Genomic DNA, 576,716 nt, shown 5'->3' on the forward strand with positions numbered 1-576,716 from the left:
TAGGCCTTGGCAGCGCTTGAATGGGGCCCGGCGAGGGCGCGTCCCGGCGGCCCCTTCCCGCGCCGCCCCCGGCCTCCCCCGGCGGCCCCGCACTTACAGATGGCAGCTCGGGCGCAGCTGCCCGCCGGGCTCGCGGGGGCCACAATCGGCCCAGTGTTCGCAGCCCCCAGGTTGGGCAGGGGGCCGGGCACACCTGCGTGGCGCAGATGGTGTCGCTGGCGGCAGCAGGCACGGGAGGCTCCTCCAGGGACGGGGAGGCGGGACGACAGCGGCCCCTTCACCGCAAGGCGGTTCCCTTTCGAGGGTGGAATCTGATGGGTAGGGACACCGAGAAAATGTCAAGGGGCGGTGGGACTAAGCCACGCTCTTGGCCCATCACCTCGCCGAGCTGTGCGTCCCTGGACAAATGACTTACCCAGTCTTCCTTGCTGCAAAAGGACGGAGACCCTTTTGAATAGTAACCTAAATGCCCAACAATAGGGAATTGACTAGAAAATGTGTGCTGTGGTTCTGCAGACCACTGGCACGCAGCCGCTAAAAATATGCTAAAGAAAGGCAAGGGATGAAGGGATATGTTCAGTGTAATCTTACTTTGGGGATCCCAGTTTGAATTCAGGCTCCATTGCCTTTGAGCTCTGTGAGCTTGGTGAGATTATTTCACCTTTGTCAAGATCAGTTTTCTCACATGTAGAATAGTACTATAATGACAGGGTTGCTGCAGGAGCTAAATGAGATGATGCTTGAAAGTGCCTAGCACAGGCCCTGGTACACAGAAAGTATCTACTAAGTATTTTTTCCCCTTATTTCTTATTATAAAAGTAGCACTGCTAAGAATTCACTTTATCAAGTTATATAAGATTAAAAGCTAACGTACCTTATAATTTCACCTTCACCTGAGATAACCATTAATAACAGTTTTGAGTTTTGCCCCGTGATTTTTTCTACATTACATGTACATACATAACTATAGATTCTAAAAATCAAATGAGGAGCAATATAACTTGGCTAATATTGGACTCTGGGGCTAGACAGCCTGCACTTAAAAACCCGACTCTGCTGGTTCCCTGCTGTGTGTCCCTGGGAAACTTACTTAACTTCTCTGGACTGCGGTTTCCTCATCTATAACCTTGCAGGAAAGTCGTGAGATTGACTGAGCTAAGGCACACAAACATTTTGAACAGTGCAAATGGAAATACTAGCTTTATAGTAAATGCTGTTTTGTAACTTTTTTTTCTTAATGTTTCTTACATGTTCTTCTGTGCTGGAATAGTCAAAACAATAACATTCATATTAACAGCTGTAGAATATGCCATTCTGAGATGGACCATCACTCATTTCAGCAGTTCTCTTTTGAGGGATTTTGGGGTTGCTTCCCCACACTACAGTGAACACCCTTGAATGCACATTGTTGTGCCCTGGTATGTGAGCTTTTGCAGCATCTGGTCCTAGGGGTGGTATTTGCTGGGTGAGAGACCATGTGCATTGGCTCACCTGGGGCCAGAAGTCAGGTGAGGTGAGTGAGGCACTCAGGCACAAAATTTATAAGGATGCCAAAAAAGCCTTAGTAATCAAGAAAAATCATATTTTAATGCAATATTTTTAAAAATCAGAATTAATGCTAAAGACAATCCACGATGAACAAAATATCAAAATTTTACAAACAGGATCTTACTCTCTGTTCTCTCTGCTTCCACCTTCTTGCAATATGAGACCCCTGGGTCCCTGTCACTACCACCAGATGGACTTTGGACTTCCCAGCCTCAGAAACTGAAAGCAATAAATTACATTTTCTTTATATAAAAACAAAACAAAGCAAAACAGAAAAACAGGGTCTGACAGTGCCATACTGGTATTCTTGGAGCCTGTGACCAAGGAAAAATGTGCCTCTATATACATATTTATATGTTTTCTTTAGTAGCAATTTTTTCCCAGAACATTAAGTAGTTGAAAAAATTACTGAAAAGTTGTAAGAATATGTATTAAAAATGACAATATTATTTTATGTTTAAATATTTTATTTATACTCAAAACAGAATTTGTATCAATTTTATTTTCCTGGCTTCAGTGGAAGCAAATTCATAGTTAATATTTACAAAATCTACATCTGGAAAGAAATTAGCTACGAAAAGATTACATAAAAACATATATAGTAAGGATGCACATTTTTTCCTTTGGCCTTAGGCTCCAAAATGAATGGATAAGGCACTGGATTTGTCAATTTGTCTTTCCAAAAGTTTGCACCAATTGACACTCCCACTGACAGCAGGCTCCACTTTTCAAGCAACTTTTAGGATTAAGCTGCTTTCAGCAGAGGGTCATTATCTCTACATCTGGGCCCTTGTTGTGAGAGGAGCCAGGAGCTGGCATGCCTACCTGTGCTGGCTCTCCCTGTGGGAACTACCCAAAGGGATCTGCCAAAGCCTGGGCCAGCTCAGGTTACCACAGGCTGGGAGAATTGCCTTATCTGAGATCTACAAAGCCCCGGCACCTCATTCTCAGGAAAACCTTCTAATTCTGGGGTAGACGAACTCTAAAAACCCAAGAGCTGCCTTGGGGGCAATGGAAGCAGCTCCTGGATGGAACAGATCTGGGACCCTTGCTGAATAATCTCATGAGTGTCTCCTTACCTGTGCCATCCAGAGCTGCTCCATCCACTCATTTCTTTTTTCCCTTAGTGGGTACCCCAAGCCACTATGAGCAGCCCTGAGTCAAACCCTGGGACGAAGGCGAGTTAGTCACGGTCTCTGGAGCTCGGAAGAGCAGACAGACAGGAAACAAAGCGTTTCCAAGACCCTTTCATGTCTGCGATTATCTCAACACAGTGTCCCCAGAGACTTAAGAACACTTGAGCCAGATATAATTGGATGTGAATGGGCATCTCAGTCTTACCATGTCTGAAGCAGTGATACTAATAACAATGATAATAATAATGAAAATGACAGCATGTTTACTGCACAAGACACTGTTCTAGGGGCTTTATATACATTAACTCATTCAGTCCTCATCAGGACCTGGTGAGTCACTATTTGTAGTTCCACTTTACAGATGAAGAAACTGAGGCATAGAAGGACTTAGTCAGGTCCCTAGGTTCCTGCAACTGATAAGTGGCAGTGCTGGGATATGGCCCCAGGGGTCTGGCTCCAGGCTGTGTTCTTAACTGTGATCTTCAGCTCCTCCCTTTTCTCCCTCAGCCTTTCAGATCTCAGAAAATGGTGCCACCAAAAAAACTTTTTTTTAAATCCAGGCACCATTTGTATACCACTCTTCCCCAAATTCACATCTGACTTCTCGTCATTCAAATATTATTTGGGTTTTCCTAGATGCGGTCACCAAAGCAGGGCTTCGAGGGTATGAGGTTTATTAGGGAGATGAGCGGTGATGAGACAGGGGACAGAAGGCAGCTGACACAGCGTGCCTTATCAAGCGACTACCACAGTGGGCAACCAGACAGCTTCATCCCGGACAAACTGTGGGCAAGAGCCATGGGCCAACACACACCTCAGAACTAGTCTGACCAAGGGGCACATTTAAACACCACTTCCTGAGAGTCATTGGTTGAGATCTGTTGGGAGTGGGGGCGGTGTTAAATCGTGGGCACTTCCTCCAGCAAGGAGCAAGTCCTTTCAGTTTCAGAGAGAAGCATCCCAGGTAAAAATGCAAGTGCTGGCCATTGAAAGTTACTAGAGCATCTTGGGACTATTTCTTTGTTCCTTGCCTACTCCTTCTCATCCTTGAACATAAGAGAAGACACAGAAGAGAAAGAAACCGTAAAGACTGTGTTACCAAGTAGGTTCCCACTGTGGCCAAATGGAGCTTATCCCACTGGGGCACTCTGAGAGGCAGCGCAGACTGTGTGCCTCAGCGCGATCCCACCTGCGGGGAGGGGGAGTGGAGGTATTTATCCCCCAGCCTCCATTTGTGATTGCTTGGGAGCTGCTTCTGGGGGCATTAACTCATCAGCACTTCCGGCTTACCCTGAACACGGGCCAAGCGTGCTCCTGGAGTCATAAAAAGAGCCTCAGGAGGAGATTACAGGTGTTTGCAGTGAGCATTTTAGGTGAGAGGGAGGGCAGTGCAAGAGGATGGAGAAGGGGCAGCCACTGTGGCTTACAAACAGCTTACTGGTATGCTTTGAATGTGTGTCCTGCCAAAGCTCATGTTGATGCTTAATGCTCAATATGGTACATGAACGGTGGGGCCTTTCACAGGTAATTGGATAGTGAGGGCTATGCTACTCTTTAATAGATTAATGCTACCCATTCATAGATTAATGGATCAATGGGTTAATGAATTAATAGGTTATCATGGTAGTAGACTGGTGGCTTTATAGGGAGAGGAAGAAAGCACATTAGCACACTCTTACCCCATGAATTGCCCTGTGCCTCGTGACTCTGCAGAGTCCCCACCAGGAAGAAGGCCCTCACCAGATGCACCCCCTTGACCTTGGACTTCCCAGTCACCAAAACTGTAACAAATAATTTTTGTTTCTTTATGCAATACCCAGTTTCAGGTATTCTGTTATATGAGCAGAAAGCTGATTAAGACACTCGCTCATCAGGAGAACCAGATGATGGCCACCCTTTAGTAAGCACCTACTGTTTGCCAGGAATCACACTGAATGATTTCCTTGTATAATTTCACTGCAAAACTTGATCACATATCCTCATATTTAAATTAAAAAGGCAACGCTTAGAGAAATTTGGACTCTACCTAAAGCCACATACCCAGTTGAACATGGAGGATTCAGGATTAAAATAAGCTTTGCCTGATTTGCCAAACCCAATATTTTTTAGAAATGGCCTAATGCTAATTTGCGGGACTTACCTGCATCACTGAGATGCGCAATTCCCACCGTTCTGGCCCATCAGGGTAATATGTGCCAAGACTATTATGAGTGCCAAGGTGAATAAAATGCTAATCCTCATTAATAGATTAAACTGAGAAATGCTTAAGCCAGAGATCTGCCTGCAATAAAAGCAATTGGGTTACTTCTTTGTAATTTGACTGCTCACATGAGCCCAGGAACCTGCGTTATAGCTTTACAAATCTGTGATAATTTCCTTCAACTTTTTCATTTTATTGCCGCCATTAAAATCCCGTCGTGTTCTTAAAACAGGGGGAAAAAAATGATTAAAACAGATGTGGCTCTTAAAGTTACAATATGAATTTTACAACCCTGGGTTTTATGATACTGGGAGAAACTTCAGCCATCCGGGTCAGGGGCAAGAAAAATGGGACCGGATTTCTGAAATGGGTTTGGGGAGGGAAAACCAGTGGGATGAGGGCTTCAGAATGACAAAGACAGCCAGCAGAGCTAAATTCCTGACATTTACTTCTCTCCCCAAACTCTGGGGACCAACTGCAGAATGTCACATTTGCAGCCTTCTCTCTGCACCACAAAGCCTCATCCCCACAGCTACTGAGGTTTTGACTAAACCACTTTTCCTCCCTCCAGCTTGGCTTCCAACCCCTGGCTCCTCACTGTCGAATCATAATTTTCCAGTTAAATAGTCTGCAGTGACCTCTCTGTGCGTGCATATGTGTGTGTGTGTATGTGTGTGTGTGTGTTTGGTTTTTGTTTTTTTAAGTGGCATTGTATAGTAAAAAGAGTATTGAGATCCAAGTTCTAGTCCCAGATCTTCAACTAATTCACTGTGTGACTTGGGCAAATCACTCAATTCTGTGCTTGAGTTTCTTTGTCCACAAAAACAAGGTGTCTACCAGATGTCCAGATTCCCTCTCAGCACTGCAATTCTATGGCTTTGTCTACAGGAACATAGTGCCTGGCACAAAGATTTGTTGCCTGAAGAAATAAATAAATTCCTAAATGTGTCTCTATTTTTCTTTTTTCTTTTTTTTTTTTTTGGAAAACTGGGGAGGAGGAGGGGTTTATTAACTTCTACCGATAATCAAAGAAAGAATGAAAACAACCATGAGATTTGTTTCCCTTTTTTGAAAAATTAACAATCAGAGTGGCAAAGACTTAAAAGAACCATACACTGCTGGCAAAAATGTGGAGAAAGGGGGATTCTTCTATACCACTGGTGGGAATGTAAAATGGTGTGATATTTCTGAAAGGGAACTATCAAAATGGTGAATGGTCATATCCTTTGATTTGGCAATTTTACTCTCAGGAATTTATCCTAAGGAAGTAACAAAAAAAAAAAAAAATGTATTTAGAGCATGAGAAAATACTCCTAAGTCCAGAGAAAAGAGGGGAAAAAAGAATATAAAAACATATATTGTATCATTCTAATTTTTTGTTTAAAAAAATAAATGCATAGAAAATAACTGAAAGAAAAACACCAAAATGTTACATAGAAGTATCTCTGGTTGGTAAGATACGGATTATTTCTATTTTCTTCTTTATATATTTGAATGCTGGTCTCACCCCCTGTCTTCCTGCAGGTCTCTGCTCAGATGTCACCTCATTATAAAGGTCTTCCTTGACCAGCTTATCTAAATAAAAGAGCAGACCCCTTCCCCATATACCCCATCACTCTCTTTCTCTTGGCCAGTTTTATTTTGCTTCACTACCGGACATTGTATTTTATAAATATTTAATTATGTATTCATTATGCTCTCAACCTGAATTTCAATTCCATGGAGACTATGTCCCCAGCACTTACTCAATGACTGGCATATGGGAGACAAAAAATGTGAGTGATAATTTGAATGGATAGATGACATATGCAAAGATATATGGATGAAGAAAATCTTTTATAGCATTGTTTATAATAGTGAAAATCTGAAAACAAACTAAATGTCTCAAAGTAGGAAATCATTGAGAGTCTATGCAGCACTTATTTTCAAGTTTTTAAACATATGTACGTGTGTAAGCATGTCTCTGTGAATATAATTATATTTTTCTCCCTAACAAAAGCAATACATGCTATTTGAAACAAATCAATCAGAGATTAGTTATAACATCTCACACCCTTCCTGAGACTCGACTCACACTTTAAGCTTTAATAGATGAATGAGAATCTTTCCATAAATTTTTTCCTCCCCAATGCCCATACAAACAGATGCCAACACAGAGTCACATAAATAAGATCTCTACCTTTCCCACTCTTTCAATTTTTTAATTTTTTTCCTGGCAGCTGGCCAGTATGGGGATACCGTGACCTTGGTGGTACAAGACTGCACTCCAGCAAACTGAGCTACCTGGGCAGACTCCTTCCCACTCTTTCTAAAATCCTGTTAATCAGTATACATTATGGACACCTGTGCAGGTTGACATGTATAGGTCTAATTCAAACTGCAATGTACAAGTATGCATGTAACATAATTTATCAAATTATTACACTACATCCATCAAAACACTGAGATTGTTCCCCACGTATTGCCTGTATAATCAGTGCTGCAATAAGCACCCTTGGTGATATGTTCCATACTGGTAATTTTATTTATGTAGGATGGGTTTTCAAATATGAGATTTCTCAGTCAAAGGTTCCAAGCATTTTCAATTTAATAATACTTTTATGATACTCTTAGTTTAATAATCCTTTTTAATACCACTTCAAAAAACAATGTAGCAGTTCACTTTCCACCAAGAAGGTGTGACCGTTCTCTCACACCTTCACCAGCCCTGGGTGTTATGAATCTGCTCAATTTTTATCAACATAAGAGTATAAAATAGTGTATAATTATTTGGGGTTTTCTTGACCATGAGCAAGGTTAATACCATTTTCATTCATATTGGTCATCCTGTAAATACACTTTGTCCATTTTGTTATTGAAATACTTGTCTTTTTCTTGGCAATTTCTAGGAGCTCTTTGTATATTAGGGATATCATGTCTTTGCCTGTCATATTTTTTGCAAATTTTCCCCCATGCTATCCTGCGTATACATATTCTCTGAAGTATTATATTATTCAAATATTATTGTTATTTTCCTACATTTAGATATTTGATCCATCTACAACTATTCTTATATATAGCACGAGGTAGAGTCTAACCTACCGTTTTATAAATGGACTGCCACTTAAGTCAGCACCATTTTTTTTTTAATTTTATTTTGTCGATATACATTGTGGCTGATTATTGCTCCCCATCACCAAAACCTCCCTCCCTTCTCCCTCCCCCCCTCCCACCCAACAATGTCCTTTCTGTTTGCTTGTCGTATCAACTTCAAGTAATTGTGGTTGTTATATCTTCTTCCCCCCCCCCCGGGGTTTGTGTGTGTGTGTGTGTGTGTGTGTGTGTGTGAATTTATATATTAATTTTTAGCTCCCACCAATAAGTGAGAACATGTGGTATTTCTCTTTCTGTGCCTGACTTGTTTCACTTAATATAATTCTCTCAAGGTCCATCCATGTTGTTGCAAATGGCAGTATTTCATTCGTTTTTATAGCTGAGTAGTATTCCATTGTGTAGATATACCACATTTTCCGTATCCACTCATCTGATGATGGACATTTGGGCTGGTTCCAACTCTTGGCTATTGTAAAGAGTGCTGCGATGAACGTTGGGGAACAGGTATACCTTCGATTTGATGATTTCCATTCCTCTGGGTATATTCCCAACAGTGGGATAGCTGGGTTGTATGGTAGATCTACCTGCACTTGTTTGAGGAACCTCCATACCATTTTCCATAGAGGCTGCACCATTTTGCAGTCCCACCAACAATGTATGAGAGTTCCTTTTTCTCCACAACCTCGCCAGCATTTATCGTTCAGAGTCTTTTGGATTTTAGCCATCCTAACTGGGGTGAGATGGTATCTCAGTGTGGTTTTGATTTGCATTTCCCGAATGCTGAGTGATGTTGAGCATTTTTTCATATGTCTGTTGGCCATTTGTATATCTTCCTTAGAGAAATGCCTACTTAGCTCTTTTGCCCATTTTTTAATTGGGTTGCTTGTTTTCTTCTTGTAAAGTTGTTTGAGTTCCTTATATATTCTGGATATTAATCCTTTGTCAGATGTATATTTTGCAAATATTTTCTCCCACTCTGTTGGTTGTCTTTTAACTCTGTTGTTTCTTTTGCTGTGCAGAAGCTTTTTAGTTTGATATAATCCCATTTGTTTATTTTTCCTTTGGTTGCCCGCAGCACCATTTTTTAATAGAGCATCCTGTTTCTACTGAATGTAAATGCCACCTGACCTTGAAATACACATATATAAATTTCCCAAACATACTTGGATTAATTTCTGGAGTTTCTATAATAGCCTACTGATCTATTTTTTTATCCTCATGCTTTTTCTTTCACAAGATTTCTAGTAATACATCAGGCAGGGTCCCAGCTGGAAACAAATGACCCATTCAAGCAGGACAAGGAAGGGATGGCCAGGTTTTACGGATGCCACAAAGAGGTAGGGCAGTGACAAGGGGAGCTATTACTCTTTGAACCTATGCTGTGCTGGAGGCAGCTCACACTGGCTGGCAAGACCCAGTTGTTAGCATCTCTTTCCATCTACACACAGCTTCACGTGAGTAGCTTGAAATCATGGTGGGAATATTTACACCAAGGAAATTGGCAAATACTATAAATCAGAGCTTCCTGCCCCCAGAGCCTACTGTTCAACACTTACTAGGACACCTCTGGGAGGAAGTGTTTCTCTGGAGTCCAGAGAGCAGAGTTGTATGCAGAGAGCTGTCTGGCAGGAACTGTGGTCTTCAGGAGGTAATAGCCAACCCATAGCAACCCACCGACAAAGGATCTGGGGAAAAACCATTCTGACTTTGATCTCTTCCTGCCCTCCTATCCCGTACAGTGCCTGTCACTGCTCAAATTCAACCAAATTTCAAGACAAGACAAAGCCACAGAGATTGGCTTCCAGGGTAGAGAGTGGGGAGACAGAATGGAAATCCTACATGACACTGACAGTCTGGTAGGACAGCCCCTCTAGTCTCACCCCAAGTCTTCATTTCCAAAAATTTCTTGGTCATTTTTATCCACACCCAAAAAAGCTTTGTTGAGATAAGATTGGAATTTTATACAGTTTAAAGGTTAATTTGAGAAGAGTTCTGGTCAAGGTGGCAGAATCGACAGTCCCTGGTGTCACTCTCTCCCACAAATTAATGAATTTACCACTACAAAAATGTAACATCAACCAAGCTGGGGCCGCTAGAGCTCAGGTGAAGAGGAGGAGAGACCTATGGACTCCTGAAGGCAGGAGAAACCACAATGAGAGAAAGAAAAACTGCTCTCAGCATTTCAGGCCATGGCCACTTTAATGCTGGAGCTTCTGAGCACATGGAGCAGGAGCCGGCAGAAGCCGCGGCTGCGCCCTTCAGATGGAGTTACTTGGAGGCAGAAGGGGAGAAGAGGACTTTGGTGGCCCCCAGGACAGCAAGACCACTAATAGGGATCCTGTGGACCCACACAGGAGCAAGGAGCCAGAACAAGTGAAAAAGGGGAGCCATTCAGAGGCTGGTGAGTCATCGCAAGGAACCAGCACAGGTCCCGTCCTATGGGAAGAGTTTGGAGCACAGGTAGTGAGGGAGACAGGGCCACCGGGAGAACACTGGGACACAGCAAGGACAGCCAACCTGCCCCCCAATCAGTGCAGGACCACTCAGAGGAGACTGGTTGGGAATGCAGAATTGCATGGGGTGCAGTTTGATGAAAAAACTCAGGCCCAGATCAGAGTTTCTACACAACCCAGCTGCACCAAGTATCTGGAGAGACGGAAGTACCTATAAGGTCAACCATTAAACCCTGAGCTTCACAAAAAAGCTTCCCTAGGGAAACAGCAGCAAAGCAGCAATTTAGCTCAACCACAGAGCTCAAGTACTGGTTCCTACAGAAAGTTCCCCCATGTTAGAAGTAAGCGAAGGACAAAAAATTAGTTCCAGCCCAGGCACACCACCGGCACCTTGTGGCCCACCAAGGGATATGAGGCATGGAGCCAGGCACAGGATCCTCCTCCCACAACCACTCACACGGCCAGCACCTCGGGGACCTGCCCAGGACCTTGAGGACTGGAGCCAGGGACTGGATGCCACTCATACATCCATGCACACCACCAACACCTAGAGTCCCGCCCGGGGACGCAGGGCTAGTGGCCGGGGACCAGACCCACTTCCCACAACCAAATACCCCATGTCAGCACCTTGGGGCCTGCCAGGGGACCCAGGGCATGGAGAAGGAGACTGGACCCTCCTCCCACTACCAGGCTCACCATGCCAGTGCCTTGGGGCCTGCCCAGGGACTTGGGCCATGGAGAAGGGGACCAGACTACCCTCCCACAACCTGGCTCACCGTGCCAGCACTTCAGGGCCCACTTGGGGACCCAGGGCATGGAGCCAGAGATTGGACACTGTCTACAACCAGGCACACCACCAGCACCAAGGAGCAGGTAAAAAACACTCCGTGTGGGTGGCCCACCACAGTCACCACAATAACCATGGCTGCCACGAAGGCAGCTAGATGCCACAACCACCACGCAGATGGTCCTCCAGCCACTGGAGTGCATTGACACAAGGCGAGTCACCAGCAGAGATAAAGAAAGGAGGAGGATGTCTCTCTCCACAGAGCCCATTTCAGAGTGACAGAAGAGGCATCTGCTCTATGATAATATTGGGGGACCTGATCCCACCTCTCAGCATTGGACAGATCATTTGGGCAGCAAATCAACAGAGTAACCATTATTCTTTCAGAGGGAGAGAAGAAATCTAGGGTGATTAGAGGAGGGAGGGGGCAGGGAAAGGGGAATGGGAAGGGATTGGGCAAGGGGCATGAAGAATAATTACAATTTGTAACAATATATATGCTAGGAATATTCATTTGATCAACATATCTCAATGTTGAACCCCCAAAATATGTATAATCAATTTTGATTCAATAAAAAAAATTTTTTTAATGTTAAAAAAATTTTTAAATAAAAATAAAGATTAATTTGGGAAAGGTTGAAATTTTGTGAAATTCAATATTTCTCAATTTTTAAATTATATGAAAATTTTAAATTTTCATATCTTTTTCAAATTTGAAATTTGAAAGTACATGTCTTTTCATGTACTCCATTTATTTAGGCTTTTGTTTCTCATTCTTAAAATAGTCACTTTCATATGGGTTTTATACTTTTCTTATTAAATTCCTTTTTATTTTATAGATTTGATCACCGATAGGAGTAAAATATTTTTGTTTGTTTTCTAACTGCTTATTTCTAAGAAGAAGAAAAGTTACTGATTTCTTCATATTTACTACATATTCAAGCAATTTGTAAATTACCATTTACAAGTATCAAATACTCGTGGATGTTATTTTTTAAGTAGGCTCTTTAGAATTTTCTAAGTTTAGAATTACATCATCTGCGAAAACGAGAATTTTGCCTCTTTATTTTGAATATTTACACTACTTATTTTACTTCCTTATAAATTACATCAGCTAGCAACTCTGTAATAACAGTGTAGACAACATCCTGTCTTATTTCTTATTTTTACTGGAACTAATTCATGTTTCATGGTATAGTAGCATGTCTACTCTTAGTTTGTAATAAATATTTTTATTCAGTTCTATATAGTTTCCTTTTTAATATATGCAGTTTCTTTCTATTCTTGGTTTTGCTTAGAGTTTTTTCTAGAAACAGCTGTGGAATTTTATCAAATGCCATTCCAGCATTTTTTTTTTTTTTTTGTATAAACTCTGGTTTTCCTCATTTAATTTGCTGATATGATGATGTAATGAATTCTAATGATGAGCTATTCTGCCTGTCTGAAACAGATGCTATTTGCTCATAATATATTATTTTTTAATATGCCACTGAATTATATTTGCTGACAGTTTACTGAGACTTTTAGCATCTTTATTCATAAATGAACATGATCCAGAGTTATCCTGATTGTATTAGGAATGACAAACTTTGGCGAATCTCCCAAATACTAATATGCCTGACTCCTAGGATAGTGATGTAGGTAAAGCAGAAAAAAAAGTGTAAAGCACCCAGCAAAACTCCTAACACACAGTTAGACCTTAACAGTAATAGTTGTATTACTCAGAGTTCTCCAGAGAAACAGAACCTATAGGACACACACACACACACACACACACACACACACACACACACACACACACACACACACACACACGTATATATTGGCTCACGCAATTATAGAGGCTCACAGTCCCAGGATCTGCAGGAAGAGTCACAAGCTGGAGACCTAGGAAGGCCGATGGTATAGTTCCAGTGCAAAGGCCAGCAGGCCCAACCCTCAGGAGGAGCTGATACTCCTGTTCAAGTCCAGAGGCAGAAAAAGGCTGATGTCCAAGTTCAAAGGCAGTCAGGCAGGAGGAACTGTCTCTTACTCAGGAGAGTGTCAGCCTTTGTATTCTATTCAGGCTTCAACTGATTGGATGAGGTCCACTCCCATTAGGAAGGAAATCTGCTTTGCTCAGTCTATTGATTTAAATATTAATCTCATCCAAAACTTCCCTTACAGAAACATCCAGAATAATATTTGACTAAATATCTGGGCACTCCCTGGCCCAGTCAAGTTGACACATAAAATTAACCACCAAGATAGTCATCATACACATCATCCAACACAGACTGTGTACTCCCACCGTACATTGTGCCCCTCTGAGTACTGAACATGCTTATTTATTTTATTTTTATTTCATTTAATTTTATATTGCTCTTTATTTGCTAGTTTGCTGTTAGTCTTCTCCCCTAGAAATGCCCTAGTGGGGTATTTTGCTGGTCATAGGCACATGGCATGGGATAAGAGACCAAGAGAAGAGGTTCAAATCTTTAAGTAATTCATATACATCCATGAGCCGCTATAGTTATGAACAAGAGTTCCATTTAAAGAAGCATAATCCAGGCAGAAATATCAATCTTCCCTCATGACTCTAACAAATATTGGGGGGGAAAAGGGTAATATTTGGCCAATGATAACTCTTTTTACAAATTCCTTATGTTCTTCTTACTCTATCTGAAATCCTGCCTCTCATTTAGTTCATGCCGTGTCTGCTATAAGGACTGTACCCGCTGTTGGAGCATGTGCCCCCTCTCTCCTCTGCCCTGAGATATCACTCAAGGAGCACCATGTTTTCTTCTCTTTGGAAAGCAGAAAGACAGAGAGTAGAGGGCATTTTGCCACTTCTTGGTGACAGCATACTTGAGAATAAAACTGAGAGGAGAGCAGAGCCATGTGATATTGTGGGCATGAACCCTATCCAGAAAACCTACCACCCTGGTTTTAAGGCTGAACATGTGGCTCAGGCAGGGACAATCAGCATAGTTTATTCCCCTGGTTCCAGTAATTAGTTCAGGGTTGGACACATGACCCAAGCCAATGGAACGAGACTTAATCCTTGGAATTTTGCTGGATTTGTTTGGTGGGGGAGGGGGAGACTCTCTTTCAATTAAAGTTGTTCAGTTGGCAGAGAATAAGCTTGGAGCTACTGGGGGCCATCTAACCACCACAAGCCTGCCTGAGAATGAAGCCAGTGCAGTGAAGTAGATCAGAAAGACAGAGTGTGAACAGGTCCCTAGGACCTTAACTGAGCACCTGGATCCAGCCAGGACTGAAACCTTTAGATCTGGATTTATCCATTGTATGAACCAATACAGTTTTAGTTGGGATTCTGTCACTTACAACTGAAAGAGACCCAAGGAACTCTGAGGGGAAACCTATGAATTCATTGGCAGTTGATTCTTTGACCCAGGAATCCCTTGTCTGTTTCCACAGCCTCCAGTGCTTCCACCACCGTGTCACTAATCCCAGTGCATGGAAATTGCCTCTTCCCTTGTCTGTCTTCTCCACAATACTGCAGCTACTAGAGCCCAGAAATTTGCCCTTTTCATTTCTGTGTCCTCTAAGTCCAACCTAGAGTCCAGAACAAACTGGTGCTAGGAGCCTTCAACATGACAAGCCCATTTCCAATATTAATGCTTTCTACTACCTTAGGAAGTAGGTATTGCCACCTCCAAATTACAGGTAGGGAAACTGAGGCACATAGTGGCCACTTGCTTTGGAATTTAATAGGTGACAGACTCCTGATTTCAACCCAGGCCTCTCTGAATTCAAAGCATCATTTGATAAATGCTTGTTGAATGACTAGATGACTCCACAGGCTGACTTTGACATTGATCCTAACGATATTTTAGCTTGTTAGATCTTTCTAACACAGATTCTGACATTGAGGAGCATTTGAAATTTTGCCAGAATGTGCCATAGAGTCTGGAGCTTCTTGTCCATCTGGTCCACAGCTGACTGGGGGGTCTCCTTCCCACCAATTCCTCCAGCCCCCCAATCTGCAGCCCCCTGGACTGTTGTTCTGAATAGTTTTCCCATGCCCTAAACTCTGGCATGCCTTCCTTCTAGAGTAGCTCTCGGTTTGGTTTGGTTTGGTTTGGTTTGGTTTGGTTGCAGGGGGAGCGAGTCTCCTGCCCAAATCCTCAGGGCCTTAATGCTACTTCCTCTGCATGGAGGGCCCAGAAGACCTCAGCCTCTCTTCTCTGTCACTGCTTACAACACTCCCCTGTCCTGAGTCCCATGCTCCCTGATGGCTGTTTGATGTCTTCCTTCTTCAGGGTCTTCATGACACACAGAGCCTGCTTCAGTCCCCACACCAGGTCATGTCATCTCCCATGTTAAAGTCTTTGCACATGCCCTGTCATCCACCTGAAGTTCTCCTCTGCAGCCCAAAGCCATTGGCCTTATAGCCTCCACTCCTCCTGCAGGTAGCTGGCCAAACACTCATCCACAGAGAGTTCCTCATGTGCCCCCGACTCACATACATCAGAGTCCCCCATTCTGCCTGCTCTTAATGTTCTATGTTTCTCTTTAATATCCCCCAACACACCTGTAACCACCCACCTGCTGAGAGCCTGCACATCTCTAGGCTGTGCAAATCATGAGGACAAAGATACTGTCACGCTGAGTTTCAGCCACATCCTCACCCCTAGAACAGAGCCTGACACACAGTAGGAACACCAAAATACTGAATGAATGAATGAATGAATGAATGAATGAATTAGATAAACTAATTTGTGCTCAGATTTGGAGGATTCTGTTCGGTTAATGATCAGCCCCCCTCAGATTACAAACCATTTGCATGTTATCAGCCACTTCTAAAACCTTCACCTGGAGCTGGAATAGTGAGCACCACAGCAGTGGAATTTGTGCTGACTTCTCACCTGGTCTGGGTTAGGGTAAGAACGCCTCCCACAACCGTCCTACCCAGCTTCCTTCTCCTCACTCCTCTGTACAAAAATCCCTATGTAACCTCTGCTTTTTCTCCCCTGAAAATCTCCTCTTCTCTATGTCTTTAAAAGAATAATAGGATAATAGAAATGAAGATAATAGTAATATGTGCTTACATGTGCCGAGCACTGTGCTAAGCACTTAGCACATTTCAGCTCATTGAATATTCCCATAAATCCCGTAAGGTGAGGTGCAATTGTTATCCCCATTTTACAGACAAAGAAACCGAGGCTCAAATCAGGTATTCAAGGTCACACAGCTGGTAAGTAATGGAGCCAGACAGTCTGACCCCAGAAAAACCTCACATAACCACTAAACTATATAATAATAATTTCCCAACATTTTTTACTGTGACTCATAGTAAAAACTTCTTTTCGCATCATGACACAGTTCACACATATGCAGTTACCCACAAAAGACTGAAACAAAAGTTTTAGAAAGCAGTACTTATTTTTATTATGTGCTATGCATTCTATTTCCTTAAAAATAAATGATGGTCACAATCGAAGGCAATTAGTAGGTTATACATTCCAGTAGGTTCAAATTAAGTATGTACCGCATTTGAGTGTGCAGTGCTGCTTTTTATTAGGTTTTAAGTTAAAATCCATATTTGCTTACACATGCATAGCTTATCTCTTACAGGATGCTGTGGTGTGTAGAATAGTGGCCCCCCAAAGATGTCCATGCCCTAATACCTGGAACCCATGAATATAACAAAGGGGAATTAAGGTTGCAGATGCAATTAAGGTTGGTAATCAATTGACTGGAGATGGGGAGATTATTGGGTGAGCCCAATGTAATCACAAGGGTTTTAGATATGGAAAAAGGAAGTAGAAGAGAGAGGGCCAGAGAGATGCCGCATGAGAAAGACTCGACTGTCCGTTGCTGAAGACAAAAGTAGTTCCGTGAAGACAGAAGTAGGTCATGAGCCAAGGGATGCAGGTGGTTTCTAGAAACTGGAAAAGAGAAGGAAACAGGTTCTCCCCTAAAGCCTCCACAATGGAACACAGCCATGCCTATGCCTTGATTTTAGTCAGTGAGACCTGTGTGAGACTTCTAACCTACAGGGCCCAGTGTAAAAAGCAAGTAATGAAGAATTTCAAGATGGTGTCATCAGAGCATTAGGCCACATGCAGGACTATTCTAAGCTCGGGCCTGTGTGACTGAGCAGGTTGCACACCTGTGAAGCTGAGCCTTGTGCCAGCACTTAACCACGACTGGGAATGGCCCCCTGAAGCCACAGGCTGCACACATGCTGAGGAGTGCCACCCTGACAACAGGAAGATGGGTGGGGGAGTGTGGCTTCTCCCCAGCTGGGAGGATCTGAGCGGGGATCTTGGCACAGCGATAAAGCCTGGAGCAGGGGTTCCCTGGTGTTCATTACTGCCCTCCTAAGGAGGCTTTCTAGACATGTTTTTCCTAATTCCACCTCTTCTCCATGAAGTTTTAATACTGCAAATATACCATATATCACTTTATGAAATGTGTATCTGTGCTTTAGACACAAAAAGAGTTAGATTCTCTTTTGCCCTCAGGAACCAACTTTCAAACCCTTGGGGCAACACCCCCCCACTACCTACCACTGAGTGTGCATGGCTGGGGTGAAAAAAATTATACTCGCTTATGCCTGAAGCACAGATATATATTCAGTACCAAATGGGTATACAAAATACCTGTGGGTCAACCTCACATCATGGGAGGTAGTTAAGAAAAAATGTCTAAAAAAGATCCTTAGGAGAGCAGTAACTTGTAGGAGCTTGTAGAAGGTTGAGAAACTGTTCTAAAGAGGTGGTTGGGAATTGCCCAGTGAGGCCTCCTCAGGATCACAGGTATTGCAAGTATCATGCCAGGGATGGGCAGTGTCTCAGAGAGGCACTGATAGGACAGAGAGGGCTTCTCTCCTTCTGGCCCAGATGGGCAACAGGAAACCCAGAACCACCCCATCTCTAAAACTGGTGCCTCAGAGTGGCCCGCCAGCATGCTTATTTAGCCCACCAAACATTTTTTAAGGATATGAACTCATTACTAATATTTAAGAATTCAGAGATTTCACATAAAATATGGATTTACGGCTGTTTTGAAAAATTGGAAGACCTGATGACACTGGGGCCACATTTCTGCATATCAACAATGGCTGGAGTCGATTAGTGACTGCTCCACTCAGAAATGCATAACTGCTCTAGTTTGCCACAAACCTCACTCCTCCTTATCGCTCCCCAATGCTAAACTCAAGTGTCAGTTCCATTCATCAATTTGTATGTCCCATCACTTTTTCAGTGACTGGCATATTTCATTTATGTACTTTCCCCTTCTGGTCCTAGTACTGGGGCAGAGCAGAAGGAAGGCCATTTTTTTTCCTAACTTTATTTCTATTTATTAAGGAGCCTTCAGCAATTAATAATAACAACTTTAATTAAACACTTACCAAGTGCCAGGTACTGTATTAAGCACTGAGCTTCATTGGCTAATCTAATTCTCCCCCATACCCCTTTGGAGAATATATAATATAATTCTCTTCATTTTCCTGATTAGCAAACCTGGGCTCAGACAGGTAAGGTAACTCACCCAAGGTCACACAGCAAATCAGTGGCACATTCCAGTTACTATTCCTGTATAAAAACCATCCCGAACTTAATGATGTAAAACCCCAGCTATTCTTCATCCTCATGCATACTATGGGTTGGGGACTCAGAAAGGGCACAGCAGGGGTGGCTTGTCTATGCTCCCCAATGTCCGGACCTCATCTGGGAAGACTTGAAGTCCAGGGATGAGTCAACAGCTGGGATCTAATCACTCACTCAACATGTCTGGCACCTGGGCGCAGGTGACACAAGCATTAGACTCAGCTGGGACTGCCCACTGACCAGAGCACCTGCACACAGCCTCCCTGTCTGGCTATGGCCTCTCCATGTGCTGGCTTCCTCACAACATGGAAGCCTCAGGGTACTTCTTACATGATGACTCAGAATGTTCCAGAAACAAAGAGGAACAGCATGGCCTTTTTTCACCTAGCTGGGCAGTTCCATGTTTCATTGGTTACAAGCAAGTAACCCAGATTCAAAAGATGGGGACATAGACCCTAAACTCTGGATGGGAAGAGGTTACATTGTAGAAATGAGCACATAGGATGGAAGATATTGTTGCAGCCATCCTGGAAAAATATGGTCTGCACATGGCAGAACCAGGGCACACACTCAGGGAAATGGCTCCAGAGACATCATGCTTAACCACCACACTCTGCCCTACAAGACAGTTGTGAGAATTAAATGAGATAATACACGCAAAGTGCTCAGGACAAGGAACGGCACATAGTAAAAGTTCATTGACTGTTGCTTTCCCCATTTTATATACTCTCTTTGGCTTCCCCTACATCTGAGCATTACTTCACCTGTGAAGCACCTGGCCACATGCTTCTGGAAACCTGGCATCCATTCCTCTAATTTGGGAGAAAGACTGAAGTCAGCTGACCCATTGCGATAGCTCTGAATGAGAGTTTCTCTGAGGTCTCACCCTGGAGGTGGCTGGCCTTGTCTCACCCACCCTGTGGCTTGGCCATGTCCCTGAAAACTCAGGCAGGGCCCAAGAACTGTGCCCCAGCCCCAGCCGATGACCCGGGGGACTGAAGTTCAGAGTTGAAGAGTTCAAACCCTGCACAGTTCACAAATGTTCCTGGGCCCCAAAGAGTAACCCGAGAAATTGTTTGTATCAGCAAGGAATGACTTAACTCTTGGCAAATCCTAGAAAACAGCCTCTCTTCCTGTTTCTAGAGGCCTTCCAAAGAAAAGAAACGGTTTAGGTTCTGCTCAGCTCTGTGGTTGACTGTGGACTCCCACCCCATGGGGGAGCCATGGGGGAGGTCTCGGCCCCTGGCAACAGGGGAAGGAGCATTCAGGGCGTGCAAACCAGACTATTTGGTTTTCTCCAGCCAAGGGGGCCTCTGCCTTGGCTTCAGAAATCACTGAGAGGTGGGAGGGTCGTCAACACTGATCCCTGAATCTCTCCTCTAACCTGCACCTTCCAACCAAGCAAGGCTGGTCTCACTACCCTGATCCACCTCAGCCCGTTCCCTTCTTACCTCCCTGCCCTTGCAGGGGCTGAGCCACCTTCCCGGAACACCCTCCCTCCCGTCTGCACGATCAGTTTCCAGGTGGAGTTCTATGTCCATCACGTGAAACCGTCCCTGAAAACCACAGTTCAACAAAAGTGTTTATTTCTCTTCCTTTACTTGCTACGCAACTTAATTCTTCACTCGTGAATTCAACAGACAATTTTTAGGTAAGCAGTTCTCAAGGCTTTTGGCCTCATTACCCCCTTGACACTCTTAAAAATTATAGAGGACCCCAAAGACTGTGTCTTACTTATACTTATGGCTTTTTACCATGTTAGGAATTGAAACTGAGAAATTTTCAAAATATTTATTCATTCACATGAAAAGAACAAGAACAAATCCATCACATGTTAATATCAGGTGGATGACATCATCACATGTCATGCAGCCTCTGGGAAACCCCACTGCACACTTGCGAGACATGAGTCTGGAAGGCAAATAGCATCCTAGTATTTTTATTTCAAAACAAAAGTAGTTTTGATCTGTTGGACCCCATGAAGGATTTGAGTGTGCAGAGGGTCAGTGAAGCACACCTCGAGAATCACGGTCTTATGATGTTTAGAGGCACCAAGTTCTCATTCTCTCTAATTCTCTCATTCTCGTCTCTGTATCTTATCTGTATCTATCTCTCTCTCTATCTTATCTGTATCTATCTCTATCTTATCTCTACCTATCTCTATCTCTGCCTGTCTCCATGTCTTCTTATCTTTTATCTATCATTGGCTTTTTGGTATAACTTCAATATGTATTTTACTGGTCTTGGTTAGCATTTTTAAAAATTAAATAAGAATAGGAAAGAGAAAGAAAGGGAAGGGAATATCAGTGTGCAAAGCACAGATTCTTAGCAAAGACTATATATATTGCCATAAATACTTTTGCTATGTGTCATTCCAGATACAGGCAAGGATATAGATACAGATACAGGTACAGGTACAGATACGGATATAGATATAGATAAAATAAATATAGATATAGATATAAATATGATGTATTACAAAATCTTTCATGGAGATTCCTCAGTGTAAGGCAATATTCAGCAAAGTGTGGGGCACATTTTCCTAGGGATATGAGAAAAGACATTTTGGTTGCACACTCCACATGGATATGATATTAAATAACACTTTATCATATGGTGACAATATTAATAATCCCTGTTCAATTATCTTTCAGTCATTCTGATTATATCCAGGAGGAAGTCTCACTTGGGGACTAGGATATTTTTAACACCCTTTAACATTTGCTAATCTCCCTTTGTAACCTAGACAGAGATAGCGTCAGGCTCCAGAACTCTCAGCAGACCACACAGGTGGGATCTAGCACCATTGTTTGGGATATTTATTTATTTATTTATTTATTTATTTATTTAGACATGTGTACATATCTATCAAATATTACAGTTACCGTCTATGTGTGACCGTGATGCTGGTTTCCTTTTATTTATTTATTTTTTAATTTTTATTTTTTTTATTGAATTATACATATTTTGGGGATTCAATGTTGACATATGTTGATCAAATCAATATTACTGGTATGTATATTGTTACAAATTGTACTTATTCTTTATGCCCCTTGTCCAATCTCTCCCTATCCCCCTTTCTGTCCCCCCTCCCACCACTGATAACCCTAGATTTCTTCTCTTTCTCTGAAAGAGTAATGGTTACTCTGTTGATTTTTTGCCTAGATGATCTGTTCAATGCTAGGGGTGTGTTCAGATCCCCCAATATTATCATAGAGCAGACGCTTCTTCTGTCACTCTGGAATGGTCTTTGTGGAGAGAAACATCCTATTCTTTTCTTTGGTCTCTGCTGGTGACTTTCCTTGTGTCAATGCACTCCAGTGGCTGGTAGACCTTCTGCACGGTGGTTGTGACATCTAGCCACTTTCCCAGCAGCCGTGGTTACTGTGGTGGCTATGGTGGGCCACCCACATAGAAGTGATGTTTTTGGCATGCTCCTTGGTGCTGGTGATGTGCCTGTTGTGGGTGGGGGTTCCAGTCCCCAGCTCCATGTCCTGGGTCCCTGGACAGGCCCTGAGGTGTTGAGGGTGTGCCTGGTTGTGGGTCAGGGAATCCAGTTTCCGGCTCCATGCCCTGGGTAGGCCCCAAGGCACTGGTGGTGTGCCTGGGCTGGAACTAATTTTTTATCCTTTGCTTACTCATAAAACGGGGGAACTTCCCATGGGAACCAGTACTTGAGCTCTGTGGTTGAGCTAAGTTGCTGCTTTGCTGCTGTTTCCCTAGGGGAAGGCTTTTTGTGCAGCTCAGGGTTTAATGGTTAACCTTATAGGTTCTTCCAGCTCTCCAAAGACCGGGTGCACCTGGGTTGTATAGAAACTCTGATCTGGGCCTGAATCTTTTCATCATACTGCACCCCATGCAATTCTGCTTTCCCAACCAGTCTCCTCTGAGTGATCCTGTGCTGATTGTGATGCAGATCAACTGTCCTTGCTGTGTCCCAGTGTTCTCCCGATGGGCCCGTCTCCCCCACCTCCTGTGCTCCAAACACTTCCCATGGGACAGACCCTGCACCAGTCCCTTTTGATGACTCACTGGCCTCTGAATGGCTCCCCTTTTTCAGCTGTTCTGGCTCCTCACTCCTGCGTGGGTCCACGGGAAGTCTATTAGTGGTCTTGCTGTCCTAGGGGCCACCAAGGCCCTCTTCTCCCCTGCCACCTCTAAGCAACTTCATCTGAAAGGCACAGATGCAGCTTCTGCTGCCTCCTGCTCCATGCACTCGGCAGCTCCAGCCTTAAAGCAGCTGCAGCCCAAAATGCTCAGAGCAGTTTTTTCTTTCTCTCATCGTGACTTCTCTCCCTTCATGAACTCCATAGGTCTCTCCTCCTCTTTCCCTGAGCTCTAGCAGCCCCAGCTTGGCTGTTGTTACATTTTTATAGTTGTAAAGTGGTTGATTTGTGTGAGAGAGTGATCCTGGGGACCGTCTATTCCACCATCTTGACTGGAACTCCTGGTTTCCATTTTAAGTAGAGATGTAACATTTCTCATTTAAGTAAATTTATTGAAGTAATGAAATGAGTTGATTTAAGGAGATATTTCAGAAAATAATACTGCAGGTGGTGTGCATATCTGGCAAAAAGTGTGAGATGAAGGTGATTCCTCAGTGGTTGAAGTTCTGGAAATACTGATGTACTGGAAAAGGCACCAGATGGAATCAGACATATGTGGGTTCAAATTCTAGCTTTTAACCTTGGGCAAGTGACTCAACCAGTCTGGAACTCACTGCTCCCTTGATTTCTGAAAGTTTTCAAGGATCAAAGACATGAGATGACCTAAGATAAGAGAAAGATCCCAAAGACTGTACCACACTCTATGCTAAACAAACACTTTGCAGGCATCATCTCATTTTAGGCTCACAACGACCTTGAGATAAGGACCATTATTTCTACAGGTGAGGAAAGAAAGGCTCAGAGAAGTGCAATGACTCGTCCAAGGCCACACAGATGGAAAGTGCAGGGGTAGGGATTTGCACCCAAGTCCAGCTGAGTATGAAATCCACTTTGTTCCTCACTACACTTGCCCATCTTTGGGGGACAGTAACAGAAGCAGGAGTGGCCACCAGCCACAAATCCCTCCATCAGCACTTTCTCCTCTCTGCTGATGCTACTGAACGTAGTGAGAAAGTCGAGATAATTTTAATTAATTCTGCTATAACTATAATTTATTTTTACTTGCTTTGTAACTTACATAGACAAAATGTCAGGTTTCTCCCCCGAAGTCCAAGAGACTTAGATCGGTGAAGTTATTGCCACTGAGTTAAATATTAAGAGGCTAATTTGAAAATTCAAACTCAAGTTAACATTGAAAAAAATACAGTTGAATTTAATGAGGACAAGTTGTAGAATGTGTATAAGTCTTTTCTGACAGGAAAGAACCTTTCCATCCGCCCTACTTATATTTACATTTTGAAGTCTTCAAGGTCTGACTTATAAACACCCAACAGTTTTCACCCTTGTTTAGATAACCGGATGTAGTGGCCGGCTCGATGCTTTGTAGATTAAAGTAATTGTGTCAACAGTTCAAAGGTTCTCTTTCTCTTAAGGTGCTATTAAAAATGTGTGTCTTCTGACTGTAAATTTAGTTTTCTCCCTGACTAGATAAAAGAATTTTGCAATCATGATTTTTATACTCCTAAATGACCAATGATCTTAGTTTCAAATTCAAATTCCCCCAAGGGACAAACGTCTCTGGGCATAGCTTTTACACAGGGTCATCTTATGTGGGGTGGAGCATTTGGGCAGAGGGAAGAGCAAGGATGAAGACCTTGAGATGGGAGGACCCTAAGTGTCTGAGGAGCAGTGGGGAGGACGCAGGACAGGACCAGGTCAGAGAGGTGAAGGGAGTTGGGAAGGAAAGACCATCAGGGCCTGTTCTCCATTGTAGGGACTTTGCTTTTTCCCTGAATGAGATGGGAAGCAGCCAGAGGGTTCTAGCAAAACAAAACAAAACAAAACAAAAGCAGCATGTTCTGTCTTATGTTTTAATAGGATCACTCAAGAAGCTGAGTTGACAATGGGTCATAGCAAGTGGACAAGTGGCAATTCCATGTGACAAGCCATGTGAGCAGTTGTGTTGGTTGGATCAGCATGGTGGCACTGGAAGTGGTAAGAAGGGCCAGAATTTGATGGTGGGTTAGATTTGAGTGTGTAAAAAAGGGAGGAATAAAGAATCATTCAAGGTGTGTAGTCTGAGCCACTGAAAGAAAGGGAGCAACATTTATTAAGAAGAAGACTCTTTGTTTATTATTTTATTTATTAAGGGAGGGGTGTGTATGGGTGCTGTCAGGTCCAGGGAGGATCACTTAAGATGGAGCCACCCAGAGATACTCAGAATGGCTGTTCCCACCCTAAGGGACTTCCCTGTGAGAGAAAAAGGAAAAGGGACTCATAACTGCACCAGAATTCCATGCCATTGGTCCCCTCTGAAACCCTACTTTACATACTAAGGGAACCAAAAATTGTAAACCTAAAAAATCAACTAATTAACATAAGGCCCTAGCAGCTCCCATGGGACAGTTTAACTTTCACCTCATTAGCCTAAACCTCAGCCAACCGGAACAACACAGTTCACCACAAGAAGAAAGATAAGCCCAACCCCCGGTGGGGAGGTCGGGCTCAGTTCTGTCCCTATGCCTCCACCACATTGCTGGTGCCAATTAACTCCTTCTAGCCTGATTTCTCATCTCACGCATGTGCTTGAGGGTGTATGTGACCAGAAGTTAGGTTGGGCCATGCAAAGCTTGAAATGCCCATTAAACATACAATAGGTGATGTTGTAGACAGTAGGGGACTGAATCCAGAGTGCAGGGAAAAGTCTGGGCTGGATGTAGGCATTGAGAGCTGTCACTTTGAAGACTGTATCTAAAACCCAAAAAGTGGGAGGAAAAACTTTTTGTTGAAAAGGAAATTTGAATACTAAAAGTTAGAGCTTTTCCAGAAATTAAAGGAGTGTTCTCAGCCCAGGCAAAGGGAAGTGGAACCCAGGTAATATCACCCCACTGGAACCCTGGCCTGAGAGCAGAGTTGCACACAGGCACTGAAGCCAGAGCAAGCCACCAGATGTGCCTGTCAGAACTATAACGGAATCATAAGCCTCTGCCTCTTCTTTGAAGTATTTTCCCCAGACTGCCTGCTTCTGGCTTCCCCATCCCTCTTTACCTCTTTCTTGCAGCAGACCCTGGTCAAAAGAGCTCACCTCTCGTGGTGGATTGTTTAACGGGCACAAATTCTTCCCATCTGGTCTGTTCACACCTTTGCAATGTGACTGTGAGGCTCCTTCCATCCAGAGGTGGGGTCTATTTCTCCACCCCCTTGAATTTGGACTTGACCTTGTGACTTGATTTAACCAATATTATGTGGTAGAAATGCCATGTGTGAGTTGCAGAGCTTGGGTATTAAGAGGCTTCAGGCTTCTGCCTTCACCTTCTTGGAATCTTGAGACTACCACGTAAGGCAGACTGTCTAGTCTACTGGAGGATGAGATGTTCTGTGGAGAAGAATCAAGGCACCCCATTCGACAGCCAGCCACATAAAAGAGGGAGGATATTTGGGACTTTCAGCTGCACCCAATCTCCCAGCTTTCTGCAGCCACATGAGTGAGCCCCCAACAAAAGCAGCAGAGAAGCTGCCCAGCCAACATTCTGAACCATGAGAAAGAAGAAATCATTGTTTAATGCTGGTAAGTTCTGTGATTTAGTACACAGTGACAGATAACTGATGCACCTCTCTCGGCTTCAGTTTCCTCATCTGTGAAACGGGGATAGCAGTCCCATGTAATAGAGTTATTCTGCACATTAACCAATTTGTCGAATGTGAAAATGCTTGTAATTTGTAAAAAAAGACAAAAAAAATCGTGTGTCTTTATTGTTAATAGGCCTAACTAAAGATGTTAGGTAAAATAATATCTAGGGCTACTGGAAAAGTGACCTGAAGGTATTTTGGCACAGAAGGTAACAAAAACAGCTAACATAAATAAGAAATTGGGGCACGTGCCAGGCACTGTGCTAAGTCCTTCATGTGTGCTAACTCGTTTAATGCTCATGATAAGAAAGTGTACGAGGTTGGAACCATATTTTACAGATAAGGAAGCTGACTCCCAGAGAGGTTAAGAACTTTCCCAAAGTCACTCAGCTAAAAAATGACAGCACTGGATCCAAACCCAGGTGATCTGGCTCATGAGCCCTTGTTCACATGCGACAGAGTAGGCAAAATCTGTAAGACGGGCCCATCCACAGAAACACCCCCTACATTTGGACATAGCAGAAAAAGCTGTCCTGCTGTGATGAGGAAGTTCTATTTAGCTGTTATTTGACAGTGGCTGGAGATGGGAACAGGGAGGTCATTTGCCTCTGGAACACCGGCTGTGTCAGATACTATTTATGTCTCTTCCAGGGTCTCTTCTCCTTTTCCTTCTCTCATCCCATTAAGGGTCGGGCTCTGTGAGACCTTGTTTCAGGAGTGTTCTCTGGCAGGACTTCCCAGATTTTAAATCCAAAAGCAATAGCCCATCTGCAGAGAACTAGGATTTTCCTGAACTAAGAAGAGATTTCTCCAAGCTGGGTAAGAGAAGAGAGGGTTCTGTGGGTTCTGGAGCCCCGGGGGTTGTTTCCCGCTCCCTAACAGTTCCCCAAGGATATAGTGGGCATCAGAGGAGGCTGCCCTCCCATGTCACGCCTGGTCACTTGAATTCCCTGTCTCAGCCAAGGTTCCTTGCCCCAGGCATGGAAGTGGACATCAGAGCCACCGCATCTGTACGGTCCCTGTGAGCTGGGACAATGGGCCTTCCATGGGTAACCAGTGGGTACCCGTGACTGGTACTGCTTACAACTCCAGAACCCCAAATCTTGGTACAACCCAGGAGTGGGGGTCAATAAGCCTCAATCATGAAAGAGGTTAAGGGCTCAGACTGGAAATAAGGTGGATTCAGCACAACATTCCCCAAATTTCAGTCACTTGCAGAAGTTAAATTTATATTTCGGGTAAATAACAAAAATTTTTGGTATAAGTGTGCTACAAATATTGCTAAGAAGAAACAACAAAACAAGAGATTTGGGGGGCTGCTTGGCCTGACCACCTCGCTTCCCAATATTTTGTACATATTCACACCAAAAAGCTATTTGTTGTTTAAAATTCAAATTTAACTGGGGGTCCTGTATTTTTATTTGCTAAATCTGGCAACCCTAACTTCAAGATTTTCACCATAAACATATACCACCTCGTATACTTTAAAGTTTACAAGAACAAGCCAACTGTTCTAACATTTAGCTAATATTTTCTTTAAATCCATATTAGTTTTTTAGTTAGGTAAAGTTATTTTTAAGAAAATTTTATGCCACTAATAAAAATAGACAACCTCAAGCAGAATTGATTTAAACAGAATGCAACCGTAAAAATGATACTTGATGAGCGTGAAGCAGTGTTATAAAGCTCTAGCTAAGGACTTTGGCCTCCCGGAGGCCTGTCCTTTCTCTTACAAAAAGAGATGGGTAAATGTTAGCGAGATGTTTAAGACAGACTCGCTCTCAAAGGAGACTTTGACCTTAAAGCACAGAAGAATAATTGAAGAGAGAATAAATTTCCCTTCATGTGAATCAACGTTATGTAAATTCAGGTCCATGTACTACTTTCACCTAAACTCGTTTTAGCATCATACTTTGGGAAATACTGACTTACAGAACATAAAGGAATGTGGCATTCGTTGCTCACCTGAGTTTGTGATGTGAGGTTGGTACTGAAGTCCAAAAATAATGAAAAGAAATACCTGCATCTGACCCTGCTGGGGTCCTGTGGGCTGGGCATTTTACCTGCATGGCCCTATTCATTCCTCCCAAGCAACTCAGCAAGAAAATTATTCTCTCTCCCATTTTTCTAATGCAGCAGCAGAGACACCACTTCCCAGAGTCAGCCAGCTAATTAGGAACATAATCTGTGTTCTCAACAACTTTGCTTGTATTGATTCTCTCCATATGCTCCTCCCAAGCTACAGCAACACAGACTGAGAATGAAGTATCAGAAAAAGACTTTTGGGACTGTTTTGCCATCTCTCCTCCTGACCACCCACCCCCAGCCCTGCTCCCAGGTTATACTTGGAAAGAGTCAAGGAGCCTAATTCCAAGGCAATAAAATTTTCCAAATTTCCCCAGTGTACAAGAGATTTTGATCTGTTTCCCACAATTTGCAATGATTTGCCTTTTGAGACATCCCGAATTCTTCTCTGTCTTGACAAGTTAGCAAGAGCCAGCTGATCTCTCAGGAGGACTGGGTTTCGGACTGAGGAGAAAACACCTGTGTGCCTTGAAAATACCATTCCAGTCAAGCAGAGATGCTTCCACTTTTGTTGCCATTTTTTAAAAAATTCAATCAACTAACTTTTTATTTTAAAATTTTATTTAGGGCTGGCCCGTGGCTCACTCAGTAGAGTGCGGTGCTGATAACACCAAGGCCACGGGTTCGGATCCTATATAGGGATGGCCAGTTTGCTCACTGGCTGAGCGTGGTGCTGACAACACCAAGCCAAGGGTTGAGATCCCCTTACCGGTCATCTTTTTAAAAAAAAAAAAAAAAAAAAAATTTTATTTATTGGTAGAACTTCTCAACCCTCAGAAAGAAAACCACATCTTTAATCTCTTTGCCTAAACATATATACACATGGTTATCCATGTATGTCACTGAGGAGGGGACAATATAGTTACAGTTTTGGAGATGGCTTTTCTACACTTGATAAAATATTATATGCACAAGGGGTCGGCAAACTTTCTCTGTAAAGGGCCAAATAATAAATATTTGAGGCTTTGCAGGCTGCCTGGTCTCTGTTGTATTACTCAAGTCTGCCACTGGAGCACAAAAGCAGCCATAGACTACATGTAAATGAATGAGTGTGGCTGTGTGCCAACAAAATCTTTTTACAAAAACAGGTGGCCTCAGATCATAGTTTGTAGACTCCTGGTATACACTGTGCAGTATACAATATAGCCACATGGTTAGGGGCTGAGGGTTTCGTACCAGGGGACCCAGGGTTCCAATTTGGGCTGTCCCAGTACTAGTTGTAAGATCTAGATGTGCAAGTCATAGAATAGCTCTCCACCTCCATTTCTTCGTCTGTATAATAGGAATAATAATAGCTAGATCACAGGGTTGACAGGATTAAATGAACTAAAGTGTGTCACCAATGCAGCCCAGACCCCATGCACAGTAGAATGTGCAGAAACAGTGGCTGCTATGCTACCTGCTACCGTGAACCTGGCTGCTTGTTTGTCTTCCACCGTCTGCATGTTAGTCCATTGAGTAAATACACTTGAATCTGTGTCATTATTTCACCCAGACTGTCTACTTTAAAAATCATTCAACACCCTTGAAGAATGGAGGGTGAAGGGGAGAAGCTGATTTTCATTTTTGGACTAAATGTCTGAGTAAATGTGGGTGTGTTTGGGGAGGGGAGGGTGTTTAAAGACAAAAACAACAGTGAGATCTTTGCTTGGGAGGAATTTCTCTCCCCTCCTCCAATCAAGGAGGCTTCTACTAAAATATTTGAATGCATTTCAGAATTCTTTGAGAACTGGGTCGGGTTGGGTAGGCCCTTCGTTGAAAGTAAGAGAAATGTAAATAAAACTGCAATGGGGTCCCTGTAGAAAAAATAAAGGGGTTTGTTCTAGGGAATCAGGGGTGTTTCATAGAATCCAAAGTTCAAAAATGCAGCTGGCTTCAGCAGGTACAGGACAATGAATGACAAGCTAGGGGGGCAACAGTGGCACCTCTCATTCTGGGGCAGCATGGTCTCTCCTTTCTACAATTTCCTGCAGAAATGGGTACATTTTGATTTCACCCTTTAAATCTTGTTCTATGTGTAGTCTCGTCCTTGGATCCAACTCTTGAGACTTTTATCACACGATGGACCAAGCCATTTCTTGATTGAGAAAAGGAGAGAAAAGCAGGCATCTGTTTGGGTCTTAACTTCCCACCTTGGGTTTTGGCCAGGAGATGAGGGTGTCGTGTCAGACAGGTGTGGGGGAGCCTGAGGAAAAAGGAGCTCCCCACACCTCAATCTTTGTTTAAGATTCTAGATCCTTCTGTCTGGCTTACTTGACCGCACCCAGGGGTAGTCACATGGAAGTGAACTTGGAGTGGCAAATTGAGACCAGGAGCTACTTTGGCTTTCTGCTTTCCCCTGCTGTTCCTGGTTCCCACGTGGTAAGGAAATCACCTGGCAGAGGCTTCACAAGGAGGGATGTAGAGATGGCTAAATTGAATGGAGCACTGTCTTGCATGGGACCCGTCGGGGGGAGAGCAGTGCAACCCATTTGCAGAACTATGCCAGAGGGCTGGTGGAGGGTTTGGCAGCAACTCAGGGCAGGTTGGCTGAAAAGGTCCCAAAGCTGAGGAGAGAAAGAGTTAGTGGTTGTGTTCTGAGCTGAAGAAGAGCAGAAGTACAGCTACACTGGCCATCAGCTTCCACTGTAGAGGTTAGCAGTGACCTGAGGAGCCACTATACCGGGACAAGATGTACATGTAAGGCCATCTTCCCTCCAGACCACTCAGGCCCCTGAGCTCACCCACTCCTAAACACCTGGAGGTCCTCTTGGCAGAGCAGATGCAGAAATCAGGAGACCCAATTAACCCAAAGGCTGAGCATGACCTAGAACTATTTGAATTACTGGATTTGATTCTTTTTTAAAAGTAGTTTTTAAAAATTTTCTTCTTTAATCTGAAATTTAAGGGGTCAGCAAACTTTTTTCCATAAAGGGCCAGATGGCAAATATTTTAAGTTTTCCAAGCTATATGGTCTCTGTTGAGAATACTCAATTGTGCTGTTGTGCAAAAACAGCCATAGACATTTGTAAATGAATGAATGTGACTGTGTCCCAATAAGACCTTACTGACACTGAAATTTGAATTTCATATTATGTTCACATGTCATAAAATATTCCTCTTTTGATTTTTTCAACCGTTTTAAAATGTAAACCATTCTTAGCATGCAGATTGTACAGAAACAGGCCACAGGCTAGATGTGGATGCTGGACCGTAGTTTGCTGGCTCCTATAATATTTGATTCATATAAAGAAATACATGTCAAATATATTACAAAGTCTAATAACAAATCAAAATCCTGTGAACCCAGCACCCAATTTAAACCCCCAAACATTATCAATGTCATTGACTCTTTGTCCTCTCTCACCCATCATTCGGCCTCCCCCCCCCACCCTGCCCCAAGGGGACCATAGTTCTCAATTTCATGTTTATCATTCAGCTTTTTCTTTTATAGTTTTATTAAATATGTCATCTGTAAGCAATCCTTATAAAATTTTGCTTCTGCGGGGGCTTTATAAAAATGGTATCATGTTGTATGTATGCTCCAGGTGACACCTACACTATTGACTTGTTTTAAAGCTCAGCAATAGCAGAGACTACTTAGTAATGGTGTGTAATTTGAATTACAATTTATATGAATATGTTATGTGACATATATGTGTCCTATATGTTATATGAATTACGTTTTAATTCCCTGGAGGGGAAACCTGATTGGCCCAGCTTGAATCAGGTGAGACAGAAATGGCCAGGGAGGGAAGGTCACATGGTAAAAGCCTGGACAGCGGGGCTCATTCCATAGGTCACTGGAGGCAGATCTCAGCAAATGGTATCATGGGCAAGGTACATAACTCCAGAAGTGCATATGACATTTTATCAGTAAGTGTCTAGTCTCATATTCCCAGGGGGAATTTACTGCAGGGAATTGATGTTTAAGGTGTTGGAAGGGCCGGAAGAACAACAGGAGCCTGCGCAGCGTGTACATGCATGCTGCCTCTGGATGGGCTGCTGATGGCAACAAGCTCCCTGAGCAGCTTCGGAAGCCACAGGTCACCCTGCCACCCCCTGACACCACTGCTGGTGCCGTTGGTGCTGCCACTGTCACACTGCCAGAAGCATCACCAGGAGCTGGGAAAATGACTTCTCCCCTCTCCCACCTTCCATTAACCCACCAAGGTCTCCCGTTGGTAGAAGCTGCAGGAATCCAGCTAAGGGTCTGGGAAATGCAGCTTGCAGCTTTCCAGCCCCAGCAGTAGAAAAGAGAGTAGAGTGTGGGCAGGTGGAGCTGAGAGACAACCTAATCTCTCCAGCTTGTTCGCCGATTTCATTCCTAGCAATTCTTGAAGGCTATTGCTTATTTCAATCTTGGGAAATACTGCAATTCTTTGATTGGTAAAATAGCCTATGCTCCTAAACGCTATGGAACAGCACCAACATCAAGTGGAAAGAGTAGGGAAATGCTACTGCATGCCTCTCTTTCTGTCCTTCTTAGTGTATATAATGGGGGAACAATTCCTGGCCTTTCCCTCATTCGGCCATGAAGAAATGGTGAGTCTGATTGGAAGGTTACAACTGTGTAGTCCCCAATTTGTCACTTTGAAAGGATGTAGGTCTGTCTGCCAACAAATGTTTGTTGAGTAATCGTATATCTGATCCAGAGAAGTTAGTAATGCTGCTTGAAAAGCCAAAGATCCAGTCCATGCCTTCAAGGAGGTTATAATCTCATTGAAGAGATTCACTCATGGTACAAATAGAGAACAAAGAATTCAGTGACAATAGAGACCAAAGATGGGTAGAATGTGGCACCCATACCACGACTCCTCATTCCCAGACCTATCACAGGCATTACTAATCAATCAGCCTTTTCGTTTTCTTATTGAATCTGGATTTAATCTCATAATTCTCAACACAGTGATTCAGACATCTCTTAATCTCTCAAAATTGATAGATATAGCCTCCCAGGTACCAGTTCAGTGATTTCAGTTAATTTATCGGATCAACAATAACTACTAACAGCCTACTATGTCCCAGGCACAGAGCTGGGCATGATGGCAGATACCACAGGAAGACTCATGCTTGTGACTCAGAGTCTAGGGAGGGAACCAAAGAAACAAATAGGAAACAACACAGTGGTGTAAGTCCTAGTATGTGGAAAATACAGGGTTCTGTGGATGTTCAGAGGAGGGACACGATCCACACTTGGGAATCAGAGAGGCCTCTCAGCTGATACCTGAAGGATGAACAAGATTTAACCAAACAAAAGTGAAAGTGTATTCTTGAGGGACTTTTTAGTTGCAATTGACAGAAACTTAGCTCAAGTTGCCTCAAGCAAACAGAGAAATACATCAGCTCATGTAACTGAAAAACATTGGCTCATGTAGCTGGAAAGTCCCAGAGTGTTTGCTTCGGGCATGGCTGGATCCAGGTGCTCAAGTGATGTCATTAGGTCTGTCTTTATCTTTTGGACCTGCATTCTTCTCTGCAGCTTCATTTTCAAGCAGGCTAACCTCTCATGGTGACAACGATGTCTCTGAGCAGCTGCAGGCTCACATCCTGTCTGCTCACAAAGGTACCAGCAAGGGTCCTAAGGTTGACTCTAGTTTGCCCAGGGTTAGTCCTGTTCTACCCCCAAATTATGTAGCTGGAGTAGACCTCCAAGGAGACTGAGGTGCTTTCACCAGGAGAAATGGGAAGTATGCTGAGCTAGCAATCAAACAAAGCTGATCTCTGCTTTGAAAAAGGAAGAACAGGAGAGCTCCAGACAGAGGCACTGTGTTTTAGTCCATTTTGTGTTTCTATAACAGAATTACCTGAGACTGGGTAATTTATAAAGAAGAAAGATTTATTTGGCTTACGATTCTGGGACAGCTGCGTATGGCATGGGCCTCAGGCTGCTTCTACTCATGGCAGAAAGTGGCAGGCAGCTGGTGCGTACAAACAGATCACATGGCAAGAGGAAGCAAGAGAGAGAAGCAAGAGAAAGAGAGAGGAGGTGCCAGGGTCTTTTTAAGCAACAAGCTCTCGCAGGAACTTATAGAGCGAGAACTCACTCATTACTCCCTCCACCCTCAGAGAGAACATTGATCCATTCATGAGGGGTCCGCCCCCATGACTCAATCAGTTTCCAACACTGCCACATTGGAGATCAAATTTCCACATGAGTTTTGGAGGGGACAGCACATCCAAACTCCATCACACTGAAGACCATAGAGAACCAACAATGCTCCGGAGGAAAGGTTTGGTTGTGAAGTGCTGCATCTGAGCATGGAGTGGGAAGATGAGTCTGGGAGGATGGGAGCAGGCAGGTCCCTCAGGGCCTCTTAACCGCTTAGGGTTAAGCCTTTATGCCAAGGGCGGTGAGAAGCCATTTCTGGGTTTTAAGAAAGAGATAGAAGATTCCAAATTGCTTTTATATGTGATGAATTAAGAGCTTTGGGGAAGTGGAGAGAGAGGGAAGAAGCATCGCTTTTCGAGATCAACTCTTAAAAACACTGCTGTTAAAGCAAACCATGCCATTTGGCTATCATTTTCCATTGAAACCCATTTGGGTGATATGTGCTCCTCCAATTAGTATAACAACCCGGAGACACTTCTCCAGAACAAGACGGCTTTCTAGTCCTCACACTCATTGCTATGATTCACTCGTGTTTTCATTCCTCAGTTAAAAGAAGAGGTTGCTTGCACCCAGGGCTGCTGCACACTATGCCTTGCAATGTTAAAAATGGGCTTCTTGTAGCACAGAATGACCAACAGCCTGAATCCCGAATCTTCTGACAAACGGGCAGAGTTAACCCTTCAGCAGCCTTAGCCCTCGCCTGGCAGGCAGGCCACAGCCGCCACAGCCGTCCTCTTCTGAGGGAGGACAAATCTCACCCTGGAAAGAACCATATGAGGCAAGCCTCAATTCTGCTCATAAATCAATGTCTGCAAGTCTGTTTCTACATGTCGTTAAGTTACATGGAAAGTACAACTGGACTTGTCCCCGGTTTTCCCATTAGGGAAAATATAAAGTAGAGGCGGAAGTTAATTGAGTTCAGAGTTCACTGTGTAATGTTAGGGAATTGGGACTCTGGCAAGTAGGTCATGTGTAACATGTGTTCTGAGGGTAGCATTTTCACATGACTTCCCTGGAGAAGAAAAGTTTTCTTTCACCAGGAGTGCAATCTTCAGAAAACAGGCTTCTGGGGTTCCAAAGGGGCTTTCACCTACATCAGAATAAAGGTCTCGTTTTGCTTATAGAGACTTTCTTGCAGTGGGGCATGCTCATGATGTTCAAGAAAAGGTAATAAAACCCCCATCCTTTCAACAGGAGCTGTAAAGGCCAGTGCTTAAGAGCAGAGACCTCGGAGCCAGATTGCCAGATCCGTCACAAGTTGGGAGACACAGCAAGGATCATTTAACCCTGTGAGCCTCAACTTTCTAATCTGTAAAATACAGTATTCAATTGCACCTGCCTCATAAATTCACTGTGAAGATTAAATAAGTCACTGTATGTCAAGTGCTTAGAGCAGTGCCCAGTTCAGAGAAAGTGCTAAAGTGTTAGCTGTTCCTCACGAGTGCTTCTGTGCTAGGGCTTAGTTCCTTACATGCATTATCTCACTTCATCACTAAAAAAATAGAGATTAAAATGCTGCAGTTGGCAAAGGTCGATGTACCATGAGGCAATTGAAGTTTAAGCATTAGGACCTTCACTTTCACGACCTCTTCCAAAGTGCTGGGAGAGCCCTGAAATAAGCTCCTGAGGGCATGTGTTATAATATTTGTAAAAGCAAGACCTGTTTCTATTCTTATTCTTATAAAAGAACCCCAAAGTTGTATAAGCTTCAGGTCCCACAAACTTGGATCCTCCCTTAGAGGTAGGGATTCTTATTCCCATTTTGCGGATGAGAAAACAGCACTCAAGAGAAGTGAGGTGACTTACCCAAGGTCACATAGCTAGAGAGGAGCAAAGCCGTGATCTCAACCCAAGTCTGTTTGTCTGGCATCCACTGCCTGCCTCAAGGTGTGGACACATGCAGCCGCAGACCTTCACCAGACAGGACTTGTTTCCTCTTGCCTTTTCTAACTGGATCTGGCCCAGGCAGCCATCACAGAGCTTGGCCCCTGCGAGGCACAAAAGTAAATGTTATCTAGATGAATGAATGCATGAATGAATGATTTTTGAACCTCTCCTCCCATGTCCAATCCAAGTACCCTAAAACTTCTCTTCTCACTGCATGCATCTTAGGGACCACAGGGGGGTTGTTGTTACTTGGGTGTGACCCTCCTCTGGCAGGGGAGAGAGCATGGGAGTGACCCAAGCTAGGACAATGTGGAGCTCCCCCTTTGAAACTTGAGCTCAGAGTGGCCAAAGACTGAAACACGGATGAGTTTATTCCATGACCTCTTTCTCTCCCTGGTTTTGCAGCCTTCCTTCCAATTCTGCAAGTCCTGATATCTCTACTATAAAGTCTCCTAAGATTGCCAAGAGTAGGGTTCCATGGCACACAATCAAGGGCTGAAATCAAGTGACTCACTGTCCTCCCCAACACCCAACAGCTCACCCTGGCCACATGTCTATAGAAGTGATGATTCAGATATGGGGGGTCAGGGATTGTGAAAGTGATCTTAAACGTTCTGCAGCCCAACCACGTTTTGAGGACTGACTCTCTCTCACAACATCCCCCCACCCAATGGTCACCCAGCTTCTGCTTAAAACCTTTGGGGGATCTCCTTTTTCTTCCTTTTTTCTTCTTTCTACCTTTCCTCCAAGTTTTCTTCCCTTTCATCTTTCTTTTGGGGAAGGTTCACTTACTCACCCACCAGAAGCCAGGCAAGTCCTGTGTAAGGCCATGCAACTCCTAAGTTAGATGTTACAGAGTCCCTGCCTTAAACACACACCTCCCTGGTGACAGCAATTCCGTTCCTAGATATTTACCCAAAAGAAATAAAAACATATGTCCACGAAAAGACTTGCCCATGAAATGTTTATAGCAACATGATTCATAATAGTCAAAAAGTAGAACAAGCCAGATTTCCATCAACTGGCAAATGGAACGAAGTGTAGTATATCCATATGATAGAATATTACTCAGCAATGAGAAGAAACGAATTTTTAATCCACGCAATAACAAGGATGAATCTCAAAACCATGCTAAATCAAAGTAGCCAGGCACAAAAAGATAGTCTAGAAAAGATAAATCCAATCCGTTGTGACAGAACACAGACCATACTTCCAGGGACCAGCAATGGGGGTGAGCATTGGCTGGAAAGGAGCATGAGGGAACTTTCTGGAGTAATGCAAATGTCCTATATCTTGGTGGTGGTGGTTACACAGATGTAGGCATTTATCAAAACTCATCAAACTATAACTTAAAATGTGTTCATTTTATTATATGTAAATTATGCCTCATTAAAGTTGATTTTTTTATGTTAAAAACAAAACAACAACAAAAAACACTTGCTTTGACAAATTCTCAGCCTGATTAGACTCTTATCTGGGCATCATTCAATGATATAATAAGCCCTGAATAATTTTAAAGGTAAGAGTTTTGTCTTTTTAAACTTGAAGGTTACCTTTTAACTCTAAATTTCTCCAATAAAATAAAACTATTTGGCAATACTAAGTGTTCACAAGCATGTGGAGCAACAGGAGTTGTCACAGGTACTGGTGGGGGAACAATCTATCACTATCTAGTGTCCATAACCCAGCAGTTCCTTTCCTCGTGTTATGTCCTGTGTGTGCCCCAGGATACTCGTATCAGCATGTTCATTGCAGTAGTTTTAACAGTGAGAAATTGGGGGTGGGAGGAGACTCAATATCCAGGAAAATGGAAAAAGAAAATATCATTGTATGCAAGTGAATCTTATATGGCAGAGAAAAAGGGCCACGTATCAAGAGAGACACATCTCAAAACTGTAGTGTTAAATATAAAAAAGCAAGTTTCAGAAAGACACACATCAAATAATACCATTTATAAAAGGTTTTTAAAACATGCAATATAATATTATACCTTCTGTACAGATGTGCACATAAGTAGTAAAATTATGAAAACAGGAATGGAAATAAGGAAGTTCCCAGTGAATAAAGATGACATTACTCGGGCTGAATCCTGGCTTAGCTCTTTTCTACTGTATGATGTTAGTCACGTCACTTATTTAACTCCTCTGAGCTTTAGTTTCCTTATATGAAAAATGGGCCCAATAGTGGTATCAACCTCATGGTGTTTTTGTGAGGATTAAATGAAACAATACATGTAAAACACTGCACTCAGGCGATTTGTAAGCCTAAATCAGCAGTGTATTTATAATAAGGTTTATATGTACAGGATGTATAAAGAGGTGACAATAGAACTGCCAGTCTCAGAACTCTCTTAAATTAAGATTTTTCTAATTAAAAAAGTAATTTTGTGTTTATGCTTATCACAGAGACCTTGAAAATTACAGAGATATATACAAAAAGAAAAGAAAATTATGACCCAAATTCTTCCTACCCAAGGAAAACACTATTAACGCATTAATGACTTTCCTTCCAGTCTTTTTACTGGTGATATGCACTCATGCATACTTAGTGTGCATGTGTGTGCGTGTGTGTATCTATACATATCTGTCTATCTGTCTATCTGTCTATCTATCTATCTATGAGAAACATCTTCCAGGTTTCTATTTGTACTCTGCCTTCTCCTTTAACTCTTCGGGCAGACTCTATAACAGTTTGAAGCAATTCCTCCTTCCCTACCAGCATAACCCTGTTTTTGTTCACACATTGACCAAAATTCCCGTGATCTCAGGGCAGAGGTGTAGGGGTAGCCATAAGATCTAGCTATGGCCAATTAAAAGTAATAAGTCTGATACAGTAGCACCTAGAAAGGAGTTTTGCACCCTGAAAAAAGATAAGACTGAAGTTCTGCCTGCTCTGGCCATACATTTCCTTCCTGTCTTTGAAGGAGATCATGATGCCTGGAGCTGTGGCAGCCATTCTATGTTCATGAGACAACAAGCAGGACAACAAACTACCAACACAATAAGGATGGTGGGGCAGAAAGACAGAAAGAGCCTGGGTCTTTGATGACACTGTTAAGGTGCCAGACCAACCCCTAGGCCACTAAACTTCAGACTTCTTATAAACAAACAAAAATGGTCTCATGATTTGAGGCATCAAAAGTCTGACTTTCTATGGCTTGCTGCCAAAAACATTGCAAATGCAGGCACTTTGTAGAATTACAGAACTTTCTGAAGAAGAAAATAAACATCACCCAAAATCTTACTGCCTGGGGATGACTACTATTAATATTTTGGTATATTTCCTTCCAACCGTAGAGAGAGAAAAAAAATCTTTTTCTACAGTTTATTATCTTGATTCTTGGCTTACTACTAAATTCAGAGTATTTTTTCATGTTATTAAATAGTGTTTGGAAAGTTTATTCCTGATATCTACCGCTTGGATGTCTTGTCATGGCTGACATGTTCGGTTTTATTTCTGTCATGAAGATAAAACAAGAGGATTTCTGTTTGCACGTGTTGCTTTTTTTCTTTTCCTGATTCGTTTCCAGCTTTTGCTATGTGACTTTTTCACTCTGCCTGAAAAAGTTCCCTTTCTCCAGCATTGTGGAGGGTAATTCACTCTTCACAGGACTCTGGGTTTCAGGTTTACAGTTTGAGGCTTTTTTCCTTGATCCTTCCGAGAACCTCACATTGCTTAGTCCTGGATTTCAGCTGTACAGGAGCGTTCCGCTTCCTCTTACCACCTGATGAGTAAATCTCACATACCAGCTGTTGCTGGCTTATGAAGAATCAAGTACTGGAAGTTCTTCCTCCAAACTGGAGTGCTTTCCAGGCACATTTTGTGGGGGCTAAATCTCCCCACTTCATAATCTTTGTCGGGGGGGCAGTGGTGTAGAGGCGACAAAAGGAAGAAAGGTTTTCTTTAGTAGGTCACAAAGATGCTAAAGGACAAAATCAATCCAGGTGATGCCTTTTTAGCAACACCTGAATGAGTGGACTAGAGTAATTTCTACATGTTGAGTCTCGGCTTCTGAAAGCAGGCATCATGTGCAACGTCTTATTTAGTTCTTTCTGAGCAATTCTTCTTAGAGGCACAGGAGCAAAATGTGGAAAGGTGAAGATGAGAGAGGCTTAACAGATCGGTTGGCAGACTCCAGCCTCAGTTGAGGGCTGCATCTGGGTGCCTTCTGCTCAAATTGGGGGCCATCTGGTTTGATACTTCAAAACTATCAGTAGCTTCTTTGCTACGATTGTTTTTCTGACTGATTCACCAGTTGGGGTTTCTGATGGCCAGTGTTCACTTTGCTCTCAGTTACAAATATTTAGAAATTAAACTTATTAGAATAAAATGCATCAAAATATAGGGTCTGTGAAACTCGTTCAATTTCCCTTGAGATCTGTCTCAAAGCACTTACATCCAAATGCAGATATATTCAAGATCCTTGGATTTGGGGAATTTGATAATTTATTTATGCTTCTGTTTATACTGGCAGAGAGAAGCTGCAGGAAACATAAATGCACAGGCTTGGTTCTGGCTTCAGGTAAATTAAGATTAGCGTTCCACCTTTGCCACTTCCTAACTGTGTGGTCTTGGGCAAGTTACCTGACCTCGCTAAGCCTCAGTTTCTTCACCTTGAAAATAGGGATATAATGCTACCTGCTTTACAATTTTTTTAATTAAGGCATAATTTATATTGGTATATATTTATGTAATAAAAGGCATGGTTCTTGAGTTTTCTGTTCAATGAGTTTTTACATTTATATACACATAACTAACCAGCACTGAAAATAAGATGTAAAACATTTCCAATGCCTTGCTGCCTATTCTAGAACGTCTGTCACATAAACGGAATCATACAGTTTAACTATTTTGTATCTTGCATGTTTAACTCAGCTGAATTTTTAGAAAATTCATTCATGTGTATATCAATAGTTTACTCCTTTTTATTACTGAATAGTATTCCATTTCATGGATGTGCCATGATTTGTTTATCCATTTATCTGTTGATGGGCATTTGGGTTGTTTCTAATGTGGGAGTGTTACAAATGAGCAGAAAGTTTCAATTTTGATATTTCAATTTCTCTATTTTTTAAATACAATTAGTTTTGTGTATGTGTATCCTGAACAAGAAATTTTTCCCTCTCGTCCCCAAGGTTTTCTTCTAGATGCATTACAGTTATGGGTTCTGCAATAAGATCTTGAATTTAAATTTTGAGTATGGAGTGAAATGGAGGTCAAGGTTCATTTGGTTTCTTCATACAGATGTTCAGCGATTCCAGTACCATTTGTCAAAAAGTCATTCTTCTCACCCAATGAATTGACTTGGCTACTTGGTGAAAAGTCCATCGGCCATGAAAGTGTGAATCTATTTCTGGATTTTCTATTCCATTCCATTGATCTAGTTGACCATCCTTATGCCAATATTGTACTGTCTTAATTACTGTAGCTTTCTTTAGATTAAATCTTGAAATCAGTGTAAATTGTCCAATGTTCTTTCTCCAGATTGTTTTGGCTATTCTAGAGCCTTTGTATTTCCATGTAAGTTGTAGAATCAGCCTCTCAGTTTCTCCAAAAAGGACTGTTACATTTTGATAAGATTTGCATCTAATCTATAGATCAGTTTGGGAAGGATGGACATCTTAACAATATTGAGTGTTCTAATCCATGAATATGGTATTTCTCTTCATTTGTTTAGGTCTACTTTAATTTCTCTATAGTTTTTAGGTTGGCTGTTTAGCAACTATTTGTTAGATTCATCCTTAAATATTTCATGTTTTCCCATACTATTATAAAAGGTATTTAAAATTCTTGTTTACCCATATTAATAAAGTCAAACACAAGGACCATATGATCGTCTCTATAGATGCTGAAAAAGCATTTGATAAAATTCAGCACTCATTCATGATAAAGACCCTCTATAAGTTAGGTATAGAGGGAAAGTATCTCAACATAATTAAAGCCATATATGACAAACCCACTGCCAATATCATCCTGAATGGGGAAAAGCTGAAAGCTTTTCCTTTAAGAACAGGAACTAGACAAGGATGCCCACTCTCACCACTCCTATTCAACATAGTGTTGGAAGTACTAGCCAGAGCAATCAGAGAAGAGAAGGAAATAAAGGGCATCCAGATTGGAAAAGATGAAGTCAAACTGTCCCTGTTTGCAGATGACATGATCCTATATGTCAAACAGCCTAAAACCTCTACAAAAAAACTCTTGGAATTGATAAATGATTTCAGCACAGTAGCAGGATACAAAATCAACACACAAAAATCAGTAGCATTTCTTTTCTCCAATAGTGAACATGCAGAACGAGAAATCAAGAAAGCCTGTCCATTTACAATAGCCACCAAAAAAATAAAATACTTAGGAATTGAGTTAACCAAGGAGGTGAAAAATCTCTATCATGAGAACTACAAACCACTGCTGAGAGAAATTAGAGAGGATACAAGAAGATGGAAAGATATCCCATGCTCTTGGATTGGAAGAATCAACATAGTGAAAATGTCCATACTACCCAAAGTGATATACAAATTCAATGCAATCCCCATCAAAATTCCAAAGACATTTTTCTCAGAAATGGAAAGAACTATCCAGACATTTATATGGAATAATAAAAGACCACATGTAGCCAAAGCAATGCTGAGCAAAAAAAATAAAGCTGGAGGCATAACACTACCCGACTTTAAGCTATACTACAAAGCTATAATAACCAAAACAGTATGGTACTGGCATAAAAACAGACACACTGATCAATGGAATAGAATAGAGAATCCAGAAATCAACCCACACACTTACTGCCATCTGATCTTTGACAAAGGCACCAAGCCTATTCACTGGGGAAGGGACTGCCTCTTCAGCAAATGGTGCTGGGATAACTGGATATCCATATGTAGGAGAATGAAACTAGACCCATACCTCTCACCATATACTAAAATCAACTCAAAATGGATTAAGGATTTAAATATACACCCTGAAACAATAAAACTTCTTAAAGAAAATAGAGGAGAAACACTTCAGGAAGTAGGACTGGACACAGACTTCATGAATATGACCCCAAAAGCACGGGCAACCAAAGGAAAAATAAACAAATGGGATTATATCAAACTAAAAAGCTTCTGCACAGCAAAAGAAACAATTAACAGAGTTAAAAGACAACCAACAGAGTGGGAGAAAATATTTGCAAAATATACATCTGACAAAGGATTAATATCCAGAATATATAAAGAACTCAAACAACTTTACAAGAAGAAAACAAGCCACCCAATTAAAAAATGGGCAAAAGAGCTAAGTAGGCATTTCTCTAAGGAAGATATACAAATGGCCAACAGACATATGAAAAAATGCTCAACATCACTCAGCATCCGGGAAATGCAAATCAAAACCACACTGAGATACCATCTAACCCCAGTTAGGATGGCTAAAATCCAAAAGACTCTGAACGATAAATGCTGGCGAGGTTGAGGAGAAAAAGGAACTCTCATCCATTGTTGGAGGGACTGCAAAATGGTGCAGCTTCTATGGAATAATGGTATGGAGGTTCCTCAAACAATTGCAGATAGATCTACCATATGACCCAGCTATCCCACTGCTGGGAATATACCCAGAGGAATGGAAATCATCAAGTCGAAGGTATACCTGTTCCCCAATGTTCATCGCAGCACTCTTTACAATAGCCAAGAGTTGGAACCAGCCCAAATGTCCATCATCGGATGAGTGGATACGGAAAATGTGGTACATCTACACAATGGAATACTACTCAGCTATAAAAACGAATGAAATACTGCCATTTGCAACAACATGGATGGACCTTGAGAGAATTATATTAAGTGAAACGAGTCAGGCACAGAAAGAGAAATACCACATGTTCTCACTTATTGGTGGGAGCTAAAAATTAATATATAAATTCACACACGCACACACACAAAAAACAAAACGGGGGGGAGAAGATATAGCAACCACAATTACTTGAAGTTGATACGACAAGCAAACAGAAAGGACATTGTTGTGGGGGAGGGAGGAGAGGGAGGAGGGAGGGAGGTTTTGGTAAGGGGCAACAATAATCAACCACAATGTATATCGACAAAATAAAATTTTTAAAAAATAATAATAACAAAATAAAATTAAATAAATAAATAAATAAAATAAAATTCTTGTTTTCCAATTGTTGGTTTGTAGTATATATTTTTTATGTTGACCTTTATTCTTCAACCTTGCCAAGTTTACATTTTAGTTTTCGTAGCTTCTTTGTAGATTCCACAGAGTTTTCTATGTAAACATTTACGTTACTTATTAAAATAAGTTCTCTTCTTCCTCTCCAGTCTGTATGCCTTTTTTCTTTTTCTTTGTCTTGCATTATTCCACTATTAGGGCATCTGATGCAATGCTGACTAGAAGTAGTAAGAGGGGATATCTTTGTCTTGTTCCCAATCATAGGGGAGAAGTATTTAGTCTTTTGCCACAAAGTATGGTGATAGCTGTAGATTTTCCATGGTTACCCTTTATTAGATTGAGAAGCTTCCTTCTATTCCTCGTTTGCTGAGAGTTTTAATGATGAATGAGTGTTGAATGTACACAAATGATTTTCCTGCATCTATTGAGGTGATTGTATGAATTTCCTCCTTTAGTCTGTTAAGGTGGTGAATACAGTGATTTTTCAAATATAAAATTCTCTTTTGCATTCCTGAGTAAATCCTAATTTAATCATAACATATTATCCTTTTTGTATATAGCTTGATTTAATTTGCAAATATTTTATTAAGGATTTGTGTGTGTGTGTTTATGAGGGATAACTGGTCCAAAATTTTCTTTTCTTGTGATATCTCTGTGTCCTTTTGAGATCAGGTAATTCTGACGCCATAAAATGAGTTGGAAAGTACTCCCTCCGCCTCTATTTTCTGAAAAAATTTGTGACGGATTGGTATTATTTCTTCCTTAAATGGTTAATAAAATTCACCTGTGATGACGTCTGGATCTAAAGTTTTCTTTGTGGAAATGCTTCAATTTTTTTAATAGGTTGGACCATTTAGATTTTCTATTTTGTCTTGTGTCTGTTTTGTTTACTTTCATTTTACAATAAATTTCTTCATTTCATATAAGTTGTCAAATGTACTAAAGTTAATTGAAATATCTCAATAATATCTGTAGAATAATTCTGATAGTCTCTTTCATTTCTAATGCTGATAATTTACGTTTTCTTTTGAATTTTCTTGATCAGTCTTGCTAGAGGTGTATCTCTTTGTAAACTTGATTTTGTCCGTTTTTTCAATTGTTTGTTTACTAATTCTTTGATTTATCCTCTTGTTTTTTAATTTCCTTTCTTGTAATTTCTTTGGTTTTATTGGCCCTTTTATTGAAATGTTTCTCTTTTTTTTACTTGAAATCTGTTTTATGCTCACTCTTTGCATATTTTATGTGTATTTTTTTCATTCTTTTACATCCAACTTACTTGTGTCTTTATATGTAAAGAGTGTCTGTTATAGACAGAACATGATTGGGTCTTGCTTTTTTATTTGGAAGTTTCTACCTCTTAATTAGAATGTTTACTCCATTAACATTTAATGTAATTGATGATATGATTTGGTTTCAGTCTGACATTTTATTGCTTGTTTTCAATTAATCCCTTCTGGTGTTTTGTTTTTCTATTCCTCCTTTCCTTACATTTTAAAAGCATTAATTAGTGTATTGGGTTTACAATGTATGTTGAATTAAAACACATAACAATTATAGCATAAATGATAGGAGAATGTGGACTTATACAATTACAATATTTCCACATTTTACATAAAGTGGTATAAGTCTAATTGTAAGTAGACTACTTTAATTGTAAGTGGAATACTTTAAGTGTTAATATTTCTAATATGTATTAGTTTGCTAGGGATGCCTTAACAAAATGCCACAGACTGGGTATCTTAAACAATGAGAATTTATTTTCTCACAATTCTGGAGGCTAGAAGTCCAGGATCTAGGTGTCAGCAGAATTGGTTTCTTCTGAGGCATTTCTCCTTGGCTTATAGACAGCTGCATTTTTCCTGTGTCTTTTACATGGTCTTTCTTCTGTACTCATCTGTTTCCAAATTTCTTCTTCCTATAAGAACACTAGTCATATTGGATTAGGACCCACTCTAATAACCTCATTTAAATTAATTACCTCTTTAAAGACCATGTCTTCAAATACAGCCACATTGTGAAGTACCAAAGGTTAGGACTTCAACATATGAATTGGGTGGGGGTGGGGGACACACAATTCAGCCTATAGCAATTGTTTTTATAAATCCATTTTAGTTTTTGTATTAACATTTAGCTATACTTCTTTGCATTATTTTTTAGTGGTTCCTTTGGGAATTACAATGAATGTCCTTAACTTTTCATAGTCCACTTACAATTAGTCTTACACCACTTTATGTAAAATGTGGAAATACTGTAACCATATAAGTCCACATTCTCCTATCATTTATGCTATGATTGTTATGTGTTTTAATTCAACATACATTGTAAATCCAATAAGACAGTGTTATAATTTTTGTTTAAACAGTCATATGTATTATAAAGAAATTAAAAGGGAAAAAGCAAAACCACAGTCTTTGTTATTCATCCAGCTGTTTAACATTTGCAATGATCTTCATTCTTTTCTGAAGTATCAAGTTTCCATTTAGTATCATTTCTCTTTAGACAGAAAAACTTCCATTAGCATTTCTTGTAGTGCAGATCTGCTGGTAAAACCAATTCTCTCAGTTTTCTTTTATCTGAAGATATCCTTTATTCTCAAAGGATATTTTCATTAGATATAGAATTCTAGGTTGACAGTTGTTACTTCTTTCTTTCATCTTTCTAAAGATGTTGTTTCACTCTCTTCTCAAAAGGTGTCAACCATTAATCAAATCGTTGCTCCCCTATATATAACATCGTTTTTCTCTTGCTGTTTTAAAATTTTGGTCTTCAGTTTGACTTTAGCATAGTCTTCACCATTTTATTCTTCTTGATGTTCATTGAGCATCCTGAATCTGTGAATTTGGGTCTTTCATCAAATTTGAGACATTTCCAGCCATTATTTCTTCAAATAGTTTTTTTCTGTCCACTCTTGCTCTCCTCTCCTTCTGCCTATCTCTCCCGATAGATCAATTTCAAAGTATGTTTGAATTACCTTCAAGGTAAATGGTGGGGACAGCTTGTCAAAAATGCAGATTTGGGGGCTCTACCCCAGACCTATCAAATCAATCTCTGGGACTAAGACCCAGAACTCTGTGTTGTAATAAGTCCCCCAGGTGATTTTTTTGCACTACAGAGTTTGAGAACTACTGCACAGGATTTTATGGGCTTCAGAGCCAGGACCATGTCCTATTCATCTTTAGGGTGCTCCTACTTGCCCTGTAGTGCCTCAATCCATGCCTTGTACATAGAAGATACCCAATATACATGTTGACAGGCATGCAGTATTCATACTAATATGTGGGATGGTTTATCTTTCATATTCCAAAAGGTACTTCTTATGCCAGTCTTTTTTTGTATATAATAATAGTAATAATAACAATGCTAATATTTATTGAGCATTTATGCCACTCTTTACCTCATCAATGGGTCTTAAAGTTGAGGTGGTTGTAGTTCATATCTGAGTTAATTAAGACTCTTCCAGTTTCTGGTTACAGAAATACAACTAAAGGGCTTAAACAAAACAGGAAACTTGTTGGCCCATGCAACTGATAAGTCCAGGGACTGGGTCAGCTCCGGTCACAGCTGACTCCAGGTCACTAACACAACATCACTAGTACCTTCTCTCTCCAGCTGTCATCTCTACTCTCCTTTAGGTTGGTTTTGTTTTCAGGCTGACTTCTCACTTTGAGATAAATACTGCAGGCAACAGTTCTGAGCTCACATACTCTGTGTGTTCCTAAAGTAAACAGAGAAACACTTCCTTGACAGCTCCACCCAAAGCCCCAGAAAGGACTCCAGTTGGCCTGGCCTTAGTCATGTGTCTATTCCTGAGTGAAGTGCTATAGCCAGGGAAATGGCTTGCTCTGATTGGCCACCAGGAGTCATGTGGTCAGCTCTGAGCCAGAAGAGAAGGTGTCATGAAATTGACAACCCCTAAGGGTGAGGAAGGAAGGGATGCTGAGCACACAAAGTAACAGATGACTCCTACCACAGTCTTCAACATTAGGAATGTGTACTCCTGCTTATGCCTTTCTACTGAGAAATTTTAGACTCACATTTGTGAAATGGGCCCCCTTCTTACTCCAGAGAGGTTAGAGCAAATTCCATAAACCAGTCATTCCCAATCTTGGCTGTAGATCAAAATCCCCCTGGCATGCTTCCTAAAAATGCAAATGTCTGGACCCCTCCCCAGACTTAAAAAAGCAGAATCCCAGAGGGTGTGGCCAGGGAGAATGTATAATATTTGAGGTGCAGAATGGCAATAATTTTGCCCAGCCAGCATATATTCCCCCTTTCTTCTAGAAACCGCAGTTTTCCTTCTGAAACTCCTTTCACCAAGTTTCAGTCCATGTGGCTGGAGGGATGATCCCATCCCAATATCAAGAGTGAGCATATAACCGAGGCCTGATCAATCAGAGAATTTGGTCCCTCTGTCCCCAGCGATTGGTTCGGGGATGGGCACTCAATGCAGCCTCAGCCAGTGAGACCAGTGCCGGCATTTTATTGGAAATCTTGGAAAAGAGAAGCTGTGAAGGTGATATGGGCTCGTAGTGGCCAGAGACCACAACATGGGGAGGGCCTGCCTAAGATTAAAGCCTTCGGTAGGCAAAGTAGAGTCCAAGAGGGAAAGAGATGATTCTAGGGATTCTTGAGAGAGAAGCCCAAGAGTGGGCCAAAATGCAGAAGGCCCAGAGAGGTGAGAGTACCACAGAGAGGTGAGGCCAGAGTCCTGAACACATCCTCCTGCAACCTGTCCCCCCTCTGGACTTGCAGTTAGAAGAGCCTCTAACCTCCTTTTGGTTTGAGTTGTGTTTTTCTGATACCAATAAATGAAACAAAATCTTCCTAAGCCTTTTATTCATGTTCCAAAGTTTATTCATTCCTCCAACGACTGTTTATTGAATATCTACTGTGTGCTTATCACTATCCTAGACACTAGGGATACAGCGATAAACAAAACACACAAACTCCTCCCTGTCCTCCTGCAGATTACAGCTAGGAGGGTTGACAGGTATCTATAACCCCTATTTGCAGGCATCCATAATACATCAGTAAGTTAAAATAACAAGTCAGGTGGAGAGAATTAAAGGGAAGACCTCACTGAGAAGGTGACATTTGAGCAGAGACCTAAGGAAGTGAAGAAGTCAGTAAAGCAGATATGGGGGAAGGGGGAGGTTCCAGGCTGAGGGAACAGCCAGTGCAAAGGCTCAGAGGTGGGAGCATTTTCAAGGACAGATAAGGAAACCAGTATGGCCATGGAAGGTGAGTGAAGAAGAAAGCGGGGTATAAATATTTCATGGGTGTCATGGGAGTCAGATTGGGGTGTGGGGGGCTTTGAGGCCTATGTAAGGACTTTAGCTTTTCTCTTGAGTGAGATGGGGGCCACGGCAGGATTCTGAGCAGAGGAGAGATGTGGGATTGAGGCCTTGGGCAAGACTCCAGCTCTGTGAACGTCATTTACTTCATCTATGAAATGGGCATGAACACAATAGGCAAACATCACGGTAATAATTGTTACCGGAAGATCCACCCATGAATGCTAGAATCAGTGGGCAAAAGTTTGCAGAGAAACAGGATACTTGCATAGTCTCAAAATATCACCCTCAAGATATTTATTAATTACAAAGGGAAACTTAGTAACTTTACAGTGCAGGCACCCAGCAGACACCACCTTAACCAAGTGGTCCAGGTGAGCGTCCCAGTAATACATGTTGACAGTGTAGCCCTTGATATGATGCCCTGAGGGTGTAACGTCACTTCTGTAGTATTCTTGCCCAAAATGCACAACCTCAATCTAATCATGAGAAAACATCAGACTAACCCAAACTGAAAGACATTCTATGAAATAACTGACCGCTACTTATCACAAGAGTCAAGTTCATGAAAAACAAGGAAGATGGAGACACTGTCACAGATTGGAGGAGACTAAGGGACAAAATATCTAAATGCAATGCAGACTCCTGGATTGGTTTTTGAGACAGAAAAAGATGTGAGTGAAAAAACTGATGAAATTTGAGAAAGGTCCATAGCTAATAGTATTGAACCAATGTCAATTTCCTGAGATTGATACCTGTACTATGGTTATGTAAGTTGTTAGTATTGGGGAGCTGAGAGAAGGGTATATAAGAAATTTCTGTACTATTTCTGCAACTTTTCTAAAATTCTGACTTATTTCAAAATGTGAAATTAAAAATTGGAGTGAATGACAGTTCTTGCTGTATGGGGATAGTATGCAAACTGAACACCCACAAAGTCCACAGTGCTGCACTGGATAAGCGGCTAAAACACCAGCAACGATTACCTCTAGCTCCGTTACGTCTGATCAAACACTTGCTTACTGAGTGCCAACTTGCTCACTGCTTGTTGGTCGCTTGTCCCATCTCTTGCCCTCATCAGTGACTTCTCTATTTGGGATGTAGTAAACAGGATTCTACAAGTCAGTCCTAAAAACAGGAGTTTAAACAAAAGCAAACTGTGCCTTCTGGCTGCTTGTATCTTTCCAATTACAAAATAGAAACCAGAGGCTCCAGAGTGCTGAATGCAGCAAACTAACAACCCTGCCCCCCTCCACCCTCGGAAGCAGATGGCATAATTATTTTGGAAAGGTCTGAGAGGAAAAAGAAGAAAACATTCATTTTTGGACTGACCTGCCCAAGTGTCGATGACAAAGGAGCCATGTTTGGTTTTATCCTGGGTCACATTCTCCTCTAAATCAATGGTCCCCAAACCTCTGATCAGGCACGCATATTAGGAAAACATTTCAAAACAGTTTCTCTAATATTTATTTATTTACTTATGAATTATGTACATATACTACTGTATTAATATATACTGTGAATGGTAAAACATATACAAGGAAAAAATGTAAAGAGGAAGAGATAAGAAATAAATAATATTTTGAAAAAATGTATTCAATGATGTAGAAAATTTCTTTACTCTCACTAAAATTATTATTACTAGTTAAATGTTGATATTCCTTATTATTTTCAAATTTGTGTTTATTTTACATTCTTTCAAATTATGTAGTACAGTTTATAACAATACTTGATTTTAATGGCTGTCATAAATGAAAAAGTAACCTCATAAAGATATGTCTTTGAACAGGAAGAAGGTATTGCTGTATTTATTCCTTAAAATGCTTTCCATTTTTCAATTCCATACACCAATTTTGCAAAGTTTTTTGTTGAAATCTTTCTGGTTATTTCTATCTTCCCTGAGGTTAAGCTACTGTTCTTGAAAACTAATTGAAAAGTGTTACATTTTTATGCTTTTAACACATGAATTTAAAATCCACTGAAGAGCTAGGTATTGGATGATTTTAAATTATATTAGGACTTTAAAGTGTGTGTGTAGATTTGAATATTTACAAAGGGAATTTACATAATGTTGAATAATGTCAACATATCAACAATAATTTCTTAGCAAGAACATTTCCAAACATCTGTTCCCCAGGGCTGTCCTCCCAAGAGCAGGTTACATCACCCATGTCCACACCCTGCAGCCCAAGGGGAGACCATAGAGCTATGACAGAGATTGAACATGTAGCTCTATGCAGACACCTGTGCACAAGGCCCTTCATGGTGTAGGGTGGAGCTGGAGGAGGGAGAAAGGGAGGTGGCTATGGGCTGGTTCCCAGGTCAGCCAGAACAGGGAGAAGTCCAAGAATTCTAAATCTGAACCCTAGCTCAGCAGGTCACTACGAAGCTATATTTGCAAGAGCACCGGCTAAAACAGGTTTTATTTAACATTTTGATATTTAGTCATATGGAAAGTGGGCCTCCATTTGTACTCTTGCCCTGGGTCCTACACATTGATAGGGGCAGGCCTGTCACCTGCTGGTGTCGTTCAGTTGCCTCCTCTCCATGGTCTCAGAAAGTTGTTTGATTAGGCTCTTCTTTTCTCATACAAGTGTTATTAACTCTAACTTGAACTCTTACTGAGCACTCTCTAGGCAGCTGCTAGCCTGCAGTAAGACAGCACGCCAGGATTACGCTTTCCCAGTAAGAGGCCATGGTGCCAATTGATTCAGCAAATGATCGGTTGGGTGTGGATCTGAAAGTCCAGACCTAACAATAAGAGATGATTCTCTTTGGGGAATTGGGAAAGAGAAAAGTCCTCAGCTCCTCCCCAAACCTAAAAACCCATTTCAAGAGCTGCTGTAATGACTTCCAACAGCCAATGTGGAAGGTATTCCAAAAAATATGGGGGGAGATGAGGGGTTGAAAAGTTGTGCTGAGAATGGGAAGGGAACACAAATAATTTCTAAGTGGCATAAATTAACTGACAACTTCAACGCATCACAGATGTGAATGAATGAGTTAAAGTGTGTGGCTTCCAACCCCTCAGCATTGGAAATGTCCAGCGCTTCCTTCTGTGTGCCTCAAACAGCCTGAAACAACCAAGATTTCTGACACACAGTCAGAGGGGACACCACTGCCAACCGGGATATGAAATATTAGTAAAGCTTCATGTCTTTTTTATTATTTTAGATTAAAATATTATTTTAGGTTAAATTATTTCTAATTTCCTATTAGAAATAGAAGTGCTTATGTTGTCTCCTTAGGTCTCATGTTTGATCTGACCTACTCCCCCTTAGAGACACTGCCCTAAATCATGAATTCCAATTAGAGGTAGCTAAAAAGCCTCAGAGCAAACTTTCTGCTAAAACAGATGCCAAGCAATCAAGATTTCTCTAAAGAAAGAAAGAAAATTCAGTAACACATCTTAGTCACACAGAAAGAAGTTTGGAGAATTTCAACACCTGCTGATGAATGTGGAGAATTAGAGGCAGGGTCACAGCAGAAAGAGGAATCACTTGAAAGTCAGGAGACTGGGATCTAGCTTCAGTTCAGCCCCACATGTGTGATTGCCTCCGTTTCCTCATTTATAAAATCAGAGGGTAAGATTTCATGCTCTCTAGGCTGAAAACCTAAATATGCATCAAATTAAGGGCCACAAACTCAGATTCCTATAGAGAGTAAAGATAAGTGAATGGAGAAGACCAGGTGTGAGACAATAGGGGCTGATGGAGACTGGTGGTGAACTGGAGAGAATTATCACTACTCAGCTGATGTCATCGAGGTGGGAATATAAGCCTAGCACTGACAGATCTTCCAATTTTTTCAGGATAAGCCAAGAATCCAGATGTTATATGAAATTTTCTTATCATTAATACTAGTGCCTAATTTAAAAAAAGAAAAAAAAAAAAACTCTTTTGAAACACTGTGTAGACAAACAAAATCCTCCCTAAAGCCAGATGTGACCCACAGCTTTAGAACACTTCCACACATTAACTACATTTCAGCTCCCTGGCAACATTAGCTGGAAAGTACTTTATTTTGCTCTGTCCTAACACTCTTCATGTTTATTCTGCTAAAGATGTTTATACGCCTGGAAGTGGCTCCCTAACAGAAACATTTGTTTTAACTGTTGTGGCAAATCATCCATTTGCTGGGAGGGGTGAAAAAGAACCACCAAGACTTTTTTCCCTGACAAACATTTCTTTAGGGCAGCTTATGAAAGCATTTGCAGATTTGTTTGTTTCTCTCTGTAAACGTTGTCTTGGGATGGGAAGATGCCCGCCTGTGCAGGTGGGGTGTGAGTTTACAACCCAATACTGCAGATTCAGCACCTGATGGGGAGCCCTTGATAATGGCAGTGGAAGTTCCACTCAATCCTAACATGCATCTGCCCGTGTGAAGAGCAATTTTCCTCCCTTCCTCTTTCTCTCACACATCTTTATTATCTGGGTCTGATTCTTGGTTGACATTGCCATATTTTAAAAAGGACATCAGGTTATTTCCTGTTCCCTTTGCTTCGTGTGATTTCATGCAAATGATCGCTGCCCAAATGCATATTTCAAAGGGAACACTTTTTGTATTTGATCCTTCAATCTTAACTTTGCCCTCCAAGCATGCCAGATTCACCCAGAGCCTGAATTTTTAATATAATACAATTGTACAAAAAATTATGGAAAAAATGAAATCTAAACGATGGCCTTGATTTTTTTAAATAATCAGGTAGGAATTAATTTTTCAAAATAATTGTCTAGAGATGATTCAATTTCACATTCTCTTTAAATATGTATTTCGCAATGCACGATAGCTCAAAGGGACGATTTAAAATTAGTGTATGTAGTAGGCTCTGCATCATAAAATAAAAACTCTGGCAGTTTTATCATCTCTTTACTGCAAAACTCTATTTTGAAATTGAAATCCTTCCTTACTGGTAAATAACCTTTCCTTCCCTCTTCCCCACTGCCAAAATAATTTTATCAATGGAAATATAAAGGACTGGTTTTTAATAAGTGCACCTTAGAGATGTCATGGCAGGCACAATTCTAAGATGGTCCCCTTGGTGTCTGCTTCCCGGCCTTAATGCTCTGTGTAATTCCTTCACCTTGAGTGTGGGTGGGCACTTGTGACTTGCTCCTAGCCAATAGAATTTGGCAAAGGTGATGGGATGTCCCTTCCTTAATTAGGTTGTACTATATGGCAAAGGTGAAGAGATGCCACTCCTGTGATTGTGTGTGTGTGTGTATATATATAAATAAGTCCATTTCTGTTGCTTATAACAAAACACCTGGAACTGAGTGCTTTGTAAGAAAACAAAATTTATTGGTTACAGTTTTAGAGGCTGGAAAATCCTAAGCTCAGGAAACACATCTGGTGAGGGTCTTTGGTGGTGGCTTTACAGCAATACAGGGGTCTCACATGGCAGGAAATGGCAGAGCAGAGAGAGGGAGAGCTCCTCATGTGCTCACCTTTTAAAGACCAGAACCACACCCATGACCACCATTAAACCACCAACTTAATCACTTCTTCAAGGCTCCACCTTTCAATTACCATAATAGGATTTCCCACCCTCTCAACACTGTCACGGTGGAGGCCAAGTTTCCAATACCTGGAACTTTAGGGGACATGATTTAAGCTTCAATGAGTTTGAGGAAGACATTTGAGCCACAGGATACATATATATATATACACACATATATATGAGATATAATATATGTGATATGTGATCTTATATGGATAGAGACATAGATATAATACTTCTTCTTGCTACCATGCACTAGAGTAAAATAAATTTTGGCCTTGAAGAAGCAAACAAGCTATGATGTGAACTGCTTATGGTCAGGACCACGTGGCAAGAGACATATATGATCTGAAGGCAGCCCCCAGCCAATGGCCATTAAGAAGCTGGGCCCTCGGTCATGCAGCCACAAGGACATGAACGATGCCAACAACCTGAATGAGCTTGGAAATGGATTCTTCCCTAGTTAAGCCTCCAAGTGAGAAGGCAGCCTGGCCGTGCCTTGATTACATTCTGGTGAGATCCTGAGCAGAAGACCCACTTAAGCATTGCCTGGACACTTGACGCATGAAAACTGTGAGATAATAAACGGGTGCTGTTTCAAGCTACTCTGTGGTAATGTGTTATATAGCAATTGAAAAGCAATACAAAATTTAATTGGAAGGACTTTTGTAAAATTTGTCTAATCATAGAATTTTAATGCTGAGAGAGTTTTTAGTCCAACCCCTTGGTTTTACAGATGAACAACTGGGAATCAGAATGGGAACAGTCACAAAGCCAGTTAGTGATAAAACCAGGAGCAAGTTTCTCTTGACCCTCCCTCCAATGCCAATACCCTTCCCTTTAAGTTACCACTGGTACCAGCTCCTTGTGCACATTTCCAGAGCATGTACAGGGACAGAGAGTTGTGGGTTTTGTGGGATTTATTTTTTTATTTTTTTTACATAAACAGGACCATACTTTATGTATTGTTCTGTAATTCCTTTTCATTTAATGGTACATACAGGGGCATGTTCATGAACATACACCTCTACTTCATTCTTTTTAACTGCTGCACAGCATTTTTGTGCCCTAGTTCGTTTAATCAACCCCTATTGGTTTAACTTGTTTCCAGTTTTTGCTGCTATAATATTTTGATGAAGACCCTTATATATGTTTCCTTGTGCCTCTACATGATTATTTTTCTAAGATAAGTAAAAGTTAAATATCTGAGCTGAAGGGTTTGCACTCATAACTTATATATGTATAAATTAAAAGCAGAAAAGAATATAAATATATATAATTTAAAATATACGTAAATATATACATATATAATTTTATTGTTGAACTTTCCTTTAAAACAGCTGAATAATTTATATATCTCCCAATACTTTATGAGTATATCCATTGCCTCACAGCTCCATACAAACAGGTTATTATTCATGTTTTTCATGTTTACCAATCTGCAGGTACAAAAGGATATTTCAGTGTGTTTTATTTTGGCTGTTCCTGATTTCTAATGAGGTTGAACCTCTTTTTCATGTATATTGGCCATTTCTATAACATGGCTTATTAATTGCATATTGTCTCTTTCTTATAGATTTGTAGAAATTCTTGATAAATATATTTTGAACTATTAATAGGATATCTGTCTTATATTTAGCACGTGTCTTCGCATCTGTCCCTTGTCTTTTAATCTGGTTTCTGATATATTTTGCTACCTAAAAGAGTTTAAACATTTTGTAGTCAAACTTATCAGTATTTTTCTATGGATTTTGCTTTTTGTTTTGTTTTCTTTTAGTTGTTGTTTAGTCTCGTTCAAAGGCCTCCTTGCTCTAATTATAGAAATAGTCTCATGTTTTTTCCTAGTGTCTTTGTGTTTTCTTCCTTTTTTAATATGTACTTTTTATTACACATGAAATTGGTTTGTATGACTGAAGAGAGGTAAGAATTAACCTTTTCCATGGAAAGCCAATTGTTCCAACAGCATTGAATAATACATGCTTTCCCCAACTGAGCAAAACAAACGTGCATAAACATGAGGGTGCTTCAAAAAGTTCATGGAAAGATCGTATTCTCTTTCAATTCTATGTTTCCACGAACTTGTTGAAGTGTCCTTGTATGTATTTGTTCCTAGACTCCAGATTCTATTACATTAATCCATCTGTCTGCTTATGCCAACACTTTTCCATTTTAATTACTATAGCTCCACTATCTGTTTTGATATCTGATCAGGCAATTTGTCATTTATTTCCAAGATGTCTTTGTGACATTTCCTCTTTTAGATGAATTATAGAATCAGCTTATCACATTCAAAACATCCTTTTGGGCTCTTCCTCTGCCTCTTTATTTCCCCTCCTCCTTCTCGTCTTTTGTCTTCCCTTCCTATCATTTCAACCCAAAAGCCATTTAAAAAAAAAAAAAAAAAAAAGATCCGCGTCCCTAGGAGGGGCGGGAGCAGTGGTCCAGCGCGGAACCCACGAGCCGAGAGGCAGGAGCCGAGCCTGGCATCGGGTGTCAGAGTCTCGGCGGGTGAGGAGGGTGTCCCTGCAGGGGTCCTGCCCAGAGCAGGGTGGGTGCCCAGCGCCGGAGAGCAATGAGGTGGGCCTCCCTGTTGGAGGGTGGCAGGTGCCGGAGCCTGACAGGCCGAGGACAGCTTTTGTAAGGAAGGCAGCTGGGCAGCAACGGAAGATGTGTTGTAAACAGAGGGAATGAGAAAATTGGAAAATATGTCAAGGATCCAGCTTTCTTACTATTGGACAAGATGGTTATAAATATGTAAAGGGAAAAAACGAATTGAGTCTGGCGGTGCTGGATATTGCAACTATCGATATAAGCCAAGGCTGGCTTCATGGGCGTGTGACCAGTTCATTTGTACAGGGCCTGGTGCTCAAAAGGGCCCACGCTTGGGTTTTGATGCTGCACAGTCACCGTCCTGAAATTCTTAATAATCTTCTTTTTGTGTTCTGTAAGTCATCTTGATGGGGCAATGGAGCATGTGCAAGGACTTGGAGCCTCAGCTCACGAGCGGCCACACATCCCACCATCTCCCTATCTCCCCAGGATGGGGTCTCAGCCACCTTTGCCACCCACCCCCATGGTTGTTCAGAACCCTCCTGGCCTCCCTGTTCCCATCTCCACCCAGCGACCACTGTCAACCACTGCCCATGGTGCATTCAACCGCCAACTCCGCACACACCCCCAATCCAGGTACCTGGTGCATCCTGGATCAAAGCAGGCATGGCCTTATCATTAAGTTCACATCAACAGGATGAGAATAGAGGTGATGTGTTCAAATTCTAGGAAGTTCCCTTAGAAGAAGAGAGTGTGCCCTACAGCTCTTTTGCCCCTTCCTCCTGGCTGGAATGCAGATGTGACAACCGGAGGTAAAGCAGCCGTACTGAGCTACAAAAAGGAAGGCCCTTGTTGAACACAGCAGAGCGAAAAACAAAGGGATCCTGGGACTCAAATGAAGTGGAGCCACCAAACCAGCCATCAATTGCCTAACCAGACTTTTAAGTAAGAAGGTAAAGGAAGCAATCATTCAAATTGGGGGACCATAAAAAGGTTATTTTATTTGATTTTCCCAATAATTCTGCAAGAAGGAAAGTTTGTGTATTGATATTTAACTGCCATTAATGTTGCAGATTGTTAAAAAACGCTTATTGTACAGCTAAGTTTTTTCCTTTTGGGATTTTCCTACACTGTTGGAGAGGGCAGGCCCAGGGATTCAGCTCTGCTAAAGGAACCAGGAAAAACACGCTGTCCAAACCAACTGGGGTTTTGGCAATGAATGCACACTTGTTCAGTGGAACATTTGTTTAGATTCCTCTGTTTTGAAAAATTAAGTGGTGCAGTATTTAAAATTTGTTCCTAAGCCCAGTGTTGCAAGTGACCTTTCTTCTCCTTAGGTCACTGAAAAGAATTTTCTTGTGTTTGTGGCTAATTCCTCAATGGCAGAGGCCCAGATAGGGGGACAGGAGGGACACTTAGGCTGCTTAGGTCAAAAGTAAACACAGGAGGAGAGAAAGATCCTGGATTTCCTGTGGCTTGTTCCATTCTCTTATAGATGAGTTTGAGTGGTTTTTGTATACGGAATAAACTATACACAAATTCTAGGAAATAATTTTGAATTACTAAAGTCGTAATTTACCAAACCTAGTTTTTCCCTTGAGTTTTTAAGTTTCCTTTTCAAATCTATTGTTCCATTTATAAAAATAGAATAACAAAAATCAATCATCGTTTTTAAGGAAGTCATTGATTAATATTTAGTCCCCTTTATAAATTTAACCTTAAAACATTTAACACTTAAATACATACCTAATTGTGATATTCTGGATTTGTTCTCAAGTACTTCAATTGTCTAATATTTTTACTTACTCAAGTGAGTACTTATAAATCTAATAAATCACACTTATATGACAATAAATTTTCTTAAGTATTCCTCTGATTACACATCAACTTAGTAAGACTTCTATTTAAAAATTGCACATGTAAGCAACAGTTCAATTCCATTTTAAATTATAATTGACAAGTTTGACCAACATGTTGCTCTAATAAGCCTAAGCCACTTAAACATAAGTCTCTTAAAGTTCATAAATTACTAAAAATGAAAGATTCCTTTTTAACAAAAAGATATTAATATAGCGATGAAGATCCTGTCAGATATTTCCATGTTTCCTTCTGAATCTTATCCCAGTTCAAACAGTACTTACTGATAAAATTGCTTTCCCATGTAGGACATCTGTATAATTAATTCTAAATATTCCTGAGGTTTAAAGATGCTTACCTTCTAGGGAGATTATTACCTTCTCAGGTAGACGAGGTTGCTTCCAGCTAGACTTCTTAATCTAGGGCCTATGGATAAAATTCAGGGAGTCTGTGAACTTTGATGGGAAAAAGTATCTTTTTTTCACCAACCTCTAAGTAAAATTTAGCATTCCCTTCAAATATGAATGTAGACAATAAACCACAGTAAGCATTAGCGGGACCTATGACTCTGTCACCAATAGAAATCATAAATATTTTCGTATCACATTATGATGGTTGCAAATGTCTCAAAATACCTTTTATACTCAGCATTACTTCAAAATTGTGGAAGTTAATAGGGCTGCTGCTAGATCCTTTTATTTAATGCATTAATAAACTCATGGCCATATCACAACGTTTTAATATTTTTGTTGATCGTATAATTGAAGTACAATAAACTGGAAATATTTGAAGTGTTAAGTTTTTATTCATTTCTGACATACATGTACACCATGAAACCATCACCACAGTCATTACACTGGACTTTCCATCATCCCAACAGTTTCTCTGTGCCCCTCTGGAATCCATCCTTCCCTCCTCTCTCATCCACAGGTGACTACTGATTTATAGTGACTTTCGGTCACTATAAATTAGTTTGCATTTTTGAGAATTTACATAAATGGAACCATACATTATGTGTTTTTTGTGGGTGGTGGGGGAGAGGTCTGGCTTTTTTGCTCAATGTAGTAATTTTGACATTCATCCTTGTGTGTGTATCGATAGTTCATTCTTTTTTATTGCTGACCAGTAATTCATTGCATGGCTATACCACGATTTGTTTATGTATTTACCTGTTGGTGGACTTTTAGGCTGTTTCCAGTTTGGGGCAATTACAAAGAAACTCACTATTAACATTCATATACAAGTCTTTGTGCAGATTTGTGTTTTCCTTTCTCTTGGGTGTCAAATGGCTGGGTCAGATGGTGGGGAGATGTTTAACTTTAGAAACTGTCCAACTGTTTTCCCAAGTGGTTGCACCATTTTACATTCCCACCAGCAGCAGAAGAGAGTTCTAGTTACTCTACATCCTTGTCATCCTTGTCAGCACTTGGTCTGGTCAATCTTTTTAATTTTAGCCAATCGAACAGATATGAAGTGGTATTTCATTATCGTTTAATTTGCTTTTTCCTGATGACTCATGATGTTGAGCATCTCTTTATGTGCCTATTGACCATTTCATATCTTCTTTTTTGAAGTTCTGGTTCAAAATTTTTGCCCATGATTTTTAATTATCTGTCTTCTTACTATTGAGTTATAAAAGTTCTTCATATATCTGTTATATATTCCTTACATGTTCTTTATATCTGTCTGACATATATGTTCAATTTCTATTAACATTAAGTTAAATTAAATTCTATTAATTTCTATTATATATGTTCAATTTCTATTGCCTTTTATTTTCTCAATTTTGTCTTTTGAAGAACGAAAGATTTAAATTTTGATGATGTTCAATTTATCAATGTTTTCTTTCATGGTTTGTGCTTTTGTGTTCTAAGAAACCTTGCTTACCCCAAGGTTGCACTGATTTTCTTTTACTTTTTTTTTTCGAGAAGGTTTATGGTTTTAGGCTTTACATTTAAGTCTGTGATCTATGTGAGGTTAATTTTTGTATATAACGTGAGGTAAGAATGTATGTTCATTTTTGCCCTATCATTATTCAGTTTTCCAGCACCAAGTGTACACTATAAGTATTTTTGTGCATTTAGAAGCATTATTCTGAGGAAAGATTGTAAGACTTAACCAGACTGCCAGAGAGGCCCATGGCACATGTTTTAGAGATACCAACAGAGCAAGAGATACAGAACTTCAGACATACTGGTAAAGTATTCTTAGTACCCACGTAAGAATCCATTATATCATCCCATTCAGTTTTGGAAGTCCCTTTTTCAGCATGGTGAAGATTGCATAACAACCAGAGATTTGGGCCAGAGCACTGACCAGAGTCTTGTTCAAGATATGGATTAAATGTCCTGACCCCTCCCTCATGTTATGTCAATGATTTCATAACTTCAAGAGAGGGTTGCCCACAGCCCCTGGTCTATTCATGGAAGTTTGCAATTGCCTCTTGTGTTATTACTTGATTTAATTTCACGTATCTTTGGTATTTAGGACATGTCTAAGTTGTCCTGCTTAGTGAGGGAAGCCATCATCTGGTCCCCTTTGCTGGAGAGAGTCCTGGTTTATGCTTCATTGTTGATAGTACTCCTTGCACTCTCAAAACTGTCCCACTCTCAAAAGGTCTCTAGAGTTCTGATGTTGAGGAACTTCTAAAGCCTCAGGACCACAAAATCTTTTAGAATGTAGAACAATAGCTGGCTGGATTCTGGAGAGCTCTGATATCTCTCAGTCCTTGTTTCCAAGATCTTTCCCCTGACACATACTGAGGACCAGCTGGCTCCATTCACCAGCAAAGATATTATATCCAGCTAAAAGCAAGGTGAAAAAGACAAGTCAAATGTATTAAGAAGCCAGAAATCTGGTGGTTCTATTTGCATTTTCTCTCCAGAGAAAAAAGAAAGCAAAAAGTGACAGGTCTTTGAAGGAAATGGCAAGGAGGTGAGCAGTAGAAATTCTAGGGGATAATGTTGGAAAGCCAGCCTGCCCCAGCCTGGCAGAGAGCACCTGCCTGGAACTCTATTAGCACTTCTCTTGGAATTGATATGAAAGCTGGTCATGACCAAAACACGGAGGCTGTTGCTCCATTGTTGGATTTACAGCCAACAGCAAAAGCTTTCTCTCATTTGGCACTTTCTTTGTGGTCTCCTGCTGGTTCCTGAAGGGAAGAATGCACTTAGTCTGGCAGGTTACTCTCCCTTCTCCATCCCCAGGGTCTCTGCTGAAGAACAGATAGAGGGAGCTTAAAAGAAAAAGAGAAGAACACTTTGATCTTACCTTGATTCTTTTTTTGATTCGACGCAAGAATGAGCTTCCCAAACACTTTTATTCCTGTTTATGTATTTCAGAGAGGGTGGTACAGGGAATGAGAAAGGGCAGCATGACTGGTCTCTTTGTGGGCACAGTATCAAGACCCACACCCTTTCACTTGCATCTGCCATTCATTCACCAACCATTTTTTGAGTGCCCACCTATGTACCAGGCACTGTTCTAGACCCTGGTGATGTAGCTTTGAACAAAACCAAGTCCCTGCTTGCATGGAGCTGATATTACAGTGGGGGAGACAAACAATAACAGGTAAATATGTAATAAAGTGTCGTGTAGTTAAACACGAGTTGCATGGGAACAATGAAGGACTACGATGAGAATGCTCGTTTAGACAGTGTGGTCAGGGAGGGTCTCTCTGGGGTAGAGACTTTTGAGCAGAGAAGTGAATGGAGTGAGGGTGGAATCCGTGGGACCGTGGGGGGGGGGGCAGGGGGGTTGCAGGCAGAGGGAACAGCATGTATGGGAGTCTCGGAGGTCCCTCTCTGTGTGGGTGAATAAGCATCTCCCACTGAACATTGACAATCCTGAAATTCTGATGCTCTGCTGGAAAATATACCCAAGTATTGATTTCCCATTACTTTAAATAGGAAAAATTGTAATGCATGACGTGTCAACGCAAGCCTCAAAACAATTTTCTAAAATGGAACTAAACACTTAAAATGCTTCTTAGTCTGTTTGTTCTGCTGTAACAAAATACCCGAGACTGGGTATTTTACAAATTTACTTCTCAGTCTGGAGGCTGGGAAATCCAAGATCAAGGAACCGGCAGGTGTGGTGTCTGGTGAGTTTCTGCTCTCTGCTTCCAAGATGGCACCTTGTCGCTTCACCTTCCGGAAGGGAGGAGGCTGACTCCTCCCAAGGTGAAGGGCAGAAAGGCAAGCAAGCCTCTTTCATATCCCATTCATAGGGAGGAACCCTCATAGTCCAATCACCTCTTAAAGTCTCCACCTCTTAATACCTTTACACTGGCCATTAAGTTTCAACACCTGAATCTTGGAGGGGACACATTCAAATCATAGCAAATACCTTCAGATAAGTATCTAACTAGTGTGTTAGGGTGTAAAATGCTTAAAACACAGCCACATTTGATTGCACATGTCCCTTTCATTGCTTTTCAATGCACTTTTCAAAATGTGACTCTGAACTTCTCTCAATGGTGGTTGAAATGCTACTTTTCCTGAATGTTGTTCTGACAGAAATGCTGAACAAATATCGATTTTTCTTTATAAATATTTATCCAATGATTGTGAGACAAGTGCCTTTTCTGAAGTCTGGGTATTAAAAACAAAGTCATTTTGGGGGGAAACTTTTTTATTAGAGAAATATTTGAAGTATGCCGGTAAGAGGGTGCTCTAAAAAGTTCATGGAAAAATGTAATTAAAAGATAATACAAATATTACCATGAACTTTTTGAAGGCCCCTTGTACTTGTCTTCTTGGGTTAGGGAGGATGTGAGATTTTTCTTTTTCTTCTTCTGGTGAAGGGATATTTTGTATCTCATATGTTTGCAAAAAGCCCCAACTGACCCCCGTGTACACACTGTACCACATATTGCCTTTTATATAAAGACCCATGAGAAAACTTCCCTCTTATATCAATATCAGGCAAAGCTCTGATTCCTCCAAGTACTTTGGTTTGTTTCATTTTAGAGGCATTGAGAATCATGAACACAATAAAGCATTTTGAAATTTATGGTTTTTAGTCCTGACTCTGCAGAGCTTTGGGGCTGCCTTCAATACCCTTTACAAGCACCCACAGGAGAAAGGAGTGAGGCATGAGGCTGTGACTGGGATCCCTCACCTTTTCCATACTGAGATTCTGTACATGCTTGCTTTTGAACAAAAGAAAGTTTTAAAGCCACTGATATAATTGATCGTATTTCCTTCTTTGTGTTGGCTGCCAGGATGCTCAGCATCTAATTCTTAATTCATTACTGGCAAATGTACAGGACCTTGTAGCCCAAATTTTGTGTACAAACCTCATCCTTGAATTTCCATTCTTTTCTTTCCTATGTTTTCCCATCACCTGCTTTTCTTGTTTTCTTTGCTGCCGTATATATGTTTTGGCATGCTGCCTCAAATCCTTTTTGGAAAGGACCAAGCATTAAATAAATGCATTAAAAAATGAAGTATTTTTTCTGTAGAGGAGATCTTAGCAGGTGGGAAAGGAATGTGTATAGAAATAAGGCATGATTTGGCATGGCAAATACACATGTGTTTGTAGGATATGTATATATATGTTGGATATGTTAAGTTTGTTGTTTCCAAAGTTAATGTGGTCTTCTGACTTTAGAGAGCATTTACTTGGAAGGCTCTGGAGGGAAAAATGTGTTTTTTATATTCCCGTGGTCTATACCCCAAAGAATCTGCTTCATGGCTTAGCACTTTCAGATTTTGTTTGGGATTATTTTGCTAGCCAGTATAAAATGAAGACAAATACTTAACAAAGAGGAATCAAAGGAAGAAAGAGACAGAAAGGGTGCACTCCTACACAGGCTGAATTTTCAGTGGTCTTAAATAAGAATTGGGGGCCTAAGTCCTACCTCAGCTTCTGCTCACCTGCTGTGACTCTGGTCAAGGCCTTACTCTCCCAGAGATGGGACTCTCACACTCTGCTGTACATTAGAATCACCTGGGGGGAAATTTTAAAAATGCTGATGCCACAGTCCCATCCCCAGAGAGTCTGGTTTAATTGGTCTGGGGTGGGGCCTCAGCATGGGGATTTTTAAAAGCTCCCCTGGAGATTCTAATGTGCACCCTGAGTTGAGAACCATTGCCCTAAGAGAAGGAAAAATAAAATTAATAAGCACCTGCCTCCTGCTTATCTCTCAGGGGGCACTGGGGTTTGGCTGCAATTTGTGAGATAATGGGCCAGATTCTGGTGAAGGAGTAAAATCGTTTGAAGGATATAGATTAACCCTTTGCATTCCATAGTGTACCATTAGTTAATAAGTGCTCAACATTTCCCCCCTAGTCCACAAGAAGAAACACATTTCCCATCCTGATAAATACATATACTCTTACTGGATGCAATTCACTTGGTATTTTCTATTCCAGTGTATTCCGGCCTATTCCTTTAGGGGAAAAAAAAAAAGTAAGGTTTATGGGCCAAGATAAACTAAACACCTCTGGGAGGCATTAAGACACTCAATTAATAATGGCTTGGAGCTCTTTGCAAAGATGCTATGAGAAGTAAAGTTGCGTGTACAGTAATAATATTTGTAGAGCAATCGCTAGTGCCAGCTACAGTCATATTAGAAAGTGTTTTATGGGCATGATATCAGCGAGTTTTCACAATAATACAAAGTGAGTACTGTTACCTCCATTTTAGAGATGAGAATATCAAGGCCAAGCATATACGTGTGTTTTGCTTGTAGACAGCAGAGAGGAGTCATCTTCACACCTGCAGCTGCAGGCCTAATGCTTACCCAGCTCATGGGAGAGCAGCCCTGTTTACTGAATGCATTTGCTTCTGTCTGAAGTTTGGGGAGCAGATAGAGGATAGAGTAAGGTATGACCAGAAGTGGGTCCAGGAATGGTGGGGCCTGATACATATACAATTCGGGGCTCCTATTTAAGAAAAAGAATACACAATTATGAGTCCAAAATTAGAAACAAAAGTCAATTTTTTTTAATTAAGAAAAGAAATTACAGCAAATTCAGATTTTAAGAAGCTGAAACATACCACAAACATTACAAAATTCCCAACTCAACTCTCCCTCAGCTGGATCCCCAAACTGCCAGTGGCCACTCCACACCACCCTACTCAAGGGCAAGTGGGGAGGGAATCAGAGTAGAAAGACAATAATTTTTACTGATGGCAGCCAAATGTTAAAAGCAAATGACTCCTGTAAACTTTAGATGAACAGATTACCATCTGAACACATTTCTAGGTCCCTCTCAAGGGCTTAGAAAGGGGCCCAAGCCAGAGAGGAGCCTAGGAACTTAACCTTCATCAGCTTCCCAGTAACCTTGCAACTGGAGTTGAAGACTGTGTTACATCTCAAGAGCAAGGGCTTTGGAGCCAGCCAGACCTGACTTTCATTCCTGGCTCAGCCACTTTTCTACTTCCTTTGAGCTTGGATTTGCTCATTTGTAAAGTAGCATGCTAGCAGCAGCTACCTTTGGGATTAATGAGATAAGGAAGAGCTGGGCACACTGGATGAGCTTACGGTTGCCAAATTTAGCAAATGAAAAGGTAGAACACCAGTCAAATAGGAATTTCAGGGAAACGGAATAAATGGTTAGTATAAGTAGGTACCACCTATTGCATAGGACAGACATAGTACAATCTATTTTTTGTTTCTCTGGAATTTAAATTTACCTGGGCATTCCGTATTTTATTGAGTTTAGCAAATGACACTGGTTGATAGTGTTTTTGGATGGAATCATCCTGGGTGTCCCACAGTGGAATTTATAAACATTAGAGAGTGCATGAGGGGGAGAGAAATGCTGCATAGAATCCATTTGAGACAGTTTATTGTGCGGGAGACTGAGAGGCGTGGCTATGAGAAGATGAAATGAGAAGGGTGCCTTAATTGGGGCTTAATACTGACTTTCGGTAAGCCAGTTAAGGTCTCGGGACCTCAGTTTCCTTAACTGTAAAATGGGTGAAACAAAGGGGGATATCCCTGAACCCTTCTCCCCTAGATATCAACACCAATGACACTTCCTCATAATTCAGATGTCGCCTCCACAGAGAAGTCTTCTCTGACTGCTCTAAGATTATCGCCACACACACACCCAACAGCATTATTTTTTTCTTCTCTATAGTGATTACAGCTTTCTGAAATTGTCTCACTTCTTTACTTGGTTGTTTATGTATGGTCTGTTTCTCCATGTGAATGTAAGTTCCGGGAGGGCAGAAAACTAGTCTGTCTTGTTCTAGCTGAATCTTCCAGGAGCTGTGCCTGGCACAGTAGGTGCTCGGTATATGGTGAATGAATGAATAGGTGGATGAATGAATGAATGAATGAATGAATGAATGAATGAATGAATGAATGTTAGCGTCATTGTTGAGGACCCTTCCAAACAGTCTTTCCTTTCTCAGGGAGGATGTGCTGCCCCAGGGAGGGAGGAGGTGTGGGGTGTCGATGGGTGGGGAGGAGTCTGGGCCCTCGCCTTCTCCAGGACCGGCGAGAGCGAGCGCGCTCGGCTGGGCTGCAGGCGCAGAGAGCAGCGCGGCGGCAGCGGCACGGCCCGAGCCCCGCGCCCCGCGTCCAGCCGCCGGCCGTGTGCGCCCGCGGAGCCCAGCGCCGCGCCTCGGCGCCCCCACGCGCCCACGCAGCGGCGCGGGGACCCGGGCGGGGACAGAGGGAGGGCCCGGCCGAGGGAGGGGAAGGGGCCGGTCCTCCCAGCGCAGTCAGCGGCCGCGGCAGCCCAGGAGGCGGAGGCAGCGGCGGCGGCAGAGGCAGCAACGTGCCCGCCGCAGTCAGCCCGGCCGCATCGGACCCGCGCCCGCCCGCACCGCGCCGGGGCGCCCTCTCCATCGCGCGCGGTGAGTACGGCCCGCGACGCCCACCCCAGGCCGCCCGTTGGGATTCGCCGGGCGGGGGTTGACGAGGACCCCCTCGACTTGCTTTTCTCTCAGGCACTCGCCCAGCCGGGCCGCCGCAGCTGTCGGGGCGCTCGGGGGCGCACGGGCCGGATCGGGTGCCTGGGGCTCCCAGGGCCACTCAGGCACGAGGGCAGTGGGGACAGTAGGCAGATCCCCTCTCGGAAAGGTCCCTCCCAGGCTCCCGGCCTCAGTTTCCCCGTGCGCTTCGGGGGCAGTGATCATGAAGTTTGCACTCCCGCGCGCGGGACAAGTGCAGGGCGCGCGGGCGGTGTAGACGCGGCTGGGTCCTCGCCGTTTGGTTCGATTTCTGGCCCCGGAGGTTCGCGATGAGGGGTTCTCCCCCAATCGCACCGAAGAGGCGCCAGGATCCGGGAGACAAACTCATGCTTTCGGGCAGTGTTTATGGGGTAACCGAGGAGCGAGCAAACCGCTGGAATCCCCGGGATGGGGCTGGAAAGGCCCGCTGAGCCTTCGTTCTCCAGCTGCGTTTCTTTTGAAAAGTCCGTTTGCGCTCGGCCCGCGCTGGTCCAGCACTGCTCTCGGGCTTTGGACCGGAGCGGGCACTTCTGGCGCCTGCTGAAGTTGGAGTTGAAACTTACAGAACTTTACATCAAAGGGGTGTTTAGGACGGAGGCGAGGGTTTTGTCGTCATGGGAGAAAGTGGGGTATGGAATTGGTTTTAGCCATGCTGTCTGTTTAAAAGGCCGTGCTGGCCCTAGCTCCTTAAATATATTTCCTGCCCCCCAAATAAGTAGTTTATAAGCTCAAGAAATACTGGGAAGGGGTGACTGGTAAAAATAGTCCTATCGCAAAATCCTTAACGCGCAATGGAAGCGCTTTTTGCCGCTCGACGTTCCTACTTACCCCCAAGCTGTGGCTGAGTTGACAGCGTGCACCCTGCTGCGTTCTGAAGTCTTTCTAAAAAGCAAGACTGATGCTATGTTTTTATGGATACCACTTCCTTTTCTTCCCCCTTTCCCCGAAATGCTAAGTCATCTTTGGTTTTTGTTTTTGGGGGGTTTTTTTGTTTTGTTTTGTTTTTTTAAATGTATATAACTTTGGGGTATACATCGCTCCTGGTGGAGGTACCTTCTAATTACGAGGTGCGGTGAAATGCCTGGACATCGGAGCTGTTAGCAAGGGCAAGGGGAGGAGAATGATTTACAAACATCATGTAAGAATTTGAGTGCTGAATTATGTTTGAGTTAGGGAGTTCCCTTCCAAAGGAAATCATAACCAACGGACAATTGTATTTCAAACTGAATCTATTAACTTCATGAGCCCTTTCTTGCTTGAGTGAATTTTCTATGACCAGAGTATGGGTCCTGGGCTAGGAAACCACTTTGCCAGCCTGTGGCCCACTGGTTACCGCCTAACGTGCACGTACTTCTGTGCGGCTGTTTTAAAAAAAAAAAAAAATGTATGTATACATATATATAGAGAGAGAGACCCTCTTTTCAAAATAATCTTTGTGAAAGAATCTTTCAGGCAATTTTACTTAAGAAATGTTCCTTTTTTCCCCACTTTTCTTTCTTCATCGCCTTAAACCCTTCATACTTTATATTTCCTTGCATTTAGATATCCTCAGATTGGGGAAAGTTAATAGATCATTTATATAAGAAATTATACTGGTTTGAATTTTGCTTTTGACTAAGCATAAAATTATGTTTGTATTCAAAATCTCCTTGTCTTCAGAGGAAACTCTAAAGTTTGCAATTGTAAAAAGACCAACGTGGCTAGATCCAAAAGGACTTGAACCTTTTCTTTAAAAAGCTGTTTGTATGTCCCTGTTCTTCTCTTGAAACTTTAGCTTCACAATGTTATTATTTTATCTTAAAGGAATTGGCATTTTTCCTTCGTGTTGAAATAGCCCACCTACTGTAGTGACTGAGCACATAAGAATATTCTATAAACTCAAAAATCACTTCCCTAATATCAAATAACTAAAGGAAATAAAATAAAGTAAAATAAAATACAATAAAAAGATGTGTACCCCAGTACTTTGGAATTTTTTTAAAAAAATGATTTAACCACTTAAGTTTTAGAATCTCCTTTTCATGACTTTTGTGTTGTGTTAAACACATCATAAAGAGATATGATTTGTTGACTTGTTATAGGATTACCATTTGGCAAAAACACCCAAGACACACTGTTTCAAATATGCAGTAATACTTCTGCTTTAAATTGCCTGTAAGAGATTGCAAGCCTTGTTCCAGACGGATAAATTGATAAAATGCTGGCTGCTGTTGGGAGAATGGAAAAGCCCTCAGCAAAAAGGCTCTGTGGTGTAGTTAAATACATTTTGAATTAGATTGAGCGGGCTTATGAGACCCCAGCAGCTTGTGAAAAAATATACAGAGTCCAAGCACGTCCACTTTAAGACATTTTTGGTTCCTCCATGACAAGATGACTCCTTTCCCACAAAGAAGAAACCGTTTCCTTATTTTTTCAGTTACTTTTCCAAAGATAACTTGTGTGGGGCGCAAGAGACCAGAGTTATGCAGAAATCCAACCGTAACCAGCTCAAAATGAAGACTCGTTCTCTCTCCTTCCACCAGATGGTTTTTAGGTGTCCTCAGCTGGAATGCCCAGTTTGAAACTAATTAGGCCAGCAATAAACTCCTTGTATAATAAAATCGCAGGCCGTTATGGTGAGTAAGTGGAGTTCCCAGCAGCTCATGACAGATCCTTTCTGGGCAGAGAGAGAGCCCATGGCTGTCAGGTGAAAATGAAGGGAGTGGAGATGTCATATTTAGGAACACATGCCTGTTCCTAAATATCCACACTCTTTATCTTTTCTAAGAGGCTGGGTGGGACATGCAACTGGGGTAGGGTTTTGCCTTTGCTGGGCAGGCCTCCTTCACGTAAAAGATGCTTGGCAGAGAAGTAAAAGCAGCAGTACTAGTCAGAGTGCACAGGCCTAAGGTGTGTGTGTGGTGGGTTTGTGGGAAGGCTGGGGGAGAGGGATTCGTGTCACATGGCAGGGTGAAAACTTACCTGTTTCTCACCTGGTCACAAGATAAAAAGCAAGGCTGTCTGGCCTGACATCAGTTCTTTAGGGGAAAGGAGAACTCTCTCCCCTAAAGACTTTTGATAAAGGAGGGATTTGCCTAATTACGTGGTTCTCCTTCTCTGTGGGGTTTGTGGAGGTGAAGGGACTGGTTAGTCTGTTACCACCCAAGGCTGCACTTTCTGACTGTTGCCAACACTGGGCTTTGTTGGTGGAAGGGAATTTTTTTCTTCTAGCTAGCTGCTCTGAAAAAGGAGTTGGTGGACTCTGCTCAAAAGGAAACTTTTTTATAGAGAATTCACACCAGAGTTGAGAAAACACACACAGTTGCTTGCTCGTTTCCAACCCTCTTCCTTGATCTCTACCCGCAATATCATGACAGCCCACTTCTTTCCCCCTATCATTTGTGGCAGCTCAAACAGTCCCAAACACACAAAAACAAGAAGATTCTGATAGGAAAACAATTAGCAAGGAATTCGCTGGAGACAATGCTTCATTTTCACTGTTTGAAGATCTTAACTGGCCTAATGGTGTTTGACTAAACACCCTCTTTAATCCGAGGAGGATAAACCCTCCTTCATCAGGTGGCAAATTCTTGAAGTGACTCGGTGACAGTGACTGAGATGCAGGCCCACTTGTCTCGCTGTAAATGAATTAAGGGAGCAGGAGCTTCTTCTTTATTGCATGTGATTTAAAATCAGTTTCAAGGTACGAAAGTACCTGCTGGGTGTATTTAGGGGAAAGGGACAAAGGAAGCCACAGGCTTTTAAATTTATTTTTGCTGCCTTTTCCTTTTTGCTTATATTGCATTCCTTTGCTCTTTCTCTTGTTTGTAAATCATATCCTTGTATTTACTAATAATGATGAAAATAGCTGCCATTTATTGAGTACTTGTGTATCAGACCAGAAGTCAACTCTTCACATGTGTTTTTAGGTGGATTCTTACCACAGCCCTTTGAGTATTATTATTATTATTATTATTATTATTATTATTATTATTATTATTATTATTATCATCCCAACTTTGTTAACTGGGAAACTGAGTCACAGGTCAGGTGACTCACGTAAGGCCACAGAATGAGTGAAAATGAAATCGAGACCTTCAGTTCTCTACAGAATATGCCTTATGCGTGTGCTATGTAAATTCTTGCTCAGAGAATATTTCTATTCTTGTTTCCCTTGGAGAGAGACACTGAATTTGAATGGTTTTAAGTGCTCTGAACATAATTATTTTCTGACCCTGCCCTGATTTTTTTTTTTTTTTTTTTTTTTTTTTTTTTTTTTGCTGTTGTTTTAAATGGAAGAAAAATTGTATTAAGTGTTTAGAAAACACAAATAGGAACCTTGGTGAGTCATGACATTTAGCGGGTTAGGTATAGTTCTGTAAAGGAAAATGATTGTTTATTTACAAGGATTAATTTGATTTGTTCCTTCCATACTAACACTATGCAATTCAGTTCCTAAAAAGAGTCAATAAATTTACCGGCAGTGGAAAGGCCCTAAAACGTTACGGTAGGCACAGCCTAAGTCAAGTTTACCGGAAGGTGCCGGATCACTATAGGAGGGTGTTGTTTGGAGGTTAGGTTACAGATATTTGGAGAGCAAAGAATAATTTGGAACAGGTGGTCCTGAGAGTCAGGTAACTGGAACGATTTATCTTTGCTACTTTGAACGTTAAGGGAGGCTGTTCGTTGCTGGAATCTGGGACAGGCAGGCTACAGGGCAACGGGAGCTGGGAGGTGCATCTTTGGGACAAAACCTGGCAGGATCTGGGGGCTTTGTAGGTGTTGTCATCACCTTCTGATGATAGTAGTTAGTGCACAGATGTGCCTGCTCATGCTCCTTGAAAACTCTGCCTCTGCTTTCAGATACATGCAGAAATTTAAACAAGAACCGAGATGTGTGATAATGCCAATTTCAGCATCTTTAAAAATGAACAAAGTATTTAATAGAGGTTAGAAACTGTTTTGTCCTTTAGTATCCATAGTGTTGTGTTAATAACATGAAAATGTGTGTGATTTCAATGGCTTTGGACTTTTTTTCATTTATTTTCCTTTTGAATATCTAGTAAAGTTAGATTTTCAACATCTGCGCATTCCCAGATGTAACAGATATGAGCATATCCACTTGCAATCATTCAGAGGAGAATTGTCAACTCTCTGTGAATGTAACTAAAGGAAAAATGATAAAATCAACATATTTTTCCCCCAAAGAATGAGGAACTGGAGGGTCTGACTACTGTATGAATGTAGCAGCTTACTTTGTTTCACATCAGCTAAATCTGTCAATTCTCCTTCTTTCCTATTCATCTCTTAAGAATGGTCTCTCATAACTGAAATGTACAGTGTATTAGCCAAAAGACATTTTAATTTTGTAAAGAAAAATCATACCAGAGACAGCAGGGTCTGTTTCAACCATTATTGTTTCTGCAACGTGCATACTTTGGGTTTCATGGTAAGATGTGGGTTTGCCAAAAAAGAAAATTACAGCAAGAAACTATGTTGAAAACATATACACTTCTGTTTAAGAAATGGGAAAAACACGGAAAAATTCCTCACCGTAATTGCTTTAACGTGAGTTTTAAATGTCATTGTTTGACTTATGTCAAAAAGTCCCTGTTAGCTAATTCTCACATACGCCGTTACCAAATATCTCACCTTAAAAATGGCAAATGTTGGTCTTAACTTTGATGATCTTTGAGGTTTTAAGTGCTATCCTTAGACCTAATGGAATCATTCCAAAGTTTTAGATTGTGCAGGCCATTTTTTTTAAGGTTACTTAGATATCGATTTTATTTTCTTGACCCAAAATGAGAAAACACGGGGAATTCTCAAAAGCTTTTTACAGGCTGCTATTATAAGAAGAGAAGCCAAACCAACATGTATTAGGTCATGAGCTTGAAGTGCATAAATAAGCCCTATGAAGGTCACCAAAACAGGGTGAAAACCACTAGTTCTCATTACCTCGGCCAAGTCTGAATTCCTGCCTGTTAGACGTGTTTGGTTGAAGTAGACACAGGAGGAGGTTTCTGAGCCCACGGTTGAAAGATCTCAATTTGATCTGGGTTCTGAGGACTGTTGAAGACATCTTGTAGTAAAGGGAGATAGGAGGGCTAGAATTCCGGTTTACTTCAGATCACTCCCTCCCTCTCCCTGTTCCGGAGAAAAAGCAGGTTCTGGGGACATCCCTTGCTCCAAAACAGATGTTTCCTACCTGGTGCTTGGATATGCGGAAGGCAGAGGTCAAAAATGTTTTGCGTTCCTTCTGGTCAATTTCTTCACCTTCCATTCCTTTCCTATGGTCACTTTATGGTTAAGGTATCAGTAGTTTCCAAAACAACTTTTGGTTCCTATTGGGATTTTTTAGCATTGGGGGTGCAAGTTATAAGCACAGGCATTTAGAACTTCAATGATTGGCAGCTTCCCGAAATACAGAGAGATGGAGAGAGTGTCCACTGAGCCCAGGTTTGGTACAAAACCAGGTGCTGATGGAAATTCCATATAGGGAGAAAAGCTCCTCTTTGGAGAGACAGAGGGTGTCAACGCAAAGAAGTTATTTACTTTTATGGGTGTGTGTTATTGGCACATATCAGTACTTTTGTTTCAGGGTGTTCTAGAAACATTTGTCTCTCCAGCAAAGGTCTGAATGCCCTTCTTGGTTGGGAAAGGGGTGGAGGGGAAAGAACCCAAGGGAGTATCAGGCACCTCTGGCCTTTTGTGTAACTGGTACAGTAGAGGGAAGCCAAGACTCACTGCTCGGATGGTGTCACGTGGCATAACAAGTTGTGACTTGTGCCTGTGTTGTCAACAGAGTTTGGGCCCCATCCAGCCGTGAAAAAAGAATGGAGCCGAGATGATTACTCACCTCCGGTCTGCGATGGGCCGGAGCTCTCTGGTGCTCTCCTCTTGCTAAATAGACCGTACTCCCTGGAGGAGTTAATGGTTGGGGTGTGGAGGGAAGGGGGTTGTGAGTAGAGAAAGAATGTCTTAAACTCAGCAAATATCTGAAGCGCTCAGAATGTCTCAGCATTGCTCAGGCACCCACAAGAAAGACAAAGTGACCAAGAGCATAAAATAAGGCTCTTTGGGTGAAGGGGCAGAGAGTTAGGGGGGATTGCTAGCATTTTGACCTAAAGTGGAGAATTTTCTGACACCTTGGGGCCCCCAGAGTTTCATTAGGAACCTGATTTTAGAAATTTTGTCTTTTCCTGCAGCCTTGCTATCGTTTCTTTGTGCTTATTTTTAGTGCATTAGGTTTTGGGCTTTTTGTTTTTAAGAAAACATCAGAGTGGTAAGATTTGTTTAGGAATAACAAGTTGTGCATATTTATTGAACACTTATTATGTGCCAGGCACTGTGCTAAGGAAATAACTTTATATGTTTTGTCTCTGAATAGTGGTAGGTGGAATGTACTGTTATTATTACCCCTGTTTCACAGATGTTGAAATTGAGTCTCAGGGAAGTGGAGTAATATGTCTAAGGTCACATGGCTTGTGTCAGAGCCAGGGTTAAACCCAGTTTTGATTCCTAACCGCTAGGATATCCAGCCTGCTCCCCAGTGTAATAACTACTCTTCCTCTACAGGCCTGCCCTGGAGAGCAGGATATTAACTTCATTTTCACTGTGTTACTTTATGGATATTGACCGATAATCAGGTACAAAAGTTGTATTCAGAAAGTAACTAACATCATCAGCTGATTCTCAAGGAATTTTGAGCCTGTTCTTGGAGAAATTAACGAACATTTAGGGTTGGAACTTATTGAAATTGTGGCTGCATCACTGCAATTCACTGGCCTAAGCCGTTGCCTCTGGCTGCTTCTGTGCTGCAACAGCAGAGTTGAATAGTTACTACAGAGACCATAAGGTCCACAAAGCCTAAGAATTTTGCAGTCTGGACCCTTACAGAAAAAGTGTGCTGGCTCCTGAGCTATTGCAATATGAAAACACCCATTGTTGACAGGAAAGAGTATGTGCTTGGGATGTTTCATGTACCATTTCAATGACTTATGATTTATCAGTTATCTCCTATGTGCCTGGTGCATTGCACAGTGATGGGGAAAATTACAAATGCCTTCATTCTTTCAAGCATTTGCTTATCAATACTTATTTGGCTGTGCTCTGGGCTAATTACTGTAGATCCAGAGGAAGGACTGAATCCAGTACCTCTGATGGTAGGATCCCAATGTGTTTTAATCAGTATCCCACTGCCTCTTCTTTCCTGATGATCGGTGAGGGTACACACGGTGTTGATGTGACATCTTGAGCTTTGCAATGTTCAAGCAGCAGGGTGGAGGAAAAGATCCAGCTCTGCAGACCCTCACTCAAAGGAGCCACGCCTGACTCCATAAAGCAGTGCCTAAAACTGCATCAGGCATCAAGAGACATACCAGTGTCCCTGGCCCACTCAGACGTATGGCAGTCCTCTGCTTCCCTGAAGAAGGGGTATGGAATGGGTAGGATTTGAAGAGTCAGATTTTCTGAACTTAAGTCTTGGCGCTGACTTACAGCCTAAAGGTTAAGATCATGGACCCGGGAGCAAGGCTGCTTGGATTGAAATCCCCGCTCAGTATTAACCAACTGTTTAACTTTGGGCAAGTTTCTGTGCCTCGGTTTCTTCATCTGTAAAACAGGGTGGATAATAGTGTGCCTTCTTCAGAGAGTTATTGTGGAGATTGAATAAGTAAATATAAAGTGTTTGGAACTGTGCCTGACAAACAGTATGAATTATACCAGTTCAGCTACTGTTGTTGTTGTTGTTGTTGTTGTTGTTGTTGTTGTTAATTACAAGCTGCATGGCCCAAGGCAAATTACTTAGGCTCTTTGGGTCTCAGTTTCTCCCTCTATAAAATGGGGATGATGATAATGGTAATAGTAAGGATAAGTGCTTCATGGGGCCATTGTGAGAATTTAGATGAGGCAATGTATGTAAAACACTTAGCTTTGCTGCGGTGACTATCCACACTGAATGCTCAGTAAACTAGCTATTGATAATATAGAGAATTGCACACTGGGCCAATGATGGATCTTTAAGCTGTTGGTCAGTTGAGTCCTTTTAAAGTATCGAGAGAGTGGAGGGCAGTGGACCAGACAGATCTGGTCTGAACCTTAAGCAGTCCACCACTCACTGACTTCGCCATCTGATCCTCCCAACTTCCCAGATGGTGGAGGCAACAATTGCTGTTCATGGGGCAGTTGTGAGGCTTAAAAAAAGTGGCATACATAAAGCGCATAGCAGGGTGTTTGGCACATAGTAAGCACTCAATAAATGGTAGCTTGTATTATTATCACCCCCACTCCATGCTGCACTTCCACCCTCAAGAAAGTACTGAATATCAGTAAATTTTAATTTAAAAATAAAAGAACACATTTTAAAACTGCCAAACAGATTTAAAATAATATTCATTAAACGAAATTAAAATATTCTATTAAAGCCAGACTTTGGGCTCAGACCAAATTTTTATAACCCAAGCTTAAAGGCCAGGGAGTCCCCCAGCCACAATGGGGACATTGTGATTGAACTTGAGACTTCAACGCAGCTATTGAGCAGTCTTTGAAATGTACGTTTCCCCATTAAAGTAAAAGGGAAGTCACGGGAAGAAAAAAATGAGGTTCTTACTCCCCTCAACAAGCCTTAATAAATTGAAAAAGAAAAACAAAAGATATCTCATTTTTCTACTGCTACCTGATCCTGCCAAAGATGCCTGCCTCCCTCCCAACCCCAGCTTTGCGTGGTACCCACTCAGAATGATCCCGATCTGATACACTCAGTGAGCTAACCTAGTCTAAATTGTATGCTTCACCAGATTTTGCAGATGGTGAAGTGTATCATTGAGAACCCAGACTCAGGAGCCCACCTTCCTGGGTTCACATCCTAGCTCTGACTCAGTTTCCCTATTCACAAAACGCAGGTAATATACCCATTACATAGGGTTGTGGTGGGAGTATGTAAGAGTTAGCTATCATTATGGATGTTTTAACCTTCTGCTATTATTTAATGAGTGAAACTTCTCCAGACTTCTGGGACTTTGAAGAATTAAAGTATACAGGTACGCCGCCATGAGTTATAAATCAAAATAGTCTTAATATTCAGGGAGGGGAATTGAAGCGAGAAAGAAGTAAATTTTTAACATCTCTCGCAGGAGTTATTATGTACCAGGTAATTTTACAAAGCTCATTTAATCCTTTCTAAACATTTTAAAAAATATCATGATATAGGTGTGTCCACTTAACAAATGGACAAACTGAGACTTGGACAGGTCAAGTGATTGCCCAATGACAATTCCAGATTTGTCTGGCCCAAATCACGGGCTGTTCCACCACATGACCTGAGACCTCCTAGACCGAGCACACCAACAATCACAGTGGACTCGAGAGACTTCACTCTGACCAACTGGTTATTTGCGGTCTGTTCTGATGTTTCAACAGTATCCTTCATCCTCGATGAGCTGGAGTCGTGGAAGCCTTTTGCCCCCCTTTCCACTGAGAACCAGTGGATTTTTTTTCTTGAACAGCAAAGGGAAAAGTGGGTTGTGAAGTCGTTCTCTCGGTCAAATCCTTTAAGAACCTCTGCCATTTCTTGCCAGCCAGGACAAGGTGATGTCCTGCTCAGACCAGGCCTGGCCTCCCTACTCCATCATTGACCTGCTGTGACTTTGGGCAGGTCACATGAGCCTCTGAGCCCCAATCTCCTCACCAGTTGGTGGGGCGGATGCCTTCTATGGCAGATTTGTTATACAACTTAGATACAAAGATGGCGGCATTCTTAGGGGATTATGGAGTATGGGCCTGCCCCCAGAAGTACTCAGTGAAAGGGGTGAAAGTGAAAGGTACTTGCCCCTGGGAATACGATTCTTCAGGTAGCTACAGGCCTGGGATTTTAGACATTCTGGAAGAATCGATCAGTCTCTGAAGGGCAGTCTTCGTTTTAATGAGGTATATGCCCTTTCCACATTAACTTAAAACATGCATGAACATTTTTTTATTAGCGTTCTGTCTTTATTTTATTAAGCATTTGGAAAAGATATAACAAGCATTTAGAACAAATGGTTTTACAAATTTTTACTGCTTAAGACAAGAACAGTTTAAAACTCCAGTCCATCAAGTGATTGATAGCAAAAGCGGCACACAGGTATGACAGATTCATGATGAAGTTTGAGAAACACGAATCTCACGGTGGGAAGTTTTCCCTGTGATCTATTTATTTAAAATAAAAGGTATTACTTCTAAAACTTGTCCCTGCAAGCTGCTTACAACAAATTCCCCCCGAAAAACCAGAACCTTTTACTAACTAGAATTGTAATTCTGCATTTTGTTTTCAGGGGAATGAAGTGAAAGAAACAAGGTCTCTCAAGGATGTCAGTAAAGTCATCTCTGCGTACGGTAGTGTCTGGGCACATTTAGTGTGTGTCTCATATCTTTGAAAGAAGAACAGCTAACCTTTGGATGAATATAATGTTGATAAAAACAGTCTCTAAGTGCTAACTCTACACCAGAATCTGTTCAGAAAGATTATAGGCATTCACTCAATCATTCCTCACAACAGTTTCGTGAAGGAAGTACTATTACTATTTTCCCTTTTTAGATGAGGAAGTAAGGCACAGAGAGGTTAAGTGACTTGTTCAAGGTCACACAGCAAGTTAAGAGGTAGAGCCAGACAAGAGTATGGTTCTGGAGGTTGTCTTTATAACCGCTGCACTGCCCTGCCTCTTTAACCACCACAGGAGGAATTAAACTCACTTTCTTATTGACCCTCACTTAACTGCACAATGAATTATTAAGAACAGGCATGAGAAGGAACCAAAGGGAGTGTTAAGTCTTAGTTACAATTTTTCCATTTTTTTCAATGATGAATTTGTGTATTCTATTAGCTTTAGGTGCAGCATAGTGCAGGAGTTAAGAGTCAGTCTGTCCAGGCTCAAATCCAGAGTCTACCACTTACTATCCCTGTGACCTTAGATGTACTTAACCTCTCCCAGCCTCAGTTTCCTTATTTACCAAGTGAGGGTAAGGGAACCTACTTCATAGGAGTTAACTGTGTGCATCATAGAGCACCTGCTATACACAGTGATTGTTAAAAGCTATTTATTACCTGTTGAGGAAGAATTAAGTATAGAAAGAAAGCACACCTTCTCATAGGGCACAAACACAGCGTGGTACACCTTGGAGTGGGAGAGAAGGGAAAAGTGCCCAAGATGTGAGGCTCAACCTGGAAAATAGCTCAGGTTTATTTTCCATAACCTTTGACTTCAGACTGATTCAAAGAGACTGGCTGTCCTTGTCCCCACATGAGCAGTTTCCAGGCCAAGTTTTCAGCAGGAAGCCTAGAAGTCAGAGCCATCAGGGATTTGAATCTGTACAGCCGAGGAAACTGAGGTTACATGGCCAGTCTGTGGCAGTGTGGAGACCTCTGGCCCAGTCTCAGGAAGAGTCAGGACCTCAGCTGGCATGTGGATCAGAGGCGGAGAGGAAGGAACACTCAGAAAAACCAGCATGACCCTGGAGGGGACTATCTATGCAAACTCCAACAATCAGCTGTAATTTCAGGATTTTTGTTGTTATTTATTTTTCCCTTTCCTCTGTTGTAGAAAACGTGTTTTTCTCCAGAAGCATTTCCTAGTTTTTAATAACTAGGGAGCAGACTTTCTGGGTTCCTCTTGAATATGGAAATCACACTCGTTCATTCATTCATTCACTCAAAAATATGTATTGAGCACCAGCTGTGTACCAGGTCCTACTCTGAACATGGGGAATGTAGTCAAGTACAAAAACTACCAAAATCTACTCCCTCATGGAACAGCAATTAAGTGGGAGAGACAGGAAAGAAACACATAAATAGGTAACGGACACAGAATGTCAGATGGTGACAAGTCTGTGGGAAAAGAAATCTAGAGGAGATGGATAGAAAGTGCCAGGGGTGGGAGACCTCACTGAGAACAGCGCTGAAGGAGTGAAGGAGAACATTCTAGAGAGAAGAGGCTGCAAGTGCACAAGCCCTGGAGGCCAGTGTGGTGGGGCCCGACAGCAAGAAGAAGGGCAGGGGGAGATGAAGTCACGGTGGAGGGGCCGGGTGTGGCGGCACCTTGCTCAGAATCCGGCTGCCAGTCTGTTTCAACCAGCCATATCCAAAGTCAAATTTATTGTAATTTTAAAATGATTTTTAAAAATGCACAGAGCCTAAATCTGAGATCAGTGATTGCAAACTCAGATACTCAGAGAGGCCAGACGGGTAACGGTCAAGGAAATGGGTGTGGTAACTAGGGAAGGCTCCACTCGGGCGTTCAGGAACAGTCTGCATCTTACCAGGTGTTTGGATTTTTCAAAAGATATTGAAATCTGGATTTTTCTGAGAAGGTCCTGATTTTTAAATCATCACAAGGAACCACAGAATGAACTACGGGCTCACAATTTGTGACCCGTCTCCCAAACAGCACCACAGATCCTGGGAATGTAATTTCAGTGAAAAGGCATTAAGTGTGCGCCTCTCTCTCTCCCTCTCTCTTGCTCTCTCTCTCTCTCTCTATTTCTCTTTCTCTGTCTATCTTTCTTTCCCTCTTTCTTTTACTGTCTCTCTAGTCCTCTCTTTTCTTTTTCTTTTTTACCAATTCCTGACCAGAAAGGATGCCAAGAGATGCTAAAAATTGTTTCCAGGAAAAAAGAGGACTCGAATCTCATGGGGATGGGGCCAAGACTTCTTCCAAGCAGCAATCAGTTTGCTTCATTTTTATGTCTTTCTCAGGACTTTTCCCTGATCGCCGCTCGTCATGGGTAATGGTGAGATGGTCCAGATCCATCCTCCTTCGGGTTTTCATTAGTTTCATGATGATTATTTTTATGTCATCTGGGGTTGATTTAAGAGTGGTGAAATGTTTGCAGGTTTCATAAATGATTGTCAGCCACTGTTTAGAATGGCAAAGAACTTCTCATGTTCACTTTATAAGGACTGGGGTGATAGTTTCCAATGGCTACAGACATACTAGGTGAAAAGGGGGCCTTTGAAGGGTTCCACACAGGAGATTGGGAAGTTGAGCAATCAGGTGGGGTGGGGGTGGAATGGTAAGGAAAGCTCTCGGAGCTTTTAAAGCCCTGGGATGCCCAGCCTGACAACGCTGAAATCATCATCTGTCTCCTCACCCCCAAAGCTGGGGTTAAGCAAATACCCGGCCAAGGGGCCCCATAGCTGTCGACATGGTTCTGGATGTAAGTGACAGAAAACTTTACTTCTGGGTTGGTTTAAGAAAAAAGGAAATTTATTGACTTGGGAAATGAAAAGATCTTTGGAGTTCTGGTTTCAGGTACGGTTTGTTCAAGAGCTCAAATGTAGGTAGGTCGCGTGTCCCTCTCTGAGTCAGTCTCTGTTCAGGAGGGTTCTCTAGTGTGCCACCTCTAGAAGTGGGGGTGGAGTGGGAGAAAGGTAGATTCCCAGACTGAAGTCAGCAACATTTGCTGGAAGAGAGGGGTGGACTGGTTCCATGTGGCTCTCCGCAAAAAGTGCATTATAATGCGCCTGTAGATACGCCTTCTCCACCCCTCTCCTTCTGGGCTGCAGTGCTGCATATGAAACGTACTTTCTCCGGGCACTGTGCCATGCTTTCCATGTACCTTATCTCCTTTACTCCTCCTACACTCCTGGTAGGTTGGTACTTTTAAGAGATGCTACTCTTCTGCCCCTCGTGTGCTCTTTCCCATAGGCCTGAAGGATTATTTTTTATTTCAAATAAGGATGTGCAGGGCTGGGTCATTCCTTTTCATGGTGTTTTATACAAAATGAGCACTCAATATTTGGGGCACTTCAGCGCAGCACGGAGATGCACACACAAAAAGTTTGAAATGACTTAGTATCACCAGGAGTAGGAGGGTGACCCAGGCTGTGCCTACATTCCTGGGCCTGATGATCAGCCTGTGTTTCCTTTCCTCCTCCAAGCTTTGCCCCCATTACTACCTCCATTGGACATTTTCATGTCCCATCTCAGGGCACTGCAATACCACCTGATGCAACATAGATGTTGCAAACTGGCAGCAAAGATGCTTTTTGTTCTGTCTGCAGAGCATTTAAAAAAGGAAATGGAGCCAACATTTGAAAATCTGGATATTTTACCCCAAAATGCAGATTTATGGCTTCCATTAAAATATCACAAGATCTTTCAACACTGTGCCCACATTTCCACATGACTTCAATTGACTGGGGCCAGGAAATGGCTGTCTTTTTCAGGTGGATGAGTTCACCCCAGTCTCCACCTCTCCTTATTGTCCCTCTGCCACTGAGACTCAGGGTCAGTTACCATTTATCATTGGGATGGTGCTGCTGGCTGTCCTACAGTAGATTTAAGAGGGAAAAGAAATCTTTCCTATATCCTGGTCTCATCAAAAGTGAGAAAATGAAGTGTAAAGCAAGTTGGTCATTAGTATTAACAAAATGAGAGAAAGCATCTGTCTTTATGTAAGTTAAGGTCTCTGAACCTTGGCACTATTAACACTGTGGTTTCAGAATTCTTTGTTGCGCAGGGCTGACCTGTGCCATATGGGATGGCATTTAGACCATCTGCCAAAGTGGTCCAAAATGGTCCACATATGGACCATCTGCCATTTAGAAGTACAGAGTTCTCTGTACTCTAGGCATCCCCTCCCAGTGTGGTAGCAAGAGTTGCCCTAAGTGAGGAAAGCTGTCTTTGTTCTGTATCACGCCCCGGCAGGCTTGGCATTGGCAGTAGAGGACAGGAGTTGGCTGCTTTTGGTATAATCCTAGGTGAACTTGCCAACCATTGAGGCCATTTATGACTGCCTGTCTAAGATTTGTAGAAGGATTTCGGCTTTAGACGAGAGGTTAAGACACTTTAAAAAGTCTTTGGAGGATGTCTTAACTTTTAGTTGAGAGAGGCCATGGTAGATGCTACTTTCAAAATTTTTGCAAATATAAGGATTGACGATGGAGCATGGACAGTGATCGAAGCTTGTTGGAGAGTGGACCGAGGGACCAAGGGACCTCTGGATGTGTCCTCCAGCTCTGGCTCTGTGAGCTGCGGCTCAAAGAGTGAAATTTTCCCAAGACTGGTTGAGAATGTTGCCTACTGCCTCTTTGCAGCTCATAACCATGGTCTACTATGGAAACTCAAGGGCATGAATGTCCAGGGTGGAAAATCATCTTCCCCTAAGCTAGTTCTGTGTACGATGTGGCAGTTTTGGGGGGGGTTGGGGGGACTTTCACCGGGGTTACGAATCTTGTCAAGCATCTGAAATACCACCCATGCTTAGGTTTCCCATAATAACTATAATAGCTGCCATTCATCTGTTTAACACATATTTGTTGAACACCTACTATGAGGGAGCCACTGTTCCAGACACTCAGCAAACAGTTGTGAGCAAAAGCGACAAAGTACTTGCCCTCGTGGAGCTTCTGTTTTTGGTAGAAGGAAGAACACAAGCAAATATATATAGTGTGACAGACAGTGTTAAGTGCTGCAGAGAAAAACAAAGTGGGGGGAGGAGATAGGGAGTGTTGGGGTAGAGCAGGGAAAAGCAGTTTTTTAAAAATTTAATTTAATTTTAATTTAAAATAGGGTGGCCGCTACAATGGCATGCTGGTGACTGGCTCTCTGGAAATAAAAAGGCCCTGATTTGTAGATTTTGCTATTTACCCTGTTATAAACACTCCCACCGTGGCTGATTTCAAGCGACCAGTGGGTTAACACAAAATTCATGTAAATGGAAGAATTTGTTTCTTGGGGGCTGGTACAGGCTCCGGTACAGCACTGGCAGGGAAGGCCTCACTGTGAACCGTCTGGCAGAAAAGCACACACAAAATCTCTGAGTGGGGTTGAGCCTGGTGTGTCCAGCAATAGCCAGGAGTGTGTTGTAGCTGAAGTTGAGTGAGGGGAGAGGGGCAGGAGATGTGGCCAGAGAAGGAGCCAGGGACGGATAAGGATGTAGGGCATTTGAGGCCATGGTCGGATTTTTGGCTTCTACTGAGTGATGTGGGAGCCACTGGAGTGCTCTCAGCAGAGGAGGGACAGGGACTGACTTAGGCTTAGCAGAACCCCTCTGGCTGCTGTGAAAACAGACGGCAGGGGGCAAAGGGTGGGGCAGGGAAACCCTTCAGGAGATTGTCCAGGCAAGGAGGTGATGGTGACGTGGACCAGGTTGATAGCAGCAGGATCGGTGAGAAGTAGTTGGATTCTGGACATATTTTGAAGGCAGAGCCAGTAGGATTTGCTGAGGGATGGGCTCTGGGAAGGCATCTAAAAAGAAGAGTTCGAGGCAATGCCAAGGTTTCTGACCTATGTGTCTGGGAGGATGGAGCTGCCATTTCCTGAGATGGGACGAGCAGGTTGAGAAGGAAGGTAGGAGCACATCATAGGGACCCGGCCTTGAGCCAGGTGCTTGCATGCACTGCCGTCTCCTTCATGCACTGCCATCTCCTTCTGTCCTCACTGGGGAGTTTTTTTATTATGTCTGTTTTAGAGGAGATGAGACTGAGATTCAAGGAGGTAAAATAGCATGTTAAGACGGTACACGGCCAGGTCAGGGCTCCCGGCCCTTTGTTGCTCTGCTGTCCCTCCACATTTTCCTGGCTCTCTCAGTCCTACTTCTCTTTGTTTTGAGGAAATGGGGCCAGAGAAAGTCTACAAAGGAGCCCACCGCAGAACCAAGACCCTCTCCCTTGTTCATCAAGGGCTGTCCAGTGGTTAACTCCAGGCACATGCCAGTGCCGCTCAGTGGATCCATCCCTGGGAAATTAGTTGGATTAACCTCACGAAGATTAACACTCCATAGTAGCGCTCCCACTTAAAAGAATTAGTGGTCAGTAGTGTAGAAGGCTTTGAGTTTTGTGTGGACATAGGTTTAAATCCAGATTCCATCCCTTCGTGGCTTCACCTGCCTGAGCCTCAGTTTCCTCATCCATGGAGAGTGAGTCATAACAGTTCCTCTTGGATTAAATGAGAAAATGCACATAAGGTGCTTGGTCCTGTGCCAGGCCCATCGTCCACAGTCGGCAAGTGGCGGGTAGCATGACCATTATTTTTATTTATTTATTTTTTTAATTTTATTTTGTCGATATACATTGTGGCTGATTATTGCTCCCCATCACCAAAACCTCCCTCCCTTCTCCCTCCCCCCTCCCCCCCAACAATGTCCTTCCTGTTTGCTTGTCGTATCAACTTCAAGTAATTGTGGTTGTTATATCTTCTCCCCCCCACCCCGGTTTGTGTGTGTGTGTGTGTGTGTGTGTGTGTGTGTGTGTGTGTGTGTGTGTGAATTTATATATTAATTTTTAGCTCCCACCAATAAGTGAGAACATGTGGTATTTCTCTTTCTGTGCCTGACTTGTTTCACTTAATATAATTCTCTCAAGGTCCATCCATGTTGTTGCAAATGGCAGTATTTCATTCGTTTGTATAGCTGAGTAGTATTCCATTGTGTAGATGTACCACATTTTCCATATCCACTCCTCTGATGATGGGCATTTGGGCTGGTTCCAACATTGTTTGAGAGGGAGGGGATTAGAAAGTTGGGTTTAATTTTAGACAGAGTCTGGCTTACCTTTGAGGCTGGGGTGGGGACAGGGGCTGTGGAGCGCATCATGTTTGAGAGCTTTGTGGTTTGGCCCTTTCTGTTCTGCTCCTCTTTTCTCATGCTGGAGATCGGAGGCCTCTATCTGTGTTTGTGCTCTGCTCACCAGGAGGCAGGTCTCAGCCAGTTTCTGCTCTCGGGGCTCCCAGAGGAGCCTACATCAGCCACACAGCGTCGCCTGCCTTGAGCTGTCATTTGTAGATGGCAGAACGGCATGTACTCTCAACAAGCAAATCCCCAGATGTGAGCCCATTCGGGGCTGCCATGTTTTTCCTGATGAAATTCCTGACTTGGTGTGTTGTGTTTTTTTAAAAACACGCCCACTGCCTCCAAAAACCTCAGCCAGGGAAGAGAAACATTTCTCATTGAATTACCAGTTTTTGAAACAGTGTCAAATTATGCCCCACTTTCGTGGCCTGGATACGTTGTTCTTTCCACATAGTGCTTTTTGGACAGGCCTGGATGGCAGAGCATAGATATGATCTAGGCCAACCCTGTCATTTTACAGATGGGAAAACTGAGGCTCAGACAGGCCAAGGAGGGGCCCCACATGTAAATTGGTCTGAGAGCCTTGATTATACCCAGATCTCTTGATGTCAGGCCCGTTTTTTTCTTCCTTTGTCAAAGGTCACAAATGGGCAGCCTGCGGCCACCTCTACCCCACAGACATGCTTTCTTTGGCCTGAGTGTGTTTTAATTTGAATGAGTTGCCAGCATTTAAAAATCAGGAGACTCCATATAAAAACCCAGATTTCTGGCTTCTCTTGGACCATCGGGAGATCTGCCAAATGAGGTCTGCCTTCCTGCATGGTGACAGTTAAGGATCTCAGTCACAGCCACTCTCTCTAGTCAGAGCATGTCCTCTTCAGTTTGTCACAGTCCCCATTGCTCCCTCTAGTATCTCCAGACACTGGGGATCAATATCAGTTGCCATCATAGAACCTTCGCTCTTGGTTCTCTCCGGACACAGTAAAGAGGAAGGCACCATCTTTTTCTTGAACTTGTGTCTGTATCAAAAGTGAAGAAACAAAAGATCAACCGAAATGACCATTTGTTTAAAAATGAATAGTACAGAGCATTATTTTTTTTGTGGCAGGGAATAAAATTCCTATGAATTTCATATGCAAACAGAATACGTCAATGTTGAGCACAAGCCAGCACCTTCACACTCTGAGGTGCCTTCCTCCTCCCGGCCTGCGTTGCATTTGCCATCTCTGCATGCCAGGGCCGTAGTCTCCACTTTTTTGTTTTTAAGGCAGAATTAGACTTACTTGACCTAAATCTGCCCCACTTCTTTGAAACTTGAAATGCTATTAAACCAAATTAAGAAGTTTTTAAAAGCTTAAATAATCTTTAACTGCTCAAGAAAGAGCACGTGTGAAATGTGAGTGTGTGGGTGTGGGGGGGCGTGCATGAGCCAGTGTGTTGTGAGTGTGTGTGTATGTGTCTAAGTGTGAGAGTGTTATGTGTTTGAGTGTGTGGATGTGAGTGTGTTTTGTGTGTGCATATGTAACAGGTTCTTGATTTATGGGATTTACCCCGAATAAAGTTGGGCAGAAGTGTTTCTTCCCTGGCTCTGGGACTGGCACTTCTGGGCTTTACTATAAATTTAAGGCAGGGAACAAAGCCGAGTCGGTTTTAACTCTACTTTAATGTTATATGTGTGAGCCAGGTTAAGGATGAGTTAAGGTTGACTTTCCTTACTTCTGGGGTATTGAAGGACTTGTGGAGAAAAGGGTTGGGGATACCAAGTTTTAGAAGTAACAATCACTTTCTTCCCTGGAGAGTGATCAGAAGAGAGGGGACTAACCCTTTCCAAATGTCTACTGTGTGCCAGACATTTGTGCAAAGATGGTCACTCTGCTGTCCAAACTGAGCTTCAGAACTTTTTTTTAATACTGGCATGTTAATTTTAGTTTGTGTTAGGAGATAAGTAGACAGATAGACAAAGAGACAGATAGATAGATAACCTAAAAGATACATAAATGAGTAGTATGTCTTAGAATGAGGCTCAATTTATTGAAGGGTGAAAAATTATCCATTTAAAGAAAAATATGCCAATAGTACAGGCAGTTTGTGGATGTGACAAAATCATGAATGATCGATTTAATTTAACCCTAAGAACAATCAGTAGTGATCAAGTAGTCGGCCCACCCTAAGTTTGTAAAGCATCCTGACATCTTGTACTTTCTCAAAGCATTTAAACTTGTCCTTAAATATTTAATTGTGTAATCTTCTGCATAATTTTTTCTCTTTTTTTCAACTAGGGCTGTGCCTGTCATTTCAAGGTTGTATTCCCAGCATCTAGCAGAGTGCCAGACACACAGACAGAGTACCAGGCATACAGTAGGTGCTCAAGAAATATCAGTGAATGAATTGCACGGACACTCTGCCAGACAAGAATTACTGTACCCATTTTGTAGATGAGGAAACTGAGGTTCAGAGGGGCTAAACAACTCGCCCGAGGTCTGGCAACTATAATATGGCAAAGTCAAGATTCAAACTCATGGCTCTCAGGCTGCACAGAACCTGTGAACTTTTGCCGGACACCAATACATGGGGCTCAGGTCGGACCATGACAGCCGGCCCATCACAAAATGAGGGAAATGTAGGGAGTTTCATAAAGCTTCACTGGATCAATTCAAAGAATGGTCTGTTATTTTTATTTCCTTTCATTTTGAGGGAGTTAACGTGTTTTCTTTGCACGGCTAAAATTTCTCATTTGTTGTTTCTAAGCATTCTACTTGACAATTCATGATGGCAGTCCCCTTATGTGGGTTCTCTCCGTTTTTCTTTTTCTTTCTTTCCTTTTCTTTCTTTCTTTTTTTTTTTTTTTTTTTAAGATTTTTAGTTGGTGGAATCCCAGAGTCTGAGAATAATCAGACAACTTCAGGCTGCCCTTGAATTTTGTCAGTCCAGTCAGAGAAATCTTCGGGCCCTCCTCTGACCTCGCTCTGAGTCACTTCACCATTTTCCCCTTTGTGGGATGAGGGCCAGAGTGTCTCCCTCACTACAGGCCCCAGTGACACAAGTGCCAAGACCACAGCAGCATCTCCAGGACTGTCCTCAGACCTCTCTAGGCAGCCAGAGCCTGTCCTTGCCGGTTTTCCAGGGAGGGCGGGGGCTCACCCTCTCTCCAGGAGAAACAGGCACCACCTGGGACACCTGGGGTTGGCACAGCATCTCCTCATGGGCTCTGCTTACCTCTTTAGGTTTCAGCACAGTGCAGATTTTCTTTTCTTTTTCTAGCCCAATCCAGACTTCTCTCATCTAAAGGCTAATCATAACTACCTGTCACCTCTGAAAGTCTGCCCATCGTTGACCCTGTGGTCACTTCTTCCAAGCTTGGAGGCCAATAGGTGCCACCTCTCCAACCCTACCAGGACTCCAGCTGTGTCCAAAGCTTTGCTGGCTCTCAGTGGGGGAGCTTCCTCAATGAGGAAGGTGTGGCAGGGCTGTGGAGAGTTGGAGTCGGAAATACCTTGGCTGTCCCCCAAAGAGCTTAGAGCCTAGCAGGTGAGACCAGACAGGCACAGATGTTTACTTGGGACTGGGTTCTGGGCCCTGTGCTGAGGGCTGGATAATAACCTCTTATGCTTGCATAGCGCTTTACAGTTTACAAAGGACACCCACTGTTACCTTTTCTCATTTCTGTGTTTAGTCCTCTGTAGTGGATGATGCTTATCTTGCCTGCCTGGCATCCCTTCCATCTTCTAGCCTCATTTCTTTTCTTTTCCTTCTGGTTTCCTCTGCACTTTCAGGCCATTACCCTACACCCCAGTCCCAGGTGTAGACATGTGACCTCAGCCTGGGCAATCACAGTGTTTCATCCCTCTGCCCTCAGGGATCAGTTCAGACACAGGTATGTGACTCAAATTGAATGGGAACGTAGCTGGAATTATTGGAGTGCCCTCCTTGCTGTGGGGTGCTAGTCTGGGAGGAGGGCCAAATTGCTTAGAACAGGCCTGCCTGAGAATAAAAGCAACCCAGAGGAAAACAGAGACAAGATATGTAGGGCAAAAATTCCTGATGACATCACTTGAGCGTCTGGATCCAGCTGCTCCTGAAGCTAGATCCCTTGTGTTTTTCAGTTGTATAAGCCAACACTTTATTTTTCATTCACCTAGAAAAGTTTGAATGAGGTCTTCTCCCACTTGCTACAGAGTAATACAGTTGATTTTCTATCTACTGAGTTGCCCCACTTCCTCTAACCACAGTCAAAATCTCTTTCATTTATAAAGCCCTCTCGTAAGCCTTTTCATAGCAATTGGACTCATTTCTATGAGACAGTATTGGCCTGATTTTGTTGATGAGTGATCTAAGCTACAGAAGGGAATGGAAGTTAGGGCTGGAACCTGAGTTTCCAAATACCTGCTCTTGTGCTTTTTTCCACTTAGAGCATCCTCATCAACTTTCAGTTTGGGGAAGAAAAACAGTTTTTGATACCCAGGGCACCTCCACACCCCAGAGAAGGGAAGTGCTAAGTGATTTGGTGAACAACGTGGGCAAAGTCAGGGAAAACCCCTAACTACATTACAGAGTAATTGCAGGAGTGACACTAAAGTAATTTTAGATGCCTGAAAATTTCTGGAAGATGATAGAGGCAATTGTTAACTGCACTTACCTACGGGAAGGGAAATGGAGAGGAAGGAAGAGTTATTTTTTACTCTATATACGCTACTCTACATTCTGAAATCTTCTACTAGGAGCATGGATTGTTTTATTATCAATAAATAGTGACTTTTGAAACGTAATTATAGCAGGATTTCATCTGGAACAATTAGAGCATCAAATAGTGAATTACAAACTAGTGAAAAAATATGAATTAATGAATCCATACTAATAATTAATAGATAAGTAAATAAATAAACAGGGGAAAGGGAGTTTTCTTGCTCATGGTGGAATGCCAAGGACCAACAGGGTATGTGCAGGGAGGACTGCGTTTGAAACACATCCTGTTGTAAACATTATGGTAAAGATTGGTTCGGTCAAGATCATCAATGAACACTAATCTGGGGTGGGGAATGTTGGTAAGGAGCAGGGTTTTGCATGATTTTAAAGGATTTCTGCACAGATGGCTTATTCGTTTCAAGAGGAAAACAGTCATTATGCAGTGGGGACACCAGACAACACGTGGACTGGATAATCAGAATCAACATCATCAGTGAAGGGCAGAGAGACACACGTCACCCATGTAGTGTTCAGGAGAATGCATAACCTGAATCTCACCATGAGGAAAGAGCAGATGAACCTGGAATATGGAACATTCTATTTCAAAAAAGTTACCTTATTCTTTGAAAATGCCAGTGTTGTGAAGGATAGAAACAGGCTAAGGAAGTGTTCTAGATGAAAGGAATCTGAAGAGACAGGACAACTAATTCTAGACTGGATCCTGTATAGGAGCGAAAATGTGATGAGGGACTTATTGAACAATTGACAAGTTGTGCTATGGCAAATGGATTAGATAAAGAACTGTATCAGTATTAAAGTTACTGAAATTGACAATAGACCTAAGATTATGTAAGAGAATGTCCTTATCCTTAGGAAATACACATGGGAGTATTTAGGGGTAAAGGGCCATGATGTATGTAACATACTCTCAAACGGTTCAGAAAAGAAAAATAAGATACATGTGTGGGGTGGGAGGGCATGGAGAGAGAGAGAGAGAGAGAGAGAGAGAGAGAGAAAGAGCAATTGCTAAAGCCAATGCATGAAATATTAACAGCAGATGCAGCTGGGTAGAAGATAGATGAGTGTTCTTTGTACTGTTCTCACATAGGTTAGTCCCTCTCCAAAACCCATATTTCATGGGCTAAACCAGTATTTCTTAAGGCATGGGACACCTTCTGTGTGATGATTTTAGTTGGTATGCAAATAGAGCATTGGATAACATTAAATCACTAAGTAATTTTTAAAAATCTCTTTTTTTTTAAACTTTCAATTCTTTTAAGTCCAGAAGAAAGTCTCAAGTCAGTGCTAGATGGTTTTTTAACACCAAACACTTACTAATTCTCTGTGGTTTACAGGCATCACCTCTAGAGAAGACTATGTTTCATGTGGGTTCATTATATATTTTTTTTTCAGTTACCTTTTATTTTTTGACAGTGATTTATACTTGTGATTTTAAAACTTCCTTTTTAGGTATATTTATTTGTTTATTTTTAATTTGTTTTAAAAAGTGAGTCAACTTACAGAAAATATGGTGGCACAGTGTGGGTGGCACATGGATATGGTAGAGTTCGGGAAGGACTAATGTTTGAACAGCTGCAGATGGAAACTCCTCTCAAGTTCATGATCTTTGGGTCAGGTGATGCTTTCTTATCTGAGTTCCCTTTAAAAGAATAAAAACTTTTTTAAAAAAATGAAAAATTTTAAAAAATAGAAATATAATTGATTGTACATATCTACAGGGTAGAGCATTGAATATCAATACCTGTGTGCAATATGTGATGCTCAGATCAGGATAATTAGTATATTCAACGTTATTCAATGTAATCATTTTTTGTGGCTCTTTACCAATTTCTCACTAAACCCCTCCTTTTGCACCTCTGGTGGTGAGGTCCCTACTTTCTTAACACTGTCATTTATGAAGACGCTCATTGGGTCATTTTCTCCATTCCTTTGTCTCTTCCTTCAAGATTGTAACCAGAAGGACTGAGCCTTCTCTCCCTCACCAATACATGACGTTTCCATTACGGTTCACATTCCTAATTTTCAGAACTTAGAACAGTGAGGTATAGCAGTGTCTGGCTGGAAATTCACAGGAAGGAGGCTGTATTAGTTTACTGGGGCTGCTACAATGAAGTACCGCAAACTTGGTGACTTTAAACAATAGAAATTTATTCTCTCTGGAGTCTAGAAGTCTCCAGAGAGACTTCAAGGCATCAGCAGGGCCATTCCCTCTGAAACTAGGTAGAATCCTTCCTTGCCTTTTCCTGGCTTCCGGTGGTGGGCGTCAGTCCTTGGCATTCTTTGGTTGTAGCTACAACACTCCAATCTCTACATCGGTTATCACGTGGCGTAGACCCTGTATGTGTCTTCACGTGGCCATCTTATGAGGACACCAGTCATACTGGATTGAGAGCCCACCCTACTCCAGTGTGACCTCATCTTAGCTAATTACATCTGCGATGACGCTATTTTCAAATAAAGTCCATTCTGAGGTACTTAGGGTTAGAACTTCAGCATGTTTTGGGGGACACAACACAATCCATACGAGAGGCTGATTCCAAACTCAAAGGCTAGGAAAGAGAAGATTGATGACTGACCCTATATAAAAATAAAACACTTCGGCATAGTGCAAACACCATATGCAAAATCAAAAGACAAATGATAAACTGGGAAGAATACTTGCAGTTCATACCACAAAAAAGAGACTGGTTTCTCTAACATAAAAAAAGGAGTTCCTAGAAATCGATAAGAAAACAATAACAATAGTCTATCAGAGAAATGGGTGGAAGATATGAAAGTCACAGAAAAGGAAATACAAATGACTTTGAAATAGACAAAAAGATGTTCAGTCTCACTTAAAATAAGAGGTATGCAATTAAAAACCACCCACAAAATTGGTAAAAATTCCAGAGTGTACTAATATACTCTGCTGGTGAAGGTGTAGGGAAACACACTCTCATCTATTGCTGGTAGGAGTGTGTATTGCTACAATCGTTTTGGAGGGCAGTTTGGCATCATCTATCCAAATTACAAGCACACCCACCCTTTAATTGAGCAATTCCACTTCTAGGAATCTATTGCAATTGTATGTGTGCAAAACAGAACATGTAACACAGCTGTTATTGTGGCGTTATTTGTAACAGCAGAAGTTTAGGAACTATGCGGGTACTCACAGATAATAGAGAATTGGTTACATAGATTATAGTGTATTCCATGCTATGGAATACTACACACTCTCAGAATGACAATACTCTCTAGGCACTGATTTGCTAAAAATCTCAAGAAAAATATTGTCAAAAGGAAGTAATATAGTATGCTACTGTTTGTTAAAAAATAGGAGTGGAGTGAGTAAGAATATACATTCATATTTGCTTCTATTTACATAAAGAAAATCTGAAAGGAAACTCAAAAACCTCATTGTATTAGGGTTTTTAGAAAATGTGTGTGTGTGTGTGTGTGTGTGTGTGTGTGTGTGTGTGTGTGTGTGTGTGTGTGTGTAGAGAGAGAGAGAGAGATTTATTATAAGGGATTGGCTCACATGATTATGGAGGCTGAGAAGTCCCACAATCTGCCCACTGCAACCTGGAAACCCAGGAAGCCTGGTGATATAATTCAGTCCGAGTCCAAAGGCCTGAGAACCAGGGAGGCCAATGGTGTAAATCCCAGTGAAAGGGCAGGGGAAAATGAGACGAGATACCCAGCTCAAGCAGTGAGACAAAAAAAAGGGGGGGGGGGTTGTGAATTCCTTCTCCCTCTGTTCTATTTTGTTCTATTCAGGTCTTCAGGGATCAGATGGAGTTAGATGATGCCCAATCATATTGGACAGGGCAATGTACTTTACTGAGTCCACCAAGGCAAAATGCTAATCTCACTAAGAAGCACCCTTACAGACACACCCAGAAACAATGTTTAATCTGGGTTCCCTGTAGCCCGGTCACATTGACACGTAAAATTAATCATCAGAATAATGAAAGTGGCTGTGGGGAATGGCAGGGATAGGAATGAGACCTTTTCACTGTTTTCCTTTATAATTTTAATTTTTGGATCATGTGAATGTAGTACCTATTTTAAAATTAAATTAAAAATCAGTGCAAGGCCCTGAGTGTGGGGACAAGGTGGCTGTGGGTTCATTAGTTGCTGCGCATTGTTGTTTTGTGTGTCCTGAGTTCTTTATCCTCAGGGTGCTCCCTCTCAGTTATTCTGGGAGACACCCTGGACCATGGGATACCTGAGACTAATAAATAAACGCAGGTCAGCTTGTGGCCCACAGCAGATGGGTGAGCAAGCATGGGACGGCCATGTCTGGGGCAAGGAAGTGGTCTGTCCTCCAACTGCAGTCATTTTCCTTTATTGTAGCAGAGAAGTCTAGCCAGGCATGTCTACCCTAAGCTGAGTTTGCCAACACATGGGAAGGTCTGAAATTCATTTAAGTGCGGGAGCAGAGCTGACGCTATGTGCTTGGGTTGGAATTATGGAAGCCACTTCCCTTAGTCAGGAAAATTATATCTCTGCTAAGTAGAAGGCCTTGAGGAAGAACATATGCTCTGTGAAAAGTGTGACATATGATCCCCCCTGGGATCTCTTGCTGCAGTGGGGGAGGGGGCAGTGTAGTACAGTGGTTAGGTGTCACAGTTTCAGCACTGAATGCATAGCACAGCCCACCTCCTTACTAAATGTGTGACCTTGGGAAAGTCACTTAATTCTGAAAGCCTCCAGGTTTTGTCATCTATAAAATGGGTGTGTTGGTAGTGCCCAACTCTGAGAGTTTGTGGGGATCGAATACAGTAATGAAGTAAAGTGCACACATAGGTTCTCAATCAATAGAACACATAATTATTACAAACAATAATGACAGGTAATACTTCTGTAGCATTTACTATGCCGCAAACACTGTTGTAAGCCCTATGCGTATATTTACCCTCACCTGCAGCTGTCTGGAGTAGATACTTTGATTATTCTCACTTTACAGGTGAGGAACTGAAGCATAGAGGTCAAATGTCGCACCCAAGACCACTCGGCTCTGGAGTGGAGGAGGTGGGATTTGAACCCAGGCAGTCTAGCTCAGAGACTGCTCTTACGGGCTTCATCACTCTGTTCAGTGAGTTCAGGACATGAGTTTGAGCTCATGAAAAAACTGGAAGCTGAAACCCTCAGCACAGTCAGATAAAGGCATGTCTCTGAACTCTCAAGCACTGTTTTGGCCACTGTTAAACTTCATGAACCTTATTTTCCTTATATGTAAATGGGATGAGAATAGTAATGATACCTACTATCTATGGAGCACCTGCTGGGTGCCAGGCGCTGCACTGAGTGCCTTACATGTCTCACTTTATCCTCACTTGAGCCCTGTGAGGTAAATAGTGTTGTTCCCCACTTTATAGATGAGGAGACTGAGGTTTAGAGAGGTTCAAAATCTTATGCAGCCCGTAAGTGACAGAAACAGAATTGGAAGCCACATCTGTTTGATCCCAGAGCCTGGGCTCATCACACCTCCCGGACTCTGTCCTTGGGGAGATGTCTTGAGGGTGATAGTTGTTTTGGATGTGATGTCTGGTACACAGCACCGGTGTACAAAGTCACTAATGCTTGGGTTGTTGATGTCACATATGCTCATGAAAGATTGGCCCCGTCGTGTTGAACCTCCCTTTCCTCCTGTGCCGTATCAAGATGCAGATGCAAGTGACTTTTGGGGACTGCTTTATGGACAGGATTCTAGAAGGTTGTGTGGCCCAGAAGCAGTGCTATGCTGATGTCAGGGGACCTCTACCTCTGAACTACAAGCAAATTCTTCTTTCCAACAAGAGCACATTGTGTCCTGGCCCTGGTCTCCCACCCTGGCTACTTTAAGTGCGGATCCTTCTGCCAACAGCTACTTTTAGCAAGGGCAGACTATCATAAGGAGAGAGACTTGCGAGAAAATGGCAAAATGGAAGCATTGTTCCTGAGGGTTTGGAGCAGGCTCAGGGAACTGTGGGGTGGGAGAGGCCTGGAGACGTGCTTTGCCATCACAAATAAGTTGTGCAGAAAAAAAAAAAAGTCACTTAAAGTTTTTTCCTTAAAGCTGAAAGGAGGAGCGGGCAGGCAGGACTGACTCTGTGAGGGTCTGAAGCCCTGCAGTCCTGTGGCAGCTCCTCTGAAGGAGCTGGGGAAGGTTTAGAGAAGGAAAATCACAGCTTGAGGCTACAAGGAACACCGTGTGATTGGTGGACTAATCTTTAGTGACACGGAAGGATGTGAGGGAGGAGAAAAAGGTTGTGGGCTGAGAAAAAGCCCTTTTTTGAGGACATTAGAGTTCTCTGGGATGTCTAGGGCCATATGATGGAAGGTTGCAAGGGCAGTTCCAGCTCCACGTTGGTTAGGGATTTTAGCAAGGGCTGCCCTGTGCAGGAGTGAACAGCCCATCCCCAGGAGCATTCAAGCAGAGCCGGGTGATGACCCAGGGATTCCGGCTTTGAGATAGGGTGCAGGACTTGGGCAGAGGTTCACAAAGCCTGGCCCACGGGCAAGGGCCACTCTGTGCCAGTTCCCACACCCGTCCACAGCAAGATGAGGACAGGGAGGTTGAATAGTGAGGTTTTAATCTGAAAAATGAAATTTGGTTCATGGAAAGTACCATCCTTTGAGACATCCCTTCCTGTCACTGTGTGTTCAAATGACCTTTATAGAATGACCAGTTTGTAAATGTAAATGTCTGGAAATATTGGGATTAGATCATGTCCAACTCTCTTCCATTGCTAAGATTCTGTGATTCTAGGAAAATATGCTCCTGATTTGGATGCAACAGGATAGGCAGAGCGAGTGCAAAATCAAGCCTAAAACTGACACATCAAGAAATGGCCATGTCAGCACAATATTTAGAGACATGGAGTTAATTATCAGAAGGACCAGTTAACATGTCTACAGCTGGAGGCCCTGGAGAACTGGGCTGGAGGTGAGATTTCTCTTCCAAGTATCAATTTTGTATTATTATATGAATTTTAAAATGACATACATGTATTATAGGACCTTTGATAAAAATCAAAAACTTTTTAAAATAAAAGACAGAAGATAATGGCTGCCCTTTACTGAATTCTGTGATAAGAGCTTTTTTACATTATTTTGTTTAATTAATCCCATCTTCGAGATGAGGAAACAGGCTCAGAGAGGTGAAGTGATTTGCTTTGCTCTACAGTGAAGGTGACCGTCAGGGGTTTTTTTTTTTTTTTGACATGAAGATCCAAGTCAGACTATCCGTATGATGCTCAGTTGTCTCCTGCCCAGGATGAGACTTCTTTGAGGTCTGAGGAGAGGAGCAGGATGGTGGGGGGCTGGAGATGATGCTGCAGAAAGGACCAGAAGATAACTGGAAGAGAGATGATGTTTTTGAAAAGGTCATAGTTTGGTTTCTGGATTATACATTTTGAGGAATTCTGTAGGTTAGCACAAACTGAGGGAAGGCACAGATGCACATTAAAGGAAAAACTAATGCACAATAGCAACGGGACACTTCTTTCTTTTCTTTCCTCATTTTGGGCTTGATGAGAGGCAGGCAGAATGGGAGACAGCAAACTGTTTCGAAGCGTTTACGCTGTGCCACGTACTGTGCTGGGGACCTTATGGAAATATCAACCCATCTAGTCCTCACCGTGACCCTGAGAAATACTACTAACCATAGAGGTCACTTTGCAGTGCCTACTGCAGGGTTTCTCAGCCTCAGCACTGCTGACATGTGGGGCTAGAGAATTCTCTGTTGTTGGGGGCTGAGCATTGTAGAGTATTTATCAGCATCCCTGACCTCTACCCACTAGACTCTGGTAGTACCCTAACCCATCCCCAAATTCTGACAACCAAAAATGTCTCCAGACATTGCCAGATGCCCCAGGGAGGCAAAATCACCCCATGGAGAACCACTGGCTTCATGTAACTAGGTATGTCATGTAAATTATCATTAATCACCCTCTCACTAGCTGTCATGATGTCCATTTTATGGATGAAGAAACTGAGGCTGAGAGAAGGAGTCACATAGTTGTTAGTAGCAGAGCTGAGGATTGAGCCAAGTCTTTTCAATACTGAACTCAACTAAACACCAGCTAATGAGGCCTGGGCCCAGACCTGACAGTTAACCTTAGGCTGGCACTAAAATGCAGATTGCATCTTTTTAAATCACTTCTTTGAGGAAAGGCTGGTATTTCATTAAATTTTTAAAAGTAGGCCAGTAACGTGGTGGCTGAGAGCACAGACTCTGGAGCTAAAAGCTTTCATTCAACCCGCTTACAGTCTCTGAAACCCTGGCATGTTACTTAACCTCTCTGGGAGTCAGTTTTCTTCTCTGTAAAATGGGGCTAATGACCGTAGCTCTAGGTAGGGTTGTTGCGAGGATTAAATGACATAATGTGGGTAAAGCAGTGCCTGGCAGATAGACACTCAGCACTGACAAATATGAGCTGATTTCTTATTTGTAAGCTTTAAAATCCATTTCACATACTCAGACCTTGGAACACAGACCCCAGTGACATACTTCAGGGCACCATCTCTGGGTTGGTGACACCACTTCTTTGCAGTCAAGCCCTGGGGTTGCAATTTGGGTCGGTTTTTCGCTGACGACTGAGCAATCACCTCGGGCTGCAGGAGTAGCCGGATTTGGTTTGAGTGTCCCAAGGAGAAACCTTCCAAGCTGATCAAGCATTTGCCTTCCCCACCAATAGGAGTCTCAGGAGAATTATGGAAATGTCTTTGCACATGGAAGAGATTAATTCATGTGGCCACAAATAGCTCGAACACTGTGTCCTCAGCGCTGTGATCTAGTATCCCCTGAAATTTACTCAGGGTGCCAGCTCGGCAGCCAGAAAGCCACAGGGCCGCCTTGAGCTGCCCAGAGCGCCTAGCTGGGGGACCCCTCAGGAATTTCGAGAGGTGGGGATGAGATTAAATAGTTCAGTTATTCTTCATTCTACCCTTCCCCCTGACCCACTCCCCATGAGCCTGCTTTCTGGCCTCCTGCACATCAGCCAAACGGAATGATTGTATAGCCCCCTGGATTCCCACCTCCATGCCTTTGTCTACCTACTTCCTCTGCCTGCTACACCCTCTTTTTATCCCTATGGCCACCTTCCAGTCTCCACGTAACTAAATACCACCATTCTATAAGCCTGGTGTCAACACCTCCTCCTCCCCCCAGCAAGTGGTACATGGCTTTAAAAGTTGTGGGCTCTGGAATAGGGTTTAAACCCCAGCTCTTCTAATGGTAGGCGAGGGGCTTCTTCTCTGTGAACCTCAGGTTCTGTCCCTATAGAATGGGATGTTACAGGCCTTCCTCAGAGGATCATTTGAGATTTAAATGAAAGAAGGCATGCTAGATGCATGGCACTGTGCTGAGCATGTGGTAAAGACTCAGTTCTTGTTAGCTCAGGGCAGGTGAGGCAGAAAGGGACTCCCTTAAACAGCTGGGGGCAGAAGGAGAACATCAGATCCAAAGAAGGTAGAGGGAATGCCAAGTGGTCATGCAGTCCCTAAGTAGCTGGCCACACGCCCACAGATTTGGCCTATAAGGAGACAACACACCCAAATTGCTTTACAGCAACACAGGCAAGATTAGCTTGGTGACAGCCCCCACATCCTGGTCCCACAAGATGACACCAAATGAGAAGGGCCAGATGACAGACAACAGGAGTGGAGGGTCACTGAGGAACCAACTCTAGACTGCAGCTAAGTGGTTTAGTCTGCAGCTGTACCCAAGATGGGGGAAGGTGGAAAGTCCCATACCGCCCCAGCACCAGGAGGCAGATGAAAAATGGCCTTGCTACAGCTCCTCATGGGAGTGCTATCTTGCCATGTCCCAGGCAGGATCACAGGGAATTCTGTCAAAACTTGGGTTGGACTGTGGTTGAGCCTTGCCTATCCAGCCTTTGTTGAGATATGCAAGGTCACCAGGGCACCAGGACAGAGCCATCCCCCTACAGGGACTCAATGAGAGGCAGGAAGGTATTCCTTCTCATACCTTTAACAGTGCCTGGCACATAGGTGCTCAATAAATAATTGTGAGGGCCGGCGCCGTGGCGCACTCGGGAGAGTGCAGCGCTTGGGAGCGCAGCGGTGCTCCCTACGCGGGTTCAGATCCTATATAGGAATGGCCGGTGCGCTCACTGGCTGAGCGCGGTGTGGGCGACACCAAGCCAAGGGTTGCGATCCCCTTACCGGTCAGAAAAAGACAAAATAAATAAATAAATAATTGTCAAATGAATAAATTTATCTCAACTTGTAATGACTCCTGCCTGGAGCAGGTTCATTGCTAGTTGCTGGAGGATTTGAAGATAAGACCTCGCCCATGCTCTCAAGACTTCATGTTGGAGTGCAGGAGATGGATGCTTAAACTGGTTATTAGCAAAGGGTGTTGAGGCCTCTAATCAAGCTAAGCAATGCTCTGAGGAGGAGGTAGTAACACTTTGTGGGGGTCAAGAACATCTGTATTAGGGAGAGCATTTTTGGTGGTAATTGAAAGAAATTTCAAAGGAGTTGAAACTACAAAAGGGATTTAATTGGTTCAGAGAAGTGAAAAGTCCACCTTTAGGCATGGCTGTATCCAGGTGCTCAAACAGTGTTAAAGAAGTGTCTCTCTCTCCCATCTACTTGCCACCCACCCATACTTCTTGGCTCTGTTTTCCTCTGTTGCTTCTCGCTGGGGCAGGCTTTCTCTTCACTGTGGTCCCCAGCCACTCAAGGTGTTCGTCATCCTGAGGGCTGGCAATGGCAGCAGAAAGAGGGTTCCTCTTTTTCAATAGCTCCCCGCACCAGTCACAGGATTGACTCTCACTGATCCAGTTGGGTCATTTGCCCATCCCCGTACCAATCACAATGGCCAGAGATGATGCAAGTCTCTGATTGGCCAGGCTTGGGACATGTGTCTATCCCTGAACCAATTGCAGTGGTCCAGGGATGATGCAAGACTCTGATTGGCCAGGCTTGAGGCATGTGCTTATCCCTTCATAAACAGCTCTGTTGGACTTGGGGGTGATCAGCTCCCCCAGGAGGATATGGATGGAGGATGAGGTAGAAGTGGTTCTCCAAGAGAAAGTCGGGATGCTTTAGAGAAGAGATGGATGCTGAGCAGGTACAGACAACAGGTGTCCACTAGATTCATAAAGAAGACAGTTCCTTAGTTCCTGATTGTGTGGACTGAATGGGAGCTCATCAGGTGGGACGGGGGAACTGGAATTGGGGGAGGGAATCATAGGCAGAGGGAACAGCGTGAGCAAAGACCCAGAGGCATAAAATGACATGTTTAGGAAACATGACGTGACACGGAGTTGGGCCAGGAGATGTGTAGGTGGGCAAGGTTGGAGAATTGAGTGGAGGCCAGACGACCAAAGTCCTTGAATGTCAAGTGATTCAAAGAGGAAAGGGCTATGATCTGGTTTGTGTTTTAGAATTTATTCATTCATCCAGCACATATTTACTGAGCACCTACTATGTGAATAAACAGATTCCATGATTATATTCTAATGATATCCTAGGGCAGTGGACAGGAGACTAGACTGGAGATGCTAAGTCTGGAGGTAGAGAGGTGGCTGGTGCAGGAGAGGATAAGACTTGGCTGGGCGGTGGAGCACATTTCACCTGCATCAGCTCTATTCAAAGCCAAACCTTTGCTATGTAGAGTGAGTGCCAGAAGCAGATTTCCAGGCTCTTGTTTGATGTCTCATCAGGGCAGCCTGCTGGGAACAACTTTGTAGCACCTGTTTGCATAGGCTGCCACTAACAGAATTACTCAGCCTAGATTTTAATCCTTGCTGCCCGTGTACCAGCTGTGTGACTTGCCTCACCTCTCTTGGCCTCAGTCTCCTCTATTAAATGGCTTTGTGACGGCACCTACCTCATGGAGTTGTCATGAGGATTAAATGGGACAGTGCTCACAAAGTGCTTGGCTCAGTGCCTGGCATTTAAGAAGTACTCAATAAATGACAGTGTTGTTAATTACTATTACTACCATGACTGTCTTTCAGGCATGGCACCTCCTGATACTCGTCTTCCTTTCTTGGAAAACGGTGACCATGATACCATGTACCTTAGTGGAGTGGTAAACCCCACAGTGGCCATGTGACCTTGGGCAAATGACATTACCTCCTGTGCCTCAGAATTCTCATGTGAAAATGGGGCTAATACTAGTACCTGCTTACAGGGCTAGTATATGAGTTTAAAAAATCATGTTAAGTACCCAGAAGTGTTCCTGGCACATAGTAAGTTCTCAATAAATGTCAAATAAATAAATATTATTTATTTTTAATTTATAATATTATGCTGTAATATATTATATTAATATAATATAGATTACATTATATTGTAATATAATTGATATCATTATTTAATATAATTAATTAATATTATTATTTAGTAGTAGTATATTATTAATGAGTAAGGATGACAGTGAAAATTGAGATGAAGGGCTTATTAAATGGTGGCTATTATCAGTATCATCATCATTATCCTATCAGATACTTTGAGGGAAAAAGATGGCATTTGGTTTGGGGGACAAAAGGGCCACAATTTCCTCCTGTAAAGGCAGTGCCTTTCTCCCAGAACACATGGATATTAAATATTGCTCCCTGGGTGTAGTGAAACGATATCAGTTGAGGAAAACTGCCCAAAGCCCTCTCAAAGCAGGACAGGAGAAGGAGGCTGGCTCCTCTCCCTGACCCACTTCTCCCGGGATGACAAGAGGGGTGTCCCCCACTTCCCCTGACTGTTCTGTAGCTCCTAGAATGTGACTCCATCTGGCGTTTTGGTTTTGTGACTTGGGGATTTCTCCACCCACATCCCTCACAGTGCCTGGAATACTTTGTGGCTCCATTTACAAGAGCAAAGCTCTTGTGATCAACCCTGCTTGGGTCCCGGAAACAGTGATGCCTGGAAAGTGGTTTGGAAAGGTCAGTTGAGGGCAAAGTCCAAAGTGATCTTAAGTGGCCCTGCTAAGTGCCGACCGGAATGGGGAGCCGTTTTAATTTATGACAATCTTTCTGGGTGAAGAAAAAAACACTGCTCTGGAGCCGTTTGATTGCAAAGTAATAAATCCTGTGTGTATATTAAAAGTACAAACGTATCTAGCTTACATTTCAGAAGGAAAAAAAAAATCTCTGCTGGTTGGGGCATTGGGGTTGAACTCATGTACACGAATCTCTGAGAGGATCTTCATGGAGAATAGGAGTTTATAATCGTTACACATTTTTAATTTACAAGGATTTGATCTGAGACTGCCTGAGATTACAACTTTCTAAGCTGTGTGATATTAAGCAAGTTTCACTTCTCTGTGCCTGGTCTGTACAATGGAAAGAGTAACAGTACTAGTTTCTAGGGTTGATGTAAGGATTAAACGAATTACTAGATGTAATGCAGTTGGAACAGAGCTTGGGACAGTGGACAGACTTGGTAAGGATCAGTTACCATTACCTTATACAGACTTTTCTTTCAGGATTGGTGACAATGTTCTGCCTGGCACACAGAAAAGCCAGTCTAGAGAGTGGCCCCTGTTCTTTGCAATAGAAATCTGTAATTGTCTGTTTCTTCTTGGTTTTCTGGCTTGGGAGTCCAGTGCACATATTTCATCATGCCTTGATTTTTTTTTTTTTTTTTTTTTCCTTTTTTAATCTAACCTTTCAAGACATGCTTCCAGCAAAGCAATTCAGAATTCTTGAATTCCTGAGAGATTTTTCTGGCCACATTAGCTAACAGAGGAACTCTTCAAAACCGAGAGAAGCCTTCGAACCAGTGGTTAGAAAACTCATTCATTCATTCTCCAAATATTTCCTGTGGACTTACTATTTGCAGCTCTCTGTGCCAGGCTCAGAGGGTTCACAGTGCGCGTGATGTAGAAAAGCTGACTCTTCCGGGGAGCCATGCTCTGGTTTAAGAGCTATGAATTTAAGTACATGAATTCATTTAATCATTGCCACAATCCTAGAAGATAGGTGCTATTTTCATCCCCATTATAGAGATGCAGAAACCGAGGCACAGAGAGGTTAAGTAACCCCAAAGGCACACTGTTGGTAAGTAAAGTCCAGATTCAAACCCAGGCAGCATGACTCCAAAGTCTTTTTATTTAGAAAATATCAGACCTACAAAAACTTACCAGTATAGTACAATGAGTGATGATGAACGTCATACACCTGTTATGTGGACTCACAAAAACGCAGTTGTTGCAAGTTTGCTGCATTTGCTTTGTCACTCTCTTTCTCTGTAAAGTTTTGCAGAACCATTTGAAGTTACTTGCAGACACCCTGATTCTTCCCCCCTAAATACTTCAGCATGTGTAGTCTATTGCTGCATAACAAATCACCCCAACATTTAATGGCTTGAAAAACAAATATTTATTATATCATAGTTGCTGTGGGACAGGAATCTAGGAGCCACTGAGCTGGATGCTCTGCTCAGGGTCTCTGATGAGGCTGTGACCAAGGTGTCAGCTAGGGCTGGGTTCGTGTCTGGCATGAATGAGCTCCCACATGTGGCTGTTGCTGGAGGTCTCAGTTCCTCTCTGCATGGGCCTCTTTTTAGGGCTGCTCATTACATGTCAGCTGGCTTTTCTCAAAGTGAATGATGAGAGAGAGAGAAAGAGAAGCCAAGATGGAAACTACAGTCTTTTATAACCTAATCTCAGAAATAACACATCATCTCTTCTGCCATATTTTATTGATCACACAGACCAACCCTGGTACAGAGTGGGAAGGGACTACACAGGGGCGTGGAAACTAGGAAGCAGAGATCACTGGGGCAGCTTGGATGCTGGTTACCACTCCTAAGAACAAGGACATTCTCCTGCAAAACCCCTATACTATTATCTCACTCAGGGCATTCATTATTAATACTGTGCCACTGCTATTGGTCAAATGTGTCCCCCAAAAGTTCGTGTATTAGAAACTTGCTCTCCATTGTAAAAATGTTAAGAGGATAAGAAATCTAATTATGGCATTTGAAAGATGGGGCCTTTAAGAGGTGATTAGATTGTGAGGACTGTGCCCTCGTCAATGAACTGATCCATTCATGGAGTAATGGGCTTGGTTCTGATGGTTTTATAAAGAGAGCGAGTGAGCAAGTTAGCTCTCTCTTGCTTAGCCCATTCTCGTCATGTGACACCCTGGTCACCATGGGACCCTGTAGAGAGAGTTCCCACCCAGGAGAAAGCTCTCAGATGTGTCTCCTGGACCATGGACTTCCCAGCCTCCAAAACTATAAGAAATAAATTTCATTTCTTTATAAATTACACAGTTTCAGGTATTCTGTTATAAGCAACAGAAATGGATTGATTCAACTTCAACTACTAACACTTAACTCCATATTCAAATTTCCCCAATTATCTCAATAGTGCCCTTTTTTTCAGTTTTTTTCTTTAATGTAGGATCTGGCCTAGAACCCTGTGTGCTGTTTACTGGTTGTGTCTCTTTAGTCTTTTTTAATCTGGGACAGTTCCTTAGTTGTTTTTGTTTGTGTGTGTTTTGTCTTTCAAAACATTGGTATTTTTCGAAGAATCCAGGCCTGTTATTTTGCAGAATGTTTTCAATCTGGGTGTATTTGATGTTGCTTCATGATTATTCAGGGTGAACATTTTTGCTGGGAATATTGCATAGGTGACATTGTTGAGTCTGCCTTTTTAATTGCTGTCCTGTACCACCCTCTGGGAGAACAGACAGTCATGTAAGGACTTACTGTTTGCTGTGATAATGCCGCTGCTAACAAGGGAGCATACAGAATACCATGGGGTCCCATAGGAGGGACTGATCCCAATCCCCCAGCCACACGTGGGCCTATGGCTGAGATCCAGCCAATAAGTGCAAAGCACCACCCTGGTGACAGTGATTGGTTCGGAGATGGGCACATGACCCAAGCTGGGACAATCAGAATAACTCCTGGATTTTAGCTGGTACTATTAGAAAAAAAGGTACTATCCTACCACTAGGGATAAAGAGCTGGTAGGGGTCAGGTCGAATGCTCTGGGAGCCATCCTTGTCAACAGCTTGTGGGAGAGGCTGTCTGAGAATGAGGCCGACAGGGAAGAAAACAAAACAGAGAGAGAGAGAGAGGTGATGACTTTATTTTTTCAACCTCTTGATCAAGCAACATCTGAAGCTAACTCCGCCAAAGGTTTCCAGTAATGTGAGTCAATGAGTTCCCTTCTTTATTTAAAACAATTTGAGCTCAGTTTCCTATTTGCAACAGAAAGGATCCTGACTAATACACGCATTTTCTAGAGAAGGAGTGTGATTTACTGCAAGCTTAGCACAGTAACTAATTTGTTCGCAGCAGAAACTTGCTAGGGGAAAGCAGAACTGATATTCTTAGGAATTAGGGTTCCTTGTTTTCTGCCCTCTATTTATAACAGTCTGAGAGATGGTGCAGCAAAAACTCTAGCCCTCTTACCCTCCATGATGGGTTTGATCATCCCCTGGAAGTTCATCAAGTTCCAGCTATGCCACTTACTGTTGCTGTGACCTTGGATAAGTCATTTAACCTCTCTAAGCCTCAGTTTCCTCATCCATAAAATGAGTGTATTATTAAAACATACAGCTGAGAGAGTATAATAAGATAAGGCACGTTAAGCATAGAGAAAGTATTGGGTATGTAGTAAGTGCTCAATAATTATTGGATGAAGGACCGTCTGTGAGCCCCAGATTGTCCAAAGACTTTGCAGAGATACATAAGAAGTATAATATGCCCACCTGGGTATCTCACAAATCTTCTTGGAGGAAGAAAGGCTTGATCTGGCCTTTGAAAAATTCACCCAAATTTTAAAATATGGATAAAGTCATGCACCACATAATGGCGTTTCAGTCAGTGACAAGACAGCAAATATGACGATGGTCCCATAAGATTACAATGAAGCTAAAAATTCCTATCATGCAGTGATGTCGTAACTGTCATAACATCATAGCCCAATTACTTTATTTCTTAATAAATTTAGTGTAGCCTACACATACAGTGTTATAAACTCTGCAGTAGCACACAGTAACGTCCTAGGCCTTCGCATTCTCTCGCCACTCACTCGCTGACTCACCCAGAGCAGCTTCCAGTCCTGCAAGCTCCATTGCATAACTGCCCTGTATAGGTGGACCATTTTTTATCTTTTATACCATATTTTTACTATACCTTTCTAGGCTCAGATATGTTTATATGCACAAATACCACTATGTTACAATTGCCTACAGTGTTCAGTGCAGTAACGTGCTGTACTGGTGTGTAGCCTACGAGCCATAGGCCATACCATAGAGCCTAGGTGTGTAGTGGACTTTACCATCTAGGTTTGTATAAGTACACTCTATGATGTTCACAATGACAAAATCGCCTAACGACGCATGTCTGAGGACGTATCCGTCATTAAGCGACGCATGACTGTCAATAAATAGAGGAGAGCTTCCTACACAGAATGTCAGAAACACAGGTTAATGATAGTAACAGCTAACACTTACTGAACAGTGACTATGTGCCAGGTGTGGCTGTAAGTGCTTTTCACATGGCAGATCGTACGATAGTCCTACCTGCCCTTGAGGTCAGTATCATGCTGAACAGTTGTACAGATGAGGACACAGAAGCACAGGGAGCTTAAATCATTTGCTCAGGATTGCTTTGGTCTTAAGTGGAGAGCCCTGATTCAGACCCTGCGTGTCTGGATCCAGAGCCCACATTCTTAACCACTCTGTTAATACCACTATTGCTAATAAAAAATAAGTGATAGTGAAACAGCAGCAATGACTGAGGCCACACAGTATGGGAGGATACAAAACTCAAACGATAAGGGTGTATAAGAAAAGGCACAGAGGTCATCCATCTAGCCAGGACGCAGACCTGGGTCTCTGGGCCCCTTGACGCTGAGGGGTAAAATGCTTTGTTCCGTGAGGGTGGCCAGGCCCAAGCAAGGGACTCTGGGAGGGCAAGGCTACAGGCCGGCTGAGGGATGGGTGGGGAGAGCTCCAGGGAGCTGGTGGCACTGGGGGCTGTGGCCAGCTGTCTCCTGCTGACCAGGCCTGAGTACCCCCAGGCCTCTCATGGGCAAGACCCCAACAGCTGTTGAGGGGGACGGTGTCTGCTGGCCACGGGTGACCTGTGGAGCAGAGTCAGTGACCCTGGGGTGAAAGGTTTGTCTGCCGGCTCCTCAGCCTCCTGATTTGCCATCTGTCTCACCACCTGGAAGTGCCATTTCTGCCTTTCTGCTTTAGTATAAATGCGGAAACAACTGCAAAATAAGCAGGGGGAGTTGCATAAGACGTCCCGTGTTTCAAAGCCCCAAGCCTGCTGGCTGTGAAGGTGTGTTGACTCCTCGGGACACCACCAAGAAGACCTGCATGCTGGATGGTGCAGCGGGAAGAGCTGTGCCTTGGAATCTCACAGACACATGTTCAAATCCTAGCTTTGCCCCTGAGAGCTTCTGACCTCAGGCAAGTCACCCACTCTCTCGTGTATCTCTTCTGTAAAATGGGCACAGCCCCACTACACAGAGGAGCTGGAAGGATTTGATGAGATGATGCAGGTTACCAACGACAGAACCAAACTCCTAAGTCAAATCCTTATTCTACACCTCCTTAGCTGTAAAGCCATGAGCAGCCTCCTTAATCTTTCTGGGGCTCACTTCTAAATCTGTAAAATAGGGGGATGATAATATGTATCTGCTAGGGCTATTGTGAGAAATTAAATGCATTACTATGTGTAAAGTGCCCAGACTTCAGTAAACACGATTAAGAGAAGCAGTTTAGCACAGTGGTTGAGTGCAGGCTCTGCCACCTACCCACTGTGAGCCCTGGGCAAGTTACCTCTCCTCTCAGTGCCTCAGTTTCCTCATTGTATCATGGAGATGCTCATACCTTACCTCAAAGGCTTGTCCTGAGGATTAGATGAAATACAGTAAAAGCCTTGGAGCTCAGCAAGTGGTGAGTACATGATAGGCAGTTCTCAGCATTATGAAAGTGCTTGTCAATCACAAAGTGCTTGTTACTAGGCTTTTATTAACATTCTTTCTATTACCAATGCTCCTGGCCAAGGGGGGGGCAGTGGGCACTCTAAGGAAAGGCACTATTTGGTAACAGAAAGACCTCTTAGAGAAGAGATAAGGGCTGGGGTATGGGTCCACTGACATTTGGGGACAGTTTTCATGTAGTTGTGTTGTGCATGAACCCAACCCCAAAAGGAAACACCTCAAAGGCCCTCAGCAACCAGCTGTGCAGCCTCAAAGATATTTACCCATGTGGTCAAGCTTGGGAGGAGTTACACACCCGGGCTGGAGTGAGACTCCCTGGGTTTGTGTCCCCCTCTCTGACACTAGCTGTGTGGCCTTGGGCAAGGCAAGCTACTGATCCTCTCCAAGCTGGGTCCCCTCATCTGTAAAGTGAGGATGCCAATAGACCTCCTCCCAGGGAGGATTCCCTGATTTAATCCAGTTAGTTGGGGCAGTGGCTCACAACTGGGACAACTTTGTCCCCTGGGGGACATTTGACAACATCCACAGACATTTTTGGTTGTCACAGCTAGAGGGGAGGTGTGCTACAGGCATCTAGTGGGGCGAGGCCAGAGATATGCTAAACATCCTGCAATGCACAGGACAGTCCCCACAACAAAGAGTTATCCAGCCATGGTGTCCACAGCATCAGTAGAAATGCTGACGTAGAATACTGGCTTTAACATGGTGCCAGAAAACAGTAAGCACTCGTGTGTGTCGAATGACTAAGTGAACAGCTTCTCTCAGCATGGAGAGAAGATATATACCTCACAGGCTAGCCAGGGAGAGCTGATGAGAAAAATACACCAAAGTGCCTGCTGGCCCGGGGCATGGCCTTCCCTGGGCCCTGGGAACTGTTGTTGGCTGTTGAATGAATGACAACGAGGGGGCACAGGGGATCTCAGATCTGGGATTCGGGCAGGAAGGTTTGCCCGGGAGGCTGGCTCTCCTGTGCTCGGCATGTATTTCTTCCAATTCAAACCATTTTCTCCCTGAAGGATTTCAAGCATGACACTTACCCAAACAAAGAGGATGGCAGCGAAGAGTACACAGGAAGCCCGCCGGTGTCCCCGCCTCGTTAAGTTCCAAAGCTGTAAGAATTTTAAGGGAAACTTAATCCACGTGTTGTCGCCCCATTTGTGTGTGATTCATCAAAATGCTGTTCTGTGAAAGAAGCTCTCCACGGCTTGCAGCCCTCCCACATTTTATTTTTATCTTTTCCTGCCCCCTCTCTCTCTTTCTGTTTCTCTCCCTCCCTCTCTCTCTCTTTCTTTCTCATTAAAAAGACGCCTTTTCTCTCAACTGCAGGGATTTGACTTGAGCCAAAAACAAGCAGGGTGGATGCTGAAGGCTCCCGGGGTTAGCTCGGAGCCGCCCAACACTGGACCCTAAGCGGCTCCAGCTTGACTGAGATCCTCCTCCTGGCCTGTCCCCTCTGGCTGGCTCTGGGGAGCCGCAGGAATGGCTGAGACAGAGGGAGGCAAGTGTGTGCCCTGTTCCTCTGGGAAAGGAGGGCGTGTTGTGGTCCATGGGGCCAAGCAGGAAGGGTCCCATCCCTAGGCTCCTGTGACAGGAGACTTGATCCAGCCCTCAGGCCAAGGGATGGAGTTGGGGACGGGATGCCCAAAGGTCCCTTCCAGTGCTGGGCATCTCAGGCTCCATGGCAGGTTTGTAAGGACTGCACTGGCTTCAGGGCCATTGCAGCCTGGGCTTCCTCACCTGGGCAGGAAGGGTGCGGGGCCTGTTCAGAGTGTCGGGATGAGGAGTTGGGGAGGAGGAGGAAGATGCCGAGTGTGTTGGCGCTGGCACTGCACGGCAAGCAGCTGGTGGCACTGCATCTGCAGGGACTTTCTCAACCGGAACACCCTCATCTCTGAGACGGGAGAAAATAGTATCTGCTCCACAGTACTGTTGGAAAGACTCAATAAGCTTTTTGCTGTGACGTTCTCAGTAGGACCTGGCATGTACTTAGTGCTCCGAAAATGTTTGCTCTGTGCATGTCTCGAATCTTACCTCATCCCTGCCTTCTGTATACTGAGAAGAGGGACCAGATGGAAAAGGAGAGGAGCATAAAAGGTGAGGATGCTACATCCACCACCTCCTGGCAATTCATTTGGCTCTTTAAAAAGAACATGCCCCCTGCAGTCAGCAGTAGGAAGGTCCCTCCTCTATCTGGGTGGCCTTAGCCTCTTGAAACCTCAGTTTCCTCATCTGTAGAATGGGAGTAATTATAGTACCTGCATCATAGGGGTATTGTGAGTTAAATGAGAACTTCTATAGAAAATGATCGGAACAGTGCCTGGCATTTTGAAAGTGCTATTTTAGAGTTTGCCACATCGAGCCAGCATGGTCAGACACTCAATGACTGTCTAATGGATTTTTAGAAAGCTCAAGCTCCCTGTTTTTAACCAATTCTAAGGTCTCGGGGAGCTGCGCAACCTCTCCTATACCTCAGTGTTTCTGTCCTGTAAAAGGGAATTCTTCTGCCTGACGCCTGCTGAATTCCCACAGACATGCGACGTGGCATTTGCTAAACCCTCGGAGCCCTGCAGAAATACAAGCTGCTGTGAATGCTGTTACCGTAATCTACACTCTCCAGGGCTCTTTGGAGACTTGGGAAGCTGGGGTTTGTTTAGACTTTTCAGGACTCGCCTACAGTCATCGTTAGGGTATTTGATGATTTTGGACGGGATCTGCCTTTCACCTCTGCGGCCTGCTGGGCCCTGCTGGGTGTGTTGCAGGAAGGGAATGCATCGTTACTCCTATCTGCCTAGTCAGCTTTTGTAACAACCTCTTGATAGGATGATTTGGGGCTTGGGTTAGCTTTTCAAACCTTCCATGGCACTTTGCTGCAGAGGGTGGAGATTCTGGACAACCCACCCAACCCATGAGCTGTTGACAGTGGGCTTGGTGAGGGCTCAGTGCAGAAGACACTGAGCTGGCTCAGTTTGGCTTGCAGAATGGCACTGGGAATCATGTGTGCTTGGGACGAGGACTGACATGGAACTCAGGTGGGTCTGGCACAGAGACCCTAAGCACTCTTTGAGGGTCTTGAGAATAAGTGTTGACCTCAGGATCTGGGTCCCCTTTCTTGGTGGAAGTTAGAGCCTCAATGGCCCACGTTATTCTCTTCCAGTGCCTGCTTGTATTTGAACTTCTTCCTCCTCTAGACCTCAGCCATTGGGTCCCTGCAGTGCCATCAGAACCTCTCTCAAGACTGGCCATCAGTGACATGGCTGCCTCCTCCCTACTTCTATGCTGCAAACCCTGGGAGGTCTTGCCATGGAGACGGGATGCATGGCTTTCTGTTTTATTACTATTTATTGTTCTTGTTATTTTAACATTTATGGAGCACGTCTGAGCTGTGAACTCATTTCTTAAGCATCACTGTGGTCAAAATCTCTCCAGGGTGCAGGGCCAGAGGTTACTTTGATTCTTTTTTTAGCTTTTGCCCTATTTATTAAAAATATCATTCTGCTTGGGGCTCTCTTGTTGTTCTAAGGGTGTTTCTGGTTATGGCCCTGGGTTCACCCTAAGCCCCTAAACACCATTGTTTGAACTCGAGCCTGCACATGAGCAAGAGGCCATGTAGGTCAGGGGCCAGCCAACATTTTCTGTAAAGACCCAGATAGTAAATATTTTAGGCTTTTGGCCCAGATGGTCTCTGTCGTAACTACTCAACTCTGCTGTCATCATGTGAAAGCAGCCATAGACAGTACATAAATGAATAAAACTTTATTTGCAAAAATAGACAGCAGCCAGAATTTGGCCCATGGTCCATAGTTTACTGACTCCCATTGTACATAATGGGATTTTGTCCTTCTAATAGGATCTTCCTTTTAGATCTTCCATAGATCTAAAATGTAAGTCCTTCTTATTGCCTGTTGCTTCTTTTTTGTTTGACCCCCTAGAGCGGGGCTTGGCAAACTGAGGCCCTGTATTTTGGCCAGTTGCCTATTTTGTATATAAAGTTTTATTGGAACACAGTCATGCCCATTCACTTGTGTATTGTCTATGGCTGCTTTTCCTCTACCACAGAGTTGCGTAGTTGTGGCCCCCAAAGCCTAAAATATTTACTACCTAGTAAAATACTATCTAGCCTTTTTCAGGAAATGTTTGCTGACCCCAGCCCTACAGAGTTGGAGGATGGCTGGCTGAAAAATAGTCTTTTTTTCATGTACATGAAGAACATTAAAAATAGCCCCTCCGAATTAATCTTCTTAAACCTGTTCTCCTGATTTCTTTTATCTAGTCTTTCAAATACTGTAGGTATTATTGTCAAGACTCTAAGTTTTCCCCAAAGTTCTAGAACACTGTTTTAAGCAATTTTTCACCATGTTCCTCAGTAAGAAACGTATTTTATATTGAACCTTGTAATGATATCCAGAAAACTGCATACACACAGACATCCCCCACCCTCACATACCACACAAAACACATACATAACTGAAAGTTTCAAGGATACCCTTACTATATGTGATAAACTCTCATGTTTTCTATCAACATCAGTCAGGATCAGCTTGATGATGCTGTGGTAACAAATAACCCCAAATTTGAGTGACTTAAGTCAACAGACATTTACTTATTGCTCCTGCTCCATGTCTGAGGATCCTGGAGCTACAGAATATCACACAGTGACTCTCTAAGTGTTTGTCCAGAGGGACACTCACCACTTCCTTTAACTCTTCTTGGGTTAAGGAAGCTCACGTGCCCATAAGTTTAAATAGGGTGATGAAGTGCAGTCCTACTGTGGATGCAGAGGAAGTCCTCAGGCAAAACACTGCACTTGCTGGCATTTGGAAATTGGACTGGTTTTCTTAGAAATGGTACTTGCCAAAGGGATTTGGGCAGGGCCATGATAGCATCTGCGACACAGGGCACCGGGCATCCTCTTTGCTTGTGAGGACTCTGGCAAGTGCAATAAGGTCACGAAGCTGGCATCAGTGATTTCCTGATAGTGGTATCCACGATTTGTCCTTCATGCAGGGAGTGGTTCTAAAACCAGCAGCTTCCTGGTCTCAGAAGGTGTAGTGGCTCTCTTGTGACAAGTTCTGTGGTGTAGCTTTGGCATTCCCTGTAGCTTATCCCAGTGTCTGTGTCCTCAGTCTCCCCAGTAATTCTCTAAGTCATTTACTAGCCTTAATTAACCCTTTCCTGCTTATACTAGCTGTAGTTGGTTTTACTTTCTGCAGCTGAACTTTGACTAACACCAGTTATGATCTATATCCTGGGTCTGTTGGACAATCAGAAGAATACCTACTGGTCACCCAGGATTAAACAGAAGTTCCCACAACATCCCAGGCTGTGTTCCTCTCCACAACTGCCCTTATGAGTCAGAGGACTCGGATCCCCTTCCAGCTCATCTGCTAACTGGCTGTGGGATCTTGTACAGGTGACTTCCCTTCTCTGGACCTCCGGTTACTAATCTGTGGCCCTCGTGGGAGAGTATAGCAGGTGAGAGTGTGGGCTTCAGGGTCAGATGGGCCTGGTTCGACCTCTTGGAGCCTAAATGTCTTTTGTAAAACAGGGATAATAGAGGTGTCTGGAGAAAAGTTCAGAAGCATCGCAGCCTCTTGTAGGATTCTCCATTCTGCCACCTTCCTGAGATTGTTAGTTTCCCTCCCTCCCTCCTTCTTCATTTCTCTTAACAAATATTTATTGAGCATCTACTGTTTACCAGGCAATACTATTAGTGCTGAAAGTCAACAAGTCTCTATCTTTATGAATCTTAGTTTCCAAAGGGGAAAGACAAAGATGAAACAGTCACCCAAAGGTATATGTAATGGGTCAGGGAAGGAGAATTTCTGTGGAGAAAAATCATGAAGGACAGCAGAACAGGGATGGCGGGGGGGTCTCTTTCAGATGGGGTGGTTGGGGAGGCCTCTCTGCCAGAGGAGCCATGGGGCATGTCTAAAAGAGGAGCACCCCAGGCAGGCAGTGAGGGGACGGTGGCAGATGGGGCTGGAGAGTCAATGAGGAGGCCAGCTTGAGGGGAGGGGACAGTGGCAAGAGCTGAGGTCCAGAAGTCAGGGGCCAGAGCATGCAGAGTCTTGTAGGCCGTGCTCGGCTCTTTGCATTTGACTCTGAGTGAAGTAGGAGCTGCCTCATTTAATGGCCACTGAGAAGTCAGTGTGGTGAACATATAGAGCTGTGTGTTCCTTGACCACTCATTCAGTCATTCAATGAGGGTTTGTTGAGCAACTACTTTGTGCAGCTCTGTGTTCATACTAGGTGGTATTCTTGTTCCCATGCTTAACAGTGCAGGGGTGGGCAACAACTCACCAGAATGCAGGGAGATTGACATTTCCCTGGAGCTTCTGTCGAGCCCAGAGACAGTGTGCAAAGGAAAAGTAAAGCCTTGGTCCCCTTCCCAGCCACCTTCCACCCAGAGCTCTTCTTCCGCAGGGCAGGAACCCAAAGAGTGGGCTGAATCCTATGTGTCCAGCCCACTGTCGCCTCCCGACCTCCACCCAGGGCATCCTCAGCAGGGCCTCCTAAGGATGTTTTATGTAAGAGGTGGCATTCCCAGTTATTTTAACATGCAAAACTTAAGGCATTTCCCCAGGGGAATGAAGGTGAAGGAGGAGTCACTACATCTGAATGCACAGGAAATGAGACTTCATCAGTGTTTGTGTTTCACCAGGTTCAGTTTTGCCTGGTTCCTGTAGTTCAGTTTTCAAATGTCATCCCACTATAAGAGACACGGTGTTTGAAGTCCTAGAAATCTATTTTGAAAAATATTTTTAACAACAATATTTGTAGTATTAAAACTTGGAAAAAGCACACGGGAGATACTCAAGTAACCACAATAGCTAAATGATCCTATAATACTTAGCATGTGCCAGTTTGATGCTTTACATATACTAGGTCATTTAGTCTTCATGACGACCCTCTGAGGCAGTTGTTCTGTTAACCCTGCATTACACATGGGGACACTGGGGTCACAGGTCTAAGGGATTCCCCAAGTTAATCCAGCTGGTAGAGGTGGCCAGAAGCTGTGTCCATAACCACCACACTACATTAACCCAGTTACAGTACCTCAGCCCTGAGGGATGTGATACCATCATAGGTAGTATCTTTAAAAAATCTTGGGGAATGGTTATTTTCTTTCATATTCAATGGAAAGAAAGCATCAGCATAAAATATTAAGTAGGAGCTCACGTACATTAAAAATAAATGTATATAAGAATGAATATGGTAACATCAAAATCTATCTCGGTGGAGAATCATATTCTTGAATATTAAACCAAATCTAAAAAAGAAAGAAAAAAAAAAAAGAATGAATGCCCCATACTGGCCAGCCACCAAAAAAAAAAAAAGATGAAGTTGAGAGTAGAGGAAATGTCCCGAAACATTGACTGAGAACAGAGCTTATGAACCTCTGCAGTAATGACATTTGGGGTCCAATGATTCTTTGTTGTGGGGGGCTGTGCTGTGCATTATAGGATGTTTAGCAGTGTCTCTGGTCTCTACCTAATGGATGCCAGTAACAACATCCCCCTAGTTATGACAACCAAAAATGTCTCTGGACATTCCTAGTGTCCCCTGAGAGGTAAAAATCACCCCATTTAACAGCCACCAGCATAGACACTAAGATGATGGGTGGCATATTCCCTTCCTTTTTTTTTTTTTTTCTGTGGTTTCTAAATTTCCTTCAATAGGCATGGATTGCATGAAGAAGTTAGAACAAAGAAGCTCTCGTTAGGAATAATCATGTCACTCTCCTATTCAAAACCTTCCAGTCAGTTCCATTATACTCAGCCTTATCTGGGCCTACAAGGCCCTGTGTGACCCAGCCCTGGCTACTTCTCGGATGTGCTCTCCTATTCCTATTGCCGTCACCACATTGCAACCATGATATTCTTTCTGTTCTTCAGACACTGGCTCGTTTCCACCTCACGGCCTTTGCACAAGCTGCTCTGCCTGGTTGCTCTTCCTTGCCTCCCCTCCATGTCACTTGCTTAAGTGTCTGCTCAAATATCACCTCCTCCCAGAGGCCTTCCCTGGTTCATCTGTCATGAATATTCATGTGCCCCCCCCTTTCATTGTCTCCCCTGCTAGAACGTCAACTCCAGGAAGGCTGAGACTTTGTTTTGTTTATGTTCCATCCCCCAACCCTGGACCAATGCTCAGCATATAGTTAATGTTCAATAAATATTTGTGGAAGGAGAGAAAGAGAGAGGGAGGAAGGAAGAAGAGCAATTAAGAAAAATGAAATCAGTAAATTCAGGAGCTTACGGTAAAGGAGCAATCTCTCAACCCACACAGCTGTGTTTCTCTCTAAATTCCAACTCATTTTGACTTGTGGTTTATGGACAAAAGATTTGCGTAGCAGACAGGCTCCTGGCAGCTAGCTCTCTTTGAGGGAACACAGTAATATGATTTTTAGGCTGCCTCTCTCCACACATACCACGCTGGTGAGCAACCTCTGTAAATACAACTGCAGCGGCAGAAACAGACGCTCCTTCCTTGGAGCTGGTGAGCAACTGGAGAAACAGAGCCTGTGCGTCGCTCCTCAAAGCCAGCAACACCCAGAGCCACCTCCCCTCGTGCTCTCATCCTTGGCCTTGAACTGAGCCGTGAGTTCACCTCCACCGTGAACCGATCGGAGGGGAAATGGGTTCTGGTAGCACTAAGTTCTCCACGAGGTGTGTGCGGGGAGGCCGGGTGAGTCTGCAGGCCGGGCATGTTAGGCAGGGACTTGCCCTAGATACGTGTGTGTATTTGCCTTGCCGTGGGGGTGGGAAGAGGCGTGAACAGCACCTTTGGTTATCACAAAGGTCACAGCGGAACGTCAGCACACCCCGTGGCACGCGCCCAGCCTGGGCTGATTTCCTGGTGCCTGCTGGAGGAACAGAGGAAGGTGGTTTTTTTCCTTTTCTTTTCTTTTGCTGCATTACTCATTTTCTTCCACACCTGTTCATGCAGTCATCCTGCATTTGATGAGCACCTACTGTGTGTCAGCCAGGCCTCAGCCCTGGCATTTAGGGATTCTGAAGAGGTATAAGAACCACTCTCAACAAATTTAACCTCTCCAGTCACCTTTATATGCTTCTGGATTTGGGTTTCCTGTGACTTTTTTTTTCCTTTGTTGGTTTTATTTTTAATTGCAAAAGTAATCAATGTACTTATTACAAGATATTAAAATAACACTGAAGTATGTAAAATAAAAAGTGGATTTTCATGCCCCTTTACCCGTTCCTCTTCACCCCCTCTCCTCCCCGCCCCCCACATCATATCTGTTCACTTGACTTAAATAGTTCAAGGAATTTTTGTGGAATCAACTACAATGTATATTGAGAAGTAAAATTTTAAAAGTTAAATTAAATTAAATTACATTTTTAAAAAGTGGATCTCTTCTGACATAACCACCATTAACTGTTGGGTATATATGCCTGCAGATGTGTTTTAGTAAATTTACAAGTCATCCTACAAATTCATATAGTTTTCTTTTTACAAAAATGGAATCAGACTTTATATACTGCAATTTACTATTTTCCACTTTTGTATTGTGGACATTTTTTCATGTTATTACATCTAGATCTTATCCACCTTGTTATTGATGGTAGTTCACATTGCAGACGTATTGTAATCTTTATTTTACCTTTTTTAAATAACTGTTTTATGTATGTATTTATTTATTTATTTATTGGCGGCCGGCCAGTACAGGGATCTGAGCCCTTGACCTTGGTGTTATAACACCACACTCGAATCCACTGAGCTAACTGACCAGTCCCTATGCTGAATACCCAGTGTAGGGATTGGCAAACATTTTTCAGTAAAGAGCCAGACAGTAAATATTTATGGCTTTACGGGCCATACAGTCTTCATTGCAGCTATTCAACTCAGTCATCATAACGTGAAAATAGCCGTGGACAATATGTAAACAAAAGAGCATGACTGTGTTCCAATAAAACATTATTTACAATATCAGGCAGTGGGCCAGATTTGGCCTTTGGGCCATAGTTTGCAATCCTTGACCTTTTGTCTTTCACATTTTCTCCATACTTTTGTGTTCCTACGCAGATGTACAGTCTTGCACCACATAGTGACGTTTCGGTCAATGACAGACCTCATATATGACAGTGGTCCCATAACATTATAATACTGTATTTGTAAGTACCTTTTCTATTTACATATACAAATACACTGTGTTACAATTGCCTACAGTATTCAGTACAGTAATATGTTGTACAGGTGTATAGCCTAGAAGCCATACTATACCATACAGCCTAGGTGTGTGGTAGGCTATACCATGTAGGTTTGGGTAAATACATTCTATGATGTTCAGACAAAGACAAAATCTCCTAATGACACACTTCTCAGAACATATTCCCATCATTAAGTGACACATGAATATATTTAGATTTGGTGTTTGGTTTGGTTTGGGTTTTTCTTTTGGGGGTGGGGGGAGAGGTGGCAGGAATAACCACTGATTCTTCTTAGAAATAATATATTTCACATACTTAACATCCTATTTTTTTCCCCTCAATGATATTCATGGAATTGCTTCTAAGACAACTGGTGTAACCCTTACTTATTGTTTTCAGCAGCTACATAAAATTCTGTCAGATGAATAGACTGTCTATTGGTTAAGGTAATGCTAGCTGCTGTAACAAATAATTCCTGTAGTCTCAGGATTAACACAATCACAATTGATTTCTCATGTAAAGACCTATAACAGTGTTCCTGGTAGACAGATGTCCTCCCTGTGGTCAGCCAGGGGCCCAGAGCCCTTCCACTGTGTAGCTCATCTTTGCTCTAGTGCCTCAGAGGTGAGTCCAAGCAGTAGGTAGATGAGGAAAGAAAGGGAATGAGCCAGCCCTGAAAATGCCCTAATTTCTAGTGAACTCCTGGCCACATGGGGATGAGTTAGGCAGGGAGACAAAACATGCAATAAAACCTCATGACTTTTGATGAATGCAAACCCATGTTTTCTATATTTATGAAAGGACCATGAACATAGCACATGATTTTTCACTGATGACCAACATGAAGATGGTAGCATTCTAGAAATAAGAGATAACTGCCTCACGCAGGACCCTCGATTATTCCTCACCACCCAACACATGGTAGATGCTCAGGAAATAAATATCCAATGGATAAATATGTGAAAGATGGACCTGACTGAGTCACAGAGGCCTTTCTAATTGCATTTGCATCTGTCACCTTGTACATAAAATCCTTCCCTTTAGCTCAGAGTTGTTCCACCTTGGCACTATCAAGATTTGGGGGCTGGACAATTCTTTGTCAAGGGTGGGGGCTGTCCTGTGCATAGTAGGGTTGGTTTAGCAGCATCCCTGGCCTCCACTCTCTAGAACTGTGGCAACCAGAAAAGTTTCCAGACATTGCCAAATGTCCCTGCAGCAAGGGGGGTAGGGGACAGTGCAGAATCGCTGGTCATGCCTTAGCTGATCATAACAAGGCACTGTCCCTCTGCGGACTTCATTCCATCCCCATCTCCCACAGTGTCCAGCACACACACACCGTTCCCCACGACTGCTCCCACCCTGGGGTATAGAAGGGTCAGAGAGTACAGCTTCTCCCTCTCCCCTCCCCCCAGTCCATGTACTGAACCCGATGGCCATCCAGGGCTCATCTCGTCTCTCCCAGCGTCTCCAAGCATCCCTTCCCGTGGGAGTCCACAGGAGCTCCCAGTGCAGAGAAATGCCATGGGGGCAGTTTGCCTTCTGAAATCTCAAGGGAGTTGAGTGGAAAGGTCTGTGAGAAAATGACTTTAAAAAGGGCCCCTCTCGCCACGCTGACCAGGTTCAAGTTAGGTCAGGAGGCCTGTGCTCAGGGCTGGGGTGAACATGCCTGGGGTTTGTTTGATTTGTTTTGTTTTTCCATCTGGGATAATAACACTGGCTTTGGCTATTGAGCGTTTACTATACACACAACAAACCACGTGGCATATTCTCACTCATTTCACCCCACAACAGCCGGGAAGGTGGATACCACATGGGACACACCTAGTAAGAGGAGCAGCTGGGATTTGATCTAAGACTGTCAGAGATTCCAGATAATGATAATAAAAACAACTAAGATTTACTGAGGTATTTACTGAGTGCCAGGAATGATCTGGAGTGCTTTATGAGCATTAATTTAATCTTCCCATCAGCCCTGTGAACTAGAAAGCTTTATGATTCCCATTAATGGGTGAGGGTACTGAGGCACAGAGAGGTTACATGGCTTGCCCAAGGTCACGTGGCTGGCTCCAGTAGTCCAATCTTAAGCCCTATGCTCTAGTGCAGGGGTGGGCAAACTGTGTCTCATGGGCCAAATCTGGCCCACTGCCTGTTTTTGTAAATAAAGTTTTATTGGAACATGGTCATCCCAATCATTTATATGTACCTGCTTTAACATTTCAGCAACAGTACTGAGCAATTGCAACAGAGATGGTGTGGCCCACAATGCATAAAATATTTACTATCTGCTCTTTACATAAAACCTTTGCTGACCCCTGCCCCAAGGGCCTTCCCTGAGTACCATCCCGCCATCTGAGCTGTGGGACCCCCCACCTCACCCTGTTCAATTAGGAGTGTGTCTTGAAGGGTTTAAACAAGTGAGCATTTCAGCAGCTACTGGAAAGAAGTGTTCTGAATGTGCCCTGAGAAGGCTGACTTCTCACCTCCACCATGTTTCTTGGAGGTTTGGCTTAAGTTGAGCCAGTCAACAGGTGTGTTGGGGCCTTCCTCAGCCCTGGGGGAGGAGAGAGGGACATAAGGGAATCTAAGATGCTTTTCCCTCAGTTTACTTAATCCCTGACAAAATCTGGCAATCCGTGGTGAGATCATATATCACCTCTTCCATGAAGCTCCCCTGATTCCTTCAGGCAGAGGGGGTGAGGGCTTCCTCTCGGCCCCACAGTGCCTTGACCTCATCTCACCCCTGTCCTACCTTGTGGTGTCGACTTCTTATTTCACCTTTACATGCCTGTAGCAGATGCTGCTAGAAGCCTGCCCTCCTCCCGGCTCTTACCACTTCAATGTACAGCTGGACTGAGGGTTGCTAGCTGCCAGCACCTGAGTCCCTTTACCCGAGGGCCTTCTCTGGCCACCAGAGAACCCGCTTTGCCTGCCTGCCTGCATGGCAGGTCAGAAATGCCAGGGAACACACGCCTCTGTGCTCTGGCTTCAGCCTTCAGCCGATGCCTGACAGGAGTGGGTGCATACATACCCCACTCTCTCACTCCCTGCACCCTGGAGGATGACTCTGAGCTGTATGTTCCGCACTGGCTCCCAGGGCATGCCAGCAGGATTGAGCACCAGGTGCCCACAATGGTCACTTGCCTGATGACACACCCTATACTGGTTCCTTTCCTTCCTCCTCTCACATCTTCAGTCCCCTACTGGTGTTTCCCAGGATCACCTCCCAAATAAACTATTTGCCCTGGAATCCTTATCTCAGTGCCTGCCTAACCCATACTGAGTTGGTCTTCTCTCCCATCCTTGCTGGCAGCAAGAGCCATGTCTGTGTCCGTCTCTGTTTCCCCAGAACCCAGCACAGGCCTGGTGCAGAGCAGATGCTCACATCAGTCAGTCACTGACAAAGAACTACTGAGCAGCTGCGGTGTGTCAGACACTGTGCTAAGCCCTGGGACCACAGCAGCAAATAAACTGACAGGTCTCTGCCTGTGCCAGCTGGGATTCTAGTGGCAGAAAGACAAACAAACAAATAAATACATAAGCTAATGCTAGATTATCTCCAGTCTTCTGGAGGGAGATGTGCTAGACCTGGGGTTCTCCATACTTGCAGGGGCATTTTTTAAATGCTGATGCTCAGGCCTTACCCCCAGCAGTGTCTCATTTAGCTCATCTGAAGTGGGGCTCAGTCATTGGAACTTTTGGGGAAAAAAAAGGCACAGAGAGGGCCTGGGGTATGTAGGCAGGCAGAGGGAGCTGCAAGTGCAGAGGCCCAGTGGCAAGAGGAAGTGACACGGGCTCAGCACGACCAGAACTTGGGCTTCAGGGAGGAATGAGGCCGAAGGGCTGCGGGTCCTGGTCTTAATGTTCTCCCATGAATGTGGCTCAGGCTGCAGTTCTCAATGCATAAGTGGGTCATGAAATGTATTTGGTGGGTCACAGCCAGCCATGGCAGGACGAATAGAATAAAAAATACCAGAGTGTATCACACAGAAGGTCAGTGTGGCTTTTTTAAACTTTTATGTCAGGTTTTATAAAGGTGTACACTGGCCTGCATTGTAAATTGTGTTTCTTACTGTGAGTCTCGTTCAAAGAATTTGAAAGCCACTGTTTTTAGTCCCTGTGAAAGTTTGGAATTTAGCCCAAAGGCAGTGGGGAGCCATTAAAGAGGTTTTAGAGGGGGCCTGACAAGGTCAGATTTATGTTTAAAAGCCTCGTTCCAGAAACATGAACAGATTTGGGGGAAGCAGGCAGTGGAGGCTGGGAGGCACCCCAGGAGGCTGTCAGAGGCAGTCACCAGGGTGACGGAGACCCCAGTAGCACCTGGCACACAGAAGGATGCGGGGAACTGTCAAAGGGATGCATGTTCCTGCAAGAAGAGGAGGCCGACAGGCTGAAAGGTTAAGTTTCAGGTTTTGCCCCCACCCCTCCCTGGGGAGCCAGGTCCCCAGACTTGTCACTTTCCCTGTGGTGCAGGGATCACAGGCATGAGAGACATTGGGCTCTTATTTTATACGTCCTCTTTGCCAATTAATATCCTCACAACAATCCCATTGGTAAGAACTGTTATTATTCCTGTTTTAAAGATGAGGAAACTGAGGCCCAGAGAGGATGGGTTACTTGCCCAAGGTCACAGCTGTCCTCAAGGGGCATAGCTGGGATTCCAGCCAGGCAGTGCAGCTCCAGAGCCTGGGCTCTCCAACATCTGTAGCAGTTACACGGAAGCCAAATTACCTGAGTTTGGATTTAGGGGCTAATAATGAATAATAGACTGAGGGTTGCTGTGAGGATCCCATAATACATTTAGTGGGAAACGCACTTAGAGCACCAAATGACCGGCGCTGGGTAAGCGCTACACGAATGATAGTTATTTGTGTTACCGCAATTCCCCAACTTGCTATAGCAAGTAGCAGAGCTGGGTTCTAACCCGCCTAACTTGGGAAACTGAACAGCCCACCTGCCAGGGTTCAGACCTGCCTCTGCCACTTCCTCCCTGGCTGGCTGGAGTGTGGTGACTGTGTTAACTCTTGTTGTCAGGAACTCTGTGTCGAGTACTCAGAACTGATCCTGGCCCATGGCGAGAACCCCTTTCTGACTGTGAGCTCACGATCCTGCTGCTCAAGGTCAAACAGTGGACAAGCTCCAAGGCTGGGTTCACGCCCACAGCCAATTCGCTCCTGGGCAACTGAAGCCCAGTTTAAAAGGAGCCAAGACACCAGGTTTGGTTTCTCTTCTGGCCTCTCAAATTCTTAATCCCTTCTCCTCACCTCTGACCCCCAATAGTGGACTCAAATTAGAGCTTCACACCCAGGGGGGCCATCAGAGACACTTGGCACCCCAGAGCACAGGCCAAGAGTGCTGGAAAGCCACAGCCCCCCAGCGGCCACTCCAGTGCCTGGGCCAGGGCCCCCTGGCCTCAGAGCTCCTGAGTCTGACCTAACTGTGTCTCCTCGTCACGGAGAACTGTTTTTCTTGGCATGGGATGGAGACAGGTGACCCCCCCTGGTTGGTCCAGGCCCAGGCTTGTTCAGCCTTGCAGACACTCTGGGTCTTGGCTCTTGACTTCCCCGAGGTTGGCACAGCGTTGCCTACCCTGGCTCCCATCGCCCTGTAAGTACGAGTGGCCCTTTCTAGAATGTGTTTGTCCAGTCAGGATTGGCAACCTTCCCAAGCCACCGTCTGTTGACTTTGGTGGGAAGTTCTGGCGACCTGGCTTCTGTGGATGTTTCTCTCAAGCCTCGTCTTCTCTCTTGTGGAGACAGCTAAAAGGGCAGGGAAACTGGTCATGTTTGCAGAACCTGGGGTCCGAAGAGAAAGCCAGTGCCCGTAAAAGCAAGTGAGAAAATTGCGATTCCATGGATGGAGTACTTGATGGTTCTTTGGAGAATTTTAAAAGGCAGTGAGTGAATGAACTGTCCTTGACAACCAGGGTATGAACAAGGCAACCTCTTACAGTCTTTCAAATTGTATCCATTTACTCACTCACTCATTGGTTCATTCATTCATTCATTCACACAGTCATTCATTCATTCATACATTCATTCAACAAATATTTATGCAGCACATATTCCATGCTAGGCACTGTTCTAAGCACTACGGACAGAGCAGGAACAATCTGGTTATAATCTCTATTCTTATGGAGCCTATTAAGGTCTCAAGCAGCACTGGCCAACAAAAATGTAATATGCGTTAAAAATGCAAACCACATATGTCACTTTAAATTTTATAGTGATCACATTAAAGAATATTAAAAGAAACATTTTATTCAGCCAAATATATCAAAAAATATTATCATTTCAATATATAATCAATGTTTTTAAGATTACTAATGTATTATTTTATTTTATTTGGTACTAAGTCTCTGAGTTATGGTGTGTGTTTGGACACATCTCAATTTGGATAGCCACATTTCAAGCCACCTGTGGCTCATGGCTTCTTGAGAGCCTAAAGAGACAAGTAAACATTATACAACTAAATCCTCAGCTATCAAATACAATGGTAATAAATGGCATGAATGACAAGTTCAGGGACAATGAAAACTAATCCAGGAGGTGATGGTGATGATGGCAGGGGTGGTATCAGGGAAGGCTTCCTGGAGGCAGTGACATTGTGAAAATTATGCAGAAACCTAAAGGTGAGGGAGAGGAATGAGCATTAAGGACAGAGGCAACAGCTGTACATAGACCCCAAGACAACAAGGAGCTTGCTGCTTTTAAGGGACAACAGGTAGAATGCTGGTGTCACTAGAGGGTATAGTAGTGAGGGATATGATGGGAGAGGTTAGCAGGAGCCAGGTCACCTGGCACAGAGTAGTGCTCCACTAACAATGACCACTGGCACTTGGACAGCCAGCCACTGCTTGCACAGTCATTTCACACATCTGGATGGTTGGCTTGGCCTGGTGTATCATATGCCTCCAGGACAGCCCCTATTGGTGGCTCAGCCAGTAGCCATCGTTCCTTCTTCTGAGCCAGCAGATCCTCAATCTTGCTTGCTTGGCCATGTGCTCAGCCCAAAGGGATGAAGGACGATTAGACTAGATCCCTTTGTCAGTGGTTGGTCTAGGCATGACCACGTGATCTAGATCTGACTAGTGAGGCATGGGGGGTGTCTGCTGGAGGATGCTAGCAGAGAAGTTCCTCATAGATAAAATGAAGGCGGCATGTGCCAGGAGCCCCTTCTCCATTTCCTTCCTTTCTGCTTTGGGTAGGATCGTGTCAAGTTATGCTTCTTGGATTTGTGGCTTATGACATCTTATGACTGTAGAGGGAGGCCAAGAGATACACAGAATTGCTTGCCTAGGGCATCGACGTTGTTGACCCACCTGGACCACCCTCACCAGATGTCTTATGACTTGTGATAATGCACGTCTGTACATTTTACTGTAATGTGAATTGTGCGGAATGAGCCCAAGAATAGCAAACATTTACCTAGCACTGACTGTGTGCCAGGCATTCTTTGAAACCCTTTATCTCACTTCAACCTCACAGCATCTCTCTGAGGTTGGCGCCTCTCTTATCCCATTGTACAGATGAACCGGGATTCATACCCAAGCTTTTTGGCTGTCTTTTTTTAACATGTTAGTATAGAAAGCTTATTTTCTCCCCAGAACAGCATTCCTCTAAAACAGGGTTTCTCAACTTCGACACTTCTGACATTTGGGGCTAGATGATTTTTCTGTCATGGGGAACTGTCCCATGCATTGTCGGATGTCTTCCAGCATCCCTGGCCTCTACCTACTAGATCCCAGTAGCACTCTTCCCCAATTGTGTCACCCAAAAATATCTCCATACATTGCCAGGTGTCCCCTGGAGGATAAAATTGCCCCCACTAAGAACCTCTGCTTTAAAAGATTTTTTACGCCAGCCACCTGGGTATTTCTATGTCCTTGTGCAGGTTGTTTAACCGTTCTGGTCCTCAGTTCCCTCCTTTGTAAAATGGGGGGACAATATTATTTATCTTATGGGTTATTTCGAGGTTTAAATGAGCCAGCATTTATAAATCATCCAACAGTGCTGGCGCATAATGAGCACGTTCTCAGTGTGAGGATTTGGCTCAGGTGGCCTTCTCTCTTGTCTGTCTTCAGCTAACAGGAACTGCTAGCTGGGTCTTACCAGCAATAGTATATTCTGTGATCTGCAGTGAAATCTACCAGGATGTTAGTCCTGGGAGTCAGGGGCTGCATCTGTCTTCCCTCCCCACTGGATTCCCAGGAATTAGATTGGTGCTGGCACATAGTAGGTGCTCTGTGGTGTTGTTGAATAATGACTTAAATCCTTGTGATTACCTCTACAACTTTTTTTTTTACATTTCTCTTGTTTCTTTCTCTCTTCCCTGCCTTCCTCTTTTTGTTTTTTGTTTCATTTTGTTTGTTGCTCATGCTTTTTTGGTTTTTTTTTTTGCTGTTTTTTCATTTTCACTTTGTTTTCATTCTAGCGGTGTTTTTACCACGTCAGAAATTCCAGACCCTGGGAATCCTTCAGCAGTGCTTTCAACATTTGGGGCTAAAGCTGGGCTAACCTAACTTGGGAGCCTCAAGTCTATTTTAGTAATTCCCTCAGCCTGTTTCAGCCCCACAGTGCACTCTTTTGGGGGTTGGTTAATTTTTCCTAGCACGTTCTGGCTGGATGTTAAACCCAGCCGAGGGGACATGCTTAAGGCTGCTGAGGTTAGGCTTCATTTAGACTTCGGAAGTCCCTCCCCACTTTATGTACAAACACTGTTATAATACAATTTATGATTAAGTGTAGGGGAAGTAGGGGGATGCAGGGCTCATGCATGTTCACTGCAGTTAAAAGTGCGCTGGACCATAAAAGCTACAATGTGGTTCTCATCTCTAAGGCCACTTTTAACAAATGTATCTCATGTTCTTCCATAGGATCATCTGATCTGAGGCATAATATTAAAAACCAGATCAGCTCAAGGGGTCTTTGGTTGACATGCTAAATTTGCAGATACTCACTGTAATTTTTTGTGAAGAATCAATTCTCAGACTTTCTTAATAAGCTTGATTGAAGCACAGTGAAAGTGTTTACTAAAATCCAGAATGGGCATGAACTGATATTTTTCTCAAGTGGCTGCCATTTTTTAAATTCCTGTGTTTCGTTATCTCTACTGGTGTCTACTGTAGAAATTAGAGTTTTCTACTTGCTTAAATGTGTATATAAATCGAGGAGAGGTTTTCAATTAGAGTTGATTTTGACCCCAGGTGATATTTGGCAATATCTGGAAACATTTTTTTTTTTTTTTTTTTTTTTGTGACCGGCGCTCAGCCAGGGAGTGCACCGGTCATTCCTATATAGGATCCGAACTCGCGGCGGGAGCGTCGCCGCGCTGCTAGCGCAGCACGCTACCGAGTGCGCCACGGGCTCAGCCCTCTGGAAACATTTTTGATTGTTACAACTGGGGGAGGTGGTAACTACTTCTATCTAGCGAAGAGAAGGGCTAGGGGTGCTGCTAAACAGCCTACAATCCACAGGCCAGCCCTGCACAACAAAGTATCATCCAGCCCAAAATCTGAAGAGAGTGAAGGCTGAGAATACTGAGATAGATAGATGTTCATTGTATCATTGATTAAAATAGCAAAACAAAAGTAAAAATGAAAACCTATAAGTAATCTATATGTTCATCAGTTGCGGAATGGTTAAATAAACTTTGGTATATCACTTCAATGGAATACTACGCAGCAATTAAAAAGAACTGGATGGCTCTATGTATACTGATGTTGAAAATTGTCCATGATGTATTTTTAAATGAGAATAAAAACATAGGCAACAGAGTTTTTGATAAAATAAATTAATACCTGCTTTTGGTGATATTAAGAACTTTGTAGGCATGATAATGGAGGTGTGACTTTTTTCAAAATGTCCTTTTCTTTTGGTGATTCATACTGAAATATTTACAGATGAAATGATATTATGGGATTTGCTTCAAAATGCTGTGAGAGGGGAAAGTAAATGGGTGAAAGGGGACAGGACTCGCCATGAGTTGATGGTTCTTAGGGCTGGGTGATGGGCATAGGGAGGTTCATTAGATGAGTCTGGGTATTTTTGCATATGTTTGGAATGCCCCATAATATAAAGTTGCTGCACACACACACACACGTACACACACAAGAATGTATTCAAGAAAATCTGGTAGTTGATATATGATAGAAAGATAGATACAGACAGACATAGATTTGGCCCTGTGTAGTAGAGAACTTAATGGTGGTATAGATAACCCAGAAGTTTATTTCTCTCTCATCTAAGAGTCTGAGCTGACACACACTTTTCCTCATGGTTCAAGATAGTTCTCCACCACATTCCATTCTAGCAAGCAGGAATGGGGGGGAGGGGAAGGTTCACCCCCTTCCTTTAAGGATACAACCTGCATGTTGCACACATTTTTGATTCCATCTTATCAACAGTAACTTAGTCACATGACCACAACCTAACTTCAAGGGCAGCTGGGAGATGTAGTCTTTATTCTGAGTGGCTGTGTGCCCTGCTAAGTATCAGTTCTTTTATTGTAGAGGGGGAGAAGAGAACGAGTAGTGGGGACCCCCTAATGGTGTGCCTCAAACTGTGAATGATGGTAAGTACAGAACAGTGGGACGACGAGGGACTTTATCTTTTTACCTTCTATGTTGCTCTGTTCAGCAATTTTACTCACCCCATGAGCGTGTGTTTATTTTTCTTTTGTAAAACAGAATTAAATATAAAAAATGTCATTGACAAATGGTGCATGCATGATCCTATACATGCTATGAAGCTGTTGTGTCGATATTTGGCATTAATTTCACTGATACCTATTGGCTGACTATTTAGTGCCAGTCGCAGTTATAGTGGTAGATGCCAAGAATACGGCAGTGAACCAGACAGACAAAGCCCTGCCCTTAGAAAGTGAACAAATACATAGGCAGTATATTTTAAGATCATGATCAGAATTGTAAAGACAAAGCAGGGTCGAGGATAGAAAGTGGTGGGGTGGCGGGTGGGGTGGCGGGTGGGGCGGGAACGGATTTGATGATGTGATCAGGAAAGGCATCTCTGAGAGGTGACTTCTGAGAAAACACCTGAATGCAGCACAGGAAGGAGCAGGTGGAAGTAGATTTGTGGTGGAAGGATCAGCAAGTAGAAAAGCTACGGGGTGGGAACTCACTAGGTTTGAGTAATGGCCAAAAGGATAATGGCCCTGCAGGGGACAGGAATAAGGGTGGAGCTTCCCAGAGAGGAGATTGGAGGGGTGGGCAGGGGCTTAGATTAGGTATCACATGAGTATTAGATCCTTTGGGTATTACTCCAAGTCATTTTGCCCAAAAGATGTTTTTTTCCTATTTCTTTGCATCTTAAAACGTGGGGAAAGTTTCCATTGGCACAGTGTCGCGTAGGAGAACTAGCTTTTGGCCTTGCTGCAACTCTGCCTGTCACTAGCTGTGGGCCCTGAGGAAACTTATTTAATTTCTTGGCCTCTCAGTTTCTTCACTTCTATGGTGGAGAGGAGAGTTTACTCTGTATCCTATTCTGTTCTAAGAACTTACACGTAGTAGGTCATCTCATCTTCCCAACAGCCCGGTGGGGGGGGGGTACCATTTTTATTCCCATTTAACACGTGAAAAAGTTGAGGCAGAGAAGTCAAGCAAGATCCCACGCCCTTAGTAAGTGGCAGAACCAGGATGTGAACCTGGGCACCCAAAGGAGGCTGCATAGTCCCCACACAATTCCAGGTCCCTGCTGGCTCTGCCCACCTCACAGGCTGGTTGGGAAAGTGCAATGAAGAAGGATATGTGGCAGCAGTTTGCAAGGATGCAAATGCTAAACAATGTATGAATATCATTGTGATACTGTCAAATCTCTCTCTTCTTTACAAATATATTTTTTAACATTTCTAAACCCCTAATGCAATAATTGACTCAGGCCATGAGCATTAGTAGAAGAAACCATTAGACCAAAAGTTGATGGGGAATTTCATAACGGAGGAAGCAAATGTTGCCACCTGAACCCATGGCCTCTACTGGTGTCACTAGAAGGAGGTCACCTGGACACTGTGGCCTTCTGATGTGATGCAATGAGAAGAACTCAGTGCCACTGTCCTCCCCACCTCCCAATTAATCTGAACCTAAGCACACTTTAAAGCTAAATTATGGGAAGAGAAGTAAGTTAACACCATGAGGAAGCCAACAGACAAATCTAGAACATGAGCCATTCTACAAGACAGCTAACCTGGTTTCTTCAGCACGTCAGCAGTGTGTGTAAGAAGGAGAGGGGGCAATTATAGATTAAATAAATGTAAGAGACACAATAGACAGATCTAAAGTGGTCCCCACTTTTTTGTTTAGATCTCAAATCTTATAAAACAACCTCCAAAGGGCATGTTGAGACAACTGGGTGAGATTGAATATGGACTGTGTTCAAGATGGCACAAGGAATTATGGTGAATTTTGTTAAGGTGATCACAGACAACATCCATATTTTTAAATAAAGTTTGGTGGAGAGAAGAGACTTCAAGTTTGAATTTTTTTAAGCACTTCAGCAAAGAGAGTAACAAACCAAAAACTTAAAAGAGACACATGCTTTAAAATCTTGAAAACTGTTGAATCTGAGTGACTGGTGTCCAGCAATTCATTTCACTACTGGGTCTTTTTTGTATATGTTTGAAATTTTTCATTAAAAGAAAAACTTCTAGACTTCATGAAACCATCTTACAAAAAAAAAGGAGAAAAAAAAAAAACCCCATTGTATGAAATGGCATAAAATTGAACCAACCTCAAAACAGGAATAAAAACACTTAAAAACTCGTCCATCACTGCATGGCCCATTCACTTTCAGGGGACTGATGTAATTAGAGTACATCAGTCATTAGAAGAGATTAATTTTAAGACATCTGCTGCTGTCGGTGGCAGATGGCAGGAGAGTAGACCATTCAAGGCCTGGGCCTCAGAGCCAGATGGGCTGGGTTTCAATTCATCTCTGCTGCTCACGGTTGATTTTAGGCAAGTGTCTTACACTTCCTGTCCTCTCTTTCCTTATCTGTAAAATGGGATTGAAATTCTACCAATTGCATAGGGGCTGCTGGGAAGATTAAGGAGGCTCAAACATGACAAGCTCTTAAAATTGCCTGCTCATAGATGGTACCCAGTGCATGGGGACAGCAGGGGAGCTCGTTGTGTTGCACTTGGCTTTTTGCACTTCACAGATACTGTGTCTTTTACAAATTGAAGGTTCGTGACAACCCTGTGTCTAGCAAGTCTATTGGTGCCATTTTCCCAACAGCATGTGCTCTCTTCATGTCTCTATGTGACATTTTGGCAATTCTTGCAATATTTCAAACTCTTTCCTTATTATTTATTATATCTGTTACAGTGAACTGTGATTGCTGATCTTTGCAGGAACTGCTGTAATTGTTTTGAGGCACCATGAACTGCACCCACTTAAGGCAGGGAACTGAAATGATAGGTGTGTGTGTTCTGACTGCCCCACTGAACGACGGTTCCCCCATCTCTCTCCCTCTCCTCCAGCCTCCCTATTCCCTGAGACACAACCATATTTGAATTAGGCCAATTAATACCTTGCAATGGCCTCTAAGTGTTCAAGTGAAAGGAGGAGTCACACGTCTCTCACTTTAAACTCAAAGCTAGAAATATGAAGCTCAGTGAGGAAGGTGTGTTGAAAGCCAGGACAGGCCAAAAGCGAGGCCTCTTGTGCCAAACAGCCAAGTCGTGAATGCAAAGGAAAAGTTCTTGAAGGAAACTGTTACTCCAGTGAGCACACAAATGATAAGAAAGTGAAACAGCCTTATTGCTGATACCGACAAAGTTTTAGTGGTGTGGATAAAACATCAAATCAGCCACAACATTCCCTTAAGCCAAAGCCTCACCCAGAGCAAGGCCCTGATTCCATTAAATCTTATGAAGGCTGAGAGAGGTGAGGAAGCATCAGAAGAAAAGTCTGAAGCTCACAGAGGTTAGTTCATTATGTTTAAGGAAAGAAGCTGCCTCCATAACATAAAAGTGCAGGTGAAGCAGCACGTGCTGATGTAGAAGCTGCAGCGAGTCATCCAGAAGATCTAGCTAAGATCATTGAGGAAGTTGGCTACATTGAACAACAGATTTTCAGTGCAGACCAAACAGCCTTATACAGCAAAAAGATGCCATCTAGGACTTTCACAGCTGGAGAGGAGAAGGCAATGACCAGCTTCAAAGCTTCAAAGGACAGGCTGACTCTTGTTAGGGGTTAATGCAGCTGGTGACTTCAAATTGAAGCAAATGGTCATTTTCTATTCCAAAAATTCTGCAGCCGTCAAGAATTATGCTAAATCTACTCTCCCTATGCTCTATAAATGGAACAGAGCCTGGACGACAGCACATCTGTTTACAGCATAGTTTACTGAATATTTAAAGCCCACTGTTGAGACCTGTTGCTCAGAAAAAAAAAAAAAAGATTCCTTTCAAAATATTATGCTTAATGCCAATGCACCTAGTCACCCAATAGCTCTGATGGGGATGTACAGGACATTAATGTTGTTTTCATGCCTGCTGACACAACATCCATTCTGCAGCCTGTGGATAAAGGACAAATTTTGACTTTCAAGTCTTATTATTTAAGAAATACATTTCATAAGGCTGTGGCTGCCATAGATAGTGATTCTTCTGATGGATCTGGGCAAAGTAAATTGAATCCTTCTGAAAAGAATTCACCATTCTAGATGTCATTAAGAAGATTTTTGATCCATGGGAGGAGGTCAAAATTTCAACATTAATAGGAGTTTAGAAGAGGTTGGGCCGACCCGTGGCGCACTTGGGAGAGTGCGGCGCTGGGAGTGCAGCGACGCTCCTGCTGCGGGTTCGGATCCTATGTAGGAATGGCCGGTGCGCTCACTGGCTGAGTGCCGGTCATGAAAAAGACAAAAAAAGAAAAAAGAAGAGGTTGATTCCAGCCCTCATGGATGACATTGAGGGGTTCAAGACTTCAGTGGAGGGAAGTAACCATGGATGTGGTGGAAATAGCAAGAAATCTGGAATTAGAAGTGGAGCCTGAAGCTGTAACTGAATTGCTGCAATCTCATCATAAAACTTTAGCAGATGAGAATCTGCTTCTTATGGATGAGCAAAGAAAGTGGTTTCTTGAAATGGAACTTACTCCCAGTGAAGATGCCGTGAACATTGTTGAAATGACAACAAAGGATTTAGAATATCACATAAACTTAGTTGATAAAGCAGTGGCAGAGTTTGAGAGGATTGACTCCAGTTTTGAAAGAAGTGGGTAAAATGCTATCAAACAGCATCATGTGCTACAGAGAAAACTTCCGTAAAAGGAAGCGTCAATGCAACAAACTTCACTGTTGTCTTATTTTAAGAAATTGCTGCAGCCACCCCAGCCTTCAGCAACCACAACCCAGCAGCCATCAACATCGAGGTGAGACCCTCCATCAGCAAAAAGATTCCAATTTGCTGAAGCCTCAGATGATCGTTAGCATTTTTTAGCAATAAAGTATTTTTAATTAAGGTATATACATTGTTTTTTTAGACACAGTGCAATTGCACACTTAATAGACTGTAGTATAGTGTAAACATAACTTGTATATGCTCTGGGAAACGAAAAAGTTTGTGTGACTCACGTTATTGCAATGTTTGGTTTATTGCGATGGTCTGGAACGGAACCCGCAATGTATGGAGGTATGCCTGCATTATTACCTTCACTTTCATAGTGGTCATTGCTTCATGGAGGCACAAATGAGGATTTGGGCAGAATGAAGATATTCTAATATTTCATTTCTAATATTCGGTTTCTCTTACCTTCCCCCAAATTAAGATGTCCTTTGTCTATAGCTTCAGCACAAGTCTCTCCATGGCTTTGCATGGGTCCAGGTCATTGCAATGGGCTGCGGTGAGGTGGACAAGAGAAACAGGAGCAGCAAAGGGCAGCGACGCTGATGTGGCATCTCCCGAGAGTAGGGGCTGGGACTGGGAACTCAGAACAGGATGACTTTGCAACCTGAGAGAATTCCATCTCCCACCTCCTACTTGCTCGCCTGCTTTTTGGTGGGACACCAGGGCTCCTCCCGTGGCCTCTGAGCACTTGATGTTCCCCAGCCATCCTTGGCAAGGGCGGACCTTCCCTTCCAGTAAGAGTCCTTGGTGTTTTGCTTGGTGCTTTGTTTTGTCAGTTGTGGCTTGGGGTGTGGGTTTGGCTTCTTTTTTTTTTTTTAATGGCTCTACATGAGAAATATTCTATAAAGTTCTGCATTTTGCTCCAGGGTCCTGCTGAACCCAATCAAAAATCAAGCAGCATGTGTGTGGTCCTGTCTCAGTCTGTCACTGCACATTGGGTGCCTTTTTGAAGGTTGCCTCTCATGGGCCCAGCGAATGTCAGAGCACGCACCATAAAATGCAGGCATCTGAGCTTACATCATGTGTTAAAAAAGAAAAAAAAACAATCTCAAGAGGTCACATACCATGTGATTTCATTTATATAACATTCTCAAAATGGCATTTTAGAAATAGAGAACACATTCATGATTGCCAGGGGTTGGGGAATGAATTATGGGATGAGGGTGGGTGTGCCTATAGGAAGCGGGAGAGCTTCATGGTGATGGAATCATTCTCTCTCTCGATTGCAGTGGTGGTTACATCAATTTACACATGCGACCAAATGACACAGAGCTACACACACACTGCACCAAAGTTGATTTCCTGGTTTTGATATTACGTAAATATAGTTACATAAGATGTAATCATGGGAAGAAATTGGGTGAAGGGTACTCAGAATCTCCCTATACTATGTTTTGCAACTTCTTGTGAATCTACAACCATCTTAAAATAAAATTTTTTTAAAAAAATCCCATGAACGGCATAACTGGATTTGCCAAATAATGGTCCCTTGTTTTACATGCTATCAAGAATGAGGGAAGCGTAGTAAAAGGCTCTCCCATTGGCCATTTTTACTCTGTGCCAAGTTCATTTGCTTAAGATTTCATCAAGCAGAAGTGAGAGAGCTCAGTCTGGGACTGAGATTCAAGACCCAGCCTGGTTTTTCCTTCTGACATGTAACATGTAACTTAACTTATTTGGCTGGAAGACGGTGCTAAGGAACAGACTGCTGTGGAGGCATGTTGAAATAACTGCTTCTGTCTTCCTAAGAGAGTTTTGGATAAAAGCTTTCAGATCAGGGAGTAGAAGTAGCTCAAGGGGTGAAGAAATGGAACATGGCCGTTAGGGATTTAAATTGGATTAGCCACTGAGAGGGGCAATATGCAAATGGCTTTTACAATGTTAAATTAGGCGACCTAGCAATTTTACTGTTGGGTGTCACTCCTAGAGAACTAGGCATATGCACTCAAGAAGACCCATCTCAGTCATTGTGGAATTAGTTATAATAACAAAAAATTGGGAAATCTGAGGACTGGCCAAATGAACTGTGGTATAGACATATCCGGGAATACTAGGCAGCAATTAAAAAGAATAAGCTAGATCTCCGTGTCATGACATGGAATGAACACCATGATATTTTATTATTAGAGTGAAAAAAAGTCCTAGGGCAATATGTGCAGATCAATAACTGATAAAAACACATTCATAAGACACTTTTATAAAAACAGTACTTCATATTTTCATGGCATAGATGGGTTTTTGTGTGTTTATGAACAGAAAAAGGTTTGCAGAGCTGGTTGTCATATTAAGTGTGGATACATCTGGTGGAAGGTAGTGACCAAAGGCATCTTAACTGAAATTTTAAAATTTACTTACAAATGCTTTGAGATATTATTTGTATGATCAAGATTTTATTTTAAGAAAGAAAGGTTAATGCAGTTCTTATTTTAGAAGGAGAAAGCACAGGCTGACTATGCTATCTATACCCCAGTTACTGGGGGTCACCCACTGATGAATTCCAACAAAGTCTGGACACAAACCGCTCTGTGGAATCTCGGCTTCATGAGAGCAGGGAACTTCTCTGTCTGATTTGAGATTGTATCCCCAATGCCTGGAGCTCCCTGACTCTTAGAAAGACTTTGGCATCGGGGAAAAAAGATGAAATAAATTAGCAAATGAGTAGCAGCTTTTCTTTTTGGTGTGCGATATAAACAGTATCAATGATTCTAAATGATTGGCAACCTGACTCAGTGAATGAATCAGTGAATGAATTTAGTGTCAGCTGTGTCCCTACTTTATTTATCTGCCTTCTTCATAGCCTTTGGAGAGACTCAAAGTACCTTGTTCATCTGGGGAGATGGTTCCCTATGTATCGCAGCCCTGTCCCACCACTTCTATTAAATGACACATTCCCCATTTTAAGGGAGATGGGGTGGGGAAGGATGGAGGTGTGGACAGGAGGAGGGATTTGTGACCACACCTGCATAACATGTGGGTTTTTCCCCACGGTGATTGAAGTCAGCCATGGTGACAGCCACCCCTGCATTTCACTGGCTGCGCCTACAGTTGATTTCTACTCTAACTTTCACATTGAACACCTAGGACCTCATGTACATGTGTCAGAAGGCAAAGGTAGCTTGTGTTGCTGCACTGCAAGGTGACTGCCAACAGCTCCAGGCAAACGTCCTCCAAGGCTCATGTCCAGTGGCAGAGAGAGCATCTCCTCCCCGGTAGTTCATCCTGGGCCTCTCATTGGCCTCAATTGACTCATGTGACCACCACCCCTGAGCCAATCCCTGTAGACAGAGGGAGAAGAGACGCTAATTGCCAGGCTCAGAGCCTGCTAGTAGGGTCAGCCCCATGTAAGCCACGTGGACTGACATTGGGAGAGAAGCAATTCCCCAAAAGAAAGCAAGGATGCAATTGCCAGAAGACCCACCAGGCCACAATGCCAGGAATGGCTGCTTCCACCAGGCTCCTTCTTAAGTGATGGCTTTCTTCTCCATGTTGTGACTCTAGACATTACTGCTTTCTTAGCCCAAAGCAAGATCATCATGGGCATGACAGCCAGGCAGAGCTTAATAGCGTAAGAGCCATAATTAAGGAGACACCTTGTGTCGTTTCGACAGAAGCTTTTGAACCACTCCTCTGGGATGGCCTGGGGACAGTAGCATCCATTATTCATGTACTTCTTGCCACGTCCCACATACAGTGCTAACACTGGAAAGAAGGGTAAGCCAGGGTCTCCAACTCGATGCCTAGGGGTGCTGTGGAGGAGATGTAAATGAGCAGTGTCCAAGCGGCGCGGTGATTGACACATACAGCAAGCGCTCCGTAAGCTCATTCAGCACATTCAGTCATCATACCACAAATACTTATTAAACAGCTACCAAGGGCCAGACCCTGTAGGAGATTTTGGTAATATACTAACAGACCAAAAAGACAAATTCTCTGCCAGTGGGAAGCTTACAATGTAGTAGGGAGACAGGTGAAAAAGAAATAATCCTGTAAAAGTTGTGATAGTGATTGGGTGTGGAAGAGAGACGCAGGCCTGTGGAAGCCGCTGTAGGGGAATCAGCCCACCCAGGGAGGACCTGGAGTAGTCATGCGGGAGCTGAGTCTTCTGGAGAATGAACAGGAGTGAGTGGTGTTCCCAGCAGAGGGAACAATATGTACACAGGCCCTGTGACAAGAGGGAGTGTGGAGTGAAAGACCAGAGAGCTGGAGTAAGACATCAGGCAAGAAAAAGCCAGGTCAAGGCAGTCTTCAGAAGTCTTTGTTTCATCCTAAGAGCAATAGAAAGCAATCAGAGGTCATAAACAAGGATGAGGTGAGGGGCTCAGGTTCAGATTCATGCTGTCACCAGAGGACAAACTGGAAGGAGACCAGAGGGGCCCCAGGAAGATGGACACAGGGGCCATGGTGGTCTTCCAGAGCAGAGAGGGTCGTGAGTGGGCCTGGGCGACGGCCGTGGAGATGAACTTGACAAGACCTGGTGATGGACTGGATGTAAGAGTTGAAGGAGAGGAAAGAGTGGGGACTGACCTGGGCATTGGGTGTAAGTGACTGCCTCCCTGACATGGGGGAGTCTTCGGCCAAGTCGGTTTGTGATTAGCAGATGTATTTTTAATCAAAGTCAAATGGGGGTGGTGGAGGCAGTCAGAATGGCGAGGTTTGGGCCACAGCTGTCTATCCAGAAGCCTGTGATTGTTGTCGACAGGCTTGGATTTCTAAGCCCTTGAAGGAAGCTGAGAGTTGGCCCTCTCTAAAGTCCCCTTGGTCGACTAGCCATCTGTCTTCTCCATCTAGCAGGCAGGGCCACTGTCCTCAGCCAAGGTAGCCAGTGCACTCAGAGGGGTACGGAAAGGTGAGTGGCCCACCCGCCTGGGACCCTCCATCTGCTTTTGATCCTTCCCTGCCTTTGAAGTCACCCCCACCCCCACCCTCCAGCTGTCATCTCTCAGGCTCCTCTAGCAACCCCACGCTCCCCCAATGCTTCTCAGTCTCTGGGGACAGGAGTGGTGACAAGGGTAACAAATGGTGCAAGCCACAGGCAGCAGCAGGCCAAGAAAGCCAGAGGGCGGGGGCTTTTGAATGCCTCTGCCTTCCCACTGCCCCGGCCCTGTTCTGAAGCAGCAGGGCATCAGGGTTTTGAAACAATGCAACACAGAAAAATTTTTTTTTGTAAATGAATCCCATGCCTTTGCTTCCTTTCCCCGCCTTCATGAAAGGGAAGCTAAGGCTTTCTCCTCCCCCCAGACTCTACTAAAGCTGTCTGATTTCCCTCTTCCCTCCCCTACAAAGAGAGTAAGCTGGTCTCCTATTTCAGGTAATGGTGAGGAGGGGAGGTGGGGAGAAGGTGAGGGCAGCCTTCCCCCCACATTGCAGGAGAACTCAACTCTGCTCCTCAAACCACAATAAAAACCAGTGGTTTCCGGGTGATCCTCATGACAGCTCCCAGTGTACCTGGAATGAACTAATTGTGTGGTTCAGGCTTTTGTCTGTATGGATGCAGAAAACATCAGTAGCTACCCTGTGTTGAGCACCCTCTCACTCATGCCTTCTCTGACTTAATTTTCAGGATAACCTGGCAGGGGCTTGCTATTATTTTCTCCATCCTTATTGTTGATGGTCAAAGAAGTTAAATAACTCACCCAAGGTCACACAACTAGTAAGAGACATAGCTGGAGCTTGAACACCCGTCACACATGACAGAGCTGGTGCTCTGTTGGGGTAGTTTAGTAGACTTTATAGCTGGTGGGCCCTGGGTTCAAATTTTGACCCAGTTCTACTTGCAAGCTGTGGTTTAAGAGCACAGATTTTGGAGTTAAAATGCCTAGTTGTGAATCCTGGCTCCACCACTAACTAACCAGGTCACCGTGAACTTCAGTCTCTTCATCTCTGCCTACTTCATAGGAGGAAATGAACCAGTACATGCAAAGAGCTCTTGGCCCCAGAGTAAACAATCTGTAAATGTGAGTTATTTTTATTTCTATTATCTATAAAAAGAACACTGTAATCAGGGCCAGGTTAAGACCTTTAGAGGCCTCAAAACACCAAAGAGATCAGACTCCCTCCTCCACTGCCCCCTGTAATTCAATAATAAAGCAATATGGCCCATAAAACACAAAACTCACTGTGTGTTGAAATTTTAAAAGCTTCTTAGATCCTCATTGCAGAACAGGATATGTTCACCAAACAGGAAAGATTCACATTTTCTTGGTGCCTATGCTTTGCTCAGACCTCTGTGTTTAGTTTGCCTATTGGGAAATACAGTACGGATAACTCTATCTCCCTGCGTGGCGGAGAGAATTAAAGGAGATAATGTAAAAGTGATCAGGAAAATTGCTTGGTGTGTAATAGGTGCTTGGGAAATAAGAGCCATGGTTAGAGTTTTTGGAAAGATTTTTCTCTGGAAACCGAGTTGCCTTGAGCTGTTCGTTCCTCTTCCTATACTTCATGGTTAATAGTTTGCTTCCACAAGTTAGCTGTGCTCAAAGCTGTAGCTGACAGCAAGGTCCTGTTCACTTTATGAAGAAACATTTCTATCACTTTAGCTTTGTTGGCACTATTTATTTATTTGCCTCCAGAGGATGATGTGTTTGAATTGTTATAGGTATGTTTGAATTTTAGATCTTGCATTGCCTAACAGACACCTAGACTCAGTCAACTATCTTTGTTCCTTTTTGGAGATAATATCATGCAGATTAATTTAGAAGAAGACAAACATTTTAATTATTATATCTTGGTGGATTGATTCTCTTATCATTACTATATATTTCTCTCAATCTTTAAATCTCTAGTAATGGTTTTTATTTTAAAGTCTACTTGGAGTTATGCCAGCTTTCTTTTGTTTTGTGGTTATATCATTTGGAATTTTTTCAATATATTGCTTTGAATCTTTGTATGTCTCTATATTTACAAGGGGTCTCTTGTAATAAACATGTCGTTAGTTTTTTTAAGTCAGCCTGATAATCTTTGTCTTTTAACTGGAATATTTAATCTATTTACATTTACTGTAGTTATTGTAATGTAAGGTAATATACATGAAATGTTTACATTTATTATTATTCTTTAAGTGGTTACTCTAAATATTATAACATACATCCTTGATATATCATAAAGTTTACTATAAATTAGTACTTTTACCATTTCCAGGAAAATGCCAGGTCCTTAGGACAAGTTAACTGCATTTATACTCCTCCTACTCACGTATTTATTCTGTATGTTGCTCTTCATCCTTGCTGAGTTTTTATGCTTCCAGAACATTCTCTGGTAGTGCATGTCTACTGATGGCAAATAATCCCAATTTTGGTTTGTTTATTTTTATTTTGTCTTTGTGTTTGAAGGATATTTTTGCTGGCACAGAATTTTACTCTGGTAGATGAAAATTTCATTATTTTCTGGTTTCCATCATTTCTGTTGAGAAGCCACGAGTCTTATTAGTCCTTCTTTAAAGATTATGTGTCTTTTATTTCACCTCTGGCTGCTTTTAAGATTAATACAAGGATACTGCATGGCTCATGGAAAAAGAGAATTAAAAGATAATATGAATCTTTTTGAAGTACCTTCATATATTCTTACACCTGTCTGGTTTGACTATAATGTGCCCAGGAGTGCTTTTCTCTGTATTTATCCTGCTTGGTATTCACAGAACTTCTTGATTCCAAGATTTAATGTCTTGGAAAGTCTTCTGTCAATTTCTCTTTAAATATTATTTCTGACTTCTCTTTCTCCTCTCCTTCTGTGGCTCATATTACATGTATGTTAAACCTTTCACCATGTCCCATGTTTCTTTTATGCTTCTTTAAACCTATTTTACAACCTTCTTCTTAATAATTGTCCAGTGACTTACTTTCCAGTTCTCCAATCCTCTCTTCTGCTATGTCCAGTCTGTAGTTCAACTGATCTATTGAGTCTGAATTTCAATTAATTCTTCAGTTCTGTAATTTTCTTTTCTAAAAAAGATTCTATAACTCTAGTAGCATTCTCCATCTTAAATCTATTTTCTTGATCATATTATCAAAATTGTTGGTAAGTCCATGTTTGACAACTCCAATATCTGAATCTCCAGTGGGTTGGTTGGTTTGCTTATTTTTTGTCTTGGTTTTGATCATTTGGTCTTGTCTCTTTGCATGCTTGGTAATGTCTTATTGTGTACAAAAAATTGTGATGACTCTTAAAGATGACATCTTTCTCAAAAGAAAAGTTACTTTGCTTCTGGCAGGTGGTGGCAATAGAGGCAAATTGCTTGGGTCCAATATGGGATTAAGGTGACGCGGGCAGGATCTATTTGGTTTGCCCTTACTCCAAGGGAGTAACCCTTCAGGAGTCTCAGCTGAAAGCCTGGGGTGTTTATCAAGGTTCCCTCATAGGCCACACATTCCAATTTTTGCCTCCTTAGTATTGGGAGGTTGTCAAAAGCTCTGCCTAATGTCTTCCCTTCTCTGCTACCCCTTCTCTGCTTGGCTTCTCTGCCTCTCACCCCACTCAGCTTAGGTATAAGCAAATGCCTCAAGGGTAATAACTGTTAACAATATCAGGCTCATATCTCTGTGGTTCTCATATTTCTAGTATCTTTGCTCCTTGTGTCCTAGCTGCCTTAGTAGCTCTGAACTCCAGTTTTTGTCTCCCTAACCCAATGAGATTGTATGACTCTAAATTGTTGCTTTTTTCTTCTTTGCTTATAAATTGGCAAATGTCTTGAAGGAAAAAGTAGTAGAGGTCAAACTTCTCACCACTCTGGGATCTTGGGTCCTTCAGCCTTCCGATACCCTAAAACAATTTTTTATAGCCTTTATTTTTTATTTTAATAGTGAGATTGAACTAAAAATATAAACTATTCCATCATAGCTGGGAAGTAAATTCAGTTGGACAGTTTAATACTCAAACATATTAGGAAAAACGGCTTATTTTTGTTTTCTCCAATACTGGAGAAAAATGCAGCTTCAGACCATGTAAAAAGACAGACTCCGGGCCGAGCTGGTGGCGCACTCGGGAGAGTGCGGCGCTGGGAGCGCAGCGACGGATCCTATATGGGGAATGGCCGGTGCACTCACTGGCTGAGTGCCAGTCACGAAAAAGACAAAAAAAAAAGACAGACTCCGGATAAATTAAGGACTTAAATATGAAAGGCAAAGTTCTAAGTGAATAGCTTAGTATTAAGACATTTTAAAATCTCAAGAATAAGGAGATAATTTTTACACCTAAAAAAAGAAATTATTGAACAAATATGTAAGAATATTTTTCTACAAAAGACATCAGAAATAAAGAAAATGGCAAATGAAGGATAAGAAAAGAAATTTACAGCATTTAAAACCAACAGTGAACTAATACCTAAACACTCTACAAGGCACTCCAACAAATCAATGAGAAAAAAAAAAATAGAACACCCAGTAGAAAATGGACAAGGATAAAGGATATGAATATACAGTTTCCAAATACTTATATGTGAACACATGCTCAAACTCACTAGCAATCATAGAAATGCAGATTAAAACAACTATGAGATATTGCTTTCCACCTATCAGTTTGGGAAAAATCAGAAAGCTGGGCAATGCCAAGTATGAGCAGGACATTATGAAATTAGGACCTTATGTACTTCTGGTGGGAATTTAGAATAGCACAGGAATTATGAAGAACAGTCTGCTAGTACTTGGTCAAGTTCAGTTCACATACACATCATAACACAGAAATCCTGCTCCTTGAATATTTTAAGAATATATGTGTATACATACAGAGAAAGAGATACATTATACATTTTTAATGAAGATGTTTATTGCAGCATTAATTTAGAAGGTAGCTGAGAAATAAAGGCTATCTAGATGTTCACCGCTGGGGCAATACATAAATGCAATAGAGTGGATACACAGTATGGAATTCTAACTACAACCTAGATATCCATCCAGTGACATGTACGTTTTAAAGTCATAGTGAGGACTGAAAATAAATAGAATGAGATCTTGTGTACAGCACTATTCATTTAAATTAAAACACATCACACATAAACCAGCACAGCATCATTTATAAGGAGACAATTAAATATTCAATACATTAGAGTCATTGTCTAGGGTGGGGTGAAAAATGAGGATTTTTTTAAAAATCTTATTGAAAGAAGCTAATAACTCAATATAGATTTCCTCCCTCCCTGTCCTTCTGTCCCTCTGTCTTTCTGTCCCTCTGTCCCTTCCATCTTCCAACAGATGTTAATTAGACAACAGAATGAACATGATTTGTGTCAGGTGCTGTGGATGGAATAAAGATGTTTTCCACGTTGGCTTGGCCTTTAAGGATCTTAGACAAGAGTCTAGCGAATACACCAAAAGCTTTGTAAGCAATTCTGTCCCAGAGTTAAAACTCACAAACACAGTCCTGTTTGGCTGTAAAATCAACCAATGTTGTTTGGATGTGCTAAGCACTCTTAAGGATGATAGCAACACTCAATAAAATAAATGAGCTATGTGACAGAGTCCAGAAGTGTCACACTGCTGTGTCTTTCCTCAGCTAGCTTTTCTGATAATACATATGCTATGGGTCTCAAATGCAAATGCCTATAGGGACCAGGAGGAAATATAATTGGAAAAGGGGGTGAGATGTACGAGGGTAGGGAGTGGTGGGGACTGTGGCACGGTGCAGCCTGTATGCCTGACTAAGTTGGGCAGCTGCTGTTCAGCTCCAGTTGATTGTTGCCATGCAGGAATGTGGCAGTATTCTTCCATTTTCAAGAAAAGGTGGAAATCTGGATTTTTATGTGAAATTGCCTCATTTTTAAATATTGGCAACTACTTCAAATATTTTTAGACCCCAGGGAGGGGGAAAAACAATTCATTTTGTTTTTAACTGGGTTTGGTCATTTAGCTAACAGTTTGCTGCCTCTAATACTCAAAGCATCTGGATGTTTGGAGACCAATGCTGTTTTTTAAACTCATTGTCTATGTCTTAACCCTAAATTATTTGCAAACACCCAGAAGAATGAAGGAAATGAGTTTGGATAAAATGCAAATTTATGGCACCTACAATCGGACAACAGATTCGATTTCTCCTACTTGCCAAGCACCATACAATATGCCCTGATGTATTAAAGGAATGAGACATGTAAGCCTCTATCCTGGAGTGCCTTATGGTATCTGGGGAACAAGAAAACAGGCACCCAGAATGCGTGTGTGCATGGGAACATTAGGACCCACCCTTTATTGTCTAATATAAAGATGTAAGCACCGGAAACTGGTTTGTGTGGAATTCTCTCATCAGATTAAAAAGCACAGTATATATAAAGTACTTCCTATATACAAGTTCTGAGACAAGTGCTTGCTTCCTTTTCTAAAAATTACTCAGTGTTTCAGGCATACAAAGACTTTAGCAAACCGTGCAACAGTGGTGTACCCAGCACCCCGCTTACAGACTCAAACAGGTGTTGGCAGACTTTTTTGCCAGATATTAACTATCTTCAATTTTATGGGCCACATATGGTCTCTTTCGAGATGACTCTACTCTGCAGTTGTACCATGAAAATAACCATGGCTAACACAGTCAACCAATGAGCAGAGCTGTGTTCCAATAAAACTTTACTTATGGACACTGAAATTTGAATTTCACATCACTTTCAAGTGTCATGAAATAGTATCCTCCTTTTGATTATTTTTCAACCATTTAAAAATGTGAAAGCCATTCTTAACTTACAGGTCACACAATAACTGTCCATCAGCTGGATTTGGCCTATGGGCCATAGTTTGTGCCAACCTCTGAACTAAAACATTACAAACAGAGTTGAAGCCCTTAGGGTACCACTTCCCAAACTGCACCCCTCCAATACCCCGAGGGTTAGACAGTCTCCTGAAATTGGTCTTTATCATTCCTATACATACTGTTATCTTTTCATTGCATGCGTCTATATCCCTCAACAGTAAATAACATTGATTTGTATGTTTTGAACTTCACAGAAATGCTATCATACCGTGGGTCCCCTTCTGCTGGACACTTTGCTTGGTGATCTGTTTGCTGTGCTGTGCACAGCGCCAGCTCCGTGTGTTTCACTGCTGTGTTGTGTTCCATTACATGAACTTGCTGCCTGCAGTTTTTCGTTCCTGTAGCTATGAATGGGCATTTAGGTTGCTGCCTAATTTCTTTCTTTAGAAGCGTCACCTCTTAATCTTCACCATGGCCTTGTCAGGGAGGTACTTTGATAATCCTCGTTTTCCAAATGAGAAAACATTTAATTAAGAGCAGTTTGGCAACTTGCTCAAGATGAGTAGCAAAACTGGGATTGGAAACCATGACGTCTTTACAATGGAATCTGAGTTTGGAACACCGTCAGTCAGCAGGTACATTGTGTGTTATTAACCCAATAATAACTGATTGTGCCAAGGATGACCTTGTGATAATGATGTGCTCTTAATAAATTTAGCCTTTCTCTGAAGACAGCTTGAATCAGTATTAAACGTTATTGGTTGTAGTTTAGACCTTTGAAAATTGCTATGCCACATATGGTATTTAGAGCATTAACTAGAAACCTCATTTCCTAACCACAGTGGGTAGGAATTTAGGAGGAATAACTCCTGACGTGGTGCAAGAGTTGGAAATGTTTTCAATAAAAAGTGAGAAAGACCCAAGGAGATTTGTCCCTATTCTCCCCTGCCCCCTATAACATGTTATCGAAATCGTGGGTAATTCAGGAGGCAGTGTTTTCGTTCTTGATAGTGTCCACGGTGATGGGTTGTGGACTTTTGGTGCCTAGAGGGACTTGTTAAATATCGCTGACACCTTTTGAGTTTTTCTCTGTCTGTGCAAGTAACACCATGTCCGTCTTTCTCTCAACCGCAGTCAATTCCAAGTTCTCCTCAAGCCTCGGGCTTTTGGGAATCCAAGTCCAAATGCTTCCTCTCCACTTGTCTCTCCCTTCCTCTTCTGGGAAATCTCCCTAGTTCACTCCAGCTCATTCAGATGACATTTAGAAGAGACCGAAATATAATTTTTCTGATGGCAAAATACTGTATGAAGGAGGGGAATGTTTTTATCGAGTGGGTGTATTCTCCGGGGGGGGGGGGAGCAAGTACTTCATTTTAATTCCTCATTTCCCTTTGATGAAAAGTTTAGTGAATTTTTATTATGTAGAAGGCTAGGTTTAGGTAATCAGCTTTAATATTTATACTCTTAGGGAAAGAAATAGAAATCATTAGTAAGCATGCATAATTAATGAATAAATTATATTTCCCTTTGTTTTCTTTCAGGTACAAGGAAATGCTAGAACTAGTGATCTCACCCAGCCTCACTGTAAACAGCAATTGTCCGGATAATCTGAAGTTTAACCGTGGTGACGCCGCTGTGTGGACTCTGAGTGACAGAGAAGGTAGGCCTCCTGCTGTGAGTTTTGGTGGGCAGGTGGTGGTCCTTGCTGGCCCTGCGAATATAGTAAGGAACTGTCACGCATCCTTTCCAAAGTACTGTCCTTTGGACAATTTCTCCTGCCATTTAAATGGCTGCCTCTGGACCCAAACTTTGGTGCACATCGCTAACAATTCTGTTCCATTGTTAGAGGTAAAAGCGTGCTCGTTTGTGTTCTGAACTTTGTTTCTTGGTCTCCACTTCCAAGAAATGCTGACACCACCACAGACGATAGTCACTTTTGGGTGTGTTCCAGGCCCAGCCCTGGGTGTGTCCCGCAGGGTCTCAGTCTCCGGCTCTGAGCTCTGTCCTCTCAACTCTCTTCTGCCATCTGCTCGTCCAAGCAGGCGTCTTGTTTACGGGAGGCTGACGTTAGGACAAAACTCGTCTGCCTTTTGCTTTCAGGTTGGGTTGGAGTCAAGGAAGCAGAGGAGAGTTAAAGCTGTTTAAAAAATTATTGGCAAATGAGGCGGCCGGACTAGTTTTCACTAGAACAATTCCAGCTATTGTTTGCTCTGTTTGGGATCTGTCAGCCTTCCTGATAGAGCTTGGAGTTAGCAAAAGGCATTAAGCTATTATGTTTAACCATTGGGCTTAACCCTTTATGTGGCCGGCTTTGGAACTTGTTGCTGGAGTTCTGAGTCTCTGGCTGTTTCTCCTTCACTATCTGTGTTTGACACCAGCTCATGGGGCACAAATGCTACGTAACACTTGTAGAAAACCAAAGGGATTTGTATCTAGTGGGACATAAATAATGTCATAAGAAATTTGCCTTTGAGCAAATCCAGGCTTCTTTGGATAATTATTGTTGTCACTAAGACAAGAACATTTCACTTGCATGCTGGTTATGAAGCTGGAACAATCCTGAGAAAAGTACCACCGAGGGTCTGGGCTCCCATGCCAAAACTGGATTGCAGCGAACACACCCTCCATCTCCCAGGCACTTTGGAGCATCCGCATCAACTGCCCTGGGCTCTTTGAGAGTCTGAGAAAATTTATTGAGCCCTGTTCAAAGACGGTTGTCCTTTTCTTTTGGGGTAGAGGCACATGCCATCGTAAGGCTGTCCTCATTTCAGGGCCAGCAGCGATAGGGAGGGGCCTTGGCTGCCGTTTGAGTAAGGAGCAAGTCTGAATACCAGCCCCACTGCTTCGCAGCAGAATGATCTTGGGCAAACTGTGTCAACTTTATGAGCCTCAATTTTCTCATCTGTCAAATGGGGGCATAATAATGACCCACTTCATAGGGTGCTTACTGCAAGGCTTGAGGGAGGCGATGGAATGTGAGGTGCTGGTACACTGTGGGGGCATGCCAGACGATTACACTTACCGTTCCATTGTTATTCTCCTCTGAATCAAGTAACCACAGTGAATTCAAATTCCTGTTTTCAAACTGGCAGCCCACAGCCAAGTCTGGCCCTCGGGTATGCCTTTGTTTGGTTTACACCATGTTTTAAGTAACAGTGAATTTGTAAAGACTGGGAGAGCTCATATAAAACTCTGGATGTCTGGTTTCTCTTGAAATGTTGGACACTTTAGCAGTGCTGGTCCCACATTCCTGCCTGGCTGCTACTGGTGGGAGCGGAAGGGCAGCTGTCCCTTAGATAAGTCCCTGCCCTTTCTTTTGTCCTTAATTTTTGTGAGCACACTGAACACTGTGTGCCAGGCACTGTTCCAAGCAATATAAACCTAGATTCATCTCCTCTTCCTCCTCCTCCAGCACCATCCGAGCAAGCACTGGGCACTTGCTATGTGCCAGGCATTAATGAATTAACTCGTTTAATCCTCACAACTCTGAAAAGTGGGCACTGTTAAAACTTTATCTTACAGATGAGGAAACTGAGGCACAGAGAGGTTAAGTAGCTTGATTGAGATGGCACAGATTAATAATAGCCAAAATTTGTTTCTTTCTTTGTTTGGTTTTTGGTTTTGTTTTTTACATTCCTTTTTTTTTTTTTTTTTTTAATGCAACATAGTTGATTGTACATATCTCTGGGGGTACAGAGTTGCGTATCAATCCTGTACACAGTATATATCATGTTGATGCTCAAATCAGGCTAATTAGTACCTTCAACATTGTACAATGTAGTAGTTTTTCATTGATAGCCAAAATTTGAACCTGGGAAGTCTGACTCCAAAGTCTATTCTCATCAGCACACTGTACTGTTTCTCATTTCATTATTACACTCATATTAGGCTATAAGCCCATTTTAGAGATGTGGAAGCTGAGGCATGGGGGAGTTAAATATCCAGCTTAAAGTTACACACCTAGTGATAGGGCCAGGAATCAAACCCAAGCACTTCTAAACCACTTCTCTATCACTTTCTGCCAAGCGCCAAGAGTCTCCAGACGCATTGTTCCAAACACTAGGGAGACAGCACAGAAAACCCTGCCTTCATGGGGTCTACACTAGGGTGCTGGGAAGGCAAAAGGTTGATGATAACAATAAAGAAGCAAAGCGTACAGCATGTCGGATGGCATTACATACTATGGAGGAAAAGAAAGGGAAGGAGGAGAAGGGATGCAAGGATGGAAGGTTGCAGTTTTTGTCAGCATGGCTGGGAAAGAGGTCAATGGGAAGGTAATGCTCAGTAAAGACCAGAAGTAGGTGAGGGAGGTGCTACACGGCCACATGGAACAAGAGCCTTGGGAGGTATCAGCTCGTGCAAAGGCCCTGAGGCAGTGGTGCATGCAGAGCACTGAGGAGTGATAAGGAGGCTGGCATGGCTGGAGCCAAGTGAACAAGGAGGCAGGTGGAGGCAGATGAGGTCAGACCATGCAGGGCTTCCTGAGCCACTGGAGGGACTTTGGCTTCCACCCGAATGAGAGGGGAGCCGTGGGAGGGTTTTGAGCAGAGGAGGGACGATCTGACCTGCATATTGACACAGTCCCTCAGGCTGCACATAAGAACAGACTGGGTGGAGGGCAGAATGAGAGCCAGGAAACCAGCAAGGAGGGTATGACAATAATTCAGATGAGAGGTGCTGGTGGCTTGCATTGGGGAGGCAGCTATGGGGGTGGAGAGAAGGGGTCGGATTCTGGATTGGCTTTGAGGATGGAACCCACAGAACACCCAGCCACTCTCTTCCGTGTCCTGTTTTATTTTCTTCATATTCCTACTCTCTATCCAAAGTTGTTTATTTGTTCCCTTGGCATCTGTCACACCCACTAGAATGTAAATTCTCTGAGGGCTGACCTTGCCCACTTTAGTCGCCAGGGTGTCCCCACTGCTGAGAACAGTCCATAAGAAATATCAGTTGACTGAGTGAAGTAGAGAAGACAGAGCCCTGCAGGACTCAAGGACTGACTGATGAACGGTGCCACCCTCCGCAAGCCCGCACGGCATCACGCCCCACAGCCTCTGCACGTGCTGTGCCCCCCGCCCGGAGTGCCCTTTCTGCCCTCTTTTTTTTTTTTTTTAAGACAAATCAATTTCTAGTCACCAAGTAATATATCAATGCACAATCCTTATAAAAATTTGAAATATTAGATGAAATTCTCCTTTGCCACATCCACCCAATCTTAGTCTTTTCTTCCCTTCCCCAGAAGTAACCACAGTTGTCATGTTTTGTGTGTACGTCATATAAGGCCTTTTTCTATGCAATTACGTCTGTGTAAATGCATATTTATATAATTTATGTACATATATTTATGGATATATATTTATAAATGTGTATTTACTATAGAAATTATAGTATTGCTGGAAAAATTTTTGAAACACAAAAGCTAGCATACTGTTTGCATTTTCCTTTTTTTTTTTTTAAGATGACCGGTAAGGGGATCTTAACCCTTGACTTGGTGTTGTCAGCACCATGCTCTCCCAAGTGAGCTAATCGGCCATCCCTATATGGGACCCGAACCCGTGGCCTTGCTGTTATCAGCATCACACTCTCCCGAGTGAGCCACAGGCCGGTCCTACTGTTTGCATTTTCTATAACTTGCTTTGTTCGCTCAAGATAGATGTAATGATCTACTTTTTTTTTTTTTAACTATATTGTATACCAAAGACTGACCATGCCCCCGTTCATTGAGCCATTCCCCTGTGGATGAACACTTAGGTGATTTTTAATTTTTTTTGTTCTTCTATGCAATGCTGCAAGGAGTATTGCCATGCAAGCTGCTGCCTGAACACGTGCACCGTTTCTTTAGGGAGGATGCGGAGAGGGGCATCAGGCGCCCTCCCTTCCAGTCTGCCTTCCAAATTCCCTCTCATTCATCTTCTCTTCTGCCTCCCTGTGAAACTTCCTGAGTCCTCTCCAACAGGGAGATTCAGTAACTTCTCATTCATTCCTTCATTCACCCAATTGTATATTCAACAAATTGTTTGATGTGCCTATTGCGTATGAGGTTTTGGGAATCTGGTGGAGAACTGCCAGTCCTCGGGGACTTTGCACCCTGACAGTCACTCTGCTGCCAGGAGCACTTTTTGCATCTCCCTGTGGTCACTGCACAGCACATCATAGGGGTCTGACGTCATCCAGGCCGCGTATCCATCCCGGCCATCGCTTGCTCACTGTGTGATACTGGGCATGTTCCTGCTCCTCTCTGAGCCTCAGTCTCCTCTTCTAGACAATGAGGATGATGTTTGTGGCTTGTGTTTGTTCAGTAGATAGCCCCTGAATGGCCGCCGGGGGCCAGGCCCTGGTGTAGGTGCCAGGAGTACCGTGGTGAGGAGGACAAACAGGTTCCCCACTCCCCAAGCTTATGTTCTAGTGCAAGAGGCAGGTGCTAAATGTTTAAGCCAATACAGAATTTCAGATAGTGCTAATTTCTGTGATAGAGAGTGATTGTGTGGGGGCCAGCCTTTAAAAAGGATTCAGCATAATAATGCATGTTAAAGGCTTTGCAGAGTGCTTGACAGTTAGGAGACACTCAGTAGAGGTTAACTGTGTGTCTCTCTCTTTTGCGTGCGTAGGGATCATCTGGGGACCTTGTTAAGTGGCAGATTCTGATCCAGCCTGAGAATCTGCATTTCTAACAAGCTTCCAGGTGATCCGGAGCTGCTGCTCCACCAGCCACTCTCCAAGTAGCAAAGATCTAGCTCAGTGGTTTTCAATGTCTTGTGCCTCAGAATCACCTTGGGTTGTTAGCATAGAGATTGCTGTGCTCCACCCCCAGACTTTCTGATTCTATAAAGGTTTGGGCTGGGGCCCAAGAATGTGCATTTCTCACAAGTCCCAGTTGATGCTGACGATGCTGGTCCAGGGACCACACTTGGAGAACCAGGCTCCAGCTCTGATTTTCAAACTTGGTTGCATATTGGAATCAACTGGGAATTGTTTTGTTTGTTTTTAACGGCAGTGCCTGGATCCCAGTCCCAGAGAGTCTGATTTAATTGGTCAGTGGTGTGGCCCAGGCACCTGGATTTTTTTTAAAGCATTTCAGATAAGTGTATCGTCACCCAAGGTTGAGAATTATTGTTCTAGATGCCGAATTCTTCCAATACAAAGACAATTTTTCATTCATATACATATATATGTATGTATATATTTAAATTGCTGTTGCTATTTAGCATACAACTCAGTGCCTTGCTCATAGTGGATCCTGAAAAATTATTGATGAGTAGATGTATGGATGGATGAGTAGAGTGGTCTTGAAGCACCGATAACTTCAGATTGATATCGGCTTTGAATCCTTAGTACAGTTTCCTTAACTTCCCCCTGTAAAATGTTCCACATCTGTAAAGTACAGATAATAATAACTTCCTCATTCAGTTGTTATGGAGAATAAAGAAGATAATACTCATGCAACCCTTATTAGCACATGCCCTTGGCTTGTAGGAACCACTTGAGAAATATCACCCATCGTTCATTACTGTCCAAGGAAAAATTGGACTTGAGTTATATCCTGTCTTCTGTAAGGAGCAGGGAAAGTTACTGATACTAAGAAAGCAAAGTTGAGCGGAGGAAAATTTTTCTTTTAAAATGCAGATGCATTTTTCAAAAGCCAGTGCTATAATCCCATTAAGTGTTTCTGAGGAGAGGCAAAACCACCGCCCCACGAAACAAGCCAGGCTGTCAGCTACTCTCAGGCTTCTTGCACCTCCTGTGCCCTGGGCGTGACAAGGCCTAATTTTCAGTTTCAGTCTCACTGGTTCCAGCCCGGGGCTGGCGGATTTTGATTCATTTCATCCGAGCCAGGTGGAGCTGCCCGGAGCTTTGCCCAGGTGCTGGCCTGGGGAGCTCAGCTTCCACATCTCTGAGGCTTTAGCCCAGAACAACCTCCACCTGTGTGGAACAGAAATCACGCTTTGTGGGTATTGCTGTAGTGTTAAAGAAACTGCTAATCTCCTCTTTACAAAACAGGGCACTATTATGAATTCCATCATGCCCTCCACAGGTAAAGAACTTCTGCCTATGGCAGCATCTCACCAATGTCCCACATGCTCCAGCCACTTTCCACCGTATATTCGGACCCCCTATGCTGCCACTTGCTTACTATTTTTTCTTTAAAACAACTCTCTTGAAATAAATTCATTTAAAAAGATGACTTCAGCCACTTCCAAAAATTAGAAGTGATGACATTGGGAGTGTTGTTATGAGTCTAATATGCACTGAAATGAATTTGTGATGATTGTAACAGGAGAGCATGTGTTTAGGGACCCCCTAACACCATTGCACTCTGGGATATGCTGCCTCATTCCTTTCTGTCCTCAGCAACACCCCCACGAGGGACAAATGACTTGTTCATGGCCACACAGCCACTCAGAGAGAGTTGAAGTTGGGACACATGCTTCTGGACTCCTGCTACGCTGCTCTTCCATCTGTCACTGTCCCTGGTATGGGAGAGATTTAAATCAGCCACACAAGGGAGATGAGCTGAAACAGTTTATACACATGCACTTTTTGTGGCAAAGACTTGCCTCAAGACATCTTGCTGGCACTAGAAATTGTCTCATCTCACTGGGGATCAGTTAGAAGCCAGCCTCTGGGGTCCAATTAGGTGACAGAACAGCAGTTGTTGCTTTCAGAATCTTTAGCTTCTTAATCCTCCCAGTGAGAGGTGAGAATAGTGTGAACATTCACATTGGGCTCATGGATGTAAGTGGCTTAAGCAAGGGCCCCGGGAGAGTGGAAAGCTAATAGTAGCTCCTCTGTGCTGAGCAGTTACCTTTGGATAGGTACCTGCCTCATCGGCAGGTAGGAGATTCCGCTCCATTTTGCAGATGGGGAAACCAAGGCTCAGAGGGAGGAAGTGATGGGCACGAGGTCACAGCTATATTGCAGCAGAGCCAGGATATGAATTTGGATCAGGCCCCTTAAGGCCACCTGCTTTCTTTGGAAAGAAAATTAAGTTAAATAATGAGATTTGGGTTATAGATTTGGCCCACAGCAAGTGCATGATGAACATTCATTGGATGCATGAATGTATGAACAAACTCTGTGTGTCTTCAGGTAATTTACCTCACACAGTCACAAAGTGTGCACTCACATACGCAGGCCCCAGCTTCAGTTTCCTCGTATTAAAACTGGATCCTATACTTTACTCATTTATATTACCTTCTTGGCCCCCCTGCGTATTAGAGCTTGTGACCTCTGGAATGCAGATCAACTTTTATGAACCCGGAATTGGGATAATTTTTAGTAATTTGCAGTTCTGTATTATAAACTCTCACTGTTCAAAGTGTGGTTTGTGTAGTACAAGCCCAGCATCAGCATCACCTGGGAGCTTCCTCGACCTACAGTTTGCCGTTTAGCAAGATCCCCAGGTGAATCCTATGCACATTTAGTCCAGGTGCATGGTCTATACTATCCACTTTCTCCCTTCATACCTTGTTATAATTATAAGTAAGTATTCTTTTTGCCATCCATCTCCCCTGCTAGAGGGGTGGGACAGGGCAGGGACTCTGACTGCTTTTGCTCAGTAGTGTAACCCAGTTCCAAGTACACGCGTGGCACACGGTAGGTAATGAATGAATGAATGAATGAGCTCATCCCAGGGACTGCGGCCATCTGCTTAGCTAATCCTTCTCCCCTCACCCCTGGGAAGCTGGGGAGGAAGAGGAGGCTTAGCATTTTACATACAGAAGCACATAGAGGAGTCTCTCTGCCCTCCCCACCTGAGAGCTGGTTGTCCCATTTCCTGAGCCAGCCACATCCCCTGAGACACATGGTGAAGCTTGGAGTAAATAGATTTGGCCATGGTGGGTGCCAGGTGACAAGAGCTATGTTCATCACTGGCAAAGTGGCTCCAACTTGTCATCAGTGCCTCCTCCATTGACCTCAACCTTGTGGCCTACGTGTTCCAGTGTGAGTCCATCACGGCAAGTTCAATGGCGCCAACAAGGCTGAGAACAGGAAGATGCGATCCATGGGAAGTCCATCTCCATCTGCCAGGCAGCAGATCCCCCCAGGTATCAAAGGGTTCAGCTGCTTCTGAACGTGGTGCTTGTGGCTCACCTGGAGGGTGGCGCCAAAGGGTCACCCCTTTGTGTTAAGGAAACTGCTAATCTCCTCTTTACAAAAAGAGGAAGTGGTTGAAGTCATCTTTTTTTTTTTTTTTTTTTTTTTTGTGACCGGTAAGGGGATGGCAACCCTTGGTGTGGTGTCGCCCGCACCGCGCTCAGCCAGTGAGCACACCGGCCATCCCTATATAGGATTCGAACCCACGGCGGCTGCGGCACTCCCAGCGCCACTGCGCTCCCAGTGCCGCACTCTCCCAAATGAGCCACGGGGTTGGCCCTGAAGTCATCTTTTTAAATTAATTTATTTCATGCTGCCTGCCCCTTGTGCTGAGGGCCCACAAGAAGTATGGCCACTCCCTCTAGATTGCCAGCATGCCATCTGCTTGTCCCCCCCAGCAGGGTGTGTGACAACTGTGGCACCATGGAGGGACTCAGGACCATCGTCCACTCCCTCTCAACTTCGGCAAGCTGTGGTGCGATGGCCAGAGCACTGTCCAGAGTGTCATCCCTGCATCCAGTGGCACTGCCAAGACTATGGCAAGGTCATTCCTGAGCTGAATGGGAAACTCACTGGCTTGGCCTCCCAGGTCTCCACCCTGAGAGTGTCTGTCCCGGATCCCCCCTGCCATCTGGAAAGAGCTCAGTGGCATCAAGAAAAAGGTGAAGCAGGCACCTGGAGGGTCATTGAAAGGCATCTGGACCACACTGAGGACCAGGTTGTCTCCCAGGACTATGACAGTGATGCCCACCGCTCCACCTGTCACACTGGAGTTGGTGTTGTCCACACAACCTCTTTGTCAAGCCCACTTCCTAGTACAGTGATAATGCTTATCTACTCTGACTGCAGGGACCATGAGCAACAGCAGGAGGAAGAACAGTTCTCTGCTCCTGGGAGTCTCTGTCCCACCTCTGTGCCAAAGCACTGAGAATGTGCATCCTTGACATGGTTGCATGCCCGGCCCCTGAAGGAGGGAAGGAGCTTAGAGGCCCTGCCTTATCTTGTACATCAGGATAATCGATGAAGCCTACACCATCCTTACCAAGTGAGAAAGGAAATAGAAAGGGAAAGTGGGAGGAAGGAAGGAAGGGAGAAAGGAAGAGAGAAAGGAGATCATTCCATTTATGTAATACACTCATTTTTCAGTCTCTCAATTCCCCCAAGTGTCCTGGGATGGAAAGGTTGCATGTGATACCAGTAGAAAACAGGTAAAAGCCTGTGTTTTTCAAAAATCACACAGTCTGCAAAAGCAGTCTCTTTGCACTTATGAATGCCTACTTCTCCCTTGCACTGACTTCCTGGGGTTGCTGGGGTGGAAAGGGAGAATGTCACAGCAGGAGAGGGAGACCTGCCCTTGTGGGGAAGGCAGGTTGCTCAAGATTCAGAGGAACAGGGTGGAGGCGAGGAAAAGCCGGGGTGAGGCAGACACGCGAATCGTGCCACAGAGGTTGGGAAAAATGATGCTTGCTTCACATTCGTGGAATGCCAAGTTCATTGGAGCCCATAGGAATATTGTTTCCATAGATTTTGAGTTTTATGAATATTTGCATATTTATTAAAGAAAATATTTAAAATGTTTAATTCAGTAGTTTATGTATTACTAAATGCACTCAAGTCATGGGCTTTTTCCAAATGAGACAGTTCATTCTCTAGTCCTGGGGGAGGCTGAGTAGGGGCCCTGCAGGAGGCCCTGCCCAGGGGAGCAAACCCAGAGGAGGGAAATTAGCACTGAGTGAGCGCCTTCTGTGTGCCAGGGCTTTCCTCGGCATTAGACCCCTGCTATTCTGACCATTTTTTTTTTAATGTGATACATGATAAATATGTTTTTACTTTGCCATCCAGTGCACATGCACACACACACACATACACACACATCTATACCTTGGACAAAAGTTTCACACAGTTCCTTCTTACGATGGGCAATACACACTGATATTGTCTATTCTGTTTTTTAATTCTAGTAGTAACTCTCTAAAGGGACTTCAGGACCCCCAGCCCAGGAGTTTGGGACTCGGGCAGAATGTGACTAAGCCAGGGAGGTTATTAAGGGCATCAACTCTGGACTCAAATAGCCCTTGGGTTCCAGTCCTGGTTCCCTTGCTCACGGGCTGTGTGGCTTGAGCAAGGCACCGGACCTCTGGAGCTCCATCTGTTCATCTGTACACTGAGGGTGACAGCATTGCCTGCCTGGCGGCGTTGCTGCGAGCACTAAACGAGGTCACGTACAGAAGCGGTTAACGTGGGGCCTGGCACTGAATTCTAAGTGAATGCTAGTTGCTGTTATGATGACGACTGTCATGGTCGGCTGTAGTGTCGTGGTTGAGAAGATAAACTCCAGAGCCAGACCACCTGGTTTCAGATCACAGATCCACCCCTCACAATCCTTGTGGCCCTGGCTGAGTTACTTAAACTGTCTATGCCCCCAGCTCTTCATGGGGGGATGTGAACAGAACCCTTCCCAGAGAGTGATTATGAGGATTAAAATAAGTAATCCAGGAAAGTATTCGGAAGAGAGCTTGGCACATAGCAAGCACCAGGTGAATAATGGTGATCACCATCATCATCGTCTCATTTAATCCTCACACACCCTTGTGAGATAAAAGTTTTTATCCCCGTTGTACAGGGGAACCCTGAGGCCCAGAGATCCAGACAACCTGCCCAGAGTCTCATAGCTGGGAAGTGGTAGCATCGGGAGTACAAGTTGGTCGACTGAGCCTCCAGCTCAGGGGCTGAGACAGGCTCAGAGCTCTGGGGCCTTAGGGCACAAGGACACCCCAGCCACCTCCCTACATAACAGGGAGTGTGAACTGGCAGGCTGGTGCACATTGTCCCCTTCAGTACACAGATTATCTGGAATTTGTCCAGGACTCCACAGGGAGGACATTGAGTTGTGTTTTTAAAGATGATGGAGCACAAAAACTATCCCCAGTGAACTGCCCATTTGTAAAATTACCCTCTGGCAAACATCTCTCCCAGCTTAATCCTATCACCTTTCCCTGCCTGCGTATTGTGTCACGCCCATGGTTGGATGTCGTGTGTCCAGTGATGTGGTATAAGGCACTTGCACCAGGAGCTCAGGCCTCCACATCGCCCTGCTCCACCACCCTAGGTGCCTAGAAGATGATCCGAGATGTGCCTTCCCTTAAAGGGCTGGAACCAGCCCTACCTGAACCCCATGGACTGGAAGTGTGGAGGGAGAGGAGGAACAGCAGGAAGGGAAATGGATGTCGTGTAATCAGAGCCAGTGGTGTCCACCATTCTAGGGTCCTCAGGATTGCTTTGGAGGCAGGGAAGAGAGTGGGTCTCTATCCAGGAGTGGAGATGACACTAGCTTGGTTTGGGTCCCAGTTGTGCTGCTGTCTGGTCATGAGACTTGCCTCAAGTACGTTCTTTCTGTCTCTTCGGCCTCATTTCTCCATCTGTACAATGGGTGGCGGGATGGATTCTATCTAATGCTTCAAGATGCTATAGAGTCTTTATATGTTGTCCTTTATTGAGTACCTGGAGACAAAATGCACCCAGAAAGGGTTCTGAACCCCAGAGGAGGAGAGCGCTAAAGTGTTGCGCCTCAGATAAGCTTTTGCAGTGGAGAAGGTCCCAGCAGCACTCCTGAAGTCTCCTCCTGTGTGAGCCAGTGTCTGAAGCGCATCTTAGGCAGAATGTCCCCCTGATGGCTAAAACCCTTGCCATGTTTCCTTTTCCCTGCAGGCATCAGCAGATCAGTTCCCTCGCGTGTGTCCCGGCTCTTTGCAAGGTGAGTACCCTTGCCCGTCCCCTCCGCACGACCTCTCCCTTTTGTCCGTCTCGGAGGGCGGAGGTTAGGAGAAAGGGCTCCAGAGCCAGACCCCCTGCACAGGAGTCGCAGCACCAGCACTTCCTGGCTGAGCGACCTTGAGCAAGTGATCCCACGTCCCTGGGCCTCGATCTCCCCACCTGGGAAAGGGGGACAGTCATGCTGCCTGCCCCGCGAAATGAGTGAGGACATGTAAAAATCTCTTAGAATGGGGCCTGGAACCGAGGGCTCTGAGAGTGTTAGCTGGCGTTTTCTTCCTTCTTCTCTTCATTTTTTTCCCATTCTTTCCTTCCTGCCTTCCCTCTGCATAGACTCTCCCTCAGTGCCTCCCTCCCTTCCTTCTTCCCTGTCGTGCTCTCTTCCCCCTCCTTTCCTCTCCCTTCCTTTCTCTCTCTTCATTCTCGCCATGTCTCCCTCTCTTCCTCTTTGTCCATCTCTCCCTCTCCCTCCGTCCGCATCTCCAGCCCTCTCTCCCTACTACCCCTCTCTTTTTCTCCCTCTTCCCTCCTTTCGTCCTTTCTTTCTACAACATTCATGCATCTCTCCTCGGTACCAAATCCCACACTGAGCCCTGGAGACTCAGAGATGAATGAGACACAGTTCCTGTTCTCAGAGAGCTTCCAGTCTGGGGGGAGACAGACCCGCACATCAGAGGTCCCAACCCGGTAGCATAAATGCTGTACCACAGGCTCGGGCTAGGGCAGGGGCAGCTCAGTGGTAGACTGGGCTCAGCTGGGGCCTTGGGGAGCTGCCCTCATGGAGCTGCCAGTCTGTGTCCACCATTGTATGCAAAGCCCTGGGTTTGCCTGGCCAGGTGGCCAACGTGCCCCTCCTCTCCCTGCCAGGCTGGGACGGTGAGCCCCTCAGCATCTGGAAATCTTCCTTCCTTACTAACGCTGGAGAAGTCGTTTGTAAGGAAGACATTTTCTTAGCCTGCCTTTCACTCTAGCAGAAGATTTGGGGGGTAGTTGGTAGCAACTAAAGACTGTTAAATTTACCTTACTGTTGAGGCCTCAGGGTTAGAGAGTTCCACCAACCTTTCTCTGGGTTTTATCTTTAGCTCCATTTAAGCCGAGTCACTGAAATTGAAATTGATTTTGATGGGAAGCAAGAGTTGATCATCTCGGGTGTGAGTCAGGAACCATTTCAAATAAGGTTCTCTGCTCAGCAGGCAGTCCCGACCCACCTGTCTGCTTCCTAGGTGCCCCACAGAGCTAGAACATGGACTGATGAAACACCTTCCTGGATTGATTCTGGCATCTCCAGCTCCAATGAGTTTCTTGTGCACTTTGGAACAAGTTCCCCCAGATAACCCTTTATCACAGTTGTAGTCAAAAAAAAAGAGGGACATGAGGACGTCTGTGTATAATTCCATAACTGTTGTGTCTGTTACACCTGCCATGAGGCTTCACACGTAAGAGGAACTCTGGAACCAAACAGATTTTAACTAAAGCGATGTAATGTAACCAAAACGTACAGATTTGGGAATCTCATCAACATGTACTGGTACACATACGCCAGTTAGAGTTGTTACATAACGTGATGTCAGGTTGTCCCACCTGTGGCATCTGGGGGGGGGGAGCAGCATAGTTGGAGGAGTTAAGGGTGTGGACTCTGGAGCCAGGGTCCCACTTCTGTGTCTGCTGTGTGCTTTTGGCATGTTAGCTGGTCTCTCTCTTACTCAGTTTACTCATCTGTAAAATGGGGATAGAAAAAGTAACTACCTTCAAGGGTTATCACAGTTGTGAAGTTTAAATGAGCCAATCCACATAAAGTAATTAGGACAGTGCCTGGCACATAATAGCATGAGAATTGTTCGCTATTTTTATCACTAAGTGGACTTAGTAGGGACTGTTGCAGACAGTGTGATACTCAGTCAATCAAGGTGGCTGATCCTCAAATCCAGCTCATAGCGCCACACAGGAGTGCAGACCCAGGCTTGCTGAAGCACCTGCCTGGGAAGAGAAGGGGGGATGATTTTGCACTGGCCAAAGAATATCTTCGGATCCATGAATGGGATGTGTTCTTCCTGGGCCACCATTTTGCCTCCTTTGTGTTAGAATGACTCAACTTGACTTCGTCTATTGCTGCCTGTAGGGCTAGATGAATCCCAGCCCTGTCAGAAGCAGCAAAGCTTTGTGGTTACGAGCACGGGCTCTGGAGTCAGACCCCCAAGTTTAAGTTCTACATTTACCACTTTCTAGATGTGACTTAAGCTCTTTCTCTGAGCGTTGATTTTCTCATCTCTAAAATGGCATTTTTAAGAGCCCTTCCCCACCCCCTTACCAACTCCATTGAGTTGGTAAGAGCATCTAATGAGATATAATGAGCATACCAGGCCTATGTGACACAATCCCAGCCCATAGTAAGAACACAATGATTGGGAGCAGTTGTATTTCAGATGCCTTAGGTAAATGGCCCTTTAAATCCTAGCCCTTTATGGAACCTGCTATTCATCATGGAATATAGGATCCATTTGTGGTCTTTGGTTGCAAGCAACAAAAACTGATTCCAGCTGATGTTAAGTCTAAATGGACCTTGTTTTGGAAGATCTGGAGTAGCTCACAATGTAAATGAAAATGGAATAATCAGGCCTTGAGGAAGACCAAGAATAGAACAGCTTTGGGGATTCAAGCAATAGGAAGGGACTAAAAGACAGTCTTTTCAGAGTGTGGCTGTTGGAATGATTTATTCATCCCAAAATTTAAATCTCCAGGGCAGAGTCTGATTGGATGATCATGCATCATGTGCCCACCCCTTAGCTAAGAGCAGAGCATCCTGACTGACAGCCCTGTTAAAGCTGCAGTTAATCAGGAAGGTGTCTAAATTAGGATGGACAGTCAGGGTGGGATAGGCTATGCTGCAGTAATCAATAAACCCTGAAAACTCAGTGGCTTCGTGCAACAAATGTTTGTTTCTTACTCACATAAAGTCTCATGTGGATCATGTGAAACTCTCCAGGGCAGCTCTCCTCCACGAGCTGACTCAGGGATCCAGGGCGTTGATATATTATGGTTCTACGGTCTTAACCTGTGCCCTCCACAGTTGCTGCCAAAAGGAGAGAGAGGGCAGCAGGGTTGCAGGGGACGTTTTTATTGGCCACACCTGACTTACAGCATCTTTTCCCACATTCTATTGGGTTGAACCCAGTTACACATTGAATCTGACTGCAAAGAAGACAGGAGATGTAACTTTTCTGGTTTCCAGGAAGAGGAAAATGAAATGGGATTTGATGAACATGTAAGTTGTCTCTGTCCTAAAAAGGTTAAATACCCAAGAAAAATTGTGGTGTTGATACAAAGATGGGGGGATAGGATGCTGGGCTGGGCTTGGGGATTAATCTTCTCTCCTTCCATGCAGGCCTTGCCCACGAGTCCTGCCCAGCCAGCCTTCCACAGCCATGGCAGCCTACGGCCAGACACAGTACAGTGCGGGGATCCAGCAGACTGCCCCCTACACAGCTTATCCACCTCCAGCACAAGCCTATGGAATCCCTTCTTACAGTGAGTACCAGATAAGCCCTTACTTTCACACTGGGATCTCCAATGTCATAGTCTTTATTCTGTCCTATTGCCTCGGTTAAATGCAGAATGATAAGTGCAGCCAGTTTAATTTTGGATTGGAGTTAGAGGAGAAGGAGGGACACTTTAAATAGGGTTCAAAATCTATAGACTATATCAAGGGCTCTTTTGATTGTAAGAATCAGAAACCTAATCCAAGCTGGTTTAGGGAAAATGGGAATTGAATGGTTTACATACTGGTAGATCTGGGGATACCACTGACATCAGGTATGGCTGGATCCAGGTGCTCAAATGACATCCTGAGGATTATGTCCCACTCCATCTTCAGATGCTTTTCTCTGAGTTGGCTTTACTCCCACATACGTTCTCCCCATGTGGTAGCAAGATGGTGGCTATCTACTCTGGGTTTGCACCCTTTTGGTTCAGCACTCCCAGTGGAAGGAGAGCACATCTCTCCCACTAGGTTCAACAGAATCCCATATTGGCCCTCATTGGGTCATGTGACAATGCTTAGAACAAGGCAAGGAGGAGGGGATAAGGGAGACAAAGAGGCTGAAGCATATGCGTTGTATTTGGAGGGAGGATAGTATCAGAAGCAGGAGAGAGGGATGCTGGGGAGGCAAAAACAACAGACCTCCTGACCTTGACTGTGAGCACCTTACTGCTGAGAACTGAAGGCCCAGTAAACCGTGCTCACTGTCCACCATGCACCTGCCCCTGCCTGTGGCCTTTATTCATAGTATTCCCTCCCTTCTTAATGGATATATTAGCCAAAGCTCTTTCGCTAGCAAGTAATAAAAACCTAATGTTAATCAGCTTAATGAATCAAGGGAGTTTATTGTCACCATAGCTGGAAAATCTTAGGGCACTGGCTTCAGGCAGAATTGGGTCCAGGTCCTTAAGCAGCAATTTCAAGAGTCAGTTCTGCTTCCCTTTGTGTGGGCTTCAGTCTGAGGCAGGCTTTCCCATTGTGGTGGCAAAGACAGTCCTAGCAATTCCAGGCTGCAGTGCCCCCCAAAAGCGCCTCTCCTGTCCAGGACTTCCCACAGAGAGTCCCAGGAATTTCTCTGACTGGACTTCAATGCTTATCCCTGACCCAGACACTGGGGCAGAGAAGATGGAATGCTCTGGATGGCCATATTTGGCCACATGTCCACCCATGGAACCAGAGATCAGGTCAGCCTCACTCGAAACAACTGATCTGAATGTGAGGAAGATGTGGTTCACAAAGAAGGAGAGAGCGGACGGGCAGAAACCGCAGACGTCCACAGCAGGTGGCTTGACAGTCCACCCAAATTCATGGCATCCAGTGGGAAGAGGGTGGGATTGGTAGACGGGAGACCTGTCTTCCAGACTCAGCTGCCCCTGACTTTTCCCGCCTCAGTTTTCTCAACTATAAAATTAATACACCCATCTCATCTTCCCAACTAAATGGTGTCGTTTCAGTTTCTTGGCTGTTAGTTAGTCTCAAGTTTGCCACAGTCCCCACCCACATTAATCCCTTGAATTATCTGCCTCTTCCCTGAAAACACTTGTGTTTACAAACTCCAGCCTAGAGGGGAAAACAGTAAACAATGGGTTTTTTTGTTTGTTTGTTTGTTTGTTTGTTTTTGGTGGCTGGCTAGTACAGGGATCCAAACCCTTGATGTTGGTGTTTAAACAAATTTTTTAATTTTTATGTATTATTTCAAATTATGATGCATGGAATAAAGGAAGAGCAGAGCTCCTAAGAGAGAAGAGAACAAGGAAGACGCTTTAGGTTCCAGGACCAGGGAAGGCCTTTTAAGGAAGGAACTCATTCAGCTAAGAAGTGGGAGATGACCACGTGCAGGCAGGGGCTGGCCTTGGGAACAGGAAGGAATTGGCAAGTCCAAGAAGACCAGTGGCTGGAGCTTGGTGGAAGATGAGGTGGGCAAGGCAGGCAGGGCCTTCGAGTCCAGGAGAGATTTGGGGTTTTATTCCAAGTGAGACGGAAAGCAATTGGAGGGTGATATGATACCATTGAGGTTTTTTAAAGATCACTTTGGTTGCTGTGGGGAAGTTGGACTGGAGAGAGGAGAAGCAGGAAAGCCCACCTGGAGCGGGGAAGAGTTGAGGCCTCAGGCAAGGCGGTGGCAGTGGACAGAAGTAGACAGAGTCAAGAGCCATCCTACGGGGGATTCAAAGTTGAACCGTGTGCTGCGGGCTCCTCCCCGGAGGAGCTCACGCTCTGGTGTGGGAGATAAGACAAGTACACAAATAACCGCGATACCAGAAGGAAGGTGATAAGTCCCGAGAAAGATCTACACAGTGCTACAAAGGCACCCAGAGCAACCAGTTGTCTGTGCCTAGCAGAAACCTGGTAGACTTCCTGGGTGAGGTGGCGCCAAGCGGGATCTTGAAGGCCCAGCTGATAGACAAGGGTTACAGAAGACACATCCCAGCCCAGCCCAGTGCTCACAGAGCGGGGAGACGTCCGGCTAGGAAGGAGGAGACTCGACAGAAACCACACACCCTGTGGGGTCGCCACTGCGTGATCCAACAGCCCAGGCCAGAGCGCACAGAACAGGGAGAAGTCCTGCACGGGAAGTGCAAGCTCAGCAGAGACCACACACCCTGCGGTACCGCCCCGTGATCCAGCAGCCCAGCAGAGTCCAAGCTGACCAGAGAGGTGGCTCCCCGGAGAGGCCCAAGACCCAAGGCAACCACATACACAAGGCACTAGAGGCCAACTGAGCAGTCACGGAGGGAGCCATACCAAATTGGCAACCACAGCAACATCTTAGTTAGTCAATAGTCTCAAACCGGTGGACTGTGAAACCTCCTGCCACAATGAATAAACATAAAAATATATATACCAGAAATACAAAAACAAGAAAGTACACCACCAAAAGTTAATCTCAAACTTAAGTTAAATCTCAAACTCTAGATCCTATAGAACAAGAAGCCTTTGAAATGACTGACAAGGAATTTCGAGTGATAATTCTAAGGAAACTGAATAAGATATAAGAAAACTCAGCTAGACATCATGATGAAACAAGGAAAAGTATACAGGACCTGAAAGAGGAAATGTACAAAGAAATCAATGTCCTGAAAAAAAATGTAGCAGAACTTGCTGAACTGAAGAAGTTATTGAGCGAAATAAAAAACACAACGGAGAGTTTAACCAGCAGGCTTGTCGAAGTTGAAGAGAGAATCTCTGAACTTGAAGATGGGCTGTTTGAAATAACCCAAGCAGACCAAAAAAAAGAAAAAAGAATCAAAGACATTGAAGAAAATCTGAGAGAGATATCAGACAACCTTAAGCGCTCAAATATCCAAGTCATGGGTATTCCAGAAGGGGAGGAAAAAGGAGATTGCATTGAAAACTTATTCAACAAAATAGTGGCAGAAAACTTCCCAGGTATAGGAAAAATCACAGATCTTCAGATCCAGGAAGCTCAACGATCTCCAAATGTATTCAACCCAAAAAGACCTTCTCCAAGACATGTCATAGTCAAATTGGCAAAACTCAGAGACAAAGAGAGAATCTTAAGAGCTGCAAGAGAGAAGCATCAAATCACCTATAAGGGAGCCCCAATCAGGCTAACATCAGACTTTTCATCACAAACCCTAAAAGCTAGAAAGGAATGGGATGATATAGTCAAAATACTAAAAGGCAAAGATTGCCAGCCAAGAATACTCTACCCTGAAAGGCTATCCCTCCGAAATGAAGGGCAAATAGTATATTTCTCAGACAAACAAAAACTGCGGGAGTTCACCACCACACGACCACCCTTACAAGAAATCCTCAAGGGAGTACTGGGTTTGGTTCCTGAAAAGCCATAAAAACCCAACAAAAATCAAAACCCACTAGTATAATAAAAATGGCATTCATGAAGAGAAAACAAACAAACAAAAACGCTATCTACAACCTAAGGAACCAACAAACACAGAAAACAAACAGTAAATCAGAAAGCAAGGAACAAAAGACACCTAAGACAATCAAACAACTAATAAAATGCTAGGAATAAATCAACACCTTTCAATAACAACTCTTAATGTAAAAGGCTTACATTCCCCAATCAAAAGACACAGACTGGCAGATTGGATTAAAAAGGAGGACCCAACTATATGCTGCCTACAAGAGACCCACCTCACCCATAAAGATTCACATAGACTAAGAGTGAAAGGATGGAAAAAGATTTACCACGCAGACAGAAAGAAAAACTAGCTGGAGTAGCTATTCTTATATCTGACAAAATAGACTTTAAACTAAAAACCATAAAAAGAGACAATGAGGGACACTACTTAATGATAAAAGGACTGATCCATCAAGAAGACATAACAATCATAAATATGTACGCACCCAATGTTGGAGCAGCCAGATTTATAAAACAAACTCTATTAGACCTAAAGAAGGAAATAGACACTAATACCATAATAGCAGGGGACCTGAACACCCCACTGTCAATATTAGACAGATCATCTAGGCAAAGAATTAGCAGAGAAACACAAGATCTAAACAATACTCTTGACCAATTGGACTTGGCAGATATCTACAGAACATTCCATGCAACAACCTCAGAATATTCATTCTTCTCAGCAGCACATGGATCATTCTCCAGGATAGATCACATATTAGGTCACAAATCAAGTCTCAATAAATTCAAAAAATTGGAATTATCCCATGTATTTTCTCAGACCATAATTGATTAAAACTAGAAATTAATAACAAACGAAACTCTGGAAAATATACAAACACATGGAAATTAAACAGCATTCTACTTAATGACATATGGGTCCAAGAAGAAATCAAGCAGGAAATCAAAAAATTCATTGAAACTAATGAAAATAATTATACATCATACCAAAACCTGTGGGATACTACAAAAGCAGTATTAAGGGGGAAATTTATTGCATTAAATGCTCACCTCCGAAGAATGGAAAGATGGCAAGTGAACAACCTAACACTTCACCTTAAAGATCTAGAAAAACAAGAACAATCCAAACCTAAAGTTAGCAGACGGAAAGAAATCAAGATCAGAGCAGAACTGAATGAAATTGAAACCCAAAAAACAATACAAAAGATCAATGAATCAAAAAGTTGGTTTTTTGAAAAGATAAATAAAATTGACAAACCATTAGCATGGCTAACAAAAAAAAGAAGAGAGAAGATTCAAATAACAAAAGTTAGAAATGAAAAAGGCGATATTACAACTGATTCATCTGAAATACAAGGAATCATTCGAGACTACTATAAACAACTACACACCAACAAATTTGAAAATCTGGAGGAAATGGATAAATTTCTGGACACACACAAGCTCCCAAAACTAAACCATGAAGATGTAGAAAATTTGAACAGACCAATAACAATAAAGGAGATTGAAGCTGTTATCAGAAGGCTCCCAACAAAGAAAAGCCCAGGACCAGAGGGATTCACAGCAGAATTTTACCAAACATTCAAAGAGGAATTGACACCAATTCTTTTTTTGTTCTTTTTTTTTGTCTTTTTTGTGACTGCCACTCAGCCAGTGAGTGCACCGGCCATTCCTATATAGGATCCGAACCCGCAGCGGGAGCGTCGCCGTGCTCCCAGCGCCGCACTCTCCCGAGTGCACCACAGGCTCGGCCCAACACTGATTCTTTACAAACTATTCCAAAAGATTGAAACTAATGCAAATCTTCCAAACTCATTCTATGAAGCAAACATCATCCTGATACCAAAACCAGGTAAAGATATAACCAAAACAGAAAACTACAGGCCGATATCCTTGATGAATATAGATGCAAAAATCCTCACTAAAATACTAGCAAACAGAATACAGCAACATATTCGTAAAATTATTCACCACAATCAAGTGGGATTTATCCCAGGGATGCAAGGTTGGTTCAACATATGCAAATCAATAAATGTGATACACCATATTAATAAAGTCAAACACAAGAACCATATGATCCTCTCTATAGATGCTGAAAAAGCATTTGATAAAATTCCACACTCATTCATGACAAAGACCCTCTATAAGTTAGGTATAAAGGGAAAGTATCTCAAAATAATTAAAGCCATATATGACAAACCCACTGCCAATATCATCCTGAATGGGGAAAAGCTGAAAGCTTTTCCTTTAAGAACAGGAACTAGACAAGGATGCCCACTCTCACCACTCCTATTCAACATAGTGTTGGAAGTACTAGCCAGAGCAATCAGAGAAGAGAAGGAAATAAAGGGCATCCAGATTGGAAAAGATGAAGTCAAACTGTCCCTGTTTGTAGATGACATGATCCTATATATTCAACAGCCTAAAACCTCTACAAAAAACCTCTTGGAATTGATAAATGATTTCAGCACAATAGCAGTATACAAAATCAACACACAAAAATCAGTAGCATTTCTTTTCTCCAATAGTGAACATGCAGAACGAGAAATCAAGAAAGCCTGCCAATTTACAATAGCCACCAAAAAAATAAAATATTTAGGAATTGAGTTAATCAAGGATGTGAAAAATCTCTATAATGAGAACTACAAACCACTGCTGAGAGAAGTTAGAGAGGATACAAGAAGATGGAAAGATATCCCATGCTCTTGGATTGGAAGAATCAACATAGTGAAAATGTCCATACTACCCAAAGTGATATACAAATTCAATGCAATCCCCATCAAAATTCCAAAGACATTTTTCTCAGAAATGGAAAAAACTATCCAGACATTTATATGGAATAATAAAAGACCACGCGTAGCCAAAGCAATGCTGAGCAAAAAAAAATAAAGCTGGAGGCATAACGCTACCCGACTTTAAGCTATACTACAAAGCTATAATAACCAAAACAGTATGGTACTGGCATAAAAACAGACACACTGATCAATGGAATAGAATAGAGAATCCAGAAATCAACCCACACACTTACTGCCATCTGATCTTTGACAAAGGCACCAAGCCTATTCACTGGGGAAGGGACTGCCTCTTCAGCAAATGGTGCTGGGATAACTGGATATCCATATGCAGGAGAATGAAACTAGACCCATACCTCTCACCATATACTAAAATCAACTCAAAATGGATTAAGGATTTAAATATACACCCTGAAACAATAAAACTTCTTAAAGAAAACATAGGAGAAACACTTCAGGAAATAGGACTGGACACAGACTTCCTGAATACGACCCCAAAAGCACGGGCAACCAAAGGAAAAATAAACAAATGGGATTGTATCAAACTAAAAAGCTTCTGCACAGCAAAAGAAACAATTAATGGAGTTAAAAGACAATCAACAGAGTGGGAGAAAATATTTGCAAAATATACATCTGACAAAGGATTAATATCCAGAATATATAAGGAACTCAAACAACTTTACAAGAAGAAAACAAGCAACCCAATTAAAAAATGGGCAAAAGAGCTAAGTAGGCATTTCTCTAAGGAAGATATACAAATGGCCAACAGACATATGAAAAAATGCTCAACATCACTCAGCATCTGGGAAATGCAAATCAAAACCACACTGAGATACCATCTAACTCCAGTTAGGATGGCTAAAATCCAAAAGACCCTGAACGATAAATGCTGGCGAGGTTGCGGAGAAAAAGGAACTCTCATACATTGTTGGTGGGACTGCAAAATGGTGCAGCCTCTATGGAAAATGGTATGGAGGTTCCTCAAACAATTGCAGATAGATCTACCATATGACCCAGCTATCCCACTGTTGGGAATATACCCAGAGGAATGGAAATCATCAAGTCGAAGGTATACCTGTTCCCCAATGTTCATTGCAGCACTCTTTACAATAGCCAAGAGTTGGAACCAGCCCAAATGTCCATCATCGGATGAGTGGATACAGAAAATGTGGTACATCTACACAATGGAATACTACTCAGCTATAAAAACGAATGAAATACTGCCATTTGCAACAACATGGATGGACCTTGAGAGAATTATATTAAGTGAAACGAGTCAGGCACAGAAAGAGAAATACCACATGTTCTCACTTATTGGTGGGAGCTAAAAATTAATGTATAAATTCACACACACACACACAAAAAATAAAAAACCGGGGTGGGGGGAAGAAGATATAACAACCACAATTACTTGAAGTTGATACGACAAGCAAACAGAAAGGACATTGTTGTGGGGGAGGGAGGAGAGGGAGGAGGGAGGGAGGTTTTGGTAAGGGGCAACAATAATCAACCACAATGTATATCGACAAAATAAAAGTTAAAAAAAAAAAAAAAAAGAGCCATCCTACGGGTAGGATTGACAGGTCCTGTTGAAGCATCAGGTCAGGCATTAGTAATAGTTACCATTGTTGACTTCCTGTCACTCACATTGCTTTGTGTCCACTAATTCCTTTAATCCCCACCTCAACCCTATAAGGAAGGTCACATCATTATCCTCCCTTGAGGGATAAAGAAATAGAGGCTCAGAGAGGCTAAATAACTTGCCAAGGTCACCCAGCTGGTTGGTGGCAGAGGAAGAATTAAACCCAGGCAGCCTGGCCCCAGAGTCTGAGCCCTCAACCGCTGAGCTCCGCTGCCTGGGCGTGCATTCCGTAAATCCTGGGGGATTACCTATGACAGACCTTGGCCAACAGGTGTGGGCATCTTTTCTAACTCTCTTTCCCTCCTGTGCTAGACTTGTGATACAATCACACGTAAGTTACCCCGCCTGGCTGACAGCCAAGAAAAATGAAGCCATATTATTTTTCACATAAAAGATAAAACTAGCCCTGTTCCCAGACAAAACATGGCATCGAGTGGGAGTTAATTTGGTTCAAAGTTATTTTACTGTCTCGGTTACTTTCAGAGAGTCTGTTCCCGGACAATACAGCATAGGTGATAAGAGCACGTGTCCTGGAGTTCTGCTGCCTGGTTTCACATCTCACCCCTGCCTGTCACAGTCATAAAACCTTAGGCAAATGATCTCAGCTCCTTGAGCCTCAGTTTCCTCATTCATATAGTACTAAATCTGGCCTCGTCATGGTTCGTGTGAGGATTAAGTAGAATCATCTACATCAGGGTTGGCTACCTTTTTCTGTATAGGGCTAGATAGTAAATATTTTCTACTTTGTGGACCACACAGTCTCTATCACAACTACTGAACTCTGGCATTGTAGCATGAAAGCAGCCAGACAATATGTAAACAAATGGGTGTGCTTGTGTTCCAATAAAACTTTATTTACACAAACAGACAGTGGGCCAGACTTGGCCGATGGGTCCTTATCTATATGAAGGGCTTAGCTCCCAGGGCCATCCCAATGGAAATGCTTGATGAAAGCCAGCTGTATCAGTATAAGCTAGGCTGCCATGCACACTCAGAATGTCCATGTCACTGAATAATAATAGGTGGGATGAAAAGCCATGCGTTCCTCTTGACATTTGCCCGTGCCCGAGCAAGCAGTGTTTGCTCATCGTCTGGACAAACCTTGCTGAATCTTGTCAAGAAACTTTCTTCATTGCTCCTTGGCAAATAGCACTATTTGCTTTTGTTTAAATAGCTGCAGGGAAATAAAACAATCGAGCAAAAGAGAGATGGGGCATTAGTAATACTGAGTATTTTTTCTCAATGTATTACACAATATTCAAGATATATATAAAAGCATAAAGAGTAATACCCCAAACACCCATGCACTGACCATCCAACTTTAAAAAATAAAGGGAGGTGGCCTTCCTTTCTTCTCAGAGATGCCTGCACCCCTGATTTGACGTTTATCATTCCCCTGCATTTCTTTATGTAAAAGAGGGGTCGGCAAACTTTTTCTGTAAAGAAGCAGATAGTAAATATTTTTGTCTTTGCAGACCATACAGTCTCTATGGCACTACTCAGCTCTGCCATTGTAGCATGAAAGTAGTCATAGGCAGTACACAACTGAATAGGCGTGTCTGTGTTTCAATAAATCTTTATCTACAAAAACAGGCAGCAGATCATATTTGACCTATGGGCCATAGTTTGCTGATCCCAGATGCAGAGTATTTTAAGCATGTTTTAAAACTTTATATACATTGTATCTTTTAGTATGCATTCTTTTGCAACTTGCTTTTTCCACCCAACATTATGTCTGTAAAATTTATCCCTAATCATAGCATAGCTATGGCTCACTTATCTTCACCACAGTATAATATTCTATTACTTGACTGTACCATAATTTATTTATCCTTTCTCCTTTAGACGGTCATCTAGAGTGTGGGGTTTTTGTTTGTCTCCCATTACATAGGATGCTGCAATCAACATCTGTGTGCATTTCTCAGGGGTGGAAACCCAAGAGTGGAATTTCTGGGTCAAGGGGTATATGTATCTTTCACTTTCTCAGATAACGGTAAAGCATTTCTGTTGTCCGTGGCTGTGTAACAAGCCACCCCAAAGCTTAGTGGCTTAAAACGACACTGATTTATCATTTCTCATGGTTCTGCAGCTTGGCTGGGTTGGGCTTCTGCTGCTCTTGCCTGTTCTCTCTTGGGCACTTGTGTGCATCAGGCACGTCAGCTGGGGCTGCTGGCACAGCTGGGCCTCTCCCTCCGTGTGGCCTTTCATCGGAGGCTTCTTCACAACATGGGGGGCTCAGGTTTCCAGAGTCTCTGACGCCTACTCTGCAGAGCCCACACACTCTCTTCAGCCTCTTCCACCAGGCCAGGCAAGTCTCAAGTCCAACCTTGATTGTAGGTAGTGGTATGAAAGAGACCCCACCTCTTGACTAGAGGAGCTGCAAAATACTTCGCCATGGGTTTCAATCTGCAAAAGTATATGTGAATTTCTTCAGCAAAGAAGCAGAGGTCTGCCCAAACAGAAAATGAATCTAATCTTTCGGCTTCCAGTGTGGAACTGGAAACTCAGGACCAGAAGTCAGTACTCCAAACATGTGTAGACTCTCGCTGTTCATCTCATAGAATCCTTTACACCTTCCTGTGCTGTTCAGGAGAGAGGATGGGTACAGCCTGGAAGCTGCCTCTGAAATGCAAGGGCGGGACCTTCTTTCCAGATAAGTTCCTAGGGGTGGGGAGCAGTTGTTCTCCTTCTGCTCTCCTTTGCTCCCCGCTGGCTTGATTGCATTAAGTCACCAGAGCCTACAAGTCCTACAAGTATGCAATTGAAGCCAGCAAGATTGTCAGAAGCAGAATTCAGTTAGAACTACGGGATGGTAGACCTGGAGGCGTCTTAGAGATCATCTGTGACTGTTGCCTGCATGCACTGTGCTCTCTGGAGTACTGGGGCTGCATGAGATGGTCTTAGATGTACGTACCCCAAGGCACTTTAAAGAATTTTGTAGTTACATATTTATTTTACTATGCACTATGTATGTGTGTGTATTGCATATTTTTTTGTTTTTGTTTTTATATTGCATATTGAACCTGTAATTTCTCGGTCCTTATTGCTTAGGGAAGGCTAATAATTTTTTAATTGAGTTGATTTTTTAAAATACATTAAATGAATCATTGTATCGATGGTCCCGGGATCCGGGGAAACCAAGCAGGTGGTACACAAGCCCTGGAGTTGGGGACGCACTAATTTGGTCCAAACCCCCCATTGTATTCATGAGAAGATTCAGGCTCAGAGAGCAGAGGGGACTTGCCTAAGGAATATCACCCATATACACAGAGGGGGCTGTTGATGTTTTAAACACAAGCCCACTCCTGTCTGTCCCCTGCTCAGAGCCTCCAGGGATCCTGTCACTTAGGGTCAAAGCAGAAGTTCTCTGATGCAGTATGTCTGCCCTGTCCTCACCTCTGTGGCCTCTCTGACCTCAACACTCACTCCTCTTCACTCCACTGCAGCCACATGGCCTCCTTGCTGTATACTTCCAGCATATGAAGTATGACCCTGCCTCTGGGCCTTTGCACATACTGTTCCCTCTGACCGGACAGCTCTTCCTCCAGGTATCCATATGTCTTGCTCCCTCATTTCCTTCAGGTCTTGTTCAAATCTCACCTCCCCAAGGGTACCTTTCCAGATCATTCTATTTAAAATCCCAACTCTCAACTCCCCTTCAACCACTTGTCTACCTCCTTCTTTGCTTTATTCTTCTCCATTGCACCATAAGACTACAACTGGAGTCCAGAAAATTCAGTCGTGTTTGGAGAGTTGTGTTAGTGTGAGGTTAATGAGATGGCGCAGAAGAGTGTGTGCTGACCATCTAAGCATGCCAGGAGTCTGGGAAACAATTGTGTTACATCTTCTGTTACCCAGAATGCGTTATGTGTGGTTTTACTATACTCTGTATTTCACTTATTTTTCTACTGTCAGTCTCTTCCCACTAGAAGGCAAGCTCCAAGTACTGCTGTATCTCCATCATCAAGAGTCTGCACCTCCAGGCATGTTCTAGGTGCTGAGTAAATAGTTATGAGATGAACGAATGAATGAATGCCCTGTGGGTCTCCGTTGTTGACATACTCTCTGAAATGTACATGCTCACTGCACTGCTTTCATGCGCTGAAGCCAGTGGAACCTGGAGGTCATTCCGGAGCATCTCCTGGAGGCCTCCTTCTCTTTGCCATGAAGTTATTCATCAGAGTTGCCTGCAGAGTAGGAGATCAGTGTCTCCAGTCCAAACCTTGAGTAGATTTCCTTTGAAGTCAGTCTCTTAGAGCAGTGCTTCTCATTTGGTATGAAAGACCAGTTTTTGATGTTCGCTTTTTAATTTCCAATACATCATGGACTGATACATTAGTAAAATAAAATAAAATAAATACTAGAAAAATTAGATTTAAATTTAAAAAGACAAACAAAATACAAGTCTAGAGATATGGTCTGAGATGTCATAGCAATGTCAAGTTGCTATAAAAGTTTCTCAGTGTTTACTTCTCAATATCTGTCCTTTCTCAACATGAACTCGTGGCTGATCCATTGACCACAGTCTGGGCAGCTCTGAGTTACAAGACTAAGCCCTTCGAGTGCTTTTACTGTATTCATATTCTACTCCCTTTCTATGGGTTAAAATTTTATCATCCAACCACTTCAGCAAACAAAAGGAGAGCTGAAAGTTTTTATTTGCTTTCTTTTGTATTTATTCATTCCCCAGTTATTGCTTGGGTACTTACAATGTCCTGGGCAGTGAGCCACATTGTGAGGACACCACAGTGGACAAGACAGAGCCAGCCCCTACCCTCCTGGAGTTCTCAGCCTAAGGAGGGAACAAATGAACTGTGACATGTGCCATGAAGGAACAGAACTGAGTGCCATGGAGAGGGCTGACTTAGGTCATAGAAGACCTTCCTGGGGAAACAACATTTAAGCTGAGAAATTATGGCTATAAGAATAGGGGGGTGTGCATTCCAGACAGAGGGAACAACATGTGCAGAGGCCCTGTATCTGAAGATATTCTTGCAGTTTGTCTATTTAAAATGGAAAATGCATGTACTCTTGGATGCAGCAATTTCATTTCTCATATCCACTCGAGACAAGCTCTCTGACATTGCAGGAGGAGGAAAGGCCAGTCCATCTTGGGTTGTGATGGTAAAAACCGGAGTCAACCTAGAGTCCTTCATCAGGGGACTGGCTGAATGAGCACTGATATTCCACACTTTGGGTTTCCATTCAGTCACTAGAATGAATGAGAGTGGCTGAGCATATGGCTTGAGCAGAGTGAAAAAGAGAGCCCTGGGAAAGCAGTGAGTTTGGAGGGATGGGCAGAGCCATGTAGGGCCTTGAGGGTAGCACAGAGAGTATAGATTTTATTCCAGGTGCACAGGGAAACAGACTGTACCAAGTGCACCACTAACCACTCCCAGGGGACTAAGCAAAAAGAAGGTGCCATATAAATATTGCTTGTTGCTGTCATTATTGTTACTGAAGTCTTATACCGTCTATAGAATAAAACCCTTTTACACCCATGATCAGGAGCCATCAAGATAAGGAGCCTTGACATCAGCGTTATCTGCAAGACCCCAATCAAGTGGACTGACTTCTGAACCTCGGTTTTCTTATCTTTGAAATGGGGGAAATAATATTGCCCATCTTGTGGGATTGTCATGAGGATGAAAGAGATGTGTTTTTAAGTTCCTTGTTCAGTCTTATATGTTCATTCTTTCCCCTTCCTTTCATTTCCTGACAACCTGCATTTCATAAAGAAGGAGACTTCCAAGCTCGGGTTGAAGGAGAAACTGTCCAGGTCACCAAGCAATGAGGCAAATCATCCAGGACTATAGCCCAGAACTCCTGACTCAAAATCCATTCGTTTTTACCCCACGAAGCACTCTTTTGTTTTGTGGGGGTGCCTGGGTGAGAATGAGGGAGACCTCAATTACAAAACCATCCCCGGAACTAGAAATGATCTTTAAAAAAATGAAAATTTAAACAGCAGCAAGATTCTGTTTTATACCTAGAAAACAGACAAGGATAAGCAATGTTTGGTAATGCATTTGATGCCGGGTGTGGGGAAGCAGGCACAGACTCACTATTGCAGAGCTGTTCGAGTGCAATCTAGGGAGCACTATTGAGCAGCATCCATGAAAATTTAAGGTGCTCTTGCCCTTGGACTCAACAATTCCAACTGAATTTACCCAACTGAACACACGAGGGTACTTCAAAAAGTTCATGGAAAAATAGAATTAAAAGATAATACAAATCTTTCCACAAGTTTATCGCAGACCCCTCATGTATGTATATGTGTATACAGCTGCATCTTACATTATAATCATAAAATCTCAAAACCACCCAAAAGCCCGTGAATAGAGGAAGCCACACAATGGAATAGTACAGTCATAAATACAGAATAAGGAAGAACCTTATAAGCTGATGGAGAACAATCATTATCACGCGCTGTGAAATAATAAAAGTAAAAAGAGAAAAATGCATTTATTTTTTTAAAAGAGGGAAAATATATATGTATATATTACGTTTACAGTAACCCACCCCATTTATGGTTTTGCTTTCTACAGTTTTAGTTACCCGTAGTACAGTACAGTAAGATATTTTGAGAGAGAGAGACCACATTTACACAACTTTTATTACATAACTTTTATATTGTTAAAATTGTTATATTTTATTGTTAGTTATTTTGTTAATCTCTTGTTGTGCCTAATTTATAAGTTAAATTTTATCATACATATGTACATGTAGGAAAAGCCATAGTATCTACAGGGTTTGGTACCATCTGCAGCTTCAGGCATCCTCGGGGGATCTTGAACGTGTCCCCTGCAGATAAGCGGGGATACATACTGTGCATACATATAATATACATAAGCTTCTATGTGCACAGAACCTGTTCACAGAAGTGAACATGAGAAGCTGGTCATAGTGGTTGCCTGTGGGAAGATTAGCTGGGGACTGGGGTCAGGGATAAGGAGGGACACTTTTCTCTATGACTTCTGTACTGTTTGAATTTTCTACAGTGTGTTTATTACGTTTTTAATAAAAATAAAATTAATGGGTTACTGGTGATGGATTAGTCTCTCTCACTTAATACAGTCCCTTCCCCAGTCAGTTGCTCATGGAATTGGCTACCTGTGCTTTGGGTAAGCATGTCAGTTTGGCTGAAATAGAAGGCAGATTTGTAACTGTGGCCTTTGGACAAGCAGGTTCCCCCATGAGAAGAGTAGAAAGTGTGTCCTAAGGTTAAGCGTCATCACCTTTACAGAGACAGAATGGTTCATTAACACCTTCACCCCAAATTGTGATGGACATTGAAGCCATACATGGTGCTACTCAGTGGACTAGTGGGCTGCAAACTCACAAAACCTGCTGAGCTAGACAGGTAGCACAGAGATGACCCCATGTACAAAAAGCCTTTCCTCTCCCCACCTTTGATAGTGTCCTTCCAAGGATGAAAAAAAAAAAAAAAGCACAACTGCAATGAAAACATAGCACCTTAAAACCAGCCTCAGTGTCATTGAGATAGTACAGAATCTGTGGAAACACACAAACTGGGGAACCTACAAGGGGAGCCTGTTGTCACATGGGAACTCAGGCATGGGGTTGCTGGACCATCCTGCTGCTCAACAGAAACCATAAGTCCAGATTTCTTGGCAAAATCTCCTGATTTTTAAACAAAAGTAACTAATTCAGATTTTTCTTAAAAATATTCAGGCCAAGCAAAATACAAGTATGTCTGCAGGCTAGTTTCAGCTGACAGGCCACCACATTGCAATTCCTGCTGTCTTGACGCAGTAGCTCTTCTGCAGCTGACTAGAATGTATCCTAACCATGTGTCCTTGGTGCTTCTTTTTCCTCCTGCAAAGGCATCAAGACAGAAGATAGCTTGAACCACTCTCCTGGCCAGAGCGGATTCCTCAGCTATGGCACGAGCTTCAGCACCCCAACCACTGGACAGAGCCCGTACACCTACCAGATGCATGGTCAGTGTGGCACGCCGCCCCTCCCTGCCCGTCTCTAAGGCACCACTTGGGTTGGATGTTCATTCATTCATTCACTTACTCAGCACATTTACTGAGCCCCTACTATGTGCCAGACTGTACCTCAAATAGTGGAGTCACAGTGGTGAACAAAAGCAATATGAGATCTGCCCTCATGGCAATTACCTGGCAGCAGGGAAAGATGATGATAAACAAGTCAACAGATAAGCCAGACAATTTTGGAAGGGAGTTAATGTAATAAAGCAAATAAATACAGTATTTGGATAGAGAGTGATAAGCACTTGGGAGGTCAGGAGAAATAGGATGTGTAACTTTTGATCGAGTCATTAGGAAAGGCTCTCAGAAGAGATGACATTGGATAGAGACCCAAAGGGTGAGGCAGAACCAGCCGGGTGAACATCTCAGGTGAAAGCATTCCAGACAAAGGGAACAGCCAGTGCCAGAGCCACATGGAGGGAAATGTCATGATGTATTTGAGGCGCAGAGTGGAGATCGGAGGCTGGAGCAGAGTCAGAGGGCACAGAGGAGGAGAGAATCTTGGAGGAAGAGCAGGGCTGAATCACATGGGTCCTTACTGCTGCGGGAAGGAATTGGCTTGTATTTTAAGTGTGATGGGACAGGTAAATCTATTGTAGAGACTCAGAAATGTCGGGTGCTGGGAATATTAAATAGGCAAGTAAAGGAGCTATTATTACAGGAAGGAGGTTCAAGGCTCTGCATCCCCATAGGGCAGCCTTAGAAAGGAAAGAAAGAACTCCATTGTGTAGCCCCTCACCCCACATACCATAAGAACTGGCTTGCTGGATTCTCCTGTGCCCACCTCCACCTTTTTACCATTTAAGGGCCCTCTCTCTGCTCTATGCCCCCTTGGGAGCATGTTGGAGTGGGTGCATGGAGCAGAGGGCTGGTGGCAATAACTTTGGGAATCCCCATCGTGGTATTCTTCTTCCTCATACAAGGTGGTAAAAATGACCATCAAGGGTCTGAAAGGTAAAATGAAAAAATGAAAGGGTAATGGCAAGGTGGTGGACTTTTCTTTTTTAGAAAAACTGCTTGCATGTATTGTCATTTTATCTTTTTATGAAGGAAACAATAAAAATTGATGTCAAGGGTGGCCTTTCAGGGAAAAATTTGTGAAGGAACAGCAGATGATCTTAGGGGTTTGTGTAAGGAAGAGGGGAGGCGGTGAGCATTCATGCCCAGCTTCTAATAGCTTCCATGTGAAGGTCTGCGTTCACTAACCTTGACCCAACACTCACGAGGTGCCTGGTGATGTTCTCTGGATCATATCATACAACCTTCAAGACACTCTAAAGTGCTGGTACTTGTATTATTCCCATTTTACAGAAGAGAAAACTGAGGCATAAAGGGAATGACTGATTTGTCCCACATCAGGACAGAGAGTTTAGATTTTACTGCAAGTGCAATGAAAAGACTTTACGGCGTCAAGTCTCTTGAGGGTCTGGTGGAATCCCAACCTCCAGCCTCACTCCAAAGCCCGTGCCCTTAACCATGACATCTCCTGCCTCCTCTGCTTCCACTGTCACCTCTGTCTCCACAACAGTGCTTTTCTGAGTCCCACTGGAAGGAAGGTATAAGCTGCTGTAAGTGGGGAATGAATTATGGCACGAATAAGGCTTGTGAGGACACCAAATTCGAACTTGCATTTGGGTCAAACTCAAGCCAGTTTCTTTCCAACTCCTCAAATAGAAACCGAACTTACTGCTTTAGGGCTTTTAAGGCCACCACAGAGGTTGAAAAGCAAACACAGTCCACCCTCCCCCATTTTGACACCTCTCCCCCGACCCCCAGCTGCATAAATGACTTATTATGGCTCCCCGTTCGTTCATTCATTCATTTGTTCATTCATTCATTCTGTATTATTGAGCACCAGCTTTACAGCTGGCACCCTTTTAGGCACTGGGAGTATAGCAGTCAACAGAGACAATCTCTCATGGAGAGAGATAGACGATAATCAATTAACAATAAACAGATAATGGCAGGTTTTGACTAAGCCTGTGAAGGTTGCCAACAGGGTGTGTGATGGACCCATGACCAGGGAAGGAGTGGTGACCAACATTAACAGGGTGGTTAGGGGCCTCCAGATAAAAAGGAGGCAGCCATGTGAGGAGCTGGAGACAGGGCAGCCAGGCAGAGGCGGAGCAAGAACAAAGGCCCTGAGGCAGGAAAAGGCTCCCAGAGTTAAAGGACCCCAGAGGAGACTCGTGAATCTGGTGAGGGGAGGTGAGATTGATTGGAAAATGAGGCAGGAGCCCTCCCCGTGATTGGAAAATGAGGCAGGAGCCCTCCCCGGACCCAGGATGTGTAGGATAACATATTTCTTCTCTGGTCCTTACAGCAACCACGTGAAGGGGCACCATCAACCCTGCTTTACAGATGATGACAGGGAGGCTCAGGGAGGGCAAGTGACTTACCCAGGATCACAGAGCCAGCAAGTATTCCGAGCTGGGATGTAGACTCCAGTTTCTAGAATTGGAGAATTGGAGAGCCTGCACTGCTTCCCTAAGTGCTAATGTTTCCTGGACTCCAGGCACTGTCCTAAGCTCTGCACATAAATCACTCCCTTAGTTCTCCCAATAGCCCTGTGACATAGGCTCTGTCGTTACCCCCATCTTACAGGTGGAAAAACCGAGGCACAAAGGGGTTAAGGAACTTGTCCCAGGTCGTATGACTGTGGCAGTAGGATTTGGAGCCAGGCAGTTGCACTCCAGAGCCCAGGCCAGTAGCCCCCGCACCATACTGCCCCTCTACACTCTCATAGATCCATCTAGAAGGTGATTGCACCCTGGCCTAGGACCCCACCCCCACCTCAATCCCCACCAGCCCCTCACAAATCGAAAAACATCTCCTGCTCTGTTCCCAACCTACCATGGGAATAATCCCTGTTATTTTCTTATCGTCCTCATGGTCCAGATGCCAGAAGGGCCAAGGCAGCAGCTGGGCTTTGTCCCAATTAACTGCCTTCAGTCTAATGCTAATGGCCATAAACTGCTCTTGAGACAGCCCAGGCATTTTGCAAGCCTGACATATTCCTCCTTAAGCATTTTTTTCAAATACAAACACACAGAACGCTCACACACCATGCCCATGTGCTTCCTATTAACTTTTTTTTTCAAGTTGTTCCAGAGGAGAAATAAACTCTCAAACTACTCTGAGCATTTCAGAATGAAAGAGGTTGGTTGAGCTTAGTTTTTCAGAGGAGGAAGGGAATAGAGGGGAATATTAAGACTGACTGAGTTTTAGACCTGAAAGTGCTGATTTTGTGAAAATAGCCCGTGATCAGAAGCTGGGATAAATCTTTCTCCTTTCTAAGAATTAAAATCACAATTTTGTGAAAGCAAAAAGGACCTAAGTAGTGCTCACCCCATTATTTTACAGATAGGTAAACTGAGGCACTGCAACAGAGTAGCTTGTGTAAGGTCACAGAGCAAGCATTAGACAAGCCAGGATGCCTCCTGCAAGTCTTAGCTAATCCCATAAACTTCTAGAAACTTCAGCACAGCCATCACCCCAAAAGGCTCTAGTTTGAGATCTGTATCTGTTTGGATAACACTGCCCCTCCAGTGACTGTACAATAAACATAAAAGAGAATAGTTCACAGCATCCATTCAGCCTTTGCATGATTGTTTATTTTCTTTTTTGAAGTTCACCCCAGGGTTTTGATAGCTGAAATGTATTTCTTATGGGTTTGATTTTTTTGTTTCTTTTTTGGCTTCTCCTGATAAAACACTGCAATTCACAGATATGACCACAAAGATTAAAGAGAAGAAAATAATATCTCAAGAGTGTATTGTAAACTTGCTGGTGCCGTGGAGGGGTTAAGAGCTCTGGACCTGGGCTGCAGTCTGTCCTGGCTGCACCCAACACACAACGGCATGACTTGGGAGGCACTTGGGCTTCTCTGTGCCTCAGCTTCCTCACCTGTGTAACTAACATCATAGCAAGAGAGATGACCTCATGAGACTATCGGGGGAGTAGATCGAATGATTCGTGAGCACATCAGATGAGGTCCATAAAGGCTGAATTTTCTGTTTGTGATTTCTATTATTCCTTCTGTAACATGGTAGTTAAAAGCAATTAAAAGCAGAAAGTCGAGCTGAGTTAACCTAGTTCTGCAGTGTACCAGCAGAACTGGAAGGTTAACTATTTAACTGTGTGACCTTGAGCTAAGTTACTTCTCAGAACCTCAGTTTCTTCCCTTATAAGATGGAGATACTATTAGTACCTACCTCATGGGGTGCTATGATAATTAAATGAGCTAATATATGTGAAGTACTTAGAGAGTGCCTGGCACAAACTAAGTGCTCTACACATGTTTATCATCATCATTATTACTTTTATTAATTACTGTTATCCTAATTGCAAGGTTTGATGATCTATATTCTCTCCAAGTTCACTTCTATTTCTTGAACTCTAACCTTAGTACATAGTCATGGTAAGAGAAAAGAGAAATACTAATCTGAGACTGTCAAACCATCAATGTCATCATAAACTCCCCTTCTGTCAAACTGTGTGTTAAAGGGGGACTTAACAATGGTGGGTGCTGTCTCCAATGGAAATTCCTCTTGTATTTACCAAAGACTAGGGAACATTAATGCTGAAACTCAGAACCCACCAGCAGCCATTCAGGAGCAATAAGGAAACATGTGATTCAAAAAAGTGTTGGGAAATCGAAAGTTCAATGAAAGGGTTTGTACACCAGTGATCTCAGCTAGAGACCTCCAAGGCCAGTTTGTGTTGGATTTATGAAATCTCTGTGTCAGATTTATGAAATCTAGCACCGTCTCTGGCACCAGTAAGTTGTGTGACTTTGAACAAGTCACTGAACTTTCATGATCTATGTTCCACAGTTCTGGTAATAACAAATGTTCCATGAAAAAATAAAGGGGTTGAGGAGGGCCGTGATCAACATATCAGATACATTTAGTAAATACTGTGTTCCACAAAGTCAAGTAGATGTCTTTGCTGCAGAACTTGTCAGAGCCTTTGCAGGCTGATGTACCTTGTGACTCCCCGAGAACAGGATTCAGTGCGCAGCTTTCCCAGGTAGATTTGATAAGGGACCTTCTGTCTCTCAACTCATGTTCTGTGCTCACTGGGAAGTTTTGGATATGATGATCGTTTAGGTCCCTTCCTGTGTTAAAATTCTTTGGTTCTCTATTTTTTGTAATGATGTGCATGTATGTACTGCTTTTTCTATGTTTTAAATTAATCTTTTACTGATATATAACTCACATACCACAAACTTCACCCTTTTAAGGTGTTCAATTGAGTGGATTTTAGTACATTCACAAAGAAGTGCAACCATTGCCACCATCTAATTCCACAGCATTTTGTCACTCCAAAAAGAAACCATGCCTATTAGCAGTCGCTCCCTATTTCCCCTCCCTCCTTTTGTAATAAGAGGAAAAGACACATTAAAAGTTACTCCTCACATTAATTTTTTGAGCAGGTTATAGAGTTACCTAGGTCAAACATCTGTAGAAATATTTCTCTCACTCTTATCCTACATCTACCCAGTTTCCAAACCCCCAACAGTTAACCACTTATAATAGTTTCTTGGGAACACATCCAGAATTTATTTTTGCAGATGGAAGTCAAATATAAGTAGTCTGTTATATTGCGTGTTACAGTGACAAGTATTAGTTCGTATGTGATTCATAAACAAGGAAATGATGCTACTGTAACTGGGAGGTTGTGTTGGCTCATTTGCTTTAAAGAGTTTCTTTTTATCACTGGATTATTATTACCCTTATTATTATTATTATTATTATTATTATTATTTTGTGCCTTGGTGTAGTTTTTCTTCATGAGTCTTGTGCTCTGGGTTCACTGAGATTCTTAGATCTGTGGATTTATAGTCTTCATCAAATTTGGAAATTTTTCGGCCAATATTTCTTCAAATATTTTTTCTGCTCTTCTATCCCCCTCCAGCCCCCCATGTCTCAAGTTCGCTAATCTTTTCTTCTATAGTATCTGATCTGCTGTTAATTACACCCAGGGAATTTTTCATCTTATACATAGTTTTCATCTCCAGAAGTTTGATTTGGGCCTTTTCTTAAAACTTCCATGTCTCTATATAACCTGTCCAGTCTTGCCTCTGGCTTCCTGAACAGATAGAATCCAGTCATACTAAATGTTTTAATGTCCTTGTCTAATTATGTCATTCCTGCCATTTCTGGATTAGTTTTTGCTGATTCTTGTCCTTATTAAAAGTCAAGGTTTCCTGCTTTTTGTGTGTCTGATAAGTTTTGATTGGATACCAAACATAAATTTTACCTTGTTAGATGCTGGATATTCTAATATTCCTTTGAATACTTTTGGGCTTTGTTCTGGGATGCAATTAGGTTACTTAGATTGATTGTTTCAAGTCTTTAAGTTTTGTTAGTTGGGATCAGAGCAGCATTTAGACTAAGGCAAATTTTTCCCACTACTGAAGCAAACTCTTCTGAGTATTCTACCCAAAGCCCCATGAATTATGAGGTTTTACACTCTGACTGTTGGAACTCCAACTACTCCCAACTCTGTTATGAGCTCTGAGTGTTGCGGCTTCTAGTCTTTTCAGGGCTGGTTCTCTCCCAGCCCTAAGTAATTTCCTCACACCCACGTGCTCATCAGCACTCAGGCAGCCACTCAAGGGGAACTGTCTGCAAACCTGCAGCGCTCTCCCAGTGCAACTCCCTTTTTCTGGTTCTCTGCTCTGAGAATTCTAGCCATATGGACCTCCCCACACCTGCAGCTCCATCTCCCCAACTCAGAGCGACCACTGGGCTCCATCTCAGTTCCCCCTCCCTGGAAACTCTACCTGGGGCAATCATACAACTCACCATTTGTCTCCCGTCTCATGAGGGTCACAGTTCTTCATGCCTGATGCATAGTTGAAACCTAGTTTTCAAGCTATTTCAGCCAGTAGGGTAAATCCAGTCCCTGTTACTCAGTCATGGCCAGAAATGGAACTTCCACTGCATTGGTTCATTTGTATTTTTTGCCCGGCACGTAGCATAACAGCCTCTGAATGTAAAATACCTGCCATAGGTAAATGCAGCAAGCCTTGTAGGAGCACAGTTCTGTGCATGATGCACAACGTTCTTCTCCTCTGCTTGACCATGTTCTCTGTTTTTGAAGAGATAATTTTGCAGCTTTCTCCAATCTTTGTGCATTTTGCCCTTGTTGCCACAATTCAACACCATCCTCTTTTCACCCCCTTCCGTCAAGATACTTTCACCGCCTTTTGAAAGCGAAGTCTTCTGTGTAATGTAGCATTTCTCTGTCTTCCATTATTTATTCCCTTATTTGCTTTTTTCACTATGCTATTATTTTTCCTAGGATTGTTATTGCTTTTGTTAATGCTCTGATTACAAAGACACGTTGCTTTTGAGCAGTCTACTTTTTCCCATACAGTCTGTTATTTCAGTGCACAGTTTTACACAACTCATGACCTTTCAGGAGGGCATTATCACATTCAGGCAGAAACACTTGTGTGTATTCATATTTTCATAGATAGCACACTATGCACTATTCTGCATTTTGATTTCTTCATTTAACTCCATACCTTGGAGAACTTTCTAAGTCATTATATAGAAAGAGCTTCCTCATTCTTTTTCACAGATATCTGTTATTCCATTGAACGATGTGCTATAAATGATCTAAACAGTTTGTTGTTGGAGGCCATTTGGTTTGTTTTCAATCTTTTGCAATTACCACCTATATGGCTATTAAAAATCTTATACGTAAGTTATTTTGTTTTTCTACAAGTATATCTGAAGGGCAAATGTCCAGAAGTGGGATTCTGGGTCAAGGAGCAAATCCGTGTTTAAATATGGTAGAAATCTCCAAGTTACCCTCCACGGGGATTCTGCCAATTTCAACTCCCACCACCAGGGATTGAGAGTGCCTGACTCCTCAAACTCTCGCCAAGCCAGTGTCATCGAATTATTGGAGGTTTTGCCAATCTGATGCATGAAAAATGGTATCTCAGTGTAGTACTAATTTTAAAGTCTTGCCTTACAAGTCAAGTTGAACATTTTTTCAGATCTTTGACCAATTTGTATTTCCTTTTCTGTGAACAAGGAGAGTAGACTCAAAAAACTATGCAAAAGAAGAGCAGTGAGGAACTGGGCATAGCAATGTTTAAACATATTATAAAGCCTCAATAATCAAAGCAGCGTGTTTCTAGTATGAGTAGATTGCTGGACCAGTAGGCAAGGACATACAGTCCAGAAAGAGACCCAACATGTAAGGGACATTAGTACATGAGGAAGACATCTAAAGTCGGTGGGAAAAGAGGGGATACTCAGTGAATGGTATTGGAACACCAGGTTAGCCATTTGGGGGGGAAATCCATTCCTATTACTATATACCAGAAAAAAATCCAAATAGATCAACAACTTCAAATGTCAAAACTAAAACCATAAAAGTACTAGAATGAGAATGAGCAGAATTTTTATAACCTTGGAGTAGAAAAGGCTTTTCTAACCATGACTCCAAAATTCAAACCATGAATGGAAAAACTAAGTTCAGCTATGGATTTTTTTTTTTTTTTTTTTTTTTTTTTTTGGTACGGCAAAGAACACCACAAGTAAAGTCAAAACAACAAAGACAAACAAACAGAACAAAAAAGCAAGTGACAAACTTTTATATCTCAAATCGCAGACAAATGTTACTCTTTTTAAAATGATTCTACAGTTCTTTGGGTTGAACCTGCTCTGGGATGTGGTTCTTCTAAATCAGGATTTTAAATAGTACGGGGGTCGCACAAGTGATGTAAAAGAGAGACGTGAGCTAGGTGTAGTGTTATAGGGAGAGGTGGGGGCGGTGGCAAGCTGGAGTCTATACCCCCCACCAAAGCTGAGGGGGAATTTTACTTGGTTTCAGCCCATTGTGTCACACTGGAATGGGTCCCAGGGTAATCCCCTACAATTATGTTTTAATGTGAAATCTCCTTATTCTTTTCAATTTGGCAACTGGTTTAAACTCTCTGTTTGAAATACCTTGTGAAGCAAACAAGCATGTGTAAAGCTGGTCTTCATGCCCCCATCTTGCAATCTGGTTTCATAATTCTTAACCGAACCACAGGTCCTGAGACCAGGAATGGAAGAAGCAAATTACAAGCCAAGTGATGACTTGGGGAATCAGACAGATTGCCCCTTTGGGTCTCCGCCTCTGGCTTATTTCATCAGTGAGGCATGTGCCAGGGGACTTGAGCAGTGGCTGTGTTTATAGCTGAGGATGGAGCCCAGTGGCCTCCTGGTGGAAGTGGAGTCATTTCCCTATTTCTTCTTGGCAGCAGCAACTTTCAGGCCGGCCCAGCCAGTTTTGAGCAGGCTAAGTCTGCCTGATCTCACTGTGTCAGTTAAGACAGGAGCCAGGCTTGGCATCCCGTGGGTTGCTGGACTGAGGTCAGGTTTCCTGGTGTGAATCAGCAACTCTCCTGCACACGATGAAGTGGGTGTCAGCATTCTCACCCCATGCAGCACCTCCACCCTGGTGGTCACCTTCTCGTCACCTTCACGTGTGTGGGCAGACTTGCCGCCTCCTGCTTGAGCTGAAGTCTTCCGGATTTAGGATGTACAGAGGTGAAACGGATGGTCCTTTCCTCTAGTTACATAACAAGCCTGATTTGGTTATCCCCATCTCCAAAAGCTGCTGGAGGTGACAGGTGGAAACAGCTGGAGAGATTGAAAGTTTGGGGATTAGGAGGGAGTTTAATTAACAGTTCACGAAGGCAGTGCCGTGCGACAGAACTTTCTGTGATGACAGAAATGTGCTGTCCAATATGATAGCCACTAGCCACAGGTAGCTATTGTATACTTGAAATGTGGCTAGTATAACTGAGGAACTGGATTTTTTTATTTTGTTTAATTTTAATTATAATATAAATGTGGCTACTATATTGGGCAACAGGGCTCTAAGCTACCTAGTTAATGCTGGGGTGGGTGGGACGAACTGAATTGTGCTCCCCCAAAAATTCACATGTTGAAGCCCTAACCCACAATGTGATCGTGTTTGGAGATGGGGCCTTTGGGAGGTGATCGGGGTTAGATGAGGTCATGGGGGGCCTCAGGGTAAGATTGGTGTCCCTATCAGAAGACAAAGAGAGAGATCTCTATCAAGCAGATAGATCTTGATAAAGCAGGAAGATGGCCCTCACCAGAAAACAAATCAGCTGGCAACTTGATCTTGGACTTTCAGCCTCCAAAACTATGAAACATCAATTTCTGCTGTTTAAGCCACCTTAAAAAAAGTCTATGGCATTTTGTTATGGCAGCCTGAGCTGACCAAGACAGTAGGTTTTTCTTAGACATGCAAAAGCAGGGGAAAAGCTGAGAGCCTGGAACATTTTTTTGTTTCTCTTTTAAAGATACTTCATCTCCTTCTCTTCTTGTCTCCACTATGAGAGGGATTTTCAAGGCAAAGCAGCAGAACTAAGGGCATAAGAAGCCACCCTGTAGGTCTACATGTGGCATTGAGAGAGGGTGGAGGACAGAGGCAGCGGCCTTCCTAAAGCCATTATCCATCCCAGCAGATATTAAGAGAGCATCTGTCCTGTGCCAGGTGCTGAGAACACAAAAGTGAGCAGGAAGATGTGGTCTCGGTGCCCCTGAATTCACACCCCAGGGTGGAAGATGGGCAATAATTGAATGATGGCACAACACACATAAAATTGCACCTGGAAAGTGCTAGGAAGCAGGGCCAAGATGGTTCCGTGACTGTCTGTCTCCAAGCCTGTCCTCTTCACTCTGCCACTGGTCACAGACAAAGATGCTTCAGGAGCCTGGCCCACAAGGTCACTGTATGGTACTGGCTGGGTGGGGCCTGTGATGAACTGGGGAGCCCCCCAGCCCTATAAAAGGGAGTAGTCCTACTCTGTTAAAGCTGTTTGTTGCCATGCAGTGGGTAAGTTATTCCAAATTTTCAAAAACAAAAAAAACACCAAAAATCTTTTATAAGAAATTTCCCAATTAAGAAAACTTAAATTGGTGCCAACAAATTTTTTCAAAAGCAAACTCCTACATAGGCCAAGCAGAGACAGTTACAGCCTAGATTTGGCCAACAGGCTGCCATTTTGCTGACTGTTCTACATCATGACTATGGAGAGAAGTGAAGTTGGGGCGAGGGGCTCTGAGTGCAGCCTATGGGCCCTGCCCTCAAGGAGCTGATCGTCCAGCCCATAAGAAGTGGTGGCTGCAGCCCTGCAAATGACACCACTTTGTCTTTGGGGCTGTACTTTGTCTTCTGGGGCTGTCTCTGAGGTGCTGGTGGAATGAATTCAGCAGTCACTCAATGAATACATAAGGAATAACACAGGTGGAAGTCACTGCCCTCCTAAAGCTGACAATCTAGAGGTGGAAGACAGATAATAAATAAGATGAAGAAGTGAAATAGATGGTATAGTAGGTGGTGCTAAGAGCTAGGAGAAGCACTAAAGAAGGAAGTGTTGGGGGTTGTGTTCTTTTTTTTTTTTTTTTTTAGGTAGGGATGGGGGGTGGTTTCATGGAGGAAGAGAGTGCAGCAAAGACCTGAGGAAGGTGAAGACCGGAGCCGTGTGGCCAGCTCGAGGGAGAGCAGTCCAGGCTCACATGCTTGAGGAGCATCATCAAGGTGGCCAGTGTGTCTGGAGTAAAGGAGTGATGGGGACGTAAGGGAGATGAGGGGAAAGGTGCCTGGAACCAATCCCCCCCTGCTCTGTGAGAGACATGGGGCAACTCTGCCTGGCCACACTGTAGCTGGCCAGTGACCCTGACAGTCAGTTATGACTTTTATCCACATTTCTAGGGCATAAAACATGTAGAATTAGAATGGCGCCATGATGGCTGTCACCAGTGGGTGGCTGATTTGTAATTGACATAACTGTCAGTGTAGGGGTGGCATGATCTTATCTACTCTTCCCACCCCTTTCTATCTGTAAGTAACAATTGTGTATCTTCCAATTTTTTAATTTATCTAACATTCTATCTATCTACAAGGTTACTAACTTTCTTTTTCTCTGTAGTTATCAATTGTTAGATTTTTCTCGTGTCTCACAAGCTATTTGCTTCCTCACTAAGTTTTTATGACACATCTTTTGAGTTTCTTCCACCCCATCTTTATTTCTTCTTTCCTACATAGCATGATTGGATATTGTTAAATATCCAATTAAGAATAATTGAATACAGCACAGTATGGTACAGTTATAATTGAACATATTACAATAGCATTCTTGGAAAGTTCAATGCGTATTAAAACCCTGAAAAAAAATCCTCTATATTTATGTGTAAAATAGAATGACATGCTGGGACAATTTTTAGCTAACTTTTTCTATGAAAGAGTTAGATAATAAATGCTTTAGGTTTTGAGAGCCATAGATCCTGAGGAGGTGACAATAGAACTGGTGCATGCAAATTCGGAAGAGCCAGCCATGGGTCATGCATGCTCCCAGCAGATAGGTGGCCAAGTGGCTGGTGAGTGGTGGGGAGAGACCAAGCAGAGCCTTGTGGGCATGTAGGGGCTTGTTGATTTTGTCTGAAGAGCACCAAAGCCATCGGGCGGGAGGGGGAAAAGTACAAAACGGAATGCAAGGAGACCAGGAGAAAACTCTGTCCCGGAGACAGTGCCTGCTCTGTCCCTGGTCCTTCTGCCCCTTCTTGTCCTTTAGGTCGGGCACAATGGAGCTGATATTTACAGAACGTGCCTGTAACAATACCCGGTGACCCCATTCAGAAAGCTCTAGAATCATTTAACTCCTCCTTTCACTCCTGAAGGAACAAAGCCCAAAAAGCGCAGCTTTGATGTCATTGCTCTTGTGTCATTCGTTTACCATTTTTATTTCTAGCATTTCAGTGAAATAAAAATTGAGCCCACATCAGGGTCTGCACCTGTGTAACTAGTTGAAAAGGGTGGCAGAATAAATTTCTCTTCCCACCTGATCACCGGGGGGGGCATAGGGGAGTGTGCAGGGTCTGGAGTGGAATAAGAAAAAGAAAAAAAAACCAAATATATATATATAAAACACACACACTCTCTCTCTCTCTCTCACACACACACACACACACGCACTCTACAGACACTTGAAAATGAAGGGTCCTATTCAGGGTATGAGTCCCTGCTGTGGTAACTCCTTAGAGATAAAAGGAGAAAGCACCAAGCCTGGGGCAGCCCAACCTTCTGTTCAGGAATTGAAAGAGATAATTAACGGGTGGAGGAAATACAGCCTCAGGCAGGGAGCCATTATTAGGAGAGAGACACAGACAGACACTGCAACTCTGTCTCCACTCAGAGAGGAGTCACAGTCAGGACGGAAGCTGGGCTGTGGGATACACAGTTTGCACCCTTAGAGCAAATCAGATTTTTGCTGTTCCTAAAAGTTCAGGTGATATGGGGGACCAGAGCCCAGACTCCACCTACCCTTGAGACCTGTGCTTCTCACCCCTAGCAGAGGAAACCCACAGGGTTTACAGGGTTTCTGCATGCCCCGGACTGGTAGCCTAACCCTCCAGACCCAAACCCACCTGCCTTTTTACACTGCTTTTTCTTTTTCTTACATTTATTTTAAATCACATCAGTAATATTAGTGTGTATCTTTCCAGAACATTCTCTATGCACTTATGTGTGTGTGCTTATTCTTCCTCCCACCTGTAGAAAATTCTGGGGTTCATTTAACATAAATAATAACTTGCTGTGCATCTTGTTTTCTAAATTGCCTTTTAGGTTTTTCACTAAATAACATGTCTTGGACATATCTTTCAAACATATCTTTCAAACATATCTTTCAAACATATCTTTCAAAGTTAGTTCAAATTAACACAGTTTAGTCTATGTCTGGCTTCCTAGTCCTGCATAGAGAAAGCCAGACCTGGGGTTTAAATCCCAGCACCACCACTTACTAGCTCTGTGACTTTAGGCAAATAACCTCTTTGAGGCTTGATTTCCTCATCTGTGAAATGGGGTCCATAGAAGTAGGTGTCGTGGGGCTGGGCGCAGTTAATAATACACGGGGCTTAGGACAGGGGCTGGGATAGAGTCAGTGTGCTTCATTAGCGTTGGCTATTATTGTTATTGTTATGGACATACCGTGGCACTAGCCATTCCTCTTCAGATGGGCAATCAGATTGTTGTCAACATTTCACTGTTTTTACCTCCTCTGAAGCCCGCAGTCTCTCTCTCCTTTTCTGCTTTGGAGTATGGGTTGCTACGCTGGAGTACTGGTTGCTGCGCTGAAATTTTGGTTACTGCGGCCATTTGCTGTCCCTGCTACTTTGTACTGGAATCCCCATCTGTGTGTGTTTGTCTCCCTTGGTGGCAGCCAGGGCCCCCTTCCAAGTTCTGCAGCAGGTCTCGCCAGATTTTGCATCTCTGCTACTCTAGCCCTAAATTGCAGCCTGCAAGAACTGGCTGCTCAAAAGGATTGTGCAACCCCCAAAACCATAGCCCAGAGCCAAGCCAGCTGCTGGAGCACTTGGGTCCCAACTGGCTGCCTGACCTTTAAATCCTCCAGACTCCTCTGACTGGTGGAGCGACAGACCCCCTTGGACCAAAATAGGGACTTGGCTAAGAAGACTCACAGAAGGACCCCACCTTGGGCGGGGGGGGGGGGGGGTTGTGGCCCCTGAGGTCCAGATTCTTAGAATTTGCTGTTGCTGAGGCTTTAACTTCTCCTCTCATGCCTCCCGACCTGCCACAGGGTCATTAATCAAGTGGAGATTTGATCTCACACGTTGGAACAGCTGGCTGGTAGATGTGGCCTAGAAGGTTGGAGCAGGTTACTTAAAGTGGCAGGATGGCTCATCTTCTGGTATTTGCCCAGCATGGGGAGATATCAGGGATAACAGACCTTCTCTCTGGGACTCAGCTTTCCCATCTGTAAAATGAGAGAGTTGGACTAGAAATCAGTGGTTTTCAACCCTTTAAATCACAATCCACACTAAGAAATACATTTTAATCATAGTGCATACACACTTCTAATGTACAGGTAAATACCAGCACGTCCACTTACAAAAGCAATACCTGCCCTTTCTATGTGTTTTGCACTCTATTTTCTCTTCTGTTTCACTAAAGAAGAACAGGCAAAAGCAAAACAAAATAAAAACTCTCTGCTATTTCATGTAAAAAGTTGCTGGTCAGGACATACAAATTGATTTTGCATCCCGCTAATAGGTTGTGACCTACAGTTTGGGACTTTCTGGGCAAGATGATCTCTAAGGTCCTTTCTGATGACGGTTTGGTGACAAAAAAGCTGAATTTTATTTTATTTTTTGTAATAATTCTTTTCTGCTTGACTTCAAAAGTATTATATGTTGTGGAAAATACCATAAGAGCACAGCAGAGAAAATTTTATTAATAATTAATAGCTAATATTCATTAATATTAATAACTATAATATTAATAGCCCCATCAGTTGATTAAGATACTTGATTTTATCTTTGGTTCTACCAGTTTCTTTTAAGTTTGTAACTTGGTATATGAATAGTCTTGAGCAAATTAAAATTATGTTGAATCTGCAGATTTAGATTCTGTGGGGTTTTTGTGCATTTTTTCATTTCATTGACTTTCTTTGCAAACATGATTTTGAGCAACTTTATAGCACTCATTGAATCAATATACCATAATTTATTTAACTCATCACTAATGATGGACATTTAAGGAGTTACCAGCTTTTTCAATCTAATACCAGGAGTCAGCAAACTAAAGCTGACCAGTCAGAAGCCTGTTTTTATAAATAAAGTTTTATTGGAACACCACCACACCCATTCATTTTCATATTGTCTACAGCTGCTCTCTCGATACAATGGCAGAGTTGAGTATTTGTACTCTTTGTGGCATCATCTGTTAAACAACGGGACAGCAAACCTTTTCTATGAAGGGACAGATAGTAAATGTTTTAGGCTTTGCAGGCCATAAGGTCTCTGTTGCAATTATAGACTGTCCCCAACTTACAGTGACTCAACGTAACGATGTTTTGACTTTACAATGGTGTGGAAACTTAGTCATTCAGTAGAAACCATACTTCAAAATTTGAATTTTAATCTTTTCCTGGACTACGTGAGATATGCAACACTTTATTACAAAATAGGTTTCGTGTTAGATGATTTTGCCCAACTGTAAGCACGTTTAAGGTAGGTTAGGCTAAGTTATGATATTCAGTAGACTAGGTGATTAAATGCATTTTTGACTTATGGTTTATTGAGACGTAACCCCATCATAAGCTGAGAAGCATCTGTATTTATTATTGATGGCAAGAGGTATTGATTTTCTCTTTACTATAGTGATATAAAGTGTTCTCAGACAAATTTATTTAAGTAAAAACAGCGAGTGATTTTACAGATATTATGGCTTTCGTACAAAACTAAGTTTTGCAAAAATGTGAGTCAATTTACAGATGATTTAAGGGAAATACTAAGTAAAATACTAGTAGCATAGGTTTTTGGAAGATATGGTAAAAATCGTGAAGGGGCAGAGAGATGGGTAACATCTGGACACACTCATCTAGTTTAACACCTCCCCTGCACAGACGTGGAACTGCAAGCTCAGAGAGAACATGTGCCCTGTTGGGGGGTGGCCCAGCTTCTCAGGGGAAAGGCAAGGAGGCCAGGCCATCCTCGTGCCCATGGCCCTTTCCCTACCAAAGTTGGAAGGAAAACTGATGAGTGCCAGCAAGTCAACAGGATCTCTTGTTTTGGTTTCCTAAGGCTGCCATAATGAAGTACCACAATTGGGGTGGCTTAAAGAATGTAAGTTCATTGTCTCACAACTCTGAAGCCTAGAAGTCTGAAATCAAGGTGTCAGCAGGATCTGTTCCTTCTGGAGGGCCCAAGGGAGAATCTGTCCCATGCTTCTCTCCTAGGTTCTGATGGTTGCCAGTGATCCTCGGTGTTCCTTGGCCTGTAGAGTCTTCATTCTGAGCTTCTGTCCTCTCACCACATTCTCCCTGTGTGTCTGTGTCCAAATTTCCCTTCTCTTATGAGGACAATCCAGTATGACCTCATCTTAATTTGATTACATCTGCAAAGACCCCACTTCCAAATAAGATTATATTCACGGGTACTAGGGGTTAGTAGTTGAGCATATCTTTTCAGGTGATGCAATTCAACTCACAACATCACAACATCACCTGATGGGGGTCCCTGGCTGAGCAGCAGCAGGCTTAAGACCAAGAGCTGTGTCCTGTCCCTGACATGGCTGGGCTTAGAAAAAATTGAAACCACCCCCACGAAAGAGGTCGGTCAAGGCCCCTGCCGCTCAGCTGGCTTGCATTAGTCTCAGTCTAAGACTGTGGCGGCAAAGGCAGTCCAGACCCCGGCAAGTTCAGCAGAGAGAGGCCGCCACCAGCAAAGGTCAGACTCACTCTTTACAGTATAAATACAACCCCCTTCCCGGCCACCCCCTCCCCTAGTCACACAATATCTCTTTCAAAGATCTCAAAACACCCAAGCAGACCGTACCAAATTGACTTTATTGTTTTAAAACCAGCCCCTTCTGTCCAGCACCACCCATCACCCCCTCCCTAAGAGGGAAAAAATTCATAATAGACGTCTCTCCAGTGTGCGCCTCTATCCTGGTCTCTCTAACTGTAGCTCGGGACTCCGAGGCAGTGACGCTTCATAGTGTGTCTTAATATTCAGCATTCATTTGCCAAATATTTAGGGACCACCAGCTTCTTCATGGCCACCATGAATTGATGCCCAGTTTAGTGGCAGATGCTGAATGGTCATATAAACAGCTAACACTGAGTGAGGGCTTCTGGGGGCGGGGGCCCAGGCTGAGCATTTGATCTGCATTCCCCCCCTTGGTTTTTACTTCAGTGCTTGCAACGAATTGTTGCCATTTGACAGATGAGGAAACAGGTTCCAAGGGAGGAAGTCCCAAACTGGGAGGTGGCATAGCCAGCATCAGCACTGGCCCCAGGTGCAAAACATAATGGGTGCCCAAAAACTCAGTAATGGAGATAACCATTATAATGCATTCTTTTTTTTTTTTTTTTTGTCTTTTTTTTCGTGACCAGCACCCAGCCAGTGAGTGCACTGGCCATCCCCATATAGGATCCGAACCCGCGGCGGGAGCGTCGCCATGTTCTCAGCGCCACACTCTTCCGAGTGCGCCATGGGCTCGGCCCATAATGCATTCTTTAAAATAGTGAAAGTTAATGCAAAAAGTCCCCAATGAACAAATTATCACATTTTAAGCAAAGACAGGCTTGTTGATGTTTGTTGGTTTTATGACTCTGCATTATTGCATAACAGGAACAGTCATTTCCAATCAGCCCACGGTCCCAGTACATAAGATCATTGGGATCCTGCCAGGTAGGTCTAGAAGGGTGTGCAAACAGATTTGGCAGTGCGGGACTTGGTATATAGTCATGCTTTTTGAGTGTACAGTATTTAATAACTTTTTCCACTTGATTCAAAACACGGGAGGATATTTTAGTAAATGCATATAGGAACGTACATTTGTTTCTCTTGCCTCAGGCTCTAATACGGCTTAGCTCAGAACTGATCAGGACTCTCTTCCAGGCAGCCTGAATCAAAAGTTCTCATCTTTAATTGTTCCCTCGTGATAGGTTCTACCTCTTTGCACCAACGACCTTATGGCATCTGCATAACCAGTGTGGGGGTGTAAAATGTGGCCTCTGAACCCAAAGCTCCTGAGCTCAAGCCTAGCTCTGCCATTTATGAGCTGTGTGTGACAGGCAGCAGCTTCACTTTTCTAGGTCTCAGTTTCCACATTTATACAATGCAGGTGATAGACATCCCCACCTCTTCAGCAGGCTGTTGTAACAATTAAATGAGTCAGTAAGTATATAGTACTGAAAACTTCAGGACTGTTATTACTTATTGTATTAGTTTCCTGCAGCCACTGTAGCCAATTACCACAAACTTAGTAGCTTAAAACAACACATATTTATTATCTTACAGTTCTGGATGTCAAAAGTTGGACACAGTTGTCACTGGGCTAAAGTCAAAGTGTCAGCAAGGATGTTCTCCTCCTGGGGTCCCTAGGGAAGAATCCGTTTTCTCACACTTTCCAGCTTCTAGAGGCTGCCCACACTCTTTGGCTTGTAGCCCCTTCCTCCGTCTTCAAAGCCAGCACCAGCGGGTCCAGTCCTCCTCACTACACCTCACCCCGATCTTCTGTAGTCACATCTCTCTGATTAACAGGGAATAACCTCCCTATTTTAAGGCAGCTGGTCAGCAACCTTAATTCCATCTGCAACCTTAATTCCCCTTTGCCACGTAACCTAATATATTCACTGGTTCCAGGGATTAGGATTGGGTATCTTTTGGGGGAGAGATGTTCCGCCTACCACACTCATCATTCAATGAGTGCTTATTCATAGCATCCACTATGCACCAGATTTGGGGGCTACAGCAGTGACAAAACAGATTAAAACTCTGCCCTCGCAGAGCTTACATTTTAACATGAGGAGATCAATAAATAAGATATTGTTTAAAATAAAATTAATTAAAGTGATGGATTTATGTAGAAAAGTAGAGCAGTGGAGGGGGTCGGGAAGCTGGCGATTCTAGGGAGTGGAGGGGTGGTCAGGGAAAGCCTGCTGTGAAGGTGAATTTGAGCAAAGAACAAAGGAGAGGAGAGGAGGTAAGCCCTGCAGGGAGGTCTGGGAAGGGCTTTCCAGGTGAAAGGAACAGCACCTGCAAAGACAGCAATGTGCTGGGGTCGGCAGACCAGTGAAGGGACCAGCGTGGCTGGAGTGGAGGTCATGAGGGGAAGAGGAAAGCTATGACAGCAGGTCAGATGGAGCATGTGAGGACTTTGGCTCTGCCCCTGGGTGAGGTGGGAAGGTTGGAAGGAGAGACAGGATCTGACTTGGGCTCTGTGTCACTTTCCTAGGGCTGCTCTAACAAAGTGCCACAAACTGGGTGGCTCAAAACAACAAACTATATTCTCTCACAGTTCTGGAGCCCGGAAACCTGAAATCAAGGCATGGACAGGGCCACATTCCTTCTGAAGGCTGTAGAGGAGGGTTGTCCCTGCCTCTTCCAGCAGCTGGTGGTTCAGGAGATCTGTGGCTTGTGGATGAATCCTTCTAGTCTGCCTCCATCTTTACATCACCTTTTCCTCTCTCTGTTTCTGTGTGTCCTTTTCTGTCCCTTACAAGGACATTCTTGTTGGAGTTAGGACTCTAACCCTGATCTAGTAGGATCTCATCTCAATCCTTACCTTGATTACACCTGCAAAGACCCTATTTCCAAATAAGACCACATTATGAGGTTCTGGGTGGACATGAATTCGGGGGAACACAATTCAACCCACTACAGGTTCTAGCAGGATCTGCTGTGTGGAGAATATTCCATAGGGAGACAAGGGCTGGATGCAGGGAGACCCGTAGGGAGGTGACTGCATAGTCCAGGAGAGAGGAGGGACATGGACTGAGTGAAGGGGGGTAGGTGAGCAGCCCATAACTGACCCTGTCCTGACCCAGGCTGAGAGACTCGTGGCTCCTGTAGTCCAAGGCAGGAGGGTCAAAGGTCAAGGTGTAAAAGAGCCCCTCTGTCCCCTGCCATGCAGGGGAGTCGCACACTTAGAGTGGGACAAATAAACTGCTGCTTCTGTACATGTGGGTGCTCCTGAGACAAATCCACAGAGGACAGAGGAAACCGTGAGGGGCCTGTGTGTGCGTGTGTGTGCATGTGCGTGCGTGTGCGTGTGTGTATGCGTGCGCACACGTGTTTATTGTGGTAAAAAACACATAACATAAAATTTACCATCTCAACTATTTTTAAGCTTACAGTACAGTAGTGTAACATGCACATTTTATGCAAGGGGTCTCTGGAACTTTTCATCTTACAAAACTGACACTATATCCATAGAAGAGTAAGTCCCCATTGCCCCCTCCCCGCAGCCCCTGGCAACCACCATTCTACTTTCTGTTTCTAAGAGTTTGACTAATTTACATACCTCATTTAAGTAGAATCGTGTTGTATTTGTCTCCTGAGGGGCCTTTTTAAAGAGAATGAGGACTTCTAGAAACAGAAGGTGAAAAAATATTTGTTTTTTTTTTTTCAGGGTAGATGTCAAAAAAAAAAAAAAAAAACCTCTGTAGCAGTGAGTTTCTAACGTTTTTGACCTAGACCAGGTGTAGGTTAACTACAACCCCCAGGCCAAATCTGCCTGCTGCTTGTTTTTGTACCACCCGTGAGCTAAGAATCAAAAGAAGAATAATATTTCCTGACACATGAAAATGATATGAAATTCAAATTTCAGTGTCCACAAATAAAGTTTTATTGGCACAAAGCCACTTCCATTCACTGATGTGCTGTCTGTAGATGCAAAGGAAGAGCTGAGTCGTTGCAACCAGAGACCATATGGCCAAAGCAGGAAATATTTACTCTCTGGCCCTTTACAGAAAATGTCTTCTATCCCCTGATGTAGATCCGCAGGAAGAAATGCAGTTTATATTTTAATACTGAGTGGGTACTTGCACATGGATATATACATGATTGAAACAAAGTATCAACAAAATAACAGTTACTCACACTACCTGAGATAGCTGCAATATTTTCAATCCCCTTTTCTTCTACTACTGAAGTAGGTTATATCTTTTTTTAATTGACACGTACTAATGGCACACATTTACACGGTACAGAGTGATATTTTGATACATGCAGGCAATGTGTAATGATGAAGTCAGGATGGTTAGCGTTTATCATTTCTTTGTGTTGGGAACATTTGAAATTCTCTCTTCTACCTATTTGAAAATATGCAATAAATGATTGTTAATTATAGTCACCTGTCAATGCTGTAGAACACTAGAACTTATCCTTCCTAACTAACTGTGAGTTTGTATCCATTAACTAAGGTAGGGTATCTTGTGGCAATAAAGGACATAGATTGTGGAGCCTGCCTGGGTTCAAAGCCTGGTTTTCTGTTAGCTGTGTGACCATGGGAAATCGTTTTTCTTCTCTGTGCCTAGCTTCTTCATCTCTGAAATGCGGATAATATTTCATTAGGTTGTTATGAAGATTAAATTACTTAGTAGACACCAACATTTAGCCATGCTTGGCACAGACTGCACCAGATAAGTGTTTGCCTTTTTAAGCATTGAAGTTCATCTTTTCTACTGTGGTGGTTCCATCTGCTAGATTCATTGCATGGTCCCTAGTGGGTCTCAGCCAGCTTGCAAATACTCTTCCACAGAGTAGTGGAAACAGCGCAGTCTTTGAAAACTAGCGTGCTCAGATTAGAGCCCATCTTTGTGTCTTCCTCAATGGTGGACCTCAAACAAGGTCCTTCCACAGTCTGAGCCTCAGTTTTCTGATCTGTAGAATGGAGATAGCTGTACCTGTCCATGAGCCAACCAGAGGACTAGTGGGAAAATACAAAGTCGGGGGACCTCAGAGACACTCAGTACAGTACATGCTGTCACCTCTGCTTTTGCCATTTCCTGTTCTGTTACACACTCTGTCAATTCACCATAAAAACCACAACCATATGGCAGCAACTGTTCTAATTGCATCACACGGTAACTTCTCTGATCACAGCAACCCAACAGGTAGGTACTGAAACACAGAGATGTTAAGCAACTTGCTTGAGGTCAGTTAGGAAGTGGTGGAGTCTGGATCTGAGCCCAGGCTTTCTGGACAAGGGTCAATGCTGGTATCACTATGTTGAACTGTCACTAGAAATGGCAGTGTTGGTGAGGGGAGGTGAAAAGCCTGTAAACCACTGAGATTCAGGGCTTATCTATCCAGGGGTTTATTGCTGAGCAACTCATGTTCTCTTAAACCCTTGGCATGTCCCCCAGCTGTGTGCTCAAGAGCTGCAGGGGGCCAGAGGCACCCCATGGGGTCCCTGCAGATAAAATGCTTAGGCCTGGCTGGAAGAAGTTAGATAACCAGCAGGTGGGCATGACACCTGCTGGCCTTCGGAGACAGGACAAGAGTTCAGCTGCCACCCCCACCCCGGGAGTTGGAATTCTATAGATAAAACTCATTTTGTTTCACCAGTGTTTAAAGGACCCTCTGATCCTCAGGAAATCCAGAAACTTTGGCAGCTCTAACCAGCCAGAAATGCCCCTCTCCCTGTGCCCTTCCTTTAATGATATATTAAGTTTTTTGAATAGCTAATACAAGTGCATACACATAGTACAGAGGTAGCAGTTAAGTCTTGCTCCTGCTCTTGTCCCACAGCCACCCAGATCACTTCCCCAGAAGCAGCCCCCATCACCAGTTTCTTGTGTCCTTCAAGTGATAGAGTATGCATGTGTAAACACACAAGTGCGCTGGACACTTTTTATGCAAATGGTAAAAACCCGGCTCTAAACCTATCATGACTTGTAGACTTTTCAGCAGCTGCCACCAGTCCACTCTGCTCTTTCTATCACCAGGTTGCAGTGTCAGGTTCTGGATTCTTCCAGAAGAACTGGACCAATCCAGGAAGCCATTGTTGAATTTCATTCAGTGAACATCTGAAGGCATATGGGGATTGATCAGTGATGTCTGCCATGGCTATGGGAGGGGAGTTTCAGGGTGCATGCTCAGATTTTTCTCTCTTGGTCTAGTAAGTGTTTTCCAAACTTCAGGCACTTGAATATCTTATTCATGATTTTGTCACATCTAAGTACCACCTATATACTATTATTTGATTTTTTTTTAATCTACAGAATTCTTTCAGCTTAAAAATAAATTCATTTTCAGAGGCAAATTTATAGCACTACCTTAAAGCGAAAGTCCGTAACATCCTAAGAGATCCTAAGATCAGAAGCTTGTTCTCTCTCAGCTACAAAGAGAGATCAGTGAGTGCTAGAGATTTTCTCCTTAACCAAGTAATAATTAATATTTATTTAATATGTACTACGTTCCAAGTGCTACCTCACTAAGTGCTTACAACTACTGTATAAGGTAGAAATTATCATCACTTCCATTTTATAGAGGAGGAAACTGAGGCACAGAGAGGGCCACTAATACGTGCAATGTCACTCAGCTAATGAGTTATAAAGCCAGGGATTTGGACCCAAGCAGTCTAACTCCAGAGTTCAAGCTCTTAACCTCTGAGTTAGGCTGCCTATGAGATAGATTAAAAGAGAATTTAAAAGGGAGTCATCTAAAATTATCTTTGTATCACCACTAAGGGTTTCTGTGACACTCTGGCAGCCCTAGGCTGGTAGAAAGAGTAAAACTAGACTTAGAACATAAGTCTGGGTTCTAATCTTTGTTACAAATTCATATATGACATGGGTCATTCCATCTCTGATCCTCCATTTCCTCATTTGTAAAGTACAGGAGTTGGGCTATATTTGAGCTTCCAGATGGTGGGAACCATCCCTTAAATCACAGAACCCACAGCACCTGGCTCACATTCTCAGATAGAATTTATCCAGCCACAAGCAACATAAAGCCCATTGCCCCAGCTTTCCTGTCTGTCTGCCCTACTGTCCTTAGCCTCTAGCTTTTTGTCTAATTCTTATCACCTCATGGTCACAAGATAGCTGCTTCACCTCCAGCCCTCACCTCCACATTCCAGGTAGGCAAAAGAAGGAAGCAAGAAGGAGCACTCCCACAATCAGGAAAGCTAAAGCTTTCAGCTTTGGTTTTGTTGGCTGGATTTTGTCATATGGCCATCCTTGGCTGCAAGGGAGAATAAAGAAGTGATTATTTTTACTGGGTGCCTTGCCTGGATTTTCTTAACAAGAACAGAGAGGAAATGGATATGGGGTAGGCAACCATTAGGCAACTATAAATGCTTTAAGAAGGAAAGGAGGGAGGGTTAATCCCTCAGACCCCTTCCAGCTCTATGGAGCTGTGATAAAAGAATGTTCGTCCCCTTCTCTTGTGGAGCTAAGTGCCCAAGTGTATGAATGTTATATTTTTCCATAAAAGGGCTTCTCTGTGAACTTCTGCATGTTGAGGCCACTTTTGTTTTTACTGGCAAACTTATTCCAGGGGAATGAAAGTTCATCACAGTGCAGATGTATATTTAAGTACGACAGGAGGCACAGGCAGGGAACCATGGAAAGGGAGTGTTTTAAAGTGGGGAGGCAAACGTTCAGGCTGGGAAGGTCGCACAGAAGTCTCAAGAGGAATGTGTCAGGTGCCTTCCAGCTACAGCCAAGGACTGGAAGTGACCTTGGAGCCAGTCTGTCTTCTCCCCAGCTGCCCATGGCCATGGGTGTGGGCCACATTTTTTCATGTGGCCTGTCAGCACCCTTCTGACAGTGCTGCAATCGTAAGGTAGTGTTTAACCTTTTATTTATGACCTGGCCTGACTTAGGATTTTTTTCCCATCGCTTCATAGCTGGGTGGCCTTGGACAAGTTTCTTAACCTCTCTGTTCCACAGTAGTCTTATCTATAAAATGGGCTGATGGCTTCATTGAATTGTTATGAGGATTAAATGAGTTAATACATGTAAAGCTCTCAGAAACTTTCCTGGCACACAATAAGCTCTTAATTAATGTTACTGTACTATCATCATCATCACCACTGTCCTGCATGAGTGGGTCAACAGAAATTCACACCTTCCCAATCAATGTTGGGCAGTTTTTGATAAATTATCTCATTTTTGCAGTGATCAGGAGGTATAGTTCAACTTATGAGGTTTTGGGATCCCAATGAAGTTGTCCAGTGACAGAAAATCCTCTTTACCACAGACTGGGAAGGTGTTCTTGGGGCTTGGTGTAGAACAGAGCTGAGCACTGTTTATTAGCATAGTCCTTCCCCTCGGACTCTGCTTTTGATCTTACACCACTCTAGGGGGCATCCTTCACATCAGAGTCATCGCAGACTTAATCACTGGGACCATTTAGAACACACAGCACTGAAGTGTCTTGAGAAAGTGAGGGGCTCTCTAATGGGGCTGCTTTCCGTGTGCTCCTTTGCACATTTCCAGAGCCACGGGTAACCCATGAGCACTCCTTACATTTATTCATTCATTCACCCACTGTTTGTTGACACCCACTGTGTGCTGAGCATCATTTCAGGCACTTGAAATGCATCAGTGAACAAAATCAACAAAAATCTACTTTTGTGGTGGGAAAGACAGACAAAAACCAATATTTGTAATAGAAAAAATAAGTGCAGTATGTTGTAGGGTGATAAATGCGATGGATAAAGATCAAAGTAAATTCGTCAGGAGGACCTGGGGGGACAGCAGGTTGCACCTTTCAGTTCGGTGGTCAGACCATGTCTCACTGGGAAGCCAACTTTGAACACTCGGCTCATTCAGCCATCCAGTATTTGCAGAACTCTCTTATGTTAATTTTGTGCTTCCTTCACTCAAATATTTATTGAGGGCATGCCAGGTGCTTAGCTAACATTCTCTCATTTCATCTCACAAAAATCCTGTAAGAACTAATCTTCTCCCATTCTGTACATGAGCAAGTGGAGTGGTAGAGAGGAAAGTGACTTGCTCAAGGTCACCCAGCCAGGGAGTGGCAGAACCCGGTTCTAAATCCAGGACTGAGAAACTCCAGTCCACACTTGTTACCACTTAGATATATGTACTGCTTTTTACTGTACTAGTATATATAGTGAGGGAGACAGATACTAAATAGATAATCACGTACCTAATTAAATCATTGCCATTATGGTCATTGCTATGAAGGAAGAGTATAAGGGGCTTTGAGGAACTATAACTGGGCCAAGGGAATGCAAAGAAAAATAAAGCAGCTCCTGTGTATGGATTGGTTATTGCTATGTAACAAACCACTCCAAAACTTAGTGGCTTAAAACAGCAACAATGTATTTTTTCTCACAATTTCTTGGGTTGGCTGGACTCAGCTGGATGATTGTTCTGTTGTTCCTGGTGATGCCTGGGGCCACTCATGCAGCTGCGTTCAGCTAAACATCCCAGAGGCCCTACTCACTGGTCTGGCAGTTGGTGCTGCTATAGGCTGGGACAACTTGGTTCTCTTCCACATGGACTCTCTTTCTCCAGGAATCTTCCTTACAGGATGGCCCTGGGTTCCAAGAAAAAAAAAGGTGGGGAACTGCCAGCTCTCTTAAAGCCTGGGCTTGGAAGTCCCAAAACATCATTTGTGCAACATGCTATGAGGTCAAAGCAAGTCACAAGACTAGCCCAGATTCAAAGAGAGGGGAAAGAAGTCCCCTTGTTGGGGACAGCTTGCCCATTTTCTAAAATTTATTTTGTACTTTTCTCAAAGAATGATTTTTCTCTTTTCTAAGCTTAAATTGTATTTAATTCCCTTGAATATTCATTTATACTGAAATATCCTTAAGGGCAGGGACTGTGTCTCATCCCTAATGAGTAATTCTGGACCCAGCAATAAGCAGTTCCCCGTGAAGTGAGTGTGCATCAGGAATGAGCGAATGAGTGGGTGACCCAAGGCTCCCCGTCCCCATGGAGTTGTGTACAGCAGGAACGAGCAAATGGGTGAATGACCTGAGACTCCTCATCAAGGAATAGCAAGCACAAATCCTCACCAGAACAGGGCAGGTCATGCAACGTAAAGTGGGCTAAGCCTAAGGAAAACTGGGTGGTCCCTGCTTTATTTCTGTCTTTTATTTTGTCTGCTGTATTTTGAAAGACATGGGTGCTGCATTGTGTCCTATTAGTGCTATAACAAATTACCACAAACTTAGTAGCTTAAAGCAACACAAATTTATTATCTTATAGTTCTGGAGGCCAGAATGCTAAGATCAGGGTGTCAACAGGGCTGCTTCCTTCCGGAGGCATTGTCCACCTTTAGAGGCTGCCTGCACGCCTTGGCTCTTGGCCCCTTTCCTCCATCTGCAGAGCACTTCACTCCCACCTCTGCTTCCATCCTCACACCTCCCCTCTCACTCTCAGTCCCTGCTTCTCTCTTAATAAGACCCTTGTAATTACATTGAGCTCACTTGGATATCCAGGGTGATCTCCCCATCTCAAGGTCCTTAACATAATCACATCTGAAAAGTCCCTGTTGCTGTGTAAAGTAAATTCCAGGGTTAGGACATGGACATCTTGGGGAGGGGGCATTTTTCAGCCTACCACAGATAACACAGAAATGTTTTCACTGAAGGAGAGATATCAGGCCGAGGATGATGGCATTTCTCCTCAGTGTTGGGGACACAGCAGGGAAGGGCGGGAGTGTGGTCACGCAGAACACACATGCTCCCTCTAACAGCAGTGGCCGCTATTCATTTCCAGGAGATAGTTGCATGTGAGAAAGTGGATCCAACTTGCCAGAGCTTCGCCCACTCTTTTTGCTCAAAGAGAAACCCCATATCCCGATTTTAATGTGAAATTATTCAGTTTTGTCAGTTTTCGACATACCATGCAGCAGTTCCCTGGTAGGTATTGTGAAATATGCCAGGTTGGGATGCTGAGCAAGGATGCTGTGAATTGCTGTGCATGCATCACCTCACTCTCTTGCAGCAAAAGAGAACCCACAGAACTGAGAGTAAGAAGGAACAATGACGCTAATACTGGGGGGCACTTGTCTCAGCATCTCTGACTTCAGGTAGGGTTCTCAACACATTACCTGAACTAATTCACCTGATTCTCACAACTGGTCCTATAAGATGGGTGCTGTTTTTAATACCCATTTTGCAGATGGAGAGATTGAGGCACAGAGAGGTTAAATAACTTGCACAGGGTCACATAGCCAGTAAGTAGCAGATTCAAACTCTGTTGATCAGAATCTGTTATGTTTCCTTTAACTTTTTATTTTAAAATAAGTTTAGACTTAGAGAAAAGTTGCAAAGACAGTACAGAGAGTTCCCGTACAACCTTCAGCCAGCTCGCCTAATGTGAACATCTTACATAACCACAAGGTAGTGATCAGAACCAGAAAATTGACATTGGTACAGTGCTTTTAACTAAACTACAGACTTTATTTGGATTTCACCAGTTTTTCCACAAACGTCTGTTTTCTGTCCCTGAATCCAATCGAGGATCCCACTTTGCATGTAGTTGTTGGGCCTCTCTCTGGTCCCCAATCTGTGGCAGACCCCCAGACTGTCTTTGTCTTTCATGACCTTGACACTTTTGATGAATACTGGTCAGGTATTTGGTGACCGACCCTCAATTTGGGGGGAAAGAGGGGACTGGCTGGTACAGGAATCCGAACCTTTCACCTTGGCACTGTCTCTCAGTTTGGGTGTGTCTGATGTCGCCTCACGATTAGCTTGAGGCTGTGCATTTTTGGCAAGGAGACCACACAAGTATTATAATACCCTCAGTGCATCTTACCAGGAGCTGTATGATGTTGATATGGTTATTGCTGTTGATGTTAACCTTGGTCAGCTGAGTCCAGGTTCTAATCCCTTGGTTTAAATGCTTTTTTGTGTGTAAAGAGAGGGCAAAATATAAAATAAGTGCAAAATCTTCAGCAGAATACATTAGCAGGCCTCATCTGTCCCTTGGGCTGATCTGGTACATAGGAAGTGTTCGGTAAATGTGAACACCTCTCTGAATTTGAAGAAGGCTTAAAAACACCCACTAGTGATGGCAGGAATGCGGAGGGACAACACCCAAATTCTGAGACTTTGGAAATTATTTAAACTACAAAGATTGTAAGAGATGACCAGAAAAGGGGAAATAAATCCAGCAGAGATGAAAGCCAAGGTCCGCAGCTGCTCAGACCATCAAACCTTTAAAAGCAACGTGAGGTTTTAGGGCAAGGAGTGAATTATGGCTGTTAGGACCAAGGACAAGAAGGCTTTGATCTAAAAGTGGGCGACATCTTAAGGGAAGCTGTGGCTTTTGCATAAGTTATTCCCACATCCTCCTGGGGTGCATTAGATGGACCTGCTTGGAATTTACAGGTCTGCGGAAGGAACCTTATTCCTAATGGTAAACATTTGAACAGGCAGCTTTGTAGGAGCAGAATAGGCATTCGGAGAGAGCAAGCCCAGCGCTCCAGCAAGCGTACCTGAAAATGATGCAGAGTTTTACGAGGCTCCTTGCCCCAACAGGGCAGACAGATAGAGAATTTGTGATCTTATAAGACATTTGAGGATTGCCGTGGGAGGTCATTTTGGTGAGCACTTGACCTCTCTATTTGAAAAAGTATCAATTTGGAAAAGATTGTCTTTACTGCCAGGAAATTTTAGAGCAGAGAGCATAACATGGTTTTTTGGATGGCCACCCTGTCACTAACCAGATGTTGTCCCCTGTTTGCTCTAGAGCGAGACCCTGGCCTCTGCCAGACTTCCCCTCGTTGTTCAGCACTGGCTGCCAGGGAATTGTAAAAGTGCATTCTTTAGGGCTTCGCCATTGCAGCGTACCCACTGTGCACGTGGCTGGCATCGCGACACTCAATCGAAACAGCCCAGCAGGCAGCCATCTGCTGTCGAGGAGTCAGAACTGTGTGCCCCATGTGCAAGGTCTAGGGTGCATTGGGAGAAAGGTGGGAGAGGAATTTTTAGCAGACTAAATCAAACACCCACTGAAACTATTAATGAACCTTCCAGTAGGGTGCAAATTACACCAGGTTGGAGGTGGTGGGAGAAAATTGAGATGAAAATCAACAAGCCCCAGAGGCAGACAGTCCTGGGTTCAAATCCCAGCTCTGCCACTTATAATCTGAGTTATAAGTTGCTTCAAATTTCTCACCTCCTGCAATTCTTTACTGAGATGTTGAGGCTTTCCTGATGACCCCACCCATACCCGAGCATTCCCAAGCGCCCATCCTTGCTTTGGTTGTCTCCAGCACCTGGTACCATCTGACACATAACTTTACATACTATTAACCTTTGGCCCCTCTCCATTAGGATGTCAGCTCTGCAGAAGCAGTGGTTTTCATCATTTTGTCCATTGCAGTGTCCTTAGAGCTTAGGACAGACTGGCACATAGTAGGTGCTCAGGAAACATTGGTGAAATGGTTGAAAGGGATCACCTACCTTGTTCTGTTGTTTTCCTTGTTGAGTGGCAGATAAACTAGGGTAACCACGGCAAGGGACTTAGCATAGTGCTTGGCACTTAGTATGTGCTCAATATTCAGTAACTATTATTAAGGTCAATTCATTTGCTTTTTTCATTTATTCATTTAATAAATTGTTATTGAATGTTTGTTCTGTGCCAGATAACATGCTAGAAGCTGGAAATCCTGCCAAGAACAAAATAGACATTCTTTTTTTCCCCCAAAGTTTATTTCTTGAGAACCTACTACATGCCTCCTACTCTCCCGAAAACTTGGCATAAAACAGTGAACAAAAGACAAAGTCTCTGCTCTCATGGAGCTTGCATTCTAGTGGGAATGAGATAAACAATAACGTGGACAGGGATACACGCGAGGGCCGTGGTCAACGCTGACCCAACTTCTTTCTCCTCCCCCACTCCGAACGGGAGAACAGGTGCCGTGCTACACAGCTATGGTAACTAATGTAGCATGGGATTGTCATAAACACAGACACATGGACCAACAGAACAGTAAAGAACCCAGAAATAAGTCTGCATATTTACAGCCAACTCATTTTTGACAAAGGTGCCAAGAATATGCATCGGGGAAAGGACTTTTCAATAAATGGTTCTGGAAAAACTCATTATCCGTATGCAGAATAAAATGAGACCATTCTCTCTCACAACATACAAAATTCAACTCCAAAATGGATTAAAGACTTAAATGTAAGACCCAAAACTGTATTCCTACTAGAAGAAAACATGAGGGAAAAACACTTCAGATCCCTGGCCTGGGAATAGACCTGATGAATAAGACCTCAAAAGTGCAGGCAACAAAGCAAAAATTGACAAATGGGTTTGTGTCAAACTAAAAGGGTCTGCACAGCAGAGGAAAACATGAGCAGTGAAGAGACAACCTGCAAAAATATGGAGAAAACATTTGGAAATTATTCATCAGACAAGAAATCAATATCCAGAATATACAAAGAATATACAACTCAACAGTCCCCCCCAAAAAAATCCTATTAAAAAATGGACAAATGACCTGAGAAATACATAAATATTTCTCAAAAGACAATATAAAAGTGGACAATAGATACGTGAAAAAATGCTCAACATCACTAATCATCAGGAAAATGCAAATCAAAACCACGATGAGATATCATCTCACCCTATTTAGAATGGCCATTATTTGTGGAATTAATGGCAGGTGGGTCACTTCTCAGTCTCCAGCTTGAATGAATGAATGCATGACCTTGCAGAAACAGATCATGTCTTCTTCATCTCTGTTTTCTCTGAAATTAATATAGTATCAGCGTAGTGTTGATGATGAATGAACATTTGTTGAATTCATGAATCCATCAATCTTCCTGAAGGAAGACATCAGGTCTTCTCATTGAGTCAATTCAACATAGAATCGTTGAGTGTCTGCTGTGCACCACCTGTACCTGTGCAGATGTGTGTGGTACTTGAGATAAGTAAGGTGCACCAAAGAGAAAGCCCTGCCCTCCCAGATCTTCCTTTCTAACAGGTGTAGAAAGAAAACAAGCACATTCACCCCTCTTTGCCCAGCACCCAACACCTGATATATGGGCAAAGCTGGACTTGACCTCAGGACATCCTGTTTGGGGCTTTTCCTGCTACTCGTCCTACATCCCTCGGATGTGGAACTCTGGGACTTAGTCATGGGAGCATCCAGCCAGTTTCCTAGTTATGCCAGGCCCATCTCCCTTTAGTTGTTACCTATGAACTTTTGATCTCATTTGGATTCTTTTAGACATGAGTAAAATAAAACCCACCCTAAACTGGCTTAGTATTTTTAAGAGGAATTTATTGACTTAAAAAAGCTGAAAAACCAAAGTTTTATGGACTCCAGGCACAGATGGATCCAGAGCTCAAAAATGTCAACCAGATCTGGTTTCTCTCCTCTTTCTCTGTCTTTTATGGCTGTGCTTTGACAGAATCTGCTCTCGTGGTGCCCAAGTGGCTGCAGCAGCTCCAGCCTCTTTACCACACATCTTGAGATTCCCTCTCATTGGACCTGCTTAGTTCAGGTGCACACCCCCTAAGATAGTCATTGTGGTCAGGGCACTGTGACTGATTGGTCCAGGCTGGGTCACATGCTCCATCACTGCCAAATTTCCACCGGGGAAGTATAAGGTATCTCTAACTTCATCGCCTTCCATGGGACTATATCAGTGAAAATCGCTCTCCAACATGTATTACTCTCTTCAGAAACTTTGATCTTGATGGGTTACCATTCCCAAGAATCCCTGCAGAGGAAATCCTTAGCAGGAAGTGCATTTCGTCTTGTGATCCACTATGATCCCCTGATCTGTTTCCACCACACTGGGTGAAATCAGACAGTCGGTCTTTCCCTATGTTGCATCTGATCATGTCACTCCTCTGCTTAAAAGCCCCATCTAGTACTTCCCATTGCAATCAGAAATAAATCCCAACACCTTGCTGTGACCCCTACCTCTCCCCACTGCTCAGGCCCTACATAATTCAGCCCCTGAAGACCCCTCTGACCTTATCTCACCTATTGCTCCCTTACTCTCTCCATTTCACTCACACTGGCTTTTTTCATTTCCTCCCACCTCAGGGCCTTTGCACTTGCTGTTTCTCCTGACCTGGAATGCTCTTTCCCTGTGTCTTCATGTCGCTGGATCCTTCCTATCCATCTAGCTTCTGCTCAAATGCCACCCCTTCTAAGAGGCCTTCCATATTTATCAATCTTCTTCTTAACTGAAATCAACAAATGTAGGTGTTCTGTCTAGTGTGTGCCTGGAGGACTCTCGTGCTGCACTGTGGACATCTTTTCACGGTGCACAAGTGGCTCGGCATGCAAAAGCTTTCTCTTCTGCAGCTTTACTGCTCTTCTGGTCCCCGCCCCCACCCACAGAATTATTCCAACTCGTATGGCAGAGACACAGTGACAGGGCAGCCCATCTGAAATGGCATTCTCAGGAATGCAGATTGTTTTATTACCAGTTAAATATGCTTTATGCTACCTGTGAATGAGGCCATTGTGACATTTAGCAACTGATTTGATTAAACACAGATGGGAGCTGGACTCCACGTGGAGCAAAGATGCGGGAGGACAGGCTCTGGGAGGGGGTTTGGGTTTTTGAAGATGGCAAAATGGGCTAGACAGCTCAGCAGCAGCAAGGCAGACCTGACATCTCCCTTCATGGCATGTGGGCCATGTGTCCCTGCTGGTCTCAGAGCTGGGAACTCAATCTGGGTACCCGAGAAGCCTTTGTTTTCATTCAGGTCTGCTGTTTGGTCCTGTCTGAGTTTGGGGGGTTTTTCAATCTTCCCTGGATGTTTTTATTCCCATGAATTTTTTTTAAAATGGCAAGTCAGTGGAATAGCAGCATTTTTGGCATCTCCAGTGATGATTACTAACACACAAAGAGTAATAACCCTAGGTACTGTTTACTGAACATGTACGCTATGCTAGGCTGTGACCTTTATATTCCTAATCTCCCAGAATCCTTGTCATAAGCCAAATAAATAAATTATGCTTAGCTCCATTTTACAGATGGGAAAAGTGAGGCTTAGACAGTTCAACCACTTGCCCATAGTCATCAGGGAAAATCATTACTTATGTGTGGATTCTCTGTTGTCTTCCATCCCCTTCCAGTATCTAAGATCCAAAAAGACAGGACCTAGCTCTTTCTCCGGATAGAAATCTTCACACATACTAGGCACTCAGTAAATAGTTATGAATGAAGGACAAGCAAGTGATTGTCTGAATGAATGAAAGATTTACACCACAGGTCAGGGGTAGGGCCAGGGCTAGGGCTTGCCAAGTCCTTGTCGTCACCACTTTGTATTCTGGGTAAAGAAAAGAAACAGAGAAACAGACCTGTGAAGGTCTGTGATTTGTTCCTTTCTGGAACTTGGGCCAGGTTTAGGGTACTTGAGTGGGTGGGTTTTGTAACAGCCTCACCCTTCTCTACACCTGTGGCTTTTCCATTTTATACATTATCTGCTGACCGCTTTTTATATCCTCTCTTTTTATATATCACTCCTGATCATACTTCCAAACCTTTTTCACTTGCAGTCTTGGAAGGTTTTCAGCAGTGTGATTTTAATACCAGCATCAATAAGACTTTATTAAGATGAAAAATATATGCCTTTGAGTGTCACTGTGGATCCAGTACAGCAGGCCCCTTTGCAATAAAGAAAGAGATTGTAAGATGAATTCCAAAGCAAGCATTGATGAGAGGATGCTTGCTCATTGGAGTTATCCATGAGGCTTTCTTTGCACTGCCTGGGATGGCATGCCAAATCTGTGGGTGACAGTGAGAATATTTTAGGTTGGCCCAAAAGAATGGAGGCAGGCAGTGGCCTGTGTTATTTCCCACAGGTACTTGAAAGGCAGGACATGTGCTGGCTGCCAGCCTGGGCTGCAAGTTGGGCCAGACTGCATTTGACCCTGCTCTGTCACTTACCAGGAGGACCTGCTTCCTAGGGTTGTGGTGGACATTAGACAAGATCATGCATGGAAAATGATTAGCCTTGGGGAATTTAACAAGTGCTCAATAAGTGAAGTCTGTTATTATTACTATTTTATTATTATTATTATTATTATTTGTCCACTGCTAATACCAATAACTGAAAGGCTTTCAAGGGCTTGGATTAAATAAAGCCACGCCCACCAGAATTATTAATTACCTATGAGTGGTGGGGAATGAGAGGAAACAGATAAGTCAAGAGGAGTCTTGGGAGGACTCATGAGGAAAACATGGCATGAACTGAATGAATGAACCCAGAGTCCACACCCGAGGTGCAGGACAACAGAGGGATGGGCATCCATCCACATGGCTTCCTGACGTGGTGGAGGCACAGTTCCAGGCACATAAAGAATCCCCTTCTGTTCCTTGTATAGTATGTATAAATCTCCACCTGGAGCTCAAGGGGTTTAAAAATAGACCTGACTTTATTTTCAGCATTTCAACATAATTTCTCTTCCCAGCCATCATTCCCCTGGGATGGAAGAAAGTTTCATCTTAGTCTTTCAGAGCTTTCCCCAAACTCTCCAGAATTTTGGCCACAGTTTTGGAATCTTATTTCACAGTTCTAGTATCTAATTTCATGTACAAATCCAGAGGTCTGATTCCTCCTTAAAAATCAGAAGCCCTGGCTTCGTTAGACTCACTTTCCTACATGGCAGAGGTTGGCTGGAGCTTGGTAGCATTCTATCAATTAGGAATGCTTTTGGCTGCAAGTAATAAAAAGCTCAACTAATGATGGCTTAAACCATATCATATTTATTGAGTATTTAACAAGAAGTCTGGATGCCAGGGTTGGTCTGGCAGCTCAATTATACCTCCAAACACAAGATTCTTTTCATCTTTTCACTCCTTCAGCCTCAGCATGTGGGACTTTGGCATTTATGTTTGTGGCCTCTGTCCCAAGATGCATGCTGTAACTCCAGGCATTACATGGTCCTCACATGGTCCCAGGGGAAGAGTAGGGGGAAGGGGCAAGTGGACCAAAGAAAATTCTTTCCCAGAAACTCCTTGACCAGAACTAGATACCATGGCTATCCCAAAGCTGCAAGGGAGGCTGAGAAAGCAAGAGTCTGTCTTTATCAGCCTTATAGAATGAAACTAGCAAGGGAGAAAGGAATTGGGACTGCCTACGGTGGAGCCAAACACTGTTGGCCACAAACTGCTGCCCCTTAGATAGAGCCTGTGCATTCCAGTTTGCCACAATCCCCACCACTCCCTATCGTTTGCCAACACTGAAGCCATTTATCATTGCTCCTGCATCAGCAACTTCCCTTACTTAAGCCACTTGTGATTTGGAGGGTCTTGCTGTTTTCTTGGCAGCTGCATGTGCATACAGAGAGTAGAATCCCTCTGCCATGGCACCCCCCACTCATTGTCTTTCTCTGCTTGCCCCCTTCCCTTACCTCTTGCCCTACTCCTTTCTTCTAGACCAGGAAAATTGCTCTTCCCCCCTCTTAAGAAAATCCCTCTTCCTTCATATTTCTTGCTAAGCCCTTTTGCCTACATCATTCTAATTTATAGTTGGCTGACCCACGGGGGCCAGTCCACAAACTGTTACTGTCTATGATAATGTACATACAGAACTGAGAATAAGAGTGAGCAACATTTACAGCAAGTAGGTAAACATTCAAGCACTTGATCATAGGCTCGTCTTGTTGCACAGGGTGTAGACCAGTTCAGGATTATCCAAACACATGGCAACTTAATTTCCTGTGGTGTGAGTTGCATGCTAATCATGTGCAGTGAGCCACATCTTAGTACCCAAAGGGTTAGACATTTAAAAACAATGTTCTTCCACAGAATTGAGAAGCACTGGCCTGCATCTCGGATCTTCCCCAACTCCTGGGCCTACACTGGAACACAAGAGCTGGCATAATCCATTTCTGCTATTTTTCCTGCTCATCTGCTGCTCGGAGCCCATGACTCAAGATGGGACTCTGTGGGAAGAAGGGGTCCTAAGCCAATATCTCAAAACATGACCCCAACACATTTGCCTTCCTCCCCTAATCTTGGACTGGCTTACACCTCTCACACGTGATTACATGGTGACAAGTAACTGGTAGAGGAAGGAAGATGACGTCAGTCCATCCAGCTTGGACCACCATGGAGCAGTTCCCAACAGAGAAGTTGAGGAGAAATTTCTAGAAAGCACATAAGTCCTCAGCGTTTTCTTTAAATATCTCTCCATTAAACATATCCATATATTTCTGAGAAAAAAGTCTTTGGAATTTTGATGGGGATTGCATTGAATTTGTATATCACTTTGGGTAGTATGGACATTTTCACTATGTTGATTCTTCCAATCCAAGAGCATGGGATATCTTTCCATCTTCTTGTATCCTCTCTAATTTCTCTCAGCAGTGGTTTGTAGTTCTCATTATAGAGATTTTTCACCTCCTTGGTTAACTCAATTCCTAAGTATTTTATTTTTTTGGTGGCTATTGTAAATGGGCAGGCTTTCTTGATTTCTCGTTCTGCCTGTTGACTATTGGAGAAAAGAAATGCTACTGATTTTTGTGTGTTGATTTTGTATCCTGCTACTGTGCTGAAATCATTTATCAATTCCAAGAGTTTTTTTGTAGAGGTTTTAGGCTGTTCGATATATAGGATCATGTCATCTGCAAACAGGGACAGTTTGACTTCATCTTTTCCAATCTGGATGCCCTTTATTTCCTTCTCTTCTCTGATTGCTCTGGCTAGTACTTCCAACACTATGTTGAATAGGAGTGGTGAGAGTGGGCATCCTTGTCTAGTTCCTGTTCTTAAAGGAAAAGCTTTCAGCTTTTCCCCATTCAGGATGATATTGGCTGTGGGTTTGGCATATATGGCTTTAATTATGTTGAGATACTTTCCCTCTATACCTAACTTATAGAGGGTCTTTGTCATGAATGAGTGCTGAATTTTATCAAATGCTTTTTCAGCATCTATAGAGATGATCATATGGTCCTTGTGTTTGAGTTTATTAATATGGTGTATCACATTTATTGATTTGCGTATGTTGAACCAACCTTGCATCCCTGGGATGAATCCCACTTGATCGTGATGAGTAATTTTACGTATGTGTTGCTGTATTCTGTTTGCTAGTAATTTAGTGAGGATTTTTGCATCTATATTCATCAAGGATATTGGCCTGTAGTTTTCTTTTTTGGTTATATCTTTACCTGGTTTTGGTATCAGGATGATGTTTGCTTCATAGAATGAGTTTGGGAGATTTGCGTCCGTTTCAATCTTTTGGAATAGTTTGTAAAGAATCGGTGTCAATTCCTCTTTGAATGTTTGGTAAAATTCTGCTGTGAATCCATCTGGTCCTGGGCTTTTCTTTGTTGGGAGCCTACTGATAACAGCTTCAATCTCCTTTATTGTTATTGGTCTGTTCAAATTTTCTACATCTTCACGGTTCAGTTTTAGGAGCTTGTGTGTGTCCAGAAATTTATCCATTTCCTCCAGATTTTCAAATTTGTTGGCGTATAGTTGTTTATAGTAGTCTCGAATGATTCCTTGTATTTCAGATGAATCAGTTGTAATATCGCCTTTTTCATTTCTAATTTTGGTTATTTGAGTCTTCTCTCTTCTTTTTTTTGTTAGCCATGCTAATGGTTTGTCAATTTTATTTATCTTTTCAAAAAACCAACTTTTTGATTCGTTGATCTTTTGTATTGTTTTTTGGTTTTCAATTTCATTCAGTTCTGCTCTGATCTTAATGATTTCTTTCCGTCTGCTAACTTTAGGTTTGGATTGTTCTTGTTTTTCTAGTTCTTTAAGGTGAAGTGTTAGGTTGTTCACTTGCCATCTTTCTATTCTTCTGAAGTGAGCATTTAATGCGATAAATTTTCCCCTCAATATTGCTTTTGCAGTATCCCACAGGTTTTGGTATGATGTATCATTGTTTTCATTAGTTTCAATAAATTTTTTGATTTCCTGCTTGATTTCTTCTTGGACCCATATGTCATTAAGTAGAATGCTGTTTAATTTCCATGTGTTTGTATATTTTCCAGAGTTTCGTTTGTTATTAATTTCTAGTTTTAATCCATTGTGGTCTGAGAAGATACATGGGATAATTGCAATTTTTTTGAATTTATTGAGACTTGATTTGTGACCTAATATGTGATCTATCCTGGAGAATGATCCATGTGCTGCTGAGAAGAATGAATATTCTGAGGTTGTTGGGTGGAATGTTCTGTAGATATCTGCCAATTCCAATTGGTCTAGAGTCTTGTTTAGATCTTGTGTTTCTCTACTGATTCTTTGCCTAGATGATCTGTCTAATATTGATAGTGGAGTGTTCAGGTCCCCTGCTATTATGGTATTAGTGTCTATTTCCTTCTTTAGGTCTAATAGAGTTTGTTTTATAAATCTGGCTGCTCCAACATTGGGTGCATACATATTTATGATTGTTATAAAAGACCACGCATAGCCAAAGCAATGCTGAGCAAAAAAAATAAAGCTGGAGGCATAACACTACCTGACTTTAAGCTATACTACAAAGCTATAATAACCAAAACAGTATGGTACTGGCATAAAAACAGACAAACTGACCAATGGAATAGAATAGAGAATCCAGAAATCAACCCACACACTTACTGTCAGCTGATCTTTGACAAAGGCACCAAGCCGATTCAGTGGCGAAGGGACTGCCTCTTCAGCAAATGGTGCTGGGATAACTGGATATCCATATGCAGGAGAATGAAACTAGATCCATACCTCTCGCCGTATACTAAAATCAACTCAAAATGGATTAAGGATTTAAATATACACCCTGAAACAATAAAACTTCTTTAAGAAAACATAGGAGAAACACTTCAGGAAATAGGACTGGGCACAGACTTCATGAATACGACCCCAAAAGCACGGGCAACCAAAGGAAAAATAAACAAATGGGATTATATCAAACTAAAAAGCTTCTGCACAGCAAAAGAAACAATTAAAAGAGTTAAAAGACAACCAACAGAGTGGGAGAAAATATTTGCAAAATATATATCTGACAAAGGATTAATATCCAGAATATATAAGGAACTCAAACAACTGTACAAGAAGAAAACAAACAACCCGATTAAAAAATGGGCAAAAGAGCTAAGTAGGCATTTCTCTAAGGAAGATATACAAATGGCCAACAGACATATGAAAAAATGCTCAACATCACTCAGCATCCGGGAAATGCAAATCAAAACCACACTGAGATACCATCTCACCCCAGTTAGGATGGCTAAAATCCAAAAGACTATGAACGATAAATGCTGGCGAGGCTGCGGAGAAAAAGGAACTCTCATACATTGTTGGTGGGACTGCAAAATGGTGCAGCCTCTATGGAAAATGGTATGGAGGTTCCTCAAACAATTGCAGATAGATCTACCATACGACCCAGCTATCCCACTGTTGGGTATATACCCAGAGGAATGGAAATCATCAAGTCGAAGGTATACCTGTTTCCCAATGTTTATCGCAGCACTCTTTACAATAGCCAAGGGTTGGAACCAGCCCAAATGCCCATCATCGGATGAGTGGATACGGAAAATGTGGTACATCTACACAATGGAATACTACTCAGCTATAAAAACGAATGAAATACTGCCATTTGCAACAACATGGATGGACCTTGAGAGAATTATATTAAGTGAAACGAGTCATGCACAGAAAGAGAAATACCACATGTTCTCACTTACTGGTGGGAGCTAAAAATTAATATATATAAATTCACACACACACACACACACACACACACACACAAACGGGGGGGGGGAAGAAGATATAACAACCACAATTATTTGAAGTTGATACGACAAGCAAACAGAAAGGACATTGTTGGGGGGGAGGGGGGAGGGAGAAGGGAGGGAGGTTTTGGTGATGGGGAGCAATAATCAGCCACAATGTATATCGACAAAATAAAATTAAAAAAAAATAAAATAAAATAAAATAAAAAATAAATAAAAATAAACATATCCATATAGATGTGATTTTTGTTTGTCAAATGCCCCATGTAAAATCAGGTCTGGAATTTACTAGGCCCCTGTGAAGTGCCCTCTTTGCACAGCTGGGGCTGAGTTCACAGGGAGTTCACCCCCATATCACAGGCAGCCCCGACCCTTAGTAACCACCTCCAGTCTTTGGGAAAACAGGGAGACACAAATTGTGGGAAATCAGTGCAGTAAACTTGTTCACTTCCCAATCGACACGTAGTGTGTCCCCCTGGGGACCCTGGCCCTCCTGGCAGCTGTAATAAGGGAGAATGGATCTTTTCGAACTGACAACATTTTGAAAGATCCAAAACCTCACCCGTATGATAAGCAGCTTCAGCGTACAAGAGCTATTTTGTGATCTCAGAAAGGGGCTCCTGTTGCTTGGGAGGCTGGGCCTGGCTCGTCTTCCCTCCGAGGAGAAGAACCTTCTGCAGAGAACCTCGGCAGCCGGGTTAGCATTAAGCCATAATATTGCCCCAAAAAGGAAAGAAAACGAGGTTGGTGCTGAAGGTAGAGAATTGTTTCCTGAACTCCAGGCAGGGTTCAGGAGTCCTTAAAACTCAGATCTAGTCTCTTCTCTCGGACCTCCAGGCCAGGAGCGCCCGGAGGGTGGCAGGAGCAGGGTCCTGACCTTTCTGGGCCTCTCCTTTTGCCGTGGGGGCAGAACTGGGAGGTGGTGGGAACAGCAGTTTTGCTTTGTTTTTTAATCGAGGTAAACTTCTCACAACATAAAATTAACCATTAACCATTTTTAAATATACAATTCAGTGGTATTTAAGTGCTTTCATAATGTTGTGAAACCACCACCTCTAATTTCAAGACATTTTCATCGTCCCGAAAGGAAACCCCATACCCGTGAAGCTGTCACCCCTAATACCCCCCACCGCCACCCCATAACCACTAATCTCCTTTCTGTCTCTATGGATTTGCCTATTCTAGATATTTACTATAAATGAAAATCATTCAACATGTGGACTTTTGTGTCTGGCTTATTTTACTCAGCATAATGTTTTCAAGGTTCATTCACACTGTAGCAAGTATTGGTACTTCATTCCTTTTTAGGGCTGAATAACATTCCACTGTATGGATACTACCATATTTTGTTTACTCTTTCATCCGTTGATGGACACTTGGATTGTTTCCACATTTTGGTTGTTGTGAATAGTGCTGCTATGAACATATGTGTACAAGTTTTTGTTTAAATACCTGTTTTTAATTCATTTGGGTATATACCCCGAAGTATAATTGCTGGGTCATATGGTAACTTTATGTGCACCTTGTTAAAATAGGACCACAAAATACACTGGAGAGAAAAGGGAGACTTTACTTTGCAGGAAAGAGACAATCTGCAGATCTGGGCATGCAGACTTGGGCAGAACCGAAGACAAGCACTCCAATTGGGACGGAGAGGAGGCTGGTATTTATGCCTCCTAGGATCACGTTGACACACACATTCAGTGGACCTAGATAAACGCTATCAGTATGTCTGGGGAAGGCTGCACACATGCGCAGTGGGTGCACATAGCACAAAGGTGTGTTACTGCGCAGGCCCTATAGACTGGCCCTGGCTGGTTTTGATGTGGCCTCTCTTATCAGAAAGAGGGAGAAGAATGTCCTTGGAGTCTGTTTCTGTCTACTCGGATCCACAGTGGGACCTCAAGAATGAGAAGGAGGGGGTCGGTGGCTGGCACCAGGTGACTTGTTGGAGGTCACTGTAGAATTCCCAGCTAGAGCTACTTGGCGTTGTCTTCTGAGAGTTGCCGTGGCTGAGTTACAGAAAAGAAAACTTCTAACAGTTAGAAAGATAATACTTGTAGGCTGAGAACTACATGTCTGCCCTTTCCCTCCTGCTGCGAACATTGGTTCTATTTAACAATGTGGATGTCTATTTTAACCACAGTGAGTCCATTTGGTCTGTCCTTTGGGGTACATTTTAACAAACTTCTTGAGGAACCATCAAATGGTTTTCCACCACTTTTTACGCACCATGTTCCATTCCCACCAGCAGTGCATGAGGGGTTCCACTTTCTCCACAGCCTCACCCGCACCTGGTATTTTACTTTTTTCTTTTTATTTTTATTACGGCCAACCTAGTGGGGGTGAAAGAGCAGCGGTTTTCAACTCACTTGTGGTTGAGTCATGGAACATTTCCAACACTGAGTTTCTGTAAACTGAATAACAATACCTACCTTGGAGGGCAGTAACGCATCGACCAAGTCACTGTACGTAACAGCCCTAGCACAGCGTCCAATGCAAGGGAATTTTCTTCACTGGGTATGGAGGCCACCTCCAGATACTACGTCACCCAGTGCTTCTCGTATTCACTGTAGTGAAGGACCAGGGCTTTTTCCTTCATTTAATGTAACATACAATAAAAATGAATTACTAGAATGTGTATTCTTACAAATCACAGTTTCACCCCCAAGGGAGCAAAAAATGGTTGGGGGTGGAGAGTCATCTACTCTTTTTTATGCAGCAAGGACAACTATACACACAGTACCTAAACAGATAAACAGTATATCTTTAATATTAAAATTTCATGGGAAGAGGGGCAATTAGGGGAGAGAAAAAGCTAAAAAGGAGCATTGGAGAAGGGTGGCAATAATTTTTTAAAAGACTGAGAAACAATGAGATTTAAAACTACTTACATTTTTAAAATTTTTTAAACAATAAAATTTTAAAATACAATCTCATAAATTACAAGCCTGATTTTTTCATTATTAGATTTAACAGATATAAAATTACTCTGTTAAATTGCTCTAGAGGTTTCTGCACACTGGTTCTCAATTTCTGTGTTTATCTCATCGTGGACTGATAATTAACAGTTTGTGGGCAGACACCAGTAGTCTGCAGTCCTCAGTAGTGCTGCACTAGTGCGTCACCACGTTTTGGTCTGTCTGGAATTATCTTAATTCTTATATACCTGTTCCCTTGATTGCTGTCTGTCTGTCTTTGAAATTCAGCATCAACTACTTGCTTATTACTATATCTAAAACAGTGCCCCACACATGGTAATATTTGCTACATCACTAGGAAATAAATTGTTGAATAAATGAGTGAATGAACAGATGAATGAATGAATGAATGAATATCCACTTAAAAATTGTTTTACTTCGTCAGGCATTGAGAGCCTACTCTTACTTAAAACCCAAGAAAACCAGTAAACCAAAAAAAGGTAGCAGTCCTCTGCTGCAACAGGCTCAACAAGAGGGAAGGGTATTTCTTTCCCACCTAAAAGGTCAACCCGATGCGGCAGTTCTGCTCTGCAAATGTGACAGGGGTCCAGGCTCCTATTATCTTGATCCAAGATGGTCCCATTCCACAGGGAAAGAGAAGACCCACCCCTGTCCTTTAAAGGCAAAATCAGAAATTTGCACACATTACTTCTATCTCATTGCCCAGAATTCATCATGTGGCCACACCTAGCCACAAGGGAAGCTGGGAATTGTAGTGTTTATTCTAATCAGCCATGTGACTAGCTTAAAAACAGAGATTCTACTAATACGAGAGAGAAGGGCTGAATGGATATCAGGGGACCCCTCACGGACCTGCCACCATTACCCTGAGAGAGGACGTTTTCCTCATCTCATCCCTGCCTTCCCCAGCCCTCGCTGGGCATTGCACCAGCTACAAGGGAGGCAAGAGGTCAGTGTTTAACATTCCAGCACCAGGCTGGTCTGTTTGTAAAAACCCTCCAAAGACCACATACGGTGGCACAAGATTTCTGGGGCCACATGCCCCCATCGTCCCCAGTCCTCCCTGGCACTGGATGGATTTCTTGCTACGGGGGCTCTGTGACTCCCCTTGCACGGCAGTGTGTTCAGCTGTCCATTCTTCAGATGACCCTGGGTCACAAAATGAAAATAAACAAGAGGCTATTTGGGAAGAAGAATACCAGGGGACAAGACTGAAGCCTATTTGTTTCAAAACCTGCCCTAAGTCATCATCAGAAGGTTGACACAAAAGAAAAGAGAAATCAGAAGAGGAAACACAAATCCAGGACTCTTCCTGAAGCAGGTGGCATCCTAAGCTGTAGCATTAGGGTCGCCATGGTAACCAGGACCAAACAGATAACCTTGAATGGAATAGGCTGGCCTAGGCCTTCTGCTAAACATGCCTGGGCAGGCAGGCCATTGCAGACAGAGTAGGATCCCAGCCTGCAGCACAGGTGTGGACAAATTCTATGGTTTCTGAGCCTTAAACAAGCCACTGTGTAATGGAGACCAGGAGAGAAGGCCCAGTGTGGTCATGTTCCTCCATTCACCCAGCTAGCTCCTATTCATCCTTTGGAAGTTGGTTTAGATGTCATTTCTTTCAGGAAGGCTTCCCTGACCCCACCCCTTCCCCAGTCAGCATTACAGGACCCTTGTGCCCCCAAGCTCCCCATACAAGCAGCTGACTGGAAGCTTTCTTCTCCACTGCCTTCCCAGTACCCAGCGTATATCCGCCCCCAAGATAAGGACATTGTTTGTTTGGTAGATTTGACTTTGGAACTGTGTAAATATTTTATGTAATTATTAAACCCATTTGAAAAAGTAAGTCCTAAAATTTGATAGGAAACGGAAACAAACGAACCTGATTATATATGGAGTTGCTAGCCTAACCACACAGAGAGGAACTATCTTAAGTGACTTTATTTACCCATATTTTTACTGTTTTCCTTTTTCTTTCTTCCTTCCTGATGTTTCAAGATTTTTTTAAGTCACTTTCTTTCTCTTGCAAGAACTTCCTATACCCAGTCCTTCAGGGTAGATCTGCTGTGACAGACTCTCTTTGCTTCCCTTCATTTGAGAATGTCTGGCTTTTCCCTTCATTCCCAAAGGAAATTGTCTCTGTATATAGAATTCTGGGTTGCTGGTTCTTTTAAGCACATGAAAAATGTTGTGCCACTTCCCTCTGGCCTCTGTGATTCCTGATAAGACATCAATTGTCATTCAAATTATTTTTCCTCTGTACCAGCACAATAAATGAATGAGTGAATGAGAGAATGAATCCCTGCTCCACAGCCTAACAGTTCTATGACACCGGGCAAGTTGCATTCCTAAGCCTCAGTTTCTCTGTATAGAAAATGGAAATTTAATTGTACCTTCCTCTCGGAATTGGCGTGAGAATGAAGCAAGATGATGTAGGAAGTACCTGATACGGGGCTTGGTACACAAAGCACTCAGTAGTCTCAGCTGAATGAATGCACGAATGCATGCATGCGCACGTGAACCAATCAGTGGCCCCAGTGCCTTTGTGCAGAGGAGTCACATGCTGCCATGGAAAGCAGTGAGCTGGGAAGCGGGAGAGGGTCCGAGTCCTTCTCTGCTGCTGAGTCTCTGTGGCACAGCATCAGCATCGTTTGTCTTCCCTTTTTGGGCCTCAATCTCCCATTTGCACAATAAAGGATTTGGCATCCACTGTTGGCTTTCAATCCTTGCTGTGCATTAGAAACTCCCAAAGAGTTTTTTTCTAAATACTGATGCCTGGGCTTCACCCCAGACTAACTCGAATCAGACTATCTGTGGGTGGGAGCCCTCACACTGTTCTGTTTTGTTGGGGGTTTTTTTGTTGTTGTTGTTTTTAATTTCTTGGGAGATTGTTGTGCAGAGCAAGGGTTGGGATCCTTTAGTCCAGTTGGATCCATCATCTTGAACATTCATGGATGTGTTTCTGGCACCTTTATTGTCCTCTTATCTTCTCCTACCCAATCCCCAGGAAGAAAGTCTCTGGAGTCCATTGTGCTCCTTCCAGCCACTATGTAAAAAGTATCCCTGGACTCTAGAAGCTTCTTGTTTGATATGGGTCACAGTTCACTTGAGTAGCCATCTGTTTCCTACCCAGCAGATCGTATGAATGACGTTCAGAAATGTGCATGCAGTTGTGTAAGCTCCTGCTTTAAAAATCCGACAGCAGCTCATGCACCTACATCAAATACAAGCCATTTTCCAGGCCTCTGGGTCCTGCAGCTTCGGGCCTCAACTTTCATATGACTTTGTCTTATAGAAAGAGAAGTATATCAATTCAGTCCAGTCCCTACCAAAATCCCATCTAGCTTTCAGTAGAAATTGACAAGCTTATTCTAAAATTTATATGGAAATGCAAAGTCACTAGAAGCCAAAACAATCTTGAAAGAGAACAAAGTTAGAGAACTTGTACTACCAGATTTGAAAACTTACTATAAAGCTATAGTAATCAAGACAGGATGGAATGTGTATGGATAGATAGATCAGTGAAACAGAATAGAGAGTCCGCAAATAAACCCTAACAGTTATGGTCAGTTAATTTTTAAAAAGGTGCCAAGTAATTCAATGGGGGAAAGCATAGACTTTATAGAGTGCAGGAACAACTGTATGCACATGTGTGAAAAAATGGATTTAGGCCCTCTCCTTACACCATACACAAAAATTAACTTAAATGGGATTATAGACCTAAATGTAAGAGCAAATACCACAAAATTTCTAGAAGAAAACATAGGAGAGAATCTTTGTGGCTTTGGGTTAGGCAACAAAAGCAAGATCCATAAAAGAAAAAATTGAGAACTTAAAATCTTTTGCTTTTCAAAAGACGCCATTAAGAAAATAAAAAGACAAGCTGCAGACTGGGAGATAATATTCATGAATCATGTATCTGATAAAGGACCTGTATCCAGAATATATAAAGAACTCTTATAACTCCATAATAAGAAGACAAACATAACTTTTTTTTTAATGGGCAAAAGGTTTGAATAGATACTCCACCAAAGAAGGATTATGAGTGGCTAATAAGCCCATGAAAAATGCCCAACATTGTTAGTCATCAGAAATATGCTGCTTAAAACCGCAGTGGGATTCCAGTCCATACCTACTTGAATGGCTACGATCAGAAAGACTGAAAATACCAGGTGCTGGAGGAACTGGAGCTGTCATGTATTGCTAATAGGAATGTAAACTGGCACAGCCATTTTGGAAAACAGTTTCTTAAAACTGTTTCTTAAAAAGAACTTTAAACATACGCATGACTCCACAATTCTACTCCTAGGGATCTCCCCAAAAGAAATGAACACATAATCCACACAAAGACTTGTACACATATGCTTATGGTTGCATTATCCTAAAAATTTGCATATAGCCAAAAATTGGATGTTATACATCCGTACATGGAATACTGTTTGGCAATAAAAAGGAATGAACTACTGATACACCCTCCAACATAGATGAGCCTCTAAAGCATTATGCTAAGTGAAAGAAGCCAGACACCAGCAAGTACATATTGTGTGGTCCCATTTATATGAAATTTCTGGAAAAATTTCTATAGAATCAACAACAGACCAGCAGCTCCCTGAGGCTGAGGGTGGGAGTGGAGATTGACTGCAAACGGGTACGAGGGAACTTTGGGGGCTGTAGGAATGTTCTAAAACAGGATCATGGTGATACACAATTATATTAAATTACTTTAAAAAGCATTGAACTGACACAATGGAGGAATTTTATAGTATATGAATTGTACTCCATAAACAGTTTAAAAAGAAGTAGCAGCATGTAGTTGTACTGAGAACACAGGCTCCAGCCAGACGCCCTGGGTTCCAGTCCCAGCTGCTATCACTTACAATCAATCGCAGTGGCCACGAACACATTACTCAACTTCCCTATGCTTCGCTTTCCTCATGAAGAGCTCAGGATGGTGCCTGACACACACTAGTTCACTGTAGTTGTTGCTGGAGCCACCCTCTTCTCTCTAGGCTCCTGCCCTAGTGGCCCCTTTTCTGTTGCTCCAGCCCACCGAGCTAACCCCACCCTAGGGTTTTTGCATTCAGTGTGGTGAATACTCTTCCCCTGGGATGTTTCTATCACTGGCCTCTTCTTGTCATTCATGTCTCAGCTCAAACGTCATCTCAGAGAGGCCTTCCCTGACCACTCTGTCTTTAATGACACCCCACTCGCTCACTCATTTACTTACTCACTAGACAGCATTTTCAAATAGTACTCACTAGTAGTAATAGTAGTATTTTTATTCCCAACTGAAGCTCAAAGAGGTACAGTCATCTTATGCATTTATTTAAAACACAATTATTACTACCTCACACCTATTAGGATGGCTCCTGTAAAACTAAAAAAAATAATAAATAAGCATTGATGAGGATTTGGAGAAATTGAAACCGTTGTGCATTGTTGGTGGGAATGTAAAATGGTGCACCCTATGGAAAACAGTATGGAGGTTCCTCAAAAGCATTCAGAAATAGAACTGCCATATGACCCAGCAATTGCACTTCTGGGTATATACCCAAAAGAATTGAAAGCAGGATTTCTAAGAGATATTTGTACACCCATATTCACAGCAGCATTATTCACAGTAGTCAACAGGTAGAAAGGACCCAGATATCCATCAACTGATGGATGGATAAATAAAGTGTGGTATATCTATACAATGAAATATTATTCACCCTTAAAAGGAAGAAAATTCTGGCATGTGTCAGATCATGCGAAAGGAGCCAGATTGTGCAAACAATCTGATGCGTGAACCTTGGAGGTATTGCACTAGGCAAAACAAGCCAGACACAAAAGGATGAATACAGTATGATTCCACTTATACGAGGTTCCTAGAGTAGTCAAATCCGTAGACTCAGGAAGTAGAACCCAGTTACCAGAGCAGGGGGAACAGGGAGTTGTTTGACGGGGACAGAGTTCTAACTTTACAACTTGAAAAAAAGGTCTGGAGATGGCTGGTGGTGACGGTTGCATGACAGTGTGAATGTGCTTAATGCCACTGAACGGGTTAAGATGGTAAACTTTATGCTGTTTATATTTTACCAAAATATTTTTAAATAAATAATTTTGTAAAACCTAATTATCAAGGGCCAGAATCTGTGTTGTGTGCACTATCTCATTATCCTCACTATAATCCTTTGAAACAGATGTTATTTATTTTCCTCGTCTATTGAGGAAACTGAGGTTCAGAGAGATTTGGTAGGTCACAGATTCTACCCCAGATTGTCAGACTTCAAAGAAACGACATTGCCGCTGCGTCCGTTTCCTCCACATCCCTCTCTGGTTATAAGACATCTGATCTGTTGTACCCTGTTCCTCCTTCCCACAGGCACGGCAGGGATCTATCAAGGAGCAAATGGACTGACCAATGCTGCTGGATTCGGGAGTGTGCACCAGGTAAACATAGCTCCCCATCAGTTCTTTTCTCGGTTCTTTCCTTAAATATTCCCCTATCAGGGGGATATTTATGCACACAATCCCCACCAGAAACTCTGCCTCTTATTCCCTGGGTTTGGAGACTACAGGGGTTGGATTGTGCAAAAGGCCACTGGAAAAACGTAGTAAACAGGCAGAATTGGAATTATTAGAAGATTCCCAAAATGTAATGATATATGTTCAGTCTTGACCTGCGCCCAAGGCTGCCATTGACTGTTGAATCTGGAATATATGGACGTAAACGTGTGTGTGCTTTCACCAGACCTAGAGCTTCTCAGGGAGGACAGTGTACCTTGTCACGTCTGCATCCCCAGTGTCGTGTGCCCAGCACACAATGGGGGCTTTCTAAATGCTTGTTAAATTGAACTAAGTCAACCCTATAAAGGTGAATGCTGGCTAATATTTTGATTCTCCTGGTTTTACTTTGAGAGTTAATTAGGAATTAACCTGCTAAAGGTGTACAGGAACTTTCCTGTAAGTCTAAAATTATTTTGAAACAAAAGATTAACATTCTTCCAGGATAGTATTAAAATGAAACAACCCCAGGGTAGATGGGCTTTAGGAATATTTAACATATTTAAATATGAGGAATGCATTATTTCTTCTTCAGTAAGCTAAAGAAACTAAATACTTTAAAACTTGGAAAATATGAAAAATATTTCATATATTTTGTATTATTTTGTATATTTGTACTATGTGTACTACATACATAGATAAATACTTGTAAATAAAACAGTACTTTTTTGTTCTTTTTTATTGTTATTTAATTGACATATTGCAATTGTACGTGTTTATAAGATACAATCTGATGTTTGATACATGTATATGTTGCATAATAATCGGGTCAGGGTTGTTAGTGTAACCATCACCTCATGCACTTATTTCTTTGTGGTGAAAACATTCAAAGCCACTCCTCTAGCAGTTATATAATACACAAAACTTAACTGTTAATCACAGTCACCCTGCTGTGCAATAGAACATCAGAACTTATTCCTCCTATCTAATTGTAATTTTGTACCACCCATTGGCCAACCTCTCCCTGTAAAACAGTACTTTTTAAGGTGTGGTTCTTAACTCTGGGTGTTTGTCCATTTCACAGTAAGAACTTGTCAAAAACACTACTCCCCAGAAATTCTGACTCAGGAGATCTGGAGTGGGACCCTGCAAGCTGAACTTTCCATAAGTTCCTTGCAGGGTGGAGAAGCACAATTTTTTGGTGATGATGGACAGAATATTTGGAACAATGACTATTGGGGAAGAATTGAAATATCTCCTGTTTAAGCAAAGCTTGATCAGAGGACAGGCATCTATTGATTTGACCTCCATGACTTCCTCCTAGAATATTCTGGACCCTAATGCTGTACAGGTGCTGCTGTATTTGCAAACCCCACCCCCATGCACCTAAAATGTCACCTAGTCTCCTGGGTATGTGTGTGTGTGTGAAGTCTATTATTCATTCATTTATTCATTCATTTATCCAATATTTATTGAGTAACGATATATGCCAGGTACTGTTCCAGGTGCTGGGGATACAACGGTGAAAAAGACAGATGCTCTCAGGGCTACACTCATATTCCTCGAGGTCACCTGCTGACCTCCAGCTGCCAGATCTGCATCCCTGGGCCTGAAAGTTTTTTCTAGAATCAGTGCATAGGGCAGGCAGGATGTGCCAGGAATTAACACCCCCTGAGAGCAACTCTCAGGAACTGACGAGTTGGCGTATAAAAACCCCAGCTCCCTCGCCCCTTGAGAGAGGGTTATACATCTCAGCTTTTCCCCAGCAGGATTTGGCTCCAATCGCCCCTGCAGAAGCCCCTGTATCGGCTGCCTTCTCTTGTTTTTGCTGTCCCACTTCCCCAACCCCCTCTTGGTGTCTCTGTCACTCCAAATATATCACTTGCACTTGAATCTTGGTCTGCTTCAGGGAAAACCGAAATGAAGACAGTCCCTGCCCTCAGAGAGTTTTTATTCTAATAGGGAGAGAGGCAGGGTGGCTGGGCTGACTGAGGCCAAAGCCCAGACAGCCTTTTTCACTCATATCTCTTGTTCATGTTTTCTCTTCCCAGGACTATCCTTCCTACGCTGGCTTCCCACAGAGCCAGTACTCCCAGTATTACAGCTCATCCTACAACCCTCCTTACGTCCCGGCCAGCAGCATCTGCCCTTCGCCCCTCTCCACGTCCACCTACGTCCTCCAGGAGGCATCTCACAACGTCCCCAACCAGAGTTCTGAGTCACTTGCCAGTACGTATACTCACTGCCATGTGCCCATTCATGGCCACGGCCTGAGCTCTTACATGAAGGGTGGACCCGGACATAGGTCCCAACTGTAATGAGCTGGTTACCCAAGAGCTAAATTCATCTTTCAGACTTATTTGGGGTTTTTTTTGTTTTTTGTTTTTAACCTTTCTGTTTATGTATGTGTGTTTAATTGTACCCATGATGAAAAGTCAGAAAGTATATTAGGCCTGCCTGTGGCTCACTCGGTAGAGTGCGGTGCTGAAAAGTCAGAAAAGTTTACCTAAAAATTCTAATTTCTGGCTTCTCTTGAAAGATCTAGCCACTCTAGGTCCACATTACCAAGGAGTAACACTTGGTTAGAGCTGAGTAATGTCTTCTCCATTTAGAAAAGACACACACAATTCCACATCTGGCCAGCTTACCTCAAGTTCATTACCTGCCTGGCCCACGTAGGCACTGGAGTTTAAATAAGCACCAGTCTAAAAGGAAAGGAAACTGGTATTTATTGCCCATCCATTATGTGCCAAGCACATACCTGCATGGTCTTCTCTAGTCACTTATTTATATACTTATTCATAAAATGTTTATTAAGCACCTACTTATTCCATGCATTCCTTAGTTTGAGTAATAAAGTGCCATATAGACCTGATCTTTTTTTTTTAATGGTTTCCAATTTTCTTTTATTTACTTATTTTTTATTGAAACATAACTGATTATACATACTTGTAGGGTACAGAGTTGAATGTCAGTACCTGTGTACAATATATGGTGATCAAATCAGGATAATTAGTATATTCATCATTATACAATGTAACCATTTTTTATGGCTCTTTGCCAATTTCTCGGTAACACCCCCTCCCCCTTTCCCACCTCTGGTAGACTTGATCTTTGCAGACAGTAATCAAATAATCACACAAATATGTAATTACAAACTGTGATTTAAAAAAAAGCCATTATCCCCACAAAAACAGGTTTCATATTACCTCTCCCCCCCTTTTCAGATAAGAACAATGTAGACCAGAATGATAGGTAACTTGCTGGTAATTCACCAATCAGCTGGTGTAGCTGGGATTCCAACCCAAGTCTGTTGGACTCCATAGCCAGTGCTCCCTCCACTCCCTGGCCATCCGCAGCTGAGAATATGTAATCTGAAACCCATTTGAAAACAAAAGGCCAAAGGTTTTCAAATGTTGGTTCTCTAAGAGGGGTTTGAATGTAGTGACTCATAGTCCTAAAGAATTCTAGAATCCTTAAAAAAAATCCTTAAGCACATTCATTTCTAATGACACAAGAGTTTTAGGAAACCCTTGTATTAGTCAGGACTTTTTGGCTTCAAAAGACAGAAAATCTAATCAAACTCATTTAAGAAAAAAAAAAAAAAAAGGAATTTTTAGGCATTTGTAACCAAGATGTACAGGGGTTCAGGGCAGGGTCCAGGGGTTCAGATGATAATGTTGGGACTTTGCATCTCTCTTCCTTCTGGCTCTGCATTTTCCTGGGTTCGTTTCACACAAGCAGGCTCCTGCCCTATGGTGCCCTGCTCAGGATTCATTCCTGTCTGCTAATCCACCAGAGCAAAGAAAGTTCCTCCTTCCTAATAGCTCCTGCCTAAGTCCTAGGTAAAGCCCCTATTGGCCCAGCTTAGGTCACATGCCTATCCCTGAACCAATCTCTGTGGCCAGTGGGATGGAATGCTGGGATGGGGCAGCAGACCTGGGTCTCATGCCTATAGCTGGAGCAGGAGTTGCGGTCAGCCTCACCCAAACCACATGGACTGAGAGTGAGGGAGAGGTGGCTTCCCAAAGAAACCCAAAGTGCCATAATCAAAAGAAGACAGAAGAGACACTGGGAGAGCAAAAATGACAGATGTTCACAACCTTGATGTGGCTGGATCCCACCTAGATTATGAGCAACACGTGGCAGAGTCCATGCTCTGGCCCCATAGAAATTGTTATGTACATCCCTGTGCAACTAACTCACCACCTGTGGATTCATTCATTCATTCCATAAATCTGCTATGCACATGTCTTCTCTTTTATGAGATGATTTGGGCTTATCGACACTAAATAACATGGCAGCAGTAAATTAGAAAGTTTAAATGTAAAGAAGATATCCTTAAGTTTTGTTCTTTCTCTTTTCTGAAACCTACTGATGTTCTAGGGCTTTGTAGAAGCTAAGCTAGCATGATGGTGTATGGATATTATTACTAAATGTCAATTGGTGGATGGTTACAGAAGGAACAATAGAGAAGACCCACCTCTTTTGTCTGGGTTTCTTGATGAAGCTATTGATTTTATATTTTTCATCACTGGGTCTGAGTTAATTATCCAAGATTGGATGACAACATGGCCAAACACTTTTAAATCAACTTTTAAGGAAGTTTAGGGCTTGAGCACTGATTTTGGTCGTTGCACTGTCATCCCAGAGAATTTAATGAATGCAAAGTGCCTCCCTAACAACTTCCAAATTGCTTTCTTTGAAGGATATGAAGTTTCACGAGCTTTTTTTGTCATAAACTTGGATTATCTTTTCCATCCTGCTTTTCAGAATGTGACCCCTCCAAACTAGTTTCAGCAAAAGCGAAAAACAAAAAAAAAAAAAAAAAGATAAGAAATTAGGGCAGAGAGGAAATACAAGCAGGAAATCTTCAAGTAGATGCCCCTATCTATCTATAATTCAATGGCGAACTGGAATCCAAAAACTTACTTTCCCAGAATTTGGGTTATGTGCAAAGGTCATCTTTGCTCCCCATCAGGAGCAAATATAAAGGCTCATTGTGTCTCTTTGAAATTTTTCTTTATTGTTTCCCCATGTTCTTCATTTATCCCTTGGTCTAAGGTTAAACAATAAGTGGTTGAGATGGTTTTTACTGTGCGTCTAACAAGCTCACATAAAATCTAATGACATAAATAATTGTCAGCTATAACTGAGGTCTCTTGCCTCTTTTCCCCAGTGTCTGTTATAAAGGAAGGGCATGTAAACGTGTATGTGCATCTGCACACACATACACACATGCACACACTCATTCACTCTTAAAATTTCCCATAAAAACTCCACTCTTGAAATTCTCCAGGATGTCTGTGAGTGGTTGGTTCCAAACTTCAGAGGTTCAGGAGGTTTCTGTATCACTGACAGATCACGCTCACTCCTTGTGTCGCCTGGATACACTATTTGGATGCTCTTCATTACCCCACCCCCCGGCCCCGCCACGCTACACTCCGCATTGACATGCATTAATGTTTATATGAAGTGCCAACAATTTGCAGATGATTTCAGGGCAATTTGCTGATGTGGAAGGCAAAATCTGAAAGTCTGACATTACTCAAGAGAAAAGACAAAGTATCAGTTGCTTAAGGATTTTTTCTTCTTAAATGTTTAAGTATGATACAAATTATCTAAAAGGAAGTTGGAGGATTTTTTTTTTTAACTTCTTAGATCATCTCCCTCAGCCAATAGAAGATGAATTTTTTTTCATCTCTCAAGAAGAAACTTGGAAGGCTCTTCCATGCCATTTGGCAATGTCTAACAGAATTTAAAATGCATGTACCCTTTAACCCAACTATTCTACTTCTCAGAATTCATCCTAAAGATAAACTCTCACGTAGGTACAGAGACTTAAGTAAAAAGAATATTTATTGCACCCATATCATAGCAAAAAACTGGAAACAACCTGGACTGCCATTAACAGGAAATAGGTTAAATAAATAATGCTGCAACATACTGTACAGCTGTTAAAAGAGTGAGGTAGACATATCTATGCTAGTAGGGGTCTCTCTTGGAGCTATTGTGATAGTAGAAAAAAAGCAAGATGCAAATATATATATTTGTATAATATGTATAATACGATCCTGGGATTCTAAAAAATATAAGTTTAGTTTAATATGCATGTTTACATAGGAAATTTCTGGAAGTATGCAAAAGCAACTGTTAGCCATCTTCTCTGAGAAGGGAAACTGAGTATCTGGAGCAAAAGGAAAAGACTAGGTATAACAGTCTATAGGATACTCCATCCAACATCTGCAAATACATTTTTTTTCCAGTGCACATGGGATATTTACCAAGACAGATATATTCTGGGCCGTAAAACAAGTTTCAGTACCTTTGAAAGGATCAAGGCATACAAACTATGTTCTCTGACAATAGTGGAATTAGAAATAAATAGCAGAAAGATTTCTGGAAAATTCTCAAATATTTGAAAGCTAAATAACACACTTCTAAATAACCCATGGGTCAAAGAAGAAATCAAAGGGAAATTAAAAAGTACTTAGAACTGGACGAAAATGAAAACACAACATATCAAAATTTATGGAATGTCATGAGAGCAGTACTTAAGGAGAAATTTATGGCTCTAAATGCCTGTATTAGAAAAGAAGAAATGTTACAAACCGAAGACCTCATTTTTCACCTTAAAAAAAAAAAAACAGAAAAAGAAGAGCAAGTTAAACCCAGAGTAATCAGAAGAAAGGAAATAATAAAGATCATGATGAAAACCAATGAAATCTGAAACAGAAAAACAGTGGGGAAAATCAGTAAAACCAAAGCTAGATCTTGAAGTAGATTAATAAAATTGATAAAACTCTAGACAAGCTAATCAGGGGAAGAAGAAAGAAGATACAAATTACCAAAAAAATGAGAGAGGTGACATCACTACAGATCTTAAAAGGATAATAATGCAATATTGTGAACATCATGCCAATAAATTCAACAACTCAGATGAAATAGACAAATTCCTTGTAGGATAAAAACTACCAAATCTCACTCAAGAAGAAATAACCTAAATCAGCCTATATCTATTGAATAAATTGAATTTTTTGTTAAAAAATTTCCCATAAAGAAAATGCCAGGCCCAGATGGCTTCACTGATTAATTCCACTAAACATTTAAATAAGAAATACCAGCTCTACACAAACTCTTCAAGAAAATTTAAGAAAAAGGAATACTTCCCAGCTCATTCTATGAGGCCAGCATTACCCTGATGCTAAAACCAGGCAAAGGCATTACAAGAAAACTGTAGATGAATGTCCCTCATAAACATAGACACAAAATTTCTAAACAAGACATTAGCAAGGATAATATATCATGACCAAGTGAGGTTCATCCTAGGGATGCAAGTTTGGTTTAAAATTTTAAAATCCAGGGCCGAGCCCGTGGCGCACTCAGTAGAGTGCTGCGCTGGGAGCGCGGCGACGCTCCCGCCGCGGGTTCGGATCCTATATAGGAATGACCGGTGCACTCACTGGCTGAGTGCCGGTCACGAAAAAAAAAAAAAATTTTAAAATCCATCAATTTAACTTGCTATATTAACAAATATATAATTTGAAAAGGTTATGCCAATAAATGCAGAAAAAGCATTTACCAAATTCATCATCTATTCCAAAAACTTCAAACTAGGAGTAGAAGGTAGAAGAGAGCTATCTTTATCAGAAAAGGACATGCTGTGGACTGAATGTTTGTGCCCCCTCCCCCAATTTATATGTTGAAGCCCTAATCACCAATGTGATAGTGTTTGGGGGGGGGGCTTTGGGAAGTAATTACATCAGAAGAGTGGAGCCCTCATGAATGGGATTAGCACCCTTATAAGGAAAGACAACAAGAGAAATGACTCTCTGCCATGTGACAATACAGCAGGAAGGCATCCATCTACAAGCCATGAAGAGAGCCCTCACTAGGGATTGAATCAACCAGCATCTTGATCTTAGACTTCCCAGCCTCCAGAACTGTGAGAAATACATTTCTGTTGTTTAAACCATCCAGACTATGATATTTTTTTTAGAGCAGCCTGAACTGACTAAGGACAGCAACAAAAAACCTACAGCTACACCCCAAGATCAGAAATAAGACAAGGATGTCCACTCTTACCACTGCTATTAAACATTGCACTAGAGGTTCTAGCTACTACAATAAGGCAAGAAAAATAAATTGAAGGTATCTATATTTAAAAAGAAATATACTGCATGATCTCATTTATATGTGAAATCTAAAAATGTTGAACTCATATAAGCAGAGAGTAAAATGATGGTTTACCAGGGGCAGGGGTAACAGGTAGAATGGAGAGATGTTGGTTGTTTCAGTTAGATAGGAGGAATAAATTCAGGAGAACTATTGTACAATGTGGTAACTATGAACAATAATGTACTGTATACTTGAAAATTGCTAAAAGAGTAGATTTTAAGTGTTCTCACCACAAAAAAAGTGGTAAATATGTGAGATAATGTAAATGTTAATTAGCTTGATTTAGCCATTCCACAATGTATACATATACCAAAACACAATGATGTACACCATAAATGTATACAATTTTATTTGTCAATTAAAAAAATCATCATCATCATCATTCGTCCCTATTCTACAGTGTTCTTGGGAGGATCGCAAAAAGCATGTGACTTGCAAATTATTAAGTGACATGCAAATGTAATTAATGATTATTGGAAAATATATTTAGGAACTTACTTTATCATAGGCAGTTAAATATAATACTTTTTTTTTCATCTAAGGACATGACTATATTCACTTAAAAAATTTTTTTAATAATAAAAGAAGAAACAAACTTCATGAAGTTAAAAAGAAGTAAAATGACATCACCTATGTAGAAAATCTGATGGAATCTACAAAGAAGCTACTAGAACTAAAAAGTGAGTTTAGCAATGTTGCAGGGTACTAGGTGAATATATAGAAATAAATTATATTTCCATATACTAGCAACAAACAGTAGGAAAGAATATTTTTAAATGCCATTTACAATGGCATCAAAAAATAGGAAATGCTTCAGGTTAATTATGATAAAAGATATGCAAGACTTTACACCGAAAACTACAAAACTGCTGACAGAGGTGAAAGAAGTCAGTAATAAATGGAGATAGGTACCTTGTTCACGGGCCAAAAGACTTACTATTGTTAAGATGCCAATTCTCGGCAATGTGATCTATATAGAATTAACACTATCTCTATCAACATCTCAGGCCTGTTTTTTTTTTTAGAATTGTTTGTAGCTGATTCTGAACTTCATATGGAAATACAAAGCAGGTGGAAGAGCCACAATGACTGTGATAAAGTAGAAAAAATTGGAGGCTGACACCACCTGATTTTATGACTTGTGATAAAGCCACAGTGCTTAAGACAATGCGATACTGGCATCAAGATAGACCAATAGATCAATGGAACAGAACAGAGAGTTCAGAAATAAACCCACATGTACATGGACAACTGATTTTTGATAAAGGTTCAAAGGCGATTCAAAAGAGAGGATAGTACTTTCAACAAAAGAAGCTGGAATGACTGGATATCTATATTCAGAAAAACTGTACTTCGATCCATACCTCACATAACATAAAAAATTAATGTGAGATAGATCATAGACTTAAATATAAAACTACAAACTCTGATAACAAAACATGGGAGAAAATCTTAGTGACTTTGGATTAGGCAAAGATTTCTCATACATGACACCAAAAACATGACCAAAAAAAAAAGGATATAAATTGGACTTTATGAAAATTTAAAACTGTTAGGAGAGTGAAAAGACAAGCCATGGTCTGGGAGAAAATAATTGCAAAATATGTATCTGATAAAGTATGTGTATCTAGACTATATTAGGAACTCTAAAAACCCAATAATAAAAAAACAAACAATCCAAAAAAGAAATGGGCTAAAGATTTAAATAGACATTTTACCAAAGAATATGGCAAAAAAAAAAAAAACATGATTAAGATGCTGAACATCATTAGTCATTAGAGAAATGCACATTAAATCTACACTGAGAACCACTGCATACCCACTAAAATGGCTTTAATCACAAGGACTGACCGTACCAAAGGTGGGCAAGGACATGGAGCAGCTAGAACTCTCATACACTGCTGGCAGGAATGAAAAATGGTACAACCACTTTAGAAAACAATGCAGCAGTTTCTTAAAAAACTTAAACATCACTTACCATATGACCCAGCAATCACATTCATTAAAAAAACAAAAAACAAAAAAAGCATCTATACAAAGACCAATGTGCAAATGTTCCTAGCAGGTTTATTACAACCAAAAATTAGAACCAACCCAAATGTCCATCCATAAGTGAATGGATAAACAAATTATGTTACATTATACAATAAAATAGTCCTCAGCAATACAAAGCAATGAACCATTAATATACATAACATGGATTGAATCTCAAAACAATTATGCTGAGCAAAAGAAGCCAGACAACAAAGAATACATACTGTGTGATTCCATTTATCGAAAACTCTAGAAAATGCAAACTAATCTATATCAGTGGTTGCCTGGGGAGGGAAACAGGAGGAAGGGACTACAAGGAAATGCTTGGGGGTGCTGGATTTGTTCATTATCTTGATTGCAATGATGGTTTCACAGATGTATACATATACCAAAACTTATCAAACTGTGCACTCTAAATATGCATGGTTTATTGTATGTGAAGTCTACCTCAGGAAAGCTATTAAAGTGAGCAAATACATTAAGAGGGAGAAAGAAAAAAAGTGAAATCATTCTAAGAAAGGTTTACATAAATTGCTTTATCCTGTGTACTCTGACTGTGACCTCGAACTTTGACTTTTCATTTTCAAGAATGTATAAAGTTGGGTAAAGGCTGACTTTTTTTTTTTTTTTTTTTTGGCACACCTACTAAATTGGCTTCTCACATACCTTATTTTAGGCATTTGTTAGGTAGCTGGCATCTACCCCTCTTTTTAATAATATTTGCCTGGATTTTAATGAGGCAGCACATTTTCTAAGCCCCGGTAGCCTTAAACTACCAAGCAAATCAGGATAGACCTTATTCACATGGCTCCTCAGCATCTATGAATTTAGAAGGAGTTCTTTCTCCGGAAGAAAGTCTTTGCTTGCTCAGTGTTTGGGAATCGCATGCTGTATCCTGAAAATGTTGAGGAGCTGGAGAACGCCCAGCCATCCTGACAACTCAAAACCACATCTTTCCTTATTATGTCCTCAGTCTGCTAAGAAGTTTTATAAATATCAAATAAACAAAGTTCAGTCCCTTGGGTTTTGGAGGGAAATAGTCTTTCCAAGGTAGAAAAAAAATCAGTCCACTGCCAAGGATTTTTAGACAAAGGCATTTCCCCTTGATGATCCAAGAACTGGCGATTATAGGGGGGACTGAATCCCAGGAACCATTTGGGAGCTAAAACAAGCAGCTGTTAAAGTAAGAAAGTGGGAGGAGATGTCCTCTAAGGTTTCACACTGGTTTACAATTCCGTCACTCTTTAGTGACAAGAACTGACCCAAATTTTGCCACTAATTTGCAGGGTACAATGGTCCAGCTGTGTCACCTCACTAAGCCTGAGTTCCCTCATTAGTTAAACAAAGATGATAACATGTAATAAAAAGCCACGCATTTAAGACTTCTGTGCTTAAACAACACAACTCCACTCTGGCTTTAGGACCTGAATCCGAGAGAGCGATGTTCCACTTGTTTAGGGCCATTAGATGATTGTCCCAGGGCATGAATGGAATACCCATGATGGGAAGAAGCAGGTGCCCAGTTCTGCTCTGTCTTCTCACTGATCCCATGTACCTGTGGCTGTGATCAAGCCAGAATTTGATTCGAATCACCTAATTGCCAGGCCTGTGCCAGATGCTTTTGCATAGACAATCTCATTCAATTGTCAAATTGACAAACCTCTCAACACATAAAGCTTAAAAGACTTGCTTTTAATAGAGAATGGAGCAAGCCCAGTAGGGAGAGGAATGGTGATAATTCTCCCCACACACTCCTCATTCACCTCTGGAGGGAATCTCTTAAAGGCAGAAGAGTTTGATGCCCAGCTACATGTAAATGTGTATTTTCTTCCATTAGTCCAGAGATTCTCAGGCTTTCACTATACATATCGCTCCCCTAGCAGCCCCTCCCTCTCTTCCTTCAGGTCTCTGCTTAGACGTCCCCTCATCCAGGAAGCCTTCCCTGACTAGCCCCATATAAACGAGTAACCTCTCAGCACCCCCTACTCCCCAATCCTGATTCATTAATTCTCTGCAACACGTGGCCCCACCTGACAAAAGACCAGATTAACTTGTTCATTTGTCTAACATCTCTCTCACTAGAATTTAAGTGCTATGAGAACTAGAATATACCCCTCAGTGCCTGCAACAGTTCCTGCTTAATAAATATTTGCTGGATGGACAAAGACAAGATAATGAATGTTATAAATGGGTGATTTAAGGGTCTTGCAAGAGTAGTTTTAATTCCACATGGTCTTTGCCTTCAGTGCTGCCTTTGAGACATACTGCTTTGGAATTAGATGGTGCTGGTGTGATATTCCCTGGGAGGAGACACCAGCAAAGCCTCTGATGTGTCCTCCATTCCCTTTCTGACCCCAGGTGAATATAACACACACAACGGACCTTCCACCCCAGCAAAAGACGGAGACACAGACAGGCCACATCGGGCCTCTGATGGGAAACTCCGAGGCCGGTCTAAGAGGAGCAGTGACCCCTCCCCAGCAGGGGACAATGAGATTGAGGTAACCCAGAGGGCTTGCATTTGAGTTGGTGAATGTAATCTCTATCTGTGGCCCAAAAGGGTGGCGTGTGGGGAGGAGACAGATTTCTTTCCAAGTACATGGGGAAGAATTGTCCTTTAAGTTCACAAAGCCCAAGGACAGAGAAAAGACCACTTGAAGGTGAAATATGGAAGAGTTGGGTTGGCCATACAGAAGCCCTGTTGATGGACCAGGCTAGGAAAAGATGACCCTAGAGCTAGTACAGAACAGTGGTTCTCAAGTTCAAGCAGCATCAGAATCAGCCGTGGTAGGCTGGCAGAGGATGGGGGTGAAAACAGACTGCTGGGCCCTGCCCCCAGAATTTCCAGTTCAGTAGATCCAGGTAGGGCCTGGGAATTTGCATTTGTCATCAGTCTCCTTGTGATGCTGATGCTGCTGGGTTGGGGACCACACTCTGACAGCCCCTGGTAAAGAAGAAGAGAAGCAGTAGGACTCCCAGCTGAGTGAGAGTGGTTCTTTAGCCCTGGCTACATGTCAAAACAATCTGGGATGCTTTTTAAAGCACATATACCCAGGCCTTATCCCAGATCAACTGAAGATACTTGCAGTGGGTGGGGGGGAGGGGTTAAAAGTTCCCCCAGGCGACTCTAATATGGCTTAGATGCTAATCGTCCTCGAGGCTGGCTCAAATGAGTTTGCTACGTCCTTTCTATGATTCTGAGTTTCTCAGACAGTGGTTCTCGGCCTGGGCTGCACAAGTAAATCACTTGGGGAGCTTTGCAAAACCTTCATTCTCAAGCTGCACCCAGACCAATTAAATCAGATTCCCTAAGGGTGGAACCCAGGCATCAGAATTTTTAAAGCTCCCTGGGTGGTTCCAGGGTGAGGGCCAAGCTGAGAACTGCTGGTCCAAGGGATGCCCCAATCTTTATCATAATAAAGCAAGTGTACAATTATTGGTCAGGCACTGACATTTTCCCCCAAACCAGCCTGCATGGGGGAGGGTACTAGTGGGGACATAGGCAAAATGGATGCCCAAAAAACAGATACAAGCGACTGTAACCTATCAAGGGAGGAAAATGGGTGAACTCACCAGTTTGTACTTGTTTGCAAGAGGCAGCCATCTGTTAGCTTGTGTGGGCTGCGGGAAGTACGTAGTATTTGCAAAGCCATACTCCTGTACACTTTATGTAGCAGCTGCAAACCTCAGCCACAAACTCAGACGTGCTAAGAAATATTCAGATCATCTTCATCATTTCCTTAAAATCAGTGTAATTATAACTCTGAGTCCCCACCCCACCAGGATGGTGGGAAATTCCATCGCATTCCTGGGGCTCCACCCCTCCCAGAATTGAGAATCCATGGGTTCAGGTAGTCTCAGAAGAGTCTTTAATGTGCAGGGGGCTTGGTTGCTGCTGCCTTTCTCATTGTCAAGGCCTGCAGTGGTCAGTGAAAGTCCAGCCACTCTCTGAGGTTTCTGTGCCATTCATTGGGCATCAGAATCCTTGTTGAGCTCGAGAACCTTGGAGTATTAGCTGCAGACCTTTGGTTGCAAGCAACAGAAACCAGTTCTGTGTACTTAAGCAAAGAGGAAACTACTGGGAGGGAAAAACAGAGAAAAAAGGCTATAGAACCAAGTTTAGGAGGAAAATAAGAGAGGCAGTGCTAAGGAACCTAGGGGACCTTAAAGGTGCCAGCCCTGCTGGAGCTTGAGCCATTTTAGAGTCTAGTGCCCATTCATTTAATGGCAGAGTCCGAAGAGACAGCATCCCATTGGCTTGGCTTGGGTCTTATTCTTAACCCTTAATTGACAGTCCCACCAAGACAGCGCACAAGGGGAAAAGAAACCCAGGATGTTCTTATTAGAAGACCTGGGGATGGATGCTGGGGAGCCCAAGCCACAAATGCCAACTACCAGAGCATTTGACATTTAGCCAATATTCACAAGTGTGCCGTGGCAGTTGTTTATGGCTCTTTCTGATTAGCCTAGAAGGGGTTAAATATTTTGAACATGCTTGTTCCCCACACTTGATCAGCCTCGAGAGCTGCACCAGCAGCCTCGATCCACCCTAGGGACCTGCCACGGAGCAAGTGCTCCCACTGCCCTTGGGACCATTCTCAGTCCAGGGGATTCTGTTCTTGCTTTTCTCTCATTCTTAAAGCCCCTCCCTCCCCAAGTCACCAAGATGTTACCCAATCCCTTCAGTGGGTTTAGGCCTTTGCAAAGGGCTGGAAGAAAATGAATTGGCTCCAGGTTGTACTTGCCATCTCCCCTCCCATATTCCTGAGCATTTTCTACCAGCTCGAAGTTGCAGAGCTGTAGAAAACACCAAGAGCAACACATACAATAATATTCACCCCCCTCAAAAAAAATTGTTCACTCACCTAACATGGTTTCTGCTCTTGGTGGGGGGATGAGGGGGTGGAGAGGTATTTTTCCATTAAACTGAGGAGGCGGAGAGGGTTGTGGCATGGAAGTCAGGGATTATAAGGTGATATTATTCTGGAAACATCTGCTTCTCGATTCCTGCCCAAGTACCTCTGGGCAAGAACAGTTGAAAAGGTGTGAGCTGTGTTTCACTTCTGTGCTTAATGTCAGCAAAGAGGGTTTGCACAGGTCACACCTCTTAAGTCTTGGCAGTTTTGCTAATGACTGAGCCCACAAAAGGAATTATGTAGAAGTGGAAAGGAGGAAAATTATGAGCGCATATCAGTTAAAACCCTTCGTCTGCAGGTGCCAGAAACCAACTTGAGCTAGCTTAAATGGAAAAGCAGAATTTATCTGAAGGACACAGGGACTCTCTTAGAACCCAAGTGCAGAGGTCCAGTGGGGTATCAGCAAAGTACTGGACTCAGCCAGGGAGGCAGGGGCAAGGAACTGTGTTTATGCCTTCTCCTACATGCCACTGAAGGTGCTAGAATCTCAAGCAATAGTGTCTTTGTGGTGCCCCCATGCACTGGTGACACCGCAAAGCTCTTCTCCGGGCCTCCCCACCCCACCCCTCATTCTGCTCCCCACTGAACCCAGGTCCTGGTGAAGTGTTGGGTTCTCTTCCCGCCTTGCTCCTTCTGAAGACTGCCCTTCTCCAACCTTCAGATCATGGAGCCCAACTTGGTCACTAACATCCCCCCAAAGACAGTGACTTTCTTTCTAGGCCCCAATTTTAAGTTCCCGAGGACAGGTCTCTCAACCACTCAGGACTCAGGTCCTGGTCCAAACCATGGTGACTTAGAGAATAAGGTACCTACAGAATGGCCACCAGGAACTTACCCACTAAGAATCCAGGGCAAAGAGATAGGGTTGTGGGTAGTGCAGAGAGGGACAGACCTTTTCCAGATGGGATGTAATGGGTAGATTAATGGAGTCTGCACTAAATTTGAAAATATTCGCTGGCTTTAAAATATTCAAATACTGAAATTTCTAAGTTTGATCCAACCCAGTTAGTTCAGATGAATAAGGACAGTATATTTGAACCTCAGAAGCCCTCCTTAAAAGCAGTGATTTTCAAACCTTTTTTACCATGACCCATAATAAGAGATACAATATACTTAATATTGTGACCCAGCACATGCATACGCATAAATATAACTGTTCGAAAAAATTCACAAAACAATACTTTACTAATTGCTTTGAAAACCCCTACACTAGAAAACCAGGGATGCTAATTGACCTTTTTCATTCTAGATACTTCTCTTTACTTTTAAAAGCATGGCAAATGCCATTGCGTAAATACAGACCTCCAGAGAGTTTTAAAAGGTGGCCCGTTCGAGATGGCAGACTGAGTAGATACATTTGCTTCCTCTTCTCAACACCAGCTACTGAGATAATCAATCAGGTCCTTTTTTAAAAAAAAATAGTGATCACCAAAAAAATGAGGAATAGTGATCACCAACAGTATGAAAAATAAAGGCCAAGATAAACAAATAGGATAAATGAGAAGGGAAGTAATTTAAGAAACAGAAGAGAACTTAGAAAAATTCCAACTGATTTCCTTATAAAAATTCAAGATCTTGCATCCATAAAATATGAAGTGTGGAGGCTGTTGGGAAAAGAACCCTCAGAGAAAAAGAAAGTTATTGAAAAATTTTTAATGACTGCAAGAATCAAAGTTTAGTAGAAGGACTGGAAGAGAAAGTTTAAGAAATATCCCATAACATAGATCAAAAAGATAAAATTATAGAAATATTGTTTAAAAGAATAAGCAATATCAATCCAAAATGTTTAATTTGACTATTGGGAATTCCAGAAAGAGAGAATGGTGGAAAAGATGGGAAAAATCATTTAAAGAAATAAGAAAAATGAAAATTTTCAGATATGGAAAAGTATGCAAGTCACTGAATTGAAATGCTCGAGTGCTGAACAGTACAAATGAAGAAAAGACCACACCTGGATATATATACTCATGGAATTTAATGATACTGAGTATAAAGAAGAGATCCTTAATAATCCTAGAGGAAAAAAAGCAAAACCTGCAAGGAGTGAAGATCAGTAAAATATCAAATTTCTCATCAATGACCCTGGACATTAGAAAATAATGATGAAGGAATTCTTTCAAAAATCTAAGTGGAATTGTTTTCAAATTGGAATTCTGTATCCAGAGAAACTAAAGAACAGAATAAACATATCATCAGATATGCAAGAATTCAGGAATATTACTTTCTACACACCCTTTCAGAAAAAGCAACTTGAGGATGTATTTAAACAAAACAAGGAAGAAAACCAAGAAAGAGAGAGACTTGAGATCAGGGAAATAGTGGATCTGACCCAGAAATGAATTAAAGGGAAGTCCCAGGACGCAAGCTCTCCAGCAAGCCTAGAGATGATCCAGTCCACATTGGAGTAGCCTGTGACTGAGGCTGGACATCTCTGAATCACAGAGAGTGGCTGAATTTGAGATTAGAATGAAGGAACATTATTGCAAACAAGAAAAATAAAAACAGTTTATAATTCCAACAAAAACAAAAAGTTATACCAGACAGGTATGATTCATAGGTGAACAAACTGATATATGGCATGATTTTAATCAGGATGGAGTACAAGAAAGGAAAATACATTTGACCTTGATGGTAGGAGCATTCTCTTTAAAGTAGATCTGGAGTTAGAACACTGGACACATAGAAAAGAAAGTAAAATCCTAGCACCTGACTTGGCTCTGCAGTGAACAATAATCACAAGACGTAAATGCTCTTTACTGGTTACCAACTTTTAAAATCAACATATAGACAGAGCACAGAAGACTTAATTATAAGACCAAATGTACAAACCAGTTTATCCACATTGACAATACAAAAGTAAAACTAAAGCTGCTAGATATTGGAGAGGGGAGAAGGTAGAGGAAAAAGGTAGGGACGCCAATGTTCATGTCTTCCATATCAGGTTTACTGTTTTGGCCGAGGGAAAATGTACAAAGATGATGAAATTGGAAATAAAGGGGTTCACATATATAAAACATGGAAAGTTCCAGAGATCTGAGGGAGATTACCATAAATTAAACCCTGATCTTTCAAACTTCCCAGTCAAAAGATATTGTCTAAGGTTAGCAACTCAATAAGTAAAGTTATAAGAATATTGTAGAGAATTACAGAGGTAATCACCAGAATTTCAAAAAACAGAAATGGTTAGCAATAGTTGGGCTTACAGTAAGTGGTGAATTAAAAGGGTAATATTTCATTCTGTCAAGTGAGTTGTGTGATTTTTATGTTATTTGGGGCTTGACCTCTTCCTTTTTTGACCTTTCACATGGAAGGCAAGAGTGGGTTTCTTGGTTCTGGCATCTATTGGGTTTACATGAGACCAACAATTGGCCATCAGAATACACTTCACGCAGATGCGGTTGCATGGGGACTCACGATGCAACCATGAGTCGCACGTTTTATAACTTAAAGATAATTTTGTTCAAGACTTTGCCTCCAAGGGGATTAATTTCTGCAGACGTTGAGTCAGATGCGAGTCCATGTGTCTCCGTTCTCTTCCTCTCTTGCATCACAGCGTGTGTTCGTGTGGGACTTGGATGAGACGATCATTATTTTTCACTCCTTACTCACGGGGACTTTTGCATCCAGATACGGGAAGGTAAGAATCCATTTTGTCTCTCTCTCTCTCTCTCTTTTTTTTTTTTTTTTTTTTTCCAACATGACTGTCTAGCCAGTTTGTCCTGGGAATTGTGGAGGCAGTTTATGAGGCAGCTTCTTCAACAAAAGCTGCCCCTTTGGGTCAGCCCAGGTTTAATAACTCCTATGGAATTTTCTTTTGACATGTGAAAATTTAATTAGCTTCCCCTTCTCTTGTCTCCCATGACTTTTGTTCCAACACATGAAGCGATCGTGTAGGATAGGATAAGAGATAGGATAAGATATAAGCTTGTGGTCTTCAGCTGTCTCCTTTCTAAAAGAGCTAGGATACGCTGTAGCCAAAAACAGTAATCCTAGCTAGAAAACGAAGGAAGGTACTTTTCCTCTTCCCTGATGTTTATCTTAGTGTCTCCAGCAGATGAATTTAATTTCCCTTCCGTTTTTCTGAGATGAGGGGGAGGCATTGTCAGCTCCAGTGTGGATCTTAGCAACAGTTTTGCAAATACATCATCGACAAATTATGCTGGGGAACCATCCAGTTAGAATTCTGGACAATGCAATCGGCTGATTAGAGGTGATTGGAAGAGATGTTGAAACCACCTTAATATTGCAAAAATGAACCCGACTGCTAACAACCCAAACCTTGCCAATTCTTTGGGTGCATCCCATGGGCTTCTCAACAGACCACAGTGGATGCCCCAGACATCTGCCATCTCTTCAGGAAAACACATGGGGGCGGAGGTGCGGTGTCAGACTAGAACAGCCTAGTTATCATCTCGTCAGAGGTGAGTGACCTCCTGGCAGCTGCTTCCACGCAGGGGTAGGAACCTTGAGACTCACCAGCGCCTGGAAAATATTTCTGTTTCTGTTTAGAGACCAGGAATATGATTTGACATCACCTCATGGCTTTTCCAGCTGCTCGTGTTTTTTATGGGGTTCATAACAAGCTGGATGTGTAATTAGCAAGATAGATTTATCGTCTGCCATTATGTTGTAAGGAATATAAAAATGGTGTTGGTGGTGCAGAAATCTCTTGCCGTGCAGGAATGCCGTTAATATGTCTAGCAGTGCCTGTGGGAAATCCGGCATGCGTTTTTGGACTATGCACAGCTTAGGTAAAGGATGGCAGCTTAGAGAACTGCTGAAACACCAAAGAATGGGCTTGGCAGCCATTGCAAAAAGTCGGGCTACCCCAAAGAAGCTACAGTAGTGTGTTCCCACTAAGTTAGAGCATTTTATAGCTTCCTAACCATCCCAGTTAAGTCATCTTTCCTGCGAAGGATTCCCTCACTCTTCTTGTCCTAGAGACAGCCCACTATGAAGTTCCATAGCTCTATTGAACAACTTGCTTCTTATGCGTCGTGGATGGCCTTGTGATCTTGGATATGATTTTTGTGTCTCTGTCTCACCACCACTCCTTAAACCAAATTGCAGTTTCCCTCAAGACAAGGACAAAGCCCAGAGCTCCAGTCTGGGACCTGTGTCCTCTGGCCAATGTCATTCCTCCTTGCCAGCCACCTCTCTCCAACCCCACCCACCTTCATCTCCAGCTTGGCCTCCCATCTGGTCTCCCAGCTTCCACACTTGCCCCTGGCAGCCCCCTACACAGGGGTCATCCTAAAATAAAATCTTGGTCATATCACTCTGCTGCTGAAAAGTCATCTGTGGCTTCCCCATTGACAACGCTAACCGAGCCTCCACGGCCCTTCATGAGCTGACTCCCACCCACTCTCCAGCCTCGTTGCCTACTTCTCACCCTGAGTTGCTTTCTGTCCTCAAAACTGCCACGTTCTCTCCCATCTCTTCTGGGTTTCTCCCAGAAGCAGATCCTGAGATAAGAGGTGACCGCAGGTAGTTTAGGTTGCAGATGATCCCAGGAAACATCAGGTGCGCAGTGGAGAAGTGAGGCAGGGAAGGGAAGGAAGCCAATACAGGTCACGTAAATAGTGGCTGCTGCAGGCCGCTGGGGCACAGACCCACCCGGCCCCTCTGGGAGAGTGTGTAAAACACACCTCAGAGTTGACCCACCTGCGGGGCGAGGGAACTGGGCTCTTTATCCACAAATTCCCTCCCATCATGGGTTGAGGTCTTCTCCTGGGGGTGTTACCTCCCTGAACTTCTGTCCTGCCCCCAAGAAACCCCTAGGGTAAGGAATCACAGGTGCCAACCGTAGAAGACCCTTGCATGTATAGGAATGATGGCAGCTGAGGGGACATGGGGAAGGGGCACACTGGAAGTATCTGCTATAATGTAGAATGTTCTAGAATGTTCTTTTACCTGTCTTTCAGTTCTCATTTTAAATTTAGCTTCCTCCAAGAGGACTTTCCTAACCACTCCCTCCATCTAAATTGCATGTATTCCCACGATTGTATTTTTTATTTATATCATAATTATGCACTTATTGTCTGTCTCCCTTGTAGGGTATAAGCACCGTGAGGGCAGGGACCATGAACATTTTTTATCTCCCCAACCAAGCACAGTGCATGAAACAGAATTGCTCATAAACACTTGATGAATGAATGAATTAGGACAATCCCCTAGAAGGTTAAGCTGCATGAGGAAAAGGACTTTTTCTGTTTTGTTCATCGCTTTATCTCCAGTGCATAGAACAGTGTCTCTCGCTTAGTAGGTGTCAAGTAAATATTTGTTAAATGAAGGAAGGAAGGAAGGAAAATAGTATCAAGACAGAAATTCCTAACTGGTGACCACTGGCCAAATTCAGCCTGTGGACATTTTTGTCTGGCCCCAGAGTGCCTGAAAAAATGTGAATTTGTCGCCAACATTTAAAAATCAGGAGATTGCACAGACCAAAACAATCTAGATTTCCAGCTCTTCTTGAAAAATTAGGAAATCTGGCAATCCTGCATTCTCATATGACAGCAATCAACAGGAGCTGAGTTGCAACTGTCCTCTTAAAGGGGATGTAGGGCCGAGCCTGTGGCGCACTCGGGAGGGTGCTGCGCTGGGAGCGCGGCAACGCTCCCAGCGGCCGCGGGTTCGGATCCTATATAGGAATGGCCGGTGCGCTCACTGGCTGAGTGCCGGTCACGAAAAAAGAAAAAAGAAAAAATAAAAATAAAAAAAAATAAAGGGGATGTACACTCTCCTCACATCCCAGCCCCCACTTGGCCCATTCAACCCGTTTATGGGACTGTGTGACCCCATTGGTATTTGAATTTCAAAATCTGTCCTAGAATTACGGAACCACAGAAAGTCAGACCTGGATGGACTTAAGAGACCATCATATCCAATTAGTTTCCATCATACCTAAGGAGAAACTGATGCTCAGAGGGAGTAAGATCATCCAATGAGAGTCAGATTCAGGTTCACCTGCCTTCCTGAGTGTCCAGAGAAAATGGAGGTGAAAAGCTCTTGGAACCCCCAGGTCTGCTGTGCCATCTTCATTACTGTTCTAGAATTTTCCACATATTCCTCTAGCTCTAAGGTGGGTAATGAGTATTTATATTTGCTAAATCCTGCAAATTTGCTAAATTCTGCAAATTTGCTAAATTGTGCAAGAGAGGCACAAACTAACTGTGGCTTAAACCAGATAAAAGTTTATTTCACTCCCCTAACAAACAGTACAGGCATGAGCAGTTCAAGCTGGTAAGACCACTGCATAGTGCCAGGTACTGAGGCCCCTTCTGTCTTGTCTTCTGCCATCCCTGGAATGTTTCCCTCACTGTCAAGATAAATTGTAGCTCATCCCCAAGTCTGCATTCTAGCCAATAAGAAGGGGGAACCTGGAAAAGGGGATTCACCCTTCTCTTTAAAAATTTTTTTTTGTCCTTCCCTTTTGAGGGCCAGACCAGATGTTGCACTTGTCATTTCTGCTCAACTCTCATTGGCTGGAACTTGGTCACATGGCCACATCTAGCTGCAAGGGAGTCTGTGAAATAGAGTCTTTATTTGGGGATGTCATGGGCTCAGTTAAAATTTTGGGATGTTATCACTCTGAGAGGGAGAACCGAAGAATGGATATTGGAGGACAACTCGTGATTTCTAGCCCAAAGTACCATATAGTAAAAGGAAGAACAATGCAATAGAGAAATGGTGAGGGAGAAAAAAAACTATTCTGTTTGAGAGGTGAAGGAGATAACTGGATTTGTGGGTCTGAAGCTCCAGAGAGAGGTCTAGTTATAGCTCGAAACTTGGAAGTTGGAGAAGTAGAGACGATCTAGAGGACCAGAAATGTGAGCCCTATTTTGCAGGCAGAGTAACTGAGACCCAAGGAGGTTATGTAGTTGGGATATTCTTGACCAAACTGTTCCTCATGAGCTCAGCTTCTGACCCACAGTTCTTTCTCTCTATATTGCTCCAGCAACTGCAGCCAAGTGAAGCTCATTATTAATAACTGATATCAAGCAGGACTCTCAGTTTGAAGCACAGAGTGTTTAAGCTACAATGGGAATTTATTGGATCACAATAATTGAAAAATCCATGGATATTTGGAATTCAGTTCTGGCTGGATCCAGGAGTTTAAGCAATGTTCTCAGGTCATTCTGCATACCTCAGTCAATTTTCTCCATGTGGCAACTCCATCTCAGAAATCCCAACTAAAAAGGGAGACCTTCTGCTTCCCAAATTCCAACATAACTCCCAGGCTTGAACCTCATTGACCCACACTGGGTCAAATGGCCATCTATACACCAAACTCTGTACCTCTGATTAGCCATCCTAGATCAAGAGCCCACTCCTGGAGTGGAGGGAGTAGAGGAGCAGGTCAGCTCCTCACCAAATGGACTTAATGATAGAAAGGATGGTCCCCCAAAGGAGAACAAAGTGCTCTTTCCAGAAGAGTGTGAGGACCAGGGATATCCAGTGAATGAGCTGTGGAGGCCAAGAGCCCCTGTACATCCATGCCAAGGACGAGCAGCTCTTTGCATGTGGCCATTGTGTTGAGCACTGTGCAGAAAACAGATATCATATCAATTATAGTCCCACCCAAAGGGAGGACTTGCTGTTTACTTAGGAAAATAAGACCAATAGAGCTAAAATGATTAAGGAACAATTCAAAACAGGGTGTTTGCATTTTCAAACAGAAACTGGGCTCTCTTTCTGTTCCTAATCAGGGATATGCTGCTCAAGGCTGTCATCTCTCCACTTCCTTTCCATCCCTTCCTCCCCAGTGCTCAGAGCCAGAGCATCTCTTTGGTAGCTGTATCTCCAGGCATCTTGTGGATCCATTAGAAATTCCCTAGAGAGCTAGAGCGGCCAGCAATTGCAGCCTCTTTCCTACCCCCCACCTCCACTGTCTCTGAACTCTACCTTTTCCAGCTGGGCTTAGGCAGATGCAAGGTGATCAGGGGCCTCTGCCTGTGGCCAGGAAGGGATTCTAAGAGAGATTAATCAGCCTTCCTTCAGGCAGCTCAACACCAATTTGAAGCTCAACTTTAGGACCAGTTATTGTTCCTGTTTTTAGTAACAGCTTTATTGAGATACAACCCACATATAAATGTATCCTTTCAATGTGCACAGTTAAGAGATTTTTAGTATATTCACAAAGTTGTGCAACCATCACCACTACCTAATTTTAGAAACCCCACACCCATTAGTACTCATCTCCCATTTCCCACCGCCCAGCCCCTGGCAACCACTAATCCACCTTCTGTCTCTATAGATTTGCCTCTTCTGGATATTTTGTGTAAATGGAATCATACAATATATGGTTCATCCATGTTGTAGTGTGTGTCAGTACTTCCTTTCTTTTAATGGCCCCGTAATTTTCCATTATATGGATATAACGTGTTGTTTATCCATTTATTAGTTGATGGATAGTTGGGGTTTTGGCTACTGTGAATACTGCTACTATGAACATTTGCATACAATTTTTTGCAGGGACATATGTTTTCAGTTCTCTTAGGTATATATCTAGGAGTAGAATTGCTGAGTCATATAGCAACTCTAGGTTTAACACCTTGAGAAACTGCTGGACTATTTTCCAAAGTGTCTGCACCACTTCACATTTGCATTAGCGATGTAAAATGGTTCCAGTTTCTTCACATCTTAATCAAAATTTGTTATAGTCTGTCTTTTTGGCTATAGTCCTCCTAGTAGGTGTGAAGTGGTATCTCTTGATTTTGACTGGCATTTCCCTAATAACTAATTATCTTGACTAATAATTAATGATGTTTTCATGTGCTTACTGGCCATTTGTACGAAGGTATTTCAAAAAGTTCATGAAATAATAGAATTGAAAGATAATACAAATATTTCCATGAGCTTTTTGTCGTACCCTCATATATCTTCTTTGGAGAAATATCTATACAAGTCCTTTACCCATTTTTAAATTGGTTTATTTGGTTTTTTATTGCTGAGTTGTAAGAGTTTTCATGTATTCTGGATAGTAGTATGTTATCGGATATGTGATTTGCAAATATGTTCTCCCATTCTGTGAGTTGTCTTTTCACTTTTTTTCTGGTGTCTTTAGGTACAAAGTTTTTCATTTTGATGAAATCCAGTTTATCTATATTTTCTTTTGTTACTTGTGCTTTTGGTGTCATATCTGAGAAACCATTGCCTAACCCAGGTCACAAAGATTTACTCCTGTGCTTTCTTCTAAGATTTTATCATTTTATCTCTTACATTTAGGTTTGTGATCCATCTGGAGTTAATTTTTGTGAATGATATGAGATAGGGATCCAACCTCATTCTTTTACATGTGGATATCTAGTTGTCTTAGCACCATTTGTTCGAAGATTTTTTTTCCCCATTGAACTGTCTCAGCACCCTGTCAAAAATTAATTGACCATAAATTTAAGTGTTTATTTCTGGACTCTCAATTCTATTCCAATGATCTATGTCTCTGTCCTTGTGCCAGTACTGCACGGTCTTGATCACAGTAGCTTTGTAGTAAGTTTCACAATTGAAAATGAGTCCTCCAGCTTTGTTCTTATGACCAGCCTTGACCTTTATAACTGGCATCTCCATTGGTTTTATTTTTTGTGGTTTTACCCAGCCTTTGCACTTGCTGTTCTCTCTGCCAGGTGAGCTCATTTCCCAGTTTTCTACATGGCTACCGCCTTATTTTATTCAGGAATCTGCCCAAATGTTTCCTTATCAAACAAGCTTTATCACCACCTGACGTGTTAAATATTTATTATTTATTGTTCCCCACCCCCAGTATACACATATTTGAATGTAAACTCTGTGAAAGCAAATACCAGGACCGGGATTAGGGCACATCAGGCACAATATTTGAGTGAGTTCTGAAAAACCAAGGTAAGCCATATTTTAATGCAATATTTTAAAAATCAAAATTAATGCCAAAAAATTGATAAAGAAAGATAATCAAAATTTAAATAAAGACAAATTGTTGTTTGTTTTACAGCCCTGCATTAATATGCAACAGGAACAGTTTCCAATGAGCCCCAACTTCCCTGGCCCGCATGACCATTACGTCTCCACAGGGAAGATTTATGAGCATTGACAATGGCAGGAACAGATTAGTCAACAAGAGACTTTATGTATAGTCATGCCTTTTGTTTATTGTACAGCTTTTATTAACGTTTTCTACTTGATTCAAAATATGAAAAAAAAAATGTTTGGATGAGTGTCTGTAGGAACCAGACTTCTTTTGCCTTGGCCCCGCGGCTCTGGCAGTGCTTGCAGACGCAAAGGTGGTCTGGCTTCCAGCTGTAGCCCCAGGGCCTAGGACAGTGCCTGGCACATAGAAGGAGCTCAGTACATGTTTGTTGATTATGTGAATGTTATCAAGTGAATACTTTATGTGTTTGTAACTGGGAGAGATCTCAACCCACATAGCATGCATGAAATAGAATTTTATCTTTCTGTAATGCAACTTAAATTCTTGTTCAAGCCTTCCTTCGGCTGGGTTCTTCCCCTCCTTCCCCAGATTGTATCAGACTTCCAGGGCGTGCTCACAACATCAAGGGACGGGATAAGAGCCCATGGACCACAAGTCTGTCTATCCACTTAGAACACTGCTGAGATGTACCTGGTGCCCCCCCAGGGGTACTTCAAGTCTGGTGGCATCTAGAACCTCAGCAAGGCTGGCTGTGGTCATATCTGCCTGGTCCCCTGATCTAGCCTGTCCCTCTCTTAGGCTTTGTAGCAAGCAAGATATAGAGGCCTCTGAACACCTTTCTCCTCAGTGGACTTCAGCTGTTGGAAATCAGGCCAAGAAACCAATACCACCCACCACCCTGAGTCCAGAAAGTTCAAAACCTGCCACTTCATGGGTGGATGGCTGGAAAACAGGGAACCCAGGAGGCAATCAGGAAATAATGACTCACATCTCATCCATGTCCTTGTTGGGGTCCTTCATGGAACAAACTGGGGCTGATGGGAGTGTTTGGGAAAGAGAAGCATTTTCAGTTGTCACAGTGGCTGGGGGTGCAACGTATCAAAGAATCAACCCACAAGATGCCATTGGTGGTCTTCATAGGGATACATGCATTCACTGGGTTTAGTCAAGAAATATTTATCAGGCACCCCCTGTGTACCAGGCACTGTTCTAGGCACTGGGGACAGAGCAGGGAACAAAGTATATTACAAGCTCTGCCCTCAGGAGCTGATGTCCTTGGGGAGAGGAGGGAAGACAATAAACAAGATAAATAAGACACACAGAAAAGAAAATAAAGCACAAAAGGGAGGATGTGGTATACGCAGTATTGCAGGGGGAGGAGGTTGAAATTCAATTTGAGAAAACGTGGCAAAGGAGGCCTCACAAAGAAGCTAAATTTTGAAGGAGGTGGAAGAACAGATATCTAGTGGAAGAGCAAGGGGACGGCAAGTGCAAAGGCCCTGAGGCAGAAGTCTGAGGGACAGCCCGGAGGCCAGTGTGGCTGGAGCAGGGCAGGGAAGGGCGAGTAGCAACCCACCTGGCTGTGACTCTGAAGTGGGCACCATGGAGGTTTGCAGCAGAAGGATAGGGGCTGAGTTACATGTTTAAAGAGTCCCTCTTGCTGCTTCTGGGGACCGTAGGCTGGAGAGTGGCAAGGTTGGAATGGGGAGACCAATAGGAGGCTACAGCGCCCACCAGCTGAAAGAGGATGTTTGCACCAAGCCGGTGGAGGCGGATGATGAGCATAGCGATCTGGACATATTTCCAAGGCAAAAGCAACCACAGATAAAGAATGAAAAGCAAGTCCTTATTCTTACCCCCTGGGCTATAGAGATTTCATATTTTCTGTCCACAGTCTCTGCCTGGAGAGACCTGATCTCTTCTACCCTTATTGACAACTAGCAAATTCCTCTTGAACAAATTCCTCAACTTGTACTGCACCTTTACCATATGCCGAGCACCCTGCTATGAACCCTACTGCTTTTTTGAGTCGGACCTCAAGGGCGCAGCTTGAGCTATTTGTATTTGCTCATGCAAGGCTCCTTTCTCGTTTTATGTAGGTACAAATCTGTGTTCCCTTTTAAACCCATTTGTACTCTTCCCCTTCCCCTCCCCATAGCTTAACGGGCAGCCTTTTGTTTGTTTCCTATAAAATCTCCCGTGTGCATGCATTTCCTCTATGTGTACATGGCATTGTCTGAATGCCCCATGTTTCCCACTTTCGCCCCTCCGCTCTGTGGTTTTTCAATCCTTCCACATTGCCATTCATACAACTCCATTGCTCTAACTCAGTAGTTTTCAAGAGGAGGCAGTTTTGCCCCCCAGGGGATATTTGGTAATGTCATAGACATTTTGGGTCGTCTTGGGGATGAGTGCTCCTAGCGGGGAAGCTGCTAAACATCCTGCGATGCACAGAACAGTCCCCACCCAAAGAATGATCTGGCTCCCCATATCTGTGGTGCTGCAGCTGAGAACGCCGCCTGTGACTGCTGCACGGAATCCCAGGGCTCCACGTCTTCCTTATTCATCCTGCCCACAGGGAGGACACCCAGGCTTCCCCAGCTCCACACCAGCACAGTTTTATACCCTCTCCCTCATTTAATCGCCACCACAACCTATAAGCATGGCTACTCCAATTATACCCATTTCAGGAGAAACTGAGGCTCAGACAGGTGGCATGACTCAGCCAAGGTCACCCATTTTAGAAGGGATAAAAGCCATGATGTGGCCCATTGCTCATAACCATGTGATGCATCTCCAGTGATCTGTGTGACTGTCTTGAGGATAAAAATTAAAAGCCACTGAAGTGAGCCCTTCCACCACACTGTGAACTCCAGGAGCACATGGGTTAGGTCTGATGTGTTCACAGCTTTATCCCCTGGCACCGGGCACCATGCCCGGCATATCCTCTGGACAAATATTTGTTGAGTAAACAAATAAATAACTCATGAGAAGGGAGTTTTCGGCATGTGTGATGGCAAACACAGCAGAAATGAGATCCCAGGGCGCCCGCCCTCAAGGGAACACACATCTCCCCATGGGACAAGACAGGGCCTGTCAGCATCTTCCAGGGCTGAAAGGCTGGGGCCAGCCTGGCCTGGCCCCACCCAGAGCCTAACCCACAGCAGGGGCCCAGCAAAAGTTTGGGCCAGGGACACTTTGGCAGGTTGGGGACCTGGGCTGGGGCCAGATGGCAAGGTACAATGTCTGGGTGGCAGGGTCAGGTGGCCCTTGGTGCCTGTCGGAGCAGAATCTCATCCAGGATTTCCTTCCACATCATTCCTTTAAAGGGCCAGGCCTTGGGAAAGTCTTCAGATGAGAGGTTTCAAACTGGCAATCTGGGTACCACATCTGGCCTGAGGACAGGTTAGGCGCCCTGGAGTTTCTTTAAGTTCACAATTCATTGTCAATATTTAAAATCTAGATTTTTACATAAAAAATCTGGATGTCTGATTTCTCTTAAAAAATGGGAAGGTCTGGCAACGCCAGGCCTGAGTTTTCAGAATGGGGACCCTCATACAAGACATGTGTCCTTGGGTTCACCTCTGTCCCCTCCCTGTCTGGAGTGGAACGTTAGTACATCCCACTTGAGCTTTGGGTCTTGGAGCTGTTCCACTTGGGTGTGGCCTCTTTGGTCCCCGGAGGCATCTGCGGTTGTGACCCATCAACACCAGGTTGTGCCCAGAGTGTGTGGTATATGTGGTGGCAGAGATTACTGGTCCCCATGCCCCCTGGGTCCTCTGTGTGGACTCTGGGACACAAGAGTCCCTGGTTCCCTCCAAACAAATTCTAAGCTTTGTCAGGTGGTTCCAAACTGTGCCTTTAAGATCTTAAAAAAAAAGAAGCAGCCTATTTACTTCCTAAATGTTGACTATCTCAGTGATCTGTTATCCCAGCTGGGACTTCTGGTCACTCAGTGTGGTTTAGATCCCCACCACCTCCTTCTCCAACAAATAGAAGAAAGACAGTAAGATATTTTCTGAAAGCCCATCATCTACTGGAAGGGTTAGATATTTCCAGAACTTTGAAGGATGAAATTGATAGATATTCCTAGGCTGGATTCCCTGGAAGCAGATCCTTAGGGAAGGTTTTATGAGCAAGTAATTTATGAAGGGAAAGCTCCCAGGGGGAGCTGTAAGGGAGGGGCCAGACAAGGGTGGGGTTCCAGGCACAGTCCCAGCTTCAGCCTGATCCTGCACGGAGCTCTGGAAGGTAAATTATACCCACTGTGGCATTTGTCCCACCTCCAGGAAAAAGAGTTGGACTTTCATACCTCTGCACCAATCAGTCATTGGAGTCATACCTCCTAGGGTGGGTGGGGCATAAGCTCCCAGGTGCTTCTGGCTGTCAGCAAATCAAAGCCAAGTGGCTCCTTAGCCCACGAGTGTCTTCAGAGTAAGTTTGTGACTTAGGAGTCCTAATCCTTAGAGGTGCACAGTCCCTAGGAGTGCACAGGCTGGATGATGGGTAAAGAGAACCAGAAAAGGGGCTCCCAGGAGATCTGGGTGGAGCATCAATAACATCCACTGCTCCACCCATCTATCCATCCATCCTTCTACTCATCCATTCATCCTTCCATCCATCCTTCCATTTAACATCCATTCTTCCATCCATTCATTCTTCCATTCATTCATCCATCTATACATCCTTCTATTCATCCATCCACTCATCCATCCATTCATCTGTCCTTCTACCCACCCATCCATCCATCCATTTACTCATTCCATTTATTCATTCGGTGATTCATAAACATTTCATTAATATTTATGTGTCTATCTGGTCGGTGCAGGGGTATAGATAAGAGGATAGCAGCTAATGCAACAGACAAGGTCTCTGCTCTCTTATAGCTCACATTCTGGGAAGAAGGATAGGAGAGACTTAAATAAGTGATTGCGAATCAGTTTCTTACCATGATCTGGGACACCATGTATGTGGCCTACTCATCTCTCCAGCTGCATCTCAGGAAACTCCCACCTGCTCACTATGGTCCAGCCACATCTGTCCTCTTTCAAGCCCTCAATTAATCCAAGCTCCTCCCCATCCCCAAATCTTTGCAAATACTGTTTCCTCTGCCTAAAGAGCTTTATCTATCTGGCAAACTTCTACTCATCCCTCAGGTCTCAGCTCAAATGGCACTTCCTCAATGGACTCTTTCCTGACCCCCTGATTGAAATGAAATTAGATCCCCTTGTTTTGAGTTCCCATAGCATCCTGTATTTTTCTTTGATGGCACTGACCAAGTTTGTGTGACTATTTGTTTAATTTGTTTCCCCTCCATGAGGGCAGAGATCAAGGTCTATTTTGCTTTATTAATACTGCAGTCACAATGCCCAGCACATTGTAGTTACTCAGTAAATACTTGCTGATGAGTGAAACAGAATGACAGGTGTTATATTGGACCCTCTCATTCATTCATGAAAGTTTGAAGGTTTTTTTTAAAACTATCATGTTCACAGTAATGTGCTGGACACTGGAAGTGGAAAACCAAAAGTAAAAAACTGTTTCTGCCCACCAAGAGCTTAAACATTCAACTGGAATACTTGTTTCAGCAGCCCACATACTCAGATAGGAAGAATATAGAGTTGATCCACATGGTCCTTGCACAGGGATGACACACAATTTCATGATGCATTCCATATTTTTCAGGAATCAGGTGGCTTTGGAAGCTAGAGTCAATGGATAAATGCCTTAAAACTGTGAAGGAAAGTTATTATTTCCAAGCAAAAATTTTATACCCAGCCAAACTGTCAGGTCGGACAGTTGAATGAAGACATTTTCAGGAAGGGGGGCATGCAACGTCTGAAAACAAATTATTGTCATGTACCTTTTTTGGGAAAGCTACTAGAGAATATGTACCAGCACAATATGGGAGAAAAATTGAGAAAGGGTAAGACACAGGATACAGGAAACAGGGTATTCAACATAGTAGCAAGGTGAAGGAATCCCCAGAGCATAGGGAAAATAGGTCCCAATATGAGAGAAAGTTACAACTATGGTTGATCCTGCTTGAAGTAGGTTCAAAGGTACTGAGAGAGACATCTCCAAAAAGATTAAACTGATAAAATACCAAGTGCATCTGAATGTATTGAAAGGATGAAAAAAAAATTATTAACTCCAAGGAAAACAAAAGACTATGCAAGAAAAGTAATCATAGTTTACTGCATAGCTTAGCTGTGTTATCAGTCAGCTATGTAATAAGTCACCCCAAAACCTAATGACATAAAACAATAAGTGTTTATTGAGTTTCATGAGATTGTGGGTTGGTAGGGAGGTTCTGCTGATCTGGGTTGGGCTCACTCATGGGTCTATAGTCAGCTGGCAGGTGGCTGGTGCAGAATGGCCTCAGCTGGGACAACTCATCTCTGCTCCATGGGCTCTCTCATCCTCCAGCAGGCAAGTCCTGGCTTGTTCTCATGCCGAAGCGGTGCTCCTTTTGAGGAGAGGGAATGAAAGCACACAGGCCTCTTGAAGCCTTGGCTGGGAACTGGCACAGCATCACTTCTGCCACACGCTGTCAGCCGAGGAGGCACAGCCAGCCAAGATTTAAAGGGTGGAGAGTAGACCCCCCTCTTAAAGGGAGGAGCTTTAATATCACATTACAAAGTGTGAGGACATAGGGAGGACATTAATTAGGGTCACCAAGGCAGTCAATCTACACACTCATCATAGGAATGTGAACTCTGATTACTAACCCAGTGAAAAACATGACTGTGTGTAGGAGGAACAGGGAGTGAAAAGCTTGAACGCATGGTGAGGGCAGCCAGGGGAAAAAGCTCAATCCACGTTGCCCTTAGAGGGATCAGTAAATAACGCCTCAACGTGAAAAATCAAGAAGCCATGTGATTATAACCATGCCATTTAGAGACGCATGGGGAATACCAAAATAATGACCTGAAAAACATAAAGGTGATTTTCTCTGACAAAGCAGGAATGACACGGCTTGGCAGAGGAGCTGCAGTTTTATAACAAGCCTTGGAGAACTATTTGAGTATTTAGCTTTGAGAAAAATATAAACTGGGGGTGGGGCAGAAAAAATAAAATAAAATAATAATAAAAACTAAAAGAAACAATGATTTAACCTGATCTTATGTATGTACATGAATGAATGAGTTATGCAAGACCACATATGATCAGATCCATACTGAAAACAGAGATTGGGTATAGATCAGAGAAAGCAGGTGTTCACGGGGCTGAGACAGTCAAGGAAGACTTCCTGTAAGAGGAAGCTGGGCCTTCAAGAATAGGCAAAGGTAAATAAAAAGGACTTGGGCTTGTTTTTCTGGGAGTTTACAGTTCACTGTATACTTTGGTTTAATCCTACAACCACCTCCTTATGGTGGATAAATCAAAAATTATTGTTACTCTTCTCGTGTTGCAAATGAGGAAACTGAGTCCCAAGAAAGTTCAGGATCTTGCCCAAAGCCCCCAGAACCAGGAAATGGCTACAAAAGTTACATTTTATGGTCACATGCAACAAAGGCCAGGTGTGGCTAACTTAGCCACAAGGGAATTGGTCAGGAGGATATGAGGGAGTTACAGGATCAAGGGAAAGCGTGGAGGGAGTTTGGCTCCCAGTGGGTGGGAGGTGATGGAGTGCACTTCAGGCCTCAGAGCCATTGTTGCAGCCATAATTTCTCCAGTCTCAGGAGAGAGGCTGATTGGCTGAGCCTGGGTGCTGTGCCCACCTCTTGACTGCGGAGGTCAGACACCTTGATGTACGGTCCACCACGTGCACCTGAAGGGGGCCAGCAACTCCCCACAAGGAGCCATTAGCAGAAAAAACGAGAATGGATGGGAGGCGGAACCACAGATGCCCAGTCCAGGAGTAGAGCCAGCCTCCAAATCCACACTTGGTGCCTTCTACTGTGAAAAGCTGGGAGGCTGGCTCAGGGTGGCACTGTCACCTGGGCTCAGAGAGGAGTCCCAATCGCACACTTTGTATTCACAGCAATGAGGGCAGTTCCCAGGCTGGGATTTCTCTTCCCGCAGCACCCACCAGCATCACATCTCCTTGAGAGAAACCCACTGTCTTGAAAATACAGACAATAATGCTTCAGCTTTTCAGAGCAAATTGCTCCCTTGGAAACCATTTGAGTCCCCACTGAATTCCTAGACGGTCTTTTGGTGGACACATTGTGGTTTCAAAGGGACAGTCTCCACTGTGGTTCCAAGGGTTCTTATTTGAATGGAGCTGTGCATCGTCCAAAGTAGCAGTGGCTGGGGCTGGCAAATGTCCCCTGACTTTTACCTTTAATAAGTTTCCCGCAGATACTCGTATGTACATCTTTCAAGCACATGAGTCAACTCTCCTACAGGTGGAGAACTGAGCAGAACTCTCAGAGCCTCACAGGCTCTTGGGAAGACACCAAGTCAGTTTGACGACTCTGGGCACATTCAGTCCTCTCGACCCTGCGGGCAGAGGGCAGGTGAATACCCATTTCACAGGTGATATCCCTGAGGCTCACCATGCTTAAGAACCAGAACTGGAAGCCTCTAGAAAAAATCTTTGGCACAGGATTTCCTTTAAGATTTGCCTTCTTAACCTTCCGTCTTAAGAACGGCATGAAAAGCTTCAGCCTGCACTGATAATTTCAGGCATAACAAGGCACGGGCTGAAGGGTTTTACTGGTTGAATCTTCTCACAGGTGAGGCCTCCTGCCCACCTCCAGACCACCCACCACCACACCCTGCTGTCAGCTGCCAGACGGAGCATTTGAAAACACTAATCAGATCGTGTCAACCCCTCACTGACACCCTGCAAGGATTCCCATTGCTGCTCGGAAACTGGCTCCTCATGGTGAGCCACTGCCAGCTCACTGGTGTCATCACCAACCCTCTTCCAAAGCCACAGTGCACACCTTTCGGTTACTCAGGCGCACCAAATTCCCATCTGTGTCTGGGCCTTTGTGTTTGCTGTTGTGAATTCTTGGAATATTCTTCATCCTCTTGCCTGCCCCCTGACCCACAGGGAGCTCGGCTTATCTTACATAACACTGTTCACAAGTCACTTCTTTGGGAGTCTCCCAGACTAAGTCTGCTCATGTAACTCCTTTAACTGCTGGCCTCTACCCCAGCCATCACCAATATTGTTCCTAAGTGTCTCTTGAATTTGAATTCCGTCCCCTTCTCTCCATCTCTGCCACCACCTCTTTGTCCCAGCTACCATCTCCTCTGGCCTGAACAGCTGTCTCCCTGCTGTCCCTCTGTCTCCCTCACCCTTGTGATCCTGTCACACTCTGCATCCTCACCCTCGTTGAAACCCCTTCTGTGGTGCCTCCTGCCCTTAGGACAAATTCCTCACCATCACCTTCCAGGTCCTGAAAGGTCTAGCCCCTGCCAGCCTTGCCAGTCTAATCTCCCCCACTTACCCATAAGCTTCCTGCTCACAATGCTGTTCCCACCACAGGGCCTTTGCACATGCTGATGATCTGCCTGGATTGCTCTTCCTACCCTCTCCTAGCCTAGCCATGCTACTCATCCAGAGGTGCATCCTTAGAAAGCTTTCCATCTTCCTGAGGAGGTCAGAACCCCCTCTTGATGGCTCATAGCACTACAGGCTGGCCATATCTGGAGGCACATGTCATCCCTCTGCAAGTACCTGCAACACTCTGCAGTGTGTTCTACACAAAGTAGCAGTGGCTGGGGCTGGCAAATGTCCCCTGACTTTCACCTTTAATGACTACCGAGCTGTCCCAAAAGGGACAGAGCCCCAATGACCTGCTCACTGATGTCCCCTTCCTTCCATTCCTCTCTCACTTCCCCACTGTGTCACCAAGGCTCCCTGGGATCACCTCCCAGACAAACCACTTGCACCTGAATCCTAGGCTCAGCGTCAACTTCAGGAGACACCCAAACTGAGACATCGAAGAATTGTCATGTTCAGACTTCTTCATCATTGCTTACCATAGGGTCAAAACCCCTCGTTGCCAGAACCCCCCTGGCTACCCGAACTGTGGTACACACACCAGTATCACCAGAGAGCCGTCAGAAATGAAGACTTCCTGAATCAGAATCCACCGAATGCACTGTAACTCCACCCCAGGTGACATCTTCATGCATTACAACCTGAAGCAAGGTGTAAGCCCTGAATTCACCTGATGTTGGCTTTTCTCATGGATCCAGCCAGGCTGCAGCCTCTGTGTGTCTGGAAGGAGCCAGGTAGAGGGTGCCTGGCAGATCATGGATCTGCACCCCCTCACATAGCTCCTCTGCCCACTCCAACCAGCCACAGAGTCCCCCCAACTCCCACCCACATGCCTCAGCAGGTATTGTTATTGGATTCCAGCTCGGATTCCGGAATCCAGTACCCAGTGCAATGCCACCAGGATTCAATGAGATCCGGTTGGCGATACACTGCTGGGCCTATCCATTACTGCTTTACAAACCGAGAAGAAATAAAAAACCCTGGTTTTATGACCCAGCAGTTAAAAGCTATTTGTAGAAGTTGCTAAGGTTCAGATCAAAAGTGCCTTCCCTGGAGGACCATTAGTTAATTCAGAGGACCACAGATTCTTTCCTTTTCTTTCTTTCTTCCCCTTCTACCTTGAGATGCAGCTCTAATTCACTTCTGCCGTTCAGACATCTAGAGCTTTCCATCCTTTGACAAACACAAGCCAAAGTGCTTAAGGACATCTGTTTATTTTATTTCTTTAATGAGAAAACCTTCCCATTTCTCCTGAGCTCAGCTGTGTTTATTTACATTTTGTTGGTCATGCGAGTCAAGCACCTTGGAAGTTTAAAGGCCTGGCCGGGCCCTGGCAGCAGACTCCAGCTCTGGAATGGAGAGTAAGCCCTGCCCAAGGAAAACAGAGTCCTTGGAACTCTATAAAATAGATTCTCAAAATAAATACTGCCTAATTCACTCGGTAGATGTGGATTAAGTCAAGATGAATACAATTTGGAAAGGATTTTCTGAGGAAGTTGGAGATTTCTTTCCCCCACTGGGGGTTAAATCTCGTATTTAAACTCCTCCCCCCACAATCCCACCCCACCCCCGGCTCTCTTTTCAGTTAAGTGAAAGGTATTCAGTCCTCACTGCTAATAAAGAAATGATGACTTTGATTGGGCTCTGCGACCAGTGATTATTTTCTTTTCAGGATTAGGGGGAGAAAGACAGTGACTTCACTGGTCACCTGGTTCCATCCTGGAAGGAGGAAGGGTGAGAAGCAAACATCTGCAGTTGTCATTTTGGCGGGGGTGGGCGAGGAAGAAGTTGGAAATGCTTTGAAAGATGTCGTGGGGGAAAATGACATAGTTTGAGGGGCTCTGGGCGTGAGGGTGGTACCCTTTGTCAACTTAATCCTTTATAATAGTGCTTCCCAAAGCCAGGGGGCTTTCTTGCCAAGTGCCTCTGCTTATGTATTTTGGAGCATTAAAGGATTATTTCCAACATAAAATATATTTTAGAGATGGTTTGGGGTTGTCAGAAAAGTGCTCATTAGCAGAGACTTTCTTTGAAGCGCTGTGCTGTCTGCTGCTTCGAGAGAGATCATTTCCTCAACTTGGGTTGAGGTCTTTAGAACTAGTTAAGACTCCTGAGGACGCCTAATTTTCCACCCACAAATTTAACAAATGCCTGCTCTCTCCCCAGACTTTTTTTTGCCAACTTTTTTTCTCCTTTCTTGCCCCACCTTTCAAAATGAATGCTGAAGGGCATCTGAAAGAAAAAAAAAAAATGAGGGGATTTAAATCTTCTATGCAAAACCTACAACAAACTCTTGCTTGGGTTAGCGTGAGAAGCCCTTTTGTCTTCTGTAAATATAGGGGTTGCTGCTCACAATGGTAAGTGGTGGGAAAAACATCCCAGGCACACTGGGAACCTGATAATGGGGACTATTTTCCTTTACGCTTAACTAACAAGTTGAGAAGCAGCTTTCCCCCAACTCCCCACCTGCACTTTCTACCATTTATTTCCCAACAATAGGGTTCTTGAACCCCTCCAAGAGATTGCTGGAATTCCCTTGAGCCTCTGGTGATGAGGTGTCACCCACTGAATGGCAGGAAGGTGTCAAGGTTGTTGTGTTTGGGGTTGACTTTGACAGGAACTAGGAGGTGTCCCCCTCACCATACCTGCTTCCCACACTTCCTCCGTGAATTTTTGAACTTTCGGGCCCCTCTGAAGGCAGAGGGGGAAGCTCTGATGCACGTCTGCCAATGGGGCCTAATTCAAAGTAGGTGTGCGCAGTTTAAGCCTCTCTTTGTAAATGTCCATCAGAGGATGGATGGATAGATGAATCACAGGATGTGCATACGGTGGAATACGATTTGGCCATGAAAAGGAGTGGAATACTTATACATGCTCCAGCACGGGTGAACCCCGAAAACATTATGCTGAGAGAAGCCAGACACAAAGGGTCATGCATTGTGTGGCTCTGTTTACGTGAAATATCCAGAATAGGTAAATCCATAGAGAGACAGAGAGAGACGGGTGGCTCCCAGGGGCAGGGGGCAGGGGGGAACGGGAGCAAGTGCTTCTTGGATACGGGGCTTCCTTCTGAGGGGGTGAAAATGTTTTAGAACTAGATAGAGGTGGTGATTGCACCTTTGGGTATGAAGCGCCACTGATTTTTTCACTTTAAAATGGTTCATTTCATGTTATGTGGATTTCACCTCAATTTAAAGAAGGAAAGAAGGGAGGGAGGGAATGAAGGCGGGAGTCTGCGAGGCTGGCAGCATCCGTGGGAACGCTGAGCGCAGGCGCGGTCTGCGCCTGCTGCCTACCGCGCGTGCGCACTGGGGTGGGGGACAGCTGCTTGCTGTGGTGTCTGCCGAGCCGTTTCTGATTGGAATCCTGTTGGGTGGTGAGGCATCGCAGAGTCGAAAGGCCTCACATCGAATCTCCCTCCACCACTTCCTGGATCCCACACCCAGAGTAAGTCACTTTTCTTTTAGGGTCTCAGTTTGCTCATCTGTAAAATTGGTATAGCATTTCCTGCCCTGCTGACCTCATAAGACAAGCCTGAGAATTGTATTCTGTTTCCTGAAGGGCACTGTGGGTCCCCATGCAGGAACACACACTAATGGAGATAGTAAAAGATGGATATTTTTTACATGAAAGATCAGATGGGTTTTTTGTTGTTTCTTGGTTTTGGGGTTTTTGGTTTGCACTGTCTTTATCTGGTTTTACTGTCAGGATAATACTAGCCTCATCAGAAGAGCTGGAAATTGCTCCCTCCTCTTAATTTTCTAGAAGAGATTGTGGAGAATCAGTGCTAATTTTTCTTGGAATGTTTCACAGCATTCTCCAGGGAAACCACCTGAGCCTGGAGATTTTGTTTTTCCTGGAGGTTTTTAATTACAAATTCAATTTCTTTAATAGTTGTAGATGTTTCATCGTGGGTGAGTTTTGGTAGCTTGTGGTTTTTAAGGAATTGGTCCATTTCGTTCATTCTTGAATTTATGTGTGTAGAGCTAAAAACCAAAAATGAAGCTTTTACTTTTACTGTGACTTTCTGTTTGTAGCATATAACCCATACCCAGAAACTTTTAATCATGGGGATAAAAAATATAAATCTCTCTCCCCATGTATGGCACTGGGTCAGACTCCTGATGTGGGTCATCTCCTTGGTCCTCAAGACAAACCTAAAAGGTAGACATGGTGATCCCCATTCTACCCAGAAGGACTCTAAGGCCCTAACCAAGACTACAGGGCTGGTAAGTGTCAGAGAAGGGATCAGACCCAGAACTCTGAAGGCCATTCTAAGCACCTCTGCCACCTGAGCTGGCCGCAGCCAACTACAAGGCCCCCAAGTTCCACGGCCATGCTTCAAACCTTCAGTCCAATGCTATTTCCTCCCTGTGCCAGACATCGTGGTGTGGGGATCTGTGGGCCACACCTGGCTCTTAAACATATTCTTTTCTTTACATTTGTAAATTAGTTGCCAGCATTTAAAATCAGGAGATTTCACATAAAAATTCAGATTTGGGGGTACTCTTGAAAGATCAGAAGAGTTGTCCAGGCTGCACCCACAGTCCCAAATGGCATCACTTGGCTGGAGCTGCAAAGCAGCTGCCCCCTTAAATTGCACAGGTGTTCTCCAGTTTGCCACAGTTCCCACCAACTCCCTATCATCTCCCCAACACTAAGGCCAAATATCGGTTGTCATTACTCTCTCACTTGCACTGTTGTCTTTTTCTCTAAGAGTTAAGGAAAAATTAAATATTTTTTGTATCAAGAGTTGGAAAATGAAAGACCGATCAAGCCAGGTGTTTCACCTGGGCCATTTCACTCATTTAAGTGAACTGTTTAGTCTCTGTTAGAACAAGATAAGAACAGCAGACACTCATTGCAACATGAATATTGTAAGCCACATGGGGCAAAGAGCCTGCGTGGTCTTACCCAGCACTTAGTAGGTGCTCAGTAAATGTGTGAAGTTGAAGTGTAATCTTCTGGCCCAGTTACAAGGTCTGGGCCCTTAGATATGGCCCTATAAGATCTGGCCCCGGTTACCTCTATACCCTCAACTCCTGGTATTCCTCCCTCCCCTTCCTTATTCCACTCCAACAATACCAGCCACTTCAATGGTACTCAGACCTGCCAGACATGCTTCCACCTCAGGCCTGTGCACACTTAGTTCCCTCTGTCTGAAATGTTTCTCATCCAGATGCATGCATAGCTTCCTCCTTTTTCTCCTGCAAATCTGCTCACCTTCTTAGTGAGGACCTCTCTGACCATTCTATAAAATTGCAACACCTCTCACACAGCCCACACAACACAACTTCTTTGCTTTATTTTTTTCTGTAACATTTGTCACCTCCTGGCTGGGCATACTGATATGCATGCAGAATGTGCATTGCCTAACTCTAGGGGATGCCACTTTCATGGTGGTCTATGTGAATGGTACCCCTAAGGTGGTGCAGTACACAACCTGCAGCTGTACATAGCAGCCATCAAGCATACTACAAATCTTGCTTTACCCATTTATTTATGGCCTTTTTTTTTTTCTTTGCTGCAGTATCCCAGTGCCTAGAATAGTGCCTGGCACATAGAAGGCACTCAATATTTACTTATTGAATGAATGGATAAATGAGTGAATTTTTGTCCCCCTCAACCGTGTTCCATCTTGACAGTTAAGTTGGGGGTGTGAGGGAAGAGAAGCCCTGTGCCCGGATGGATGCCAGGAAGGAGAACTCTACCCTCAGAACTGGAAGAAGCCACATGCAGTGACCTCATTTTCCTTCTCGGGCCCCTCCATAGATGCTGGGGGTCCAGCTGGTAGTATGTGTCAAGTGCTCTGAATGTCGCCATTTAATAGGAAATTGATTTTGCTATTCAAAAGGGTTGTGTGTTGTCTCCTCCGCTCCTCCCATTAGGTTTCCTGGTACAGGGTGATGGAACAGTTATCACTGTTGTATCACACCATGACACACTGTCACAGTGTTTGTAAGTCGTTTAGCTTCTCTGCAGACTGAAATCATGCCAGTGTTGACTCACGCCAAATACTGCTTTCCTGATCCTCCACACACACAAAACCTTTGGGCTGCGAGACAGCAATGGGTCCAGCAGCCACATCCTCTAGGGCTTATGGCATAGTGAGGAAAGAGGGAGACCGGAGCAGACTGCCCTAGAGCTGGGTCCCAGTCCTATGACTTAATAGGTTGTGGGTTTGCTGCACCTCAGACCCTTATCTGTAAAATGGGTATAAGAATGGCACCAGCGTCACTGGGTTTTTGGTTGGACAGGGTGACGCAGCACCATGAAGGCAGCCTGAGCGATCTGCTTTGGATGTAAGTCAGACTCTTTGTTCTGCCTAGTTGGAACTGTTCTCTGATTTTCAGTACACTTTGAATCAAGTACAAACTCCTCCCCATGATCTAGAATCCCCTAAATTACCTGATTCTCCCCCTGGCTTCCTCTTCCCTCTCCCACTTCCTTATTCTACTTGCTCCACGCTGCTTCTTTAACACACTAAGCTTCTTCCTGCCTCAGGGCCTTTGCACTGGCGGTTCCTTCCCCCAAATCATCCTATGACTGGCACACAGGTGTTCATGCAGATGTCACCTCCTCAGAGAAGGCTTCCCTGATCACCTCATCTCTAGTAGTCCTCTTTGAAATACAGATACACAGACACACTCAATCCATCTCACTCTCTTTCTCTCACTCCAATACATCATTGTGTTTCATTTCTTTCAAAGCATTTGTCACTGTCTGAAATGAAATATTTCTTAGTTTTTCATAGCCCTCTTCCTCCATTAGAATGTAAACTCCATGTGGCAACGGGCTTTTAATGTCTGAGAGCAAGGAGAGAGTATACCATAGTGGTCTAGGGCAGGGGTCCACAAACTACATCCATCCCATGGGCCAAATCTGGCTCACCACCTGTTTTTTTAAATAAAGTTTTATCAGAACACATTCAAACCCATTCATTTACATATTGTCTATGGCTGCTTTCATGTTACAGCAGCAGAGTTGAGCAGTTGCAATGGAGACCATAGGGGCCACAAAGTCTAAAATGTTTGCTCTCTAGCCCTTTATAGAAAAAGTTCACTTACCTGTGGTCTAGAGCGTGGACTCTAGAGCCAGACTGCTCAAGTTCAAAGCTGAGCTCAAGTTCACTTCCTAGACATATGACCTCAGACAAGTCACTTTGCTGCCCAGTTTCCACCTCTCTACCATAGGTGTAGTAGCAAAAATATTTACCTTATAGGGTCACTGAAGGAGGATTACATGAGTTACTACATGTCAAGTGCTTAGAACTGTGCCTGCTACATAGTAAAGAGTTTTTGTAGAATAAGTGAATGACAGTGTCTTTTCAAGAATGGCATCTTTAGAAGCATGTTGCTGGTTGTGAAGATGCCCCATCCGTGGAAGGTATTCCGAAGTATGACCACTGTTAATGAGCAGAAGATACACAGTGCTGATGAGGACATCGTCAGTGTTCATGGAACAAGCAGGCACTTGCTTGGTGTCAGGCCCTGTTCTAAGCCCTTGGCATGAACTTCCATAAACACACTGGTTTCCGATGTCATTAAATGCCCCTCGGTCCTGGACAGTGACTCATGTGAGAGTGGTCATCTCAGCCAGGTTTGTACAAAGCTTTCCCAATTTTAGTACTGGAAGTCCCATGACCCAGGAAACCCCTTAGTCCCAAGCAAATCAGGACGGTTGGTCACCCTACCCCATATTCAAGGTCTCTTTGTTATTTTTTGCCTTTAAATTTGTGTCCTCATAAAGTGCTTTAAAAGCTGCTAGATATCTCCAGCTATAGGAATATTCTTCAGAGTATTAAAAAAAAAAAAAACAAAACACCTAAGAGGCTGAATAGTTGCATTAAACCCCAAAAGAAGAACCAGTTTAGATGTCTTTGTTTCTTCTAAATTTGACCATGATTTCATTGTTTATCATCAGTTTGACTCTTGTGATTCAGCAATGATGCGATTTATCCTTCTGTCTTTAGGTTAAGTTTGTGTTATACAAATAGACCTATTTGCTGAGCTAAGAAGATCTTTTCTATATTTTATGTTTTCTTACGAAACTGCAAAAGAAGCCAAGAGGTTTTTTTAACTTTTCTGTTTAATCATGTGAATCAACCTATTTTTTTCTTTACAACCATCATTTTTTTGTCTTTCTCTAAAAAAATTTTCTTTTAAACAAGCTGATCTGTCTTCCAGGAGTTTCCAAGTAATTAAACCCAATTAAAACCATTAAATTCTTTCTTTTAATGACAACTTTATTATTAAAAGCTAACCGCAAGGAGGAGATTTAACTGGCAAAGCCCTCCATTGTGTGCTAATCCGTCCCTAACCTCTGGCTGACACTTCCAAGAGATAAACCCCACAGAATAGGGAAGCTGGTTTAATGAATAGCTTTAATTAATACTTTTCTTCCTTGTGGCAGAGTAATTATTTGTTCAGCTTGTAAACAGCTACTTGGCGGTGATTTTTTAAAGGCCTCATTGGCTTGGATGGTGTGCCGGCTTTGATTGGTTTTGTGTGTCTGTGTGTTTTTTCTTTAAAAGAGAGATGAGGGGCGATATCCCCATTCCAGAATAGGTGCAGAAGTCCATTGTCCTAAAGTTTGGGATGTCAGGGTAATCAACACAAAAGAAAAGCGAGGCAAATGCAGGCACAAGCTGCCAGTGTCTGTGAAACGTCTCCACAGAGGGCAAGTCTGCCCTTCGCAGGGCAAGTCTGCAAGCTCAGACAGGGGCCCCTTGAGACACCAGCCTGGCTCGAGGGCAGTCTGGGGGCTGAGAGGAAAGAAAAGGGCTGGGATTGCAAAGTGCCAAGCCAAACACCTCCCCTGACCTTCCCAGCTGGTGGCACCTGAGAAGGGGACAGCCACGTGCAAATGCTGGGTGTGGCCAGAGAGGCCCCAGAGAAGCATTCTCAGTGAATGAGAATCACTCACCTGCCATTAGTGCTCGCCATACTATCTCAGGTGCTTTCCATGTATCAGGTCGCTCACTCTCACTGTAACTCGAGGAAGTAGGGACTGTGGTACCCATGTTGTACTGACCAGGAAGTGGGCACCATGAAGTGAAGTGACTTGCCCTAAGTCACACACCTTCTAGTAGTAAGGGCAGAGTCCTGATTTGCAGACACCTGACTGCAGTGAGGGTTCCTAACTTCTGGGCCACGCTGCCCCTTGAGGCAGAAATCAGCACCTCCCGCTCAGCTGGTTGGGAGATTTAGTGGGTTTTTGTTGTTTTTTTTTAATTTAGCTCATCACTTAGAAAATTAAGTCTCATCCATAAATTTGCCCACTCTGTAATTCCAAAGTTGATTTACTAAAACTAAGAACCAAGCTTTTGTATTATTTTAAAATCATTTAGAGCAGTGGTTCTTAACTGGGGGTGATTTTGCCTCCAGAGGTCACGTAGCAATGTCTGGAGACATTTTTGGTTGTCACAACTGGGGGAAGGGGGGCTTACTGGCATCTAGTGGGTAGAGGCCAGAGATCCTGCTAAACTTTCTGCAATGCATAGGACAGCCCCCAGGACAAAGAATTATCTGGCTTTAAATGTCAATAGCGCCAAGGTTGAAACACCCTGATTTGTAGAACGCTCAAATTTTTCATTCTGGAGACATTTTGTAAACAAGCAAAAGCAAAATGCACCCACCAGTTCCCCTAAAAAAACTGGGCCACGTGTCTTTAAAAAAAAAAAAATTAATTACCGTAGTGAATTTGTTAACCATGCCACCAGAAATTTTTCAGAAACACATCTAAAGAACTAAGTTCTCAATTAAATGTTACTTATTGATGAAATTGCTAGTGCATGAATATTTGAAGACCCGCCACATTCCCGAACATCTGCCTCTCCTTGTTATACAAGTTTCCTTAAGAAAAAGCCCAGCAAGGAGCACAAAGCAGATTAACTCATTTCATCATCTGAGTAGCATCATGCTGAGAGAGGTAAAGAACTTCCAGTGTCTCTTTGGAGCTACCAAGACTTTCCTCCCACGGGGAACACTCGGAGCTGCTTTTCGAGCTGGAAAGATAAGCAGACAGTCTGGGAGGGCTTAGTCCTGGGACTGGGTCAAGTCTAACGCTTGAGATGTTGGAATTCATGCATCTTGGAGTAAAGACTGTGGGTTCACGTCCCTCATCTGGAAGGACTGACTGTGGCATTTCACTGAGAGACTCCTGATAAGAACGAAACAGACAGCACCTGGTAAGGAGCCTGACCTTAGATTGCTGAGGGACCAAGCCATTATGCAGATAGAGTAGTGTTTCTTCTGTGATTTTTATTTTTGGAAATGTAGCATTTGATAATGTTACTGGATCTAAAGAGGCCCTAAAGTAAGTCTTTGCACAACATGCCTCTTTTTGACTTGTAGGATGACATCCTAACAAGTTATGGGCTCAAGTAAATGGGGGAAAGGCTGGGAGCAGAGAAAGGATTCTCAGCCCTTTAGGGCCAGCTAAAATGAGCTGATTTCCAAGGTGTCTGGTTCCCACAGAGCCATTCCTGCCCTTGCAGGGGGAAGGGGCAGCTGAGAAGGAAGGGATTTACCAGTTAAGTTTGCTTTTCCATATCAAGTCCAGGAAATTAAAGGCACAAATGCTCAGAGGCAATAAGGGGAGAAATTTTCCCACCCTGCGGGCCCTCCTTTTATCCCCTCCAAAGCCCAGCAGTTATTAGAAAGCAAAGCCAGCCTGAGACCTGAGAAAAGAATCGGAGCTGATTTTTTTTATTTTAATTTTTTTCCTTAATGGATGGAATCAGAGAAGGGCTGATTTTTAAATGGCTGTCATCTCTCCCAACTTTGGAAGTGTAATTTCATTAAGTGAATCATTTATTTCATTAAAAGTAGACATCAAGGGTTTTAAATCAGGCATTTACCAAAAAAAAAAAAAAAAATCTGATTGTGATCTGACTTAAGCTTCTTTTCCTAATAAACTATTTTATTTCATTATTAGTTCCTGAGAAGACATATTCAGTGAGTAAAATGGGTAAGGTTTTGGTTTCCTGAGTTAGACAGTCCTGGGTTTGAATCGCAACCCTCTTACTTAGTAGTGTGACCTTGGGCAAGTCACTTCATCTCTTTGAGTCTTGATTTATCTGTACAGTAGGGAAAAGGTATTTTGAGGAGAAAATGTAATGTACAGAAAGCTCACTCACACGCATATACAAGGGAACTTCAAAAAGTTTGTGGAAAAATAGAATTGAAAGATAACACAAATTTTTCCACAAACTTTTTGAAGTACCCTCATATTTATTTTAAAAACTCTTAACTGAGCATCTGCTATTCCAGGAATGAGGGACATAGCAATAGCTTTCACAGAGCTTGCCTCCTAGTTAGGGGAAAAGCACCAAAAGTCATAAATAAATTAGATCATTTTGGATAATGATAAATGCTGTTAAAAACTATAACAAGGTAATGGGATATGGAGTGAGTGGGGAGTCAGCATCCTGGGTTATGTTAGATGGAATGGTCAGAGAAGGCCTTTCTCTGTTACAAAGGAACCAGCTGTGGAAGAGCTGGGGGACGGGAACTCCAGGCAGAGGGAACGGCAAGTGCAAAGGTCCTGAGGCAGGAACAAGTTGCCATGTTTGAGACCAGACAAGCCACATTGAGTGGAGAAGTAGGTGGTGACCAGAGCACGCAAAGCCACTGAAGGATGTTGGCTTTACTCAGAGGACCAGGGGGAGTCTGTGGGTTTTACACAAGAATGGACAGCTCTGATTTTTAATTTATAAAGAGCACTCTGGCTACCATGTGGACAATAGATTTGGGGGAGAGGGGAAGTGAGCTTTCTTCATACATAGCCCAGCACAAAGGCATACCTGTCATCTTCCTCCCTCACTGCCCCCTCTCTCCTTCCTTGGAAATGAGGTAAATGACACGATGTAGTTACAGTGCTGAGCACAGGGCCCAGCACATGGCAGGCACTCAAAACCAGGAGAGCTCTGATAATGAGCATAATTATGTTGGGGGAATGTCTTTTAATCCCTTGCTCCTGGGAAAACCTGGAAGACATTAGACAATTGAGGTACAAGGACAAGGCAAAGTCCTGGGGTGGGCAGGGTAGCACAGGTGACCAGCAGTCACGTATGCTCTCCACCCCCAGGAATAAATGCCATGGATCAGATGGAATGGGGATGGCTGGCAGAGGGATGGGCATCAGGATATGAGTCACTGCTTCAGCTGCCAGTTTTCCCTAAAGCAGATTTCAACTTTATCACACATCCAAAGCCCCTTTTTAAAATAAATATCTTATAATGCCTCTTTTACTATCCTGACATGAAAATCCCAAATAATATAGCCCACCCACTCACTCCCTTTTTTAAAAAATGAGTATATCTTAATGGTAATATGAAGGAAGGAAATTTATTCATTTATTCTTTTTTTATTTTTTATTTTTAAAAAGCTGACCGGTAAGGGGATCTTAACCCTTGACTTGGTGTTGTCAGCACCACGCTCTCCCAAGTGAGCAACCGGCCATCCCTATACAGGGATCTGAACCCGTGGCCTTGGTGTTACCAGCACCACACTCTCCCAAGTGAGCCACGGGCCAGCCCAAAGGAAATTTATTTTTAAAAGATATGTACAGATTTCAATATGTAAATGCTCAGCCATGATCACAGCAGAAGACATAATGAAGGACTCTGATACTTGCATCGACTTCTTATTTTAAAGGTTGCATTTAAGAGAACTGAGATTTTGAGCCATTCTCCACTAGAAGTAAAGGAAAACGGAAGAATAGAGGCCGGGAGGGACTGTGGGATAAGTATACTCAGTATATATCAAGACCATGCAAAAATACTTTGTCCTTATTTATATAATGGGGTTAGATTCTAAGGTCAGATAATTAGAAACAGTTTTTTACAACATGAGTGTCCAGCAGGAGATGTGAAAGTTACGTAGAATATGGGACAATTTTTCATTATGTACACCTTCCCATGGTGCATTCTAAGACATTGACATCCTCAGCACCCTCAGATACCACTACCCCCCCAATTATTATGACAACCAAAATACCTCCCAAATTTCCAAACCAGTCTCTAGGAGAAGGTGCCACATTTGCTGAGAACCACTGCCCTAAAACTTGTCCATGAAATGATGTGCCCAAAAGAACAGCATTTGGTAATTTTGTAATTGCGTGCTGTCATAGGTAGACTAATGACTCCCCAAAGATGTCCACGTCCTAGTTTCCAGAACCAGTCAATGTTATCTTACATGGCAAAAGGGACTTAGCAGATGTGATGAAGTGCCCTCAACATAATCACAAGCATCCTCATAAGAGGGAGGCAGGAGGTCAGAGTGGGTGGTAGGAGATGTGATGACAGAAGCAAGAGGGTGGAGAGATGTGGGGAAGGGGCCACGAGCCAAGGAATGCAGGCAGCCTCTAGAAGCTAAAAAGGCAAGGAAACTGGCTTCTCCTCTGAGCCTTCCAGAAGGAATGCAGCCCTGTCAACACCTTGGTTTAAACTTCTGATCTCTAGAACTGTAGGAGAATAAATGTGCATTGTTCGAAGCCACTACATTTGGGCTAATTTGTTACAGCAGCCACAGGAAACTAATACTTGTGCTTATCTTCATGGTCAGCTTCCATTTATGGTGAGTGGAACAGGTTTTCCATTTATGTTCACGATAACAAGTTTCTTTTTAAACTAAAATACTAAGTTAATCATAACAGCTGCTCTATAGCTTGGCAGAACTTGCAAAGAATGGCCATGGTTTGGAAAAGATGACGATACTTCAAAAAGTTCATGGAAAGATTTGTATTATCTTTCAATTCTATTCTTCCGTGAACTTTTTGAAATACCCCCTGTACCAGGTTGAACTATTGCGTGGAGATTTCTAAGTGGGGGGAGTTTTCTGTTGGAAGATTCTGGACGCTACTGCTTTCTGCTAATAATGAATCCTAGGTGCCAGGTGTTTTGCAAGACACATCACACCACACACATTATCCTACAGGAGCCCTGGAAGGGACTCACCACTTGTGTTCAGATGAGGAAACTGAGGCCCAGGGAGGGTGAACATCTCCACTGAGGTAAGGTACCTGGGGAATGGAAGCCCCTGGATTTGAACCCAGGTCCTCAGCCACTTAGCATCCTGAAGATTCTTGTCTGTGACCGTTTTCATACATACCTTGTGAATGATGGAGGCAATTTGTGGTGGTCATTTGGGGGAGTCCATTTGCCCCATTAGGAAATGATTGTGTGAAGGAGAGGTTGTTGCTCTAAGATCAGATAATATCTCAGATCCTTCCGTGGTCTTGACTGAAGTCACCTTGGGGTGGGGCCAGTCAGAGGTGCCATCAGAAGAGAAGATATCTGGTCCTTATGAAGGGCTTCCTGGCAAAGTTTGGTCATTGCTAAAATGTGCAGAAGCATTTGGACTTGCCCACTGGCCAATGCCTGTTCTGGAAACACCCACTTTTGCACATACACATAGCATGCAGGGTCAAGAATCTTTTGATTACAAGTGAAAGAAACACCATGCACATTAGTTTAACCCAAAAAGGAAAATGTGTTTGCTCATGTAACCAAAATGTCCACAAGTAGACTTAAGGCATGATGGGATCCAGATCCTCTTTTCTTTTTTTTTCTTTCTTTTTTTTTTTTTTAAAGATGACCAGTAAGGGGATCTTAACCCTTGACTTGGTGTGGTCAGCACCACACTCAGCCAGTGAGCCAACTGGCCATCCCTATATAGATCCGAACCTGCAGCCTTGGTGTTATCAGCACCGCAGTGAGCCACGGGCTGGCCCCAGATCCTCTTTCCTGATAGTTATAGCTAAAGTCCTGGGGCCAGTTCTCATGGACTCAGATTGGCCACACAATCATCTCTGAACCAATCACTATGATTCTGGCTGTGCCTTTGTTATGAGATCCCCTGGAAGGCCAATAATGGGTATTTTTTCTTACTAAAAATTAACTACCAATTTACAGATATGAAAGCTCATTCCCAGAGAGGTTAGGTGATCTCCGCAATATCACACTGCCTCCTTTGTTAACCAGGTGGTGTTTTTGAAGATTTCTAATAAAGACACTGTGTTGGGAGTCCCCAAGAACACATTCAGACTCATTGATTTACTACTAGAAGGTCTCACAAGACTCGGAAAAGCTGTTAGACTCCCAGTTACAGTTTATCAGTAAAAGGACACAGGTAACTCAGCAAAGGAAAAGGCACCTGGGGTGACATCCAGGAGACACCAGGCACAACCACCCAGCTGTCACTCCCAGTGGACCACAGACACTCCACTTAATTCTCCCAGCAACAGTGTGAGACAATATGTGCCACGTGGTGACAACAGGGAAGCCCACCTGAGCCTTGGTGTTCGGGGTCTTATTGGGGCTCAGTGACACAAGCATGTAGGGCCTACGTGACTGACCTCAGCTACCCAGACTCCAGCCCCCCACCCCAGGCAAAAGCAAGCATCACCATAAATCACATCATGAGTATAAACTATCTTATCAACTGGAATTGTGTGGCCCAAGAGCTCAGAGCTTATCCACCAGGAGCTGGCCAAGTGCCAGTCCTGAAGATAAGCCTTTCTTAGGAGTGTGCAGGGTTTGAGTAAGCCAGGCCGGCTGAGTTAACCCTTTCCCACACAGCCAGTCTCTAAATCTTCCCAGCAGGGACCCCAAAGGAAACCAACTAAATGGCTCAGCTCAAGTGGAGACCACCAGATACTGTAGATATCTGGTGCATTTGGATGTTCCATGGGGAATGGCATGTCCCTTTTGTCCAGCTAAGCCATGGAGGCCAGACCCTCCCTCTGAGCAAAGCAGCCATGGCAGGCTTCAGGGCAAAACGAGAGGATTATGGAGTCTGGAGTCAGATTAGACCTGAGTTTCAATACCAACACTTCCTCTTACAAGCTAAGTGACATCGAATAAGTCACATGGTAACAACAGTAATAGTAATAGCAATATAAATAGTAGCTGTTACTTAGCTAACATTTATTCAGCACTTGCTACGTTCCAGGTATGGTTCTAAGCTCCAACAGTAGTCACAAAATGTTTAACACGGCACTGGCCAGCTGCAAAAAAATAATAATAATAATACGGTTACAGTAAGAAATACATTTTATACTATGACCCATCACACACACATACACAACACACACACAGACACCCCAACTGAAATAGAAGTTCACCATTACAGCAAATGATGGACTCTGGTATCTTGTTATTTATTCTAGGGATCAGCAAACTTTTTCGGTAAAGTGTTAATAAATATTTCAGGCTTCAGGCAGGGCTCTATGGTGAAATGTAATGTAATGTAGCATGAAAGCTACATTAAGTGAACAAATGTACTGCTATGTTGCAATAAAACCTTATTTACAAAAACAGGCAGCAGGTCTGTATTTGCTGACCCCTGAAATCTATTATATTTCTTCCAATCTTTTTTTTTTTTCCCCCTGAATGCTGGTCATTAAACTTTCACTCAAAGGATTAAAACCTACACTTTGAAAAACTCGTTTAATCTTCATAACTCTATCAGTTAAGTAAACCCATTTTACGGATAAGAAACTGAGGCACACAGAGGTTAAGTAACTTGTACGAGGTCATCCACCTGGTAAGAGGTAGAACTGGCCTTGATCACAGGCAGTCTGGCTCAGAGCCCACCCTTTTATCCTCTCCTCCAAAGCACTCAATAAAGATTAGCTATCAGGATGACAATGCTGATTCAACCAGGACTGTGAAGGAATCAGAAAGACCACAGTTACATAAACAAGTCTCAGGATGAAACTGGAGCATGCCTTCCTTTTATTCAAAGGGTTGCGATGCTGATTTAATACTATGTGAATCTCACTTGTTTGAATTGAACACGTTTTATAGCCATCTGCTTACAAAAGTGCTAAAGGCTTAAAACAGAAAACTTGGAAAATGCAGAAAAGGAAATTCTTTAATGGACAAGTAGAGTTCTGATTCATTAAGACAGCATTTTGGCGTAAACTTTGACTCCTCGTTTTGCAGTGAAAACGGTTGCCTCCTAATCTATATGGATCGGGAAATAGACTTTTAATATAGTGGAGTTGCTTGACAGAAAACAACTGCGGCAGTCTAACCCTGAATAACTTTGGCATTCGAATTTTGAAAGCTCCAAGAATCTACATTTCCTAGAATCCATTTTCTTTGTTCATGTTTGTGTTACATCAGATTAGTTTTGTTTCTGGAAAGACTTTCTCTTTTTTTTATGCTCTTACCCCCTCCCCTCCATCCAAGAAGTATAACCATACATCACAAGGTAGCTCAGTGATCCACTAGGCAGATCTTTGCGCAGCAGCCCATATGGTGAAAGGCTCTGCCATCCTCCTCTAATTAAGAGAACTTCATCAAGAATGCGTAATAATTAGGTTACAGAGCTGCCATCCAGGTCCACAGCGTCTGCCCCGAGGGGCGATTCCAGTGCCTCCTCACCAGCTCGCTAAATGAATGCGTACGTAGCCCACCATGCCATCATCAAAACCAAACCCTGAGAAATCTGTAGAACATTAGGGCACGTTGGAAAACTCTGCAGTGCCTTCGTCTGATTTGTACCTTCTCTGGGAAAGAACCACCCACAAATTCTCTAGTCAAACAAAAATGACATTCCATCCACCCCAGCCCCCCAGCCTCCAGCACAGTCCCTTCAAGGACGAGTTACACACTGAACCCTATTTTGGAAAAACTCCCTTTTCTAAGTTCTCCATTCTGGTTTAAATTGATCTATTTTTAAAAAGTGGTCCACTTACCTTTTGCTTGCTTAGGAAATTAACCACTGATTTTTTTTTAAAATCCGTAAAGTATGTAGTGATTAAGAAAATGGTTTTCATGTGAATGGCATGTTAAAGGCTTTTGTGCTGTCTGATTTCCGGTGCTCCAGCTGGGTTAACAGAAACAGGTTCTTTGCTGAAGGGTTTGTGGAAGTGGACTAGAGGATTTCCACAATAGCCAGCGCTTGTGGAGTTTCTGCTGCATACCAGGCTCTGGGCTAGGTGTTTACACACATGCTGTCTCATTTAATCCTCACTGCAGCATTAGGTGGTCGAGGGATCAGAGTGGATTTGAAGGGGTCAATGGCCCTTTATTAGCTGAACAGCATGGTGTGGAGGCTCCCATATTTTAAGCTTTTTTTGACTGGAAGAAGTGCTGGGCCAGACTTTCCCTCCAGCCTGCACTGGGTGACTTAAGCCAACAGCCCACGGTGGTGTGTTTATGGACCTGTTAGGGATGCATTCTGCAGGCAGCCCGAGATGAAACTGATGGTTTCCATCTTCCTCTCACTCCAGGTGTATTTCACATTAATTAAAACTGAGTCCCCACCAATTTTATTTATTTATTTATTTTAAGTTTCTGTCTTTGCAACTCTGGGAGAACATTTTTTACTCGGATAAAGTGGTCTGACCTAGGGCAACATTCTGTTACTTAACTCCATTGTGAATTTCTGGAGCTATTCCAAGACTTTTCCTCCTCTGTGCAACTAGTTTTCTTATCAAGTTTCTTGAAAAGAGGTCCCACCTACGTAGCTTAAAACAATCTAATAGGCAACACGTAAGCAGATTTTAGGAAGACCAGAAATAACAAGAGTGCTCAAGGAGTAAGTATGTTGGGTGTTCTAAAGGCTGTCTACAAAAACATCTGGTGCCTTTTTTTTTTTTTAATTTTTAATTGTACACTGTATATTTGAATCCCTTCTCCTTTAAAAAATTTTAGACCATGCTAGATAATGCTAAAGTTCACTTTGACCATCACCTCTAATTCCTATCCCTCCTTTGTACCTTCCAGAAGTTACTACCGTTCTGATTCTGGGTACATCCTTTCAGATATTTATAAATATATAAGTACCTGTGGGATATACATAGTAACATTTGATGTGTTTCTAATAAAGTGTAATAACATGCAGCATATAATAGATAATCAGAATTTTTTTTTTCAGTCAACAATATGTGTTTGTTTGTTTGTTTTATGTGTCCGTGTTACTATGTAGATATCTGGTTCATTTCTTTCCATTGCAATTTAGTTTTCCATTGTATGAATATACTGCATTTTATTTTTCTGGTCTCCTTTGCCTGGACAGCTAAATTGTTTCCAATCTCTTGGTATTTACTAACAATTCTGTAATGAACATCTTTTGACATGTCCCTTTGTTCATGTGTTTGAGTTTTTCTCTAGGATAATGAAAAGTGGAATTACTGAGTATGTTGCCCATTATTTTAATTTTTGTAACCCAAGAAATATATGCATATAGTTTAGAATTCATATAGCTCTACAAAGGAAAGTATATGAAAAACAGCAGTCCCCAATGACCCTCCACCCTTTCTTTCTGCCCCGAGGCAACAACTTTCAAGTCTTGCTGATTCTTTTGGTACTTACCTCCAGATTTCTAAGTAACACGCTTATGTTGCTACTTCTTGATTTTTTTTGTCCAATTTAGGCACGATCTCTGGCTTCCCAAAATACAAAATAAGAACTTAGCTCTCCCCCTTGCTGCCATCACACACATGCACTTTCTCCCAGTAGTAATCAATCATAATTTGAGCTTTATCTATAGACAGCATTTGCTTTCTTGTAACTATACAAATACTTTTTACAGAGAATCCATTTTGTATACAATAATAATTTTTCCTTCTCTGGATGCTAGCCTGGGAGGTGACATTTTTCTTAATAAATCCTTTCAGCAGACACGTCTAGATGGAAGCTTCTTCTTGCTTCTTGTGCAGCACATTGAGGCTGGTCACTGGGAGATAGGTGCACAGACAGCCACGTCATGAGGGAGTGCGCAGTTAAGCAGAGGTGAAACGGTTTGGGTATGAGTAATGCATGGAAAGACCCCCAAAACCTTTGCCCGGGTCACACACTGATCCCCTCCTAGCCCCTGAAAAGTTTGTTTTTCTCATTTGCTCTTCATTTTTCACCGAGAATGCTGCCCCGCTGACTTCCAGCCAGGACCTGCAGTGTTCAGCTTTGGCTCTGGGGTCCTGATGAGGTGTTGTGCCTCATGGTTGTGTTCCTGGCCTGATTCTTCACAGTTGTGTGTGTGAAGCTGAGATCACCAGCTGCAATTTTTTTTTTTCCTTTTTTTTAAGGGTCAAGAAGGGTTTCTGTCATTAATTATTTATTCTTACAATAGAAGTGATACAGCCTCTCAGTGAAAAATTCAAACAGGAAAAGAAGCCTACAGAGTGAGGGTACAAGGTGCCCCTGTCTCCTCTCCCGTCCCCGGCCCCTCAAGTCCTCCTCAGAAGCAGCGTTGCTCTGGAACCAGATTACCTGGATTCAAATCCCAGCACTTGTTAGCTTGTGTGGCCTTGAACAAGTTATCTAACCTTTGTGTGCCTCAGTTTTCTACTCTGTAAAATGGGAAAATAATAGTGCTCACCTCACAGAGCTTTGTGGGGAGTAAATGAGTTAATGCTTGTAAAGTGGCACAGAGAAAGCACTTAAGAGATATTAGCCAGGAATATCACTAACAGAGTGTTGTATATCCTTTCAGACCAGTGGTTCTTAACCTTGGCTGCACATTGGAATCACCTGGGGAACTTTGCACGTCCTGGTGCCTGGACCCCACTCTCAGCAATTCTGATTTTATTGGTCTGGGAGAAGCCTGGGCAGGATTTTTAAATGCTCCCCAGAGCACTATAGTGTGCAGCCAGAGCTAAAAACCATCATGTGACCTATTTTCCACATGTATCAGTTAGGATAGGTGAGGGTATGATGCAGTAACAAACATCCCCAAAATCTCATCTACTTCTCAATCTATTTCTCATGTATGGTACATGTACTTTGTGGTCAGCTGCACCTCTGATCTACATCATCTTTACTCTGAAATCCAGGCTAGTAATAATAATCTAGTATAGCTTTTTGTTTGTTTTGTTTTGTGGGTGTGTTTTTTGTGGCTGGCCTGTACAGGAATCTGAACCTTGGTGTTGTAAGGTTGTGATCTACTGAGCTAACCAGCCAGCCAATAGAATAGCTTTTATCCAGAATATTTACCATCTTGTGAAGTGGGAAGAGAGAGCATGGGGAACTCTGATCAGAAGCGAAACATAACTTCCACCCATGTATCTTTGACCAAAGCAAGTCCTATGGTCATACCTGAGTTCAACCATGAGGGTATATCAGGAGCTGGCACTTTTTCTGCAAAGGGCCAGACAGTAAGTATTTTAGGCTTCATGGAACATACACAGATACTTCAAAAGTTCATGGAAAAATAGAATTAAAAGAATACAAATCTTTCCATGAAGTTTTTGTAGGCCTCTCTTATGGTCTCTGCAGCAATTGCTCACCTTTGCCTTTCTAGTGCAAAAGCAACCATAGGTAATACAAAGTTTTTAAAAAAAGGTAAAAATTCCTAATTCATGAGCCATACAAAAACAGACAGCATGCCAGATTTGGTCTGGAGGCTATAGGCTGCCAACCCATCGTATCTCGTACTCCTGCAGGGAGAAGCACCTCAGGGAGGGACCCCAAATACAGGTGAACAGCAATACAGTCTAACATGCTTTGTTTATGGGGGTGGGGAGGGAGACAATAGGACTTTTATTGCACAATTGTGCAATTATCCTATGATACAACTTGCTTTTGTTACTTAATACCATAGTTTTTTAAAACTGTATTTCTTGATGATAGTTTTATATTAGCAGCTCTAGCGTTACTTCATTTGCCATCTAGTTTCCCCTGGCATGGAGGTACCATATTGGGATTTTGTTTATGTGTTTGTTTTTTTAATTAATCCTGAATTATTAGATAACAGTGATTTTTAAAGTGTCAGGAAAAGTAAGGCAGCATGCGTAGAGAGATCACTGGAAAGAGAACCAACATCCCAGCTCTCCCAGTAGTTTATAGTTTATGCTACTTTCCCTGAAATCTTCCAAGCCTCCCTAAAAACTAAAACATGGTGAAGATACCCCCTGAAAACATATTTTCCAAGAGGTCCTCTTTTATTAGAGCCATTTCTGTAATAAGGGTCTTTGCAACACTGAATACGGCTGCAATTCCAGGGGTATTTTCCAAGAGATTGAAGTACTGAATAGGGTAAATATAAATGGTGGGAAAACTAGAAAACTGGCCCCACACAGAGACACATTTCAGGCTGCGCATGAGCCGTGCAGACAAGGAAACCCCAGAACTGCCTTCCAGAGGTGGGACAGGAGGGAGAAGGAGGTTGAGATGACAAAGTCTGCACTCGCATGTGACTTTCCCCTTCTCTTTCCAACAGGACACCACGACGTCTGTGCGCATCGGCCTGATGATGGAGGAGATGATCTTCAACCTTGCAGATACACATCTGTTCTTCAATGACCTGGAGGTTTGCGGTTGCTGGTTTCATTTAATATTTGCCATATTTAATCACCTGCATCTGGTTTGGGGTGGGGGGTGGGGGGCTGCCTTTCCTTTCTTTCTTTTTCTTTTAGAGTCTTGAAACTTTTGCTAGCATCCCCCAAGAAGGCACAAAACTGTGGCCAGTGACAGTTTATTGGAAACACACTTGGCCGGATTATCTCCCTGGTTTTCCTCTGCAGTTAATGGGCTTTTCTCCCTGCTCTAGTGGTGTCCACTGGCAGTTTTACTAATCCAATAAAGGCTATGTAGTTTCTTCCTCCTGAAATTTGCTATTTAATAAGTTTATTAAAGCAAATTAGTGCAGATCCTCCTGGGTCAGTAATAATTAGCAGTGGGCCAGTATGGAAGCTTTTAAAAACAATTTACATTCCCCTGAAAGCATGTTTTACAAAGAGAGAGAGCGAGCAGAGGGAATATGATTATTTAAAGTATCTGCTCCCAAGCCCCTAAGCAAGATGCAAGGGAGGTAGGAAAAAGGGGGAGAGATTCAGAAATCAATTTAATTCATTTGTTTATACCCAGCCTGTGTTGGAAAGATTCAGGAAGGACTTCAAATGGAAAACATCCTTAAAATAGAACTATTATGGCAAAGGCAAAGGGATAAAAAAAATATGTAATGAATAAGGGTTAGGAATTGTACCAAAAAAATCCAGGCTCAGGCTAACTACTACAGTCAAGTTCAGAGTTAATCAATGAGCTTCCTAGTAGCCAAAGCGAAAAAGGGAATACAATGAGTTACTTCCCTCTAATGAAAGAGCAAGCAGCTTTCTCCAAGGTGAAGAAGGGTTTTTGGCTAATAAAATAATTAGTGTGGGGATCTTCTGGCTTTGTAAATTATATTTGCATTATTGGTTCAACAGATTGAAAAAGGCAAACTAAATAAAGCTGTATATGAAAGAACAGCCATATTTATCCTAGTAGGAATATTTTTTTCTCAGCATCTAGAAAATCCCTAGGGACTAAACTGTGAAGTAGAAATATAAAGGCTATGGATTCCAAATCTGCTGTTTATTATACATTTAGTGTTTCAAGATAGTCAATTAATTGCCTTTTGCCCATGTATATTATGTGGTCTATTTGCAATTGTTTTTTTTAAATGACATTAAAATAGTAGTTTATGTCGAGAAACATTAGTGGATGTGAATTGTCTCCCCACCTGTATTTATGGGTGTTGGTTCAACTGCTTTGCTAGTTGCAAAGCTATGTTACCAGAGCAAAAGTGTATTTGCAAACTGTGTAGGAACTAGAAATTAGGAATAAAACCATTTTCTTTAAAAAAAAAAAAAAAAAATCTGTTCAGGCTAGCCCAGGGCATTACTAATATTTATCATCAGGAAAGGAAAGGATTCAGGTTTTTCTTTCTGGTCTGCAGGTCTGGAGTTCCAGAGAGGGAAATCTTTGTTGAAATGATCAGTCTGTGTTCTGCCCAGTTTATGCAAGCCACTTGGGCCTCAGTCCTCCCATCTATAAAATGGAATTGATGTTTTCTGCCGAAAAGCGTTTCAAAGAGAGCATCTAGGTAGAAACTTGTTGAGGAAGAAAGAGAGCTTTGGATTAGGGGAGAATACCTCCATCAACAAGGCCCAGGGCTGTCTCTTCAGCCAAATGCAATGTGCAGGCTCCCTTTACAATGACCTCTGAAGACTTGGGGGAAAGAGAAATGGGAGAGAAAGAGAGAACAAGAAAGAGAGGACTTATGAGTTCAAAATGAAAACAAAAAGAAACCCATGGCAATTGAATTCAGCAAGTATTTACAGAGCCTAATGTAGGACAGGAAAGATTCAGCTGATCGCAAATATCAAAACCCAACTTGCTGAAGCAAAAAAAGGGAAATTATTGGCCCTTGTAGTTGAAAAGGCCAGGGTAGGTTTAGTTCTTGCCTGTCTCCCCCATAGACTGTCAGTTTCATGAGAGTAGGGACCACTCTGTCTGGTTCACCCTAAATCCCCAAGGCCCAGGCCGTAAACAACCAAACAAGTTCATAAGCAAGATAGTTCATGATAATGAAAAGGATGTGAAGAAATAAAACAATCAGATGTGAGAGCGAGTGATTACAGGGATGGAGGAGAAGGCAAGGCCTTTTGAGGCGGTGACACAAGCTGAGTGATGACAAGGGCCTGGCCAGAGGGAAATCTGGGGAGGTAAGACAGTAAGTGCAAAGGCCCTGGGGTGAGGCAAGCATGAGATAATCTGGGATCAAAGAGAAGGCCACAGTGGCCCTAGTACAGTAGTAAAAGTACAGGGGCGGCCAGGATAGATGAGTCTGGAGAGGGAGATGTCATAGAAACCAGAGTTTATTCTAAGTGCTGTGGACAGCCATGGGGCAAGAGGGCATTGAGCAGGAAAAGCCACATGGTCTGGTTTGTGTGTTAAAAAGACCACTCTGGCTACTGCATAGAGAATGGGCAACAGGAGGGGAAAGGTGGAAGCAGGGAGATCAGCAAAGAGGCTACTGCAGTGGTCCAAGCAAGGAAGAAGAATGGGCTGGATCTAGTGAAAGAAGATGCAGGCTTCGGGATGCAGGTAAAACCATGTGGACTTACTGACAGATCAGACATGGGGGGGTGAAGGGAGAGGTGGCAAGGACTCCAGGGCGTGGCCCATTTACTGAGATGGACAAAACAAGGAAGGTGTGTTATGCAGTGGGGGGATTTGTCCTTCTGTCTTGGGCACATGGGGTTTGAGATGTCTGTGACACCCAAGTAAAGATTCCAAATCTGCCGGCAGATAGACCAGTTTGAAGCTCCAATGCAGTAAAAGCAGACATGTACATAGTAGGCGCTTTGTCGATCTTGGTTAAACCTGCTGCTCAGAGCCAGGTATTTTGCAGGATTTGGTGTTTCAAGCCAATGTCTTCAGTCTCGCCACTTCTGCTGCTTCTCTCTGGCATCCTAAGTCGAAGTTGCACCTCTTGAAGGAGGATCTTAATTACCAGCTGAAGCTACTCAGGGAAGCCAGTTTGTTTTTATTTTCTAAATTTTTTTCAAAAATGTCCCTAATGCCAGGAGCCCCCAGGGCAACTCAGCAGAATTAAAACCATGTTACATGATGGAGAAGTTACAACTCACACAAGTGAAAACATATTGTTTGTTGGTGCAAGGCAGCCCCTGTCAAAATCTAAAGAGCAGCCTCCTGTACCTCCCCATGGAGGCCGCGTGGAACCAGGGAGGGGAGCCGCCTGCAGGAAGCCAGCTCAGGGCCCGCTCCTGCATGAGTGATCGGGCTTAGGGAATAAAGTCAGATCTCTGTAAATAAGGGGTTTCGTTTCTATATCCAGCAGCTCTTCATGTAGAACTTACAGCTTGCCAGGCCCTTGTCTAACTGTTATGAATTCAGCAGCAAACAGTGCTCTCTGGGTATTGACCTTCCAGTTGAGAGGCAGACAGACCATAAACACCTGAATATATAATAAAATGTTAGGTAAAGTGCTCTGAAGAGAGCCCAGGAGAGTCAGGGAGGAGGCTGTCACAGGGGTTCTGATTTTCCTGCTATAACCAGATCTGACATTTCAGCAGAGACCCAAAGGAGGTGAGGAAGGGGGCCTTATGGGAAGAGTATTCCAGACAGAAGGAGCAGCAGTGCAAAGGCCCTGGGGCATGGTCAAGGTTAGCAGTTTCCAGGAACAAGGAGGACGCCAGTGCAGCTGGAGGGGAGGGAGCAGGAAGGACTGTGGAGGGCAGTGGGGGGCTGGGTCATGGTAAGGCTTTTGGACAATATCTGAGGGTTTTGAGCAGGAAAGTGGCAAGACATGGCTTACAGTTCAGAGGCTCCCTCTGGCTGCCGGTTGGAGAACAGACCACAGGGGCGACGGGGAAGCAGGTGTCTGCACTGGACCAGTAGTTCCCAGACTCCCAGGTGAGAGAATCTGTGAGGCCTAAGGACTGTCAGGGACATGGGAGGTGCTGAGCTCGCCATATCTCAGGATATTGGGGGTGTGTGCCCTGAGTGTAGAGCAAGAGCCTTCTAATCAGTTCGATCTGCCTTTGAGTCTTGGCTCCACCATCTTTTGGCTGTGTCACCTGGGTAAGTCTCACCATCTCCTTGAGCCCCAGTTTTCTCATCTGTTAAATGGGTGGAAGAAAAGCCCCAACCTCACAGGGTTTAACGATGAAAGGAGATTTGTGAAGGCCGTTGGCACCGAGCCTGGCACACTCCATGCCCAACACATGAGCCTTTCCACCAGAGGGCTGCATGTTCCCCGGGGCTGCACAAGGGGAGTTCACATGGTGCCGAGGCAGCTTTTTTAATTGTGAGATATTCATTTTACTATGAGTTAGAAAAATATGACTAGCTTGCCCAACCCCTGATTTTACAATAGCCTAGTAACAGTACAGGCGACACAGGGACATGGCAAAGATTGTCATGGTGGGGAACAGCCCAGCCCCAAATCACAGACAATTGCAAGAGTTTGCATAAATATCGACAACCACCTCCGCCATTCCTTGCCAACTTGCCTCTGCAAGAGCTGCTGATTTTGTGGTAAAACCCAGGGCAGGAGACCCTAACCTGAAATGTCAGCTGGGTCATGGGGTGAGGATGGAGGCTTGACTGAAACTCACACACCTCCTGCTTGAGATCTGTCAAAGCCATCCTCAGGCCTTACTGAATGCACTCACTTTGAGAGCCCTTTGTGGGAAGCCTCCTAATCCCTGGCTTCCCAGGGACAGGGACGTGCCACCGCCAGAGCCAGTGCTGGACCTAGGTCTGTGGGTTTCGACGTCTGGGCTCCAGGTGCAGCCGGAGAGAGATTCACTCAGCACGGTCCCCGCGTGAAGCGGGGAATGGAGAAGGCCTGGCAGGTTCCTGCTTCGGTCTCAGCCCCATCTCGCCCTTCCGGCCCCTCCTGCCCATCTGTTCCTTCCTCTCGCCTCCATTCCTACCCACCTCTTCCTTTTTTCTTCCTTCCATCCTTTCTTCCTTCGGTTTATACATCCTTTCATCTCTCCCTCCATCCATCCTCCTGTATATCCAGTCTATCGCTTCTGTCCGCCTGTCCTCCAGTCCATCCATCCACCCATCTGTCCATTCCTGCCCATTCATCCAACCATCCTTCCTATCTCTCATCCATCCTCCCATCCATGTCTTTTGCATCTTCCTTCTTTCCTCTTATCCCTCTAGCTTCCTCCCCTCTATCTGTCCTTCTTCCCTTCCTTTCTTCCATCCATCCACCTAGCCTTCCTTCTTTCCTCCCTCTGTCTTCTCCTTCCATCTTTTATTGCTCCCATTAATATTTGTTGCTCATCTGTGATGTACCAGGGTCACAGACATGAGTCAGATGTGGCTCATGTTCTTGGGGAGCCCACCTCTTGGGAAAGGAGACATGCACGTCCCAGATCATTATAGGACAGGTGGGCTGAGACTGCCCTGATGGACATTCCCAAGGTTGCTCGGCAGAAGCCCAAAATAGGAAGTGATTAAGTAACTCTGGGGGGGATGAGGAGAACGGGGGAAACGTCACAGAGGGGGAGACGTTTCAGCAAGGTGTTAAAGGAAGAGTAAGGACGCATTAGGTGGTTGGGGAGGAGGAGAAGGATCGAGAGTGGTGGGGAGAAGAGTATTCTTGAATCTTCCTGCAAAGAGGAAGAGGCAATAAATTGATTGGTATGTTCGGGGAACTCTGCGTGATTGATACTCCTGCAGATAGATTCATTTTTATTCACTTTTCTCTCCTGAGATGGAAGTGGGTGTCAGAAGTGCCAGCCAGGCCCTCAAGCGACTTGGAGAGGATCACCCTGCAGAATTTACAGCTCAGGAGTGATTGCCCAGGTCACTCTTCATTCATTAAGGGGTCATGAACCCCTGAAATGGAGTGCAGCATACGTGTATGTGCATGTGTGTGTGTCTCTAGAGGGGGTGGGAGCCAGACCTGATCCTTTCCCAGAGGATCCCATTACCCTAAGGTTATAATTGACCCCAGTATTAAGCCTTGTTGCTTTGGGAGACACAGCAGCTTAGTCTCTTTTTCCATCCCCCCATACCCCATCAAAACCAAGAGAAGGCAAAAGAAATTACACTTGGAGCTGAATTGGAAGCCAGCTCCTTTGTGAGAAGAAATTTTGGTGTGAATAGGGGCACCCGAAGCTCTCTGACCAGGGCAGGGTGCCCTTCAGGTGTAGTGATGGAAGCAGGGAGCACGGGTTGCCGCTGGCTGGTTCGATTGTGTTGCCAGTAGCAGGAAGAAACAGAGTCCTCATAGTCGTCCCCAGCACTGGGGGACATTAGCACCCACAGATGGTACCAACATCTGAAGAGGCCCTGACGTTTATGCTGAAGCTGGTCCCTGCCTGTCCAAAGGCTGGGTGAACACAGGCATTTCCATCAAGAATCGAGACCTCCCCTCCCTCAATCCCAGAATGAATGTGGACATTGGAAAAGTGCGGTTGGCAGAGGAATCTTGACATGCAAAGCAGAGGAAACACCCAAAGAATAAAGGCTTTGAAGTCAGGCAGATTTGGGGTTTAACCCCATTTTGTTACTTACTTGCTGGATAATCTTAAACAGAGTTAAGTAAACTTTCTGGGCCTCAGTCTCCTCTTCTGTAAAATGGGGATTAACCTTGAAGTCTGTTGTTAAGGCCAGAGACAAAGTGGGTAAAGCCCTTAAGCTGGTTCCTGGCACCTTTGCTGTGAGAGAATTACCTGCCCTGGAGCATGGACAGCGCCCGGCACATAGTAAGCACTCGATACGACAGCTAAGACATGTCTGCCATTTGTAACTAGACTGTAACACTGACAGTAGTTTGTCCTACGCCCTAGAGACCGAGAGCAGTGAAAGGTCTCCATCAAGCCTTAGAAGCACCCTGAGAAGAGAGAATCACTAGGAGCCACGTCAAGATCCAAGGCTGGGAATGGATTCCCTGGGTGTTTATGGCTGGACCCCTGGGGCTCTACCTGGGCCCACTCCTCAGGAGCCAATGGGTCCTTCCTCACTGACAAGTAACAGAGGACAAACTGTCAGCCCAGTGCAGCCAACTTTATAGGAAGTGTGGAGCAGTCCTACTAACTGCCTGTCCAAATGCCTGGCACAGAGTTAGCACATTGTAGATGCTTTCTGAAATGAGTTTAATGGGTACAAAAAGTCAAAGGATGAGCTGCAAACCTCCCTTGTCAGAGGCAATGTCGGGTGATGTAGAGAGCAAAGACTCTGGGGCCAGATAGCCTGGGTTCAGATCCCTGCTCAGCACTTATAAGTTGTGTGGCCTCGGGTGAGTTAATTAACCTCTCTGTCCCTCAACAATCTCATCTACAAAATGGAGACAATAATAATACGTGCTTCACAAGGTGACTGTGAGAATTAAATGAATTAACATACCTAAAGCACTTAGAACATAATAAGTACTATGTAACTGATTATTAGTATTATTTTATCATTAATAATTTTCATTATCATTTTCATATAGAATAATTTTGAAAACACCATTTATCGAACACACACTAGGTGCCAGAAAGGTGCTAAATGCTCTATATGCACAATTACAACCCTATGCAGTAGATTCTCATTATTTTCTCCATTTTACAGATGAGGAAACTGAACCTTAGAGAGGCTAAGGGATTTGCCCAGCTTCACAGTAGCTATAAGTATTAAGCCCAAGATCCAAACCCGAGTCTGCCAGACTCCAGGGCCTGTGCACATAAAGAACACAAATCTTTAAAACAAGAATTCATTATTTATGTTTCAAGATACTACAACTTTAATTAAAAGTAGATTAAACACCTAGATCCATGCTGAATGGCTGAGATTTCACAGGTGATGTGATTAAGAGTGTTTCCAAATTCCAGCAAAAGGGCGCTTAGTTTGGGGATGAAAAAGAAGCTAACAAGCAAAGGTAATTATAAACAAAGGCATTGTAAACAGATGTGGAGTCAGAAGAAAAGGGATCTAAAGGAGAAAGAGAGGGTGCACTGACCTTGCAGGATGTCTGTTGTCAGCTCATTGCACCACTGAAGCTCCCTGGTGATTTGTCATCCACATCCATGAAGTCCGATGGCCCTAAAGATGGTAGCATCTCCCATCCTCTCAGTTAAAATGGCAGGTGTGTTAGCAAAAACTGTCTTGGATACCTTCTGCCTTCCTGTCTCTATTCCCTTCTTGATGTATTTTAAAAGAACATGAAATGTGCGAGCGAGATGCAGCAGGACCTGAAGGGGCCAACCTCACTCTCCGTTGCTTTACTGGGCAGGCTGCCAATGTCAAGGTGTCCTCTGGAAGCTGGGAAGTACATCTGAATGAGGGCACTGTCCCTGGAAAAGATGTCCAGGGGCTGGCCTGGTAAGGGCCGTAGTGAGAGGAAGGTGAACTGTTTGGCCCCAGGAGGGAGGCAGCAGGGAGTATAAATCCAGAGGGCAGGATCAGTGAGTCCAGCAGCGGCCAGTATTGGAGGTACCTGGTGCCATCCTGCCTTGCCTGAGTCTGTGCAGCATTCTCCCATCCTGACTCTGGCCCTGGCCCCTGTGCACTTGTCTCCACCTGCTTTGCTATTTCTGTAGTCCAAGTCACCATCGTCTTTCTCCTGGATTGTCACAGCCTCTTCACTGTCTTCCTGCTTCTACTCTTGCCTGCTGTCTATGAATGTGGATACAAGCTCATCAGAATAACAGAGGCTTAAGTAAAATGCTAGGTTATTTCTCTCCTTTGAGGAAATCTGAACGTGGGCAAGCTGGGACCAAAAAGACAACTCTACCATGCCAGAATCACAGGCTCCTTCTCTCTTGTTGACTCATCCACATGGTCCAACATGGTGGCTACCACATGCACACTCCAGGCTGCCATGGGGCAGAGGCAGGGAAGGTCACCACCCACCAGTGCATTGATCACTTCTGCTCACATCCCATTGGCCAGAACTTAGTCACATGGCCTGACCTTCCTGCAAGGAAGCCTGGGAAATGTAGTCTTTATTCTGGGCAGTCACATGCCAGTAAAAACTCTGATACTATAGCAAAAGGAGAAAAATGGATGTTGGGGTAGCTTGCAGTCTCAGCCTAATGCCCCTCCTCTATTCTCATCACAGTAGAAAGAGTGGTGAAGGGAAAATCTCACATGTCACTCACTGCTTAAAGTTCTTCAGTGGCTTCTCTGTGGTCTTTAAAAAAAAACAGACATGGCCAAGCAAAAAAAATAGATAAAAATAAAACTTCCATGGATTGGCCCCACCTACTTCTCCAGACTTTTTTCCTATCACTCTTTCCCTCGTTTACTACAGTCCAGATACACTGGGCTTTTATTAATCCCTTGAACATACCATGCTCCCTCCTACCCTAGGATTCTGCCCATGCTATGTCGTCTATCTGGAACATGCTTCCCTACCATCGCCCCTTCCCTTGCTGTCAAGGTCCAAGACCTAGCCAATTCCTATTCACCTTCCAGGTCTCTGAACAAGCACACTGCCTCAGGGAAGTCTTGCCTGATCCCCTAGAAAGGTCAGATTCCTCCATTAATGTGCTCCCAGGACACCTCGTGCTTATGCAGTGCATTTTGCACACTTGTAACCATTTCATTAATTATTTGAAGTAGAGTGCAGATACTATTTGGGGTCAGAAGGACCTGAAATCAGCCCCAACCTTGATTCTTCTTAGCTCTGAGACCTTGAAGAAGGCACTTAACTTGACTAAGTCTCCACGTCTTCCTCTGTAAAATGGGGGAATTGACAGTTCACAAGGTAGTTGCAGGAATTAAATGAAGGTATTTAAAATATCCTAGTCTACACCTCCATAATTCATTCTGTCTTTCCCTTACCCTTGTTTCCCACCATGGGGGCAAACTCTAGCATTTTTCAAACAACAATTCTTGACCGTTTAAAGGGTCAAGACCAGAATAATTTCTTAAATAATGAAAAGTAAGGAATAAAATAAAGTATTATAGTAGTGGTGAATATGTTTTTTCTTTCAGTAATATAAATCTCTGTGTGATATAAAATGTACTTCTTACCGAAGTTCACAATCAGAACCATTTGAAGACCAATGTCCTAGAGCAATGCCGTCCAACAGAACTTTCTACAATGATGTAAATGCTCTACTCTGTACTGTTCAATATGGTAGCCTCCAGCTGCATGTGGTTATTGAGCACTTGAAATATGGCTGGTGCAACCGAGGCACTAAATTTTTTATTTTAGGTCATTTTAACTAATTTTAGTGTAAATAGCCACATGTGGCTGATGACCATCATATTGGACAGAACAGAAAATAACATTTACATCATTGTAGAGAGCTCTATAAGACAGTGCAACTCTAGAGTCTTAAATTTGTAAGACATGACCTACATTTTCAGTTATGATGGTAATAATAATAATAACAATAATAACAGCTGACTTTGAGCACTTACTATGTATGAGGCACTGTTCTGGGCAGTTTACATGAATAACTCATTTAATCATATTATATTATACCCTTTCTACTAGTCTGCTGGGGCTGCCATCACAAAATACCACAGACTGGGTGATTTAAACAACAGAGATTTACATTCTCACAGTTCTGAAGTCTAAAAATCCATGGCTAAAATGACAGTAAAGTCAGTTTCTGGTGAGGACCTTCTTCCTGGCTTGTAGACAGCCACCTTCTTGCTGTCTTCACCTGGCCTTTCCTCAGTGCATCCACATAGGGAGAAAGAGAGAGAGAGCTCTCTGGCATCTCTTCTCATAAGGTAACTAATCCTGTTGGAACCTTATGACTTCATTTAACCTTAATTACTACCTTAGAGACCACCATCTCAAACTATAGCCACACTGAGAGTTAGGGCTTCAACATGTAAATTTGGGGGGAGACACAAACATTCAGACCATAAAACCCCTTTTATAAATGGGGAAACTGAGGCACGGGGTGGCTAAATGAATAGCTGAAAGTCACACAGTTGGCACTGGCAATATTCAGACACAGGTGGCCTGGCTCCAGGGTTTTGGTCCTTATCCAAGATGCTGTGCTGCCTCTGCCTGGGAAGCAATTGCCATCTGGCTTGAGAAAGATTCCCAGCAGAAAATCTAGAGCTTGTGCAGTGCTGCCAACACAGGGCTCAAAGGAAGAGAGGGTGCAAGGAGGGCTGGAGTAGCTGGGAAGCCTAGTAGAGGACAACCAAGATCTGACAGCAAAGGAGGAGAAATTCCCAGGATAAATGTATAAGGCTAAGATGAAAAGCGAGTTTTTTTCCAATAAGATGGCTGACTAGAGGTGGCCAGCCCTCTCCTCTGACACAAAAAAATAGCCCAAAGCACCAAATAGATAGTCACCTGTAAAGCAGAGTGTCAAGGAGAGAACAACAGAATCCAGCTAAATAGTGAGGAAAACCCCCCAAGACCTGGAAACTCATGGCAGCAACATAGGAGGACAAGGGAAATTCCCAACAAGGACCAGTGCACAGATTGGAGAAACACTGCACTGGCGCAGCAAGCTAAGAGTCTCACCCCTCAAAAACCACTCCAAGAATTAAAAGAAGCAACTACACCACCATATGCCCAGACATCAATGCGTGATATGCAAAGCATGAAAAAAACAGGGGAAACATGACACCCCCAAAAGACTACAATTCTCCAATACCAGACCCCAAACCACAGGTAACCAGTGAATCAATTGAAGAAGAACCCCAAATGGCAATGTTAAGGAAACTCAACAGGATTGATTTTTAAAATAGACAGAAATCACAATGAAGTGAAAAAAAAAAAAAAAAAAAAAAAAACACCAACCCAGGACATGTATGAGAAATTCAACAAAGAGGTAGAAACAATAAAAAAAGAACCAAGTAGAAGTCCTGGAACTGAAGAATTCCTTCAACAAAATAAAAAATACAACTGAGAACATAAGCAGCAGACTAGAACAAGTGGAAGAAAGAATTTTTGAACTAGAAGGCAGGCCTTTTTAATTAACACAGTTGAACCCTCCCCAAAAAAAGAATTTTTAAAAAATGAAGAAAGACTGCAGTATCTTTCTGATAACCTTAAGCATATAAACATTCATATTATGGGTGTACTGGAAGGGGAAGACAAACAAAAAGGTATTGAAAGCCTATTTAATAAAATAATAGCCAAAAATGTCCCAAGGATTGGGAGACAGACAGTCTCACAGATCCAAGAAGCTCAAAGATCCCCAAACAGGGCCGACCCGTGGCTCACTCGGGAGAGTGCGGTGCTAATAACACCAAGGCCCCGGGTTCGGATCCCATATACGGATGGCCGGTTCGCTCACTGGGTGAGCGTGGTGCTGACCACACCAAGTCAAGGGTTAAGATCCCCTTACCGGTCATCTTTTAAAAAAATAAAAAATAAATAAAAAAAAAAAAAAAAAGATCCCCAAACAGATCAACCCAAAAAGGACCTCCCAGAGATACATTATAGTCAAATCGTCAAAAGGCAAAGGCAAAGAATTCTAAAAACAGCAAAAGAAAAGCATCAAATCACCTATAAGGGAATCCCCATCATCTAATAGCAGACTTGTCAACAGAAACCCTACAGACCAGGAGAGAGTGGGATGACATATTCAAAGTGCTAAAAGAAAAAAACTGCCATCAAGACTACAACAAAGCTTTCCTTCAGAAATGAAGGAAAAATAATGTCTTTCCCAGAAAAACAAAAACTGCAGGAGGAATTCACCACTGCAAGACTGGGCCTTCAACAAATCCTCAAAGGAATATCTGAAGTCAAAAGAGCAATATACATCACCATAAATACGTGAGAAAGAATAAAAACCACTAGTAGAAGAGATTAGCAAATGAGAAAGAGAAAGATGTATCTTATCACTACAAAAAAGTGCCAAACAGCAGACAAACAATAAAAAAGAAAGAAAGGAACAAAGGAAATATAAAATAACTATTAAAAAAATAATAATAAAAGGGCAGGAACAAGGCAGTACCTTTCAGTAACAACCGTGAATGTCAATAGATTAAATTTCCCACTTAAAAGGTATAGACTGGCTCAATGTATTAAAAAACTAAACCCAACTATATCCAGCCTCCAAGAAACACACTTCATGAATAAAAATTACAAAGACTAATAGTGAAGGGATGGAAAAAGATATTCCACACAAATGGAAACCAAAAACAAGCAGGAGTTGCCATATTTATATCAGATAAAATAGACTTCAAACCAATAACTATAAAAAAAGACAAAGAAGGACATTATATAATGACAGAGGAAACAATGCAGCAAGAAGATATAACAATTATAAATATGTATACACCCAACATCAGAGCACCAGATATATAAAGCAACTATTGTTGGATCTAAGGGGAGAGATAGACCCCAACACAATAATAGTTGGGGACTTTAACATACCACTCTCAGCATTGGACAGATCATCTAGACAAAAAATTAGCAGAGAAATATTGGATTTAAACAGCACTTTAGACCAAATGGACTTGATAGACATGTACAGAACATTTTACCCAACAACTGCAGAATATACATTGTTCTCATCAGCACATGGATCATTCTCCATGATAGACCACATGTTACGCCACAAATTAAGTCTCAACAAATTTGAAAAGATTGAAATCATACCAAGTATATTTTCAGATCACAATGGAATAAAATTAGAAATTAACAGCAAACAAAACTTTGTAAACTATACAAACACACGGAAATTAAACAACATGATCCTGAATGACCAGTAGGTCAAAGAAGAAATAAACCAGGAAATCAAAAATGTCCTTGAAACAAGTGAAAGTACAAGTACATCTTACCAAAACCTATGGGATACTACAAACACAGTGGTAAGAGGGAAGTTTATTGCAATAAGTTCTTACATCAAGAGAATAGAAAGACTTCAAATAAACAACCTGATGTTACACCTTAAAGAACGAGAAAAACAAGAAAAATCAAATCTCAAAATTAGCAAATGGAAAGAAATAATTAAGATCAGAGCAGAACTAAATGAATTAGAAACCAAAAATATACATATACAAAAGACCAATGAAACAAAAAGCTGGGGTTTTGAGAAGATAAACAAAATAGACAAACCATTAGCTAGATTAACTTAAAAAAACAAAGAGAGAAGACCCAAATAACAAAAATCGGAAATGAAAAAGGAGACATTATAACCAATATCACAGAAATACAAAGAATTGTTGGAGACTATTATGAACAACTATAAGCCAACAAATTTGAAAATCTGGAAGAAATGGATAAATTTCTGGAAACATACAAACTACCAACACTGAACCAAGAAGAAACAGAAAACTTGAACAGACCAATAATGAGCAATGAGATTGAAGTATTAATCAGCAGTCTCCCAACAAAGAAAAGCCTGGGACTAGATGGCTTCACTGCTGATTTCTACCAAACCTTTAAAGAACTGAACCAAGCCAGAGATGGAGCCAGGGAGCAGAAGCCCCCAGAGCCCTGAAGACTGAAGGCCATGGGCCTTGGCCCTACCCACTGCCAATCACAACCAGGCCAGCAATGGAGCCAGCTGTGGTCCAGAACCACCCCCTCTTCCTCCCCCACAACAACATCTTAGAATGTACTTATTAAATAAAAAAATAAAATCAGAAAGAAAGAAGAACTAATACCAATCCTTTCAAACTATTCCAAAAAATTGAAATGGAGGCCATTCTCCCAAATTCATTCTAAGAGGCCAGCATCACCCTGATACCAAAATCAGACAAAGATATAACAAAAAAACTACATGCCAATATCCTTGATAAACATAAACACAAAAATCCTCAACAAAATATTAGCAAACAGAATACAGCAGCACATCAAAAAGATTATACACCATGATCAAGTGGGATTCGTCCCAAAGATGCAAGGAGGATTGCTCAACACAAATCAATAAATCTGATACACTACATCAACAAAATCAAGGACAAAAACCATATGATTATCTCAATAGATGCAGAAAAAGCATTCAACAAAATTTAATATCCTTACATAATAAAGACTCTCAAAAATTAGGTATAGAAGGAAACTATCTCAGCACAATAAAAGCCATATATGACAAACCCACCTCCAACATCATCCTGAATGGGGAAAAGCTGTGATCTTTTCCTCTGAGAACAGAAACAAGACAAAGATACCCACTGTATTAGTCTGTTTTGTGTTGCTATAACAATACCTGAGACTGAGGTGATTTATAAAGAAAAATGAAATTTATTGCTTACAGTACCCGAGGTTGGAAAGTCCATCTGGTGGTAGCAACAGTGACCCAGAGGTCTCACATTGCAAGATGGTGGAAGCAGAGAGAGAGAAAGACAGACTCTCCTCTCCTTTTAAAGTCCTCAGAGCCACATCCCTGACCACCATTTTTAATCCATTCACTACTGCAGGGTCCTACAATCCAATCATCTCTTCACAGCCCCACCTTTCAATTACCGTGATAGCATTTCCCACCCTCTTCACAGTCACAGTGGGGGCTAAGTTTCAAATACATAAAACTTGGGGACACAATTCAAGTTTCAATGAGTTTGGGGGGGACATATTTCAATCCACTGCACCCACTCTCACTACTTCTGTTCAACATAGTATTGGAAGTACTAACCAGAGCAATCAGGCAAGAGAAGGAAAGAGCATCAAATTGGAAAAAACAAAGTCAATTGTCCCTGTTTGCAGATGACATGATCCTATATAGAGAAAAACCTAAAGTCTCTACCAAAAAACTCCTGGAGCTGATAAGTGAATTCAGTAAAGTTGCATGATACAAAATCAATACACAAAAATCAGCAGACTTTTTATACACCAACAATGAACTAGCAGAAAAAGAAATCAAGAAAGCAAGCCCATTTACAATAGCTACCAAAAGAATTAAATGCCTAGGAATAAATTTAACCAATGAGGTAAAAGATCTCTACAATGAGAACTACAAGTCACTGCTGGAAGAAATTAAAGAGGACAACAAAAGATGGAAAGTCATTCCATGTTCATGGCTTGGAAGAATTAACATTGTGGAAATATCCATACTACCCAAAGTGATCTACAGATTCGATGCAATCCCCATCAAAATAGCAATGACATTCTTCACAGAAATAGAAAAAAAATCCTAACATTCATATGGAACAACAAAAGACCCCAAATAGCCAAAGAAATCCTGAGGGAAAAAAAAAAAAAAAAAAAAAGCCAGAGGCATTATACTACCTGACTTAAAATTATACTACAAAGCTATAGTAACCAAAACAGTGTGGTACTGGCATAAAAACAGATGCATGGACCAATGGAATAGAATAGAGAACCCAGAAATCAACCCACATACTTACAGTCAACTGATCTTTGACAAAGGCACCAAGAACATACATTGGGAAAAGACAGCCTCTTCAGCAAAAGGTTTTGGGAAAACTGGATATCCATGGGTAGAATAATGAAACTACACCCATACATCTTGCCATATACCAAAATCAACTCCAAGTGGATTAAAGACTTAAGCATAAGACCTGAAACTGTAAAACTCCTCAAAGAAAACATAGGGGAAACACTTCGGGAAGTAGGACTGGGCAAAGACTTATGAATAAGACTCTAAAAGCACAGGCAACAAAAGAGAAAATAAAAAAGTGGAACTATATCAAACTAAAAAACTTTTGGTACAGCAAAGTAAACAATCAACAGAGTGAAAAGACAGACTACAGAACAGGATAAAGTATTTGCAAGCTATACATCTGACCAGGGATTTATATCCAGTATATACAATGAACTCAAACAACAGTAAAAAAAATAATAATAATAATTCTATTTAAAAATGGGCAAAGGAATAGACATTTCTCAAAAGAAGACATACAAATGGCCAACAAGTATATGAAAAATTGCTCAACATCATGAATCATCAGGGAAATGCATACCAAAGCGACACTGAGATATCATCTAACCCCAGTTAGACTGGCTTTTATCAAAAAGACAGAGAATAACAAATGCTGGCGAGGGTGCAGAGAAAGGGGAAGCCTCCTACACTGTTGGTGGGACTGTAAATTAGTGCAGTCATTATGGAAAACAATATTGAAGTTTGTCAGACAATTACAGATAGAACTACCATACAATTCAGCAATCCCTCTCGTGAGTATATACCAAAAGGAATGGATATCATCATGTCAAAGAGAAATCTGCACTCCCATGATTATCACAGCTATATTTACAAGAGCCAAGATATGGTGTCAACCTAAATGTCCAATGACAGACAATTGGATAAGGAAAATGCAGTGTATATACACAATGGAATACTACTCCGCAATAAAAAAGAATGAAATTCTGCCATTCACAGCAACATGAATGACCTTGGAGAAAATTATGTTAATAGAAACAAGCCAGGCACAGAAAGAGAAATATCACATGTCCTCACTCATAAGTAGGAGCTAAAAAAGAAAGAAGGAAAGAACAATCACAATAATGCATTGAACTTTCAGAAGGAGAGAACAGAACTGTGGTTACTAGAGATGGGAAAGGGCTAGGAGGAGGGAGATTAGTGAGAAATTGGTTGCTGGGCACAGGGAATGATTACGTTTTGTAATGAGGAACATGCTAATTAAACTGATTTGATCATCACACAGGTATTGATATTCAACTCTGTACCCCAGAAATATGTATAACCCTTTCTTTAAAAAAAAAAAAAAAGAAATGCTCCTCCACAAATTTGTATGTCATCTTTGCATAGTATTTACAAAACAAAACTCACACAAATAACAATCAGCTGCATTGAAACACTGCAGCACCCCTCAATCCCACTAAGGGGATGAATCACTGAAATGCATTTCAAGAAAGAAGGTTGTGGACCATGTGGATGAGGGGTGATGATGTTGGTTAGAGCTGAGTAGAGGGCACAGATAGGAATAATAACCACAATCCCAGCAGCATGACATGCTGACTGCGTGCCAGGCAGTGACTGAAGGACTTTCCTGCATCATTCGTTAAACCCTTCCAACAACACAGAAGGCAGGTACTGTTATGAGTCCGCATTTTAGGGGTGGGGAAACTGAGGCACCGAGAAGTTCACTTGCCTGGCAGCTGACACATATTGACCTTTTATCCTGTGCCAGGCATTGTACATGAATTATCTTACCGTATCCTCACAACCAGCCTACAAGGGAGATATCTTTTTTAATCTCTATTTTACAGATGAGGAAACTGAGGCCCAGAGAGGTCACTCTTCAGGGTCACACAAATAGTAAAAGTAGTGTGAAGATTTGATCCCAAGCCAGGCCCACTTCTAAGCTTGGCTGTTTATCCTTCACGCAGGGTGAGTTTTGAGATGAACTATGGATCAGAGAAGGAACACAGATCAGTAGAGTGGATAGAAGAAAAGAGTCCTTCATGAGAAACAAGGTGAACCTAAAGATCTTTGGCAGAAGGTATCCCTGGCCCAATCCAGGAATGGCCAGGCAGTCAGGTGGACTGCGGTGGGGGGTAATTCAAGATGCTGCCAGAGCTTTGGAAAAGACCATGCCAGAAGGACTCAAGTTGCTGGAGTCAGGGCAGGCTGTGGCTGCCTGCCTGACACGGGGGCCTGATTGCTGAACATCTGATTTATGGTTCTGCAGGAGCTATCAGGGAGAATAATATTTCACTGTGTTAGCACTGAGCTGCTCTCCAAGGCGTTCTGCCCAACTGGCCATTAATACAATTCAGGCCATGGCTTCTTGAGTGCTCTTGAGATAAGTTAAACATTTAGACAGCATAAGAGAGATGGCCCAGGGAGTAGACTCCTCTCTGGCTAGTCTAGAGGCAGCATTAAGCAATCTCACTTAAAAAATACACCTACCTCGAAGGAGAAGGAATGGCCAGGAAATTCATCTGGTCCCTGAGAAGAGTCATTTTTCTAAAGCAAATTTGTCAGCAATTTGCTTTCTGTAATCATGTGTCTAGGCAGCCAAGGACAAAAAGTAATGGGATCGAACCACAGTGGGAGAGTTTGGGAAACCCCAGCTGTTGCCATCTTAATCAGAACAGGTTTTGATAAGTATTTGTCACTGAGCTTACTGCTCAGAAATGTGCAACAAGAAGAATACTAAGTATCAAGCCTATTGGATGCAGGAGAAGGGTGGCCTAGATAGACATTTGCAGCTTTAAATGACATTTATTAGAAAAATGGAAAAATTAACCAAAATCATTGTCTACTTTACAGTCATTGAAAAGGCCATAAAGTAGATAAGACTTTGGCAAGCCTGATCAAGGATAAAAAGAGAGCAAAATCATTAAACAACATCCAAAATGAAAGGGTGGACATTACTACAGGTTTAGAAGAGGTTCATTTATATTAATTACGAGAATACCATGTACACTATTATACCAGTTAATTTGAAAACATAGGTGAAGCTGACACTTTTCAGAAGGTATAAATTACCCATATTAGCCAAAGGAAAAATAAAAAATAAGTCAAATAAACCAATGACCATGAAAAATTGTTAAACTGTTAAAAATGTACTCCCCAGCAAAGGCATCAGGACCTGCTGGTTTTAAACAAGAGTTCCAGCAAATTTTCAAGGGAAGGATAAAGCCCATCCTACACAACAGGAAAAAGATGGGGTGGTCTCTCACACATTTTAGGAGACTAGCATCACCCTGAAACTAAAACTGGACTTTAAGCATATGATAAATGGACAAGTTGCTGATACTGCTGATGAAAGGTGGAATGTTCCTGCAATCCCAACAGATACCTCCATCCAAGCCCTGTCACTCTACAGAAGTTCCCTGCAGATCCTGTCTGAGCCTCAGTTTCCATGCTGGAGAAAGGAGGGGTCGGGACTACAAGTGCCTGCCACTTGCCTTGTAACACACCTGCACATGGATGTATTAACCATGTTTTATGATCAAAAATACATTTTTTAAAAAAACCTGAAGACTTGGTTCTGTCACCTGAGAGCCCATAAGCAATTGCACCCCTGTAGCAACAAGCTCACCCAGTGCACAGATATTGGTTTTTAATACCATTCTCCAATAAAAGGAACCAGAGCAGGGAATATACAAGATAAGCTGGGAGCATGTTGTATTGCCAGACAGTAAGGAAGTGCTCAAAAAAACCACAGTGATGAATTGTGTCAAAGGGACACAGGACGCAACTGAAGGAGTTCCCAATGGCCAAAGCTGGGATAATTTGAGTAACAAAATAAACAACGTAGTATTGGATTCTAAACCAAAGTATAAAATAAATATCCATAAGCCCATACTGATACAGGTAAATGATTGTATAAATAAATAAGGGTGAATAGACTAATCTCTCATGCAAAACAATTCCAGATAATTTATGCAGATTCTACACCCTCAGTGTGAGCTATGCATAGTAACTTCCTTCTAAAGAGTACAATATATAGAAGGGGGGAAGGAGTAACTTTACAGTGGGGAGACCTGGCGAACACTACCTGAGCCAGGTGATCAAACTCAACATCAGCAGTGATAAGTCATATTAATAGTATATACCCTTGATACGATGTGATGAGAGTGGCACTTTACTTCCATGATCTTCCTCACCAAAACGTGTTAACCCATCTAACCATGAGAAAAACAGCAGACCAAGCCTAGTTGAGAACTGTTCTACAAAGAGCCTGACCAGTATTCCTTTAAACTGTCATCAAAAGCAAGAAGAGTCTAAGAAACTGTCTCAGCCCAGAGGAACCTAAGGAGACACGACAACAAAATGTCATGTGGTATCCTGGATGGGATCCTGTGACATAAAAAGGACGTTAGGGGAAAACTAAGGAAATATGAATAAAGAATTAACATTAATTAATAATAATGTAGCAATATTTGTTAGTTATGGCACATGTAGCAACTATAGGCAGAACTGGGTGTGGGGTACATGGGAACTCTCTGTGCTATCGTTTGCAACTTTACTGTAAATCTCAAACTATTCTAAAATAAAAAGTGTATTTTTTTAAAAAAAACTGAAGACTCAGAGATGTTAAGCGACTTGCCCAAGATCTTACACCTAGTAATGGCAGGGCTGGTATTGGAGCCGAGGGGTGCATTTGAATGCTGGCTCTAGTGTCAAGGAAGTGTGAATCTAAATGTCTCTACCCCATTCTTCCCTTCTTCCACCGTCCCCTGTGATGAATTAATGTACAGCATCCTGACCTGTCACAGAGTTCGGCCTGAGGAACGTTGCTTTCTGCTTTGCTTTTAAATTGAGCCTCTCTCAATAGTGAGCTCAACTCAATGTGACCATCACTGTGCCAGACACAGTTTGGGCCTATAGAATTCAAAATGTTAATAATATCAACAAGTATCGTAAATTGTGTATGTGGCATTTTCTACAGCAAGGCATTTTGCAAAGTGCTTCACCCGTATTGACTCATTTAATCTTTACAGTACCCTGCAAGGTAGGTACTGTTCAGTAGCTCAATTAGAGATGGGAAAGCTGAGGCTCAGGGAGGCTCAATACCTTGTCCAAGGTCCTTCCATTAGTAAGTAGCAGAGCCAGAATTGGAACCCAGGCCCAAGTCTGTGCTTTTAACTGCCCTACCATCCAGCCCTGCAAAAAGGAGTAAAAATGGGCACCACCTTCAGAGTTGCCCAGTGTAGTGGATGGATGAAAGAAGAAAACAGCTATTACATCAGGCCTAGGTTAGTCCTAGAGGCCCCACAAAGTGGGGAAACAAGATAGAAGTCATTCAGCCTGATTTGCAGTGGGGTTGGGGGAGTTTTTACAAAGGAGATGACATCAACAAAGTCTCTTGCAGGCTTTTGGCAGATGGAAAGAGAAAAGAAAGGCAGTCAAAGCAGAAGGAGCAGGAAATGCAAAGGCCCTGTGGCAACAGTGTGCTGCTTGTTGAAGGAACAGCAGGAGGCCGCCATGTCTGCAATGCAGGAAAAGATGAGGTCAAGGAGGCTATGCAGACAGCGTGGGGCCAGGGGTCAGCATGAGGACGATGCTTCTACTTGGAGGAAGGTGGGATCCATTGTGGGGTTTTGAGCATGGAAGGGACATGACCTGACTTAGGGCTTAACAGGATCCCTCTGGCTGCTAGATGGAGATGAGGGTAGGAGGGTGGGGAGTAGGCAAGGGTGAGGGCAGGGAGAATGAGAAGGTGACTACAGTAGTCTAGGCCAGGGGTCAGTACATTCCTTCTGTAAAGGGCCAGATAGATGTTTTAGGCTTTGCAGGCTGCCTGATTTCTGTCTCAACCTATCAGTTCTCCTGCAGTAGCACAAAAGCAGCCATAGTCAGTGTGTAAGTGAATGGACCTGGCTGTGTTCCAATAAAACTTATTTACACAAACAGGCAACAGGCCAGATTTGGCCCATGGGTCATAGTTTACCAACCTCTGGTCTAGGTGGGAGGTGATAATGGTTTGGACCACAGTGGGAGCAGTGGAAGAGGTGAGGATGGCCAAATTGGGGGTGTATGTTGAAGGGAGAGTGAGTAGGGTTTGCTGACGGATCGGTGGTGGGATATGAGAGAACACAAGGAGTCGGGGATGACTCCAAGATGCAGGCAGTGCTGGGCGCATGGCAGGTGTGTACATAGCCCTCGATGGGTGGATCTTCGTGAGCACAGGCTCAGAAGCCAGATGGCCTCTTGGGTTCAGGTGCTGGCTCCTCCTCCCCCTCCCCTTGAGCGTTGCATCAGTCTGCTGGGGTTGCCATAACAGAGTACCACAGACTGGGTACAGGGACAACAGGAACTTACTGTCTCACAGTTCTGGAGATTGGTAGAGGTTGGTGGGTTCTGAGGGCTGGTTCAAGGTCAAGGTTAGTTCCTTCTCTGAGGGCTCTGAGAATCTGTTCCTTGCCTCTCTCCCAGCTCCTGCTGGTCTCAGATGTTCCTTGGCTTGTGGATGTGTCACTCATCTCTGTCTGTCCTCATCATCACATGGCTTTCTTCCTCTGCACGTGTCTGTGTCCAAATTTCCCTTTTTTATAAGGATGCCAGTCATATTGGATTAGGGCTCACCCAAATGACCTCATCTTAATGTGACATCTGCAAAGACCCTATTTCCAAATAAGCTGACATTTACAGGTACTGGGGGTTAGGACTTCAACGTCTTTCGGGGGATACAATTCAACCCCTAACAGGCATGTTCCTGCACCTCTCTCTGCCTGATTTTCTCCTGCATAACGGTAGTTTCCCCCTTAATATATGTAACGTGCTGAGCACAGTCCTTGGCACACTGGAAGCACTTAATAAATGTTAGCTGCTGTTCAATGTTAGATCTTATCTCCTGCCCACGTGAGATATTTTTAATTATTTTTTTCAAAAGCAATACATATACACATTATCCTCATTTTTTAAAAAAAGCATTTTAAGAAGGATAAAGCTTCCTTTGACCCCTAGCATAACCCCAGTGCCTTCCCAAAGGGACTGCTCCTTCCATCCAGATGAGTGAGCTTCTAGAGCTTTCTTTTTCCAGTTATAAATGTATATATCATATAAAATATCTCATATTTTAATGGGTTTTTATAAATATATACGTGCATCATACTGATGTGTCAGTCTTTAGTCTACTTCTTTCACACTGTAGGATGTCCTGGAAACATTTCCACATGCTATCATAAAAATCTACCTCATTCTTCTGGACAGCTCGGTAGGATTCCACTGAATGGATATACCACATTTTATTTGGCTATGATGCAATCAGGGGACTTTAGATGCTTTCCAGTTTCTCACTGGGCTGATGGACATCCTTGCACAAGGCTCTTTGCAGGTGTTTCTTTGGTCAGAAAGTGAAACTTTTTTGAAGCAGGTATGACACTGGGGCCTGGCCCTCAGCCCCACTCAGCCTCACCTGTGGTAAGGCCATGGAAACCCTCCCTCTGTCTTTGCCAACTGGGACCCCCCCCCAGGATAGCCACACTTTGACCCAGGTGTGGGGTCAAAAGCGCCCTGCGGTCCATGGGGACAAGTCTCCCCTCCTTCTTAAAGGCCTGCCCCCATAACTTGGAGAGGGACAGCAGAAATGGGATTCTCTTCCCCAAAAGTCCTCCTGTCCTCTGCGTTGTCCAGCTCCCCTTGTTGCTGGCTCGGGGGTAACTTGATCCAGGTCAGCTGGTGGAGTATGAGGTAGCGTCTAGCAGAGCGTCATGGTATTTTATTAAGTCCGAAATGTGATCGCTACTGTTGTCACACTTTAGCGCCCCAACAATCCCCTTGCAAATGAGAAAAACAGAGCCTCCCCAAATACCTTTCCACTGACATTAAGGAAAGCGCATGGAACCCTGCCCAGGGGCGTGAGCCCATGTGACCCCCAGAGTGGCTTTGGAACTTGAGGGAAGGTCTGGGGGGCCTGGGGCGGTGTTTTTCCAATTTCGGCAAAGCAATACACTGGGGGAAATCTGCTGTTAATTTTGTTTCCTCTGCGCCTGGGTCTGTAAAGTCAGTGTTGCCTTTTAAATGAAATTTTTATTAACATTTTGGGATTGCTGGTCCTGGGATCCTTCCATCTATGCGAGATGGCTATGGATCAGAGGTCTCAAACTCACATGCCTACAGAGGCCAAGCAACCAGGTAATGTAAAGTGAAGCAAGCCTAGTAGAGACTGTGGGGAATTGCAGATGGATGCCCCGGCTAAAGGAGGCAGCTGCAGCTCAGTTCCAGTGATTGTTAGGATGGAGGAATACAAGCCCCACATTGCCAGAGTGTGGAAATTTGCAAGAGTAGCTGCAAATCCAGAGAGCGAGAGAGAGAGTTGGAACAAAATGAAGGAGGGGAGGGGAGGGGGGGGGAGATCACCTGAGTTACATATTGGCCATTGTTGCAAAGAAAAAATTTTAAGCGTTTTCCTTATCCCTCTGGAGCAGCACTGTCCAATAGAATTTTCTGTGGTGATGGAAATATCTGCACGGTCCAGTACAGTAGCCATTGGCTGCATGTGGCTGTTGACCACTTGAAACAGGACTAAGGAACTGAATTTTTTATTTTATTTTAATTAATTTAAATGTAACTATAAATAACCACATGTGGCTGATTGCTACTATACTGGACAGTATGGCTCTGGGTTCTTTAAATGTGCTCAACTTCTTCAGGAAAGGACGCTCCCTCTTGGGGAGGGGGGCAGAAGTTATACCTGAGACCAACAACCATTGAGGAGAGTACTGGGTACACATAAAGGAAATATGAAATAAGGAGCAGAAAAAGTTTGGATATAAGCCAGATATCTGCTGGCTCAAGAGTGGTCACTCAGTGTCTCCCCAGTTTTTTCCCCACTCCTCAAAGTTTCTCAGTTGAGGTCACCATTTAGTGTCTGCCATGTTCTCTGCCATCTGCTCCACTCCTGTTTGCCCATGGGGTCCACTTGGTGGGACTTCCCTGCTGCCATTGATATCCAGGCCTATCAGGGCGCACTGCTGCCCACACCCAGGGTGCTGTTCCTGGGTCACAGAGGTGCAAGGTCATATGCAGAGACAAGAACAGCAGCTTCTGGACTCTAAGTCACATTTGTCATCTGCCACAAACTGATGTGCTTGGGCCAGTGTGTGCCATAGACTCTGGAAACCACCCTCACCTTCCCGCAAACCCTTTTCCAATCCAAAGCCTATTCAGGGGACCACAGAGGGACTAGCAGCGACACCACCCTTGCTACTCACCCCTTCTCCCAGGTCCAGCCTAGCTCCCTTCAAAGCAACCCAGGCTGCCCCAAATGCCACTGTCCCCAACTCTGCCCCCAAAGCAGTCTCCCTAAACATTACCGTAACAAGATTACCTTTACACATCTTTAAAAACGGTTAATGAGGGCAGGGGTTTCCCACTCCCACCCCCCGCAGAGCTCATATTCTCAAAGATAAATTCAAGCCCTTTCCTTGTGTAAAAAGAGATCTGCCCAAAATGTTGAAAATCCCATTTCTTCCAGCTTCTGTCCTCTCATCCAGAGTCCAGAGATGTCACAACCAGTTTTTTTCTCAGAGTCCCATGTGCTTCTCTTTCCCCCAGCAGAGCTTGCAAAGAGGTATCTGCCTCCTGAAATCACCTTGCAACCAAAATGTGGAAAATGTCTAAAATCGTAACATAATAATAAAAGCTAACATTTATGCAGCACCTACTGTGTGCCAGGCACTGTACTAGGTGCTTTAAATGCAGCATCTCACTTCTCACCTTAACCCTGTGGAGTAGAGTTCCTTATAGTCTCTGTTTATCAGTCAGACCTTTGAGGTTCATGTGGTTCTGCTCTTGCTCAAGACCACACAGGGGGAAGTGGTTGGATTCAGGATCCAAACCCAGGCGGTCGGATCCCAACCCAGGCGATCAGATCCCGGAGCCTGAGCCCTTAACCAGTACCGCAGGGACTGGCACAGCCGCTCACAGTTTTTGCCTTATCAACGTATCATCCGAATGTACTTCAGGATGGAGGAAGAGTTGGCAGCAGCAATGTGGGTCAAGTGCAGGTTCTGTGGGGGGTGTTGCGTCCCTCGTGACTCTTGGCTGCAAAGTGACAGAAACCCAACTCCACTAGCTGAAACTGAAAAGCCAGAGTATTAATTTCCTAGGGCTGCTGTAACAAATTGCCACACGCTTAGTGGCTTAAAACAACACGAATGCATCCTCTTAACAGTCCTGGCGGTCAGAAGCTCGTGTCAATTTCACTGGACTGAAAGTATCAGCAAGGCTCATTTTGTCTGGAGGCTCTGAGAGAAGAATCTGTTTCTTTGCCTTTTTTGGATTCTAATGCCACCTGTGTATCTTGGCTTGTGGCCCCTTCCTTGACCTAAGCACATCACTCCAATCACCTTCTTTTCTCTATAGTCACATCTCTCTCTGCCTCTCTCTTACAAGACCCTTGTGATTACATTTAGGGCCCACCGTGATGATCAACCATAAACTCCCCACCTCAAGATCTTTAACTGAATTACAACTGCAGAGTCCCTTTTGCCATTTAAAGTAACATATTCGTAGGATCTAAGGATTAGGACTTGAATATCTTTGGGGGTCCATTATTCAGCCCACCACAGTCAGGGATGGACTAGCTTCAGCTGAGACTAGATCCAAAGGGTATTATGTGATTGGGACTGCATCCCTCTCTCCAGCTCTCAGACCCACTTTCCTCAGCAGCTCCACACTTAAGCCCACCATTCCGCAGCCCCAGGGAAAGGAGAGCTCCTCCTTCCCAAAAGTCCCAGCCCAAGTCCCAGGGCTGACTCTCATTGGCCCACCTTAGACCACACGCTCATCTCTGAAGCAGTCATGGTGGCCATAGGGATCCTGGGTCCCTCCGATTGGTTGAGCCTGGGTCATGTGCCTTCCTTCATCAAACCCAACCACAGAGAGAGGTGTTTCCCCAAAGAAAACCAGGAGGCTTATGGGTAGTGGAAAACAGCATGTGATTGGAGTTCATTGAATCACAAGCCCTCAGGATGGTGCCTGCACATGTAAGTGCTCAGTAAGTGATGATCACAGATCATAGGACATAGGAGGTGCATCTCCGGAAGCTGACACTTGAAGAATACAGGGCTCACTATGCAGATGCAGGCAGAAGAGATTCCAAGCAGAGGAATCACCTTGAGCAAGGCAAAGGCTTCCACCTTATAGCTAGGGTGACCATCTGTCCTGGAGTACCTGGGGGGCTTGAGGTCCCAGTTTGCACCTATCCCCCCCAATGTAATATTAATAGCATCCCCTTCTGCTTGCAAAACTATCTCAGTTTGGATGATAAATTATATGGTCACCCCTCCTTATAGCCAAACTGCTCGTTCTTAAGGAAACCAAAGCAAAAGAGGGGATGAGACGTAACCTGAGGACATCTAGCCTTTAGTGGCAAAGCCCAGACTAGAACCCAAACTGCTGACTCCCAGTCCAGTGCTCATGCAAACCCTCAGCTTATGAGCCAGCTCTTAAAAGCTACATCAGACTAACCAGTCACGTTTCTTTCTCTTTTCCTCTTCTTGTCAAATTGTCCATAGGATTGTGACCAGATCCATGTCGATGACGTCTCATCAGATGACAATGGCCAAGATTTAAGGTGGGAATGTGGGGTGTCAAAAACGCTCCTTGATTTACTGGTTGATTATCAAGGTCATCTGTCACTAGAATGTGGGGCAGGAGGGGAGGGCTGGTTATCAGGAGAAGCCGTGCCCGCCTTCTACCAGAACTGGGATGTGCATCTCTTTGAACTCAGAAATCACAACCCCACCTCCCCACCCTGCAACCTCTTCCACATCACCTGAAATCACTGAATTCTGCTTGTGTTTATCTCACCAGGGTTTTTTTCCCCTGTTTACTAAAGTAATACATGCATACTGTAAAAATTCAAACACCACCCCTGACCTCGCCTCCCAAAATCACTACCATTAAGAATTTGGTATACATTTTTCAAAGGTGTGATTGTATTCATTAGCGTACATCTATTGTTTCATATAAAAATTGATATAGAAGATTCTAAAAAAAATTTTCTTGAATGAATAAGTGGTGTGCCTGGTTTCTAGGGAAAAACTGGGGACATTTTCCAGCGAGCAGGTACCCAACTGCTCAAAACAAGACAGCTTTCAGAAGAATGTGGCTGGAATGTTCCAAGCCTGCCCCTGGGAAAACTTTATAAAAATGGAACCATAGTTAATCTGTGCTTATCCAAAACTGTCACAATTCAACACCTCTAGACCCATCAAAAATATTATTAGACCAAATAATGTTTTGGTTAAGAGACCAGTCATTGTAACTTCACTTAGTTCTTGCTTCCAAGGTGTCTCCTAACTTACTCCAAAAGCAGAAATCAAAGTCTCTGTTGCTGAGCCCTGCAAGTCTTTTCAAAGCCCAGCACAGTCAGAAGTGACAGGTGGGCAGAGGCCCACTTCATTTTAATTAGCCATTCAGAACATCCCTTCCAGGCCCCAGAGCCAGCCAGGGCTTCTCAATTTATGGAGTCAATAAACCCCACATCAGTGTTAATGTGTCCTTTCCATGAAGTCATCGTTGGGACCCACTCTCCCTTTTAAGATGATGAGCGACCGGGGTTCCTCCAGTTTTATGAAGTGTCCCCCCCCCCATGGCTAGCAGGCTTGGAATTGAGAACAATAGTCCTCTGAGTATTCTTCAGAGAATTCTTCAAGAACCCACGGTCCAAGAGTGTTTTCTCCCCTAGCAACCAAATTCCCCACTTAATTAGTTCAAGAGCTGTTTATTGAGTACCTACCAGGCATCAGATGCCCTGTTTTGCTTTGCTTTGTTCAGGGAGCAGTAAGAGTTGGTCTTCATGGAGCCCTTATTCTGTGCCGTGTGCCGTCCCGAACCCTACATGCACTTCACAGTAGCCCCAGGAGGCGGAGGCTCTTACCATCATTCCCATTTTACTGCTGGGGAATGTGAGGCACAGAGAGGTTATGCAACCTGCCCAAACTCACACAGCTGCAAGTAGGGAAGGCAGGATTCAGATCCAGGCAGCCCAGCTCCAGGGCCCAAGCTCTTAACAGTGCCTCTGTCCATCCTGGACACCTCTTCCTGTGCTCCACGGGGGGGCTCCCTCTCTTGACAGAACATCCAGGCATCTCCTCAGGGTATCCTCTGAGTTTATAGTCAGTATGCAGTTTTTCAAGAATAAATCATCTAGTAAGATGAGAATCCTTACACTGGACAGGAGGACTATATGGCGGTGAAAAGTGTGGATTCTGGAGCCAAGGGTCTGCGATGGGATAAAGCCATGGCCCCTTTGTCATTGGGGTAAGAATGTGCTGGAAAAGTGCTCAGCACAGACTGAGTCCCTGATAAATGGCTGTCTACACCTGCGATTAGACGTCTGCCCCCTTTTACTAGCTGAATATATTTCATTTCTCCTTCACCCCTGCTCACCACCCAAGGGGCAAGCTGAGCAGCATGTCTGCGTGATAAACCCGTTGGCATCTCTTGTGGGGAAAGGGAAGCGTTTGTGCAAACAAGTTATTGGAACAGGCATATATTCTCTATGGGTCTTTTTAAAAATTTGAGCAATTCTATAAACAGCAGAGAAGAAAAACTATGATCACCCATATTCCCAACATCTCGAACTACTTTCTCGCATGATGACTTACTTGTGTCCCCGATTTTATATACACTCACACTCACACAAATGCCCATGCAAAGTGACACAGGTTAATGCACGTTCTCTCCCATTCCGTCTCACACACTCCTCAATTTCCATTCCCACGCCCCATGCCCCACATATCCACGCGGGTTTCAATTACCCTGGAAGACAACTTCGTGACCTGGATGATATAGGAAAAAGTAGAAAGCCTTTCTGGCTTCATCCAAGGGCACCTTGACTGTTCTGAGTGTGTCTTCAGCTGGCAGCAACTTCTGACACTGGGGAAACTGCAGACAGCACCGAGTGAGATGGAGCACCCCATTCAGAGGTTTTCCCGGAATGTAGTCTTTTTAACCTATTTGGCATTCTTCTGCAACCAAGATTGTGCCTTCCAGCTTCTCCTTCGGAGCATCACCCTCCAGGTTCTGGGTCCCTCTCCTGCTTGTCCTTGGTTGGTAAAGTAAACTTCAGCAGCGCATATTAACACCCCTTGCACAGCCAAGTAGGAGGTCAAAGTCAAGCAAAGTCAAGAGGAATCTACACCACTCTTAGTTTCCTGACTCCCATACACTAAAAAATGAAGAAACAACAAAACTGAGTCAGAAAAAAAAGATGGTTTCCAATTTTTACCTTTAACAAACTGACACCCTTGACATCTTCCACATGAATAACAATTGAAGTATTTTTGACTGATAGGAAACATCAGAGTATCTGCAGAAAAATTCGCTGTAGTATTCTTGAAAGGAATCTAATTTTATAATAGTTGAGGTTTTACTGAAAGCTCTGTGTCACTTGAAATCTATAGACTTTTCTGTTTTCAGAAATGTCCCATCACAGTAGGCAATGATCTGCAATATAATTGTGCTAGTCCAAATTAATTATAGATTAAATGGATGCACTACCACACTGACATGATCACTGCACACAGTATGAATGCGCCTAAATGTCATATTGTACTCCATAAATATATATGATTATCATGGGTCAATTAAGAAAAATAAAAAGAGAAATAGAGAGTAGAATAACGGCTACCACAGGTGGGGAAAAGGAAGGGGGTGGGGGGACAAGGAAAAAGTTGGTAGACTGGTACAAAGTCACAAAGTTACAGTTAGATAGGCAGAATAAGTTCTGGAGCTCTAGGGTGACAATAGCCAATATTATTGTATTATATATTTCAAGATAGCCAGAAAACCAGATTTTGAATGTTATAACCACAAAGAAATGATAAATATTTAGGTGATAGATATGCTAACTATTCTGATTAGATCATTAAGCAATAAATGCATGTATTGAAACAGCAGACTGTACCCCATAAACATGTACAATAAAAAAATAAATTAAAATTTAAAAATAATTATTATAGGGTTATATGTATACACACACATATAGATTTGTGCCTATATACATATGTATGTATATATATACACAAATAGATACACACATAGATACATATTTACACTCACTCATATATACATATACATACAAATATTTATATACAGACATGTATACACACATATATACACTCATTCTTATATATACACATATATATGCATATACATACATGCACACGTATATACATAGGCACACACATCCATATATACATTATACTACATATGTACACGCATATATACACATATATGCACGTAGACACATGTATGCACACACATGCACGTGCACACACTTATCCATAAATACACATTATACATGCATATATACACATATGTACATATATACATATGCACACACATATTCCCTGAACAGCAGGCTCTGTGGTCCAGTAATGGGCAAGAATTTAAAGACACCTGAAGAACAACTTCTGCAGCCCTGTCGGTGTTTCTCTGTGACTGTCCACACAACCTGCTCTGGACAGAACACCGGGGCCTACATCTGAGGCCTTTGGGATTGAGTCATAAGGGCCAGGGTCCACCTGGCCGGCCTGCCCCAGGGAGCCCCCAAGGTGAAATGAGCAGTTGAGCTGGTGACACCACTCAAGGCATTTCTGTGGATTCTGCAGGGGTTTTTGCTGTCACCACCAAAGCCTCTTCCTGGGAAGAGTTTTCTATCCAGGCAGCAAGGCCTGGGCTCTGCTCAGAGTAAGGCTGAGCCCAGCTGCAGAATGGTGAGTGACGGGCACCACGTCCCATTCCACTGTGTCCTGGTGCTCATCACATCTCACCCTCCACAGGGAGAAAGACCCGATGCTGCGCCCTCGGGAAACTCCCTCCTGTCGGCCGCAGCAGGGCCATCACTCTGGAGGTACTTAAGACACAATTTCCAACTGTTATTTCATTCCTCTTGGGTCTCATCTTTTCAACAAATAAATTTTTTCTCATTCTGCTCTTCAACTCATTAGAGAAAATGCAGAAACAACAAAATAATATGAAGAGAAAAAAAAATCAGCCAAACCCACACCCTGAGACAGCCCAGGTGCTGTCGTGATTTCCATGCTGACGTGATTTCCACCCCTTTTTTTCTCAGAAGAGACCTTCCCGTTTGTCCTAGAGGCTCTTGGTCACACTGTACATACACACCAGGTTTTCCTCGTGGCATTACATCATAACTGTTACAGCACGTGTGGCCCCTGTGGCTTTGCTAACCTGCAGAGCTACTGGTAGAAGGAAGGAAAATGGCATCCCCGGAGAACTGAGCATTTCTTTTTCCATCCTCACATTCCACCTGCTGTTGGAGGTGAATCGCCTCCTCTTTCCCCTCCTCCCAGCTGCCACTTCTGTCATTAACGTTGTGTCACTTCTGAAATGTCCCAATCCACAGGTAGAACTTCTTATCCTAACATGCTTCTTTCAAGGTCAGGGTTTATACCTGCAAAGCACCAGTCGATGGGGTAATTGACTCTGCCTAATTTAACAAATAAAAATAAAATTAAAATAGGGAATTTCTGTGGAAGGACTTGGAGTTGTGCACAGAATGGAAGAAAGAGTGAGCAGCCAGGCCTTAGAAGGGGTGTGAACCAGGGCAGATTTGGGGATCAAAGTAGCAGGAACTAACTGACATTTTCTTCTGGACTCTTCTATCAAGACAAACCAGCTCCAACCATTTTTGTGGCATTCCCTTTCAGCTTCAAATTCTAAAGGGGAAGGAGGACAGGCTTTCCCTGGCTTGGCCACTGAGTGCAGGGGCAGCCATAGTTCCCCAAAAGAAACTAAAGATGCTATTGGATGCCAAAAGAGAGGAAAACGGGTGCTGATCAGGCAAGAGGGAAAGCCACCGCCCTTCTTTGGGACACTCATGAAAGCCATGGTCCTGCTCCTCCCCACATGCATGTCCACAGCCCCCTGTGGACGCCCTGAGGCCCACCCATGGCCCCAGCTCCCGCATTAACGCTGTCCCCTCCCTGTCCTCTCTGCAGCACCTACAACTTCTCCGCCGACGGGTTCCACAGTTCGGCCCCAGGAGCCAACCTGTGCCTGGGCTCGGGTGTCCACGGCGGCGTGGACTGGATGAGGAAACTGGCCTTCCGCTACCGGCGCGTGAAGGAGATGTACAACACCTACAGGGACAACGTGGGCGGTGAGTGGCCGGGGAGGGCACCCCGGGGTCCCCGGCCGAGGGAAGGGCACTGCTGCTCAGGTCACACCTGCTGGTGCCAGCACTCTTCCGAGAGGCTCTAGGCTCCAGCTCATGGAACGCGATCCTCATGCCACCCTCCAGAATGGGTACTGGTGTTGTATCACCTCACGCTGAGGGCGAGGAAGCTGAGGAATAGAAGACACGTCATGTCCCGGTTTACGCCCCCTGCCACGATGGGGGCACATGGGGCCGAGTTCTCTTCCCCACAGCCAGAGGCTCTCAGAGCGTGGTCCTCAGGCCAGCAGCAGCTGCGGCCCCTGAGAACTGGTTAGAAATGCAGATGCGCTGGCCCCACCTCAGACCTATCAAATCTGAAACTTGGGGGTAGGGCCTGAAATCTGGGTTTGAACAAGCCCTCTGGGCCATTCTGATGCTGGCCACAGTTTGAGGACCGAAGGCTTCCTTCCCTGCCCAGATTGTGGTCCCTGAACCTGCCACATAGCATCACCACCAGGCTGGTTAGAAATGCATCGTCTCAGGCCCTGTCCCAGGCAGCTGACTCAGAATCTGCATATTTAACCAGATCCCAGGTGAGTGTGGAGGTGTCGAAGCCGAAGAAGCACTAGAAGTCGCTGGTTCTCAAACTTGGCTCGTCTTGGAACCACCTGAGAAGTTTCTTTTTCTCGTTTTCTTGGTCTGGCTGCAGCCTGGTCATCAAGATTCATAGAGATCCTTGGGGGTTCTGATGTGCAGCCCAGATGAGAACCACCGGCTTCAGCTGCAGGACAGTGTATGTTCATCACACTGAGCAAGAAGTCTGGAAGGGGCTGGAGGCAGGGTTGGCTCAGCAATGGCCAGGCCATAGAGCACAATTCCTGGACTTTTCTATGTCCAGGGGGTCTTAATGGGAGGTGACACTGCTCCCACTCAAGGAGGCATTTGGGGGTCTTCCTGGTTGTCACAATGCTTGGAACCAGCTACTAGCCCATAAGGGAAGGTTTGAGCAGATGGCTCAGAGTGTCTGCTATATACACATTGGCCCCAAAGCTTCTAGGGCTTCCTCCCTACATTCCCAGAAAGAGGAGAGCCCCAGTTCTCAAAGTGGACAGAACCTGCTTCCAGTCCCAGCTCTGCCACTTTCTAGCTATGTGGCTTTAGGCAACATGCATAATCTCATTGAGCATCAGCTTCTAGGTCTATGAAATGGGAATAAAAATCATTCTGCTTCCCTAGGTTATCGAGAGGTTTATTGTCAATGCATACGAAAAGCGCAACTCTGTGTCTGGTATACAGCAGGCACTCAATAAATGGTAGCATTTACCACCAGCATTTACCATAGTTCCTTTCAGTCTTGCTTGGGAGTCTTCTGGGTTCCCCTATGTCTTCTGCTTTCCCTGGCTAGACCATCAGTTCTTTGGGACAGATTTTCCGTCTTATCCATGGCCACAGTCCTAAAGCAGTTCATGTGCTGAGTGTAGTGCTGGCAACTGCTAATGTTTACTGAGCACTTATTCTATGTCAGGCTCTGTTTTGTAATAGCTCCTTTACTTCTCACAACATCCCTGTAAGATAAATGCTTTTATCATCCATGGTTTATGAAAGTGGAAACTGAGATCAGAGAGGTTAAGTAACCTGCCCACATTACACAGCCCAGGCGGAAGAGCCACGGCAGAGTCCCAGGCTCCACCACCTCTGCCCTTTGGGGCCACACTCGGTGGGTGGCCTCTCACATGCAAGTCTGTCGACTGCAGAAGGGCCAGCCCTGCTTGCTCACCTACCCCTGCACCAACAGAGGAGGGAAGCTGGCGTGCTTGGGTAGGGAAGACGGGTGGAGTTGGCCAATGGAGGCCACCTGCTCCCTATCCACGTTGAGGCCCAGGAGATGCCCAGGACTTTGTCAGGCTGCTTTGCTTTCTCATAAGCTGAGGGGAAATTACCTAAAGTGTCAACAAGCGAGGAGCCCACAGCTGGCAGGATGCCAGACACTCCCCGCCCCAGCTGCTCCTGCATCACAGAGCTAGCCAGGGGCAGGGTTGCGGCCTGCAACCTGGGGGCACCACAGACCCCAGGAGCCCAGGGGTTTTAGAAGGTGTGTTCAGAAAAGAGACATCTGCAAACTACAGGATGAAAAGAGAAAATGCTGAACAAGTCAACATCTGCGAAGCAGTGGCTGGATTCAGAGGCCTTTGCCTGAGTTTCCTCTACCACTTCCTGTGTGACCCCGAGCAGGTTATTCGACCTCTCTGTGCTCAGCTTCCTCGTGTGTAAAATGGGGCTCACAATGCTGTCCTTCTGGTAGGGTTAATGCCAGGACAATGCAGATTCACACAGGGAAGTGCTTAGAACAGCGCCTGACGTGAAGAAGCACTTTTAAGTCCTGCCATTGTTAACTAGGAAAGGTGGGAAGGAGGCTGAGCAGTGGAGGCAGGAGCCTAGGGGAGGGGCAATCACAGCATGAAGCACCCTTCCTGCGTGGAACAAAGTCGGAGGGCTGACCAGCTAGCTTTGCAAGCTGCATGCATGGGGAAGCCCTTTGTACACTATAAAGTGCTGTGTGCTTGTGAGTTTGTACTGTTACTGAGGGCCCCGGCTAAGGGGCTGTGGGGAGGGTGCAGAGAAAAAGGAAAACCAGAGGCCATGTACTTTCAAAGAGTTTATAGAGGCCGGCCCGTGGCTCACCTGGGAGAGTGTGGTGCTGATAACACCAAGGCCACAGATTCAGATCCCTATATAGGGATGGCCAGTTAGCTCACTGGCTGAGCGTGGTGCTGACAACACCAAGTCAGATCCCCTTACCAGTCATCTTTTTAAAAAAAAAAAAAAAGTTTATAGACTAATCTCCTTACTCGTGGAGCAATAAGGAGCTCATTCATTAATTCATGTGTTCATTGTCAAGGGCTCGGTCTGTGGATACATAAGTGAATAAAAGGCACAAGACCCCTATCCTCAAGGAGTTTATTCAGCAAGTGGAGGAGACAGGCTATAAGCCAGTGAACAAATAACTTCAAATTCAGAGAACTATAAGACCTATGAAGGAAATAAGAAAGAAGAATACAGCAGGGAGAGTCTGGAGTGGGGAGGCAAGACTTTCTTCTAAATGATGACAACCAGATGCCCTGAGTTGGGGAATGACCAGTACAGGCAGAGAAGGAGTGAACCTGTTATTAGGCTTATATTCATCTGTGTGTGTAAATTTAAAAGTACCCAAAAGAAGACAAAAAAAATAACAATGGTTTAAACCAGCTAGAAATTTTTTTCTTTCTCACATCCAAGCACTGTATGCATCCCAGAGCGGGCAAAGGACTCCACAGTGTTGGGAGCCCAGGCTCCCTCTATCTTGTTGCTCCACCATGCCCAGGCCATGGCTCCGACCTCATGGTTCAAAGTGGCTGCTCAGGCTCCAGCCATAATATCTCAGCCAGCAGGAAGGAGGAAGGACGCAAATAAGTACAGGCCTCTGTCCTCTCTGACAGTTTCTAAAAGCCTGACACTTCCACTTCTCATCGGCCAATTATTTAGTCACATAACCACACCTAGCTCTGATAGAAGCCAAGGAATGTAGCCTTTTAACCACCTAAAAATCAGGGGTTATGTTACTGATGAGAAGATTTTTTTATATTTTTATTAATTACTAAAGAGAAGAATGGATCGTGGGAAGCAACTAGCAGCGTCTACCACAAACAGCAAATGAAGAATCCCTAAGACCACAGGCATCTGATGTGTTTCAGGAAGATAAAGGTCAGCGCCACTGGAGCGAGGGGCAGGTGGTATGGGATGGGGTGAAACAGCCAGCGTGTCTATATCACACAGGGCCTTGCTGGTCTCGGGGAGGATTATGGACAGCTGAGGTCCAGTATCAGAGCATGTGGAGAAGATGATGTCAAAATAGCACAGGCACAAGGCAGGATTTTGTTCCAGTGAATTCGTTCTTCCTTCAACAAATATTGACTCAGCACCAAGCACGTGCCAGCTCCTGCTGCAGAGGCTGGTGCTGTGGTGGTGAACAAGACCAACTTGGTCCCTGCCCAACAGTTTCATGGCCGAGGCAGACACCAAACACACAGTCACACAGATGCATTTGAAATTATAGTTCTGAGAGGGCTGTGAAGAAGAGGCACAGTGTGCTGGGAGAGTATAAACTATCTGGTCCCTCCAGACTGGATCAGGTAGACCTTCCAGAATAAATGACATTTCAGATGAAGCCTAAATGCAGAGTGTGAAGGATTTAGCCAGGCAAAAGGGTAGGTGAGATCACGAGAGGGGTCTAGGTTCTAAAAAGAGGTGTGCAAAGGCTCTGAGGCAGGAACACCCTTGGCGTTTCAAGGAACAAAGAGTAGGCCACTGGGCCCAGAAGGAAAGGACATCAGGGCAGTAGCAGGAGATGAGATTGGCCACTAAGTAGGGGCAGGATCATGCTGTGGGGTCTGAACTTTATCTTACGGTCATCGAAGGCTGAGAGAATGCCAGTCAGGTGAAGAAACATCCATAGAGTGGGTCCTGGAGGTCAACTGCCTGGGTGCCACGCCTGTCCCCATGGTGAGCAAAACAGTCAGTCACAAAGCCTGTTTCTGCACCTAAAAAATAGAAATAAAAATAGCGGCCACCTCTAGGGTCACTGTGAGAATGAAATTAAATAAATCATGTTAAAAGTACAGGGCCCCACACATAGTAAGTACTCAGTAAATGTTAGTCATTATTATTTTTTATTTTATGAATTCTTTGCCTCCACCATAACAGCATAAGCTCTATAATCTGCACCTTTTGTTTATCTCTGTGTATTCAGTGCCTATGACAATATCGAGCACGTATGAGGGTACTTCAAAAAGTTTGTGGAAAAATAGAATTTAAAGACAATACAAATCTTTTCATTAACTTTTTGAAGTGCCCTCATAGAAGGCACTCCTGAATTCTTGGATGGATGGATGGACAGATAGATGGGTGGCTGGATAGATGGAAAGATGGGTGGACGGGTGGGTGGATGGATGGATGGATGGATGGATGGATGGGTAGGTAGATGGGTTGGTGGGTAGATGGGCAGATGGATGGATGGATGGGTGGGTGGGTGGATGGATGGGTGGGTGGGTGGATGGATGGATGGGTGGATGGATGGATGGATAATTGGGTGGATGGATATACAAATGAATGGATGGGTGGATGGATGTATGGATCAGTCAGTGGATGGACTGATCAATCAATCAGTCAATCCCAGGATAAGATTTAAAGGGGCTGCTGGGTTGAAGTTGACCTTGGGTGTCATCTAATTTGAACCCTCAGGGAACAGTAGCTGGACTCCTCTTCCCTAACTCTAGCCCCAGACCTTTCTAAAATGGTGACCACATCTTTATTTCCTTTGTTCACAGGCTTGATAGGAGCTCCCAAAAGAGAGACCTGGCTACAGCTCAGAGCCGAGCTGGAAGCTCTGACAGACCTCTGGCTGACCCACTCCCTGAAGGCACTAAACCTCATCAATTCCCGGCAAGTGGGAGCCCCATTTTCCTTTGTGCCACTGAACTTTCTCCCAGGAGACTGTGGTGGCTCCTCCATTTCCACACTTGGGGGAATTAGATTCCCCACATTCTTGCACACTTTCCAGATGTTTGTCAAATCTTAGGTGTGCAGGGCACAATGGACACCTTGTAGTATAGCTGAGCAAATAGCTTCAGAGACTCATCAGGGCCCAGCAGGTTTCCAAGCTTCTGGATTTTCTCAAAAGATGAGAACTGGCACTTGCTCTCCAGCTTACCCCGGTCCCCACTTGTTGTCCTGCGCTTGTTCCGTATCACTCATTTACATTGCCTACAGGCTCCTGCAGCTATTTAAGAGTGCGGCCCTTGTAATACACATTTGCTTTTTAAGTAAGAAATGTATTACACCAATAATACATTTCAATGTCAGGAGCTTCAGGCTTAAAAGAGAAGAATAGCTGGGGGATCTGTGGGCCCTATCACCCGAAGACGATTTAGCCAGAATCTCCACACCCCACCAGAATTCCCACCAACTCCAGGCTCATGCTGCAGGGTGAGGAGTCCTGGCCTTCTTGTACCTCTGAATTCTGACCCATAGCCTTCTCCTTTGTCCTCAGGCCCAACTGTGTCAATGTGCTGGTCACCACCACTCAACTAATTCCTGCCCTGGCCAAAGTCCTGCTGTATGGTCTGGGTTCCGTGTTTCCTATTGAGAACATCTACAGTGCAACCAAGACAGGTGGGGAGAAGCCAGACCTCGGGGGGTGCAGGGAAGGAGGTGGGGTTTGATTTCCATCCCGAGAATAGGATGTTTAGGGAACATGGCACTAGGGAGGTTTACAGAGCTTGTCCACAGGCATGATTTAGATACACAAAACAACCCTCACAACCCACTTGCCTTAACCTCTGCTTCTAGAGAAATTGGTTAGGACCACAGTTTTCCAAAATGTGTGTATTACTGTTGGTGGGACTGTAAATTAGTACAGCCATAATGGAAAACAGTATGGGGGTTTCTCAAACAATTACAGATATGTCTACTTTATGATCCAGCAATCCCCCTACTGGGTATATACCCAAAGGGATGGAAATCATCATATCAAAGGGATTCCTGTATTCCCGTGTTCATCACAGCTCTATTTACAATAGACAAAATACGGAACCAACCTGAATGTCCAACAATAGATGACTGGATGAAGAAAATGTGGTATATATACACAATGGAATACTACTCGGCCATAAAAAAAGAATGAAATTCTAGCATCTGCAGCAACACAGATGAGCTTGGAGAAAATTATGTTAAGTGAAATAAGCCAGGTACAGAAAGAGAAATACTGCATGTGCTCACTCATATGTGGGAGCTGAAAAATAAATAAATAAGTTGAACCTTCAGAAGGAGAGAGCAGCACTGTGGTTACTAGAGGTGGGAAGAGGGAGAGCTAATTGACACAAAACAGCTAGATAGGAAAATAAGTTCTATTGATGTACAGTTGAGCTAGGCATCTATAATTAACAATAACTTACTGCATGTTATCAAATTACTAGAAGAGAGATCAAATGTCCTCATCACAAAGAAATGATTAAGTTTTGCAATGCTGAATATGCATAGGATCATCACACATTGTATACACATATTGAAATATAACTCTATACCCCACAAATATATATAATCAATACGTTCCAATTAAAAAAAAGTGTGTGTATTAGTACATGATACATGCAAAGCTGCTGTAACAAACACACCCTGAGTACAAGGGCTTACGTAAGATTCCATGCTTATTTCTCCCTCACATAAGAGAACACAGATGAGTAATCCAGGCTGGTGGGTGACCCTGTGCTCCAAGTCATTCAGGAAAAAACCCATCTCCTTCTCATTTTATTTTTCCACCATTCCCTATGGTTTTATTCTCATGCATGAGGTCAAATCAGAGTTCTGCTATATCTTCATTCCAACTTATGGGAAGGAGAAAAAAAAAGATGGAGTAATGCACATCTGGTATGTTAATGCCGAGATCAGAAGGGGAGCACATTGCTTCTACTCATCTCCTATTGGCCCCAGCTTAGTCACATGGCTACAACTAGCTGCAAGGGAAGCTGGGAAATGTAGTCCATAGCTGAGTGACTGTGAGCCCAGCTAAAATTCATGGAATTCTATCACTAAGGAAGAAGAGGAGAACATCTCCCACCACAACATGGTACATTCAGGTGGTACATCAAATAACCTTGGCATCATATAACCTTTAATCCAACCTTAACCACAGAGAGAGAAAATCGTTGTCCTTTTAAATTCTCTTTCAAGGAAAGTGTCTCAATTTAGTGCTAGCCCGCCTTTAACTCCTAATACCTACTGATCTCCCTTATTAACTAAGAAAACAGGTCCAGGCTCAGAGCTTTTATCAGGTAAGAGAATTTCATAACAGGCCAGCCCGTGGCTCACTCGGTAGAGTGCGGTGCTGATAACACCAAGGCCATGGGTTCGGATCCTATATAGGGATGGCCGGTTTGCTCACTGGCTGAGCGTGGTGCTGACAACACCAAGCCAAGGGTTGAGATCCCCTTTCCGGTCATCTTTTAAAAAAAAAAAAAAAAAAGAATTTCATAACTAAAAATCATTAACATTATTTGTTTAATCATTGGTTACCTTCTTTTTAAGGCAAAGAATATTGATTTTCTTTGGGGGGCTAATTTCTTTTATTATGTCATGTAAGAATGTACGATAATACAAAATAAATCTACTTAGTTAAAAAAATTGGGGGGGCTGGCTCGTGGCTCACTCAGGAGAGTGTGGTGCTGATAACACCAAGGCCATGGGTTCGGATCCCATATAGGGATGGCCGGTTCACTCACTTCGGAGAGTGTGATGCTGACAACACCAAGTCAAGGGTTAAGATCCCCTTACTGGTCATCTTTTTTTTAAAAAAAAAATTTTTTTTTGGCAACCAGCCAGTTCAGGGATCCAAACCCTTGACCTTGGTGTTACAAGGTGGCACTCTAACCACTGAGATAACCAGCCAGACCAAATTTTTACCCTATTTTTTCCTGAAGCAAAAAATCAACTTATATCCTGTACCAGCCAGCCACCAAAAAAAAAAAAAAAAAAAATCAACTTATAGTACTTTGGAAACACTTTCTTAGAGCAATTTTTGCCTTTACTGAATTTCTAGGTCTGGACATTATATAAAAAGTGCCTTTAGATTTTAAAAATTATAGCCATTCAGGCCCAAAATGGCTATTAGAGATTTTTCAACAAGACCCTGTGAGTCTTTTTATTTTCTTTCTGCATACCTCTAAGTCATGTGCCCTTGCAGGTTTATTTAGAACTTTTAAAATTTTTTTTAATTGTGGTAAAATCACTTAAAGTTTTTACCATCTGAGCCAGCCTTAGTGGACAGCGCAGTGGCATCAAGTACATTCACGTCATTGTGCAGCCATCACCAGCATCCCTCCCACGTCACACAGCTGCGCAGACTCCAGAGCCTGCTTTCACCCCTGTACTGCCTCGTCCTGCCCTGTCACCCTGGGCAAGCTCCTGAACCTCTCTGTGTCTCCAGGATGCTCTGCACTCAGAACGCTTAAGGATGAAATGACAAATATGTGCATCTTGCAAGGACGGTGCACACAGCAAACTTAAGTAGTTATTATTATTCACCACAATCCTGGTCCTCACAAGCTCTTTTTCTTCTTTGCTTCCTTGTGTGTGCAGGGAAGGAGAGCTGCTTCGAGAGGATCATGCAGAGATTCGGCCGCAAAGCCGTCTACATCGTGATCGGCGATGGTGTCGAAGAGGAGCAGGGAGCGAAAAAGGTACGTTCTTCTCCCATGCCTTGAGCACTCTGTCTTGCTCTGTGAAGCCCACCTCGTGGTTTTCCAGGGCTCCTTCCCTGGACTTCCTCCACCGCCCCACAGCTGGCTGGGTCCTCTCCTTCCCAGGCTCTTTGCTCACCAGTCCATTCCCACTTGCAAATTGCAGAAGCATCCTGAGTAATTTCCTTCTGCAAATCCCCCTCCATGCTTTTGGCTGCCACCCCTGGTAGCCCTGGATTGTTTCTGGGACAACTGCTCAGGAGCCCAGAGACGCTCCGTCAGGGCAAGCTGGTGGGGGGGCTGGTGCACGTGGGTGTGTTTTCTGTAATACCCGCTGATCATATGTTCCAGGAACCCTTCCCAGTTAATAAAGACAGCATTAAGCTAATGAAAAAGAAAATCCCACATTTGTGATCTCAGGCCCATGAGGAGAGGGCAGGGGGTTCTGGTGGCCGCAGCTCCGCTCTTGGAAAAGAAACAGCTGCCAAAGTCCTGGGTCTGGACCTGTCAACGGTGCCCCAGAGAGCTTGCCACCCCCCACCCAGAGGCCTGGGAAGTGGATTGTTAATGTCACAGAGCTTAATTTGGGGGACCTGGTTTCCCCTTTCCCTCCCTGGCAACAAATCCCAAGGAAATGCAAAAATATTTAGGGTCTCAGCAGATGAAACCCAGAGAGAGGGGCTCAGGAGAGGGGAGCTTGAAGGGCTTTGCATACGCTGTTCCCTCCACCTGGAAGGCTCCTCCCCTTTTCCAGCTCATACAGACCCATCTCTAGGCCTCAGCCTCAGCAATACTTCTGGAAGGAAGAGCTCCCTGACCCACTCCCACCCCACCCTTCCAGCTGGGTCGGCCGACCTGTGACTCCTTCCCTGAGCAGCACATATTCTTTCTTCAGGACATTGTCCTCTCTTGTCATGAAGCAATCACTTTGTGATTGGTTGCTTAATCACAGACTCTCCAGCTAGTGTGTAAGCTCTGTGAGCTGAGCACCTACTGTATGCTAGCCACTGTCCTAGACACTGAGCAGTGAGCAGGACAGGTCCCTGCCCTCTCCCCTCACCCAGCTCACAGCCTGGGGACAGGCAAAGAACACGTAACTCAGGTGACAACAAGAGCTTGGAAGAAAATTTAAATTAAGCAGCGAATGGGAACAGAGAGGTTTCTGGGCATGGGGGCAGGTTGCAGGCATAGGTAGTAATCAAGGCAGGCCTCTCTGAGAGGTGACATCTGGGCAAAGACAGGAGGAGGAGAGGGAGTGAGCCAAGTGGATATCAGAGGGAGGGAATTCCAAGAGCGACCAAGAAGTTCAAAAGTCTGAAGGCTGGAGCCAGCGTTGCCTAAAATGGAGGGTCACATGAGAGGGGTGTGGTGGGAGGTGAGGTCAGGGAGGTACCTGGGGACATGGGTAGGACTCAGCTTTTTATTCTGAGCACTTTCATTTAAAGCATATTTCTTGCGTCCAACCAGTTAGCTCAGTTGGATACAACAGATTGTTATAACACCAAGGTCACGGGCACAGATCCCCATACCAGCCAGCAGCCAAAAAAAAATTATTTTAAAAAAAGTTAATTTAGAAGAAAAAAATTAAGTAGATAATAGTAATGAAGGTGATACACAAGGATATGGCCAAAACAGTGACAGCAAATCACATGGATTGTCACATGAATTGTTGTGTGAGTTACTGGTGTTCTAGAAACACTGGCCAGGCCAAGAGGACAGTCTGTGCAGTCAGACTACCTGGCCTTATAGCACACTGCCCTGCCAGGATTGAAGGGGGCTTCTAGAGCCCCTCTCTCCTCTTCCAAGTTCAGACCTGAGAACTCTCCCTTAAGCATGTGACAGGGATTAAAATAAAAGTCAGACTAGAGAACACAGCTTAGGTCTGTGGCCCCTGACACCCTGGACCTGCCTCTGATTCTCACCTGGAGAATGACAGATCCATGGAGCAGCCACAGCCTCACGCCTCCTTTCTCACTGATGGGACGGGGTTTGCTAGGGCAGTGCAGCAGATGTTTTGAAATGCCCCTTCTACTATCCTGAAATGAAATGTTCATGAATAACATAACCTACTTCCAACCATAATGTCCAAAAGATTAATATCTAACGTTACTGTCAAGGAGGAATAAAGGGAAAGTCACTTATACTCAAAATAACATGTGCTTCAATGTGTAAATGTTTGGGCACAAAATCCCAGTGCTCACACCCACACGTGCCACCACTGTGGATGTACAAACACGAGATGTGTGGTCGCAACTGTTCCTATACCACGTGAGCTGCTGCAGCTGGTAACGCACTTTCTCAGAACTGCTGAGGAACTCGTGGGAAGGTTCCGAATAAAACAAAATACACCAGCTGCCAAAAAATACATAAAATAAAATACAAACATCCCTTGATTTACACAGTAGTTGCACCCCTGAAAAATTCAGGTTTCATTAAAAGCATGCACGAGATACTCTGTATTTAGATGCGAAATGTGAAATGGAGTTGAGTCCAGGCACCAACTATTATGAACAGCTTTGTCCTTACTTGGCTGTCTGACAGGACATTTGGAAATTATGCAGGTGGAATGTATGTGCAACACCTGCCCCCATCTGCAGTGCCCCCCAAATCATTGTGACAGTCAAAACTCATGCCTCTAGAAATTTCCACAGTGACCGCTAGGGGGTAGGCTTTTCCTCCTTGGAGAACTGCTGGTCTCCAGCTGATCCTCCAGTACAGGGCCAGGGGAGGGTGAGGACAGGGAGGTGCCTCCTTACATTCTGTGTCCAGCTGCCTGCCTCGCCTTACCCTAGTGCCCGCCCTGCTCCTGCAGAAACATGAGACCAGGGGAGCACATTTTGCCCTGCTTCCTCACTCTTCCATTCTGGGCTGAGTGGCCTTTGGCAGATGATGCCCCCTTTCTGAGCTGCCCTTCCTTATCTGTTGGATGGGGATAGTCAAAGGACCTGCCTCACCGGCTGCTGAGGATTTGCACGTGGGGAGCTTGCGGTTGCCCTAGCTCTGTTGTAATTCCTCTCCAGGGCTGGGAAGAGAGAGAAGAGCATAAACCCGCCTTTAGAAACCCACAGGGGGCCCCGCTCCTGGCAAGCCAGTGAGGAAGATGTTCTAGTTCACACACAGCAGGAATACTGTGTTTGCCCAATACTCTTGTTTGCTCAAAGCCCATGGGAGAAGCATGTTGCAGAGACGGGGCAGAGGGTGTGGGCGGGGGTGGCCCCCAGCAGGGGCTGGGCCGGTGGGGGTCTCAGCAGGGCCGCTGCTGCCTAGGTTCCATGGAGCGCGGTGTGCGTTGTCAGTGAGGCCAGACCGCACCCAACATGATAGGTTGCTTTCTCTCTCCTGGAAATACCTGTCCACTGCCCAGGTGGCTGTGACAGCATCAGGGCCCAGGCTCTTTCTGGCTTGTGTCTCTGCCAGTGCCAGGTGCTGCTCCTTCCACAAAGTCCAAGATGACCCCCACTACCTCACGCCCACATTGCAGCCCCCGGGAAGGGGAACAGCCTGATATTGGCAGACATCATTGCTGCTCAGATCCATTGGCCAGATTTTTACCACATGATCACACCTTGGACACAGGCAGCTGGAAGACGCAGCCTTTATTCCCAGACACCATGTGCCCAGCTAAAAAGGGGGAGTTATAGAACTGGTGCCCTAGATGATACACCATAAAAAAGGGGAGCTCCTTCTGAGAGAAGGTAAAATGGATGTTGGGGGGTCAGTCTCAGTCACAGCTGGCATGTGGCAGGGCTGTGACTGGTACCCAGGGGTGCAACCTAATTACATTCCCTTAAGCACTACTCTTTATTACTGACATCATCATTTTCTTTAATTCAAAAAAACCCCTGTAAAGTGGGTATCATTATGCCCCATTTTATAGAGGACGGATTTGAGACTCAGAGAGGTTAATGACAAGCTGGTACATGCAAATCTACATGTGCCTTGCTCCAAACGCCTGCAAAGGAGGGACAGACTTACGAGTTTCAAACGCTGTCAGTTAACACCCCTGAGCTAGTCAGACAAGAGCAGAGTCCACCAAGGAAGACTAGACACACTCCCCCACACTCCAAACTCCCCTAAAAATCCCTCTGCCAACGTCCGAGGCAGAAGCACAGCCCATTAGTGAGAAACGCTGTCCACCAGCAGCTCTCCCAGCCTGATGAACGGCAGTCATTAGCCCAGGCTGCCAGCCACCTGAGCAGTGTGAAATATGGCGACAGGACAAGGGGCTCTGACTGTCCCTGCTGACAGTGTTGTTAATATCTCCATTTTAGTGGGTCATTTGTCTCCACCTCTCCACAAGTGATCGATTCACTGGCGCTCTCGAGCCATCAAGCCTGGGATGGAGGCAGCTGAGACATTCTCTTCCACCTTTGCTCATTCTCTCCCAGAAAAATGAATTATACCCTTTAAAAGGGGACAGGATTGGCCAGGTGGCAACCAGAATCCATCTTTGCAGGGAAAGGAAGGCTTGGAGGGACAAGGACAGGTGGGGGAGCTGGGGCAACTAGAAGGCGTTAAAGAGATGGCATCTGTTACCCGTGCCGGACAGTTTTTGGCTTTCCTTGAGCTGGAAATTGTTTAGAAGCTGCAGAACAAAAGAGAAAAGAGGTGTTCATAGAGGACTTTGCTTGAGAAATGTGCCCCCATTTTTCCTCTTTCTCTTCCTCTTTTCATTCCTTCCACGAATATTTCTTGAGCACCTGCTATATGCCAGAGGCCATGCAATGTGGCAATGAACATGACAATCCAAGCTCAAGCTCAAGACACTTGCTGTGTCTTCTACCTTCCCCTACATCTTTGCACGGCTCCTTCTTTTCTATCCTCTGGGGTCTGCTTAAATGTCACACACACACACGCACACACACACACACACACACACACACACACACACACACACACACACACACCACTTTCTATCCAATCCCTTGTTCTATTTCCTTCATAGCACTTGCCAGGAGTGGCTTTATTATCTGTGGGTTTATTATCTGTGCCTCCAATGAAACGTGTGTGCCACCAGTGGGGAAGACCCCACTGGGGTCACAGCAGTGAACAGTCAGAGTCCCTGCCCCCGTGATAATCTCCCCATCTCAGAATCCTTCACTTAGTCACATCTGCACAGTCCCTTTGTCATGTGAGGATCACGTATTCACAGGTTCTGGGGATTAGCAGGTGGACAGTTTGGGGGGCTATTATTCTGCCTACCACAGACCAGAAGGGTGAAAACCAACAATTGTGTAAAGAGCCGGCAGAGTAGTAAGTGCAGAGTCTCAGAGGCAGGAGAGGGCTTGGTGTGTTGCAGGAATCCAAAGGACACCTGTATAGTTTCTAAACCGTGGGCATAAAACCTTACAGGCAGCAGAACTACCAGAGCAACTCTCGGCATCCATGTATTCATCCAGCACCATCTGTTAACGTGGTAAATAAAGCCAATGACTGTCTTGAGGGGGCTCAGTATCTCTCGGCTGCAGGGAGCAGAAAACCCATGTATGATGATTTAAACACTTGCACACCTAACAATATCAGGAGGTGGACTGTGGGTTGGTTCCGTGGGTCAAAAACTCACCAAGCATCTCCTTCCATCTCTTTTGGTTTTTTTTAGCTGCAGGCCGGTACAGGGATCCAAACCCTTGACCTTGGTGTTATCAACACCATGCTTTAACCAGCTGAGCTAACCAGCCAGTCCCTCCTTTCATCATCTTGCTCTATCCTGCTAACCTAACCATCTTTGGCTTTTTATTTTCTGACTTGTTGTCTTGTGATCTCAAAATAGCTGCCACAGCTCCAGGCATCACATGCTAACATGACAACATCCAAATAGGAAGGGATCCCAGTACCAGCCAGCTGCCCAAAAAAAAAAAAAACTTTATTGAAAGGAAGGGAAAATAATGCACACATATGCATGCACATGCCACACCCACTCTGCATGATGGTGTTACTGTGTCACCTTGCCTCTTGCATTCTTGTGTCTGCTTCTTTGCTCGCACAGGGACACCGTGCCAAGGACGCCCTTCCCTTCAGCAACCTGCCAACCATGAAGCTCTCATTCATCTTTTAAGGTTCAGTTCCCATGCACCCCATCTCCTCTGGACACCCCCATCCTAATCACTGCCACCAAAAAAGAGGCCACTTCCTCTTGCTGGCTCCCATGACATTTCCTTTACACCTGCCTTAATGATTTTTTCCAATTCTTCATGATGTAGTCTTATTTATTATTTTTTAAACTACTGAAGAACCCCCAAAATTCATCCTCCACATACATGCATGCATACACACACACACACACACACACACACACACACACACACACACATAATTGGTCCTGCATCCTTCTTGACTTTGTCCTTTATTTATCTAGATATGTCCTTATGTACATAATCGTAATAGCAGCTAATACTTATCAAGCACTTAGTATGTGCCAGGAACCGTGAATATACCACAACAATTGTATACAGTAAGTGTTATCCCCATTTTACAGACAAGCAGCAAAGCAAACTGCCTCACATCACCCAGCTAGCGATGGTGGAGCAGAGCTTTGCACAGGGTGCTCTGGCCTTTATCCATCACCCTGGAGCAGTGTCTCACAAATTTTTCTCTCCACATTTCTGATTTCTTGCCATAATCAACATACCACTTTCTACACCAGTCATGATTTTTGCTATATCCATGTACCACCCATACTATTATGTATTTATTGCTTTCCTTTCCATCAACTCACTTTTATTTAAAATTGAAAACTTGATATCACGACAATAACATAGAGCAAGCATCACCAGCTGTAAAAGAGCGGAAAAGATAAAAACAAAAGCTACAGAGAAAGCAAACAAACGTCATCCTGTTCTAGCTAGACAGCATGGCCAGCCCAGGACTCTGGGGCCAGCTCTGCCTGTCCACATGGAGAAGAGCAAGTGTGGGGACAGAGTTAAAGACACATTAGCCCCTAGCTGAGACTTTCTTCTTTTTTTTTTTTTTTTTTTTTTTTTTGGCAGCTACCCGGTACAGAGTCTTTATTCTTGAAGTAGCAGGATTGAGAACAAAATTTTAAAAAGAAATAGCTTTCTCGCTGCATGATTTAATACCATGTCAAAGCATTGCCTAGGACCATGCTGGTACCACCAGAGGGGAGAGTGTCAAACAGTGAACACTCTGGCAGTGCAGGGTAAGCCCAGCGGAACAGGCTCTGGGTGACCAGAAATGGTCTGGCCATACCGGTGGGTACTGGCCAGTTATGGGTCTGCCAACAACCTTATGTGCCTCACTATTTGGGAAATCCCCGCACGCTAGACTGACTTGGGTTGACTTCTCACATGGCCCTTGAGTGTGGGACCCAGAGCAGGGCATGACCTCGTGGCTTCTCTGTTCCAGCACAACATGCCTTTCTGGCGGATATCCTGCCACGCTGACCTGGAGGCGCTGAGGCACGCCCTGGAGCTGGAGTATTTATAGCAGAATCGGCGGCGTCACCCCCCACCCAGGCCCCCTCGCCTTCCCCGCCTCCCCACTGAGAACTCCAGAGACCCAGACGCTGGACATCAGGCAGGTCCTTACAGCTGAGAGGGCATGACCAGTGACCAGCTCAGAAGCTGTGCTTCCAGTCCACACGAGGGTCCTGTGAAGCAAAGTACCCAACATTGGCTTTGGAATATGTGACTTTGGGGAAAAGAGCTGTCTCAGAGTCCAGACTTTTCTACAAGACTCACAGAACAAAAGCAAGGAATTACTGATTTGGGGGGAGGGCTGGTGATGAGGAGGGGACAGGTTCTTTTTTTTTTTTTTCTTTTTAATTTATGGACTAATCTCATTACTCTGGTATTATGCTCTTGTACCTGTGTTGTTGGTTTTCTTAGTCGTTGGTTTGGTTTGGTTTTTTAAACTGGCATGTGGGGTGGTTCACAGTTCTAATTTAAGCACTCTCTTCTCCAAGTTGTGCTTTGGGGGGACAATCATTCTTTGAACTTTAGTGAGTGAGGCGATTTGGGGCTGTTGGGAAGACTATTGCTTATTTTTGTTTTTAAAGACCCTACCTGACATCATGTGGACAGTGCACGTGCCTTATGCTGCCATCTTGTTTTCTAGGAAGAGGGGGACACTGGGAAGGAAGAGGGGGACACTGGGAAGGAAACGATGCTTTGTGATGGATAAAAGGCATTAAATAAAACCACGTTTACATTTTAAAGTGGGGTAGGGTGTAGTTACTTTATTACTACTCTTAAGGCTTCTTGTTATGTCTTTTTCAGGACTTTTTCATTTGCAAAAGAATAAAAACCAACTCAAACAGGCTTAAGCAGAGAGAGGGAGGAAGGGAGGGAGGGAAAGAGAGTCTTCAGGAACTTTAGGTGATATCTGTCTTCAGGCATAGCTGAATCCAGGTGATCAAATGGCTTTGTCCTGTGTGGCCTTAATTCTCGGGCAGGCTCTTGCCTGTTGTGGCAAAGATGCTTCAAGAATCTTTCATCAAAAGCACACAGGCAGAAAGAGAGAGCCTCCTTCACAGTGGTTCTGGCAAAAGCCCCAGGACTGTGCCCTCCTGACCAAACCTGAGACATGGGCTACCAGTGGAGCTGAATTTAGGGTTGTATTCTCTCATGCATAGAAAGATGGGGGGAGCTGGTCCCCCAAAGGAAAAAATCAGGGAGCTATTACTAAAAGAACTGGGGGAAGTGGGGGGTTGGGCTGGAAAATAAAACTGACCTTCATTCCAAAGACAGGGCTTCATTTTCCAGTGGATGAGAAATGAGTCTAGCGTAAGGGGAAGGAAAGGACAGCTGGAGAAGTTCTGAGGACACCTTGAGCACTGTTGCTGCCCATAGAGGACCAAGCATGACCCGGGTCCATGTGATCGGATGCTAAGCAGAAACACAGGCCCCTGCCTCTATCACTGTTGGTAAAATCCAGGGATACTGTTTGGCTGATGTCGATGTCAGTGGATATGGGAGATGACTCAGCAATTGGAGTCTTAGAGCTAGAATATCTGATAATTAGAAAGCCATTGCCAAGGGTGAAAGACTCCCCCACTGCACTCTGAGTTCCCTAGGGGGTGGGTACTATTGGTTTCATCTCTGTACCCACAGAATCAGGCACATAGCCCGAAACAAAGTAGAATCCCATTGTAGATGAGATAGAACAAGGATGGAGGTATAACTGGAATCAGTCAGATGGATAATTGGATGGGTAAATACCATTTGGATGAATGGATGGTTAAATGGGTGGGTGGTAAGGTGAATGGATGGTTGAGCAATTGGCGGGTGGGTGGGTAGTTGGGTGACTGGAGGACGGGTGTATAAATGGGTGGTTAAGGGCCGGCCCGTGGCTCACTCGGGAGAGTGCGGTGCTGATAACACCAAGGCCCCGGGTTCGGATCCCATATACGGATGGCCGGTTCGCTCACTGGGTGAGCGTGGTGCTGACCACACCAAGTCAAGGGTTAAGATCCCCTTACCGGTCATCTTTTTAAAAAAAATAATAATAATAATAAATAAATAAATAAATGGGTGGTTAACTATGTTGGGATGGCTAGATGGATGATGGGTGCATGGATGAGTAGACAGATGATTAGATGGATGACTGGATGGATGACCAAATGGTTATGTGGTGAGATGCGTGGATGGATGATTGTTTGAGTGAGTGAAGGCCTGGGTGGTTTTATGGAAATGTGGATAGACAGATGGGTGAGTGAATGGACAGGTGAGTGGGTGGTTGTTTGGCAGGTGTATTAGTCCATTTCTGCTGCTTAAAACAAAATACCTGAAATGGGTGATTTATAAAGAAAACAAATTTTACTGCTCACAGTTTCAGAGGCTGGGAAGTCCACAGTGGAGGGAACACATCTGGTGAGGGTCTTGGTGGTGGTAACAGTTACCCAGGCGTCTCACATGGCAGACATAGCAGAGAGAGAGACTGACCTCTCATGCACTCTTCTTTTAAAGCCCTCAGAACCACGCCCCTGACCACCATTATTAACCCATTCACTACTGCACAGTCCTACAATGTAATCAGCTCTTCAAGGCCCCACCTTTCAATTACATAATAGGATTTCCCACCCTTATCAAGTGATGAGGATGGAAAGTGGGGATTTAAGCTTCCAATATATGAACTTTGGGGGACACAATTCAATACACAGCAGATGGGTAAATGGATGGAATGACTGATGGTTGATGGGTGGTTGATAATAATGCTATGAAGGTTGAACATGTGGATGTGAGAATGGTGTCATGGTTAGGTGTATGGGCAGTTAAATGTAAGTGAAGTGTGATGGTTAGACAGTGAGATGGGGGTGAAGAATCCCCAATGTTGCCTAAGATATCTGGGTCAGACTCACTATTATCTGCCAGCTTGGGTTTCTTTTAGAATGGGCAGAGGAGTTTTATTGGATGAGTTGGTTTCCGGCTGGAGTGGAGAAAGAGTCTCCCTGGAAGTCAGTGGGGTAAATACCCCTGGACCCCTCTGTCTCCTCATTGCTCAGCACTCCTGCCACACAGGCACCCACTTGTAATCATGATCTATCCATCCCTCCCTTCCTGCCACCCTCAAAACCTGCTATCAGGGAAAACTCTTTATAGAGTCAAACAAAGAGTAAGTTACTTATAAAAATGGATTTTTGGGCCGAGCCCGTGGCGCACTCGGTAGAGTGCTGCGCTGGGAGCGCGGCGACGCTCCCGCCGCGGGTTCGGATCCTATATAGGAGTGACCGGTGCTGGTCACGAAAAAATGACAAAAATAAATAAATAAATAAATAAATAAATAAAAATGGATTTTTCTTTTAATAGGCTTCCAGGAGAAACACTAATAATAGAATTTCAGCCATGCACACAGGAAGAGGTTTGGGGTGAAACATGGACTTTCTTACTCTTAACCCTGAAATTAAACTACCTAGGCAATCAACTCCTTTTCTATTGTGATGACTAAATGTTGAAGGTTGGTTCTGACAGAAGCTAACAGTCCACAGACTCTCTGGTAAGCATTTTAGCTTAAATTCTGGATGACTCTCAGCTGTTGGGGGGCAAGGATAGTGTCTTTCTCATTTCTGTATACTTAGTGCCCATCACAGAGATGACACTTAATGAATGTTGGATGGATAGGTAGGTGAGTAGATGAATGGATGGTGGATGGATGGATGGTGAATGGCTGGATGGACAATGAATGGATAGCTGGATGGTGAATGAATGGATGGGTAAATGAATGGGTGGATGGATAGATGGCTAGCTGGCTGGATAGGCAAATGGTGGATGAGTGGATTGGTGGATGATGGATGGATGGATGACTGAGATTCTGTGGTCCCAGGATACCCATCTTCACTATTTCCCCAGCAGTGCCTGCTGCTCTCCAGAATGCTCTTAGAAGCCGAGTAACTGGACTATTCAGGACTCACATACATAACCCCTTTGCTTCTCAGAAGTCCAAGCATGACTTCAGAACGTCCTGAGCAGCCCAGCAGAAGGATAGAGGCCCATAGAAGTCCCGCTTTGATCTCTGGGATGAAGGGGTTTGCCTGTACAAGGGATTTAGAAGTCAAAGAGCTACCACTGAGATTTTATCCATTGCAAATGACAGAAACACAATCAAAGTGGCTTAAACAAACAAAACAACACAGAACTCATTGGCTTACTTGACTGAAAAGTTCAGGAATGTGTGACTTCAGACCTCCCCCAAATGTAGAATTCAAGACATGTCTTTAAATTTTAGTCCCTTTCTCTCCATTCCTAGACTCTGCTTCCTTTTGTTTGGCTTCATTTATAGGTAATAACTGACATTCTTAGAGTAGAAGCTGTGGAAGGAGTAATCCAACACAGATTTCCATTGGTAAAGCATTGCTTAATTCTTAAAAGGATAACTGCCTAGGAAAGATAATCAGATTAAATTTATTGTGTGAGTTAGTAATTGTCCTTATGATTTAAAGTTGCTTCTTCCTGAGTTATCTGCAGCCAAAAACATCTCAAATTATACGGCACATTATAAATAGTATTATTCTTAGTTTTACCATATCACATGGGCTTTGATTTCTACTCAGGAAATCAGTCATTCATGTCACCAACAACTGGAACAGAGCATTTCTTCATCAAATATTAATTGAGCATCGAATATGCATTAGGCGGTGTCCCAGGGACAACAGACCAGATATGAAGAAGACATGGTCTTTGCAAAGAAAAAATTGATCAATTTGACCACCTTTAAAGATTTTTTTTAGGGCTGGCCCGTGGCTCACTCGGGAGAGTGCGGTGCTGATAACACCAAGGCCACGGGTTCGGATCCTATATAGGGATGGCTGGTTTGCTCACTGGCTGAGCGTGGTGCTGACAACACCAAGCCAAGGGTTAAGATCCCCTTACTGGTCATCTTTTTAAAAAAATAATAATAATAAAAATAAAAATAAAAATTTTTTTTAAATAACATAAGCAGAGACAAAAGTCAATTTGAAATTCAGATCACAGCTAAGAGCAAGAGTTAATGTCCCTAATACATAAAGAGCTCTTAGAAATCTACAACAGGTCAACAACCAAATTAGAAATGGTCAGAGTTTTGGGGCCGGCCTGTGGCTCACTCGGGAGAGTGTGGTGCTGATAACACCAAGGCCACGGGTTCGGATCCCATATAGGGATGGCCGGTTCGCTCACTGGCTGAGCGTGGTGCTGACAACACCAAGTCAAGGGTTAAGATCCCCTTACCGGTCATCTTTTAAAAAAAAAAAAAGAAATGGTCAGAGTTTTTGAACAGAACTTTTATACTTCAAAAAATAACTTTTCAACTTATATGAAAATGTTCAACTTCACTCATAATAAGAGAAATGCAAATGCATTGGGATACCATTTTCCACATCAGGTTGACAATAATCTGAAAGTTTCAGGACTCACAGTACAGGTGGAGTTGTGGGACCCTTCATGCATTGCTAGTGGAAGCTGAAATTGGTACAACTCCTAAGGAGAAAAAGTTGGCACCATCTGTCCAACTTCTAAGTGCACTATCCTTTGACCTTGCAATTCCACTTCTGAGAATTTATCTACAGATATATTTATGTAGGTATTAAAATTCTGTACAGTTATTTTCTATAACCTTGTAATGGCAAAGAATGAAAACAACTCAAACATCCATTAGTAGATTGGTTAAATCAATATGTCCACACCATGGAATACTATGCAGCTGTAGAAAAGAATGAGATTGTTTACTATGGATCAATTTGGAAAGATCTTCAAAACATATTACTAAGTGAAAAAAGCCAATTGCACACACCATCTTTTGTGTAAAAATGAAGAAATAAAAAAGATATTATCATATTTCCATAAAGAAACTTTGAAAGGACACAGAATAAATCAATAAAAGCAGCTACCTCCAGGAATCTGGTACAATCAGATACAAATGACAAGTGGGTGAGTGTCTTAGATATCTATTGAACATTGTGAATGCATGTGTAGGAGCATCTTAAAGGTCAGATGTCAGTTCTAGAGATTTCTCTGTCAATGGCCCTAGGGAGCTTAGTGCTAGCCATAGTTTTACCCACTTGACAACAGTAGCCCTTTCTCTGTGTGCCTCACAGCACTGGGTAAAGACTAGCTGTGCAGGATGCAGCAAGGAAGACTGTCCTGTACATCAGATAACCAGGAAGCTCTGCCCATCCCTGAGCCACCAATGCCAAACACAAGGCAGTGGTGGTCTCAGTGGTCTGAGAGTTGGGGACACCTGGGAAAGCCCCATTAACAAGTTTCAGAGCAGTTGTAACAGATCCATCCACCCATCCCACCAGGTTAGGTGAGGGTCTACCACTCACCGGGTTCTCTTGTAGACTTCTGGATGTAGAAGTGAAAACAAGAAGATGAGTTCCCGTCTTTTATGGAGCTGACTTCCCTGTGGAGAGGACCCAACAGAGCAGGCAAATCAATACCATGAGACAGACTTTGCTGCTCATCAGCCCTGTCAGGCAAGAAGACAGGCACCCAGCACACACTCCCCAGTGACAGGCTTTCTTTCAGGCTGAGGCACAATCCAAGTGCCCTTCTGCCAACTGCCCTGAGGTCATCAGGAGAGCAGGGGCCGAAAGATCCTCAGCGGGGAGCAGAAGGTGGATCTTGGAGACCGACATTAGCCAACTTCAGAAAGTTGAAAGGGATCCTGAGAACATACTCGTGAAAGGGATCCATACCCTTGATCTTGGTGTTACAACACTACGCTCTAACCAACTGAACTAACCTGCCCTACACCCCCCAAAAATGGACTCATACATAACATATGAGTATAATAAACATTCAGGATCTAAAAGGGGCCCCTAGTGCCCGTCCAGGGAGTAAAGCATTGAGGATCTTTTCGTTAGTTGCGATTTTAACTTTTAGCATACACGGCATGGCGCTGTTTCCTCAAAGCCAGAGGCTGCTTTCCTCGCAGTATGGAGTAACTTCAGTGTCTGGAGTCCGGAAAAAAGTACTGGGGCGATGTGGAATCGTATGGGGGGTGCTGTGGACTGGCTGGTCACCTCTAAGGAGGTGATATTTGAGCTCAGACCAGGATGATGAGAAAGGCCGGGGAAGGCATTCCAGGGAGAGGCGCAGGAGGTACAAAGGTTCCACGTGAGACAAAGGAAAGGAAGGGGGCCGGTGTGGCTGGAGGTCAAGGCCAAGGTTGGAGCGGGAAGTGATGGGGTCCAAGGTCAAGGCCGAGCCAGGGCTGCTTAGACTCTGTTGGTCTTGGATTTTGGATTTTATTGGAGTTTAGAATTTATTCTAAATCCAATGAAAAGGCATCAGAGGGTTTTAATTAGGAGAGTGGTGTGATCTGATTTACATTTTCAAAATCACCCTGGCTGCTGTGGAGAGATTGGTTTGGAGGGGAAAGGATGGAAGCAGGCTGTCTAGCCATGAGATTCCTTCATGAATTTAAACATGTTCTGTCATTTGGGGGTTGTTTTTGTTTTTGTTTTCCAGTTTTATAATCAACATAAAAGTTCATTGCACAGATCTTAAATCTCGAGTTTACATATTGATGTATTTTTACATATGATTACACTGGTGTAATTACATCACCCAGAGCAAGATGGAAAATGTTTCCAGGCCTCCAAAAGGCTCACTCCCTCGTGCTCCTTCCCCATCTATGTCCACATTCCACACAGCTCTTCTGATTTCTGTCACCAAGATAGTTTGGATCAAGGAACTCACACAGAATGTACTCTTTGGTGCCTGGCTCTTTCACTCAAAGTGTTTTTGAGATGCATCCCTGTTGTCTCATGGTCTTGTAGTTCATTCTGGGTAGAGGGGAATTTGAATAAAAACGCTGGACCATTTTTCCCACAGGGCTTTACAGCCCCATTAAGGCAAGCTCACCCCCATGAAGCTTTGCTTACCAGTGACCACCAGAGGGCAGTGTGACCTGCAGCTGGTCCCAGCCGCCAGCAGGTGCTATTTGAAGTCAGACCAGGAAACAAGCAATAGTTAAGGCTTCCCTTGAAAGGATTCCAAGAGCGTCTCCTTCTGGCTGTGCCCATGCTGCAGGATTGCTCTGATGACATTGCAACACCATCAACAATGTGTTCAGGCCCAAGAGCTAGTGATGAGGTGACCTTCTGCAGTGACCGCAATGTCAGTCTCAATGCAGGAGGTGCATGGGCAGTGGGTGGCCTCAAAGAGCCATCTGGCCACCCACGGGGCCAGAAATGATTGTGCCTTCTGCCCGATTTTAAATCTTGACTGTTCCAATTTTTAATAATATATTTGTAATAATAGTTTAAATTGCTTGGGGAAATATTGGGATTTGTTTTTATATACAGAAGTTCATTCGAGGACAGTGATAATCCATCTCCAGCCAAATGCTGATTTTAAACTCAACCATTAGGTATTTGGTCAAAATGAGTGTTTAGTGAACTCTGGTTTGTAGGTGAGGTGTCTCTGCCCTCGCCGCCGGTGGTTAAGATGTGGGCATTGGGTCAAATCTCAGCTCTTTGTCTTACTATCTGTGGGAACTTCACCTCTCTGAACCTCAGTTTTCTCAGCTGTAAAATGGGGGGTGATAATAGAACCAGCCTCTCAGATTTGTTGACAGCAGTGAATGCATTCAGACATGAACAGCACTTAGAAGAGTGGCTTTTGACAGCATTCCGTAAGAAATGCCTGTTACATGAAGACCCAGTATAACCTACATATGCATGTGTGAATAAATACAAGTGTACGTATATCATGCATGTGTGTATAGCTAAAATATGCTTCACAAAGCAATACCTATTGATACTGCTGTGATAATTTTCCATCCTGCCCTGTTTTGCTTTTTAAACTATACAGATCACAATCTGCTAAATCAATTTCATGACTCATGGTTTGGGAAAAAACTGGTTTAAAACAGGCATGGCAAATAAGCTCATCCAGGTAATTGATTTTATAAGCCCCATTTTACAGAGGGGGAAACTGAGACTCAGAGAAGTGCTGTGGCGTGCCCATGACCTCATAGCTGGAAAGTGGCAGAGCTTGAACTCCAGCCCAGCACTTTCCAACTGCAAACTGGTGGCTCACAGGCCAGATCTGGTTCACAGTAAACTTTATTGCTCTTCACATTTTTTCGAACTTTGATCCAACTATATAAAACTTGGGAGATTTAACTCAAATTCTAAAATTTCAACTTCTCAGAGCCGGTTCACTTGGGAGAGTGTGGTGCTGATAACACCAAGGCCACAGGTTTGGATCCCTATATAGGGATGGCCGGTTAGCTCACTTGGGAGAGCGTGGTGCTGACAACACCAATTCAAGGGTTAAGATCCCCTTACTGGGCATCTTTTAAAAAATATTTTAAAAATTAAGTTTCAACTTCTCTTTGTTAAAAAGTGGATGATCAAGCAACATTAGGTAGGCCTGCATTTACACATGATTAGCTGGAGCCACACAGCCCCTACTTTTAGCTGCTGCAGGTGTTCTCCAGGCTCACCTGTTTGCCACAATCCCCACCACACCCTAATGTCTCCCTGACACACTGAAGTCAAGCATCCATTACCATTTATCATCACACATGTCAGCTGTTTTTCTCCTGGTGGAGAAATATCTTTCTAGCAAAAGTGTAAAAACAAAAGCTAAACCAAGAGGCCTACCTGTTTCAAGAAAAAAATACATGCACAGATCTATCCTAACATGTGTAATATACCAAAAAAAATGTCTATGTCAACTCTACCCCCATTCTGTTTCACTGGTTCATATTGCCTGCCTGGTCCTGGGAGCAATGGCGTTTGCAACCCCAAACTCCATGGGGTACCGTGTCTACCTCTATCTTCTGCACAGCTGTGTCCCCAGCACCTGAAACTGGACCCAGCAAACAATAAGTGCCTAATTAATAATTAATTAATTTGTGGCTTTTATACAAAAGCTTCTCCAACTATGATGAGATATAGTAATAGTTAACAGCAAGCATTTTTATGTCATCAGACTGGGTTCGAGTCCAGCTTCTGCCACTAACAGGCTGTGTAGCCTCAGGCAGCTTTCTCAGTCTCTCTGAGCCTGATGTCCTCTGCTACAAAATGCAGGTAATCAGGATGTAATGTGCATAAGTTGCCTGGAACACTGGAGATGCTGTGTGTGTAAATGAGCTCCCTTCTACTTCAGTTCATCAAGGTGAACCAAGGTCAGTACTTCATTGTTTTAACAAACCTTGTAGCACCCACCTGTCCCAGGGTGGACTGTGCTGAGCCAGGGAGGCGTCAGTTTCCCATTACACTACACTCGGGAAACAGTGCCCTGGGCAGGTAAGAGCCCTGGGCCAGACGACAAAGCCAACTGTTCCACCCTGGCCACACCTCTGGGTGAGAACTGGCTTGTTCAACATCCAATCCACCCCCACTCACCCACCCCCGCCTCCTTCTGCTCAACCTCCCAAACTTCAGCCAGTGGTCTGGTATGTTTAAGTCTCCACCAATCAGCTGTGTTCACAAGACACCTGTACTTGGTACTGATGATGTGGGGAAAAAGGCAGCTGCCCATGGGGCAGCCAACCTGCTGGTGCAGACCAGAGCAAAGCTGGTACAGCTGTGGACCTGGCGGCTGGAGCATCTGATCCTTGGCAGCTTGTCCTGTACTGCAGCTTCCTGGAAGCTCAGACTCGGACTGGTTTCTCCAGCCCTCCTTGAGATTCCGTAAACACTCTTAATGCATTAGTCAGGGTCCAATCAAGGAAGCAGGCCAGATCTGGCCCACGAGTTTGGGATAAGTAATTTATTATGAGAATTAGACTTTACACAATTGTGGGAGGAGCCGTGGAGGTGAAGGGTTGATAAGGGAATCTAGAGTCACCACACAGGCAATCTAAGGAGTCACGAGGCATGTCCAGCCACCCAAGTGAGGTCGCAGAGGGGGCCCTGGGAGAGAAATGGATGGGGATTTCTCTCTGCAGCCAGGCAGCTGTGACTGCCAGGTGCTGACATCCAGGAGAAGAGAGCAAGGACAAGCTGCAGCTCACTGGGACCTCTGCAGCTGTCTGCCTGTTGCCACATCTAACCACAGCAACCTTGTGACAGTAGAGGCCTCCGCTGCCCTTCTGCCTTCTCAGTCTCATGCAGCTCCTCTTCTGGTCAACTCTGGGAACCACTTACGGAAGGAGATCCCAGGAAGCGTGGTTCCCGCCTAACCACGTTGACACAGCACAGACCAGTTCACTTTCTAATTCTTTCCGCTTCAGTGGCTGGGCAAATTCTGCTCTCTATGGCTGACCAAGACTGTGGATAGCTCAGCTGTGGGTGCTGCCCTCATTTTGCCAACCCAAGGCCTTTTGTTTAAACAATTCCCCACCTGATGAGTTTGCACCAGAAGAAGCCTGAATCCATTCTCCCAGCCTCCCTCACAGTGAGAAAGTAGCCATGTGACCTAGGCTCAACCAGTCAGACATCCAGATGAGATGTAGGCTCAGCCAACTAAATACACCCAAATTGTACTCAAGTTCACTCAATCGGATACACCCAATGAGACCTAGGCTCAGCCAATCCAGATATACCTACATGTGAAAGCAGAAGTGGATTCTGATGAGTCTGATGCTTAAAATCCAATCTTATTATACTATTTGCCAATAAAAAGAACCAGAGGTCCTTGGAGAAATTCCAGGACTGGAGCAGAGAAAGTACAGGGTGAGCCTGGAATATCTCGTGGTGCCAGAAAGGAAAGAAGTGCTTAGGGGGACATGGGAAAAGGATACAAGAGGCAACTTGAAGGAGGCTCCCAGTGACTAAATAATTTCAGCAACAAAATAATGATAGTAATGGATTTTAATGCATAGGATAAAATAAGAATCCATACTTACATAAATAAATAATTGAATAAATAATCAAATTGAGAAGGGAAAGCTCATCCTCAAAATATAATTCCAATTAGTAAATATAGAAGATAGAAATTTAAAAAACCATTTGCAAAACATCACAGAAATAATTCTCTTAAGAATCATCAATGGATGTTAAAATAAGTAGGTGAAAGTATGATGAGAAACAGGATATTCACATAGCTTCAAAATATCACCCACAAGGTATTTATTAATTCCAAACGGAAAAAAAGAAAATCCAATCTTGGGGCTGGCCGGTTACTCAGTTGGTTAGAGAACAGCCTTATAACATCAAGATCATGGGTTCAGGTCACAGACTCAAATCCCCATACCGGCCAGCCACCAAAAAATAATAATAATAATACAATCTAGTAAGGAGGTAGAAGGGACATGCCTAGTGTCACCAGTGAGAGTTACAGTGACTGGGCCCAGTCCAGTGCTGGTGGAAGCCTTCCCAGGAAGGTCCTGCAAAGCAATATGGACACTGTTCATGGCTGTGCAGTCTCCTAGCCCATCTCTCTGGCCCTCCCAGAGATCTGAAAGCTACTCAACATCCTGTAATAAAATCCTTTCATGCTCAGATTAGAGTGGATTCTGTTATTTACAACTAAAAACCTGACCTTTCCAAATTCATTTAACCCTTGAGTCTCAGTTTTCCGAGATGTGCAAAGAGTGGAACAATACCCAGTGCAGTGAGCAGTTCAGTGGAGTCAGGAAAGGGTACATGGGAAGGCATTTTGTAAACTTATCATGATGCTGCAGATGCGGGATTTGTTGCGACTGGGACAGTGACATCTGATCCTCACTGCACTGGCTGGGGAATCGGGCAGTATGGTTGAGTCCTGGCTCTGGCACTGATCTGTCGTGTGACCTCCGGCAAATCACTACTTTCTCTCCAAGCCTCAACTTCCTCATCTAGAGAATGGGAGCATTATTAGTGCCTGCCTCGTGCCTGGTGTTATTGTGAAGACCAAAAGATTACAGAATGAAAAGCCTCAGCACAGAGCTCGGCATGTGGGACGTGCCCATATGGGTAACACTTGGAGAACTATGGCGACATTTGTTTCCCTGGGGTAAAGAAAATAACATAGGTGGTGCCCCGATGTATCCTGATATAAAGGTGGTACATGGGTGCCGAACTCTGGAACACAACCCTGATTAATGCCACTAAATTGTATAGTTAAAAGTGGTAAAAATAAGGCTGGCTGGTTAGCCCAGTCGGTTAGAGTGTAGTGTCATAACACCAAGGTCAAGGGTGTGGATCCCCATCCAGGCCAGCTAGAAAAAAATAATAATAATAATAAAGGTAAATTTTATATTACAAACATTTCATCACAATATAATTAAAAATTAACAATGTAAAATACCTCCAAATCATTGAATTATACTCTTTAAATGGGTGAATTGCATGGTATGTGAATTACATCTCAGTAAAGCTGATTTGTAACCATTGCCTGCCCCAGGTTCCCATCTCCTTCGGGGCACAAGGCAACATTCCTGACCCTGGCCCGCCATGTGACGCAGCACCCCCACCCCACTCCCTCCTTCTCTAATCTCATCCACACCCCACATCCTCCACCTGCCTTCTCATCCCAAAAGCGCCAGGATCTCTGCCTCAGGGCTTTCACATCTGCTCCTCCTTCTCGATGGAGGCTCTTCCAACCAGGTTAGTGGTTCTCAACTCTGCCTGCCCATCAGGATCCCCTGAGGAGCTCCAGAAAGTACCCACGCCCAAGCCCCACCTAAGAGAGTCTCTGCGAGGCACGCAGACAGCATCTGGGCATTTATTAGTTTTTTACATCTTGCCAGGTGCTTCTAACGTTCAGCCAGCGTTAAGGATGGCTGTCCAAGATGTCCCGGCTCAGTGCCCCCTCCACCAGGCTTCTCCTCAGAGGTCAGCTCCTCAGAGATGCTGTCCCCACCACGCCATCTCCCTGCCCACCTCACCCTGCTTCATCTCAGCACACCTAGCCAGCCTAGCATCACACTACACTCGTATTTGACAACTTTCCACTAATACTGTCAGATCGATGAGGACAGAGACTGCGCCTTTTTGTTCACTACGGTGTCCCCAGTGCTTGGCTCATACAGAAGGCTCAGTAAACAGCTGTCGCCAAAATGAACGATCTGGGCCCACGTTCTTTCTCCCTGGTCTGCTGTGGTCCCGCTGTTTCTGCAGGCTGCAGTACTGCCTGTGGCCACCAGGTGGCGAGAGTGCCAGTTACATTAAAAGGCACCTCCGCTCCCACCCTGCAACTGTCCAGGCTGGCGGTCCCAGCCCGTTGCTGTCCCATGCCTGGCTACTGTCAAGAGGAAGGAGCGAGGACCATAGAAGCTTCTGCCAGCTTTGCCAGACCCCTTCAGGCCCTCCCTCTTCTCATTCATAGATTCAGAGTCACTGGGTTTCTGAAGAGGCCTGGCAGCCTGGTCACTGGAAACTCAAGCCCTTCTCCTCTTATCTTGCTGGTCACTGACCCTCTGGTGCCGCTGCTGTGGGCATGACTACCATGGGAACCCTCACTGAGACAGGTGCATACACACACCACAGGTCTGTTTGCCACACCAGGGTTTGGAGACAATCTGAATGTCCAAGTGTGGACTGGCTACCTCCACATCTTTGCACATAACACGTCACACACCCATAATGAGGAACGCAGATGTGCTTGTACCAGCATGGAACCACACCCAAATCTTTAGGTTAAGTAAAAAAAAGGAGGGACAAGACAGAAGGGTAGCAAATTCTACTCTTTGTGTATAAAAACAAAGAGAGAAATGTGTCTGCATTTGTTTGTAGAGACTCCCTGAGAGATTGGCAGGAAGGGGCTTGAAGAAGCCCAGGGTGGCTGGGAGGGAGGGACTTTACACTGTGGGCCCTCTCTATCTTCAAATTTGAGTCATGTGGCTCTATTACCTAGTCAAATAAACAGCAAAATTAAAATTCAACAAATTTTAAAAAGCAACCATTTCTCTACCACCAAGGAAGCAAGCCACTTCTTCGAGTCCTTTCTACTATGAGCTGGGAGGTGCAGGGACACGTCAGGTGAGGACAGGTCAGAGGCTGACCTCTGCGTTGGAACACTGCCCACCACTTTGGGGTTATATGATCTTCATCAGCCCTTCCAAGCCCTGGGGACACAGTGGGGAACAGAGACAGCCCACTTTTGAGTGGGACACACACACGTTAAATAGTCAACGCCTGTAAACTTTGCTCAGGGATGTGAAGAAAACCATTTTAAGAGGCTGAAACAGAGGCTATGAGGAGCGAGCGGGGGCTACTTCAGAGGTGACATCTGAAAGACTATCTGAAGAATAAGGTGCCAGCCATGAAGGGGTGGGCAGGTTGAGGGAGCAGAGAGCACAAAATCCCAGAGACCATAACAGTCCTGGCTTGCTGGTGCCAGAAGACAGAGAGTGACTGGACTTCACCCCACTCACCCCGGCCTCTTCCCCTGCTACATGGGCTACGTGCACCCCACCTCCAGTCTTCAACGAGGGAGGGGGGAGGGTGCTTGTGCATGCCCAATAAAAGGGAACTAACATTTTTTCACTTAAAAATTGACAAATAAGCTGGCCAGTTAGTTCACCTGGTTAGAGTGTGGTGCTGGCAACACCATGGTCCAGGGTTCGATCCCTGTACTGGCCAGCCACCCCAGAAAAAAGACAAATAATGTTCTACTGGAAAAAGCACTTAAATAGGAGTCCAATTAGAATCCTTCACTAGCTCTATGACCTTGAGCTAGTCGCTTCTTTGGGCCTGTTTCTACAGCCGCTGGTGGGAGATCGCATCTACTAGCGTTCTCGCAGAGGACGAACACACCCAAGGATCAAGGAGGAAATACCAGGGCACTGATTCTGGAACAACCGGCACTCTCTCCCACTCACTTGCTCCTCTAAGCCACACTGGCCTTCTTGCCACTCACCAAGAATATTAAGCTCTGGAGCAGCCCGTGGCTCACTTGGGAGAGTGCGGTGCTTATAACACCCAGGCCACGGGTTCGGATCCCTATATAGGGACGGCCAGTTAGCTCACTTGGGAGAGCCTGGTGCTGACAACACCAAGGCCAAGGGTTAAGATCTCCTTACCGGTCATCTTTTAAAATGTATATATATTGAGCTCCCACGTACCCCAGGGCCTTTGCACTTGCTGGACCCTCTGGTCAGGGACACTCACCTACCCTATTTTCCCACAGCCAGCCCCTCACGCAGGTGTCAGCTCAAATGTCCCCTCCCAAGAGAGGCTTCTGCCTGGTCCCCGTTGGAATCCTGCTCTTCACCATCCCCATTTAGTCCCTTCACAGCATTGGCCAACCAATGGCAAGCAGCCCAAATCCAGCCCATTCCCTGTTTTTGTATGAACTTTGAGCTGAGAATAACATCTACAACTTTTTTTTTTTTTTTTTTTTTTTTTTAAAGATGACTGGTAAGGGGATCTTAACCCTTGACTTCGTGTTGTCAGCACCAGGCTCTCCCAAGTGAACTAACCGGCCATCCCTATATAGGGATCCAAACCCGTGGCCTTGGTATTATCAGCACCGCACTCTCCAAAGTGAGCCACGGCCTGGCCCAACATTTACAACTTTAGATGGTTTGGGGGAAAAAAAATGAGTAATGTTTTGTGACACAAGAAAATTAAATGAAATTCAAATTCCAGTTTCTGTAGCAGCTTATTGGAACTGACCACACCCATTCATGTATGTGTCCTCCATGGCCGCTTTCTCACTACGAGGACACAGGCAAGTAGCTGGGACAGAGATGGCATGGCCCACAAAGCCCGCAACATTTACTCCAACCCTTTCTGGAGCTTGCAGACCCCTGCGTTCGTGGTATTTACTACATTAGTTTATCTGGTTCTGGAATGTTTGACATTTGTAGCTGGTCTGTCTTCCAATGAAGTCAAGTCTCACAATGGCAGGGCTCATGGCCCCTTGTCCACCCTCCTGTCCCCAGTAGCTGAAATTGTGCTCAACACATATAGTAGGTGCCCTATCAATACTTGAGTGACTGAAGGATTGTTGCCCCCAGTAGAATGCAAGCTCAGGGAGGACAGGGACCAGATCCCTCGACGTCCCCACAGTGTCCTCAGTGCAGGGACAGTGCCACCCACAATGTGCATTTGCTGGTCACGGGGATGAATTTACACCTGTGCTCCCAAACTCCCCTGCAGGCTATACCAAGTCTTGGTTCTTAGCAGAAAGGTGTTTGTGGGGCACATCTTTTTCGGGGGAACCACTGGATTCCAGAGAAAAAGGACAACGCTGCTTGGAAAGCAAAGGAAGCCTTTCAAGACTGCATTGGCTTCTCGCACCCTGTGGGCCTTCAGGAGCAGGTGATGCCAGGGTCACTGCTGCCCATGCAAGGCCTGTTAGTCAGCTCAGGCCTGCATGGTGACCACAGAAAGACAACTCCCTCCCCTCCCAGCTTCTCTACAACTGACCCAGAAGCCCCTGTAGGGGCTGTTACCGCCAACGTGCCCTCAGCTGGGGGCAGGCTCCTGACCTCTCCCGGCCCCTTCTCCTGTGTTTGGTCATGCAAACCTGACACAGCCCACCCGACCAAATGGAAAACTGCAAATTCGAGGACGATCAAGCCACTTTTCCAAAACAGTTTAATTAAAAAAAGGTGAAGAATCTGAAAAAATTGGGAGGGAGGGAGATAGGGAGGGAAGAACCCAAAAGAGCATAGCGTGTGAGTCCACTGGCTAAGTCACAAAGAAACACCATCATCAAAAAAGATATTTAAGTTTAATACAAATTTTATACAAAGAAAATGTGAAAAAATACTTCCATATGCTAAAAGCAATTATGCTTCACAAATAAGGCCAGCTAGGCTATTTTTTTTTTTCTTTTTGGACAACTGCAATTGACAAACGTTCTTTCTCTCCTTTTTCTTCTAATACTTTCTTCTTATTTCTTCTCTAATATGGGTAACTAGCTGGAAACTGTACAATTCGTATCCTCTTATCAACAATGAAGAGAAAGTAAACGAGACTAAAATGTACAACAAAATGTCCTGGAATGATATCGTACAATTAATTTTCTCATATACATACATCACCTTTTGCTTTGATCAATGCTTTTTGTTTTACACAACATACAGAATGGTGCTACAGCATACGTAGTGTAACAGACAGCATGATGGGGCCTTGCTCTCTCATACTGCCTTTGTCTCATGCTTACATAAAAACGTAAAATTCCGTCATATAAATAATACATACATGCTTCCTCCCAGACTCAAACGTCCTCTGCGTGCGTCTTGCTTTCCAGTGCCTGCCTCCGAGAAGCATGGCAATCTCTTCCCAAGCGTGTGAGTGTGTCAAGAGGAACTGCAGAGCAAAGGTCTCTCTTTGTTTTGGAGTTTATCACCCTAACACTTTCTTCTTCTCTTCTGTAACTGAGCTGAGTGGGGCTTGTTTCTGTGTATCTTCTGTAAACAAGAACATTGATTTTTCCCTTTTAGCAGAAGAGTCATCATTGAAACCACACAAAATAAACTAGCTTCTCCTGTGTTCTTCTGATCCGGAGAGTTTGTGTTTTGTAACATAATAACGTAGTATTTGAAAGGGGCCGATGGCTTGATGTGATGAGCCCATGACAGCACAGAGGCTGTGCCAAAACTCCTGATCCCAACGTGCTGCGTACACATGTATGCGCAGAAATGGCTCACTGTCCCCTGGGTATCCAAGGATGAGGGCCTGGGTGTGACAGCAATCCCCAGGCCCAGTCTCTATTCCACTATGTGACAGAAGGGCAACTGACCATCCCTTCTCCAACATCAAAACATTCTTTTTGTTGTTAGGTTTTTAATTGTTTTTCTTTTTTATAAGTTAAAGTCAATACAAATATAAAAAGGGAAGGAACTCTAGGCTCAATGACATCCACAAATTGTACATTATTTACATCTAAAGCATAGGGTTCATGTGGGCCGAACAGCCCTCGCTCAAAGCTAATGCTGGACGTCATGTAGTGTAGGCTGCCCCGGCGCCAGGTGCACAGGCCAAGGCTGAATACGTGGAATCCTCAAGCCTGAAGGTGGTGGTTCTGTCTTAGCAGTTTCCTATCTGCCTGGTGTCTGGGTTTCCCCCGCCAATAGTGGGGTGGGTGATTTGTGTCACAATTTGCCCCTAGTCCCAGAAGGTGTCCAGCCGAGACTCTTTCGGGATGAGGCTCTTCGTGCTGCCACTGCTGTTGTGCTCAGAGCGGGCCGATCCTCGCTTCTCATCACTGCTGCTCCAGCAACTGGACTTGCTACTCCGGGAATGGTCTGGGGAAGTAAACCCACATGCTCAGTACATATAGCCTGTCCCTCCTCCACCTCAGCATGACCATCCTGCAATATGAGCTGCCCTCCTACCTGGGAAACCACCTGCCCCTCCCCACTCCTTAAAACACTGACAGTTCAAATACCGCCACCACTGACTTCCCTAGATCTGTGGGTCTGTAGAGAACAAAGGCAGAATAACTTTTTTTTTTTTTTTTTTTAGGATTTAACAGCTTGTTGGAAAAACAGTAGGAAGTCATGCTCACAGAGAAGAAAGATTAGTGAGGAAGTTACTAAAAATGGCCAAGGAAGGCCTTTCTAGTGCAGTCCCTGGAACTGCGTACCCTTACTATATGACTGAATGACACCCAGCACCCCATGCACTTCTGCGTCCAACCTTGGCCACTGGAGAAAGCCACCAAAATCTGGCATGCATCTATTTACTGATGGGGTTCCTTTTGTCAATTGATAAGCAACTTGAAAAACAGACTTATAACCAAACTCCACTTGTCCACCCAAGGGAGATCATAAAGAAGGAATGTGGATCAGAATGGTTAAGTCCACCTGGAAACAAAGACCCACAGGCTCCCAGTAAGGACAAGTTTAAGGGTCAATGAAGGATGGAGAACCAGAGCAGACCTAGGATGGCTTTGAGGACACACATACAAAAAGCTAAATAGCTGAGGAAGAAATAAGGAAGTTGGAGTTGAGCCAATGAGGTGTCTGCAAAGATGCCTGGAACTATCCAACAGCCCAGGTCTGCAGGCTCAGGTGGACAGAGACACCTGTCAGCCAACCCATAAGATCCCACCATATCTTACTTAAATCACTTACCAACTTCAGACAGACTGGGACAGGATTTTTTTAAATTTCTGAAGTGGGGTGATGCTATATGGTTGAAAGAAACCGAGGGTCAAGCTTAAACAGAATCAGAGGGGGTGAGGAAGGGACCACACTATTGCCTTGGGGGACCGGATTGCTTATTTTCTGGTAAAAAGGCATGCGTGTCTTTAGTCATGAGTGCTGTTTCTGGAAGATAAGCAATGAAAAGAATGAGAAAGATCTCCAAAGTAATGTATTCACTCAGCAGAGAACTCTTTAGTCAAGTGCCTCGATGACCAAAAGGAGGAAGTATTCTGGTAGGTAGAGCTGGGGACAAGGATGCTTCTTAACATCCTGAATCCACCTCTTCTTCCATGCTCTTCCCTACTGCGATGCCTACGCTTTCAGTTCTTCTGGATGGTCTTTGGGAAGTGAGGCCGCTGGTCATCGCCATACATGAGAAAATCCTACAATGATGTAGTCAAACCACATCAAGTCCCTGCAGCTCTGGGGAAGGCAGAGAAGAGATGGCAGAGGGGTCGAGCCGTGTACACGGTCACCTTGGCAGAGCCAGGCTGGCCAGCCAAGGGATCTACAGGGCCCAGCTCCTCACATGGGTGGGACAGAGGGCGCTGGCTGATCCTGGCACTCCCAGGATGGGAGAATTGGTGTTAATCTAGGACCCTTTATGATAAGAGCAATGATCACCCTCCAGAAGCCAAACTGTATGCTCGCTCACTTCCTAAGGCAGTTTGTGGTGGCCACCAGGGGCACAGCTAAGAAGAAACATTACAAGGAAAGGAAGACCCATCACTCAAAAGAACAGCAGAAGACACGCCCACAGGGAAAAACACACAGAGACACACACAAAACAAGCCTTCTGCATGCCGGGAATAACTCCCCGGCAGCTTCCGTGAGACAGGGTCATACTTACACTTCTGGGCTGGGTAGTTGGGGTGCGGCTGGTGCTCTGTGGTGGTTGGGGCATAGGCAGGTTGCTTGTCACACCTTTTGCTAACTGAAGAGATACACAGGTAGCCTCAGAGTCTGTCAGAGAGCTCAAATTCCACATAACCCCAGGCACTCCCTGTTTCTATTAGTCAATAGGCTACTGTAGAAATGCTTGCTCCAACTTAATGCAATTGCAGGACACTAAGGCATTTTAAAAATGCATATCAAACCACAAACAGCATCACTGGACACGGCACAGCATTACAGATGGGAAATAAGGTATACGATGACATAAAAGCAATTCAGCACTTTGTAAGCCACAAATTCTAAGGATTTTGAAAGCAGGACCACTAGCTCTGCAATAGCCTAATTCAACCAGGAAAAACAGAGGTGAGTACAGAACCACAGTAAGGCTGAAGGCACCCCCCTGCCCCCAAGTAATCCAGAGAACTTAGAGCAAGTAATAACTAATCTACTGCCAAGGGGAATGACCCAACACGGAGGGGAGGATGGAGAAGGTGCATGTGCTGAAGAGGATTGAGGAAGGGGCTACAGACGAGTAGCAAGTGAGCTAAATCCTCAGCTCCGATGGCAGATTACCAACAAATCCAATCTGAAGTAGAAGAGTCAAAAATAGCGATGTGAAAGGAGCCTCGGGCAGGCTGGTTAGCTCAGTTGGTCGGAGCATGGTGTTGTAACACCAAGGTCAAGGGTTTGGATCCCCATACCGGCCAACCACCAAAAAATAAAAGTGAAAGAAGTCTCCATAAAATAAATGATATGGTGAAGAGGTAGGTAGGAAAAAAAACTGAAAACAAGGGGGAAAAAAATACAAACTCCAGTAAAAAGTAAGGCTGTACAAGAATGAAAATGTAATCACAGTATAGTATGTGAGTCCACAGGGAATGGTATGGTCCTAATAATGTAAACAAGGAGGATCACATTTCAAGTTTTAGACTCAGCCAACAGACAAAAGCAGGAAGACTTTGCTGCAGTCACAGAACAGAAGGCACATGTGTTCAACCTTGCTGCCAGGACACTAGCAGAGCAGGTAAACAGCCTGGACATGACAGGGACGGAAGCGGGGGGAGGAGCTGGGCTGAGAGGGGTCAAGAGCCACTGTCTACAGCAGACAGAGTAAGAACTGAGGGGGAAGGGGTTTTATTTGGCCAAGTTAACCCAGAGCACACATGCAATAGTAACCTCAGTAGTCTGAGAGGAGGAAGAGAAGTCACATAAGTGACCTCAACTTTCATCTTTTAAAGCTGGAAGTCAACAATAATGTCTAAAGTCAAGAAACAGAACTACAGGGAAGTATATTATTTATAAATAAGGAGATAAATACCAGAAGAACCAGAAATGGCAGTGGAGACGGGAAATAGGAAGAGCTTTTCCCCTTACACTTTACTTTCTATAACTATATGCATGTACTATTTTGATTAAAATCTTAAAATTGAAAGAGAAGACAAACAGGAGAGGCCCATGCCCACATACTGAGAGAGCTCATACCGCCCCACTCACACTTCCTTCTGACTAGACTTTTTCTTTTTTTTTTTTTTTAAAGATGACCGGTAAGGGGATCTCAACCCTTGACTTGGTGTTGTGAGCACCACGCTCACCCAGTTAGCTAACCGGCCATCCCTATATGGGATCCGAACCCGTGGCCTTGGTGTTATCAGCACCACACTCTCCCGAGTGAGCCACGGGCTGGCCCCCAACTAGACTTCTAATTGACCATCTTGGTACCAGGTGCATAAAAGAGCTCAGAAACCTCCATGTTCTTTAAAGCCCACTTTCCTCCATGATACTTCATGTGCACAGTCATCAAAAAGCAAGAGCTGCAGAAGTTAAGTTAGACATACGAGGAATGAGAAGGAGACTGAAAAGGTCCTTCTGCTTTGACACGGATCAATTAGCACAAACCACTTTGGTGAGAAAATAGGGGGAAATGAGATGACGTGAACAGCCCCCAAGGGCCCCGTTGCAGTCCTGAACAGCCCCCAAAGACCCCTGCTCACATGTCCTTGTGCTCACACTCTGTGTTACTCTAGTACTGGCTGAAAAACACTCTTTTCTGGTGTTATAACACCGTGCTCCAACCTTTCCCTCCAGTTTCTGACAATGAGCTCTACGGTGCTTCCACCTTGCTGATGTGACTTTGCCCAGTCTCTTTCCAAGTCCTAAATGTGGGACTAAACCTCCGTACTACGTGTAGTCCTGGGTCCATCTCAATCTTTACCCAAGACCCGAAGAGAAGGCCCTTTCTGACATGGAAACCCCACAATTCTAACAAATCTGACCTTCTTTTGAGACAAGGTCTCAAAACAACATTTAGAATTTAAAATGATGTCCATTCTAGTCAATGGCTCAGGGGTCAACAGTCAGTGTGGTGGAAGTCAGGCGGAGGATCAGAACAGAAACCATATCCTATGTGCTGAGGAGTGATGCAGAGCAGGTAAGAAGGGGAAATGGAGGCAGGAGGGAAAAAAACTTAAAGGAGACAGGACAGTCTTGAAGTTGTGCTGTTCAATATGGTAGCAACGGCCACATGTTGCCATTTAAATTAAGGAAAATAAAATGTTAAATTCCATTCCTCCATCATCCTAGCCACAGTTCAAGGGTTCAATAGCCACATGTGGCTAGTGGCTACCATAATATTCAGTGTAGAAATAAGAACACAGCATCACTGCAGAATGTGCTATTGGAGACACAGGGTGTCTAGAAAGAAGTGTGGAGATATCCTAGGGAAGGAAGCAGTTGAGTGTAAGAAATCTGGCCACAACAAAGGATGAGAAAAAAAACACAGGGGCAGATGTGGGTGGGCCTGAATGACTGGAGAGGAAGAAAAGAGGGGCCTGATTCTCTGCTGCGGGCAGAGGCAACACTCGTGCTCACGGGGATGGCAAAAGCAGGGAGACAGGAGGCTGAAACCGAGCACTGCACTCTGGAAATCGCTGTTGTGGAGAGTGGAAACATAGGCTGATGAAAGAAATTTGGTAAGATGACCAGGCAAATGAGAATCTTTGCTTTTGAGGGTAGTGATCAAGATTTGTGTGTGTGTGCTGGAACGTTCTCCAGCTGAGCTCTGAGGCTTGGGTGCAGCGGAGTAAAAGCTGGGCTTTATCCAAGGTGGGGTTTCACCAAATGGACATGCTGAGAAAACAGGAAGGTGTGGGAGAGGCAGGGTTATATTAGCAGGGAACTGCTGGGACGATGGCCATGGAAATTCAGCTGGGTAAGGAGAAGGGAAGGAGGGAAGTATAGAAGTGTGAGTTAGTAGATTTGGAAAGAAAAAAAGAAGGGCCACATCTACAGCCCTTTCCCCAGAGATCAGTGCCTTATTAGTTGAGCCACACAAAAGTGCCATTATTGAAACATTTTTGACTTATAAAAACAGCAATTTTATATGGGCCTACCTAAGGGTACCTGGGTACCTGGCACACTGGCTGAAAGCATGAGGCTGGGGTCAAGAGAACTCTGGACTAAAGTCCTGACTCTGATATCACTCACTGAGTTACTTGGGCATCTGAGTTAACTTCTCTGGGCCTCAACATGCTCATCTGTATAATGGAAATAGACGTCTTCTCTCATACACATTGGAAATCAATGTGATACGGTGTGTAAGTGCTTCACGTTCTTCAGCAAGCAGCAGTAAGAGTTCTTCTGACTTCCCTTGAAGCTCCATGAAGACAGGAGTTTATCTGCCTTATTCAGATGAACTCCTCCTTCAAGCCCCCCTCCCACCCCCATCTACCACCAAGTCACCAGCATCTACCTGGGCTTCTCGCCTTCTCTCCAATTAGAACTTCCTTTCCACTACCTCTGACACTGGATGCTTTAGGTCAGCACTCGGTGTACTATGGTCCACAGGCCAAGTCCAGCCTAGTGCCTCTTTGTGTAAGTCCAGTTTTACTGGAACACAGCCACACATGTGCTTACATATTGTCTATGTCTGCTTGCACGCTACAACACAAAGTTGAGCAGCTGTGACAGAGACCGTGTAGCCGGCAAAGCTTAAAACATTTACTACCTGGTCCTTTACAAAAAAAAGTCTGCTGACCTCTGGTCTAGCTAATAACCTCCGTCAGTTCAGAAATGGAATATGGTGCTCCTCCCAACCGCCTGCCTGTATGCAATCCTCCTTACTCTAACAGATTCCTGTTAGATTAATAACACCACAGCATTATTAATCTCCCCAGACGCCACAACTTTGTGGTTCCCAAATATCAGCAGCACCCCTTTGTCTGAAACAGTGTTTCCCCCACTTGGACATTTCTCATATCACCTTCACAATATCGACACATCCACAATCCTCCTACATACTGCTTAGTTCATATTTTTATCTTTAACCTAAATAAATAAAAAAAGAAACCTTTTTTTTTTTTCCCAAAGATGACGAGTAAGGGGGTCTTATTCCTAGACTTGGTGTTGTCAGCACCACAATCTCCCAAGTGAGCCACAGGCCAGCCCAAAAAAGAAACTTTTATTTCTACCATCAAAAGTGGGGAAAAAGAGCTGGCCGGTTAGCTCACTGAGTTAGAGCACAGTGTTGGTAACACTGAGGTCAAGTGTTCCGATCCCCTTACTGGCCAGCCTCCAAAAAAAACAAAAAACAAAAAATGGTTAAAACTTCCTGTAAATAGAAAGCAACTCTACAAATTAACATAATGAAAACCAAATTGTAGTATTAAGTTCGGGCGTGGGGAGGTGGGTACCATGCTGCTAAAATCTAAAATCTCCTCTGTGTTTGCCAAAAAGAGAATTCGAATATATCAGAGTCTATTCTCAGCACTTTAATCTGAGGACTAAAGGAGAAGTGAAAAGGGAGTTTATTTCTCCATAGGTGGTTGAATCGTATTTAATGCCAAGTTCACAATCTCCCTAAAATCAGCTCATGCTACTCCCTCTTATCCAACACCCCCGCCCTTACAAATCCTGCCCACCCCTTCTAGGCCTAACCCTTCGGGAAACCTTCACCCAGCCACTCTAACAATGGACATCACTAATACATCTGTGCACCCAATATGCAGAAGTGAAATTAAATTTTTGATTTTCAGCTGAAGACAATCATTGGGCAGAAAGATCCTGGAGCTGAGGTGCCAGGCAAGAACCCTGAGTTAAGCACAATTGACCTCAACAAGAACGGCACCTTCTCTGAACCCTTCTGGAAGCACCCAAAATTGGTTTAGGAGGGTGCAGGAAAACTGGTTTAGGACTCCTTGGGCTAGGAAAGGAAAATGACTCAAACCCCACAGAAGAAAAAATCCAGATGTCTAGGAAAATTCCCCAAAACAGCCTACCAGGTTATTCCCCAACAGGAAAGGTTTTTATAGAAAGACGGTCCACCTGAACATTTTCTTCATTTCTCTAAAGGCTCAAGTGCCTCATCCACCACATGCAAGTATTGAGACCTCCGGAAGAAAGGTTTATAGGTTTCATTTCCTGCGGTCATGTCCCTGAGGGCAGAAGGACTGTCTGACCCAAGTGTATACCTTCTACCCATCCCAGCTCAACAACAGAATCCTCTGTCCACATGAAGTTCTTTGTGGATACCCAATAAATACAACAAATACAGGTAAATGCAGATCAGTCTGGAGAGGTGCCTGAAAGCTGCTTGCCCGGCTACACCCTCACCCCTGCCAAATACCCACCCAAGGCACCGCCCAAGGATCTACCACAGTTTGACAATATCTGCCACAATGGGAATAAAGTTCTCCCTGAAAAAATGGCCTCCCATCTGCTCTCGTGAAATAGGAATGCAACATTCGCCCACCAGGTGGCAACATACCAGAGCCTTGGTTGGAGCCTAAGAGAATGGAGGAGGGTGTCTCTCTGGAGCCAGAAAGGTCAAGGGTCTAGAAATACAAAAAGAAAAAAATGACGCAGGGCACTGGGGCCTATGTGGCCCCCCAGGGAAGCCCAGAGACCCAGGGAGTGTTCAACACTGCCCCCAGGGCATCTCAGCACCCTCTGCCTGGCGTGGTCAGGTGGGTCAGGTGGCTGGGGGGTGCAGGTCAGCTAGGGTGGCCGTACACCTTGTGTTGTGTCTACCACACTGAACAGACTGGAACACAGCACTGGGGTGGCCCCTTACTCAACCCTACATCTCGACTTCTAGAACATTTTCTGTTTCCTAAACTTCACTCACCTATCCATCCTCCAGATTTCTGTCATCTCCAAGAAGAAAGTATATTACCTCAAAATTAAATCAATTCACTTTTATTTCATGTTAGCCTCTTACTAGATAATCAGTGAAACCAAAGCCCTTTAACTGATAGTCTAACAACTTATTTTCCTAATATACATTGAAATAATTACACAATGCCTTAAAATGTAAAAGATTATCAACAGGCCCCTAAAATAGTCTTTGCATATGATCAATGTCACATACACCACACTCTGGAAAACCAAGCGGCGCAACATTCAAGGTCCAAAATGGTAGCCACTAGCCACATGTGGCTACTTAAATCTAAGTTAATTAAAATTAAATAAAACTTAAAATTCAGGTCCTCAATCACACTAGCCACAGTTCAAGTGCTTAAAAGTTACGTGGCTAGTGGCTACCATATTGGACAGAGGAGATACAGAACATTTCCATCATCTCAGGAAGTACAACTGGACAACACTGTCCTAAACCTGAGGGTCCCCAGGGAGAGTGCTGAGGACCAGCTTCCAAGTCCCACACATGCCACCTTGAGTTCCATGTTCCCGCACATCACTGGAAATCCTGGTACAAAAGTGAGAAAGAGCCCTAGTTAGACTGTCTGATCCCCCGTGGTCTGGCTGCCACAGACCTCCTATGACATGGGACTTCAGGGTTGGCAGACATGGGGCGGGGTCCTAAGTCTCTGCTTGGCACAAAAGGTTGGTGTTACCAGCCCAAGGCATGGGATCCTCACCGAGCCACTGTCCTTGCTTTTCTCAGCTGGTGGCTCCTTCTCTTTCGAGGCGCTGGCTGTTTCCGAAGGGGCTGACTGTGTGCTAGCGGAGCTCCCCTGGGACGACTTGTTCAGTGTTTCTGCGTTCACCTCGGCATCCGCTTCCTGCTGAGGAGCGGTAGCTGGAGACGAAGGGGAGAGATAGAAGCGACATGTGAGCCAGGTGTGATGGTTTTGGGACACACACAGAGCCCTGCTCTGCACCTGGCAGTGCCTGTGGCTCGGCCCCACCAAGAGCAGAAGTGCAGGTACAAGTGGCCAGATCGCCACAGTTTTCCAGAAGCTGGAACTCCAAATTTTATATGAAAATATGCTAATTTTCAATAGTTGCAATTCAAGTTTTATTAAATCGTTCTGGAGATGAAAGCGTGTTCTCAGTACAAACGAAGCCCATCAATAAGAGCCAGCCTGTAACTGTCAATTTAGATTGACCGTATTTCATAATTTCTAAGTGCAGACCTACTTTAGCACACCCCCACCCCCACCCCGGACTTGCTTCCTTCTGAGCAGGATGGAGAAATCTACGTGAAAGGCAACACGATGTCAGAGGCATAGAGCATCCACAGGTGGCGGAAATTTGGACAAATAGAAAAAAACAGGGCATTTGAGAGGAATTTAAGAACAACGAACATGTTTATCCCACAAAGAAAGCAAAGCTAAAGGATGTTTTTGCCATCTTGTGGTAACAGCAAAAGGCTTAGCAGACACATTCTAGAACTTAGGGAAACACGAGGGAATTGAACTCTACTGCAATAAGAGATTTCAAGTCTCTAGAGACAGGACATCTCCCTAAAGAAGATTAAAGAACACATCAACGTACGCTTCAATCCTTTTCAAAAGCTAACAAAACAACAGAAGATCTGTCTAGTGCAGAAGTCTGTAAACTAGTGCTGCCTGTTTTTGTAAATGAAGTTTTATTGGCACACAGCCATGTCCACCCATTTACATTATTATCTATGGCTGTTTTCATGCTATAAGAGCAGAGCTGACTAGTTGCAGAAGAGACCACATGGTCCACAAAGCCTAAAATAATCACTCTGGCCCTTCACAGAAAACATTTGCCAACTCCTAAAGCTTCTCAAACTTGTGTCATTTATACGTTACCTTCACAAATTTTGCCAATCCACAGACACACGTCCTTATACTATTTATGCAACATTTTAAATGAATTCTTTAAAATGAAAACTTAATTCTAAGCATATAAAGCTAACATCACTTGCCATAAATAAAAGCCAATTGTGAAAATTAATTGTTAAAAGATTATTGTAAATCCTAACTAGATAGTGTTCCAGTTAAAGGCTCCAGGTCTGAGGCCTGCTTGCTCTGTGTTAGAAAGGGAGATTACAAATACTACATAAGTGTCAACAACAGATTAGTTCCACACCGATACTTTTTCCCTTAACATTAAGAATTGGGAATCCATATTATTTAAAGCTGTGAGTCCATTATTGCCACGCCCCCCCCAACTCCCAAAAAGCAGAGTTTCTGTACTTCAGTACTATAGACATTTTAGGCCATGCTTTGGGTCAAACGTGTCCCCCAAAAGTTAATGTACTGGAAACTTGATCTCCACTGTAACAATGTTAAGAGGGTGAGAAATCCAATTATGGTATCTGAAAGAGTAGGGCCTTTAGGAGGTGATTAGATGGTGAGGACTGTGCCCTCACGAATGAGTTGATCCATTCATGGAGTAACAGGTGTGGTTGTGATGGCTTTATAAGGAGAGTGAATGAGAAGGTCAGCTCTCTCTTGTTCAGCCCTATCCTTGCCATATAATACCCTGCGCATCAACATACAGAACTCCCACCAAGAACACCGCCCTCGCCAAATGTGTGCGCCCCATTGACTTCAGACTTCCCAGTGTCCAAAACTGTAAGAAATAAATTCTATTTCTTACAAATTACCCAGTCTCCGATGTTCTGTCATAAGCAACAGAAATGGACTAATATGGGCCAGATCATTCTGTTTTAGGGGGGACCTCCCTGTGCACTGTAGGATGTTTTGGAGCATCCGCAGCCTAAGAAGAGATCAAAGGTTCTGCAAAGGAGATCAGAGGTCTGAAACACCCGTGTCTGAAGTCTTAGCTATTTGTCTGCATGCTGCTCCCTTGTGCATAACAGACACAGCTGTTTGCGAGCGAGAGTGAAAGGAACAGGACAAGCCACGCTTGCCACGTCAGCCAGAGATGGGAGGCACCCCGAGAGGCATTACCCGACTGGGTGCAGGACTTCATGTGCTCGGGCCAGTGGGCCTGCTGGCAGGGGTAGTCGCAGTAGCTGGTGTTCCAGCAGCAGTAGAAGATGGCCTCCTTCTTGCAGTTGGCGCACCACTGCTTCTTCTTGGTCTCGTCCACCGCCTGCTGCTTCTCCAGCTCCAGCTGCTTCTTCACCTCTGCAATGAGCCGATCCCGCTCCTGCTCCAGGCTCTGCCGCATCTCCGCCATGGTCAGCTCTGGAGGAGAAGGGGAGCGGGTGCTGGCTGTATCACCTGAGCCCAGCCCAGGGCACAGTGTTATTCAGACAGACATGGGGGCGTATCCTGGCTCAGAGAATCCCTGACTGTGTGACCCTGAGCAGGTAGCCTAGCCTCCCCAGCCCACACCTTCATCTGTAGACAGAGCATGCATCACAGTGACCTGACGGGGCTGCTTGTGACACTGGTTTAATCTGAAAAGTCTAGGACCAGAAGTGTTTTCGATTTCGGGTTTTTTTCTAGTTTCAGAATATTTGCAGAATACACACTGGTTGAACATCCCTGATCCGAAAATCTGAAATCCAAAATGGTTCTATGAGCATTTCCTTTGAACATCATACTGACATTCAAAATGTTTTGGCTTTTGGAACATTTCGGATTTCATATTTTCAGATCAGGAATGCTCAACCTCTAATGTACGTGAGGTACCCAGTAGGGAGATAACCACAGTCCCACAGTGATTCTCAACCCCAAACCATACTGTGGGAATTCTTCAAATAAACCCTTGAAACAACTACCACTAAAACTCATATTCAATTTTATCACTAGTATAAGCCTTTTTTTCCCTATCAATCACTTATATTGTGCCTACTACATGCAGGGGCTGTTCTAACCACTTCATAAATATTAACTCATGTAATCTTTTTTTTTTAAACTCATGTAATCTTTATAATAATAATCCTATGGGGTAAATACTACTATTTTACCCCTTTCACAGATGAGAAAACTGAGGCACACAGTTTATAACAACAGAGCTGGGCCTAGAACTTAGATGCACTTCCTTGTAGCATTGGAAGAAACCAACCAGATAGGGCACTGTGGGTGATGACTACGTTAACAAGACAACTAGCAACTGCTCAGTCTACTGAGAGTTCTCTAATTTTACTCCAGACAGTAAGTCTATTTGCATTTCATTTGAGAGCGACCTGCATACTGAAATAAAAAAATAATAAACGGTCCCTCAATTCTTTCAAATATTCTTTCTGAAATTTAAAAAAAAAAAAAAAAGACCAGAAAAGAAAATTAATGCAAAGGAGACCAAAAACACTTGTGGCCAGGCAGAACCTTTCAGTCAATCCAACTACCTTTAACTAGGAGCCTGCAAACGATGGCAAGTTCTGGTCAGCTCAAATTAATTTCTTCCAAACGCTTAGCCAACATTTAAAAAGGGAAAGATCTTATAAGAATAATTCCCTGACTTTACTAGAAAAACAGGAAGAAACACCACCACCCAAATAAGCTTCCCACATGGCAGCAAGGTATGGAACGGAGGGCTTCTCTCCAGTTGGCTCTGTTAAGAATTTGAGTTTGCAAGGTGTGATTTAAACACAGACCACAGGTGCACAGATGGGAACACCTGGGCATGCCTCCCTAACCAAAGACAAAGTGTTCTGATTTCTGGAATCCTGGTTGACACTACATGCAGGTCTGAAACCAATCCTTCTACCTTTGGGGGAAAAGCCTTTAATAATACCTACACAAATTAGTAACCCAAAATGTCACTCAGTCTAATCCAGGGACTAACAAAGTATCTTTCTCCACAGTGCGGGGCACACAGGAAGCATCCAAGTACTTGTTAAAATACCAAACATTCAATGACTAACAGGAAAGTCTGGAGCCAGAGTGCCCAGACTTGAATCGTGGCTGTGTGACTTTGAACAACATCCTTAACATGTCTGTGCCTGAATTTCTTCACTTGAAAACCAGGGATATAACAGAACCCTCTACCATAAGAGTTTGTGTAAGAATTAAATTAGTTAATTCGTGAAAAAGCACTTATAACAGTTCCTGGCACAAAGTCAGAGCTCAATACATAGGAGTTGCTGCTACTGTTGTTACCACTATTTTATTGTTTGTTGGTGTTTTGAAGACAGAAAAGGAGGGTTCCCACCAACACCTGCTTGCATACCTGGTTTCTCCAGGTTAGACTCTCCAGGATTCTGTGTTCTCCCCACGAGTCATATAACCCTCTAGCCTAGTTTTGACACCATTCACATCTGGGTCTGACTCCAGAGGTGCAAAGAAGTTCTCACCCAAAACCTTCCTCAGTCCAGACCACGTCACCAGGCCTTACCCAAGTTGTGTTTCATTTCAGAGAGCTCTTGCTGGTGCAGCCACTGAAGCTTCTCGATCTCGATCCTTAGCCTGCGAATCTGGAACGAGGCGGAGAGAGTCTTAAAAGGCTGTCAGCGTGCCATTCATCAGCAGGCTCAGAAGCTTGACCACCCACTAGCTGTCAGGGTTGTGAACGTCATGCGATTAATCAAGGAAGCAGACAGCTTGGCTCCAAGCCAATCCTGCCATGATGACAGTCCAGAGAGGTGGGCACCAATGGGTTATCCCATATTCACAAGATATACCGGTTCAGAAAACCAAGTACAAGCAGGCCTTCTTTTCCAAGAAATACTGGCACAAAGAAAAGCCACTTAAAGTGAAGACAAAAACCAGACTTTCGTATAAATAATACATGAAAAGTTTAAGGGCTGGCTGTGTAGCTCAGTTGGTTAGAACGGGTGTTCTCCAAGGTCAATGGTTTGGATCCCCATCACAGCCAGAAAGAAAAAAAAAAGCTTAATTAATAATTTTTGCCTGGGCCGACCCCGTGGCGCACTTCGGAGAGTGTGGCGCTGGGAGCGCAGCGACACTCCCGCCGCGGGTTCGGATCCTATATAGGAATGGCCGGTGCACTCACTGGCTGAGCGCCGGTCACGAAAAAGGCAAAAAAAAAAAAAAAAAAAAAAAATTTTGCCTGAAAAAATGAAAATAGCAGTATTTTCTCTCTTACTTAACACCACTTAAGTAATCCATAATCATTCACCTGAAATTCCAAAGCCTAACGTCTCTGAAAACCAAAGGATATTTTTGAGAGGAGTAAGTTTGAGGCAAACTCATTTGGAGGAGGAAAAGATAAACCTGACATGAAATGATGTAAGGCTATTTACAGTGTTTAATTAGCACAGTGGTTCTCAACTGGGGCAATTTTGCCCACCCCGCCCCCACCTCCCTAACAACAATGTCTAGAGTTATTCATGGTTGTCACAATTAGAGGTGCTACTGGCATCTAGTGGGTAGAGGCCAGGGACGCTGCTAAACATTCTACAACACACAGGACAGTCCCCACAGAGAATTACCTGGAACAAATGTCAGCAGTGCTAAGGTTGAGAAAACTTGATTTATCCCAGGTAGTGTGAACAACCACATTTCCCTGCAGAAATGTTGTGTCTAATGGTGGGAGAACTACACATTAACTCCCTAAAATCTGAAAAATTCTGGCACACATTTGCAGCCAAAGTTTCAGGTGAGACACTGTGGCCCCTACTTTCAACCACACCGCAGTTTTTAAGTGAACAAAAAAGAATCAAGCACGGTGGGGCACAGGGAAGCTTTTCTAAAGCAACAGTGTTCACTTCTTGTTTGGTGTCCTCACCATAATAATAAAAAGTCCAAGGGGACTCACTGATTTCTCTGAAGACCTCTCTTAAACTTTTATATTCACACTGTCCTCTGTTGAAGGGACTACTAGGTCACCTTCCCAATGATTTTCACTTCTTCGTCTTAGTGCTGACCTCATCCTGTCACATCCCCAGAGGTCAATGGCTTTGCATAAGACTTCCAGTCAACATCACCTTCAGTGGCTTCAAGAAATCCTGCCCCATGTCATTCCACCTGGTGACCCATTTGCATCTGGCCTACCCTGTAACATCCACACAACCAGCAAGCGGCCCACTCTCTAAGCCTCAGTAGTAAATTAGCCTAAGAGGGAAGTACAGGGAGGTATATTTTTTTAAGTGGTAACTTCGTAAGTGGATAGTTTAATGTTTTAACCACTTTCTTCTCTAGCCAATCACATAATTGTGGAGATTTCAATGCACAAATTCTTGGACAAAAAGGATCGCTTGTATTAAAAAGTTCAAACTTATGGAGAGGATTAAGGAGCCAACTTTACATGGAGCAAAAAGAATTGGTTTCCAGTTTCGCCAGTGGGTGAACTGAGGCTCTGGTTTTGGCTATTTCATTAGAAGTGAATTTATCACACAAAGCAGGGCAGGTCTCCACAACCCCAGCCGTCTGGATAAAGAAAGAAATACACCCGTCAACCACCACAATCAGCACAGCCAACTCAGCGACCAAAGCCAAGACCCAAGAGGGATTTCCAGAGAGGCTTCATCATGGTGCCCCCTTTACAGTGGCCCATATAACACTGAGCAAATAAGGAATTCATGTGTCATCTCTGACCTCAGCTATTGTGCTTCCAGTAGTGGTTTTAGAAAGATCGTTGTATATTTCTGTCATCGTTCCTTTTATTGCATCCATCATCTGAAAGATAAAAACAGAAACAATTCAGGTGATCACTTCTCTGAGGCTTTTCTGGGTGACATATATCTAAAATCTACCTGTATAAAGCAGTGGTTCTCAACTTGGGGTGATTTTATCCCTCAAAGGATAAAATACTGAGCATTTGGAGTTGTCATGACTGGGGCAGGAGTGGGGAGAAGGGGCTGCTCCTGGCACCAAGTGGGTGGAGACAGGGATGCTGCGAAATACCCTACAACACACAAGACAGCCCCCACACCACAGAGAATTACCCATCGCCCAAAACATCACTGGTGATGAGAATGAGAAACTATGGTATAAACCAGGGCAGAAATCATCCACAAGATATCGTAGGAGGAGTTTACAACCATAAAGCTAGTTTCCATGCAGGCTGAAACTGGAGAAACTGAAACTAGAGGCCTCCAGGTGTGTTTTGTATGACCAGCATAGTAGATTCAAGGGAGGAATTTTGTTTTGTTACTGTTTTTAATTCTTTCCCTTAAAAAAAAAAAGGCACAAAATCCACCATTTTATTGAGACATAACATATATTCCATATAACTCACCCACTTAAAGCATATAATCCAATGGCTTTTTAGTATATTCAAGAGTTACGTATCTAGTACTACAATCAATTTCAGAATATTTTCATTATCCCTAAAAGAAAACCCCGCTCTCCCTTAGTCTTCACTCCCCAATATGACAACCACTGATCTGCTTTCTGCCTCTAGGGATTTGCTTGGTCTGGGTATCTCATGTAAGTGGAATCACACAATACATGGTGGTCCTTTGCAACTGGCTTATCCAGGTTTATCTGTGCTGTAGCATTTTTCGATGCTTCATTCCTTTTTATGGCCCACTGTGTGGATAGAACTGCTTTGTAATTTCAATGCCTGTCAGGGCACTGCCTGTCCAGTTCATTTCCTTCCTTGCAGTAGCTGATCCCTGAAGGCATCAGAAACTTTGTGAAATCAGCTAAGGTCCCTGGCAGCAAGCACCCAGATATTTGCTGATGGAATATGTTTACAGGATGAATTTCTCTTCTATCTCCCACCTGTCAGCTGATCCCCTTCCTCCTATGGCAGAAGAAAGAGGAGGGGACAGGGACCAAACTAGGTCTCAGGCCTGGTCTGACTGCTGCTGGGTCTCTCCTTTGTTTTCCCAATGCTCCAGTTCAGTGAGAAGGCAAAACAAAGAACACCCTCGTATCTGATGCCTGACTTCTGTTGCCACCTTTACCTCTTATCATCCAAACCCTCTCTTAGCCTCAGTTTCCCCACGTAAAAAACAAGGATTGCAGCAGAATCCCCGTGTAGATGTGCACAAGGATTAAATGAGAAAACAATGCAAAGACTGTGGTTCAGTTCTTGCGTGGAGTACGCGTTCACAATGAAATACCTGTTCATTTCATTTTTTAAAAGAAATTAATTCGTATAAGAATGCAATTGTATAACCACTGCCAACTCCAAAAACAGAAACCCCAAATTCACCCCAAAATGGGAGTAAAATGAATAAAATATCTGTTGAGATTTCTGCTCCCAGCATGCTGTGGGGGCCACGCCAGGCTGCCACCAGCAAAAACACTTTGTGCTTTATGCAGCTTTCCGGTCAAGTCATTCTTTATGGGCCTCCTTATTCTCCTGCAACAATCATGTCAATTTAAAAAATTAAAATGAAATCGCTTTACAAGAAAGCTTTAGAAAGTAGATGAAAATTCTATACATTTACTAATGCAATGGTTACATTCCATTTTAAAGACACCATGAATTTGTGGACTTTTACTTTTTTCTTACTTCCAAATACAGTGAAGGACTCAACATTAATAAAGAGCGCCCTTCCACCAAAACACACAGAGTTGGGTCTTCAACTCCAGGTCACCTCAGAGACAAGAAAGTTCACCGGCTCCCCAAAAAGGTCACCATGTTCCATTTTTATAACTGCAAAGAAAGCACCTATCAAAACGGTCACTCCTCAATTTTGCTATAAGAGTCAAACGGGGGCTGCAGAAGATAATGGCGTTAAAATGGTTGCAGGAGCTGAGAAATCAGACTCAGTGTGAACCACTAGCCAGATCCACTCAACAGACCTCAGTTTTTCCAATTATAAATAAACAGCTTGAACCAAATCAGTGGAGAGTAATACAAGTAGAAGTAGAACAAGAGATCATTTAGGCAGTACCAAACACCTCCTTAGATCAGTAATGAAAGAAATATCCTCTTTCAATTCTCTTGTAATCTTACAGATCACTTTAGCATGGAAGTCTCCCTTTGGTGCTATTACATCTTCAACACCTTCATAATCTCCCTCTTTAACAAAAGAAAAATGAACATAGATTTCAAGCCTTGATAGAGAACAGTGTCTGGTGAGGTTAAACTTAATTTTATTTAGGCTTTTTTAATTAAGTCAACTTAAATAAAATAAAGTATAAATAAAAATATTAAGTCAACACTAGTACAGGTGTGAACAGATAAAGACAAAAACCGTAAGAGCACAAGTAACTGACACTCAGTCCTCCTGTCCTGAAACTCAGGGACTCTATGACCAATCATGCATTTTCTTCAAAAAGAGGAGCAGACACACTAAATAGGAGACAAAGTTATCCCCAAGATATGGGTTCTGGAATCTCTTAGCCACACTGACACTGAAGTGGAATTGCTTAAAAAAGCCACATGGCAAGAGAAGTTGTAGACGCAGATCGTATGTGGTCAGCAGGCTTGTTCTGAGTTCACAAACTCAAAGCCAGGTAGGGTGCACTCTTCTCTAGGGACTAGCTGCTACTACTTAAGATTCCAGCTCAGCCACTCTGGCCGTGTGACCCCAGACAAGTAGCAGAACCTCGCTAGGCTTCCATTTTGTCATCTATAAAACTAGGGTGGATACAGTATCTCCTTCATCGAAGTGTCATGAAGACTGAGTAAGTAACATACAAAAAGTGCTTAGAACAGTGTCTATCCCCCAGTGAATGCTATGCAGTCACTAGCTATTGCTACCTTGTCTAGTACAACTAGATAACCCAAGCCCCCGTATTTGTGCCCTTGAATAATCCCCTCTCTCAAAGTGTGAGTTGGCCCAGCATCTTGTTTCTAACTAATGGAATAGGACAAATGGAACGGTATGTCACTTCTGTGATTGGGCTGTGTAAGACTATGACTCCCATCTTGCTAGCAGGCTGTCTCTAACTCTGGCTTTGATGAAGCATGCTGCCACGCTGGGGAGGCCCACATGGCAAGGAACTGAGAATGGCCTCTGGCCAACAGCCAGCGAGGAATCAAGGCCCTCAGCCCAACAGCCCTTGAGGAAGTGAATCCTGCCCACAAGCACCCATGTGAGCTTACAAGTGGATCCTTTCCCAATCAAGCCCTCTGAGACCCCAATCCTAGCAGACATTTTGACCGCAGTCTGCAAGAAATCCTGATGCAAATGACCAGCTGAGCCGTGCTCAGACTCTTGACCCACAGAAACTGTAAAATAATAACGATGTGTGTTGTTTTAAGTTGCTAAGTTTTGTGGGAATTTGTTATGCAGCAATAGATAACAATTACACCTAGATAGAATGAATAAAAAGAAAAATGACCAACAAACACTCATTGGTTAAAAAAATATATATAGATAAATATATTTCCCCCACCATCCAGAACTAAAAAAGACTCTATCTTTAACTCAATATAATAAAGCAATTCTTTATCATGAGAATTTAAGAATTCTAGAAACAACTATTCACAGCTATTTTCACCCATTCTCTAAACTTGAATACATTATTCATTAATAACTAATCAGCAATTTACTCATTATCTGCAAAGTAATTCACTAAATACTTATAAGCTATTAAGTTTTCAACAGAAATAAGCCCAATGAAGTGCAAGATAGGCAACAACATACATTCACTCGATGACTATGTATCAAGCACCTACTGTGTGCAAGGCACTGTCCCAGGCCTTGGCAGTGAGCAAAGCAGACAAAATCCCTGCCCTTGTAGAGCTGATGTTCTGGTGGTTACTATTACTATCGAGTGGTCTGTTGATATGTGTCTGCACATCACTCCAGAGCACTCTCATGATGCTGAGGAGAACTGAAGATTTTATTCACCTGAATTCAAAATGAGCATAAAAGCATTTGGTAAATTAAGAGAGAGAAAGAACCTGCACTGAGAGAGCACTGATGAGTTAACATACACAACCCTGCACACCATGCCACTCACCAAGAACTGTGCCCAGACAGTGGGCAGGTTGGGGCAGGGGATCCACTACTCCCTCAACCTGTCCACCAGTCCATCTTGGTTTCTAGAAAAATCAAGGTGTGGGCTTCTCACCTAGTCAGCCTCATGTCACTTTTGTTCCACGTAGTTTCTAAATGTAAACCAACCCCTTAGCTGTTCACTGAAGAAACAGTAATTTCTTCCAGAGCTTAAGGAAAACCTGTCCTTAAGGAGTAACTTCAATTCTAAATGGTAATTGTGATTATGTGTTGTGTGCATTTTATACACTGACTTTAGAATCTAAGCCCTCTTGGAGCAAGGTTCAGTCCATTCTACATTTCTGTTAAGATCCAACTTTAGACCCGAATGAAAGAATCTGGTCTTGGAGATCCTGCTGTAAAAAACAGGGTCTTTCCTCCTCAACACTCCCTGAAGCATGTGAGGTAGGTTATGACCCCAGTGGTCCCATCAGGAAGCCGGTGCCTGTGTGTCTCCACTCACTTTGCTAGTGTACTTGGCGATATCCGCGGCGACATCAGCTGAGGCAGTGGCAATGGGCAGGTCAGCATTGACTGAAGATGCCAGGGTGCTTGTGGACCCCGAGCTGGTGACCAGGGGCGATGACTGTGTGCTGGTCACCAGAGTGATGGTGGACGTGGATGGGCTCTGTGTGATCTCCTTCTGCTGGACAGCTAAGAAAGCAAAGGATCCTGGTTACCCCAAACTCCGAGAAGGACCTGCCCAGCACAAAGCTGTGGTGAGGAAGTAAAGCCCCTAACACATGCCCTGCAGGCTTCTCCACTTGCAAGTGATTCTCTCCTCGACCAAACTCTAGCCAGGCTCCGCTGAGCCCTCTTCTCAACTAGGCCCCAACTTCAGCCTGTAAAGACTTGAACAAACACCAATAGTTTCAAGGAGACAAGGTCATGTGCTACAATGACCCCAGCCCCCTGCCTGAGAAAATTCCAAACCACCAAAAAAATTTAGTTTGTTCCATCCAACACCTGGAGATAGGGCCCCTATCTCCCAGTCTCTAGGGAAGAGTAGGAGCGGGAGCCTAACTTCCTTAAATACTTGTTAGCAAACCCAATTGGGTTTCACATAGACCAATCCTGCTTCCTGCTTCTTGTAATGTTTAACTTCCCTGACTCTACTGAGCCCCCCACTTACTCCATCCTTTTATTCTCCCTTTAAAATGCCCAGTCACCTCCATACAAATCAAAGTTGGTTTTAGTTCATACTAGACTTTTCCCTATTACAGTAGGATATTATCAATTAAAATCTGTCCTTACCACTTCAGCTAGGCTTTGACATAAGAGAATCTCAAAACTAAGAACTGTACTGTCAATGAGACTCTTGCTGGCGGCACCTAAATTCCCCTGGGAAAGGCTCACAATGCATATGGTGTATAAAAACAGAAGACTGGGAAGTGGTAATCCCAATCTCAAATATCCCAGACTCAGCTCTGCCTCACCAACTTTTTAAACAGCAAGTTCAATCCAACCGTACTCCAATGTTGCCTATCCACATTTCCAGAATCTTCCCACCCCTAATGTTTGAAGGGTTTCACTGGGAGCTCCCAATCTTGCTACCTTTCAACCTCACATCCTATTGCACCTCAAGAGTCCTGCTCACTACAGGGCACTCACTATGAGAGTTTCAACCAAGGAGCCCAACCTTCAAGGATCTGGATACAGGTTTCCCTGTGAAACAAGATCTACATCAGTGCTCACAATACCTGGGCAAGATGGTACTGATCAGATTAGCACTTTGTTTGGCATTGTATCAGCTCCAGATGGAGCCTCCTGTGTGGTTGGTGGAGTTTACATTCTGCAACTTCAGCAAGTGATTCTTTGGAGGGTGTGGGGGGTGTGGGGGCAGCTGACTGGTATGGTGATCCAAACCCTTGTCCTTGGTGTTATCAGCACCCTCTCCCAAGTGACCTATCCAGCCAGCCCCCACAAGTAGATCTTGATGTGGACTCATCTTTTGTGCGTGGTGAATCCCCAAATTTTAAGGTAACCTTTGCTATCAATTTCTCACACTGTACCCTTCCCAAAAATAATGACAACAGATTCACGCAAGTGCACAAGGAAACTGAGACAAATATATTCATTGCAGCACGGCTTACAATAGAAAAAAACTGGAAGCAACCTAAGTGCCCACCAGTAGGGGAATGCTTTAAATAAACTATGGCATACTACGCAGCAGTCCAAAAGAATAAGGCAGAGCTATATGTACTGACATGAACAGACCTCCAAAACATGCTGATGGGTGAAAAAAAGTAAATATGGTACCATTTTAATGTTTTTAAAAAAAAGCAGGGGGGGAATATTTTATGACATCATATATATAAATATATGTGCATACATGCATAGAAAAGGGTTTTACAATGGTTGATAGTGGCTGCTGAGGAAGGGAAGAGAATAAAATAGGTCAATTAGGACAACAGACTTTTATGTAAATATTTTGCTCCCTTTGCAAGGAGAATATATGCAGGTATTGTTTATAAGATGAAAAAAAAATTAAAGTAAAAAAGCAAGTTGCAAAACAGTTTTTAAAAATAATGCCAAATGGAATGTATAAGGCCTTCAGGATATAGTGGCCAGGAAACAAACTGGGAACTGAAAAAACAAAAACATCAATGGTTTTTCTCCTGTCGATGTGGCAAAAAGGGAGTGGGCGCCACGGAGCACAGAAGGGGAGGCTCGGTACCTTTCACAGCCTGTCTGGTCTGATATCTTGTCCCCTGGGAAGACTGAGGCTGCTGCTGCTGGCCGTGCTGCTGCTGCTGCTGCTGCTGACGCTGCATCTTCTGCATGTGCCACTTTTGGGAGGACGTTTGAAACTTACTTGATGAGTTCCACACGACCCGCTGCACGGCCGGGGCAGTCTCCTTCGGCAAAAGCGGCCTCTGCTTTTTCACGGGGCTTCCTGTGGTGGCGGCGGCATTGGCCGGGGCCGTGACCGTGATGGTGGACGTTGTGCTGGTGGTGGCTGGGACACCAGCCGCAGGAGCTTGGGAGGAGGAGCGGGTGAGCACCGGTGTTTCAGGGGGAGACTGGCTGCCCACAGTAGTAGATGGTGGAGCTTTACCTACAACTAAAGCCAATGCATGGAGTAAAAAAAAAAAAAAAAAAAAAAAACACAAAAACAATTTTACTCAGGTTCGCCTGCAGGGTCTTTATGCCCGCAACTTCTGGGTAAAACCAACCAAAGCCAGAATACCAAATGCATTCAGCACACCAAGTACACCTCCCAACAGAGGGGCACATTCTCACCCACACACTTAGGCCGTTTCTGCGGCATCTTCTACCTCACCTCCTTTACGGAGCGCTTGCTCACCTCTGAGACAGTCAAGACCCCCAGGGGGAAAAGAGGTGAACAAGACACAGGCCTTGCTCTCGACTTGCCCACCAACCAGTGGACAAAGCAGAGGGTGAACAAAATCACTCTAAGTGCCTGTTTCATAGAGTGAGAATTTGGTCAGCACCTTGAGCAAGATCTAACCAAAGTCAATCCAGATGTGAAGAGGAACCTTTTGACTAAGAGAACCTATCAAGCATGTATCTCAAGAGCCAGATAGCTGCTCATCAGCCGCCAAGCCAAAGCAGAGTAACACCTAAGCACCCAGAACGAAAAATATCCTTTTTATCCCTTCTGATTCCCTCCTGGACAAAATCTCAGGGTGGTGTTGATAGCCTTGACACCTAACACTAAAAAGAATTCCACCCCGAGGCTAGAACCTTCCCCTAACACAATAGCATTATCTACAATTTATAGCAGCATTGTTATTGTTCGGATTGTACTTATTCCCGCCACCGTGATTTCTGTAAAGCATTACAATACTGGTTTTCCTATTGTGCAGTTGGTCAAGTTTAAGTCTAAAATGAATTTAATTTTTGTTTTTAAAGAGTGCTTTAAATAAAAACGTGAAGTTAACAATTATACACGGAGAACCTGAGAATGGCAAAAACAAACGAATGTCAATGACTCAAGTTTGAAAAACACTGCCGTATACAAGAGAGTTTGTCTTCTTGGAGCAGCTGGGCTACGGGGTTGGGTAGATTTCAACAGGCAAAGTTGAGAATTTGGAGGGAACAGCATTAGCCAAGACATGTCTAAGAACAGGGAGCGTTTTGGTAAGTGGAGGCAGGCAGGGAGAAAGAGTGACTGGAATGCAGGTTAGAGCCAGAAGCACTGAGCGGCACAGAAGCGGTGACCATGCGTTGCTTGTTTTGTAAAGGGGCATTGCAGAGGTCCCAGCCACCGATTAGGTGAGCTTGCCCCCCAGAGAAGATGCCGAAGCCAGAACCCCGATCTTGGACGATGCTCCTTGACATCAAACTCCTTTCAATAAGGATTGTAACTGTCTTTTTAGATTTATATCACCCTGAGAAGACATGAGCTTGATTGTTCTAAGGAGGATTTTCAGTAAGCTGTAGGTTTTAGGAAGCCAAGGAGAATGAGGGGAAGAGACATGCTGATTTTCTGACTTGGGAGTTTTCTTGGTGGCTTTGACGTCTGCTCAGTCGAGCTGGCAGGCAAGAGCACAAGATGGGGCTGAAAGGGGAGTTCTTTCTGCAGTGAAGAGCCCCCATCCTTTCAAAATGACCTACCAAATACTGGACACAGTCTGCCCACTCCAGATGCAGAGGAGGAACTGAACTGGGCCCTCCTGAGAGGGCACTGCCCTGGCAGGGTTCCCAACCTGTAGAAGTGCCCTCATGCCTCCCTTTTCTGCCACGTAACAAAAAAATATATTGTTATTGTTGATTAGCTTGCCTGGTCCCACCTTGGACAAAGGCCAACCACAAAAAAGTCATTTCTCTCTCTTGATTTGCAAAAGCAAACAGCCAGCTTTGCAGAGGGGTTACTGTTCCGCAGCAGTCACGCTGGCTCTTTTCCAAATTAAAGAACAGGAGTGTACAATCTGAAAAGATTCCAGGCTCAGAGTACTGTTTGGGGTTATCATTTAGATATTAAAATATTTTAATTTCTAGGGAATTCTGATGGTTCACGGAGAAAAAAAAAAAAAAAAAAGGCTATAGGAAATTCTATTTGTCCTAGAAATTTGGATTATATAATCAATCACCTATAGCAAAAGAAAAAAGGGCGGAGGGGATTTCTTCAGGGGTCAGCACCCCAGCAGCTGTCCCATAAAATTAACCTACTTATTCCAGAATCTGTCACTGATCACTGTTTTGCACAGAGAGGACTTTTTTTGTTTTTGTTTTTCTTTTTTGTTTGTTTTTGGGATTTTTTTCTATCTTATTTCTTCTTTTTTCCTACTTTTCTATCTTTCTAAGAGAAATTTTTAAGAGAAGAATTAGCATCCCCTTTGGAGAAGGACAGAAATTACTGTGAGACAGTGTAGGCATAGCAGAGTCTCTAAGTGAGCTCCCTTTGCCTCTGTTCTGAGATTACTCACTATAAAAGCCATTTTACTATCTGAGGACTCATATTCTACCCACCTGCTGCATTCCCAGCTGAAGGTAAGTTGGAGGTCACCACAACAGCACACTCCAAAATGACCTTCACTGAATGAATTTATAAGTGAAAGCACATCATTGAAAAGCCGTGCCACTGCAGAATCTGACAGGAAGCTGATTCTTCAAGACCCAAACCACCATCAGGGGCTCTGGATTTAAGATCAGCTGGTTTTGCCCCATGCCTGGGAAGCTGCTCTAACTGAATTGTATTTTAGAATCATCTTCAGCTTCATCATCCACCATCTACTGAGGGCTTCCTGGAGATATTTCCTTCAGGCTTCCATGCGAGGAAGAGCACTATTTTTAATCAACTAAAATGCTTTTTTATTTTTTGGAAAGTAGGACATCTTTTAAGGAACTGTGTTTCCCTTTTTGCTTTTACAACTAGGAAGCTCAGAGCCAAATGAAAACCCAACTTTGCTAACTCTGAAGGCTGGAACAGCACACATTTCTACCTAACACCTTTCCCCAGACTTCTTGCTAATCTACCTTCATTTTCCTATTACATTGATTTATTTTCTTTCTTTCTTTTTTTTTTTTTAAAGATGACCGATAAGGGGATCTTAACCCTTGACTTGGTGCTGTCAGCACCACGCTCTCCCAAGTGAGCCATGAGCTGGCCCTTTTATTTTCATTTTGTTTCATGATTACGTATCCCTGTCAATCCACTGCAAATCCTCTCTGGAAGAGGAAGGGGCATAATACCAATCAGTCAAAAGATCTGTTCTGGAAAGAAAGGAACAGTATAAATATGTCATTAGTAGGAGCACTGCTATCTGCGCCCCAATATTCCCACAATCCTGTGGAATAAATGCTACTCCTATTGTTCTTTGCAACAACATAGGCAGTCTCTCAAACCCCAATCCACAAGATAACCAGGTTTTTCAAAGGCCATCCAAAAATCAACGAGAGGGCTCAGGGAAGGTCTGATGGTCTATCCTTCCTGTCACACTTAATTGCTTCTCTCCCTAACTCCATGCTCCATTCAGAGACATTTCCCTCTGTTTTGCTGAACTGCAGGAATCCTCTCTCTCCCTGACTACTGAGGTTCCGGAGCAGCCCAGGCAGACACAACCACAGGACAATGATTCTCAAGGGCCATCTCTTACTTGCTTTAAGCTGCCACATTTCGGAAACCCCAAGGGGGAGAGAATCACATCTTCAGGGTTTGGTGGAGAAGTTAGCTCCTGCCAGAAGTTAGGCACAGTCACAATTAAAACTGGCTGTCCCTTAAGTTATTCAAAGTACATAAGGTTTTATGGCTATAACCTCTAATTTGTCCTTAGGCAAATGTTTCTCCAGGGCCCTCAATTAATTCTTCAGTATCATTCTTGGGCATGTTGGAATCCCCTCACCACTCGCTTGCCAAGCTAACTGAAAAATGTGCTGAGTACTTTGTCAGCAGGAAGGACACCTTTCAAATTATTCACTGGCTCCTTCTGCAGGGTGTGCCAACATGCCTGGGCTGCGCTAGGCTTTAGGGCAGTCACTGCTGGTTCAGAATATAACAGTCATAACAGGAAGGAGGCCTGCTAAGACTCAGGCAGTGGTTCTCATCCAGGGGAGACGCTGCCCCCAGGGGACATTTGGCAATGTCAAGACATTTTTGATTGCCACAACTGGGCAGGTCCTACTGCCACCTAGTGGGTAGAGGCCATGGATGCTGTTAAACATCCTCCAATGCACAGGACAAGGAATTATGTAGGGCAAATTGTCAATAGCGCAAGGTTGAGAAACCCTGGGCTCAGGTGAGTTAAACGCAAATAGGATGGAACACCAATTCAGGAATCCACTTAAAATGCCCTTGCAATTTCCAGTGCTCCAAGAAGCATTCGGCATTCTGGCACCACCTACCCAAATGGTTTCATATTCTAGTGAGAAAATACACTCGGAGATGCCTGCGCAGCCATGAGGGGAGAAAAAGGATTCTGAATTCATCGACACCTTTCAACTGAGCCTTGTCAAGTGTCTAAATGTCAACCCAGACTTTAGGGAAATGAGTGAGCATACTGGCAAAGAAGCTGCGAAGTCTAAAAATGACTTGACCACTAGAAGAAACTACCATTTTCGAAGAGACCTATTTTCTTGCTCACACTCAATCATTTTGGATATAGAATATGTAAAAGGTGGGGAGGACTACATTTAAGTCCTGGCCCTGTTCAGTAACTAGCTAGGTGACCTTAACCCAATTACAGCAGTGCTATGCCTGTCAGTAATGTTAGAGGATTACATAACTTTTGATAATACAAGTACAAGATGGAATTCTAAACTAAATTAAGAAGCTAGAAACTGATACAATCACTTACCATCCTGCTTGGGAGATGGTTCTTTGGGTTCCTTCTTATTTTTTCGACCCTCCCGCCCAGAATGGTCTTCTCCTAAATCTATGACAAGTTCACTCTCTGAATCGGAGTCCAGGCCCAAATGTACTGTAGGGGAATCCGTCTCATCTTTTCCCTTCAGTTTATCCTTTGTGGGATGAGGTGATGGTTTTGCTTTTTCTGAAAAGTCTTTCTCAGGCTCAGGGCTGGCCTTGTCCTTGACTGGCCCCGGATCGGCTTTTTCACTGGTTGGTGATGTGCTTTTCAGCTCCTCTTTAATCTCGACTGGGTTTGCCGGTTTGGGCTTTTTTTTGACAGCAGATGGCTCTCTGTCCATCTGACTGCCCTCTTTGTCTTCGGTGTCTTCTGGCTCATTCTTGGGCTTCTGCTCATCATCACTGATATACTCACCATCGCTACTATCTGACTTCTCGGAATCCTCTGAATCGCTGTGCTCTACGGCCGTGTACACATCTTCCGAGATTTCATTTATACCTAAATTCAAAAAGAAAACCCAGCATGTGGCATAGTCACAAAATAAACAACAGGACCAAAAATGTAAACATTTTCCACGCCAGACACTAGAGTAAGAGAACACATTTCAGATGGCATCACACTGGCCTGGTGGGATTGGTAATGAACTAAAGTGGCAAATAACTCCAACTGACAAATGGGACTTGTGTTTGGAGAGTGTTTCAGTTATTAACATTCAAAGAAGACTTAACGGGACTTAATGACATAAATTTTAAATTTACAAAAAGCTAAATATTTGTAACGTTGATAACTAATTGGGATATAGAGGATGGGAGGCTGGTAGGAACACCAAAGAGGAGCTTTTCATACTGTTCCAATTATAGATTAGAAGACAGAGGCCCGGAGAAATCACTTGCCCTATGATACAAAGAAAACCAAAAGAGGCAAGACTGGACCCCAGGGCTCCTGACTTCCCACCACTGCTGTCCCTATGCATTCCCAAAGCATTAAAGTCCTTTACCCTACATGTCTAGGGCTCAAAGAAATAAGCCAAAGCCTTAAAGCAGAGATTGCAAACTCTCAGCCCACAAGCCACATATGGCCAGGAAACACATTTTAACTGGGAAGCATTAGTTTGGCCCACAGGATATTTTGTTGTTTGCTTTTTCTTTTTTAATTTAGAATTTGCTACCCAATTGACAAATTGGGAAATTTCACACAGAAATCAAGGTGGAGGCTTTTGTTGAAAGAACAGAAGATCTAACCACTATAGGTCACCATCCTGCAAGGCAACAGTTGCCAGGGGGCCGAGAAGCCACTAGCCCCCTTAGGCAGGGAGCACCGCACACCCCTCTCTCGCTGCCTGCACTGATGTGGAGAGTCGACTGCTGCTGCATTTGCGTTGCTCTTCCACTTATAAACAGGTCAAGAGGAAAGTCACATATTTCTATGTCTCTACCAAAAGGAAAAAGTACAAAATAGCAGGTATTTCTCACACACACATAAAAATGGGAAAAAGCATATTTCAACGATAGTTCCATTCAATCCATTTATGCTTCCTGTTCACAATAATGCATCAAGTGCCATCAGGCTGTAAGTAAATAAAATTATATCCTAAAGTCTCAAAAAGAGGAAAGAAAACCCAATCAAATCTTTGTACTGTCTTTATTCTAGAGCAATGGTCACGATGTTGGTGGCATCAGTGTCCTGACCCAGACACACCAAAGGGAAACTTACAAAAGGACAAGAGCCATGAACAGCCCAGGACCTGGGAGATCAGCAGAATCTTTGGCAAATTGTATCTAGCTCCACCAGGGCTCGATCAAAACACAAAATACAAAAATCTAGATCTGGTATAATTTTGGGGTCCAAGGCTTGTATTAGTGGTAGCTAATGGTCGGACACAAGAAGGGCAGGTATGACCACACATGTGATAGGAAAACCTTGGGCATTAGAGCGTGAAAGATCTGAATTCAAACCCTGCTCCTCTGTTTTTGTTAGCTGTGTGACCCTGAACAAGTGACCTACCTCTCTGAACCTTAGTTTCTTCATCTGGAAAATGGAACTGATGATAATATCAACTCCCAGGACACCCTAAGCAGACTTAGCATAGTGCAGGGTGCACAGAAAGCATTCAGTACATAGAAATATTAAAATTCTTATTAGCAATAATAACAAATCAAGGAGTTAGACCAGCTGCATGGAAGGACCCAAGAGGGATATTTAAATCTGCTGCCAGATTTCACCCATGCAACTCAATGTCCTAACCAAACAGGCAACCCAACAAGCTACTTGACGAGTACAGATAGACACCAATATTATATATATTGACCCCAAACTGTAGTTCCTTTCTCACCTGAATATCTAGAGCACCCACTGACACCTCGCCTTGGAGGAGCTCTCTCTCCTGAGGCCCAGCCAGCAACCCACTTCTTTATAAATGCTGTCCTGGCTTTATTTACTTATTCAACAAATAGTCCAGAGCATGTACTAGGTGCCATGGAAAAGGCGAATTCTTATAAGACAACCTCCCAACCTAGATTAGGAGAGATACCCCACACAAAGTTACCACTGATGCTTCCAAGCAAAGGAGATGGGCAGATAGGGAAGGCAGTCAGAGAAGACTTCCTGGAGGAGGTGAGATCTGAGCTCAGCCTTAGGAAAGGGCAGGATTCAGGTAGGCAATGTGAAAGTAGGCAGCACAGGGAAATGGAAGGGAGGCAACAGGTACAGAAGCAGGAAAGATTTGCCATGTGGGGAGTGGCCCAGTCTGAAAGGAAAGACTTTTGTGCTGGACACTTTGTATATACTCGGTACTGATGTTGAGTTACTGATGTGTACTGAGAGGCAAACTGTGGATCTTTATGCTTTCAAACCTTCATGCTTCAAACCTGTATCTTTAGTTTTCAGGCTGCTATCACCCAAGAATAAACTCTGATGAGTTCAAAGACCCCTTCTGAATATTTTGAAAAGTCTGAAATATTTTGCTGAGTGTTAATATATTTTAGTGGAACAAAGGTCAAGTTTAAAGCAACTACTAAAAGCAGCCAGGATTCAACCCTTATTTCATCCAGGTGATATCCCTACAAATAATATTGATAATAACACTGCTGCAAGAAAACCAGAAGACATACCTAATTGTGCTTTGCAACTCTCTATCGTCTTGTCAAGATTTAGTTGGAACCTGCTGCGAATCTGCCGCTTGGGAGAGATGAGAGGAACAGGGGTGGACTGCTGCTGGACCGACTCGCTCAGCTCCTTTAAGTCCATCTCGGCTTTGCTTCGATCTGGAAGACATCGTCACACCCTCATAAGCCCAGGCACTTAGGGAATGAACACATCACGCTCATCACTCAGCTTCCTCCTCCCAAAGCCAGACCAAAACACCGAACACCACAACCAGGAGCACATAACGTAAAACACATAACATGTGATGGCACACGTAACACAAAAACACTTTTTGCTATATGTGGAACTCGGCATCAGTAGGGATCCTCCAAAAGCCAAAAGTTACAGTAACATGTTCAATCTCAGCTTCAGTAGACAAAGCAATTGTGTCTGGCCGGGCTGTGTATGTAACTTCCAAGCCCAGACTAGAGAGGGCTTTTGTCCAAGAGAGATGCAGAGTCCCTAAGAGGGGGTCTTGGCTGCCTATTTAGCACAGAGGCTTTAATTCTCACTCTTAGCCCACCTAGTCTGGGACTCAAACTAGACAGGGAAGGAAATGTAACAGAGACAGATCTTATTGGCTCACAATACCTAGGTGAGGCAAGGTGAAGAGATTAGCCCTGGACATTAAACATGTATCTAACAGGTCTTCTCACTCAGGTAAGAGTCCAAGTTCCTCAGCCTAATTCCCAGACCAAGGCCTCTGACAAGACTCTTTGTCCTGAGGTCCTATCCCCTCACCTCTGCCAAGGGCTCCTTATATGACCAAATGGACCAGATTCCAAAGGGTTGATGAGCCTACCTTTCTTGAATTCCTTTTCTACCTCCTCTGCTGCCCCTGCTAGTACCCCAAAAAACATAAGGGGAGGGAGGATTAAGGTGACTGAAAGGTCCAGAAAGCAATGAGAAGCCTGGCAGAGGGGAGCATGCCATCTTTCACTTTGCCTGCCACCCTCTGGCATTTCCTCCAACCCACCCAAAGCACAGAACATGGGGCATCTGTCCTACCCCGGCCAATCCAAGAAAACAGATCAAAAAGCAGGTGGCATACAATCAACCGACTAAGAGGAGAAGCCACCACCTAGCCTGTTGCCACCAGCTGTGAGCTCACTCCCTGAACCCTCCTTCACCTCCCTGTTACCACCCGCGCCAAAGGCCACCTCCATTCATCAGGCTGTTAAAGAGGTCCCAGGGTATAGTCTGAGAGGTGGGCTGGAAGAGCTGTTTCAAGCCCTCACTCTCTCCTCTTTCTGTTTTGGCAAGAACCACTGCCCTTCCCATTCACCCATTCTCTAACATTGCCACCCAGAAATTAGTCCTTCAAAGTGACCAGAAGAAGCCTCCCAAAAAGGCCCACCCACCCCACCAGGTGACCAGAAGCAACGAATTCCTCCAACTTAATTTTATCACCATAATGACATCCCCACCAAGGTTAGATTAGGAAGGGCTCTTTCCCCAAAACACACTTGGGGGTCGCCCCCCACCCCCAACCCCCAGGGAGATTCCAGAAGTGAGTGCTCAAAGCCAGCAGAGAGACCATCCTTGTAATTCAAGAAAAGTACCAAAGGGCTGGCTGATTAGCTCAGCTGTTTAGAGTGCAGTGTTACAAGACCAAGGTCAAGGGTTCAGTTCTCTGTACCAGCCAGCAGCCAAAAAGAAAAAAAGAAAAAGCACCAAAAATACACCTCTGTATGTGGTGCATGTGTGTACACATGTGAGTACATGTGTGTATTTATGAGTGTATGCACACGCATTGATTGGGGCTTTTCAGAGAACCTATAAGAGACAGGACTACAGATGTTCAAAGACCAGGTAGTGCAAACACAAGAGTCACCTCTGAGAGGGGGAAGAATGTTTATTCTAATTTACCAGAGAAAGAGCAAGAAAACTATTTATCTACTTGTATACCCACCTGTCTGCATGGAATTTGAAGCAGCTTACAAAGAATTTATAGAGTGAAACAATAAAACAGCGAGGGGAAAAAGAAAAATAAGGACCAAGGAAATAGGGAAAGAAAAAAGAAAGATCAGATTAAAGAGCAGCTGGAAGAAGTAGGACTTATAAGGACTTAGCCACGCTGCAAATGAGACAGCAAAGAAGGGTTGGGGCCTGTGTCACCATTTCCACTTTCAGAAAAAAGGAAGCACACTGGATGCCAAAGGAAAAAGGCAGCCTTTCTAAGCATCGAGTTAGAAAAGAAAATATATCACAAAAATACTCTCCATGAAGGGCAGGAAACGGAGAGGGGAAACCCAAGTGACATGTTCATCAACGTTCTCAAGAACATTCCTATATGGTAACTAGATTCCACACAGTTACCGAAAAAATCTACTGTATCAGAGGTCAACAAACTTTTTCTGTAAAGGCTGAGAGAGTAAATATTTTGGGTTTTGTGGGCCATTTAAGCTCTGCTGCAAAAGCAGCCATAAACAATATATAAACAGATGCATGTGTCTGTGTTCCAATAAAACTTTATTTATAAACACAGGTGGGGGGCCAGACTTCACCCACAGGCTGTAAAATATGACATCCCCTGTAGCTGTCTAGTGACTGCTAACCCTGAAATTGCCTGTAGAGCGTTAAAAAATTCTGATGCCTAGGACCCTCCCTCATAGATTCTAATTTCATTAGCCTGGGGGAAGGCCTAGGCGTCAGCCTTTTAAAAGCTCCTGAAGTAATTCTAATTGGCATCCAAGACTGAGAATCCCTGTATGAGACCAATCTTGTACATGGGTAAAGAAAAATCACATCTTGGACCTGAGGCATGGATATGGGGACCAGACCACTACCCCCCCAACAACTAGGCACACCACCAGCACCAAAGAGCATGCCAAAAACATCACCTCCATGTGGGTGGCCCACCACAGCCACCACAATAACCATGGCTGCTACAAAAGTGGCTAGACACCACAACCACCATGCAGATGGTCCACCAGCCACTGGAGTGCATTGACACAGCCAGCAGAGACCAAAGAAAAGAAGAGGATGTCTCTCTCCACAAAGCCCATTCCAGAGAGACAGAAGCAGTATCTGCTCTATGATAATATTGGGGGACCTGATCACACCTCTCAGCATTGGACAGATCATCTAGGCGGCAAATCAACAGAGTGACCATTACTCTTTCAGGAGGGAAGAAATCTAGGGTAATTAGAGGGGGGAGGAAGAGGGGGTTGGGGAGAGATTGGATAAGGGGCATAAAGAATAAGTATGATTTATAACAATATATATGCTAGTAATATTGATTTGATCAACACAGGTCAATGTTGAACCCCCAAAATATGTATAATCAATTATGATTCAATAAAAATTTTAAAAAGAAAAAAAAGAAAACTCACATCTTGCCTTAACTCCTGTTTATCTGTGTTAACAGCACCACCTGTCTGAGCCTTAGGGTTTATAAAAGCAGACACAGCACTCACCAGAATAACCTAGCTCTGTGTGTGTGTGTGTTTGCATCGATAAATATGCCTACAGTAAATGTAACCCCTTCATTTCAGCCTAAAAAGACTGAACTCTGAAATATTAGTAATCAAAAGGAATGCAAAGAAGGAAAAGCACCTCATTTTACAAAATAAGGTGTCTCTGGTCAATAAGCTACTATTACATTTATTCTTGTTAGAATGAACCAATACACGTCTGGGGGCTGGGAGCAGGAATTTAGCCAACATGATTGTCATTCTCAAAACTTCAGCTGCATTTTGACTCTCCTCTCCTCTACAGGGAGAAGAGAAGAGCTTCACTTTCTCAGCTCATAATTAGGCCTTCTTCCACCCCTGCCCTTCTATATCAGGAGGATCTTCAGAATCCACCCTTGCTGCCAACATTTTGAACTTTTCAGCTGACGGGAAGACAGCTTAGGCTGTACATGGAAACCAAAGATTAAAAAAATAACCGTGTTAGAAAATACATGATCTTACATTTCTGGAGGGAGCATATATCAGAACAACCTCTTCAGAGGGCAATCTGGCAGTATCTTTCAAATGTCAACGGCATGTAGCCTCTGACCCTCAATTCCACTGCTAGGAATTCATCCTGTGAATACCCTCTCACATGGGCAAAAAGGTCTTCATTGCAGCTGTTTTCAAAAGCAAAAATGGAAAACAACCTAAAGTCAATAAATAAGGTACCTGGAGAAAAAAATGTTAGTTTGCCTTTAACTGGAATTAAATACAGCTGCTAACAGTTACCATAAAACTGAGACTGTTTTATTGTTATGGGTTGAAATGAAAAGCCAACCTGTTTAATGAAAAAATAATCAGTACAGCACATTAGTATTGGTGTGGGGGAGAAAAGAAGAAAAAGGAATATAGATACGAATGTTACCTATTCTCGGGGCTTTTCAATGTTGGCTCTACTGACATTTGAGGCCTGGAGAACTTTTGTTTGAGGGGTGCAGTGGGGTGGAGTGGGGGCTGCCCTGTGTGTTAAAGGATGTTAAGCACCATCCCTGGACTCCACCCACTAGATGCCAGTAGCACCCACATCCCAGCTGTGACAATAAAAATGTCTCCAGACATTGCCAAATGTCCCCTGGGGGACAAAATCACTCCGGTTGAGAACCAATGGTAAAAGCGTACTTCAAAAAGTTCATGAAAATATTTGTATTATCTTTCAATTCTATTTTTCCACAAACTTTCTGAAGTACCCTCATAGAAGAGCTCTCTGAGGAGACTGACAGCAGGCAACAGTAGTCACCTGTGGGGAGAGGGTACAGAGGCAGGTGATCAGAGATTACAGACAGGCTGGCTTTTCATTTATCTGGCTAGCACAATTCTTGGAATCCTGCTGAGGTAGCCAATTGGATTGCTAGGGCTCACAGACCCTTCAAACCCGTTGTATAGACTAGATCCTGATTCCAGACCCCTCATATACAGACTGGGTCACCAGGCCCCTCACATGCAGGTCCATGAGCTAGATAATTGGGAAAAATCCCAGGAGCTGTTGGCACACGACACAAGCTCAGTCCTCAGCTTCCTCAGCAGCAGCAGCTTACAGCAGCCTCCAGGAGCAGCAGCGGTGGCCTCCCAGAGGGTCCCAGGGGCCCTGGCAGCAACAGCTTGCAGCCAACAGTCTCCAGCAGCAGTAGCGGCCTCCCCATGCCCCCCTGGGGGTTGGGGACCCTCTGGATCAGAGCCACTCGTCCTCTTTTTTTTTTTTTTTTTTTTTACATTCTATGATGTTGTCACAGAGCAGTTCGGAGGGAGGAGAGGCTAAAGGGGAAGGAAATGGGATGAAGGAAGAGGGGATTAGGCCTGTACTTTATACTTAAGTCCAATAACCCAGGACACCTGGGTGCCAGTCAGACAGACAGGAACATCTGGGTGCACACGCGCAATTACATTAGACAATAACCAAGGAACACCTGGGCACATGTGCATATTTCCATCAAATGCTCTGCAAGATTCTAAACATCTGAGGGACCCTGACCATTTATCTTCACTTTCCCTACATCATTAAATGTCCTTTTGTACTTTGAAATTTTTCTTATCATGTTCATACCAGTAAAAACAAAATAAACTTTTTAAAAGAAAAATATAAGCACTTCCTTTCCAGGTGAGAGAGATATCCTCTGCTCTAAAGCTGCAGGGAAACAACAATGAATGCACTTCCAGGAGCCATAAAATGGTGGCTCCTTCAAGGGAACAATACCGTTTAGACAAGAGACCCTGGCAGATGCCAACTATCAATCAAAACCAAGCAGAGATCTCCCCCACCTCATTCACTGTAAAGAAAGTCAAGACAACATCTGGGAAATCCAGACCGCAGCCCTGCATCCATGCTCTCAAAGAACGCCTGACTTCCAAGGTATAGCTTTATGCACAGAAAGAAAGGAGACCCCGTCAGTGACAGTGAAGATATAAACAAGCAGAAATGCTCCGTGCTTGACAACTTGCTGTTGCTCTGTCGGCACCTTCAACAGAGCATCAAGGCACATTTTTGTCACTAACAGGACTACTGAACTGCTGAGTTTGTAAACACCCTCTGTGAGATAAGAGGAGGCGGATTACCAGAGAAAGCAAGCAGGAGTCTAGAAGAAAAGAATGAGGCCCTCCCCTTCTCTCCTAGCCTGACTGAACTCATTCTTATTGTGACTTAACTGTAATTGATGCCGAGTCAAAAAGGGGGCTGGAACAATCCCCTGAGGCTCAGCTCCCTGTTTTAAAGAGGAGAGAAGAGACCCAAGATAGCAAATGAGGGGACCGGTGAGTACCAGGTAGGGCAAGAACCAGGTCTCTGCACAAACCTTCCCCTCATCCACCAAATACACTCACATACCGCAAACTCATACATTCACATACATATATTCGTGTAACATATGCTCATATACATATGAGAGGTCTTCAAACAGTTAATGAAAAGATCATTTCATTTCTCCAGGAACTGTTTGAAGTACTCTCATACATATACTCATATACCATAATTAATTAAGAGTAGCCGAGTGACCGCCTGACAACCCATGGACTGGTTTTTGTACTTTTGGTTCTAATTGTCTGTTTGGCCCAGGTAGTTTTTGTTTTTAATAAATTGATTGCCAACTTTTAAAAACTAGGAGAGTTCACATAAAAATCTGGATTTCTGCTTTTCTTAAATTTGAAGTCTGAGAACACAGGTTCAACTGGCAAGACCTACTTCCTTTAGCAAAGTACTGCGTGTTACTGCCCATTCCGAATCCTCACCCTGACCCCTACAGCTGGGCTGACATATCCAATAGGCACCAGGGACACCGTGCCAAGGGACACGTAAGTCATAACATGGCCATGTCTTGTAGCATTTCAGTTCAGGTGTCTCAGCTAAGAGGTCCAGCTGCACAGCAGTCAGGCATGAGCCTATAGGCCAAACTCTACTATGAACCTATGTGTGATCTTGGGTGGGTAACTTTGTGGTTCTGTGTCTCAGTTTCCACTTCCGTAAAATGGAGCTATAACCTAAAGACTGTTGTATTTTTTTAAATAGTTTTAATTTACAGAGAATAAAATTCACATTTTGTAGAATAGAGTTCTGTGAGTTTTGACACCTGCATAGATTCATGTAACCATCACCACAAACAGAACGCAGAAAAAATTCCATCTCCCAAAGAATCCCCTCCTAATTTGTAGTCAAACCATCCTCCACTCCAACCCCTAGCCATCACTGATCTATTTTCCATCTCTATAATTTTGCCTTTTCCAGTGTATTTTTTAATGATATCCTATTTTGTGAGATACAATAATTTCATCATTATCCCTTGCATTCTGCATCATTCTGTCGGTCTAAAGTAGATACACAGACGACAGACACAATCAATCCCCATAAAGCCTTTTAATCTGCTCAGTCCCTGGGCAATCACTGGAAAATTAATTAGCATTTCTTTCCATTTTCTAATGTTTCTACCCACCCACAGTACTTCCAACAGTCCTTAGCTGATCCTCTTCCTGTTAGGTAACTGAAATCCCAGCCCATAAAATGCCCACATTCCCAACGCTTTTGTTTCTGCTGATGAGGACAAGAATGTGTCCTGGGAACTGGAAGAGCTACCAGGGGAGACAGGAGAGCTTTGGCTTCTCCTATGCCCACCCACCACCATGCCAGCCCACCAGACACACGACAGGAAAAAAATCTTTTACTCCCACAATGGGTCAAGCCAAACGGAAAGATCCACAGTGTCACAAGGATGCTCAATGACCGCCCGGTTTAGGGAAGGAACTATTCTTGCCCAGTTTGATGGGCAGACAGGAAGCATCAGCATGAGAACGCCTCTGCAGTGTTCCTTTTTCAGGGTGTGGAGGTGGGATAAGGGCACGAGAAAGCAAACCACATTTTTGTGAAGTGAATGTTCCCAAGGCAGCAAATGGGTCCCCTTTTGTTCAAATGAGGAACCAACCATTCAATCTGAATTGGAGCCACGGAAGCAACCACCCTGACTGTCCCATTATATGTGGGCTACACGAACAATGACCTGGAATGAAGGAGGCTCTGGCTCCGTGGTGAAACAGGCTGTGCCCTAGTCCTGCTGTCTCTGGCTCTGCGATCCTGGTACGTCCAGCCTCTTCCACAGACCTCGGTTTCTCCATCTAAAAATGGCACTGCAGGACAAAGTGGACCTGGAGGGCACCGACTACCAAAAGCTGTATATTCACACCCGAGCATCACTAGGCACGGGTGGCCACCCTTCCTTCCTGAAACCCTCTGTCCCAGGGCCTCCTGAGTGACACTGCCCTGTGCTACTGCTCCCTATCCATGGTCCCTATCCGGGCTCTGCCACCTGCTCCTCCTCCTCTTTCCCACGTCTCCGTGCTCGAACGTCCGAGGCCCTCACTCCTTCATGATGCTCCAGCCCTGACTCACAACCTCTGCAAGCCACCAGGACTGGATCCTTCTGTGTTGTGAGGGGCTGTCCCACGCACTGTAGGATGTTTATTAGCAGCATCTCTGGCCTCCAATCACAGGTGCCAGGAGCATCCAACCCCCACCGCACCCCCAAGTCATGAGAACTACTGCCCAACACAATCCCACGTACAAAATCAAGATTCCCACAATTACACCTCCCACCCTGACCTGGCCTCAGGGCATCCCATTCCTGTTTCCAACTGCCCTCTGGTCTCTTCACTTAGGGGTCTAACAGTCATCTCAATCTTACAGAATCTAAACTGAACTGTCACTATTTCTCCTGCCATACACAAACCTATCAGGACAATTCTATGCATTGCAGGATAGACAGCAGCATCCCTGGTCTCCTCCCACCAGAAGCCAGTAGCACCTCTCACCCAGGTAAGACAATCAAAAATGTGTGTCCAGATATTGCCAGGTGTGCCGGAGCTTTGTGGGGGTACAAATTGCCCCCAGATGAGAATGACTAATACAGACTATTCTTTTTGCCTGGGGGACAGCTGGATGGTACAAGGATCGAACCCTGGACCTTGGTGTTATCAGCACCATATTCTAACCAAGGGAGCTAAGCGGCTGGCTCTGATATAGACTATTCTCAACACAGCACCCAGAGCGGTCCTTCTGCAATGTGGAGTCTGTCCACATCCCTCCTCTGCTCAAACCCCTCTCTACCAGGGTCTACCAGGCCCCAGTGCTCTCTGACTTCACCCATTAGCCTTTGCCTCTCACTCGCTGGGATGCAGCCACCTCATCCTCCTTGCTACTCCTATAATACAACAACTCAATCCATACCCTAAGCACCTTTAAACTCTTATTCCTTCTAGAATGTTCTTCCTCCTGATATTGGCATAGTTGGTTTTTCTTGCCATGCAAATCTCAGCTGAAATATCACCTCCTCAGAGGCCCTCCTTAACCCCTCCATCTAAGTGGGCCTCCACCCGTGCCCCCAACCTGTCGTCTCTCCTTTAACAACATGCTTCACCTTGAAGGCATCCACGGTGGTAAGAACTGTCTTGTTTATTTACTTTGATTACTGTCTCTCCATCTCTGGAACCCAAGCTCCACAAGAGCAGGGGCCTTAGCTGACCTGCTCACTGCTCTATCTCCGTGCCTGGAACAATGCCCAGCACATAACAGATGTGCAGTAAAAATCAGGGTCATGATGGCATGAATCAATTAAATAATAACCTCATACTTGGTTGGTTAGCATTTCTGGTGCCAATTTTTGCTAAAGACTTTGGCCTAAGGTAGTATCTTTAAAATAACCAACTGAAACCCAATGAGTTCAAAAGTATTAATAATTCAGGGGATGAAGACCAGCATTTTAAAAAATTAGATAAGAAAGGAAATAGTCGGTCAGAGTACACTGCACATAGGAAAGGTAAATACTGATTCATCAAACTTGTTTCTGTTACATGTGTATTTATACATAGGGAGTGGGGTTACTGCTGTCATGAGAAGTAAGCTTATAAAACCCTGGCCTTAGGTGCTTCAAGATAAAGCAACTTTGCATGTCAACAAACCTCAAGAAATCTCTTTCTGGTTCCTTTTATTGTTCTCTCCTCATCTTCACCCACTGTATCTTTTAAATTTTTGCACAGGGAAGAATTCAAGGTTCAGGAACCACATACAAAAGAGGACATCATAACTTGCAAAAATAACTACAGTTGCCACACAGAAAGATACTTCCAACTGACCCAGGTTAAGATTCAGGATGCTTCCAGTGGTGGATGTCTTGTCCATTTTCGTAGTGATAGGTGCTGATGCTTGAGGAGAGAAAGTTTTCGGGCTGCCAGATAAACTCCCTGCTTGTCCCGTCTTTGTAGAGGCTGGTGAAGCTGGAAAAGTACATCATTGTTAAAAGACAGATTTACAAATAAAAAAACAAGTAAAATTTATAAGTTTGGGGTAGGGAGAGAGTAAAGAAATTATGAAATGGTATTTGATTTCAACAAGGGCAGCATGGCATCACGGATGGGGTGAGTCTGGCCATTTATTTTAAGCAAAGGGCTTTAACATGACATGAGACTATGAAAGCCGCAAAGGACGAAGCCCTCCCCAGTTATTCTATTAAACACAAAGCTCTAAGACAAATCGGCTAAGCTGCCACTTAAACTGGTTTGGTCTATTCGTGGGAATAAATCTCAAAATAAGTAGCCATTAAACCAGAGCCCCACGGTCCAGATGCAGAGACTGGATGCCAGACTTAGAAATGGCACGTCACCATTTGTTGGAAGTCGCAACGGCCAGCTCACATGCAGCCACCACACCTACTGGTGATGAGTGCCACCTCTCCGGAACTCTCTAGCTCCACTGCAAAGGTTCTCAGGGCTGAACGAAGACAAACTCAGTAGATGGAGAGAGGGAGTTGCTTGTGAATTATTTCCCTCTTTATTGTTTCAGAGTTTTATGGGAGGATGGAGAATTGTCCCTGTGCCTGAGGCTTTTACAAATACCTTAAAACTACCTACAACCGGCTCCTCCGCCTCACTTCCCTGGGTGGGAGGAGGGAGAATGGGATACGAAACCATTTATTTTAACAAAACAAGCATTCAGAGGGGCCACCAAGGGCCTCCTGAAGACCCTTCTGATCCTGCCCCTCTGCCCTCACCCCTCCACATTACTGACACTGTCTGCCAATGCCTAACAGGCCCATTTAAAAACAGCTGGGCTAAACGCAGGACAGACTACAAAAGGGCCAACTCTCCTCAGATAAGCAAGTAACATCGATTCTAAGGCGATCTGGTCATCGACAGAAATACGTTGATGGCAAAGGCATTAGGAATCAAGACGTCCCCAGGGACCTCAAAAGTGCTAGGACACTTGGGTGGGTGCTTGCCTCGGTCTCCTCACCTGCTAAACAGGGATGCTCAGAATGAGAACTCAGAGGTTAAGCCTGTATACCAGCTCAGCCAGCCCACACACATGGGCTGGTCTTAGCACCAGTGCCAGGACGTGCCAACGTTATTTTTAATGTAATACAGTGGGAAAAACTCCAGACCTCCAGAGGCCCAATTCAGAGGCCCAATTCAAGCATGGACAGGGAGCCAGGCGCTGGGGGTTCAAATCCCAGCTCAGCTGCTGACGTGCTATGTAGCCGTGGACAAGGTACTGGCACCTCTGCATCTCCCTTCCTGACAGCGGGAGGAGGAACGTTAGTAAAATGATACAAGGGATGGTAAGAGCATCTACACCTCATTAGGTTGTTGTGATAAATCAATCAATCATCTGAACGGTGCCTAGCATCTAGCAAGTGCTATATTAATGCCTGCTATTAGTGCAGTAGCAGTATTTTCTATTTCCTCGTTAACCTTCAGGGCTCTGGGTTCATCATCTGAACCAGTGGTTCTCAGCCAGGAGTGTTTCTGCCCTCCAGGGTGCACTGGGCAATGTGTGCAGGCAATTCTGACCACAAGCAGGGGAGTGGGGTTGCTACTGTGGCTTCTACTAGGTAGAGACCAGGGAAGCTGCTAAATATCCTATGATGCTCAGGACAGCCCCCCACAGCAAAGAATTATGTGGCCCCAAATGTCAATGCTGCTGAAGTTAAGAAAGCCACACAGGAAATTCTTTTCCTCATCTGGAAATGGGGAGAGAGGTTAGGATTAGATTAGCTCATCCATGTCGATTGGTACTTAGCAAGTGCTCAATAAACATTAGAAATTATTTTAAGAATCGAGTTTTTTAAATAATAAATTAAAGTGGTTTTACTGTAAGGATTAACAGAATGCCTGGCCCAGCAGCTGGCATGTAACATTTCTTCAAGTGGTAGCTATAATTATTATTAACATTACTAACACTGGTACTATAACAAGTAGGACTTGAGTGCTCCTTACACAAAGAAACAAAAAGAAAGGAATTTTAAAATAAATATTACCAATAAAATCTTTAGTATTAAGATTTTTTTAAATAATACATTTATTTATGTTCTACCTAATTCCAAAAGAGATTTGCAGTAGGTCAAAAGATCCGTGTAATGTATTCCCCTTGAAGATTAAAAGACCAGGGCTTTTCTAATTGTATTCTCTTAAGCAAACTAGCAAGGTCGAAAAGGGAGGGCCTTATCATACTATCAAAAGCACTGCTTGGGACTGCAGGGAACTTTGACAAGGAGGCTTAACCCTCAAGGGTAGCAGGGACGACAAAAGAAAACATGCAAAAATGCTGCTTCACACAGAATGCAATCAAGTGAGTCCACATTTTCCTGCTCAACGGGTCAAGTTAAGTAAAAAGGTGAGGCTATCAGGTGGTCTAGCAGAGCAGCACCCCACCTGTGGTCCTGCAAGGATTTTAGCAAAAATAGAGGTAAAGTCTATTTTTATAATTCTGTATATACATTCATGTGTACTAAAAAAACAAATAACTAGGACAAGCCTTTAATTTTAGACATATAAGGTTTCCTTTGTTAACAAACTTAAGAATTAACACTTAAGAAACATGTTCTAAATATTTTAAAAATTTTAAACATAGCACTTGGATATGACAAGAACAAGGGTGGCAGGAAGACAATGGTTTCCCATGGAGACGGGTCTGGTTCACTCTTCAACCAGCAAGTAAAGTGCAGGGCTACCCTTCCAGGTTTCTGAGGTGGCAAAGCTTCATGGAATCAGGAAAGGGACACACCTTGGGGTCCCCCAGCAACCCAAGGATCCCATACGGCAAAACTCTCCTCTGCATCTCCCTGAGAAAAAGATCTCCCATGCCCACCTCCAAATGTCACCTGTCCCACCTCCCCAATCTGAGAAACATCATGTAACTCTCTATATTGGTTAAAGCTATGAACCTGGTGGTTCAAGGTCAAACACACCTAGATTGTCTCAATTCCTCATCTGTGCTCATGCCTCAACTTGACCAACTCTTCAGCAAGGCCTCTGCAAGGCACTCCCAAAATACATCCCAAATCTCTCCATTGATCTTCAAACTCTACTGCTATCACCCTAGTCCATGCAATCTTAGGGGTGGCAATATGGCCCCACAAGGGGGCAAAAAGTGATTCTTAGGGGGTAAAAAGAAAAGTCTTACTGCTCCTTTACATATAAAGCACAGATATACATGCAGTACACAAACAGATATACAATACTTTTAAATTCCACGGCAGTCCACTCCTAGGAACAAGTATACCCAAAGACAAGTACCCAAACAAGTCCACAAGTATACCCAAAAGAACTGAAAACAGGTACTCAAATCTTTGGACACAAATGTTCATAGCAGCAATATTCACAATAGCCAAGAGGTAGAAACAACTCGAATGTCCATAAATGGATAGACAAATTGAGTTATCTCCTTAATAGAATGTTATTGAGCTGTAAAAAGGAAGGAAACTCTGATGATACATGCTGCAACATGGATGACCTTTATAAACATGCTAAGTGAAAGAAGCCAGACACTAAAGGCCTCATATTGCATTTCACTTAAATGAAGTATCCAGAATAGGTAAGTCCATCCAAATAGAATGCAGACTGGTGGCTGTCAGGGGCGGGTGGGGAGTCTGGCGTTGGGGAATGACTGCTTAGTGAGTACAGGGTTTTATTCTGGAATGATGGAAATGTTTTAGAACTAGATGGAGGAGATGGTTGGTCAACGGTGTGAAAGCACTAAATGCCACTGAACTGTTAAAAATGGTCAGTTTTATGTTATGTCAATTTCACCTCAATTAAAAAAAATTTTCAGGCCGGCCCATGGCTCACTTGGGAGACTGTGGTGCTAACAACACCAAGGCCAAGGGTTCGGATCCCTTTATAGGGATGGCTGGTTAGCTCACTTGGGAGAGTGCGGTGCTGACAACACCAAGTCAAGGGTTAAGACCCCCTTACCGGTCATCTTTAAAAAAAAAATAAATAAAATAAAATAAATAAATAAATTTCATGTAAAGACAATTAGGAATAAAATGTCTAAAATGGATCCTTTAGGGGACAATAATGAAAAAAAAAAAAAAAAACTGGCTAACACTACCCTGCCCATCACCTCTCATGGAGACCCTGTAAGCACTTTCCACAAATCCCTACCACCTGCCACAGGTCCCCCCCACTCCCAAGCCACCCTCCACACAGAAGCCAGGGCGGGCACCTTAAACACAGAAATGAGAGCACACTGTTCCACCATCTAAAACTATCCAGAGGCTGACCCAACTTAAAAAAAAAAAGTCAACTAAAGGTATTTAGATTATGAGCTCTTTTGCCCTTTTTTATACTTTTACTGTGTGGTTTTCTTGGGAGAAAAAAATCTTTAAAACAGGTGCAAAAATGTACTGTATTTGTTAAAATGGAAAAATGGAAATGATGGGACAGGAATTCTGTAATTATATGACTCCTGTGAGGTTCAACAGACATGTTCTTAAAAACCAGGCTCCATGGGTTGCCATCTGCAGGAACATATAAAATGCTTTGCTGGCCAAAATGCCTATAACATTGGGAGTCAGAAAGTTAGCAAGGATATAACATGCATTTAAATTTAAATGAACTCCAAAAACTTCATGGGAAGATTCATACTATCTTTTAATTCTATTTTTCCATGAGCTTTTTGAAGTACTCGTGTGTGTATGCGTGTGTGTGTGTAATTTACATCAAGAAATCAATGCATGCACTCAAAATATTTGCATTCACATTACTTTATGAAACCAGGTTTCTTCCCCCAATAAATGTTTTCCAAATTTCAGTCACTTGCCACCATCTTTTCTGTCACATTCAATGCACCACCTATGTTAACAACTAGAACCACATGCATTAATACAGAAACGTGTTAAAGAAAACATTGCAAAGTTGCAAAAAGCAGAAACCCATTCCACCACAAGAAAGTTATTTATCACTATTATTATCACTGTGATTATATACATTAAAAAAGCAGAAGGTATACCCAATTCTAGTTTTCACCTCTTGGGGGAGGTTTATGCTATTTATTTTCTAACGTTAAAATGTGAAAGGAATATTTTGTATTCAGGATCAAACGAAACAAAATTAAATGTAAATATTGAAGCACTTCAAAGATCAATGTTAAGTAACAGGAATTTTTGTCACCAGTGCTAAAATTCAAAAGTACACTAAACAGTACATGGGACTGGAGGAGTGACTTTGGCCCCCAAGGGACACTTAGCAATGTCTGAGACATTTTTGTCTGTCATAATTGTGGGCAAGGGTGCTACTAGCATTCAGTGGGTAGAGGCCAGGGGTGCTGTTAAACATTCTACAGTGCACAGGACAGCCCCCACAATAAGGAATTACCTAACCCAAAATGTCAGTAGTGCTGAGGTTAAGAAACTCTGCTTTAAATCACTCTACACACTTTCAAAAGCATAAAGACATTTGGAAATGCTCGTTTCAATTAAACTTTGAAATGGATGCCAATCCTTTCTTAAAGCCATAAATCTTGCCCAAAGGAAGAACTAATTGCCTTTGAAGTCACAAATAATTTAATCAGATTTTATACTTTGATGTACAATTCACGAGTGTGGGCTAAAACACATCATTTATTATCTACATTTACAAAATCCTAGCCTGTGCTAAGTGTTATTATGTCTACATGAAACATGAGTCTTAGAATTAAATTAGAAAAAAGTGCCCCTTCCCTCCCACACACCCCAGCACTCTGGGCAGGGGCAGGGTGGGGGTGGGGGAGTTAATGATTCATGCTGAATTTCCTTGACTATAAAACCTCGGAAAAAACTACATGTTCAAAGGGCCCACCTTGCACAAGTCCTGGTGGTGCCATGCACAGATACACAGAGCATCACCAGAGGGTCTAGAGTGGGTTAGGAAATACCCATAGAAATGCTGTTTTGGGGCCGAGCCATGGCGCACTCGGGAGAGTGCGGCGCTGGGAGCGTGGCGACGCTCCCGCCGTGGGTTCCGTATATAGGAATGGCCGGTGCACTCACTGGCTGAGTACCAGTCACGAAAAAGACAAAAAAAAAAAAAAAAAAAAAAAGAAATGCTGTTTTGTGGGTTTTTTTTGTGACCGGCCGCACCGCGCTCAGCCAGTGAGGGCACCGGCCATCCCTATATAGCATCCGAACCCGCGGCGGGAGCGCTGCACTCTCCCGAGTGCACCACGGGGTCAGCCCTAGAGATGCTGTTTGGAAGGGTTGTTTACTCATGGAAAAGTATTCAGAACACAACGTTAAGGTTAGGGGGGGAAAAAAAAGTTAAATGCTACAGAGTCTAACACCAGACATTGCAAACAGGTGACCCACGAACAAAGAGGTTCACAAACGCATTTGATATGGGATAGAAAAAAATATTTTTAAATTTGAGCCAATTTGTAAAAGTTAAGGTAGTTCACATTTTAAAAAAATACTTGAGGGTTCTCTTGAAAAGTCAGAAATCTAGCAATACTGAGCCACATTTCCACTTGGCAAGATCCAGCAGGAGGAAGGGTCCCTGGTCCCTTCCAGAAAGGCATACCTCTGTAGCTCAGCATTTTATGTGCTACAGGTTGATCACTTAGTGGGTTATAAGAAGCTCTTACATAATGAAACACAAGAGTGGAAATCCTAGCGTACATCACATATCAGAAGTGTAAATCTTGTCTGGGGAAGTCTCACACATGCATGTGCACACCTATGTATGTAACAGGCTACAAGGAGAAGCGTGTTTCTGCTTTCATTCACCCTACCACTTCCAAACCTCACTCACTCCATATCTGCCTGATCCCTGTAAGTACTGGACTTTTCAACTTAATACTATGATTTATAAACCAACATAGAAAAAGCCCTGGAAACAATACCTAAGGGTTGACTGTGGGAGATGGGATTACTGGTGACTTTAGTTTTTTGATTAAAAATTATTCATGACAAAAACATACTGATTTCACCCATAAAAAGAGTATATAAAAATGCTTTCCCTTCTCTCTAAATGATAACCCACAGTGGAGCTATATGACCAAAGGACCATTAACTTAGAGGGTGGTAAACGTCAGGCCCCAGGACTCTTACCCTAATAAATATGAATGACTTACAGTGGGATCCTGCAAGCCTATATCAGTGAAGGCATCACTTCTGGCCAGGAGGCCTATATGAAGGGGGAACCAGAAAAATTACTAAGAATATAAACGACTTTGGCCATCAAGATAGCAGGATTCCAAGACATGCTGAGCTAAAAGCTTCCAGCTGAGCAAACTGCTTCTTAGAAAGCTAAATCCTGTTCTAAGGATTATAGACACATGACTCTGAGTTCCTCAATCCCCCAAACAAAAAGGTTTCTAAACTCTCATAGAAGTCTTATGTAATAACTTATTTCAATTTGTAGTTTTATGTTGCCAGCTACAAAACTTTCACTGCTGAAATTACTTGTATGGTTTTTATATCCTAAGACATGAGGGGTTTTTTGTTTTTTTTTTTTTAAAAAACACGATTTTGGATGAACCACAGTCCTGTCTCAACTATACTGTCCCTGATTGGGGGCATTTTAACATACATTCCACTTCCCTCTCCACTAAATGCTACTGTCGCTGCTAACAGCAGAGGGCAGCAGGGTGCAGTGAAAAGAAAACAGGCCTAGGCGCAGGATCTGGCTGTAGCGACACGGGAACGTCCCTTACACACTGCACAGGGCCCTCAACTCACCTTCTGTAAAATGGGGAGACTGACTCAAAGTTTCTTCTAACTCTTTTAGTTTCTAATAGTGCTGGCACACTACAGCCCATGGGCCAAACCTAGCATACCAACTTTTCCTATACAGCCTGCTAGCTAAGAAGGGTATTTAACATTTTTAAATGGTGAGGGGGAAAAATAAAAAGATTTAATAGTTCATGAAACATGCAACTTACATGAATTTCAAAATTTCAGTGTCCATCAACAAAGTTTTATTAGAACTCAGCCTCATACTATCTAGTTGTGACAAAGACTCACAAAAGCCTAAAATATTTACCATCTGGCTCCGTACAGAAAAGGGGGCAATTTGTAAGATTAAAATGATGTGGAATAATCACTCTGTCTTCCTATACTAACTCACGATTAGCAAAAGGACACAAGCATATAGGGATAAGGGGGTATTTTAGGAAAGGGACTTTAAAGTCTACTGAAAAGGAGAATCTACTAATTTCTCATCTAAAAAAAAAGAAGAATTTTGTCAGGAAGTCTGATGTCATTTATCCCTCTTCTTTTATACCTCCCAAGGAAAGAGAGAAGCTAAATTAAACACACTATACATGTTATGATATTCTTATAAAACTATATTATTTGAAATGTGGTGCGGGGGCCGAGCCCGTGGCGCACTCGGGAGAGTGCGGCGCTGGGAGCGCGGCGACACTCCCGCCGCGGGTTCGGATCCTATATAGGAATGGCCGGTGCACTCACTGGCTGAGTGCCAGTCACAAAAAAGACAAAAAAAGAAATGTGGTGCGGGAAAACCAATGGTGGTTCACACACCAACATGTTTTATTTTACTAGTTATATATTAATTTCATGTACAATAGGAAAAAACACAAGTAATTTAAACACATGAGCTTATACATTTTGTTTAGCTTAGGACAAAGCTAAGTTGAAGATTTAATATTTAAGTATGTAATAAAATATGGCAAAGAACCATGACCATGAGAGTTCAGACAATAGTGAGTCACAGAGTTGCTGCCAAGGTTAAAATTTAAAACACTTTCTCAAAAGCACGCTCTCTGTGGGAATTAATAGGCTGACGGGTTCATGTGATTAAGTACCATGTTTTGCGAACGTGGCTTAAATGGAATCATGTCATGGAATAAAAGTAAGCTTTTAAGGACTCTGGTCAGAAACAAGGGAGCAAAACAGAGGATTTTTCCGAAACTACGTCAACACAAATTATGTCAATCCTAGAACCAAGCTCTACAGCTCAATTGTGAGTACCTAGGACCACATGGCTATGAATAAGCCCAGGAGAAAGCCTGCAGCCTTACGGTCAAGAGTCAGAGGCTACAGTCGCTCTCTCCCTCTGCCCCGGCTCTAGTCATCTGGGGAGCAGCAAAATACAGGACTTGAAAATAACCCAAGAAACCACACAACCAAAATGGGATGGGATTCTTTGAGTTCACAATTGACTAAGTTTTATCTTTTATCCTTTTTTCTTCCGGGGACATCTGTGGTCTCTTGAAGAACGGATGCTTGCTCCTTAAAGAGTTTTTATGTGACGGAGGACAAGAGGGAAGGGGAGGACGGGAGGGAGTCTGAAAGCCTAGAAGTTTAAAGCTGGTGGTCCAACCTGTAGATGTGCCATATTCATTCTAGAAAATATTCCAAGGCATTTTGCCCTGACATTTAATAATTGGAGATTTTACTTAAATGTGCAGATTTCCCATTTCTCTGGAAGAATGTTTAAGATCTGAAAACTCTGAGTCCACATTTCTGCATGGCAGCCCTGGGCTGAAGCCCTTGAGATGGGGCATGTGTCCCAGGTGGGTGCACCAGGCCCCTCTCACTGCCTCCCCAGCCCAGAGCCAGAGGGTTGGCTGCCTTTCGTGTCATGCTTAGTGTGGAAGCTTCTCTGTGCCCATGTCTCTTAAAGGTGGAACAACAAGGAACATACTGTGCAGGCCACATCTCAAGGAAAATGAGAGTAAAATCTATTTCCTTGTGGAAGCAATGAAGTTTGTAAGTACTTATGCAACCAAAGTATGTTTGGGTAGAAACAATGTAATCTAAGTCACCTGTTGCTTTTCTTACTCTCAGACAGCACCCCTCGTGTGCAGCACCTCTCTTACCTGCGTAGGCATCTGCTTAGCAATCACCATGAAAAAATAATACAGGAACCAACATCTTTGCAGTACTCACTATTTCAGGCACTGTTCTAAGCCCTTTGTATGCACTGATTCGATTAATCCTTACAAAGCAGGCCCTGTTATGATGGTCACGTTACAGATGGGGAAACAAGGCATAAAGGGGTGAAGTACCTTGCCCAAAGACACACAGCTAGTGAGTAGCAGAGCTGAGACTTGAGAGCAATATCTACCTTCTTAATCACTCTACTTTAGCATGTCTCAAAAACGCAACACAGCTGTTAAACGTGGTGACCTTTGAGGGAGTGGGATAACTCTGGGGGGAGAGAGTTTTATCCTTAAATGTTTCTCTAACATTTGAGTATTTCGTGTGAATGTATGGCTTCGACAGAAAACCAAATTTTTAATTAAAAGAAAATTCTTAGGAAAGAAAAAAGTGTTACGGGATGTTCCAAGAAGCAGTGACATTTGAACTGAACTCTGAAGGACTTCTGGCCAGCTCCACTCATTTTTAGGAATGACCTCTAATAGATCTGCAACACAAGCAGCGCCATTCTAGACAAGCCCAAGTACAAAACGGCGCCGTCCACCTCCTCCCCTCCCCTTTCTTTTACAAGAAGCCTCACAGTCTCGGAGATGAAACTTTCGGCATCTCCGCATGCGCAGAACTATCCATTCCGTGACCTAACTCAATCCCCGCCCCGGAATGACATCACCCCGCTCTTGGCGCCAACTACCTACACGAGCTCCCACCGCCCTGGGTTAGCGGCTGTCCCCCCCATTTTCAGGGCAGCCCCGGGCTGCCGTCACTTTGAGCACAGCCCAGCAGATTCTTTTCCTTTAATGAAGCTCACTTTCTTTCAACCTCCACCTGGCCTTTTGGGAAGACTTTTCTCACTTTTGGGTCCCTGACAGCAAGAATTCTACCTGGTTGCTCATTTAAAATTCGCTCCACTGGGCCGGCCACTTAGATCAGCTGGTTAGAGCATGGTGATGATAAGACCAAGGTCCAGGGTTCGATCCCCATGGTGGCCAGCCGCCCAAGAAAAATAAGGTAAAATTTGCTCTACTGAAGTGTAAGCCCCTGCAATGCCCTTTGATTGTGGCGACACCCACCTGCTGGGGCCCCACAGGTGTGGGCGGCACCTGTCGTCTCCGCCCCCCTCCACCGCCTGTGGCTGACCTGTGCTCTTATCGAGAAAGTCCATGGACTCCTCGCTGGCGCTGAAGTGGCTGGAAGTGGCCTTCTTCTCGGTGTCCTGCTCCACGTCGGAGCCCGTGTGCACCGAAGAGTTTGTACTCATGGGGGAGCGTGGCATATCCGACAAGGAAATCCTGCGGCCCGTGCCCCCGCTCAGCATGGGCTTGCTCATCAGGATCTTGGGGGACGCTGTCATGTCAAAGTTGAGCTTGACCTTTTCCTGCTTGTCTATCTTGGCAGTGCCAGCGCTGGGGTTAGTGGGATCGAGCAGCATTTGGTACTGGCTATTGGGCGTGTAGGGTGTCCTGAACGGAGAGTAATTAAAAACCCCAAACTTCCTGCGGATGTTCTCCACATAAACCTCCATTTCTTGCATGGCACTGTTGAAGATGCTTTTAGTCTTTTTCACAGAAAAAGGAATTTCTTTAGACATGAGGTAGCAATTATTAATTGGAACCCAGGCCCTAGAAGGGCAAAAGAGAAAGAGCATTTAAGTCAACTTCAGCAATTTCCAAGATTGTTTTTTTTTTTCTTAATGCGAATCAAATTAGCCTAGCATGTCTGCCAAGGTTCTTAAATGCTTATTCTATTTTTAAAGAACGACTTTGTTTTGAATGGCTAATTAATGATCCACTAACAGACACATTCTGCCATAAGGACACAACATGAACAACACAACTACAACATTAAAAGGCTCGAAAGACTTAATCATTTTGATCCATTAAAAAATCAAATCCCCTTTGCTTTTTGGCTGGTAGAGAGTAAGGAAAGTCACTGCACTCTCAACTACACCTGTGAAAAGAGAATTATGCCCCAGATCTCATTCAGCTGCAGGCAAACATAAAGCACTATCTTTTCTCATTGCAATTCTAAATGGGACTAGAAGGAAACTTTAAAAAACCATATCTCTAAAAGGAGGCACGTTTTTGAATATGAGATAATTCACAAGGAAAATTACTGAAAAACAGCCATTTAGACTTTGGGTGTGCACCTTTCACCTCCATTTACAGGTCTATACCATCATCCTACCATCAACACCCCACACATCCCACTGTGCTCTGCAGAGACCCCTGACAGCAAAAATGCTGGAGGCTGCTTTTCTGGAACCAGCACCTGCATGACTGCAGGAGGAGGTGGCAACATCACAACTACCAGTATGGGTGACAGCACAGCTGACACAGGGATATCCAAGACTTAACTTGGCCACCACATATGATTCCCCAGCCTCAAGCCAGTTTGTAGCTAGGAAACTGGTGGGAATGAGCTATTCCAAGGCCTTCTGGATTTCATAGACCATAAACTCAAGCCAGGTACAAAGCAACAGGGAGCAAAGTGGACTTTGGAGAAGTGGAAAACTCATGTCTAGTTCAAAGAGAAAGAAGCATCTACTCAGTTGCTACCCAAACTGACCATGTAGCTACTGAAGTCGACATTACCAAGTCTTCCCATGTTTTTTAAAAAAGGGAAAAACTGAACTTCTTATATTACATTTTACACCCATTTCAACAATTGGCATAGAATTCCTATTTTTAAGAGAAAACAACCAAGAAGACATAAATCATGTCCATGGGACAGAATTCAGAACAGAGGCAGAGTGTTTGCAACTCTTGGTGATGCTAGATTGCAACAAAAACTAAACCTTAACACCCCAAAAGTAATTTCTGAGTGGTGGAAATTCCCAGCTTCTGGTTTGACTACTATCTTTCTTCTGAGTCCTGAAGAACCAGCCAGAGGGGACAGGGCTGAGCAGGAGCCAGTGGCCTCAAGGTGAGACTGAGACTGGTGGGCGGGATCAGGACTAGACAAGCAGCTGGGATCCCCAGGGCTGCCCCTGGGCACAAGACTCCCCTCCCGAGCCAGCCTCAGCTCTTCATCCATAAAATGAAGCTCCTATTTGGAGGAGAAACTAGAGGAAAAAACAAAAAGCCAGCACCACCAGGCCCTATCAGACAGCTGGTCATGGTCTTATGACCTCATTCCCAGCCCCACCCTGCACTTCTGACGGATCTTGAGGCCTTAACTGTTTCTTTCCAGGTTATCAAGGGCTTTCAGTGCAGCTGCTTGGTGGAAAAGTAAACGCATTTCTTTTCCTTAAAGCAAGCCCAGGAATTTTTTTTTTTTTTTTTTTTTTTTTAAGATGACCAGTAAGGGGATCTTTACCCTTGACTTGGTGTTGTCAGCACCACATTCAGCCAGTGAGCAAACCGGCCATCCCTATATAGGAATCCGAACCTGTGGCCTTGGTGTTATCAGCACCACACTCTTCCGAGTGAGCCACGGGCTGCCCTCCAGGAAATATTTAAAAGAAAATTAGATTTGTTTTACAATATAAGGCCTCTGAAGAGGACAATGTCATGAGAGGCCCCATGGCAGCACAGGTTACAGAGCTGTAGTTCTAGAGTTACAGTGTTTCAGTTCTCACCCCAGGTTGGCTCCTTCCCAGCTGTGTGACTTTGGGAAAGGCATTAACCTTTCTGAGCCTCAATTTTCTTATCGATAAAATGGAGATAAAAGCAGCTTCTACAAAAAGGTACTTAAAACAGTGCCCAGTGTATAACAGGCTTTTTTTTTTAAAAGCTCTGCAGGCATTAAATAAAATATTTCCTACATTTTTACATAAGTGTATGTGTGTGCATAAAATAAAATTTAAAAAAGCAAATTCTTTCAAAAAGCATGCATTAAGACACTTTAGAACATGCCTCAATTTGTGCAAGAGCCTCCTCCCCAGGCGCACTCTAGTATTTAACTTGACAATTAACGTGGTATTTTTGTGATATTTCTTCTTCTGCTGTCCTGACCTACTTCATGTACACATGTCCAGGCTTATGCTTTGGCCCTACAATCCCGAAGTGAGCTCCCTGAGAAAGGGACAGTGTATTTCACCTCCTGTAGCCTCCTTTCAGTATCCTCATCCAGTTCTCGGGTCTCACTAAGAGCACGCTGTCCGTAAACGTGGCCGTTCTGCTTTAAGAAGATCATGTCAGGGAGGAAGACGCTGTCCCAGAATGAAGAACTCCTCTGAGGAAGGGATTCGCCCACAGCTGTCAGCAACTCCCTATCCAAACATTCCTAGACCTCCAAAGCACCGTCACCCCACCACTGTGGAATGTCCTTGACAACGCCCTCAATGGCCCTCCTCCCACAAAATGAACCCACAGCACACACACTCCCTTAAAAGAGACAGAAGACACTCCAACCTCTAAGAGGGGTAAGAAAACTCTCAAGGCCACCAGACTTATGCTGCTTTCTTTTTCATAAACGAAAAGAAGGGGCTCAGCTTCTGCGACAGCTCCCACACAAAACCGAGGCCTAAACCTGCAGGTGCTTAGGAAACAGCCTCTGGAAAAAGGGCTAGCAAAGTGCACGCATCGTTCTTAGTGTCCTTTAAGGCCACTTTTCCATGGCGTCTGACAGATAAAGACTAAGGTCTCTGCACGTGAGCACAGAATCATCGACTCGAATGGTCTGGGAATACCTGGTGCACAGAGGCAAGCACTCCCCCACCCCCCGCCCACCTATATCCTAAGCATATAGATCTACCGTGTTACCTTATAGAATGAGAACCCCAGCTCATCAAGACAGTGCATACTTGCCATGTTCTGAGCATACACAGCCTGCCACTAATTCCTCCAGCTCTTCAAATGAAAACCAAACTCCTGCTACCCCTGACCTCAACCTCCTACCATCCTCTTCTCTAACCCTGTTCAAACCACACTGTCCCCCAGGCTTTTCTCGAACACTTGAGGCCTCAGCCCTTCCCTGCCGCTGGGCCTCTGCTCTTGCTGGTCTGTCTACCCAGATCTTCGCCTCAGGCCCAACTCCACCTCCTGATCTTGGATTATTTTGCCTATTTGTTCACTTGTTTGTTATCCATCTTCCTCACTAGGACATCAGCCTTCAGGCAGGCAGGGAGAGTGTCTGCCTGGCTCACTCCTGTATCCCCAGCATCTTGCATGGCCTGGCGCACAGCAAGCACCAAATATGTATTTCTTTTAATAAAGGAATAAATACATTTTAGGAAGAGTTCCAAAAAGAGCAGTTAAAATCATAGCGTGATACTTCCTACCAAACCCCATAGCACCTCAACTAATTTCCATTTTGTCTCCTGACAATGGACTGTTGGCATTCCTAGTCAACAATTTTGCAGATTATTGGGGGATTCACACTTTTCTTTGACCTGTAAGATGACAAGCAAAATTTAACAGAGAGTAATATTTCAGACTCCGTTGTTATTTAAAAATATAAGCTGTATCTTCTGTATATTCTAAGTGTGTGTATGTACTTTTTAGTATGTGTATTTTAAATACTCTTCCCTGCATACTCACGTAGTTTCTCAAACTGCTTGGTGGGTGCCTCATTTAATCAAAACATAACTTGCTACAAGAGAATTAAGATATTAACCACTGTTCATCTCTGTCTACCTGTTGTTCTCGAGCACACAGGGGCTCCACTCTAAAGGGAACTGCTATTAGCCAGAATAATTCACTTTGCTGTGTGTGGAGGGAAAGGGGAGGGCAGAAAGGCTGGGAGGGAAGGCTCACACCTGTCAAAACAGCATCCCCTTATAATTTCCCATTTTAGCTTCAGAGAAAAGGGAACAGGAGGGAACTACTCAGCACAATGATAAGAGATTCATTTACTAGCAATCTGGGAAAACACTTCTGATCCCTGAAAGCATTATTTTGAAAAGCAATTTGCACGGTGGTTTAATTTACTCCAGAAAAATCCAAAAAAAAAAAAAAAAAACAGCAAGCACTTAAAATAGCCATGGAACCCATTCCAATAATGGTTTCATCAACAGAACCACTAAAGCAAGATTATTTTCTAACACACCTGAAAAAAAACCAAAGCCCACGCATTATCAGGCTTAACACAGCACAGGAAAATATTTCTCAACGACAAGATCAGTGGTATCATGACAATAAACAAAATAATAGCCATACCCTCCACCTCTTTTCTCATCCAATGGCAGAATTGAAAGCTCATTTACAGCCACAGGTTCAAAGCCTGTTTTTAACTCCCACCTGTCATGTTGTCCAAAGAAACGGGCATCAACCTGCCCATCTTTATCTCTCAGAGCTTTTGCAGGCCAGAATGGAAACCCCTTCAGTTTTGCCCAGACCAAAGGATGTGGATTGCTCTAGGAAAAAAAAAAAAAAATCCCGTTTGTACATATTTAACAGCAAGATACACATTAAAGCTTGGTATGTGAGGACAAAGCAAGTAGGAGGCAATAAACACCACAAACAAAAAGAACAGTTTCAAGCAGGGTTTGCCCAAGTGGTATTGCCTAGAAGGTGTGTGGCCAAGAGCCTGGACAAGCTGGGAAGGGGGCCAAATGGTGAGATCGGGAACTGCATGGTGACAAAACCAGGCTTGAGTCCTGGCTGTGCTACTACTATTAACTGGGTGGACACGAGCAAGAGATTTCACCTTTCTTCCTTTTTTTTATTTTTTTTGGTGGCTGGCCAGTATTGGAATCCAAACCCTTGACCATGGTATTACCAACACCATGCTCAACCAAGTGAGGTGACTGGCCAGCCTAGATTTCACTTTTTCGTGCAACACAGAGACATTAACATCTACACCTTCTGTTAAGTTTGAATTAAATGTGCATCGTGCCTAGCATATAATAAGGGGCAGTACTAGCTAACTTTATTCTTTATCAAGGGCTACACAGAGACTTATCTATTCAGGTGTTAACCTCAGAGATAGGAAGAGACGTAAAGTATGGTTTGGTTTTTTTTTACGTTTCATTTTTTGTAAAGTATGTTTTGATTCTCAACTTTACTTATACAATCTTATCCCCTCCAACCTACTTCAACCTTCCACCTGTCCCCACCCCAGCCCCACCCCCACACGTACACCAGCCCACCCCAACAATGTACTTTTCTCTGCAGAACACCAGTGTGAAAAATGCAGATCCACAGGGGAAATTAAGGTGACTTTCTTCCCTACAAGAACCACAACTTGGGAGAGACCATGGAGTTAATGCAGGGAAGTATTTCCAAACCACTTAAAACAGACCCAAAATAATTTGTAAGTGACATGCTCATTTAATACTCATTATCTGGATAGCTTTGCCACATCCCACATCTCTGATGAGCACCTTTTACTCTGCACCCTGCTAATCCACCTAGTAAACCATGATGCTATCTTTGGCACATGAACTTACAGACTAAGGTGTATCTTACCTGGATTACTTTCACTCTGTCATAACTTTATCAATAAAAAATTACTTTAAAACTTCAAAGTTTCATCCAACTCATCTAAAGAAAGCTGTCTTAGGGTAGTCATCTAAGGCACAGAGTTCAGCAAATGAAATAAAAAGTAAATCCAACTTACACAAGGCTCACAAAACCAGTTATCTCGTTTTTGGCAAGCAGCTAGATAACATTCTGGACATACTTCGATCTCATTCATCTGTAAAGCAAAAATACATTAGGAAGTATCACCCCAGGGGCCCCACATCTAGTGGCCTCAAATACTTGATGACTTTCAAGGATAAGAGTAACTAAAGCCCCACAGTGGAAACACTCTGGAGATGACTCTGACTACTGCTCACCATTCCCAACGCTTCCACCTAGTCAAAGCCACCATCATCTCTCTCTGGACCAATGAGACAGGTACCTCCGGTGTTTCCCACCTTCTACTCTTGCTGTCACCATGGCTCATATGTATGCCACACAGCAGCCAGAGACGTCTTCTACAAAAATAAATCTGATCTTACCCTTCCCCTGCTTAAAAGCTTCCAATGACCAATCATTATACCAGTGATTCTCTGTTGGGGCAGTTTAACCCTTCCCTCTCCATCCCACTATTTCTGGAGACATTTCTGGTTGTCACAACTTGGGAGGCAGGAAGGAGATAAATAATGGAATCTTGTGATGTACAGGACAGTCCCCCCAACAAAGAATTCTCCAGCCCCAAATATCAATAGTGCCAAGTTGAGAAGCTGGCAATAAAATCTAAACGCCTGATCGGTTCTCTCAAGGCCATGTGTGACGCACCCTCAGCCCACCTGCGTGAGCTCATCTTGTACTAGCTCCGGCCAACAATCCCTGCCAGCCACTCTGGCCTCCTCTGCTTGCCATGCTCCACTTCTACGCATCTCTAAGCACACTGTCAGAGGAGTTAATTAACACTACGTTGTCCTACTTCATGTCCACTGATGACAAACTGAAAATTCAGTAACTTATTTGTTGTCCTTTTCCCTCTTAAGAAATGTGTTGTCCATTCCCCTAGAGTAGCGTCATGACTTAGAACCAAATGCCCTGAAAGTTCCCTTCTTGGATGTGAATTCAGACTCCACCATTTACTAGCTCTGTAACTTTAGGAAAAGCTGCTTCTCCTCTTGGAGCCTCCATTTCTTCATCTACAGACTATGAATGATAGCAGTACCTACCACCTAGGGTTACTCTGAAACTTAAATTAGATAAGTATAAAGCACTTCAAGTGACACAATAATGAATACATAAGTTACCATTTATCCAAAATTTAGAGTATGCTGGACTCTAAGTGCTCTAAGGGTGTTAACTCATTTATTTCTCACTACCCTCTGTGAGGTAATGCTGTTGTTATTCCATTTTACAGAGGGAGAAAATGAGGCGCCAAGAAGTCAAGTCAACTGCCCAAGGTCTTACAGTGGCAAAGAGGTAGGGCCAGGATTTGAACCCAGGCAGTTGGGGGTCCAAAGCCCATGCACTTCATCACTGCACATATAGATGCTAAAACCTTCCTATCACCATCAACCTTGTTTTTCTCTTTATCTCCTGTCATCACACCAAGGGTCACATACATAGTATGTACTCAACAATTACTTATGAGTGACTGACTTAACAGGTCAATGAATAGATAAGTGAATGAATGAACAAATGAACGAATAGTGAAATCCATTTCCTCCTTCAAGGCAGCCCTCTCTATCCCTGGGCTATTCCAAAGGTATACATCAAAAACAGACCATCACCACTTCTCATCAAAGAAATACAAGATAAAATCACAGTGATGCCACTGTTTTTTCTGATCACACTGGAGGGGAAGACATACATAAATATATTTTTTAAATTAGAACTCCCAATACTGGAAAGGACACAGAAAAACTACCACACTCATCCACTCCCAGTTGCTGTATAAGATGCTACAGCTTTTCTAGAAGACAATCATGAAATGTCTACCAAAAGGCTTTGCCATGCTTACAGACTCTGACCTGCTAACTGCATTTGTAAAAATTATACTAAGGAAATCATCAGAAGTGCAATGATACTCATCACCTTGTTATTTATTTAAATACTGATAAAACTGGGCATTACCTAAATGAAAAAAGGAGTAATTAAATAAATGTCCATGAATTGTGCATAGGAATGCTATGCAGCCATGAATAAATTCTGTTCTTCCTGTGTGTTTAATTACCTAGACAAATAGAAAATACTCAGAATAAACTAAGTGAAAAAACCGTTTACAAAACCCTCTCTATATAAATATACAGACATGGATGTATCCCAATGATATTCAAAGAGGTTTACTTTACAAATGGATGGATGGATGGATGGAAGGAAGGAAGCACACAGAAAGGTTGAAGGCCATTATACCTCAGGTTTTTTTATATTTTACAATGAGGACCTAATAAAGAAAGCCTCCTTCATACCATTTTGGCTACCAGTCTGTCCCATAACCACCACAGCCTCATGGTTTATTCCATCACACCATCAAAACTATGGGTATTTGCAACACGGACAGACTCTCCAGGATACCCGGGCAAAACCCAAATCTCTTCTGCAAGAGGACTGAAAAGGGACCTGACTGAATGCCATAGATTATGGAGTCAAGGTCAGAAATTATGAACTCTACCCAGGCAACCAAGAACACTCAGGATGCCCAGTGCTTGTCCATGTCTTAAGGGTAAAAAGTAAAAAATCATTTCCTCATTTTAAAAAAAAAAAAAAAATCGTTTCCTTCTCCCTTAGATCACTGCTAAGGTAAGGGTGTTTGATAACATATTGCACCCACACACACACACCTTTGTTGCTTTCACTTTCCTTTAAGAGTAGGGATGCTGACTATGCCTCAACAAATTCCAAAATCGCCACAGCTACCTACTAGGAGATTCTGTGAATGGAAACTTCAGCTACTCCAGCCCCTCACTCTGGATGAATCTAATATGGAACAGTGGGAAACACATACCTCATGTTCACAGATTTTGATGACTACTTTCGCTATTTGCGTCAATTTGTGATTTCCTAAGGGAATAAGAAAATAGAATTAATTCTAATGAAAGCATTCGAACACCCAGTCTCTGGATTACACTTTCAACTAACCATCTTTTAACTTGCTTTCTCCCAGGATTAAACTTTCAAAGGCTAAACCCCAGAAATTTCTGGCTTTTAATACAGGTTCAAATTACGCAACTTCTCCCTTCAAAGCCGGCCAATCTGTGATGCCTCAATGTCGTCTTGTCTGAAACTAAGCGATTTGTGTGGGCTTCCCTGTAATTCATGGATTAATATTTTTAAAATGCTTCAACATTCTAAAGGCTCAAATTCGTGAAAAGGAGCCCTTTGTCATTGTCCTAGACCCCAACCCAAAAAAGGTGTGGGGGAAAGAAGACATTTCATTGAGTACCTCTGGTGTGCCTCTGGCCCAAACACATTTTTTGGTTAACTCCTCAAGAAGCCATATTAGGAAACAGGTATAAAATGTGCCCATTTAAATAATAAGTAAGGTGAGGCTCAGAGGAGTCATCGCTTACATGAGAACACTTAGCTAATGAGGTGAGCATCTGTCTGCAGGTCTAAATTTAAATCTTTGCACTAAACCAGAAGACAAGATGGTCAAAAAGCCATATTTTCTTTGAACCTTATGGTATTTTCAGAAATTTTAAGTGTGTTGACAAGAAGATTTTATTTATACACACACACACACACACACAAATCTAGACAGGCTTGCCTTGAAAACTCAGACGATCTGATAACTCTGTAACCAAACCAAACACTGGAGCTGCCAATGGCGACCTCTCAGACCAGGCAGGAGTTGCCTGTTCTCCCTAATCCCCAGCACTCCCCTTGGCCAGTGGCCATCCTGGCTTGTGTGGATGTTTGTTTTCCACCTGACCACATTCACTTGTTTATATGACCTGACAGGCCCTTCTGTATATTTGAGTCTATCGTCTTTACATGAATTCTCAATGCCTAGTGCTTCTCCTTTCTCCCCTCCCCTCATCCCCAGCCCTGCCACTGAGTTCAGAATGCAATATGTGTGCTTAAAGCAAACATCCACCCATTCATACATCTTTCCTCAGACACTACGAACAGTCTACACTAAACCCAGGAGGTATACAGAGAACAAGACATGACATCTGCCCTTAAAAGAGCTTGTATCCTAGAGAGTTAATTCAAACAAATAAAAACAGCACCATTCAGAAAGCATGATAAATGCTGCTGCCATGGGCAAGTATGGGTCTAGGACATCAGGAAAGGCTTCTCAGAGGACTGAGAGGCTGAAACTGAAGGGATAAGAAGATGTCATCCAGGCAAAGAAGGGAATAGTGTTCTAGCAGGGGTACCTGTGTACAGCAGGACCTGGGGACAAGAGCAACAGGGTGAGGCAGGAAGATCAACCTGGCTAGAAGGTAGACAAAGAAGGTCGTAGGGGAAGATGGGGCATTGGGGAAGCTGCCAAGAGTGAAGGTTTGAATAGAAATCCTATTCTATTCTCAATCCTCTAAATCCAAGAAAGCACAACTGAGAAAACTTTATCCAAAATATAAAGAATGATAACTCAACAATAAAAACACACAAAAACAATTCTTGAAATGGGCAAAAGATCTGAATATATTACCACAAAAAGATATACAAAAGACTAATAATAAGCACATTAAAAGATACTCAATACCATTAGTCACCAGGGAAAGGGAAATTAAAACCACCATGACATAGCAGTTTACACCTTCAAGAATGGCTAAATTTAAAAGGACAGACAATAGAAAGTGTTGACAAGCATGCAGAGCAACTAGAACTCTCATATACCCTGCTAGTAGAGTGTAAAACGATATAACCACTTTGCAAAAAACAGTTTGCTCAAATTTCTTACAAAGTTAAATGTAAACCAACTCGATGATCCAGCAGTACCTCTTTGAGGTATTTACCCAAGAGATATGAAAACATATGTCCACCCAAACACTTGTACAAGCAAGTTTACAGCAGCTTTAGTCATTACAGCCAAAAGCTGAAAACAATGCAAATATCAATCAACATCAACAAAGCAAATGGATAAATTGTGGTATCCTGATAGAATGAAAAACTACTCAGCAATAAAAAAGGAACAAACCACTGATACACACAACAACACAAAGGAATCCCAAAAATATTACACTGTGTGAAAGCAGCCAGACACAAAAAAGTATAATCTCTATGGACTCAACTTATATGAAATTCTAAAAAACGTAAAACTAATCTATAGTGGTACAAAACAGAATAGCAGTTCCCTTCGAAAGTGGCTTTACTGGAAAGGGGCAAGTGGAAATGTAACAGGCTGATGGAAATGTTCTAGATCTTATCTGGGGTTGTGGTTACACATTTGCCAAATTCGTCAAATGCACACATAAAATCTGTCCAATTTATTGTATGCAATTATACCGACATTAAAATAAGACTTTAAAAAAACAATAAGAACTAACAGCACCATATAGTCATGTCAGCTCATACCTTCAAATGAACATAGTCACTGCCTTTTTATTCACACATATAAGCAATCTATACACAAGCATTCTCAGTTATTGGCCTTGATGCATGAACTAAGAGCCTGATTTCTGATGAAGGGCAGGAGAATGTGCAATACACACACAGAGCATGCTCCCTTTCGTAGGAGACATCTAAGCCACTCACCCCCATTATAAATGATGCAGTTGTGCAAAATCCACTTTGCATCAGCCAGGAAGGCTTCTGTGCAGCCATACATTTTCTTTTTAGCATTCTGGGAAGAAAAGCCACGGAGTATAATCACCAGTGAGTCTATATAAGCCACAGTCAATAACACCTGGGTCCCCACACAATTTTCTGAGCAGTCATTTGCCAAATTAATTAATGCTCTTTTACTCATTTCCCAAGATGCTATTACTTTTTAAGATCTATAGACCTATAAAAATGCACTTATTCAATTCATCACGGTAAGCTGAATTTTCTCATCTTATAGCAACTGTCATTTATCAAGCAGATCCCTTCCAATAAACAAGACATTTTATATATTAATATATTTATTATTAGTCATATGGTCTCACATAAGCCTCAATAACTCAATGAAATATTATCGTCCCCATTTTACAGAAGGGGAAAGTGAGGTATGGAAATGTTAAGGAAGGTATCCAAAGTTTGAAAGGTATTAATTTATGAAGCTAAAATTCCAACCCCGTCTTTTTGAATGCCTTCTTTTTTCCATCACATTATGAGGGTATGTGCAACTTCCCAAAACAGGTTGAATTTACTGTTTGGGGGTTATCAGTGCAGACCATATGAAGTAATGTTTCCTCCTCCTGGACGCTCTTCATTACCCATATTTTGCTGACAATGGTTTGAAAATCAGCACCAGAATGACATGCATAATCTGAAGCGTTACAAGTTTAATTTTCAGCATGGAATTTTAACATGAACTTTTAAAAACACCTTCAAGCATTAAAGAAATATCCTCATCAGTAAACTAAGTCAAGTTCTAAGAAGCCACATCTTTATTGCTAATCTGGAGGTTTCTCAAACACTTAATTTTCTCTTCTTCCTTCCTGCTGCTCTCATTAACACCTCCATAAGAAAGAGAAGAGGAAGGGAGGCTCAAATCAAATCACTACTTCTTAGAAGCTAAGACTTTTTCAGGTAAAAACTAGAATCACTTGCGGAAGTATTATCAGTAGATTTGAACACTCCATTGCAATCCTTGGAACAATGTTACAGAGGAAAGAAGTTTAGGGGATCAAGAGTTCTTCTTTCCAAATAAAAATAGAGCAAGGAAAATGCAGAGAAATAATCTAACTTGAGATAGGGCATGGGTAGTGTGGGAGGATTCTTAGTCATCTTGACAATTGTGGGCTGCAACAGTGAGGTTCTTTGCTGAAGGCCAACCTTTTCTAATGTACAAAGGTCCATGGGATGGAAAATGTATTCCGCGTAGTCAGGATGCTGTTCCAACGGAACGGGCTTCTGGAATGCATCTGTCTATAAAAGAAATGATACACACACACAGGACAAACTCATCATTACTGTGGAGGACCAAGCACTAATATCAACAAAGGACTTTAAAAGTGGAGACAACTTTTCAGACAATACAATTCTAAAGGTTTCCACAAAGGATAGCTCCAAATTGGTCCACCTTCTAATTCTGCCTGGTTATTCATAATCAAGAGCCCAGCTGTGTTTTGATTTTGTTATCTGTTTATTTTTCAGTATTCACCCAAGTAACAGGTCCTGATATTCTCAAAGCAAAAGCTTTATATATTTTTTTTTCATTGAAGCGTAATTAATTATACATATTTTAGGGGTACAGCATTGACTACCATCACCTATGTACAGCATGGGATGATCCAATCAATATTATTAGCATATTCATTATTACAATCTTGTTTTTTTTTTTTTAAAGAAATAAAACCACAGTATAACCTAAAGCCCTGTTCTATTCATTTAACTTAGAAAGCAAACTCTGAAGTTTCACAAAGGGTCACCGCTAGCCCACATGTTGCCTTTCTGTAAATCAGAAAGGGGCAAACCCCACCCTTAAGTCTCTTTAGGTTCATCTGTAGGAAAAATGTCATAATATGATTGTTTTTTAAAACAAGGTATTTTTCTGCCATTTTCCTGAAAACTATCATAATAAATATACAAACCACAATGGCTACGGAATGACTGGGACCCACAGGAGGAACAACACCGTGAGGAACACAACTTGCCAGCAGAATGAGGTGGTCCTGCTTTACATACAGATTTTCCTTAAAGGGCAAAGGCTGTACATCAAATCCTATTTCAGAACTGCAGTACTACCAAATTCTCGCCCTTTATGGAAATTTCTCTGGTTGAGTTTTCCTTGAAGGTTCCATCATCAGACCTTGGTTTTAAATAAACTGGGTTGAACTGAGCTCTCTCACTGAAATGGAATTTCCCTGACTCCTGTGGGAAGGAACAATGAATGGGGTCTGAGGTTTCACTTCATGACCAATCAGAATTTTAAAACCCCTACCAACTTTCTACTGTATGTCATTTCCTGATTAAACTCCTTTGGGACACAAAGTACTCACTATAATTAACTGAATACTATTGTACCTTATCTTTAATCTACAGATATTTGAATTTGGGCACACTGGAAGGCCCAAAGAACATATAAGGTGCCTGAAAAGCTAAGCATATAAGGAGCATGTAGAAGGTTAAGAGAACAAAAGAAAAGTCACTATTTTCTTTTATCCGTATACCAAGAGGAGCATTCTTCTTACCCCTGGCTGTTTCATTTTCTGAATAGCAAACTTGAGCAGGTAGGACAACTGTTCGATGGTGAGCATTGTCATGGCTTTACTCTGGGTCTCGATGCACTCTGCTACTGTAATTTTCTACAAGTCAAAATCATACACAAATGTCTAGTTAGAAAAAAGAAATTACTATTCATGTAATTATTTCCCTTTCCTTCTATTTTTTCGATGAAGTCACACATAAAAACCAATCCCCATCTAAATGAGACTAGTTTTGCTTAGCAAGGACTCTAACCTACTAGACCAAAATGTACTGGATCAGTGGGTTAAAATTAAGAAGCTCAACAATCCATTTATTACCTTATTAGGAAGTGTTTCTAGCTCATGAAGACATGATCTGAGAAAGGTATGGGTAAACAGAGTCCTGAAAAATCGTCACTATTATAACCTTTGGGTTTCAAGAATGGAATATGAAAGGAAAGGCCACTGATGTTTTCAGGGTCATCTCCTCACAGGACAAATACGTATCAACCACTTATCTTGAGCCTCTCAAGGTTCTGGGCTATCTCTCAGGAAACTGACAAGGCATTAACTCAATGATATCACTGATAGAAAGGGACATACTTCCCTGTAGAAAGAATCCAAGGATTGGTAGTGGACTAAAAATAAATATGACTCCATTGTCTATCACCACTGATGTCACCCCCTCAGGGCAAACTACGTGATGGGCATACTCTAGCTGTCCATCCCCATAGGCAATAAATGTTATTTCACAAGAGAAATTCCCATCAAAGAAGATACCCCATGAAAGGTCTGCAACCGATCCTGCTGTGTAAATCTGATAGGATATCTGAGAGCTTCAGAATCCTTATGTAGCAGCAACTACAAAAATAGCAAATTCCAATGATGTCAGGAAACACTCTAACCATCTGTGTAGGAAGAGCTGAGAAGTTTTCTCCAATTAATTTGGATTCAGTTTCCACTCTTCACATCTCTGGGGCCTCCAGATGGAACTCTCAATGGGTCTTGGTAGTCGAGGAAAAGGGCAGGACGAGAGTCACTCAAGCTGAAACCCAGGATGACACATTCATCTAAGTGCATAGCTATCAGGGACAGAAACATCCAGTTCTCTCAGCTGACTGCCTTACCAATTCATCCCTGGAAGAAATTCGGGGCCCACCTGCTTATTTGCATTCCAGTTGGTTTCCAGGGAACCATCCATGGCAAACACTGTCATCAGTCCCACCCTCCACCCCTTCCTCCTCCTGGCTGGCAATGCCTGGCTCCCAAACACAAGAAGTGCTGGATGAGCATCTGTCAAGCCTTTTTTGCATGGGGACTGGTGATCCAATGCTGACCAATGAGCCCAAGGGCAAATCACCTGGGAGCTCATGGACAAAATCCTTCCACCTGATAAAAAGAAGAGATGCAAGGAGAGCCACCCTCCTCTAGGGGGACTGCTATCTATCCACACATGACACTTAAACTCCCAGCAGCCACCTTAAGGCCATGGGGGACACATCAGCTCAACAATGAGAAGGAAAGAGCCTGACCCTAGCCTGGCCTCTGGGCTCTTCCTACACCTGACGATAATAAATCCCTACTGTTTCAGCTATTGCTTACCTTGAAAGCATCCTACCTGAGCCACTGTCTTTTTTGCAATATAAAATTGGGAAGAGTTGGTCAAGACAAAAGAAAAATGGTAAAGGCTCCATTTCCCACACAAAATACAGCAGAATGAGGTCAGGCTCTGAACACAGAAGACAGTGTCACTGAGCAAAACACATCCCACATAAGTACTTATCTAGAATAATCCAGAGAGAACCAGTGGTCCTTGTCTGCCATTGTAGAAGTAGAATATCAGTACACTGTCATCATCACATTGAACTGACATCTAATTTCTTTTCATAGATTTCTATGTCTCTCCTTTCCCTAAACAAAAACAGTACCACAGACCCTGTCCTATAGCTTGCTTTTTCCCCTACTAAAGAAATCTGTGTGAACTTTGCATTTCACACATAGAAACCTTCCTCATTTGAGATCTAATTCCAATGTGCCTTTGAATCCAAGAGACATTCCACATTAAATGATTTTGTAGATGACATTTTTATTTTCAGCACTTCAAAAGAGCACCACAGTTGAGAGTCAGAACAGAAGCCACCTCAGAAGAGTGGAAACCTAATAACTAACTGGCTTAACGAAGAGTACTGGGGCTTTGCTACGAATGACACATACACGTTACCTTCACTAGGCTCAGTGAGTTGCCACCTCTGGATCTGTACCTGCAGCTCTCCCTGCCTGTAAGGCCTCCCTCAAATGGCTGCAGGGCTCATTCCTCCCCTCCTCAGGTCTTTCTCAAATCTTAGGCCTTCCAAGACCTCGATATTTAAAATGTAAACATCTTGCACCGCAATAAACTTCCCATTCCCCATCCTCAATGTTTTCTTTATAGCACTTTTCTCCTAATTTATTATGCACAACTTTATTATCTTGGCTTTTGTCCTTATCTGTTGAAAAGAAAAGTGATTCATGCCTGTTTTCCCCTGCACTGTCGAATTCCCAGCACCTAACAGGCACTCAAGAAATACTTGTTACATAAAAGAAAGTGTCAGATGGCCACCATTCGGAACATACAACCAAAATCGGTCTTCCCAGCTTAGCTACTGCTGATGATTCAATGATGCAGCAGGAGACAACATCCAAAAAGGGGAAAAACAGCACAAGATCTTTTCAAAATGTGTGAACTATTAAGATTTATTAGTTAACTTCCAAGACGTTCATTATAGAAGAATCAGAGAGATGGTTACAGATCTTAAAGCGATCCAAAGACCCATGAAGAATCAAAAACAATATTCAGTGCAACTGTCTTTCCAACGGCTGCAGTGCTGTGACCACAGCCAATGTTGTTCCAAAAAGGGGGTGACCAGGAGAGAACTGGTAGAAGGCAAATTTTTCTTTTCCCTATACCTGAGTTACTTGAAAAATTAAAAATAAAAAGAAGAAAAAGAAAGGAGAGGAAACGAGGCAGGTAATGCATTCATTCATCAGGAACTAACCTCACATTCAGGACAAAACCAGTCCCCCTCTGGTTCCGATGTCAGTCTCAGACACTTAGCGTGATAAACCCGGGGACAGAGCTCACAGCAAAGGACTTGGCCTTCCCGGTGACAAACCCAGCAGTAGAAATCATTCCGTCCATCCTGCGGTACAACATCAACAGGGTCTGTGGTGAGTGGCTGCTTCATATAGTAAAACGGACCATGTCTTAGTTCTGACTGAAATGTAGGCAAGAAAGACAGGTTTGGTTTCAAAACAAATGTGCATTCTCAAAAGGAATTTGAACAAGTACATCAATAACAACAGAAGAAAATTATAGCATTTCACAAATCCAGTTAAAGTCAATACAGCATTAGCAGGTCATTGGATATTATGAAGATTTTCTGTTCATATTTTCTTCATTTTTTTTCTATTTTAGGTGGCCATGGATTGAAAGCTTGTATCTAAGAGTTACTAGGCAGCCCTAACAGGATAGCACAATTGCTAAAACCCAAGCATAGCTGGGTTCAAATTATAATTCTACCATTAAACAGCTGTATGGACAAGTCTCTTAACTCTCAGCTTCAATTTTCTCATCTGTAAAACGGAGATGATAATACCTAACTTTGTGGTATTGTGTTGGATTAAATGGGATGATATAACATATACATTTAATACAGTGCCGCCATTACTAACATTGCTAAGACAGTTAAAAGCCCAATATATATAGAAGTCCAAATTTATAAAGCCAATAAAAGTATGGCAATTTGAATTGGGATTCATTAAATAGTAAGCATTTGGTGAATAGATCAGTTGGATTTGAGTTACCAAAAAATGGTCATCCATTTTTTAAGTCCATCTCCAATGCAAAAAGTACTTATGAGCCGACAAGAAACTTCATAAAGCCATGATTCTTGGACATTGTAGGCCCTCCTGTTTGCTAGGGAGTCACATCTTTATTTAGAACCAACAATGGCAGAAAGATGAGATGGGTGGCCTATTCATGGAAGCCAGATCTCTTCCCGCCCCAAAAATGTCAGGAGAAATGTTTCTCTAATGGTTCAATATAGAAAATAGCAAAGCCACACTCCAAACACATAAAATCACTCAGAAGAAACTAGTTAGGAAAATGTCTTTCAGAAACCAATATGAAATCCTGTTTGGGGAATATGAAAACATCCAATGGTAGGTGTCAAAAAGACCTGGTAACTAGCTGTGTGACCTTAAGAAAGCCACTCAACCCACTTCGAGCCTCAGTTCCTCGGCAATAAAACCAGCGATAATAACTTAGCCATACCTATATTACCTACCTCTGAATATAAACCTCACTGTATAACATGTTTCTTTTCTGCCTTTCAGTAAAAAATTATAGTTTCCTCCATAAAGATCTCATATGTTGGTTACATACTGCATATTTTTTTGTTGATACTATCTATGGATGGGGATCTTTTTCCCCTATATTTTCTAAATAGTTATTGTTGGTACTATTATTTCTAAGTAACATTAGTTGTCTGTTCAGGTCTAATACTTTAGCAATACTTTTATTTTAATGGCTAGGACCTCCAGGATAATGGGAAAGAACCGCCGAGATTGCAGGCATCCATGTTTTGTTTCTGGCTCTTATTATGAGGTTTTAATGTTCTCAAAATGCGTTATTTCTACACTCCTTAATAAAGAGCCTCATAGAGCTTATTGAGCAGATCTTCGTTAACCAATCTTTCTAATCCTCCCTACTCTCATTTCTATTAAGTAAAAAGCTAAGTCTTTTTAAGTGTGATTGCATAATTCTTTAGCCCCGTTATTTCCCTGTTTCAGTTCAACTCTTAGGATAGCAAGGTCTACTTGGTTTCTAGGGAATAACATCATTGTTACAACATTCTTTCCATGTTACATTTTTTAACATACTGTCATACACACCACCATTTTATCCAACAACTACCCAGAAAGGTATTTAGGAAAGATTCTAGCAGTTTTACTTGACACATGGGAAAACTTGGTTAAAAAAATTATCTGACTCCCAAACCCAGAGCAAGGACTCAAACCTAGATCTCCCAGCTCTCTCTCTTCCCCGTACCCCACACGAGGTAACACTTGATGCAGGAGAGATTCTGATGATTTAGAGACTTCTCTGTAATTCAAAACAAATTCTGCTTAATGCAAAAAGCTGGAAGGAAAAAAATCTGGAAAAGAAAATCTGAGGAGGACAACTACTAGAAACCCAATAGAACAGGACATGAGGAAATGAAAAAACAGCATCTCAAGCAGGGGTTGTCAACCTCAGCACCAGTGACATTTGGGGCCAGAAAACTCTTTGCTGAGGGGCTATCCTGAGCACTGTAGGACGTGCAGCAGAACCCTCACTGCTGATACCAGCAACACCCCCACTGCACACACAAAATTGTGACAACCAAAAACATCTCTAAACTTTGCCAAACATCCCTTGGGGGACAAAACTGTCCCTGGTTGAGAACCACTAATGCAGTGGGTCTGCTATCTGCCTAGGAAAATGGTTGCTTGAGTTTAAGGGCGTAGGGGGTAAAAGAGAGACCTGGGCAAAGAGAAGGAGGAGGAAGAAAACTCCCACTGAATGATAAATTGTACATAACAAGCAAGCAGAACTATTTCTAACCTGAGTGGGGTCTTCTAGGATGCTATTGTGGTAAGCTATATACTCAGAGCCCAACTTCCCTTCGATAAGTTAGTAATAGGACAGGAAGAGTTGTTAAGATCTAAATGAAACTGGAAGAATCAAATATGACAGCTAATCTCCCTAACCGGGGCAACAACTCAAGGCCTGTGTGTCTGGTAGAGGCCAGGGTTACTGATCCTTCAGAATAAGTTTCCCCCCATGCTCCCATCCCCACCCCACCCCCAACTGGCTAGGGGTGGGTGTCCCTAGGAGGATGAGGAAGACTGTCAGCTGCTCCACACTCTTAGAGGAGTTCCTCCTTTCCTGAAGCAGCAGTTGCTGCTAAGAACTAGCTGCCTGGTTAATCTCCTTGTCAATCAGATGCTTTCCTTATCTGCTTCTTGTAAGTGTTTCCTGCTCCATAAAAATAATCTGATAACAAATATGGAACATTTAAAAAAGGAAAAGCAAATCATTTCAGGTAAAATGAGTTATGATTTTTCTCCCCTACATGTATAAGTTGTGTTACCAGCCTGACTGACAGCAAGACAAACAGGTTACAACCTGTGTTATTAGGGGATAATCGCAGGTTATGAGAGTAATATTCCCTGCTCCTTCTACAGGTTGGCTTAACAAGAAAATAGGAAAGGCCTGTTCATTCACTTTAGGAATACCATAGTCTACACCAGGAGCAAGCAAACTTGTTCTATAAAAATAGTAAATATTTTCAGCTCTTTAGGCCATTCAGTCTCTATTGCAATTGCTCAACTCTGCCACTGTGGTGTAAAAGCAGCCACAGACAACACACAAATGAATAAATGTGGCCCTCTGCCAATAAAACTTTATTTATAACACAGGCTCCAGACAGCATCTGGTCCACAGGCCATAATATGCTGATACCTGGTCTACATATACCAGAGAATGGGTGCTCTGGCTGTGTGTGATTACTCAAATTCCTATGAATACATGAGTGAAAACAGCCCTTGCTCCAGCTTTCATCCTACTGCATTTGATAAAAGCATGGGGGACTGCAGGGTAGGTAAGAAAAATCCCCAGGCCTGGAGTGAGGCGCACATTGGCATTTGACCTTGGAAGTGGGCAGGACAGCAGGGAGGGGCAGAGCTCATAGCCATCTGATGGGGTAGCCCCCACTTGGCTCCAGTGATCAAGGCAGCTAGGCCAGCACCCACCCCCAGTGCTGTCTGACCTTGGGGAGAAGCTGGTAATCCCTGCTGTCCTTGAACTGTCTCGACTGTTGATACACTGCCCCAGGCCAACAAAGGACTTCTGGGAAATGTCCCAGTTTTTAAACAATGTGTGGGCCCAGCAAAATAAGTCCTAGCCCACCTATTTGTGTTATGTGCATACCCTGTACCCAGAGAAGGTGAGGAGGGGCAATCATCTCTTCGCCATATTCAATCAAAGGTATACCAAAGGCCATTTTGTACAAATCGGCTAGCAGATTATTTCTCAATCCTTTAATAAGGGAAAAAACAAAAACACCTCCCTAAAAGGACATTTTGAAATCAAATGTCCCAAGAACTAAAGATTAGAGTGGTATGTATCGGTAAAGGCTCTAATGTCACTTTGGGCAAGATATTTCTTGCCTCATCTATTGCAGGACATTTAGCAACCAGACCCTTCTCCAAAAAATGCCAGCAGCATCCTCCCAGGCATTTTCAAACCTTTCCAAAGAAGGAAACCATTGGACCAAAGGACTTTTTAAAAATTCATCATAAACCTTGGAATACTTTTTCCCACTAAAAATAAAGAATATTTTAAAGTTCTTCTTTAAACTCCCCTAAAAGTACTGAATTCCAACTATATTTTTTAAAAAATGAGTGAAACGGGCCAAACTTAAAACCCAACCCTATCTCCACTTGGTAATAAAAGGTCTCTACCAAAAAATGGAAAACTGTTTTTTATAAGGCCAGGTTGGTTTTCTAGAACACAGAAATTAGAGTGAAGAAAAAGAGGAAGGAGGTAGAGAATCATGATATACACCAAAAGTCAAAAGAATTAGAATGCCAACAGACAGTCAGGGGCAGAAGGAATGAGTAGAGTAGCCTGAGTATCAGACCACAGAGAGGGGTGGGCAGTGTGGAAAACAAGAGCACACAGGCCCCATGTCTAAAGGGGCAGGCTCTACCCAGCTCCAGCTATTGCTAGATTTTTCTTTTCTTTTCTTTTCTTTTCTTTTCTTTTGGCAGCTGGCTGTTTCAAGGATCCAAACCCTTGATCTTGGTGTTTTAACACCTACTCTAACCAACTGAACTAACCAACCAGGCAGCTGGATTTTTCTGAGTGCCATGGCCTAGATGTTTCTTTCCCCCCACAACTCATATGTTGAAATCCTAACCCCAAGATGATGGTATTAGAAGGTGGGGCCTTTGGGAGCTGATTAGATCATGAAGGCAGAGGCCTCATGAATGGGATTAATGCCCTAATAAAAGAGACTCCAGAGAGACCCTCACCCCTTTTATTCTATGAGAACATAGCAACAGATCAAACATCTGCAACCTAGAAGAGGGCCCTCACCAAGACCATGCTGGCACCCTAATCTCAGACTTCCAGACTCCAGAACTGTAAGGAACGAACTTCTGTTGTTTATAAGCAACCCAGTCTATGGTATTTTGTTATAGCAGCCCAAATGGACTAAGGCACTGAGTTTTTATAAGAACCCAGAAATCCTTGTTTTTATTTGAAATCTCATGATCCTCAAATGTTGGTAACTAATAAAAATCATATTATGTTAGTCAAATACAGCATATGCAGACTATAATTTGCTGCTTTTAATTTTATGATTCTTTTTTTTTTTTTAAAAGGGGAGGGAGAAAGGAAGGAAGGAAAAAAACAAGGCAAAATAAGACAAGGTGTCCAGCATAATTTTTTTTAAAAGGATTTAAGTTCCCCATGAGGAAAACAGATTGTGCACAAGTGAGACTGCCCCTACTATGCAAACATTATATGCTAGAAGGAATTATGGGATCAAGGGTCAGGAATTTCTTCTCTTTATAGTTTAGGCTATTCCCCCTTCGCCAACAAAAGGCTCCTGGCCATTCTGCCTGGGAGTTTTAGATCAGAGATACAAAGCTACAATCAACCTTATGATGTTCCTACTTCAGTTCCTATGTTACACTGTAACTGAAGCTCAAAGATGGGAAAGCCACTGACAAGGTCACACAGTCTCCCAGATGCCGTGGGCTAGAAAGAGCCAAGTGTCCAGGTGGAATGCTTCCCTTCTCTACTGATACTGAAGACAGTTGGTTATTCAGAAGCATCCCCATGTCCTGTGGCCACTCACTCATGCTCTGCTGTGTCCCACACCCTGTGTGCTTTCTGTGGTCATGAGCTCCCACTCTGTGACAGCCTCTAGGGTACCACCAGCACTGGACACTGGACACTCTTCTGAGGCTGCTAGTCCAAAGGGTGACACAGACTTTTAAACACATCGTTGTGATCATGAGGCTCAGGTGTGACAGAAATGGTATCAACACACACACAGGAAAGGGAAGAAGAAAATGCATGAATTGCCCAAGCTTCCAGAAAAGAGATGCAAGCCAATTTTTAAAGGACAGGTAGGAACTCACAAAGCGTGTGCACATGCCTGCACACGCAGAAGGAGGGGGCATAGGAGAAGACTGTTTCCTCACAGAACAGACAACATCTGCTTTCGGGACTTACTGGTAACTAATAAGAGAGTGTTGGCCCAGGAACTTGAATTACTGGCTAAATTAAGGTTTAGGGATTATCTGTGGCCTTCATGTTTTTTTCTTAGTCTCAGTCCTGACAGCTAATGAGATGGCTCCTGGGTGACCAAGATAGGTTGTGGCTGGCTTCAAGCCAGACAGGCAGACCTAAGCTCAGATGCAGCTCTGAGACCTTGAGGAGACAACTTAACCTCTCTGAACCTCCGTGTTTTTATCTATTAGATGGAGATGATTACAGCAGTAGGTGACATATGCCAAATACCACTTTTGGTATTATTATTATCAAAACTTTTTTTTTTTTTCAATCTCAATGCCCCCAAAACTTATTTAGGACCCACCAGTTTCTTCTATGATGGGATTCCTAACTTACTAGATTTGCACTGTCCAAAACAATAGCTATAAGCCCCAGATAGCCACTGAAAAGTAAATTAAATAAAGTGAAAAACTCACTTCTTCAGTCACACTAGCCACTTCCACGTGTGCAAGAGCCACACATGACTTGTGGCTACCACATTGGACAGCACAGGTCTAGAACATTTTTACAGATATTGTTCATGTACAGACTGTGACTATTCTGCTTAGTATAGAGCCCGATTTAATTTTTAATTTTTATTCTTGTTTATGTCATTTAGTTCAATTAATCTTCACAAGCACCCTGTGAAATTAGTAGTATCATTATCCCCATTTAAGTAGATGAGAAAACTAGGCACCAAGAGGTTAACTTTCCCACTGCCACACAGCAAAGGCAGAGCTGGCATTTCGCTCTGTAATTTTGAGAGCAAAAATAGATTTGTGCTCAGAAACACACACCTCTCACAGGCCTGGGTATTTAACCATTGCTAGGTCTCTTTCCTTGAAAGCAACAATCTTGTTTAATTTAACCTTCAATCCCCAGGGCCCACTCCAGTACTCAATAACACACAAAATGGATGAACGCATCCCTAGGAATCACTGCACACAAACAAGTGGTATCGGCACCACTGGGACAGTGTTTCTGCCGATGCTAGGAGATGTGACCTCATAGTCCACAGAGGGGATAGATAAATTCCACCAGTAAGTCCATAAAGTACCTCTCATTTTTGTTTAATCAGAAGAATACCTAGCCTGCATCAGAGAATATCAAAGCCTGAAGGTTCCTTAGCCGAGATCCAAGACGTGAATAGATGTTCTGTATCTAGCTGAATAATCCTGGCTCCCAAGGGAGGATGAGGTCTGGGTAAGGTTCAAGCTGCCCGGGGTCAGTGCTCAGTGAGAAGGAATTATGACCAATTACCAAAGTTAACCTCGGGCAGTGCCTCTTACCACAGACCTAAACCCCTCATTTTACAGATGAGAAAACTGAGACCGGAAAGGAACATGTCTCAGCCACGCAATCACCTCCAGACAGAGCTCAGAATCGGTCTGTTGGCATGGCCCAGGGTGGGTGAACATCTTCAGGCCACACAGGCGAAACAGTCGTATAAGCACAAAAAAAAATTAATCCAAGGAAAAGACCCAGTTCCTAAAGAACAATATCCTCATCTCATTTGGGTCACGGCTCTGTCTCCAAAACAGATCTGAAAACCCACTGGAAATTTTTACACAGGCCCATTTTGAGCTGTCCTTTCTGTCCTATGCAAATGACATCTTGCTTTTAAATGCCAAGAGCATCGGCTCGAAGAAAAACCCAGAGCGCTCCGGTGCTGCTCACCGGCCCTTGTCCCCCTGGTGTGGACACCATTCCTAGCAGCTCCTTTACCTGCTCCTTACTGTTATTGTTAAGTAAGCCAGGTTTCTTTTTCTTTTTAATAGGGCTTGTTGATGTGTCCTGTGGTGAATGGCCATTGGAGGAATGTGGAGGGCTGGGGAATTTTCTTTTCTGGGCTGTTCTCTCTGTAGAGCCAGGATCTGAAAAAGACACAGAGAACCACACATTTTAAAACAGTCAAGGAGGCCTAGGCCCCACAGTGAGGAGGGGGTGTGTGGGACATAGGGCATGTCGTCCCCAAACTCCACATGCCATTCCAGTGTTCCTCCTCCTAGAATATACTTGGCCCCCTCTTCATTGTCTGCCTCAGAGGTCACAAAGTCTTTCTTCGGCCTACATAACATTTTGTAAAATCTTAATTCATTGCCAAAATATACTGTTTTGTTTTGTTTTGTTTTTTGGCAGCAGCTCGCCAATATGGTGATCCAGACCCTTGCCCTTGGTGTTATAGCACAACACTCTACCCAGCTGAGCTAACTGGCCAGTCCTCATTGCCAAAATATAAAAACTAATTATTTAACTCTGATTTCTGGCTTCATTTAAAAAAGCATATCAGGGCCTGCACGGACCAGACAGAGTTGAATAACAGCCTTCCACTTTTAAATGGCAAAATGCCCTTCATTTTGCCACAACCACCACCCTTCTCTACTGCACCCCTGTTGACAAGGCCTGACCAAGATGCCAAGAGTCATCACACAGGCACGAGTGTTATTCTTATCCCAAAGAAATATTTCTTCTCTATCCCTGTGCCTGATGGCCAAAGCAGTAAACCATGAAAGAAAGACCAAAAGGCCACACACTTAAGTAAATAAAGGCACACATACTTCTTTGTGGAAGACAACAGCATTTATTTGTGTTTATTAGGCTAACAAAGTGTAACAGGTACACAAAAAATACACCCCCCCCCACCAGAAAGTTCTCGTGGCTCCATCACCGGTGGGCACTGTTTGAGACCTTCCTCAAAAGAGATCAATACAAATTACCTTCTCACTGATTCTCACCTGAAAAATGCCAACCCCACTCTGCCAGCTCATTCTCCCAGCACCTCACTTAAACACATGCACACTTCCCACCACCATCCATCCAATCTTCACCTGCAAGGACCTGAATCCACTCCATGTACATTGGTGGTCTTGTTAGCTTAGGGATGATATAATGGCACAGCCTGGTGTACCTTACATCCTGAGGAATGAAAGCTACAAACACCAGAAGAGGAGAGAGCTACACCAAGAACATAAGGGGATGGGATGGGATGTGAAATCCAGAAAGATGACTATCCCCAAAGACATTCCTCCTCCAGTTTTACTACTCAGGCAAGTTCTAGCACGCAGGTTGTACAGTACACCCCCGTGCAGAGGAGTCACTGATGGCAAATTAACAGGGCCAACATGCCCATAGGGAAGGCCTCCTAGTGGTAAACTTTTGATTAGAAAGAGAAGCACCTTCCAGCAGACTCACAAAGGAAGACAATGAAGGCTTTCCCAAAACCCAATCCACAGGATGGAACTCTCCAGCCTCACCTGGCAGGCTTCAAGACAATCCTGAATAAATGTTCAGGGTGCTGCACAGAGACCCAGCCCCAAGAGGAAATTAAATGCTAACCACAGGCACCTTGAGATGAACAGACCCCAGTGGCTGGAGAATCATCCCACAGACATCAAATTGGAGACCCGGAGAACCCAAAGGGATGGCCCAAAGGCACAGAACAGCTGGTTAGCGAGACAGCTCGTTAAAACTGTGCAGCCTACGGGTGGGACAGTCCCCCAGAGAACACCTCCTCTCATTCCCATAGGGTCCTCACCCCACACCGCCACCACATGTGAAACTCTTTCTCCACACAGCCCTGACTCAACACTGTCTTCCTAGAAACACATCCTATAAATACAGTCACAGGGGAGCAAAGCATGTGCAAGATGATTCAACTGCAGCACTGTGTGCTGTGCCTATGACTGGAAACAAATGTCCATAAATGGAGGACTCGTCTAATAACACATTACATCCATGCAATGGGATATTCTGCAGCCATTAAGAATAACAAGGCCCTTCTACTCAAAGTGATGTATGACGATGTCCAAGCTTCTGCGTCAAGTTAAAAAAAAAAACAATGCGGGGGGCTGGCCAGTTAGCTCACTTGGTTAGAGCTGGTGCTGATAACACCAAGGTCAAGGGTTTGGATCCCTTTACTGGCAAACAGCCATGGAAAACCAAAAAAAAAAAAAAAAAAAAAAGACACACACACACACACACACACACACACACACACAATGTGTCTAGCACCATTAATGGACCAACATTCATCTCCCAAAAAAGATGTAATATATACATCAATGTTTGCATAAAACTAGAATATTCCTGGATGAACACAAAAGTACAACAGAGCTCTACAGGAGGACTGGTGGTTGCCTCGAGAGGAAAGCCTACAGGGAGTGGGGAGATGATCATTTTTCACTGTGCACCCTTGTATACTGTATTTATCATGTTCCTGGATGACTGTATCAAAATAAAGAAAATCAAAGATGAAGTTTTTGGCAGGCTCAGTTTCACATAAAAAAGCAGCAGGTGCAAACCAAACCCAATAATGAGCGAAAGAATGAGGGAGGACAGATTTAGGATTAGAAAATGTCACTACATGGGTAAAGTTAGGGCCAGATCACTGCAGGCTTGTGGACCACAGGAAGGAGTCTGGGGTTTGTTCTACAGGGATCTGATAAACCCCAATAATTCAGCTCAAGTGTCAGAGCACGGGTGTTTGATAAAAACGTTTTGGAGGCTCAGAGGAAACATGTCCTGGAAGAAATGCATCCTGGCTAGGCAAAAACTGAAAGCAATCAGGCAAAGGTTTTGGTTTTGTATGTCTTATAGTTTGTGAGTAGCTTTTGAAAGAGAGTACTTGAGCAAAGACCCACCAGTGGGAAAGTGAGGGGCATGTTCCGGGAAAACAAGCGCAGTAGTGTGTTTTGATGTTTCTCCATGGAGCACTATCGGATTTTGGCAAGGAGAGCTCTTCTTCATTGCAAGGACAAGCTCAGCACTCTCCCATTCGATTCCATTAGTACCCCCAAACATTGTGACAACAAAAAGAGAGGTAGCACTACCCTCCCGAAAAACCACTGAGCTGGAACACAGGGCACAGTGGATTAACACAGTCCAGCCAATGTTTAGTCACCCTTGGAGCCAGAAAGGGCACCAGCTGCTCCGGGACAATCTAAGTTCTCCAACTGTGGCTGAGATCCCCTGGGACAATGGTTCCCAAAGTGTGATCCCCATACCAGCAGCAGCAGTATAACCTGGGAGTTTGCTAGACATACAAATTCTGGAGCCCCACCCCTGATCTACAGAATCAGAAATTCCAGGATAGGGTCCAGCAATCTGTGTTTTAACACCTCCCAGTGATTGGGATGTATGGCTAGTTTGAGATGGTCTTGGGTGTGTGTTTAGGGGATGGAATCTGAGTTCTCGAGGCTAGAGAATCCTATTCCACACTGGAAAGCCAATCTGCATCAATCTCCTCTACTTCCCCACCACTTTGCAGGGGGCTGGTTCACAAGCCAAGCAAGAAGGCAGGGCTGGAGAATAAGCCTAAATAGGAAACAACCCCAGGCAAGGTTCTTTACCTCTCAGGGCCTCCCTGACTCATCTGTAAAAAATGGGAAGAGAGGAGGAGAAAGGGACAAACCAGAAGTTCTTGTGTGGAGTCCATGACAGTGCTTCAGGGACCCGTGAACCACATGCCACCTTTCTACACGTGAATGCAATTTCTTGAGAAGTAGGACCATAGCCTACTTCTCCTCCTCAAAGGTCCTCAGCTCTGATTAAAAACTATACAGGGCAAAAGGGTCTTAAAATCTCTATTGTACTTAAAATTCTTTTAATTCTATGGGAAAGAGAAAAAAAAAACCACTAGAAACTAATACACTCACAAGCAATTTAGAGCTGGCCAGGGAGTTTTGCGCAAGCCCCCCAGGAAACAAAAAGGGAAACCGAGGTCCTGCTCAGCAAGAGGAGGGGGTCTGCCCCAAGGCTGCTCACACCTAAGAGTATTCCAGACCTTCTAATCGCAACAATACATGAAAACCCCAATTCTGTTCAATGTTACAAACACATCGATTACCACCAGAGTTAATGAGAGTTCAGTGGTTGTATCCAAAGGGTAGAAATTTAATAGGTTCCAAACAGTAGACACATCCGTCAACAGCAGGGGCTTTCAATGAAAGCTCTTAGGGAGAAAAATTAGGAAAAGCCTGCTGCATTCAGCGTCCTTGTCCTTTGGAGGTATGAGACAGCAGGTCAGCGTTATGATGTAAACACCTCCCTTCCAGAGGGGGTCAGGCCTCTAGTGATGACAGAATGGGGGGTATAAAACTGGCTGTAGTCATGGCAACGAAGCCACATAAGGACCTTTTCAGGAAAGCTGAGTCAAATTTTTTTTCTTCTCTAATGATTTAATTGTGATGGGGATGTATTGCTAAGCACCTTTCATCTATAAACTTGGAACAATGACAAACGGCCACTGTAGACTGAATCACTGGCAAAGGGTTCATCTGTGATCTGAAAGACTTTTCTGCTGCCTTCTCTCAGGTAGCAGGACCTGTGACTCTACTGGGGTGGCCCACTAGCAACCCTCTGCCTCCCACTCCACCCCCAAAATGAGTCTGGTTCTGAGTGAGTTAACGTGGGTGAGGGAGGAATACTGCCTCCAGCAAAACGATGGAGCAATGACTCAGGAAAACTGCTTGGCATGGAGCAGAAAGCAGCAGAACTTTCCCCTGTATGTGACATTTCACTGAAATCTTAATAACCAAGTATATGATGAGATCCTTCCCAAACCTGTGTCTTGTAAACCACCAGAAGTAATTCCGCTCAGAACTTCCTGATGTCCTTTGACTTAAGGACTGCCTTACTTTGAGATAACCCAGACTCTTTGCTTTCCTGAGCCCAGCTACTAACAGCCAAGAGTTTCTTTTATTACATGTGATATGCTTTTCATTTAGTTCCCTCTAAGGCACTTGCCCAAGATCACACAGCCACCAAGAGGCAGGGATGGGATTTGAACCCAGGCAGTCCAACTCCCAAGCCCACGTTCAAATCACTACACAGCTTGGCCTTGAACTAGGAGGGCCTCAGCTCTGCAGTAAAAGAACTTCCTCATGTAGGGTCTATTGTTTAAGAATACACTCACTTTGCTCTTTTTTATTTTTTTCCCTCAACTGCAGATGAAAGTATAGGGGCGGACAAGGTCCAACAAAGAGTTCCAGGTATTTGGAGAAGGTCTGTGCCCTCACAAATGAGACCATTCTCTCAAAGACAGTCCCCACGAAGCACATTCACCTCCCCAAACTTCAAACAGTGGCACCAGAGCCAGCCCTAGGCTACAAAATAGGCTGCAGGCTCCAGGGCCATCTCCCCTCCCCCTCTGCAATCTCCATCCACCTCCCCGACAGGCCACACCAGGCGCCCCCACCCCCCACCCGCATCCGGCGCCTGAGTCACAGCACTCACTGTCCTCTGGGGTCTAGGAAATGACACACCATTACAGGGAATTGTCTCCTCCCTCCAGGGAAAGGGCCTCAGCTGAAAGGCCTGAGCTTCAAGTGTTGTTGTGGGTGTTAAATTTCCGTAATGGTAATGATGTCGACGGCAAGCCTGCTGGGGCCTGAATGAAAAGAGAAGCTCGGTCAACAGGCCGAGACAGGCATGGCAGGCCACAGGCATACGGCGACCGACTGTGTGGTTGGCCAGGTCCCAGGCAAATATGGACAAGATGGTCACCCTACACAGAAGTCAGGGAAATTGCTCCAGTGGACCAGGTCACAGATGACAGGCAGAATGGCACAGTTGTCACGAATTGGCTCTTTGGCATAGAATTGCATGCAGAACCTAGTTCTGCTCCTCCCAGCAGCGTGAACTTATGGGAGCTAGTTAACCTCTCTGTTCCTTTGTTATTCTTTAAGAAGGAGATAATGGTACCTTGTGGCATTATCGAAGCATTAAATGAACTAATTCAAGTAAAGCTCTTAGTATATTTCCTAGCAAAGAGTAAGCACTCGATCAATGGTGACTATTTTCTTGAAGCAACAATCATTCCTCCTCCTTTTCTTCCTCCTTCATTCCTCCTCCTTTTCTTCCTCCTCTTCCCCCACCAACACCCCACTCCAAAAACAGAGCTTGCTTCCTCAAAGGAGAATGTTAAATCAATCTCGTAAGTTCGAAGTTATGAAAAACGTCTGTCTATATAAAGTGGAGACTGAAATCTGCCCAGGACATGATTTCTGCATTTCAATCAGACTGTAAAATTCCCAGCCTTCCTCCAGGTAACTGCGAAGGCAGGGTCGGCTGCAGAGGCCGGCATGTGACCGCAGTGACACTCTCAGCAATCACCAGCCTTCTCCACGGCCTACTTCAAACATGACCACACGCTGCTGCCCTCCCAGAAGCAGCAAAGCAGAGCATGGTTAATCATTTCAAAGCCTGGCCCAAAGACACAGAGCAGGTACCCAAATGGGCCTCCCTCCCCAGGAATCTTCGAGCCCTCCCCAACCAGTAATTACATCATAAAAAAACAAAAGCCTGGAATTTCCTCCTGGCAGAGAGCAGGAATAAGAAATCAAGAGCAAAGTACAGGGGGTAGGGAGGGGGCAAATTTTCCCCTACAGCAGAGAGTGCCTAAGCCACGAGGAACATGTGAGTTAGAACAGCTCTCATCTGCTCCAACACAGAACGTGTCCTAGACCCACAGGACCTGGAGGACAAGGCTGCCCCGTGGCTGACTTGGGCCTGCCAGAGCTAGCAGGAGGAGCGGTCTCCTCCCGAGCCACGCACCGCCTACACGCTGCTTCTAAAGGATCCCCTCGTATGGATGGGAAGTTCTCATGCAGAACCAGGAAGAGAAGGGCTGGCATGGAAATGAGGCAGTGGAACGAAAAGGTCACTCTCAACTTGGAGAAAATGTCATTTCACCAGGAATCCTGGGTACCTTGGACACAAAACAAGTGAGGGGCAGGTAACACCAGGAAGGGGCACTTACCTGCCATTGAGAAGGCGCGGCTGCTCAGAGGGCCTCGCATGTCTTTCTAAAAGAGAACACAGGCTCACACACAGACATTCCTGCTTCCGGATCCTCAGCGGCCTCTCCCAGGGGGAGGAGGAAGAAGCAGAGAGGACAGGCTAAGAGTCACCACTTACCAGGCCAGCCCCGGACTTGTACGCATTAGGTCGCCCGGCGGGGCAAGGACACCGTCACCTCTCTGCAATCAGGCAGTCTGAAGCAGGGCCACTTGCCTTCATATCCCCAGGCTTTTGACTCTAATTTATCACCCAAGACAGCAGCTCGGCTAGGCTGAAAGTTTTCAGTGCACTACACCGAAGACCCAATTATTTCAGTGGATGTGAATAAATACAAGGAATCGCAGTCGTTCTGCTGGCTGAAGTGACAATATGAGAAGGGAGTTTGTGGGGAGGGGGTGGTTATGGATTGCATTTTGAAAGTGTTTTAAATTTTTTTAATAATTCTTCCAAATGATCTTCAGTTCTGAAGCACTTCTCCTAGAAACGAGAAATCCATCTTTTATGCCCGAGGTGTAGTCCTTTCCCCCTACACGCAGCCGCCTGCCCCCCTCTCTCAATAATGCACAAGTGGCGATTAAAGGACACATTCATATGTAAAAGGTAAACTTCCAAACTCGCCTAGCAGGACAGAAATTGCTTCCATCTAGGGAAAAGAGGCTGATTTACAAGTGAATTCAGTGTTTAGCCCTCAACAAGGAGAGGCAATTGCAACCTGGGCCCTTTCTCCTCTTCAGCTGGGATGAGGCCCTCCGGAAAAAATGACAACATCACAACAGGAATTTCCTGGTTCAAGAATGCCAAGCTCTTTCAAATTTTACAGAGAGGCAGGGCCTAACTCCCTCCAAAAAACACTCTCCCACCCACCCAAAGTCGGCAGCCAACATATGTACATATCTGAGGCCCCTCAAGCTCGGCCAGATCACCATCAAGGAAGTGGAGTCACGAGCTGCCTTTGGCCTTTACGTTGCTGCTGGCAGAGGAGCCAGCTCTGGTGGCTGAGGCCAGTTTGCATTGTTCATCCAGGTTGCGGGGTCTCACAGGCTCAGGTTCTGGAAAGCTCAGGTGCCAGTGGCTTTCAAACTGCCATGGGGAATTGTGGCATCGGAGGGCCAATTCAGAAACAAAAAGACAATTCTGTGCCAGCAGCAGCCGAAGCACAGAAGTGGGTTGAGAAGAAAAGGGAAATAAAGACTTCAGAAAGAGGGTGGATGAGGGAAGAGGTGCCACCGGTAACCAAGCAACACGCCGTGTGGAGTCCAGCCTCTCTGAAAGTCACCTTAATGAAGACGAGAAAATTCTCTACTAAAACCCCAAGTAAGAAATGATAGGCCTACAGTCACCTTGTCACATTCCTTTGGGGAAGCAAAGATTTCAGACCCATAAAGTCAGCCAAATTACCCTGGTCAAAGGGATGCTTAACAACACTCAGATATCACTAGGGTGGTTCTGAAAACGTGTCCTCTGGCCCATGGGCTCAGCAGTGCACAGAAGGACAGAAGAGGGTAGCCAATGCACCATGGCTGGTGGAAGCCAAAGACGGGAGCAACACCAGTGCCCATGAATAAGGGAACAAAGAAGGAACTGCATCTGTATGAACTGGCAAGGAACAAAATCCACGTGAAAAAAGGCCAGAAATAGAACCTAGGTGAAAGAATAGAGGCTGTGTGCGCTCTGGGTGTGCAAAGACCTACAGGAACACCCAGAAAACCAGTAATCACTAAACAACTCTGCTTTCCGATCATGTTCACATGTTTAACTATTTAAGGTATTTTTAAGTGGCTATGGAGAAAAGGGATGATAATAACAGTAGGAGCTCAGTACATGCATACCGCATCAATCAGGTGCCACTTTTAGGGGGCTTGGGTGTTTACAACAGTGTAGAGCAGTGATTCTCAACCAGGTCCCCCAAGGGACACTTGGCAATGTCTGGGGACACTTTTAGTTGTCACAACTGGGCAATGAGAGGGGGTTGCTACTGGCATCTAGTGGATAGAGAACTGGGATGCTGCTAAATTCTCTACAGAACAGCCTCACAACAGAGAATAATCAGACCCAAAACATCAATAGTGCCAAGGTTGAGAAACAGGGGTGTAGAGAAACTCCCAGTGAGCTACCAGGCAGGTCTAACCTTGTGTAAATACACCACCCACGGAGGTCTGTGTGCTCACTATGAAGAAAAATGATTCCTAATGTTTCACCTGGCGGCCCTGACTTCAGAAGAAAACAATAGGACCAGTCAGTCAACAAATAGTCACTGAGCAACTACTACACACCTGGGTTACCAAAGATACTGTTACGGGAAGGTCCCTGCCCTCATGGGAGGACAGCCAGAAACAACTAATAGTAACAACACCTTGTATTGAGCACTTATTGTCTGGGAGGCACTGTTCTAAATACAAAATATCAATTTATTTACAACTCACCACAATTCTACAAAGAGGTAGGTTCTGAGTATCCATTTTATTGACCAGGTAACTGAGGCTCAGAGGAAAACAGACCCATGGTAAAGTGGCTAGTAAGTACAGAATGATTGAGAAACTAATTATAGATCGATAAAAAGCTGAGTGGGAGAAACACCAGGAGTGAATACATATTGGGAGAGAGTGTGTAGCAAGGGAAATATTTCTTTTTCCTTTTCAAACTGGGCTTATGAGTTCATAGCTCCCAAGAATCCCATGAGATTGGGATGGTGTTTTTATACCCATTTTATAAATGAGGCCCAGCGGGGCAAAGTCATTTATGTGCTCAAAGGTACGCAGATAAACGCAGCATGCCCAGCCTCCAATACGGCTGGGTTTCACTCCAGAGCCCTTAACTGCACATCAACTATCTCTCTCCTCGGGCTGTGAGTGCCACCTAGTAATTCTCCATCACAAAGGGCATGCTTGACGCTGACCAACATCAACACAGCATTGTTCATTGTGTGGGCTCTGCATCTAAGTGCTGCCACCTGCCTCCTCTGTGCTCTTGGGCCAGTTACCTAGCCTATCTGTGCCTCAGTGGATTCAGCCATAACTTAGAATCTTCCTAAAAGCACTGTTAGGATTAAATGAGACAATGCATGCAAAGTGAAAGCCTTCTGGCACATCAAAGCACCATGAGTCATTACAATTATCTATTATCATCCCCCTGTGGGAGATAGAGGAGCCAGGGCAAAGAAAAGACATTAACCCAGAAATCTCAAACCAGTTTCCCCAAATCTTTTTGCATCTTCACCCTGATTTGCACCAGACTACCCAAGCCTGTTTCTGAAAAATGTTCTCTGATGAGAAACACAAACTTTCATAATAAATTCTCTCAGGCTGGCACAAGTTCAACCAAGCCAGGCTCAAAAATCCCTTCAGGGCTCAGGATTTCCTTGCAGCTCAAAGCAGAACTCTCCAGTACGCCCACAATACCAGCCCCACCCTTCCTGATTGACCACCTCTCAGGACTCCTCCAAGTCGCTTCCCAACTCAGATGAGGCTCACACAGCTGTGTGGCCATGGGCGGGTCACTTACTTCTCTGAGCCTCGAGAGTCCTAGTTATCTGCAAAATGCATTATATGCCAAACCTTGCAGGGTTCAGGATGAAAGTATGCGGTGCCCGGCACATAACAGGTACTCTGCAAAGGGGTTTCTTCCGTAACTCATCCTCATTCTGCCCGTTCATGTTCAGTCCACTCCACTCCAACCACAACAGCCTCCTTTCTGCTCCTCAGACAAACCAAGCTCATTTGCACTTGGCTGGCCACTCCACCTAGAATGTTCTATGCCCAATCTTCTCCATAACTGCCAACTTCAGCTTTTGGTTCACATGTCACCTCCCCAGAAAGGGCTTTCCTGACCACCCCAGCCTCCAACCTCCTTATGATATCATCCTGAAGTTGTTTTTCTTTCACTGCAGTCATCTCTAGCTGAAAATTATCAAAAATTACTTTCTACTTTTGCTGCTTCCCTTGTTTATTGGGTCTCCTCCAGAATGTGAGCTCTATCTCAGCTTGTCTATCCTTCTCTGCTGTAGCCCAGTGCTAGGCACAAGGCCAGGTTCAGAGGTGCCCCCAAAACACACATCTGACTGACTGAGCCACAGGACAAGATCAGCAAAGCTCCAACCTGACTCACAAGCAACTTCAGTCTTTCTTCCCCAGTCTAAGAATTTCTTCCAGCTAACCAAACAGAGTTGTGAGGCGAACAGGGAAGATTTTACACATGGGAGCCTGGCCATACCAAGAGTCCAAAAGGAACTCTAGAACAGAAAATCCCCTTTCAGCAGGTGCTCAGCCATTCCTGCTTCTTGACTAAAGAGCCCGTTTCCCAAAAGTAGGGGATTAAGTAAGGCTTTATACCCTAAACATAATGGGACCATGCAGCTGAATACAACTACTGAAAACTCACAGGAAAACTCATGAGGTTTTCCTAGGCCACCCATTTCCTAGTTATCCCCATTCTTCCTGGGGAGAGCTATTGATTCAAAATCATTTAGCAGAGTGGTTTTTTTTTTTTTTTTAATTTATTTGTTTTTTTAAAAGAGTGACTTTCTCCAGGGAAAACAAACTCCCTGCTAGGAGACCCCCCCACTGAGATGAACACAACTAAATTTTTAGTCTTGGTTCTTTGCCCCCCCCCCTTTTTTTTTTATCAGTACCCTCTGAAGTCTGAGGATCTTTCCCAACACCTCCCTTTATCCTCAGTTTCCCTCTGGATTCTCCAGTTCTGCCCTTGCCATGTGAAGCATACAGGTTCGCCTCAAATAGGAAAAGTAAAAAAATATTTTCCAAGTTCATCTTCCCCGCATCCCACTCAATGGGCATAAGTCAAGAGAAATTCAATCTGTTCTTTCCTGTCTCCATCTCTAGTTCCCTCGGGCCTCTCAGAGCGTCATCATCACACCAGGCTTGAGGTAAGTCTAGATTTTAAAGATACATGTTTGTCATACAGCACAGCCTCTCAGCTTTTACCATCTACTACTGTATCTGGTCCCCAACCCAAGAAATAGCAACCTGGTTTGAAAGACGGTCCCCAAACTGAAGTGGAGATGGGAGTTATTGGAGGGTCATCAAGGAGGTGGGGGACAAAACCAGGTCAGCCTTATTAGGTAGAGAGTCCCATTGACAGCTGATGAGATGATCCAGTGATTTAGAAGGGCAGCAATCAGTGGTCAGGAAATCTATCTGGGGGGACCTATAGCCATGGCCTGAGCCAGAGGTGGCCGATTTAAGAAACTGCTGCCTGAATCCAGTCCACCAACAAGTAGGTGTTAGTTTTCAAATTTGAGTAAGTTGCCAATATTTAAAAATTGGCAGAAACTGAATTTTAAAATCCAGATGTCTAGCTTGTCTTAAAAAATAAAATAAGGGGCCGGCCTGTGGCTCACTCGGGAGAGTGCGGTGCTGATAACACCAAGGCCACGGGTTCGGATCCTATATAGGGATGGCCTCGGATCCTATATAGGGATGGCCGGTTAGCTCACTGGCTGAGCGTGGTGCTGACAACACCAAGTCAAGGGTTGAGATCCCCTTACCGGTAATCTTTAAAAAAATAAAAATAAAAATAAAAATAAAATAAAATAAAATAAAATCCTAAGATCTGCCACACAGGAACCCTCATTTCTACAAGGAACAATCCTCCAGGCTGCCCTTCAGGTAGAACCCGAGATGCCCTGTTTGCCAAAATCTCCATTATTCTTCACTCTCAGGAATTCAACCTAACCTTGAAAATTCCTTAAAAGGATAAAACAGGGCAGGGGAAGCAGAGAAGGGCAGAGATGAGGGATGCTTTGCTAGGATGACTGGGTTCTAGAAAGTTCAACCCTATTATATGTACGGCATAGGTTTGTTTATATTTTTATAAGCATGGACTGGGGAGTACAGAGGAAAACATATCAAACTGTTAACATTAGTTACCTGGCAGGACAGGATAGAGTTTTTAGCTTTTTCTTTGTATACTTTGGCTTGTTGCAAGGAGATACACTGAATTTATTATTTAGAAGGAAAATCTAATAAACCATTTTTCCCCGTTAATTAGTTTATAGTTCTTGGAAGACATCCTTTATTCAAAATGCATTTGTTGAGCAGGTACTATGAACTGCCAACCCACTGCTAGTCAAAAGAGGTGAGTGAGACCAATCCCCATATCAGTCTGGAAGAAGAAACACATAGGTAAATGAATAATTACAATCGAGCATGTTGAAGGCCCACCTCACCAGCATATCCTGTGGAACTTTACCACAGTCAGTGCCCAAGACATCAAAGGGCCTGGCAAAAAGGCAGTTCTGTGGGGCCTTGATAAGAAATGCCAACCTGAGAAGATAGAAAGAGAGCCATGTTCTCTACAGCACTCTTCAAAGAACAGGCAGGCCCAGGAGGGTCTGATCAAGAAAAATTTAAACTCTAATACAATAATCTTTTATGGAGCATGTTCTATGCAGTGCTGGTCCCTAGAGCTAGGTGTTTTCACCTGCAGCATCCAGCACAGCACTCACAACATACCCATTAATCTCTTATAGCTATACAGCAGTGCTGTCCAACAGAACTTGCTATAATGATGGCAATGTTCTGTATCTGTTCTATATCTGTGTTATCTAATACAGCAGGCTCTAGCCCCATGTGGCTACTGGGCACTTGATATGTGGCTAGTGCAACTGAAGAAGGAATTTTTTTTTTTTTAATTAATGTAAATTTAAATAGCCACATACAACTAGTGGCTACAGTACTGGACAGCACAGCTGCAGAAGCTTAACATTAAGACAAGAGAGCAAGCCTGGCAGGCAGCAGGACACTTTCAGAATCATCCACCCAACCTTATCTGCCTCAAGGGATTTGGTAGCTGAATTCAAGGCATAATGATTTGATGCCTAGAAATGTGTATATGGACTTGCCTTTCATTCCTCCTTTAGTCTAGCTTGGAAATTCATACCTTTAGTATGCACAGGAATTTCTGATCAAAGCTGATTACTTTCATGGGCAATTTAAGGGACTTTCAAGGGTGATTTTGACTTTGGAAACTCAAGGACTCCACTGTAGGGTAAGTATAAAGAAAGGGCTCAGGAAGAGGAAGGACCTGAGTCTCCAAGAATGTAGACGAGGTGAGGGAAAGGCAATCCTCAGAAAGAACAGTCTGGAAGAAGCTGCAAAGTGTGGCTCAGCGAGGAGCAGGAGAGAACCTGGCCCATCACCGTTCAACACTGGGGGGCCCCTGCAGTGCTGACCTAAGGCCGGAAAAGACAGGCAGAGCAAGGTCTTAAATCCCCACTACAGACTGTGGTCTTAAGGAGCCTCTGGAAATTTAAAGGAGAGTGGCACAATCGGACTTGTGTTATATAGAGAGCCCACTAGAAGTGATATTAATATGTTGGGAAGGAAAGAAATCAGAAAGAAGGGGCCATTTCAAAGAGTACTATGTCCCTAGAGGGAAAGAAAGACAGGCCACCAATCGTTTCACAGACAGACACTTGAGCTCGGGTAATTATTTCCAGGCACTGGATTATGCTGGAAACAAAGCCATCTTCTCTAGCCAAAAGCCTGCTTTTACTTCATTCTCCAGGATAAAAGTTCTGTCCATCTGATAAACAAAGTTGAATCATTCATTCATTCATTCATTCATTCAAAATATTCATCATGCACTGACTCGAACAGGCACAGAGGTAGTAAAACAAGCACAGTGTAAAACAGCATGTGGAAAAACAAGAGGCAGGACTCATCCTCATTAGGAGCCCTTAAAATTGAGGGGATTTGAGGAGAGAAAGGAGAGAAGAGGATTTTCCAGGTATAAGCAAAGTCCTGTGGCAAGCGATGGCTTTTACTTTGGGGGGGGGTGTCAGCTGGACAGTATGGAGATCCAAACCCTTGACCTTGGTATTACAAGGCATGAGAGATAGCTCTTTCAAGGATCTGCAAGATCAGTGTAGCTAGAGTAGTGAGAGAAGGGGAACAGAGAGAGAGGCGGCCAGCAAGATGGGCAGGAGCCAGCACATGAGGATTTTAGAATTGTGATCTCCATCCTAAAAATCAAGGAGAAAGCACTTAAGAATTTAAAGTAGGAAGGGAGTGTAAAAAGAGATAAACTTCCAGAAAGACTGGAAGGGTGGGGCAGATAGAGACAACAAGACCAACTAAAAGACCACATAGTCCAATGATGCTATGTTGAAGAGGAGTTCTATTTAGGACACAATATTGTAAGAAAATGACACAAAAGGGCAAAGAACAGAAGAATCAAGAATAGGTCCCATACTCCTGGCCTAGACAACTGGCAGAGTGCTGGGTGTACTCATCATGGAGGAGAAGCAGGTGTTTTGTTGGGTGAGGGAGCAGGAAGGGAGATTAAAATGTGAAGTCAGTTTTGGACATGTTGAGTTTGAGACACCTGTGGACAACAGGTAGGGAGGTCAGGTGGGCAGCTGGCCCTCCACGTCATAACTCAGTAGGAATCAGGGTTGGAAATATAAACCTGTGAGTCATAAGCTACAGATGTGGGCGAGATCACTCAGAAAAGGAACATGCGGGGGGAGAAGAGGACTGGGCCAAGTTTTCAGTGACTCCAACATTTAGTGGCTAAAGAGAGGAGAAGCAGGTGCCAGGGAAAAAAGGAGGAGAATTAGTACTGTGGGTAAAGAAAAAGCCAAAGGAAGAGATGGTTTCCAGAAGAATGATCAGCAAATGTCCAATACTGCTGAGACAAGGTAAATGAGAACAGAAAACTTCCAAAAAGCAACACAGAGTCTTTAGGAAGCTCAGTGAGAACTGTGAATACAGAGGGGTTGGGTGGAAGTCACAGTCACAGTGGAGTTGGCAGGACAAAGCGTGAGTTAAGAAAACCAAGACATGAGTACAGACACTTCTCCTAAGAAGCATGGCTTTCAAGAAGAGGCCAGAAATAGGACATTAGCTAGTAGGAAAGATGTGGGGTCAGGAGAGTAGATGTAGGAGACGAGTATGTTTAAAAGTCTGTGCATTCTTCAAAAAGTTAAACATAGAGTTCCCCTATGACCCCACGAGTCCACTCCTAGGTCTATACCAAGGAGAAATGAAAACATACACCCACACAAAAACTCATACAAAATGTTCACAGCAGCATTATTCATAATAGCCAAAAAGTAGATACACTCAAATATCCATCAATAGATAAACGGATAAACAAAATGTGGTACATACACACAATGGAACATTATTCAGCCATAAAAAGGAACGAAGTACAGATGCTCCTTGACTTACGATGGAGTTTACATCCAGATAAACCCATTGTAAGTAGAAAGGATTAAGTAGAAAACTCATTTAGTACACCTAACCTATCAAACATCATAGCTTAGCCTAGCCTACCTCCAACATGCTCAGAACACGAACATTAGCCTACAGTTGGGCCAAATCAGTACCCCGTCAAGTACCAGTTGTTTACCCTCCTGAACACATGGCTGAGTGGGGGCTGTGGCGCCCTCTGCCCCGCATCGCGAGAGAGTATCCCACCACATATCACTGGCCCAAGAAAAGACCAAAACTCGAAGTACGATTTCTACTAGTTGTGTATCACTTTCATACCATCACAAAGTCAAAAAAATCATAAGTCAAACCATCATTAAGATGGGGACCGTCTGTACTGACACTTGCTACAACATGGACGAGCTTTGAAAACATTATCTTAAGTCAAAGAACATAGACACAAAAGGTGACGTAATACTATATGATTCCAGTCACACAAAATGTCTAGAATAAGCAAATCCACAGGCACAGAAAATAGACAGGAGGTTGCCTGCGGCTGGGGTGAGGAGGGAACAGGAAGTGACTGCTAATGGGTATGGGGTTTCTTATTGGGCTGGTGCAAATGTTCTAAAATTGATTGTGCTATTGGTTGCACAACTCTGTGAACATATGAAAAGCCACAGAACCATATGCTTTAAAATGCAGTATTATATGATATGCAAATTGTATCTCAATAAAGGTGCTTTTAAAAAGTCTATGAATTGATGGATCTCTAAGGTTCCAGGAAAGACCATGGAATAGAGGTGGTGGGGGACGCTCACGAAGTTGGAGGGGGCCTGTAACATCGCATAACTACTACTTGCAACTTTGAGGCAAGAAAAAGTGCTAGGATCTCTAAAAGGCCTCAGACCTGGTATGTTTATTCTACGGGCATTTGGAAGAGGAAAAAGAAGAGATGGTGCTTTTTAAAATAAGGATGAAAAGAGTCAGTTTTAGATCACAGTCTTCTAGAACAATAATAATCATATAAACATACAACATGGGTCAGGCTTCAAAAATGAGGCAAACACAAGGTTTCCACAAACAACCCACACAGCTAGCCTGCATGGACGCTGGTGACAGGATTCCATGAACAGATGCACGGTGGAGCCGATGCTGGCCAAGAGGAGGTAGATTTCTCATTTGCAAAGCCATGATCAGACATCTCAGAGTTCTGGGATATTTTAGACCTTGTTAGGAGAGGAACAATCTGGTAGTTATCTAACTCGCAAATAAATTCTTGCCACCACACAGCACATGCATGGCACTTCTTGGGCTGTCAGAGATGCGGAAGAGCCAAAATAGAGTTAAAAATACTGATGCTCATTTTTTTGAAAGAAATATTCTCAGCACTTTTGCATTACGCTGTGATTTAAGAGTGTTTATGCTTATATTTTCTTAAAGAGTTTCCTTCAAAAATGACAGAAGGTTTCTATCTCACAGCCGTCCTCATAAACAATCCCTTTGTGAAAGTCTTAATTTACATACAACAGTGAGAACGAGGATCCTGTACTAATTAAGGTCTGGGGCTGGTTAGCAAATTGCTATAATTGTATATTCTCTAGCATCCTGTCTCTGAAAACATATCCATACCCAGGCAAATCTCAGCAAGAACGATACTGTTCAAGATTTTAATATCTTGGGCTTCCGCTGCATCTGTGCATGGTTTCCAGCCTCATTCCCCGTGCCGGTGACATTACACAGACATTTTTAAAAATGGTTTCAGCTTTGGCAGCCTGGCATCCACACACCAAAATCATTACCGCAAAATGCACACATGGCAGGATCAAGATGCAAGCAGCCCAAACAGGGGAGTCTTTGTATAGCAACGTGAACTCAGCTCCCACAGTCCATCATTTTTCAGACTTCAAATCCCTAGCCTTCGAGGGGCTTGTTCTGCAGCCAAAACCCTGCAATGAACTGTGCTGTGACCAGTCTTGTGCAGAGAATGCAAACTGACAGCCCTCAGCCACTTCTGACCTGGAGATGTATTTTGTTGGGTTCATGCATGGTCTTTGACAAACTGGTCTGTGTAGACCACATTTCTAAATCAGGCAGCTTTATAGGAAAAAAAAAAAAAAATCCCATCGCACAACACAAGTTGAACCATATTCCTGCTGGTCAGAGATCAGATGAGACCCCCCCCCCCCTTTTGGTACAAATACTTTCCCACTCACCAAAATCCCCAGCATCCCCAGATGCCAGCTACAATCACTCATCTACCTGCTGGCCCTGCAGGTATCTGACCTGGAACCCTTGGGATATAGCTCACTGTTAAGTACAAAGGTTGCAAACCAAAGATAAAATCTGACCCTAACTCCTTCCCTACTTTGCCACTTCAATCCATCTCAGCCTTGGTTTCCTTAACTGTAAAATGGGAATAATAACACACCTATATCATAGCATTATTATAAGAATCAAATTAAGTAATTTGCATATAATATCTGGCACCTAGTAAGTACTCCCAAAATACTAGCTATGCACACACATCTGGCATCTAGATGGTACTTACGATTTATGCTTGATCATCTTTCAGCAGATCATTACCTTCGGACACAAATGTCAACTTGATATCTTGAAAGCTCAAAAGCTTTGTCTCCTGAGAACTAAAATGCTCTAGTAAATGCCAAGGCTGGCATAATGGCAATGACTGACTAGGGAATTACTCAGTTAATAAGTGAGTACATGTCAGGGCAGAGAGGGGTGTACAAACTGAAATTAGTTAGAGAATCTGAAAGGTCGTATGAACTAGATGTAAGAATAGGATTAAAGAATCCTGCACCAATAATTGTCAAGGTTTCTAAGATTCCCAAGTACAGTAAGCTAAGGGCCTATGTTCTATCTACGAGTAGAGAATAATATCACCAGTTTCCCAAGATGGCAGCATGGTCACCTCATCTCCTGGTGAGTGGCAGCATTGGTGAGCACTCATCTCCCCGGCGAACAGCAGCACTGGTGGGTCCAGGTGTACAGACACCAGCCCTTCCCTGGCTAAAAGGTAGACACATAACACGTGGACTTGGCCGTTGTTCCTGAGGAGGCCTTGGACTAGCTCCACTCCCCAGAGCAGCCTGGACCTCCAGCCTTCCCATCGATGCCATGAGCCAACTGAGCACCTTCTGGTCCATCCTCTTCTAGCCCAAATGAACCAGAGCAAGTTTCTGCTGCTCATAACCAAAGAACCCTGACCGGGACGGTGTCATCTGAGGACTGAAGCACTAAATTTCCTAAACCACAAGAAACGCAGGCTGGAGGAATAAAAATGTGTTCGCTGAGCCTGGATCATCAGTGGAGCCTGAGATAATTAGGACTGAAAGAGAGATAAGCCTTCACCCCACGCAGCCTTCACAAATGTCACATTTTGGCCATGCAGATTTCAGCTCCGGGAACCTCAGCAACTTAGGAACATAACTCCAAACTCTTGCATATGCAATTTCCTTGCCTGACTGAGGACTCAGCTCTGTCAGAAAGGTGCCCTGGAAAAAGAAGCAGCACCAATCGCCACCCTCCCTGGGAGATGGGGACTCAGTTCCACACAGACAGCCACACAAGGGAGTCCTTGTGGAAAGAGGAAGGTGTCCCTCAAAACAAGGTGACCCTCCCCTTCACTGATTCTCCACCAAAGCAAGGGCTCCCAGGCACCAGAGAAAATCATTCCACATAGCTGTAGAATGGCTTTTTTTTTTTTTTTAAAGATGGCCGGTAAGGAGATCTTAACCCTTCACTTGGGTGTTGTCAGCAGCACGCTCTCTGAAGTGAGCGAACTGGCCATCCCTAAATAGGGATCCAAACCCGTGACCTTGGTATCATCAGCACCACACTCTCCCCCAAAATGAGCCACGGGCTGGCCCCTAGAATGGCTTTTTTCTAACACTGCAGAGGCCAACAGGACAGGACATCAGAATCGTTGATGGAGAGAAGCAAATATCGATCTGGTCCTGAGCCTGCCTGCTGGGCAACCCTATACAATTCTTCCCTGCGCCCCACAATGCAGGGGGTCTGTCTGGGCGTGGCTTCCATATCCACCTCTACACCCAGTTCCTAGAGGCTGAAAGTGAGAGAAATAGCAGAAGACAGGGTGTAGTTCTCACCGACAGACCTATCAGTAAAAGCTCACTGTCTCTCTCCAAGTTCTCTCTAATCACAGCTAACATTTTCAAGCAATCACCGTGTCCCAGACACCGTTCCAAGCACTCTGTACATATGAGCAAATTTCATATTAACCATAACCTTCTATCTTTATCATTCCCATTTACAAGGGGAAAATGAGCCACAAAGAATAACTCGGCAAGCCAGAACCAGGGAGTCTGGTTCTAGAAGCCAGGTTTTTAAAATCTCTAAGACATCCTGCCTCTCAGATAAAAGGGAGGAATTGAGCACGGTGGTACAGGTCTGCCCAGAGAAGGAGCCTGCATTCCAGCAGAGCAACAACAACAAAAAAATACAAGGTCAGGGGCTGGCCAGTTAGCTCAGTTGGTTAGAGTGCGGTTTTATAACACCAAGGTCAAGGGTTCGGATCCCCAGACCAGCCAGTCCCCCCCAAAAAAGAAGAAAGAAAGTACAAAGTCAGGACAAGGGCTATGAACAAAATCAGAGTGATTGAGGAAACTTCTGAATGCTAGAAATGTTCGATTCAATTATCTTGATCTGACCATGGTCCCACAAGTATATACATGTGCTGAAGTTCACAGTACTGTACACGGTACATCAGGATAAAAATGTACCAGAAAATAGTACACAAATGGTGGATGGTGGGAGCCAACTTTCTTGCTGTTGAGGAACAGGAGGTTACAGATAAATAAGGGGAGATGGCTAGAATGATCCATGCGGAAATGGGTAAGAGTTGGAAACAAGTGTATGAATGCATGTTTAGCTAACATAAACACAGATGGACATGTGGAAATATTTACAGATATGTGTATGTACCCGGGCGAGTATACACATACACGTTTCCTTCCTCTGTCAGCTGAAGAGGACCCAGAGGCAAAGACACCCGAGTAGCAATGAGCACACCTAGTGCCCAGATCTTGGTTTCTAATGCCGTTCTCCAGTAAAAGAAACCAGGGTACTTGAAATGGCTAATTCTAGGGCTGGGAAAAAAGATAAACAAGATGAGCCTGGAGCAACTTGTAGTGCCAGAAAGTAAGGAAGTGCTCAAAAAATAAATAAATAAACAAACCCCACAATGACAGAGTCTGTCAAGGGGACACAGAACTAACAGAAAGAGATTCCCATTGCCAAAGCTGGAATAATTTAAGTAATAAAACAAGTAAGTAGTATTGGATTACAACCCAAAGTATAAAATAATTATCCTTAGTCCATACCAAAGTACATGAATGATTGAACAAATACAAGGGGAAGAAGAGAGAAATCGCCCACACAGCAGAATTCCAAATAATTGACGTGGATACTCTGGCCTCAAGGAGGAGCATAATCCTTCTAAAGAGCACAGTGCGGAAAAGTTAAAAAACGTCTACCACAGCCAGGTGATCAAGGTCAATTTCAACAGTGATAAATCATATTGTTAACATGCACCCGTGACATGATGAGATGAAAATGGCGTTTTACCCCCGTGGTCTTCCTCCCCAAAACCCATAAGCCCAGTCTACCACAGCCCAATCTTGAGAAACATACCGAACAAATCTCAGTTGAGAGACATCCTTCAAAATACCCCACCAGTACTCCTCAAAACTGTCAAGGTCATCAAAATCAAGAAAGTCTGAGAAACTGTCCCAGTCAGGAGGTACCTAAGGAGACATGACAACTAAATGCCATGTGGTATCCTGGATGGGATCCTGGAACAGAAAAGGGACCTCAGTGGGAAAACTAAGGAAATCTAAACAAAGTATGGCCTTTAGTTGGTAATACCACACCAATATTGATTCATTAATTGTGACAAATAAGCCATACTAATGGATAATATTAATAACAGGGGAACTGTGTGAAAGGCCGGGGGTAACATGGAAACTTGGGGAGCCGGGCAGGGGCGTAATATGGGCACTTATCTCAACTACTTTGCTGGAAATCGAAAACTAATCTCAAATTAAAAGTGTGTTTTTGAAAAAATAGAATAGAAAATGATGGAACGTTGCCGTTGGACTAGGTAGCCACCAAAAGCCTCACTGAGAAGATAACACCTGTGTACCAGCCAGGACCCAGGGCAGCATGTTCCCAGCAAAGGACACAGAGAGGCTGTCCATGGCGGGAATGGAGAGGAAGGAGATCGAGTAGCTTGTGCAGAGTCAGGGAAAACAATCACACAAGGTCAGCAGAGTGTCCCTAGGTGAATGCAGGCAAATGGAGTTGACCCAGGTACACAGGTTGCAGTGATTTCAGACTTGGGCTTAACAGTGTTGGAAGGTCATTGGAGGAAGTGAGCATCCTGGCTCAAAATCATCCCGGCTGCTGTAAGGAAAGGTTGGGGGTGGGGCCGATGAGAAAAAGGGACAGTGGTCACCCAGAGAGGTCACATTTCAGGAGGCACAGACAAAGGGACATGCCACCTGGTGAAGCATCCAGATGGTGAAGAGGAAGACAAGGAGAGGTCACCACAGTCACAAGCAAAGAAAAGAGGGGTCTCCACACAGATGGGGGCGTGAGAAGGGCAGGTGTCCTGCCCTGGTTGACAATCCCTGACTTTGACCCTTTTGGAAAAGTCTCCCCAACAGGTCTGTGGGGCATGACAGGAATGTCCAGAAAGGAAGCACCTCCTGAAACAGTCTCGATTTAGTGCTGCTCTGCCCCATACTACCCATGCGATGTTACCAATTGGAGCCTCACTCTCCTCATCTGCAAAGTGGGACAGACATTTCCTACCTTGTAAGAAGATTAGAGGAATTCAACACAAGAAAGCTCCTGGTAGGAGCACAAGCCTTCATGAATAATGTCAGCGACTATTATTTTTACAAGAAAAGATCGAGGTGGAAGGAGCCTTAGATAGAACCTAGTCCAACACCCCATTTTACAGATAAGAAAATGGAGGGACAGACACAGAAAGTGTCCAAGCCCTTTTGGGAAAGTGAGCAGCAGAACAAGGACAAAGACCCACACCTCCCGGCCTCCACTCTGGGGTCTCTCCCTACTCTGTCGCATTTCCTATTGGACCACAGACGATTCTGACCACGACAAGGGGGCTGGGAAATAGCCGCGTGGCACGCAGTCCCTCTTCATCGACCACCTCAAAACACTTCCTTGGGAAGGGACTTTCCTTGAGCAAAGTCCCCGTGGCTGTTGGCACCATTATGGGCATTGAGTCCTCTTGAAGGGGTAACAGCCCCTGACTCAGCCCACCCTCCTAATGCCTCCTCTCCCCAGCACAGACCACCCACCCACCCAGCCTGGCATTCCTCCTCTCTGAACTCTGCCAGAGAACAACAGCCAGCCCCTACTCTGAGGTCACAGTCTTGCCTATGTGACCCCCAGCTTTGCCCAAAATGACATGCTGTCTTATAAAAATCCTCAAAACACTTTTTTGTTTCAGACACCTTTAGGGAGTCACTTTTTGTGACACCCTCTAGCTAGATCGGAATCTCCTTCCTGGTAGAGACTGTAATAAGCCTATCTTTATCCTCTCCCTCTTTCCTCACAACCCACAGGCAAGGGCTGTGTGTTCAGAGCAGGCACTCAGTGACTTGTGGAAGGAATAAAAACACCTTGGTACAACCATTAAGTTTGCAGATGAGCTCTGTCATCAACCAAAGATATGAAAAATGCTCCAGTAGCTCATTTTTAAAAGCACCCTGAAGGCAAAAGTGAATAACTGCTTCCTTTTGGGAAGCCTCATAAAATCTCTCTCAGACAGAGTGAAAAGTACCAATCCCTCAATTAAAAGAAATTGAAGAGTCTTACTACAGGCTTCTGCGTAAAAACACAAACTGTTTGCCCTAACTTGCTAAATTTTGTCCTAAATGCAAACACTGGTCCCAGCATTCCAGAAAGCCCTGCATTTCCTTTTTTTCTCTAACCCAAGACCACCATTTTCCAATGAAGTGGGCCACCTTCATCCCACTTCTGTGATTCCAAAAAGGTCTGTTAAAATCAGAAAACTAGCAGCAGCTGGAGACTCCAGTCGCTTCCAGAACATGCTTCATCTCAATTCTGACTCCTGAAAGTCACCCTGTGGAGAGGTAGGCAGCCGCCTCAGTCATGACACACACGTAAAATTTGCTGTCGGGACAATTCCCAACAAGTCATACACCTACAGACATGCAGGGAAAGAAAATCAAGAGGAGGAGATTTCCCCATAAATTAGGTTCATCCATCAAAGGTTCTACATTTACAATCCGACGAGTGTTGCAACGTCAGCTCAGAGAGCCACGCGTCACTGATCTACAACAACAAAAAGAAATTCCAATTTCCTCCTTAGCTCTGAAATAGATAATACAAGATTTTTACTCACCTTTGGAGCGAGTAGAGATATCCATGCCCTCTCCCACCTCCTGTTCTGTTTTTATTTCCTCTTCAGCCAAGCTGAAACAGAGCAAATTATGTTCATGTTTAGGGAGGCTGAAAACTCACCCCATGGGGGCAGCTATTTAGAAGTTCTAACAACGGGGGGCCTGCCGTGGCTCATTCGGGAGAGTGTGGTGCTGATAACATCAAGGCCACGAGTTCGGATCCCATATAGGGATGGCCGGTTGGCTCACTGGGTGAGCGTGGTGCTGACAACACCAAGTCAAGGGTTAAGATCCCCTTACCGGTCATCTTTTAAAAAAAAAAGAAGTTCTAACAACAAACCCACCTTTATGACAAGCCCCTGTCCTGATCCAGGAATGGGGGGAAAGAAACCCACACCTGATTTCAACAAAGTGTTAAGACTCCAAGAGGAGTTCTTTCGAACACTAGGTGGTTCTTTTTTTTAAGTCAAATTACTACTCCAGTTGTCCGTGCTATTGGGGGATGCAAAAAAGCATTTTTTTAGACACACAATTACAATCTACTCCTGTGGGCCAATGAGAACCCAGCCTTCAAATAAATAAGTTTCTCATTGTTAACACCGGGTTCAAAGGCAGGCAGGTTGGAGGTGTTTCTCAGAGTACCCAGAGTTCTGACCTCTGTCTGAATTCTGTAAAGCAAAGAATATTTCCTAGACACCCCGAACCCCAATCTTACAATTTCCTGATGAGACAGGAACATGGAAAAAAAAAAAAAAAAAAATACGTTAAATTACAAAGTAGAAAAATATGCCCAGGCTAGTAGCAAAAGATCTGGTCTCAAAACACTCAAACAAGCAGCTTTTATCCCAGGAATTAGGATTGGGGTCTCCACACACCCAGCCCCTCGATGTTTCCTCTCTGACACAGGCATGGCTTACTTTGGAGCTGTGACTAATTATCCCCCACCACCAAAGTGGAATGAGGAAGGATTACTTAATAGACTTAGGCTGAGAATTGAGAGTTGGGCAGAGAAGCAGAAAAAGCAGGCCCCTTTGCTGGGATGTCTGTCATCCAGAACTTTCTCTCCCTCTCTGCTGGAACTCGGCTTAAACAAAGAGCAGGCCATTTCAGGTCTTCCCCCCAAGGACACTTCGCAAGCCAAACCAAAGCAAGAAATGCAGTAAAGTTCTGCTTTTATAGGTGCAATTGGTTTGAGGTGCTAGAACTTTCCAAACACTCAGGATAACACTGAAGTGATAAGAATCTGGGTAATTACTCTAGATGCAATTCCATCAGACTGTGGTTGAACAAGAAGAAATGTGCATCACCAATTGATATGGCTGAAATTTTCCACTTGGGAAGACTCAAAGCCAGGACAGGAAGGAGGCTGGGGAAGAGAGAATGTCCTGTGTTCCATGATCTGGGATTGTGACGAGGCCAAAGACAAGTCCAAAAAGGCAACCTCAGGCATGGAACCCCAGTGTAAGATGGAGATGTGTTTAGGAGAGTTCCATGTTTGTTAGGAGGAGAGGATTCAGGATGGAAGCTGGATAGAAAGGCAAAGACTACAGCTCAGAATTAAATTATAGGAGCTTGGAGACCCCAGACTTAACTAGCCCCAGCAGAAAGAAGAAACAAAGCTAGTGTTGGGAAAATATAGGAAAAATGGTCAGGGCCCTCAGATGTTCAGAATCTTGCTGAGCATTTGATATAAACAGGCATATGCACTCAGGTGTTCCTTGGTTATCGTCTAGTGTAATTGCGCATGTGCACCCAGGTGTCCTGGGTTATGACTTAAGTATAAGGATGAGTGGCTCTGATCCGTAGCGCCTCCCCTGGGGAGCATATGGGTGGGGGGGAACCAGGAGGTCACTACTGCTGTTGGAGACTGCTGCTGCTGCTAGTGCCCCCAGGACCCTTTGCAAGGCCACTGCCACTGCCGGACCTGTAAGCTACCAGGTGTGTAAGCTGCTGCCACTGAGAAAGCTGAGGACTGAGCTCATGTCATCTGCCAACAGCTCCTGCAATCTTTCCCAACCACCTAGCATGTACCTGCATGTGAGGGGTCCGGGGACCCAACCTGGCATGTGAGGGGTCTGGTGACCCAGTCTGTACAATGGGTTTGAAGAGTCTAAGCCCTAGCTCTGACAATAAAAATGGAAACTTAAGGGGCCGAGCCCGTGGCGCACTTGGTAGAGTGCTGCGCTGGGAGCGCGGCGACTCTCCCGCCGCGGGTTCGGATCCCATATAGGAATGACCAGTGCGCTCACTGGCTGAGTGCTGGTCACGAAAAAGACAAAAAAAAAAAAAAAAAAAAAAAAAATGGAAACTTAATATAGCTAAAATAATGAAACATTTTGGCTTTAGTTATAATTTGCCTTACTTTACAGGTAGTTTGGGTTTAAATCAGCATATTAACACATTTAGCATCCTGGTATTGAACCCTGTTAACAATTTCATTTACACAGCATCTGTAAAGCCTGTCACACAAATCACCAAAGAAACAACTGACATGTTGTCACAAATGGTTTTCATCAGAAGAAAGCAGCCTACTAAATTTAAATACATCAGTAACATGCAATAATACACCAGTGATTTATTGAAGGTGATTTTAGCACTAATACTTTCTACTCCAACTTAAGAGGAATAACATTCTCAACCCAGAAACACATTCCGCCTGGAACATACACAGGTTGTCCAACTGAATGTTGTTGATGGGTTCTTGCTTAGGGTGAATGGAAATTTTAACAAAAAGCCCCATGCAGCCCTCAGAGATGGGAAGATGGTTAACTTCAAAAGAACAAATAGCAACCTTGATCTTTCTAGCAACTACAGTTCTGCTTCCCTCTCCAGCATGAAGTATGTGAAATCCTAAACTTCTTGAAACCAATCCCATATTTTGAGTGACGGAGAAAAAGCTAATCTGTGATCCAACCAAAATGTACAGTGGTGAAGGAAACAATTATGTATAACAGAGCCCAAAAAACCCACTTGAAGGATTTCTGCAGCCATGAAAATATTCAGAGTTTCAAGTATTGATCATGGAGAAGGTTCTGCATTCCAGGGAATAATTATTTGTAACAGCTTAGAGGAGCTGAGTACTTCAGGCAGGAATGCTGCTTAGAAGCTAAGAAAATGCAAATAGTTACGTGGTGGCTATTTGCTGCTGAGTTTAAGATAATCAATGCTGGAGCAGAGGAGAGAGGGGAAAAAAAAGTTAAGCTGTTTTATCTTTCCAAGATTACAAGTGAGCACCATAATCACCTAACTTTAGCGGCAGTAGCATCACAAGCTTTACTCCAGGATTTCGAGCACAATTTAAGAAAACCACCTTTCTCACAGATCAGCCATCCTTTCAAAAGGAATCAGCGCAGGCACATGTACACACATACACACGCACAATAACTTGTATTTGACTTAAGACAACTGCAGTGTCTATGCATTAAAAGAAGGGAAAAAAAAAAACCTTCATTTACAAAAGCAAAGACCAGAATGCAAAATTAGTCATTTTGAATAGCCACATCTAAAGGGACTTCCTTTTTTCTACACCACTGATCTCGGTTTGTCTTTTTTTTTTTTTTTGGTTTAATGTTAACTACTAGTGTGTTATGGGGGGGGGGGGGAGACTATGAATATTTCATCAAAAGTGGTGGTGAGAAAAGATTTGTACCTGTCTGAATGCCCCATAATCTTGATCAATTTAGGTTAAGAACTGCTCAGTTATTTGGAAGAAAAAAACAGTCAAATAACATTTGTTAAAAAGAAAAGGCAGCTGCAACTGGAGAAAATACTTTGAACTTCTGTCATTAACACATTAAAGTCTTAGAAAACATACAGCTCCTTTCCTTCCATATCTGCTAGCTTCCAGCAACCCTGTTTATTTAAATCAAAAACAATGGAACAACTAGCCCTTGTTTCAAACTGACAACACTTTTTTTTTTTTTTTTTTTTAGGTCTGTTGGGGAGACTGAGGACCCGCTAAAAGAAAGGGTAAAATTAGCTGAAAACCAAACAATGACCCCAACAGAAAAATATACTGTCAACTAGTTGTATACATTGTATACCGCCACCACCACCTCTTGCAATCACATTTACCCAAGTCACTTGCCTGTGGATTTCACAAACTGATACATTTCAGACATTCAAAGAAGACATAACAGCTCCTGCAAACACAACCAAGGCCACCCCCTCCCTTCCCAAAAAGAATATAGATTTCTCCCCCATGCCTTAGCAAGAAAGCCTATGCTTACTTCTTAACCTGCACGCACTGATAAAAGAGCAATTAAAAGTTGCAGATGAACTGCTGCACCTCCAGGATGCTTTAAGCCTTCTGATTATTAATTCTGAGGACTCAGGGCTGGTCCGTAAATCCCAGGAATCCCATCCCCTCAACACTTCCAAAAGAGAGAGAAAAAGAAAAGAGTAAGCATCTAGTTTTGACAGAAAAATGCCTGGATACACAATGCCCAGATATTCCTTTTCCCCAGTGCCCCTATTTGACTTTTAAACAAGAATATCTAACCCATCTAAGAATATATAACCAGCATGCACAAGACTCTGGTTCTACAGATGAGGATCAACACACAGCAATTCAAGAATCATGCATCACTCGAAAGGACTTTTCCTGTTTTTTACTTTCATTCAAAATACCAAAATGGTCCAGGCTGTGAGGAAAATTTAATCCCCAAGGCATAACATCTTCCTCTTCTAGAGCACAAAATAGTGAACATCAAAATAAAAAACCATGCTTCCCTAAACCTGCAATTAATTTTTTTTTTTAAATTGGAGGGGAAGGGAATGGTTAGCAGAGCAGCTTTATATAAGAACTCACCTAAAACAGGCAGAGTCATCGGTAGCTAAGCTATTTATGCAGGATTCTTAAAATGGCGTCTGGCAACACTGCCTCATTCCTGTATTGAAGCTAAAATGGTAGCAGTTTGTTCAATAGCTGTAGCTCTTGTTTAAGCAGCCCTGCTAGTTTCAAAGCCACCTTCCTAAATATCAGAACTAGGAAAAGCTCAACCAGAGGACACCAACAACCCAACGTTTAGAAGCTTAAAAAAAATCTGTAATGACAGGGAGAGTTTGTGAAGTCACAGGTTCCTAAGGAAAAACCGTCCCTTTTAGGTCCTGAGCCTTCAACATGAGACTGTGATGAGGCCCCTTTGCCCTGGAATTAGGTGGGTGGGAGGTTAGGAATCATTCAGCCCAGTGGCATAAACTGCAGACAGACAGGTGTCTGTGCAAACACAGAAACGTTCCAAGGAAGCAGGCTGGGGGGAGGGGGAAAGAAAGCCCATGCCCCCTTCTCAGTGTATTACAAATCAGCTTTGCATCCATACCAAAAAGGAGCTAGGTGAAATGAAAGTGCTTCAGGGACACCAGGCATCTGAAAAGCCAAGCTAAAGGGCTGCACCTCGGTCTGAGGCCAAGGTAAAACAAAAAGGCTGTTTACAAAACTGAAAACGGCCACCAAATAAATACCCAGTCCTCTGAAGCAGCCAGTCCTTGTAAGACAGTTAACACAAGGAAAGACCATCCGAGTCTGCAGAGAAACACAAGTAAAACATTCCCTTTTCCAATGCACAGGATACTCACAAATTAGATTTTTGTCCACCCCCAACAGAGCCCTGAGAATTAACAATGGTTTTTGCAAAACCTGCTTTCAGAGGCTGAACTAATATCCTCATAGTGGATAACGTAATTTACTATTGCAGGTCTGAGAATTGGCCTCAGAACTCCTCCGGTGCTGGGAGTGGGGAGTTTCAAGGTGACTGCTTTTTTAGCTCCAGGGGAGAAAAGAGGGCACAGTGCCCAAGGCCGTGCCAGGGCGAGGACGGGCTACTGGCTCGACGCCGGCCGGTATGTAGGTAATCATGCTGGGGAGGGCCAGCCTGGCAGCATGGTGGCTAGGGAGCTGGCACGGCCCCTGCCTACTTGTTTGTCTGTAAGGAGAGTGGGCAGAGGGGGAAGGGCAACCCTGGCCTTAGCAACCTGCAGCCAAGGGTGAATCTTTACTCGTTTTTGCATTTTAAGAGCCACCAAGGGACTTCTAAACCTATTCCCTTTTTAAATCTCTGCTGTGGGGTAGCGAAGTCCCCCTTGAATGTGTCTCTCTTTTCAGGGTTGACCAGAGGCAAAGCCAGCTCTAGGGGCTCCCAGGCTGACCAATGTTTGTTGCCCCTGCCGCAGGAGAGAGAAGGGGAGGGAAGGCAGAAAAAAACACAAAGAGATTACACACTGAAAGCGTTTGGACTCTGAAAAACCTACCTTTGCCTCCAGGGTTTTCTAGATTACTGTCACCCCGCTTTCTAAAAAGTGACTCGTTTTCCCCCTCTCCTTTTTAAGACCTGATGCAGTTTCCCCACTGGTTCTCCCAAAGAAAGAAAAGGGGGAATATTCTGTTTAAAAGAAAAGGGGTTATAAGAAAGAAAGGGAAAAAAGCTATTGTTTTCATCCCGAATTTATAATCCAAGAGGCCCTATTGTTTCTTTCTTTCTGACTCAAATCTTTGAGCTGTTAATTATAAAAGTAACTGGACTTGGCTCCAACGGGCTTAACTATGTTCATGCTCAGCAATTAGAAAAACTCTGTAGAAAGTTTACTGAGTGATTATATATAATTAATTCCTAGTTACAGACTGAACACTGACCATTTTCTGGAGCTAATAAAAGCAGTTACTCCCCCCCCTCCCCCACGTGAATGCCAGTTAATTTCCCAAAGCAGAAAGTGAATCCATCCTGGAGGGTCTTGAAGGGAAAAAAAAAAAAGACAGAAATCAAAAGCTCTAGTGTGTCTGTGTTTGTTCCTCGCAGCTGTGCATCCTCTTTGGGGACTGAGGAGGCAGAAGGAAAAAGGAAAACAGCCCAATGTTCTGTTCCTCCCTCTGCAATTTACAAACGTGGCAGAAAGAACATTCTACCTTGATGAGAAAAAGAAAGGGGAGGGATGGGGGAGATGCCCTAGGAATGGAATGTAGGAGTCTCTTCAGCTTGGTGGATCTGCTTTTCCTAAAAGGAACAAAGATGGTAGAAATTTCCAGAAGGCCCGTTCTCAGTCCAGCTACTGCAATTGTCAATCTTTAACCTTTCCTCCAAGTCTATTGGTTCGAAAACTGGAAACAGGAACCCCATTGGGCTGCTCTCTGAGCCAGCACTGCTGTCCCTACCTAGTCTTGCTGCAATGCAGACATTTATTTTTTTCCCCTTTAGTGAAACTGGGAAATAATGCTACTTCGAAAGCAATTAACTTTTTAGAGACCCGTGCATGCTTGGTGGTGGCCACAATACTAGAGGAAAAGTGGCTAGCTTGGTCCACTTGCTGGGACTGCACATTTGAAAACAGATCTTGGCTTTCCAAACCTGTGGGAGCCATTTTAATGCAAGCTTTTAGAGGACAAATGCCTTGCCCTTAAGTTTCCTTCCAGCCCAACAAACACAGTTATGCAAACGCTGAAGGCACCAAACCAAGAGTCTTGTGATTAGATATTGCTTCTACAGAGGCCACAAGAACCTCAATATGTAATTTCCATTTACAGCAAGCAGATAAGAACAAAGAAAATAGCTAAGTATCTGAACTTGTGTGGGGTAGTGGCACTGTTCAGTTTTAAGTATACAACATCATTAACTGCCTTTTATGAAGCTGGCCCACCTTATATAGACTTTTCTCAAATTAGAATTTGGTATATTTCTCCTTACTAAATGAGCTTTTTCCCAAGTGGTGCCAAAAGGTGGGTTGCTGGACACTAAAAGGAAAAAAGATTACTGACTCCATCAAGTTGGCATAACACAATCACTTAATATATTTCCATCATTTACAGTCATTCTGGATTGGTATCCAGGCTAGAAATGTGTGTAGTGAACTTCTAGGGAAATTCTGAAGGTAATGCTAAACAAGAGTCTACTTTTTTCACTTTTAAATTCTAACTACGGCATTAAGAGATCAGGAGAAATGTTTAAAAAAAAAAAAAAAAAAAGTGAGAAATAAATCATGTGTAAGGCCTGCGTGCATACAGATGTGTGGGTCAGGATTGGAAAAAGGCCGAATCTCTTGATCAGGGAATCCTGAATCAGACCAAGTTTGGTGGCAGATGGGATTTTGCACTGTATATAAGGTATCCTAAAACATAAATACTGACACCACCATTCCCCCAAACACACCACCACCCCCACACACACACCATCACCACCAGCTCCTGCCCCACCAATATTTTTAGGGCTCTGTGCCTCTAAGAACAAGCAGTTTTATTACATTCACAAGCAGATAACCTACCAGAGTTCTAATATCCAAATAAACCCAATTAAAGGTCGAGAGTCAAGTCACAATGAACTGAACATTTCTCCCCTGGCTGAGGGTAAACAGGAACTGTAATCTTCAATCCTAGCTGCAGGTTATCAGGAAAAACAGTGGATTCAAACAGTCACCTAAAATCAAGACACTCTTTAAAAAGCCCTTATTTTGTTCCTGCTAATGAAGACCCCAACTGCTGTAGCCAAGACCCCCTATTACAAACAGACCCCAAATGTTCGCAAAACTCTTTATACATGGTCACAGAGGAAATGGATTGCTTTACTTACCCAACAAATGTTCAAGCAACCGTCTCATTTTTCCACAGTTAGGAAGAGAGAACAGGCTGGCAGATTTGGGACTTGATCAAAAAGGAAATTTTTTTAAACAGTTACATGGTATTATTAAAAACACACAGGACAACAACAACACAACCCAACAACTGAATATGGAATGCTGTCATGAGCCACACACATGATTTTATTCCCTCTGCACTCTCACACAGGAGGGCAGAGGATGATACAATGTAAAAAAGGGAAAGGAAAATGAAAACAAGGATAAAAGATACATTAGTTCATTGAAAATCATGCAAGAGTAGAAAGCTAAGGGATTCAAAGAGTCCTCACAGATTTTTTCTTTTTTTTTTTTTTTGCAGGATGTTGTCCAAGATCTCTCTCACCCCCACCCCTCAATCCCCATCCCTACTCCAAAAACTTCCTCCAAAGCCTAGGAAACACTTTCAGAAACATTTGCAGGCTGTAGGCTGGCTTGCAGAAGAACACTCTGTTATCAACCTAAGTCAGGAAAAAAGGCTGAACAATGTAGTTTCAAGAGAAGAAGCTCTGTAGGAAGAGAAAAGACCATGTCCAGACACCACCACCCACCTAGGCCCCAGGAGCTAGAATCTCGCCTTAGCACTGCTCTGCTGAGGGCTGGGTTCTTTTTCAAACACTCTCCTCTCTTGTCTGAACTTAGCCATCCTTCCCAGAACCTCTCTGGAGAGGCAAACTTGCCTGCTCTGCTGTCTGCCATGAGCTCTCCTTGAAGAGGAACCTGCTTGCTTACCTTCCATTTTCTTCCCCCAGCAGGCATGTGACACAAGAGAAGACAATAGTGCAGGGGGGAAACTGCTCAGAGAGAGAAGGAGAGAAAGAAGAAAAAAAAGATGAAGAAAAAAAAAAAAAAAAAAAAGAAGCTTCTTTTTTGGCATACCAGGCTCTAGCTTCAAACTATTCCAGAAACACCATGCCCTGGTGGAAGAAAAGGTGTGCCAGGCCCTTGCCAGTTTGCAGAATCAAGCTATGGCTAATGGCTACTTAGCCATGTGACCCAAGAAAGCAAAAAAAAAAAATCTCTCTAAACAGTTCCAAGTTAACATAAGTGCTCTGGGGGTGAGTGTGGCACGGCCAGCCACAGAGAAATCACACTGCTCGCCCACAATTCGGATGTCTCAGAGGGAGGGGGAAAAAAGATGGTTAAAAAGTCGAGCTTACCTCTGTGGATGCATTGTTAACACTGTGTAATGTCAATACTTATAAAACATGGAGGACAGGCTCCTAGTTCTCACAGAAAAAGGGTTTGGCACTTCGGCTGATGATCTGGCCGCCTAATAAAAGCTCATCCCCGATTGGCTGCTCCGGCAAATCGGAGTGTAAAGCCGCCCCGGATTGGCTGAAACACTTCCTGAGCGATTATCTTTGTGAGGCTCGGGTGAGCAAAAGCCATCCTGTGCATAGAAAAAGACAGGCTAAGCTAGGCCTTCTGCAGCAAGAAAAACTTGGGAAAGGGGCCCCCACACGCACTTCTCCCACACGCTGCCTAGATTTCCCAGCACGAGCAAACCAGTGCAGCCAGCCTGACCTGCTCCAGCAAAGCCTGAGGTCCGGATTCCACTGGGAACAGAGTTTTTGGGGTGGGCTGAAAGGGCTCACCCTCACCTGCCCCCATAGAAAAGACCCTTTGCTAAGGGGCAAGGCTGGCCCTTTTCTAGAACAATCCAACACAGTGGTTCTCCTAGGAGCAAGCTAAGCTGAGGAGTGGGGAGCCTCAGGAAAACAGCCAAGGGGGCAAGAAAAAAGGGCTTGAGGCAGGCCTCTGAGGAGCTGAGGGGAAACAGGCAGCCCAGGCGAGCCCTGAGAAATCAGTAAAGAGCAGCCCTGCCTTCTCCGAGGAAAGAGGGGAGGAGGGGAGCAGAGTGGTCAAGTTTGCATAGTCATTGTCAAAACGCCTCCAGGAAAAGCAGGCCAGAGAGCCATGAGCCTTTCGCCCCCCTCAGTCTGTCCTCAAAGGAAACCCAAAATGGGTTCCTGCCTCCCTGCCAGATGCCAAGGGGGGGCCCCCTCTGCGTCCTTACCCTAAGAAAAGCCAAATGCGCTCCTAGCAGGCCACATGCCTGGATCTACAAACTTCCCTTCCCCTCCCGGCCCCTCCCCCACCGCTGAGGCCTGCTAAACCTGTCAGTTAAACAAAAATCTGACTTCCGTATTAGTCTGCGATGCCTTCGGCTTCCTGCCTGTTAACCCTCTCTCGGACTCGGGGCCTGGCTGGGAAAAACTAGGCCCTGAGCTCGCAGAAAAGGCCTGTGGAAAAATACCAGCTGCAGCTCTCCCGGCAGATGCAGAAAGAGAGAGAGAGTGAGCCGCTGTCTCTCGCCTTTGCTTCCCAAGGAGGCGTGTACCTTCTGAATCCAGGGCACAGGCAGTGCCTCTCGTCTGAGGAGCCATTTAAATCCAAAGGGAGAAAGGGAGATGTCAAACCAGCGAGGAAACAAGAACCCCCATTATGAGTCAGGCCTACACCCATAGGTTAGCCCTTCCTGCCACAATCAGCCCTGTATGTGTGTGCTGGGGGAACTGGGCCCTACTCAGTGGGCAGACAAGTCCCCATGAGCTTCACAAGGATTCTTGCTTCAATTTATTTCCACAGAGAACGGCTCCTTTTCGTCCCCTAAGGCAGATGGAACAGCTATTTCACAAACAGCCCTACATTTGGCAGCACCCCCCATCTCTGGCACTGCTCCCCAGTAAAATATTAACTAGTTTTTCAGAGCTGCTAATAATTCCACCCATTTCAATAGTATTGGGAGGTCTCTGCCTGCTTCCTCCCTAAAACTGCCTTTGTAGTTGGTCTGTACCCGGAAAAAGAAAAGGCGAATCTGAAAGGATCTTAAAATGTCGGAGCTTGCTTTCTTCTTCTTTTTTTTTTTAAAAAAAAAGACAAGGTGCTTAATTAACAACAGTTTTTAAAATCCCAAGCTGGAACAACAGAGGTTAAATAAACACCATGCTTTAGAGGCTGGAGAAAGCTTCCAGAGTTGACACAGCCATATGCCGGGAGGTAAAACTGTGGAGCAATAAAGTCTCCCCTCTCTTCCTAAAATTAGGACTTGTGGGCTTTCTTGTCCCACACCATTCCCACAAAGAAAAGGAAGGGCCTGCTCTCCCAGCCTCCCCCACATGGACAACAGACGCACCCCAAGTGTACATAAATTCTTCCCAGCCAGGAATCTTATACCAAACAGGCACGGGGACAAGCTGGGAATCCAGGCACACTGTACTGCAGGAAAAGGGACAGGATTTTGTTGTTGTTTTAGGCTGCAGAGGCCAAGATGCGTGGAGGAACAACTCCACAACCACGTCGCCTGACAAAGGTCCAGCACCCAGGACAACAGGCCTGGACCTCACCAGAAGGGAGGGGCCTGCTCTTCCTGGGGGTGGAAACCTGTAAGGGGAGACCAGAGTTAATCAGATTGCACTCTCCCTCCCAGCTGAGTGGGCAGCGGTCCTCCACCACCATCTCATATGGAGTATTGTCTGTTTCTACGGGTGCTGCTTTGCAGAGAACAAACAGAACCATGGGGTTGGTGGCAGATCTTATGTGCAACTAACTTCACGACCCAGTGAGGAAATGAAATGCCCAGCTGGTGCGCGTGGTGGATTTTAACCTGGGATTAAAGCTTGTTGCATAAGCAGCTGCGGCATCCTCCCCCTCCCTCCCTCTCTCTGATCACTTGAAATGTTTTCTGGGGCAAAGAGCAGGAAGCTGCCGGCTTATTCTGGCAGCTCTGCTCTGTTTGAGGAATGCTGTTGGCATGTGGGTAGGTCTGAGGTTATCTGGAAAACGGCTAATTCGGCTGGGGACAGAGACAAAGGTATGGTGGCAGATGGAATCCTGGGAGGAACACAGATTGGAAAGGAAGCCTGGGGCAGGCCTACTAAGAGCCAATCCCGGGCTTGATGGAATGTGACTGATAAGCAGGAAATAAACCCAAATGTTGCAGGCCTCAATCTAGAGACCTTTTCAATGGTCCTTCTTAAAACCCTATTGCAGCAGCTACTACTAAATCAGTGCTTTACACAGACTGATTCCATGAGGTAGGCAGCATTGTTAGAAACCTGGAACTGGGCCCAGAGAGGTGAAGTGAGCTGCCCAAGGTCTCACAGCTGGCAAGTGCCAGAGACGACTTCCAGTCCAGTTAGGACTCCATATCCCTAAACCCTGTAACTTTGCCTGCCTTTAAAGAAAGAAACAAAAGCAAAGCCAAAACAAGCACAGCAGAAACAATGAGGCTGAAATCTACAAACAGCAACTGCACATCTGTGTTTTCTTTTAGGAGGTCAACCCCTTTGAGTTGGGTTTTAAGTACTGAATGATGGAGCTTGGGAGAGACTTTTAGATTAGACTCATTCACGCCCCCTTAGTATTACAGACTGAGGCCCAAAGCTCCCCTGTCCTTACAAACCTCCAGGAAGATGTTAAGGTGAACACTTTGCCATCTGTAAAATTAGGCTTTTATATTCCTTGAAATCAGTGGCTCTCAACCAGAGTAGGTTTTGCCCCCCACAGGACACTTGGCAACAACATGGAGACTTTGGGGTTGTCATAACTAGGGGGAGTGGTACCACTGGCATCTACTGGGCAGAGGCCAGGGATGCTGCAAAACATCCTACAGTGCACAGGACAGCCACCCACAAGGAAACATCCAATCCAAATGTCCATAATGCCAGGGCTGGCCCATGGCTCACCTGGGAGAGTGTGGTACTGATAACACCAAGGCCAAGGGTTAAGATCCCCTTACCGGTCATCTTTAAAAAAAAAAAAAAAAAAAGACAAATATCCATAATGCTGAGGCTTGGAAACCCCAGCTTAAATGAAAGGGAAGAAAAAATCCAATCACTGTGCCTCTGGATGGAAAAGCCAGCACAGGCCTAAACAAGCAGGTTCCTTGGTGATATTAATAAGAGATGAGCTAATAAAAATAGATTCAACCATCTCTCAATTTTGCCAAGGGACGGAGAGACATGAGGGACAGAATCAGGCAGTAATGTCACAGTAACAAAGCTGGTCTCAGAGGAGGGGAAGGACACCTTACTAGGCGAGGCGGGAGGGGAGGGTGGCCTGACCTCACTGAAATGGCTATCCAATCCTGCTGGCTCCCAGCCAGGCCAGCAGCAGCAGGAGTGGCCTCAGCAAGCTGCTTCCCGAGATAGCCTGTGAAAATAAGCGCACTTGGAGTTATCTGCCACAAGCTAGCAGCAGGCCTCTCTGTCCGTTATGCGAAATGGACTGGATTGAGGCAGGGAAATGTTTTAAATACCTTGTTTTCTTTTATTCCTTTTTGGACAATTAGGACTGAGGCCAACTTGGGCACGGTGACAGAAGGGCTCACCTTCAGAGCACACAGCTGACTGTGTCACATTACAGACACAAAGAGGCAAATAGGCCTTGTCCTTCCCTTGGAGAAGATGTCTACTCTGGAAGGCGTGTGTTTGTTGTTTTTGAATTTTTTTTTTTACTTCTTTCTAGGAGAGCCTGGCAGGATTAGGCAAATGGCGGGAGGAAAAACAAAAAGGGCTGGTGGAAGGGCAGGGGGTGGACTGTTCGTGCCCCATCAGGCAGATGGCCACAGCGTGGGTGCAGAGCGACGATAGGAGGGATGCCAGTACAAAATGAAATCAAAGGGAGAAAAATTCAGGACCTCCCTTACCTGCTCTTTTTTCTTCCTCGCAATTATTAATATGGAAAGAAAAGTACATATTTATTTGCTGGTTGTTTCTCTCTCCCACTAGAGCAGTGGTTCTCAGTGAGAGATAGTTTGCCCTGCAGGGGACATTCGGCAAGTCCAGAGACATTTTAGGATGTCACATCTGGAGGGGGAAGGGTAGGAGTGCTACTGGAACCTAGTGAGTCTCCAGGGGTGCTGCTAAATATCCTGCAATACACAGTAACAACCCCTACAACAGAGAAGTAGCCAGCCCCAAATGTCAATAGTGCCGAGGTTGAGAAACCCTGCAAGGACCTTGTCTGAATTCTTCACCATCGCGCCCTCAGAGTCGAACACCATGCTTGACATATGCTAGAGCTCAATAAAACATCACCTCTCGTTTGGACGTCTGGATGGTGGCAACAGTCTCCTACCTGAGCACTCTGCTTTTGCTTTTGCAAATGCTTGTGCATGTGCACGTGCGTGCACACACACACACAGACCCCACACTGGCTGCCAGTGAGCCTTTCAAAACACAAGTCAGATCTTGTCCTCCTCTGCTCAAAATCCATCAGTAACTCGCATCTCACTCATAGTAAAAGCCCAAGTCCTAAAATTGGTCCCCCAGCCTCCCCATGGGCTCAGCACTCTTCTGATCTCTGACTTCATCTCCTTCCACCCTCCCGAGGCTCACTCTGCTCCAGCTGCTCTGATCATCCATCTGTTCTTTCCACCCGCTAACTTGTTCCCTCCCTCCTCCAGGCCTTTGCATTTGATCTCTCACTCTGACCCCTCCCACTCTCAGCCAATCTCCCCACTTCCCCAAACCACCTAACAGCGAGCCATTTCCTCCTCCTGGGCCTCAACATGTCTGAATCTTCCCTCCTGCCTCAGAAAGGAGGATTCCCCGTGGCCAACCTGGCATCTCCCCACCCTGTACCCTGCCAGACGCCTTCCTATCTGAGCCCAGGCTCCACACCTAGCCTTGTTTCTCTTGCACCTTTAACTTTTTCCTTTCTTTCCCACATCAAGGGCAGAACTGTGCAGTGGTTGAGTGTGTGGCTGCTGGTGCCAGATTGTCAGTGTAAATCCCAGCTGCCCCACTTACCAGCTGTGCAGCCTTGCTTAAGGTACTAAATTCTCTGTGCCTTGATTTCCTCATCTGTACAATGGAAGCAACAATAATATCTACCTGGAAGCATTGAATGAATCATCCCTATCAAGCACTGCAGCAACTGACCTGAGTCAGCATTCATTTGTTTGCTGTTACTATTTCCCTCTCTGCTCATCCTTACAAAAGGTGTTTTCTCGATGCCTCCAACTCAGTTTTCTTCCTTCCTTCACCATTAATCTTTCCGAAGGTGGATAATGATAAGTACCGATAGTTAGCATGTTACAAACACTGACACTGTATCAGGTACTGTTTTAAATGCTTTCCATGAACCGACCCCTTTATCATCACCATTCTATGAGGTGGGCACCACTATAATCGTCAACCCATTTCCCAGTTGAGGAAACTGAGGTGGGGGCTATTGACAGTCCCATTCTACTAGGAAAACTTCTCCTATTGTCTCCTCTGGCTCACTACTCACCACTCCTTAATGCCTGTCAGTTAACTGTTTACTCAGAAGTCACTCTGCTATCACTAAGGGACTGGTTAAGTAGGTATGGTCCTGCCACACAACAGAATACTATGTAGCTGTGAAAAAAAAGAATCTGGAAACTTTTATGTACTGACACAGAACAATCTCTAAGACAAATTGTTGAGCTTGGGAAAAAAACAAGGACAGTATATGCAATATAGTGCTACTTGTTTTTGTTTTTGTTTTTGTTTTTTAAATAGGCAAGCCTGTGTATGTACTTTTTAAAAATATGTTTGCTTATTTTTTACGTATAGACTTTCTTGGAAGCACACTTAAGAAACTACTAACGGGCCGACCCCGTGGCGCACTTGGGAGAGTGCGGCGCTGGGAGCGCAGCAGTGCTCCCGCCCGCGGGTTCGGATCCTATATAAGGATGGCCGGTGCGCTGCTCACTGGCTGAGCGCAGTGCGGCCGGTCACAAAAAGACAAAAAAAGAAAAAAAAGAAAAAAGAAACTACTAACAATGGTTGCATCGAAGGGCTACTGGATGGCAGGGGGTCAGGGGTGGAAGGGAAATGTTCACCATTATACCCTTTCATACATTTTGAATCTCAACCATGTGAACGTTTTACTTCTTCAGAAATAAATTAAGTGTAATAGTAGGGGAAATTGTGAAATGGACAAAAAAAAGGTTAATGTGTATCTATCTAGCTTACCCATTGCCTTACCTGCAGCTTTCATTGTTTTTTAGCTGTTTTATAGCTAAGTTGTAGAAAACTAAGAGTAATGCGAATGATTCTTGTCCACAGAAATGCAAACTTAGTCCCCAGGTATGCAATTGATTATTGCCAGTTTTTACATCTAATTGTAAATTAATGTCAGCACTTCTTATGTGTGCAGTACTTTGAATTCACCTTTGACTCAGACGGTAACATCTTACTAGTTCCCTAATTCATATTCTGAACAGTAATTTTTAAAATTTATTTTAATTGACACATTGTAATTGTGCATGCCTATGAGTTACAATCTGATGTACTGATACATATATATGTTGTATAATGATCAGGTCAGGGTAGTTAGTGTAACCATCACCTCATGCATTTATCATTTCTTTGTGTCAAAAACATTCAAAAGCCTCTCCTTTAGTTATTATGTAATATACAAAACTTAACTGTTAACCATATTCACCCTACTGTGCAATAGAAAATTAAAACTTTTCCTCCTATCTAATTGTAATTTTGTAACCATCGGTCAACCTCTCCTGTTTTCCATTCCCCCCTCCCATCCCTAATCTCTGGTAACCACTGTTCTACTCTCTGTCTCAATACCAACTTTTTTTTTTCTTTTTTTTTTTTAAGATTCCATATATGAGTGAGATCATGTGGTATTTGTCATTCTGTGTCTGGCTTACTTCACTTTACATAATGACCTCCAAGTCCATCCAAGTTGTCACAAATGACAGGATTTCATCCTTTTTATGACTGAATAGTATTCCATTGTGTGTGCGTGTGCGTGTGTGTATATATACATGCACTACACTTTTTTATCCATTCATTCTTTGTTGGACACTTAGGTTGATTCCATATCTTGGCTATTGTAAATTGTGCTGCAGTAAACATGAAAGTGCAGATATCTGACATACTGACTTCATTTTTGGGGGGTATGTAGCCAGTACTGGGATTGTTGGATCATATAATAGTTCTATTTTTAATTTTTTGAGGATTCTCCATACTATTTTCCATAATGGTTTTACTAGTGTACACTCCCACCAACAATGTGCAAGTGTTTTCTTTTCTCCACATCCTCGCCAACTTTTTATTTTTTTATTTTTTTTTTATTTTTTGGCAGCTGATCGGTAAAGGGATGGGAACCCTTGACATTGGTGTTATCAGCCACACTTGCTCTAACCCACCAAGCAACTGGCCAGCCTTCTTTTGTCTATTTGATAATAGCCTTTCTAACTGGAGTGAGGTGGTATTTCTTTGTAGTTTTGATTTGCATTTCCCTGATGATTAGTGATGTTCAGCACTTTTTCATATGCCTGTTGGCCACTCGTATGTCTTCTATATAGAAATGTCTATTAAGATGCTTTGCCTATTTCTCAATTTGGTTATTTGGGGGTTTTTTGCTGTTGAGTTGTTTAGGTTCCTTCTATATTCTTGATTTTAACCCCTTTTCAGATGTTTATTTGCAAATATTTTCTTCCATTCTGTAGATTGTCTCTTCACTCTGTTAACAGTTTCCTTTGATGTGCAAAAGCTTTTTATTTTGATGTAATCCCACTGTCTGTTTTTGCTTTATTGCTTGTGCTTGCTTTCGAAGTCTTATTTAAAAAATCCATGCACAGCCCCATGTCCTAGATTGTTTCCTCTGTTTTCTTCCAGTAGTTTCATAGTTTCATTTTACATTTAAATCTTTAATCCATTTTGAGTTGATTTTTGCATACGGTGAGAAGTAAGATACCAGCCCAGCCGCCAAAAAAAAGAGAGAGAGAGAGAGAAAGTAAGGGTCTAGTCTCATTCCTCTGCATGTGGATATCCAGTTTTCCCAGCACTGTTTACTAAAGAGACTCTTTTCCCCAATATGTATTCTTTACACCTTTGTCAAAGATCAGTTGGCTGTAGGTGTATGAATTAACTTCTGGGCTCTCTATTCTGTTGTTGAACAATAATTTCTTAACATTTTTTTTTTCTTTTTTTTTTTTTCTTTTTCGTGACCGGCACTCAGCCAGTGAGCACACCGGCCATTCCTATATAGGATCCGAACCCGCGGCGGGAGCGTCGCTGCGCTCCCAGCGCCGCACTCTCCCGAGTGCACCACGGGCTCGGCCCTGAACAATAATTTCTTAAAAAAGAAAATAGTCACCATTTATCTCCTAAAACCAACATCAACAGGTTAGTCTTGGTTCCACTGTTCCTTGATATCTTGCAAACATTTGATGTGCATACTTACGAGTTTCCATAACACTGCCCAGCCCAGCAGCTCCAACAACTCTCCCTCCAGACTTTATTTCACTGCTCCTCGTCTGGGCACAAAGTGATGCTGTGATTCTTGCAGTCAGGCTCTGGAGCCAGCCTGTTGCAGACAGGAGGGTCTATTCTAAGCTTCCTCACTTACTACCCTATGGGAACTTGAGCAAGTGATTTAACCTTTCTGTGCCTCAGTTACCATATCTATAAAGGGGGGATTACAGACCTCAGAGATGTTGTGAGGACTATTTAGCACAAGAAGAGTAAATGCTCAAGAGATGTGAGATGTTTCTTCTCTCCTTAAAACCTTTTTGTGCAATAATTTTCCTTCCTTCCTTCCTTCCTTCCTTCCTTCCTCCCTCCCTCCCTCCCTCCCTCCCTCCCTCCCTCCCTCCCTCCCTCCCTCCCTCCCTCCCTCCCTCCCTCCCTCCCTCCCTCCTTCCTTCCTTCCTTCCTTCCTTCCTTCCTTTTTGCAGCTGCTGGTATCGTGCAATAATTTCATCCACTGCCACAGCAGACTACAAATCTAACTACCCAGGTCTAACCACTCCCAGGAACTCCCGATCTTCTTGCTGCTGATCCAGCAGTCCACAAATGTGCATGGAGCATCTCCTTTTCCTTTAAGTGTCAGAGATTGTCTGTTGCTCCTGCTTTCAAGAGCTGACAGCTGAGCAGAGGAGGCAATAAGCAATTAAATAAATACAGGAATAGGATAAAATGTCACATTGAGTCCAACTGCTATGAAGAACAAAGCAGCGGGAAGGGACAGAGGGGTGGGATAGGGGTGGGAAAGAAGATCTGCTTTGGACAGGTGGGGGAACATTCTGGTGAGGCTGTGACATTGCAGCTGAAGGACATAGAGCCTTCCAGGTGGAGGGAACAGCAAGTACAAAGTCCCTGAGGCAGGGGATAAAAAAAGGGAGCTGGCCAGTTAGCTCATATGGGAGAGCGTCGTGCTGATAACACAAGGTCGAGGGTTCAGATCCCCTTATGGGACACCTGCCAAAAAAAAAAAACGAGGGCCGACCCCGTGGTGCACTCGGGAGAGTGCGGCACTGGGAGCGCAGCGACGCTCCCGCCGCGGGTTCGGATCCTATATAGGAATGGCTGGTGCACTCACTGGCTGAGTACCAGTCACGAAAAAGACAAAAAAAAAAAAAAAAGCGAGAGGAACAAAAAACAGCCACGTGTGGCTACAGTGAATGAATGAGGTGCAGAGGGCCTGACCTTGAGATAAGGTCAGAGACAAGGTCACTATTTCTTCCACCATCCTTCCATTACTCAGACTCAAAATATTCCAGAATGTTCTTTACCTTTCCATCCCCACTATCCTCCACATCTAGCTTACACCATCCCTGACTCTACCCCAAATGAAAGCCTCATAAAAAGCTAATTAAGACATGTCCACACAGAACCTAATCTACTTCAGACTAACTATGGCCCTGACACTGTCTAGCTACAGAGGTCCAAAAAACTTCCATAACTCTCACCTGGTTCTCCACCTATAAAACAGGAATAATACTTCCTATCTCGTAGGGTTGTACTGACAAATGAATTAATGGATGTGAAAACATCTGCCTTAAAGCATTCAAAACAAATGCTTGGGGAAAAAAATTATTTTTTTAAAAATAGGGCTGGCCGGTTAGCTAAGTTGGTTAGAGCACAAGTGTTGATAACTCCAAGGTCAGGGGTTTGGATCCCTGAACCAGCCAGCCTCCAAAAAAGAAAAAAGAAAGAAAGAAGAATAAATAAATAAATAAATAAACAAATAATGTTGGCTATAATCACTTACACTGCTGTTTTCAAAAAACCTTCAGCAATTCCCCACTATTTATCAAATGAAATCCTAACTACTCCATTAAGGCCTCCTTTACCTGACTCCATGCCTGACTTTCTTGCCACTTCTCCCTCTGTTTTCAGAGAAGACAGATGGCTCACCTGTTCCCAAGTATGGCCCACCATGGCTGGTTCTCCTTGTCTCCTCAGCGCTTCCCTTAAAATCTCAGGTGTCACCTCATGTCCACAGTGCCTTTCCGGATTTCTCACCTGGAAGGCTTCTTTTTTTTTTTTTTTTTTTTAAAAAGATGACCGGTAAGGGGATCTTAACCCTTGACTTGGTGTTGTCAGCACCTTGAGCAAACCGGCCATCCCTATATTGGATCCGAACCCGGGGCCTTGGTGTGATCAGCACCACACTCTCCCGAGTGAGCCACAGTCTGGCCCAAGGCTTCTTGGTTCCTGAACTCCTACACCCCCTGAGCACACAGCTCCTGCCCATGTGACTTCTCAGTGTGGGTGGCTACCGGGACCTCTCACTGAGCTAAGCAAAACTCCACTTCTCAATTCCTCCAAATCAGCTCCTCTAAAATGCTTCCCCTCTGGGTCAACAGAATCACCTTTGAACGAGTTGCTTCAAAGCTCCTCCCTGATCCTCCCTGTGCTCACAGCCCTCCTGGACGCCATCAGCAGCCTGGGGGCTCTGCCCTCCGAGTGTGAGCAGAACACGGTTCTTCCACTTGTCATCCCCTTCCTTCTATTGCCAGCGCCCCTGATCACCAAGAAGTGCCCCTGCCTTCTCCCCAATAGTGCCATTCTTCCATCCTCCTTCACTTTAGAACCACCTGGGAATTCCACTCCAATTCCACTGGCATGCATGAGATCCCAGAGGATCACGCTCCTACTAAGAACCCTGTTCTAACTGGTCCCCTGCAGAACTCCCCCCTCTTGCCCTCTCTGGGCTCTGCCCCACACAGTATCCAGAGCAATCTTGTTAACAAGGAGATGTCACCCACCTGCTCAAAACCTTCTATGGGTAGCACTATTCACAAGAGCCAAAAGGTGAAAACAATTCAAATGTCCATGAATGCATAAATGGATAAGCAAAATGTGGTACATCCACACAATGGAACATTTTACAGCCATAAAAAGGAATGAAGTAGTAATTCATGCTACAACATGGATGAACCTCATAAACACATTGAGTTAAAAAAAGCAGACACAAAAAGCTACCTATTTTAAGATCCCATTTATGACATCCAGAATCCATAGAGACGGAAAGTAGATCAATGGTTACCAGGGACTGGGGAGAGGTGCAATGAGATATGGGGTATTCCTCTAGCGTGATGAAAAAGACCTGGAAGTAGATAGTGGTGTTGATTGCACAGCATTATGAATGTTCTTAATTGCCACTGGATTATACACTTAAAAGTAGTAAATTAAACTTGTTGTATATTTTGCCATAATTAAACAAAAACTTCCATGGCCTTCTCATCCCACTTAGGATAAAATCCCGACTCCTACATCTAGGGTTTGATCCCTGTTACCAGCCTGCTGCCAAAAAAAATATATATCCTAGCTCCTTCACATGCCCTCTTCCTTAGGAGTTACCAACATAGCCAGCCAGGGCCAGTTCCATGCCCCAAACTCCTGCCAGTCTCTCCCTGGCTCATCTACTCCAACTACCTGTCTGCCACCTTGCTGCTTTTCAATGCAACTTTTGCTTTTTGTATCTCTCTCTTTTGACCTTGAAGTTTGTAGATAATCGCGTTTCATTCTTGAATTTCCCCTGCTATATTATAAACTCCGCAAGTGTAGAACTGTGTCTTACAGATTATGGCTCTCCTCCAGCTACACCATGTATGCATACCATGGGAATTCAGTGTTTATTGAATAACTAAAGATTGCCCAAATGTACATGGTTACATCCACTTTCTAGCATCTTGCCATTTCTTCACACTTTCCCATCACAAATCACATCCTTTCATTCCCCTGCTCAAAACCCTTCAATGGCTTCCTATGACTTTAAAACAAGAGTCCTCCAATTCCAGCCAACGGGTCAAATACAGTCCACCAGCTATTTTTGACCAGCCCTAGAGTTATAAATTTTTTTTTTACATTTTTAAATGGTTGAAAAAATTAAAAGTAAAAATAATTTGTCGCATGCATGAGTTATATGAAATTCCAAGTTCAGTGTCCATAAAGAAAGATTTTTTGGAACACAGCCACATGCATTCATTTGCTTATTGTCTGTGGCTGTTTTTGTGCTAAAATAGCAGGATTGAGTAGATGTAACAGAGACTGCATATAGCCCACAATGCCTATAACATTTACTATGGAGCCCTTTACAGAAAATATTTTCAACCTCCATTTTAGAGGAAAATCCTGTGGCTCTGACATGACCTTCAGAGCCCTCTCTGAGCTGATCCCTACTCTCTGATCTCATTTCAAATGATTCCCCATCCCTCCCTCTGTTCTGCCAACACTGGTCTCCTTTCTTAGTTCCTACTTAGCCTTTCCAGATTTGGTCCCACCTCAGGTCCTATGCACTCACAGTTGCCTCTGCCTGGAATACCTTCATTCACATGATGGCTCCTTCTCATGACTCAGATCCCACATGTCACCTCTTCCAAGAGGCCTTTTCTGACCACTCATCTGATGCCAACTCCCTTAAATTTTGTGAAGCATCACTGTTATTTCCTCCTTAGGACTTAAAACAATGTATAATCAGCATCTGATTTCACTGTTTATCTACTTTTTATCTATGCACAGGGACTTTGTGTATCCTGTTGACCAGTGCACCCCTGCCCAGCACAGTGCCTGGGGCATATTATTTGCTCAATAAATATTTGTCCAATGAATGACATCTTCTAATATAAAGTAGTTTCTATACTAGATCTCCAGTAGATCAACCATGGCCCTAATTTGGAATTTGCACCTTCTTGCACAATCTATTAGGCTGAACCACATAAAGTTCTATTTGCATATGAATAAAAAAGTCAAATACTCCCCTTCAACTGTTTACTGCACCCCAACCACCCAGACCTTTGTTTTTTGTTTTTTAAAAGATGACCGGTAAGGGGATCTTAACCCTTGGTGTTGTCAGCACCACGCTCTCCCAAGTGAGCCAACCCAGACCTTCTTTGGGGTCCTTGAAATATGCCAGTTGTCTCCTGCCAAACTAGTTCCCACCCCTTATGGAACTTTGCGCTTGCTCCTTCTGCTTCAGATCCAGGACCAAATGTCACCTCCTCTAGAAGGGCCTCTTGGATCAAATCATGTCACACATCAGTTTAATTTTCTTCCCAGTATTTAGCGCATTGTGAAAATTATGTGTTGTGTTCGCTCTTCAGGACAGGAACCGTGTCATTCATAAACACTTAGAGTAGGTCTCACACACAGGAGTATCTCAATGTCTGTTGATTTGAGTGAATGGAAATTCCTCAAGCTTCAATAAATACATACATACTGGATACAACAAGCCTAATGCGGACTTGTTAAGTAACTGGGGTACCTTCTATGGGCTTTAGCCTACTTCTGCAGCCTCCCCTCCCTCCATCTCTTTGTTGTCATGACAACATCGTCATCCCATCATCATCTTTACCTTATAAAAGTGGCTTGTACTCATTGAGGCTTACCATGTGCCAGGTACTATTTTAAGCACAATTTACGTATTAGTTAATTTAATCCCCCCAACAACCCTTAGTGGTAGGTATTATTACTCTCACTTTACACATGAGAAAACTGAGGTGAGACACAGAGAGACAAAGCAATTTACCAGTCTAAAAAAGGAAGACATTCCTAAGAAAAATTGAATCTAAGTCCTCTCAGCCTCTAAAATTCCAAGAAACTAATACAATGGAGAAGGGGAACCAAAGCAGACAGGAAACACTTAACGGAGATCAGGAACCAATTTAGCAACAGAAAAAATACACCAAAGACAAAACGGAAATCCCAGATGCAGGGCAATTTGATCAAAACTCAATTCATGATCTCAGGAGCCCAAACCTCGCTCCCTCCCAGTATTTCCCATCCACTCAGTTCTGCAAGCCCCACATCTGGATGTCACCCTTGACTTCTCCCTCCCCCATCTCCCATCCCCAAGCCTACCTTCTGAACGTCTTCCGATTCCGACGGCGTAGCTCCATGCTGCAGAGAGGTACCCTGCTCCAGACCCACCGTTATCTACTATCTGGGCTGGAAGGGAACTGCCTCCCCACCAGCCCCCAGGCCCTGACTCTGCTCCCATCCCCCACGCTCAGCAGCCAGTGGGATCTTTTGAAATTTCAATTTAGACCAGGTCACATCCCCACCCACCACCCCCACCTCTAAAACCCTTCAAAGGTTTCCCATTGTTCTCAGGCCAAAGTCTCAAATTCTTAACTGAGCCTTACGGGGCCTGCAGGATTCCCTAGTCCAGTTGCATCTCGGGACTCAGCTCCAGCCAGCCTGGAAGGCTCTGAAGCCGGGCTCTCTGGGTTCAAATCCTAGCTCTGCCATTCACTTACTGAGTCACCTTGTGTCAGTAACTTAACCTTTCTGGGCCTATAAATTGGGGATAACAGCACCTCCTAGAATGTTATCTGGTTAAATTTGTTCATGTAGTAAAAGTGCTTACTTAGCAGTGTCTGGCGCCAATTAGCTCTTGCTTCTGCTGCTGTTGTTATCAGGTAACTGACTCCTGCTCATCCTTAAAAACCCAACACAAAACTGATTTCTTCAGGGCAGCCTTCCCAGACCGGCTTCCCAGCAATCTATTGACCTCATGGGGTTTATAGCAATTATAATTTAATACTCAATGCACGCTTAATAACTAGATATAAGTTCCTATGATTGACTTCTTGCTCAGTGTCTGTTTTGTTCAATTCCGTATCTCCCTGGCACCTAGTAGATGCTCAAAAAATAGTTTGGTGAATATTGAATGAATGAAAGGCTGAGCGTATCAGCTTTGAAGAAGCCCAAATCCCCAATTTTCAAGTCAAAGAATTAAGGAAATCTGAGTTTTAAAGAAGATGCAGGAAAACTGAAGCCTGCTGGGGGGTAACCTGGTTACAAAAGGAAACTACCATGATTTGTATGTAAAGCAAAACTGGGAGTGTGGCTGGGAGAGCCGCAGTCAGGGGCTGGGTTAGCCTAATAGCTGACTATTTGGTATTCACAGCAACCAGCTCAAACAAAAGAAAGGCTTGAGTTCCTGGGCTGGGTTCCCCAGAGGAGCCCAAGGCCAAAATGCCTGAAGCTCAGGGCAAAAGGGGTGGATTACCCTGAGGCTGGGAGGGTTCCAGCTGTAGAAATCGCCCTGATTCTGGGCTTTTCTATCCCTGCGCCTTCCCACTGCTCTCTCACCCTAATTGTCTTCCCCCGCCCCACCCCTCACCGACTCACCAGCCTCAGCACTGGTGGCTCACTTCCACACCTCCTGTCCCAGCTCTGTCCCAGGCCTCCACCATCCTGACAGCAGAGCCTCTGCAGGGTGGCCAGGTTTAGCAAATACGAATACAGGAAGCCCAGTTAAATTTGATGTCTTTTTTTTTTTTTGGTGGCTGGCCAGTACTGGGATCTGAACCCTTGACCTCGGTGTTATCAGCACTACGCTCTCCCAAGTGAGGCACCGGCCAGCCCACTAAATTTGAATTTCAGATACGCAACAATTTATACAACGAAAAATTTTTTAGTATATCTTGTATTTAATCTGGGACCCCTAACTCTCTGGTCCCATCAAACCCTCCCCAGCAGTGTCTTTTCAGTTACCTTTTTGCCTGGAGTCCTAAGTCTCCTTGGAAGAGAGACTCCTTGTCCCCTTTTCACCTCTAGATAAGGGAGATAATGGAAGCCACATAGGGTGGGGTAAGCACCCAAAGGAAATGACCTACGCAGTCCTCAGCCCACAACACAGACCCCATAAAGTACGGCTACTGTGGCCATCCTCCAGCTCCGTTTTCCTGCACGCCATCTCTTCGGGGCCTCTCACATACACAGCATGGATGGGTGGCTGAGCCCATTTTACAGAGGAGGAAAACTCCTGCTGTTCAGTGGGAGAGCCAAGAAGCAAAGTCCCTGGTCTTTGGGACTCTCCTGCTAAAGCTTTTCTTGAGTCCCTACCACATGTGCATGTGCAGTAAACTGTCAGCTGCAGGACGGCAGCTTATCTTTGGCTTCGTTGGTGAATTCTTAGAGCCCAGCACAGTGCTTAGCCCTTAGTGGGTGCCCCGTAAACGTCTGTGGAATGAGTGAGTGACTGCAAATCCTCCAGTGTCTCCACGACCTGATAAGACAGCCCACACCTGTGCTCGGCTCTCTCTTTCTCCCCCACCCCACAATCTGGGTCTTGAACCCGCATCTATATTCCTGTGCTTCCTCCATAGCCCCAACTACATGGGGGGCCAGGAGGAGGGGATAAGTGAAGTTGAAGGCAAATTTATGGCTTTTCTCCTAAAATGAAGCAAAATAACAAATGTAGCTTCAATAGGAAAGCAATGATCCTGGGAACGTCAAAACAGTCCCATTCTTTTCTAGCCAGGCAGAGGGACTTGAATCAACACAGTGACTAACCGTTGTGTTCAGAGTTCCTTAAACACCTGCCCCATCCTCCTATTTCCTGGCAAATTGCCCTGAAACGACGAAGGGGGAGGGTTTTAAAGAATTCCCAAGAGAAAAGGATTTTCTAGGGTATTTGAAGAGACGTGTTGAATCTAACCCAGAGAACCCTTTGAGAATATGGAGCCCCCTGATCAACGTGCTGATTAACTCTCCTTGAGTTGCCCAACAGGTGAACAGGGGCGTGCACAGCACCTGTTCTTAATTGCTTCTGCCTGGACCAGGGTCAGAAATGAACATGGGGTTGGACTTAGGGAGTTCTCCATTTCTCCCTTATGTTTTCTTTATTCAGTGGTAGGGATGGAATGGCTGTGGGGGATGGTAAAGGAAGTTTGGACTTTGAGACCCATTTGATCAGGGCCTGTGCTCTTTGTAATTAACCAGAAGTGACTTTAAAGGATTATTAGGCTCATTAGGTTCTCACCTTTGGGGCACCTCCCCCATGGCCAATGCCAGCCCGCTCTTGGATCTCGACCTGACCTGCACTTTCTCCATGCAGTTCCCCTAACAACATGCTCATCTAGGAAGATCCTTCAGCTCAAAGGTCACCTCCTCAGAGAGGCCCTCCTTGACTACTTTATCTAGAGAAGATTCCCCCACCCCCACCCAGCTGTCACCCTCTATGAGGTCACCCTGTTGTACTGTCCTGCGAGCGCTCCTGTCAGCAATCACACCCTGTTGCTTTATTTGTTGACTTTGTGGTCTCTTGGTCTCCCCCAACCAAGATGACAGATGTCATCAGGCTGTCAGCACCATAATGACAGGACATTGTCTGGCTTGTTCATTCTGGATCCCAGGCCTCCAGAAGGCAACCAGGCCCACATGTAGGCACTGAGTCAGAGCCTTTAACAAGAAGGATGAATAATTACAACAATAATGGTAATAATAATGGCCTACAGTAACTGTGTGCTGACTCAGCATTGTGAGGTAGGTACCTTGATTATGCCACTTTGTTCTTGCTGTTTCCTCTGCCTGGGACACTCTTCTCCCAGATGTTCACAGGATCCCCCTCCTTCTCTGCTTAAATATCACCAGCTCAGGGAGGCCTTCCCTGACTCCCTCTGCAAAGCAAAACCCCCTGTCACTCTCTAGTCCTGTACCCTGCCGCTAGGGGTTGAATTGTGTGCCCCAAAACATATGCTGAAATCCTAACTTCCCAGGACCTGAGAACATGACCTTATTTGGAAATAGGGTCTTTACAGAGGTAACCAAGTTAAAATGGGGTCGTTAGGGTGGGCCTTCATCCAATATAACTGATATCCCTATAAAAAATGCAAATTTGGATGCAGACACAGACATGCACAGAGGCAAGACTACGTAAGGCGTGATGCATCCGCAAGCCAAGGAACACCAGCGATTGCCTGCAAACCACTGGAAGCCAGGAAGAGGCAAGGAAAACTTGCCCCCTACAAATTTCCTGCCCACTCTTTGATTTCAACTTCCAGCCCCCAGACCTGTGAGACAAGAAATTTCTGTTGTTTTAACCCAGGCATTTGTGGTACTTGGTTATGGCAGTCCGAGGAGAGAAAGGCTCCTGCTTTAGTTCTCTTTGCTGCCCTGATCACTACCTGCCATTGCAGATATTTTCTCCTCTGTTTGCTCCCCCCCAGCATCATGCTGGAATGCAAGTCTCTGGAGGCCAGTCTCACATCCATGCGTCTGTTACAGGGCTGGCATTTATTTGTGCCTTCAAGAACTATTTATTGAGTGCTTACCTATGCCAGGTCTTGCTGTTAAATGCTGGAGATAAAGTACTGAAAGCAGCAGGCAAAATCCTTGGCTTTTTGAATCTTACATTCTAGTAAGAAGAGACAGACAATAAACAAAACGATAAAATAGATCATGTGTTAAACAGAGCTGAGTATTACAGAGCAAAATGTGGTAGTCACGGAGATGGGGAGTTTGGGGTGGGCAGCAGTGATAATGAGGTGGGTAGAAGTCTCTAAGGGGTTGACAGTTTAGCCCTGAGATGAGGGGACATCTGGGGAAGGCATCACATGTTGGGCAGCGGTTCCCAGCAGGGGCGATTTTGCCCTCCAGGGGACATCAGGCAATGTCTGCAGATAATGGGAGGTTGCTATTGGCATCTGTGGGTGGAGACCAGGGATGCTGCTAAATAACCATCCTTGGGCCCAGGCCGTGGCGCATTTGGGAGAGTGCAGCGCTGGGAGTGCAGCAACGCTCCCGCTGCGGGTTTGGATCCCATATAGGAATGGCCAGTGCACTCACTGGCTGAGTGCCGGTCACGAAAAAGACAAAAAAATAAATAAATAAATAAATAAATAAATAAATAAATAACCATCCTTCAATGCACAGGACAGCCCCCACAACAAAGAGTCTTCTAGCCCAAAATGTTTGTATTGCCGAGGTTGACAAGCCCTAAGGTTGAGGGAAAGGGAAGCCCTACCCTGATGGTGCCCTGTGTGGACCCTGTGTTGGAGGGATGGTGAGGAGGTGCTGCAACATTTTGAGCCCTGAGAGGAAATGTGGCGGATGAGGTGAGAGGGAACCGAGGAAGGAGAGAGTTTGGTTTTCATTCTAAATAAGACGGAAAATCATTGGAGGCTTTTCAGCAAAGAACAGACACAGAGTGGGGGGGAGATTGGGGATAATTGGGTGGGGACACAGGGTACAAAAGTAATTTCTGGTAGTGGGTATGCCCCAGTTTGAATTCGGCCCTCACATCATGGGCACTGGGAGTGACAATTAGCTTTGTATCTTGTGAATATTCTTAATAAATAAATAAATAAGAACAGACACAGGCTGACAAGTTCTAAAAGGTTAATCGGGCTGTGGCATTGATAAGAGCTGAAGGGGGCCAGGGCAGATGTAGGGACACCAGTGGGGGACTGTTGCAACATTCCAGGCCTGAGAGGAGGGCGGCTCCAACCAGGGTGCCGACTGCGGAAGTGGACAGAAGGGATAAGATTCTGATCTTGGAAAATCCAGCTGACAGGGTTTGTGTGGGATGGGAGAGAAAAAGAGGAGGCCTGGCTGGCTTCAAGTTCTTCTGGCCTGAGCAGCTGGGAGGCTGGAGTTGGTGGCAGATGACATGGCAACAGCGGTGGGAGGAGCAGGTTGGGGAGGACATGTGAGGGGGATGAGGGACTGTTAGTCACCCAAGTGGAGATGTCACAAAGGCAGCAGGATGATGGCATGCAAGGGGGCACTTTGGGCTGAAGGTATAAATGTAGGAGGCATTAGCATCTAGTTATATTAAAAGCCACGATATGGGATAAGATCACCTAGGACTGGGGGAGATTGGAAAGAATCAGGTCCAAGGCCTTTCCCTGGGGCTCTCCACCGTTAGAAGGTTTGGCTATGAAAACAAACCAACAAAGATGACAAGAAGTTTCCGGTGAGATGAGAAGAACCAGAACAGAGGAGTATCTGAGGACCCCACGAAAGAAAGCATTTGGAGGAGAAAGGAGTGACCCACCACATCAAATGCTCCTGAAAGGTCAAGTTGGCCAAAGCCTGAGAACTGAACACCAGATTTAGCAACATGGTGGTCACAGGTGACTGGCACACAGAAGCACCCAGTGATGACTTCCAAAGAGTGCCACTTCCAGCCACATGAAAGGAGCAGAAAAGGGGATGCGGGTTCAAGCATGGCTCGGGCATTTTCTAATTGTGCAACCTTGGACAACTTCCTGCATGCCTCAGGTACCTGAGGACGCTGTTGTCAGGGTAGATGAGATCATGAAAAGTGAACAGCCTCTCAGCCTTGTAAACTGTGAAGTGCCTGCTGAGGACCAGGGGTCATTGGTGCCCACTGAGCATTTATGTAAAGACACTGGAATAAACTCTCAAGGTTGCACCGCTTCTGCTGACATCATTCAGCAGAGAACAGATGGAGAATTCCCAGTCTTTCAAGAGTTGTGCACCCTGTTAGCATGAGGTCCCAAATCTTACCACTTCTTGACAAAGATATAATGAATCTATGATATTAATTTGAAAAAATTCTTTTAAATAGGAAATGCATGCACGTAGTGAAGAATTAAAACAGTATGGAAATGTATCCAGGGAAAATGAAGTCTCCCTCCCCTCCCTGACCCTCTGACGCCCTCCCTAGAGGCAATGACAATTAATAGAAAGAGCCTATGCATCCGCACGCACAACACCTCCTCTGTTGACACGAGCGCTGGGGAGCTACGCACATTTCTCTGCCCTTGATTTTCTGTACACATCAGTAGATCTTTGAGAATTGCTCCTTATCAGTACACGTAGGCCTGTTTTATTCTTTTTAAATGACTGTGGAGTCATATCCGTTGTGCGGCTGTATCATAATTTATTAACCATCTCTTACTGATGGACATTTAGGTTGTTTCCAGTCTTTGGCTATTATGAACAATGCAACAATAAATATTTTTATTCATGTGTCCTGGGCAAGGGTTATCTACAGCAGAAATTCCTAGAATTGGAATTGCTGGGTCAATGGGTTTCTGCATACTTAAGCTTTGGTGTAAATATACCCAGGGATGTATGTGTATTTAAAATTTGATGTTATTGCTACATTACCAATGTGAGCGCTTCCTGACTGTGTAAGAGAACATACATGAAGGTAATTTTTTAGGACCTTCATTTTGTGTTGTGTTGGAGGGGGAAGGGGATAGATTTGGAGTGACCTGAGATGAATGGGGACTTCAAGAAGGAAGTCTTTAGTCTGGAGCTAGGCATTCTAAGAAACAGGTGTTTATCCCTCTGATAGAGTTGGGGCCGGCCTGCTGGGAAGACAAGAGGAGGGACAGGATTTAACCATTAGTTAGCAGATTTGCCTTTTATTTATTTATTTTTTTGTGGGGGAGGGGGGCTGGCCAGTACAGGAATCTGAACCTTTGACCTTGGTGTTACAAGGTGGCGGCACTCTAACCAACTGAGCTAACCGGCCAGCCCAAGAGGAATAGATATTTATCAAGCCCATGCAGTATTTGCTCAAGGTTCAGCCCTTAGTAGGTACAAAGAGATATTTTACGAAAAACCTAGAGCCCTGTGGAAGGAGAAAACTCAAGCTGGACATAAAGTCAAATCTTCATACAGAATTAAATTCCAAAGCCAGAGAACAGTAAGAATGCCCATATGCTAAGTACGAATGGGCAGCAGATGTAGAACTGTTTTTTTGGACAAGATATTAGACAAGCTTGTATGTCCAAGCTAACAATAATAGGTAACATTTACTCTACCCTCAGGTAGCACCAAGTGCTGGGCAAAGTAGTGTCATCTTGTACAAATGTCAGAAGAGCCCTCTGAGATTGGAGCAATTGTATCCATCTACAGATGGGGAAACTGAGGCTCAGAGAGGTTCATCCAGCAAGTCAATGACAGAATCAGGATGTGAAACCTGTTCTTTCTGATACCAAAGGACACTTGAAATGCATTGCTGAGCACCCAAGGACAGCTTCCTGGAATAGGTCAGACTTGAGCTGGGAAGGACAGAATGGACTTAGAAAATCGGAAAGTACAAGGAGGCCACTGCCAAGAAGGGGACACTCAAGTGACCAGACTCCAGGAGGTGGAAATACTTCTTGGCTAAATGCCTGAGAGTCTACATGCTACAATGCCTGATGCACCTTAAAAACATTACACTACGTGAAATCAGCCAGACGCAAAAGGAAAAATACCATATGATTCCATTTATGTGAGGTACCTAGAACAGGCAAAGGCACAGAGACAGAAAGTAGAATAGCGATTACCAAGGACTGGGAAAGGGGATAACGAGGAGCTAGCATTTAACAGGCATAGTATTTCAGATTTGCAAGATGAGAAAGTTCTGGAGATGGACGGTGGTGATGATTGCACAACACTGTGAATGGGCTTAATGCCACTGAACTGTCCACTTAAAAATGGTTACAGTGGAAAATTTCATGTTATGTATATTTTATCACACTTAAAAAAAAGCCCGGAGCTGGCCAGTTAGCTCAGTTGGTCAGAGTGTGGTGCTGACACACCAAGGTCCAGGGTTCAGTCCCTGTACTGGCCAGCCAAGAAAAAAAAATCCTGATAGTCATCCTTGCCTCCTCTTGTACACGTGCACATGTGCATGCAACACACACGCAACCCAACAGCAGATCCTCAGGCTGTCCCTTCTGAGTCCAACTCCTTCTTAGGAGCTTCTCTGCTCCCCACCACAGCACAAGCCCAGGACCCACACCAAGTCCTGCCTGCCAGTCTCCTCAAGGGAACTTCTTCCACCTCTTGTCTGGCTATAGCGTGTTCTGCAAACCTCCGACAGGGTGACAGTCAGTCGAACAGGTGCCTCCTCTGCTCAGAATTCTCCTGTGGCTCCCACCCCATCCAGAGTGAAGTGAGAATCTTTACCATGACTTTGGGGTGGTGGAAATGTTTTAGAACCAGGTAGAGTGATGAATATATTGCATACCACTGAACTGTTCGCTTTATTTATTTATTTATTTATTTATTTATTTATTTTTTATTATTATTTTTTTTGTCGTTTTTTCGTGACCGGCACTCAGCCAGTGAGTGCACCGGTCAGTCCTATATAGTATCCGAACCCGTGGCGGGAGCGTCGCCGCGCTGCCAGCGCAGCACTCTACCAAGTGCGCCACGGGCTCGGCCCTTGAACTGTTCACTTTAAAATGGTTAATTGTATCTTATTTGAATTTCACTTCAATACATTTTTTTCCCTTTAGAGGCTGGCCAGTATGGGGATCTGAACCCAGGACCTTAATGTTACAGGACTGTGCTGTAACAAACTGAGCTAACTGGCCAGCCCCTCTCCTTGGACTAAAAATTGTTTTATTTATAATTTATTGAGGGCAAGCTGGTTAGCTCAGTTGGTTAGAGCACAGTCTTGTAACACTAAGGTCATGGATTCGGATCCCCGTACTGGCCAGTGGTAAAGGAAAAAAAAAAATTATTAATTTAATTTTTTTTTTTTTTAAAGATGACTGGTAAGGGGATCTTAACCCTTGACTTGGTGTTGTCAGCACCACGCTCACCCAATGAGCTAACCGGCCATCCCTGTATGGGATCCAAACCTACGGCCTTGATGTTATCAGCACCACACTCTCCTGAGTGAGCCATGGGCCAGCCCGGAAAAAAAAAATTTTAAAAGCCGCTGCAGTCCAACTAAAATACTAACCAGATTCTGCAGTGTCGAAGGGGAGCCACTGAACTTGTAACTCTAGGGAAGAACAGATAGTAACAAACTCCTTCAAGAATGAAGTTTGAACCAGTTTAAAAACAGAAATTAAGGGCCGACCCCGTGGCGCACTCGGGAGAGTGCAGCGCTGGGAGCGCAGCAGTGCTCCCGCTGCGGGTTCGGATCCTATATAAGGATGGCCGGTGTGCTCACTGGCTGAGTGCGGTACAGCCGGTCACAAAAAGACAAAAAAAACAAAAAAAAACAAAAACAGAAATTAAAAAAACTTTATCATGACCCACCAGGCCCTACACAATCTGTCCTCCGACCCCTCCTCTTTAACCTCATTTCCTTTCCACCCCACCCTCACTCTCCCCACTCCTACCGCCTCCATCTGTTCCTTCCTCACATCAAAATCCCCAGGGCCTCAGGGCCTTTGCACTTGCCATTTGCTCTTTCTGGAATGCTCTTCCTCCATCTACTTCTTGGCACCCTGCCCCTCACTTCATTTAAATCTCCACCCAAATGCCACCTCCCTAGACATTGTGTTTAATATAGCTTCCCCTTCCCCCACCCCTCCAAGTCTTTCCATACACTCAAGCAGGGGGGCACTCTGATGCCCACACAGAAATCAAGCAGGTTCTTTCTTACCTTGCTCAGGAAAGAGGCAGTTGAGCCTAGAATTAGAGAGCCTTGTATTCAAATCCAGCTCTGTCACCTTCTGAACTGTGACCTTGGGCAAATCACTTCCTTTCTTCTTTTGGTGGCTGGCTGGTACAGGGATCTGAACCCATGACCTAGGTGTTACAAAGCTGCACTCTAACCAACTGAGCTAACTCACCAGCTCTTGACCTTTAAATTGCTTCTTTTGTGAGCTCCATTTCCTTGCCTCTAAAGTAAAAATAACACATAAACCATAAACATAGGGTTGCTGTAAGGATTAAATGAAGTTGAAGTGCTCGCACAGTGCCTGGCATACACTAAGGCACAGAGTTACTGAGGAACAATCAGAAATGTTCTAGGGGGCCGAGCCCGTGGCACACTCGGGAGAGGGCGGCGCTGGGAGCGCAGCGACTCTCCCGCCGCGGGTTTGGATCCTATATAGGAATGGCCGGTGCACTCACTGGCTGAGTACCGGTCACGAAAAAGACAAAAAAAAAAAAAAAAAAAAGAAATCTTCTAGGGATAGGTGATAGGTGATGCCTGCAAAAGTAGAGAAAAGAGGGAACCCAGGGAAAGTGGCTCTTTATGTTAGAGATACCTGGAAAGTGCACACACCTCCTCTGCTTACACCCGATTGGCTTCATCTTAGTCACATGACCACACCTAGCTGCAAGGGAGGCTCGGAAATGTAGTTTCTAGTTTGGCAGCCATGTGCCCTGCTGAAAACAGAGTGTGTGTGGTTTGGGAGTGGAGGGGGTGGATACTACTGAAAGGAACAAGAGTATGGATACTGAAAGACATTAACAATCTCCACCACAGGTGTGAACTGGGAAGAGGATATTGGCTAGCCATCAGGTAGGAAGGAAGGGAGTTGACATTCCTTTTTTTTTTTTTTTTTTTTTTAAAAGATGACTGGTAAGGGGATCTTAACCCTTGACTTGGTGTTGTCAGCACCACGCTCAGCCAGTGAGCGAACCGGCCATCCGTATATGGGATCCGAACCCGGGGCCTTGGTGTTATCAGCACCGCACTCTCCCGAGTGAGCCACGGGCCGGCCCGAGTTGACATTCCTGACACCTCAGGCCTTAGGTCTCTCATGCCCAGTCTCCAGCCCAGCAGGCCCTGGGGAGGGGAGGCCCATTGTTTGTTCCTCTTCTCATTTCCCCCCTTAGATGTCATTTGCACAGCTTTTCATGGGTCACCTTACCAAGGCCCCATCATCTGCCCATGTTGTTTGGTGTCAATGAAAGTTCTGGGCTGTCTAGGGGGCCACTGGCTATAGGAAGGGCTAAGAGATTTTGAGGCTGGACACTCTCCTGAGAATGTCTAACCACTTGTTAGTGACCTCAGCAGAAGGAACCAGAGACTTCAAACTAATTCGGCCCAAAGAACTGTTTTAGTTGGTCCACACAGTGGATTTTGCTTATTTTGTTTCTAATTGGTTACTATCAGGGTCAAATAGCACAATCTTATTGCCATATGCAGGGTCCTGGTTACTGTGCATTAACTAGTAGACCTCGAATACCTGTTCAAACTACAACCCATCACATGGACTTCCAGCTGGAGACTTGTTCATTCAACCCATCCTTTGTCAGTTCTTTATTTTTTGTTGTTTCTCAGTTCTTTATTGAGCATATACTATGTGTGAAGCCTGTGTGCGCCAAAGATTCCCTGCAAAAAACATCAGTGCACTTTAGAGGTGATGGTCTGGGGAAGGGAGACTGACATTCCACACATGATCTCACCAGTAAATCTATAATTACACATGTGGCAAGCACTAAGAAGTAAAAGAAAAGGGGTAAAGAGAGATTAAAAGTGGTAGGGAAGGGGCTGGCTGGTTAGCTCAGTTGGTTAGAGCATGGTGCTAACAACATCGAGGTCCAGGGTTCAATCCCTGCACCAGCCAACCACCAAAAATAGCCCCCAAAACTGGGGGGAGGCACCCCTTAGCTGGGGTTGGTCACAGAGGCCACCCTGCAACTGAGAACCAGCAGCCCATGGGCAGGAGACAGCCTGGGACACCACCATGCAGATTTTTACCTGCTCCATGTTTGTTTTTGTTGTTGCTGTTTTTTTTTATTAAAGAGCCAGAGATCTGAAGCTCTATGTTTTGAAAAAAATGGACTAAGTGGCTACTGGGAGACTGGGGGCCAGAGTGATTTCACAGAAAAATCTGTGACTTTACAGAAAAATCCTTTCTTAAGAAATCATCCGTTGGCAGCCAGCCGTAAAAGGAAAAATAAACATCAGACCTGGCTATATTGGTCTCACATTTCTGAGCAGCAACTAACAGTGGAGCTTATTAGGGCTGTAGTTTTAGTTTTAATTTCTTAGATGCAGCCTGGATCACTCACTATCCTTACTTGCTAGACCCCTGAAAGCATCTGAATTCTTAACCCCTAGGCTGGGCCTTGTAGGCTGCATCAAGAATTTTGGAAGAGATCCAAAGTGCGATAAGACATGGAAGCATTTTTACTTGAGAAATGCAGTCCTCATCTCGGGTAGCTCTAAGCATGGAGATTGTACCGAGGTTGGGGGGATAAGGATGGATGTGAGTGGACCAGGAAGGAAGGAGTTCTGGAGTTAGGACTTCAACATATGAATCGGGAGGGGGTACACAACCCAGCCCATAACAGTAAGTGTAAGAAGAAAAGCCAGCCACCAAAAAAAAGAATGAAGTGATTTCCCAAGGTCACAGTTCAGAAGGTGGCAGAGCTGGATTTGATCCAAGGCTCTCTGATTCTAGGCTCAACTGCCTCTTTCCTGAACAAGGTAGGAGAGAACCTGCTTGATTTCCTTGTAGGCATCAAGGTGCTCCCCTGCTTGAGTGTACCTGGGATGGAATGAGGACAGGAAATGGCCTGGCATTGGCCATATAGATCAGCTCAACACCCTGCGGATGGCAGAGTAAGGAGACAGAGTGAACTGAGGTTCCTGCTGTCAGGCTAGATGGAGACCAACACACCTTGCTGTTTCTGTGCTAACAAGTCTGGGAGCAGGCAAAAAAAAATGAGCTACTTGCTCCCAGAAATACTCGTTCCTGGAATACAAGACTGTGAGCTAACTAAAATAGCTTACTTATCAAGATTAATAAGTTGCTTGTCAAGACTTACACATACATATATCAAAACGTCATATTGTACTGCATTAATACATACATTAAAAAAGCTCACTTCAAGACCCTCGCTTTAAGGGCCAGCCCGTGGCTCACTTGGGAGAGCGTGGTGCTGACAACACCAAGTCAAGGGTTAAGATCCCCTTACTGGTCATCTTTTAAAAAAAAAAACCGACCCTCACCTTACTGTGTCCACTAGTCCAAAGTTATTAGGTCACAAAGCTATTATGTCTGCCAATTCTAACCGGTTCCCTGCCTTGCCAGACCTGTCTTAAAAATCATCCAGTTCAGGCCATAAAACCGTGTAAGTATCTTCCTCTGACTTCCCACTTCTGAGATACTACTGACTCTGCCAACATACTTTTGCTTGAACAACAGGTTTTTCTGGTGATTGTTTTGGGCAGTCAAAAGCTGACATTGGAGTCTCTTTTTTTATAGCAATTTAGTTTTTTATCCTAATGGATCCACTGCCTGATATGGAACGAAACTTATATAGGCAGCAGATTCTGATGTAAGCATAGTAAGCATAAATCATACACAGTACTGTAAAATTACTCTTGCAAACCCTTTTTTGGCAGCTGGCCAAACCCTTGACCTTGGTGTTATAACATCCCCCTCTAACCAACTGAGCTATCTGGCCAGCCTGAAACCCCTTTCTTATACCACAGTTGAGATTACAAACTCTCTCAGTTGCTCCAACCTGGCCAGCTTCCCCTACCACTGGAAACAAAATAGTTGTTTCTCAGGGCTGGCTGGTTTGCTCAGTTGGTTAGAGTGTGGTGTTACAACTCCAAGGTCAAGGGTTCAGATCCCGTACTGGCCAGCTGCTAAAACAAAACAACAAAAACAGCTGTTTCTTGCGCTCTAGATCAAGCAATTGTTTAGAGGCAAATTGTATACAAAATATACATCTTTATCTGTTAGAATCACACTTACTGTAATTGCCCAATTTTAAAACTGAAAATCCTGCATTCTGAGAACCCCCCAGTCCCGGGCAAAACAAAATGGTTATTTATCCTAGAAGAGAGACACAGCGACCACTGGGGACAAATGTCCATCACTCCTTTCTTTACAGCCACAAACTCAAGAGGGATGGTGAACAGACTCAGCTACAAAAATTACATCAGTCTACTGTGAGGCAGTGTAGGCAGAATGCTTCTGGAAGGATGAAAGAGAAACTGGAACCTGACATTGCAGCTGGGCACGAGCGCTTGGGTCCTGGGTTTCAGGGGTGGAAGGGAAGCGTCATATCTGCCTTTGGGACTCTTCAATTTTGTACTATGCAAATGTAGCACCTGTTTTAAGAAGTACGCCCATTTAAAAATAAAACGTTAGTTAACACACTTAGGTTTCTTTGCAAGTATTAATCTGCTTTTCTTACCAGAGGCTCTAATTTCTCGAGTGTAGACATGGGTCTTGGTATTCCTTTGTTTTCTCCACGTCCCTCCGAAGCACTTGTCTAGATAGTAAAATGTTCATTAGTTCATTCACTCATTCATTCTAGGGGCGGCAGGGTGTAGATTTTGATATTTTGCTTTTATTTTTTGCTTGTTTATATTGTGTTTCTTTGTTTGTTTTTGGTTTTTTGTTTTGGCAATTGGCCAATATGGCAGTATGGCGATCCAAACCCTTGACCTTGGTGTTATAACACCATGCTCTAACCAACTGAGCTAACCGGCCAGCCCTAGGGATGTAGACTTTGAAAAGCTGGCCTTGAAGTCCCAGAATTTAAACGTCTTTCGTGGCTACAATACAGACCCCCTTGTAAATTGTTCAAGAAACATTAACTCACCTCCTTGGTATGCATTTTCATTTTATTTTATTTATCTACTGATGGATCTAGTCAGGCTGCATTTTTGCTTTTATATATTAATTTGTTCTCTGCTTAAGGGGAAGAAAATTCTGTTGCTGTAACAACAGCTTTTTAACAAGTCTGCCCGGGCCTGGCCCCCTCCTTCATTCTGTGTGAGAACTAGCCAAGTGACTTAGAGCACACTTAAGGAAGGGCTCACTTTCAGGCACCCAGCCTATACTCACTCACACAGCACTGAGAGCCAGCGCCTCCTTAAATACCGGCACCCCCTAGTCCTGTCCAGGCCTGGTAAGCCCTGACTCTGTAACTGACCAGGAGATGGTCAGGCCCAATGACATTTAATGTCCCCAATTCTCAGATCTTTGGCTCTGAAGGGGGATCTTGACAAGGATTTGGTGAGATAGTGGCTTAGACTTGCACTGTGCCTGGCAAAACGTGCCTCACAGGGCCCAGCCCCGCCAGGGACTCTCTGTAGCTTATCTAGTTTGATCCTCACAGACACAGACAAGCCATTGCAGCAGTTCTGGTTCTACATGAGGAAATCAGTCCCAGAGAAGTGAAGATGCACATTCCAGGATTGGCAAGGAGCAAAGCCGATCCCCCTTTCTTTACTACCTATACTTTGGAGGCTTTAATACAGATGGCGAAATAGGTTTTTCCAGTCTAGTAGTTTTTCAGTCCTCACCGGGCATCAATATTACCTGAGGAGTTTGAAAAGCACAGATGCTTCCAGAAATTCTGAATTAATTGTTCTAGGAAGAGGACAAAGCATTGATATAGTTTTGAAAGAGCCCCAGCTGATTCTAATGTGCAGCCAGGGTTGAGAGCCACTGTTCTAAAAAACTGAAAGCTTGAAACTAGCTCTAAAGAGAACTAAAAGGAGCATTTAGCATTTGTCACTAATGGGAAGTGCGCGCACACACACGCACACATTAGGTTGCAGCTTTGCAGTCAGTAAAAAAAATTTTTTAAAAAATTCCAGCTGTACTTGTTACCAGCTATGATTTAAAGGTGTAGGGGAGGGCCGAGCCCGTGGCGCACTCGGGAGAGTGCGGCACTGTGAGCGCAGCGACGCTCCCGCTGCGGGTTCGGATCCTATATAGGACTGGCCGGTGCACTCACTGGCTGAGTGCCGGTCACGAAAAAGACAAAAAAAAAAAAAGGTGTAGGGGAGAAAAAGTAATATGTTTTCCTTACCCATCCCAAGGTTCATCATGGCTGACATCCCTAGAAAAGACAGATTAATAGGAGAAAAGGATAACAAATTTATTTAACCAAAGCTCTAGTGACATGGGAGACTTCAGAAATGAAGAACCAAAGACCCAGGGAAAACTGTTTTTTGGAGTGTGATTGGAAGTCAAAACACTGTGATCTAATGGTAATAAACTGGGGGGAGGGGCTTAGCAAGGCTTGTTTGTTCAGATTCTTCCTGGTCTCCAGTATAGGGCAGAGCCCCTCTGGAATGAGGGTCTGGAGACCTATTTTCAGGGGCAGTAAGTCAGAGAATTCTTTTACGGCCTGCTTTGGAGGACAAAGGCGGACCTCCCTACTTCTGTGATTTTCTCAATTTCCTTCAGCTTAAATACTCAGTATGCCAAAATGCCATATTTGAGAGAATGGTGTTCTGAGTCCCTACAGGGGAGATCTCTTTACCTCTCTAAGCAGACTTGGGCAGGGATCAGAATCAAGTGTAGGGCTTGTCAAACACTGATTGAGGGGCTCACCCCCAGAGCTTCCTAATCAAAAGGTCTGGGGTGGGGCTGAGAATGTGCATTTCCAGCAAGTTCTGCTAGAACTTAACAGGTGCTGCCCTCTAGTCCAGGGAATACACTTTGAGAACCACCATTCTGACTCATTTATGATGACAATTAACAACCTCTGACCCGGTTGCATGTTCCACTCCAGATCAGTCCTTGGTGCCTGCGAGCTGTCACCGCACTGCATCCTCACATCAGTCCAATGGGGTGCCATTATTATCATCATTTGATAGCTGAGATAACGAGGCTCCAACAGGAGAAGGGAATTACCAAGGGTCAAAGCTGCAAAGTAGCCTAACGTTGGGTCTGAACCCTGCTCTGACTAAAAGCAGGAGAAAACTCGTGCGATCAGCTTCTTCCCAGGCATGGAAGCGAGCTCTCCCAACGCCCGCCTGAACGCATCCAAATCCGCAGGGCACAGTGCAGGCTATAACAGCAAAAGCCCTCTCTCCTGCCACTCAGGAGCAGCTTGTAAGTCCAGGCAGCCTTCGCGAAACTCCGTGGAGAAACGGCGCCCCCTGGTGGTTTCCTGGAGAGCAGCGTTTCGCTCGCCGGGCTGGGCGCTCTGGTCTCATGAGTCATCAGCATTCTTGAGCCGCATTACTAACATGGAAAGTATTATTCAGTCCATTCCGTCCTCAGAAAGAACCTAGGGTGTCGAAAGGGGGTGGGGACTTCAAAGCTGAGGAATGTAAAGGAAGGGCGGTGGAACATCCCCGGGGACCTCAGGGGGCTGGGATGGGAAAGGCATAGCTGAAAACAATCCGGACTTTCACCTTAGACCTTCCCAAAGGCTCCTGCTGAAGAATTTCCACCACTAAACCTCACAGCGTTGTTATAGATGTCCGGAATGTTCCCTGAATGCCAGTGCCACTTCATAATCTGGTCCATTTGTTCATACATTTATTCATTCAACAGATACTTTTGTTTTTGGTGTCTGGCCGGCATGGGGACCTGAACCCTTGACCTTGGCGTGGTTGGCACCACATTCTACCACCTGCGCTAACCCGCCAGCCCTTGGCAGAAGCTTTTTGAGTGCCCGCCACATGCCAGTACTATTCTATGTGCTGGGGGCACGGTAATAAACAGAACAGACATCCCTGCCTTCACAGATGCCCTCCAGCCCTGGATTGATGAGTGAATGAATGAATAAACAGAACACATGCAGAAAAATAAGGAAGGGAGGAGGACCTCACCGAGAAGATGACATTCAAGCAAAAATCTGAGGGAAGAGAGGGAAAGAGAAAAGCAACTATCTGGGAGAAGAATGTTCCGGGCAGAGATGATGGTCAGAGCACTGGCCCTGGGGCAGGGGCATGCATGTCTGGCAGGTTTGAGGACTTGGATGAGGCTCTTGATGAGAGAGTGCGATATATTTTTTCATATCCGTACCACTTGCCTTGTCATTAATTCAATAGCTGTCACTAAATTGACTCACTTTTATTTTTGGTGGCTGGCTGGTGCAGGGATGGAACCCTGGACTTTGGTGTTATCAGCACCACACTCTAACCAGCTGAGCTAACTGGCCAGCCTTTAAATGGACTCAATTTTTTTTTTTTTGGCTGAACCCTTGACCTTGGTGTTAACAAGGCTGTGCTCTAACCAATGGAGGTAACTGGCCAGCCCTAAATAGACTCACTTTTAAACATTTCAATATTTATTTCAGCCTAATCAGGGTGGGCAGAGGAGAGAGAGAACAGGAGGTGAGAAAGTGGAGACAGGAGCAATAAATAAGCCTTTGAGAAATGTTCCAAAAAAAAGGAGCAAAGAAATGGAATAGTTCCTAGGAATGACATCCAGGGAGGGGTCCAGGTAGGTAATAGTTAAACTTATTTGCATGTTGACCTTGGATGGCCCCAGATTTGATGCCTGTCCTTTTTTTTTTTTTCTTTTTGGCAACTGGCCAGTAAAGGGACCTGAACCCTTGACCTTCGTGCTATCAGCACAGGCTCTGACCACGTGAGCTAAGCACCCAGCCCTGCCCTCTTTCCAGATAGATGATCCTGTTCAGTGCCACGATTTTTTTTTTTTTAAAGATGACCAGTGAGGGGATCTTAACCTTTGACTTGGGGTTGTCAGCACCACGCTCTCCCAAGTGAAACTGGCCATCCCTACATAGGGATCCGAACCCGTGGCCTTGGTGTTATCAGCACTGCACTCTCCCAAGTGAGCCACGGGCCGGCCCTCAGTGCCACAATTTTAAATGGCATCTCAATGCTGATGACTTCCCCATTTATGTGTCCTGTTTCCCAACACGCATCTAAATCTACAGACTGGTATTGTCCACACAGAACTCTTGATCTTCTCCTGCCCTGCTCTCTGCCCCCTCCCATATGGCTTTGCTAAGCACAAAAGTAAGGAGTGGTCCTCCTTCCCTTTTTTCCTCCCACTCCACATGAAGGTCATTAGCAAACACTGGGCTCCAAACTCCCATCCCTGTCTCCACCGCCCCCACCCTCTTTTAGTCTCCCTGCCTCCACGCTTGCCCAACGCAATCAGTTTCCCACTCACCGTCAGGTAGATTGGTTGTTTTCCATAACAACCAGAATAAAACCCAAACTCTTTTCCACGATCCTCCATGATCTTCCCCTGGCCTCTGATTTTTGTATCATACATTCTCTGCCTCTTTCATTAAACTTCAACCAGTCTAGTCCCCTTGTGTTTCTCTAAGATTCCCTACCAAGGGAATTTTGCTTGGGATGCTCTTATAATATCTTCCATGGCCAGTTCCTTCTCATCCTCTGCTCTCAGCTTAAATGTCATAGCTGGATTCTTTTGTGCAAGCGTGGGCTCCCTGCCAACTTGTCCCATGAACCACAATTAATCTTTGCTACTCTAGTGCTTATTAGTCCCTGCCACCTGGATTCTAGAACTTGCCCCAGATTCTGGCCTTCCGGAAGCCTAGTTCTTCAGCTTTCCTTTGAGTCAATGAGCTATCCCATATTTCACCAATAAATTCCTTTTTTACTTAATTTAGCCAGAGGTGGTTTCCATCACTTGCAACTAAAGAACCCTAAGGATTACAGCTTTCATCGTTAGGACACCATAGAATTTGCTAAGGGCTGGCCAGTTGCCCAGTTGGTTAGAGCACAGCCTTGTAACACCAAGGTCAAGGGTCTGGTTGCCCATACTGGACAGTTGCCAAAAAAAACAAAAAAAGAATTTGCTAATCTCTGCTGCAGGGCTTTAGATCAATAAAATAAAAATAATGACAATTGAGGAGAGAATAGTAATGATAATAGTAACCTACTGAACACTGTATTAGTTAGTATATAGGTTATATAGCTGTACAAAGACTAAAAAACAACGGTAGATTAAATGAGATAGATTTTTTGGTGGTGGGCCGGTATGGGGATCCAGACCCTTGCCGTTGGTGTTGTAACACCACTCTCTAAACAACTAAGGTAACTGGCCAGCCCTAAACAAGAGAGATTTTTATTTGTCATTTAATCTCCCTTATATCAGGAGTCGAGAGCTGTTTGGGTGGCCCCTGTTATTTGGCTGGGCCCCAGGCTCCTTCTATCCTGTTGCTCAGTGTCCTTAACATGTGGCTTCTACCTTAGGGACCAAGATGGCTGCTCCAGCTTCTCCAGGAAACAAGGAAGCAAGAGGGAGGACGCTTTCTCTTTTCCTTTTAAAGTCTTTTTTTTCCTGCAGCTGGCCAGTAAGAGTATCTGAACCCTTGACCTTGGTGTTCCCTTGACCTTGGTATTACAAAGCTGAGCTCTAACCAACTGATTAACTGGCCAGCCCTCTTTTGAGGTCTTGATTCAGGCAGTTTCATGCATTAATTTTGCTCCCATCCCATTGGCCAGAGCCTTGTCATGTGGCCACACCTGGCTGCAAGGAAAGCTGGGAAATGTAATATTTAATTGGGCAGCACCTGTGTCCTTCTGGTCACACCTCCAAGGGTAACTCTATCCTGATGAGCAGTGCTGTAGGCATCTCTTCTACATTTACACAGATAACCTTCCTGTCACAGAGTTCATTTGGGTTCTTTTTTCATTGTTTTTAAGATCTACTCAAGGTCTCTGTGAACATCTAGTCCATTTCTTCTAACTGCTTCCCCGTGCTGTGAGCATCACCGCATTTTACCAATGACTCTGCTGGTGATGGCCCCACATCCCTGCCTCCACACACGTCACTGCTCCTCTCTCTCCCAGGAAGGGGATGCCAGGGCAGAGGGTATGTGGGTGCCACGTGCTGCTGGGTTGCTCTCCTGCACAGCTACTGCCAGCCACGCTCCTGCCAGATAAACATGGGGGGAGGTCCGATAGCCCCAAGAAAGGTATTTTATTCATCTTTGTTACATCTATAGTTGGACATCTGTTGTTTTTACATGGCCAGTATGCATTCTTCCCTGTTCTAGGTACAGAGAAGTCCTAAGAGTGAGGACATGAGCCTGGTCCATCTGACAATAATTAAACTAAAAGTAAAATTTTGAATTTTTGTTAGGTCTTTGACTTTTGTATTTATAAAAACCCATAAATGTATTTGATTTTTTTAAATTACCAAAGGTGAAGCCGAACAGAAGGGCACAGATGACAGGCCAGTGTCCTTTGCGTCTCTGATCCACACCCTAGTTGCCTTCTCTAGAGGTAGCCACTTTTTCCAGTTTCTCTTGTCTTCTAGAGTCTCCGCATGTACAAGCTTTATAACAGAGATCTACGTGGCCTAACCTCAACTGAAAAGGGGTTCATTGGAAGGCTGTGGGGAGCTAATGGGATCTGTAGGAAGGATGAAAACCGGCAGGGAAGGAGGGAGGTTCCCAGTGAGTGTTGCTGCCACCACCAGACACCTGTACAGCCAGACGCTGCCCCTGCCTGCGGACACAGCTGCTGTTCTCTGCCCCGCACCAGCAGGGTAGGTCCGAACTCCCCATGCACTCACCTCGGCATCACTAGCTCAAGAATTGAATGACTTGGGCAGGAGCATCTGATTGGTAATTTAGAGAAATCTTGCTAAATTTCCTTCCAAAAGATTGTTTTAGTGTACACGTCCAACAAAAGTCAGAATTTATGTTGCCTCAGAAGTGCTAAAAGAGAATAAAAAATAAGCTGCTTCCACCATCTTGCAATATGAGACCCCTGGGTCACTGTTGCCACCACCAGATGGACTTTGGACTTCTCAGCCTCAGAAACTGAAACTGCAGCAATGCAATAAAAACAGACCACTGAGGACTCAAGTCCTATAGAAACGAAGGTCTGAGACACCCTACCAGGTAAAGAACTCCATCCAGCTGAGGTGCTATGTTCCTGGAGACCAATGTTCTGCATTCTGTCTCTGTGAATTTGACTATTCTAGACACCTCAGTCACCACCAAAGAAAGCCTTTACCAAATGTGTTCCCTGGACTTTGGACTTCCTGGCCTCTGAAAGTACCCCTGGTCACTGTTGCCACCACCAGATGGACTTTGGGCTTCCCAGCCTCAGAAACTATTTTGCCTTGTATCAAAACACAATTAGGCGCACAGAGCTGGGAGACGTCTGGCTAGGGAGGCGGAGACTTGGCAGAAAACACACACCCTGCGGGGCCGCCACTGCGAGATCCAGCAGGTAGGCTTCACTGCTGACACCCGGCTCCATTCCCAGCTCCACCCAGTGTGCACAGAGCTGGGAGATGTCCAGCTAGGGAGGCAGAGACTCGGCAGAAAACACACACCCTGTAGGGCCGCCAAGGCGTGATCCAGAAGGAAGGCTTCACTTCTGCCACCCGGCTCCATCCCAAGCCTGGCCTAGCACTCACAGAGCAGGAAGACATCCTGTAGGGGAAGGGGAAGCTCTCCAGAGCCCACACGCTCTGTGGCACCTTGGTGCATCCCAGCAGCCCGGGCCAGAGCTCAAGGAACAGGGAGAAGTCGGGCACAAGAAGCACAAGCTCAGCAGAGATCACACACCCTGCGGTACCGCCCCGTGATCCACCAGCCCAGCAGAGTTCAAGCTGACCAGAGAGGTGGCTCCCTGGAGAGGCCCAAGACCCGAGGCAACCACACACACAAGACACTAGAGGCCAACTGAGCAGTCACGGAGGGAGCCATACCAAATAGGCAACCACAGCAACACCTTAGTCAGTCAATAGTGTCAAACCTGTGGTCTGTGAAACCCTGCCACAATGAATAAACATCAAAAAAAAAGATACCAGAAATACAAAAAATCAAGAAAGTACACCACCAAAAGTTAATAAATCTCAAACTCTAGATCCTATAGAACAAGAAGCCCTTGAAATGACTGACAAGGAATTTCGAGTGATAATTCTAAGGAAACTGAATGAGATACAAGAAAACTCAGCTAGACATCATGATGAAATGAGGAAAAGTATACAGGACCTGAAAGAGGAAATGTACAAGGAAATCAATGTCCTGAAAAAAAATGTAGCAGAGCTTGCTGAACTCAAGAAATTATTCAGCGAAATAAAAAACACAACGGAGAGTTTAACCAGCAGGCTTGTCGAAGTTGAAGAGAGAACCTCTGAACTTGAAGATGGGCTGTTTGAAATAACACAAGCAGACAAAAAAAGAAAAAGAAAAAAGAATCAAAGACATTGAAGAAAATCTGAGAGAGATATCAGACAACCTTAAGCGCTCAAATATCCAAGTCATGGGTATTCCAGAAGGGGAGGAAAAAGGAGATTGCATTGAAAACATATTCAACAAAATAGTGGCAGAAAACTTCCCAGGTATAGGAAAAATCACAGATCTTCAGATCCAGGAAGCTCAACGATCTCCAAACGTATTCAACCCAAAAAGGTCTTCTCCAAGACATGTTAGAGTCAAATTGGCAAAACTCAAAGACAAAGAGAGAATCTTAAAAGCTGCAAGAGAGAAGCATCAAATCACCTATAAGGGAGCCCCAATCAGGCTAACATCAGACTTTTCATCACAAACCCTAAAAGCTAGAAAGGAATGGGATGATATATTCAAAATACTAAAAGACAAAGATAGCCAGCCAAGAATACTCTACCCTGCAATGCTATCCTTCCGAAATGAAGGGCAAATAGTATATTTCTCAGACAAACAAAAACTGCGGGAGTTCACCACCACGCGACCACCCTTACAAGAAATTCTCAAGGGAGTACTGGGTTTGGTTCCTGAAAAATAACTACCACTGCCATAAAAACCCAAGAAAAATCAAAACCCACTAGTATAATAAAAATGGCATTCATGAAGAGAAAACAAACAAACAAAAACGCTATCTACAACCTAAGGAACCAACAAACACAGAAACCAAACAGTAAATCAGAAAGCAAGGAACAAAAGACACCGAAGACAACCAAACAACAATCAACAAAATGCTAGGAATAAATCAACACCTTTCAATAACAACCCTTAATGTAAAAGGTTTAAATTCCCCCCAAAAAAGACACAGACTGGCTGACTGGATTAAAAAGGAGGACCCAACTATATGCTGCCTTCAAGAGACCCACCTCACCCATAAAGATTCACATAGACTAAGAGTGAAAGGATGGAAAAAGATTTACCATGCAAACAGAAAAGAAAAACGAGCTGGAGTAGCTATTCTTATATCTGACAAAATAGACTTTAAACTAAAAACCATAAAAAGAGACAATGAGGGACACTGCATAATGATAGAAGGACTGATGCATCAAGAAGACATAACAATCATAAATATGTATGCACCCAATGTCGGAGCAGCCAGATTTATAAAACAAACTCTATTAGACCTAAAGAAGGAAATAGACACTAGTACCATAATAGCAGGGGACCTGAACACCCCACTGTCAATATTGGACAGATCATCTAGGCAAAGAATCAGCAGAGAAACACAAGATCTAAACAATACCCTAGACCAATTGGACTTGGCAGATATCTACAGAACATTCCATCCAACAACCTCAGAATATTCATTCTTCTCATCAGCACATGGATCATTCTCCAGGATAGATCACATAATAGGTCACAAATCAAGTCTCCACAAATTCAAAAAAAATTGGAATTATCCCATGTATTTTCTCAGACCACAATGGATTAAAACTAGAAATCAATAACAAACGAAACTCTGGAAACTATACAAACACATGGAAATTAAACAACATTCTACTTAATGACATATGGGTCCAAGAAGAAATCAAGCAGGAAATCAAAAAATTTATTGAAACTAATGAAAATAATGATACATCATACCAAAACCTGTGGGATACTGCAAAAGCAGTATTAAGGGGGAAATTTATTGCATTAAATGCTCACCTCAGAAGAATGGAAAGATGGCAAGTGAACAACCTAACACTTCACCTTAAAGAACTAGAAAAACAAGAACAATCCAAACCTAAAGTTAGCAGACGGAAAGAAATCATTAAGATCAGAGCAGCACTTAATGAAATTGAAAACCAAAAAACAATACAAAAGATCAATGAATCAAAAAGTTGTTTTTTTGAAAAGATAAATAAAATTGACAAACCATTAGCATGGCTAACGAAAAAAAGAAGAGAGAAGATTCAAATAACAAAAATTAGAAATGAAACAGGCGATATTACAACTGATTCATCTGAAATACAAGGAATCATTCAAGACTACTATAAACAACTATACGCCAACAAATTTGAAAATCTGGAGGAAATGGATAAATTTCTGGACACACACAAGCTCCCAAAACTGAATCATGAAGATGTAGAAAATTTAAAAAGACCGATAACAATAAAGGAGATTGAAGCTGTTATCAGAAGGCTCCCAACAAAGAAAAGCCCAGGACCAGATGGATTCACAGCAGAATTTTACCAAACATTCAAAGAGGAACTGACACCGATTCGTTACAAACTATTCCAAAAGATTGAAACAGACGCAAATCTCCCAAACTCATTCCATGAAGCAAACATCATCCTGATACCAAAACCAGGTAAAGATATAACAAAAAAGAAAACCACAGGCCGATATCCTTGATGAATATAGATGCAAAAATCCTCACTAAAATACTAGCAAACAGAATACAGCAACACATACGTAAAATTATTCACCACAATCAAGTGGGATTCATCCCAGGGATGCAAAGTTGGTTCAACATACGCAAATCAATAAATGTGATACATCGTATTAATAAAGTCAAACACAAGGACCATATGATCATCTCTATAGATGCTGAAAAAGCATTTGATAAAATTCAGCACTCATTCATGACAAAGACCCTCTATAAGTTAGGTATAGAGGGAAAGTATCTCAACATAATTAAAGCCATATATGACAAACCCACAGCCAATATCATCCTGAATGGGGAAAACCTGAAAGCTTTTCCTTTAAGAACAGGAACTAGACAAGGATGCCCACTCTCACCACTCCTATTCAACATAGTGTTGGAAATACTAGCCAGAGCAATCAGAGAAGAGAAGGAAATAAAGGGCATCCAGATTGGAAAAGAATAAGTCAAACTGTCCCTGTTTGCAGATGACATGATCCTATATATTGAACAGCCTAAAGCCTCTACAAAAAAACTCTTGGAGGTGATAAATGATTTAGCACAGTAGCAGGATACAAAATCAACACACAATAATCAGTAGCATTTCTTTTCTCCAATAGTGAACATGCAGAAAGAGAAATCAAGAAAGCCTGCCCATTTACAATAGCCACCAAAAAAATAAAATACTTGGGAATTGAGTTAACCAAGGATGTGAAAAATCTCTATAAGGAGAACTACAAACCACTGCTGAGAGAAATTAGAGAGGATACAAGAAGATGGAAAGGTATCCCATGCTCTTGGATTGGAAGAATCAACATAGTGAAAATGTCCGTACTACCCAAAGTGATATACAAATTCAATGCAATCCCCATCAAAATTCCAATGACATTTTTCTCAGAAATGGAAAGAACTATTCAGACATTTGTATGGAATAATAAAAGACCACGCATAGCCAAAGCAATGCTGAGTAAAAAAAAATAAAGCCGGAGGCATAACACTACATGACTTTAAGCTATACTACAAAGCTATAATAACCAAAACAGTATGGTACTGGCATAAAAACAGACACACCAATCAATGGAATAGAATAGAGAATCCAGAAATCAACCCACACACTTACTGCCATCTGATCTTTGACAAAGGCACCAAGCCTATTCACTGGGGAAGGGACTGCCTCTTCAGCAAATGGTGCTGGGATAACTGGATATCCATATGCAGGAGAATGAAATTAGACCCATACCTCTCACCATATACTAAAATCAACTCAAAATGGATTAAGGATTTAAATATACACCCTGAAACAATAAAACTTCTTAAAGAAAACATAGGAGAAACACTTCAGGAAATAGCACTGGACACAGACTTCATGAATATGACCCCAAAAGCACGGGCAACCAAAGGAAAAATAAACAAATGGGATTATATCAAACTAAAGAGCTTCTGCACAGCAAAAGAAACAATTAACAGAGTTAAAAGACAACCAACAGAGTGGGAGAAAATATTTGCAAAATATACATCTGACAAAGGATTAATATCCAGAATATACAATGAACTCAAACAACTTTACAAGGAAAAAATAAGCAGCCCAATTAAAAAATGGGCAAAAGAGCTAAGTAGGCATTTCTCTAAGGAAGATATACATAAGGCCAACAGACATATGAAAAAATGCTCAACATCACTCAGCATCCGGGAAATGCAAATCAAAACTACACTGCGATACCATCTCACCCCAGTTAGGATGGCTAGACTCTGAACGATAAATGCTGGTGAGGTTGCGGAGAAAAAGGAACTCTCATACATTGCTGGTGGGACTGTAAAATGGTGCAGCCTCTATGGAAAATGGTATGGAGGTTCGTCAAACAATTGCAGATAGATCTGCCGTATGACCCAGCTATCCCACTGCTGGGAATATACCCAGAGGAATGGAAATCATCAAGTCGAAAGTATACCTGTTCCCCAATGTTCATTGCAGCACTTTTTACAATAGCCAAGAGTTGGAACCAGCCAAAATGTCCATCATCGGATGAGTGGTTAAGGAAAATGTGGTACATCTACACAATGGAATACTACTCAGCTATAAAAACGAATGAAATACTGCCATTTGCAACAACATGGATGGACCTTGAGAGAATTATATTAAGCGAAACGAGTCAGGCACAGAAAGAGAAATACCACATGTCCTCACTTATTGGTGGGAGCTAAAAATAAATAAATAAAATCACACAAACACACACACACAAAAAACCGGGGGTGGGGGGTGATGAAGATATAACAACCACAATTACTTGAAGTTGATATGACAAGCAAACAGAAAGGACACTGTTGGGTGGGAGGGAGGACACGGAGGAAGGAGGGAGGTTTCGGTGATGGGCCACAATAATCAACCACATTGTATATCGACAAAATAAAAATTAAAAAAAAAAAAAACTTAAAAAAAAAAAAGGAGAATAAAAAATAAGATTTTGAACCAGTAGTGGATGACTTTTTTGCATACTCTGCAGCACCTTCTAACTGTTCATGGGGCTCTCCAAGTCCCTACAGAATGCAGGGACCCTCTGTTGTCCTGGATAAGAGAAGCCCACCTGGATAATATGGGTTTAACTGCAGCCCCCCATGGCACTTAGGTGATCCCTTTGTTTTTTTTTTTGTTTGTTTGTTTACATTTCTGGTCATGCTTCAATGGTAAGAAACAATATGAAGCCTCCCTAGATATCGCTGATATGACGGACTCCAAGGAAAATAAGAACTCTTAGTTACTTATAGGAAAGTAGTCAGTTTCAGAAAGTTTAGGCCACTCTTTACTGCTCATTTGTCCCACTTTTCATATGGTATTTTATCAAGGGGGAATCAAGATATTGCATGTTACTTTTTGGGAATTTGGGGGCCTAAATAAATAGGAAAATTCTTGCTATGCCGGATATGTAGCAATTGTTTATGTTTGTAAGTGTGCATGCATTTGTTACGAAGAAAACATGCTCATGTTAGAAAATTTGAAATGTATACGAAAGATAAAAAACATATCTGGGCCTGCCCGTGGCTCACTTGGGAGAGTGTGGTGCTGATAACACCAAGGCCACGGGTTCGGATCCCATATAGGAATGGCCGGTTGCTCACTTGGGAGAGCGTGGTGCTGACAACACCAAGTCAAGGGTTAAGATCCCCTTACCGGTCATCTTTATAAAAAAAAAAAAAGATTAAAAACATGTCTCTTCTAAGTGCATAAGTTTATATACGTACGTATCTGTATATATATGAATCTATCTACAAGGGTCAGAGATGACTATCTCAAGTGTCCTGAATTAAGTGCAGATGTGTTTTAGGGATGCATGTGGACTAGAATTTGCAGCAGAGCCTCCAGGGGCACAGATAACACTGCAGTAGGCTTATCCTATCTTTCTATTCACTGTGGTCATAGTCACATGATTTCTCTAATACTAGACTATTCCTATTCCTTATATAAATTACGGTGACTTAATATAATAGGAGTTTGTTATTCACTCAAGAAACTGTCCAATGCAGGTATTTATGTCAGCAAGCAGCTTTCCTCTCATGGTGAGTCAGGGAACCAGCCTTTTTTCATGTTGTAGCTTTTTGGTCCCTTAGGGCTTTGAGGTCTTCTGTATCTAGCCCTCCTGGATTTCTCTACTCAGTTCCTGAAGCTTCTACTTCCTTAGGCCCCAGTGGTGGTTGTGGTTACAGATGACAACATCCCTTTCTCCACGTAGAGACAGACGACATTTAGTTTTCAGGGTATAGTTCCATTCTTCAGTCTGCAGCCACTTCAATGGGAGTATTTCCAAGTCAAAAGAAGGAATTTTGATTCATGGTGGTTTCTTTAAAAAGGAGAATCATAGCATTCAGTTTGTCTGTGTCATATGTCAAATTCTGGAGGCTGATACGTCCAAGGTTCAGGAGTATATCTAGTGAGGGCCTTCTTTTTTGGTGGGAACTCTTGGTAGAGTCCTGAGAAGGTGCAGGTATCACAGGGCAAGAGGACTGAGACTCTGTCAGGTGATCCCTTTAAATAGCAGCCTAGAAGAAGATAAAAAAGGAAACAAAAAAATAAAATAAACTTTAAAAAATCAGCCTAGGGGCCAGCCCGTGGCTCACTCAGGAGAGTGTGGTGCTGATAACACCAAGGACACGGGTTCAGATCCCATATAGGGATGGCTGGTTAGCTCACTGGGTGAGCCTGGTGCTGACACAACCAAAGTCAAGGGTTAAGATCCCCTTACCAGTCATCTTTAAAAATAAAATAAATAAATAAATAAATAAATAAAAATCAGCCTAGGCTGGCCGGTTAGCTCAGTTGGTTAGAGCGCAGCCTTCTAACATCAAGGTCATGGGTTCAGATCCCTCTACTGGCCAGCTGCCCCAAAAAGAAAACAAACAAAAAAAACACCTCTGTGATGGAGGATATCATTTGTTTTTATCTCTGTTTTTAAACCTTGAATTTCCAATTCATTAAAAAATAAATCATGGGGGTACCAACTCTCAAGGAGTCTGTTAAAATTTCACTTGGGGGCTGGCCATTTAGCTTAATTGGTTAGAATACAGTTCTGATAACACCTTAGGTCTTGGGTTGGATCCCTGTAAGAGTCAGCCACCAAAAAAAAAAAAAAAAAAATTATATATTTTTTTCTTTGGGGAATGAGCTTTTGAATTACCAGCAAATGAAATCATAAAGATGATTATGGCATGTTATTGTTATTGTTGCATCTAAGTAGCATAAGAAATGAATCATTTAGGAAAGTTTTGGACTATAAACAGAAGAAAAACCTGATTAAGAGTGACTTACATTTTCTCCTAAAACAGGGAACCTGGACGTAGGTAGCTGCTGTCACTGGTAAACTGATCTTAGAGCCGGCCACTCTGTGACAATCTTGGCCTTTTCCACATCAAGATGGTTGCTGCAGCTCCAGGCTTTGCATCAGTATTCAAGGCAGGAAAAGGCAGAAAGAGGGCTGGAGCCATTTATGTCTGTCCTTTTTATCAGGAAAGCAAACATTTCCTGGAAATTGAACAGCATAGTTGGCAACCATAGCTGCAAAGGAACCTGGGAAAACAAATGTGGAAGCTTTCCAACTTCTAAAACAGGAGGAGGAAGAGTCAGAGGTTGGGAACAGTAGTTGGCTCAGACAGTAGGCTGTTTCTGTCACAAGAAATATCAGAGAAGCCATAGTGTTCTAGATATTGAAGTTTCTTGTCCTTCTTTCAGTTCTTGCACCTGAGTGATGGACACTGCCATAACTATTCATGTCTCTATACATCCACAGTCAACTTAATAGTAATTCATTATGTGAGTTATTAAGAATAATGCATATAATTGTATATCTATATGTATATATGTTCAAATACATATATGTATATGTATTTGTATAAAATTAAATAGGCATGGCCAGTTAGCTCAGTTGGTTAGAGTGTGGTCAAAGGATTGGATCCCCATACCAGCCCACCACCAACAAAAAAAAATTACATAGGCATGGAGAAGAAGATGGGAGTATATAAACCAGAGGTGAGGAAGGGAGAGGAAAAGAAGAAAAGTGGAGGGAGAAGCCAACAGAAAAAGGAAGAAAAAACCAACAAGATTTCTCTAGAGGAAGAATTCCCTCCCCCCAATATGTATGATATGGTCAGCTTTATGATTTTATATGGAATTATATACATGTGCATGTATAAAAACTTAAAATCTCTTTTTTTTTTGGTGGCTGGTCGGTACAGGGATCCAAACCCGTGATCGTGGTGTTATAAGGCTATGCTCTAACCAACTGAGCTAACTGGCCAGCCCCTAAAAACTTCAAATCTTAAAGTTACTTTTGATGCATTACAATCAATTAAACAGAATGTAATGCGGAATTAAAATTACTGTTACTTTGGCTTCATTACTATAAATTATGCATATGGTGCCTTCTTTATGCAGAGCGTAAAGATGCATATTTATTGTTATAACTCCAAGGGCATGGGTTTGGATCCCTGCACCAGACATCCACCAAAAAAAAAAAAAAAAAGGATGAAAAATAAAATAAAGATGCATATTTGCATGAACAGTATTTCTGATGTATAATTTTCCAATTATCTGGCATTAGAATATGTATGCATTATGGTTCAAATATGAATTATTTAGAATATCCCCCCAAATATATCCAGAATCCCCCAAGTTAATTTACATGATTAAATAATTAACGTAAGTGCTTATAGCACCTCTCCTCCCCCTCTAAGAAAAGAACATTCTAGTCTTTGCCTGCTCAGCAGCTGAGGCCCTGGGAGGAGACTCTGCCTTTGCCCAATAGTTTCCCTGGACTTTCGTGATGCAGAGAATGAAACAGGAGACAGACAGACAGGGAGCCGTGGAGTAGTCTTACCCACTGAGCATTCCTTGTCCCTTCCCTCTGGTTCTTCTAGTCCACATGTGGGCCTCTCAAGTCTACCTGAACAGGTGCCCCAGACTTAGCCAATCAGAGGATTCCATTCACCTGGCCACTGTGATTGGCTCAGAGTACCCTGACTGGACCAATCAGAGGATTCACTTCCTACCCCAGCCAGCTGAAACTGTCAGGGACCCTCCTGTTTTGGAATTGCTGGCAGCTGTCTTTGCCGCCACACCGAGAGAGTGAGCCCACTCGGAGGGCAGCTGAGAGCAGGAAGGAGTAAAAGATTCGGATGGCGTCTTTGAGCACCTGGATGCACCTGTGCTGGAATCCGGGTATATTTAAAATGTTCAGTGTCGTATTTTGATACAGGTATATGCAGTGAAATGATTACTATAGGGGACGGGGACTTTTAATTAGTATCGCTGTGAATTTCTTTAATGTTCCTGAGAGATATGAGGGGGGATGCAATTCCTTTTTAATTACTTTTGGCTGTAGCACTGTGTTTCTTGAATGTGCCATCTCTCCAAGGCTAAACCCATATGGATTTCCAAGTTCATGAGGATTACAATTGTCCAGTTACTCTCCATTGTTTTTTTGTTAATCTCTTTCATTTCACTAAGTTTTTTGTCCATTAGAAAGTGGACACAAGTCAAGGGCGAGAGAAATTTTGCCCCACAGAGTGGTTAGCTCCTGTGGAACAGAGGAGGTTGAGGGGTCTTGTGAAGCCAGATAAAAATGACCCACTCCACAGAGACAACGTTAATTGATTTAGCATGTCACTAAGTATCGTATGTTGTTTGTAGGATGCTATTGCTTCATCTGGGTTCTCTTTGTCTCTCCATATTATTATTACTATTATTATTTTGGTGTCTGGCTGGTACTGGTGTCTCTCTTTATTAATGGTGTGTCTGTCAAGGGCAGGATTCTTGAGTTCTGTTTTTTCTCATCTGTTCTTTCTTTCATTAAACATTTCTTCAACATTTGTGCCAAGCACTGTTTGAAGCTCTGGGGATACAAGGATAGATCAAATCAAACACTATGGCAGAGATAGCAGTCTGAGCACTGATATCCCCTTCTCTCCTCTTTCTTTAATAATGAAACTTATGCTTTCTAGTCAGGCACATATTTGTCCAGCTGATGACTACATTTCTGAGCCTCCTTTGGATCTAAGTGTTTATGGGACTCAGATCTGGCCAGTGAGATGTAAGCAAAAATAATTCATGCTCCTTCCAGGTCATGCTATTATTATTATTTTATTAACTTATTGTTTGGGCAGTTGACTGGTAAGGGGATCTGAACCTTTGACCTTGGTGTTATAATACCATACTCTAACCAACTGAACCACCCAGCTGGCCCTATGTCATGCTATTAAAAGGAATGCATATGCTCTCCCTTTGTCCTTTTTCCTGCCCTTTTTCACTGGCTGGGATACAGGTGTGATGACAGGAGCTACAGCAGCTACTTTGGACCCAGAGGTAAAAGCTGTGTGTTGAAGTTGCTGTTGCCTCCCTATTACCCTAGTACCACCCAAGTCTAGATGGTTAAGTGAGGGAGAAGTAAACTTGATTTTGTTTAGGCCATTAGACTTAAGGTCTCTTCATTATAGCAGCCTAGATTGTACCCAAACTAGTAAGCCTCTGACCTCCATCTCTAGTGAAGAAGATAAAAGAGGCAGTTACAAAAAGAAGAGTGACAAGTGCTGAAATAGAGAGAATCCCATGGTGTTGTGGGGCTATGAGTTAGGGTGTGCTCAGCCTACGCTGGGACGCTGGTTGATGGAAGGCTCACTGAGGACGATCCCTGAAAAGGACTTCTCAGTTGAACACATGAATCAATTAGGATGCTTTGGCTGTAAGTAACAACAGCAACAATATACAGCAAAGACTGTCTTTAAGGAGTCATTCATTTATTCAGCAAACACTTACCTACCACCCACTGTGTTCCAGGCACTGTTCTAGGTGCTGGTAATCTGGCAGTGAATAAAATAGACATAAAAACCCCACAAAAATTAAAGAAAACTCTGTTCTTATAGATCTTATGATCTACTGAGGAGAGATTTATTGTCTCACAAAACTTATCCAGAGATAAGTGATCCTGAGCTGGTGAATACAGAGGCTCAACGCTGTCTTCAAGGACCCATGTTCTTTCCATCTCTTTACTCTGCCACCCTCAGTGTGCAGGATTTGTCCTCAGCCTTGTGATTTCACAGTTGCAAGTCTGCTGCCACTGCTCCATGCACCATGTCATGTGCACCTTAACCCAGTGGAGGAGAAGAACAGGGTATGTTTCCTCCCATGCGGCTCTTTTTTTTTTTTTCCAGCAGGAAAACTTAATCGGAAGTCCTCAGCAGATTTTAGGTCCCATTTTCTAGAATTGTATCACATTCCTGATAAAATCATTTGCAAAGGGAAGAAAACAACCCTGAGTGGCTTAGGTCAGTGGTTCTCACACTCTTTAGTGTCAAGACCTTTTTACATCCTTGAAAACTACTAATGACCCCAAAGAGCTTTGGTTTATGTGGTTTACCTTTTTTTTTTTTTTGGTAGCTGGCTGATATGGGAATCCAAGCCCTTGACCTTAGTGTTATCAGCACCATACTCTTCCAGGTGAGGTTTTTAAAAATTTTTACTTATTTTTATGTTTTTTTTTTTTTTTTTTTTTTGCAGCTGGCCGGTATGGGGATCAAGTGAGATTTTTTTCTATTGATGTTTTCTGTATTAGAAGTTAAAACTGAAAAAATTAAAGAATATGTATTCATGAGTTCATTTAAAATTACCTTTTATGTGTTAATACAAGTAACAATTTTTATGAAAAATAGCTATATTTTCCAAAGTAACAAAAAAGTTAACAAAAGGGGCCGGGCCATGATTCACTTGGGAGAGTGTGGTGCTGATAACACCAAGGCCACGGGTTCAGATCCCTATATAGTGATGGCCAGTTGGCTTACTTGCGAGAGTGTGGTGCTGACAACACCAAGTCAAGGGTTAAGATCCCCTTATCTTTAAAAAAAAAAAAAAAGTTAAGGAAAAGAGTGGCATTGTTTTACATTTTTCTATTACCTCTTTAATGTATAGCTTATCAGAAGAAGCTGGATTTTCACACCTGCTTCTGCACTCAATCCACTGTGACATATTGTTTAACTTGAAATACATGAAGAAATTCCAGCCTCCCACAGACATGGTGTTGCAAAAAGAAGGGCCTTGTGGACCCCCTGGACGGGTCTCAGGTACCTGCAGTTGTTCTGGGACCATACTTTGAGAACCACTGGTTTAGATCAATCCAAACTCATTCTGTGGGCTATAAAGGGACTTAGACACCACTCCTAACTCTACACAGCTCAACCTCCTATAATGAACTGCTTCCATGCCTGAACAAAATCATAATCCTCTTAGGAAGAGAAAGGAGAAGAGTGGTATTGGGGAAGTGTATTAGTCCATTTCTGTTGCTTATAACAGAATACCAGAAACTAGGTAATTTATTAAAAAAATAGAATTTAGGGCTGGCCCCGTGGCGCACTCGGGAGAGTGCAGCGCTTGGGAGCGCAGTGGCGCTCGCGCCGCCGGTTCGGATCCTATATAGGGATGGCCGGTGTGCTCACTGGCTGAGCGCGGTGCGGACGACACCAAGCCAAGGGTTGCGATCCCCTTACCGGTCACAAAAAAAAAAAGACAAAAAAAAAAAAATAGAATTTATTTCTTACAGTTTTGTAGGCTGGAAAAGTCTGGGGGTGGGGGCATCTGATGAGGGCCTGCTGTGCAGGCCCTCCACAGCAGAGGAGAGTATTACTCCACAGCAGTGCAGAGTATCACATGGCAAGTGGCTGAGTAAGAGAGAAATAAGCTTCTCACTGGCTCTTCTTATAAGGCCATTAGAACCATGCCCATGATCACCCATTAAATCATCAATGGATTAATCCATTCACTAGGGCACAGTCCTCACAATCTAATCAACTCCTAAAGGCCTCACTTTTCAATTACCATAATAGGATTTCCCACCCTTTTAATACTGTTACAGTGGGGGTCAAGTTTCCAATACATGAACTTTTTTTTTTTTTTTTTTTTTAAAGATGACCAGTAAGTGGATCTTAACCCTTGACTTGGTGTTGTCAGCACCACGCTCAGCCAGTGAGCGAACCGGCCATCCGTATATGGGATCCGAACCCGGGGCCTTGGTGTTATCAGCACCGCACTCTCCCGAGTGAGCCACGGGCCGGCCCCAATACATGAACTTTTGAGGAATACCTTCAACCCATAGCAGTAGGCAACCCACAGTGTTTGCCACAATTTGCTTTATAGTGGTGATTTTCAAAGTTATTTAACTGTATCCCACAGTAAGAAATACATTTTACATGGTGACTCAGTATAGAGATGCATAAAACAGAAAAAAAAAGTTTTGTAAAGCAATACTTAATCCAAGTCACAGCACCAAAAAAAAAAAAAAAGAAAAAGAAAAAAGAAAAAAAGCAATCCTTAGCCTTACAACATGCAATACACTCTGATATATTCTATTTGTTCTGTTCTATTTCATTATTAAAAAGTGCTGGCCATAACTCACCAAATTCATTTCATGACTCACTAGCGGGCCATAGTCCTCAGTTTGGAAAATACTGCTCTCTAGGGACTTGTTGACTGCTCGAATAAAGGTGCTGGACAGAGGCATCCAAAAGGAGGGAATTCATAGCATTGTCTCAAAAGTTGGCCAGGGACATTCCTTGAGATATCCATGTTGACCCAGCCTTTGTCCTTATTGCCTGCATTAATTCTTTTGTATTTAGCCACAGGCAAATAAGCTCAACTCAAATGGTGTCTTAGTCCATTTTATGTTGCTATATCAGAATACCAGAGGCTGGGTAATTTACAATGAACAGAAATTTGTTTGGCTCATGTTGCTGGAGGCTGGAAAGTCCAAGAGCATGGTGCTGGCACTGTGCTGAGTCCTCCCATGGTGGAAGGCGGAAGGGTAAGAGGGGAACCAAACTTGCTTTGATCAGGAACCCAATCCCACGATAACGGCATCGATCTATTCAGGAGGGTGAAGCCCTCATGATCTAATCACCTCTTAACAGTCTTACCTCTTCATCCTGTCACAGTGACAAGTAAATTTGAACATGAGTTTTTGGGGGGACATTTAAACCATAGCAAGTGGTCTTAAGTAAAATAATAATAATAATTAAAAAAAAGAATTTATTGACTCACAGAATCGGAAAACCCAGGACCTTAATGAGCTTCAGGCGCAGCTGGAATGATGCTCAAATGATTTGTATTTATTAATCTCCATCTGTAGACTCTGATGTCCTCCATGTTGGCTTCAATCTCAGGCAATCGTAGTCCCCATCAGCTCCCCAACTTCAAAAACCACAGAGGAAAAAGAAAGCTACATCTTCTCAGTAGTTCTAGAAAAACATCCCAGTGTCGATGCTCATTGGCCAAGGCTGGTTAGGTATCTGCCTTTTGAAGTGGACACTGAGGTCAGCCTCATCTGAAGCACATGGATGAGACTGGATGAGCAGTGGCTCCCCAGGGGGGCTGGGGAGAGGATTGTGAGCAGCAGGTGTTCACTACTCCAAACTCAATGGGGTCAGGGAAAAGGTGGGTCTCGAACACCACTGCATACCCACTGACAGGTACAGACCAGACTCAGAAAATATGTGTATGAGCAAAGGCTATTTTGTTGTACCCAGAGCCAATTTGCATATTTCAAAAGGTAAAAGGAGTAAGGATAGATCAGTAGAAGAGAACAGAGGGTCCAGGGCCGGCCTGTGGCTCACTCGGGAGAGTGCGGTGCTGATAACACCAAGCCCACGGGTTCAGATCCTACGTAAGGATGACCGGTTTGCTCACTGGCTGAGCGTGGTCCTGACAACACCAAGCCAAGGGTTAAGATCCCCTTACTGGTCATCTTATTAAAAAAAAATAAAAAAAGAACAGAGGGTCCAGCTTCGACTGACACATATATGGCCAACTTATTTTCAACAAAGGCACAAGGTAATTCAATGGAGAAAAGAAAGTTTTGTTTTTCAACAAATGCTGCTGAAACAATTGGATATGCAAACTGAAAAGATGAACTCAACTCCTACCTCACACCATACACAAAAAATATTGAAGATGAATCATAGGCCTAAACATAAAAGCTAAAATTGTAAGTGACTAGTAGAAAACATAGGGCCCACTTGGGATGGGCAAAGATTTCTTAGACAGGCCACCAAAAGCACTAAAAATAAAAGGAAAAATGTATAGATAGGACTTTATCAAAATTAGGAAACTTGTGCTCTTTAAAATTCACTGTTGAGGGCTGGGCCGAGCCCGTGGCGCACTCGGGAGAGTGCGGCGCTGGGAGCGCCGCGACGCTCCCGCGCCCATATAGGAATGGCCGGTGCACTCACTGGCTGAGTGCCGGTCACGAAAAAGACAAAAAAAAAAAAAAAAAAAAAATTCACTGTTGAGGGCCAAGCCCGTGGCGCACTCGGTAGAGTGCGGCGCTGGGAACGCGACCTGTGCACTCACTGGCTGAGTGCCGGTCACGAAAAACAACAACAACAACAAAAAAAATTGACTGTTGAGAAAATGAAAAGGCCACTGAATTTAATACTTTAAAATGGTTAAAATGGTGAATTAACTTTATTTATTTTATTTTTTGGTGGCTGGCTGGTATGGGGATCTGAGCCTGTGACCTTGGTGTTACCAGCACTGTGAATTTTATGTTATGTAAATTTTATGCCAATAAAAAAATTTTAATAACCATCATATTGCTTGACTGCAAAACCTTAGGATTCTTAAGTACGTAGAATAAGGGCCGGCCCGCGGCTCACTTGGGAGAGTGCGGTGCTGCCAACACCAAGGCCACGGGTTCGGATCCCTATATAGGGATGGCCGGTTGGCTCACTTGGGAGAGCGTGGTGCTGACACCACCAAGTCAAGGGTTAAGATCCCCTTACTGGTCATCTTAAAAAAAAAAAAAACAAAACGTAGAATATAATAAATGACATTGTTGTTAAGACCACTAGGAAACAAAAAAAAAATCACTTCAGAAAAAAATGAAAGAAAATGAAAAGACAAGGAACAGACTTAGAGAAAATATTCATAATACATATCCCTGACAAAGGAATGATATCTAGAATATATAGAGAACTCTTAAAATTCAATAACAAGAAGTAACCCAACCAAAAAAATTGGGGAAAACGTTTGAACAGCCATGTTTTAGTCTGTTTTGTGTTGCTGTAACAGAAATACCTGAGACTGGGAAATTTATAAGGAAAGAGGTTTATTTGGCTCATGATTCTGGAACAGCTGCATCTGGCATGGGCCTCAGGCTGCTTCTACTCATGGCGGAAAGTGGCAGGAGCCGGTCGGTACAAGCAGATCACATGGTGAGAGGAAGCAAGAGAGAGAGAGGAGGTGCCAGGGTCTTTTTAAGCAACGAGCTCTCGTGGGAACTAAGAGAGCGAGAACTCACTCATTCATCCCCTCCTCCCCACAGGGAGAACATTAATCCATTCATGAGGGATCTGCCCCCATGACTCAATCAGTTTCCAACACTGCCACATTGGGGATCAAATTTCCACATGAGTTTTGGAGGGGACAACACATCCAAACTCCATCAACCCACTTCACAGAAAAAGATACATGAATGTCCAATAAGTGCATGAAAATATGCTCAGTTGGGTGCTTTGGAGGGTAACAAAACAAAGCAAAAACAAATGAAAATTTAAAAAGCGGGACTGGCTGGTTAGCTCAGCTGGTTAGAGCGTGGTGTTAAAACACCAAGGTCAAGGGTTCAGATCCCCATACTGGCCAGCCACCAAAAGCCAAAAAACAAGAACAACAACAAAAACCCTAAGTAAATAGCATCGCACACCTATTAGGATGACTTAAAACAAAAAACTGGTTAGCTCAGTTTTTAAGGCACAGCCTTAGAACACCAAGGTCATGGGTTAGGATCCCCGTACAAGTCAGCTGCCAAAAAACCACAAAAAAACAAAAAAACCCTGACAATATCAAGCAGTGGTGAGGATGAGGAGCAGCTAGAGTCCTCATATGTTGTGGGTAGGGGTATAAAATGGTACAACCACTTTGGAAAACACTTTGGTGATTTCTCATAAAGTTAAACATAAATTTACCGTAGGACACAGGAATCCCACTCCTAAATATTTACCCTTACCAGCCAGCAGCCAAAAAAAAAAAAAAAGGCTAAGTGCTTACCTAAGACACATGGGTATATATCTACAAAAGCATGTCCAATGATGTTCACAGCAGCTCTCTTCATCACAGCCAAGAACCGGAAAACAACCGAACTGTCCATCAGTTGATGAATGGAAAACGAGTTGTGTATATGAATATTAATACAGGGACTTTATTTTGTTCACTGCCGTATCCCCAGTACCTAGAATAGTTGCCCGCCTGACACATAGCAGGGTGCTCAATAGGTTTACATTGTGACCGTAGTTGATCTAAAACTTAAGCATTATATAAACATAATGATTATGTGAACATTTCCCACTGCAGAACTATGTTATTGTACCAAGAGAAAAGGAAATAGAACCTCCTCTATAGGGATCCATCATCCACCAAGTGACCCTGGTTCCAGGGCTCCAATAACATCTCTCATTGTCCCAAAGTGTGGTGGTACCTTTCTACCAATGGTGTGCTGGAGCTGGCAAATATTAGCTCACAGAAACCAACTGCACACACCTCTTCCTGACTCCATGCTCAGTGACATTATGTCGGTAGCTTGAAAGTGCCCATGGTAGGAGTATTTACACCCTAAACTTGGCAAATACAACAAATCAGGGCTTCTTTCCAAGAGCCAGTTGCTGACCATTTCCCAGCACACCTCTGCTTACTGCTGTTGCTAATCTCTGGTTCCCTGTTGAAGACCAGTTCCCTGCATCAAATTCCCTCTGTGTGAAATACTCAGTAGTTTCTGCCTTCAATAACAAGATGTTAAACTTGTTGACAGAAGAGACATTTTGCTTTTGGAACATCTAGGTCTTTAATATAATTTGTGTGGAAAAAGTTTTTCTTCTTTATGGCATCTTTGATAGAGGCCGTTGACTTCATGTTCTAATTTCTTGTTCTTATGTCTTCCTGGGCATGCTGCCCACATGTTATGCATTCCTAGGTTAGTTCTACCATCTCTTACATACCATGTCTTCTGCTTGTTTTGGTTTCCTTTTTCATTTTTCTGGCACACATCTTGAATTCATTTTTGTTAGAAGGGTTATGCTTGTTTGATACGGAAATATAAGTCTAAAGCACTTTTTGCTCAAAAATTTAGCTCCATATTCTCAAGTGCTAATTTGGTCTTTGGCCATGTTTATTCAATTTTCCAGTGTAATCATTGATATAAATATTTTTCACCAACTGTATTTTTAATTTCCAAGAACTATTTTGCGTCCTCTGATTGCTTCTTTTTATTACAACCTGTTCTTGTTCTGAGGTGTGTTCTTTAAATAAAGCTGGAGATGACTGTGCTTATACTATAGACTAAATATAAAAGTTTATTTTTGGCACAAACAACATTGCAACAATAGCAATAACTGTATTAGTCCATTTCTGTTGCTTATAACATAAATCCCTGAAACTGGGGAGTTTGTAAGAAGACAAAATTTATTGCTTACAGTTTCAGAAGCTGGGAAATCTAAAGTCCAGGGAACACATCTGATGAGGGTCTTCGTTGGTGGTGGTTTACAGCAAAGCAGGGGGCTCATGTGACAGAAAATGGCAGACACAGAGAGAGTGAGATTCTCATGTGCTCTCCTTTTTTTTTTTTTTTTTTTTTTAAAAGATGACCGGTAAGGGGATCTTAACCCTTGACTTGGTGTTGGCAGCACCACGCTCAGCCAGTGAGCGAACCGGCCATCCGTATATGGGATCCGAACCCGGGGCCTTGGTGTTATCAGCACCGCACTCTCCCGAGTGAGCCACGGGCCGGCCCCTCATGTGCTCTCCTTTTAAAGCCCTCAGAACCATGCCCCTGACCACCACTATTAATCCATTTACTACGGCATGGTCCTACAATCTAATCACCTCTTCAAGGCCCCACCTTTCAGATACCATAATAGGATTTCCCACCCTCAACAGTTACAGTGGGAATTAAGCTTCAGTGACTTTGGAGGGCCATGCAATCCACTGCATTCCACCTTATCCGCCAAAGTTTATGTCCTCTCACAGGTAATTACATTCATTTCATTCCCAAAGTCTTAACTTGTTTCAACTCAGAAGTCCAAAGTTCAAAGTCCCATCTGTGAAATCAAAACAAGTTATCTAGGGCCGAGCCCGTGGCGCACTCGGTAGAGTGCTGCACTGGGAGCGCGGTGGCGCTCCCGCTGCGGGTTCGGATCCTATATAGGAATGACCGGTGCACTCACTGGCTGAGTGCTGGTCACGAAAAAACGACAAAAAAAAAAAAAAACCAAACAAGTTATCTACTTCCAAGACACAATGGGGGGACAAGGATAGGGTACATATTACCATTCAAAAAGTGAGAACAGGCCAGGAGAAAGGGGTAATAGGTCCCACACAAGTCTGAAACCCAGCAGGGCAGGCATTAAATCTCAAAGCTGGCTAATCATGTATGTTGACTCCACGTTCAACGTCCTTTGCACACTGGTGCAGGCGTTGGGTCCCCAAGTCCTTGGGCAACTCCACTCCTGTGGCTTTCCTGGTCCTAGGCTATACTTCAGCTCTCCCAGGCTGGCACTGCAGACTGGTAGTTCCACAATTCTGGAGTCTCCATGGTGGTCCCATTGCCATGGCTCCACTAGGTATGGCACTGTTGGGGTTTTCCTGCTGCAACTCCGACTCCACATTTCCACTCGGCATTGCTCCAGTGAAGCTCTATGAGGTGAATCCACCCCTGAGACAGATGTCTTCCCGGGTCCCCAGACTTTTCCATACATTCTTTGCAATAGGGGTGGAGGCTCCCAAGCCTCCACAGCTCTGGCATTGTGTGAGCCTGCAAACTTAACACCACGTGGGTGCCACCAAGGTTTCTGGCTTGTATCTTGCAAAGTTTCAGATTCAGCCTCACCTGGGGCCAATTTAGCTGCAGCTGGAGCAGCAAGCAGCTTCCTGAGGTGGCCCTGGGCAGTGAGTCTGTAGGAGTGTGCCTCATGCCTGTTCCCCGAGATCATTCTGTCTCCCTAGGCCTCTGGACCTGAAGTGGAAGATGCAGCCTCCAAGGTCTCTGAAATGCCTTCAAGGTCTTTTTTCCCATCTCTTGATGATCCCTATCTTCTGTATTCATCTCCTTAGCAAAGGGTCCCTGGGCCACACTCTTGCCTTTGTGGCCAGGTTGAATGTTTTCCCATTTTTTTTTTGCCCTCTGGTGCCCTTTTAATTATAAATCCTGGCCTTACATCATGCCTTTGCTGCCATAGCTCAATGTAGGCTGTTACAAGTATTTACACAGCTTCCTGAATGCTTTGTTGCTTAGAAATTCCTTCTGCCAAATACCCTGGGTCAGTACCATTAAATTCGATGTTCCATAATACTTTGGGGCATGAACAAAATGCAACCAAATTCCTTGTCAGTTCATAGCAAGGGTGATCTTTGCCCCAGTTTCCAATTAGCTCCTTCTCATTTCTATCTGAGACCTCCTTAGAATTGTCTTTATAATCCATATTTCTATAAGCATTCTGCTCACCACCGTTTAACCAGTCTCTAAAACATTTTAAACCTTCCCTGGTTTTCTTGTCTTCTAAACTCCCACCAGAAGCTAGGTTTTTTCTTGCCTCTGCTTCAAATTCTTTGAGTTTCTCCTCAACAGCCAGTTCCAAAGCTGTTTCCGCATTTTCAAGTATTTGTTATAAGCAACAACCCACTTCTCTGGTACCAATTTTCTATATTAGTCCATTTCTGTTGCTTATAATGTAACTACCTGAAACTACGGATTTGTAAGAAAACAAAATTTATTGCTTATACTTTCAGAGGCTGGGAATTCCGAAGTCCAGGTAACAAATCTGGTGAGTTTTCTTTGGTGGTGGCTTTACAGCAGTGCAGGGGTCTCACACAGCAGAAAATGGTGCAGCAGAGAGACAGATTCACACATGCTCTCCTTTTAAAACCATCAGAACCACGCCCCTGACCACCATTATTAATCCATTCGCTACAGCATGGTCCTTCAATCTCATCACCTGTTCAAGGCCCCACCTTTCAGTCACCATAATAGGATTTCCCACCCTCAACAGTTACAAGAGGGATTAAACTTCAGTGATTTTGTGGGGTCATTCCATCCACTGCAATAACCAAAATAATAACCATCTTTCAGACAAACTGTGTTGGCAAGGCTATTGGAAAACACACACTGTCATACAATGCAAGTGATACAGTCCTGGTGGGGATAATTTACCAATATACATCAAAAGTACACTGGGGAAAAAAATGAAAAAAAAAAAAAATGGGCTGGCTGGTTAGCTCACTTGGGAGAGCACTGTACTGGTAACACCAAGGTCAAGGGTTTGGATTCCCATACTGGACAGCTGCCAAAAATAAATAAATAAAAGTACACTGGTATATTCCCTTTGACCCAGCAACTCCACTTTCCAATATTTATGTTACAGATACACCTGCATACACATGGATGAAAGAGCATGCCAAGTTTTTCATTGTAGCGTTAATTGCAAGAGTGGAAACCTAAGCTTCCATCTACACATGGAATGTTACATAGTGGCAAAGAAAGAAAGAGGAAGCTCTCTTTTTACTGATATGGAATGATCTACAGGATGTTATTGTTAAGTGAGAAAAAGCAACGTGGTGCAGAAAAAATCTATACTGGATGTCACCTTTTGTATAAGGGGACAAATATTTATATTTGCTTAAAGATGGGGCTGGCTGGTTAGCTCAGTTGGTTAGAGCACAGCTTTATAACACCAAGGTTATGGGTTCGGATCTCCATACTGGCCAGCCAAAAACAAAAACAAAAACAAAACAAAAAACAGAACTCTTTATATTTGTTTAAAGAAATACAGACGTATTCACAGGAAACTAATGATAGTGTGTGGCAATAGAGAAGGAGAGAGGGAGGAACAGGGTGGGCAGGGATGGATGGAAGGCAGTTTTCATAAAGTATTACTTGTTATATCATTTTGCTTTTTGAACCTCATAAATCTATTTTCTATTAAAAAATTAAAGCGAAATTCCAAAAAGGCAGAATATATTGATTGAGCACTTATGATGTGCCAGGTTCCATGATAAGGGCTTTTTATGTACTATTTAATTTAAACCTCATGTTGATAAACAGAAGTAAAAACCCTATTTACAGACAAGGGACTGATGCTCAAAGAAGTTAAGCTACTCTGGGAAGACGTGACTGTGATTTGAACCACGAATATGTCTAACTCAAGATCTAACAATATCCACATTATACTTCCTTTTCATTCATTTTATTTCCATTTACATGGGTCCCCACACTGCCCCTGCCCAAATGAATATATAATTGCTATGTAATTGTCATTGCAGGGTAAGTTCAATTTTACATTGGGGGGGGGCGGCTCCAGGAACAGGGATCTGAACCCTTGACCTTGGTGTTACAAGGCAATTATATAGATATAGCTATATATATATATATATATATATTTTTTTTTTTTTTTTTTAAGCAGCTGGCCGGTAAGAGGATCTGAACTCTTGATCTTCGTGTTACCAGCAATTTTATATTTTATATGTAATATTTCTAACCATAGCAAAGAAGACATGGGAGAAGGGTGGAATCTGCCCTTAAAAGCCTGTCATTTGGGGCCGGCCCGTGGCTCACTCGGGAGAGTGCGGTGCTGATAACACCAAGGCCCCGGGTTCGGATCCCATATACGGATGGCCGGTTCGCTCACTGGCTGAGCGTGGTGCTGACAACACCAAGTCAAGGGTTAAGATCCCCTTACCGGTCATCTTTAAAAAAAAAAAAAAAAAAGCCTGTCATTTGGACCAGGAAAAAGAACTCAGTGACAATGGCTTATTAAGATAACATGCTTCTGAGGTAGAACTTAAAAAATGATGTGACTAGGGCCAGCCCATGGCTCACTTGGGAGAGTGCGGTGCTGATAACACCAAGGCCATGGGTTCGGATCCCTATATAGGGATGGCCGGTTGGCTCACTTGGTGAGCATGGTGCTGACAATCAAGGGTTAAGATCCCCTTACCAGTCATCTTTTAGAAAAACAAAACAAAACAAAAAACGATGTATAGGGCCGGCCCATGGCTCACTTGGGAGAGTGTGGTGCTGATAACACCAAGGCCACGGGTTCGGATCCCATATAGGGATGGCTGGTTAACTCACCTGGGAGAGCGTGGTGCTGACAACACCAAGTCAAGGGTTAAGATCCCCTTTACCAGTCATCTTTAAAAAACAAAACAAAACAAAGAAACGATGTGATGATTTTGTTCTTCCTTATTTAGAAATTGTAATGGATGTATGTTAGTTTTCTGTGTATTAGCCACCACAAACACAAACAAAAATAAAAATAACAGAAACTGTTGGCTTAAAACAACAGAAAACTGTTGTCTCACACTTGTGGAGGCTAGAAGTCCAAAATCCAGATGGCTGCAGGGCTGGTTCCTTCTGGAGCTCTGAAGGAGAACTCTGTGCTTCTCTCATAGCTTCTGGTGGTTGCTGGAATTCCCGACCTTCTTCGGCTTGCATCTGCGTCACTCCAGTCTCTGCTTTCATTCACGGACCTGTGTAACCTCATCATAACTTGATTACACCTGCAAAGACCCTATTTCCAAATATATTCACTTTCTGAGGTTCTGGATAGACGTTAACTTGGGGGGAACACTATTCAACCTGGTACAGCATGTGATCATATTAACATGCATCCCATTTTCTTAAAATTTGAATCTGTGCTGCATGGTGTATGAGTATATGGAAGGGCATAGGTGAGGGGGTTATGTGAATGAATTCAGAAAATTCGGTTTCTTCCTTTCACATTATGCATCAGAGTCTTAGAAAGAATAAAGCTGTAGGAGGCAGGTGTAGAGGGCAATCTCTTGGTTCTGCCTGCCCAGCATCCATTTTCCCCCTACTTTCCTCCATCATTAAAAATAGTTACCTGCCTGGCACCTAGTCTGGTGCTCATTAAGATTATGTTGTGATAGTTGTTGATTCTAAAATTTGAGTAGACAGCATCTATAATAATACAAGTCAGATTAGCAGCACCGTGATTTTCCTCTGTAGAAACTCCCCTTTTCACTCAACCCATGCAGTTAGGAGGAGCTGACCCCGCTCTTTGGCTCTAGGGGTGGTAATGTGACCAGATCACTGGCCACAATGATTGGTTCAGGAGATGAGCCCACGACCAAAATGGGGTTAGAACCATTAGGACTGAGAGTCTCCCTTGGCTGAAGTAACAAAACTGAATATAAAGCTGGAGCTCCAAGGGCCTGCAAAAGGAGAGTCTTCCTAAAAAAAAAAAAAAGTCAAAACAGAGGAAATCAGGGCCAAGGGATGGGATGGAGAAGACAGATTTCTTTTCTTTTTTTTTTTTAATTTTTAATTTGTCGATATACAATGTGGTTGATTATTGTGGCCCATCACCGAAACCTCCCTCCCTCCTCCCTCCCCTCCCTCCCACCCAACAATGTCCTTTCTGTTTGCTTGTTGTATCAACTTCAAGGAATTGTAGTTGTTATATCTTAGAAGACAGATTTCTAATGACATTGAGCTGTTGGATCCAGCTATACTTGAAGCCAGACCTTCACCTGCACCACCCACGTAGCAGCGAAAGAACTCTTTTATGCTTAAGGTAGTGTAAACTGGGTTTCTTTTGTTTGAAACTAAAAGAGTCCTAACTAACTGAACATTCCTTCAGTTTCCTTGGATTTCCAGCTTGTGTCTTAAAGATAGGTGAGTAGAGAAGATATGTTAGTGAACTATAAAAAAAGAAAATTCCTTCTACTTGAAAAAAATGACTGAACACAGATTAACAAATGGGAAGGAACTTTGCATAAACTCTAAAGAGATTTGATTTTCAATTCCATATTTTCTTTGAACTTTTATTTGTTGAGCACTTACCAGACGCTCTTCTAGGCACCAGAGATACAGTGGTGAATCACTGAGACAAAATCCTTCTCTTCATGAAGCTCACATTCTATTTGGAGAGACTGAAAATTAATAAACAAATAAATCTATTAGATAATATTAGTGGTGTCAGGAAAAATTATAAAAGACTTTGGAATAGGCAAAAAAAAAAAAAAAAAGAAAAACCAACCAACCAAACAGAAACCCTGGATATCCTTTGGAATGCTGGATATTGTTTAGGGGACCCTACCAGGTTATCCAATTCTACAAGATTCTGTACCTTTCTGTGTCTTTGAGCTATTCTGCAAGTCTATGATTTGTAAGAAACTGATAATAATGCAAACAATTCTTGTCCATAGAGATGTAAATGAATTTTGTCCAGTGGAAATCCAATAGATTTCTACCCTACGGAAGAGGTGGTTCCAAAGGTTGCATTGTATGCCCTGTGGACCTTGACCTTTTTGGCATTCATTAGCAATTTCATTTCAGCCTTTCTGACTACCTAAATATAAGTTTGTCTTTGAATTCTCCTTTATTTATTTATTTATTTATATTATTTTTTTTAAAAGATGACTGGTGAAGGGATCTTAACTCTTGACTTGGTGTTGTCAGCACCACACTCTCCCAAGTGAGCCCTGGGCCAGCCCTAGAAATTCACTTTTCTGAATCTCAGTTTCTGCATCTGTAAAATGGGTATAAACATAGTACCCGATTCTCACTGTTGCTGTATTAAATATTACTATTTTTTTGTTATTCTTTTTTGCCATACATGGGATTTGAAGAGAATTCCTTTTGGTCAAGAATCCTTATAGATTTAGACTCCATTTTTATAAATTGGAGCTTTCTTCATTTATTTATGTTTTGGTGGCTGGCTGGTAAGGGGATGTGAACCCTTGACTCTGGTGTTACTAACACCGTACTCTAACCAACTGAGTTAAGCGGCCAGCCCTTTCTTCATTTATTTATAAACCAATATTTATCATCACCTGCTGATGGAGTTTGGATGTGTTGTTCCCCCAACACTCATGTGGAAATCTGATCCCCAATGTGGCAGTGTTGGGAGCTGTTTGAGTCATGGGGATGGATCCCTCATAAGTGAATTAATGCTCTCCCTGGGGGGCGGATGTAGTGAGTGAGATCTCACTCTATAGTTCCCATGAGAGCTGGTTGTTTATAGGACCCTGGCACCTCCTCTCTCCCTCTCTCTCTTGCTTCCTCTCACCATGTGATCTGCTTGTACCCACTGGCAGCCTGACACTTTGCTTGCGCCATGAGAAGAAGCAGCCTGAGGCCTGCACCAGAGGCAGTTGTCCCACAATCATAAGCCAAATAAACCTCTGTTCTTTATAAATTACCCACTTTCAGGTATTCTGTTATAGCAGCACAAAAATGGACTAAAACACCTACCTTGTGCCTGTCAACCTGGAGGAAAGGAGGCTTAGGTTCAAATCCCAGCTCTGCCACTGCTTAGTCTTGGTCAAGTAACAATGCGCTGAGGCTTAGTTTCAATAAAGAGAGATGATAAAACTACTCCAAAGTGAAAGTCAATGGAGAAAAAATAAGTAAAAGGAAAATTAAAAACATAAAGGAGAAGGTTAAAGAGGAGAATGATATGCAGAATACATGCACATAACAGGTATTTCAGGTTGTTGGTCCCACCCACCCTCTCTTTGGAACACAGACCAGAACCACACTTTGTGTTTGGGTGTCCTTCCTCTGCTACTTGGCCGAGTTGAGCTTCCTTTCTCCTTAAATATCCTTTCCTCTGGACAGGATGTTCCTGAAAGAGGCCACGAAACGGAACATCTCAGCTAACTTTAGTTTGCTATTTTCAGCCTGAATTTGCTCCTGGGCAGATCAACCCATGGACAGAGTATCCTCCCCAGGTTGGACATTTCTTGCATGATGCCTCAGGATTTCACAGGACACAAAAGTTTCATTTCACTGAGCTTGGAGTCTCCAAACCTGGTATGCATCTGGATTAGAAAACCCCATCCAGTCTAGAAAATCCCTCAACTGCAGCAAGTAGGGCATGATAGATATATTTCCTGCATTCCTTTTTTGATGCAGGTAGGGGAAAAACATCAAATGCCTCAGAATTGTCCCTCCAAGGAATTGAGAGGCTGGGGTACTTATCTGCTGACTCCTGTATTCCAGGTATTGAGGATGACCCCTGGTAGCATGAAGTCCCTGGCACTTTTTTCAGGCTGCCCTGCAGCCTGTTCTGGAAACAGCCTTTGGGTTAAGAGATGCAGGTGCGTGAGGCGGGAGGCTGCCGGCACTGTCCCGTGTAGTTGTAGCTGACCTCAGAGGTGGGCCAAGGGCATTTGCTATGGGGCATCAACAGCATACACTACAGAGAATACATATATCGGCTCATGTAACTGTACAGGGGCAATTCTAGTTTCAGGCAGTGCTGGATCAAGGACCTCAAGAAGTGTCAGCTGGACTTAGGTTCTCACCATATTTTAGTCCTTCTTTACAACTTGTTGGCTTTATTCTCCATAGGTGGCACCTCACAGCCCCAGGCTTAATCCTGCCAGTCCAGGAATCCCAGTAGAACAGAATACCTGAGCTCACTCTTGTGGCCTGACTTGAGGTACATACCCAGCTCTGCTCTTTGTCCAGAAAGCTGTAGCCTTCTGATTAACCAGACCTGAGTCACATGCAGTGGTGTGCTGATAAATGTCTAATAGCTGGCTTTTTGGAAAATAAAAGCTATAATTTGTAGTGTTGGCTGATTTCTGCATCATGGCCATTTTCACGTTACCAGTGTGATGTCAACTGGCTTACAAAACTTCTGTAATGTCACCATAAACTCTGTGAGCCAGTTTGAACCAGCACTCCACTGACTCCTGTGCCTACCATTGAGTCCGGGCAATTTCAGCCACCCCATGTATTCCACATAGACTGAGAGCGGGGAAGGGGTGGTTCCTCAAAGGAAAATCAGGGTGCTGTTACCAAAATAGGAGTGAACAGATGCTGGAGTGGCAAAACAATAGGTGTCTATCAATCAAATCGTATTAGTTTGCATTTACTGCATTAATGCTGAATAAGGAACAACCTCAACATCTTATAATGATAAGTCTTTATTTTATGCTCATGGGCCTACAGGTGTAGTTTGGGCTCAGTTGGGCAATTCTGCTTCAGGCTACAGTTGCAGTGGGCTGGGTCTGTTCCACATGTTCCTCTTTGGACCAGTGGCTACTTGGGGCATGTTTTTTTTCAAGGTGCCCAAGGGGGGGCTCCAGAAGCCAAATCAAACTGTGTAAGCACATGGAAGGGCTCTGTTCACATGACATTTGCTCACATTCCATTGGCCAAAGCAAGTCACATGGCCAAGCTGAACATCAATGGGACTAGGAATTACCTTCCACCCATAGTGGGAGGCCCTGCAAAGTTACTTGGTAATCACAGGTTAGTGAAAAACTACAATACATATTGTTTGTGTTATTCTGAAAATCTCTCTATTCACTTAATGCCTTATAGATGCTCATCTAGTTAGGTATAGATCTAACTGGGTCTCTTTTATATTTGCATAAAATTCCATAGTATAAACATGCCACAATTTATCAACCACTCCAGTAATGAACTAATGATGGATGTTAATATTATGTCAGATCTTTTTGCTTTTTTTTTGCTTCAAACAATTGTTTAACAAACATCCTGATAGATATATTCTTATATGTTCTCTTTTCTATATCAGGGGTCTGCAAACCAAGGCCCACAGACCAAATCCAGCCTGGTACCTGTTTTTATAAATAAAGTTTTATTGGAACACAGCCAAATTCATTCATCTACATAATGTCTATAGCTGCTTTTGCACTACCCTAGCAGAGCTGAGTCATTGAGACAGAGACTGTATAGCCCACAAAGACTAAAATATATACTACCTGGCCCTTTACAGAAAAAGTTTGCAAACCTCTTTCAAAGGATAGAATTCCCATTATGGAAATGCTGGTTAAAAGGAAAAGGGTATGTGTTTTAAAAAAATTTAAGAGATACTGACATAATCCTTTCCCAGCAATTAGTATATTAGTTCTTTATTAATTTTAAAAGTTATTCATGCTTGTTATAAAAATAAAATTCAATACAGACATGTATAAAGAAGAAAGCCCACTCCTGCATTGTGATCACTGTTATCAGTTGCTGTTTGTGTAATAGTTCTAATCAATATAATCTACAGACACTCACACATACAGTTTCTTCCTTTTTTTTAAAAAACAAGAATGGTATCAGTTTATTCCTGTAGTTACTATCCCTGAAATACTTTTATATTACTCTGCCCTCTTTCTGATGGCTCAGAGAAAGAGAGAGATCACTATAGGTGTTTGGACACAAAAATTCCAGCAGCTGGTGCCCTTATCAGCAGAATTTCAACTTAACACATTGAAACCTAGAATATTTGTTGGCTCTGATAAGCTAATAACCACATTTTCATGTCCTATGTCCCTAAGAAACCATTTTCATATGACTTCCTTGCTTCAAACCATCCAGTGGCTTCCCACTTCACTGTGTCCAAAATGCTCATTGTGGCCTACAAGGACTTTTGTGACCTGGCCCTTAGCCACTCTTTTGGTGCTGCCCTCTCCCTTGGGCTCTGTGACTTTTTTCACTTCCTCAAATTTGCACCAATCCCTTCCCTGCCTTGTCCTGGGTGAGTCAGAACTCTTTCAGTTACAAGTGACAATTCAAACTAGCCTAAGCCTAAAAGGATCTTGGTTCATGCAACTGAAAAGTCCGGGAAGACTAGATTCAGGAGAGAAAGAAGGCTCTAGTCCACATTCATTGTCTGTAGTCCTCACTGTATTGTCTTCATTCTGTCTCGCCCAAAGAGAGGGTAGGATGTCTCTAAGCTTGCATTCTAATTAGCTACCCTAGTGGAAAGAGTATTCTCAGTTCCTCCCAATTGTTCTAGAAAAGGTCCTGTGGTTTATGCTCATTAAATCAGCTGGGGTCACATGAGCATCTTGAATGGGGTGGGATGCACTGATTAGTCAGTCCTGGGTCTTGTGCCTCCCTCTCTCCACACCAGCACTGGAAGGGGAATTGGCCCCACCTGAAACACAAGCACTGGCAATCAGGAAACTCCCCAAATGAAAACCAAGGTACTGTTACCCGAAAAAGGAAAATGGCTACTGGTAAGCAAAAACAGCAGGTGTCCATAGTAGGCCCTCTATACATATTGTTTCCTCTGCCTGGAATACCCTTCCCCCACTTTTCACCATGATGGCAAGGTTATTCTTCAAAGCTTTTGTAGAGGCAGCAAAACATTGGAAATAGCACAACCGTCTATTAATAAGGAATTGGCAAGAATAGCAGTTTTCAAAATGTGGTCCCAAGATCAGCAGTAGCAGTATCTCCTGTGAACTGGTTAGAAATGCAAATTTTCAGGCCCCTCCCTAGATCTACTGGGGGGCCCAGCAGCTGTGTTTTAACGAAGCCTCTAGGTGAGGCTGATGCACACATAACTTTGAGAACCACTGGGTTAGTATATTAATGTTTAATCATACAATAGAAAGCTATTGGGTATTTTAGTTTCAGAAGCTATTTTCTTCTTTTTGTGGCTGGCCCTTACAGGGATCCAAACCCTTGACCTTGGTGTTATGACACCACACTCTAACCAACTAAGCTAACTGGCCAGCCTTTAGAAGTTATTTTCTTAGAGGCATAGAATTTAAATGTATTTATCAGGGTTCTCCAGAGAAACAGAACCAATAAGACTGATTGACTGATTATTAATTATGGGAATTGGCTTGCCAAGAACTCCCATGATCTTCCCTCTGCAAGCCGGAGAACAGGAAAGGTAGTGGTGTGATTCAGTCTAAGTCAGAAGGCTTGGGAATTAGAGGGGCAGGTGTAGGGCATTGGTGTAAGTCCTAGAGTCTGAAAGCCTGAGAACATGGAGCTCTGATGTTTGAGAGCAGGAGGAGGTAGATGTCCCAGCTCAAGGACAGAGAGAGAAAAAAAGGCCCTTCCTCTACCCTCAATAGATTGGATGAAGCCCACCCACACTGGTAAAGGTGGATCTTCTTTACTCAGTCTATCCATTCAAATGCTAATCTCTTCTGGAAACACCCTCACAAATCAGAAATAATGTTTTATCAGCCATCTGGGCATCCCTTAGTCCAGTCAAGTTGACACCATCACATTGAATAAGAGTAAGTTGCTCCTTAGTTACAAAAGTAGCAGTCACTTTCCTGGTGCTGAACTTAATCATTCAGATTGTTTTATGCCATATAACTTCTGTGGCAGCCACCATAGATTGGCTTTCTCAACATCCATTTTCAAAACTCTTCACCTTTTTGAGAAGCCAGAAGGCTAAAAGTTAGATTTTCCAGCCTCCTTTGCCCCTCAAAGCCAGGGATGGCTATGTAAGAGGAACCCTATGTTGAGGTGGGACAGTATGATACCTTTCCTCATCCTTCATAAGAGTCATAGCCCACACTCCTATCACAAAAGACAGTTAAGAAGAGAAGAGCATAACAAATTTATTTAATCGGCTTTTTGGGTTTTTTTTTTTTTTGGTGGCTGGCTGGTACAGGGATCCAAACCTGTGACTTTGGTGTTATAAGGCTGCACTCCAACCAACTGAGCTAACTAGCCAGCCCTATTTAATTAAAGTTTTACATGACACAGGAACCTTCAGACCTAAAGATCCAAGGAAAACTGCCTGTTTTTTGTTTGTTTGTTTTTGGTGGCTGGCCAGTAAGGGGATCCACACCCTTGACCTTGGTGTTATAACACCATGCTCTAACAAACTGAGCTAACCAGCCAGCTCTGAAAACTGTTTATTTTTATACTTATGTTCGATGAAGAATGGACAGCCATGTAGAAATGTGACTGGACAAAAAGGAATGACATAATGGCAATAGACTCTGCGGGAAAACCCAGCAAGGCCTGTCCAGATTCGTCTTGGCCTCTCTGTGCAACATGAGGGCCATATGAGCATACCCTGGGTATGGAGCAAGACTCCTCTGGAATGAGGGTCTTGAAGGGAGAAGGGAGAGAGTGAACTTTCTAGGTTTTATGGATTGCTTTAGGGGAGAGGAGTTCTAGTTTCTATGATCTACCTTAAGAAAGAGGAATTCTGGTTTCTATGACTTGCTTTGGGAAAGAAAGATGGGTGAGAAACAGGAGGGCAGGAGAAGGTCAGAGAGACTTTGCTTCTGAAGCTTTCCAGTCTCATTTAGTTCAAAGTACTGAGTATGACAAAGAGCCATATTTTGGGGTATCATTTTCTGAGCCCCAACACCTGCTAAGGGAGATCCTAGAGAAAGTTTTTTCCCTTGCCCAACATTAATAGGGACAAATATGACTGGCAAGGCCTTTTCTCCTTCCCCATTTTTCTTGTCTGGAACATGGATGTGATGCATGGAGGTGAAGCCTTGCAACCAGGAGATGAAAACTAACATACTAAAGATGGGTGTGGCAGGGAAGTGGCAGGAGCCTGAGACATGGACCCACACCAGCCTCAGACTGCCACATCCTGATTTCCTGTCTTGGGAGGTGACTAACCCTTTTTGTTGAGGCTACCAAGTGTTGGATGCCTGTTACTTGCAAACAAATGCATTCTTAATACATACACAGTATTTAGGGCCTACAGCCTTTTCAGATCCAGTTTGAGATTTTTTTTTTTTAAAGGCAAATGCATTGACTCCAAAATACAAAAAGAAAAACATAAAAATAGAAATTAATATAACTATAAAACATATATATATATATTTTTTGCTGGCCATTATAGGGATTGAACCTTGAACCATGGTGTTACCAGCACCATCCTTTAACCAGCTGAGCTAACCAGCCAAGTGCAAAACAAAAATTTTTTTTTTTTTTTTTAAAGATGACTGGTAAGGGGATCTTAACCCTTGACTTGGTGTTGTCAGCACCACGCTCTCCCAAGTGAGCCACAGGCTAGCCCTGCAGATTTCTTTCTTTTTTTTTTTTTTTGGCAGCTGGCCAGTTTGGGGGTCTAAACCTTTGACGTTGGTTTTATAAGGCTACTCTCTAATCAACTGAGCTAACTTGCCAGCCCCCAACAAAGTTAACAGATTTCTTGGTTCCTTCTGTGCTCCCACTGCTTCACTTGACCAGCCTCAAAAAAATATTTTTTGAGAAAATAAAAATATAAAGAAAAAGAATCTGTATGCATTAGTGGAGGTTCTCAACAGAACCGATATATTTATTTATTCACATACACACATGCACACATATTAAGGAATTGGCTCACATGATTATGGAGGCTGAAAAGTCCAAAATCTGCAGAACCAATGTCCTAGTTCAAGTCTGAAGGCCAGAAGCTGCTGTAAATACAGAAAGAGCCAATGATGTCTCAATCTGAAAGCCAATAGGCAAGAAAATTATCTCTTATTTGGGTGGAGATGTGTGGGTGTCAGCCATTTAGTTTATTCAGGCCTCCAACTGATTGGATGAGGCCCACCTACATTATGGAGGGCAATTTCCTTTATTTAATCTACCAATTTAAATATTAATTTCATCCAGAAACACTGGATCCCCTTACCAGCCAGCTGCCAAATAAAACAAACAAACAAAAAACACTCTCACAAAAACACACAGAATAATGTTTGACCAAATGTCTGGGCATCCTGTGGCTCAGTCAAGTTGACTCATTGAAATTAAAACACAGCATCACACTATGCATGTATTATTTTAGTACAAAAGCAAAACAAAACAAAAAAACCTCACATTTTTTTGCCTGATGTGTCTATAAGCTTGTTTTTCTTAGAATTTATTACTGCAAAAGTTATGCATGTAAATGGAAAATATTCAAACTCTAACAAAAAGTTATACAATTAAAAATAAATGTCCTAGGTCCTCTGACCAGAGTCTGTGGCTTTGCCTCCCACAGATTTGTCACCCCTTTGTCTCCTGGGTGACGGAGCCACCAAAGATTACTCAAAGCCCATCTCTTTTGAGCAGTGAGAAGCCCCAGAAAGGCGTTAATATCCCAGAACTTCCTCAAGCATGAGGCATTTCTTCCATTTGGGAAATTAACCTCGAACTGGGTTTCTCTTCCTGCATTTATTCTCCAGACCAAGAAGTTACAGGAAGAGACATAGGTGGGGTTTTGCTAAGTACGGTTTAACATGTTTTACAACAGAAGCTGGTAACATTCAGTAAAAAGAAGTCAGATGACATTCTGCTAGGCAATTAAGTGATCCACTAACAAAGGTTTGATTTAGCAAACATTCCTTCTCCCTCTGGCAGTTTCTCAGTATCTTTACATAACAATCAGTAACTAGTCTGTCTTTGAGCCAGCAACCTTGCTGTGCCACAAATCTTTATCTCACACCAGAGACTTATAGCCTGAGGAAAATTTCCTGTCCTTGTAAGGTCAATATTTGAAACTGCAAGGCTTTGGAAAACCAGGCCCTGTGAAGTACATTTGTTTTATGAATCCTCTACAAGAGTCACTCACTGTTTCTTGTGTGTTCTCCAGAAATATGTTGTGCATGTACAAATGTAACTGTATGTGTGTTCTGGAGGTATTAAGCCAGTGTGTAAAAATACATTAATCCTAGAACCAAGACACTCCACAGGCCCAAGATCCAGAGCTCAGTGTGGAGGGAGTAGATCATAGAATCCTTTGCATCAAGGTATGCATGAGGCTTGAAGCCCTTGTGGGAAAGGAAGATATGATTTAGAACAGGAAGCTCCAAACAGGGGTACAGGTTCCCGTAGGGAGCCATACAGAGAGTTTAAGGAAATAAGTTTCCAGCTCCTCAACTTCCTTTTGTATCTTTCTCACCAGCTCTTTTTCCCTACAGCCCCTACATAATGGCTCTTCTCTCCCTTTACAAAAGTCACACTTCCCAGCATTCTTCACCTTTACTGTGGTTTGTTGTCCCAAGGTGTAAAACTTCCAGGGCATCACACAAAAGGGCAATTTGCGATATTGGTGACAATAACTCTCCTTTAATCAATGCAGAAGAAAAATTTAAAAGCATTTAAATGTTAACAGTTTATGGTCATAAGATGTAAAAAAAAAACAAAACAAAACAAAGAAAAACAAGAAAACAAAGATATAAAAACAATTAATTTAATTTCAGTTCTAAACATATTATTTCCAAGAAGTACAGAAAAGCAATTGGTAAAAGACTTCAAAGTATAAACACATACATTAGGCTAAAATTTTATGAAGGGAGCAGAATGTAAAGTAAAAGACCAGAGGGGGCAAAGTAAAATTTCCACTCTGTTGTTCATTGCTTCTTTTTTAATGGATGATGGTGGAAATCAAATGATTGTGTTATTGATATTCTTTTGAGATAATTCAAGCATGATGAAAGTGATTTATAATGTTAATATTTACTGTCTACACACATCACATCCTTTTCAGCTATTTTAAAATTTTGATTTTTTAAAAATGTATGAGTATCTCAGTTTTCAAAAATGCCTTTAGAAAATAAGTGGCCAAAAGCAAGCAAACAAACAGACAAAAGAAAATACATGGCCAAAAAGATTGAAGACAAGGGGCTGACCAGTTAGCTCAGTTGGTTAGATTGTGGTGTTATAACACCAAGGTCAAGGGTTCAGATCCCCGTACAAGCCAAAGGCCAAAAAAAAAAAGCTTTGAAAACAAGAAAGAGGAGGAGGAAGCCTGAAGCTCCAGCTTTCTAGCCTAGGGGATTGTGATGGGGGGACAGACAGAGGGCTGGTGGCCTGGAGAAAGCAAGAGAGGAAGGGCTTAGCCCATGCCTGGTTCAGACTCTAGTGGAACAGGGCTCTGTAAAGCTGCCCCTGCTGAAGAAAGACAGTACCGAGGCATGATAGGCAGAGAGAGGACCCAGTTAGCACTCGCAAGGCACTCCTGCATGCTACCTGCCATGGTGTGGATTGTGGTAGGGATGTGGGGATGAGCAGTCTTAGCAGGGGCTGGATGAAGTGTGTAGCAGACACTTAGGTGTCCAGCACTGGACCAAGGTATGGCCCAGCCTACAGCATAGACTTGGGCAGCAGATGCCAGGAGAAACCCTGAGATAGACCCAACCAGACACTCCTGGGAGGGCATCCACCTATAGCCAGCTAAAGACCAATAGAAGCCAAGGGGGGTGGGCTGGCCTGTCAGCTCATCCGGTTAGAGCATAGTGTGGTGTTATAACACCAAGGTCAAGGATTCAGACCCCCGGAATGGCCAGCTGAAAAAAAAGAAAAAAAAAGAAGCCAATGGGTCCCTGGGTCCCCAATGCCACAACCCATAAGCCATACCTTTTTTGACCACCTTAGAGAGGGGTTGGGAGGGGGCAGCGCTCTACAAGGCTTGGTGTTCACTTGATTTCACCAAGCAAAGCCTGCATCACCCAAATAAACTGTTTCAAGCAGAGGTTCTCAACCAAGGCTGGCAAATGGCATTACCTGGGGAGCTTTAAAAAAATGCCCATGCTTGGGCCCCCCTCCAGAGGTTCTTATTTCTTTGCTCTAGGGTGTAATCCTAGCATCAGAGTTTTCCGAACTCCCCAGGTGCTTCTCCTACGCAGCCAGGAGTGAGAACCACTGGCTTCTAGAGTCGGACTGGGCTAACACTATCTCTTTTCCCTGCCTGCTTCTCAGTAGGGGTGGGGACTCCAATCAGCTTAGTCACTCTTCTGAGGATAGTGTCAGTCCTTTGGTGACGGACAAAGCCATACAGTAGCGCCAACACACACAACTACGCAGACTGTGCACTGCACAAAAGCCCCTGGCTGACGGGGGCCAAATTCCAGCTTTTGTTCTGGTCAAGAAGGAACATTTTATTATTTGCCTTTCAGAGAGGAACCTTTAAAACTTGCATAAATGCCACCATCCCCCATAGGTTGAGGGGAAGTCGCCTGCAAAAATATATATTAACTCGACATCCTTTATTTTTCTCAGGCAGGAGCTCACCATGGGTTGTAGTCCATGTGCAAGGTTTATGCGGCATTTTGATGCACAGAAAAATTTCACATAAAAATTCAGATTTTCTGTACCTCTTAAAAATAAACCTGGGGGGCCGAGCCCGTGGCGCACTTGGTAGAGTGCTGCGCTGGCAGTGCGGCGACGCTCCCGCCGCGGGTTCGGATCCTATATAGGACTGACCGGTGCACTCACTGGCTGAGTGCCGGTCACGAAAAAACGACAAAAAAAAAAAATAAAAAATAAATAAATAAAATTAAAAAAAAATAAACCTGGGAATGATAGATCTTCATTCCACATCAAGGCCAAGGCTTCGGATCCCCATACTGGCCAGCTGCCAAAAACAATAAACGAAAAACATAACATTCAGTTGGATAGATCTTCATTCCCACGTGGCAACAAAATGCTATTGCCAGTGCATGGAGTGAATCCTTAGATGGGTTCACTCATCTGCTTTACCTTTTTGACTCCTAAAGGAGGCGTTTGATTTGTGATCCTTGCTATAACACCCTACACCTTGCTTTTTTCCATTCAATACTATTTCTTAGAGATTGTTCTATTTGCAGATTTGTCTCATCTTTTAAACGGCATAGTGTCCTTTTGTATGGATACCCCGTCTCACTTAGAGTGCTCTGCTCTTTATTAATGGGCATCTAGATTGTATCCAACTTATTACGACTACAAACGGTGCTGTTGTGAATATAGTGAATGCTGTTGCTCATGCTTCAGACAAAGACAGTAGCACACCGGAACATGGTGGAAGTATTTACGCCATGGAAATTGGCAAATACTACAAATCAGGGCTTCCCCCGCCCTTCCAGAGACATTGTTACCAACACACCACTGTCAAAGGGGAATCTGAAGGGTTCCAGTGGTCAGGAATCAGAGAGCACTGGCAAGTAGCAAGTAGCACCAAAAATTCGGAACAGGCACTGGGCAGGAGAAAGGAATTTGTTGAGTAGTCGACCAAATTACAGACCCTTTGAAGTAAAACCAAGGCACTCTGAGGGTGGTGACCCTTAATCACATATAAGATTAATACCCGAATGCAGGGCTGGCTGGTTAGCTCACTTGGGAGAGCGTGGTACTGGTAATACTAAAGCCGTGGGTTTTGATCCCTGTACCAGCCATCTGCAAAAAAAAAAAAAAAAAAAAAATCTGAATTCATTGGTTAATAGGATAGTACTATTATCTAGAGCAGAGGCCAAAGATTACTACACAAAGACAAATATCCCTCCCCCCATTTGCAAAAGGGATCAAATAGGAAAATTCAGACAAACATTTGTAAAAGCTTAAAATAGCCTCTGAATTTATTACATCGTTACATAATGTTAGAAAATCCCTGCACAATGATGTATGCTACAATAATTACTACCTTTCCAAGAAAAAATCAAATCTTTCTTGGTCCTGGCACAGTAACATTGCAACGTACAGGGCTGCCTACCTGCATTTCCTTAATGATCATCGTTTCATGCCACCAGGAAAGGAAAGATACAATGGGAGAAAATAAAAAGCACAAGCATTATTGATGACAGTATTTGTGGAGGTTAGAGGCCGTCTAAGGGCCAACCTCCCGGTGGCTCACTCGGGAGAGTGCGGTACTGATAACACAAAGGCTACTGGTTCGGATCACTATATAGGGATGGCCAGTTAGCTCACTGGCTGAGCGTGGTGCTGACAACACCAAGTCAAGGGTTAAGATCCCCTTACCGGTCATCTTTTTAAAAAAAATATAAATAAATAAATAAATAAAGAGGCCGTTTAGCCTCATCTGATTGTGAACTCCAGTTTTTTCAACAGCAAGAATAATTATCCACATTTTTGTGTAATGCACACTTGATACGAAAATCCAGAAAACAAAATGCTTCTAATTATTATTATTATTATTTTTTTAAGATGACCGGTAAGGGGATCTTAACCCTTGACTTGGTGTTGTCAGCACCACGCTCAGCCAGTGAGCGAACCGGCCATCCCTATATAGGGATCCGAACCCGTGGCCTTGGTGTTATCAGCACCGCACTCTCCCGAGTGAGCCACGGGCCGGCCCCAAAATGCTTCTAATTCAAGACGGTCTTCCCTCCTGAGATCTCAGTGACTTCCCATTCAGTTCCTGGCGTCTTCCCTCCTTTCACTAACAGGACAAAGAATCCCTCCCACAGGTACCTTTCTCAACAGCTCCGGGCTGCACTGTTAAATGCTAGCAGCTCTTTGATAACACAGAGTATGTGAATCATCCCTACCTCATCATAAGATCTCAAAAGGAGCTTGGGGTGGGTGGGTATAGCAGGCATCAATTTAAGCAGCTCTGAAACCAAAGCCATAAAACCAAACCACTGCCGTCCAGCACACCTCAAGAGAGGGACAGCTCCAGGGCAGCTGGGGACACAGCAGTAAGCTGGGTTTCCCAAATGTGAGTTCACCAGCTTCTGAAAGGCATGTTAAAATGTCCCCTCCCACTATATGATGCAGGGAGGGGACGGTTCTTGACCACAGAGGCCACTCAAACCAGATGACTTTGCTCATCTGTGTAGAGTCAACACTGTGTATGGCTGCCGTGTGTCACAGACGGGCTTCTGCTTCCTTTCTGTCAATCTCAGGGGACGATGCGCACTGGGAGACCAGAGGCAGGAAGAGAGGGACGCCCCTAATGACATTACCCTGCAGAAATCAGGTTAAGATGCTCAACTGGACGGGCCCAGGAGGGGGAAGGAGTTCACGTAAGGGCAAGCTGAGAGGAGGAGACACCATTTCCAGGCACCCATTAAGCTCATCCTCCCTGTCCCTTCTCTCTCCCCACCCCAGAGGCTCTCACCACTCAGACCACCTCCTCTGCACAGAGGGAGTAGAAATAGGAGCTGTCAGGACTTTTCACTGGGGCCTTGGGCCTCATCCAGAAACAGCCTCCCACTGAGGCTTCTGCATCACGTGCGACAGAACTGAGCTTTGAAAACCAGCCACAATGTGGGTAACCCTGTTTGTTTGTTTTTTTCTTTTTCATAAACTGAGAGCTTCAAAAAATGGAAGTGGCCGGGGCTTCTCTCAACCTCTAAGGGGCCGTGGGAGCCACAAGCATCTGTTTTTCAGCTGGGAAAGCCTGGCCTACTTCCCGCGGCATGGCCAGCCCTCGCTCTAGCTCCCACTGACAGCCCGGGGCGGGGGCAGTCGGAGGTGGAACCTTCTATAAGGTGGTGTCTTGAATTGGGCTTCCCCAGAAGCTGACTAGAGAGAAAGATTACAGTGTGTCAAAGAACAAAATTACCTCAAATTTAGTTAAAGATCTCAGTTGGCCTTACTGCGATGCTAGAATGGAGCAGCACAGACAAGCCCAGCAGAGAAGGTTGATTTTATAGCCAGAAAAAGGCTAAGGAAAGCAGAAACAGACAGCAAAAAGTGGATTGATCATTTCAAAGTTACTTTCCTTTTAAGGTGGGGACACGGAGACAGAACAATAGAAAAATAACTGGCTATTTAACATCCGGTTACTTCAGGCCCTTCTGTGTAAGAATTCAAGCAGAGGGAACTTCATGACCATACCTATTGAGGATTAGAGGCTGGCGGTTGGTTCAACTGGTGGATCCTGGTGCTGACAAGACCAAGGTCAAGGTGTTCAGATCCCCTTATTGGCATCGTCCAACCTGCTAAAAAAAAAAAAAAAAAAAGATTACAACTGGCCTGTTTGGGATGTTGGCTGTCATCTGTTTCTACTGACTTCTAGGAAGGTCAGACCACAACCTAAGTGACGTGGAACTCAGCGGAGTGACTCTGTTTTGATTTTTAGTCTGTTCTGTTGGGGCCTAGTGCAGGAACTTAGTCCAAAATGATGGTGCAGAGAATTTTTATTTAACACGTGCAAAATAGTTCATTTGGGAGATGGCCCCAAGAGTCACGAGTGGAAGAATGAGGAAGTGAGGCAGGGAAGGAAGCCACCATAGGTATGTTAATGAGCAGGTCACCTCCTCAGCAACTGGTGTTCAAACTCTGGGGGGGATTTCTGGAAGATTCGAGGCATAAAGACGTGCCTCACATTTACCCCACCTGAAAAGTGAGCTGGTGGCTGCTCCTGGGATGGCTCCTCTGTACTCTAGCTGGCTCAGGTGAAGTCTGTGCATGTCAGAGAACATTCTCAGGTGGAGGATCCCGGGTGCATGCAGCAAGAACCCCCAAATCTTGGTGGCTCATGTTCCTCGCCCATTTCCAGCTTTTAGGGAGCCTCTGGTCATTGCAGCCCCTTGTGGCCCTGGGCTCATAAAGCAGCCAGTACTTTGAACACTGCTGACAACCCAACCAGAGGAAAAGAAAGCTGTTCTGGCAATTAAATGCTTCAGCCAGAGAGACACATGTCTCATTGGCCTTAATTACTTACACGGCCCCACCCAACTGCAAGGGGGAGAGGAAGTCCCCTTCTATCTGAGCCAGGGTGTCAGAGAGCCAGAAAGAAGTATTTAGTGCATAATACTAAATACTACGACTCCCACCGGGCTCCCAGCTTTTATAGGAGAAAGCCCAAGCCCAGGAACACATTATACAAATGACTTTCTGAGACCCCTCTTCTCCCAATTTTCAATCTTTTTTTTTGGCAGCTGGCCATTGTGGGGATCCAAACCCTTGAACTTGAACTTGGTGTTATCTCTACCATGATCTAACCAAGTGAGCTAACTGGCCAGCTCCCAATTTTCAATCATAAAAAAATCAGGACTGGCCACATTGTTCTTGCTTCGGAATTCTTGGTTGAACTGAGAAGTAACCACCTCCTTTAGATGAGGTCATGCTTTCATCCAGGTCCCCATGTGGCTCATTTCACTCCTTTATGTTAGTTCAGTGTCTGTCTCCCCTCTAGAGGAGTCAGGGACCATGTCTGTCTTATGCAGCTAAAGCCTTCCTACCACCACTCTGCTCACCTCCACCGCTATACCCACGCCGTCTCCTTGCACACATCCTGGGGTCTTCGCACTTGTACTTCCCTCTGTCTGCTTAGAACACTCTCTCCAGAGTTCCCTGTGACTCGCACACTTTCTGTCTAAAAGTGCAGATGAGCATCCTTGGAAGCCAAGGGTTAAAGGAAAGTGGAGCTACAAGAGAGGGGCTCCAGGAAGTAAAAGAAAGTGAGTCGAGATGCGAGGTACCGTTCAAGCTTTATTAAAGAAAGAAATCTGCCGGTTTGTTTTCAAAGTGGCAGGCAGCCCAGGGCTTCCCTGAAAATGGGGGACAGCACCAGGTGTGGGAGTGGTAGAGCTTATATTGGTATGTTGGCACCAAGAGCTGGGTGATACCATCAAGGAGGGTCATTATGCTAATGTGGATCCAGGTGGAGAACTGTGTCCTTGCCCTTGTGGAAGCAAAAGGGGTTTCTGTTGAAGTCAGGAGGCTTCTCGTAAAGGGAAGGGAGAGGGGAGGGGAGGGGAGGAGGTAGGAGGTGCCATTTTGTACTTGGGCTTGTCTAAAGTGGTGCTGGTTATGTTGCAGATCTATTATTCCTGCATTTTAAGTATAGGAAAAAGGGGAAAAGGGCGGAGGTCTCATTCTTCTGAAGCTACTTCCTGCTGGAGATGGGTGAAGATATGGAAAAAATAAAAGATTTAGGTGGCCGGGTATTGGTTTCGTGTGGGGAGGCTGTATTCCTGCAGGGAAGAGTCACTGATTCTGAGGGGCTGATATCCTCCTTGGCTGATAACCAATGACCTTTTGGTTGGTGAAAGCCTGCATACATTCCTGCAAGAAATTAGAGAAACACCAAAAGAGACAGGGGCCAAAAAGTAGGATGAGGCACAGTTAGGGGTCCTAGTAGGGGCATAAGCCAGGGTATCCAAGGGTTCAGTGAAATGGCTTAAGTTGTTTTGGATCACGCTGGACTCATTTATGTAATAAGAGCATTCCTTCCCCAAGAAGAGGAAGGTGACTTCCTTCTTGGCTGTAAGGAACTAAAGGGCCCGATGGTTCTGTAAAACGACTGTCACAGTGAGGTGACCTGTCACTGGAGGGAGGAGATGCTATCTATGCTTAGTTCTTCTGAGAGTTTTTGATAGAGTTGAGAGGCAGTAGCAGGGCCCGCTATGCCAGTTCCAGTTGCAGGAAGGATCCCTGCCCCAATTAGAAGGTACAGTTAGTGCCCTGTGGGAGCGGGGGCACTTCCTGAGAAGGGGGGCCGAAGTCAGTCCCAGTCCCATCTCCATCTCTCCATCTGTCTGGAGGGTGATGTCAGGGACGAGCCAAAAGAATATGCAAGAAATCATGTTAGGGGGGCAGGCAGCAGGATAATGGAGTTTTACAAAGGAAATATATTCTGGTTTTAGGGCCTGGATGAGGAGGGGGTAAGTGAGTGGTAGTGTTTGGTGTTAGTGAGGCAGAGTGTGGGCAGGCCCTGCACAAGGCTAACAGTCCCCACTGAGGTGAGATTAGAGGAAAGTGAAGAGATGTTTGTGGAAATGTTATGGGCTGCATTGACAGGGAGGGGGGAGGCCACAAAAAGTTCTCACGAAGTGGGAGACAGGTGAGTTGCTCGGGGACCAGTCTGATTCGCTGAGGACTGCATCGTCCCTGCAGACTTGGAACCTCCATGTTCCAGGTAAGGGGGAGCATTGAGATAGGAGGAAAAACACAGGAAGGATGCAAAGGCTTTGGGAGCCAGAAGAATTTAAAGGGCACATTGCCACAGTGAAATTGCTAAGAAGCAGCCTACTGATAGGAGGTGAAGGAGTGCCAGGAGAAATCTTCCTATGATGTTACACTGCTCTGGGGCAGCTGCTGCCAATCCTATAGCAAGTACTAGAACAGATAGTATAATAGTAGCTCTTGTGTGAAGGACGTGGAGCAGGCCTGCAAGAGTGAGAGGATAATCGCTGGGGGAAAGATCGTCCTTCTTCTGGGATTGGGGGAAGAGGGAAGTTCCTGGAGATTTTCAGTTTTGTGGGCCCTAAAATGGACGAAGTGTGAGGAGGTGTTGGGTTAGGGGTTGAGCAGAGGGACCCCTCTGGCTTGGTGTTAACAGATTTTTGAGTAAAGTCTCAGGTACTAGTTTTACCAAGGATAAGTGATATCAAGGGGCCTTTCCTAGTACTTTTACTGCCGTGGGGGTGGTGAGAAGTACTGTATAAGGCCCTTCCCAGCTTGGTGAGGAGGCTTTGGGATTCGGGTGTTTTTTGTTTGTTTGTTTGTTTGTTTAAAAAAGATGACCGGTAAGGGGACCACAACCCTTGGCTTGGTGTTGTCAGCACCACACTCAGCCAGTGAGCCAACCGGCCATCCCTATGTAGGATCCGAACCCGTGGCCTTGGTGTTATCAGCACTGCACTCTCCCGAGTGAGCCACAGGCCAGCCCCAGGATTCAGGTTTTAATATACACTTGCTGTCCCAGGCTCAGTTTAAAGTCTGAGGGGGTGGTGGGGAAAGGATGAGGTAATAGAAGGTTGGCCTGTTCCTGAAGAAGATCCCTAATGAGCAAAAGAGTAGGGAGATACTGTCCTAAAGGTGATGAGCTGGGAGGGAGTGGTGTGAGAGTGAAGGGCCTACCATACATAAGTTTGAGGGGGCTGAGGCCTGTGGGCTTGTGGGGGGCAGCCCATAGGCTAGTGAGAGACTGGTGGATAGACCAAAATGAGGGATGATTTCTGAGGTGACAGCATGCGTTACTGCTGTAGCATCCTCTGAAGTGCAGGGAAAAGCCTCAACCCAACTTAAAAAGGTATCTACTAATGTTAGAAGATAGCGTGTCCTTTGGTGGGAGAGTATTATAAGGGCTGAAGAAGGCGTAGTAAAGGTTCATAGCCTATATGAACTGAATTATGGGAATCTAAAGGTATTTGCTCAGCTTGTGTAGTAGGGAGGACATAGCTACGGTAGAGAGTATACCAGTTGTCATTTCTCTGTGCCCCCAATTGTTGGAGGTGCTGTATTTCTTGGGGTGTATATTGGAATAAGGGTATAGGGGCCTGGTGATTGAGCAGCCTGTTTTGCAGTGAGATCTGCCAGTGTGTTTCCCTGGGCTATGGGGCCATTGGAGGTTTGGCATCATCTGCAGTATAACCCCAACCTCTTTTGGGAGCTGTGCAGCCTCAATAGCTTGTGTGAGATTTACTACGGCATAACCTGCCCAGGGGGCAGATGTGGAGGTGGCACTCCCATCTATTAACTGTGTAATGGTAGGCAGGGAGATGTGTGGAAAGGGATTGAGAAAGCGGTCTAAAGCCTCCATGCAATTGTGTTTAAGGGTCATGAGTATTTTGGGATGAGAGTGCCTGGATTTTAAGGGAGGGCAAAGTTTAAAGGAGAACTGGGAGTTTTCAGTGAAAGTAAGGTGAATAAGTTGTAGGTGGGAAAGGGACAGAATTGACTTGGCCTTATGGCTGAGAAGGTCTTGACTGTTTGTTGTTTAAAACTTAGTTTAGAGCTTTCTTATGCTAAAAGGACAGCTGCCGCCAAGGCCCATAAACAGGGGCCCTTTCTCGAGATGTGGTGTCTAGTTGTTTAGAGAGGTATGTAACTGGGGAGAAAATGTCTCCTGCCTTTTGTCCCCAAACCCTGACTGCCAATCCTTGAGTTTCAGTGACAAATAGGATAAAAGGATGAGATAGGTTTGGGGGAGAGAGAGAGCTGGGGCTGTGAGGAGAGCGGCTTTTAATCGCTGGAAGGGAGAATGAATGGACTTTGTGGGATCTAAGGGAATGGCAGGATTCCCTTTGGCTGCCCCATAAAGTGGCTTTGCTAGCTGCCAAAGTTAGGAACCCATAAGCGAAGATACCCTGCGAGCCCCAAGAAAGAAAGGATTTTACCCTTTGTGGTAGGAGTAGGGAGTTCAGAAACTAGACTCTTGAACTGAAGTAGAAGAAATTTGGGCCTTGCTAGGGGACACTCGATATCCCCTGGAGGCCAGGAAATTAAGGAGAGCAACAGTGTGGGCCTGTGAATCCTCATAGGAGGGGCTACAAAGGAGGAGGTCATCCATATATTGTATTAAAGTGCTAGAGGTTAGAGGAAGTTCAGATAAGTCTTTAGCTAATGCCTGGCCAGAAAGTGGGGGCTATCCCAAAACCCCTGAGGTAGTACTGTCCAAGTAAGTTGCTGGGAATGGCACGTGTCAGGATTAGTCCTGTACTAAATGGTAAGAGCCCTTAGGCTTTATAACCAGAAGGATGGGTGTATTGAAAGGCAAGTGGGTAAGCCGTGAGAGACGAGAAGAAAGGAGTTTGTGTACGACAGGTTTTAAGCCTATTAGGTGTTTGTTAGTGATGGGGTACTGTGGGACATTAGGGAACAAAGAGGGGTTCAGCAATTTAACAACAAGAGGGGAATGGTGCGTAGCAATGGAGGGAGAAGAAGTGTCCCATACTATGGGATTAACCTTGTATGAGGGGGAGGGGAAGGTGGAAGCCCCAGGGGCCAGGTCTGGGTGCAGCCTGTGACAGGAGTATTGTAGCTGGAGTTAAAGTGTTTAGGGTAAGAGTAGCTTTGAATTTGAAAAGAATGTCCCATCCCAGTAATGGGGGCTGGGCATTGAGGCATTATTAAGAATTTGTGTGTGAATTGGATGTGTTGCAGGGTATAGGAAAGGGGTTGAGTGGTCTGTGGGTGGTATTCTGATCCCGTGACCCCTACTATTGTGATAGAGGATGGGGTTATTGGTCCTGCATACTTAGGAAGGGTAAAGTAAATGACAAAAGAGATTGACTTACCTGCTACGAGGTGAATTACCATGGGCTCATGCATGATGATCTCCGTGGGGGACCTCAGGCCCTGGGCATCATCAGTCCTCCTCCTGGGCAAAGCTGAGACGCTCCGGTAGAGATGGCCATGAAGCCAAAGGCTGTAGGTTGGGGACTGGGCCACTCCCTCTCTGGTGAGTGGCACAGTCAATCCCCCAGTGACCTGGCCATTTGCAGTGAGGACAAGTTATGACAGGCCCATGCTGAGTGGCCCAGGTGACTGCATTTGAAGCAGTTCCTGGGTGGCTTGCCTCTAGAGGCAGCCAGCTTTGGAGTATGTGAGCCTTGGATGGCATTATCCAGGAGCTGATATTTGGCCTGATCTCTTTTACAGTTTTTTGAATATCAGGGGCTGATTGGATAATGAAATGAGAGTGTAAGAGGGCCTTGCCTACAGGAGAGTTTGGGTCTATACGTGTGTTTTCATGTAAAGCCTCAGAGAGGCAGGTTAGAACTTGCTGGGATTTTCAGTGGGTCTCTGTGTGATCTCTCTAAGCTTGTCATAATTGACTGACTTGTGAGTAGCCTTTTGGAGGCCATGAAGTAGGTGTGTGATCATGTTATCCTGGAGATACCGATCCCAAGCTGGATTTGGGTCTGTGCAAGGAACAGCAACAGCTCCCAAAGGCTGCCTATTATTTTGAGCAGGTACCTGAGCCACCATCCAGACCTGCTCCCTGTACATGGACTCAGATAATTCCTTCCATCCCAGCCACTTCACGGAAGGGTTATAAAAAGCCGGAGCTGAGATGGGGTTGTTACCTGATGAAGGGGGAGAAGGGGAGGAGTTGGGCTGAGGATGAGCATCTGGAGGCCAAGTGTAGGGAAGAGAGAGAAATGTGGAGGGCTGACGGATCAGAAGATTGATCCAAGTCTAGAAGGAGAGGACAAGCATGAGTTAGGAGAATTTGAGACATAGGACAGTTTTGACAGGGAGAAGAACACTTTCAGAGATAGGAAAAGGCCTGAACAAGGAATCTCTACAGCTTTTGCCATTTTGGTGAGTATCTAAATTGAGTGCCATCCTGTGGTCACTGGGATCCACTGTAACGAGGCGTTTGAGTTTTAATATCCCTCTGGAGGCCAAGAAATTGGTCAGGAGATGGTCCAGAGGCATAGAGCCTGGAGTACAGTAGAAAATGAGAAATTTAGGTTCAATGTCTCCCTGGAGGCTTTGGCCAGGAGACAGCCCAAGGGCGTAGAGCATGGAGGTTTAGATTGTGAGGATCCCATTTAGATGGTGAGAAAGGGCAGTCAGTGTAGAAAAAATATAACTTTAACTGCTTAATTTGCTTCTGTATTTAATGCTTGCTAAAAACAAGAAAACATAACTAATGTCATTTTAAGTAAGGCAGGCCCAGACACATCAAATTCCAGGAAGGGAGAAAAACACCACCCAGTTCCAGGAACTGACTGACCAGTTCCTTATCTAAAAGCCACCTGGAAGATAAACGATTGGGAAGTGCACTGTTCCTTATCAGGGTACCAGCTTGCTAAAGCCCACCAATAAATCCAAAGGTCACCTCTGATAACCTGTAAACAGTAAACAACTCATCCTATTGTGAAAGTCTGTCTAAAAAAAAGTGTATAAAAAGCTCTTGTATTAAAGGCTCGGGGTCGCTTTTGTCTTGAATGCTGAGTGACCCCAGCATGCTGGAAATAAACTCCTCTTGCTTGATTGCATTGGTCTCTGTCTCATGGCCTTTGTGAGGTGAGCCATCCCTACGTGTGCGGTTTGTGCATGGTGCACAGACCTTACATCAGTCCTGGTAGAAGAAGCATGCCAACAAAGAGTGTCCTCTCTGTTGCCCACCTTCTTTTCGACAGAAAAAAGCCCACCGACGAGCTAATGAAGCATCCTTCAATAGCTGGGGGGCACGAGAAGGGTTCTCTCAGCCAGGCGCCTGGGCTTTCGTAGAGACCTGAGTCGTAGAGAGAGAGTAGTCGGGGGAACCGTAGATGTAGGCAGGACAGACCCACTCACTCACCCTGAATTGAGGCCAGTGTTGTATGCATTGGTCTGAAATGGCAAAAGGAAAGTGAGTCCCAAGGGTACCCGGTTCTGGCAGGTCCGGGAAGGGCAGCCGAGGGCCAATCACCCCCAGAGAGGGGATTGTCCACATCGGCCAAAACTCTTCCTGGGTCTCGGCACCATAATGAAAGAAAGTGAGCCAAGATGCTGAGTACCATTCAAGCTTTATTAAAGAAAGAAATCTGCTGGGCTGTGCTCAAAGTAGCAGGCAGCTCAGGGCTTCCCTGAAAATGGGGGACAGCACCTGGTATGGGGATGGTAGAGCTTACATTGTGTCTTGGCACCAAGAGCTGGGTGATACCATCAAGGAGGGTCATTATGCTAATATGGATCAGGGTGGAGAACTGTGTCCTTGCGGAAGCAAAAGGGGTTTCTGTTTAAGTCAGGAAGCTTCTCATAAAGGGAAGGCGGAGGGGAGGGGAGGAGGTGGGCAGCACCATTTTGTACTCGCGTTGTCTAAAGTGGCGCTGGTTATGTTGCAGATCTATTAGGAACATGGATTCCTGAACGTGCACTTGGTTGGGGGAGATGCTCCATCAGGAACTCCTATTGTGGAATTTATAGGAACAAGAACTAAGCTTCTATTGTGCGAAACAACCAAGATTCAGGGTTTATCTATCAATGACCTTGGCAGTACCCTATCCAATGAACAAGGTTACTCACATTCAGGGATGAAGTGCCTGCAAGCTCGCTTGTCCACGAGACAGAATAGGGCAAGGCCTGTAAACCAAACTGACTCCATTTTCCCTGCAGAGGACATTTTGTCACTTTTCCACTCTTCAGTCATGAGACCCCCCCCAGGGCAGATGATTATCTCACGGTCTGCACTGATAAAGTAAATTGAGATAAGAGGGGAACAGTATTCACTGAGTTGCAAAACCCCTCCCCAAGGCTTGTTTACTGTAATTGTAAAAATTAAGTTAAAGATTAACCTTAAGACCCCTTTAGGAATTCCCGCATGCACACAAAGCTTCAAGGTGACCGATACAATGACCCTTCTGGGGTGACGATAATGAACACCACCACCATCTTGGACCTACTGAGCAGACACAAAGACCAAAGCTCTAACTGAGCATGTGCCCATGATGCAACCAGGAAGAACAGAATGGGCCACCTCCAGTGACGCTGGCCTGCACCGCTTAACTCCTTTCCCTATAAAAGATGCTGACCAGCTCCCCTCAGGGACTAGCTTTCCTGTAGCTACCCCCCTGATGCATAAGTCTATTTCCTCTTTTAATAAAGCATTGCTTGCTTTACTGCTGGGTACATTGTTCATTTCTATGACTTTGGGACCCAGGAGCCTAATCTGATAACAGATACATCAAAAGCCATTTTTCCAATCAGCTTTATCAGGGATAATGGTGATCATTTGTTCTCCCTGAGACCAACATTTGTCTTTCAGTCACTTCTAAATTCAAGTGAGGGAAGAAGATTTTGCATATTAGGACCCCTAAAATCCCAACAACAGTTAAGGACCGAGTAGTAGCACTGGTGGTATTGATGGGGAAAAGGGAGGAACAGGTCCAAAACGTATTAAAAAATTTGACGTAAATGTACAATCGTTTTCCAGACAAAAGAGTAAACTGAACTATTTTTTAATGTCAAGAGCTTAATAGCCTGGAGAAAAATGAAATATAAGCAATAAGCAACAGCCCCAGACATACGTCAATTCCTTTCAATACAACAGCACAGAGAGTCCTGGCTTAACCTTCTCCACTTCCAAACCAGTGCCCTCATGGAGATAATATTTTCCTGTCACCTTCAACAGAGCAATGGCTGCACATTCTCAGCCACTAGGGCTTCCAATTTGAAAGCCTTTCCTTAAACTCGTTTCAATCTATCTTTGATTCAGAAATGCTCCGATTACATTTCCATAGCAGCTGTGTTAATTAATAATGATGATCAGGCTTAATGAAAGAGGGAATTAGTAAGCCAGTCCCTAGCCATATTCATAAAAAGGGAGCGTGCTAACAAGCATTAATGGTCTGACATGGAGATCTCACCTCCCTGGGAGCTTTTAACCTGCAGTCACTTCCTGAAACATAACCACCCTAGAGGCTGCTCTAAGCAACTGGGTGTTTGATCTTATGTAAAGAGGGCCAACTATACTCAGATTTCTCAGCTGACTTCCTCCTAGAAAATAGAGCCTTCAAGTAGCATGAAGCTTAGACCCAAAAAACCATGACTGGCAAAAGTCAATCATTTTGCCCATAGACTTAACAGTTATGATATCATGCAGTATATATTGTTATGTTATTATGTTATATGGCATATTATTTTATATGCTTTGTAATGTTATTTTATATTGTATTCATATACATATATAGACTTTTTTTTTTTTTGGCGGCTAGGCCAGTATTGGGATCTGAACCCATGACCTTGGTGTTATAAAGCTGCAGTCTAACAACTGAGCTAACCTGTATTTTATATTTTTGTTTGTTATTGACTGAATAAGAATTAAAGGTCCCTGAGAACAGAAGTCTGATTGTGTTCAGACCTCTGTACCCTCAGTGTCTATAGCGTATAGTAAACATTCAAAATGTTTTTGGAATGAATGAGTGATCTGTTTATCATCCAAAGTCAAGAAATTTAAGGAGAAAAATCTGAATTCAAAAGTGCATTGTTAAAGTGAAATATGGGAAACAAATGTCCATTCATAGGAAAATGGTTATATAAGTTATGGTATATCCATGTTGTGGATTATGGGATCATTAAGAATACGTTAGGTTGAACGTAACAGAAAATCTAATTCAGACTGAGGGAACCATAGGGGGCAATTGCTCACAAATCTGGAAAGTCTGTGGAAGAATGGGCTGCAGGGTAGGTATGGTTCAGTGGCTTGATGATGTCATCAAGAACAAGGTTTCTTTCAATTTGTTTGGTCTGTCTCTTGTGGAAACAGCTAGAAACAAAAGCTGGCTTCCAACCCCACGATTACAAGATAGCTGCCACAGCTCTGGAAATTACATGATTCCTCCGTCATGTTCAGGGAGGGAGAGAGAATTTCTTTCTCAGATGTCCCGGAAGATCTCATTGGCTTTCATTGGTTAAAACTGAGCCATGTGCCCATCCTTGGCCTAATAATTGCAGCTGGGAGACTGGCTTATGGGGATTAGATTGGGTCTGTTATGTATGCTCACCCCGAGAGCTGGGCGTGCTCTCAGACTTCCCCAAGTGACATGGGCAATGCAGGGGAAGTGTGGTAATCAGAATGAAACTTCAAGCATTTTCCAAAAAAAAAAAAAAAAGGCGATGGCTATTGAGGAGCCAGCTAATGCTACTACTAATGTCAGGCAGCAGTTGAAACAGAGGAAGTAGATCTGCACATACTAATGTCACAAGTTTCTGAGTGAAGGGCCGGCCCTTTTCTCACTTGGGAGAGCATGGTGCTGACAACACCAAGTCAAGGGTTAAGATCCCCTTACTGGTCATCTTTGAAAAAAAAAAAAAAAAAAAGTTTCTGAGTGAAAAAGTGTTTGTAGAAAAATATATGTATAGTATTTATATTTTTAAAATACCATACACTTTCCATGGTTACATATATATCAATATAAATACATGCTAAGAATTCTGGAAGAATTCCTATAATAGGAATATCGCCTCAAAGCTATAATAGTGGTTACTTCTGGGGAAGGACCTGAGACCAGGAATTGTAGTCAAAGACTATTTTAGAATTATCTAGAAGAGTGATTCACCACCAGGAGCAATTTTGCTCTCCAGGGGACACTGGGTGATGTCTGGAGATATTTTTGGTGTCACAAATGGGCAAGATGGGGGGGTGGGCGGAGCTACTGGCATCTAATGGCTAGAAGTCAGGGGTGCTGCTAAATATCCTACAATGCACAGGACAGTCCCCCACAACAGAAGGTTATCTGGCCTAAAATGTCAACAGTGCCAGGTTGAAAAACCCTAATCTAGATCATTCATTTAAATTTTTATGAGGAGATAGGATTCCAGTATTATTTGTGTAATTAAAAATGGATTTTTAAAAAAGAGTATAGTGGGTGCTATGATTCGCTGCCCACATTTCCCCTTTGGGACCCTGTCATGTCTTCCCCCAGCTGCCGGGAGCGTTGGCTGCCGATGACTCACATTTCTGATGAGTCCTTCTTCAGAAATTGCCCTTAGCTAAAGGAAGCTGTCTTGTCCAAGATTATGAGTTCTCTCTGAGAGCAGCCTTTATCCCTGAGAAACCTCAGCACTGTTGACATTACTTCTTTGTCGTGGGCACTGTTCAGTGCAGTGTAGGATGGTTAGCAGCATTTCTGGCCTCTACCCAGTAGATGCCAGCAGTACCCCTCCTCCTATTGTGACAATCAAAAATATCTCCAGACATTGCCAAGTGTCCCCTGGGAGGCAAAACTTGTCCCCTTTTCTGCATTAAGAACCACTGTTGTATTCAATGCCTGGTTGATGCAGGGACACGAAGACCCAGCCCCCAGCCTCAGTTCAGAGTATCTCTGAGAATCATCCCAGAAGCCTTCATTGAGATTGCACCATGAATTATTCCTTTGACCAATCCTTCTTCCCTCACCCTTTCATAGGTGTTGTTTTCAAGAGCACTCCCCAGTGAACATTCTTTTTTTTTTTTTTTTTTTAAAGATGACCGGTAAGGGGATCTTAACCCTTGACTTGGTGTTGTCAGCACCACACTCACCCAGTGAGCTAACCGGCCATCCCTATATGGGATCCGAACCCGGGGCCTTGGGGTTATCAGCACCGCACTCTCCCGAGTGAGCCACGGGCCGGCCCCCCAGTGAACATTCTGTGTGCAACTCTCCCTCCCAGAGTCTGTTCACCACGGTGACTGATCCAAGACAAAGAGTAAGGCTTAGAGGGGGTAAGTGACCTACCAAAGGTCCCATAGCAGGTAAGATGTGGAGCTAAGACTGTAACTGTTGCCCCACTCCAAAAAGGGTGCTCAGAGCACTGAGCTTCATGGCCTTCTTGTTATAGGGCTTTGTGAACACCACAATGTCCCCATGACCTCTGACTTTCCTCCCCCCATGCCTACCCCATATGTGTTTCTATAGCTGAAGGAACAGAAGAAACATTCATAGAATGTGAAACCTAATGGTATTAACTCAATTCCTTTCCCTTCATTGTTCCTATGCTGCATACCTTATGGAGGTGCTTGTCTTCCAACGTTCCTGCCTGGATGACGGCCAGCAAATCCGAACATGCAGACATTTCAACTGCAGGTATTTAACAGGGCTGCAGAAAGGCCTTTGTGCTCAGAAAACTTTTTTCTTTGGATAAAAATATGGATGCTAGATAAAGGACCCGTACAAGGATTCTGGTTGGGACAAGGTCATCTCTCAGCGGGACGGTCCATTTCTAACAACATGGGACAGTTAGGGAGGTTAGAGGGTTAGGTCTGGTGTAGAGCTCATGCTATACCAATAACAATAATAATAACAATAATAGTAATAATAAGCATTAATTGAGCCATTGCTATATGCCAGACACTACATAGTTTATATATAATATATATTTGTGTACTTATTATATATTTATCTATTATTAAACATATTAAATACTAATTATTAAACATATATATACATATTATATAGTGTATATTATACATATAATGTATTTTATAACATATACATAATATTTATATACTAATATTAACATTATATATAAAATATCATCATATATTATTCCCTGTATATATGCATGATAAATACTGTGTATATACATATGTGTATATATTATATATGCTGTACATTATGTACTGTATTTATGTTATATATTGTATATATACATTGCATGTATATTATGTTTCTAAAATATAAAATAACATTATGTATCATATATCTGTAGGGAGATATTATTCTACCCACTTACTGATGAGGAATCTGAGGCACAGAGAAGTTAAGTAACTTTCTCAAAGTCACACAGCTAGGAAGTGGCAGAGCTGCTCCAGTCTGCACCACTGCTCTTAATTTGCAGGAGCTGTGGCTCCAACTCACAGCACATTCATTCAATGGAATAAATTATCAGGAAAAGCTTGAAAAAAAAGTCTGTCTTCCTCCCTTTCCCCTTCCCACCCTCCCCAACCATAGTAGGTGCTCAAAAAAAAATAATTGAGTGTAAAAACATTGGATGGTCTTTGTCTGAAGCTGTTTTGCTTAAGCCAGTCAACCAGTTTCAATTAAGGAACTTGTATAAATGCTGAAAACATATCACTGTGTATACTACCTCAAGAGGATTTGTGACATATTTTCTAGCATTGAAACTGGAAACTCCCTTGTAACACATAAGCACATTATTGAACATCCAATACTTCAAGTGTCTCACTTTTTTTCCCCCCCAGTAGTGCATTATATTAAAAAATGTAGGGGAAAGAAGTTCGCCGTTTCTTTAATGCTGCAGTTTAAATACTCTCTGCCTAGCGTCTTGTCTCTCTGGAACTGACCTGTCTCTCATCTTCATACCAAGCAACCCTGACGTGGGTTTTGTACGGGTTTGTTTTTGCCTCACTACTGACAGACAGGGTCTGATCAAGCTGAACTTCCTGTAGAATAATTCATAGAAAAGTTATTTATGGCTTTTTAATCTCTCTGATCTGAAATAGCAACTTGGGGTAAAGGAAGGGGAGAGAGAGAGAGAGAAAGGGAGGGAGGGAGAGAGAGAGAGAGACCGAGACAGAGAGAGAGAGAGAGACAGACAGACAGACAGACAGACAGACAGACAGACAGACAGAGACCTTAATAGTAAGTAACTTTGAGGGGCCGACCTCGTGGCACACTCGGGAGAGTGCAGCACTGGGAGAACAGTGACGCTCTCGCTGCGGGTTCGGATCCTATATAGGGATGGCCGGTGTGCTCGAGCGCCGTGTGGACGACGCCAAGCCAAGGGTTGCGATCCCCTTACCGGTCACGAAAAAGACAAAAAAAAAAAAAAGAAAAGAAAAAAAAAATAGTAAGTAACTTTGAAATCAGAGGCTGAGTAGTATGTCATATTTGTTGTCTAACATTTTAAAATCTAACAAAGGGAGGTTGGGGGAAACCTCTTAGTTCCAAGGTTGAAAATTTCCTCCCTCCTTTTTAGGTTTATTTATAAAGTTTAGCAGAGTGGCCTGGAGTCAGATCTCCTGGGTCTAAATCCTTCCTCTGCCACTTCTGAGCTACATATCCTTGTGCCTCAGTTTCTTCCTTTGTAAAGACTTAACTGAATTAATGCACTTAAAGGGCTTAGAAAAGTGACTGTTCTTAGTAAACACTCATAAATGTCATGTAATAATATTATCATTATAATAATGTTAGCTGTTATTGTTTTAGAGGAAAACTTCTTTTCTTCACATTTCAATTCAATTCATCAAATATTGTATTCATCTTCTCTAGATGCCCAAATGTGCTTTCCACAGAGGAAATTCAGTCGTGGATAAAATCAGGCTACACATTGTATTGTGTTTTGGATCAAATCTGTTGGAGCCACCATTTTTATTTGAGTTGTTTGTTGGGTTAGAAGAAAGAAGAGACCTGGGAGACTGAAAACTTCTAATTGTAAGACAAGGCTGTGCTATCAAAATAGTGATAGGTATGATTAACACAGTTCATTTGCAACTTAAAAAGGGAACAGATTCCAACTTCACTCACTGCACAGAGTTGAATATTGTCTTCCCCAAATTCAAGGCTACTCAAACCTCTGAATATGACCTTATATGGAAATAGAATCTTTGTAGATATAATCTGCAAAAATAAGATCATACTGGATTAGAGTGAACTCTAAATTCAATATGACTGGTGTCCTTATAAGAAGAAAGAAATCTGGACACAGAGACACAGACCCACAGGGGAGAAGGCAAGGTGAAGATGGAGACAGAGATTGGAGTCATGCATCTACAAGCCAAGGAACAACAAAAAATTGCTGACAGTCACCAGGGGACAGAAGCGGCAAGAGATTATAGCCCTGCTGACACCTTGATTTTGGTCCTCTAGCTTCCAGAACTGTGAAAGAATAAATTTCTGTCATTTAAAGCCACACCAAGTTTTTGGTAATTTGTCATTGCAGCCCTAGGAAAGGAAAACATTCACAATAAGAAAAATAAAAATTAAAATTATACTGACATGCCATTTTTAATCTACTAGTTTGACAAAGATCAAAAAACCTGATAACACTAAGTCAGCAAGTGTGTTGGGAAATTTATTGCTTTCATTTATTGCTAGTGGGAGTATATGTAAGTTCATATAATCTCTTTGGAGATGATTTGACAATTTCTATCAAAATTACAAATGCACATGCCTTTTAACCCAGCAATTCCACTTCTAGGACTGTGTGAGAAATGTGCATACATGGAAAACTACACATGAGCAGGTTATGCACTGCAGCATTATTTGTAACCACAAAAGCTTGGAAGTATATTAAATGTTCGTGGTCAGTGATGGTTGAATAAACTGTAGAACACCTATACTTGAAGTAGGCAAACTTTTTCCATTAAGTGCTATATATTGCATGTTCTAGGCTCTGCAGGCCAAGAGGTCTCTGGTACAACTACTAAACTCTGCAGCTGTAACTCAAAAGGAGTCATATACAATATGTAAGCAAGTGGGCATGACTGTGTTTCAATAAAACTTTATTTACAAATAACAGGCAGTGGCCAGATTTGGCCCATGGGCTTCAGTTTGCTGATACCAGATCTATACAATGGAATACTATGAACTGAAAAACTAACAAGGTAACTCTCTACGTCCTGCTATACAATGACTTCCACAATGAAGTGAAGAAAGCAAGGTTCAGAACAGTATGGGTTTGTAAGAAAAAAATATACATGTATATAAATAATTTCTGTGTATATTCATGGACAGTCTCTGGAAATATCCACAAGAAACTGGACCCATTACTTATTTCTGGGGTAGGGAATTGTGTGGCTAAGGGACAGGGTGGGGAAGATATTTTTCTTTGTATCTTTTGAATTCTGAACCATGGTAAAATCATTATCTATTCAGAAAACTAAATAAAAATAAAAGCTTTAGAAGGTGAACAAATTCCTTTTTGTACCACACACTTATTCTTTGCATGGCCAGTGAGCTTAGAATAATTTTTACATTTTTAAGTGTTTGAAAAAAATCAAAAGAAAAATAATATTTTGTGACACATGAAAATTATATAAAATTTAAATTTCAATGTCCACAAATAAAGTCTAATTAGAATACAGACTGTTCACTCATTTACATTTTGTCTATGGTGCTTTGGCCCTACAACTGCAGAGTTGAGTCATTGCAACAGAGTGCCCAAAAAACCTAAAATATTTATTAACTGGTCCTTTACATAAATAGCTTGCAGATCCTTGTTCTAAATGAAAGAACAAAACAATCCTCCACATCCTTCTAGGAATAGAAAGTTCTTATTTAATATTGAATGACCATTCCGTGAGGACTTTTAAAAAATTAAATGTCTTATGAAGAACTCAAAAATAAATCGGAAGTTTTGTTGCTTCTTCTTAGAGAACATTAGAAAAGCCAGATCCTCTGTAAACTTAATAAGGTCTTTACCCCACCTGTCTGGGTCTCCCTGTTTACTATGCTGGTGAGGCCACCAAAATGAAAATGTATCCCAACCCCCTTTCCCTTATTTTACCAAAAATTCAAAGTACTTGATGTTAGCAAAAAACCAAGATGACCTAGGATTTCTTTTAATTTTTACTAAGAATAAATCAAAGCTTTTTGTTTTTGTTGTTTTGATGGGAGGAAGATCGGTCTTACAGTTCTTTAAATCACTAATAAAATAAATGTAAAAGGAAACTACCTCTGAAAGTTTAGTTTTTGTTTTTATGAGAGAAAATAAACCCATATAAAAAGTCAGGTACTGATATGACAGTCAATTGCTGTATTTTCAACCTTTTGGGATAATGATCCACAGTAAAAAATATATATTTTATACTATGACCCAGTATGTACATATATACACACATGCTGAAATAAAAGCATTGGTTTCAATATATGTCATTCAGTGCATTCTGATACTTTCTATCTCATTCCATTATTTTCTATTTTGTTTTAATCTAGTCTACTTCTAAATACAATATTGGCCATAACCCACCAAATTAATTTCACAACCCACTAATGATTGAGACCTGAAGTTTTTACTTTTGTATCTGTTTTTAAAGATGGTTTGGAAAGTAGAGAGACCTGAGGTTAGAAAAACACGTGCATGTGTGTGTGTGTGGTCACCTGCAACCAAAAGAGTCCTACTTAGTACTGTGTTGTTTTACAATCTGCTTTTTAAATTTGCAAATATATTTTGTAGACAACTTTCTACATCAGTACATATACCTTAACCACATTTATTTTAATGATAATACGGCCATACTGTACAGTTGCACCGTATTTCATTTAGACAGTCTCCTTGTACCATCCTCCTTGACCAAAATCATTTACTTCTGTATCATTTCCACTTTTGACCATGGATATCTTGCTTTTAGAACCAATAAAAATATTTCCATCAAAAGAAGTAGCGGCTGGCCAGCTAGCTCGGTTGGTTAAAGTGTGGTATTGATAACACCAAGGTCAAGGGTTTGGATCACTATATTGGCCAGCAACCCTCCCTCGATGCCCCCCCCCAAAAAAAACCAAAATGTCTAGAAAAGGCAACTCTATAAAGGCATAAGGTAGATTAGTGGTTGACTGGGGCTAGGGGTGGGAATAGGGATTAAGAGTAAATAGGCCTGGGGGGGGTCCTACTGGGGTGATGAAAAAACTGCATTATATTAAAATTTTAATAAAAACAAACTGTACACTTAAAAGGAGGGAAATTATGACATAAATTCCATAGCAGTTAAACTGTCTTAAAAAAAAAGAAAAGAAGAAATAGAAGCAGCAGGAGCAAAGAGAGGAGGAAGAGGTAGAAGAGTCACCATCCAACAAGTTGGTCTGCAGGATTTGGGATTCAGCTTTTAAAAATTATGTACATATGTGCCGGCCTGTGGCTCACTCAGGAGAGTGCGGTGCTGATAACACCAAGGCCACAGGTTCCGATCCTATATGGGAATGGCAGGTTAGCTCACTTGGGAGAGCATGGTGCTGACAACACCAAGTCAAGGGTTAAGATCCTCTTACCAGTCATCTTAAAAAAAAAAATTGTGTACATTTGCCCAACTCCAGTCTTCCAGCTGTTCCCATTCCCCACAATTTCTTAAAGATTACTGACACCATTTCCTTAATCACATCTGCAAATTATTTCAGTCCTTTGGAATGTCATTCATCAGGTTTAAAAACTTTTTTGAAAAGGTGAATATGGTAACAAAGTCCAAAAGTTGAATGTTTTGTGAATCTCTCCCCTTCGCATACACTTCTCTGATTACTTCTCCTTTAGTCTGTGTTTACATTTTTTGATTTCTTAAATGGGAGTTCCTAGGCAACAGAAAGAGCTGGGGTAGTTGTGGTGCACTGTGAGCTGAGCATAGGGAAACTGTGGGCTCCTGGTGTAGCCCTGCTCAAACTCACCACATGACTGTAGTAGATGTTTGCAGATCCGTCTACCTAGCAACTCCTCCTCCTTCTGGAAACAACACTCCAGATTTCCTGGGGGAATTTCCCCTTCATCACCTGCTCTCTGTGGTTCTGGTGAAACTGACTACCACTCTTGGGCTCCAGGAATAAGCAAGTGACCCAGGTCTGGGTAGTCCCCAGCATAGCTTATCTGTGGCCCCAGTGGCTGGCTCGGAGTCAGGCACGTGACCCAAAGCAGTCCAATAAGGGTTGGTTCTGTGGTGTTGTCTAGAAATACTAGAAAAAGCTGTTCTTTTTCTACCACAATTACTTAGCAGTGAGATGTAGGGTTGTATCTGCTGTGGGCCTTGGTTGGTCACCACATGGGGAAAGCCTAGCTAAGAATGAAATGAGAAGCTCCAGTGGCGTAATCGGTTAGCGCATGGTACTTATATAAGAATGAAATGAACACGAAGGAAAAGAACCAAGAGACAGGAAGAGAGTAATGATTTCACTGTGTGAGTCTCTGGATCCATCCATACCTGAAGCAGGTGTTACCTGTACTCTTGCAATCAGATGAGCCTTTTAATTCTCTTTTCATAAGCCAATTTGATTTAGGTTTCTGCCACTTGCTGTCAAGAATCCTTACAAATACAATGTCTCTGGATGAGTCATTTCATCTGTTGTAGCCTCAGTTTCCTTATCTGAAAAACGGGACTGATAATGAGATGCAGCGAGAATCAAATGAAGACGTTTATTGGAAAGCAATTGTGAAGAATATAAAAGTTGTACCAATTTATGCTCCTGCCAATAATGTATAAGAATGCCTAATTACTTCCCAATATCCATTTTTTGCCTTTCTACCTATTAACAGAATTCCAATTTTTATTCTAGCACATTGCCACGTATAACAAATGTTAAATTTCCCAGCTTCCCTTGCAGTTAAGAATAGTCATGTGATTAAGTTCTAGCCAATGAGATGTAAGTGGAAGTGCATGGGGGCTTCCAGAAAGGAAAGGGCATACCCTTCTCTTGCCCTCCCCACTTTCTACTGCCAGGAGTGCCAATATGATGGATGGCATTCCAGCCACTGTCTTGACTCGTGTGACTTTGAGAATGGAGTACTAGATGCAGACAAACTGACAGAAACCAGGTTCTGGAGGAAGATGTACCCAACTTGCCAGCCCTAGACAGCTGACCTACAGACTTCCTTTGCATGAGAAGAGAAATAAACTATCTCATTAATTAAAAAAATTTTTTATTTTAGCACATACTTCTACATATTTGTGGGGTACAGTGTGCTGTTTCAATACATGCATACACTGCACAATGATTCACTCAGGGTAGACAGCATAGCTTTGTACCCGTTAGTCTACCCCTTCTCCTCCCCACCCTCCCCCCAAATTTTTTTAAGGCTAGTCAAGTGAAGCAGTGGGAATGGAGTTCTATGTCATTTAAGCCATCAATTCATCATGTCTCTGTTAATTGTATCCAAACCTGAGTCCGATTGACAGTGCCATTTTCTCTGAACCCCAGTAACACACTGTATTTTCAATTTCTTTTTAATTTAGCTAATCTTATAGGTTAAAAAGTAGTGTCACTTCATAGCTTTAAATTCATTTCTCATAAGAGTTGATCTCACCTTCATATGTTTATGAGCCATTTGTGCTTTTTTGACTGTGAACCATCTGTTCCCATTTCTTTGTTTTTGTTGTTGTTGTTGTTGTTGTTGTTGTTTTGCTGGCTGGGCAGTTCAGGTGTCTGAACCTCTAACCACCTGAGATGACAGGTGAGCCTTCTCATTTCTTCCTTGACTCCATTCTCAGGCAGTTTCACTCCTATGGCTGCAACAGCTGCTGGCTTCCATGCCATTTTCTCAGCAACCTGAGCAGAGAGAACACCACCTTCCCTGGACAGTCCGACAAAACTTTAGAGATTGTCAAGAGAAAGAAAAGACAAACCACAGACCCCATGGGAGAAACATTTGCAAAAGACATATCTGATTAGGGCCGGCCCGTGGCTCACTCGGGAGAGTGCAGTGCTCGTAACACCAAGGCTACGGGTTTGGATCCCTGTATAGGGATGGCTGGCTAGCTCGCTTCGGAGAGTGTGGTGCTGGCAACACCAAGTAAAGGGTTGAGATCCCGTTACCAGTCATTTTTAGAAAAAAAAAGACTGTTATCCAGAGAACTCAACAATAAGAAAATGAACAACCTGATTTAAAAAATGGGCAAGAAATCTGGACACCTCACCAAAGAAGATATATAGATGGCAATTAAGCACAGGAAAAAGTGATCAACATCATATATTATTAGAGAACTGCAAATTATTATTACTTTTTGGCAGCTGGCCAGAATAGGCATCCAAACACATGGCTTCAGTGTTATAAGGCTGTGCTCTAAACAACTGAGCTAACTGGTCAGCCCTAGAGAATTGCAAATTAAAACAAGATACCACTACACATCTATTATTAGAAAGGCTAAAATCCAAAACACTTACACCACCAAGTGCTGGAGAGGTGTTGGGAAAATAGAATAGTTCGGTCAGGGCCCTTGCCTTGGGTCCAGTTGGGTGTGGTTCAGCATTCTTTATAAGCAAATTTTGTGTGTGTGTGTGCGCGCGCGCGTGCGCACGCATGTGTGCTTGTGTGTGGAGTTAGTGTATATGCACACCAATGTATCTTTTTAGTTTTGTTGCTATTATGTTCTTCAGAGAAAGAGAGAGAGAGGAGTTTTAGTGAGGCAGGTGGGTGGGCGTCTGCCTCAGGCGTCTGCCCTGCGCAGCCGTGCTTTTCAACCTGCAGCTTCCAAGGACCTGTTTGCTGGTTACCTAGCTCATAGATCTGCGTGAATGGGTCTGGGGATCCAGCCTGGCATATGAAGGGTTTGTGACCCAGTCTGTGAATGGGCTTGAGGGGTATGGGAGTTCCAGACCCCAGCCCTAGCTCAACAATTGGCCCAGTCGGTGCAGGATTACAAGCAGGATTAAGAGCTAGACAATTGGCACTGTGAGGATTCCAGACATTAGCCATAGCGTTTGGCATAGCTGGTAGGATTTGGCATAGTTGGTAGGATTAAGGGCTCCACAAGAGGATCTAGAGCAACAGGAACTCTCATTCATTGCTGGTGGGAACACAAAATGGCACATCCACTTTGGAAAGACAGTTTGGCAGTTTCTTAAAAAACTAAAATACTCTGACCATATGATCCAGCAATTGTGCTCCTTAGTATTTAACTCAAATGAGCTGAAAACTTACATCCACACAAAAACCTGCACATGGATGTTTATAGCAACTTCATTCATAATTGCCAAAACTGAGAAGCAACCAAGATGTCCTTAAGTAGCTGAATGGATAAATAAACTGTGGTACATTCAGACAATGAAATATTATTCAGTGTTAAAATGAAATGAGTTACCAAGCCACAAAAAGATGTGGAGGAACCTAAAATGTACATTCCTAAGTGAAAGAAGACAATCTGAAAAGACTACTTACTGTATAACTCCAGTCCTATGGCATTCCGGAAAAGGCAAAACTATGGAGACAGTAATAAGATCAGTGGCTTCCAGGAGTTGGGAGGAATAGGTGGTGCACAGGGGATTTTTAGGGCAGTGAAACTATTCTGTATGATACTATAATGGTGTACACATGTCACTGTAAATTTGTCAAAACCCATAGAATGTGCAACACCAAGAGTGAACCTGAATGTCAGCTATGGACTTGGGTTGATGATGCTGTGTTATGTGGGCTCATCAATTGTAACAAATGTGTCCCTGTGGTGGAGGACGATAATAGTGGGGGACTTTGTTCACTTTTAAGGACTGGGTTTTGTGGGAATTCTCTGTATTTTGCACTCAATTTTGCTGTGAATCTAAAACTGCTGTAAAAAAATCAAAACCAAAAAAATCTAGAGCTGGCCAGTTAGCTCAGTTGGTTAGGCCACAGGGTTATAACACCAAAGTCAATGGTTTGGATCCCTGTAGAACAGCTGCCAAAAAAACCCAAAACAAAACAAAGTCTATTAGAAAAATGGGGAGGAAGAATTGGCCCTGATTGGATCAGCTTGGGTCATGTGTCTCTCTCTGATCTAATGAATGTAGCCAGGAAAATTGAGTGTACTTCTTGACCAAGTCGAGGTACATGACCATCTCTGGAGCCAACCCCCCAAAACACATTGATTGAGGGTAGGAAGGGGTAGAATCCTAGAGAGAAAATAAGCGCTAGTTTCAGAGAAGAGGAGAATGGATATTGGGAGGTTAAATCAATAGATATTGACTATCGTAGGCAAAGAGGAGAATCAAAACCTTGTAATCAGGCAGACCAGAGTCCAGAGGCCTTGAGGTAATAAAAGAAGTAGAGTTTGCGGAAATACTGAGTGATCCATTCTCTTTTAGGTGTCTAATTAACTCCCATTGAAGTCAACACATTTATTAATTTATTGACCACCTAATATGTCCCAGACCCTGTGCTTGGAGCTGAAAAGACTTTTGTGAATAATAACTCAGCGGACAAGTCCATTAATTTTCAAAGGCTTAATGTTTATTCCATGCACATTTGGAAGACCTTGTAAGTTTCACCACTCCAAAATTAAATTACACATGGCCTAATTAGAATATCCGTAATTCCTCTAAATTATTGCAATTTCAGAGAACAGGAGGGTTCAGAGAAAGCCAGAGCAGTCATATGATTCACCATAATCCCCAGGTTACTGGGACACTGGGCTAAGTTTTGACCTCAACTAGCTATAGTGACCACTTGAAGGGAAGAAAGTGCTGTACCAAGAGTTGCCCATGGTTATTCTTGAGTCTGGACCCCAGACTGTGTGCGTCAATCTGGAAATTTCGTAATTGTTCAAAAGAGTGGGACATGAACCACAAATAATTGTTTTTACATAGGCTTTTAAAACCAACAAAACCAACTTTTTAATATTATGCATGAAATGAAATATAAACCCCTTTTATTCTAAATTTTAGTCTCTGGACACTTCTGAAATGGTTTTGTTAGGTTTTTTTTAGGTTTTTTTCTTCATGAAATACTGCCATTGCTCCATTACTGTTTGTGATAAAGAGGGTAACATTTCTCTCCCCCTCACCCTGCCATTGTTCCTGTTTTTATATTAAAGAAACATTTTCCTGAAATAGATAAAAGCATGCTACATCGATAACTCAATCAATCTGCATTTATTAACCATTTAGTACACTCTTGGTACTATGGGAAACATCAAAGAAATGAACATTACAGGCTCTAACAACTTTCCATTGAGGAATCAAGACTCAGTCAATAGCTGTGTGACCTTAAGCTAATTACTTAACATCTCTGATCTTCCATTTCCTGAACTATAAAATAAGGATGAAATATCACTCTTGCAAGGGTCTCATTTGCTCATTTATTCAACAAATATAGTTTGTGTTTCTACCCTCTGCCCCATACTCTTCTAGGAAGTAGGGACACAACAGTGCTGGCAGCTGTAGAGGGTTTTCGGGTTGGGGGATGGAAGCCAGGCTGTAAACAGGAAGTATTTGTATGTGAGTATTTCTGGTAAATTACTAAAGAAATCTCAGAAGAAAACATGAGTCTCTGAAGGCCACTGTATTCATCTATCTATTGCTGTGTAACAAATTGCCTAAAAATGTAGCAGCTTAAAACAAGAAATATTTATCTATCTCAAGGTTTCTGTGGGTCAGGAATTTGGAGTGGCTTGGCCTCCTGCTCAGAGTCTCTCACCTGCTTGCAGTCATACTGTTGGCTGGGCTGCAGTCACCTGAAGGCTCAACTGGGGCTGGAGGGTCCATTTCTGAGCTTATTCACAAGGTTGTTGGCAAGAAGTTTCAGTCCCTCACCATGTACAAGCAAGTGATTTAAGAGAGAGAGAGAGAGAAAAAAAACGAGACAGAAGCCTCCGTGGCGTGATGTGCCCTCACGTCTTCCAAATTCTACTGGTCACACAGACTACCCTGGTACAATGTAGGAGGACACTATGGACAGTGTGAACAGCAGGAGGCAAAGGATCACAGGATCGGTAAAGGGCATTTTGGAACCTCACTACCACAGCCCCCATCACTTTTTTGTGATTTCTGTTCTCATTTTAAATTGACATTAACCTTTATACCTAATCTTGTGCTTATGATTTTACATATATTTTAAAAGAAGGCTTCCTCAAATTGTATAAGCTTCAGGTCCTTCAAAACCTGGATCCATCCTTCTGCTTTTCTTTCTTTCTTTCTTTTTTTTTTTTCTTTTTTTTTTGTCGTTTTTTCGTGACCGGCACTCAGCCAGTGAGTGCACCGGTCAGTCCTATATAGGATCCGAACCCACGGCGGGAGCGTCGCCGTGCTGCCAGCGCAGCACTCTACCAACTGCGCCATGGGCTCGGCCCTCTTTTTTTTTTTTTAAAAAAAAAGATGACCGGTAAGGGGATCTCAACCCTTGGCTTGCTGTTGTCAGCACCACGCTTAGCCAGTGAGCAAACCGGCCATCCCTATATAGGATCCGAACCCATGGCCTTGGTGTTATCAGCACCGCACTCTCCCGAGTGAGCCACGGGCCAGCTCAAGTCTTCTGCTTTTCACGACAATAGGAGTGTTATAAGATTTTGCACACAGGGTCTGAAGCAGGACACAGTCCACTCCAGAGAAATGGTTTGCTAAGGACCTGACCTGCCTGGCAGAAGGTGCAGATTTCTGCTCATCCCTCTCTACCTTCACTCAACACTCCTTTGAAAGCTTAAGCTGCTGGAATTCAACCAGCAGTTTTGATGAGAGGCAAAGAAAGAAAGTCCTGTTTGCACACTGTAATGGTCTGTTTAAACCCTTTGACAATTATCAGGTGAAATCCTTGGCTATTATTGACTCCCTCTTCCATGAGTGATTGTGCCCAGCAGGAGAGCCCCTCAACCACATGACTGGGGCCCTCACTTAAAAATTAACTTGTTTGGTCTCTTCTTAAAGCAAAGGAATGATGAAATGCAATTTTTTTTCTTCTTTGTGTTCTTTCTTAACACACCAAGGACGAAAAGCTGGGTTTTAAACCCTTTTGCCTCTAGTATCTTTTGAGGCGTTAGCTATAAATTGGCAAAAACAACAAAACAAACAATAAACCACCAATTCTTTTTCATCTTAGTTTGAATCTCTGTGGTCTGCATAAATCAGATCTCCCCCCTCAAGGCCTTAGTGAATGAATTAATAATGGTGATCAGGGGGTGGTTCTGAAGGCTTTTAAAGCAGAGCACGTGTGAGTCTCTCTGCTCTGCCTTTTTCCGCCATGTGAGACTGCTACATTGCTGTAAAGCCACCACCAAGAAGACCCTCACAAGATGTGTTCCCTGGACTTTGGACTTCCCAGCCTCTGAAACTGTAAGTAATAAATTTCCTTTTCTTATAAATTACTCAGTTTCAGGTATTTTGTTATAAGCAACAGAAACAGACTAACATAGC

General features: G+C 43.5%; 2 protein-coding genes and 2 non-coding genes across 19 annotated transcripts; 3 read left to right on the forward strand and 1 right to left on the reverse strand.

The window, feature by feature from the left end:
* Positions 1 to 68,693: 68,693 nt before the first annotated feature.
* EYA2 (EYA transcriptional coactivator and phosphatase 2) lies at positions 68,694 to 340,798 on the forward strand. Of its 5 annotated transcripts, none has more exons than XM_063076219.1 (16): positions 68,694 to 68,753; positions 149,727 to 149,845; positions 161,989 to 162,034; positions 165,434 to 165,576; positions 181,718 to 181,834; positions 232,183 to 232,250; positions 234,356 to 234,533; positions 244,875 to 245,017; positions 250,986 to 251,069; positions 289,974 to 290,063; positions 317,817 to 317,875; positions 323,274 to 323,434; positions 328,795 to 328,909; positions 329,517 to 329,638; positions 332,600 to 332,700; positions 340,063 to 340,798. In XM_063076219.1, exons 2-16 carry the CDS (start codon positions 149,737 to 149,739, stop codon positions 340,141 to 340,143), a joined length of 1,617 nt encoding a protein of 538 aa, XP_062932289.1. In that variant the 5' UTR covers positions 68,694 to 68,753; positions 149,727 to 149,736; the 3' UTR covers positions 340,144 to 340,798. The 5 variants fall into 5 exon arrangements, with proteins under 5 accessions (XP_062932289.1, XP_062932283.1, XP_062932269.1 ...); XM_063076213.1 differs by lacking the exon at positions 68,694 to 68,753 and adding an exon at positions 119,493 to 119,673; XM_063076199.1 differs by lacking the exon at positions 68,694 to 68,753 and adding an exon at positions 119,493 to 119,654.
* Positions 263,908 to 264,017, forward strand: LOC134365553 (U6 spliceosomal RNA). The gene has a single exon (XR_010022120.1). It is a non-coding gene; the product is annotated as a U6 spliceosomal RNA (small nuclear RNA).
* On the reverse strand, positions 327,957 to 471,109 carry ZMYND8 (zinc finger MYND-type containing 8). Of its 12 annotated transcripts, none has more exons than XM_063076156.1 (23): positions 471,088 to 471,109; positions 461,332 to 461,402; positions 436,648 to 436,796; positions 428,591 to 428,734; positions 425,562 to 425,675; positions 424,204 to 424,296; positions 422,980 to 423,067; positions 420,281 to 420,336; positions 417,446 to 417,523; positions 416,125 to 416,240; positions 411,083 to 411,564; positions 399,921 to 400,061; positions 389,823 to 389,975; positions 386,701 to 387,210; positions 381,756 to 382,004; positions 379,404 to 379,594; positions 374,631 to 374,711; positions 372,469 to 372,547; positions 370,134 to 370,373; positions 367,884 to 368,044; positions 366,773 to 366,839; positions 360,968 to 361,051; positions 357,601 to 359,214 (listed from the first exon to the last, which is right to left on the reverse strand). In XM_063076156.1, the coding sequence occupies exons 1-23, from the start codon at positions 471,099 to 471,101 to the stop codon at positions 359,075 to 359,077; spliced, it is 3,501 nt and encodes a 1,166-aa protein (XP_062932226.1). In that variant the 5' UTR covers positions 471,102 to 471,109; the 3' UTR covers positions 357,601 to 359,074. The 12 variants fall into 12 exon arrangements, with proteins under 12 accessions (XP_062932243.1, XP_062932226.1, XP_062932189.1 ...); XM_063076119.1 differs by having other exon boundaries at positions 381,618 to 382,004; XM_063076135.1 differs by having other exon boundaries at positions 428,591 to 428,809.
* Positions 471,110 to 498,099: 26,990 nt separating this feature from the next.
* Positions 498,100 to 498,173, forward strand: TRNAV-AAC (transfer RNA valine (anticodon AAC)). Its single transcript has one exon. It is a non-coding gene; the product is annotated as a tRNA-Val (tRNA).
* The last annotated feature ends 78,543 nt before the right edge of the window (positions 498,174 to 576,716 follow it).

This window comes from Cynocephalus volans, chromosome 1, assembly GCF_027409185.1.
Source record: "Cynocephalus volans isolate mCynVol1 chromosome 1, mCynVol1.pri, whole genome shotgun sequence".
Lineage (NCBI taxonomy): Eukaryota > Metazoa > Chordata > Mammalia > Dermoptera > Cynocephalidae > Cynocephalus > Cynocephalus volans.

Excerpts from the sequence above, each read along its gene's own strand:
- EYA2 (XM_063076199.1), top strand. The coding sequence starts at position 119,623 with ATGGGTTCTGGTAGCACTAAGTTCTCCACGAG. Across the intron at positions 181,835-232,182 it reads GTACACCTACCAGATGCATG|GCACGGCAGGGATCTATCAA; the intron begins GTCAGTGTGGCA and ends TCCTTCCCACAG. Across the intron at positions 329,639-332,599 it reads CTACAGTGCAACCAAGACAG|GGAAGGAGAGCTGCTTCGAG; the intron begins GTGGGGAGAAGC and ends TTGTGTGTGCAG.
- ZMYND8 (XM_063076103.1), bottom strand. Across the intron at positions 411,565-416,124 it reads TTCTTTGGACAACATGACAG|GGCCTGGGTTCCAATTAATA; the intron begins GTGGGAGTTAAA and ends TTGCCCTTCTAG. Across the intron at positions 370,374-372,468 it reads TGAAATGAAACACAACTTGG|AGCTGACCATGGCGGAGATG; the intron begins GTAAGGCCTGGT and ends CTTCTCCTCCAG.